The following is a 576,716-nucleotide window of genomic DNA, read 5'->3' as shown; positions in this document are numbered from 1 at the left end:
ATCAACAGCATGACCAGGCGCACGACCCCGCCGTAGGCTACAGCTGAAAATGCCGACAAGATGCATGTGGACAGGCAGAGGCAGACACTGCTGTGGCCGAGCCAGCGGAGAGGGTAAGGATGCCATGTGGATCTGAGTACCTGTCTTTCTCAATGCCTTGAGGTCACACATACCCCATCTAACAGTCACGTTAGGGAGAGAGGCAGAGGCAGGGAGGCATCTGAAAGTCAGAGCAATTTACTTGCAAATTATTGTATCAGACTAAGCTTTAAACTGGAATGAGCTGAAAAATATATTTTCCCCTGATACCCTGAGCTGGGGTTCATGGAGAAAAGAAGTGAGTTGTAGAGCCAAATTTTAAAAGTGCATTTTCTCTGGACATCTGAGTTGCAATGTGAGCAAGCTGTCATTCCCTACCTCATACCTGTCTGCAATGACTTTTCAACAAAAGGAGAGAGAGATTATCAGGAGAAACACTGTCTGTGCTCCTACCAATGGAGCTACACCCTCACTTCTCACTCCTCCCAACTCCTCAGGCCCTAGAGTTCCTTAGACCCAGAGCTCCACCCCACAGGAGAAACCCTGAGGATGCTGGGGGTTGCAGGTCTTCCCCACCCACCCCGATCTAAACCTCTGCAAATAGGTGTCATGTGGCTCAGAGCCTCCCGTTGCCAGGGCACCTACGTACAGACCAGAAGTGTCCCTCGCAGCCCCCCAGTCCTGTGGGCACTGGAGGAGCGCCCAGTGCTGCCTCCTGCCAGCGCACGGCCTGAGCGGCTTGCCACCCCCACCCCTTGGAGAGGGCCCAAGTCTCCTTTCCTTCCTCCCAAATCATGAAAACTTGATTAGCATAAGCTGGAACAGATTAACGTAGAGCCATGGAAAGGGCTAAATATACATTCTTTAGAAACAGTCACAGACACTTGGAATATTTTAAACTTCCCTGAAAGTTTTAAGTCCTCCTCCAGGTCCTAGAAGCTCAAGATTTGAAGGGCCTGGAGGCTTATGGGTCCAGCTTCTACCTAACACTCGAATCTCCGGCACAACTCCGGTCAGCAGGTCACCCAGGCTCTGTTTAATCCCTCCAGTAGTGGGGGTCTCCATACCCTCAAGGGGCGGTTGCCATTCCCATCCCTGTAATGGCCATAGGGAGGACAGGAAGCAGGAAATGAGTTCTGATAAGCTTAAGAAGCCCTGACTATTACAATTCCTACTTTCCCAGCATTCCATTTGACCCAATTTCTTTTTCAAGGCCCATGTGTTGATCTTCATAATCAAAGAAAACTTGTTGAAGACAAGATATATGAAAACCTACACAGAGAATCAACGGTCAGGAGAGATCAGTGACGGATGGACGCTGTTCGCTACAGAGTGTGGGGAACCCAGGCCTCTGCTGTGCTTACTCTTTATGTTAAAATGTAATTGAAGCTCTCTCTAGCTTTCTACCTGACATCCTGCGGAAGTTCCAGGTCCTTCCACGATTTCTGAAAATTCCGAGAGACTGATAGTCTCAGGACCACTTGTGGCTCCTCTTGGCTTTACTTGCTTCTTGCCTTTTGGGCTCTTCTTCTCTGCTTTTTCTCCTCTCCCCCCAGACCCAGGGGACTGTACCTCTTGCCTTTCTTTGGTATTTTGTTCCTCTCAGACAAGTAGCTTCTGAAACTCTGGGGAGATGAGGTGTGCAAAAAACTTAAAAGTGAATGTTAGATATTCTTAAAAATCCCCTGGCCACCCTTCCCTGGAAACTTCTCAGTGACGATCTGCTGAGCAGGCTCCACACTCCTCCATGGCCGTTCTCCCCCTTCCTCTCTCCTCTCCTCCTCACCCCTGTCCACCTCCGGATTCCATTTCCTTTCTGAATCATAGCCATCTAGCTGGCTATGTTTGCTGTCTTCTTCTAATCCCTGCCCTTAAACTTTATCAAGCTTGTTCCCTAAACAAAGAGTTTCTTCCTAAGAAGAACCCTCGTGCCGAGTGTAAATATATACAATATTTTTTTTTACTCACTATACCTCCAAGGAGAGTGCTGGGCCCAAACCCTAAGGGACTAATTTCCAATCTTGCATCTCTCACCAATGATATTGTGTACAGAGGACACAGGAACACTAACCTTGAATTATGGTCACAGAAAAATAGGGCCAAAGGCTTCCTGAATCAGGCTACGAGGAGCACTTCTTGGCTGACATCCCCAGGCTGCCCTTTTTGTGGGCGGACCCTGTGCCACTTCCACTGCAGCAGTTTCATCCTACTTCTGCACGTGCAGCAGGGACCTAGGCACGAGGAGGGTGCTGATCTCCACCACAGAGGCCCTTGCTGGCAGCAGAGGGGCCAGGAGGTTTGCAAGCATCTAATATTCAAATTCCAAAAGGTCACACACGTGCGCCCTGCACAGCAGATGAGTCAGCCCTAACCAGAGCACTTCCAAGTGGACAGGGGACCCTGATGGCCCTACTCAGGACTTGTTATAAACGTGTACCTGGCTACGCTGGCAAAGCAATGGGAAGGCAGAGAATTAAAATAAAAACTGCCTCTGGGTGAGGCCCGGCTGAGATGCGCACCCCTTTATTTGCGGCTCCTGTCTGTGCGTGTACTCAGGTGTTTGTGCTCTTCCAGGGAAACAATAGGCTCATTAGAGCACAAGTGAAGAAGTTACTTAATAGGTTCGTAAGTCACCCTGCTCGTACAAGACCACAGCCATGCAGGGCTGCAGATGAGCGCAAATCACTGATGAAGCTTTAAATTGATACACTCACTGAAGCGTGAGCTATCAATACTGACGTTGTTTGCTGTTTCCCAAGCAGGCAAGTGAGTTCTTTGGAACCTTTGAATAGCAAGCCATGCACTTAAGCTGATTTCAAAAAACTGCATTTAGCTTAACCAAATAGCTCCACTTAATTGTTTCTGGGTTTCCAAGGACTAAACTTTTATTAGAATAGTGGTATTAAGCTTTTTTTGTTGGTTTGGTGAGGAAGATTGTCACTGAACTAACTGCCGATCTTCCTCTGTTTTGTATGTGGGACACCGCCACAGCATGGCTTGATGAGCAGTGTGTAGGTCCACGTGGGATCTGGACCCATGAACTCCAGGTCACCGAAGCAAAACGTGTGAACGTAACCACTATGCCACCGAGCCGGCCCCTAAACTTTGATTTTAGTCATCTAGTTTTTTACAAGTCCAGTTCTGGCAGAAGAGTCCAAGCCTGAGTCTTCTAAATGTATCTTTCTAGAACAAAGACAGAGTTGAAGGCTTGACATTGCAGCAGGAGCAAACCCAAAGCCCTCCAGGAATAATAGCCTACAGCCATCTACCATTTGCTGGCTACTGAGCCTGGCGATATGCACTTTAACCTGTGTCATTTTGTTTAGTCCTCATCATGACCTTGAGAGGTAGAGCCAAGGAAATTCAGTCTTTAAGAAGTAAAAGGAATTACTCAAGATCTCAGAGCTAATTAAGAATTAACATTCAAACCCAGGGCCTAAGCTCTTTGCCACTACCCTGTACTGGCTCCATTCGATTCCACAAAAATATAAATCCATTACTTTTTCTTTTTTTAATTATAAATAAAGATCTGGTTTGTTTATTTTACTTGTTGTTGATTGTCTCCTGACTTTTTCTTATTCAAGAATATATTACAAGGAACAAAAATGGACCATAAGTGTATTTTCTCTTGTTGCCTATCACATAAATGATATTGCATTTGCCCAAGTGCTCAGCTTTATCTAAATTCCCAAATCCCAAATCCAACCTCTTAAATACCCTCTAGCCCGCATCTCTTCCAGCACTGTTGTACATCGGCTCTCCTGCTCCCTCCAATCCAGTTTCCACACTATGGCCAGAGTTCTTCTAAAACACAAAGTTGGTCACGTGCCTGCACTTCTCAAGGCCATCCATAGCTCCCTATCTACTCTCCATCAGTCCAGCCTCCTCAGCACAGCTCCCAAAGCCTGTCATGGTCCCGACTCGAACTTCTTTACAGATTCACTTTTTGCCTCTCATCCCCACATGTACACTTCAACGATCACATTATTCTTTATTTCCCAAACTCAGTTTCAGAAAACTTAAGCAGCTTGCCTTCCAGGCTTTTCTAAGAAGCCCTGCTCAAAGGTAAGCCAAATTTGGTAAGTTTTCTAGGAGAAGCAGAAATCATAGTTTGAGGCTTGGAAGAAGCCTGAGTGATTCTCTGTTGTGCCTTTTCTCTTGTTTTTCAATGAAATATGAAAGTCCAAAGTCAGCAAGTGCCCTGCCCAAGATCACGGAGCCACTTAGGGTATCACCCTGTTCGTACAAAGCTTCTGCCCAGACAAAGCATTTCTGTTCTATGATTTCTAAATTTAGTGAGTGAAAGTATCCATCTGCCCTTTAAGTCTCAAAATTCCCAATTTAATTGCATTGCAAGTTTGTCCTTTGAAGGGGTAAAGTAACTTCCACATTCAGAAGGTTTTCATACATTAAAAAAGAAAATCTTAGACACCTCTCAACCCCGCAGTTTCCTGGCCTATTGTTCCTTCTCTAATTCGCCAAATATCTACTGACACTACTAACCACCCTGTATGCCACATACCAGGCACTGTGGAGACAAAGATGAGAAAATCTTCTCCTTCCAGCAGCTCCCTATCTAATACAGGCAAAAATGTGTATATATATTTTTTAATTCACTATAGCAGCCATAAAGAAGCAATGTACAATGTTCTATGGAAGCACAGAGAAGTACACAACTCAAGGAAAGTTTGATAGGGAAGATGCAGACATCTGTGCCATCCTAAAGGCTAAGCGGGTGTTAGCCCAGAGAGACAGTGGGAAGAGTGGGCTTGAGCAGACACATCTCCCACTGCTCTGAGGAAGGCATCCTCCTCTTTTTCTCCAAAGGGTCATGAGATTTCAAAAATAAGAATGGCTAACGCTAGCATAGTGGTGGCAAGGTGCAAGGCACTCTTCAAAATGCCTTCGATGTAAAAACTCACGTAATCCTCAGAACAGTCCCATTGTGCAGATGAGGAAACAGTGACACAAGGAAAATTAAGTAACTTACCTAAGGTCACACAACTGGCAAGTCACAGAACTAGGATTGGATCCAGGTGCCTGGGTCCTGAGTCCTTGAGTTCAACCACTATCCTGCTCTGCCTCTAACGTATTCAGAACATTGCTCAGGTGGTGGGAGACAATTACGTTCTCATCTCTGCCCATCTGAGGCTCGGTGGATGCACCTTGAGTTCAATCCCTCATCCTCTTAACCCCCCTCAGCAACAGCCAGACAGAATCAATCTTCTTGGGTCTAGACCAGAGGTCAACAAACTTTCTGTCAAGGGCCAGAGAGTAATAATTTAGGCTTTGCAGCCCAGACAGGCTTTGTCACAACTGCTCAACTCTCCTGTTGTGGCACGAAAGAACCTATAGACAACATGTAAACAAGCGGGGCTGACTCTGTTCCAGTGAAACTTCATTTTCAGAGACTGACGTTTGAATTTTACATAATTTTCAGGTGTGGCAAAATATGATTTTTTTTTTAATTGTTTTCAATCCTTTAAAATTGCAAACCCGTTCTTAGCTCACAGGCCATGCAAAAACAGGCAGCAGTATGATTGGACCCACAGCCATAGTTGGCCAACTCTCGGTTCAGAGTCTAGAGCATAACTTCTCTTTTTTAAGGAAACTGCAGGAATCAGCCCAGGGCTGTATACCCACTGGGTACTCAATAAATGTTAACTAACATGCCAGGGGGCCTCATGGGTGTGTGGTAGAAGGAACACCTTGACCCCAGGAGAGCACAGGACTAGGGATTAGAAGACCAACCTGGAGTCCCAGATCGTTACTTACCAACAGTAACCTCAAGACAGTCATTGATCTCCAACCGGGTTGTGGTTTCCTGTTCATTTGTTGTTGCCAGTGACAGGCCATGGTATCCTATGATACCTACATTGACCTGTATTGTGCTTCCAAGCATGGCACTTTCCACGTGTTAACTTTCTCAATCCTTAGACAGCTACGTACTAGAAGCTACGTACTAATAATATCCCCATTTGGCCGATGAGGAATAGGGAGACTAATGTAACCAAGGCCACACAGTTGGTAAGTGGCAGGGGCAGAACTTGAACCCACTCTGGCTGTGGAATCTGGCTCTTAACCCCTAGGCTATAATGCCTTCTCTTAAACAAATGAGGAAAGTCCCTTCCTCCACAAAGAAATGCACACACACAAGCCTCTTCATAGCCCTGGAACAGCACGTGAGGGATGTTGGCAATGAATTTGAGAAACATGAGCTCGACAGGAAATCTGTAAATAATCCTATCATTCCCACCTGGCATGTAGTAAGCGCTTACTATGTATCAGTTCAAGTATTCTAGTCTATGTCCTATCTCATTTAATCCTTCTAACAATAATTTTATGAGGGAAGTACTATTATCAACCCCTTTCACGGATGAGAAAATTGAGGCTTAAAGAGATTAGATAGCTTGTGCAGGGTCCCAGAACGTGAAGTGGCAGAGCGGAGATTTCAACACAAGCCACCTGATTGCAGAGCCTGAACGTTGCCTTTACTGCGATGGCGCTCTTTCAGCCATCCTTGTCTGTGCACTATTAGTAGCATATTCAGCTACGTTATAGGTTAAGTACAGCTTTCACAGCTGGCCTGAGAACCTAAGCACCATTTAGAACTCAGCTTCCGTGGGAAAACTCGTTGTGAGTTTGAAACAGCTGATTTACAAGCAGATTTTGGAAAACAGCCAGTTGGTGAATTGGTACATATCTTGGCACAATGGAATGAGGTCCATGCTTTTTGGTTTGTCTGTTACATGATTCTCTGTCTTTCCTGTACGAGTGTTAGGCACTTTCACCTTGGGGCCTGCAGTGGGCAGTCAGTGATCTGAGAGTTAACTCCTCATTACTAGAGGACGGGGCTGTGCAATGACAGCTCTCGTCAGCCACCCCAAATTTTGCCTCCAAACACACTGGAGGAAGCAGAATAATCTACGATCATGTCTACAGGCACATGCTGCACCGTTATTGAGCTACCCTGAATTGAAAGGCTATGGATCAAGGTCAGTGTGTGCTGAAGAGAAGCATCAAGATATCGAGGAGTGGCTCTTGTAATCTCGGAAATACAGCTCCTTGACAAGGACCTCTGTGTGAACAGTGCAGACACAGGGTGGCCTGACCAGTAGTAACAACAGTCCTTATTAAGCTTGTCTTGTTCATTTGCTTTTAAGGCATGTGCTATATTTATTAGCAATGCTTATGAAGGAGTCTCCTTAATGTTGGATTAGCAGCAGTCTCCCTGGAGTATTTTCTGTGTCTGAAGCTGTAGAGAGGGGTGAGAATGAGTTCAAGGCGGAGATCTGGGACTGGCTTGCAGTGTGACCTTGTACCAGTCACTTGATCACCACGCTTCTATTTCCACCTCTGTAAAAATAACGGTGCTAATACCTGCCCTCTTTCTAACTCTCAAGGATAAATCGATGTCTGAAAAGCACTTTGAGCTTTTCAATATAAAGGCAAGCGTTCCTTACCATCATTAATTAACATGTGTTAATAGAAAGAGTAGTGGAGAAAACCCAAAGGTGATCCAAAACAGTGATGAACAAACCTGTCATATTATATTAGCAACTGTCACAGAGCAGGCAGTGGAACTGAACGGCTTCTCTCCTAATACTGCAGAGTTTGTTTTCTCCTACAAACTGATTCATGTGAAATTCAATTAAAAAAAAAAAAAAACTTGTGTGCCAAGTTTCATTCACTTGGAAATTTCTTAGCAAGTAATGTAGTTTTCTGAAAAGGGGTGTAAGAGGGAAATCTCACCTCTTTCTTCCTAATTTAATGACTGCCGAGTGTACACGATCCTACAATAAGGGAGGGACTATCCATTGACCACCATTACAACCAGGGTTTAAATATGAGGACACATTAATTTTTTTAAAAATGCATTTCCTCTTTTCCCCTTCATCGGGCCCTTTTGGCTGAAATAATTTGACAGCAAAGCAACCTTTGGTCTTGTCTGAGAGGTTTTGCGGGTTCTCCATGTACCTGTGTCTGTCCGTGCAGGAAACCTGACTGTAGGACTCTCGTCACAAATGAACTGTCAGATCATTACTACAGCTGATGCAGTATAATCTGTCTTGAAATTAGAATCAGTGTGGCCAGGCTAGGCGCTCACTTGCCACCGAGGCTAATTTACTCTTTGAATATGCATTCATGGAGATGCGCCTCGATTTGGAATCCAGGGGGAGTACACGTTAAGAGCAGATTTTCTGAATTAGCATGGCGAGAGGGAAGGGTCCTTCGTTTAGACGGCTGCAGATGCCGCTCCCTCTTGTTCATTACAATTGCATTTCATCAGTTTTATGATGTCCACATGTCAATTGAGTGTGAGGATTTTTCACACAAAAGAGCCTCAGGGAAAACGACTCCACTAGCTAATCAGCTGATTATCATACCTCAAATGGGCTGCAGCACTTGCTGCTCCCAACCTGCCTGGGCGAGAGCAGAATTGAAGATTAAGACTGCAAAGAGAGAGGGCTCTTCAGTCAGTTTAAGGAAATTAAAGAGGAATTTGTCAGCAGAAAGAAGAAAGAACTACAGGAGCTGAAGTAAAAGCCTTTGAAAGAGATGGGCGTTCGAAACAAAATGACTAATGTTTTTCTCTAAAAGGGTTTGGTGGGAGAGGGTGAAAGGTTAATTAACTATATTATCTGCCCGTTTATGCCCAGCTGTGTAAAGCTCTATCCGCCTCTGCCCTGGATTTTAAAACCTAGATTCGAGAAGCCAGGCCAGAGTCAGGAAGAGTGTCTTAGAGTAATTGAATTAGTTTCCGACAAGTCGACTATTCACAACTGCCCTGGGCGCCTTCTTACAGAGCTCCTTACATTGTTTGGGAATTAATTGATTAATAACAAGAAAATGATGATAAGAGAAGAAGCACGCGTCCACACAACTCTATAAAGAGTGCTAGCTTGGGGAACTATTATGAAAGTCGGTAATTGGGACTTTATCATCAGAGGTATGTTTTTATATTCTTTGAGGAAAAGAAATTAACAGGTAGTCTTTTTTTTGTTTTTGTCTGAAATTTACCAAAGTTTTCTCCCAGCTCCCTGGGGTCTTCCTCAAGTCTATCTAAAATGCAGTTAGAGCAGAGGCTGTCTTTTGCTTCACAGCGCGTCTGCCTTATGCTTTCATCAGAGGAGTCTAACTCACACAGATGCACTATTTAACAATGCCATCCCCTGCTTTCATCAGAAGGGGGAAGGTTGCAGAGCCGAGCCCTGCAGAATAAGGGGGGCAGGTCCCCTGTGATCGGCGAAAGCTGAACATCGGTGCCAGTTTCCATCTGTCATGATAGCCTATCTCCGAACCTTCAATCTGTCAAAAGCTCGCTGCCTGGCTGAAGGCTCCAGGAGATTTGGTGCGCTAAACACATTTGACAACAGCATTATCACTGCAAGGAGCCAGCAAAATGCCATCAATGTGTTAATTGTAACTGGCTATGTAAAGTGTCACTTCCCATATCATTTAACACCAGCTTCGCCTCTTTTGCAGTTCCTAATTTTCTACACTTTATAAACATATGGATTGCTCTTGTAACAACAATGTAATCTTCTTAGCAGAGGCTTAATTTTACTTGGATACACTGCACCCAAGCTTCTACCCAGGAACCAGTGACATGGAGGTGGCTTGGGAGGGGAAGCGAGGAAGGGAAAATAAAGGGGGCTTCGGGGAGCAGAGCTGTAGGGGAGACGGGAAAGGCCAGCGGGAATCAAAGCGCCTCTCACGCAGGCTGCTGTGATCGTTTCCTGGATTCGTGGAATGGTGGTGCTTTTTTCAGGGTGTGTTCTTGCTAACGGGTAAATAATTCTCCTTCTCTTGCAGAGGAGGAAAAATGTATATCCAGAATTTTTGCAGGCAGTGTTTTCTTCTGTCATAATATGAACAGTTTTATAATGACAAACATGAGAGCAGCACATAAATAAATGAAAACTCCCCCTTGAAGATCTGAATGGGTTTTTAGCACCCAAGTACCTAATATTCAATTTCTGGTACAACCAGGGCCAGGTGTTAAATTTCTCTAGTTACTGTCACTAATGCAAATTAGATTCTTTTTCTGCTCGTAAAAAATCAAATCCACATTAGAAATTAGCTATAAAATGTAATGACTTAAATGCTATAGTGTTTTACAAATCTCCCTGCATTTCTATGGTGGATAATGCAGTAAAACTGAAAGAAGATAATAAAATACGGTAGGAAGTTGAGTTCTTTAAAGGTCTTTTGTGACTGCTTACTTAGAAATGCGATGCGTTCTTCTCTGCTTCTCCTTCTCTGTCCCCCTTCATTGTGGGAAATGAGCACATTTATGATCCCATTTTTTTTACAAGCTTAGAAGTAATCAAAATTCATTTTTAAACGATGCTACAAGAGCTGGAGAGATCATTTGCATTATTGAAAAAAATACCACCCAGAGAAGTTTACAATACCTTTGCAACTTTTAATTGTTGGTATTGTAACCATCCTGAGGAAAGTTTGGAGTGGTTAAATAAAGAGCTTAATTAGCATTTTTAATCTTTTCATTAACAGTATCGCCAAATTTACCTAGGGGATTGTATCATAGTCTGCACCTACAGCCCTACCCCATTCCCCTGTACGAAAATATCCAAATGCAAAAGAGAAACTTTCCTTTAAAATGGAGCATTTTAAGAAATTTTCTACAATACGCAGCAGAGCAAAATTGGACTGGGAAAAACGTAAAACCTACGCATTTATCAAAATTTAAGTGCTAGCAGCATTCCATTCATTCAGCTGTAGGATGCATATTTCATTCCACCTCTGCCAAGTACCCAATTTAGGTCCTTAAATTAAAATCATAATGAAACTTTAGGCCCCAGATGGATTGGGAGTTCTTACAAAGCAAATGAAGTTATGATTAAGATTAACATTTCTGAACTCAGCTAAAGAAACTTAGATCACAGAACAGGTTTATCTGAAGAATAAACTCGATGATCGAGGCAAGTGGAAGAGAACCATAATTTTTGAGCACACACCATGTGCCCAGATGGTGGTGTTGCACGAATATTTTCATAAGTTTTTCAGTGGAAATTCTGACAGTGTAAGTAACCCACCCAAGGCCACACAGCTAGTCTAACTCCTCACCCGTGTGCCTTCGGCCACCCCCTGGAGAGACCAGCAGAGGCCACCAACCAAGAGAAAGTGCCCCTCCCAGCCTCTGCTCAGAGCCACACATATCCTCTTTCCTCTCCCATAATCTCAGGAGCCGTGGTACCTGCCCAAGGTCTGGTTACTCTGTGTGGATCCTTCACCCTGGCTAGGAGAGCTTCAGGACAGGCTCATTTCACATTCCTCTCTGACTTCCCAAGCACAGTACAGTGTCTGATCTGCTAGTAACGCAGACCCTCCAATGGGTACCTGGCGTTAGAGCCAAAAGAAATAGGAAAATACAGTCAGCCTTCCATATCTGCAGTTCTGAATCTGCAGATTCGACCAACCCTGGATCGGAAGACCCATGATGGTTGTGTCTGCACTGAACGTGTACAGACTTTTTTCCCTTGTCATTATTCCCTAAACAACACAGTATGACAACTATTTACATAGTATTTACATTGTATTAGGTACTATAAGGAAGCTGGAGATGATTTAAAGGATAGGGAGGATGTGTGTAGGTTATATGCAAATACTATGCCATTTTATATAAGAAACTTGAGCATTAGTGGATTTTGGTATGTGCGGGGGTCCTGGAAGCAACCCCCACAGATATGGAGGGACGGCTGTACCCAGCACCTTCCCTGGGGAACCCTATGCTTTTTTTAAAGACTCATATCATCCTGCCTTAGGTCCCCAACTCTACCGTACTCATTCCAAGTGGCTTTCTTGCTTTTTCTGGAACGTCTTCAGAGATCTTGCCTCTGTACCATCCCTTAGCAAGTGATCAGTCTTGGTGCCTATAATCAGATGCCTCTGCCAATGGCCAACAGAAAGCTCTCTTCTTCCAGCTGCCTTTGTTCTAATGTTATTGTCTCTTTGATCCTTGCGTGGATCCATCCAGACTTTCTCCATGTGGCAACTCTGCCCCCCTTTTCCTTGTGCAGTGGCATTTCCCTACAACTTTCTGTTTCCTTACTTAGCTCTTATGCTTTTTCCCACATCCCTCATCCAAAGTGGCTCTCAGAGAAATTTATTCACAATAGGATGTCACAGCTGATAGAGGCTACCATGTTTTGCCTTCACAGGTGTTTGAAATTAAAAGTCAAACCTATGCCAAGAGGAGTTTTCAGGCTGCTCTTTGCTTGGAGGTGGGTGAGACCCTTCCCAGCCTTGAGAAGATGCGCGTGGTCCTGCCCCCTTTTATGTTAAGCCCTGTAAGTAACAACATATGTTAAATTCTTAAAATATCCATACTGGATTGCATAGTTCCCCCACTCAAAATTCATGTCACGTGGAAGCTGTGAATGTGACCTTATTTGGAAATAGGGTCTTTGCAGATGTAAGTAAATTAAGATGAGGTCATAATGGATTTGAGTTTGGCTCTAAACCCAAAATGACTGATGTGCTTGTAAGAAGAGAGACATTTGGACAGAGACACACAGAGACACACATGAAGAGGGAGGCAGCGATTGGAGTTATGGGACCACAAGCCAAGGAATGCCAACAACCAGAAGCTACGAGGAGGCAAGGAAGGTTCCCTCCCTAAAGCTTTCAGAGAGAGCACGGTAGGCTGAAAACTTGCTATCAGGCTTCTAACCTCCAGAACCATGAGAGAGTTAATTTCCACTGTTTTAATCCCCCCAGTTTGTTGCACTTGGTTATGGAAGCCCCAGGAAACTAGTTCAGCGTGCTTCTACCCAAAGGCCCAGCAGCCTACACAGCATTCTGTCGTCCATCCTTAAACTTCTGCTTGTAGAGTAGAACTGAATTCACGTTCTAACTGAGCTTTGATAGATCTAAATTCAGGGTCTGATTCGGCCCTCATTTATCAGGCAACTTTGGGCAAATTACTTGATCTTTTTATGCCTCGGTTTCATTATCTCGAAAATGGAGACAATAAATATACCTACCTCATAAGGATTTTGTGAGGATTAAATTATTTATTTATTCATTTATTTTTAAGTGATTCACTTTTTTTTTTGGTGAGGAAGGTGGGCCCTGAGCTACCATCTGTTGCCAATTCTCTTTCTTTTTATTCCCCCGTCCCCAAAGCCCCAGTACATAGTTGTGTATCCTAGTTGTAAGTCATTCTAATTCTTCTACATGGGATGCCTTCTCAGCATGGCTCGATGAGCAATGCATAGGTCTGTGCCCAGGATCTGAACCAGTGAACCCCAGGCCCCCAAGGTGGAGCATGCAAACTTAACCACTGGGCCAAGGGGCTGGCCCCTAAATTATTTATGTGTAAAGTGCTTAGAACATTATTGGCATATATACTCTCAATAATTTTCAGCTATCATATTTTAAATAAAAAACATTACATAATAAGGGCTTGATAAAAATAATCGTTATTATTATTACTAATAATAAAAGTACTGTACCATTGCCAACGGGATGTGGCCAGTGGATTCAGGTTTGATGTCTACGTCTGTAACTTATAACCTTACTAGCTACTGTTTGCCCTTGGCCAAGTTACTTAGCCTCTTGGAACCACGGTCTCTTCCTCTGAAGATAAAATAGATACTTCATAGGGTGGCTGCAAAGATTAAATGAGATAAAGTCCCAGCAAATAGCAAGCACTCAGTAAACACTCATCCTGTTCTACCCCAACACTACAATGACATACTACATTTTGTGTAGTTCTTGCTTTTAAAATTTATGATAGCAAGATTCAACATACTAAACATTCCAGAGCAGCATTTTAGAAAGTAACAAATGTTTACCTTCAATGCATTTTCCTAAAGATGCTAAAAAAGGCTTAAGGGCCTTAAACAAAGGCAAACTTACACATCTAATGTGTGTGTTTTCTCTACGTTAAAATGATACACTGCATCGTCCCCATATTTGATTGGCCTCATTCTTTAGCCTTCAGAGGCTAGAAACTTTGGCTGGATTGTTTTTTAACATAATAAGGATGCTGTGATATCATGCAGGTGCAGGGGATTCTGCATTTTCTCTCCATAAGCTTTACCAGCAGCTTGGCTCTCACCACCACCTACTCTCTTCTCCCTCCTATTTCCTCCCTCTGGACCTGCTGCCCACACTCTGGTGTGAATTAGATCTGGAGAGGGGCTGTTGGGAGGATAGAGCGGAACTCTGGCCCTTCCAGTCACAGTCCTGGTCTCTGATAGGCTGCTGTCCTGTGGTGAATGGCTTCTGCTTTATTGAAGCTAATTATAATAGTGCCTTGCAGGGAGGGGGGTTGATATTCAGATTTTCCACTCTAGTCTTGTTGAAAAACACCACAACCTTGAAAAATAGTATATTGGGTAGTTGGGTTGGTTTGTTTTTTTGTAGTTAAAACTTTTCTGTAGGTATATATAAGTTTCAGGTGTACAACATTATAATTCAACATCTGTATAGACTACAAAGTGATCACCCCTAAAAGTCTAGCTACCATCCATCACTCTACAATTGACCCCCTTCACCCCTTTTGTCCACCTCTCAACCCCCTTCCCTTCCGGTAACCACTGATCTGTTCTCTGTATCTGTGAGTTTTTGTTTCGTTCTTTTTTTTTTTTTTTTAGATTCTATATGTGAGTGAAATCATAGAGTGTTTGTCTTCCTCCTTCTGATTTATCTCATCTAGCATAATGCCGTCAAGGTCCATCTGTGTTGTTACAAATGGCAAGATTTCATTTTTTTTTATGCCTGAGTAGTACTTCATTGTACCTGTATGCCACATCTTCTTTATCCATTCATCCACTGATGGATGCCTAGGTTGTTTCCATATCTTGGCTATTGTAAATAATGCTACAATGAACATAGGGGTGCGTACATCTTTTCAAATTAGTGTTTTTGTATTCTTTGGATAAATATCCATTAGTGGAATAGCTGGATCATATGGTAGTTCTATTCGTAATGTTTTGAGGAATCTCCATACTATTCTCCATAGTGGCTGCAACAATTTACAATCCCTCCAACAGTGTACAAGGTTTTCCTTTTCTCTGAATCGTAACATTTGTTATTTCTTGTCTTTTTGATAATAGATGTAATAGGTGTGAGGTGATATCTCATTGTAGTTTTGATTTGCATTTCCCCAATAATTAGTGATGTTGAACATCTTTTCATGTGCCCATTGGCCATCTATATGTCTTCTTCGGAAAAATGTCTATTGAGTTCTTCTGCCCATTTCTTAATTAGGTGATTTGTTTTTTGTTGTTGAGTTGTATGAGTTCTTTATATATTTTGGATATTAACCCCTCATTGGATATATGATTTGCAAATATCTTTTCCCATTCGGTAGGTTGCCTTTTCATTTTGATGATGGTTTCCTTCACAGTGCAGAAGCTTTTTAGTTTGATGTAGTCCCATTTGTTTAATTTTGCTTTTGTTTCCCTCGCCTTTGGAGTGAGATCCACAAAAACATAGCTAAGACCAACGTCAAGGGAATTACTGCCTATGTTTTCTCCTAGGAATTTTATGGTTTCAGGTCTTACATGCAAGTCTTTAATCCATTTTGAGTTAATTTTTGTGTATGATGTAAGATAGTGGTCTAGTTTCATTCTGTTGCATGTGGCTGACCTATTTTCTCACCACTATTTTTTGAAGAGACTGTCCGTTCTCTGTTGTATGTTCTTGGCTACTTTGTTGTAAATTAATTGTCCATGTATGTGTGGGTTTATTTCTGAGCTCTCCACTCTGTTCCACTGATCTCTGTGTCTGTTGGTATCAGTTAGTCTTCGCTGCATAACAAACCACCCCAAAACTTTGTAGCTTAAAATAACAATCATTTATTAACTCAGGATTCTATGGTCCAGCAATAGAGGCTGGGCTCAGCTGGGCAGATCTTCTGCTGGGCTCAGCTGGGCTTATTCATACAATAGCAGTCAGATGGAAGGTCACCTGGCGACTGGTTAGTGTAGGAGGACCTCATTCATGAGTTTGTCTATAGGCTGTTGGCTGGAGTAATGAAGGTAACTGGTCCACATGTCTTCATCACGCTAGTCCAGCCTTATTCACATGATGGTGGTCATAGGGGTTCCAAGAGCAGCAAGAGAGAATATGTCCTAATACCTAAATCTCTGCTTCCATCATATTTGAATTATCACATTGGCCAAAATAAGTCTCATAGCCAAGCCATGTGTGAGGAGACTATCCAAGGGCATGGATGAAAATAGCAAAGTAATTTGTGGCTATTTTTACAATCTACCACAATTAGTATTTCCCATTCTTTCTGTTGTCTGGATGAAGCAGAGCATTTGTTCTAAATGGGCATTTTAAGAAAACCTCCATTATTTATACATATCAGAAAAAGAGAAGCAAGAACCAGAGAAAAATTGAGTTCTTAACTCAGCAAAGGAACTTAAGAAGAAATTTCAGAAATGAGTAACGAGTCTTCTTGACAAGTAGGTAAAGAAATAGCTCTCATTTAGACTGTCCAGAGAAGATTTTCAATGACAAGAATAATCTCTGGACACATGTAAATTTTTATGTGACTCATTTAAATGTCTCTTTTACTGCAAACATTTATCAACAAATACACACCAGACATTGAAGTAGGTGCTGAGGGTACAGGTATAGTTTTCTGTCCTCATGAAGCTCAGAGTCAGGTTGGGAAGAGGGGCAATCAAAATTACATATTCAAAATTGTGACAGTGCTGCAAAAGAGAGGTCCAGGGGGTGTGGCACAAGGTCCATGACACAAACCCAGGAGTCTCCTCTGAGCCCTGAAGGATGAGTTGAGTTCTCCAGATGAAGAGGAAGGGGAAGGAAAGATTAGAGAGAGGTCAGTGTGAGAGAAGGAATCTATAAATGAGCTGTGTAGAGATGCCTTTGTTTCTCTAACGTGTGAATTAGATGAGATGAGATATGAGGAAGAGCTATTAACTGACCTAAACTATATACCTGTAAGCACAATGTCGTAATCAACCACGTATGACCCAATGTCAAACAGTATTCTACTTTTCATGGCTCTAACTATTTATTGAATTACCAGAATGCATTACGTCCCCTTCAACCCCGCTCTCTCCCCTGTGTTTGGCAAACCTATGCAGGCGAGGAGCTTGCGAGGCCAGAGGGACTCATAATCTCTAAACATTTGGATTTTCAGGGTTTTGTGAAAAGGTAAGAGATCTCGCAAAACTTGGCTTGCGTTCCCACATAGCCACAATTGGTACAAGTACTCATTTTAGTGTAGACACACTCCAGTTTGCCGCATCCCCATGAGCCCCTTACGTTCCTGCCTGGCTTCTCTCTAAGTATCTGGGTTTGTAGCTCCTAGATTTTTCTATGCCACAGGTTTTTGTTTTTAATGTAACCAATAATAATCACACCCAGGAAATGCTTCCAGATCTTGAGGAGCGAATTGTTAAGTCAGCATACAGAACAGCCTTTTTTCTTCCTTTTGTGATGTTTTTCCTGCCCTTTTAGAGTTTTGGTCCATCATTGTCACAGAGTTAGAGTTAGTGAATAAAACATGTGTGCCTATTACATCCAGAGCAATTAGTTCTAGGCAGGCCATTATAAATATGTATTTTTTACAATGTTATGCCTAAGACCACACTTTTATTTCATAACAATGTATCAATATATCTTCTCTACTTTTTTCCAGTTTCAGTATTGAAGTTTTCAATCTTTCAGGGCAATCATTATAATAACTGAAAGCATTTTAAAAGATTATTCTTTAAATTTTAAGTTATGCATCAGATTTGTAAGGAGAAACAGAAATGGAAACACTTGTATGGCTACATGACCTATTTGTAATACTCTTATTTAATTAATTAAAAACCCAACTTAACTGATAATGTCTATGGATGATAGGCTTATAATAGATATGCACCTCTTCAAGCTTTGGCCGCCGGCTTTATTTTGAGACCCTCCTTCATTTCTTATCTAAATCTTGTTCATGTTAGCAGAAATTTCAGGAGTCTGATATTATTATTACCTTCTGAGAAATAACTTTAAGACAAACTTCACATTATACCTAGAGTTAGCCATTCTAGTAACTGTTGCCTTTCTGTGTCTTAGGACAAATGACATCTCCATATCCAAGACAAACCAGGCATTATGTAGCTTTGAACTCTTCCCTTTCTTAGATTCTTTTAACAGCGGAAAGTAAGGGCAATTTACTTTTTTACTAAGCTTGATGTACTAATAATTAACAAAGAAGTTATTCTAATACTTTGTTTGAACAATACTTTTAGGTCAATGTCCACCTCCTCCAAATAAAATCCTAATTATTGTAGATTAAGTGTGACCAGGAAATTTTGTCTTTGTTTAATAATTTTAGTGATATGAATATAAAGGAAAAATAATTGCTATTCAGCTGGGGTGGACATGGAACTAAAGATTTATTTTCATTTTCTTTTTCTTTTGTGTCTTCTGCTTTCACATCATCACTCTATCCCACCCAAATCCTGGTGGAAAAGGAAACAGAAATGTGTCACCTGAATGTTGTAAAATGCAGCAAGCTTCTTTTCTTAATACGAAAACACTCCAAGTAACCAGAGACCACAAAGAACTAAACTGTTTTACTGTAAGCCATTTTCAAGGAGAAAGATGTGGTGGGTAAGATAGGGTACAGACTTCTTAGTCTGTATCTGAGCACTCACCCTCCAGGATGTTCTTCACACAGGGTTCAGGGTACATTTGGCTGAAACTCCTGCATCTTCCTCTCCTAAACCACCACTGTGGTCCTTGGTGAGGTTTACTGAGGTGTCTCCGACACTCTGAAGAACAGCCCAGGAAAGTCCCAGAGGAGTGGAATGACGCATTAGAAATGCTTTCAGCAATGGATCAGAATGGGAGGGCTTTCTTATTCATCTTCATTTAAAAAGACAATTTAAGGAGTCCGAATTTGAGTCACCAAGGTTTTGTGGTCAGATTGTCTATGTCATATGTTTTATGGGTTACTTGCCATGAGGCTGACACCCAGGTACAGAAGTAGGGAGATGGGACAATCGTCACTTCATCCCACCCAAAGGGCACGCGGAGCCCAAGCACTCTGGTCCCAGACCTCAGGACAAGCTGAAGCACTCCACTCGGCCCCGCTACACACTCCGAAACCCAAGAGCACTGAGGATGCAGGTCTCCATAAGGGCACATCCCGCCTGTCCCTACCCTCAGTGGCGCCACTGCTTCCACTCCTCTGGCGGCCACCTGCCTCACCTACTCGCTTAGTAATGATCCATAAGCAGTTCTTCCCGACTGCTCTCTTGCATTGCAGAAACTGTGGCAGAGATTCCAGAATAACAGAATAGCTTTGTTAGTCTGGTAATTAAGACAGGAGTGACATTCAAACGCAGCCTGGACAGGATGTGGCAAATTACTGTATTCTTTGTGTGAGAAGCTGTTCCCAGTCTGCTTTGTCTGCTCTCCTGGGATCTCATCATCTCCACTAAAAGTCAAAATGGGATTTTGTACCCTCTAGTCCCTTATCTTTTCTTCCCCTAATATATATCTGCTTTGTGGGAGCTATGTTTGTCAAAATGTGCTAATTTATGGCATTATGGGGAAAAATGAAACCCCAGCTTTCAATTCTTGTTCCTTCAGGCAGCTTCAGTAAGGATCTCCTCCTTTCCCCCTCCCTCCTCTCTATTTCTGGGGAGGTTATTTGCTAAACAGAACATGTTCTTTTTCCCTCTGCAATATATGAGGCAGGCAAATGGCCACTCGTCATCTCTTTTCCAAGAATGTTATACATACAATTCTCTCACAGCTAATAGCTCCTTCTATTGTCCATAATTTATCACTGTCAAGGTTCTTTATATTTTATTTCCTCCTTATGTGTTTCATGAGAAATCTACGCTTCTACTACTGTGGCCCTGGATTTCATTAGCATAAACTGCATGATATCATATAAATATATATTCTGGGTTCTTTGCAAAGAACAGGATGTTATTTTATTGGTATGTTTTTTCTCATTTCCTTACGGTCTTTTTCTTTTCCACTAAACCATTATGAAGTGAGTACCAAAGGTATCCTGGGTAATTAGCCATTACAGTACTGTCACAGAGGGTTCCTCAGTCAATACAAAGATAATTTGGGCAATGGTGAATGACAGTGCTGTCCAGACTTTTGGGATAATCAAGGACACATCCAGCTGTACCAGACATCTGTCAGACCCATGAATCATTTCAACTGGCTCGACAATAGCCAGGCAGCCCCAGCGAAAGTAAACACTATAGCAGGCAGCACACCATCACAGACAGCGCTACTTGCTCTTGCATAAAACCTGCTTCTGCTGCAAAAGCAGAGCCCTGTGCAGAATAGGAACATTTGTGATATTTTCATGTTGGTTAAAAAAAAGAAGAAAGAAAATGTAAATAAATGGTTAGGAGAAATAGTATGCATGTTATGAGAACACTTGTTTTTTTCCTAGGTCAAAATAAAATGTGTTCTCCAGAAATAGTTTGGGATATATTGGTCATGATTGGCTTTGTGTAATTAACTCTGGTTCCAGATCAGCCTAGACTTTCTTATGCATCCAGGTTCTACACTGTTAAGGGTTTTTATTTTATAAGTTAACGCTGCTTTTATGTCTTTCACATTCAAAGTTCATCAGGAGGGGTGGCTGGCTGCGGAGCACCATGAGATGGCCTTCTCTTAAGACTGACAGTCTTGGCTACAAGGTCTTGGAATGGTATTGAAAACTCTCTCAAATGAGAAGGACAGTGACACAACATTCCAAATTGAATTAGGTGCAGTGTAATTGCTTACAATTTATTTTTTTAAATGACTGCCTCTATGAGAATCTTTGGCCTTCACACATAACACACATGGCAGCTAGAACTCTGATTACAAACTACAATTGACCACCTGACCATGAATTTACTACAATGGAGTGTAAATATGACATAGTCTTGGTTAGGTTTGATGTGATATTTTCTAGCTTTCCTAAGCTACCCCCAAACTGCCAAGACCTTCCCAGCTGAAAGCAGAAGCAAGAAACTTGTCAACTTCCCTCCCCACCCCCTTGCCTCACAAGAAGCTATTCTTATACAAATCACTTTTATGAGTCACTTAACAGGCTATTCATTCACAGTTCCTTATAAATCCTTTAAAAGTCAGACAAGCGAGTGCAGAGTGAGCTGAAATGGAACAGAACATGTGGGACCTGCAGAAGCGCAGGGGGAACCAGGGTCCCATGTAATGCTGTGAAGTTGGGAGCCCAGGAAACCCAGGTGTCTGTCATCAAAATCGGGGTCAAAGGTGCATTTGTTTTCAATCTTTCATTAGTCTGCCAACTTCTCTATCACTTTTTAAAAACAGCTATGTTGAGGTATAACTGAGTTACAGAAAACTGCACTATTTAAAGCGTACAATTTGTGGCCAGCCCCGTGGCCCAGTGGTTAAGTTCTCGTACAATCCGCTTCGTGGTCAGTGGTTTTGCAGGTTCGGATCCTGAGCGTGGACATGGCACCACTCGTCAGGCCACCCTGAGGTGGTGTCCCACATAGCACAACTAAAGGGACCTAAAGCTAGAATATGCAACTATATACTGGGGGCTGTTGGGGAGAAGAAGAAGAAAATGACTGGCAACAGATGTTAGCTCAGGTGCCAATCTTTAAAAAAATAAAATAAAGTATACAGCTTGATAAATTTGACACGTGCATACAGCTGTGAAACCATCATAACAACAAGGTAATGAACACATCCATCACTCCCAAATTTCCTCATGCCCATTTGTAAGCCCTTCCTTCCATCCCTCCCTGTTCCACTTCCCCAGGCAACCACTGAAATGCTTTCTGTCACCATAGATTAGCTTACATTTTCTAGAAGTTCATATAAAGGGACTCAATACATACTTTTTGTGTGTGTGTCTGGCTGCTTTCACTCAGAATGATTTTGAGATTCTTCCATGTTTTTGCATGTATCCGTAGTTCATTCCTTTTTATTATCAAATAATGTTCCATTATATGTCAATACCTCAGTTCTTTTGTCCAATTCAGCTGTTCATGGACATTTGGCTTGTTTTCACTTTTTAGCTATTGCAAATAAGGCTGCTATGAACATTCATACATAAGTCTTGGTGTGGACATATGTTTTCTTTCTATTAGATAAATACCTAGAAATGCAATGTCTGGATTATGCTGTGAAATTGTTTTCCAAAGTGGTTGTACCTTTTTACTTTACCACCAGCAGTGCATGAGCGTTCCAGTTCCTCCACATCCTGACCAACGCTTGATATGGTCAGATGCTTTAATTTTAGTCATTTTAACAGCTGTATAGCAATATTTCACTGTGGTTTTAATTTTCACTTCTTTAGTGGCTATTGATATTGATCATCATTTTGTGTGCTTATTTGCCGTTTGTATATCTTTTTTGGTGGTCTGTTCAACTATTTTGTCCCTTTGTCAAAAATCAGTTTTTTTGTGTATTTGTAAGGTCTATTTCTGGACTTGCTATTCTGTTCCATTGATCTATTTGTCTATCTTTACACCATACCACACTGTTTTGATGACTACAGATTCTTAATAGATCTGGATAAGAGGTGGCACTAGTCCCCTAATTACATTTTTCTTTTTCAAACTTACTTTGGCTATTCTAGCTAGGTCCTTTACATTTCCATGCAGATGATAGACTCATCTTGTCACAAGCTACGAAAAACCAAGCTAGTATTTCCACTTGGATTTATTTGGATCTATAGATCTTTGCAAAGAAGTAACATTTTAACAGTTGAGTCTTCCAACCCATTAGCGAGATATTCTTCTCCGTTTATTTAGGTCTACTTTAATTTATCTCAGCAATATCTTATAGTTTTCAGTGTACAATCTTACATCTTTTGTTGTATTTATCCCAAAGTATATCAATTATAAGTTGTATCTATTATAAATGTTATTGATTTTTAATTTCAATGAATTGACTTATTTCTTTTTATTTTGATTTCTTAATCTTTGTTGTTAGTATGTAAAAACAGAATAGATTTTTTTATTGAGATCATAGCTTATAACATTGTGAAATTTCAGTTGTACATTATTGTTTGTCAGTCACCATATAGAAGTGCCCTTTTATCCATTATGCCCACCCCCTCCCTGCCCCCTTCCACTCTGGTAACTAGTAATCTGTTCTCTTTGTCCATGTATTTGTTTATCTCCCACATATGACTGAAATCATACAGTGTTTGTCTTTCTCTGTCTGGCTTATTTCGCTTGACATAATACCCTTAAGTTCCATCCATGTTGTTGCAAATGGGACAATTTTGTCTTTTTTTATGGTTGAGTAGTATTTCATTATACATATATGCCACATGTCTTTATCCTTTCCTCAATCAGTGGGCACTTGGGTTGCTTCCACACCTTGGCTATTGTGAGTAATTCTGCAATGAACATAGGGGTGCATAAGTCTCTTTGAATTGTTGATTTTAAGTCCTTTGGATAAATACCCAGTATTGAAATAGCTGGGTCATATGGTATTTTGATGTTCAATTTTTTGAGAAATCCCCATACTGTTTTCCATAGTGGCTCCACCAGTTTGCATTCCCACCAGCAGTGGATGAGGGTTCCCTTTTCTCCACATCCTCTCGAACATTTGTTGTTTTTTGTCTTGGTAATTATAGCCATTCTAACAGGTGTAAGGTAATATCTCATTGTAGTTTTGATTTGCATTTCCCTGATGATTAGTGATGTTGAACATCTTTTCATGTGCTTGTTGGCCATCTGCACATCTTCTTTGGAGAAATGTCCATTCATATCCTCTGCCCATTTTTTGATCAGGTTTTTTGTTTTTGTTGTTGTTGAGCTGTATGAGTTCTCTATATATTTTGGTGATTTTACCCCCATCAGATATATGATTTGCAAATATTTTCTCCCAATTGGTGGGTTGTCTTTTCATTTTGTTCTTTGTTTCCTTTACCTTGCAGAACTCTTTAGTCTGATGAAGTCCCATTAATTTATTTTTCTTTTGTTTCCATTGCCTGAATAGATATGGTATTTGAAAAGATCCTTCTAAGTCCAGTGTCAAAGAGCGTACTGCCTATATTTTCTTCTGGGAGTGTTATGGTCTTATCTTCAAGTCTTTAATCCATTTTGAGTTAATTTTTGTGTATGGCTAAAGACAATTGCCTACTTTCATTCTTTTGCATGTGCCTGCCCAGTTTTCCCAGCACAATTTATTGAAGAGACTTTCCTTTCTCCATTCTATGTTCTTAGCTCCTTTGTCGAAGATTAGCTGTCTGTATGTGTGGTTTTATTTCTGGGCTTCCAATTCTGTTCCATTGATCTGTGTGGCTGTTTTTGTACCAGTAGCACACTGTTTTGATCACTATAGCTTTGTACTATATTTTGAAGTCAGGTATTGTGAGGCATCCAGCTTTTGTTCTTTTTTCTCGGTATTGCTTTGGCTATTCAGGGTCTTTTGTTGTTCCACATAATTTTAAGATTCTTTGTTCTATTTCCATGAAGAATGCCTTTGGGATTCTGATGGGGATTGCATTGAATCTATGGATTGCTTTAGGTAGTATGGACACTTTAACCATGTTTATTCTTCCAATCCATGTGCATGTCCTATCTTTCCATTTCTCTGTTTCATTATTGATTTCTTTCAATACTGTCTTACAGTTTTCATTGTATAGGACTTTCACTTCCATGGTTAAATTTATTCCTAGATATTTTATTCTTTTTGTTGTGGTTGTAAATAGGATAGTATTCTCGAGTTCTCTTTCTGTTAGTTTGTTGTTAGAGTATAGAAAGGCAACTGATTTTTGTAAGTTGATTTTGTACCCTGCAATTTTGGCCTTGCTGCCCTTAATATTTTTTCTTTGTCCTTAACTTTTTCCAGTTTTACTAATATATGCATTGAAGAAGGTCTTTTTACATTGCTGTAATTAGGAGTTATATTGCTTCTTTTACTTGTATTTCCAGCTCCTTCCCCAGGTTTCGGAAGTTCCTAGCTATTATTTCTTTAAACAAGCTTTCTGCTCCTTTCTCCCTCTCTTCTTCCTCTGGAACGCCTATAATCCTTATGTTGCATTTCCTAATTGAATTAGACATTTCTCAGGGAACTTCTTCAATTCTTTTTAGTCTTAGTTCTCCTCTTCCACCTAAAGTATTTCTATATAACTATCTTCTAGATTGCTATTTCTATCCTCCATAATATCACCTCTGTTATTTAAGGATTCCAGACTTTTCTTTATCTTATTCATTGTGTTTGTCATCTCCAACATTTCTGATTGGTTTTTCTTTGTAGTTTCAATCTTTTTTGTGAAGAATTCCCTCTGTTCATTAATTTCATTCCTGATTTCATTGAACTATCTTCTGAGTTCTCTTGTAACTCATTGAGTTTTTTATGATAGCTATTTTGAATTCTCTGTCATTTAGCTTGAAGATGTCTGTGCCTTCAGGATTGATTTCTGGGTGTTTGCCTCTTTCCTTCTGGTCTGGAGTATTAATATATTTCTTCATACTATTTGATGGAGTGCATTTGTGCCATCACAGAGTGATAGTTTCTGGTGGCAGGTTCCATCTGCCACCCCTGGGCGGGTGGCAGGAGCTATGTATTCTGAACCCACCATGATCCCTCTCAGCTGTGCCTGCCCAAGCCTGGGCCACTCCTTGGGACTGCAGCAGCCTTGCAGGCTCTCCCACCAAATGGGAAAGCAATCACACGGGGGCTCGGGGCTGCTGCCACCTGCTCCCCCAATCCTGCCAAGACGCACTCCCCCCTCAGGACCACAGCGGTACTATGGGCTTTCACAGCAGCTGGGAATTTGTTCTCCCAGGTAGGCAGATCCGCTACCATCTCCTCCTAGGTTGCACCAGCTCTGGTGCTTGGTGAGCAGGGTCTCCTCACTGGATCCAAGCCTGGGCTGATCCCTGGGGACCACAGCAGCACTGTGGGCTCTCCCACCAGACAAGAAAGTGATCATGTGGGGGCTCAAGGCTGCCATCACCTGTTCCTGTAGTCGTGCCTAGGTGTGCTCCCTCCCTCAGAGCCACAGCAGTGCTATGGGCGCTCTAGCTGGGAGAGCAGTTGCATGCATGTACAGGGCTACTGGGGGGCTGGAGAGGGCTCACCTATCTCTACCACCTCCCCAGGATAGTCCATCCACCTTCAGATGGATAGCTGTGCAGGTCTCTCAGGCATCCTGATGTGCTGTATGAGTATCCTCTGCTAATCAATGAATGTCCATTTAGTTGTAGTTCAAAGGGGGAGAGACAAGGGGAACTGCTCACTGTGCCATGTTGCTGATGTCCTACAATTGATTTTTATGTGTTTATCTTGTATCTTGCAATATTGCTAAATTCATTTATTAGTTCTACTAGCTTTTTGGTAGATTCCATTGGATTTTCTACTTAGACAATAACATTGTGAATGAAGATAGTTTTATCCTTTTTTCAATTGGGATGCCATTTATTTCTTTTTCTTAACTGATTGCACTGGCTAAAACCTTCACTACCATATGGAAAAGTAGAGGCAAGAGCAGTCATCCTAGTCTTTTTCCTGATCTTAGGAGGAAAGGATTCAGTCTTTACTGTTAAGTATGAGTTTAGCTGTAGGTTTTTTGTAGATGCCTTTTATCAAGTTAAGAAAATTCCCTTCCCTTCCTAGTTTGCTTAGAGTTTTTATGAGAAATGTATGTTGGATTTGTCAAATAATTTTTCGTTTTTTAGGAAGATTAACCCTGAGCTAACATCTGCCACCAATCCTCCTCTTTTTGCTGAGGAAGACCGGCCCTGAGCTAACATCTGTGCCCATCTTCCTCTATTTTATATGTGAGACACCTACCACAGCATGGCTTGCCGAGCAGTGCCATGTCCACATGCAGGATCCAAACAGGTGAACCCTGGGCCACCGAAGTAGAATGTGCACACTTAACCTCTGCACCACTGGACCAGCTCCCTCAAATAATTTTTTTATGTCTATTAAGATGATCATGTGTTTTTTCTTTTTTAGTTAGTCAATGCAGTGATTGGTTTTCTAATGTTAAACAAACCCCGCATTCCTGGAATAAACCCCAATTGATTATGGTATATTATCCTTTTATGTATTATTGAATTTGATTTACTAACATTTTGTTCAGAATTTTTGCTTCTATATTCATGAAGGACAATGGTCTCATGGAGTTTTTATTTCTTATACAGAATTGGTACTATTTCTTCCTTAAATCTTTTTGTAAACAGTTTATTGAGATGTAATTCACATATCATACAATTCACTCATTTAAAGTGTACAACTCCACGGCTTCTGGTGTATCCAAAGAGTTGTGTACCTGTCACTACACTAAATTTACAACACTTTCATTACCTCCAAAAGAAACACTACACCCCTTAGCCATCATCCAATCTCCCCATCTCCTCCATCCCAAGACAACCACTAATCTACTTTCCAGCTCTATAAATTTGTCTATTCTGGACACCTCATATAAATGAAATCATACAGTATGGTCCTTTGTTACTGGCTTCTTTCACTCAGCATAGTGTTTTCAAAGTTCACTCATGTTATAGCACATTCCTTAAATTTTTGGTAGAATTCACCAGTGAAGCCATTTGGGCCTGGAGTTTTCTTCATAGAAAATTTTTAAACTACAAATTGAATTTTTTAGTAAATATAGGACTAGTCAAGTTATCTATTTCTTCTTGAGTAAGACTTAGTAATTTGCGTCTTTCAAGGAATTTGTCCTTTCAAATAAGTTGTCAAATTTTTAGGCATAAAGTTGTTCATTACACTCCCTTATTATCTTTTTAATATCTGAAAATTTGTGGTGATATCACCTTTCTCATTTCTGGTGGTAATTTGTGTCTTCTCTCTTTTTTTCCCTCATCAGTCTGTCTAGAGGTTTGGCAATAATGTTTATCTTCCCCAAAAGCCAGCTTTTGCTTTCATTGATATTTGTCTATTCTTTCTTGTTTTCTTTTTCAATAATTTTTGCTGTGTTTTTTTCTTTCCTGCTTACTTTCTATTTAATTTGCTCTTATTTTCTTGGTTTCTTAAAGTGGAAGTTGAAGTCATTAATTTGAAGCTTTTCTTCTTTCCTAATATAGATGCTATAAATTTTCCGCTAGGTACTACTCTAATGGTTTCCCATGAATAAATTGCATTTTTATTTTCATTTAGTTAAAAATACTTTTGAATTTCCTGTTTGATTTCCTCTTTGGTCTATGGATTATTTAGAAGTGAATTATTTAATTTACAAATATCTGGAGATTTTCTGCTTATCTTACTGTTATTGATCTCTAGTTTAACTCCATGTGGTCAGAGAAAATATTTTAGATGACTTGAATCCTTTTAAACATATTGAGACTTATTTTATGGCCTAGAATGTTGTCTGTCTTAGTAAACGTTCCATGTGTGCTTGAGAAGAATGGGCACTCTTCTGTTGTTGAGTGGGCTATTCTGTAAATGTCAACTTGAATGACAGTGTTTTTAAGTCTACCATATCCTTGCTGATTTCCTGTAGATGTTATTCCAATTATTGAGGGAGAGGTGTTGAAATCTCTGAGTATAATTGTGGATTTGTCTATTTCTTCTTGCAGTTCTCTCAGTTTTTGCTTTATGTATTTTGAAGCTCTTTTATCAGGAGCATAAATGTTTAAGAGCATAAATGTTATATCTTCTTAATTTACCCCTTTATGATTAAAAAATAATTTATTTATCCTTGTGGCGCTCTTTATTCTGAAATCTACTTTGTCTGATATTAACATGTGTGCTCCAGCTTTCTTTTGACTAAAGTTAGCATGGTATATCCTTTTCCATCATCTTACTTTTAAGTTATTTGTGTCTATATATTTAAAGTGAATTTCTTGTAGGCAGAATATACTAAGGTCTTGCATTTTTATCCAATCTGACAATCTCTGCTTTTCATTTAGGATGTTTAGACAAAGGGTTGGCAAATTACAGCCCATGGGTAAATGCAGCCTGCCACCTATTTTTATACAGCTTGGAAGCTAAGAATGGTATTTACATTTTAAAACATTGGTAAAGCAAAACAAAATAAAGAAAAATATGCAACAGGGACCGATGTAGCCACAAAATTTGGTTCTTTACCAAAAAACGGTTGCCAACCTATGGTTTGGATTATTTACATTTAATGTGATTATTGATATGGTTTGCTTTAAGGCTATCATCTTGCAATTTGCTTTTTATGTGTCTCATTTAATTCAGTTTCCTTTTTTTCTAGTTTCTTTGGATTACAAGAGTATGTTTTATGATTCCATTTAATCTCCTTCGTTGGCTTATTAGCATTAATTCTTTGTTTTGTTATTTTAGTGGGTACTTTAGGGCTTATAGTATACATCTTTAATTTATCACTGTCTACCTTCAAATGATGTTATACTTCTTCATGTATAAGAAACTTAAAAGAGTATCCTTCCATGTCTTCCCTCCCAGTCTTTGTGCTGTTGTTGCACAAATGTATCTATGCATATGTTATAAACTCCACGGCATATTGTATTATTTTTTATTTAAATGGTAAATTATGTTTTAAGAGATTTAAAATGTTAAGGAAAGCATCTTGTATACTTATCCATGTAGTTACCATTTTTGGCACTCTTCATTTCTTTGTTTATATCCTTATGGCCATTTAGTAGTTTTCTTTCTGCCTGAAGGAATTCCTTTAACATTGCTTAACGGGTCTGCTGGTGATTAACTATTTCGGCTTTTGTATGTCTGAAAGTTTCCTTATTTCACCTTCATTTTTGAAAGATTTTCACTGCCTATAGGTCTGCTGATAGTTTTTTCTTTCAGTACTTTAAAGGTGTTGCTCCACTGTCTTCTTGTTTGCATTATTTCTAGTGAGAAATCTACTGTAATTCTTATATTTGTTCCTCTGTCCATAAAGTGTATTTTTCCTCTGGCTGCTTTTAAGATGTTCTCTTTATCACTAGTTTTGAGTGATTTGATTATGGTATGTCTTAGTATAGTTTTCTTCAAGTTTCTTGTGCTTATTGTTCATTGAGCTTCATTCATTCATTGAAGTTTAAATACTTTTTAAGAGGAAACACCATTTGCTAGCAAGATTACAATCACTGGAGAAAAGCAAACCACAGAAAAGATGAAATTACAATATTAGAGAAGTAGAAAGAGCTAGAACCCCACAATGTGAGAGAATGGAAAGCTAATTGCCTGGGAAGCCAGAGAGTAGGCCAGGATTAGGAGAAGGCGAGTGAGGCCCCAAGGGAGCCAAATGTAAGGAGGCCCTCACTCTCAGGGTTCCAAAGTGCCCACTCTGCATTTGCACACCCATGAAAGTGAAGCTGCTTAAGTTTCATACCCAAGGCACCACGCTTGCCTCACTCTGGTCCGGGCCCTGACAGGAAGACTGCTCTTCTCCTGTAGACAATCAAACCAACCACAGATCAGTGGCTTGGAGGCCCAAACAGAGTGAGGATGAAGAGTGCAAATTAATAGACAACATACAAGCAGAAACAACACATAGAGAAAACACTTATTGGCACACGAAGAATTTCAGCCAAATCTCTGTCCACGATCCAGAGCTTTAACCCTCAGCAGAAGTCAGTCACATCCAAGGGTTCTCTACTGAGAAGATAGAAAACTTGAATTCAATCTCTTTGGAAGTAGAACTTCCACTCATGCTTCATGAACAGACAGCTGTGTTACCTGGGCCACTCAACACAAGGCCTTAGCAAGCTTGGAGGAAAGGTGGCCACGCTGGCTCCCAGGAGACAACCCTACGGTCAGGCGGGCCTTGTTCAGGAAAGGCTTCTGCTCTAAAGCCATGCCACTCAAAGCGTGTTTCACGGACCAGCAGCAGAGGCAGCACCTGGGAGTCTGTCAGAAGTGCAGAAGCTCAGGCCTCACAACAGACCTGCATTTTCCCAAGATCTTCAGGTACTGTACATGCACATCGAAGTTCGAGAAGCGCTGCTAGGGATGATTTCTCGGGGGTGGTTCCAAAGCACCTTGCTTCACAGAATATGTTAACAATGGCATTGGGAACCTATAGTGGGTTGAATGGTGGGCCCAAAAACGACATGTCCATGCCCTAATTCCCCAAACCTGTGAATGTGACCTTATGTAGAAAAAGGGTCTTGGCAGATGTAATTAGGTTAAGGATGTTGTGACGAGAGCATCCTGGATTATCCAGGTGGGCCCTAAATTCAGTAAGTCCGCTTAGAAGAGTAAGGCAGAGGGAGACATGACCCAGAGAAGAGGAAAAGGCAATGTGACACTGAGGCAGAGAAGCCCAGGGACACCCGGAGCCACCAGGAGCCACCAGAACCTGGAAGAGGCTAGACCAGAATCCTTCTAGCGCCCCTAGAGGGGATGAGGCTGGCCTAACACCTTGACTTCTGACTTCTCCAGATCCGTGAGAGAATAAATTTCTGTTGTTTTAAGCCATCAAGTTGGTGGCAATTTGTTGTGACAGCCCTGGGAAACTAATACAGAGCTACCTAAATTCATTTATTCATTTACTGAGTCAATCAGCCAATAGGTAAGCAACATTTATTAATAACCTTCTATGTACCATTCACAGATGTAGAAACTGAGACCTACAGAGCTGAGACTGGTCCACTGTCACATGCAGTGAGGAAATGGCAGGCCAGGGTTCAAGGCCAGATCATTTTCATGTCAAATCAAGTTTTTTGTCTTTCTACTACACAACCCTTTAGCCCCCGAAATTAGGGCCCAGGTTAGCCAATGAGACACAAACATAATTCCTGCAAAGTAGCACATACACAAAATGCCTCTGCCCACAATTCTTGTTTTTAGTACGTTAGTGAAAATGAACATAGTCAGCTTCTTGTTGTATGACTCCCTCTCATGTCTTCCCCAGTCCAGCATCTCAGTGCCTTCTGCTGTCTGATACTCCCTCCTGAATCAGAGCAGGAAGGAGCTGATGTTTCCACTTGCCTGAAACCAGTTCACGAGGCTGCTTTACCTCTACCAGAGTATTTGCCTTTTATACCATTCACAGCTAATTGTAGAATGAAAACTTTATCTCCTGCCATGGAACAGCAAGCCAGTTGGATGAATTAAGGGGGCCCTGGAAATGTGGCTGAAAGTAGTCATTTTAGGGGCCTGGGATAATGAAGTCAGGAGGAATTATGTCCTATCCTCCTCAGTCGTTCATCATTCCTTCACTCAACATGCCTGTATTGAGCACTTTCTACGTGTTAGGCACTGTCCTTGGCCTTGGGGGTTGAGTTCTCTACAAGAGAGCCCCAGGCACCATCTTGTGTGCTCAAGGAGCGGATGTCTAGTGGGGCAGGCCCCTGAGTGAAGCAGGCCAGGGTGAAGCAATCTCATGCACATGTGTTGCTTGAGGGGTAGCTGGGGCTCATCATTGGCATTAGGAGACAATAGGGCACAGTGGCGACTGTGACAAACTGTAGGAATCCCCTTCTTAGCTCCAAGTAATTCTCTTTCACCTAAAGCATCTGATTTAAACAGGTAGACTGGTAGTCTGCCATCCTGAATGCATGCTGTGGCAGGCTTAGGCCCAGGAAGCTGTGGGAGCTCTAAAGGGGGCATCTAAATAAGATACTGAAGAAGATGAGCCATGAGGCCATGCCAGCATGTTCATCCCCTGGCAGTCATTATTCCCTACTCCACCAGTTGTTTTGCAGCTAGGACCCAAAGTGAGACCGTAGTGTCAAGGACTAAGCTCACATGTCTCAGGACCTTTTAAGCACATCCTTTAGGTTCAGCCTCCACAGTTCACACAGCACAGCCCATTATTCACAGATTACAGGCTCCAGAGGAAGCATTCACCCCAGACAAGCCTCCCAGAGAGAACAAGGACGGAGCAGAGCTAGAGCTGGGCCTGGGCTGGAAGGAGCGAAGCTTCATTAGGATGGGAAGCGCAAGTATGAGGCCACCTGGCGAAGGCAGAGGGACTGGGTGGAGCAGAAGGTGGAACAACGAGCCACTCGTGTCCTTTTAAAGGGATGAACTTGGGTTGAACTCTCCACCATTGGCTTTATTTTGATATTCATGTGTCCTTGGGAACCTGGGGACAGAGTTGTACTTAGTTGTAGATAAGTTCCACATTTTTGCTTCACCTTTTTTTCAATGCCAGCAGTAACTTTTAAAACTAAAAGCAGCTCCATCTAGGCAGGGAATTGGGGTCATGTAGACAGTGCCACTTGTGAAAGCCAAGGTGGCAGCAGCTCGGAAGAAGGACTCTCTCTCTAACCTCGAGGATGGCGTCCCGAGAGCCAGCGTACGAGATGCCTTTTGAGCCTTCCTAGATCCACAGTAAACAGGTTATCCCGAGAGCTCCTTTGTGGGAAGACCATGAGTAGCCTCCAAAAGGACATCAAGTCTGAAGTAATTGGCTTGAAGCTTCTCAGTAATTATGAGGTCACAGCAGGTACTGCTGAGATAACTTACTCATTTTTTGCATTATCAGCTACAATCATTGAGGCTGGTATTAAATCACTTTAATCCACACCCAGAAGTACATTAAAGGGGTCTCTGGGAATCAGGCAACAAGTTGGGGCTAATCGAAAGAGGAAGACAGATCACCTGGAATGGAGGGGTCACGAGAGTGAAAATTAGAAGCCCCAAGTGGGTCAGACTGAGATGAGTTAACAGGGTAGTTAAGAAGACAGACTGCAAGAAAGGAGAAAACCTGAGTTCAACTCCCAGCTAAGCTTCTTGACCACTTTTTAACCTTGGGTCAATTATGTAACCACTCTAAGCCTCAGTTTCCTCATCTGATGAATGGGTATGATACTAGCCCTTCCCTGAAGGATTCCTGAGGAGATTGAGATAAGGTAGTGCTTTCACGGTGTCTTGTTCCAAGTAAGCACTCAGTAAGCAGTACCTAGAAACACAGCAGCAGATGAAGACAGTCACAAGTACTAGAAGAGCCTAGAGGACGCAGTTGACAGTCCTCAGCAGGAGCGGGGAGAGGGAGCCAGGCAGCTCGACCCAGGGTGAGGACTGGGGACTACCACATCCCCAGCACAGCACCTGAGTTCAGGATCCTCAACCCTGGCTGCACGTTGCCGTCAGTTGAAGTCCATTTTCAGGAGTTGTTGTTTGTTTTTAAATACTCATGCATGGGCCTCACCCCTGCCCCATATTTAATTGGTCTGGTATAGGGACAGAGCATCAGTATATTTTTTAATGTTTTTAAATTTCCCAAGTGTATCTAATGTGACGCCAGAGTGAGAACCACTGATTTAGATAACGCAGGTCTAAATCTTGAATTCTGTGCCAAAACCCGAAAGAGCTTGGAAAAGAGAGAAAGGAATCTAGAATGACTCCTGGGTTCTTGACCTGAATAACTAGAAGGATGGAGTGGCCATTTCCTGAAATGGGAGAGACTAGGGGAGGCTGGGGCAGCTACTTTGAACCAGCTGTGAGTGCATAAAGCCCTGGAGATATAAAGTTGTAGATGAGGCCACCCTTGCCTTTCTGGAACCTACTAGCAGGTGGGGACAGCAGGTGCGGCCATCAGGTGTGCACACACATAATGACCATGCAGTGTGATAAGGGCTCTAGGAGCAATCTGCACCGGGAACCACAGATACACAGAGACAGAAGAGACTAACTCTGCATGGGGAGACATTGCAGAAAGATCACGTGCTCAGCAGTGTGTGGGATAAAATGAGAAGGACATAAAACTGGAGGGACCGGGAGAGAGCGCGCTGGAGGCCATAGTCAGGCAAGCGATGGTGGAGAAGAGGAGCAGCAGAAGGCTTGGTGGGGCCACGAGAACAGCGCCTCGTGCATCCCTGTGTTAAGTAGTTGAGCCAATGCTGCCCCTCCTGAGAGTCTCCCCTCCAGCAGCTCTTATGGGCTCCCCGCCCCAGAGCTATCTGCAGACATGCGCCTCTCCCGGAAGCGCGCGTCCTTCGGCCCTGCACTTGGGTGGCCTTAGGAGTCCCTGTTTCTGACAGGGAGAATGACTAAATGGAATTTGATGGACCTTTCACCTTTTTAACTGCCTTAGTCTCCTCCCACCTCTTAGCTTCTCTCTGCAAGCAGTTTCTGCCACTTGACTTTCCAAACAACATCAGCCCAGGTACTGATTCACCAGGTCCTTTCGTTTTCTTCTGGCTTGACTGCCTTCGCTGAAAGATTGGTGTTCCCATGGAGGTGGAAGTTACATGCTATCAGGAAATTGGAATTTGCATGATCTTTGGGGAAAATTCCTTACATTGTGCAGGATATTGGGACAGTAGTGCATCTTTATTATGCTGCTCAAACCCTGTTGTAGGGCATCAGCCCAGATAAGTAATTCATTTGTTTAGTTTTGTTTTTGTAGGTTCCTTGAGACTTTCTGTGAGGTCGGCAATTTGCTTTGAGTTCTAGCTCCAGAGTTCTCCAAGGACCCAGTGATAACTATCACATTATGGGTGGGCAAGAAAGGGCATACCAGCACTTTGAAAACAAAACAAAGTTTATCATGTTATGCTGACTTCTGGCAGATATCTATATCTATATATCACAATGCTTATATGTCAGAAATATACACATACTTATATACACATATGTGTGTATATGTAATTTATGATTATGAGGAAGTATGAGCTATGCTTCCAAGCCTTACCCCAAACCACAGCCCTAAATTATCCTCTCTGGCAACCTCTCTATAGAGTAAATTTCCATGTGAAAGCGTTTATCCCAGTTTAAATCAAGTCCAAACATTTAACTATCCATTATTGCCTTTTCATAATCTGCTTTAATTGTTATTGATTTGTGTGTTTGGAGAGGGCCTGGAGATGATAAAGGCCTTCCGTCTGTCTCGCTGCTGACCATTTGCCGGTGGATCTCCAGCTCATCCTTGGCTCTTCAGCTGGTCTCTCTTGAGCACTTCTACAGATGGTCCCACCTCCTGCCCCGCAGAGGTCTCTACTCCTGGAGCAAATCAAATTATTGATTAAAAACAACCTGGTAAATAACAGACAATTAAATAAAATCAGTTGTTCAAAAGCAGATTTAATATGGGAAAGCAATTGGAGCTTTATGCAGCAATGAAGAGAAATAAAAATATATATACTAGTATATATAAATAAATACACATATAAATACATAACATACATATATAATAACATATATATAACATAACATATATGTAAAAATACATATGTAAGTCTACAAATAAATCTCTCTATATGTATATATTAGAATCAAAACAGGACAATCAAGGAGAAATTTCAGCCTAGGGCCTGACTAAGGTGCCATGTAACACCCCTTCTATTCTGATGTGTGACCAATCCTATCTCCGCCGTGTTGTCTGGGTTTAGGCTCTCAAATTTTCAGTAGGGATCTGAAAATTTGTAGTTATCTTTTGGTCTTTGAGTGACTGGCAATAGCAGAAAAAAAGCCAATTGTAGTCATGCTGTGTGGAGAAGACTGGTATTTTGGTGAAGGATGAAAGCTAAAACTTCACAGAACATTTAAAGTCTACTAACTAGTTTATAAGCATCATCAGTAACTTTCCTTGTAGAATCATCATTTGTATTTGTCTAGGCGGAGAAGATAAAGTGTAAAACTCATGTAAACCACTTCTTAGGGTTAAATGAAAAAAGACCTAAGGCAGGTCTTTCCCACTACAGTAGGAAAAGAATAACGCAGCTGCTATGTGAAATAGAGAAAAATCAGAACTTGAGCTTTGTAGATTGTTATGAAGCTGTAAAAATAAATAGTAGGATGTAAGAATATGTGACAATAAAATCTCCCTTATTCAGTAAATTGTATAGAAACCATTGCATATCTGTGTTCTAAAGCTGTTGCAGTTTGTTTAAATATAATTTAAAATATAGGTTCAAGTGGGAGGGGAAAGGGAGTAATTTCTCCTTTTAGAGATAAAGCAGCTGGGGATATGTTTGCATGGTAAAATGAAAATGCTAAGCAAATTAATGAAAATTAACTTTCTACAGCTTAAGATTTAAGGTCAGCAGGAGCTCAGTGTTAGAGTGAGTACACAGGGCTGGGTGCCAGGGAAACCGTCTGTTTTGAAAAGGGAAGTCTTGGAGCCAGTGGATGTGCAGACTTATTAGAAACATGAGATCGTCCAGATAAACGCAATTTGTCAAACTGCCTGGAGCAAAGAGCTTACTTCAGGGCAAAGATGATTCACTGGGGGAAGGAGCTGGGAGGTGAGAGGTTCAAGTGAGTCATTTAGGATTAAATTTGAATTGCCCCCAAATACAGCAAGCAAATAATAAAAAACAAACAAGTTAAACAAGTGCATGTCTTCTTTCTTCTAAGTGATAAGTGGAGGGTGAAACCCTCTTTCAGAGCTATTGGGGCAAGTCTGCTCTGAATGCCTGAAACACTGAAATCACCTCTGACTTTGCCCCAGAAATGCTTTGAGTCTAACAGAAGTTCCATTATGAATTCTCCATATAAGTGGGAGAGAAAACTTGTGGGGATTTTTTTGTTTTTCATTTTTTTGCTGAGGTAAATTAGCCCTGAGCTAACATCTGTGCCAATCTTCCACCACTTTGTATGTGGGTCACTGCCACAGCATGGCTGACAAGTGGTGTAGGTCTGCACCCAGGATCCAAACCCACAAACCCAGGCCACCAAAATGGAGCTTGCCAAACTTAACCACTAGGCCATGGGGCCAGCCCAAAACCTTGTGGTTTTTAACATTTTGTCTAAATCATAAGTTTATTTTAGGTTTTTATATGCAAGCTCCTTTTGAGTTTCTCAATACATATTCTTAAAAGGTGAATATTTGAATTTCTAATTTTTGTCTTGATATCAAATAGTCATTCCCTACATCGGGTTGTTTTTGCATTTATTTATGGAAGGCAAAGGTTTAAGATATGCAACTCGAAGTTATTAAAAATTGCTTCATTATGATGAGTCAGCTACATCTTGATGGCCTGGCAAAATAAAACTAATGGACAAAGAACAAACAAACAAAAAAGCAGCTTAAATAACTTTATGTACTATTTGTTGCTTTTTATGTCTAAGATTTGTCAGCTTTACCCTACTGGTTCCTAAAATTGGAAGGATAAACTTTAGACCCAATATAAGGACCCAAATTGACCTTTTCTTTTATTCTTTTTTCTTTTATCTCTAATCTATTTAATAAATGTGGATCTATGCTTGGAAAACATTTGACAAGAATGCCACTACTCTCTACTGCTATGCCTAGGCAGACATCACTAATTGATCATAGCACTCTTTCCCCAGTGAGTTTGGACAGAACCACACAATTCTAGGCAATGTTCCAAGAGCCACTATGACTGGTTGGAATTAGCATATGAAATCAATCCTCTCTGATGTCTTGGGGCCAGTATATCAGTTTTGAAATTTTTAAATGCGTGTGAGAATTGTGCCAAAGTGGTCTTTTCTTCAGAACTTATATATACCAGAAAAGAAAGAAACAACAAAGCATGTAGCGACATTCATAATCTATTATCTATTTTGTTGCTGTTCACTAAAAGAATTTGTTCTATGTCTGCTGCTATTTAAGTGCAACATAATTACATATTATGGAGTGTATATACGACTTTAATAGAGGTTATTATTTAGGTTTTGCTATAACTATTTTTATTTGTTTCATTAAAGTGCATAAATACTTTGGGGAGGGAGCTTTTTTAAGATGGAAAGATGGTTTTTAATTATTATGGCTTGCTTTGCTTGGAGCCGATTTTCATAATTAACACATATTAGAATCAAATGCAACCATGTATTTTATGCTCACTGGAGTATACAAAATTTAACTTCTCTCAATGGGCTGTTTGTGCAGCAGCATTTCACAATGGCCCCTGCACACTCTGGTAATGGTAATATTATGTTAGTGTGCCAATCTATACCATCTGTACCATCACAAGTATTAGATCAACTTTTTGCAGTTTACACAATGTCGTATTTGCTTGATGAAAATGTCCATAGTAAAATTTCATTTTAGCCATTCAAGAGTCAGATCAGGCTGAGTGATCAGCAGGTGCAAACTGAAGGGCTGGGACCAGAATGAAAGAGGCACGGAAAGAGGCTAAAACAACACAAATTGCAAGCCTGAAGGTCTGTTTTGCTTCTAAACTTCTCTTCTTAATTCTGCAACTGCTGTTCATCACAGAGACTGCTAACTCTTCACCAGACCCATGTTCTCATCTTCCTGGGCACACAGCTGGACTACATCTTCCACTCTTACTTGCGCTTAAGTATGGCCGTGTGGTTCAGATCCAGCCCGTGGAATGTGAGTAGAAGTGATGCAGGCCACTTCCAGGCCTGGCTCCTAAAAACTTCTCAGATGCATCCTCCATGTTCTTTCCCCTTCTGCGAGCTTGATGAAGACGAGCACAGTGACCTGGGAAGTCAAGACTGAATATGGTGAAGCTACAGGTTGGAAGCAGCCTGAGTCTCTGAATCACCACCAGTTAGGCTTTATAGGGACAAAAACCAAATGTGTATGATGTTTAAGCCACCATACATTATTGGATGTGTTGGTTATAGCAGTTAGCATTATAACTAATATACAATTTTTCCAAGGAATTCCTTAGATCAGCAGTTCTCCATCCAGGGAGGTGGTTGAGGGAAGAAAATGGATGGAGTTGGGAGTGTTATAAATTCCTAGATAACGTTTTCATCTGCATTCTCTGATCCTCCCTTACCGAGATTCTTATTCAAACCCCCAGCACGACAAACCAGGATGGCAGTGGGTGGCAGGGGGAGAGTGTTATGGGAAGAATAATATGTCAAGGAAACTGAGGCAAGCAAAGGTTAAGTAACTTGTTCAGAGTCACACAGCTTGGAGCTGACAAAGCCGGGATTCAGACATGCATGGTCTGACTCCAGAGCCCACATTCATAACCACCATGTTAACCTGTCTTCTGACTCCTGCTTTCCATGGTCAGAGGACTTGGTCTTTCCCGATTTCGTTAATGTGATGACCTCCGGATTGTCTCTAAGTATATTTTCCACTTGGCAATTTATCTACAATAACATCCTAAAACTAACTTGCTATCTCACATCCAACCAACAACTTTACAACTTATTTCCCCTCAATAAAAGTAAATGTTATTGTCAGGGAGAGATTGAAGAGGCAGTATCTACTGGGGAGAATATCATTGTACGCTCCAAAGCAGTATCCATGACTTGTGAGCTATCTTGCTTCATCTTCCTTAATTTACCTATACCTGAAGGGGAAATGGCTCATTCCAGCACTAGAAGTATATTGATACAGGTAATCCTAGGAATAGCCAGTTGGCACATTTTATGGAACAACTGGACCACTAGGAACACTCCTACATCCCTTAATGGGTTCTGGTAGAAAACAGTGGTTAAAAAACATAGAGCCACACTACCCAGGTTCAAATCTGAGTTCCTCCACTGACAAGCTTTTTCCATAGGCAAGTTATTTAACTTGCTCCAAGTTTTGGGTCCCTCATTTATACATGAGATGATGATGATGATAGTGATGATGATAGTCATTTCATAGAGTTGTTGGAGATTTAGTAAGATAATACATGTAAACACATAGAAAATTAGCTATTGTTATTATTTTAAAGGCTATAGAGCTAAACAGCTAAAAAATGAAGGCCCAAAGGACCAATTTCAATCTGGAGGGCCCATGAGAATGCATCTACAAAATAATAATAATTAAGTGTTGAAGACAATTGGGCAAGGCAGCATAATAAGAGAATTAAGAAATTGGCAAAACTAGGTGGAAATTCTGTTTCTGAGACTAGCTGTCTAGTCTTCAGCAAATTATCATCCCTATGACCCTCAGTTTCTTCACATGTAAAATGGATTAATGAATGCAGAGGTTTGCCTCACATGTCAACTCTTTATGAATATTTTCTTCTATACGTTGCTCATTTATATGGAACACATTTTTCTACGCCCTTGTTAACCTAAGTTTGGCTTTCTTTAAGTTCAGCAACTCCACTGGCTAAGAAAGAATAAAAGTGAGTTCATGTGGAAATTATTGAATTTTTTTTCTTTCTTGACATCTTCAAAGGATAAAGAGGCAACAAGTCATTCAGACTTTCAAGTTTTCACCCTCCATCCACATCTAGCCTCCTTAATATGGAGTTAACTGCCTAACTAACTCCATCTCAAAGGCATATTTATGGCTATTTCCATAATTCCCCATAATCTGCTGACAAGTACCATTTTTTAGGTAAGAAAAATTACATAGTTATATGCATTCTTTATTATTTATTTAATTTATTTAAAATATTATATATGCTCAGATTTTGCTTACTAAGTAACATTTCACACTAAAAGAAATTGGAGCTCCTTGGAGAGATGATTGGGGTGGACAAAATACAAGATAAGTCTAAAATCACTTTTGGGTCAGAAGGTAAAGAAGCGATTGATATATAATGCAGACATGTCACAAAAGATACAGGAGCCAGCTTGAAGTGGTTCCAAATGGCCAAATCTGGGACAATTTTAGCATCCAAATAAATAATGAATAATAAAAAATAGAATCTACGAGAGTCTAGAGTTCATAGTGATTTGAATAAATGAAGGAATGAAAAGTAAATGAGGGAGAAGGAAAAGCTCATCTTTACAGTAGAATGCAAATTTGTAAATGTAGAAAAACTGAATTAAAAATCACCATTTGCATCCTCATAGTGATAATAGCTTTGAGCATGAATTATCAATAAATGCTAAAAGTCATGAGTAAAATTATGATGAAGGGCAGGATATGTAAATAGTCTCAAAGTATCTCCCTACAAACTATGTAAAAATTACAAAGGGAAAAATAGTAATTTTACAAGGGGAAACCTGGCTGGCACCACTGTAACAAAATTATTGAAGTTTGCATCACTGATACTGTGAAAAGTTGGCATCTGTGATTCTTGAGATGATTCACTAAGAAGGACACAATATGACTTCTGTGGTAACCCTGCCCCAAATGCATAACCTAAATCCAATCATGAGGACGCATCAGAGACATCCAAATTTCAGGACATTCTACAAACTAGCTGGCCTGTACACTTCAAAATTTCAAGGCTGTAGAAGACAATTAAGGCTGATGCCCTGTTACAAATTAAAGAAACTAAGGCTAGAAGTGACAACTAAATGCAATTGGTGATCCTAGATTGGAACCTGGGGGAGAGGGGTTGCAATTGGCAATTTTCCGCATGGACTATAAATTAGATAATAATATTGTATTTGATGTTAAATTTCCTGATATTGATAACTGTGCTATGGTTATATAAAGAATGTCCTTGTTCTTAGGAAATACATACTGAAGTATTTAGGGGCAAAAAGGCATGATGTCTGTAACTTTATATCAGATGGTTCAGAAAACTACCTATCTATCATCTATCTATCTAGAGAGAAATGATAAAGCAAATGGATAGAAACACTAATAAAATGTTCACATCCGTGTACTTTTTGCTTGGATAAAGGATATGTGAATGTTCTTTGTACTATTCTTGCAACAATATCAAAATAAAAAGTTATTAATAAGTAAATAGATAAAACATGCTATCTACATTTTTTAATGCGTACTACAAAATCCATTTGGAAAAGTGTTGGATAATTGGTCTGGGAAATATCTAGACTTTTCATATTCAGCTAAAATAAAATTAATTCTTCTTTATAAGTGTTTCCATTACAATTTGCATTTTTCTGGACATAACCTCAATATATAATAGGAGCGCGTCTGTCATGATTAAGCCTATCTTTCCCTGGGTTTGGGTTCTAAAGTCAACTGGCACTTACAGTGCAACTCCACTCCGTCTATACAAAGTGCCTGCTAGGCAATAGAGACACAATACAATTATCTCATTTAACTTAATCCTCATAGCATTCCTATGAGCTAGTCATCAGGCCTTCATTTCACAGATGTGGAAACTAAGGTTCAATGACGTGAAAAATTTTGCCTCAATCTTGGCCCCAAAGCCACATCTCTAGTAAGTGGTAGGGCAGCTCTCCAGGCCTAGACTTCACTCTCTCCACATCACCTCTATTCAGTCAGGATATTCTGCCTGAAACTTGCCCCAAGGAGGGGAGAAGGGAGCTGCCATCTCAAAAGATAAGTGGTTTCTGTTTGGAAAGAGAAGGAACTTGAAAAAGACCCCTTTAGAATATATTGTTGTTCCTTTTTTTTTTTTTTAACCACCAGAATGAGTGTTATGCGTGGAAAAGAGATTTCATAATTGGAAGTGGAGCTCTTTGAGAAGCAGAGACAAGAGGAGCTTATAGTTTAAGTTTAATTTGATGGATTGGGGCAGTATGGCATGGTGGGGTAATCTGGGGATACTGTACACGTTCTTTATGATGTAGAGAGAGTTGCATCTCTGCAGACCATGTGCACTGGACTCAAAACAAAACATGTGCTTAATAAATATTTAGTGAGTGAATGAATATGGATGTAGGTTGCCCTGGGCCTTCAAATGGTGTGGGTTCTTGTGAGAACAGAATAATTCTTGTTGTTCAGTTGTTCATAAGACATCAAGAGCTAAGCTCAAGGAGATTTCAAGGATTTGCAGGCCTTATCTGCAACTCTTACTGGAGAAAAGACTGTAAGAACTGGATTGAATGGACTCAGAGGTTTAACCTAGCCTGGTTTAGACATAGTATTATTTTTAAATGAATAATCCCAATATTGAGAACAGTAAAAACGAAAGGAGTCATCTTTTCTCTCTGTAATTTGGAAGAGCGGGAGGAAAAGACAGCTATTGTTTATGTATCTTTTCTACTGATATAAGGGAATGAATACTCCCACTATCAATCATGCTGGGAAAAGAAAAATCCTTGGACAAAAAAAAAGGCGGGGAGGCCAGCCTAAACTAAAGTAAGAGAAGATGTTTCTTCCCTAAGCAGTGACAAAGTGGACAGACTAGGAGATTTAGCCCTTAATCCCAGGAGTCTAGACATGCTACTCTTAGGTGTTGAGAAGAGTGTACCTTCTCTTTCAGGAGGCATCCAGGAATGGGCTGGACTGGAAACTACGGTTGACCAAAAAAGTGTCTCTTTGAGAGGGGAGGGAAGAAACCCTACAGCAGGGCCCAGAGGCAGCTTTTACAGGAACTCCATGAGAATAAGCAAGGCTCTGTGAGCTTTGGAGCAGCCATATCTGGGAACAAGTAACAAGGGGTTGTAATTTCCTTCCATTTTTCCAGAGCCTTCACAAAAGTCTTGTTCCATGATTCAGCCCAAGTTCAACTGTGTGCGTCTGTGTGTGTGTTTAGGTGAAGAAGGTCAAGGCAAGGGCTTTTCTCACCCATGCTTAGGCCTGAGGGAAAGAGGAGAGGAGTGGTGCCTCACTGAGATCTCCTTGGTGGTAGGAACCCAGCCCAAGGACGGGCTAAGGCCTGGGAGCCCGGAAGGAGGCTCTCAACCTTAGGGGGAGCAATGGTTGGCAGGCAGTCCGGAGCCAGACTGTGTTCCTGAGGGCCAGTTGGGTGAGCACGCATGACAGGGTGAATTGGGAGAGTGTGAGAGATGCCATAACACCTGAAGACTCATGTGAAAAGCTAAGACTTGGAGGAGAGGGGCTGATGTTCAGAAAATTGGAATAAAAATACATAAAAAAATTAATTTCATTCTAGCTATAGTCCATTATGTAGTGGTTTGGAGCATCAAGATTTGAGAGAAGTTGTGTGAATTTGTCTACATTGATACTGCTTTATAAGGACACACTAGTTACTCTAATTTTGCACAATGGAGAGTAATTCTGACCTATTAAACTGTTTCAATTGTGCTGAAGTACAAATGCCTCGTTATTCGATAATGTTTATAAGAAAGTAGAGACATATTAATATTTACGTCTCTATTGAAGCCGGTCATTCAGATAGGTGCATGGTGCTCATTAGTAACAAACATAGTTATTATGCTTGAGACCCAGCTTGCTTTGGTTATCACTGGCTGGGTAGCTCTGTTGATAAGTACTATAGTTATCATTAGTGTAAAGCACGTGGCAGTGATCGATCTGGGTCTTGGATTTGGGACAATACCAGCTCTTTTGGAGCTGTGTAATGAGTAGAAAGACATGGCCAAAGGAGGAAAAGGAGACTGCTGACATCAAAATCGACCCTCAAATCTACTACTGTGCTCATTTATAATTTGTGTAAATAGATGAGTCTCCACTGATTCATCAGCAACACGGGTGGGACCGCCACCTGTCAATAATGTTTATCTTCCCACTTTTCTACCCACACCCTTCTCCCCCAACAATTTCCTGCTTTTGGGCCACTACCCTCAACTCCAGTTCTGCCCAGCGAATTCCCTAGAGTGTTCTCAAGCTTGAGTCTTCTCCCAGGACCTGGAACTCTGAGAAGGGGATTCTTGTCTTCTCACTCCTGGGAATAGCACCCTTCCATATGTTGTCATATCACAAACCCCACCACTGAGCACTGTCTTCCACAAATAACACCTAGAGACTGCGGTCAGCCATCTGAGTTTGACTGAATGCTGCTGATTTTCATATTCATTTCAGCCAGATTTCACCTCTGTTCAGGAGAATGCTGGGAGTTGAGAGAGAGGCTCACACAGTCGAGATCTCAAAGGATCCTGGCATGGAGAATGCCTCACAGCTCTGCATTAATGGAAGCTGATCCTTCAATGAGCTGTTAGCTCAGCTCTGTCCACTGGCTACCATGTGTATTACCAGTGGTTAATGAGAAGGGAAAGAGTGAGGATGGAGCCACCCCAGTCCTACAAAGTGGGCTGACGTTCTCTTGTCAAATGAGAGTCTGTGTCATTGTTGCCTGTGACTCTGGGAGCCCTCACACAGTAGAGTTCTGCTAGGGGGATCTGAGCTCTTGAACAAGCACACAAATTGCACCATGACTTCTTCTTAGTGAGCTGGTGATAGGGAGACGATGCCTCTAATTTTGAAATAGAATCTGTGTTAATGGATGAATTTATTTGTGTCATGTTGTTAGCTAGAGTCTCACATATTCGTTACACTCCTCTGAGGGAGTAACCTCTTCCTCTTATTTTGCTGGCAGGAAGATCTTGGTGACCCTACCCACCCACTTAACTCTCCCAGCTTTCCCCAGGAAAGCTAGCCTTGCTAAAAATTCCCATCACTGGTTTAGCAGGGAGTTGGGTACTGAGAGCATCTTTAATGGAGAAAGAAATGGAGAGAACGCCAGTGGACTAGCTGTAGACTGAAACCCAGGCTGGCCCAGGTTTTTGAGTCCCTTGAAGTGTTTTCTTATGGCTAAACATGTTACTGCTCCTGTCAAAGGGGGAGAGGGTATCATAAATCCACTCAAAGCTGACTTATATCTTTTTTTTCTTTCTGCTTTTTCTCCCCAAATCCCCCCAGTATATAGTTGTATATTTTAGTTGTGAGTCCTTCTAGTTGTAGTACATTGACTTGTATCTTTTATATACTCCCTTTCAACGCCATGTCAAGAACTTGCCTCAAGGTTGGATAGATTCCAGAAATACATTTTCCGGAAAAGAACACAAACACTTCTTTTAAATTTCCTTTTAATAAATGGAAACTTTAAAGGCATTAAATGGAAACATGGCTACTTTAATTTGTAATGTCTTTTGCTTCTGTCAGTTTAAATTAAGCCCATGATATCTGAGCACAATTTCCTATATTTAATAATACATAAAGCAAGATAATTAAAAGGTATGTACACATGCTGGGAGAGAAACACTGTTGAGTAAAACACTGACTTTCATCTCTGCCTGTGTTGATGAAATGTAGTGAAACCAGGCAACTAAGAGCAAATAAACATAAAGGGCATCGGCAAGGACTGTTCTTCCCACTGGCTCTTTCTTCTGAGCCCCAGACTTCCATATACAATCATCTACTGGACGTTTCCATTTGGAAGTCCTTAAAGTAGACTTCACAATCAACATTCAAAACCAAACTCACCACCAATGCCCCCCTCCCAACCTACTGTCTTCTTCATTTTAAGAATGAGAACACCATCAGCCCAGTAACCTGAGGGTCATCCTTGACTTCTTCCTCTCCCTCAGCATGGCCAACCTCCCCCGACCCCGACATATCTATCTAATCAAGCTCCACATCCACCGCCACCCCCTCACCCAAGCCACATAGACCACAGCAATAACATCCCAGCTGCTCTCTCTGTCTTCAGTTTTGCCCCTGTTCAATTCATTCTCCAGACAAAACCAGAGGGATCTTTTTAAAACACAAAGTTGATCATGCCATTCCCTGTTTTAAAACATCAGTAGCTTTCCTTAGAAAATACTTGGGATAAATCTTAAATTCTTTCCTGTTGTTTACAAGTCCTACTTCTCCGGTATCAGGCTTCATTGCTCCCATCTCCTTGCCTTCTATTAGCTAGTCATACCAGACTTTGCTGGGTTTCTCCAACACACCATACTAGAACACCACCCCCCATACACAAAACTCCCACTGTTCACTGCTAGTCTTCCCTCAAATCCCAGCTAACCTGTCCCTTTAAGCCTGTGAGTCCTTCTCACGTGCTTTCATTGCATGCTAAATGCACTTCTACCAGAGGACACACATATTAGAAGTGTCTTTTTATCTGTATTCCCCACTAGATTGCAAGTCCTATGCAGGAGCATATGTATTATGTTCATTTTCAGATCCCCAGAAGTTGTCCCATAGCAAACACTGAATAAATAGGAAGGAAGGAAGTGAGTGAGGGAGAGAGGGAGGAAAGAAGGAAGAAAGAGCTATGTAGCTGTGGATGTGTCTTAATTAGTCCTTAGGAGACAGTGTCCTACCTGTGAACTTAGGGACAGGGATTCCTTTGGCACTGATGTAACCACACTCAGAGGTGGTAGGGAAAATCCTGAGAGGTGGTCCACAGTTACAGGATCAGAGAGGGATTTACCCAGATCCATCCAAAATCTCTCACTCTGTCCCACTAGGACCCGAGGCTTACACTGATAAAATGATTGTCCCATACTAAGCTATAAGTTCTTCGAAGACAAGATCCATATCTACTTCATCTTTGCATTCCCATGGTACCTAGTACAATGTTTCCCACAAGGAAGGTATTTAATACATATTTGTTGAATGAATTAATGAAAGAACAAGAAGCCTAAATTAGGAAACCTACAAATGGATCTTCAAAGGCTTGTGGGTTGCGCTTCCCTCACATGGTTTTGCTAATGAATTGGGTTGCCCACAGAGCCAACACACCTGGTCACCAGAGTCCTCACCATGCTGTCACTGGGGTGATCCCAATTACTGGCAGCCACAGGGTGGGCAGCAAACTTTCTGGGCAGTAAAGAAAGTCAGGTCGATAGATACCAGAAGCCTTGACCTCTAAATTCTCAAATGATTCCTCCCTTATGCAGAACAAGCAAAATGCACACATACTCTTTCCCTGTTTAGCAGAGTTCCTGAGACAACTGAGACTATGGGGTGAAAAAAGATTTGGGGCACATGGTGGAAGGCAGCTAGAGTCTATATGTTTAACTTAGCATTGCAGAACGTTTTATTTTAAGCCAGTGTATAATTAGAGAGGCTGCCATGAAAATGAGCGGTTTTGTTTATTTATTATGTAAGTATGCCTTTTATTAAAACGACTTTGTGAAAATCTAATTGCCACTACAGTAATATAGCATAGCAGTCCCTTACATAAATACATGATTATTATGTACAGTCACTTATCTGTGAACGAGTTCTGCTACTACTTTTCCTTAATTAAGGATACAAAAGGGCTCCTTCATCTTTGCATATTCCCTTGCTAGGACATTGATACTCATTATTTCCTAAGTCCAAACACTGAAACTGTGTCAAGAAGGCATCCATCACTAGATGGGTGCTTAGAGTCAGCGGAATTTTCAACCCCGTCAGCAATTTCAGCAATTTGCAATTTCTGTGTGTCTGACATGTGTTTTTATTGGTGAAGATCACTTTCAAATACCAAGATCATGAGAATGATTCTTTGGGTAGTCTCTGCTGCAGCCTAATGTAATGACAGTAATTAACAGCCTGTGATTAGCAGCCACTCCAGAAAGTGTTTGAATGTTAATTTGCTTCAACTAATATGTAGCACTTCTGTGTAATGACATCTAAGCTATAGGTTCATAGGGAAAGCAAATTATTTTCCAGCATTTAATCATACAAATGATTCTTAGTTAATCACTTGAACAGTAAACCTCAATGTTCTAATAAGTGACATTTGTTTTTCTGTCATTTGGTTTATTATGGCATAGGCCAGGGCAAAGACACCATTTTTCTTACTGGTCAAATTCCCACTTGCCAGCAACATCACTCCAAAATAAGGGCTCACTCAGGACATAGAGGAATGGAGCCAGGTTTGTAGGTGAGTACAAAATTGAGAGAGAACCTATATCATTCCAAATTTTGCTTTTCTGATTTTAAAGACATCACCTGGTGCCATCTTTACCTCAGTTTACATATCTGTAGAATAGAATGAATGACCCTTTGCTCTTTAACATAAATATCCTAACGCCTAATGTCTACCCAGAAATTGAGAACAGGGTGTTGGTCATTAAGCAAGCATTAACTGCTTGAATACCTACAGTTACAAGATCGGGCAGGAGAGCAGAAGCCACCAGAACACAAACCTGTTCGCTAATGAACTGACTTCTTAAAAAATAAGTGCCCTCTCAATGTTAGCCTGGAACTGCTCAAAGCACGAGGCAAAGCTATTGAGATATGAGGATTTGGCCAAGTTAGACCAGCTAAGAATTGACAATACAATAGGTATTTCAAAATACAATGATTGAAGCATCTAAGAATAAAAAGAGGGCTTTGAGAAATTGGATGAAACCCTGGACTATTTTTTGCAAACTAACTGACTTCACATTTACACTGAAAAGGTCAAACATGCCATAAAGGACGCCGAGTCATATTGTCACAGAGTCATCAGAAAAATTTTACCAAAAAATAAACTCTTGATTGGTTCTTTGCTTTTAGAATTGGCACATAGCTGCAAGTATGATGTAAAGGTGGTCAAGCGTAACAGAAAACACATTTGTTTTTATAACTTTGGCTTTATTTTTAAGCTGGAGTTTCCCATGTTTGATACAATACTGTGAAATTCAATTGCTCATTTTGTATAAATTTATTTCAAGTGCCTTTTTTCCATTAAGAGTTATCCGTGGATACCAAGGGCTTCCAGTGTTGGTTTTAAAGCTCAATTTCAGAGGTAATCATTATTAACAAGAATATTTCTTTTCCAAGCTCCAACGAACCAGAATTAAATGAGATCTCTTCACTACATGAGTTGGGTGTAGGTCCTGTGACATCACATGGTGATAGTCATTGAAACAAACACTGAACAGATCCACAATGTCATGTAAGAGGGGTGGTCCCCTGACTGGGGGTGAATGTCTGCCTGTGGGGTACGATGTCAGAGCATTCAGAAGGCTTGTTTTGTTAACCTCTCCAGTGGATGTCCCAAACTCATACTTGGATGTCCATCTTTTGACTTACCAAAACAGAAGTTTATTCCTTAAGGTAATTATAAATAATGCCACATCAGTCATTTAGATCCTAACACACGTGGATGTATCAGATCCTTTCCTAGAATAAGTTTCATAAGTTTATAACTTAAAATACACTGAGTGCTTTGAGAAAGAAGGAGAAAGCAGGTTTACAAAGAGAGAAAAGAGAACAGAAAAAAGAGCTTGAAAGCAATGGGAGAAAAATCTTTACCTCTAACTTTACTATTTTTGCCTAGAATTATGCCTGAGCTAGATGGCATTTGTCAGGGAACACCAGTAAATCCCGATCATGTGCTTGAAGGTTGTCATTTAAGATCCATCCCACCATTTGACGCAGTAGTTCTACTTTTATGAAATTACTTAACAGAAATAATCATGGATGTGGCAAAGATTTATCTAAAAAGCTGTTCATGACAGCATAGTTTATAATAATAAAATGTTGAAAAAACTTGAATGCCCAACAACGAAAGTTTATCCATACAATGGAATACTCTACATAGCCACTAAAATATGATTGCAGAAAAACATTTAATATGTAAAATATGCCTCTGATATTTTGTTAATCAAAAAAAATCCAGTTATGTTACAGTAACTACCCATGATCACATTTAGTAGAGAAGTAGAAATAGAGGTACGTACCGTAAAAGAAGAAAAAGAAACGTCACTGAACGATTAACAAGATGAAAGTAACCCACAGCTCACAAAAGCCAAATGTGTGAGTGTGAAGAAGGAATGCCAGGTCCTCTTTTTAGAGCCACAGAGGTGGGCGAGGTGGCTCTCCTTCTGCTAGTTATCAATTCTGAGGCCAAATATTAACTTCACAAAACAATAGCACAACTGTTTCCCAAAAGGTGCGTGCCAAAGTGCATATTACCTCTGTGTAAGAGGGTTCTCTTGACAATGCTGAAACAGGGAACTAAGTGCTCAGAAACGACTCTTCTAGAGTCATCATCTTATTTATCCACTGATTAGCCCATTCAAGTTGTTATTAAGCGCTCGTACATGAGAAATGCTGGACCACGCCCTCCCATATTCACCCATCTCTTTCCACCTCCGTTGAGGCTACCCTAGATATATTTCCTTCTTTTCTTTTCTTTGTTCTTTTTTGGATCATTTACCCAGAAGAGCCCATGACAACAAGGTGGCAGTGTTTAAAGTGTTTCTGTGGCCACGGAAAATGAAACGGTAGGGATTCCAATGCAATTATCATTGTATTAGAATTTATCTTTTCACTTAATGTTGCCTGTCAGTAAACTAAAAAATATTCCCATCACTGTGTATAGAGAAGACGTTACAGTGACTTATGACATCAACAGAGTAAGGTTCCAAGATCTAGTGCTAGGAGTATCCTTACATATCCCAGAGCAGAGACAGAGAGAACTTAAATCAGTATAAAAAAACGAACCGGAGAAATGTGGAAAGATTTTTAAGCCAAGAGAGAAAAAATAGTCTCTCCCTTAAAGGCACTTTGTTACTAGTGTCTTGCTGCTGACCGTCCTGGTTTCTGCTTACTTGAAATTGGCCAGCATTCCTAGCCAAATGGGCAGCATTTCTTGTTAACAGTCCCTTTGGTCATTCTTTTCCATTACTCACTCTATGTTTTGATCTTGCTGCTTAACTTTATGTTCTAATCAAAGTTCAGCTCTCTCATCTGTTTTCTAAATTGTCCCTTACTTAAAAAAAGACATATACTTTTTCAAACACTGATAGACTACTAAATTATTCTCAAGTTAAATAGCAAAATAAGTTATCAGATATGTATTAGATCTAATTCTCCAGTTGAGCAAAACTATCATCTCCAAGCAAATCTTGCTAGAACCTTCTTAAAGAGTTGCTTTTTAACTTCCAGACTTCTATCTGGTTCCCTTGTCCTCCTTCTCACAACGTTTTACAGACCTGCAGTTCCCTCCACTTGTAGCAGCTCTGACACTATCATGAGAATCTCCAGCGAGATTCTGTAAATGCCAGCCAAAATCTATCTGCAAGAACATCTGCTCAACAGTGCAAAACTGATGTAATTACCAACCATCATCTTTTCTCCTCCTGCTGGGGTAACTGCTCCAAAGCATGACTTTTTGCCCTGAGCTAACAAGATCCAGAAACTCCCTGTTATGTACAAAACCTGCTGCTGAAAACCCGTGTAGCTTCAACACAAATTATAACCCAGTCTCTCAACTACAAGAGTCACTCACACCCCTGTGCCAGAGGGTCTTGGAGAATCTTGCTCAAAACCTTGTGAGTCCAAGACCTCCTCCTCTACCCCCTACCTGTTTTTGTCTGATATAAACGGTCTTCAAAAGAATACGCTAGACAAAGAGAGGGTACATCTACAGTTCCAATAACACTGTTTTCAACGCACAACTATAGAAAGAATAATTAAATGTCAAATGTCTGAACTGTAACTGAGGCAGAAAGAGGAATTTTAAAAATCTTTATTGAGCATCTACTATTTGCCGAGGGCTGTCCTGGATGCTTGGCGTGTGTTATCTCATGTAACTGAGGTTTTAAAAATTCTGATAATCAAGAAATTCTCAGCTTGAATCTGTTAAGTCTAGAAGAGACATATAGGCTTTAGCTCTGCCTCCTAAGAATGTGGAGAAGAACCAACAATGACGAAAACCAATAAATTCTAAGTAATTTTTTCCAACTAATGTCAAGGGAACGAGGGTGAAGAGACCAAGCAGCTCAGAGTACAACACCAACAAGCTGTGGAGCGTCCAACACGTTTCCTACTCTAAACTTCAGTTTCCACATTTACAAAATCAGGCAGCTGGATTAGATGACTTCTGAGGTCACTAGCAGTTCTAGAACATAATGATTCATTGATTTTACAAATCGAATTTCATTTTGAAAATTTTTTGAGCTGCGCACTCATTCCTCCCATTTTTGGTTCTTCTTAAACTCACGGTGAGACTGAGAACAAACTAGACCTGGTATCAGAAAGACTAGGAATTACTAATGAGATTCTAACAAATTATTTTGTTGGATTGTTTGATGTTTTTGATTTTTGAGAAACGATTTGCCATATGAACTTCCAAAACAAATGAATTCAATCAGGCCGAAGTGAGAGAAGAAAGAGTGCTTTTATTCCCAAGTGGAATTATGGCCATTGTGCACACAAAATATTTGCAGACGCAGAACAAAACTACCAAGAATACATTCTTTGATTTCTTTAGAGGAAATTTTACTTCTACTTTGGGAAATGGAAATCATGTTGGGGCAAATATGTGTGTTAGGTATGTAAAGGTATTTGATATCAATGGATGGAATGTTGCCTCTTCATCATGAGTCATCATGATGAAGAGTCATCTGTCACTCTGCCTTGGATATACGAGGCTACTTTCTAGCTCTCAACCCATGAAAGCCTCTAAAAATCAATGAAAAATTCGTGAAATATTTGCTAAGTTTTCCTTTTGTGTCCCAGCTCTGTGTCAGGCACTTGACTGACTAGCAAACCTCTCAGAGTAACACAAATAGCTGACCCATTAAGACACAGACACGGCAGACTGCGGAAATATGGAGTGAAACAATGCAAACGCAGACAGGGGACGGGGCACCTCAGCAGGAGAATCTTCTGAAGACGCTGATGAGAGAGCAAAGGTAACATTTACATGGTGTTCACAGTATTTCCACCACAGTGCGCATGCACCACAATTAATCAGAATCCCTAAAAACATACAGCAGGCATGATAGATCTTCTGGCACATTTGCAAATGTTGTCTGACATATGAATGTGGTGTATGGTTTGTTTAGCAAGTTCCGACTTCCTATTATATGAATACTTTTATTTCTCTGGCCTTCATGAAGTTGTACTTTTCTAAAATAACCATAAGCTTGTGACTTTATTTATTAAATTCTAACATTAACAATCACAGAAAGTCTCTATATTCAAAAATCAAAATCATCCTCTATGCTAACGGTTCTAAAGGATTATCAACAACAAAATGGAAACATATACCCACAAAGGAATTTTCCAGGGTTCAAAGCAAAAGATAGGTGAAAAATCTATAGCGCGGGACTATGGCGTTTTTTCAGAGTATTGTCTGTTAATTAAGTTCCAGTTCTGACATTAGCTGATATACCCGATTACAGGTTTAAAGCCTGAGGTGACCATGTCCCCAAGAACATAGGTACCCCTCTGGCCTGGAGATCATCCTCCCAAACAGAATGGCTGCTTGAAGGACCCTCTTCTCAGTCTTCCTGGGGATGACCAGAATCACACAGAGAGATGGCCACTAGAAGGACCTCACAGCATTTTAGTAAGATATTTATTCAGTTGCAGGCCAAGACTGAGAGATCTTGAAAGTGTTCCCTAATTCATGTGAAGACAAAGAGAAGAAATCCTGAATACCTATTCTGTGCCAGGCAATATGCCAGGCGCCTACTGTGCGCCCAGGGTAGAGCCTGAGGTTCTTTCTCACAGTAGCCAGGTTTGAGCAGCACTGATCTAGAACTAAGAAGGTGAATCGGGTCGACTCCTTGCCAAATCCTGTCAATTGGTCGCAGCTTCTGGGAATGGGTATTGAGAAGGATTCCGAGATCATACCACTACTCAGCAGGGAAAATGCTGGAATCAACTAAGGGTGTCTGCCACGGACCAGTCGGAGAGAGCTGCAGAATGCCTGCCTCACGTCTGCCATTCCTGAGCTGGAGTAAGTTCACATACAGCTGCATGCAAAGCAATGTCCTCAGAAACGAGTGATTTGCAGACAGAAAAATACCAAGCAATTGTAGCTAGATTTAAGGATTTATATCAAGCAGTGTTTCTCACAGTAAAGACAGTGGACCATCTGTCTTAGAATCCCTGGGGGTGCAGCCAAAAGTCTGCATTTTTAATAATCTCCCCAGGTGACTTTTGTGAACAAAAATGTTTAGAAATAGCATAAATGTCCTTCAGGATTTTGTACAGAAAGATTGCCTGCCCTAAAGGCATGTGGTCTTCTGGGCCAAGTGTTTATCTTGAGGTCAGCCTTTTCAATTTCTGTTTCATAAATGTAATTTTCTTATGTCATCTAAGGTTGATCAGTCTGTAAGTGTTCAGTTCATGCTAACCCTAACCCTAACCCTATCTCCAACCCTAACCTTTTGAGTGCATCTGCTCACTCAGAAGGAGTGGCCCATGCACAAAGCAGGTGTTTTTCTCCAGATTGCCTCCAACAGAAAATCGATAAATTGGTTCCTAGTTCATAATGAGGCTCTCATGATTTCGTTTAGTGTATAGTCACGTGGCGTACTCAGAATGAAAGCACAGGGAACTGAGTGTCTTTGATGGGTATTTCTACCCTGTGCCAAACCACATTCCCCTCTCCCAGACTCCAGATGAGATGTGTCAGACTAAGCACATATACCAGCCTTGTAGAATCAGAGCATTGGAGACAGAATTCGCCAATCATCTTTTCTACTTAATGCTTCTTTTCTAAGATACCAATCTGTCACTATGCTGTCTCATGTTGCACTCTAAGATTGCATCTTATTTTATCTTTATTCCATTTTAGATTGGAGTATTTGGGGGACATACTCCAATCTTATCAGTAAATATTTGCAATTCTCCTTATAGGGTGACTTGCTTCATAATGATTTCCAAAGACTGTTAAACACATTTTGTTATGTGACTTCTTCATTCTACTTACCATGATTCTTCATGATCTTATCTCCCAATTGTGGAAGTGCATCTTATTTGGGGCCCACAGAACATTTATGATGACTAGAAATAATACCTATTAATTAATTTTAGAAATGATGAACTACTTAAATACTTAATTTGCCAAAGGTGAAAAAAAAAAAAAGAGAGAGAGAGAGAGCTGGGGCTGGCCCTGTGGCATAGTCTGCACTCTGCTTCCGTGGTCTGGGGTTCACTGGTTTGGATCCTGGGCACAGACCTAGCACCACTCATCAAGCTGTGCTGAGGTGGCATCCCACACAGAAGAACCAGAAGGACCTACAACTAGGATGTACAACTATGTACTGGGGGCCTCTGGGGAGGAAAAAAGAGGAAGATTGGCAACATGTTAGCTCACAGCCAATCTTCCTCACCAAAAAAAATTTTAATGGTATAAAAAAATAAAAAGAACTATCTTAGAATGATGGTGTAATAAAAATGATGTTTGAGGTTGAGATTGGGGAAATATAGAGAGCCAGAGACGGGAAGCAGTTACCATTAACCAACTCAATTACCATTGTCGTAATTTCTAGACAGGATATTTGGGATGGGGAAACTGAACAAGAAGGGCCAAATTAAAGAAATAAAGTTTCAGTAGGAATTGGAGATGGGTTGATTGAAATTAGGAGCTAAAGAAAACAGAGTTGAAAATGACTCAAAGCTTGCGCTTAGAAAACAGCAGCTCTGTCGATGTCAGTAGAGACTTGGGGAAGCAAAGGCTCTCTATACACTTCAGAAGACACTTTTTCAATGTCTCCTATGAACTTTCTTTGAATTTTCCACATCTTGTTTCTACTAAGGAGTTAAAATTGTCTGGTATGAAAGAAAGGAAAAAAGAGAGAGAGAGAGAGAGAAAAAAAAAGAAAGAACAAAAGGAAGGAAAGACGGAAGAAAGAATGAATGAAAAAGAAAGAAAGGAAAAGAAAGAAAGGAAGGAAGGAAGAAAAACTGAAAAGAGGGAGGAAGGAAAGGTGGACAGCAGAGAAGGAGGGAGAGAGGTAGGAAGGAAGGAAGATTAATTAATTATAAATGCGTAAGACTATTCCCCCCCCACTTCCTATTATTATCAGATTATACACAACTAAATAGGAGCAAATCATTGCCTGACTACACATATTCACTCAGTGATTCATCCTGACCTCTAGCTTCGGTTCTGTCAACAATATTTGCCCTGCCGTCGATGCCATTCTATGGGGCCGCAGCCCTTTGGATTCGTGCTTTGGAAGAAAGGCTGTCCAAGAAAGAACAAAGATGAGTTCTGTTGGGGAGATAATGCAATAAAATATGCTTCTGGAAGGGAAATTTCAAACCCTAAAGCTTCGTAAACATACTAACAATAGGGCCTGCTTAGCATTTGGGCTAATTTAGCTGGCTCTCTGTTTCCTGGAGTTGACTCCCCCTATGCGGCTGTGCTGCGCCAGCATTCATTAGATGTAATATGCTGGCTAACGTCTTTGCGGTGCCTGAAAGACCTACTTAAGGGCTTCAGAGTGAACACACATGAAGGAAGGTTTTCCAAGAGGAAAACTTTCTTCCTGGAACTCTTAGTGGTTTGGCCTAAAAGCTTTTTGACAAGACAGCGTCTTTGCCTTACATTCTTCCACATTGTTCATTGTCCTAGTTTCAGAGAGCCATTTTTACAAATCAGATTCTCTCAGTTAGTACAGTGAGCTACATGGAGGCCAAATGTTTACCACCATGTTGAGGATTCTGAACTGCGGGGACAGAGGTGGAGCAGGGTAAGGAGAGAGCTCAAGGGATATTTGGCTAAAAACTAAAGAGCATCACTTTGGAAGATACTTTTTCCAGTGAGACTCTTGACCTTTCATTAATGGTTACAGATTCTCTTTATTCCATAATCTTTTCCCATCTCAGTGCCAGTTTGTGCTTTCCATTTATTTGCTAACTTAAGCGTAAGTGTCTTCCTGACTGAAGGCATGATTGCCTGGGGGACACAGTTCAGGGTTCTTCACTAACAGCAACAGAAGTGTTGATTCTGGATCACCATTGCCTAATCCACATACTAGTTGCCACATGACCTACATACACAGAGTGATTCAAGGAAATTCAGTAGAGCTAACAAACTCACTTCCAAATGACATAACAGTTCCTCATGTTCCCAGGGCATACTAAGTTTTTCCTCTGGGACACTGTATCTGATTCTCCTGCAATTCTCCACCCCCTGACTATAAATCAGAGAGGTTTGGTTAATAGGAGAAGCAAAGAAAATGAAATATCTCAGACAAAATATAAATGGCACTATCCGGGGCAGGAGAGCTTAGGTCAGGGACGTTGGATTTTCAACGTCCATTTCTGTTGTAAGCTTGTGCATCAAGTTACACTAATCTGACATAATTAAATATTTGGTTCTTTGAACTCCCTTTGTTTTGATTCAACACTCACCAAGTCACCTTCTGATTACAATTTGAGGGAAATTGTCAGCCTAGAGGGAAAAATTGAGTATACCTTCTAGACTTAGAATAGATTCATGCCAAGGACAGATGCATTTCCACTATCAATAAAACTGGCAAACTGGAAGTTATGGTTTTATACATCAGTCTCATAAGCTTGGTTACCATGAGTTCAGTCATGAGAAATGAATCCACTCTTGGTGTACCAATAAAAAACAAGCTCTTAAGCTTGTAAAACTGAGGTTCAGTCTCTGGGCCATGTAAATCCACCAAGGTAATGTAAGGCTTCTTGGAAGCCAACCAGCCAACCATTCCCCAGGTTGGCACATACTCCCTGTATCATTTCACTGAGCTGCTGGGCCCTTTACCCCTTATAAACTGCTTTTCTGAAACTCAGCTACCCAGGCAGCAACTTGGCAACATTTGGTTCTTCATATCTTTGCTGAATAAAATCGTCTTTCCTCCATTTATAGATCAATTGACACATAAGTGTTCCTCAGCCATTATCAATGCACCCTGGCTGCGTTAAGCATGTTTCACAACCCCAGACCAATGACAGCAGCTTTCCACTCCCCATTTGCTCTGTGGCTCTCATAAATGAATGACTTCTGTCATGTCTCCTCGTCCTACAGTAAGCCACTATTAAATTCCTGATGCTGCTCCTTCAGTTCATTGACTAGGATGGGATTGTCCATTTTTCAAAATAAATGATATTGTGTATTTCTCAAAACTGTGTATTTTTTGACATGATGGAGAAAAAATCCTATAAAATTACACCTAAGTACTGCTACTGACACATGATCAACCATTTGACCAGTGACCTAACATACCACAACTCATACAAGAACAGTACCTCCAGCTATCTCCAGGTCATGCACAAAGCTGAAAGAACCCTTTCTGTGAGAAAACACATTAGTCAAGATATTCTAAGCCAGTCACTGTCAATTTCGTCTGCTTCAGATAAGCATCATTTTCCTTCAAGGAACTCCAGACAACAATAAACATTTAATTTCCTTGTCTTTTCATTCTGGATTCCCAGAGCCTAGCAATGCCTGTCATTTAAATTATTTTTGAATTTTAGTTTTCTGTCCCCAATTTTGTTTTTCTCTCCTGTATTCCTACTTCTTTTTCCCTTTCCATCTTTAAAATGTTTCTCATGTCACCTTCATGTCAATTTTATGCCTTTCTTTCTGTTTCTCGGGAATATATGCTAAAAGTAGTAATAATTAGAAATGCATAAACCATCAAAACAATAGGAAGAATTAAAAGTTCCCTTAGGTCACTGGAAGATCATCTAAGCCAGATTCTAAACGATGTTTGAGTGGAACACACCTCAGACACAGTACGTTAGATGTGAAGTATGTTCTCTTTCTCATTCTAAAATATAACAGTAATGTAAGTAATCACGTATTTGTAGAGAGCTATATGGTTTATGAGCACTTCCATAAATATTCTCTAATCTGATGCTTTTAAGAACTGTAGGACTATATCTATACACACTGAACACGTTTTTTTGTAAAAATTCTGATGTTCTACAGCTTCTTGTTTTATTCTTTAGCCTATTTTGTTTGTCATCCCGTTGTCTCCACTTCAAACAGCAGATCACAATTTCGTCACTGCTTCTTCAGGCGTTACCACCTTTCATTTCTTGGCTTTGAGGTCTCCATCTCTATAAAGCCTTTCTTTATATTTACGATTGTGTCATTGCTTTATATTTCCAGAATAAAGAACAAGTGGCTTAGCAGAGGGTGAAAATAGAATTTATCATGGTTTCATGTTATAAATAAATTTCGGAAGATATGTATGTCAATGCTTCATTACACTATGTATTTGCTTAAATATTATGCATATGTTTCCCAACCCAACACTACACTAAGATAGAGCTCTGCTGTATCCAGAGGTTATAAAACTCAGGGAAAACCCCAGTATGCTTTGAATTTATTTATTCTTATGGCTACTCTGTGTAACCTTCTAAACTCACATGCACAAAAAGCATCTTAATTCCAAAGTCATTGTCTCTGGAGGGGAATAAAAACTTTCCTGACCTGGAATCCAGGGTTCCAGGATAAGTGATTAAACCCAGTGTCATCTTTGCAAACCAGTTGCATTAACATTCTTTTTTTTTCCCATCTTGGGTTTTAATCACTTGGTTGAATAAAACTTCATTCACTATTGAGATCTCCCCGGATTCTGTGGGTTGATTATTCCTTACATTCCACGTATCTTTACATATGAGGCAACAAATTTTCTTCTCTGACAAGAATTGGAATTGGAATGTTGGAATATTGGAAGGTGAAACATTTCTATCATTGAAATGGGATTGAGATTGCAAGGTAAGTCCAGTGAAGGCCTTTTCTGCCCACCAGCTTCTGTGGTTACATTCAGCACGCTGTCCTGGGTGGTTAGATGAGGGGAGCACAGGTGCCCCTCTTGTGCTTACAGCAGTGGTGCCTTCTTAAAGAGGGTACATCTATGCACCGTGGGATCCTCACCTGGATGTTTTTTACAGTGAAAGTTATTCATTTAAATAACTGTACTTATATTTCTTACTTTTGCTTCCTACCTGACAGTTAGAATAAGGGGTAAGAGAAAGTTTAACTCCTAAATGCTTTAACATTATCTTAAATGCTACAACTCCACATCTGTAAATATGTTTATTTATCCCTCACCTAAGGCCTACTTACTTACTTTTTGTTCTCTAATTCTGAGTTGCCTGTCTTACTTTCTAAAGCTTCCCCACCAAACTTAATAAGAGAGCAATGGAAGAAGACAGAGATTTGTCACAGTTGCTCTGGTGGCTCCTTGGCCATGTGGACAAGCTATTTGAGGCTCTCTGGCCCAGAGTGCCCATCTGTAACCATGATCTTGATAAGGATCATAAGTTAAGGATCATAACTTACTTACAAGGAATAATATGTAAAGATAAAACTCTATTCTCTATCCTTAGAAATGTGCACTCTAGAAAAAAGATATTAATTATCATTACAATTTTAAAAGATTTGGCCCAACACTCAAAAGCTAAAACATTTTGCTTTTAGGGATCCTACTAGATGACTCTGCCTAACTAATTAGTAGAACATCCCATCCCATCGGTCACCAAATCATCAACTCTCCGTCATAAATGTTTCTCACTTAATCAAAGCTTGCATTTGCTCTTACCTGGGCCTTTAATAAATCCACATAACTGCTATCCCTCACTCCAGTCTCCCACACAGATCACAAGTATGTCTTTTCTAAGCCCAGAGTGGGTCACTTTTTTGCTTGGAAACCTTTCATGGATTCTCAAACTATTAAGGCCCAAATTACTACCAGGAGCAAGCCAGTGTCTTAACAAATGTGTCCCAGTTCCGATCCCTTCTGATTTCCTGCCGACACCTCATGCTCCTCCTGCATTGAACTGTTCCAACATCCCCATCTCTATGCTGTTGTAGAAGCTGCCTCCTCTGCCTGGAAGGCCCTCTCTCTCGTTCTCTACCTGATCATTTCCTTTCTTTTAAGAAGCACATTTTAATGTTTCTGAGGACAAGGAGAATCTTACAGTTGATCTCAGAAGAAAACTGCTGGCTTCTAGGCAAGTAGTTTCACTGCATGAGTGTATGTGAAATCAGGCTTGCTTAGGAAGGCTCTCTTTATCTGATTATTATCTCAATTAATTTATTTGCATGAATAACACCACAAGTGGATGAACTTTATTTAAACGTGTATCCTTAATTGTCTTGAAAATATCTCCAAAAAGATTACATGATGATGTAACATTCAAAGAAAAAGTTATCAGGATCGTAGAATAATGCCTGTCTCTTACTTGGCAATGTGACTAAACACAATAGATCCCGCAAATCCAGCAGATTACGTTTTAGAATTACCAAAACTAAGAGAGGCTGGCGTGACTGATTCATGCATCATGATTGTGGCTCAAGCACCAAATATCTGTCAGGAGATTTCATTTGACTTTCAAGAAAAGCTACTTAACTTCCTTTAGCCAAGGACAGAATGCCACATGTTTAACCAAACAAGAAGTGCAAATGAAAACCTGTTCTCTTGCATAACCTTCAAAAGTTGTATTTTCAGTCTTTTTTTTTTTTTAAAGATTGGCACCTGGGCTAACAACTGTTGCCAATCTTCCTTGTTTTTTTTTCCCAAAGATTGGCACCTGGGCTAACAACTGTTGCCAATCTTTTTTTTTTTCTGCTTCATCTCCCCAAACCCCCCCTGTACACAGTTGTATATCATTAGTTGCACGTCCTTCTAGTTGTGGGACGTGGGACGCCACCTCAACGTGGCCTGACGAGTAGTGTCATGTCTGTGCCCAGGATCCAAACCCCTGGCCGCCGCAGTGGAGCGTGTGAACTTAACCACTCGGGCACAGAGCCAGCTCCTATTTTCAGTCTTAAAGATGCTAACGAGATCAAGATCACAAGTGTCAGCTGTTGAGAGCCACAAGTCACGTCTTGTTACATACACATAACTATGGATTACCAAAGTGATTCGGAAGACTCTTTACCTCAGTATGGAGAAAGCTAAGCTGCAAACATAGAGGGTGGTAAGAAGAAAGTACACAAATATATGCTACTAGTAGGTTTTATCTTAGTGTTTGTGTTTAATCTAATGTTTCTTCTTTTGTCTCCAAAGCTGTTATTTCACCAAGGGTACATTGTTCAAGTGATCACATCTTAGACTCAAGGAAATCTGATGTTTATATCCTAGGCATTCTTGTGCATTACCCCTTTAATCCCTACAGCAACGCTACGAGCTGGAATCCTCATTTTACAGATGGGAAAATTGTGGTTCAGGGTGTTTAAGTCACTTGTCCGAGGTATATGGCTAGGACAGTAGTGAAGCACTTGCACTTGGCTCTAGTCTGACTCCAGGGCCAAAGTTCTTGACCACTAGTCTATATGCCTCCCCACTCTTTCCTAGCACTAAGGTCACAGTGACTCTGTTGAGACGTGTTAGCTATGTCTTCTGGATGCCTAACTGTCTGATCTAGTTGGCTTAATGATCAATAGAATGGGTCCAGTGACCATAAGAACACATAGACATCATTAGTTGAGTGAGTTCCCATGGCAAGTCGGCTTCAGAAGAAGGCTGCCATCATTTGGTCTCATTTTTCCCTGTGCCTTAAGGTCCCCAAATAGATTAAGACTCTTTGTATTCAGGAAACCAGAGTCCATACCTCTTTGTCCCACTTGCACATAGGTGGGCACATAATAAGCAATCAGGAAATACCAATTAATAAATTAATCTTTGTCCTAAATAAACAGAAATATAATTTGTTTCTGGAAAAAAAAGACATCTGGGCTTATTTATCTACTCTACTATTGTTCAATTTATTTTGGGTTTGGATTCAACAGTTAAGAGTTCATCTTTGGATCTGCATAAAATTTGTTCTTCTCATTTCTTCCTCTCTCGCTCTCTTTCTCTCTCAACAATAAAAGTCATCATGATTTAAACTCAATAAATTACAATATCTCTATGTTACCCCTCGAACAGTCGTGACACCCCTTGATCTTCTAGGACCTAACAGCTGGGGGTAGGGGCTCCAAGAAGAATAATCATGCTTCCCTTCCCACTCACTGTCCATCTCCTAGCAGACGAGCACTATCCCCCAAGTTGTCCCCAAAAGAGGCCTGATGGGCAGCTGTCACTGATCTCTGGGGGTGCTCAGAACCCCTTTACGAAAGGCAGGAAGTGGCACAAACAGACCAAACTTTTTTTCTCTTTTTTGAGGAAGATTAGCCCTGAGCTAACATCTGCTGCCAATCCTCCTCTTTTTGCTGAGGAAGACTGGCCCTGAGCTAACATCCATTCCCATCTTCCTCTACATCATATGTGGGACACCTACAGCATGGCCTAACAAATGGTGCATAGGTCCGTGCCCAGGAACCAAACTGGCGAGCCCTGGGCCGTCCAAGAGGAACATGTGAAATTAACTGCTGCGCCACCGGGCTGGCCCCAAAACCTATTTTAATAGACTGAACTTTTAGAGCTGAGCTATTTGGAACTGAATTCAAAACTTCAACAAAATACCATTTAACTTTGGTTTGTTTTCACATTCTAAGGAGAAATTGTGATAGTTTGGGTCTTTATCTCTGTAAGATTCTCTCTTCTTGGATTGAGACTGGCACAAATGATCTGTGAAATTTCATATCACTTTGGGTGTTAAAAAGAATGAACACGGTAAACACAACTCATTTTTGTGGCCAGATTGCTCTGACCTTTATTAGCTTCTGAAATTAAGAACTATTTAATATCTCCAAGTCTTTTCTTTTCAGTGGGTAGTGTTTGTCCTTCAAGGTGGAATTTGGAATAAAGCATTCCTTTAGAAATCACTCATGAATTAGCCTACCATGAAAATCCTAAAGGACCTAGAACATGTTCTAAAATTATATTTCAAAATTTGATTTGTCTATATTTTAAGCACCTAAATTTAACCTTGTATCCCCTCATTTTGAGCTTTAACCACTATTTGGTATTTATGGAAAACAGCTCTAAGTTAATGAAACAGAATATATACCATTAAAAATCTATATGCCGATTAGATTTATAGAGCATAATTCAATAATATTTTATAAAGCAATAAAGACATTTGCCAACTCTCATGAAAAACAACCATATGTTTTGGTTTTAATAATGAAAATGTTTTATAAATAAACTCCAATTATGGTGCTTATTATTTAAAAAGCATTGAATCTTTTCCTCTTCCAAGTATATTTTTTTCTTTTTTGAGGCACCCTTAATAATTTATATGTAAATTTATAGCATTTCCAGATTTATTCATTTGGTTTTTCACCACCAAAAAAATTCAATTTTTTCTCTTTTAGTTTCCAGTGTGCATTAAAAGGACATTTATCAAGTTAGTTGACTAATGTATCAATTATGAAAACATTTTATCCTTATAACTACTTTTACCCACTGATTTCAAAGCAAATTAAATCATAAGCATAGATTCTTCTATCAAATTCAGAGACAGATTTATTCCATGCATTAATGTGCCCACTTATATTTTATGAAAATAAGACTTTTAATGCCCTTTATATATCACTTATATGTAGGTATAAAATACTGATATTTTCTGGAAGGTAATTTGGCAGTATGTGTTACGAGCCTGAAAAAGTTCTTATCCTTTGACCCAGAATCTATCATAAGGACATAATCACCAAGGTTACCACAACTTCTCTATAAGGGTGTTTATTACGGTGCTATTTATCATAGTGACAAGCTGGAAATATCATCAATGCCCAACAACACATTCCTGGTTAAATGACTTATGGTCATTTGATGGAAACTGTACAACCCTTAAAGTTTAAGTTTTTAAAGAATATTTAATGACGTGAATAAATACTTATGTTAAAATGTTGTTAAAAATGGCAAAACCGTATATGCTAGTTTTTAACAGTTTTTCTGAAATTAGAATTATAGTCTATATACTATAAATGTACAAACACACAAGAATGGAGAGATACACACATGAAAATATTAATCTTGATTTTCTTCGAGTGGTGGGATTATGTGTGATTTAAAATTTCCCCTTTGTATTTTTCAAATTTTCTTCAATGAATATCCATTATTTTAATAATCAGAAAGAAGTGTCATTATTTTAAATATTACAAGTCTAACAGAAAAGAGTAATAATAGTTAAATAAATTGTATTGAAGAAAATTTATTGATATGGAAAGTTGTTTACATGTAAGCAAAAAAGGTATCTCAAAAACATTTTGCATAAGATGATTGAACATGATTGCATAATATGATCGCACAAGTATTTTTAGTAATATTTGTGTTCTACTATATTAATAACCTATGTACATTGTAAATTACACGTAAAAATTGAAATATTAAGATGAGATTTAAAATACAAATAAAAATTCTTATAAAATTTATAAAACTACATAGATTTAACTACTTCCCCTGTTTGCTCTCTAGAGGAAACCACTATCTGGGAGGTGTAATATAGCCTTCATAACTTTATCATTATCCTTTTCAACATACATACATGAACCCGTAACAAAATAGAAGTATCTAGCTAATTTTAAAAATTGTTATTAATGGTTTCAAAGTGTATATATACTGTACATATCCTTTGCAAATTGCTTTTTTTAATCAACTATTTGTTTTTCAGATGCATCCATGGAAATGCATGCAGATGTAATTCATTCATTTTAACCGCTGCATAGTAGTATCCCATTTTGTGATTTTACAACAATTTGTTTTTCTGTTTTAAAATTGCCAGATATTTATATTGTTTCCAATTTTTTACTATTTCAATACTGCATTGAAAACTCTTACACATGGCCCTTATACACATGGACAAAATTTTCTTTGCTGTATACCCCTAGACGAGGAATTGCTGTGTTATGGGGTAGGCTCAGCTTTAACCATATTAGATATTGCCAGATTCCCTCCAAATGGGTTGTTGATTTACACTCCTAGCACTTATAAATAAATGTGTGTGTACACACACACACAGAGTTTATCTTTTACCAGTTATGTGTATTGTAAATATCTTCTCCTAGTCTGCAGCTTATTTTTTAGTTTGCATTTAATTTAGTCTAGTTCATCAATCTCTTCCATTATGGTTTGAGCTTTTTATTTAACAAATCCTTCTCTATCCCCTTTTATATAGATATTTTTCATATTTAATCATAAAAGTTTTTTGTCCTTTCTGAAATTATTTTTTATATGGTATATGATAAGAATTCTACATTTTTTCCTGCATACCCGCTTGTCCAAGTAACATTTTAGAAACTGTGATGCCGCTGAAGTTCATGCTGTCTTTGCCAACTGCTAAATGCCCATATGTATATTCCTGGCCTTTCGGTTCTCTGTCACTGGTCTATTTGTCTGTCTTTTAACCAATACCTCAACGTCTTAATTACTGTATTTTTATAAGAAGTTTGATATATTCTGGGATGAATTCTCCCTTCTAACCTGCCTCAAATGTCCCATGACTATTTTTGATTGTTTATCTTCTATGCAGACTTTAGGGTCAGCTGGAAAGTTCTACCCACCCTCTTTGTGAGTAAACTCTTTCTACATGCAGTTGACTCACTGAGAATGAGTCTGCTAGTATGTCGTTGCTCCGGTGCCTTTTCTGGAGTCTCAGCATATTGTGGCAATTTCAATCAGCTAAGTCCTAGAGAGCTGACTAATCTTGTACCATTCATTTTACTCAAGGTTTTCTTCATTGAAATATTTTTTCAATCAGGCAAATCCAGTTGCATAAATAATTTTGAAGGCTTACTTTGATCTTCTCTCCCTCTTTCCTCCACACTCACATTCCAACATCCCTACACCCTACTCGAGAGATGACCATTTACTTTTTGAACATCTTATTGGATTGTGGGCAGAGTGATCATGTGTTTTCCAAGCCCCAAAGAAATATCTGTGGTCTAACCCATGGTCTAACAGTTAGCAAAATATTTATAATCAAAATGGACCCGGAGAAATCCAAGATGAATGGTTTACCAAATCATATTCATAGAAATCTTAATAAGACTAACCATTGGGTCATACTAAAAGTAGCTGTCTCACAGAATAAGGAAGACAAAAAAGGAGAGAAAAAAGCCAAGTTCATTTTTTGCTGATCAAATTTAAGACTCTTCTCTGAAATATTTTCTCCCATAAAACATCCACTTTATGAATGTACATAAGTAGTACACAATTTATTTTTAGTCACGTATTTATAATTAATACATAATTTTTTTTGAAATCCTGTTGGAACCCATATTAGCTGAGGGTAAACACACTGACCACTTCACCATGCATGTCACCTAAACAAAAAGGAGAGAAAGAAAGTGCGTTTGCTATTGCTATCACTGTGATTTTAAGGAGATAACGCCTATCACAGATCTCTGCTGTCTTCTTATGTTATATGCCCTGAAAATCACTAAGTAGTAATTTCTGGACCAAAAATCCTGTGCTAAGTGATGGCAAGTTCCAGGAGAAAGGCAGTCGGGGTGGTACCGTTTCATGAAAATGTTCTCTAAGTTTTCAGTGAGACCAACCCTATGCCTGCAGAGCCTTCGGCCAAAAGGCACCAGGGCTGCAGTCCAGGGTGTCGCTTGTGAGAACTTCCAGTCTTTCTGACATTTTGCTCTCCTGGTCTTCTACTTTGCAGACATGCAGCTCCTGGACAACCACTGATAGCTGTAGGAGCCTTGATCAGCATGGGTCCCTAACCTCAGGAACACGGCAGAACACCTCAGCAAACTGAAACCCATGGTGGGGGGTTCCCAAGCAACCAAAAGATGAAGGCGAAATGAGAAGGAAATCAAGGTCACAGTGGAGGAAGGGGGCGGGCTATGTCCCAAACTGCGGGTCTGTCTAACATCAGCTCCCTTTTTAAGAGAATCTGATACTTGCATTTTTTTCTTAGGTAAGACCCCGAGGGGAGAGCCTGCTCAGCTTGAGTCCAGGCCAGGGCACCATTGCTGAAGGGTCTTCTGAGTGAGCTCAGCAGCTGCGAGAGAAACAGGTCCTCTCAGACCCGTCCCCAGCCAGTGTGAGCGCCTGCACTCTTCCCAAGTGAACAGAGGACCTGGACAAGGCAGGTACGGGTGGGACAAGGGGGAGGGCAGCCATCCCACAGGAAACCTGCGTGTGTGGAAGGCTCTGTGCGTCTTGCTGGTTACTCACGGCAGTGCCCTGGCAGGATGTTTCTCTGTCAACATTAGCACTTGAGCACAAATAAAAGTTGGTTTTATGAAAGGTGTTTAAACAAGTGCTAAAACAAATCTCTAAAAATCCAACTGTCCAGGCCCAGGCGGAGGCTCATTGTCTGCAAAGTGGGATATGCATGCCAACGACTCCCAGATCATGAAAAAATATCCAAACAGCCCTGCTTAACATTTAAACAAGTAAGAAGACCAATAAAGATTTCTCTTGCTTAAAAGTACCAGCATTTCACAACTGGAACAGGCTCCGCCACAGTCTATATGAAGCCCTGATTGCACGTGAAATGCCCAGTTAAGCTCGGGGTTTGGTCCACACTGTAATCTCGCTCCAGTACAGGCCACATATTATGGAATTCAGCTTTCAGGATTTCAGACTAATTAGAGAGGCACCCAGTAGCACTATGCGGGTTCTGTCAGCATTTCCACTATAAAACCCCCTTTTCTGGGGTTTATAACTTGGCCAATAAAAGATAGCCCCAGGCTGGAATGCGCCATGCAAAAAGGTTCAACACAGGAACAAGATTTTTTGTTTTAAACTAAATTTCATTAAAAATCAGTTCTTGTAAGAACAGAGCAATAAAAATATGCTGCTTTCATTATTTCTGATGCTTTCAGCTCCTTGCTTTGTTTAAAAATAAAAAGGAAAAAATAAACGCACTTGCCGGGCATCAAGTCAGTCTAGAGTAGCGTGTATTTTAATGAAAATATTTGAGTTATTGAGGCTTAGGAAAAACCATTGCTTGCCACACACTAGTTTTGTTTCACAGTGTGCGTCTAGGATTTAGCCTGGCCCAAATTGACTTGGAAATAAGAGTGTACAATGCCTTCAATCATAGGGGCATTCATGTATTTTCATGATTAGCACACGTTAACCATCATGTTGTGGAGTGAAATCCTAAACATTCTCAGGACGTACTGAGAACTTAGCAAGTGTTGTACATTACCCAGTCATGCTTACAAACGACAATTTCATTTTCTACATCTTGGCAAGAGGACATTGAGAATCTACAAACTCCATATACTTACTGTAGCACATCCCGTATACAAGTAAAACTAAACATTATCTCCTTAGCTTTAGTCTCGTTTATTGTACCCGCTAATTATAGTTTTGTCCTGTTTGTAGACATTTTACCTTAAAAGGTTAAAACAGCATAAGTATTTGAATTTAGCCAAAAACCAAAAAGAAAGTAGAAATATGGAGAAATCAGTATGCCTGAAGCAGCGACTCTCGTGCCTGCTACTGTTTTAGGAGCTTTATATATGCGTTTTCAATAAAATTTCACAGCAATCCCATGAAAATAGGCTCTAGGAGGTTAAATAAGTTTACCCAGAGTCACAAAGTTAAATGGCAAAGCAGATATCCAAACGCAGTGTCAGACCTCAAAAACTGTCCTCTGCTTGCTATAATTTACTGTACAGTCCACTTTCTTTCCCCTCCTTCATTCATTTTACTGTGGAACTATGGCTTGGTAATTTCTTCAGTTTCTACCCACAATAACTCTCAAATTAGCCTGGTTTTTTTCTTGGCAGAACTTTCTAATTTTAAAGAAAATGGTGGGAATGGAGCTTAATTTCCAAAGCATTCAATTCCCAGTATGCCCAACTCTCAGGGCAAGCCTAATGGGATGAAGAATCAGAAAGGCTCCACCAGAGAGATGCAAAGGGCCCTTTCTAAGGGGACCGTCAACACGGATGTACACAACTGAGAGTTAAATGCAAGTTTCTGAATCCTGTTCAGAAGAAATTCATCCAAAAAGCCATGTGAGCGCCTTACAGCACGCTGAAACTGGGCTCAGTGTCCCGAGGTGCACTGCGCCTGCACCGTCTGTGTAACTTCAGGGGTTCTGCCTTAAGAAAGATTAATTTTATGCTTCTTTGCAATCTACCATTAACAAGCTGTATTTGCTTCTTTGGAGACCAATGTCCCATGAGAACGCCTTCTGTCCATTCATATTATATGCACTGGGAAGAATGACTCCGAGAGAACTGGGGAGCCACTAACCTGACAGATGCCTGGCTCTTGGCCCCATCGAGTGCGCCGTGAGTGGGAAGAGGCCGTGGGTAAGGGCAGAGGGGCCAAGGAGGCTCCTCCCTTGCTACCAAATTTCTTTTCCATTTCAGCATACACCATTCTTCTCTCCAGCTATAGCTCTCACCACAGAGATATTTGTGCCATCCACACATCAATGAAAGAAGTAAGGGGCACCTCCATTAGGAATGTCCTTGCCTCTGACTATTTAAACTAGAGCCTTAAGGGAAAACCACATGCTTTTAATGGGCTTTAATTGGTTAAAGAGAACAGTAAGTTCCCTCCCAGAAGCTTGAGAACAGAGCTCCTTTCCTTCCGGATTTGTTTCTTGGTTAACCAGACTAGGGAACAAAAGAGTTGTAAAATATTTGTTAGGCTGCAAAGCTTAACAAAGAAACGTTAAACAACACTGATGATGATATTGATTTCTTTCTCTCCCTTCCTGCTCACTCCCTGCTGCGCTCTCAGAATGACTGTCCTTGGCTTGTGACTATTTGGTAGCATTGGGAATATGCGAGGTCTAGGAGAAAGTGGCCCTCCATTGACCACTGGCCTCAGAGTCAGCTCTGTCTAAAAATTCTTTGGCAGGGTCAACCCCATTTCCCACCCCTTCGGTGACTCAGACCCACTGAGAAACTATATGTGTGTGTGCGCACGCCTGTCCATCCAGCCCCGGTTAGGAAACCCAACTCACCAAATTCAGACTTAGAGGACAGAAAATTTATAGTAATTTATCCACATTAAAACGGTTCTCCTCTGCTTAGTAAAAGGAATCACAGCGGGATTCTTTTAAATCGTGCATTTCAAATGATCCCACTTACAACCAACAGTTCAGCAGGAACAATCTACACGGAATGTAAGACGAGGAAATGAGGCCTAAACATACATATTACAGGTCTTTAACTGATTACAATTTTCCTGACATATATATTTCATTTGACATTCTTGAGGGAGAAAAATAAGATTATAAAGTTTGAGAGCTGAATATCTTTAACGTTCTTGGCAACTACCCACAGTCTCTGATACAATGCTTCTTACAGAACGAGAACTCAGGAAGATGCTGTCCCTGAGTGACTGAAGGCTTGCAGCATGTGGCTCAGTGTCCGTTAGGGCCATAAATTACTTGAGTAATGCTAATTATTTTTTGCCTTCAGTGCTTATGATCAATATATTTGTGTTTGATTTCTTTTTAGTTTAAATGTATTTCCTTGCATATATTAGATTTCCCAACCATGAGCATAGGACCAAGGGCAGAGACCATGCTTGTTTTATTTTTCATTGTTTCTTCTGTACCTGGCTTGGTAAGGAATACATAGTAAATACTCAATAAATATTTGTTGACTGAGTAATTGAATAATTGAAAGGGTCTGCCTGGGGCTGGCCCCGTGGCTGAGTGGTTAAGTTCGTGCACTCCACTTGGGCGGCCCAGGGTTTTGCAGGTTCGGATCCTGCGTGCTGACAGGGAACCACTCATCAAGCCATGCTGAGGCGGCATCCCACATGCCACAACTAGAAGGATCCACAACTAAAAATATACAACTATGTACCGGGGGGCTTTGGGGAGAAAAAGGAAAAAATAAAATCTTAAAAAAAAAAAAGGGTCTGCCTTTACTAAGGCAGGGTTAATATATTTGTGTATATTCTACAGCATTGTTTTGAAATTCTTTTCTCTGAAAAACTAGAATCACAGAGAAGTTACTGGGGGTTCTTCAAAAATAAATAAGTTCATAGGGACATGATTAATTCCTGACTTTTCCATACTATCAGATCTTATCCAAGTGTTGGCATTCCAGGAGGAAGACCCACGAAAAAGAGCTCTCCAGCTTCAGAAAGTTTGAAAAGCATAATTAGGCTAAGTTAATACTCTGATGAGTACTAATTTACCTTATTTTAAATGATAAAATTTTATCGTAAATTAGTAGTATGCTAAATTAAGTGCCAACCAAACAACAGTTCTACAAAACCCAGGCTAAGGGCAAGTTCAATTCTAGACGTCCCTCTTTTGATTTGTTCGTTGCATCATTTTTCAACACAGCTCCCCATACCGGTGACTCCTAGAAAGCGACCTTTTAGTGCCCTCACCCCCTCACCCTCCTTTGCATCTCCTTCCCCCACAACTTTGAATCTTTCAATCAGGAACATAGGATAATTATATAAAGTAAAATGGACCCCATGCATGCCCAGTGAAATGCAAGCTTCTACTTAAAGAAATAAACAGTCCCTAGACTCCCAAAGTACGTGGTCCTGGATCCAACAGAAGACATGTACAGTTTCACACCACTCTCTTTCCTTCACCCACGAGTCTATGGGCCACAGTCTAGATTAGCTCCTTTCCTCTCTGGCTGTCAGTCTTTACTCCTCACTCTTATATGAAAGAGTAATAAAAAAAAAAAATGGGAAAATATCTGAAATTTTGCTTGAGAACACAGATAACATTGTGTGTATCAAATAGTTTTAAAAAGATTTTTTTTTTAATTTCCCAGTTTTTCTCTCCTTCCTTTTCTTTTCTTTCCCTCTCTCCCAACACCCTGGAAATTATTTTGAAGTTCCACCTCGCTGGCTGGCTTTGCCCTGAGCTCTTGCTTCCTACACTCATCAGGGACGATTACAACCCACATCCACTGCAATAAAAGCAAATGAGAAAAGGTTTTTCTACACCAGCCTGACCATACGTACATAGTGAAAGTGGGAGAGAGACCATAATCTATGTGCTAGCCACACAAAAGCACACCCTCCTTTTTGCATACATATTTACCCAATTTCTTCTGGAGGCCTCATGTGCTCCAATTGCTCATTTATTCTTCAACCTTGGATAAAGAGATGAGGAGATGAGGGAGGGGGAGGGACAGACAGACTTATAGATGACAGATCTGTAGACAATGTTGTTAGCACGCCAGATCTTATTACAGAACTGTGGGAGGTCATGTACGCCACATCCCGACTCCAGGGGGACCACCACATTTAAAACAAGATGAAAAAAATGTGATGTGGGAAGAAAAAAAAACCCTCATGGGCAGCCTTCAAAGACAGAGACAGGTTGTGACTGGATTAACGTTTATTGACTGTGTAAGCCTGCTTTTCTGATTCAGGACAGAGATACATGAGTTTAATTGCAGAGGCTGTTCTGCCAACTGATCACCAGAGTGGCAACCAAAGCTTAACTAATCGGTCCTTCATTAATGAAAAGTCTCTATTACAAAACAAATTAAGCATGCTCTGATCCTAACCTACAGGTCCAATGGCATGACGGCAAAGTTTAAGCTGTTAGAGCGCTGGAAAACTTATTAAGGGTTAGCGCTGAGGTAGCACTTTGCTATTGATTTTACAATACACAGGTATTATGATTTATGGAGTGCTGGTGTCACTCTAACAAGCTGAAGGACACACAATATCATCTCCAGCATCATTAAAATTCAGAAGCCTCTAGAACTAACTCATCAACCACTGTGCATTGTCACAGCCTATGGAGCTGGGCTCCATTTTCAAAATGTCCTAAGCTTCAGGACAGTTGTCTCTTCTTGTTTGGCAATCAGCCATGTAGAGCTGCCCTCAAAATGCACTCAGTGCCATCCACTAATTATCAGAACGTATTTTCACACTGAGTTGTCAAATGCATTTTCTTATGTAATTTTGCCTTTTAACATTCAGAAGTATTTTGTGCACATCTACTACGCGTCTGTTTAAGAAAGACTCTATATCAGGGCAGTATATAGCTCAAGCAAGGCTCTCACTGAATCACGCCAAAAAATGATTGCTTTTATTTTTTAAAATAGATGAGAATCTGGCAGTGCTCACTGTGGTAAGCAATCAATAGGTATTCAATGAGCACCAATTATGCTCAAGTAATAGTAATAAGAGCTAATCGTTATTGAGCATTACTATCTTCCAGAATTGTTCTAAGTCTTTTCGCTGTATTAATATGTTTAATCCTCACAAATCCTTTGAGACAGAAACAGTTTTTTATATCCCTCTTACTGATAAAAATGTGCAGGCCCGGAGAAGTTACGTACACAGCTGTCAAGTGGAAGAGCCAAAATTCAGCCAAGTGCTCTGACCTCAAGGCGTTATCCTGGGCTGACTCCTATGCCCAATAACCGTTTCTATTAGCAAAGCAGCATTCTTTCAATTAACTCCAATGTCTGTAATTCTGTAATCTGAGGATGTTTCAAGTTAAATCTAATCAAGTGAAGATCTAAAATTGATCACTAGTTTTATCAAAATCCTTCCTATAGAGTGTTATTGAAACCCCCTTCAGTTCCCTTTTCTCTGAGCTATATAACCACAATGAGTATAATATTCTTTCAGAGGACCTATTTTCTGTGCCTTTCATCATTTTTTATACTTCCATTTATTTATATCTGCCTACCTTGCATGAAATGATAGATAACCTAACGCGTAGTATCTTTTTCTTTCCTGTTTCACACCTTTCTGCCGCCTCCATCTCTCTGTTAGAAACACCGTGTTGAATTTTTTGAGAGCATCTGTGGTATTTACAATCAACATTGGCTTAGACAAATTGAATTACAAACTTACAACTTGGCTTTGTATCCATATTTCTCCATAACAGTGTTTACAAAAGAGTGTAAACTGGCAAGTTCTATGTCTATCTTGTACCTTAAACTAAAGAATTTGAGACTGCTGTAGCAGAAGAATCTTCTTTCGAAGCTCTCTCACCTTTTAGGAGGCCCCAAGCGTGGTCCTTGGAACAATGTTATAACTATAGTATTGATTTATGTTCAACTTTATAACCCAGATCATTTCCTGTCTAATATGCACAGTGAATTATTTTCTAAATTTCATTTGAGATTTATTTTCCCAGATACATTACATATATAATACTCCTATTAAGGGTTGTCCCAATTATTACTAGCCATTTTTAAAACTTGAAAGGTTATTAGATTTCAAATTCTGCTTGTCATTTTGTCTCACCGGCTTGGTGTCATGCCATCATGTAAGTCCCCGAGAATTTCAGAGATAGTACAGATCGATAGCTGGCACCTAAGGAAGACCCTCTGCCTGGCCAATACTGAGTTAGAAAAATCTTCTTTGTTATCCATATACCCAAGTAGGTTTCCTCTGCTTCTGAGTGTGACTTTTCAATTCCAAGCATAGTTCTGATTGTCTTCTGATTTAACTCAAAGTGCCCTTCTATGCGCTCTCCACCTATAAAGCCACGATTCGTTATTAGTGGTAGGGCCCCAGTGTCATCTCATCTAGGAAGACTTCTGTGATTCCTCAAGTCTGAATCAATCACTCCATCCCTACTTGTTTCCTGTGCTAGCAACTCAATTTTGACTGAATCAAAAGACTCACTGAAAGGAAGTAATACATGTCATCGGTTTTGCCCAAGTGCAATTTTGCTGCATTTATTCAGTTGACCGCAGGGAGGTTAGAATCTTCCATGATATTCATCTCTAACATCTTAGTCTCATTTTCACATCTTGCAGTATTGATTTTTGAACTTGGGGTCTTTGGTCGTTATTTAGTCAAGTTGTTCCTCCGTAGCTTTTCTCTTTTTCACATCAGCGATGAGAGAGAGTTTCTTGTGTCCTCAGTGGTATTTCGTCTAAAGTATGCAGCTCCTCCGAACTTCTTTGTCTCATGGGATATGCTGAACTGCGTCTTCAGTCTTACTTTGATCCACAAGATCCTTAAGAGCTGGTGGAGACCTCAGCTATAAGCTAATACAACCTCTCATTTTATAGACAAAATGTAGATCTGAGGAAGACTGAAGAGACTAACTCCTAAGTCATCCAGCTAGTTAGGATGACACAAACAGATTACAATGTTCTGTTTCCAAACCTGAAAGGAGAAAATTGGCCACACCTAAACGTGGAAAAATGAAACAGACCACAATGGTGCTGGTCACACGGGGTTTTATTGAATCAGCATTTATACAGCCTTGTGCATCACTCCAGTGGGGTCATTTTTGACAATCCCTCTAAGCTTCTAGACTCTGATTTCTGGACATTCATATGCTATATTTGCCTGGGTTTCTTTCCACCCATCACAGTCTTGAACTCTAAACTCAGTTCACCTTTACCCAGCTTGTCTTTATCCCTTATAACTTCACCTATCCTCCCTTCTCAGGAAGAACAAGCCAACACGTCTCATAAAGTTTACTCCATCTCTGTACATACTTTGTCATTCCATAGATAGCCTCCAAGTCTTTGCACATGGAATGTTCTTCTCCCTAACACTCCCCGTCACAATCCTAAACTTCATTCACAACTCATCTTAAAGGCAAATGTAGTTTTTTGAACACACTCAACCCCCCTCCCTCAGAATTAACTGTTTAATCCTCTTCGCTTTCACGTATCTGACTTTTGCCTCAGTGCCAGCTCCCCCCTAAGTCTGTTTTCTATTAGGATTTCTTTTTTATTTATCACTTATTAGACTGCTCTCCCTAAGAGAGATATTCTCCTTTAGGCACTGAATGACTTCACAAAGTATGACCTAAATAAATGTTTGTTGAATAAATAAATGAATGATGAGAAAGGATTTTGAATATCTGTTGTCCTCTACACAAATAGATCTAACTCAAAAACTCCAGAAATGTCTTACTGTATTAGTTCAGGGGTTTTAAAAACTAATGTTTTACAGAAGGGATGGCACAAAGGAATTTCATGATGCATAAAAAGATAGCATGTTATGACATACTTTAGATATCAAGAACCTGTTTCTAAACATGGCCTAAACTTTACATTCAATTATGACAAATTGTAATTACCCTTTCTAGATTTCCTTACTCTAATTATTTATAATAAAGGGGAGGAAAAACAAGTTTAAACACCTACAATCTCACTAAAACATAAATAACTTTATAAAGCATTATTATGAACCAGTTTTAGTGTTGATATTTAGACAGTGTCAACTCATTCCCAAAACATTCAAGCAAGAACAGAGAAGCTCCCTCACTCTTTTGGATGTTCCATCTAAACAAAGACACATATTTAAAAATTTGGAAACACCAATGTAGCTGCTTGGATATGCTTTCATCTATTTGAGGAACAGTCAGATTGCGTCCACACGGTTAGGTTAAAGGTGTTCTCACATCAAACCTAGACGTGTCTTTGCTTCTCTTCATCACTTATAACTTGTGACGTCACCCTTCCACTCCTTGAATAAATCCAGTATCAGTCCAGCCCATATAAATCTGTTCTGCCCCTTTGCCTCCGTCGGCATGTACAGCATACTGTAAATAATCATAATGGAGTGGTTGTAAATAGTTCTGTGGTACACTGGAGACCCCTATTGGTGAGACTGGGGCAGTGAATGCGTGGCCCGACGCCCCAACCAACAGAAACTGGGTCGGCTTCTGCTCAACTCCTTTGAGTTCCAGTAGAGCCAAAAGCCACAGCACTGACAATTTTTACATACCGATTAATCAGTTTGTGAAAGCAAACCTGTGTGTGTTTACCGTACTTTGTGTTTGTATAAAGACATCACTAAATAAAAAAGCAGTACAAATGACAAGAAAAACAATACGTGACCACCTGTAATTTGGGGGCAATTCATTTTCAGTAAATAGATGACAGGGATAAATGCAGCATTGCTGTTATATACATACATTTTGATCAAATATGGCAAAGCATCCACAAATTTCCAGTCTCTCTGAGAGCTGGGTAGCAAGTTATACGCTTTGTATGTCCAACTTTAAAAACAATATTATATTGCTTTTAAATATTTCAGTGATAGAGTTTAATAAATAATTAGCCTTTTGCAGGACCCTTAAAAGGTAACTTGCTTAATTTAAATGAAAAGGTGCTAGTTTAGAACCTCTGAATGCTTCAAGTAAAATTTTTATTTCAAATCATAAAGGACAAATTAATTTCTTCTGAAAAATAATGACCTCTCAAACATTTAGACGAATTCTTCAAGTGTATATTGAAATTAGTTCGACAGCTTAAAAGATGCAACAGCTAGGGTTTCTATTATAACTATAATGTGAAAGGTGTTGTATGATACCAAACGTACCATAAATCTTCATTCATTTGGGATGGAGGAATTGGATGAGAATGTCATTTCATAAATGGCGTTCCATGTTTTTCCTCTTTATTCTCCACCTACCCTTAAAATAAATTTTTAAAAGAAGAATAGCAACATGAATATGATAAGTATTTATTTTAAATACTTGCTCTAAAAATGTTAAAAAGTCTACTCTGACCACAGTGTTCTGCAAAAAGCAAAGCTCATCACTTACCAGATGAAAAATATCTTTGTGCTTCGACTTGAAATATCCATATCTTTCGACTGGCATCTTAACATAATACACCTTATCAAACAAAAATAATTCTAATGGAAAAAACATACTTCAAAAACCTTTACAGACACAGTAAGTTCTTGATTCACTTTTGTTATTGGTTTTAACATTTTCATACTTGCTTTCTTCTCCATGATTTTTCCTTGCAAACTGAACTGCTATTTCTCCCTCCTTCCTCCTCAAAACATGCACACACAGACTCCTCTTCCAAACAAGATCGTTCCCTTGCCTGGAGCTGCGGCTCCTTGTGGAGGAGAGAGCCTGGGTGTGGAGCACAGAATCTGGTCCCTGTGAGCTCCATAGAAAATACTAATTCCTGTTCACACCCTGTAATCATTGATGACCATTGATTTCTTTGCCACGTGTACCAACCTGTCCCACATGCACGTGTAATTTATTCGTGATGAGTTCCTAATCTTATTTGAAATAGAAGAAAATATTTTTACTATGCTACATCCAACTGCCGCTAAAGCACTGGGTATGGTTTATTTACAAGCTCAGACTTAGTCCCGAAGGCTGAAGCCGGAGAGGGGTATGTTTGAGAAAGGAGCGCTCCTTCAGGAAACGCACTCATCTCCCTCCCCGCAAAGTTCCCCAGTGAACTGGGCCTGACAGAACCAGTACGGAAGCGAGGCATTCCTGCCTTGGAGTTCGGAGTGTGTGAGTGGGGTGGGGTTGGGGATGTTGGAATTTTCAAAAGGTCGGAAAGCTCCAGGGCACAGTGACGTAGACACCAGAGAAGAGAAATCCCTGAGTTCTAATCTTAGCACTGTTTGCTCTGTCATTACCTTTCCTGAATGGGTTAAAAAGAAAAAAAAAAAAAGGTGATTTTCTTGAAATGTATGCACTATCTGAACTGCTGAAGTTAATAACTGATCGATGGTTTTTAAATACAGAGTCCATGCGGCTACACTCCGGCACCTTCATGGGCTATTAGACGATGCCTCACAAGGTACAATTCTAGAATGCGTACTTGGACCTAGATAATGACCCCGCAAGGAACAGACCTGTAGCAACGCATTTCTACCCCCTCTCTTGGCTGTTGACAACTGTTTTATCAAACTCTGAGAGATGTGGAAGGAATGCCCTGTACAGACAGTATTTCTGCAAACTTTAATGATAAAAAGAAATATTATTATAAAGTATAGGACTGCTTTATTGAGAGAAAAGAACAGAGAACAAAAAGCCAGAAATTTCAAAGAGCAAAATGTCACCAGCTCTGCCATGAGATAATTCTATAACCTCTTTCTTTGTTTCGTTTCTACTCATCTGGTAAATGGGCATTGTAACCCCTACCCTCCTGTGTCATACATGAATCAAGGGGGATGACGTGTAAAAGGGCTTTGAAAAGCTACACATCCTATTTCCAGGTGTGGGGTCATGATTTTCCCTAATACTGTCAAAAAATGCCAATGCTGCTCATTGCTATTAGCAAAATCCAATTCCTTTTGTTTGAATTTTGCCTATAGAAAGCAATAAAGTGGAATAAATATCCATTAGTCAGTAGTCAAGATATATTGGAACAGCTGAAACACCAAATCTTTTTCCTCTAAAAGCAGAATGCTAAATTAATGTTATTTCAGGAATAGTGGGAGGCAAAATGGGGAGGCATTGCTGAGTCGAGGTTGAGGCTAGGTTGGGGAGATCCAGCTAGGATGAGGCAAAAACCCTCTTCCTCGTCCCACTAAAATATCTCCCCTAAATTCCACTCGACTGAATCATGCCTAAGATAAAAGTCAGAAAAGAAGGGTCAGCTTGAACGGAGTCCTGTTATTGGTCAGCATTAAGACGATATTGATAGAAAATGTAATGCAATACATTTTCCTCTGCCACACATTTCTGAATAATAGCAATTTGCCAACTAGCTAACCACCTCAGCATAAACACTGGTACACTCCTGCTGAGCCTCGGAGAGACTGCTTGTCTGCAAGTGCACAATATACAAGGAAAACCACCAGAAAGCTCTGTGCCACCATTCACTGCAAACAGTCCTCAGGTCCTGCTGTGACTTGGCACACCCCGCTGGACAGCTGGAGACTGGAGAAGAGGGGCTGCTGCCAATAACATGTTACAAGGGATTTTCAGGCAATTTTCTGGAAACCAACAGTCCTGTGCTTTATTATTTCATGGGCAGATATTGCTATGAGCTACATACAGATATATTACGGTGTGGTGTCCTGTCTACTTATACCTGATATGATACACAATAAAACACTCCAACACTTTCCAATTCCATTTGTGAGCTCGAGCAAAGAAAAATAGGGACACAATTTGCCACAGCCTTATGTTATGCCTAATATAATTTCGGAAATCAGCTATTGCCCTAAACAACATTTTATTACATGCATCAAAAAGATTTAACTTGCTAAGGGTCACGTAAGTGTAGTCAGAATATGCTTTGAAGCCAAGAGGCACTACAGATAGATGGTTTATCGTACATCTCATTTCTTCCCCCACCCCCAAGATTGCTTGCAATGAAGTGCTACCAGAGATCATTAAAAAAAGATTGCTCATTTTATGTAGCTTGAATATATAAAATGGTAGCTATCTAAATTCTAGTGGCAAGAATGTTTGAAAGACAATGCCAAGAGATAAACGAAAGTGAGTTAAATCAGGAAGACAGGCGCTGGAGCAATTAGTCTAATGTAATATCATTTTTAATGTAAAGAAGCTACATTTTCTAATTTTCACTAAAAGCCCTAGGTGCTGAATGGGTTATAATAAATGCACGCAATAAAAAGCAGGTACACTCATCTTATAAAGCAGCCTATTAACCAGACTGCTAGTGCTGCAAAATCCAGCACACAGTAAACAATACTTTTTCTGTTAGAATAATGATGCATAGTTTACTCTTTTATACCATGCAGCACTTGGGGACCACATCCATTTACCAAAATAATACCAAATTAGTACTGTAAATATTGAAATCAGACCTTTCAGGCTAACCAGTGGCCTAATTTTCTCTTCAATCTGCTCTTAATCTCAATTCATCAATAACACTACCTTATTATCGGACTTTGACAGCAAGCTAAGGCTTTTGATAAATTATACATCTCAAGCCAGATTTAAAATTTGAAGCTCAAGTGCTAATTATCTGTACAGGCCTAGTTAATAACGAGATTTCTTGTTAAGTATCTGATCACAGCATGGGCATCATTTGTCAAGATCTTCAAGTCTACCTTAGAGACCGGCTCTTCGAATCCTCCCTAGCCTACCATATGTAAAATTGGGATCTTTGTTTCTATAATAACCTTTTATTAGGAAGCTGACATAATGATTAAGTTCGCTGTAGACACACACAATGAATTAGACAATTACCCTTGCTGCTTTAAACCACTCAGACTCCTAGCAAGACAAAATAATTAATATTGAATTTTAATTTGATACGTTCCACATTTAAACCCCAATTTGCAAAGTACACCTGGAAAGCTGCCGCTGTTTCCTCACAGTTTGTGCTGATGAAATAAAGGCCCCTGCAGTTTGAATGTGAAAGCACAGAAGGCACGATACACCACAATCACTTCTCAGTGGAGCACAGAATTTTCTAGCATTAATGGGAAAGGTAATTACCTAGGTCTAACTTTATAGCCTTTTCTCTAATGAAACTATAATCTCTCAGGCCTATACACTTTAAGCATTTGCATGATTTTAATGATTTCAGTGCCATAACTGTTGGTATACCCAGTCATTTTGAAAAGAAATGTCTTAAACACAAAGACGTTAATTATATTTCCAGGCTATTCTTATCGGCACAAAGTAAGGCTGAGTCAGAGAGAAGCACCATTATAAAAACAGCCAAGGGCAGCATTTCTCACATGGCCCCCAAATAAGATGAGCCCCAAGTGTACAAATCTATCTCTTCTTGTTCATCCTCCCCTCAAACTTCATCTACACTACACGGTAAGAGGGCATAAACATTCAAGTCTTTTGACTTTTACACCATACTGAAGATTTTCTAGAAAGGGTTTACAATGGGTATAACATGATAAGATCATGAAATATTTTTATTCTCTAATCAAAGTTCCTTTTAGAAAATGATTAACCTTCCTGGTTAGGGGCATTTCGTGCGAGGGGCTGGATATTCATGCAATTTTTCTCTTACAAGAAGTTGGAGTTTGGGAAAGGAAAGATGACTTTCTCCTCTACCGTGTCACATGGTGCCAAGATTGAGATGCCAGACTAAACTGAGTTATCTGTTTTAAGACCTCTTATGGCAACTCATGTTATTACAGGAAAGGAATAAAGATTCACAATCCATTTATTATGAACTCTAAAAGCCCTTATTCACCCAGATGGAGCAGCTTACCGTGCTCCTGAGTGGGGTGGCCAAGTCCAGAAACAATGGCTTCTCTTCTCTCCTTGTGTTTCCCTTGTACCTGCCTCCTTTTCCATGGACTCACTGCCTCCACAGTCCCTCCCCAAGCTGGGTGGCAGCCAGAGGAGGACCCACTACTGCTGTGTCTAGAGGGGTGCCAAGGAGAAGTTTTTAACACTACAGCAGTCGTTCGGTTTCCCAGGTCTACCAGGGGCAGGAAAAGGTTCCCGCAGTCTCTCAGCCAGGCAGTGGATCCAAAGATCCTCAGACTGTGTTCTGCCACCAGTGCCAAATATAGGCACTTTTTTCTGAGCACATCCCTCCTGCCAGTCCCCTGCAATAACCAGACGACTACAAACTCACAAGAAATGCTTCCTGAGCTCAAGTTTGACTCTTCGTTAAGTTAGACAGCTGTATTGATAGCTCACAATATAGACGAAACGGTCACTACACTCAAGTCTCCAAAACCCCGGAGCTATGGTCTCTGGAAGGAGAATGAAATGATAATCACTTTCTGAGCTAAATATCCCAGAAAAAGAGGCAAATGCCCAGGGCTCTCAAATCTGTCAATGAAATTAGCAGCATTCTGTGTCTTCTTAAACATTTCTTCTTTGGGTTATTCCCATTAAGCTATGAAGCCAAAGTATTGAGTACTACTTGCTCTCTAGATCACCTCTTATTTTGAAACTAGCTTTGAATCTAGGCTCTGTAAGTTACAAACTATGCAAACTTGAGCAAGTCAGGTGACCTCTCTGAGCCTCAATTTTGCCAGAAGAAAATTAGAATAAGAAGAGGCTATTTCCTAGAATTGTTACGGGGATTAAATAAAATAATATATATCATGCTCTCAGGACAGTTGTTGGAAGCAGTAAGGGTTTAATAAATATTAGCTGTCATTAATCATGCTGTCGGTTGTTACTGTTGTTATTTAGAAAGCTTCCAAGTCTCTATTTCTGCTAGTGGTGGCAGACTTAACCCTGCTAATTTCAGATACAGTTGGTGTAATAAAGTGATTTTTTAGCTAAAAATGATGTTGTCAGCCCAGTTTCAGCACAGTAGCTAACACCGTCTCCAGTCAGTCTCTGCTCCCCACCTCTCCTCTGAACACCAGGTGATCACAGCCAGGGGGGTGATGGTGTGGAGAGAGCTGGAAGACCTCTCACCTGAGACACCCTGGGCTGGGCCCTGGAGGATAATGCCTGATGCTTGCTCTTCTGATGGCAATTGGCTTGTCCACTGGAATCTTCTGGCATGCAGCCCAGCTTTCGTAGTGGATGATATTCCAGAGCTGTAGCCAATTTTCCTTCCTAACTCTAGTAAAAGGTGCATATGTATATTTTCAATGCCATCCTTTGGCTTTGCCAGGCAACCTCAGGGACAGTCACATCAACACAGTCTCCTAACTACCAGACTCCTCACACCCTGGGCTCACAAAACCAAACAAGGCAGGGTACTCTCCAGAAGCTGGGAGTGGGGAGGCCAACTTTGATGCCCTGCCGTCTCTCCACTACTCTCTTTCTGACCTAGGTGGCAACAGATACGTCTGCAAGGGCTGATACTCAAAAACAAATCGCTCTGAGGAAGAAAACACCGTACTTACCCCACTCCCACCACCGCTCCCTGCTGCCTGTTGCAGATATTCTCAGCTTCGAGAGGATTCTGATGGGTTGAGATGAGAGGCAGGTCAGTTGCAGGAAAGAAAAAAAAGACATAAAATTTAATATATCAAGTTATTACTAGACTACAAATTAAGAATTCATTTATCATCCTGATATAATTAAAGAAAAAAATAATTTTTAAGATTCTAGTGGACCTCGCTTCTGAGCAAAATCTGAGAGGAAGGTTAGTAGGATGAGCTTCAGCCCCACTCTTGCAGCTGGTCTTGGGGCCACAGCTTATCCTTGTCATTTCCCTCCTTCACTACCTAGTCGAGATTCACCTCACCCTCAGCTGCCACCTTTGCTAGTTTCAGTGGCTTACCTGGTGATGTGGCCTAGAACTTCATCCCTGAGGCATCTGAGCCGTGGTCACTAAGCCCTTCTCAGACCAAGGTTGCTGCACGTGTCCACTTACTATCAAAACTGATACAGTGAATACCAAGAGGCATGCAAATGGATCGCCTGAGGCCAACCTATTACTCCTGGCCCCCATTGTGTAACTGCAGCCTGCCACCACATGATGGTTAGGGTCAACGACTCCTACCAAAACGGTAACTCCTTTTCTTGCTTGTTTATTCCTGGACATCAGAAACCCAAAGGGCCCAGGTAGTAGCCGCAACTTATGGTTCTGTGAGACTCTTCCTAGGTTCCCCGGTGGAAGTGTTCCCCCTTTGAGGGCCAGAATCTCTAACCCTGAAGAGCCTAGATTTGTGGAGATGAGAAGTATAAATTCCCCAAGTTGGTCATTGAAAATGAAAGCGAGGGGGCTCTGCTGCCATCCTGTATTTCCCAGATCAATGTATTCTTCCTATTGAGGACACAGCAACATATAAAGGTCTCTGATTCCAGGTATACACTGTGTCTTGAAGGGTGGCACTTTGGCTGAGCCTTCAGCAGTCCATTCTAACACTGTCAGGCCACCAGCTTTGGGGTGGAGCAATGTGTATCATGTTCAGTGAATCCCATGGTCATGGATCCTCTCTCTCACACCTCATTTGCTACAAAGTGAGTCCCCTAATCTGATGTCATAGGATGTAGGATCCCATGCCAGTGGATCACATTCTTTACAATCCCTCAAATAGTCGTGCTAGAGAAGGTCCAGTAGGCGAGAAAAGCAAATTGATACCTAAAATATGTGTTTATTCCTGTCCGAATGAATCACTATCCCTTTCAATGTGGAAGGGATTTGATGTAATCAACTCCTCACCAAATGGCTTATTGGTCTCCAAATGGTGTTGTATTGGAGATTCAGTTAGCCAAGGATCCCAAACAGGGGTAGTACCAAGTATTTTTCCAATTATGTATTCAGGGACCAGGAAAAAGACCACCAGATGTGTCTGCAGACCCAATTTACCCACCGTGAACCAAACCTAAACTACTCACTGTGGCTGGGATTCCATTCATTTATCACCTGGCTCCAATGGGCCCACACTCTAACAGGAGGCCCACGGTGATGCTTAGGCTCTCCAGGCATTAATGTCAGCTAGGATCCTGTGTCCAATAATTCCTGAAATATTTGGATGCTCAGTGCTCAGTTATCCAGATAAAAGGCAGTAGAACCCTTTAAGGAAGCACTAAGAGGATCATTAAGTTGAGATCATACTGTACCAGGGAGGACCCTAATCCAGTCACTGGTGTCCTTATATGAGAAGGGTAATTTGGACTCAGACACATGGAGAGGAGAAGATGCCATGTGACAAGTGAAGATGCAGATATACAGGGAGAATGCCATATGACAACAGAGGTAGATATGAAGTGATGCAGTGACAATCCAAGGAATACCAAGGATCCTGGCAACCACCAGAAACTAGAAAAGAGGCATGAAACAGATCCTCCCTCAGAGCCTCAGAAAGAACCAATCCTGCTAGCACCTCAGTTTCGGACTTCTATCCTCCAGAACTGTGACAGAATAAATTTCTGTTGTTTTGAGCCACTAGTTTATGATATTTTGTTACAGCATCCCTAGGAAACTAATACGCCACCTATCCTTGATTACTTTTGATGGTACAGATTGAGTAGTACCCTCGTCACTGCCCATGTATTTTGTCCCTAGGACCACGGTGTTCTATTAACCATGCACAACTCTGAAGATTAGCAACCCCACTCCCCTCCACACTTGCTACTTGTTATGATAACTGCGTCCACCTGGCTGCTGAAGGTAATCACTGTCACCTGGCCTCTATTGTCTAGGACTTCGATACCCAGGTGCCTGTTTCTGTGGCAGCATCTCCTCCCAGCAGTCCTGGCCTACAGAGGAGAGCCATCACCAGACTTCTTGGTGACACTAATGCCCCTCCCACCAGTGAATCCTGTATATCCTCGGTAAATAGCGTATCCTTCGAGCCTTCCCATGGAACATAATCATAGGGTGAGTTTTCCAGCCTTTCACTCTAGCATGCTGACTTCTCTGAGCCTTTGAATCCCTCCTTCCACCCTCTCTCAAGGCAATTCTGACACTGCAGCCTCACTTAGTGTAGGCCATCGCTACTGTTATGCTTCTAGGAGCCATCCTAGAAGCAAATTTGCACCATCTCCTGGTGTCCTTGCCAGGGTGTTAAATCCTGTCTTCTTGGAGAGGACTCTAAAATCAGTAACTCTCCTCATCTGACCTTGTGTTCTTGGATCAAGCATTGGTGGTGAAACGGCATTGGTGGTGACAGCAGAACTCCCCAGCCTCTGGGTCACAAGCAGAGTGCTGGGTTCCGTCTCAGCTCCCTGAGTCCTCTCTCCAACACTTCCAAAAATTCCCTGTATTAGAATGTGCTCTCCCTGTATTAGAATGTGCTTTCCCTTACTAGAATGTGCTTTGTGCTTTCTCCTGAGTTAGCTAGAGTGCTTCCCATTGTCTTCTCTGACTGATGCATTGTTTTTAATTTTGCTTTTTCTTTGTTTTCATTTTTATTTTTTGACTGATACATTTTTGATGGAGTTATATAAAAAGGGAAGAAGAGAAAGGAGAGACAGTATGGGGAAGGGCAATGTCAAGGAAGGATAGGGAGTAGAGATGTATTCACAATACTTACCTAGTGTGGTAAAGGTCCCCCCAAGTCAGAGCAAGAGCAGTAAACCCTTTAGGTGCTGGACCACAGGGAGATCCATGATTCTCCAGAGAGGGAGCAGGGGCACTCAGGGAGGTTGGGAGTGGTGTTAACCAACTGGTACTAAAGTGTTTCATATTTTAACTGTGGGTGTTAGTGTACTAGAAAGTCCCAGAATGGAAAACACTTGAAGACAAATATAGAATGAGGAGGAAAAGTCACCTGGAGGGAGGACTTGTTGGAAATGAAAATTTCCAGACTCCTCCCCAAAGATTCTGATCCAACAAGTCTGGGGTGAGGCCCAGCAATCTTTCACAAGTGTTCCAGGAGATTCTGATAGGGAGGGTCCACAGAATGAGTTCTGAGACAGACTATCAGCCGACGGAGAGAAACAGAGGAAAAGAAAGATGATGGATGGAGCAGAAGCAGAGGTGCCAAGGCCAGGGAGTGGCATCAGCATGGCCTGTGACTCTCCAGTGACTTGGACTCAGTAGAACCAAGTGCAGAAGCCAAGAATGTCCACAGTCACGTGAGTCCAGGCTCGAGGGCTTTCTGGAATAGTGCCCTGGAAGGATGCAAATAATCCAAGGTTCTGGAGAGAGAAAAGTTCAAGGTATTCAATCAGCTGGAGTGTCTAGGCTGGGTAGGAAGGTAAAAAACCCAGAAGGGAGTTGAAAGACTGGGAGAAAATTAAGGACTCAAGCAACCGAAAGTCTCTACGAGGTCAAAGTGCAGAGGTGTGGGCAGTAGGGGTGACAGAGAAGTAAGGAGACTGTGGTCAGTCTTCAATGTAGGGCAGTTCTGGGTTATGACTGTCCTCAGAGTATGTTGTCCTGGAAGTGGATGGCTGAACTGGAACAAAGACAGAGGGACGCGGAGATAACAATATCCGGGAATTGCAATGCTAGTGTGGTAGGCTGACAAATGGTCTCCCCAGAGATAGCTACGTCTTAATCCCTGGAATCTGGAATCCCTGGAACGTCACCTTATATGGCAAAAAGTAGGGGGCGGGTAGTCTTTGAAGGTGTGATTAAGGTAAGGATCTCGAGATGAGGAGATTATCCTGCATTATAAATGCCCTCACGTTTATCTTTATAAGACGGAAGCAAAGGGAGATTTTACAGACCCAGAAAGAGAGAAGGCAATGTGACCACAAAGAAAGAAATTGGAGTGATGTGGCCACAAGCCAAGGAATGCTGACAGCCACTGGAAACTGGAAGTGGAAAGAACCAGATTCTCCCCTTAAAGCCTGGCCCTGTGACGCCTAGGTTTTAGCCCAATGCCGCTGATTTCAGACTCTGGCTTCCAGAACTGTGAAAGAAAAAAATTCTCTTATTTTAAGCCACCAAGTTTATGGTAATATATTATAGCAGCCACATTAACTAACATAGCTGGGTTACTGAGTGTGTTACATGGACATTGAAATATCCTGGGTTTACTGTGGGTTGGGCAAAGAGTCTTTGATGGTTAAGACGGTGTAAGTGGAGAGCTCAATAATTTCCACACATGGAGTGGAAATGCTAGGCAGTATGAACCCCCAAAGAGAAGGAGCTTTTACCATAAGGTGGGTGGGTAATTGTCTAGAAATGGCCAGGAGAGGGCAAGATGAATGCTACCCTCCTGGCTTCAGGGACATGAAGAAAGAGTACTCTCCCCTGAAGGCAGCTTTAGGGGAAGATGGATCTAGAAACATAAATGGACTGTGGAGTTGACCTTTTTGAAGGTGTTAGAGATGTGGAGGTGTGAGGATAACTTTTCTTCTGTTCTTCAATTCCAATTTTTTAGAATGTCAAATGCATTAAAAAAAAAATTTTCAACCTAAGATTTATGATATAGAATACTGTCAGCCACACATAACTGTGACCATTATACATCTTCCCACCTTGCAAACAGGGGCGAATCCTGGTTTTGTGATCCCTGAAGTTTATACAATTTGAGAAATTCTTTTTTTCTGTTTTTTTTCTTTTTTCTGTTTGTTTTTTTTAAGAAAGAAAAACAAAGTTACATACACAAAATTAAACATAGATATGGATTTTTATTTGGAGTGAAAAGATTAAGTCACAAAAAATAGAAATTTTTTAAAAGCTGGCTTATGCCACAAACATTGTAAAACTCCAGAAAAATATATAAATATTTATAATTAACTTCATGATACACCTGTATATTTTCTTATATTCCTGGCTGTGTATTCTGAAAAATTATACAATATTAACATAAGGCATACACAAGAACCATTAAAATGTATTTTTGAATTGACACTACATTGTATTGTGGTACAATAAACCAAATTACTCTTATACAACATACATTAAACTTGAATACGTGTAGTTTTGTTTCTTGATTTTTCTGACTGTTTGTTGAAACAGTGACAATTTTATACACCTTTTCGTCTGAAATCACCAGATTTTGTAGAGCAATTTACACCAGTGTTTTAAAGGTACAGTGCCATACAGTAGTCCCTCCTTATCCATAGTTTCACTTTCCAAGGTTTCAGTTACCCACTGTCAACTGCAGTCCAAAAATATTAAATCGAAAATTCCAGAAATAGACAACTTATAAGTTTTAAAGTGGGCATGATTCTGAGTATCGTGATAAAATCTCACACCATCCCGCCCAGGATGTGAATCATGCCTTTGTCTAGCGGATCCACACTGTGTGTGCTACCCGCCCATTAGTCACTTAGTAGTCGTCTCAGTTATCAGATCAATTGTCATGATATCACAGTGCTTGTGTTCAAGTAGCCCTTATTTTACTTAATAATGGTCCAGAGTGCAATTCGGATATGCCAAGAGAAGCCATAAAGTGCCTCCTTTAAGTGAAAAAGGTGAAAGTTCTCGACTTAATAAAAGAAAAAAGTCATATGCTGAGGTTGCTAAGATCTACTGTAAGAACAAAACTTCTATCCATGAAATTGTGAAGAAGGAAAAAAAAATTTGTGCTAGTTTTGCTGTCAGACCTCAAACTGCAAAAGTTAGAGCCACAGTGCATTCTAAGTGCTTAGTTGAGATGGAAAAGGCATTAAATTTGTACAATAAGATATTTTGAAAGAGAGAGACAGAGACCACATTCACATAACTTTTATTACACTATATTGTTATAATTGTCCTCTTTTATTATTGATTATTGTTGTTAATCTCTTGCTGTGCCTAATTTATAAACTAAACTTTATCATCTATATGTATATATGGGAAAATATATAATATATTAGGGTTTGGTCCCCTCCATGGTTTCAGGCATCCACTGGGGGTCTTGGAACGTATCCTCCACAGATAAGGGGGGACGGCTGTATTTTGGAATGTGTAAAACATGCAACTTCACCTACAACTGTATGCACTGGTGGTGGCGCTACTGCGGACTGTCCTGCCACATGGGAATTCTAATAAATTTCAAAATCTCATCAAAAAAGAAAATGAGTGGTGCATTTATAATTGCACACTGCATTATTGAAACTATTCTTGACAGGGAGAACTTCCATTTTGACTAGACTTTAATGAAAACGAATCCCTCCCTTCAAAAATTTTTACATCTGATTCTTTTGAAGACATTTCTATTTGTGTCGCTCCTCCACCATCCACCTACTATTTGTGTCAGGCACTATAAGGTGCATTCATATCCCAATGCTACTTCTGGTCCTGCACAGTCATTTCACAGAGTTGGGCTTGTCAGCCCAGCGGGCAGCAGAAGTATTCCTAGAAGTCATTCTTTCACCAGAATGGCTAAAAATAACTTAACTATACACAGAAGTGACTGCAAATCACATAAATATATCCCTCTAAATCCAAAATAAATGCATCCCCAATTCAACTTCCCCTTGCCAGAACCCAAAAATCCCTATAGCCATTTCAACACCGCCCAGTTCAAGGGGAGGTACAAAGGGAGGCAAGCCACGGTGGAAACAGACCATGTTATTTTATGTATTTATTTATTTATTTTTGTGAATTTTTCAAAACCACAACCATGTGCCCACACTGCTAAGTCTTAGTTGGCTTCGCACTAAGTTTGCGTCTGGTTGCAGGGCTCAAAACTTGCTCAAAGAAGCCAGCTTCTTGCCAGTAAAAGGTCATTTGCAGAAACGTAAAGTCATTCAGATCTGAGATCTAATTTAATACCAGCCCCTGAAGTATTCCTGGTTAGCCACATCCCATCACAACAGACTTTACAGGACATCCAGCTTCTTTTGCTGTCCTGAAATTCCACGGTGTAAGATATTACTGATGTAAATGGATCCTTAAATGGAGCCTAGAAATGTTTGTGATTGTCAAGGCCTTGTCATTGGTAGAGTAATCTGATGCGCATTGTCCTTCCAGGCTCATTTTGCATCTTTATTTGAAGTCAGTAAGCCATGAAAACAGAAAATGGATAGTGAGCAGCGTGAGCAACAGCTTTTTCTTTGCATAGGTTCTTAAAGTAGTCAGTGTTTGTCATTAGAAATAAAATTCATTGTACAAGAGTGCGGCATGCGTAGGCCAGATATAGCACAATTGGAAGGAACAGATAATTAAGACTTCAAAAATCACCCAACTTTCGTAAATTTTGTTTCATCATCTAGAAAATGAGAAAGTTGACATGTCCTCATGAAATGGCTCTCCACTGCTGGGAGAGCAGAAGAACCCAGAACTGCTGCTTCCTAAGCCCACAGAAGCATTTTGGAGCGAATTAAAATACTATCCACATGGTGTGAGATTAAAAGACATGTTTCCAGTTATTTATAAGTCCATGTCTTCTGCTTCAAAGTAAACTAAAATGCTCTGGGTTCTAAATGAGAAAAATGACAGGAAAGTTTGACATAGAAATACAACCCCTTCCTCACGGCAAGCTCACCAGCCTCAATGCTCACCACATTTTCCTGGAGGCTAGGAAGTGAAGGCAATCATCGTTGATCCCTTTCTGATTATAGTTTGTCCAGACCCACGGACCAAGCAGAGTCTGAGTGGGGAGACTGCCAAGCATGTGAACACCCCCTAAGTCCTCATGCCTGGTCAGAGTCTGCTCAGCTGCTTTCAGATAACCCTCATAAAATAGCAGACTCATACTCTCACGCCTCAGGTAAGAAACCCAGTCAGCCTGGTAGCATTTGGTGCAGTAATTAATCTCCCAGAGGCTAAAAGGCATGGCATTAAATCTGTGTTCAGGTTATAGAGCTACCAGCATCTGGAAAAGTTCAGTGTCCTTATCTTAACACTTACTCTAAGAGCTATCCTGATACATCAAAAGATTTAATTAATTTTGATCTTTTATTAGCTAAAGGGGGAAAATGAAGACAAAACAGAGATAAGATAAAAAAGAGAAAAAGTTCCAATTCAACTACATTATCCAATTACCCATATCCTACAAGAACATTGGAAGGATAACCTCTACCATTTAACCTCTATTTAAATGGTGAGAGCCATTTAAAGTGTTGTTATGGGCCCAGCCCTGTGGCCTAGTGGTTGAGTTGGGTGTGCTCCACTTTGGCAGCTGGGGTTCACAGGTTTTGTTCCCAGGCGTGGACCTACACCGCTGGTCAACCGTGCTGTGGCAGCAATCCACATACAAAACAGAGGAAGATTGGCACAGATGTTAGCTCAGGGTGAGTCTTCCTCAGCAAAAAAATAAATAAAGTGTTGTTATAAATTGTTCAAATCTAAGAAGGTAGATCTGTGTTGGCGCTTTCAGGAAAGATGTATTAATATTCTTGGTAATCAGAGATAGCCTTACATGTAGGAAGAATGGGGTCCACATTTGACATGTGGTTTCAGGAAAGGGAATCTGTGTTTATTGGGCGCTTTATATATGTTATCTCACTCCTCATAAAACTTCACAAGGAAGCTGATATTTTTAGCTCTTTACACAAGGAAACTGAGGCCCAGAGAATTTAAGCACCTTTCCCAAGTTCACAAAGCTAGTAAGTTACTAAGCCAGAATTCAAACCCAGGTCCAGCTGTCTATACCACCTTATTGTCCTGGAGCTCCCAGCAGCCCCCATCAGTCTAACTCAACCTAAAGTACCAGCCCGCATCTGCTGGGTCCAATCCTTCAACTTCCTCATCATAACTAGAGCCCTTTATCCCACAAGTAGAACTAAGATTTTAAGTTTAAACGTCCTGGGAGACTATCTCCATGCGTAACTTACATGAAGATACAAATGTCTAAGTTTACAAACTTGTCTGTGAGGGGACGCTTGGGTAGGAATAAGGCTCCTGTAGTAAGGATTGTTCCTGTCTACCCAGCACTCTCCAGAAGCCTTCCCCACCCCCAGTGATGGCATGGCCAGCACTGAGCTGATCAATATCCCATTACCCCGCCACAGCCATTGGTCTATGGGCTGGAACAAGGTCAAACAGACTTTGGAACCACACTGAACATGGTAGTCTGGGTCCCTCAGTAACCGCCTGGGGCAGAGCCACTCCCCTCCCTCCCCAACCCAAGCTACCCCAGCATCCTGGAATACCCACTCTAAACTGTTGTGTGAGCAAGAAAAAACTTTCATTTTGTTAGAGCCACTGCATCTTGGGGTCTATTTTTTGTAGAAGTTAAGCCTACGCTAAATAACAACAACTATCAATAAATGTTAGTTTCATTCCCACCCCCATTCCTGGAGTCTCCCATTTACATTAATAATGTATTAATTTTGCTTCATTAATTGTAACCAACGTATCATATGATTATAAAATGTTAATAATAATGGAAACGAAGTGTGGGATATACGGGAACTCTGTGTACTATCTTTACGATTTTCCTGTAAAACTGTTCTAAAAATAAAGTTTATTAAAAAAATTTTTAATAGATTACACAATCTTTGATGTTAGTGTTTGAGGATAGACATGTATCCCTTTAGGGAAAGAAATCAGAAAATAAATGAAGATACGTAATTATGAAACGATTTCCCTCCTAAAAACCCACAACTTCAATTATAGTGACTTAAAGCAAGAAAGACATTAATTTCTCATGTAACTTGCAACAGGTCAGGATGGGCTTTCCACCACGAGTACGGCATCTCCATGGTGGCAGCACCACAGGCTCCTTCTATATTGTTGCTCCACCTTCTCTAGGGTTGACCTCATCCACATGGTTCCAGACAGGTCATCACTACCATCATTGCATCCTAGGCAGCAGGAGGGGAAAAGGGGTCAGGGAGGGCCTGCCCCTCCCCTCTTACAGTGTAATCTCGAAGTCACACATGTCGCTTTTGACCCCCTCCATTTACCAGAATTTACTCATATGACCACAGCTAGCTGGAAAGCAGGCAAAGAAGTAGGGTCTTTATTCTGGGAAATCATGTAACCCAGCTCAAAATCAGGACTCCTATTGCTCTAGAAGAGGGACTAATAGTCATTGGGGGCCAATTATGAGTCTGCTACAAAGATTCCTCAATGCATTAAATTTTACCTCAACTCTTGTGACTCTCTAACATAAGACAAAAAAAGACCTAGCATGATTGGGTCATTTTTGGATAGGATCACAAAGACTCATTGTTTGCACCAATAAATTAAAACATTTTCTTAATTCTGATTTCAAAATTTTCCTCCCATTTTACCTTGGACGCTTCTTTCCTATAGTACTGTGGTCTTTCTGATACTTCTCTTACTCTCCTTTCTTTTGTTTTCATGGTTTCCGCATATCTTGTTATGGATCAGGCTAAGTGGATTGAGTTCTCATGCAGAGACTAAGGATCCGGGCTCAGAATGACCTCCCTGCTCACTGAGGCAGCCGAGACTCGTATTCTACGGCTGTGATTCCCCATCCAGAGCACCCTTTTCTGGACTAAAATCACTAAAATCTTCAGCACAAGAATGAGACTGGAGACAATATAGCCCTCCATCTGGCCAACTTTGATTTGAGCCCTATGATGGGGTTGTGAATGATTTTGACTCAAGTCCGGAGTCCAAATCTCCCATCCCCTCGGTTCCACTCCACTGGAATCCAGGGTGAGGTATGCGGAATGGAGACTAGGAAATTGCTGATCCCAAAGTAGGTGTCACTATAAATGCAGGAGAGGAGTTACCCTCACCTCCCATGTTCTAACCCTCCCAAAGGCCAAAAAGGAAGGGGACTGGGTGAGGACCACGGATCTGGAGGGAGCAGGGACCCCCCCATGGATAATCTGCCAGTCATCCCATCTGCTATTCCAACAGGTGACAGCCGCAAATGACCAGGAAGAAAGAAGAAGTCACAGAAACAAAATCAAAGAAGAGATGTATTTATTAGCTGAAGAGAATATTTACATATAAGGGGCCTGCAAAATAAAAACATTACACTCAAAAGATAAATTACAGTATTGATTAGTTGTGTAACAAAAATGACCAACCACTGAATTTCCTTAAATAGAAAAGTCACCCAGTGTATTTTTCAAATGTTTGGGTTTGCCAAAGGCTATTTGCACGCTGCTTTTCAGAAGCACATTACCTTCACAAGGCAAGGTCTCACCAACAGCCCTAGAGGATGCCGTGAATAGTGGAAGCGCAGGGCTGGCAACGCAGGGTCTGCAGAGGTAAGGACTGCTCAACATCAAGATATTACTATTGTTTTTCTTTCTGGGTCAAGAAAGGACATGCTTTTTGAAAACAACAAAAAAAAATGTCAGCTCATATATTTCATATCAGGTTGGGAGCAACTTTCAGATTCCAGTCTTTGCAAAGAGACTGCCATAGCTAAAAAATCAGCCTAAAAACTTTAAGTTTAATGAAAGATCCTTATTATTGGTCCCTGTTCCTTATGGGGATGACACTATGACTCCCTGCCTAGAATTAAGAACTTATTTGGTTCACCAGTTATTTTTGTTCATGCTGATCTCACTGTATCATCCTTTTTATCCTTCAAGCACTTCATTTTTCTTCAATCAAAATTTCAACAATAATTTTACTAAGTCACTTTTAACTTTCCTTAATGATCTTTGACACATGACGTATCTATCAAACATATTTATCAACATCAACAGGGTTCTCCTCTAACCGCAGGCTTTGGGGGGGCCCTCCTATGATGTGGCAGAGACTGGCTGTATGTAGTTGTCACGTTCCTCTTTGTTTCTAGGCACACAGATAAACGTTATTTCCTAGTTCCTGTTAGTTAGTGGTGGGCCTATAGTTGAGATCTCCTAGGCAATAGCGAGAAGGCTAAGGCTTTTAAGAAGTGAGTGTGTCTCCTCCATGCTCTTTATGTCCTTCCACTGGCTGGAGGCAGAAGACTGTGAGGTCCCAGGGGATAAGTGAGCCACAAGATGGAAGGGGGCTGGGTCCTTGAAGCACCTTGTGGAAGAGAGCAGCCTGAAGCATCTGCCCTGGTTTGCTGTCTGGGTAAGAAAGAAACTGCTGTTATATATGAACCATTATATGTTTTTGATTCTAATTGTTATAGCAGCTAGAGACATGCTAACTAATAAACCTGACTTTCTCACTATCTGTGTTTCTACCCGTAGGCTCAGTTTAAGCTAGTCTCTCTCTGTTTCGTATTTCCTTGGAGAAGCAGCCTCATTTATGGCCTGAGCCATAAATAAATTTTGGGTGACATGGTCAACACAGCCACCAGAACTCGGTCTGCACACCTTGCACAGGAACTTGTCCAGAGACAGTCCCCAGCTAGTCTGTCCTCTCCCTGTCCTGTATGGCAGAGCTGAACCGTGGAGCTCAGCCAGCATGCTTCCTGGGCCTGTCTCTTTTCATATGTGTGTTCTTTCTCAAAGGCAAATGAAGTTGCAGATGAGATGGTGCTAGAAAAATTAAAAGTACCAGAGTAGTGGTTTACAGATTTCAATTCACTGACCTTCACTGAGCTGTCCACAGCAGAATGGCCCAGGAGGAACTTTGTAAAATAGAGATGCATAGGTCTCACACTCAGAGATTTTGGTCTGATGTTTCTGAAGTGGGGGACTAGGAATCTGTACTTTTAAAGTATCTTTGAGACCCTGATGCATAACCATTGTGCTAGACAATGGCATGTCAGGGTCAGCAGCGATGCTGTCGAATATTAACAACAAAGGCTTCCATGATGGACAGCAGAGCATGGAGGAGAAGCGATTGGGATTTGAGTCAGATGTGAGTTTGAATCCAGGTTCTACCACTAACAAGCTGTACGACTTTGGTAAACTTACTTAACATCTCTGAACCTCAGTTTCCCCCAACTGTTAAATGGATTTAATAATGCCACAATAATAAAACTTAAATGAAATAATGACTGTAAAGTCCCCAGCATAGCGTTAACAGCAAAATAAATACTAGATATACAAGGGGGATGGATTGTGTGATACAAGTCCATCTATAGAGAGATGACAGATGTGACAACTTCCATACACGGGAAGAACGGTATCTGAGAGAACACTGCATGTTTAGGATCTTCTGCCTCTCCTGGATCTCATTATCATAAACCATAACTGGAGCTGGTTTTTGCGGCCTCTGCCACTACCAGAAACAGACACCAGAGGGAGCTATTTTGCCCCTGTGCAATACTTTGACCGCAATTCGGATTTTTCCCTCTTTCCTCCAAAGAAAAGTGGAGCCAGGCCCAGCGGCCTGGTCCACCTAAAGCTCCCTGGTACCCACTGGGCATAGAGCAGTCTCAACGTCCCCTGAGTACAAAGCAGGCCCCCTTAACGGCAGTTGGCCTCCTGCCCTCTTCTCGCCCCCGGCTAGGCCCCCTGGCTTTCCAGCTTCTTGAGAAAGTGCTCTTCACATGACCCAGGACCCCAGACACTTCTCCCTCTGGCCCAGCCACTCTGGCTCTTAGCCAACCCGACCCTGTTTAACTGTAGGTGCGAGAGACTGGCTTTGAGCCCTCTGCCCAAGGGACAATCCTGGGCTTGTCTCTTAACCTCTCGGACCCTCAGCCTCCTGATCTGCAGATCATAGTTTCCCAGGCTTATCATGAGGGCTAATGTGATAACGTATCACTTGCAAGTGCTCGTAACTGGAAAGCTCCCTGCAAGTGTACCCACTAATGCTAACATTTAGCAGGAGGCCTCTGCCCAACGGCCTCAGCATCACACCAAGTCCTCCTCTTTTCCCACGAACTATCACCCCCACTTCCTGTTCCCGCAAGGGACTAGGAAGTGAACTGAAGGGTTGTTCTGCCCAGTTTAATTCACTTACCCAAGTCTGAGCAAGGATTGTTTATAAACACGCCAAAGCCCCATTTTGTCACACCTTTCCCAACAGTCTGGTGATTCTTCACAAATCCATAGTGCATTAGGGGAGCTGGGTTTTACTACAAGAAGGTTCATACTTAGAGAAAAGGAATCCTTGGGTTAGGAAGGGGATCCCAGAAGACCCTGCTAGGAGTTGTTCCCAAAGGACGCTGAGATTAAAGGGAAAATAGTACTTTGGTTCTGGGCCAGTGAACAGAGAGCTGAAACACAAGTCGGGAGCTTTTACTGCTAAAGCTGCCACAAGCTTGGAGGGAAAAAGGAAAATCAGACTTCTCCATGCCTCAGTTTCCTTATCGGGAAAATAGAGGTAATGACAATCCTCCCTGACTACTGTTCCACAGGGTTTTTAAGGGAGGATGTAAAATAATTACAGTAACAAAAAATATGGTTAGCACTTACGATGTGTCACACACTGTTTTTGGTGTTTTACACTTAAATCCGCAGAACAACCCCATGTGAGAGGTACTATTATCCCCAATTTATAGATGAGGAAGCCAAGCATAAGGGAACAATAGATTTCAAAAGTGCTTAAAAGGAAACCCTTGTGCACTGTTGGTGAGAACGTAAATTGGTGCAGTCATTATGGAAAACAGTATGGAAGTTCCTCAAAAGATTAAAAATAGCACTACCATATGATCCAGCAATTCCACTTCTGGATATTTATCCAGAGGAAATGAAAACACTAACTCAAAAAGATATATGCACCCCCATGTTCATTGCAGCATTATTCACAATAGCCAAGACATGGAAACAACCTAAGTGTCCACTGATGGATGAATGGACAAAGAAAATGTGATACACACACACACACACACACACGCATGCACACTGGAATATTATTCGGCCGTAACAAAGAAGGAAATCTTGCCATTTGTGACATCATGGAAGGACCTTGAGGGCATTCTGCTCAGTGAAATAAGTCAGACAGAGAAAGATAAATCCTGTATGTTCTCACTTATATGTGGGATCTAAAAAAAAACGAGCTCATAAACCCAGAGAACAAATTGGTGGTTGCAGAGGCGGGAGGTGGAGAGCGGACAAAACAGGTGAAGGGATTCAAAAGGCAGAAACTTCCAGTTATAAAAAGAGTAAGTTCTGGGGATGTAATGTACAGGAGGGTGACTATAATTAATAATACTGTATTGTATATTTGGAATTTGCTAAGAGTAGATCTTAAAAGTTTTCATTAAATAAAGTGCTTATCGATGACTATCATGATTGAATATCGATGATCAAAGTATTTATACTTCTGTCCTATTGCTGCACCTTATGGAGATTTGGGCTTTTACTAATTAGATGACAGAGATTGTCAAGCGAGATGATGTTTTCTGGGCTCTCCTTAGAGTGGGACCCCTCACAACATCAACTTCTAAGTGACAAAGGGGACACACTATGTGGTTCAAATGAATTGGGTAATTGGAGAATTCTGCTACAAAAAGACATAATTTGTACATCAATAGCATCTTTCAGGGTACTGATTCCCTTCCTTTCCTTGATCATCCCAATCCTTTTCCTAAATTCTCTTCCAGTTCTTCTCCAACCCACTCCCAACTCTAGACCCCAAAGTTAGTGGCTCTATGATTCCGTGTCATCCTCCATTATACATGTCACAGCTGCATGCAGTCCTCATGCATCCATCGGACTGGGGGTGCTCTCCCTCTGGGATCAGGCAATAGAATCTAGAGGTCCAGTGAGTGCTGGCACCTCGGACGCTTCCCTTCACCCTCCCATTGTGTGGGCCAAGGGTACTACCCTTTGGATTTCTAGGCTTGAAGATGAGAAGCAAAGCACTTATCTGTGACATTGGGAATTCTCAGGGATATAATGAGGACAAACAGATTTTGATTTCTCATATGTCAGGCACTGTTCCAAGCACTGAACATGCATTGTTGATTTTTAACAATCCTTTGAGATTGCCATTTTACGTTTAAGGCTTAAGAAGCACAAGACTCTAGAGCAGTGGTCAGTAAGCCCAAGTGCCAGGCACCTGCTTTTGTAATTAAACTTTTACTGGAACACAGCCATGCCCATTCATTTTACTGTTGTTCACGGTTGCTTTGGGGCTACAATGGCTGAGTTGAGTAGTTGCGACTGAAACACCATAAGGTCTGCAAGCCTAAAATATTTATCACACGGCCTTTAAGAAAGTTTGCCAATCCTTGCTTTAGAATCAAACTTCCTGCATTTCTATTCGGGCTCGCCTCGTAGCGGCTACATGACCTTGAACAAGTTACTTCACGTCTCTGGATCCCGGCTTCCTCATCCATAAATTGTGGATAATGATAGAATCTACATCATAGGATTGCGGTGAGGAATGAGTTAACGCACTGGTTTGCAAAGTGCGGCCCCACACACAACAGCACATTACCTGGGAACTTGTTAGAAGTACAAATTCTGCCTCACCCAGACCTACTAAATCGGAAACCCTGGGGGCCAGGCCCAGCAATCTGTGCTTTAACAAGCTCCCAGGTGATTCTGATGCCCGCTGAAGTCTGAGAACCATGACACTGTATTGAAAGTGGTTGCCCATTGTAAGTCCTAGATAGAAATTCACTGTTATTATTACTTCAGATTGATACTTACTGAATCTTTACGTACTTTGTGGGTTTGTCTTGAAAATCAACCATAAACTCATAAGCTCTTAGGATGAAGAAGAACAGCTGACTTTTCTTTTGTGTTCACCTGGTACCAAACGCCCATTAGGTGCTTATTCAATGCTATTTGAGTGATTGAACAATTTCTAAAAACGGAGTTGTTTTCCTGGGATCTGTGAAGCAGCAGTGGCTTGGAGTACCTGGGTGGGTCTCGACGGATTCTGGAGTCCCCTAAAGATACACGCAAACGTTTGCACCTAGAGTTTCGTATTTTTCTCTGTAGGTGCCTCAATATTTTCATCACATTCTCAAAGATTCCCCAACATTTGAAACACCACTGCTCCAGAACACAGGCACCCACAGGTTAAGAGGAAGGACTCCGAACGCCATTGGATGGAATGGGTGCAATCGATGGATCCTCACCCATTCCATGGAGCAGAGTAGCAGCCGGAACACAAAGGTGGCCCCCTCTGTTCTTTCCTCTATTCCCCTTCTCTGCCTCTGCCGCAGCCATCTCTGCCTTCCTCCTCCCTAATCCTCTTTTTCCCAGGAATACTGCTTCTCCTTTTCCAGCTGCTAAAGAAAGTGGGGTAGACAACTCTGCATCCCATCATGGAGCTGGCTGTTTAATCTGAGATGAGTGTTACATTACTCATTGCTCGGGGCCCCTTTGATCCACCACCATTTGCTTCTTTTATCCCCACAGAGTGCGTACATTAGTGCCCCGAATGCTTCGTGCTCTTGTTGTCTTTTAGATGCTGTCAGAGATTATTTACTTGGGAAAGCAGATGGATATCTTGTTTAATGTCAAAATAATTACCATTTGGTTGGCCTGATAGTTATTTATGCTTTCAGTGTTTTTATGTTTACATCAAAAGGGCGTTGCTAAAATTATATTTTGTCTGTTTAAGTAAACAGAATACAACCACCTTTTTTTAAACCTAATTTTTCTGTTTGAGGAGTTGCTTTATTAAAATGGTCAGAAGATAACGGAACCAAGTGGGAATGGTCACTCGGGTTGAAATGCACAGCTGCGTGCTTTTTATTTGTATAAAAGCTGGAAGGAGGGAGTAAACAATGCTTTAAACCGGGGGCGGGATAGCGCAGTGGTTAAGAACAGACTGTAGCCCAGTGTCAAATCCCAGCCCTGCTGCTTGCTATTTGTATGAACCTTAGTCTAGTTTTTCAACCACTCTGTGCCTCACTTTCCCCATTAGCAAAATAGACATAGTGACTGTTCTGAGAGTTAAAGGAGTTCATATACATAAACATCCTGGCATATGCAAACCACTGTTTAAGTATGGGCTATTATTTAGATAAACATGTTTTAAAGTAATTCTATGAGTTTGAGATGGAGAGAGGAAGCAAGCTCTAGAAGTCTATGAGAGACTTAAAAACCTAGAATGAGTCTCCATGAACCACCATCTTCCTACTTCTCTGGCCCAGTGGTCACCTTGTCTCCAAGTTATGAAGCAAGACGGCTTCTCAATTCCAGAGCCTGTCCTGAAAGCAAGACGGCTTCTCAATTCCAGAGCCTGTCCTGACACTGAACAAACATTCCTGGTTCTCAGCTGAGCTTGTCTAGAAAGGTGTTAAAAGTGAGCCACTTGGAGACGATGTGCCCACTGTTTCTCCTTTCAGGGAATTACCATAAGAGTTCATCTACCTGGAAGGCTTTCTCCAGCCACACACCTTTATTCATTTTCATTTAGCAACTTTTATTTCCAGCTCTCTAGTTTGCCAAGGAAGTACAAGGAAGGAAAGCTCTCCTGGCAGGTTGCTCCCACTAAACCACGTGGAAAGAGCCACAGGCTTGGAGATTCCACAACTAACTTCTGGTTATTTTGACCTTACTCTGGGTGTTTTTATATAACTCTTTTATTTTTCATATGACTGCAGCTTTCTATTATAATAGACATACATTACTAGATGCTAATTCATTAATTTAGTCAAACCAGATTGTTTCTAGTTGCTTTTCAGCAATTTTGCCAGTTATTTGATAAAATAAAATAAATGTATTCATTTAACCTCACGTCTATTTTCTCAAGTTCAAGTTCTTTTCCTAAGTTTGTTATGGCTCATGGAGACTCACCTGTCTTCAAGATGTCATTTCTTAGACACTTCTTTCCATCCTGGGAGGAATGAATCCAGAAATGGTTGCATTTGTGTGCTGGGTGACGAGCTTTGGGGTTTGTTCCAAGTCTGTGGGGCATTTGAAGTTCCCTCTTTGCCAAGGAGAGATGAGTAAGATGACTAGAAGTAGGACTGGAAGAGAAGGCTGCAGGAGCCTGTTATACACCTAGAAAGTAAGACAGAGTGGGGCTGGCTCCTTAACTTCCCCAAAGTCCCCTAGCAGAAGTCAGCAGGCCCCACAAAAACATGTTGTCTTGACAAATTAGATGGCATATATTATTTCTTGGCCCACGTGGTGGAGGTTACACTTTGCTACTATGGTATAAATTCCTGTGTATATCTGGCTTTAAATATCTGGCAATAATAATTTCTTATTGCAACACCAAATATGTCGGGAATATCAACATTCAAAAGAATGAGATGGGCGCTCTACTGGGCCACACTTTAACTCAATCACTAATGAAAGAGCAGTTTCATTCAGAAGCGTCATAGCGGGATATAATTCTGTGTGTTGGGAATAAATAGATTCTTAGACCTAAAAATGACCTCAAGTGGCCATTCAGGCCTCTTCTTGTATTAAAAATCTTAGAGAGCTACATCAATTACAAAAATGTTTAAAGCGTAGTATGTGGCAGAATGAAAATACTCTGCTGGGAGGAGTATAAGGCAGCCCAAACATTTTAGAGAACAATTTGGCAATATCTAGAAAACTCAAATATGTGCACACCTGATGATCCACAGACTCCACTTCTAGCAGATATATCTCAGGAAAGAATCTCATATAAACGCCCATGGAGACATGCAGAAAGATGTTCTCTGCCGTTTGGTTTTAACAGGCAAATATTGGAAACAACCTAAATGTTCATCAATAGGGAGATAGGTGAGTTATAATATATCCATACAATATAATACTATACAATAGTTAAAATAAAGAACCTGGGCTGTATTATCAACAGGAATAAATGTTTGAAACAACGCTGAGTGAAAAAATCAAGTTGACAAAGGACGTGTGTACAGTGTGATGTCCTTTATGTGGAAGTTAAGACTCTATACAGATACACACCTACCCAGAGAAAGGATAACACACAAAAGGGAAGGACAGACACTAATTTCCCAAGAATGATGTCACCAGGGAGGAGAGTCAAATCAAGGAAGGACAAAAAGAGGCTTCAACTGCCTCTGTAAAAACTTACGACTTAAAAAAGAAATCTGAAGCAAATACAGCAAATATTACCATGATGGGCTCACGGATATGGTTTTTTTTTAATTACCCGAACTTTTTGTGTGGTTGAATTTTTTTTTAATTCTCTGAGCTTTTTGTACATATGTCCTCTTTTACGGCCCTCACAATGCAGCCGGCAGGTCAGCTGGCCTTTTCCTCCCATTATCTTGCCGTATAGACTCCTTATTGATGGTCAACATCTTTCATTCTCCAAACCTGGAGTAGATTGGATTTCAGGAAAGATATTTTTTTCTAAGTTCTTTCTGCCCTCGAATCCACTTGTTCAGAGAGCTGAAAGTTATTTCCAAGTTAAATTAAGTCATCAATGTCCAGACAGAATCGCTCCTCTGCCAATAGACCTCATTCCTCCCAGGTATTTCCTCTCTCCCCACGGATGTCCTGACACCTCTCCATCTAATTTCATTAGTGAGTTCACTAAGGTACTGTTCCTTCCTCCATCCAGATCGTTAATAACTTTGTTATGTGTTTCCATCTCTAGGTTCCTGCCTAAGCTTAAGGAAAGAGCTCTCTCTCGGTAGAGACACAAAGGTGCCAAAATAATTCTGTAGGATTGTCCACTGTCCCCCTCCCATGTGCTTCCTCAAGGTTAAAATGAAAACCTGAAGAATATATTGCATCATGAAAACCCAGTTTATTGCTCTGGCTTACCCCGACTACGCACTCACACCTTCTCTGTAGTCAGCGAACTCAGAAATTTACCTCTAACTCAAAACATCAAATCAAGGTTAGCTAGATAGAAAAACCAACATTCAAATTTGCTTTATAAAACCTCCAAGGACCCTAAATGGGAGAAAAAAGGAAATTGATACATTGCTGCAGGGCTGCTAAATAGACAGAAATGGGAAAATTTAGTGCTTGAGATGTTTACAAGTCTCTGTCTTCTATCTTCCAGCCCTTCCAAGAAGAATTAGTGAAAATATTGAAAAATGTAGGTGGAAGAAATCTGGGGTATAATGAATAACCTTAAAGATGAAAGAATAGGTCAGTTAAAAGGGGGTAGGCTCAAAATTTTGAATTAGGAAAAAGAACCTGACTTCTGTGATGTGCCTCCGTAATTTTATAAGATGCTCATTCATGATAAATTATTATTATTGTGGAGCAGACGGATGAATCTCAATCATTATACTATAATGGAAGATTAAACATTTTCTTAACTTCTATTCATCAAATTAAGTCTTTATGCTCACAACAAAGGACAAATGCATCAATGTTACCATTAGGGCTTTTTTTAATATAACTTTAGCGTGAAGCATAATAAGACATGATTAATGTACTGACAGAAATAAATACTGAACAACACACATTAGTCTAGATTAGAATCACTTTTTTAGTTCTCTTATTTTGTGGCTTCTCAGTCCTCCATGAATTTTGTCAAAGAGAAATGACCGTCAAAATCATTTGATCTTTTTTGCTAGGTGTTCCTTTTCAGCCACATCATTACTTGTAAAATGTTACTTACTCTCTAAAGCTGTGTGGTGTTTTTCTGGGAAGGGAAGGAGAGATGGTGTCTGCTCAGCTCCCAAAGAAGAGACAGTTTTCTCACCTGGTTTCGTTTGCGTCACGTTTAACAGATTGTAAGATTTGGAAGGGATGGACAGAGAGAAACCTCAAGATCCACACACAGCTCCCCTTGTTCACCGCACCCCAGCATGCCAGGCTATCCCGATACAAAAAGACTCCGGAGCCCAAAACCATATCCAGTCTTTACAACATCATGCAAGGCAGTTCCACAAAGTCCCTCAAGAATGTGTTTCAACACTTTTATCATTACCAAGCCCTCATTTGCAGAGACAGATTTAAAGAACTGACAGCAGCAAAACACTGCATAGTGGGGCAAAGAGCCCTGACCTTGGAGTCATAGGACCCAAGGTCAAGCCCCTGATCTTCCACCGTATGGATCAGAGGACCTCACACATGCTGTTTAGACTCTTTTTTCTTTTGCTTGTAACATTTATTGCCTTCTCTAACCAGATGCATGTTAAATATTTTGCATATAACGTCTCAGTTTATTCATTAGGAAACTCCCTACTACATAGGTCTTATTATCCCCTCTTATATCCATTGTTATTATCCTTGTTAATTTAGAAAGAATTGGAATGCAATAAAATAGGACAGCTTCAAGCAAAAACTGCAAAACTAGTTAACAGGTGTCATACTTAGTTCAATAAAATATCAATAGTTAAATATTTGAAACATAATAAAGAGCATCAACTATCAATTACTGTGCATCAGCACACTGTTTATTAAGCATGGTGATCCCCAGTTGGGATATGTGCTATGATTTTTAACATGAAAAGAAATTTCCACAGCACATTTTCCCATGGAGGTGACTTTTTCAATCAATAAAGCCTAACAAAGCAGGGTGCTAAGTTTGAGGAAGAAAAACAATGCTCCAAAGACACCGTATAAAGTAGAATACCAGCAAGACCTCGCAGTGACCCTGTGTTTACTTCACCTTCTGGAGAGAAGCTTGTCCCACACAACAAGAAACAGCTCAAGCTTTCAGGAGCTGATGTAAGAAAGCAGCGGGATGTTGTTGCTTTAATACCTGCGAGACTGGAATAATTACTCTGACCTCTAACACCCAGATAACCCTGATAGAATGATCCAGAAGTCATGTCAGCTCTTGGGGGACTTAAGTCATCGTTTCCCACATTAATTATCACTGAACAGAACTGTAACTTCAGAAACTACATAGAGAGGAGAATCCTAGGACCAGACCACCTATTTGTCACTTATCTCCATCTTGTTAACATACAGACACACACGTGTATATGTGCACACACACACAGTTTGGATTCCAGATAAAGAATTCATGTTATCTAATCTAAATCCTTATTTAAATCCCACTGGTTTTTATTTTTATACTTAGAAGAAAAGGTGAAAAGTTTTGTTCACACATAGGATGCTATTGTGAAAAGAACATAGCCAGATTCTAACATCACAAAGAAGATAGCAAACTTGAAGGCAGGGCCAAGCAGAGGTCATCATACACACAGAGTTTGGTGGGGGAGCCAGCAAGCATATTTATTGTCAAAGAAATATGGAAATTGTTAACTGAAAGAAGCCGGTTACAGAACAATATGTACAATAGGATCTCCTTCTGTAAAAATACATACATATATATGCATACACGTGTTGACCTGAAAATATATGAATTAAGGTGGAAATAGAGGTGCTCCCCGGGTAGTGAGAACATAATGTTTCCATTTTCTTATTTTTAACTGTATTTCCTAATTTTCTTCAATATACACACACTGATTTTTGTTATAATTGAAGGTTATGCTAAAGTGATTATTTACTTTAAATGGGTTACTTTCTCCATACATTTCTTAGCCTCATTTCACTGCTTCATCTTCTGTTTTTCGTCACAGTCTCGCCTACAGGGTAAGGCCAACATTTTCCCTTCCATTTCGTCTGTCGGAAAGGGATCATTATTGAAGACTGTTCGGGGGTCTGTGACTGCCCTGTCTCTTCCCTGCCCCCCAACACACACACATGCTTCTAACCAGACCTGAGACTGAGTGTAAGTTTCACTATTTATTAGCTCCGTGGCCCAGGCAAATTTATTACCTTCTCTCAGCCTCAGATTCTTCCACTGTTAAATGTGGCTCATAATACTTACCTCAAGGTGTGTTGAATGAATTAAGTGAGAAAATACATATAAAAACATGGCAGACACTTTCGAATGGTGAAGTCCCCAACACTCTATTGCTCATGTAATTCGATTTTTAGCAGACATTTTCCTGCTATATTATTTAAGCACTTACATGGCAATTATGTGGGGAAATTATTGCCCATGGTGCTGACAGGTTGAACCGTGAGGCACGGGGACTATTGGAGCTGAAGCCTAAATATGATTTCTTACCTACAAAACCACTGAAGCAGTTACAGAAAAGAAAACTGCAGTTATCCACTTTCTTATTATCAGGAAACGGGAAATTGTTTCCTGATAATCTGACAAGAATGGAGATAGGAAAGAAGATGAGAATAAAATGCTATTATCTTGGTTCACAGCTGGAGAGCAAAACACACAAAGGTCTTGGTATTACTCTGTAAACACTGCACCATAGTATATTAAAGACATTAGAGGAGATGATAGGAGGGCTCATCCTAACCTAATGCCAGGAAGCTGCTGGTGTCATAAGCTGCCCCAATCCTCCTCTGTCCACCTCCGAAAATGTCCGCCTCCAATATCACTGACAAACATGCCAAGAAATACGGTTTGCATAGAGTAAGTGAGAAAGAAGCCAATTTCATGGCTAGTGGCCAAATGAAAGACTTGAGAAAAAAAGGTAAATCTAAAGGGAATGTTTTTTGGTGAAATACTCTGGCATATGCAACATAATCACATCTTCAGTTTCTTCTATGAAATCTTCAACGTTCACAAATGCTTTAGCGCAAATGGATTCTTTATGGCGAATTTAAGGAACTGCTGGTTCCTGCTTCAAGTTGTCGTGGAGTAATTATGGAGACCGCCTTTGGGGCCAGCCAGTATATGGGTCACTTTACTCTGGGTGAGTGTAAGGTCCTGTTTAGTGTCTCAGTCAAACCAGCCTTGGCAAATTCACACTGTTAGCAATTCGATGCAAACATTTTCATCATATGGCTTTCATCGTTGATTTAGGCAGTCAAAGTAATATGTTCAGTGATGCTGCAGAGAAACTATCAAACTTACCAACTCTCACTACTGCCCATCGAGTCTGATGGGTCCCCAGACCACATTCCTTGAACCTGACACCTCCTGGGTTCCATTCTTGCCTTTCTGCATCTGATTCATCATTACCTCCAGAACACACCATATCTGAGGGGCCCCGTGAGCCTTTTATTAAACAACACTGCCTAATCATTTGGAAATTAATACTCCCATCACTGTTTTGGTTTTTTTTTTAATTTCCAAGACCAAATGTCACTTACTACTCCAAACAATGCTTCTTGGGTTTCAACAAACCTCCATCTCTCTTCACGTAAATTCTAAGAGTTCATGTCACCCTTCGGAACTGAATTAAGTAGTTAATATAGGGAATTAGGTTGTTTCAAGCAGTGGAAAGATTCAAGAGGTAAAAGTCAGGGGGCCTCCACTAGACTGGGTTACAAAATCCTGACACTGTCACCATGATGCAAAGATGTTTCAGCTACTGCTGCTGCCATTGCTACCAATGCCTCAGGCCCAGGAAGACAGCATCCCCACAGTGGAACATGGAGTCTAACAGCTGCCAGCGCTTGCGTCTGGCAGAGCTTGCTTCCAAACTCCATGTAAGTCTATTTTAAAGGCAGAACATAATTCACATGCAAAATCCTGGCTGCAATGCAACCTAAGAAATATAGCTTTTAGCTTTCCAAGTTCTTCAAATAGATGGATGATAACTAGTGTAGAACATGGCTTTCAATAAGATTCAGTGCACCAAACTGCTCTGTTTTTCAATTAGTAAGAGATTTAATATAGAGAATTTGATTCTCTCAAACAATGGAATATAAAGTATATTTCATTCCACCAAATACAAAATGCTAATAATTGTTAAAGCTGGGTTATGGGCAGATGAGGAGTTGTTATTCTAGTCTGTGCTTTCACATGTGTTTGGAGGTTGTTTTTCTCCCCTGAAAGTGTGTACTGGCTGTTCTCCACTTGCCCTCAAGTCAGATCCACTCTTCCCCTTCTCCACCCAGTTCCCTGCTTTGGGAAGCTGGCTTCTCTGGACTGCACCACGCGGTTTCCCTTGCTAGTTGTCTACCGCTTGAATTTGAGCAATTTGAGGTTCCTGCAGGAGGTCAGAAGGTGTAAGAAGGGGGAGGCTGGTTATTTCTTCTCCTCTCCCTCCATTCTCTGAGTCACTTTAGTTGACAGTGGCTGTGCCCTCTATTATTATAGCTCCTGCCCAGTGGTCCCTCTTGTGTGGCTCTTACTTTCAATGTAAACTTGAAACATTGTGTCCTCCCTGTGATAATGGGTAACGATGGCTTCCTGCTGTCGCTGGTGTCTGAGTACTTCAGCATCCTTTGTTGCTTCTCTTAATCCCCATGCCCACATCTGTAAGCAGTCCTTTCATTAAAAACCTTTCGAACCATCCAACTGGAGCTCTGTTTTCTGCTGGGCCCGTCCAGCTCCCCTTTAAGATCTTCCTCTCTTCTCACATGCAGCTCATCACGCCGCCCTCCTTGGCAGCCCACAGGGCCCTACATCCTCCTGCTCTTAACTTTTCCCTCCCCTGCCTGTACCCACACTACCAAGCATTTGTGCCTTCTCCTCAGGATCTTGCATTATGCAAAATAATTTATACATTAATTGGCAGCTTAACACATTTTTCCAAGATAAGCTTTCTCAATTTTAAGAGGAGGCACATGGTATAATAATGCAGAGATATCAATATTACGATAAACATTTCAGGCAGAAGTAGGGAGCATACTTGGAAGTGCTCGGCCTATAAAGCCTAGAATCTATAAAGAGGAATGTCTTTTTGTCTGGAGGCCTGGTCTTGAAAAAGTGAGCAAATTTGATTCAAGATTAGAAAGACAGAGAGCAAGTCCCTTGGGGACAGAGCTTTTGTCTTGTCCTCATTTCCTTCCCCAGCACCTGGCGCAGCATCTGACGCATAGTAAGAATTCCATACATCTTTAAGGGAAGGAAGGAATGAGTGAACATGGCAGGAGGCTGCTTGCTCCTTTGTCGCTCAGCCTTCTCATCACCTCTATCCTTGTGGTTTTGTGGGGCACAATGTTCTCATAGTCAGTCCACACAAAGCCCGCATTTGGCCCTGAGAGATCTCCCTGTGCTCTTGGATGAGTCTCTTCCCCTCTAGGTCTTAGCGCCCTCATTGGCAGGGAGGCCAAGGTCAGAGAGTGTCAACATTTGTGACTAAAACAATGTCAAAAATGTTTCCAGAGCATTTTTATTTGGTGGGAGTTCATGCTTTGTTTGATCGTATCTGGTTGATTTCTTCCGTGAACTGTGTGTTTGTTTTTGGCATGAATATGGCATTTTGAGATAGCATATGTTCCTAAGATTTTTCTCACTTGTGTTGACATTAACCACTTTATAGGAATTGTGTAAGGCACCCTGCCCGTGCACAAGTTTATCTTTCAGAAAAGTTTACAGAAAATGTGCATAAGAGCAAACAAGGGAAGGACAGCCTAAATTAAAAGCCATTTTTTAAAAAGTGAGGGAGAAAGTGCCTCATAAAATACCCTAACTAGCTTCATGGACCAGAAATAGCAATTATCAAAAAGTGAGAGGCAAAGTACAGTTCATAACCATAAACACACTGCTGATACAGAGCAAAAATCTAAAACCTGAGCTTTTCAGAGTAAATTGCAGTTTCTGAAAAGACAGACCAAATTTGGGAAACTATTAAAATCTAGATTAGAATATCTCTGTTCTACCATCAATTTTGTCAGAAGCAATAAAAATTCTCAAGCATTTTTAACTAGAAGTAAATAATCCATTCTCGAGTGGGGGAAATATTGACATGCAAACCAATGCTATTAAAGATTGGGCTAAGAAAGTTCTAGCTCAAAAGATACCAGCATAGTAAAACCAAAAGAATAAAGGCCATATCCCCATAGTTACTTTCTTTCTAAACTAGAAATAATTTGTGACTCCAAGCTAGTGTACTGTATTGAATTTGGATAGTTATAGCTTACACTAAACTTTTCAAATAGTGCCCGTTAAGTTGGGCAACAAACATAAATAGAACCTCAGCCAGGCAGAATTCATACCTTCCTAATTTAAGGATTTATCTCAGAAGTTATTGCTGAACTGTGGTAAAATTAAGTTGAGAATAGAAGTGTAAGTCAAAGGAGAAAATATCTTTTAGTGAGAGGTGTGAGAATTCCCTTTGAGGAGGGAGCCATCTTTGTTGGGAAAATTCCTACTTTGGGTAGGAGGTAGAAACAGCAATGCTCACCAGCTATTCTGTGGTTCCCTGTATTTCCTATCCCCTTAAAGTTAGTGGAGCCATGTGGGGCATGGTCTGGTCCATGGGCTATGACAAGTAACACCATGTGTTGCTTTGAGGTAGAACCATGCAGGAGTGCTTGCTGTTTTCAAACAGTGGAGCCCCTGTCAGCCTGGGTTGCTGAGTGGCTCTGTAGAGTAGAATTCCTTGATGACCCATATTAGACATCTAATAAGAGTGGGAAATAAACTTTTGTTGTGGCAGCCTCTAAGATTTTAGAGTTAATTTGTTATGGAAGCTTTATCTCGCCTATCCTCACTAATACAGACTAGAAGACCAGATCTCAAAAAGCCTAGATGTTCACAACACTGATCTTCATGAAGAATCTGTTCCTTGTTCCATGAGAAAGGAAAGAAAGAGCACAATATAGGCCGGAAATGAAGGGAGGCTGTGGGTTATACAAGGGAAGCCCCACCCCATAACTTCCAAATCTTAAGCGGATACTACAAAAACTCACAAAATACTTGCTGTGAGTGAATTATCAGTAAAACAACTAATTTTTGTATGAGGATGATGCAGAAATAGAACAGAGGTAACACACTTGCTCTCAGAAGCAGGATCACAAGAGCACTGGAAAGTAGCAGAAATGTTGGGCAGGCCTTTGAGACCTTCAACCCACGAATTAGGGGGCTGAGGCTCTATGTGAAATTCAAGAGTCAAGGAGCCTAAGCTTTCTTGTTTTGTTTGGGCTATTGGACCACTTCATTTTTTTTTACTTTAAAAAAAGGTTTTTTTACTTTTAAGAAAATTGCTTTCATTTATTCAATAGAATCCAAGAAGTACAGTTATATGATCATTGAATCTCGGGATCTCACAGTTAGAAAGGACATTAAAGGTCGTCTACTCTCACTCTCCCTATTTCCTGTTTCTGGGATAATCCCACCAGGTGGCTTCTGATCTCTGCTTGGGCATCTCCAGCAGCAGAGAATTCCCTCTCTCCCAAAGCGACCCATTCCACCTCTGCATGGATTTGACAGTCTCTAAGTTCTCCCTTACATTGAGCTGAAGTCTTTCTCCCTGTAACTTTTATTCAGGGGCCCAAGTTCTACCTCTTGAGGCATACAAAACGAGTCTAATTTCTCCTCTGTAAAATAGATCCTTAAATACTCGAAGGCAGCCACAATCATGTCCTCCTCCCTCTGGAAGTTATTTTTGGACAAGTATTACCCATATTCCCTTCACCAAGTCTCAGTGAGTTCTGTCCCTTTTCTTCTACTAATTACTCTGCCCTTCAGAAATGGGTTAGATGGCAGGAAGGGGGGAATAAAAGGGAATACAGATCATGTTAATATCATGTTAATATCAACCGAAGACCTAATTAAGCAAGATTTCTTGTCTGCTCATTACCTCCTCATGAATCTCATCTCTAGGGACCCATTAAATGGGTGAGAACCACAGTTGCCTTTTGAGTAGATCAAGTAAGGGCTGCCCTCATGGTATAATTTGAGACTATGCCAGAGCCCACTGCCTTAAAAATCCCAAGCCCAACACAAAACATTCAGCCATTATTTCTTCTTTGGATGACTGGGGTTTCTCTGATGCATCACCACAAAAACAATTATGAAACATTTCTCTGGCTGCAGCCCATTCACCAGGACCACCCATTCTCATTTGCTAACGATACTCCAAAGAGTCAAAGTCAAAATTTATGCAGCTGACACTGTACATTTGGATGAGGAAACATTTCTCCTCTGTACCTTTCTGACCTTGTTTATAACATGATCACCCAGCATATAATGCCCACCCTCCCACCATGTCTTACTAAGTTTTCAAACAACTCTTTCAGATTTTATTTTCAGTCCTTAATTTCTACCACTCACACTGGGCTGGAGGAAACTTAAGAAACAGACTTCTTGCTGACCCTTCCCCTCCAACCTCTAGGTTTGTCTTTGTCCAAATTTGGGCTCCTCCTCACCATGCAAATAAACCCTTAAAGATTAGCTCACTGGGGCCTCTAGAGATGTCCACTCAAGTTTGAATTCTAGCATAAATGTGGCTAAGGTTCAAGTTGAGAGTCAAGACTACAGATTTCTGGTTCTTAAAGGTTTTTAGCGTGAAGATGAAATGCTTGAATCATCAAGGCAAAGCGTTCACAATAGGTGTGTTTTGGTGACAAAGCACTTGTTCTAGATAGCTTAAAGGTAAATGCCAATACATATATAAAATGGGATTGGGGAATTAGAAGTAAATTTGAGCATCCCTAATGTAAAGCTTCTGTTTCATACCCTGGCTCTTACTAGCTGAGTGACCTTGGGCAAGTTATTTAATCTCTTTGAGCCTTTGTTTTCTCATCCCTACAATGGAGACAATATCAATCTGGTCCCCTTCGCCTCAAGCTCTTCCCTTTTTTCTAAGAATTACAGGAGGTAGTATATGCAACTAGTACAGTGCCTGGTATAAAATGAGGAGTCGATAAATGTCAGCTCTTCTCCTTCCCCTGCCTTCTCAGTTCCCTTCCTTTTCCTTACCCAGGAAATATAGACATGGATTAGCCCAACAGCTTGGACCTACAACTTCAGGTGCAGCAGATGGGGTAGCCTACCTTCACCCCGTAACAACGGGGGATGGAGCAGGTGTTCTCCTGCGGGTGGACAGGGTGTGAGCATCGGGATCAAATGTCAGCACCCCAGGCTCTGTGAGGAGTGGCTGCAGCCACAAACCATGGGGCAGCGGTACAGGTGCTTGGTAGGGAAGGAAGGGTGAGTCATGATTTTTTTCCCTGAGATGGAAAGAAACACTATTAAAACTTTTTTCCCCGTAAACCTTAGGAGTTTTTTGTGCATGTGACATATCTATCCGCCTTTTATCCAAAGAAAGCCGGGACCTTTTACCAAGTAAAAGCAAAATAATAAGAATATCCATCAGTGGAAGAAAGATGCAGCATCTGCTTAGCACCGTATCACAGGAAACAATACCACCTTAAATAAGGAGCACGTTATCTAAATGTACGGAGAAGCCAGCACGTAATTATCCAATATGAATAGGAAGGAAAAGAAGTTTTAACGCCATATCTCCCTTACTTGCCATTTTCCCCAGGGCACCTCAAACAACCTGGAATAATTTTTTTAATGAATAAATAAAGACAGAATCTCCCCCATCCCCTCAGCCCCCAAGCCTCTTGCAAGACACTAACTCAGAGGGGAGGCTGCCACCTACTGGGCCACCAATGACATCCCTCAACATTCTTTGTTGGCCTTTCAGGTCTTCTTAAAATCCCGATTTGGCCTGAAGCTGCTTTGTCAGTGACAGTGACAAAATCATAACGCAATGTACCACTGTACAGAAACTTTAAAGCTGCAGCATGAATTAATCAGATGACAACCTCTTGCAAATTTCACAGCAACCTTTTTGCTTTTGGCATCAGAGAGCCTGCATGTTGAAAGGGAAAAAGAAACCTTTCTTTCCAATTTTCTGTTGTTGTTTTCTAAGGACAAAGTGCTTTAATAGCTGGTAAGTGCTGCTAATTGTTCCCTGGACAGCCCTAATCTAGCCATTTCCTCCCCACCTTCTACTCCATAAATCCTTCAGAAGACTAATATATTGGTGTAGTATTCCGCAAAAGCGCCCCTCGGATTTGATTGGTTTACATGTTTACACATAGTTACTCTACACCCACCATTTCAAAGAGCCTATTTTGAGAAAATCTTCTATTATTGATGCTCTGAACAACTCCAGGCTTATCAAGGTATTGCCAAGATCAACTACCAAACCTTCTTTCTTTTCTTTGCGTTGCTTTTTTAGAATACACTACGTCATACTCAGTAAAGAAGCAGAAAATTTGAGTTCTCTGCCTGCAACCAGTTCTATGTCTTTAGACAAATCATTGTGCCACAGATTCTTCATTTACAAAGCAGGAAAAAGAAACCTGCTCCAGAGCAAACCTATATTAACAATATAGGCTATGCTTAACAGGCGCACAGCTCACAGCTCTGTCATGGTGAAGCACTTTCTCCCACTCTAAATCCTCCAGCAACCCCACCCAGGAGGGAAGAATTATCACCCTAAAGAAGAGAGTGAGCGATTACCAAGGTCAACCATAGAGCAAGTAGAGGAAGCAGAATTCACACTCAGACCCAGTCCTTGCCATGGACTGTTTCTGCTCTCTCCTTCTGCCTTTGAGCATGAGGTGGACCCGGATATGTGAACGCACTCCATAAAGATAAAGCTATATGCAAATTCATGTTCCATAAAGAACAAATACTATCCTTTGAACTAACAACTTGGAAAAACTGCTTCCCAAGAACTACTTCATTTGTAAGATATAGAAATATTTGCTTATGAGACCAGGCAGGCAGGATAGTTAGATAGATGGAGGGATGGATGGGTGGATGAATAGATAGAAAGATAGATGATATATAGATAGATACATACATACATACATACATACATAGTTGATAAATAGATAGATAGATAGATAGATAGATGATAGATGCATGATAGATAGATAAATAGATAGATAGACAAGAAAGAGTTCTTTTTATGACCCATCCTTAAGAAAGTTGCCAGTTATTCAAAGGAACATTATTTTGGTTCTTTTTCATTTCAGGCTTTTCCCCCTGCATGTTTGCAGACTGCTTAATTACTTCACTGGGCTTTGGAACTCATACATTACAGATACATGATCATCCAAGTCATTACCTGCATATTTTCCCATTAAGAACAATTATAGCTCTTACCACTCCTGCCCATGTACTTATGTCCTGCAGGCCTGGGCACACTGAAGTAATCATCTTTTGAAAATGATCTTGATGGGCAAGTGTTGTATGCACAATCAGCAACAAGCAAGATGAGGTAGGAAGATTTTCATCTCCTCCATTATTGAGCGGCTCAAAAATCACATTCCCATTATTTCATCATAGTGCCATGCAGGCCACTGAAGTGGTTTATGTTCTACTAAAAAGTTAAGTTAGCTCCAAATGCAGAGACAAGACCCAGGAGATGCTGAATTGAACTGGCCTCTCCATGGATTACCTTTCCAAGCATGTACACATCACCCATTTCCTGGCTCAATTTCATCATCTACAAAATGGGATTTATAAGATGCTTTAAAAATCTCCAATCATCAAATCTGAGATGGGACAGTCTTATAGATGGCAGCATAGCTTTTTATACTGATTAAGAGCCCAAGCTCTGGAATCCTGTCTCCTCCACTTTATCAACTCTGTAAACTTGGACATGTTACTTAACCTCTCAGAGCCTCAGTTTCCACATCTGTAAAGAGAAGACAGTAGTAGTCCGTGCCCCTTAGGGATTCACCAAAATCCCACTTGTAAAGCACTTCGCCCAGTGCCTAGTACGGATGAGAGTCCAACCAATGTTAGCTATTATTATTATTACCATTGAGTCAAAACTGAAAGAGTCTGGGGACTGTTCAACAGAGCTCAGGCAACACATCTAAATTAAAAACAAAAATTGCCTGCCAGATAATAATCCAAAGACATCGTGAAGGGTTCACATGCTATTTTAATCAGTGGATCTTGACAGGGCTCAATTTCAAAGGTAAGAGGGAGACAAGGTAGCAGATGTTGGAAAAAATATTAGATTGTACCCCAGAAAGGCTATTTAAATAAGAGGTTAATGAATAATCTACAACTGGTTGCTTCAAGAGTTAATCAATTATTCTTAAATTTTAAAAAATGTCTTTCTGTTTTATTTCCAATACAGATAAAAAGTGTTCAGTATTAAATTTTTTAGATTTTGAATAAGTAGTGAAAAGCCTCCATTAAAATTGCCTATTTCCCACCTAGGAAAGGTTAATATTTGTTGTAAATCATTCTGCTAGCTCTCACGCATGATCTTTCTTATTACACTCTCCATATACAATAAATATTTTTTCTGTACAAATTCTTCTCTATATATTGCTCTTTTCACTTAGCCGTGTATTGTAAACACTTTTCTATAGCATTTAGTATTCTTTGTCCTCTTCTTAATGGCTAGGTGATTTTCTATTCAATTAATGTCATTTATTTAACCAAGCCTCTATTGTTGGTTATTTAGGTTTATTCCCGAATGGTTGTCATGAACATCCAGGTAGCTAAATTTCTAGAAGTAGGCTTGCTAGATCACTGAGAATACACTTTTTTTCCAACAAACAGTTGATTTTTAAATTCCCATATTTTTAACTTGATTTGTACACATAGACACGTCCTCACCTTATCCAGAATCTGGAGTCCCCGCTGGAATAATGCGTGTGTTTCTTCTGGGACAGACTGTCTTTGAAACAGGTTCTGCTGGCACTACTTTGTGCTGCTGCAAGGAGCAAATGGCCAAGGGTTCTGAGCACAGTGTCTACCTGGGTCCCAGGGGACTAAACATGTCACATTTATAACCTTCTTAGCTGTGCTTCCCATGGGCTGGGGACAGCATAAGCTTGAGTGTCCTGGTCAATATGCCCAACTGTCTGGGTATCTTGGTTTTCCAGGACACATTTGGTGTCACTGATTTGAGTTGGCTGATGTTCAAAACTGTCTGTTCAGAAAGTTCAACCATTTTTTAAAAGTGATTTTAAATATCAGCTTGTATGTGCATGGAATATGTCTAGAAGCATACACAAGCAGTTGGGCACAAGGCTTGCCTCTGGGTAAGGAAAGCAAAACTAGCAGAGCGAGTGAGAGACTTACTTTTCTCTGTATTCTTTTGCAGTTTTAATTTCTTACCGTGTGTGTATTTAAAAGGGAAATTTTTAAGCAAGAAAGATTAAGCCCAAAAGAAACAGTGTATGGGGGTAGTTGTTTCCTCATTGTCAACTCCCGGATTACTAAAACATGAGCAAAGTAAAGCACTTGAATGATTCTACAAACAGAGTATAATTGAGTATTTAAGAATGCAAAGTCTGGAGCCAGTCAGCCTGGGTCCATAAATGCAGCTCTGTCACTTACTAGCTATGTGATCTTAGACAATTACTAAACCCCTCTGTACCTCAGTGTCCTCATCAATAAGATGGGGCTAATATAGTACCTACTTCACAATTAATTGTATTAAATGAATGAATACATAAAAGCCCTTAGAACAGTAACTAGCCCACAGAACATGATCATTGTATATTAGCTATCATTGTTGCCAGGGTCATTGCTATTATTCTTGATTCGATTTGTACAATGCTATAATTGTAATAGCAAAATACCCTCCCCAGGATCTACAGGTTTTGAAAATTAAAAGAACATTTTTACTGCAAGTGTCTAACTGATCTTATGATGTGGTTTACAACTATGCAAATAGTCAATGGGAGGGAGGGAGAGTTGCAAAACTTCCCTTTAGTTAGTAGTTGTTCCAAACTTGAGAATTGCCACCAGTCTTCGCACAAGTGGGTAACCCAAACTATTTGGGGAGTCTGGTTTTGTTTTCTTGTTTTGTGTGTCAATGTGGTTCCATTTCTTTCTTTTTTTGAGCACAGTGGAGGTGTGGAGGAGGGAGAGACAGTGGTTAAACCAATAGCAAAACTCTAGCTGTAGCTCCCATTTAGTTTGATGGCCCCTTAAACAGCTGTCTATTTAAGAAGCACATGTTCTGAAATCAGTATTTGCCTAAGGAAACCATCCGCAAGATAGGAGGGCATTAAAGATTCCTGCAAACATTCTAATCCCACCTACTGTGCATAATGTGCTCAGTCATTGGAAATGTATTGCTGGCAAAGCAGATGATACGGTGACAGGGACAAGTAGACTCTGCTGTCATACAAGCCTCAATACATTCTTTTGCCCAACATTTTACCGAACATAATAAGCAGAGTGCTGTTATGCCTGTTTTATGGGTGACCCCTGCTGCCTTGTTTCATCAAGCCTCTTCCCAAGTCGTCAGCATCATCAGAATAGGGTCTCCCTTCCAGGATTTTAGGTTCAGGCCATCCCAAACTTAGGTCAAAATACTTAGTGAGAGTACAGCAGACTCTATGTATAAGGACTCTCTTCTGAGATCTTAGCAGAGTCAGCACTGTGCCTCCCACACAATAAGCATTCAATTAGCATCTGTTGAATGAATCCCCAAATTCAGTGGGGGGTATCATACAGTATTTCCCCCTTAAACACAGGACCATCTCAAGTGCCCTGGATCTGCCACACCTTCAGGCAAAACAAGGCTGTGTTGTTTGATCCAGAATCCTTCCCTGGGCCGCTTCTTTGACTGCCAGACGTGATTTAGACAGTGCAAAGGGTAATGATTGCGTCCAAATGATAAAGTCTGGTTAGAAAACATTTTCATCGTATAAACACAGGTTGTGTTAAGCTTAGAATTCTGATTCCCAGCACTACCTATAATAACACCTTTAAAAACAAACTGAAAATTGGCTGGGCTCATTTTACTAAATTATTCAAAATCCAAGAAATTTGAAAAGTGGATCTCACAATGGATGAACAGATAGTGTAAAAACAGAGACAAGTGTTGATCCTGTTCTCCTTTGATGACGTGGGCAGCATCCAGCTTGCCTGGTCATTTACAGAAGGAAGCGACGAGCAATGACTGTACCATGTACCACAGTGCTCAGAGTTCCTCTGTGCATTAGACATCTTCCTCAGTGATACAAGCATACAACATAATTTTCGAGAAAGAGCATTTAAAATGCTTTATACTTTTTGAGCAAAAGTTCAGTGAACTATATTGAAACAGCCTAAATCAGAACTTATCAAGACACTCGATCCAGACATTTCAAGAGCAATGTGGTAAGAAAACACGAAGATATCAATGGGTACAGATTCCCTGATGGAATAATGTGCTTGTCTTGTCAGTGGCGGCAAACAATATGGCATTACCGTCGTTAAATCTCCCCCATAGTACAGGGAACAGCTAGGATCCTGGGATGCAATCCGTCTCGACAATATTAAGACTGAGTTGGCCCTTTGGGGTTTTTAGGCATTTTAATTATAGTACATTTGCTTTATCATTTTAACTGAGGTTATTGTAAAACATTTTTAAGGCATCATCATTAATAGGCTAGGGAAAGAAATCTATTTCTGCCAACAGTTAGGAAACAAATCTTCGCTATCTCTTTGGTCCACTAGTTTATGTTTAGAACATCACACCTCTGCTGAAAAGCTGTTGGAGACACCTACTGTCATTATCATCCTGCAGTGATTTATCACTCAACTCTGAAACATACGATATACCCAACTTCCCCACTAACGGGGGTCCTATTCCAATTACCATTAATTAACTCAAAATATGCTACTTTTACACAAAGCTTTATTTTGAAAATCTTATGCTTTAAACCTGCAACTAATATTTGTACATTTCTTTAGCTAATATTTATTGAAAAGCCATTATGTGCCAAACACTGTGCTACTCAATGGAATTTTTTACCTTCCCCAATATATCGGAAACTTCTGACAGGAAAATTTATTCTCAAAAAGGAGAATTTGTGAGAAGAGACTCAGAGTCAGAATGTAAAAATACAAGATTGTGAGTTTTCATACCAGCTACACCAATAATCTACGTGTGATCCAGAAGTCATGCATCTCTCTGTGCCTCTGTTTCTTCACCTGTAACAGAGTAGTAATTTTCCTTGACCTGATTCAGCTAAGAGAAACAGCTAACAAAAATTGTTGCAAAGTACCATGAATATTGAAAAGTGCATCATCATGATGATTAATAATAATGTATAAAGCTCAAATATTGAAATGACTCTCTGGCATCATTCCAAATCAGGAAATATAATCTCTGGCCTTACATAGTAATGAGGAGAAACAGTGTGGGATACTTTTATTGTGCGAATTCAAATGAACATAGTGATGAATATCTTTAATTACGCTGGATTCTGTAACAGTGTGTGTGTGCACGTGTGTGTTCCAAACTAAATGTATCGCAATTCTCTCAACAACATATCTAGGGATTGAATAGAGCCACTCCCAAACCAGGCAGACATTTATACACCTGTACTTAACCTTAGAATGAAAGCGCATTTTGATAAAGAAGGTAAGCAGCTGGCAGTCCTCTGTTAGAGAAAGCTAGCTCTGATTTCATAGATCTCAAAATCTGTCATCTTCATGTTAGCCGGCTGTCTGCCACCTAATGAGAAAAACAAATTGCTTTTACTTTCCACGTAAGACATTTGCATTTAGAACTTTTTATTTTGGGAGCTCATAAAAGGTTTATAAAGCATCCACTCAAACCATTCTACCTGCATTTTTCACCTAAAAGGGTCTTTATGAAATCTTACAGTAAATTTAATAACCCTCTTCAATAAACGTGAGCTTTTATGAGCATGACATATCTAAATAGACTCAATGGTCTGGGAATAAAATCTGCATCAGTAATATTTTCAGTGCTGTAATATCCCACATATTAAAAAAAAAAAAAAAGTCACACACAGAACAGACCACAGCATAAGAAAAAAATTATTCTCCAAGTTTAAAAAAGCAACTGGTCAATGAACACCTGGGTGACTCATTAAATTAAATAGGAAATGTCCTGATGTGTACAGCATCGAGCTTCATAATATTCGAACATTAGCATCTTTCATTTTCTTCCATTTTCAGCAAATGGACATTATAGAAATAACTTCAGAAATGGCCTTCAGTAATCGTTCACACTGGGTTTTTCAGGAAAGGGACCTTCACATGAAACATTTCCCCATTTCAATCACCTCCACGGGGGACTTCTGCTTGGGTGAACCTGCTGACATGAGCCCTATTGCTCCGGGTATCTCATAGCTCCTTTCACCAGTTAAGCTACCAAATTAGGCATGAGAGACGGGGACCCTCATTTCTCCTATTGCTGGTGTGTATCAGTAAGGAAGACAGGAAAATGCTAGTGACTTTTTTATAGCTGCTATATAACAAGAGAATGAAATGTCAAAGCCCTGGAAACTCCATCTTTCTCAGTCCCATCAAAGCTCATCTAGCTACTGCTGGTACTGGGACTTGCCCCTCGCCTTCAACTTTGCCTTCCTAGCAAGTAGCAATTTAAAATTCAGCAACGCAGAGCAGTCGAAAGAGTCAAAATAGCCTGATGATGGATTCAGTAGTTACAGAACACCTACATGGGTTAAGGGCTTGAGCAAACATTCAGAGCAGCCCACCCTTACTGTCTTGAGGTAGCTCACTTCTCACAATTAGAAACACTCTTGAGAAGTTGTATGTAAATTGTTTCCTGGATAATTAATTCACACCAAGGGATTGTATTCTAAAACATGATGAACATTTTTACACACTTTTTTTAATTCTTAAAATCATGTCTTTTTAAAATCAAGATTTGCATATTTCAATCAAAGTTCGATTAAAGTGGAATAGATAGGGAGACAGAGATCAATTAAAGCCAAATAAGACCACAGATTCTCATTTCAGGCTTTATTTCTATCTCCTCTTGCCTCTTTTTTAACCAGAATTTCTAGCCAGAACCAAATAGAGGAAAGATGCCCAACAGATCACAGAGCTCTGTTTCTTGTCTTTGAGTTCAAACTTCCTTTTTCAAATCATTAGAGGATAAAGGCGAAGAAGCAGAAAGATGGTGAGTAGAAGAGCTAGGGATGAACACAAGAACTCAGGAGGAAATGATTCCCCTGGGCTTTGGGCTTTCTCCCACCCTTCTCCTTGTCTTCTCACTGCCCTGACTCCCCACAGCGTGAGCCACAGGGCACATGGAAGCCCAAGAGGAGCCGCCTTCTTCCACACCCATTTCTTCCATCAACAAAGTCAGGCTTGGACCAGCAGAATTGCCTGGCCAGCCTGCCCCTCCTGCTCAAGCTCCCTGTCCTCACCCACACCTCCTCCTCTGCTTTTGTCTGCCATCCTGGTGACCTGAGGGGCTCTCAGGCAGGAGAGCCTTCAGCATCATTTTGTAGGATGCTCAGACAAAGCAGAGTTAGGCACTCCCAGAATGTCCAGCCCCTTTCACCCCTTCCCCCGGCCTGCCCTTGGACAGCAGTGCAGCCAAGCAACAATTGGTCCAAAGGCTGACAAAAAAATCCAGAAATAGATGAAAAGGGATTCTAGTTAATCAACAAAATAGATCACTGTCCCTAAACAGCCAAGAAATAGCAAGGCAGTATGTCAACTTGGCTTTAAAACTTGTTCGTAGGGACTTCAGACATGCCTTCTGCCCACATAGCAGTGGGAGAGTATCTGTTGGGATCCTTGCCAACCTGGACCAGGAGCCCAGTCCTAGTGCCAGAGAGTCCGCAATGATCATAAAGGGTTTTCCTAAGGCCTACATAGCTGTGCCTACTGAAAGTTCTATTCCCAGGAATCAATGAAGCCTACTGCTCCAAATTAGTGCATTTTAAAGCTACCAAATGAAATGAACGAGGTGATGATACAGAGAAAAGAAAATGCTTAAGGATAATGAGCACAGAGCACAGAGCTTCATTCTATACAGAGGGGGAAAAAGGGTCAGTAAATTTAGCACACACATAATAGTCCTCACAAATCATCTCTTAATTAATCCTCGTCCAGCCAAAACGTACTAGTTTAACCTTTTCATTCTGGGCTTCTCACAATATTTACAAAGCACTACCTCTCAACAGGAATGGAAAACACACCCATTCTGGAAGCTTCGGGCCTGAGTGTGCTGCTAGATGTGATCCTGCAGGACAGGATGGGAGGGCGCCTGGCACTGCCCCTCCTTGTGCTGGGAACAATGTGGAGTCTGATCCGACGATCAGAAATCGTAATCCAATCATTCAGGGATGCTGTCTGCATTTTCAGTGCCAGAGTTACATGCGCTTGGCAGGAAAGTGTTCTGGGGTTTGGTTTTGTTTTCAAATAACAGCAGTGTAATTGACCCTTCTAAAACAATGGAGCTGACCTCAATAAAAAAACAGGTCTCACTTGGATCCTCCCCAAGAGTATAATTGGTGATTTATTAGAAAACCTTGTCAAAAGGCAATTTAATCCATACGGTGAGTCATAGGATGCTGAGAATAAAGAACATTCCAGAGGTGCAAGGACAGAACCTCCAAAACAATATTTCGAAATGCATAGTTTCTCAGCATAGCTATATTGATAACCAACTTAAGGTTTTGAAAACCTGAATTTGGAAAGACCGCGGGCAAGCGCAATGTGTATCATCTCCCTAGTACTGTCGTTTGAACCCTGTGGTGCTGAACTAGCCCCGCTGTGAACAAAATACGCAGAAACTGAAGTAGGAGCCTGAGCTTCTGCATCACGCCCTCCATGACCCTGAGTCCACTCCAGCCAGCACACAACCCTCTACCCACAGGGTCCATCACTTTCATCACTGTCACACAAAAAGTCAGAGAACTGTGGAAAATCAGAGCTCAGTGGGGAGTGCAAACAAGGGGCTTAGATTACAGATACTATGGTGTTGGCGTGAGTAATATAATAAATAAGATTTATTAAATGCTTTCTGTGTGCCAGACACCCTTTCAAGTACGTTATACTTTTAATCCATCTAGTCTCCATAACTACCCCAGGAGGTAGCTGCTCTTGCCAAACCAGTATTATAGATAAGGACACTGAGGCACAGAGAGGTTAAATAATTTGCCTAAGGTCACACAGCCAGGAAGAGGGGGTGCTACTAGACTGTGAATTCCTCAAGGGCAGAGTTGATATTTTATTCAACTCTGTGTCCCATTAACACCTAATCCAGTAGTTCTCACCTGCATAGTTTGTAAGGAGTTTGTTGAAAAGAATTGGGCTGAGTTAAATAACTTGAAGAAGGTAGAGGAGGTTGCCTGAGGCTGCAAAGTGAAAAGGGGAGCCCTGCAAAGAACTCTATGAGCAGGAAGTGCGTTTTCCTAATCCTGGTCAGTATTCAGGCTTTGCATGCTCACCAGACAGCCTTCTTTCTAGATGTACAGCACATTGGGCACACATGTAAACCTCCATCCCCCCTTGACATTGTCCTTTCTTGAATGGTGGGTGATGATTACAAGTACTAAGCAGTGTGTCCTACTGTGGTGGATTTATTTACATTTAATTCAACAAATATTTATTGAGTATTTGGACAAGGTACTATACAGGAGGTCACAGGTGACAGACAGCTTGTTCCTCCCCAGCCACAGTCTAAAATAGAGAGGAGGAATAATGGGCAGCTCCCACATCCCCGATACTTGCTCAGGTGGGCCCCTGAACTTGGTCCCTGCACAGTAGACTGAATTCTAACAGCACTCCTCACACTCATTCCCCTAAAAAGAAGAAAAGGTTACATGTGGCCGACCCTGGCAGTGGAGAAGCCATGCAGATTACCAGAGAGCAAGCAAGAACCCTGGGGCAGGAATTAAAACTGGTCACACCCACCAAGGTGCCTATTGCTAGAGCTGAAGACTTGCCTGTGTGGACTCGACTTTCTGTAGTGAGAGAGGTGCTAGGGCTTGAATGTCAACTTTCTGATCACGCAACAATGGGAAAGAGAAAAACACCTCTAGACTGAAAGTCTTTTCCAGCAGCACAAGGCTGCAGTCATCGTTGGGAGAATTAGACCCTGTTAGAGCAGATTGCTGCGGGAGCGATACTGTGACCCGTTACCGTTACCGCAGCGGCTCAGACTGCTGAAGTCACCCCAGGGCACTGAGTTCTCACTTTTAGGGAAACTAATTTAGGAGGAGGAAGGGAGGCAAGGTTGTCAGCTGTCCGTGGGGAACAAATCAGATCATCAAAGCTGGAATTGGAGAACCAAGTTGTGATTTGCAGAGGTCTCTACTCCTGTGATCAGATTCTCAAAAAGCAGAGCCCCAGGAGAAAGAAATGAGTAGGTTACTCATCTCTGGACAAGACTACACCCTAGAACAAATCAGGGGCCAGATGGAGAGACAAAATTTGCCTTCTATTTAGGGTCAGGTAATGCACAGGACAGATGAGACTCTGTGGCACCTAGCAAGGTCCAGGCATACAATACAAAGCCAGAAGCACACAGGACATCCGAGGCCTGTGTGATACAAAAACCTTCATCTGTTTTGACGGCAAAGGATATATGGCAGAAATCCTGGTCCCTAACATCACTGTGTAGAAACCAACGCTACTGTCCCAGCCCTCTGTGAACCACTGAGGACTTCTGATGAAGGTAAACCTGTGCCTGTGTGTGGGGATGGAGGAGACCCAGTGTGTGGCACCAGGACACTGGAAGGAAAGTGACACTGTCTCCCAATATCTGAGGTAACAAGGTAGAGCCAGGAAGAAATACCTCAAAGAAGGTCTCGAATTTTTTTAAAAGTCCTGCACAGTTCCGTGGAATAAAGAAACATGAGGGAGCTATGGAGGCCACAGATAAATCTTGGGCTCTGTGGTACAATGGGAAATAGATATTTGGTCTTTGTCCCTGGTTCCTGGCATACAGCTCCTAAGACTTTGGAATCTCTGGAGTGAAAAGAGTGTCTTCTCGATGTTGATGAGTTGACTAGTGCCCCTAGACAGCTTCAGGCTGGTTGACAGAAAGACCAATGTGTGATTAGAGGGTTGGAACCTTCAGCCCCTCCCCCATGACCTCCAGAGAGGGGAGGGGGGCTGGAGGTTGAGTTAATCACCAACACCCCATGATTTAATCAATCATGCCTACCTAATGAAACCTCCATAAAAATCCCTAAACCACGGAGTTGGGAGGGCTCCTGGGTTGGTGAACACATGGAGTGCAGGGAGGGTGGCACACCCAGAGAGGGCATGGAAGCTCTGAGCCTCTTCCCACATACCTTGCCCTAGGCATCTCTTCCATTTGGCTGTTCCCAAGTTGTATCCTTTATAATAAACCAGTAATAGTCAGTAAAACACTTTCCTAGGTTCTGTGGGCTGTTCTGGCAAATTAGCAAACCTAAAGAGGGAGTCATGAGAACCACCTGATTTATAGCCAGTCAGTCAGAAGTACAGGTGGCAACCTGGGACCTGGGGCTGGCTGAAGTTGGGTGCAGTCGGTGGGGTCTGCACTGACTCCGGGAAGTTAGTGTCAGAATTGAATTGAATTGTATGACATTCAAGTGGTATCCACAGAGAATTGGAAAATGGCTTGGTGCAGAAAGCCCCTACACATTTGGTGTCAGAAGTTTTGTGAGTAAAAACAGCTCAGGATGTCTTCTCATATATGTCTCAGAAAATGTGCATAGTAAATTAGCAAGGACAGAAATCTTTTTCTCAGGGAGAATTAAAAAGATGGTGAAAGTGTTATCTTCTTACCAACTACCACAAGAATTCCTCTTCAGAGAGAGAGACACCTATGTTGCAAATTTTCTGAAAAGATTGCTTGGGACAGAAGCTACTGGGCTGCCCTTCCCCCAACCCTCATGTGTGTTCTGGAAACGGAGGAAGTGTGTGTTGCTAGAGAGAGGTGGAAGAAAGATGACAGAGAAGGAAGAGCAGAGGCAGTGGCATGGTGGACGGTAGGAGGTAAAGGCACCAAAGGCTTTGTGCACACTGATATGGAAAGGGAATAACTGTCAACAAACTGGGCTTCCTGTCTAGATTAACATGGAGTGGCACAGAAGCAGCAAACGCACTCATATGCAAGAGCCGGAGATAGAAAGATAGAGCTAGAAAACAATGTTCCTGGGGAAGGGCATTCTCTGAAACTCAGAAACCCAAGGAGGGGGGAAAGGGAAGGTGGCTGAACCAAGGATGTATGAAGCTCCCACAACCAGGGAGGCCTCAGGCTTTCCAGGTACCCATGGTCTGTGTGACCCACGCCTTTGTCCCCTTCTTGCCCACAGGGATGCCACATGCACCTCATCTTCCCTCTTCCCCTTGTCCTTGAACCTCGGCTTCTTCCTACTCTCTCCTCCCATTGCCTGTCTTTCTCCCTGCCCAATCAATGCTAGTTCACAGACCTCTCATCCCCAGACGTTCCCCCTTTTTATGTGAAGCTATTCATAGAGTCATCCGGATTTCTTGCTCTTGTCAGAGAATTTCGTTGTAGGCATTCAAACAGCACGTGAATAAAGTCACTTTTTTCTATTCCAGCCAACCGCCAAGATCATGCACTGCACAAGTAACATTGTCTGCAATTCAATCCACCCACACATGGGGATGTTTGGGTTTTATAGTTAGTATCCATACTGAGCAGAGTAATTTAAAATCAAGAATTGGATGACTATGTATTATAATTTGTCATTGTTAAAGAATGAAGGTAATTGGATAAGTAGACAGGACAAATGCATGCAAGATACTATCGACAGCATGTTGACTAATCAAACACCCAATCATCTTACCTGCCACAAGTGAGAATTTGGTTAAACATTTTGATGATGTACAGAATAGCTTGCGGAGGGATTTGTTTCCAGGTAATTGGCAGGAACTGCAGCTCATTAAATTAGCTCTCATCTGACATGCCAAATGTACAGTTGATCCGTTAGATCATCAGCAAGCAATTGTTTATCTCTTCCGTGAGCCAGGATGACAAATAAGCAATTTTAGCCAAAGGGGTTAAGGCCATTGCCCATCATTATTCACACCGCAATTTAACTGATTCTCTGGCAATCAATACCATGCGTTCAAAATGCAATACAGCAGTTTCTGCCACGTTGTGAGACCCTTTATGTGAATATTCTGCCAGAATATAAACAAACAAAATAGGAGGTAAAAATACTCAAATGTAGTATTTGTCATCTGATTTTAAGGGAGTGAGGAAATCACTCAATTTAGAGGCATTCACATTGGGTAGTCACATAACAGAGCATATATATTAAGAGAGCTCCTGCCCAGATTATTGGGCCAAACCAGTAAGAAATCATGAAAGCAGCAGGAGAGCAATGACAGGCTGGTTTAATGCCTACGCCAAGCTTATCAGCCTCATCAGGAAATCTGAGATAATGATGGATAAAACAGCTTTACACAGCTACATTTTGCTCTCCGTTTCCATGCACCTGAAATCAAGATCTTGACAAGAGATTAGCTAAGGGAGGGATTCGGCACCACCACCCTGTCTTATTCAATTTACCCATTGACATGGCTGGCCCTTGTCTAATAATAGATGCTATTTCCTTTTCTGCCCAACCGTTTCTCACCTTGCCTAAGGCTCCTGACATTATGGCAAGATTCTAAGCTGTTGGGACAGCATTTCCCCTCATTGTACAAATGACCAAAATACAAAGAGTAACAGGGAAAGCCACGACAAATGAGGAGTTTAAATCCTAGAACCACAGCCCAGAAACTCAGTCATCACCAGGCCGCTTAGCATGATAAGTACTCAGTGAGATCAAAGCACTGAGATTGCTCAGTCTCAAGTCTTGATTTCCCCTCCACTGGAACATGCAGATTCTTAACCAGACTGTGGATTATTTGAGTTTCTTGCTTCCTCTTCTTATCTTGACTGGGAATTGTGGTCACTTAGCTACTTCACCACTCATCTGGCATGGGCACTCAAGAGGCAGAAATTCAAGCCAACAACAGCCTCCTCACATGTTGTCTGTGCTGATAAAATATTCAGAGGAAAAGAAGATTGAAGCTGTTGCCTGAGATGAGGCTTTAGGGTCATTTCACTATTTCCATCCCTTGTGTTTTCCTTGGCCTCCCAACCAAGATAATCAAAATTTGGTCATAAATCTCCTTGGTTAAGAGCCTCCCTATGATACGTTCCAGTAATCATCGTGCTAATCAAAAGCCCTGTGGAAAAACTGCTACTTTAGGTCTTTAAAGCAATGTATGTAATTAATGTGGTCATAACATTTATAATCTGTATTCATAATTAAAATAATAAATACTGTGCACAAAGCTCTTTCTCTGGGATTTTGTCAGACACTCAACAACAAAGGCTTGAACTGAGTTGGTAGTAACAGTTGCTGTGATGCTGAAAGTTGTGCCAACGGTATGTCAAATACCACCAGGGTCACCCACAGTGGACGCGTTTCATTGGAGCTTCCAGACTAAGACAGACTAGGAAGGATCTGGCCACCCACTTCTGAAACTGTTGACCATGAAACCTCTATGAAAAGCAATGGATCATTGGCTGATATGGCTCTGGAAGGTGAGAGGATGGTGCAAAAAGACCGGGCAGGGTTCTGCTCTGCTGTCCACAGGGTCACTAGGAGTCAGAATCGACTCAGCGCCACTAACAACAACAAACAGAGCTATAGAAAAAAGTAAGTGGACTGCTTAGATTCTGACTGAGGGGGAAAGTTAGAGAGGGTGGGAGAGAGGGGAAGTCAAGAATCATTCCCAAGTTTCTGACCTAGATAACTGAGTAGATGCAGCCTCAAGATGGTTTGAGACAGGTGAGGGAGATAAGTTTAGAGCACATTGAGTTTAAGATGCCAGTGGGACTTTTAGGTGGAAAGATCTAGTAATCAATTAAATATTTGGGCCTAGAGTTCAGGAGAGAGAAGGGGGCTGAAGATGCAGACTCGGAAGCTGAGAGCACATAGTGAATGCTGGAACCGCTAGGAGTGAGTGAGACCTTTTGGAGCATGTGAGGAGAGAACAAGGCAAAAAGCAGAACTCCATGGGCGCCACATTTAAGGAGCCAGCCAGAGGAAAACAATCATCCAAGGAGGCTGAAACGGGACAAAAGAGAGTAGTACTGGGGAAAGCTCCAGGGTCATCCAGAGGGGGTTCACAACCTTCTGGAAAGAAATTTTCAATTCCCCTATTGTTAATAAATAAGTAATGATGCCAACATAATCAGGTCTCAGCTACCCCACTCCCACCAGCAGCCCCCTTTCCACTCCTCCCTCTGTAAAAAACAAAGAAAGAGTTTCAAAAGTGGATGATCATAGTTGTATACGTTTCCATAAGTCAAATAAGAAGAATGAAAGAAAAAAAATTCCACTAATTTCGGAAAAAAAGAAGTTATTGGAAACTTTGAAGAATTAATTTCCAGGAAGTAATGAAAGCAAAGGCCAATTGCAATGGGCTGGGAAGTTAGGAAGAGAAGAGGATTGTTATAGCTGCTCTTTCTAGAACTCAGTTGTGATAGAACTCAGAAGAAAGTTGGCAGAAGCAAGTGGGAGAAAGCAAGGTGGAGGGAGGTTTTTGCTGTTTGTTTGTTTTTCAGATTAAAGACTTAAGCATGTTTATGGTCTGTAGGGAAGATGCCAGGAGGGTTTCTTTAAAAAAAATAAATGACTAGACAGAAAGATAGATAGATAGATAGATAATAGACAGACAGATATATAGAGACAGACAGAAAGGTAGATGTGCCATAGATAATTTTAAGAGGAAACAAGGGAAGGAGACCAAAGCGCCTTGAAAAGGAAAGGGCTCCCTCCTCATGGGAGGCTCTAGGGAAGTAAATATGACTGATAGAAGCACAGAGCTGTAGAAGAAGGGTCAGCCAAGCTGTGGGGATGGAGAAAAAGAGAGTGGATCCAGGGGAAGAAAAATATTGCCCCATGTTTCAGAGGTGCCTATTCAAGCGGGAAATCATCAGTGACACCAATTCACGCAACTACGTGAGTGTCTCAGCAGCTTGGGATGCAGGAGCACAGATAACAGATGGTTGGGTTGATCCACGTTGGGGGTTCACAAAGCATATTTTGTGAAAGGACATGGGAGCATAAACATTGAGCATGTTAGCCAGAGAGAAGTGAGCTGTCAAATATGCAGCAGTGTTGCTGTTTCTGCCTTGTCCTGGACACACCTGCAAGCTGGGACTTCAGCAAGTTCCCTTTCTCTGTATGCTGCTGCCGAAGATGCCTGCTGCTCCTCAACCAAAAGTGGTTCCCTTCTCTCCCATTCCCCTTCTGCGCGCCATCAACTCTCCTCTGCGCTCCAGTGGTGAGGGAGATTATACAGACCTCCCTGGTTTTTTGACAGGCTACCAGGCTATGCACAACCAGAGGAAGTCTCCCCCGCTGGGCAGAAGTCATTGACTAGAACACTTCCTGCGCCACATCATCAAGCATCCTCCTGGCTCCAGCCACCTGGATTTTACCGTAGAACTGTTTCATGCCCACTCTGTGTAGGCTAGACTTACAAACAGGAGCAGGCCGTCTGCTGAGCCCTTAACAAATGTCTAATGGGCTCTCAGCCTTGTACTAACAGTAGGATTAGCAAGGGAGTCTCCAGGCACTGAATTTTTCCTCCTAGGCCTTCCCATAATCCAGCCTTTACCTGATTCTCTGCTCACCCAGAAACCTTTTGAATACAAATTCAGTTACTCAAGTATCTTAATGATAATGAGAGTATACTGGATAATGGACACAAAAATCAACCACTAGAAGGGAAGCCTCCACTGTAAAATAAAAAAAATTGGCACTCTGGTTTACACAGAACTTTTTTAAGAGCAGCAATCACAACCATTTATTAAAGCTATTACATGGAACTGGGTATTTGCTTTCTCCCCCTCATTTCTCCCACAGTTGAACACTTGGGGGCCCAGGGTCCTGGGCCTAGTTGGAGATGGATACTCCAGAGCCCTGGCACAGGAGTGAGGCATCCTTTGTCCAAGGATGTGTGCATGGAAATGGTTGGGGAGGTAACGAGGAGAGGGGGTGTATTCTGAAAGGATATCTTAGGAACACAGCCATATTCTCCAGGGAGAATATCCAGCAAATAGTCTATAGTTAGGCAGAGAGAGAGAATCAGCTATGAGGATCTAGACAGGGGAAGAGGATAAGAGAGAAAACCTAGAACATAGCCCTGAGCCAATGAGAAGACAGCTTCTGGACCTTTCCTTTTAGTAAGTTACCTGGAGTTTGGGTCACAGAACACAAGGGTCATGTAAAGCAAGTATGCAGCCTAAAGACCGGATGCTTTACCAGATGTATGTTATCTCTCACTTTTACAACAGCCTGAAAAGGGTCAAAACTCTTACCGTTCCCATTGCAGAAACGATCAAATTGAGGCTCAGAGGGCTGAATATTCAAGTAAGAGGCAGAGCCATGATTCGCATTCACATATTCTGTCTGCCTTCAGTGCTATGCTCTTACCACAGTGCCGAGCTGTTACAGTGCATCAGTCCCCCGCAGCCGGAAGAACTCTGTGTATACCATCAAAATCCGGTATATGAACCTGAGAAGTTTAGGACCACAGTGTGGACTGCCGTGACCCACCCAGACACTCTCTCCCTAGGAGGCACAGCCACATGGCTACTCAGGACATCTCTGCCATCAAGCAAACCCCAGAGGCTTTCCTACGTAAATCATCATGTTTTCACTGATAACCACAAAGTGCAGAAATCCTGGGCTAGGACAATGTATAAACTATGTCAAAGTCAGGAGTTCAGTCTCATTGAAACCACTACCTTTGATTTGCTCCATAATATAGACTGCATCCCTAATTCTTACCTCTTGTGTACGTGGCCAAGAAAGTATGAACCAGTCAATAGTAATCCATCCCCAAAACTAGAAAATAAATCAAAGGAAATGCCAAATTAGCAGTGGGGAAATATAATTATCTTTCTGTATAATTCTAATGCATCAGGGTGGAAAAAATAATCAGAGCTCATTGAAAAGTATACCAGCAAAAAACAAAAACAAAACTTTTGTTGGTATTACCTAACAACTATTTTTGGTGAAGATCTGGCCCTTAATCGGAAAAAAAATCAATCTGTGAAAAAAACTCTAATTTTTAAAAAAGTGCGAAGTTTAGAAATAATTCCGCAATCTTAAACCAACAGTTAATGTCATATGTAAGTGTGATACATTAGAGCATTTTTACTGATAGCCAGTGGGGAACCATTTAAGGTTTTTAAGAAGTATAACGTAGAGATAAAAATTGATGCCTTAAGAATTTGAATTTTGCAGTAACATAAAATATGAATAAAAGTAGAGAAAGGAATGGAGGCAAGAATACCAATTATGAATTTAAGTGTAGAGATTTCTGCTCAAGAGGACAGAGTAGTTCACACAAACAACCCTCGGCCCCACCTCACAATCTCTATCACTATGACCTTGAAACATAGAGCAACAACTAATAAAATAAGAAGAGAAAATATTTAAAAGACATTGTTACACCCAAAATCAAGATAAACGTCTCAGTGGATGTGAAACAAGAGGTAAATTAAACTCATGCAGGAGAATGAAGACTCAACATTTCCCATTCACGGAAGGGCACCAGAGCTTGGATGTGGCTGTCCATCCCAGGAATGGAGACTGAAGCTCTGGGACTGGACGTGCAATATCCTGAGTGCAAGAGCTGTAAGTTGCTCATATAGTATAAGACCTGGTCCTGGTCCAGGAGACAGTTACAAAATCACTAACCAAGGAAGGATGAGCTCAGGAAGAGAACAAGCACAAAAAAAACCCAGAAATTTCCACTCATAATGAGTTTGCAAATGAAAATTTCAAATCGCATAAGGGAAATTCACCCCATGAAAAACAGTCAACAAACTCAAAGCACAAAAGAATTCACGTTTATTTTGGAAAAGGAAATAATACAGTAATTTAAAAGAACGTTTATAAGATCTTCAGATATGTTTTATTATAGAAAAATAAGAGGTTATAAAATAAAAACAAGCAGCTATGACCCAGTACAGGGATACTAAAAAAAGATTTAGAAATCCTGGAAATGAATGTAATTGCTGCAATTTCACAAAAACCCTCAACCGATGGGTAAATTTTAACTAATCATAGTCAAAAGGAAAAGTCAAAAGATAAAATCATTGCAATAATTGAGGTTAGAGGTAACAACTGCCTGAAGTAAGGTGATGGTGACAGAAATGTAAAAATCAAAAAACAGTCTAAAAGCAGAAATAACTAGACTATGTTTCTGTTAGGCAGTACTCATTAAGCTTTAATTCTTTCTAACCACTGAAATAGCCAAACGTCAACTATGGTGATGGCCGTTGAAAAATTCTTCACTAGAAGCTCCACAATGCCATTGGAATGCAGAAGAGGGATGAAAAGATGAGAATTAGGTCCTCAGTTCTGTCCATCACCAGCCAACAAGAATAAAATGAGCTTACAGTGAGAATTCTTCATTATTCATGTCTGTAACAATAAAAAATCTTTCCTTAAGGATTGAGTAAGTTCATCAGAACTCTTCTGATTCTCTCATTGTATTCTGCTTAAGTATTTCAATAAACCTATAAATAAATAGCTTGTCATAAAATATTTATTATATACTTATACATTGATTATACATCATGTATATTATACATTTACATATTGCAATATTATTCTCTCTTATAAAATGTTTTTAATTATCCTCCACTGTGTCAATAAGGTGATTACACAATGACAAATGTTGAGACTGTAAGAATTTTTAGTTGAAAGGTGAAAATTTTAAGTAAGGATGTGATAGAGAAAACAAATTTAAAGTATTTATACTAAAACAAAATTTTAAAATAAGTTTGAGTTACTTTGGGAAAATAAGATAACTCACAATCTTAAAAAGAAGCGTTTTTCCAGCTCCACCAATAAAGGTGTCCAAGGGAAGCAGCAGCAATTTGCACACTACAAACTCTCAAGCTCAGGCACACCCAGGGTACTCAATATTGTTCTTTACCGCAAAGAACCAGAACTCCTTCCAGGGTAGGTGATCCTATGTTCTGAGGCAGGAAAAAATCGGGACAGGCTGAGAACATCCTGTTGTTGCCTGTCAGTACTTAGGGATGTTCTCAAGAACGTCAGACAGTGTGCTGAAAAGATAAAGGAGAGTCCAGCCCCTTGGCCTAGGGGTTAAGTTTGGCGCACTCCACCTCGGCAGCCCAGGTTCAGTTCCCAGGTGTGGACCTACACCATTCATTGGCGGCCATGCTGTGCCCAGGACTCACATACGAAATAGAGGAAGACTGGCATAGATGTTAGCTCAGGGCGAATCTTCTTCAGCAAAAAACAGATAAAGGAGCCAGCCTTGAAAGGCTCCCTGGCTGGTGCCACCCCTGAGGGCCATCCACTGGGTGGACAGTCTGAGGTGAGGGCTGAGGGAGAAAGCAAGAGGCCAAGGCTCAGAGGGGACTCTTACAGGAGACTTTTTGGGTGCAAGTGTCTGTCAGGCTCTTGGAAGAACTCTTCAGAGCACCCTATCGCACCTGCCCAAGGGAACCAGCATTTGGATGGCTGATCAATCACAGAAAAAGAGCAAAAACCACCGCAGAGGGGTCAGTCATGAGATGTGTATGATGAGAGCAGTGATTGCAACCAACGAAGACTCTTTGAGCCCTGGAGTTACAAGGAAATGATTTTGTTCTCTTGTTCCTCCTTGCCCCTACACCAGAGTAGTAAGAACAGGAAAGACGCAGAGGTGTATGACAGCAAATTGTGCAGCACACACACACACACTCCAACAGCTGGAGTCCCAAAGCTAGTCTGTACTGAGAGAAGATGAAGGCTTTAGATCAAATAGGAGATTAAAGTTTTTAAATAAAAGGGACTAAATTTTAATAACCAAAATGAGTCTTTTAATAATTAAAAATGACTGAGACGGTTGGGAATCAGAGGGAGCTATTATCAAGGCAGCTCGCTATGCAGGAAATGGAAAGATGCAGCCCCTGGTAGCAGAGACTGGAGCACAGGGCGCTGCGATGGCAGTTTCTGTCTCCATGAGTTGAAATTCTTCAACCAGGCTGCCTAATAAGATGTGTAATCTGAACACTAAGAAGGTATACATAGTAGAGATTCCCCGCTAGACACAAGAAGCCTTTGGGCAACGCATAAAATATAACCCTTTATTCAATAGTCCTTTATGTTTAATGGTGATTTTTAAGCAGGTTTTTTTTTTCAAGGAGGCTAATTGTGTCTACTTTCCTGTACTAGTTGAGATAGCCTGTTTATTGTGGAAACTGCAACTGCAACTTATTTTTGAAACATATACAGAGTATCTTCATCTCTATTTAATATAAGAGACAGAAATTAAAGTGTATACATACATAGTTAGCTCGTAGAATCTACCCCCTAATACAACCAGCCATTTTCCTATATACGTGCATCAATACAGTCCATCCTTCCAACCCCCTGCCTCAAAATTGTTAGGGCCAATAAATTATCTTAGGATATTTTCTTAGACATGTCCAATTTACCCAATGTTTTGCTGCTCCATTCTTCTTTTACAAAAAATGTGCTGAACAGTTTGATAACTTCCCTCCATACGTGCTCCTTCACAATAGAATATGAATAACAGCATCCTAGCTCTATTTAACATTATTTGTAATATTATATTTCATTTGTTGCTTCCTTCCAGGACATCTTGAGCTTTAATAAATCACAATTGATGAAAATTCACCTCCTATAATTAATGCAGATTTGCTGTTGAAATTAACTGCATAGTTAGAATTTCTTTACTAAAAGCAGATTCACTTTGTAAGCTCTTTTGAAATATATTTTGAAATGCATATTGGCAGCAAGGTAGACTGTTGAACTTTACAAAGATTAATGTGTCCTTTAATTGTGAGAAATTACTGTGGACTTTATATATTGAATATATAATTAAGAGATGCACCTAAAATACTCTATTTAGAAAAAGTTTAATGCCTTGAGGGAAAAAGAGATAAGTGATTGAGCTGTGAGTTGGTAGGAAAACTTGAAAAAGGCTGCAGCCTCCTGATTCACGTGCCTCTGTCTCCTTGAGTAAAATTGCTAGCCATAGAGTGCTGGGCTTGGTGACGTGACACTGGTTTGATTCTAAGTCCCTCATCTACAACATGTGAGCCTGAGCAAGACACACACCTAGCCCAAGCCTTGGTCTTGTCGTCAGTAAAGGAGCCTACTTCTTGGTGCTCCAGCAAGGGTCCGAGGAGGGACTGTATAGCCCAGAATTATAAGAAATTAGTATCATCCTAACCACTATAGGTAGCATATTGCCCCCTAATTTCCTAGCTACTGAGCAGTCTCTCAAGATCCAGAAACTTAAATCTGGATACTGATAGCTACCATTTATCAAACACTATGCATCAGGTATTGTGCTAAACGCTTCACAAATGCAATCTCATTTATTCCTTACAACCACACCAGTAATATCCCTATTTTACAGTAGAGGAAGACTAGCTTCAGAAAGGGAGTAATTTGTCTACAGTCACACAGCTGATCATCGATGGAGCTGGGATTGAACTGGTATCTATCCAGCTCCAGAGTTGATGCTCGCAACTGCCGGCGTAGACTCCCTCCCCGCTAACATTGGCAACGTTTTACCAGCCCCACTCATCACATGCAACTCCCTATACATTATTAAGAACAAAATACCCAGTGAATTCTAAACCCAGAAAGAACATAGTCTATTCAGGGCAGAGTCAGTCCCCTTGCTGTGCCACGACCCCCAGCAATGGAAGGTGGGCTGGAAGGAGTTACTATCCCACTAGCTGGACTCTAAGCTTAAGGAGGATGGTATCTCGCCCTCTTGTTCAACACAGAATCCCCTGGCAGATGGCAATGCTTATTTGGTAAATATTTCATGTTATTGCTGAATTCCTGAAAAACATGTACCATTGAAGAAAAATTCTTGTCTGGCTAGTCTTCACATCACTAATAGAAGTAAAATTTGGAAGACGAGACAGAACAGCATTTACTGGGCCTCCTGCTGGCCCAAGAGCCTTAGAATGGAGGCATTCCCGCAGCTCCTTAGTCCCAGCAGCCTGCATGTGACATGTGAAGACACTAGGGGTGAGAAATCAATGAAGGGCCTCTTCTCCTGGGAGGAAGGATATGAGCAAGAGAGGGAGAAATCAGAGGAACCATTTCTCTTCCTCATCCTAAGTGGCTGGTGCAGCCATAGACCCTGTGCCAGGGCCACACTAGGGGAAAATGTTCATTGCAGAACCCAGATGCCAAAGCGAGGAAGAAACAGAGCGCTTCCAGCAGCTGCACCTGGCTTTTTGGCAAGCTTTCCGCACTGTGCTGCTGATTCTCCGTGCATCTGCTCCTTAATCGTTTCACTAGTTACCTGTGAACTAAGTTTTACCCACTTTGACCATGCACCGCTTGGACTGTGGATAAATGTGCCACTGTTATGTCTATTTTCAAGGGGCTGCGAGTCTTTCCGGAGAAATCGATATCAAAAAACTTTCAGCTATAAGGGTGAAAAAAAAAAAGAAATTCTCTATTCTGAACCACCAGCAGCTAAATACCCTGATCACGCACACGTCTAATGATTTTGAAAATGGAGAGAAAACTCTGCCTTATCCTAAAGTTAGCACTGTCTTCCTGTAAATGAGTCCAAGGTTCAAAGGGTTAATCCAGTGGCCTACAGTAAGGTAGGCCCTTAGGAGATTTCATCTACAAGGGGCTTCGTTAAAACCCTCTCTGTTAGCAGAGCTTTTTGCACATCAGAAAAGTGAGATACATTTCATGGCTTTCCCTCTCCACATTTTTATGCTACACCTTTCAGCAAAAGCTTTTACAATGATATTAAACATTAACTCTGTATGGGTTAATCCCAAGACACCACAGCAGCCTTAAGGTTAATAGTCCTTTTAATTAAAGGATAAGTCAGTTATTGAACACAGAAGCTAATCACAAAAGGATTACCACTGAAAATGAACATAGTCTGTGCAATTAGTCTGATAATTAAGACTTAAGTACTGGACAGAGATCAAAGTGCTTGTAATATGCAATAAAGTTCCTAGAGTTGTAAGGATATTCAAATGTTAGCTTGTGCTTTATTGCACCTTCCATTTATTGTGTCCCCATGATAGCAGCAAACACATTTCCCCGATGGATGTCAGCATGGATAACTGCAACAGCTGTTACTACATAAGCCTGGTGTTTCTCACAATATGATTACTCTGTCAACGATGGCTGTAAAAGGTGGCATCTGCATTCATCAAACAGAGTTATCAATAAATGTAAAACCATACAACAATTAGAGATCTCAGAGGAAGAACAAATCCAACCAGGAAAAAAAATGTCGACCACACTCTTTAATTACTAAGATTGTTAATCAATAAAATGCCTTCATAACTTTTAATTAAAATTTTATTTGAACTGGATGTTTGGAGAATGTGATTCTTTGTTTTCATTACATTTAACAGTTGCACTACAAAAATCCTGGTGGCATCTGTGAGTGGCCATCCCTGGGGGACACTCTATATCTGTAATTGCATATTGTCACCTACAGAGGGTGTTAAGAATCCTTGTTAAAAATAAAGGAAATAGTTAGGAGACACCTCACAGTAGCCATTATTATGGAGCAAATTACTAGCTAGAGCAATCCAGAAGCTGTCAGGAAAGGTTAGCAAAAAGGAGCGTGAGGAAACCAACCATTCAGCAATTCATCATGGGCCAAAACTAGGTCTAAAATAAAACTGAAGCAAAAAAGGTATTCGTTTTATGAAGTCAAGACATTGCTTTTGTTTATTTATAGCAATGAATAAGGATTCTAAGAGGCTACCGATGAAGGATAAAACGATGAAATGATAAAAACAAAATCAATTGCTTTAATCACACTGTTGCTCAGGCAAGACAATGAGAACAAGTTAGAATTCCAGAGCTCCATGCTGTATACGTTATCTTTACTTTATCTTTAATTTGTGTTCATAAGGGTCTGTGTAATGTATGTATCACCATCCTCCAGAAGTTGACTCAATTCCCATACCTTCATCTCAGTCTCTTCAAGCTGAATACAGGCATCACTGTTACGTATTTAAATGGTCTCTTTTTGATTTACAGAAAAAGAAAATTGATCTTGATTTTTTTTCTCAACTTAGTTTCCACTAGGATTTCATTTGACTCTCAGTTCCCGCCTACATAAATAAATGAGATTGACTATTGCTGAAATAATTAGCAGTCTCTCACATTTTTGAGTGCTGATAAGGTATAGAATTCAGCGCTCACAGGTTCACTCCTGGGGCTTCTCTTTCCTTAAGCTTAGCTGGGTTTCCTGGATTCCCACATGAGTAAGAATGATTGTGAGCCATAGCCAACCAATCCAGCCAGCATCCTGGCAAGGGCTGCCATCTCTCTAATTCATGGCTCATAGCAGATAGAATGTACCCTCCACGTTTTCCTTCTTCAAGAAAAGACAAAGTGTTATCATCGGAGCAGCGCTTGGAAGATTGGCCAAAGAAGGCTGTTTTTGACCAGCCGGTCCCAGTCCAACTTTGGTTCCAGTGATTGGGAAACCATTACACTCATGAGATCAGGGTCATATCTTGGAGAAAGAAGAGGAAAATAATAATACTTAAATAATGCTTACCAGATGCCAGGCACTATTCTGAGCACTTTGCAGATATTGACTCATTTAATCCTCACAAAAACCCTAGGAAGTAAATTACTATTATCACACCAAGAAGTCAGGTAGCTTGCCCATGCTCTATTAACTGATAGAACTGGAACTATGAATCCTGGCTGTCTGGCTTCAGAGTCTACACTTTTAACCTCTATGCTATACTGCTTTTTAAAAAACAGCACTTACTGGGCATGTACTTTGTGTTAAGTTTGTGCTAAACGTTTTATTTCTGTTTGCATAACTCTGCAAGGTGGGTTTTACAGATGGGGAAATTGAGGCTCAAAGAGGAGAATTGAAACTGCCTAAAGTCATACAGTAAGTAGTAATGTCCAGAGTCAAATTTAGTTCTATCAGACTCTAAGAGCTCATATTACTTTATACATCATCAGAGTAAGAAATTATTACTGGATTTTAATTCTGTTAACATTCAACGATAAATGAGAAGAAAAAAAATGAAAAAGGCAAGAGAGAAAGAAACTACATGTATATGCTACATTCTTTCTCTCCCAGCAGGTTGAGGAGTCAATTGGCTGTAAGACAAACAGAAGATTAGGCAAAGTTTGGAAATTTTCCCAAAGGGTAAGAGCAGTTATTAAATTGCATTCACATATGATACGGTGTACTTTCTAACTGGAGGAGAGTACGTTCTAAGAATGAGAACGTTTGCTTCTAAAGAAATCTGAGATCTAGGAGGGCAGAGGGCAGGTAAATAGCATAAAAGTTTACGTCGAGATGTTCCCAAGACCATGAAAGATTGCCTTCAACCCCGGCGGAAGGTCGTGTTTTTACCATTCTCCTCAGGGATGAATATTAGGGTTGTGATGTTCGTGATGAAACATGCTCCTTTCTGCCATATTAGTAAAACAAGTTAAAATAAATGCCAAGGAAGAAAAAGGGAGTTTCAAACAAACATTTAAGCAGTCCAGGATGGGGGACTAGACAGTGAGGGTGGGTAGATAGGGGCCACTAAAGTGGGAAAAATCAGGGTCTGATTCACCTTTGTAAAAGTACAGTCTCTTGCATGGGAGTAGGTTCTAATAACCGGGTCTGCACCGAATGAGAGACCTCTTCCCTCTCTGCTCAGCTGCTATTAGGAGATGGTAACTCCAACCCTGCCTGAGACAACGGGCTCAGTAGTCCAGGATGGGCAACGACTCCATCCAGTTCATCCAAATGTAAATGTCCAATACACAGTAGAACCTTTGTTTGATTCCCCAAAGCTCAGTATGGCCTAGCATGTTGCAGATGACTGTCAAAAATGTCAATGGAAATGGAGTACATTCATGAAAAACACTTTTGGCATAGTTAGTATTTTGTTCACACCTGTAAACGAAGCAGGGAGATTTCTAGCACAAATAATTTTAACCACTTATTCTCATCCATTGCACATAAATAGTAGTCATATTGAATATCAAAGGGACGTTTCAAACCTTACATGACATGTAAGAAACATTGCAGACCCCCAAGTGTTATTTAATTTCTACATTTTGAGATGATTGGAAATAAACATGATTGAAATATGAAAGCCATATTTTTTAAAACTTTCATTTTGCAAAGATTAATTGACAAGTTGTTTGAGGAGAGGGAATGAGCTGCAAGTAAGCTTCCAATTACCAGAACTGGGACAGAGACTTGGGAAAATGTATGAAATATATAAATCTGGAAAGGCTAATAGAACTTCCATTTACTAGGTTGAAGAATGAGCAGCGTAGACTTGAAGACATTATGGCTCACTTTATAAAGCTATAACTATCTATATAAAGATAAAATAAAACAACTATCTTGATTTTAATTTTAGGAAAAAAATCTGTAAAAATTTTCCACAGGAACCATCAATGACTAATAAAATGAGACTTCTTTTTCTATTAATGAAAACACTCGGGTACAGTTGCATGACTGTGTGAATATCAGTATATTCATATATAGACACAGATATGCAAATTCACTTCCAAATAGATTAGCGAAATGCTAGTACTATGGCAATCTGGGGGAGAGTCTATCTTGTTGCAATTTTTAAATTTCTCAATCCATCAGTTAAATGTAGATTCAGGGCACAGACTCATATTTCCTTGTCAAATAAATTATGTGTTACATCAAAGACCACACAGATTCCTACTTAACAAAACAGCAGAATGTCTGAATAGACCATAAATGTGAAATATGAAAGAGAGCAAAATGAGACAGCCAATAAAATAAAAGATTTGTTAGTCAGCTAAAACCTATCTACAAAATGGTACTGCTGACAATCAGAACTGGTGATTAAAGAAATATTCTTTTAAACTGATGCTAATTTTTTTCCATGAGAAATGAGCTCGAGCGATAATGCAAAATGGGAAAATTGCTATGCATAAAAAGTTTTTAATTAGACAACAAAGATTGAGATGGTGTATGTATCTTTTCTGCTTGACTATCAAAATGTCCTGTACATGCAATATAATTGGAGAAAAGAAGGAGAAATGTACTCAGTCTTTAAGAAATAAACCAGGCACTAAATTATTATATAGTTGTAAATCCATGGGTCAATAATATTTGTTGTATCAACTTGACATTTTTCCCTTTCCAAGTAACCTATAGCAATTAATTCTTGTTTATAGATATGTTTTCTACTCTGTTTCTTCCCAAAGATGGCATTGAAAGAGCTCTCCCATTTAGAAGCCACGACTAAAGATGTTATTTGGTTTAATGATTTTGGTAAATTAAATTGTTAGCAGTCCTTAGATTGGGACTATCTTGAAATGTAATGGAATATTACAAATTATAAGATAAATTACTTTCAGCTTTTCTTTAAAACAGCTTTGCTACAATATTGAGTTTCTTGGATAAATCTGGCCTCAAGAGGTTGTCAAGAGGATTTGGCTTAACCATTAAATGAGATAATACAGGAAAGCATTTGGCACAGTATCGCACACGATAAACCCTCAGCAAGCAGGAGCTGTATATAATAGGATGGACTCAATAAATACTCCAGGGAAATGAGAGCATTTTGTTGTCCAGGACTCCATCATATATGTGTTAAGTTTGCTCGAGCTGCCATAACAAAATGCCACGGACTGGGGGGCTTAAACAACAGAAATTTATCTTCTCACAGTTCTGGAGCCTGGAAGTCCAAGATCAAGATGCCACCAGGGTTGATTTCTCCTGAGGCCTCTCTCCCTGCCTGGTAGATGGCCGCCTGCTCGCTGTGTCCTCACGTGGTCTTTGCTCTGTGCACGCACATCCCTGCTGTCTCTTTGCAAGTCCAAATTTTCTCCTCTACAGACCCCAGTCAGACTGGATTAGGACTCATCCTGAAGGTTCATTTTAACTTAATTACCACTTGAGAGGCCTATCTCCAAATACAGTCACATTCTGAGGCACTGGGGGTTAGAGGAATTTAGAGAGGACCAAATTCAGCTCATAACTATATAATTAGACCTTAATGTAGCCACCTCCCAACACTGGGGGAGGATGTTGGGATTCAAAGTGCACAGGAAGATGGGGTCATGGCAAGCAAGTGCAGAGGAGAAGGGCTGATGTGAATGGAGTTCCAGCAACCTCTCTTGTGCTTTTTTCTTGTCCTGGTCCTGCTCACCTTCTCTTCGCACCAGCATCAAAGCATCTTTGCCCTGTGTCACGTGTTGATTTGCTTAAATTCATACCATGTGAAAGTGAGTAAAAGTCTCAGCACGCTCAACAGGCGCTCTGCGTCCCCACGGAGGACCTAGTTGTACCTGAAGAAGCTCTGGTTGATTGAATGGGGGAAGGAGGGGTGGGGGGAGTAAGGAAGATTCCAGCCATAGCTTAAACCACCTGCTCAAGAGATTTTTATCCTCCCCACTGGCTTCCTTACTTTTTTTGCAAGTGGCTCTGTGCTCCTGTGAAGTCCTGGGGTGGGGAGGGAAGTGGTTATTCCAAATAAGAAGGGGGGCAGCGGGGTGGGCTGGGGAAGTGAAAGGCAGAAGAGGAAGGCAGGGAGTGCCCTATGTTTAAAGGGGCCTTAAGAAACCGGAAAAACAGATACACGTCTCAGCATAAACAAAGTGTTACTTTATCCTTATTGTTTCTTCTTGTGTGATAACTATAATTTATTAAACTGTACTAATGTGCTAATCAGGAAGGAGTCCTTTTTCCTTAACGGGCTGTTGGCGTTAGGAAAAACTATCATGGCGTGAAATCATTTCAGTAGCATATGTAATTAGTTACAGTAGGGACTTTAAGGAAAGGGAGGAAACACGCATCTCTTCCCTGTCTCCCTATTCTCCAAGTTACAGAAAGGAGGGGGTGTGAGTCTGAAAGTGCCCATAATTTAAGCCCTGGCATAACGCCTAGAACGGTGCTCTATGCTGTGTTCAATAAATAGATGTTGCCAACTGACAACCCCATTGTAACGTAACATTTGTTTCTTCAGCCAGATTCACCATATCTGCATAGTTCCATTGTTCTTTGGGGCTCCCTCCTCCTTAAAATGATGGATTGCCAAGTAATAAAAATGCTTTCACCTTTATCTCCACCTATCTCACCCCCTTTAGTTTTTCCTTTATTGCCAGGCTCCGTGTCAGGTGATCCATCCACCCATCTCTCACTGGCTTCCTGCTACCCAGCAGCTCAGAGCCATTCTGGTTTTAAAATATTGGCAAGTCTTTCATTATAATCATTGACATTTGTCGATTAGAGGAGATGTGGATTGCGTTTTAATTGTTCAGAAATAATAGCATTCTGAGTGGCATGAGCCAGGAAAGTCTCCCCTGGGCAAAGGTGATCCAGCTGGGAAAAATCAAGGGGAAACTCAGCAATAAAATCAGGAAGCTAAGAGCAGTGGGACACCCTAGCAAAGGGGCTATCATCTTCTTTGCCTAACCCTGAGATAAATCTCCAAAAACAGACACCTAAATGGAAAAGGGCTATTTATTCTTTAAAAATGCCTAGAAAAATAACAGGTTTTGCAAATAACATTTTTATCAGAAAAGGAGATGAGTGGTTTCTCTTATCTCTTTATGTACCATCCATTATTGGAGAGCCTTCGGTGACCCACATTCCCCTCCATCTGCAAATGGGAACCTGAAGTACATACAGCCCCCTGGGGGAAAGGCACTGGAAGAATAACAAGCTAATGTTTGTCTTCTCCGCATAATCACAGAGTAATGTGAATATTCTTCAAGATAGAACCGGAAAGATATTATGCATAAGTTCACTGAAGAACTTTGCAGCTCAGGATCAGATTTAACCGATGAGATGTGACCTGTGCAAATTCAGTTTTCAAAGGGTGCCCATGAAGTTTAGGACTTCTAAATTAGAATCTGAGTTCATGGTTTTGTAATTTTCCCCTGCATTTCATAACAGTTACAATTGATGTGTCAGTTACATTTACAGTTGGTTAACATTGACTGTGTTCTTTTGGCTTTCTGGCTAATATACCTGTTATTGAGTTATTAGTAGACATTTTGGGTAAGTAATAGCACAATTACATTCACGATCCTGTTTTTGAACCATAAAGATGTAAGTAAAGTCTACTTGGGCCTGCCAATAAATTATTTATTTATTTATTTATTTATTTATTTATTGGCAGGGTGGTATAGTAGAAAGAGCCCTAGAACAAGACCCCAGGAGACCAGGGTTCTCAAGCCTGGCTGCTCTTTGGGTGTCGTTACCACGTTAGTGTATGGGTGCAGGGACACCCTGCATTGGCTTAGCAGTGCCCTCACTGGGACTTTGGGTACCCTTCAACAAAATCGTTCCTAAGGAAGTGTGAATTAAGCCTATTCTTCCCCATTTCCCTCTCCTCCTCCTACAGATCTAGCTCTTTAAATTTCAGTTGAATATGAACATTGTCAATTCCTCAGTCCTTACAATTATCATACTATCCTTTTTACCTGAAATTCTACAATAAATAAATGAATGACAATTTGGTTACCCTATTTGTCAAAGTATTGAAGCCTATACTTAGAAAATCTTGGGATGTAAAATGTCCTAAAGTCAATAAATTACGAATATTTTGGAAGCAATATTTAGTAATACAACATGCAAATGTTTATTTGCTGCACCAATAAGAAGGATTTATAATTTTATTTAACTAAAAAGCAAGGTTATAGATGATCTCTTTGTAGAATGTGGCAGCATGTAAATAAAAAATAAATAGGTTACAGAAATTTCTTTAGAAATATGCCTTTTAATTTACTTTAACAAAATAAGATTTTAACTTCTTTCCTTTACAAATATTTTACTAAGAAATATGAGGTGTGAGGCTTTTATTTCCAACAATTTATCTAAAGACCTTCCCGCATTACTAATGAAGAAAAAACGCAAATGTCCATTTTTGCATGGGGTGAGTTCCATCTTTACATACCTTGCCTTTATTTTTCAATGGAATGAAAAGGAATGATGGAATTCTTAATTTTGCAAAGCCCAAATCATTTCTTAATTTATAATAAGCTAACTCAAAACTAAAAACATACTCAAAGCTTTTATCCTACCCCCAAAGAAGAAGCCAAATGGCTAACATTACATTGTCATTGCAATTTTCTCTGATTAAGTGTCTAAGTGAGCTAAGCCACTATTCATGTGACAGTACTTTTAAAGCTTCAGCAAACATATTTTTCACCTTAACATGAGTTACATCGAAAGGATATAGAAGAGATCCAACTGAGTAAAGGCCAGTCTTTCTAGAGTCGTTCAGAGCGGGAAGGGCTGGAGGAGGTATCGCTCCTTTTCCTGCCTCCATCAACACCACGCCCACACCTCTGTCAAAGCACACAGCTCACTGAAGCCCAGCGGTCTTTATTCTGCTAGAGGAGAAGGATATCTCATTTCTTTTGTTATCTTGGTGTCTAACTTGTCCTTTCAAACATGTTCAATAAATTGTAGGTGAATAAATAACTCATGGCCCAATTCCCTCTTGTTACAGACAATAAAAAAGAAACCAATAGGAGGACAATGACTTGTGTTGGGTCATACAGTTGATTAGAATCGGGATGGGATAAAAACCCAGATCTTTTGATTTTCATGCTGTGGAAATCTCAGCTGGAAAGTCGAACACAGGCACCAAAGGTAGAAAATGGGTTGAATAGAGTTTGTGGCTCCTGATGACTGATTTGTACAGCTCTTTATGAAGATACTGCCCTTGCTATGAAAAATAATGAGTTATTATCTTAGTCCATAGAGATACCTAGCCTGGAAGTCCAGTGCTTCAGGGCACAGTGGATTCCAATTCCAGGTCAGACACCAGCTCTGTGGTCTTGCTAAGTTCCTCAGTCTAATTCTCAGATCCTCATGTGTGATGTGGATGGAACAGCAGCTATCTCTGAGGAGTTATAAGGACCAAGTAAAACAATACACGTAGAGCACAGAGCTTCGGGCCTGCTACGCGGTCATCAACACGGCCGTAATTGAAACTGCTTTGTAGGGACTCACTGAGCCCTCAAATGAACGAGAAAAACAGATCCCGCTAAAAAATGTATTTAAAATATGTATGATATTAATGTATATCTTTAAACATATAATTTAATATGCATATACATTTATATTTTTAAATAAATAGTTATATATGTATAGCATATATACATAGAGGGAAAAAATTCTGGGAAAACGTGTAAAATGAGAAGATGATTGTCTCCGGGTAGTGGAATTTTTAAATCTATATTTACATATATTTTCTACAGTATGCATGAATAATAATTTGCGTAAAATAAATTTAATGTATTTTTGAACACAAATATTGACTTTTATCAATCTGGTTTAAAATCTCATTTATTTGGGATAAATCCTAAAATTATTTTCATACATCAGTTACTGATAATGCCAAAGTTATTGGAACTTTCCCCCAAAATGCTGCTGAGGTTTTTATTTTTAATTAATTTAATTAAGTTTTGCAGTTTTTTTCTTAAATCCTGATTAACACTACGTGCCAGGTACTCTTCCAAGTGCTTTATAAATATCAGCTCAATTAAGAAAGAATAATAATACCCTATTTGGGGAGAACAATAGCTAAGAGTGGGGGTAAGACAAAACATTTTTTGAAATATAGTCTAACTTCTGTTTTTTAAAACCAGACTACCAAAAAACTCAGGACAAATACAAAATTCCTACAACCTGCTTTATTCATTTATACATAATGGCCACCAAAATGATCTAGCTTAAGTATATTCTGCTAAGAAATTAGTAATTATTTTCTAAACAATTTGGACATGGTTTTATACGGCATGATTTTACAAGGAAAATGATTGTCAAAAACTTATGTAAACTACACAAGCACCTAACATACATTATTCTCTCTCTAACCAAAACTACCAATTGCTGTTCTCTAAGTGAAATTCGAGTACATAATTACAAACGTAATAATAAGATTCAGAACTATTTCTCATTATCTCCCCATAATACTCTTCTCTGCATGTACAAGGTCCCCATGAAGCCAGCAGGCAGGACTCAGGAGCTGTGGAGGTCACAGAGGGGGCACAGCAGTGGGTAAGTCACGAGCTGGTAGTCAATATGATATACCTCTAGAATCAGTATAATCACCATGAATAACACAGGAACATCATGGTAATATATGATAGGCTATCATTTTTCCTTGCTGTTCCTTATGTAGCTGTGATGACCATAACTCAACAACAAATTTGCCATAGAACCTTCAAAGAAGGGGGAAAATCAGCGAGCTTGCATACTTCTGTTCTGGGAACATATGATTTTTTTCCTAATATAAATCCAAATATATTCACAACCATATTTGCTTCACGTGTAGAAATGGCTACTCTTAAATATCGGTGCTCCAAAGGCCACTGCTGCTCCAAATTTGCCGCTGCTGTCACCTGAACGTTGAGCGATAGAAAGGAGGCCTCAGCATATCGAGGCTGAAACCTCTTAGAAACAGGAAAAATTAAATCATTATTGGTCTTCCTGAGCTGGGTGCTGCAGAAAAACCACTGTGAAAGTGAGTGGCCACAGCCCAACCTGGGAGAGAGTCATTATTTTCTAATCTGCACTAATGTTCATTTAGCACCAGAAGATGTGTTCGTGTTCACCGTTTTAAACCATAAGCATGTTGATTACTCAAACAACAGAGCCAGCCTTCGTTTTCCTAATTCTCCCTTTCTGACATGCCTGGGCTGACTCTGGGGAGAGCCACGTGTGTGCAATAGCTAAGGGCTGCGCTGGTAACTATTTTCACATTAAGAAACAAGAGAGCAGAGAATTATGAAACCATCTCTCGCTGGGGGTAAAAGAAAAAAACTCTTCCAACTCCATAGGAAAAAAAGCAGAAGTCCTTAGAAAACTTTTCTTAAATTTCTTTAGAAATCTCCTGTACACATGCTAGAAGATATGCCAAAGTTCAAAGAGCCCTGAGTCTGCAGAGGGGTAGGGCTCTGAAAATAGAGCAAAAATAACAAATAGAAAATAAGAGCTGAAAGGGTGTTTAGAATTCACCACACCCAACTCCCCACCCTCCATCCCGTTACTGATAAGGAAACAAAGATCCAGAAAAGGATCCCAAGCCAGACAGTGAGTTTCAGGCAGAGCCGGGATTAGAAACCTACTTGGTTTCCATTGCAGCCTGCTGCTCTTCCAGAACCCAGCCTACAGACTCCTGGCCCAGTGTTCCTTCTACTACAACAGGCTGCATTACAGTAGGGAATAGAAAGCCACTGACAGTTTTTGAGCAAAGGAATGAACTGATCATCTCTGTGTTTTAGGAAGATTGATCTGGCAGGCCCATATGTAAGCTGGATTAAAAGATCAGCATTAGCACTAAGTAGCTTTAGTCCAGGGCCTGTGGGAACAGGAACTAAGGGATCAGAATGGAAGGGGCAAGATGCAGGAGAGATTTCAAACCTGCTTGTCTGCAGGCTGCATGAAGGCAGAGCCAGTTGTAGCCACATTTCGTAATACAGTGCCAAGGGCACAAAGGGACATGGTAACTGCTGGTAAATGAACAGATGAATGAAAGAAGTAGAAAAGAGAGGAATCAGTGACTGACTGGGTAAAAGGAAGGGAAGGAGTCAAAAATTACCTCTAACTTTGTGGGTTATGTGGCTGAGAGAATGTTGGAGAAATTGGTGAGCTGAGCATCAGGGAGAAAATAGAGTGTCAGGGGTCATTCAGGGTGGACCTGGAGAGGGCTTTCTTGAATCAGTGACCTAGAAGTGACAGTGAAGCCCTAGAAGAGATGAGATTGCTACTGAATTACAGCAATGGAAAAAGGGCTGGGGACATCAGTAGGGTTAATCTGTGCACCTGGGTCTGGTTTTTAAGACTCAGTTCTCCACTTTCTGGTTGACTGATAGAACCATGGCATTGGCATTTGGCAACAACAAGGGGCAAAGCTTCAGACCCAAACTCAATGTCAGGGTGAGATTTTCAAACAGGAAGATCCAAATATATGCTTATAGTAGCAATGAGAAAATTTCAGCTTGAACTTTGAACCTGTCCCAAATTTTGCAATCAAGAAACCTTTTAAAAAATACACAAATACTTTTCATTTTAGTCTAAGTTTTGAGTCTCATGGTGAAGAAATATTTTAATTTTGAAATAGATACCAGGTTAGTGGGGAGGGACATCATAATCTTTTCAGTGATTGGGCGAGATGGCAAATAAGCCTGACATCCCCACCCCCACTCCACACCTACAGGAGTGGCAGCACGTGTATGCACCCTTTCTGCAGGAGCCTGGGGAGCAGTCCCCTACACATGGCTGCTGTTGGCCACAGCAACCTTCTCAAGTATATCCTACAGCTTTTCTGCTCCTTCCATCCACATGGCCAAACAGAGGCCAGACCTTTGAATGGGCCGTTTATATTCTATGGTTACTATTTCCTAAGGTAGTAAGTAGAATCCTAGAACCATCAAAATCAAAATTCATACTGTTCTATCTGAACATGACCTTAGAGATGAATTAGAGTTAAATTCCCTTGAGGGAACCGAGAACCAAGACTAACTTTCCCTCTAAGGACAGAAGGGCTAGGTTTTTGGCCAAGGCTGGCATTCTAGGATCTGAGGCTGAGTGTGGCTCTGGCCCTCCTACTGTAGAAAGTGCAGTCAAGAGGATAACATAGGTTAAGGGGGCTTGAGAACTACATTCTCGTAGTTGTCAGACACAAGGGCAAAATGTTCCAAACAGGAAGTGGGACCTGGAGAAGTGACAGAAGATGACAGGACAATCAATTCAGGTGTGAGGAGGTGAGGCTAGTGCTTACAGACTCTTGTGGGTGAGGACGTCTCCCCTCAGTAACCTGGTTCCGCCATGAGTTAAGGCTACCTCCTGACGAGAGATTTCTCCAACACTCTTATGGTACCAGAGTTAACGCCCATCACTGGTGAAAATAAGAGTCTTGGAATAAAGGGGGAAAACACAATAAGATCACAAGTCTTAGCTAAGCATGATGGAATTAGGTAATTATTATAAATAATAGAGATACTAATTTGCCAAAAAGAAAATTGAATCCATCAACTTGTATTGGGTATATATAAAGGTACCTACCTATCTTTTTTCTATTTGCTCACTGAACTCTATCCACCGACATTTTTAAAAAAATCATTCATACGGCTGACATTACTATTTAGTACTAGTGTTTCAGATTCAGGCTGGGGTTGGAGAGGGGCTGTTGTGGATGGCAGCGGGAGAAACTACTAGTTCTTCAACATCTTTCTACTATTCTAACATTGCATTAGAGCCCCTGATTTTTTCCCAGGCACAAAACCACTCCGAATATAGGTTACATTCCCCAGTAAAAAAAAAAATCATGCACATATTCATTTGCTCACTATTTACTCAGCAAATATGTATTATTTGCCTAATATATGTTGGACACTGTGTATACAATAGTTCACAAAACCACATGGAGCTTGCAAAGAATAATTTTAACCTACTACTCACATGAATTCAGCTCATTTCAGCATTTGTTCTTTCTTTTCCTAAAAACAATTCTACTTTTATGGGAAAAGAGTCATTTCCCTTGAGCTGAGAGTATCTCTTTTTGGGAAAACAAGAGAGAATAAAAAGCGTCTTCAATACTGTATCACTGGCATTTCATGTACACTCATCCTCAAAGTAAGTAAGAATTTCTAATCTGTCCCTTAGGAATATTCCAAAATCATTTGAAAATCATCCTAGCTTATCTCTGCTTCTGACAAGAGTTGTTTGTGATATCTTTATTTTCCCTGTTCAGGTTGCCTTGGATTTGGACATTAATCAGTGCTTACCCTCTTAAGAGTAGGTCTCCCCAGCCTCTATCCATACCAACTTCTTTCAACACTTAACTAACCTGTGGATCGTGATGTTAAACTAACTTATTCTCAATGTGATCTTCGATATGGTCAGCAGGCAATATTTTCTGCAAAAGGCATTTTCTCCTAACTGAAAGGAGAAGAAAGCTAACTCTAGCTTCCTGTGGACCGAGTCCCTTGTGAATTCCGAGAGGGAGAAAAAGGTTAATTGTTAACAGTTCCCTGCCTGTGTCACTTACAACTCACCACTGGATCCCGTCAGTCTCACACCCTTTCAGCAGTAGCATTTAACACACTGAGACCAGACGGAGGTTTTTATTGCTTTCTTCAATAAGATAGAGGGCGAGTTTAAAGAAGGCGATCTTTAAGATTTATCTCTGTGTTCTGGAATAAGAGTTCAATAATTCCTGTAATTCATGTTGTCATCTCCCTTGGCCTTTTGCTTTACTTTAGTCTTTTAACATCTCACCTTATTTTAACAGCAATTATCCGAATCCATATACTAATTCAACCTAACAAGAACTCTGGTAGTCTGAACCTAGTACGAGCAAGGCATTGGACCAGGCGCTCATATTATGCTTCATAATGATACCATATTTCACAGGCAAATGTACTGTTTTCAATAACTACAAGTTATCTACAATTTATCTTAAAGGATCTGACAATAAATCAAAGGAGTTAATTGGATAAATTTTCCTTAAGAGGGAATCAGAGTCTTATAACATCCTTTAACCTCTGGTGGAAGCAGTCGGCATAAACTTGCAAATATAACATAGAATCAATTTGAATTTAGTGAACGGGATCAGTAGAAGTAAAAGCTAGACTTTAAATATAATTCATGGATCCCAAATTTCTTCTAGAATCCTTAAAATTATATCTGTATCTACCTATCTATCTATCCCTCTATCTCTGTATTTGTGCCCATCTGTAGATACATTCTTAAATACACTTAATTCTTAGAATTCATTTTCTACTTCAAAAGGCACATCACGCAGGCTACATTTCTAGCATCTTTTGAATTAGAGTGACAGTATAACATTTCTTGAAATTTCACAAAATCTTCTATACGGATCATATTTCTAGATAAGCATCAAAAGAGGTCTGAACATTCCAATACTTGAAAACAAGATGAATCTTTACCATCCTGGAAGTAAGTCAACAGAATTATTTGTCCTTATTTCACAAGGTTATCCACAAACTCGGACCTCATGCAGCTCATCCTGAACCTGAAATTACAGCCATCTTTAGAATCATACTATAATTTTGTAATTCAAAGCGTTCTTAGAAATCTATTAGTCCATAATTTCTGAAACTTCCTTCCAAAGAATATTTATGTTCTTCACCATGTTAACAGGTGTTTGGGGGAACAGTTTCTGTGTTCAAATAAAGTTTGAAACATCCCTGCTGGAGGCTCACAGTGCACGTTAGCATAGAAAAGTCTCGGTAGATCTGCAGTAAAAAAAAAATCCCTACTGGTGGTGATAGGGGGCTTTCATATTTATTCTCTAAACATACTTATACTTTTTATTATTTTATACAAACTATGTGCTGTACTCCCTGAAAAAGAAATGAAGAAATAGATCTCAGAGAAAGTGGAGAAAGAGAAGAGAGATGGGAGAAGATTCGATAAGTCTCAGTGAAGAATGGAAGTTTAAGGATTAAAAGACATGTCTAAAGAGCATTTTTATAAAGTTTTGTAACGTGAGGTGATGTATATCTCTTCCTCGGTGTCCTTAAGAATTAGATTATTTGTCAGGGCAGAGAAGGAAGAAAGGAGGGAAAAGAGGAAAGACAGAGGGAGAAAGAGGAAGGGAGGGAGGGAGAGAAGAAAAAGGAGACATATGGAGAAAGAGAGAAAGGAACTGTTTAACTTTGTAAAACCTCGTGTTTCCAAAACCTGTTTGACAGTAGAACTCTAATGGAAGAGTACCTACGAACGCTAGTGGCATGCTGGTAAGTGTTTAACAATCCGCTCTTGGGGAAGGGACTTCGTTTGTAGCATTTACCTATTTCCATGGTGTAAATACTGCCCCCACGGCCAACTTCAAACTGCCAATGTGACATCCACTGGCTCCCAAGCTTCTGGTTGCAGCACACCGCTGCTACTATCTCTTTGGAAACGGAATTTGTTGACCTGGTGTATCTTTCCCTCCTTCCCAATCCTCTCTCCTGTACATACACATTTTAAAGATGAGCAAACTAAGGCCTGGAGAGGTTATGTGACGGTCAAAATATACCTAAACTCTAATTTTTAAATTCAATGATGATTCCATACTATCTAACACAGAATTTTCACTATGTGAAAAGGAAGGAGAGTACTATAGAGTCCAGTGATAAAGAAGACACTTACCTCAGAAATGTGAATTGAGGGGCTGGCCCCTTGGCCGAGTGGTTGAGTTCATGGGCTCCACTTCAGCGGCCCAGGGTTTTGCTGGTTTGGATCCTGGGTGCAGACATGGGACTGCTCATCAGGCCATGCTAAGGTGGCATCCCACATGCCACAGCTAACAGGACCCACAACTAAAATATGCAACTATGTACTGAGGGGATTTGGGGAGAAAAAAGCAATTAAAAATAAAGAAACGTGAATTGGTATCTTTTAGCTGCTCAGCTACTCTGCCTGTGGATGGCACAATTTGGGTAATTTATGTGTGTTACCAATATCTCCCAATAGTAACAAGATATGTGAGTTCATTTGTCCATATTTCGAAATCTTTAGTCAAAAGAGGCTGTACGACAATTCAAACTGTTGTCCTGAATTCATTCATATCTCATTCAAGTCTTGAAATCTCTCAGATCTTGGTCTCAAACCAGAGCTTGGTCTGGTTACTCTCTGAGGTCAGAGGAAATACTTTACTTAGAAACAAAGGAAAGTTAACTCTCATTTATTTTAATATTTTTGTGGTTCAAACTTTTCCTCTCAACCCATCATTCACCTTATATTTTTTACTTGCTTCTCGTATTTTCAAAAGACAAGGATTTGTTGAGATACATGTTTTTAAAACATAGAATTGTTTCCTGATATATATTTGCACATATGTATAAATAAATCTGATTCTGTTTGTGGAAGGTGATGCTACTTCCTTGGGTTCAAAGACGAGAATATAAATTTGCTTGTATTGAGAGTCATTATCTTCTGTGGCAGAGACGTCCCTGTGAGCCCTTCTATAAACGGATTTGTTACATAAATCCCAGGTTTTTCTCTGACTGGCTTCCACTCATCTTAGACAAGTCCCTTAATCTCTTAAAACCTTGATTTCCTTATTCATAAAAAGAATAGGATGATAGTAATCTATACCTTATGGGGTAGTTGGTCTCAACTACAGAGATTTTGAGAACTGATTAAGTTTGTGAATTTCACTCTAACTTTGGGCCATTTTACATTTTGACTCTTCCACCAAAAGCTTGGTGAGAAAAAGAACTAGAGTTAAGATTTGTTCTTTATGTTATCTGTAGATTGAAATCATTCAGATTCTCCTGGTATCTCATTAGGGATGGATGCCAAGAGTCGACAACCGTGGATAGTTGATATTTTGTAAATATAATAATAGATTTGTGTTGCCACTATATTTGCTTAATGAGCAGCATTGATAAAAGGACAATTTTAAAAACAAAGGCCTTACAAAATTCAATAAGCCACAGATACAAGAAAAAAGGAAAGAAGAAGCTTAATGAAAAATGTAAGGAATATGAGGGTAAATTTGAGGGTTGGGACACTTTCCTGGGTGCCTGTGGCTGAACCACTTTTTATACCTCAAGGAATGAAATAACATTCTTCCGTGTTCTCTTGTCTATAACGATGTATTTCTGATTTTTCAGAGATTCTAATGAAATTCTGCAGACTTTCAGAGTTTTTAAACTTGAAATTTTCCTCTATGTCCAAGATTCTCGGTGATTGCAAAGTGACTGGTTCCTTTGACAATTCATCAGCATCGTTCAGGAGGAAGAAAATTTGCTGATAGTTACCTAAGCTCTGCTGGAAAATTCTAAACATAACACGTGACTACAGGTGCAAATGAGTACTCCTAAGATTGGTATTTGTGATACATGTTCATTGCTCCCTGCAAGTATACTTAAGTAAGTTTGTCAAGCAGCTTGTGAGTACAACTATTTTATTAGAGAGATTTTGTTGAGAATTCTGAAAATGATGTTATATGAAGAAGAAAAGTTGTAATTAATATTTAAATAGGACTTTACTGTTTAACCCGTAGTTTTCTTCACATTGTCTCATTTAATCCTCACACTAACCCCCATAAAGTATATTATCCCCATCTTATGGATGAAGAAATTGAAGTTTCAAGAAGTTGCCTTATCCAGGTCAGTGGAAGCCTGTCAGGGAAGGCTAGGACTCAAATACCAAATTCTGCGCACTTTCCACTAGACCACATTAACCCTTAGAAATGAACTTGACTTTTGCTCCTATGATTCAACAAATTACTGATGTCGGCCAGTCCCTCAATCCTGGGGAACCAGCAAAGGTCAAGCAAATATGTCATCTCTGCATATTTGCAATAGGGCTTTGAACTACAAATCCAGTGGTAATGAGGCCATAAGTAGAGAGTGCTTCCTCTGTAATTGGACAGTACAAGATGCAAATCCTGGCTCCAAGGCTTACTTGGCCAAGTTACCTAACATCGTAGAATCTCAGTGTCCTCATCTGTACCATGGGGATGATAATAGCACTTACCTTATAGCATCGTTGTGAGGATTAAGTGGGGTTAAATACAAAATGCACTTAGCACATAGTAAGCACTCAATAAATGCTAGCTTTCAGAAAAATAGATTTGTGTGGCTATATGGTCTCCTTTGTTGACTAAAGGAACCGATCAGACTTAAAACTCTGCCCATCCAGCAGAGGTAACAGATTAAACACATACAAAAATTTCATAGTTACTGCCGTCTCTGACCAAAAACGCTATTGATAAATAGTATTAGAGTTTTGGAAAGTATAGAGTATAAATTATATGGAAATAAAAAATACATATAAAATCTAGTACATGAGATTTGAATTTAAACATATGGTCTGTAAGACTCCAGCCAAAAAATTCTATGACTTTATGATCATTTGATATAATGAGTTTACCAAAGGCCATTACTCAATTTAGTCATCTCTGTTTTTTTCCTTTTAATCGTTTACCACATACCTGGTCTAAAATTCTAATTTCTGTATCCAACTCAGGGCGCACACAGAATGTTCACACAAGGCCGATCACTTGGGGTTTAACTGTTCACTCCTGTCTGCAGAAATCTAAAGGCCACCCCAGGCCACCAACTTAATTATATCCAGGATGCGCACCAGAGGTGAAAAGCCTCCTAGAACTGTTTTTCAATCATCATCTCTCCAATTGAGCTGGACTAGTGACACTAAAACCAGCAATTAAAAGCCTCAAGTTTAGAAATACATTCAGTTTCCCAAGTCCCCAAATGGCAAAGGTTAAGTGAATTACGTGGAGATAATTCTCCAAGGTCCCAAGGGAGGGTCCTGCTAACTTCAAATTGCTGGCTGATTCAGCCTTGTTTTTCCCTTCCCAACTGACGTGCTTCTTGCAGTGGCGCTGCCAATGTAAATATGAGGAAAACAAGAAACGTAGCAGTTGGGGAAAATAAAAACCCTTCAATATGCTTTCTAGGGGAAAGCCATGTGATTAGCACATTTAGTGTTTCTGCAACACTGAAGGCTTTTTCCTCTAGCTATTTTCAAGAACAATCGTGAGTCAATTTACACTCACCTCGTATTAAAGAATATTTGAGATCTTTACGGTGTTGCTTTGCACCTTAAATTGGAGCGCGATGCCGGGCATCTTACTGTGTGAGACCGTAATGGGACCCGCAACTCTCCTCCAGGCTGAATTAGAACCACCCATTACACCTCGAGTTGTGTGGTAACACCTCCACAGTGTTTCCAATTAACTTTGTAAGTTTTTAATCAGTGACAAATGCATCTTTGTAAATTCAATTTACCTTTTATTGCAGCGCTATAAACCGTCTTGCAGCATTCCGGTACTTTGTGAACATTTTACTTGCTACTGACATAAGACAGCTGTTGGACCTACAACAAAGGCTAAGCTTTATGAGTTACCTGAATTAGGATGTAGGTGAAGTAATTAAACCCCAAAGAGAAAGAGCAGGGGAAGCAGATCGCCCTCCGCGATCCACACACACCAATCACTGGGCGGGAGCTCCCGAAGCCACTCTGAAGCTGAAACATCCGACATTAAAACCCCAGAAACGCCCCTTTTATCGTGAATTTAAACTCACAATATGTTGAAAGAGGTAGATAAGTGAAAAGGTCAGGCACATTTTATTAATAAATCCATACTGCTATTTGTTTCTCTTTTTAATCAGATTCAAATGCATCCTGTTAAAGAGCGACGGGTGATTAGATCGTAAATCTGAACGACCTTGAAGATGATGAAGGAAATGCTTCTCTGTAAAGCGATCATCATGCTGCCAGTTTCATCATTTGCACATTTTTACAGGTGCAAGGAAAATGTTTAATTTCAAATCCTCTACAAGAATCAGATAAAATAAAATATTACTTTATAAGATCTCCAGGTAAAAAAGTAAATGAGCTAATCGCAGTACCTGAAAATATTTTTGAGGGGGGTGGTGGGTTCTATCTCCGCTCCTAAAATAAGAAAATGACAAAAAAAAAACCAGGCGATAGATTAGTATAAGTGTTTGACTTCAACTATGCTTACTCTAGGAGTCTAGCTTAGGTTTCATTTTGTTTGAATATTACTAATGACACATTAACTCATTGCCCCTTGCTGCAAATTATTAACTAATCGTAAGTAATATGGTCATGAGACATATCTTTTGTTACATATTTAATCAAAAGTCTGCATTTTTATAAAGGCAGCAAATTTATGGATGACATTTACAGTTTTTTCCTTAAACACTGAAGAATTCTTTTGTCTTATTTTTAGATTTATCACTCAACCATGAGACATTTGACATTCAAGATGTATTTCTGTGTCTTACTATTATCACATTGAAAGTATGGTAAATGTAATTTGTCAGGAGTTTTTAGACCCTGACATTATTCTAATTCATTAATTAATTCGTTTATTCATAAATTAATTTATTCATCAAGTGCCCAATATCTGCCTAGGATAAATAGTGACTAAAGACATAACTTCTCTCCTGAGGATCAGGGATTATACATGCAAGAAAAATTTCAGACCTATTACGTATTAATTATTTCAGATGTTTATTTAGATTTTATTTGTTTTCCAGAAGTTTTTAAAAATCAGCTGTGATCTAAAACTTTTCATTGGATCTGTACATTGTTACCATTTCTAAACCATAGGCTTGGCTTTCTTTGACCTTTTCTGAAGGGCATACACTTTAATACTGTTTTCATTCTTCGTATGTATCATGGATGCTTTTGATAGCTTATGAATTTTTTATAATACGTATACAAACTAGTCAAAATACAGCTTTGATTTCATTACCTTATTTTTCCCCATTCTTTATTACATGCATAAAGAAATAAGAAAATGCTTGACAGGTTACTGTATAGCTACTTTAGAATGTAGGAATTAGACATGAAAAGCACCCTTTTAAATTGCTATAAACTGGTCATTAGTTTCTCACCATTTCTCTAGGTGCTCAGAAAAATATGGCCAGACGTAGGAGAGGAGTTTAGCAGACAGTACGGAGTTTATGTGCTTTATCCCACAATATGATCTTCACCCAATCGAAGTAACGCTCCAACGACAGTCTCATGACTTGGAGGACAAAAGAACTCAGGGCCCTGGTGCAGCACAGTCATTAGATAGGGAGGCCTTGAAGGGGATACTAAGCCTTCCCCACGCTCAGTTCTCGGCCTAACCCTAACAAACCCAACCCAGGGACGTTCCCAAAGGTGTGGAGAGAGAGGTGGCCTCCTAGAACCTCAGGCTTTCATGATCCTCTCCCAAGATGTCCTCTGACACCCCAATGTGACATGAGAACATGCCTTCAAGATGAGGCAAATCAGAGGTTAGAATCAAAAGCTTTAGAGAAGTGCCCTAGCTTAGTGACTAAGCTGTAAAAAGCTGCCCTTATTGAGAGCTTGAAATATGCAGGCATTGAATTTGTCACAACCACCCTACGATGTGGATGAGGGAGCAGAGGCTCAGAGATTTGCCTGGAGCCGACAACGCTTTGGAGCTGGAGTCCATACCTTTGTTGCTGTGAATTCCACGTGGGTGAGCCGTGCTCTTAACCACTACAACACCTGCCCATCAGATGCCGAAATGTCATACTCTCTGAAGCCTAAAGTCTTAGTCTTGAAAATAAAATTTTAAATCTATGATTTTTCTCTTGAGTAGCAAAGTTCACATCCCTGAAATGCATCCTCATGTGAAAACTGAATAGTTATTGCTGTATTTCAATGCTGTTCTTTTTACTTTATGTTGCTATGTTTGATAGAGACTATTCCCACTGTTGTAATTTCCACACTGGAATTAAAGATCCTCTCTAAAATAGTAAAGAGTTTGCCCTATTTTATGGCAAAACATGCCTCTGTTTTGTAAAAGTAGATTAAATTCCCTCCCACTGGATTGTTTCCATTTAAACCATCTTACAGCCAAAGCCACTTTACCATAATTTTTGCTTAGCTTTTTTAATAAAAGGCTTTTAATAACCTCTTGCATAAGAAGGGTCTTATAGAATTGTATGTGATATGCAAATTTATTTCCATTGAAATAAATCTAAAAGAAAGTTTGTATATATTCCGTATTATTTTGTGATGTAAAACTCTAGCTCTTGATGTAATTAATTAGGGATCATTGGGAATTATCATTTTGGATCCTGGTCAGAGAACATTTTAAAAATCAATGAACATTGGAGGCTTCACTTTCTCCACACCCAAAAGAAAGAAAAAAGATTAAAAACAAATTCCTCGGGTATTGTCAGGCAGTCTCAGCCCACTCACATCTGGTGTCGTCTGCAGCAGCTCAATCAATAGGGAAGAGTAATGTAATAATTGCTGCAACATTTTCTGTAATTCCTCATTGTGGTAGCAGCAGCATTTCAATAATATTCAGAGAGACTATTTATGGTGCATAAGGTAAGAGGTTTCTGCCATGTACAGAATAACAAAAAATTCAGCACTGATGTTTAACCCTTAATGTGAAAAACTCTTAGTGAAAGTAGAGATGCAGTCAAGCACTTAAACTTAAGTTATCAAACACTCTCTATGCCAGACAATAGTCGCAGGATGTTGAGCCACAGGGCATTTGAACAGGCAAAATAGTACTTAATGACCATTAATTGATAGAGGACCAGTTGAATAAAATATGGTTTATTCACACAATAGAAGATTATGCAATTGTTAAACGAAAAATGAGGAAGCTCACTATGTACTGATAGGAAAAATTTTCCAAAGTATTTTGTTCAGTGGACAAAGAAAAATACAGGATAGTGTATATAGTAGGCTATCTTTTACATGTAACAGGAGCAAAATTAAGAATATACATTTGTGTTTACTTCTGTATGCATGAGGAAACTCTGAAGTCTATATCTAAAACTAATAATGTAGTTTATCTGGGTGTATGTACGGTGAGGTGTGGATACTGGGGAGGGGGGAGGACACGAATGAGTGCAAAATGTTGATAAATGTACAGATATATGTAAATTTTGAGCCATGCGAATATATTACTTATTTAATAAGTTAAATTAAAAGTTGTTTAAGTGATGTACATACTATCAACAAGGAACTAATTAAATAAATATGGTATATTCATAGAGTGGAAAACTATGTCATCATAAAACAGAATATGAAGCTCTTCGCATACTGATCTAGAAAGATCTCTCAGATGTGTTGTGTTTAAAAGACGATCCATATGCAGAATAATGTCCTTAATATCCTGCCATTTTTGTGGAGGGAGGAGGAATATAAATTTGTATTCACTTGCGTATGATGAATGAGCTCTGCTAGGATACACAGGAAGTGAATAATATCAGTTGGTTGTGTTGAGGGGAAACACTGGGGCTGTAGCTTTCGGGTGAAAGGGAGACTTTTCATTGAATAGCCTTTTATGGTTTTTTCTTAACCACCAGAATATATTATCTTTTTATAAAAATAAAATTCAAACATTTAAATAGTTTTCAAAACAGTATCTAGGGGGCTGGCCCCATGGCCAAGTGGTTAAAGTTCCATGTGCTTTGCTTTGGCAGCCCAGGGTTTGTGGGTTTGGATCCCGGGTGCAGACCTACTCCACTCATCAGCCATGCTGTGGAGGCATCCCACATACAAAGTAGAGGAAGACGGCATGGATGTTAGCTCAGGGCAAATCTTCCTCAAGCGAAAAAAGAGGATGTTTGGCAATGGATGTTAGCTCAGGGCAAATCTTCCTCAAGCGAAAAAAGAGGAGGTTTGGCAATGGATGTTAGCTCAGGGCAAATCTTCCTCACAATAAAACAAAACAAAAAACAGTATCTAATCATAATTACTGCTTTTTCCCAAAGAAAGAAAAGAATAAATCAATCACAGAATTAGAGAAAGGGAGAAAATCAGGCTCTAATTTATCAAACTACTAATCCAACTACTGTCAAACTATTAATATTTCTCCTTAGTTTTTCTATACAAGTTTGACTGCAGTGTACTGTCTTTGATTCAAACTTCAGCTTAATAAAATTAACTTGATTCATTTCTTCCCAGACACATAAATAAATGTGATGTTTGTCTCTCATCCACCCCACCTCCCACTCCAGGAAGGGAAGAATAAATGGATTGAGACTGCATAATTTAAATTTTACCTGGTTCATTATCACTTTCAAATAATTTATGCATTTTAAGCAGCTACTTTTCTTCTCCTTACGTGTCAATCATGCAAATTAGTAAGATCGCAAAGAAACTGGCCTATAAACAATCAAATTTTAGACTAAGTATGTCACAGGGTTATCTTTCCCTGTGCAGATTTTAACAGCTGTAAAGCACCCACCCTTCCACATTGGAAAGTAGTGGAAAGATCACGAACTTACAATTAAACATATCTAGGCTTTAATCTTGGCTCTGCCATTTATAAGCTACATGTCCTTGGACAAATCGTTTAACCCCTTTGAACCTCAGTATTCCTTATCTGTAAAATGGCAATAAGCCTATTCACAGGGCTACCATTTAAATAAGGTATATATATTAAAGTGCTTAGTAGAATGCCCCATACTAAGGTGACCAATATTCCCAGTTTGCCCGGGACTCTCTCCTTTAGCACTGCAAGTCCTATGTCCTGGGAACCCCCTCAGTCCCGGGCAGATCAGGACAGCTAGTCACCCTCTTGAGTACAAAAGGAATATTCAATGTCAATGAAAATCTTGAGTGCACAGGCTAGGGAGGGCAGCGAAGTCCACAGGAGATTGTTTTTATGTTTCCTGAGGGGCCTCAGTGAGAAGGATACAAAACAGTCAGTTCTGAAACTTTCGGGCAATGGAAGCGCAAGATGGGCAGGGGAAGGTGAGTAGTGACTTGACTTGAGAGCCAGATGGCCCGAGTTTTAGTTGTGGTTCTGTTGAAGACCAACTGTGTGGCTGACCTCAGCGCCATTGGGCTTTGGGTTCATCATCTACAGATGAGAAGTTTAGACTAGTTCTTTCTTAGCTCTAAAGTTCTATTTTAGAAATAGTCAAATATCCTCAACAGATATGAAAAAAGTCTCTAAACACCACAAAGAAGGAGATAAAAAAAGCTCAACATCTTTTGTCTCGTCAGCCCCTCCAATGTTGTGATCACGTATTGAGCATTACCTACTGTGTGGAAAACTTTCTGCTGAGTAGGAACAAATTGAGTAAGACCCAGTCCATGCCCTCCACTCACACAGGACCAAGTGAGAACTATTTTGCCCACTAGAATGTGAGAAATCTCTGGCAAGAAGTGGGATACCAGCTGGACATGAAGGCTGGGTAAAACGTCGTTGCGTTTGAGCATCTCAATCAACAGAGTAAAATAACAGTCAACGCTGTCACGCCATTCTTTTTAGCTAATTTAACTACTACCTGGATTTGGTGAGTTATCTTCATGTTTGTATATCGAAGACAGTGGTGCTCAATTAATTGAATGTTTTTGTTAACTGAAGGTTTCTTGAAGGTTTCAAACAGAAATTTTGCCTTGTTCCAACTTCTGTTTCTGAATTTTATGAAAATCTATTATTAGTCTACTCACCTTTCTTGGCAATTAAAGTGTAAAAATTAACTTTTTTAAAAATAGCATTTATTGGATGTTTAATAAAATATTTTTGATTAAAAAGTTGATAATTACGGAAAATAAAGTATGAAGAGGTAAAATTCTCACATCCGCCACAATCCGAACACTACTAATATTTACTTCTAGTTTTTTTCTAGGCATTTTTTATTGTTATGATTCTATGCAAATTATGTATATCATAGGTTTTTTTTCACTCAACCATAGAAGACATGAATTTTCTCATATTATTGCAAACTCTTACAAGAGTTTGCTTATACTCATCATTTTAATATCTTCATTCCATGATGAGATAATGCCATGAATCATTTTAGCCACTCCTCTATTTGGACATTTGGGTTGTTTTTAATTTTTCACTATTATATATAATGCAATAATGTGAAACTTCATGCCTAAAAGTGGTTTTCTAATTTATTTAGAATAATTTTCTTAACTTTCATTTCCCAGGAATGAAATTATTTTTTAACAGCTTTTTATTGAGCATAATTCACATAGCATACAATTCACCATGTAAAGTATACCATTTTTTTGCTTTCTATGTATTCACAGATACGTGTAACCATCACTACAATTTTCATTACCCCAGAAAGAAATCCCGTACTCTTTTTTTTTTAAGCCTTTTTTTTTTAACTGGCCTTGAGCTGACATCTGTTGCCAATCTTCTTTTTTTTCCTTCTTTTTCCCAAGGCCCTCCCTCCCCCGACCCAGTACATAGTTGTATATTCTAGTTGTGGGTCCTTCTAGTTCTGCTAAGTGGGACACTGCTTCAGCATGGCTTGATAAGCGGTGCTATGTCCACGCCCAGGATCCAAACCGGCAAAACCCCGGGCCACTGAAGCAGAACGTACGTGGGAACTTAATCACTTGGCCACAGGGCCAGCCCCTAGCAACCCCATACTCTTAATTTAATTTTGTGTGTGTGTGTGTATGTGAGGAAGATTAGCCCTGAGCTAACATCTGCCACCAATCCTCCCCTTTTTGCTGAGAAAGACTGGGCCTGAGCTAACATCCGTGCCCATCTTCCTCCACCTTATATGTGGGATGCCCACCACAGTATGGCTTGCCAAGCAGTGCCATGTCCACACCCAGGAACCGAACTGGCAACCCGGGCCACCAAAGCAGAATGTGCGAACTTAACCGCTGCACCACCAGGCCGGCCCCCAAACCCCATACTCTTTAGCTAGCACCTTCCTACCCTTCACCCAACACCCACTTTCCACTAACCCTAGGCAACACTACTGTAATTTCTGACTCTATAGATTTCCCTGTTCTAGACATTTCATATGAATGGAGTCATGTAGTATGTGGTTTTTTGTAACTGGCTTCTTTCACTTAGCATAATGTTTTCAAGGTTTATCCATGTTGTAGCATGTATCCATACTTCATTCCTTTTTACAGATGAATAATATTCCATTGTATGGATATACCACATTTTGTTTATCCATTCTCCAGTTGATAAACAATTGGGTTGTTTCCATCATTTTGGCTAGTGTGAATAATGCTGCTATAAACATTCTTGTAGAAGTTTCTGTGTGGACATATGCTTTCATTTCACTTGGGAATATATGTAAGAATGAAATTGCTGGGTCATAGGGCTAGAAATGTAAATTCTTGCTTAAAAGAGATTGGAAACGTTTAAGTCTCTTAATATATATCTCTAAAATACTTTTCAGAAGGATTTTGAAATAAGTTTTAATTCCATAATTGAGGATCTTGCTATTATTCACAGTCAGTTGGTCCTCAGGGAGCAATGATGTCCCAAAGCCAATGACAGTGCTGTCCAATAGAAACATAATACAAGTCATATATGTAACTTTAAAACTTCTAGTAGCCACATTCTTAAAAAATAACAAAATAGGTGAGATTAATTTTAATTATATGTTTTATTGAACTCAACATTTCTAAAACATTATGTTTTCAACCTGTAATCAATATAAAAAATTGTTACTGAGTTATTTCATCTTCTTTGTAATCCACATTCAGTTTCCAACGTCTAGTATGTATTTTAGGCTTCAGCGTGTCTCAGTTTGAACTAGTCACACTGCAAGTGCTGCACCGCCACACGCGGCGAGCGTCTACGATATTGGATAGTCCAAGTCCAGGAGTTTGGCTGACTACATGTTCTTTGGAAGGTAACAGGAAGTTGCTTTTTACAAACATATCCTCAGATTTATTTCCCCTTGTTATCCTCTTCTTTTTAATAAAAATGAAGCAGGAACAAGATTTAGCTAATTGAAAATTCTTCCTAGGCAGAGCATGGTTAACAAAGTACTTACTGCTTCATGTACTACTTCCTATTTCTACCTGATGAGTAACAACACATAATGTGTGAAAAGAGACGACTTTAAAATATCCATTCCTTTATCCCAGTTAGCTTGGACAGACCCTGGAGCTGTTTTTGTTTCTGGGATCTACGTGATTATGCTGAATGCTCAATACCGATGCTAGCATTCTCGCAAATTGGTAAACAATTTCCTTTATTGGGTCTTTAATGATGAAATAAACAGGAAAGAAAAAAAGGCAAGAAGTAGATTTCCCTGTGTCAGGCTGGTGGAAACCATGTTTTCCAATTTATTCTTCTCACAATAAAAAGTATTTGATCTGAGATCCTATATAATCCCACAACACAATGATCCTTCTCTGTTGTATGGCAACTTCCTGCCATGCATAATTATTTTCCAAAAGCGTATCAGGTCAGAGATGAGGCAGAGAATGGGGGAAAGAGTCCATGGTGACCTCAGGCAGATTTTTTTACTAGTAGGAATCAGTTGGATAGTTATTACCACCTGGTGCTGCTAATGAGTCTGGTTGGGAGAACAAAGCTGCTAAGCATTCCACAGCATACTGCGCTGTGGTCCAGGTCTGGGGAGTCTTTTGGGGTCTGTTGAGCATCTGAAGATACATTTTAAGGTGTTTTGCCTATTATAGAAATTGAACCCTTAATTCTTCAGTTTTAAAAGAAACACGTTGCTTAGAAAGCATCATCAGTTGTTTATTCATTTGTACTCTACAACCTAAATATTGTACTGTGTTCATAAGATAATTTTAAAAGCTTAAATGTATTTTACGGCATTAAAAGCAATTTATTTATAATATTCTTGGAGGAAGTAGACCATCTCTTCCAAGAAAGTATTTGCACTACAAATTCAAATTGCCTCTAAGCAACCTATATAAAGAGACAATGTATTGTAGTCATTCAGAGCAGGAAGTCTGATGTCAGAGAGTCCTGAATTCAAATCTGAGCACCACCATTTATTTACCAGCCCTATGACCCGAAGCAAGTTATTTTCCTGTGCATAAGATTTCTCTCCTGAAAATAGAATAATGAGCGCTCTTTTAAGGATCAAGTGAGATAATGCATATATGGTGCTTAGCAGAATGCTCATCGCTGCTGCCTTTGTTGTGTTTTTTTGGTTATTATTATTACAGACATCTCATGTATTCCAAGCTATCACAGTATAGAGAATAGCAAATAAAAAGCCCAGGGACTAGCACATGACCAAGCATCAAATATTATGTGACCCAACTGCTAGGCTGTATGAGAGGAAAGCATGGCTATCCACAAGTTGTGAGAACTAGAGAAAAGAGGACCAGAGTGATGGGAATAAGTAGTAGGAAACATTAAAGTAACTTATTTATGAAGGAGATACTTGCTAATACACTCCACATATTGTTAATTAATTAATTCACTTATTGAGCACTAACTGTATGCAAAACACTGTGCTTACTATTGGGGGTTACAAAGATTAGATATGTTACCTGCCTTCAGTAACCTTAAAGCCCAGCAGAGTGTTGCCTTTATGACTGTGTGTACCACCTTGCCTTCTAGTCTTTGGTTTGCTTGTCAGCCTCAGCCTCTTGATTACAAGCAGGCACGCTGTCATATTCACATTTGTGCCTCCATACTGAGCACAGTGTCTGGCTTGTAATAGACACTCAATAAATGTTTGCTGAGGTGAATTCCTTAGCATGAAGAAGGGAATCAATCCCTATTGGATTCCCAACGGTAATAGATAAGCTCCTTGAAGACAAAGATTGTAAATTTCTTGGTTCCAAGGAAGGTGTATTTTTTATATCTCGTTAGCAGTTATTGCCAATATTAGAGTACTATTATTAAAATGAGATGCTATGGAATATCAAAATGCTGTTATTGCATTCTCAACTTTCAATAAGTGCCTTTAGTCACAAGTGCATAAAATATGCAATCACATTGCACTGTTACATCTAATTAAGGGAAATAAAGCAATGATAATGTGCTCTCTGATAAACAGGTTAATTTTCCTGAAATTTGGAAAACTTTTTTTTCCAATGGGATACTATAAATAAGATTTTTGCTGAATCGTACATGCTGGGACTTCATTATTTTCCATTCAGAACACTTCAATCTATTTTGCTTTAAAAGAAATGATAAAATTTAGATAATGAAATACGTTTAAATGAAGAAAAACTGATTACATAATATATGTGTGTGTTTTCCAGTTTTCATGTGGAGGCAGTACAGTCAATGAGAGCAATTCTTAATACTATTGCAGTGTATTTGACAAAATTATGTTTTGAGGGGTGCATCCTTTCTGATGTCCTGTGAAGTAAATTGTGAATTGTGATGTTAATACAGAACTTTGTTAGATGGTGGAAGTTTGCAGCTGATGGTTTGATAGGGTGAGTGGAGGCAGGCTATGGACATTCCCAGTCTACTGAAGCTCATTATAATTGGTAGTCTGGAATCAAATGCTAATCTATAGCCTAATGCTAGAATTATGACTTTCCATTAATCTGTGATGATTTTTATTTCTTTATTATGAGCTAAATGTGTACACACACAAGAGTTAACAAAGCTATCTTGGCACGATTTAATTCTCAGGGCTCCCTCTGCTGGTAGTGAGAGACAACAAATTCACAGAGAGCTTAAGAATGAGGCTAGTATCGTTATTACCACAATTTTGCCATTTATATTAAAGCTAAATTTACTGTTGGACACTCATGCAATAAAACCAAATGTTTTGGCTTACAGCTAGCCAGTTTTTCCACTAAAGATTAAGTGATATTTTTGTGGTTGAATTAATTAGTCTTTTCATCACAGAAAATTGAACTATTTCGTATTTAAAATAAATATTTGCCGGAGTTATACAGAGTAATTTACAACATCACTTATACAAATGATTACCAACAGCTTACATAAACAGAAACAGAACGCTTAATAGAGACATAGCAAAGATTTAGTAGCTACCCAGACTACTTCATCCTCCCCTATATAATTCCAATGCAACGTAAATACACACCCTTTATACCATCCGATAAAATAATTACTTTCTGGGCCATAATGTCTCAACATAATACATAAAAATACATGAAAAATTGGAAAAAATATATTCAACTTGTTGTCCTCTGAGACTGAGTACTCATGTATATAGTTTTAACTTTGAAAAGCACTTTCACCTTTATCATAACATTTTATCCTAACAACCCTCAAGATAGAGCAGATACTCTAATCCCCATTTAACAGGCTCTTCCAACGAGGCCTGAAGCCCTCTCTCTTGAGAACCAATTACTAGAAAGGCATCATGAAAATTATTTAAATTATCAACTTTTTTATTATTCATGTTATCCTGAATGGACTGTCCATATTTATGTTTCACAATATCTTATTCAAACGACCAACTAATGAACCCAAATTTTCTGAGAGCAGTAGACAATTTTTCAACTAAGTGTCCTGGAAATGAATTAGAAGAAAGAAAAGAAGAGAAGTGGTGAGGTGGGAACCATTTTAACATTATCCACTATGATGGTGCATAGAGGGTAGACTGTGTCCTCATAACTTGGAGCTCCAAGATCATTTGGGAAGTGGTAAGAGTTATGCCATTGTATGGAACTGCACTCTGGGTTCTAATTGAGTCAATCTCAAGATAAAAACAAACGAATGCTCCAGTTCCCGGGAGTCACCCAGCCCTATATGCAGAGAGTCTTTTGAAACCAAATCAGGAACTTTACTTTTTTTCCGTGCGTAAGTGAACAACCTTTTAGCAAAGTTTAATGACAGAGTTGAGACCAAAGATTCTGGTCTAACTAACAATCCTCAGTGAAATAGGTTTGATGGTTTCAGTTCAGTGCATATCATGAAAGCACTCTGGCACAATTGATAGGATGTTCATGAGGAGGTAATATACAGATCCACAGATTAAATTACTTTTCACCCCAAGAGATATTTATAGGGGTGATCTATCAAGGTTACAGGGAAGAGCAGTGACATGACAGTAAGAATGCTCAACCTAAGCTTATATGCTGGAACATAAAGACACCTGCAATTTTATCCTTGTTAACCGTTACAACTGACAACTTTTCATTAAAAAATGTTTTGGTACAGAAATCAGTTCTAAAGATTTAGACTTGTTTTTCAAGTTGAGTAAAAATGCAAAAACGTATCAGCCTATTTTATTATAGAAGAGATATTCATAGTGAACAAAAAGTCAAATTATTTTATTGTAGAATACATGCTACTTATATGTTAAAGTAAGGAATAAAGACCAGAAATATGAAATTATTATGTTCGAACAGCTATAAAATCCATTCAATTGCAAATAATATGTATTATTTTTCTGAATAGAAATATTAGCAAATGTTTTGCTTCTCAAAAGCCTACCATGAGATCAACTCAATTTCAATTACATTTCAGTGTTAGATAATACAGATGGATGAAATTGTCATCTTCTACCCCACAAACTCTACTCCAATAACTCTTAATTGGAATGAAAGCTGGTTCCTCCTGACCTTTAGACTTCACTCACACACGCACAAAATTGTATTATTTCCTTGATCGTGTCAACAATTGAGGAAATAGAACTATGCTTTCAAAATTATAGTAACGCTTTAACTGTATCTCATATATCTGATTGCTTCATTCCTCAGAATACAACAACCAAGGAACCAGAAGAAAACTGAAAAGACATCTAAGAAATAAAAATAAATCAGGCTAAAGTTTACCCATTTTATTCGTGAGAAAATTCCTTGGTCCCTCTTTTATAGTCTATTTACTCTTATTTTTATATACATTCCAACAAGCTTGGTTACCCTGGAAGAAAAGTATTGCCAGAGGTGGGCATACTGACATTAAGAACAGCACTTTAGGGGCAGGCCCGGTGGCGCACACAGTTGTTAAGTTCACAGGTTCCACGTCTTGGCGGCCCGGGGTTCGCAGGTTCAGATCCCAGATGCGGACATGGCACCACTTGGCAAGCCATGCTGTGGCAGGTGTTCCACATATAAAGTAGAGGAAGATGGGCATGGATGGTAGCTCAGGGCCAGTCTTCCTCAGGGAAAAGAGGAGGATTGGCAGTAGTTAGCTCAGGGCTAATCTTCCTGAAAAAAAAGAACTTTACATATACCAGATACAAATCAAATGACCACTGAGGTCCAGAGAAAGGGAGAATTGTAAATTGTGAAACAGAAAAATCCATATCTAGTCTAGTCATAATATCAGAGAGTGGGATTAAAATGTACGTTTTATAATCTCTAATGCATAATAAGCTGAAGAGCCTGTATTGCCTGCTAACTCGAATAAGGAGTGTTTACTCCACCACTCGGCTCAGACTGGGCTGTCACAAACCCGGAGAGATACCCCTGAGAAGAGTGACCCTCGGGAGGGGAGGACCAGTCTCTTTCTCCGTGCCTGAGTGCAAACCTAGATTCAGAGGCCCCGACGAGGGCCCAGCCAGGGAGGGGAGCTTCCAGAGTTGGCAGCCCGTGACACTGGTATCCACATGTCCACAGAGAGCCACTTCTACAGGGTCTCCACGGCAGGTTCATCTGCTCTACTTGTACCTTGGCACAGGAAAGCTATGTTCCTACCCGTCCTGGGCAGCATCCAGCAGGGGTGGGAGTGAAGGAAGATTTTCTCCTTTTGATGTTGAGGCAGTCTGACAAGAGCAAGAAATGGACACTCAGGGTTAAATACTTGGCGACCAGGTGTCCTCCCAAAGCCATAAATCATGATTAAAACCGAAAGCCGTATCAAATATCTTCTGCCAATCGACCTTTCAATACTGAATTGAAGTCCCATTTTTCTCTCCAAAAATATAACCTTGCTTTGATGAAGTCACAGTTCCTGTGTTTCTTTGGTTCTCACCCAAAATGTTGAGCCCGACAAAGATGGGAATATTCGACAAAGACAATGTCATGAGAGAAATGTTTAATTTTGAGTGCATATCTTTGAGAACTTCAAGTGAAGATTTGAATATCTCTAGTGATTATTTGGAGAATCCCGAAGTGATCATTTGAAACAGAGTTCTCAACCTTCTTAAGTATTAGGATCCCTTGCTGGAAGTCCTTGAACTTTTACTATCTGCTGATTAGGAAGCCACCTAGTGAGGACGAGCTACTGCCACGTTAGTGATTCATTTAACTTTAAATTAACTTGTATTTAATCAATCACAATACCTACATATATTTGGAAAGTAGCAGTACATAGATGTGGGAGACACAAACTCAGAATCCATTCACACAGCTTTTACAGTAACTCCAAGGGCTCCTAGGAACTAAGATCCATAGGTTGGAAACTATTTCTTTAGAATAACTAAACATATGAAAATAACAAGTAACTGAAAGGATGAATGAAGTCATTGTAGAGTGCTTGGTGCATGGTAAAAACTCAGAAAATGGCAGCCGCTATTCTTATAAGTGAATTTTGCACGTAAATGGATATTCTAGTGAGGTTTATCTTTAGAAAGGTAATGTTTTTCGGTAGACGTAGAGAGTAGACAAATTGCAGACAGACTGAAAAGCTAGATCTCCAAAATGCAAAGCGAGGGCAGATGGTAGCTATCCTCACTCTCCTTAAGTCAACTCCAAGAGCTGAGAGAAGGAATTTTTATCACTCTTTATTTTGTGCTTGGGCTCTTTGCCGAAGCCTCAAACATGAAATGATCTCTATACTTGGTATTAGGGGTACCACTTGCAAAAGAATGAAACCATTTACTATCCACTCCCCCCCCCCCCAAAAAAAAGCCTATAGACTTAGAATGTCTGAGACAAGTGTGGATTATAACAGAGACATAGCTTCCAGATCTTATTGTTTAAGTGAATCTTATAGGTTTTGTATTTGCTGGGGGTGGGGAGAGGAGTTTCAACTCAGAATTTCCTTTTTTCTTGAAACTTATTAAAATACTTAGGAGTCAAACATTTAGCTTCACTTGAAATAAGGACTGTAACACCAAGAAAGTGTCTTTGGCCCTTCAGGGATTTTCTTGAAGTCTGCAGAAAATCATCCTGATAGCACCTGAAGGATCAGGAGGGGACAGTTCAATTACAGTCGGGAAGTGCTGCAGAGAAGATCCACACATAATTCTCACAGTGCTCATTACCTCTGGCTTTCTGCCTTCGCAACTGCCATGTACTACATCAAGCGTGTAAATGTTCTATGCAGAACGCTTTTTTGTCACAGCTTTGGGCCCCTGGGGCACAGACAGGGCTAAGAGAAAGTTAGCATAAGACATTCGGCACCCAGTTCCCTAACTTTTTAAAATAGTGAGTTTTTAATCATGAAACATATAATGAGTAAAAACATCTAGATATACTACCCAGCAATTAGTTTGTTAAGTCATACAGCCATTCTGTGAAGTCCAGCTTCATCTGGGTCTGTTTTGTGGGTTGTTTTCCAGAATAAAGTTTAAGAATTCATTCAGTGTCCCCCATCAAGTTAGGCCACATGTTCTAATGTACTCTCTGCCCTTGTGTAGGTGACAATGTGCAAGAGACCAACTATAAGCAAATAAATATGCAACCACAAGTTATGATGCACACTGTGAAGTAAATGAGTAGGGGGCAGTGATAGCCAAACAGAGAGGGCCTCTCTGGGGTGATATTTAAGCCACAATCTGCAAAGTGAGAAGTGCCCAGAACTTTCCAGGAATGAGCAGTAAGAAAGTGCTCAAGGATTCCTGGCTGTTTTCAGGACCCACAGAAGGCCAGTGTGGCTAGGCAGAGCAGGACAGGGCAGTGGGGGTTAATCGTATTGGAGAGGGGCTGGGGTCAGATCATATAGGGCTCATTAATTTGGGTTTTCTGAAGTGCTATGAGAAGCTTTTGAAGGGTTTTAAGCAGGGGTGTAACACGTGTTTAAAAGATCTCTCTCCAACTACGGTGTGCTAAATGGACTGAAGGTTGCTAATATTGGAACCAGGAAGACAAGTAAGGAGGCATTTGCAATGGGCCGTGCTGCTGGACGCGTTCTCTTCATTTTGACTTCAAGAGAAGCTGCAAATGCAGATGGAAGGAAAATTCCAAGGCGAGTAAGCACTGTGCTGCTAATCAAACTTTGTGTAGCATTTATAAGCTATATCCAATTGTTTAATTTTCCTGAGCATCGGTTTTTCTGGAGAAATTTGCCAACCTTGAAGAGTTATATTGAGGATTAGATGATAAAATTAATGAATATAAAGCATCTGACACCATGCCTGGCAGAGAGTAGGAGCCCAATAAATTACATTGTTATTATCATTTTCCATAAAGTAGCACCTTCTTATGACTCATAAAATCTCTTTTTTTTAAATCGTTGATATCTCTGTTTATAAACTTGCTAAGACATAGAAATTATCTTGTTTAAATAAGTCCCAATCACTTTCTTGCTTTCTCTTTTACATCTTGGAGTAGAAGCTGGTTTTGCCAGAAAATGAATAGTCTACTAAATATATGAAAAATAAACCAAAGCCCTAACAATTCAAAGTATGTTCAATGCCATCCTGGTAGTAGTGTTTTTTATTTCTAGTAGGATGCATTTTACCTTACCATCTCGGTATACATATAAATGGAGAAAAAAATATTTCAAATATGAATTCCTATCTTATTTAAAAATCTGCTTCTAGTTTTGATGAATTGTTCTTTAGACCTGAATTATATTTTATGGGTCAATATTTGTCATTTAATAATAGTACATTTGAATTTTACATCATGAAATCATAAAATATGTCACGATCAACTAATATTTTCACTCACTAATATTTATAATTAAGATATTGGTGTGTCCTTGTCTGCAAATGATTATTCTTTACAATAGAGAAATATAAACACTATTCTGACTAACATTCTCCATGTTCTTTCTTAGTACTTTAATTCATGTTCAGTTTTTAGCTAAGTATACAGAAATAAATTTGGCCTGATTTCAGGGAGGAAAAAATGAAATTCTGGATTTGGGGATATTGGATTAGCAATAGCTTGAAGAGCATCTGGAAAGCTCTCCAAAAAGGATCTATGGCCTAATCATAAGAGAGAATCAGAGGAGCGTATAGTCGCACAGGACCCTAAACTCACAGTAGCCAATATTTAGATTTTTCTCTGCATCTGTTCCCCCTCAACTGACTCACATGCAAAGAGAACAGCTAATTCATGGTCTGGAGATGTTTGAATCTAGTGCTAATTATAGAACCCTCTATAAAAGCAATATGTTATTAGACTGATAAAATATAAGTCAGATCAAATGAAGATCCCACCAATATAGCTATATCCAGAAAAATCAGGATTAAAATACTGTTGGTGAATAGCCAATTAATCAGGTTCTAGTTCTATTCCCCAGCACTTGTATTCCTTTTTAATGAAGAGCCACATTTCTAATGTTGACTTGTGAATCAGTATGCCTCAGGTCAGCCACAGAATTTTCTTTAACATCAAATGCAGTTGGAAAATGGAATCAACAAATGCCGCAGAAAATAACCACCACTTGGCTTAATCTTTCTTGGAACACGAGTTCAGATAATAGAGCAGAGATAGGGATGCATTTTCTCTGGCTACAGCCCCAGAAGGGATCAGGGACTCTGTCTTTTCCCTTCTATTTCCCTGTCAGGGAGAAGGAGTTGGAGCTCCTAAGCTCTAAAATACAAGTGGTAGGCACCACCGAAGGGATTGGAGAGAAAGAACGGTGAGAAGTGATGGGACTCTGAACCACTAGAAGGAGCTGGAGGTACAAGAAGTAAGGATGGGAGAAGGGATGGGGAGGCAGGGGAGTGGTCTGGAAAGAGGGAAATGTAGAGAGGTTCCCACATTAACTCTTAAAAACTCTTAACTTCGCCCTGTGGACACTGGAAAATGATGGCAAGTGTCCCAGTTGTGCCCCAGGCAGAGGCAAGAGCAGGAAGAAGGCAAGAGTGGGATTGACCACAGTTAGACGAAGAGGAAAAGAGCACACGCTTAAGGCCAACCACCCGGTGAGGTACGTCCCCAGGGCCATATGACAGTAATCAATGCAACACAAGCTAAGGTAAGAAAAACTGGTGGCTTATCACATTTTTCATGTTGGTTTTAGGCAAGATGTTCACTACCCAGTTTCTATGCTTCTCAGAGGTTGGAAGCAGCGTGGATTGATTCTCATTGATATCTCACAGTTCCAACGGTGAAGGTTGGGAAGTACCCAATGCTCCTTTCCTGTCTTGACCTACCCCATGTGTCTCAGCCTCTGGTACAAATCTGGCATGTAGGAGGCTCTCAGTAAATAGCTGCTGAGAAGATGGTGACATGGTGACACTTCTTGAAATTAATACCTCTAGATTTCACAGGCATAATTATCTTCCTGTGCATTTAATTCGGAGAACCAGAAATTTTGAAAGATTAGACTGGCTATGTCCGTGATCATAGGACTACTAATCCAGATGGTGACAGAAGCCATTTTGTCAAGAGAAAGGCTTTTTCTTTTTTAAGTCTCTAATAGACTTTATTTTGTAGAGTAGTTTTAGGCTCACAGCAAAACCGAGCAGAACTCTCATTCATTGCTGTGGGAATGCAAAATGACACAGCCACTTTCGGAGACAGTTCGGCAGATTCGAACAAAACTAAACATTTATCCAGCAATCGTACACCTTGGTATTTACCCAAATGAATTGAAAACTTACGTCCACACAAATACCTGCACACGGATGTTTATAGCAGCTTTATTCATAATTGCTAGAACTTGAGAGCAACCAAGATGCCCTTTAGTAGGTGAATGCATCAATAAACTGTGGTACATCCAGACAATGGAATATTATTCAGCGCTAAAAAGAAATGGGGTATCAAGCCATAAAAACACATGGAGGAAACTTAAATGTATATTGCTAAGTGAAACAAACCAATCTCGAAAGGCTAAATACTGTTTAATTCCAACTATAGGAAGTTCTGAAAAAGGCAAAATTATGGAGGCAGTAAAAAGATCAGTGGTTGCCAGGGTTAGGGAGGAGTGAGAGATGATTAGGCAGAACATAGAGGATTTTTAGGGCAGTGAAACTACTCTATATGATACTATAGTGGTGGATACATGTCATTATGCATTTTGCCAAACCCATAGAATATACAACACCAAGAGTGAGCCCTAATGTAAACTATGGACTTTGGGTGATAATGCTGTGTCAGTGTAGGTTCATCAGCTGTAACAAATGTACCTCTCGGGTGAGGGATGTTGATAATGGGGGGGGGGGGGGCTGCACAACTATAGGAACAAGGTTTATATGGGAAATCTCTGTAATTTCCACTCAATTTTCCTGAGAAATCTTTTTATAAGTAGTTTGCTCACAGTGTCTATAAGTATTTGATAATTGCTAACTTTGCTGAGTTCTGACTAAGTGTCAGGTCCAGTCACATACCTGGTCACATTTAATTCTGAACACAGCTCTGTAAGTAGGGACTATTAGTATCACTGTCCCCATTTTACAGAGGAGGAAATGAGGGTTGGAGAGACTGAGCAACTCACCAAAGGTCACAGTGTCATAATGGACAGAGCCTGGGCTTGTCATCATCAGGCCACGCTGTCTCAGGCCCCCGACAGTAACTGAAGTCGGTGCTTTGTCACAGGGACATTCTAACATGTGGGCATGATTAATAACTGTGATGGGATAGGAAAGACTGTGGACTGAAACTTCGTATGAAGCTATTTATAAATGAGTTGTAAAGATCTCATAGACTGCCACAGGGAGAGATCCAGGGAACATGTTTGCGCGATCCACTTCACATCCACTGCCTGAGCAGCCAGAAACATTTTTTGTGTGTTAAGTTAATGTGTACAACGGTTTTTCTGTCAAAGAAAAAAAGCAGTTAAAAATCTTCGGGTGGCAAAAATTTAAATAGATTCTAATGATTTATGCTCTGACTGAAAAAAAAAGTGTTCTGCTTCTTCATTATGCCTAAAGGAAAATATGAATTTTTCATTTTTTAGTGATTTATAGACCGAACCCCTGACTGTGCCCTCACAGGGCATGTACAAAGGGAAGACTGAAATCATTAATTATATAAAGGACGCCCACATCTGGCTGCTCCTCCCAGGTGAATGAAGCCAAAGCCTGATTTAACAGATGGACACTGCACCGTTTCCTGATGGTAAAATCACCAGATGTTTAGAGATTCCAGAAGTACAAAGGCAGAAGGAAGTGTGTTAATGATGAGGTTTCTGGCACACCTTTGAATTTTCTTACTTTTAACACTGCATTTTCTTACACATTGGGTATCTGTGCATGAGTCATGCCATTATTTGAATTTTAATTAAAATAGAATTTCACTTTAAAATATTTCACTCTAAAAACAAGAAACAAGGAAAATGTGCTTATATACCTTCACCAGGCTATACCAAATATTGTTCAAAGCTTGAAAAAAATTCAGTTGCTTTATTTCGCATTGATTTTCTTTTCAAAATCCCTTGAAGGGGTCTGGCCCAAATATAGTAGCCCAGGTGCGTGGTGATGACTGGTCCAGAACCCCCAGGCTCTGTCTGCCTGGGTGCAGGGGATCCGAGCAGGCTTGCTCCGACACTTTACTAGGCTGTGTCCACTATTTTTAACCCTCTGACCCTAACAGGAAGTTGGGCCTGGCCTCAATCAAGAAGGGGAAAGTGTGGAGGTCATCATGCCGGGGAACTGGTGTGAGAACTTTGGCACCAGTAGAGTGGTAAGAGGGAGATTATTTCACGGTAGGTAAGAGCATAAGAGCAATAACGTGCAAAAAGTAAGACCTGGGTTCGAATCCTGACTCCAACACTGACTACCCATGTGGCCTTATCCTGGGACCAGTTATTTAACCTCTCTATGTCTTGGTTCTCAGTTTTCTCCTCTGTATGGTGGAGATCATGATTCATACCTCATAGGATTGCATTGACAATTAAATGAGATAAGGTGTGGAAATGCACTTTGCACGCTACCTGATATAAAGTCCTTAAATAAGGAGAAATCAGAGAGAGAGAAAAAAAATATGCATCATGAATTTTCATAAACACTGCCTCAGGTGACACATCCTTCCTTCCTTTTGCCTCAGGATATTTCCATTTTGACGCCGGGGACTGACTAGCTTCGGTGTGTTTGTTCCAAAACCGTCTTGATCACTCTAGTAATCAAAGTTCAAGGCCCTGGACCTTCCCCAGACGGAGCTTCTTATTTCAGAACTGAGAGCAGGCTAAGGGGCCCACCCAGCACAGCTATCGTGTGTGACATGGTTCCTCATTCAGATGTTTAAAGGTTGGCCTTCTAAGTCCATCTAAATACAGAAACAAGCTACAAAACAAAACAAGTAGCTTTCTCCAAGAATCTTTTATGCGTACTTTCAATGGGGAGAAGCTGCCCTAGGGTTAAGTACTGTGCCATCCACTGACGGAAGATAGAGACGCACCCTGAAAGAATAAGGCCCAACTTCCCTTTTTCTACTCTCTCTCAAACTACCTGCTGGGTGACTGTTCAATTAGTGGGCAAACAGTGATTCCCAGAAATTACGGAGGTTTTAGTGTTCACAAGGATGTAGTTCCTAATGTTTTTTCCCAGCAGTATATACAACCATTTCCTACTTTTAAATAGTAGGCCAATCTGAATATTAACTATCTGCCAATTTCAACACACCTCTCCTATAAACATTTCCTTCCTGGGTAGGGAGGAAGCCCAAATGATGTGGTCCTGTGTAGTTCTTTAACTTTCTTTTTTATGATTGGTGCAGAGCATCTGATTATTTCCAGGTGTTTCAGATTTTCTCATGGCCTCCTTGTTATTTCTCCCCTCTTTGAGCTCCTTTGGCAATGAATGTGACCATGAGGTCCAAAGCTATAAAGGATGTGTTCACCACTTCCCTCTTATGTCTGTCTCTTTATTTAACCACAAGTTCACTGTCTTTATCCACGTTAATTCCCTGAGGTATTCACACAGCATTTGTGTTGACTGCCTTAATTTTGATCTTCTCTAATCATTCCCTGCCAGATGGTAGTTAAAGTTTAATGGCCCCCGTAAAAATAGTTCCCTTTCTTCTTTCATCAGTCATGTGTGTTTACTTAGCTAACTGCTGGATGTTCAGAATGAACACAAAGTGACCACCAACAAAATGAATTCAACAAACGCACTGGCTTAATACTTTTCATGGTACCTAAAGATGTTGCCTGCCATTATCCACTCAGCCATTATCCTTATGTTTTATCGTCTTTCCTTTTCTGTTTTGTTGGTTTTCTTCCCTTTTTATCTCCCTTCTCAGGTTGTTTGATGGAAAGCCACAAGACTGTGAGGCCTGGCAGTCATCAGTATGCTACAATTAAAGTGTGTGGACATGTCCAGCTCCAATAGCAGTGAGTGCTAGATAGATGACATTTGGCATCCATAGTGCTTTCCTTGCCATATCCACAAGATGTGGGTAAGCATCATTCTTTATGATTCAGATAAAGAAGCTGAGATAACTCACAGAAGACCACACAAGAGGCTGGGATAGAAACTTGGCATTCTTAAGAAACAAAATAAAGAGGCAGACAGATATAACAAATTCATCTCTAAATAAATAATATGCCCTTTTTGTCTTCAGTGCGTCCTACTATCATTCCTGAGCTAGCTAGTTCAGAAATAGCAACTAAATAAGGATTATATTATATGCCATTTTATAGATGAGGTAACTGAGATGAGTCATATTACATGACTCTTGCCAGGCCATGCACACATCTCTGGAAGTATCCTGTCACTTAGATTTACATTCGATTTATTAAAATATGTAGGAGCTATTTAAAAAATAAATAAAACTAACCAAACAAAAGATTAGCAGCATTTTCAGAGCAAGCATTCTGGGTAACTTTATATACACACACCGTTTAAAGCCTATAAAACACAGGACTCTAGGGCAGGAGTCTGCAAACTGCAGCCTGAAGGCCAAATTCTGCACGCTGCCTGTTTTTGTAAATAATGTTTTATTGAAACATAGTCATGCTCATTCTTTTGCATATTTTTTATGGCTGCTTTCACACTACAATGGCATTGTTAAGTAGTTTTAACAGAGACTGTATGACCTGCAAAGCCTAAAATATTTACCATCTGGCCTTTTACAGAAAAAGTTTGCCAACCCCTGCTCTAGGCCTTTGAATTATGGCATTGCAGGTTATTTCTACTTAAATAATTAGTTTCTTCTTATGATTCAGGAATGCTGTTTGGTATTGTTGCTGAACATTGCTTAAAATGACGTTGATTTTAAATAGCATTTCAAATGCGAAAGGATTCTAAAATCATCTACCAAAATGTGTATCTCATTTGTACTTGAAGAGTTAAGAAAGTACGAATGTTCAACAACTTCTTGGCAATTTGGGAAGCAGCTGATGGCCACTATACATTCTATAGCTGGTAGTAATCTAGAACGTGGGCAAAAGATATCCCAACCAGCTATTAATCAAGGAGGAAAATGTGTTAATATTTGGTCAGATTTTTAATTTGGGGCAAGAACCATAATCTATCTGGGTTTTTGTTTATTTATCTAAGAATCGATGCTGTGTATGCATCCTTTTAGCACTAGTATTCTATTGTCCATATTCTACGCAAAGAGTAAGTGACCCCCCTGCTCTGCCACTCCCTCCAAAAAAAAGTCTCTAGGCTCTCATGGGAATACAGTTAGTCCCAGTTTTTAAACAGCCCCTGCAGGAAGATTTGAATTCTAGGCGACTTTGACCTGAACCTCAGGGGTGTGGAGGAGAGATGATACTCTGAAATGAAGAGCGTTAATTACTCTTGTGCCCAATATCTTAGCTATGACTATAAAATGGGAGACTTGTGACCTTGTGGACATGAGAAAGTCTATCTGTACACAGGATAAATAAGGCAGCAACTTCCCACAGAGATTTTGAAGAGGGAATTCAGAAATTTAACTGATGATTTGAAAAATTCTTTTTCTATTAAAACCAATAAAGCCATGTTGTGGAATAGCATGCAAAAATCAGCATGAATTTTAAATATAAAATACATTCCTTTGAAGAAATTTTGTTCTTGAGGAAGGAGCTTTAGATTTTATACCCAGAACCCTTCTCTCACCTGTCGCCTCACACAAAGAGCTGTTCACTGTTTTTGTCACTGAGGAACTTCAGGGGGAAAGTCAAAGACACGTTGCCTTATAGAAAGTGAATTCTCATCTCCCAATGTGAAGAATACCACTTGCACCTCGGAATCAGCACACCAGAATTCATATTCAGACTTATTACTGTGCCTCAAAACTAACTAGCTCTGAGAAGTTTACTCCAACACTTTGTGTGGAAGAGAACATTCAGAGTGGCCCAGATTTATAAATTCCCAGGAGTGTGTGTATCTTGTCCTGATGTTTCAATAAATTACTGTGGGTAGAATTCAAGCATCATACATCAACCATTTTCTCTCCAAGTTCCCTTCCAAGCTAGGGAGGCAATGGGAGGAGGTGAGGAATGGAGTGAGAATAAACCAGAAGGTTCTGCCACTAACTCATGGTGTGAATTTAGTCAAGTACAACAACTTTGGGCTGTGGTTTCTTTATCTGTGAATGAGAGGTCGAAACTAGAGGCAGGCTCACAGGTGCCAAATGTGAAATTCTTAGTAAATTATAACTGCTATGAAAATGTAATTTGTATTATCTTCTACTCACTATCCTATATCTAGCAGTTATAAAAACTTATCATACTTTCTATATGTATTTCCTAAATAGGAGAGAAAATTAATATTATTTTATGCTTACCCCTAATCCCTTATTTTAGTAAAGAGTAACTAATTAAGAGTAACTTACCCCTAATCCCTTATTTTAATAAACACCATGAACAATGCAGGTATCAGAAAAATAACTTGGGACAGAGTAAGTGAAAAAAATGAAAGCTGATTACATATCTGAAGGAGCTGCCATAATGAGACTCGACAAGAGTAAGACTCGAGAAACAAGGAAACTTATTTCTCTCTCAGGTAAATGTCATGGGTAGGTGGACAGCTCTGTTCCACACAGCCATTCAGAGACTGAGGCTGACAGCACTCCCTCTTCCACATGTGGCTTCCAAGGCCATCTTGGTTGTTGCTCTTCAAGCCATCTGGAGGGTGGAAGCCTGGAAGTTTGGGGCAAGAAATTTGTTAGAGGCAATTTGCTCACCTCACTTCCACCCACCTTCCATCGGCAAGAGTTGAGCCACACGTGCACACCTACCTGCAAGGGAGCCTGGGAAATGGGCATTCTCATCCTAGGCACATCTCCATTACTATGGAAGAAGAGGAGAATGGATTTGGGAGAACAGATAATCTTTATGATCACTGGAATAAAAGGAGACTGAAGAGGCAGGCTAGTCTGTTACTCAATGCATTAAAGGTATACATGTATATATAAATTTCTTAATATTTTAATATTTCATAGTTGATTAGAAACATTCAGATATTAATAAAAATTCTAATAATACAACTAATTAATGATGCTTGCCCAAGCTTTAACAAATCTTAGAATGTATACAGTTAAAGACCTCCAATTCTCTCTCTTCCCTTACCAGAGGGAACATGCTCCTGAATTTAGTGTGAAACCTTCCCTTTTGTGTTTTTTAAATTTTTCTCACATTTTTAAATCAATAAAAAATATAAAGAATAATTCTGTATTTCTTAAACTTTACATAAAGTGGTACTACATTGTGTCTATCATAATATAGCTTGCATTTTCCCTCCAAATTGAGGTTTATAGGTTTATCCATGTTGATAATAGAAACTCAATTTCCTAGTTTTGACTGCTTTATGGTATTTGTGTAACTATGGATTGTTTCCGATTTTTTATTGTTGCAAATATTGCTGCACTGAGTATCTTTGTGCACATGGGCAGCATTTTGCTAGAGTTGTGTTGTTCAATAAAGTAGCCAGTAGCCACATGTGGCAACTTAAATTTAAATTAATTTTAAAATCAATTAAATTAATTAAAAGTAATAAATCAAATAAAATTAAAATTTTAATTGCTCAGTCACACTAGCCATAACACATTTCAAGTGTTCAGTAGCCACATGTGACTAGTGGCTAGTATATTGGAGGACACAGTCCTCCTACTAGACAACGCAGTCGTGGCATTGCTGAGTTGTAGGGTATGCATAGCCTCAATTTCAATAGATATTGCCAAATTGCTCTCCATGTCAGTCAAGATTCTTAGTTATGAGCAGCAGAAAGCCATTATGGATCACTTAAACAAGAAAAATAATTTTTTAAAGGATGTTGGATAGCTTACAGAATCTCAGGAAGGGCTTGAGAACCAACCTGAAGATAAACTACTTAATATCATACCATGGAACTGATCTAACGAGGACAATGCTGCTCTGCTTAAAGGCACCTACTGCCCCTTTATTTACAAAATGATGCATGCTCAATATTCGTGCTCTTTCTAGGACTATAGTCGTTGCCTCAAGAAATTGTACGTAGGTGCCATCGCCACTATCACCTTTACTAAAAAAAAAGTAGGACTTTTTAATGCCATCTTCAGATTCAGATTCAAAATTTGGAGCCAATGTATCTGTTTGGCAGACTGGGTCTAACACCTGCATCTCATCTTTATGGAAGGCTAGGAAGACAAGTGTCTTATAACTTTTCATTTCTGGGAGATATGCAAATCTGCAGACTTACCAGCTCTGATCCAGTCTCCACAGTGGATATAAAAATTTTAACGGTTCCCATTTCTCCACATAGTTTCCAACATGTCGTGTCATCTAGCATCTTAATGTTTGCCAAACTAATGGTTGTGCAAAGATATCTCAATGTGGTTTTAATTTGCATTCTCTTGATTAACGGTAAAGCTGAGCATCCCTTAATATGTTTCATAGTCATTAGAGCTTGTTCTATAAACTGCCTATTCCTATCCTTTGCCCAATTTTTAAGTTGGATTTTTGGCCTTTTTCTTATTGATATTAAGGGCTTCTTTTTATATATTCCATTTTTTTAAAGTTCTAGGCATTAAATATATCTCTTCCCAGGTCGTGGATTATCTTTTCAATTTTAAAAAAGTATCTTATTAGGAAATCTTCAAGCATACACAAAATAGAATAATATAGTGAATCTCAGTGTAGCCATCACTCAGCTCGTTGATCTTGTTTCATCTACATAACCAACCTGCACTCCCCAACACTAGATTATTTAGAAGACAATTCCCAGATATTATATCACTTTCTGCACAGATATTTCAGTGTGAATCTCTGAGGAAAAGAACTCTTTGTAAAACCAGAACCATAATGCCATCATCAACCTAATAATATGTAAAAAACAATGCCTTAGTATTGTCAAATTATCCAGTCAGTGTTCAAATTTCCCCAAGTGCTTTACAAATGTTTTTAGTTTGTTTGTTTGAGTCAATATCCAAATAATCAATTACAATCAATATCTGATAATCAATATTCAATAAGCATTACAATTGGTTGATATATCTTTTAAGTAGATTTTAATCTGTAGGTTACCCCTCCATCTCTCTCTCTTTTTTATTTTTTGGAAATGTTTTTGTTATTGTTGAAGGAGTCAGGTTTTTATCTTGCAGAGTTCCTAAAACATGGGGACCAAGGGGAACCCCTATAGTGAAGGCAGCAGCAGCAACAGCACCTACGTACAATTTCTGGAGGCAGTAATGTCTATAGGCCTAGAAATAGCAGCAGCATCAAATTTTGGTAGTTATATTGAGACACTTGAATAGACTCAACTGCAATATTTTTGGCAAGATTACTTCACTGATGATGTAGTGTAATTCCATCCAGAGGTACATAATGTCTAGCTGTCTCTCCTTTTGCAATGATCATTGTCTAGTTTCATTAATTCAATAGGAGTTGCAAAATGGTGATATTCTAATGATACCAGTCCACCTTTATTTATTAGCTGGAATACTTCTATTAAAAAATAAGAAACAGAACAAACAAACACAAAAACTTCCCCTTATGAACTATGGATACCTTCAGGTACAGTTCATTTAGAAAAAGCAAGATAAATGCTAATTTCTCTTTAACAGTTTGCAATATCATAAATTAGTTCCCTAGACTCCTACAGAGGGGAACAGGTTGTGGACTCCAACTACTGTTTTCCACTAAATAAACTAAGGATCCGTGGAGAAATGGCTATCTCTTGATCTGGAACAGGAAATACATAGAATGAATCTATACATCATAACTGAAAGCGAGGAAGCTGCAAAGTCTGCTAGAGTCGCATCAGCAGTGCTCAGGAGCCAACTCAAAGAGCTTTCCACAGACCAAAATAGGGTTACTTGAGCATTCAGAAGAATAGCAATTAAAGGATTGAAACACAACTGATATGTTAAAAATCACAAGTTTCTAATGATGCCAAACAAAAAACTCTTTTTATATTTCTAATGGTGTTCATTTTTGACCAGATGTTTTTTAACCAAATGTAGCTGGATTCATTCATATTTTCCTTTAAGAGTGTGCTTTATTACATCTTGTTTCCGAAATCCTTCCTTACTCCAAAGTCATAAAGATATTTTCCTAAAATTTTTTTAAAATTTGGCTTTTACATTTAATTTTAATCCAAACTATTTTTGCGTATGGTGTGAGGTATGTCTGGGCGTTTAATTGGAGTCCCAGCAGAAAAGATTAAAGAGAAGCAGAGAAGAAATCTTTGGAGAAACAGTGGCTGCAATTTTTCTGGAATTGAAGCATAAATAAAAAATATTTATGCTTGGGCTTATGTAAAAACGCAAAACAGCAAAGACAAAGATCTTAAAATCAATCCAAGAGTAAAAAGAAATAATTTACAAAAGAATGACCATTAAACCATTGGTTGATTTCTCAATATCTGTAATGAAAGTCAGGAGCAGTATTTCTCTCAAATAAAGTGAGAGAAAACAAATCTCAATCTGGAATTGTGTATCCTACAAAATTATCTTTCAAGAATGAGACTGAAATAATGACAATTTTATTTAAGTACAAACTAGGAGAGTTTACTACCTTCAGACCTGCCCTAAAAGAACTTCCAAAAGAGATACTTCAGGAACAATGAAAATGACTCTAGAATTATGATCTGAGATATGAGAAGGAATAGTAAGGAAATAAAATGGTAATGATGTACACAATCACTATCTGTATGAATAATAACAAGAAGAATATCTAGTTTGTGAGGATGGAAAAAGAAAAAGACAAAACTAAGGCAGCCCTTTCCCCCCACTATCTGGAAGTAGAGTGTTCTTGTGAAATCCTCTGTAAGCCGAAATGGCATAAAGTAAAGAAGCAATTACCGTTAATTTATATGGAAAAAATTGTTGAGAGTTCTCAGGCCCAAAAAATAACCTACCAAATCATGTCAGATAACACATAAAACCTAAAATAAGGCTAACATATAGTAAAAGCAGGAATGATATGATAAATACTCAGCCTATATAAAGTAGAAATAATGTGTGCACAGTGTAGTTTCACTTACCAGAATCGAGAAGACAGCGAGCACACTGGAAGGCTGAGAGGTGGTGGTGGTGATGCTGTGTTAGACTGAGTCCCTGGTGGTGGTGGAAGGTACAGGAGACCGGAGTGGAGGAGAGGAAGAGAGTCATCTATTAATCATCTCTGAGTCCATCAGGGCAGGCAGGCCACTAACATCTACACCTTCTTCTGTGTCTGCCTGCCTCAGCATCGAAGGTCGGGGTTTGTTCTCTGATGTGGCTGATGTGGTTGGTGTGGCTGATGTGGAAGGTTTGAAATACAACAGTGTGCTCGCCTGCTTGGCCTCTATAATGGCTCACTGCAAAACAGGCACTGAACACTATTTTTGCTTTTCACCTTTTTCCATGAAAGCGAAATCCTCTTCTGATTTTTTTCGTTAGCAAAAACAGGTACTAATGTAGGGCTTTCTAAAAGCGACGTTGTGTAAAGCAAACTTTCAGATGGTGGGGGAAACCTGTGTTGGACAATTGTCCATAAGTCAGAAGGGGAAAGGGTGTGATCCAAATTAAATAGCTCTATGGACTTGTATTATTTCAAGGGGAATTAAGATATTGTGTAACTTTGGGCTTTATTCAGTTACATGGGTATAATAAAATTTCAAAGATAACCAATAGAAATAGATGGTGTAAATTCTGTATCAGTAAAACAGTGCAAAAGAGAAATACACATAAGGATAGACATATAAATCAAATAGAATAGAATTGAGAGTCCAGAGATAAAATCTTACATTAAAATTGACTGGTGATAGCTACACAACTCCGTGAATATACTAAAAACTATCAAATTGTACACTTTGAATGAGAGAATTGTATGGTATGTGAATTATATCCCAATAAAGCTGTTAAGAAATAAATAAAAGAAAACAGAGAATAAAGAATATAAAAAAAGGATGTTGCAGCCAATGCCACCAGAGCTCTTCCTCAGCCTCTTTCCTCTGTTTTTCTCACACATCTGCTGCAGACGTTTTTCGACATAGAGAGGATTCGTGATTAGTCATGGCTTCCAGACTCCTTTCTGCTTACCTCCACAACTAGAGAGGAATGATCCTTCTCTTTCTAGATTCAGTTTGAAATATCCCAGCAAAAGCCTCTCATTGGCCCTGCTGAAGTGTTGTTCCCACTCTTTGAGCCAATCATAGTGGCCAAAGAAATGAAGAATTATGATTGGCCAAGTTTTGGCAGGTGAGACAAGGTGGGCAAAGGCTGTTCCCAGAAGGGAATGTAGAGAACAAAAAAGAAGATGGAAGAGGAGGAGGAGGTCTACTCTGGGTACACATTTGCCTATAGCCTCATCCTTCAATAGTTTGTTTCTAAATCACAGCCAAGAATTTTATTCAAAGTTCCCAACCAAAAACACTTGAACCTGAGTGATGATAGACTGCAGTTCATAAGTCAACCTGTGGATGTCCAGCTTTAATGAGCCTGGCCAGCTCTCTCTTACACGAACCTCTTATAACCCTTGTGTTCAAATGGGAACTATTCCTGTTGGGTATTACAAGATACAAAAAGCTTACACAATTGCATGGTTTTGTCTAACTTTATGATGACATTTATGTGATTGCTTCTCGGTGATGACCAAGGCCAGCGTCCCTCTGATAAATTAATTTCTTTTTATACCATCCTTAATCATTCTCTTCAGAGGCTCATGTACTTCAGAATTTACTTGTATTAATTCACCTCAATAAAAATCTTTTTTTTCTTTAGCTTCACATTTATTGTGCTTCTTAAAGTCAATTTTATCACCAGAACTTCTGAAATTGCCAAAGTACAAGGATGAATGCCAGAATGTCAAGGGTTTTTAAATGAATTCTGACAAGACAGAAAAGGTCAAAGCAGATTTCTTCAACATGTTCAAATGTGGTCCTGATTATAAAGATTTTTACAAGGAGTATTTAGGTTATTCCTTAAAATGACGGCAGTGTTCTGCTATACTTGATGGATTAAATTTTGCCTGGAACGCTCTTCTCTCTAGGGCCCCCACCTTCTGCCTGGCTCACCTCCTCATCCTTCTGCTCTTGGTTTAGATATCATATCTTGCAAGAAGTCTTTCCAAGTCCCCCAAGATATAACTAGTTTTCCCTTCTAATATCTTCTCCATATTCAGTGTTTACCTCTGTTACAGCATTTATTGCACTGTATCGTAATTACCTGTTAATTTGTGCATCTCTGCTTCCCTTCACTAGAAAACCAGCTTCCTGGGGACAAAGACTGCATCTAGACTAAGGCATCCCAGAGACCAGCACAGTGCCTACAAAAAGTAAGTATCCACTATGCATTTGTTAAATTAAGGGACATTCTTCAAAACAATTGCCCTGTGCTCGGTCAAAGTGTCAAGGTCATGAAAAACTGAGAAATTGTCCCAGATTAGGGGAGATTAAGAAGGCATGAAACTAACCTGTATTGGATCCTGGACCAGAAAAGGAACATTAATGGGACAATTGGCAAAATCTGAATAAGGTCAGTACGTTAGTTAATAGTATTGCATAAAAAGTAATTTCCTGGTTTTGAGCATCATACTGTCGTTTTGTAAGATGTTAACATTTGGGAAACTGGGTGAAGGGCATATGAGAATTCTTTGAATGATTTTTGCAAGACTGAAATTATGTTAAAATGGAAAGTTAAAAAAAATTTAATAGGAGAAAACATGCATATGCTGACCCAGGAACGAAAAGGAAGGAGGGGAGGGAAGCAAGGAAAGAGAGTAGGAGAAAAGAAGGGATGAAAGCTAAAAAGCCAGCTGGCTTTTGGAAATATAGCCAGGGTAATAAAAGGATAAATTTGAGAGCTTTTATAACCATAGGTGCCTCAAATGCCATGTTATTACCACATTCTTCGCCGTCTAATTAGGAAATGCTGTTTATGACCACAACCTTATGTAATCCTTTCTTTGCTGTTCACTCCTGAGCTTTGTTCCATATGCTTTCAAATTATTCAGTTGGATTTAGCAAGCGCTTACTGATGGCCTGCTATGTGCCAGGCACAGAGATGAGCACTGAGGATAGACGCGGATGTGGTAAGATACATTCCTCATCCTCAGAGGAACACAACCTACAGGAGAAATCAAAGCAAAAAGAAAACGCAGAGTGGCAACACAGCGAGAAATGTACAACTGTCCCCACCAGTACCACATCAAGAGGCAACACCTTGAGGGCACTATGCTAAGTGAAATAAGTCAAATACCATATGATCTCACTTATATGTGGAATCTAAAAAAAAAAAGAAAAGAAAAGAAAACCAAACTCATAGATGCAGAGAACAGATCGGTAGTTGCCAGAGCTTGCTGGCGGGGGACGGGGGTGGGGAGGGGGGGCGGTGGAGCCTGAAACGAGTAAAGGGGGTCAAAAGGTATAAACTTCCAATTATAAAATAAATAAGTCATGAGGATTTAAGGTGCAATATGGCAAGTACAGTTAATAATACTGTATTGTATACTTGAAAGTTACTAAGAGTAGATCTTAAAAGTTCTTATCACAGGTAAAAAAAAAATGTGTGATTATGTATGGTGATGGATGTTAACTAGACTTATTGTGGTGATCATTTGCACAGAGACAAATATTGAATCAATATGTTGTACACCTGAAAGTAATATAATGTTATATGTCAATTATATCTCAATTTTTAAAAAAATAGAAACACAGAGAAGTGCTTACTTTCCTGTGAGGACAGAAGCTTCAGAGAAGAGGTGATGTGTAAGCTGAGTTTTGAAGAATAAATAGGGATTATCAGGAGACAAAATTGAGAAGAACATTCCAGGCACACCGTGTATAGGATTTCAGAGGTGGGAAACAGCAAAGTGAAGCACAGCTAAAATGAAAAGCACCCACAGAAGAATGGATTCTTTTTTAGTAGCTTTATTGGGATATAATTCACATATCATAAAATTGATCCATTTAAAGGGTACACTTCAGTAGTTTTTAGTATAGTCACAAAGTTGTGAAACCATCATCAGTATCTAATTTTAGAACATTTCATCAGCCTCAAATGAAATACACCACCATTAGCAGTCATTTCCCATCCCCTATCACCAGGCCTAAGCAATTCACTAACCTACTTTCTACCTCCACAAATTTGCCTATTCTAGACATTTAATATTAAAGGAATCATAGAGTATGCGGTCTTTTGTGGTTCTTTCATTTAGCATGTTTGTAAGGTTCATCCATTTTGTAGCATGGGTCAGTACTTCGTTCCTTTTCATTGCCAAGTGATATTCCATTGTATGGATACATCACCTTTTGTTGATCCAGTCATCAGTGCATGGACATTTGGGTTGTTCCCACTTTTTGGCTATTATTAAGAATGCTGCTATAAACATTCATGTACAAGTTTTTATGTGGATATGTTTTCATTTCTCTTGAATATATACTTAGAAGTGGAATTTCTGGGTTAGATGGTAACCTTATGTTTACTTTTTGAGGAACTGTCAAACTGTCTTCCAAAGTGGCTGCACCATTTTATGTTCCCACCAGCAATATTTGAGGGTTCAAATTACCACAAACTTGGTAACTTAAAACGACAGAAATTTATTCTTTCATAGTTTTGGGCTAGAAGTCTGAAATCAAAGTATCGGCAAGGTCATGCTCTCTCTAAAGGCTCTAAGAGAAAATCTGTTCCATACCTTTCCTGGTTTCTTGTGTTGCCAGCAATCTTTAACATTCCTTAGCTTGTAGATGCATCATTTCAACCTCTTATTCTGTTATCAGGTGGAATTCTCCCCTGTATCTCTTCTTCAACCATATTGGATTAGAAGCCACCCTAATCCTGTATGACCTCGTCTTGACTACATCTGCAAAGACACTATGTCCAAATACGACCATATTCACAGGTGTCAGAGTTAGGACTTCAACATATCTTTTTGGGTGACACAATTCAACCTACAACAAGTGGTATCCCACTGTGGTTTTGATTCTCATTTCCCTAACGGCTAATGATGCTTAGCATCGTTTCATGTGCTTATTGGCCATTTGTATATCTTCTTTGCAGCAATGTCTATTCCAAACCTTCGCCAATTTTTAATTGTGCTATTTGTCTTTTTGTTCTTGAGTTATGAGTTCTTGTTATATTCTCGACCCTTATCAGATCTATGATTTGCAAACGTTCTTCCATTCTGTGGGCTGTCTTTTCAGTTTTTGATAGTGCCCTTCAAAACAGAAAAGGTTTTAATTTTGATGAAGTCCAATTTACTTCTTTTTTTGTTTGTTTTTTTAAAGATTGGCGCCTGGGCTAACAACTGTTGCCAATCTTCCTTTTTTTTTTTTTCTTTTAAGGATTGGCACCTGGGCTAACAACTGTTGCCAATCTTTTTTTTTTTTTTCTGCTTTATCTCCCCAACCCTGCCCTGTACACAGTTGTATATCTTAGCTGCATGTCCTTCTAGTTGTGGGATGTGGGACGCCACCTCAACGTGGCCTGACGAGCAGTGCCATGTCCGCGCCCAGGATCCGAACCCTGGGCCACCGCAGAGGAGCCTGGGAACTTAACCACTCGGCCACGGAGCCAGCCCCTAATTTACTTCTTTTTTCTCTCGTTACTTGGGCTTTGGTGTAATATCTAAGAAACTCTTTACTAATTTAAAGTCACAAAGATATATGCCTATGTTTTTTTTCCTAAGAGTTTTATAGTTTTCTCTCTTCTATCTAGGTTTTTTATCTATTTTGAGTTAAATTTTGTGTATGGTGTGAGATATGGATCCAAATTTATTTTTTTGCATGTGAATACCCAGTTGTCCCAGCACCATTTGTCAACAATAATATTCTTTCCCCATTGAATTGTGTGGTCACCCTTGCCAAAACATGAACTGACCATAACTGACAAATTTCTTTCTGAATTCTCACTTCTATTCCACTGATCTATATGTCTATCATTATGTTGGCACTATAATGTCTTGATTACTGTAGATTTGAAACTGGGAAGTGTGAAACTTCCAACTTTATTCCTATTTTTTAAAATTGCTTTGGTTGTTCTGAATCTCTTGCATTTTCATATGAATTTTAGGATCAGATTGTCAATTACTGCAAAAAGTTCGCTGGAATTTTTACACGGATTGTGTTGAATCTGGACATCAATTTGGGGAGTATTGCCATCTTAACAATAGTAAGTCTTCCAATCCATGAGCGTGGATGTCTTTCTATTTATTTAAATAGGCTTTAATTTCTTTCAACAATGTTTTGTGGTTTTCATTGTGCAAATCTGACATTTCTTTTGTTAAATTTATTTTTACTATTCTATATTTGATGCCATTATAAATGAAATTGTTTTCTTAACTTCATTTTCAGAATGTTCATTGTTAGGGCATGAAATAAAACTGATTTTGTATATTGATCTTGTACCTTGTAACTTGTTGAATTCATTCATTAGTTCTAATAACTTTTTAGTGGATCCCATAGGATTTTTTATATACAAGATCACATCACGTACAAATTGAGATACTTTTACTTCTTCCTTTCCCGTCTGGATGGCTCTCATTTCCTTGTCTTGCCTAACTGCCTTAGCTAGAACCTCTAGTACAATGTTAAATAGAAGGGATGAGAGCAGACATCTTTGTCTTATTTCTGATCTTAGGAGGAAAACATTCAGTCTTTCATCACTAACTATGATGTAGTTGTGGGTTTTTCTTAGATCCCTTTTACCAGATTGAAGAAGTTTCCTTCTATTCCTAGTTTCTTGAGTGTTTTTGTCACGAAAAGTTGTTAGAATTTGTCAAATGCTTTTTCTATGACTATTGAGATAATCGTGTGGTTTTTGTCCTTTATTCTATTAATATTGTGTATTATATTTATTGATTTTTATATGTTAAACCAACCCTGCATTCCTGAGATGAATCCTATTTAATTCCTTTTATATGTTGTTGGATTGAGTTGGCTAGTTTTTTGTTGAGGAATTTTGCATCTATATCCGTAAGAGTTATTGGGCAATAGTTTTCTTGTGATGTCTTTGTCTGGTTTCGGCACGTGGGTAATACTGGCCTTATAGAATGAGTTAGGAAGTATCCTCTCCACTTCTGTTTTTTGGAAGAGTTGGTAAAGGATTGGTGCTAATTCTTCTTTAAATATTTGACAGAATTCATCAGTGAAACCATCCGGTCCTTGGCTTTTCTTTGTAGGAAGTTTTTTTTGATTACTGATTCAGTCTCTCTACTTGTTATAAGTCTATTCAGGTTTTCTATTTCTCCTTGAGTCTGTTTTAATAGTTTGTCTCTTTCTTGGAATTTGTGCATTTCACTTAGGTTATATATTTTGTTGGTATATGATTGTTCATGGTATTTCCTTACGATCCTTTTGATTTTTTAAGTCAGTAGTTACATTCCCTCTTTCATCCCTGATTTTAGTAAGCTGAGTCTTCTCCTTTTTCCTTTTCTTCATGATTAGTTTAGCTAAAAGATTATCAATTTTGTTGATCATTTCAAAGAACGAACTTTGCAATTCATTGCTTTCCTCTATTGTTTTTCCATTCTCTATTTCATTTATTTTTGCCCTAATCTTTATTGTTTCTTTCCTTCTCCTTGCTTTGAGTTTAGTTTCTTCTTTTCAGTGTCTTAAAGTGTGAATTTAGGTTATTTATTGAGATCTTTCTTCTTCTTTAATACAGGCATTTACAGCTATTAATTTCCCACTAAGCACCATATTAGCTGTATCCCATACATTTTGTATTTGTGCTTTCATTCTCATTCATCTCAACTATTTTTTAATTTTCTTTGTGATTTCTTCTTTGACCCTTTGGTTATTTAGGAGTGTATAATTTAATTTCCGTATATTTGTGAATTTCCTAAATTTCCTTCAATTGTTGATTTTTAATTTAATTCCATAGATATTTGAGAACCTATCTTATATGATTTCAATCCTCTTAAATTTATTAAGGCAGAAGAACGGACTACCAATCTCAAAGGTCATGAAGAATTTTTGAAGGGTTTTAATCAAGATTTAAGCATTTTAATGTAAGTTATGGAAGGATCACTCCAGAAGTACAGAGAGTGGATTAGAGAGGATGACATGGAGAAGGGAAGGCCAGTTAAGAGCCTACTGAAAATTATTTAGACAAGAGATGACAGGTTCCTGACTGGAGATTGTGATATGGAGAAGAATGAGGAAACCAAAAATATATTTAGGAAGGAATATCACCAAAGATGAGAATTAATTAGCTATAAGGAGGAAGTCTAGAATGACTCATGCTCTAGATTTGAGTGACTAAATACATGCTGGGACCATTGCTGAGACAAGGAAAAATGATAAGAAAAAAGTTTGTGTGGGGATGGGTGGGGACTATGGCTCAGTTTGCTCTTGAGTATATGGGTCACAAGCTCAGGAAAGAAGTTTGTGCTAAGTTGTCTTATTAGTTTATTGGCATATAATGGACCAAAAAAACTTGAGATATGAATGAGACTCTTCAGAGAGATGAGCTGAGTGAAAAGAGAACAGGGCCAAGGAGGGAAAGTAGGAGAACATGAGCATTTAAGGAGAGGGCAGAGGACAAGGGGCCAGGGTTGGGCACTGAGAAAAGGAGGTTAGAACAGAAAAACTCCCATAGGTCTGGGGAGCAGAAAGCCCATTTCAAGAAGGAAGTAGAGGTCGACATGTTAATTGCAAAAGGAAGTCAAATTCCGTGCTACTTGAGGATAATCCACACGTGATTTTCTTCAATTGTTTTCTCATGACCTCTGACCAAGTTTGATTTTTGATCCGTAAGTTGCATCCAAACACCTCTTTTATTTTTCTTTCCTGGAGTATAATTGACATCTGCCATTTCTATCTCTCAGGCATCTGTTTCACCTTCTTTTGAAAAAAGTATTTCTGGTGAAATTGTCAAACAAGGTGACCCCAACCTAATCTGCCAATGAGATCAAGACGGGTAGGGACTGTGACACAAACTGGGCCAATTAGGTTCTTGCCTCCTGGAATTTGAATCTCAAGCAGTGAAATTCAAAGCCGTGAGGGCTGACCTGCACTTCTGCCATACCCCAAAGAAACTGTCCTCCTACTTAGAAAATAAGTTGCCTTCCCAAGCTCTTTGTCCATTTCTAAGATTTGTGATCCACTCTTGCATCACATTTTCTTCTTTTTTTGAGGAAGATTAGCCCTGAGCTAACATCTGATACCAATCCTCCTCTTTTTACTAAGATTGGCCCTGAGCTAACATCTGTGCCCATCTTCCTCTACTTTATATGTGGGATGCCTGCCACAGCATGGCTTGATAAGCAGTGCATAGGTCTATGTCCGGGATCTGGGCCGGCGAACCCTGGGCCACCAAAACATAGTGTGCGAACTTAACCACTGCGCCACCAGGCCAGCCCCTTCGTCACATTTTCTAAGGAATGATGTATATGCTAGATGAGTCATAGCCTCATTCCCCAAATCCTATTTGAGTACAGCCACAAATCCAATCTTGAAAATAAAAAGGAATAAACACTTTTTCTTGAAAAATAATTATTACTAATAAAGAAAATTACATTTAATTATAAAACATTTTTTTCCTTAATCTAACTTCAAAACTTGCCTTCAAGAGAAAGTACTTGTATACAGAAGTTAGAGAGATGTTCAATACAGACTTCTGTGGAAATTCTGAAGGAGACTTCTAGACACTTTCAAGGGTTTTAGAGGCTAATAAGGAATGTTAGCTGATTCTCTATGTTTCTAAATCCACTTTTAACTATGACTTTCCTTATCCAACCAAGTGGGACAATTGATAAAAGTGATTTTCCATATCGCAATTCATTATTCGGTCCTGCTCTAGATCCTACAGCTAGAGGTTCCTTTCCCTGGAATTTGGGGTACATAATGCTTCAAACCTCTGACTCCTCTTTCAAGCCCATTTAGCACAATATAAAATCCAACCATAGTAGAGGAAGAAAGCTGTCTCTTTTCATTTTTCCTTGCCCATCCATTCTTCCATATACAAATTCCCTTGTATAACCCCAGCATAATCAGTATGCTTTCTTAAAAGAAAATAATATTTTACAGGTCTTGTAAATCAATGGGTTTGTTTCTTACAAATCAGTGGATTTCTTTCTTTATTATTTTACTTTTTACTTATGTGTTTGAAATAGCTCAAAGAATTTTTAATCTAAAAACTAATGTTTTAATCTAAAAATGTTTCAAGATCTCGTAACCCGGGTTTGATTGTGGAACAAATAAAATAATGTATATACTTTGATTCATAATCAATATAATTGATTTATAACATAATTGGAATTCTGTAGCAGAAACTCTCCCACTCCCAGTCTAACTTTATAATAGGACTCTCCATATTTTAAAAGTCAAATCAGAGACTTCAGAAAACTGGTTATAAAAAGGAAAAAAATACCTAGCTCAGAAACAAAGTGAAAGCCTAAACTAAAATAAAGCAACAACATACAGAGAAATGTTTTAAAATTTAAATAAAGAAAAACTTAAATAAATAAATATAAAGAAAGCAAAAAAAACCAGTAATGACATCTACAAGCGAGTAAGTGCAGAGAGTTTTAAAGCATTCCATAGGTAGAGTCCTTAGGAATGGTTCCAGCTCACTGAAGAGAGAGTGTTTCTCTACATGCCCAATTACAATGCTAGGGCAGATTGAGGGAGAAATGTAATCAACCATTTGTTGATTATTTATTTTTTAATCATGTCCTCAAGCATCTACAGATGTAAGAAAGCATGTGGCCTCAGACTGGAGCTGTTTGCAAACAGCAGGATTACCTGGCCTAAGAAATAGCGCTTGCTGCGTGATGAAAGCTGCCCCTCCACAACCGTGGTTGGTTCGCACCTATGCCCTGCTGAAATTGGCAGAGCACGTTCTCCGTGGGCATGCTGCCAGCCCAACAGATGGGCATGAATGTAACCCTGCCAAAGAACCAGTGTGTGCAGTAATCTCACAACTGTGGTTAGATTCCTTTCCAAGGATGTTGCATCTACTTAAGCTACCCAGCAAAAAATTTATGACTTACATGTCTTCAAATGGCATTAATGAATATGTAAATAATTCTCCAAACCACTAGTTCTCAGAGTGTGGTTTGGTGGACCAGCAGTGTTGGCGCTATTTGGGAGAATGCTAGAAATGAAAATTCTCAGGCCCCACCCCAGACCTATTGAATCAGAAACTCTGGGGGTGGGATGCAGCCATCTGTGCTTTAACAAGCCCTGCAGGTGATTCTAATACAGCTCAAGTTTGAGAAACACTACTCTAAGCCACATTCTCAAGTGTTTGAATTACGTAAGAAATTTTTTTTTCATACTGATGGCTATGTCTCAGGCCCAGAGATTCTGACTTAATTGGCATAGGGTGCAGCCTGGGCCACAAGAGTTTTAAAATCTCCCAGATGACTCTAATGTGCAGCAAAGTTGGAGAAACACTAACCACTCAGAATAGCTCCCCCAAGCTTTGAGAAGAAATACTTCAGACCTTCACAAATGCAGATGTCTTTACTGAAAGAACATTTGTATAGATCTTTGCTTCAATAATTCTTTGATTGGTCAATCACTTTTTTAAGCCCTTAGATAAGATAAAGTTTATGTAATCCGTGGCTTTTGGCAAAGCCCTGTGTGCTCTGAGTCACTTAGCTTCAAGATCACCCTCTCTCAGAGCGCCATGTTTATTTGCTCCTGATTTCAGGGTGTTCTGTTAATCTCAATGACATCTTGACATCTTCTAATGTAACATCCCGAAACTCTATCTAGTGGTATCTCACTCCTCTCTGTCTCTCAAATACTGAAACTTCACCTTCTTCCCAGCCAGGAAGAGATCTGATATCAGAAAATTTAACTTCAAACAGTCTAAATCGAGATCATAAAAAGCAAAAAAAAAAAAGCTTTCAGCCTCAAACTTACCCAGCATATTTAGTATTAATGTAAGTATTTGACTAAGAAGGCAAGAGCAAGAAAATTTGAAATATCTGTTCATTGCTGCTCTTTCACCACCATTTCATCAGGGCACATGTAAACATGATGATATTTGAACGTCCCAATCGAGTGAATGCGAGAGGTTGCTGACTCCCTGGCCACCCTGAGTGCAAGAGATCAGGATCTCACACACACCAAATTCACGTTGAGAAGCTCTGAATTGATGAAAACTCAGGCTCATGGATGAAATCTTAACATAATTCTATAGAAAATGAGATGACAAACAAATATTTGGTTTCCCTTCAATTTTTAGCAACTAACCTATTGTAAGATGAGGATGATGGCCCTTTGTACTTCTATCGACTCCACTGAGATTCAACTTAACACTGAGAAGAAACAATGTGAGGTGAGAAGTAACTGGACTTAGCTTCCTGTGCTGGAATCTCAGTTCTGTCACCTACCAGCTGTGTGACCTTGGGCAAGTAATTTAACAGTGTACCTCAATTTCCCAACCTATAAAATGGAGAAATAATAGTGCCTATCCCATAGAATTGTTACGAAAATTAAATGAACTAATGTATGGAAGCACATAGCAAGCCGTGATGAAGTGGTCTCTATTCTTATTAACAGAGGTTATATCTAATGATGACATTGTGTGGACCTGTTACACAATGGCAGGCCCTCAACCTCATTTCCCTTGTCTTAGTCTCCCCTGGTTCTGATAGACGGACCTACTGCAGGAATGGCCATTCACCCATTCTAATAGATGAACAGAACTGGGCACAGCAGAGTCCATGGAAACGGTAAGGCATGCTTTGCCCTCAGACAACGAGGTTCCAGGCTGAGCTCAGGACAAAGCTGCTGGGCCCTAGGAAGGCGTACTGACCTGCTTGTGGAGCAACAAGCAAGGGGGTGTTTGGCAACATTTCTGGCTGTACACGGCTAAGCAATGCTACTGGAGTTTAGCCACTGTTGCTAAATTTCCTCAAATCAATGGAAACCAAAATGGCAATAGCACCCACATTGAAAACAAGGTCAGAATAGGACCAGGCTTCAGTGTGATGACTGGGGCATGACAGGTCACCAGAACTGGGACTTGAGAGCAAGAACTAAGAATGAACACCAAAGTATAAACTGAGGCCCACGGCAAGGATATTTATAAAGGAATACCCTTGAGATGAACACCTGTGGAAGGAAGGGCAATAACAAACGCCATCAACTGGGTAGCTTATAAACAAAAGAAATTTACTTCTCACAGTTCCGGAGGTGGGAAGTCCAAGCTCAAGGCACCAGCAGGGTCACATTTTCTGGTGAGGACCTTCCTCCTGGTTCATAGCTGGCACCTTCCTGCTGTGTCATCACATGGCAGAAGGGGCTAGGGAGCTCTCTAGGGTCTCTCATAAAAGCATTAATCCTATTAATGAGGGCTCCACCCTCATGACCTAGTCACCTCCCAAAAGCCCCAACTACTAATACTATGACCTTTGGAGGTTAGGATTTCAACACATAAATTTTGGGGAGACACAAACATTGACCACAGCAGGGACAGAAACAAAATTGGGCAGAGGGAGAAATCAAGCTGCCTCAGCTGACTCTATGGGAAGTGGTGGAACTAGAATGACCCTTCAACGTTGTCTCAGGTCGGGCTGAGATGTCATTGTCTTTGTTTTCCTCATCGATCAATCATTGGATACAGGCTGTCCTGGAAAGGGTATGTCTTTGGGTAAGGCCATTCTGCTTGGTTAAGTAATTCCTGATGGGGCTGACAGCTGAAGGCTGTCTGCTGACAACACTCCTAACAGCTGGGTTAATAAGATCCATTAAAGGAGGATCTGAGTGGCACATAAAGGGATGGGCAAAGTATGTTGAATAACATGGAATTCCAGTGGTCAGTGCCACAACTTCACCTCCCAGGTCAGCTTTCAGCAAGAATGCCCGGATCAAACACAGTAGTTCCATGTCCAGAGTTTGTTGACGGTCTCTGAAGTAGGGAAGTTACATGTTTTCAAGACAGTGCCCTCTTAGCCTTACTTGGAATGGTCTGAAAGAGACGATTGGTCAATAAGGCCATGGAACTTCTCCAGACTCTACAGCAAGACACTGGTTGTCACACTGTCTGTTCTTGCATGTTCAAGACCGGAAGTAGGCAGCTAACATGTTCAACCTTCTGGCTCAGTCTCACCCCACTAACATGCTAAAGAGAACCAAAACCTGACTATGTTTAAGTGGTGCTTCTCTTTCTTTTCATCAGTCTTACCTGGAAGGGAGGAATAGTAGCCTTCTACATGAATCTCTATCACAGAAATTCAATTGGTAGGAGTGGGCTTTTGACACCAGTCCTGGTTTATTCAATGGTCTAGCCCTGCCTTGAATGTGTTTCTTGGCTGGGACTCTATTAATCCACTTAGTCCTGGTCAATCTATTTTTCCCAGGGTCTGGACCATGTCCCTGATCCCCATATGCTGTCTGGTATCCTGTTTTCATCTCAATCAAAATGATGTCACCCGCTGAGTAAGTATCACCAGCACAGCTACTGCTCAGAGAATCTTGCTGTAGGATCCCAGCTCACCTTATCTGATACTTTAATTTGGATTTTGTGTTTGGACTTCTGTTCCAACTTCCTTGGACACTGGTCAGGTCATTCCCCCAAACCCTTGCCCCATAAAGCTAAGTTTACTCTTATCTCCTCAGTGGTGAGGGTCCAGGATGACCACTGGCAAATTATATATTCTATGACACCTTGAAGCCTCTTAGAAAGATGTTTCCAAAGTACTGGCTTCAGGAGTCAAATTGCTATAATAATTCTATTCTAGTCATATAAAGATGGCAGACCTTAACCCACAATTTCCTTGGCTTCCTTTCTTCCCAGATCTTAGTCTTTCCTCCCCACAGATAGGGTCATATTACTTCACACATCAAGAAAGTGTTCCTCTGAACACAGCAACCCCTTTGCTAGAACATGGCAAAAGCCCATAGCTCAACATCTCAGACTCCCTTGGGGCCTCCCATTCAGGTTTGGTTTCCTGTCTGGTTTGTATTCCTTCTGCAGTTGATTGCACACAATAAATAGTCTACACTTTCCAGGCTATTTGGGATAACTCCAGCTCCCACAAAACTCTAGGCAGTGGCTTTGTCGCTCACAGGTTTGCTGTATAAATAATATCTTAACCACTTAATACCAATAGTATTCATTCAGAAAGGACTCTGCACAAATTCACAGAGACATAGTGGTTGCCAGGGACTGCAGAGAGGGGATGTGGGGAGTTATAGTTTAATGGGTACAGAGTTTGAGATGATGATAAAGTTCTAATGGTGATGATAAAATTGAGATGGATACTGGTGATAGTTGCACAAGAATGTGAATGACTTAATGTCCCCGAACTGTACACTTAAAAATGGTTAAAGTGGTAAATTTTATGTTAGCTATATTTTACCACAATTTTTTCAAAAAGACTCTGGAAAAAGTAAGCAGTAATATTATTCTCTCATATTACTCCAATTCTAATTAGTTACTTTGGTTGGAGGGGAACAGATATTCACTCAAGTTTCTACAAGTAATGGCTGTTTATTGTAAGACTCAGGATGGAGCCAGGAGCACATGGCAATCAATGAACAGGGACCAGACTGGAACAGAAGCTACAACTGTACACAAGGACCCTCAGGAGCAAGAGCTGTGACTCTTCTCTCAAGTGCTCCCTCACTAACACATCTCAGCCTCTCCCTGTCTCTGCTTCTTCTCACATGTCTTCTTGCTACTTCTCTGCTGAAGACTGGCACCCTCTTCTCTATCTTTTTTCCCTCTCATAGCTTCTGCTGAATTACTGCTCACCTTCTTCACAGTTTAGCTTCCTTGCAACCCAGCTTTCATCTTGGCCTGTAATATACATAATACCCCCTCTATGCATCCTTTCATATCAGTTCCTGCTGTCACCCACCTCATATTCTGTTTCCCAAATCAGGTTCCCATGAGTGTGCATATGATTGATCTGGTTGTCCCTCTTTTTTTTTTTTTTAAAGATTGGCACCTGAGCTAACTTCTGTTGCCAATTGTTTCTTCTTCTTCTTCTTCCTCTTCCTCTTCCTCTTCCCCTTCCCCTTCCCCTCCCCCTCCCCCTCCCCCCTCCCCTCCCCCTCCCCCCCTCCTCCTCCTCCTCCTCCTCCTTCTCCTTCTCCTTCTTCTTCTTCTTCTCCTCCCCAAAGCCCCCAGCACATAGTTGTACATTCTAGTTGTAGGTCATTCTGGTTGTGCTATGTGGGATGCCACCTCAGCATGGCTTGATGAGCGGTGCTGGGTCTGCACCCAGGATCCAAACCAGTGAAACCCTGGGCCACCAAAGTGGAGTGTGCAAACTTAACCACTCGACCATGGCGCCAGCCTCTGGTTGTCCTTCTTTAAGTAGAGCTTTTTAAGCCAGTCCACCCCATAAGCTGCTCTCCAGTCTATATTTTGGCTCCCTCTAGTGCAATCAGCCATATGAAAGGCGGATTTATGTGGTACAATACATGGCCACCTTCACCTGCCTCTTTAGCAGAGATGGTAGGTATAAAATACACTGTGATAGTTACGTCCAGTACAACCTCATTTTCCATATCTTCTTTCCTTATGCTCTAGAATAATAACCCCTTTCTAGACAGAGCCACAGCAACTACATCTGGGTCAATGACATCTTTGACATCAGTATATTTCAGGAGCCTCTCTACTATCTGATGTAGCTGAAAACCAAATGACTGACTTAGAGGTTACATCAGCAGCAGTACCTGGAGAAGACTTCCTTGCTCTAGGGACCACCAACATATATACACCCATAGCAGAGAGCTTGCCTCAGGTGACTGAGGCAATTCAAAACGCATAGCTTGATTTTATGGCACATTTTTACCCATGCTGGTTATGATGTTCCTAATTTAATCCAAAAACTCCTTTGGACAAATATATCACTTGTAATCAGCAAATTATTTTTAGTTCTTGGTCATTAAATCCTAATAATATAATTTGGCCTGTAGGAAATGCACTAATTATTAATGTTTTAAATAGCACAAATTGGTTTATTGTGTGAGCAACATACTAAGTAAGATATTTCCCAAACTTGGCGATACAGGAGGCTGTTCCTTGAGACATCAGATCTGGCTGGCTGAGTCCTGTAGAGCTGACTGAACTCAGCTGGCTCAACTCCAGCTCTGCCGGGCTTGAAGCTTCTGGGCAGAACAGGCAGAAAAGCTGCATTGTGGGTGCCCCCAAGTGGGTACATTTTGATGTGCATGCTGAGGATTTTCTGGCCAGCTCCTCCAGCATTAGGTCATGTCTGTGAAGTGTTTTTCAAAATGAAAAAGAGCTAAGAAAGAGTGTATTTTTTCAGCATACGTCTCTTATTCTATAATGTCAACTGAAACAATACTTAGTGTTTCAGGTTATCACAGATCATTTATTTTCTAGCAAATATCTTACAGGAAAGTTTTCAAGTTATGCTGCCATATAGAAGTGTGGACTAGAAAAAGGATAGACTTTAGTGTCAGACAAAACTTGACTTTGAACTCTCAGCCCCTTACTAGTTGTGTAACTTTGGGCAATTCACTTAACCTTCCTAATCCACAATTGTCTCATTTTTAAAACGGGATTTAGGAGAATTTGGAAGAGTATTTACCTCATAGGGCTATGTTTTGGATAAGACAATATATGTGATGTAATAGGGATAGTGCCCAGAATATAAATGCTTAATAAATATCATTTATCATTTTTGTTTGAAAACAATATTGTTTGATACATGCACAAAATAAAATGCATTTACTGAGATATATTGAAGTTCTAGGAGCTACTCAATACCTTTTCAATAAATTCTGTTTCTGCTTAACTCAGCCATAGGCAATTTCTGTTACTTACAACCGAGAACTGAGTAAGGTATATGATTCTAGCAGTGACAAAGAATGAGGTTGACTTGTTTGCCTCAAAAATGTCAATGTCATGAGAGACAAAGAAGAACCAAGGAAATGTTCTAGATTATAATAGACTAAGAGACACAACAACTAAATGCAATATGTGATTTTGGACTGGATCTTATATTAGAGTGAAAAAAATTTATAGAGGACCTTATTGGGACAACTGACGAAGTTGGAATGTAGACTGTAGTCTGAATAAAAATATTTTATCAATGTTAAATTTCCTGAATTTTACAACTGTACTGTGATTATGTAAGAGAATCCTTTTTACTGAAGTATAATTGACATATAACATTATATTAGTTTCAGGTGTACAACATAATGATTCAATATTTGTATAGAGAGAATTTTCTCGTTCTTAGGAAATACACATAGAAATATTGAGGTATGAATGCATGCAACCTATTCTCAAATGGTTTAGAAAAAAATAAACAAAAATATGTATAATATGTCTGTGTGCATATGTGTATAGATGCTATATAGATAGAAGACAGATGTTTATGTATCATACATACATACATATGTGTGTGTGTGTGTGTACAGAGAGAACGAGAGAGAGAGAATATGAAAAAAGTGTAGAAAATGGTAACAATTGGTGAATCAAGGTAAAAGATAAACAGTAGTTCTCTGAATTATTCTTGTGAGGTGTTTTGTTTAATATTTAAAGTCTAAAAATATAGGCTTAAAAATTTTTATACTTAAAAAATTTAAAAAGATAATGAAGCAGTCCCTGAAAAAAAGATTAGCTAACTATCCAGTACTTTGAGACAAATCCACAAAACTATTGAAAATTATTTGGCAAAGAAAGTATGCTATATGTTAAAGGAATGTCTACTCTAAAGAACATCAGAATTTATTAACTAATTCTTTTTGAAACTGAGAATTAAACGTAAATGTTTTTCATGAGCAAGAAAAATTATGAGCTATAAGAGCTCTAATGGGGGTTGGCCCAGTGGCATAATGGTTAGGTGCACATGCTCTGCTTTGGTGGCCCAGGGTTCATAGGTTCAGATGCTGGGCACAAACCTATACACTGCTCATCAAGCCATGCTGTGGCAGCGTCCCACATACAAACTGGAGGAAGACTGGCATGGATGTTAGCTCAGGGCTAATCTTTCTCACCAAAAAAAAAAAGAGCTCAAAGGGATCTTAGAGATTATCTAGTCCAGGCTTCTTTCAAAGACAGAAAATCATCCAAATTTACTTAAAGATATATCACCTACTTAAAGATAAATCATTCTGTACTCATTTCCTGATGGTTTGAAATTATATATGACTTATTATCCTGAAAACTGGTAAATAAATGGAAAGAATCAACAATTTATCTTGCCTTTTCTGTCCTAACTCTAATACAGGTTAACAAAAAAACAGTTGCCATGGGAAAGTTCTTCTTTGTAGAATAATTCTAGATAATAAATAAAGAAGAAATGACAGAAGAGGAATTTCACCATATTTCTATCCTAATGAAATAATAAATCTAAGAAATAATCATCAATGACCACTAAAATCATTAAGTAAAAAGCTGAGAGGGAACTTTATAATGGATGAATCAGGCTGACCTCATTGATCAACTTTAATATGAGAAAAAAGACAACCAGACATTATGTGCCTCCTAAATGGTACACACAGGAAATACACAACACCACCTGTACAGGAGATTTTAAGAAGAAGAAGAAAAAAAAAGCTGACCAACCCTCTAGATCTATCTACCAATTTATAGGAAATACAGAGTTCAGATGAACATGTTAAATGACATTATGAGGATAAAATTGGCAACATCCAGGATGCAGGAAAACTCTACATGACAAAACAATTGAGTTTCTTCAACTATTAAGTCTGAAAGAAGAGTGAGGGAGAATTTATAGGTTAAAAGATACTTAAAAGACATGCAACTAACAATGTGCAGAACTTGTACAGATTCTCAAGTTCAACAAGCCAACTGTTACAAAATATTATGAGACTATCAGGGATATTTGAACACTGGCTGCATATTTGATAATATTAAGGAATTGTTGTAAAGTATTTTAGGTGTGATAATGGTATTGTGGTTATGTTTCTCAGAAAACAGTCCTTATAGAGATTCATACGTAAACATTCATAATTTAAATATTATGACTTCTGGAATTTGTTTCAAAAAAACATGAGGCAGGGGGGAAAGAAGTGAATGAGAGAGAATAGAAGAAATAAGACTTACCATGTGTTGATAACTGTTGAAGCTGGGTGATGGGTGGGAATTTAATATACTATTCCCTTCACTTTTGAATGTATGAAATTTCCACTATAAAATTTTAAACATTATTTTTAAAGGATTGAAGTAGCTATCTGCTTACTGAAATTGAAATGTTACTAATACCTATTTGTTGAATTATCAAGGTGTATTTTTTTATTCTTTTATTACAGTAAAATATATACAATACAAAATTTCCATTTTAATCATTTTAAGTGTAAAGTTCAGTGACATTAAGTACATTCACATGTTGTGCAACAAGCATCAGTATCCATTTCCAGAACTTTTTCAGCATCTCATACAGAAACTCTATTAAATAAAGTCCCCCTTGTTCCTCCCCTCAGCCCCCGGTAGCCTCTATTCTGCCTTCTGTCTCTATGAATGTGCCTTTTCTAAGCACATCATATAAGTAGAATCACACAATATTTATCCTCTTGCATCTGGCTTATTTCACTTAGCATAATGTTTTTAAGGTTCATCCGTGTATTAGAACTTCATTCCCTGTTAAGGCTGAATAATATTCCATTGTATGTATATACCGCATTTTGCTTATCTGTTCATTTATTGATGGACATTTGTGTTGCTTCCACCTTGTGGCTGCTGTGAATAATGCTGCTGTGAACATTGGTGTTAAACTGTCTGTTTGAATCCCTGTTTTCAGTTCTTTTGTGTATGTTACCTAGAAGTGGAGCTGCTAGATCATATAGTAATTCTATATTTAACTTTTTGAAGAACCATCACAATGTTTTCAACAGCAGCTACACCATTGTACATTCCCATTAGCAAGCACAAGAATTCCACTTTCTCTACATCCTCACCAACAGTTGTTTTTTTTTTTTTATAATAGCCATTCTAATGGGTGTGAAGTGGCATCTTACTGTGGTTTTGATTTGCACTGCACTAATGACTAGTTGTGTTGTGCATCTTTTCACGTGCTTATTGGCCATTTGTGTATCTTTGGAGAAACATCTACTTGATTCCTTTGTCCGTTTTTGAATTGGGTTGTTTGGGGGTTTTGTTGTTTCATTTAGGAGTTCTTTATATATTCTGGATATTAATCCCTTATCAGATATATGATTTGTAATATTTCCTCCCATTCCACGGGGGTGTCTTTTCCTTCTCTTCATAGTGTCCTTTGATGCACGAGGTTTTTAATCTTGAAGAAGTTCAATTTATCTGTTTTTTCTTTTGTTGCCTGTGCTTTTGTTGTCATATCCAAAATATCATTGCAAAATCCAATGTCATGAAGATTTTCCCCTATGTTTTCTCCTAAGAGTTTTATAGATTTAAATCTTACATTTAGGTCTTTGATCGATTTGGGGTTAATTTTTGCATATGGTATAAGGAAAGGGTCCAACTATTTTGCATTATACATCCAGTTTTCCCAGCACTATTTGTTGAAAAAAGATATAAATTCTATTTAAGAAAACTAAACACTATATTCATACATTTTCACATAAAAACATAATGAAAAATCTAGAAAGATCACTTTCATAGTGAAAGTGTAGAAAGATACACACTACACTGTTCACAGTGATTACTCCTGGCAAGGAAAACAATATTGGGGAGGAGGATATGCAACAGCTATAGTTTTTGCTCTATATAATTTTATGTTGTTTAAATTATTTATAAGCCCATATTCATACATTACTTATATAATTTTTAAAAGATAATTTTGGTGGGGTTTTTTTTTCCCATTTGTTTTTAAGAGAAAGTTGGTTTGATGTCAAAGCATGCGACAAGTAAGCCAAGGGTCAATATTCTGGCAGGCTAGAATCCAAATTAAATAAAAACTCTAAGGCAGGAGAACTGTAGTGTGGGAAGGAATTAGCAGATCTCCAGGGTAATGCTGTTTGTCCAGATAATCAGGCAGCAGCAACAGCAAATAGAGACATTTAAGAAGACTCGGTCCTAATTCTTAACTTTCCACCCGCCCACCCCCTGATTTATTTCATTTTTAATCTTCAGCTGTATTTGGGTGGCATATGTTTTGCTTATATATGTAAGAGGTAACTGAAGACTCAGAGGCCCCTGTGAGCTTTGCCAGAGCAAAGCAGCCAGAATTACAAAGAGGCTCTCAGGCAATGATTGTTTGGAGGATGGAAAGTGGACCATTTTGGCCAGATCAGAAGATTTTAACAGCAAAGCAGCAGGGGGACAGAAAAAAAGAAAAGGGATTTTAATTTTATATCAATTAGTATACATTTTATTCTAAAGTTTTCACCAAGAAATATCTTTTGAAAGCAGTCTCACAATTGTATATAATAAATGAATAAAATGCTTGTTGAATGAATGAACAAATGATAAGTGAATCTGAAGGAGAAGAGAGAAGATAAGTAGACTAAATAAGAATAGACTAATACTAGAAGATATTGGCCTAAACAGAGTGGTTTCAGTGGGAGAAGAAAAGAAAGGAATGTGTCTAGATTTACACCCTAGATTGTACCACCTGGACAAGACCCCTGAATAGTCAAGAAGTGCAACTCCAGATGCCTATGACTCTTACCCTCCAATGAAACTGACTTATCATTGAACTGACCCTGCTTCACATTTCCTGGCCCTCACTCTATTCCCTCTCTGGCCAATGCCCTATTACTGATGACTCTCCTCTAGCTGCCCTCTTCCTACAGGGTTTTCTACCCTAAGAGCAACTTGGAGGCCATCTGGAAAGATATTTCTAGCTCTTCTTCTAGAAGTCAGTGAGGTTCAGAAAACATTCTATTACTTTATGCTCAAGAGCATTTTAGCAGCACTATTATATATCAGCTTCCTGTACCTGCATACCCAGAGATCTCAGTCTTCCCTTCTGATACACTTCTGTACGGTTTTGTGGGTACCTGGGCTGTTTTGTTTGTGTGTACATGTGTGTGAGAAAGATTCACCCTGAGCTAACATACGTTGCCAATCCTCCTCTTTTTTTTTGCTTGAGGAAGATTAGCCCTGAGCTAACATCTGTGCCAATCTTCCTCTACTTTATATATGGGATGCCTCCACAGCATGGCTGATGAGTGGCGTAGGTCCACACCCGGGATCCAAACCTGTGAACCCGGCCCACCAAAGTGAAGCACGGGGAACTCTAACCACTCGGCCATGTGGTCGGCCCTAGGTATCTGGGTTTTTTCCTGTTCTCCCAATTTTTCAGCGCCCAAGATGGGCCTGGTCCTATCACCTAGCCAGCTGGCTGGTATACTACCATGCTCTTGGAGATCATGCCATCATTTGTCAGAGCACACCCCTGCTGCTCATCTCCCTGGTCTTGTACTAAACTAAGATGCATAATGAACGACCCATCCCACACAACCCTGGGCACCTTAGCTGCCTGAATTCCAAAATCAAGTCCCCATGCCATCTCTGATTCATACTTCCAGACTAATTATCCATGCCTGGAATCAGACAAGAGTCTCACTACTTTGCTAGTTTCCTACTGCTGCTGTAACAAATTATCACAAACTGGGTGGCTTAAAACAACACAAATTTATTACGTTGCAGCTTTGGAGGACAGATGTCTGCAATGGGTCTCAGTGAACTAAAATCAAGGTGTTGACAGGGCTGCATTCCTTCTGGAAGCTCTAGGAGAGAATCCACTCCCTTGCCTTTCCAGATTCTGGAGTCCGCCTGCATTCTTTGGCTGGTGTCCTTCTTCCATATCTTAGAAATGGCCAGTAGAGTCTTTCTCGTGCTGCACCACTCTGACTCTGCTTTCATCATTACATCTCCTTCTCTGACTCTGACCCTCCAGCCTCCCTCTTTCACTTATAAGAACCCCGGTGATTACATCGTGTCCACCCAGATCATCCAGGATAATCTCCTCATCTCAAAATCCTTAACTTAATCACATCTACAAAGTCCCTTTTGCCGTGTAAGGTAGCATATTCACAAGATCTGGCGATTAGGACAAGGATATCTTTGAGTAAGGTTGTTATTCTGCCTAACAAAAGTACCTTCCAAAACTTATCTGAAGAAGCCACAGCCTTTCTATGGGGAAGAAGCTATCACTTCTGGCCCTGAGCTTACCTTGAACTCCTTGTACCTGGTCCCTCCCTTCCAGTTCATTCCCCAGAACTCTCAGCATGTTGTGTGATCTGAGGATGTTAACTGATGCTGATCAGATATAAGGATGTAATGTAAAAAACAGTAATGGAATGTTTTCAGCCAAGAGTTTAAAAGATAGTGAGGAAATGGGACGGCGGAAAGCATTTGATTAAAGTTAACTCTTGAGAGATTAAGGTTGTTAAGATCTTAAGAAAAGGATTTGTATACAATTTGCCATAGTCTAGTAAGTTTTCAGAAAGATGAACTATCTACCCGCTGTCCATATTGTTGTATATTAATGTACCCTCTATTAGCCAGAGGCTATGGGATGAGCAGACCAGAAACAGGAAGGTCTGACAAGAAGTCCTTCCCCCTAAAACTGAGGTCCCTGAACTCTTGAAGTAAGCAATGGTGGGGTAGGAAGTGAACAAAACTATAGAAATACATTACCTACCTCCTGGTACATCAGCTTTACTGAAGGAAAATAGGAAAATTAAGCAATTTAATTGGTAATTTAAAGCATTTTAAGTTATCTAAATCTCTACAAAGAATCTAATGTAAACACTGCATGTTTTTTTTAAAGATACAATAGAACAGGGGGCTTTTAAAAAGTTTCCCTGGTCCTTTAAGGCTATTCTCCTACAGGGGATCTGCTTGTGCTTCTGTGCTGGAAGGAGTTTTTTTGGTAGAACGAGCTGACAGGACTCCCTTAAATGGTCAAGAAAGGCAGATGGAATCTGACCAAAGAACAGCCTTGAACAACTGATAGAATCTGCAATTAAATAACATGTGCCTACCACGAACAAATGCCCAGCCTCCCGAAATCATTGACAGCCTTCTATGATTGCACAAGACCACGCAAAAATATCACCAGATGAAACAAGTGCTTTCCCACGTGTAGCTTTCCAAACTGGAATGTTCTCATCACAACGAGGGGACGGGGACCCTCTAAATTGAAGCATCTACTACGAACTGTGCTTTGCTTTCCTCTAGTTATTGATTGTGAGTGTTCGTCTGACCGTGTTTTCTACCTCAAGTTCAAATACAAAGTTTTTACATTTAAAACTTGCATATTTTGCTTGTGCTCTCCTTTAGTTCAAATCAAGAGAGGCAATTTCAGCAAGCACTCTAATCCTTCAGGCTTAAACGAACCTTAAGGCTTCCACTTACAGACCTAATTTTGTAGAATGTGTCTCCTTGATGTTTTGCCTTTGAAAACCATACTACCCTTAAAATTACTACATAGTTATCACTACTTTAAGACAGGTTCCCTGGCTTAGGGACATGACACAGGAAACTCAGTATCAAAGTCCATTGATCAGACATTCTTAGAAAGGTGAGACGGGTAAGCAAAAGTCTGGGACTATTCATCTGAACAAACTAATGCAATAATTGACTAAGATCAATGATGTAGGAGGTGGCTAAGGAAAGAGCAATTCATACTGTGTAACCATATTATTTCTCCATAGAGCCATGATGATCCAAATGCGGAAAGAAAATAAAGCTTTACTCAGCATGGTGCACTTGTACCATATGGAAACCCTATTATTCCTTAAATTGATGTAAGACCTTCGTATATCACAAGCTCTAGGCTTAGGAATTTGACCCTTAAAGCCCTCACTGGGGCTAAAGTAACAGAAAATTTGATAAGCAAGAATCCTTTCAAACATTTTGTTAGTGTTGTGAAATTCCTTATCTCTTAACCATGAGTTGAATATCTGGGTCCACTGAATAAGGATGGATATAATTTCTTGAAGCAGAATAAGGACTTACTTGCAACTGATTATCTTAAAAATAGCTGAAATCGACATACATCTTCCTATCACATACAAGAAACTCCACCAATATACAGACAAGAAGGTATACACACACACACACACAGACACACACACACACACACGATGCTTCAAAACAGGGATAGCCTTGCCACAGATACATTAGACTTTGCATATAATTTGAAAAGTATTGGGTAGGGCTACTGCTTAGAAGTACATCCAAGTCCATCACCAAGAACTGAAATTCAACATTTAATAATGCTTCCCTTTGGTTTAATTAATGCAAGTACCACAGAAGGGATAATCTGGTAAATTTTATAATTATTGTGAATTGTTAAAACTTTCCTAACATATTGGTTTTTTAAATTTTTAAGTTATTCATGCTTATGTTAACATATCAAATAATACAGAGGTGTGTGAAGAAAAAGTTAAGTTTCTCTCTTCCTTCTCCAACCTCATTGCTCAAAAATTTATCGAGGGCCTAGTAATGGGCCAAGTATGTTCTAGACTATATGGATACAGTAATGAATAAAACAAAGTCCCTGCCCTCATGGACTTATAGCCTAAAACAAGAGACAAACAAACAAGCAATAAATAATGCCAGGTAGCAATAAGTGCTATGAAGAAATGTAAAGATATGTAAGAGATCCAGGAAGGCCTCTCTTAAGAGGTGACATGAGCAAAGACTTGAATGAAGTGTAGGAATAACCAAGTGTATATCCATGGGAAAGGTATTCCAAGCTAAAGGAACAAAAAAGTGCAGCTCTATGAGGTGGAATATGGTTGGCATGTTGGAAGAATAGCAAAGAGGCCAATGCACATGAAGCAGAGCAATCAAGGAGTTGTCTTTTATCCACTGATAGAGACTATTTGTATTTACCCCATGAAATTATGCTACCAACTAGATACAGTTAAATTCATTTGTTCGTTTCCTTTCAATTTTTAGAGATTTAAAAAAATTTTACCCTTATAAATGGTTTGCATGGTTCCAAATTCAAATCTACAAAGCAAAATATATTCAAAGAAGTCTGGCTTCTATTTTCGTTCCCTCCAACCTATTCCTTCCCCCATAGGTAACCATCTATGAACCTTCTAGTTTTTAAATATAGGAAATACTTTTGTAATTCTCTCCACTTAGATACATTCATATCTCTCCCCCTACTTCTTAGATGAATGGTAGTATAATATAAAAATATGGAATACTTGATGAATTTGTGTATCATCCTCACATAGGTACCATACTAATCTTCTTTGCATCATTACAATTTTGACATGGGTGCTGCTGAAGTAAGCACTAAGAGATTAAGATTTTACATGGATAAGAGTTCAGAAGGTGGACACTGCCTGGAGCAAGACAGATTCGGTAGGTGCTACCATGGAGAGCCTTATGTAATCACCAGACACCAGGAAGATACCAGGTGGCTGCAGAGAGAGCAAGTTGCCTGAGGATGGACCAAAGGCATTGAAAAAAAAAGTGAAAGGGTAAATGCAGACGTATATTGCCTACTTCACAACTCAGCCTAGGGCCTACCTGCTTCAGTTTATCTTCCTAGCTTTGCCAATATTCTATTCCATCATAGAAGGAATCGATAAAAGGCCTTAATGTTTCAGGTTTTTAGTGAATTCTTTAGGCACATGAGGTATAAACACAGAACCCTTCAAAGGCACACAAAAATGTTTGTTTGAACAAACTCTTGCCACAAATCAAAAAATGTTCCTTGAGTTCTCTAAGTTTGAATTTTGCAATACTAGAAAGAAAAAGACATTCTAGAGGTCATTCTTATTTGTTCAGAGACTAAAATCTTAGTTAAGAGAGAAGAATAAAGCTATTGCAAATTACTTTGTACATACTAAGCCCCATATTTATTATTGAGCAAAAACTCATTGAGCAACTACTATGTTTAACACTTTATGTTAGGCACTATGGAAGACATAAATATGAATTAGACCTAATAACTGCCCTCGAGCATCTTACCATTGGTGCCAGTTATTGACTTAGGACTTCTCAGCTAGAAATCCATCCTTCTTTGCCTTGTATAACTATTCTAGAGCTGGACCCTGTAGGTATTTCTGCATGACAACTGGCAAAATGTTAGGCTTTGCCAATGGAGGGCAATGGAAAGACAGTGGGAGACCAGAGCAGGAGGAAACGATTTTCCCTTCTTCTGGTGTACTGTTTCCACACGGAGCTAGTGGATTGGTTCGCAGGAGAAGCCTGGTGGTGTTCACCTCAGCAGTCCTCATGGTTCACTTGCGGCCTGTGCCTCCAGCAAGTTTCTTCACCACAGGTGGACTGTAGGTTCCTGTGGCAGCCACGCCCTCTCCTCTAAATTTCTTAGTTCTTCCTTGCTGTTAATTCTTCCTCAGCCAAGGGGAGTAGCTATTCCTACAGTGGCTACTTCTGTATCCCTTAGTGTCCACTCCACTCTTCTTTTTGTTAGACACCTTTTACTGGTTAAAAATCTTTATATTAAATTTTCCCTGTTTAAATTACTGACACGATTTCTGCCTTCTGGTTAGTCCCTTAGCAGATATACCGCAGAATAAGAAAAAAAAGATAGATGTAAATTTATGTAAATTCTGTGAGAGAAAGGCCATTTCTGTTGCAATCACAGCCCAAAGACCAAAAAGCTTCAGAGGTGTAGATGTATAAAATTATGTATCAGTTTGTGTTGTGTCCAGATGCATATAACAGGAAACTGACCTCAGTGGCTTAACCAAATAGAAATTTATTTTCTTATATAATATGAAACCCATAAATAGGCAGTTAAGAGCTGCTGTAGCTACTCAAAAAAAAGTTAAGAACTCAGGCTCCTTTTAGATTCCAGCTTCTCCATCCTTAATGTGTGGCTTCTGTACCCATGGTGTAAGACTGCTTCTTTATCTCCAGACACTGGGTCCATATTCCAGGCAGGGAAAAGGAAAAAACTAATGGGTCAGTTGAATCTATCCCTTTTCATGAGGCTTTTTTCTGTCCACGTGGTTTCTTATCATTCAGTAGTCTAACTCTTCCTTGATATGGTGGCTGATTTCCAAAAAGTAGAGAATGAGAGCCATGAGACCTCTTAAGGTCTAGCCCAGAAGTCACACAGTGTCACTTCCAATGGATTCTCTTGGTTAAAGCAAGTCACAGGGTTGGCCCAGATTTAAGGGGAAGGGAAGCAGATGCTACTGCTTGATGAGATGAGTGGCTAAGTCACCTTGTAAAGGGGCATACAGGACAGCAGGGATTGTCACAGCTATACTTGAAAAGGATTTCTCACATTTCTCTTGACTGTCCCATTCCTTTCTTCCCCCTGCCATAATCATCCAGGCTTATCAGATACCTATGATGTCTCCTAACTTAACATGACTGTCTCCAGTCTGACATAAAACACAGACAGGAGTAAATACCTCACAAGAAGTCCCCTATTCATCTTTATGATCTCACATTACACCTCTCAGAAGGTGCCTTTTTTTCTTCAAACTTTCTCAGAATAAATATCCACCACCTATCAACATGAGTTGTTGTCACTCAAGACCCACTCCCCTCCGTCTATCAGTGTCTTTGGATGCAAAATCTGAGCAAATCTAACCAGAGACCACCTTGGAGACATGGCCATGGTCAAGCCCTCAACAGAACAGTCTAGGCTGTGCTTTAGAACCCTAAGTCCAGTTTCTAGCCTCCAGCCTGAATAAGGTGGATATGCTTTCTTGTTCTTTAGGCATTCTTCCTCCAGCAAATAATTATTGGATCCTTTCCCTCCCTCTCTCTCTCTCTCTCTCTATATATATATATACAGGTCTTTCTCTGTCTCTTTCTCTCTGTCTGCCGCTCTCTCTCTGTCTTTCTCTGTTTCTTTCTCTGTTACACACACACACACACACACCATTCTCAAAGACAGAACATCTGTTCTTTGAACATCTAATATTTTTCATAAATATGTAAACACTAACTGGTAGAACTCACAAAGAACCTAATCTCTCCTCTTCTAGGCCAGTTCACCTGCTTACTGACATGTTGACAGTGCAGGGCCTGAACTCAGACTGCTCCTCTCCCTGCCATAGGCAACTAGCCCCTGTGCACCATGGAAGTGACCTTGTTAGGGATCCTGGCTTGTCTCCTGCCTCCACCCCCTCCTCCTCAACAGTTACTGTTACTAATTTATGGCTGAAGAGATAGGAATTTCCCTTAAACCATCTCCATACACAAATCCATTTAGAACAATTTTTCACTTAAAAGGATCTATTATTAAAGTATAGGGCATGTGATGGTTAATTTTATGTGTCAACTTGACTGGCCATGGGGGTGCCTAGATTAAACATTATTTCTGGGTGTGTCTGTGAAGGTGTTTTTGGATGAGATTAGCATATGAATCAGTGGACTCAGTAAAATAGATTGCCCTTCCCAGTGTGGGTGGGCATCATGCAATCCATTGAGAGCCTGAATAGAACAAAAGGCAAAGGAAGAAAAAATTCATCCCTTTTTTCCGGTCTCACCAGAGAGCTAGGACATCTCATCTCACCTTCTCTGGCCCTCAGACTGGGAATTGCACCACTGGCCTCCCTGGTTCTCAGGCCTTTGAAATGCAACTGAAATACACCACCAGCTTTCCTGGGTCTCCAGCTTAGAGATGACAGATCATAAGACTGATCTAAACTATTGTTTACTCTACTTTTGACATCACAGGACACCACATACTTCAGGTAAGAACTGAGTACTTGAGAAAAATACACTAATAATCTCTCTTTGAACTATACATGTGAATTATATATTTTACAAGCTAAAGACTAAGCCTAAAATTATTAGCTTTCATGTGATTTTGAACCATTTGCATTCGAAGTTGGATCAGTGACAAATTCTTATTGATTCTTCAAGTTTTAGTTCTGAGGGCTTCTCCCCAGGGTGGCTGCTAGATGGTACTGTACCTTTGTGCTAACTAGAAAAAGGGTGATCCTCTGGGTCGATGTTGTCCCATGCCAGGTCTCTAGGCTGAGTGAGCTGGATTTCAGTCCCCAGCCATCCCTTCAGCTGGGCAGACTAGATGTTTAATCTTTTATGTTGACTTGTGTCAGTTCCAGTAGCCATTTGTTAGAACTAGTAAGTCAAATTTACAAGATTCAAGGATTTACCAGAAGATAACTAAGAGTCATCTTTCTGAGACATTTTTGTATTCATCTGGAGAAAATGATTTGTCCAAAGTTACCAAGAACAGGTGTTAAAATTGGATGGGTTTTAAAAATATTCAGACTTTCTTTAGTCCCAGGCCCTACATGAAATACTGTACGTTACAATCCCTTAATTCTTCCAGTCATAGAGCTAGAAGAAAAACTGACCTCCCTCACTTTACCAAGAGGCAACTTTGTGCCCAAAGTCACAAAACTCTTAGATCTATGCATTTGCTCATTCCTTTGTCCCAGTACTTCTAGGTCAGGCTCTCTTTCACACATAGGATTAGCCATACTTCTGGAATCCTTTTCCAGATTTCTTTAAATAAATGTATTCAGTTCGCTGGGAACCCTAATTTCTTCTGTCAAGTAGTCAATGAACACCACGCCCTCTGTTCCCTTCCTCGACTCCCCCCTCTCCCCCTCCACCCCACCCGAGTCCTATTTCACAGAAGAGAATGACTAGGAAGGGAGCTCCCCTACTAAAGAGAAGTAGCAACTGATAAAAGGGCCAGATCGCACAAGAAGGTGTCAACTGCAAGTCGCACTATCCTCCGGCCAGCTCACATCAAAGACGAAACAACCTGTTCAGTTCTCTTTGCCGGGGCTAGTCTTCAATTTCTTCGTTTTGTCCCTCCTTTACCAACCCCTGCCCGCCAGCCCATCACCGGGTGGGTGTTCTTGTCCTTCCCAACTGGTTACCAATAAAGTTGTTACAAAGTGACCTTGAGCGTCTTCCCTCCTGCACCCGTTTCCCCGCCTTCTCCATCCGGGCGCCGCGGCGCGGATAAGAGCCGACTGCGCCTGCGCGCCCAGCCCCACTCCTTCGACCTCTGCCGCCGCCGGTGCCGCCGCTGCCGCCTCGCGGGAAGGTAAGCGGAGGACGCGGGAGCGGGCCTGGCCCGGGCGGAGCAGCGTCCCGCGGGGACCCATTCATTCTACGGGCGCCTCACTGGGCGCGGGGCCCAAGCTGACGGCGTGCCTGGGAGCCGGCGGGACCTGGGTGGCAAGGGCAGGCCCTGGGAGGGCGCTTGACCTTAAGCCTCTTTGCCTCCGCAGAGAGGAAGCGGGAGAGGAGCCCACGTCGACTGTCACCTAGTCCTCTAGCCGCGCCGCCCCCCAGCGTGTAAGATGTTCGCCTGCGCCAAGCTCGCCTGCACCCCAGCTCTGGTGCGTAGCCCGGGCTGGGCCGGGGGACTGTGGGCCGTACCCTGGGGCCTGGAGCGTCCACGTTGTTGAATGGGGCGTCTCCGGGCGGGGCCCGCCGCCCTCTCGGACAGCTCTCCCCTCGCTCCTGAACCTGGATCCTTGTCTTCCTTTCCTCTTAATCCTGGGGCATCGCACTCCACTCCTCCCTCCATAAGGGCGGTGGAGAGTAGCCGAGGCCTAGCTGTCAGGCCCCACTGTCAGGCGTAGGTCAAACCTCCTTGCCTCTGGTCCCGGAGTGGCCCGCTCGCGCATGTCCGCGGTCCTGCTGTTGGGTTGGGATGCACGCGAAGGGTGGGGTGCTGTGAAGGATGTCGGGGGCCGCCGAGGCCTAGTTCACCGCAGCAGCGCTCTCCGCTGCCTATCTCTAGGTCAAACTTGCTGCTGCGGAGGGAGGGACTTTGCCTTACCCCGTGTGGGCGGAGGAAGGTGGTGGAGCAGCCGAAAGTCGTCTTCCTGCCTCTGGTCGTTTCCATAACCGTTTTGGAGGCTTTAGATCAAGTGAAGATCCGGGGGATTTGTCTTAGAGAATCAGGTCTTGGTTCTGAAGGGATTTTCTGTGACCTTAGTTCAGTGGACACTCAAGGGCAGAGAAGCTGGACTGGAATATGTCCTTATGGTCAGAGTATTTCACCGATTATTCTCGCACTGATGCAGGATTGCTTAAACTGCTTTTTAGTTTTATGATTAATGGATAAATAGCAATCTCTTGAAAATGTTGGCGGCTCATATTAACTGATGGACTATTTTAAATGACAGACATGTATAGTGACACTCCTGGTACTTACTTGTTGGTCCACTTAAACTTACCAAAGAATGTGGAGTCTTTATTTACCGTTTTTCTGATCTGAATTGTGGCACCATAATTGAAATTTTAAAAGCAGTATTTATTCTTTTAAACTAATTGTTCTTAGAACTTTTGTTCGGAGCACTACAAGTAGATTATGAGGCAAATTTTAAAATTTCATTAGCAATTTTAAACTATTAAAATTGCTTCATATATTGAAAATGTCGAAGTAGCCAAGATAAGAGTAAATGCAGAAAAGTCGTGAACTTTCAGATTCATTTTTGCTCTTTGCTTTTTTAGAATTCATGGTGCAAGAAGGGTCATTGAAGTCTTATCTGTATTCTTAATATATGAAATCTTTTTTTCATTGATAGATCCGAGCTGGATCCAGAGTTGCATACAGACCAATTTCTGCATCAGTATTATCTCGACCAGAGGCTAGGAGTGGAGAGGTAATAGTAGTAATAAAAAAAATTAAGTAATACTACCGAGTCTTATGTTTTGATTAAAGTGAAGGGGAAACAATTAATGAATGGTTTGAGGGCAATCCTTTCCACCCTTTAATCCAAAAAACATGAAGAGGATGAGCTAATGAAGGATACTTCTGTATCTAAAACTTATTTGCCTGAGTTGTCTAAGAAATATGGTCAGTGTGTATATAAAGTATATGGTTTGGGGTTGCCAATATTTAAGATTATAATAGCAACAGTTGTTGAAAGCTCTACTCTAATTAAAAAGCATATGCACATACACTGTTTCTTAATTTTCAACAACCTTATAGGGTGGAGATATTGTTATTCCTATTCTACAAGATTGGAATTATTCTTGATTTTTCTGTTGTGCCACACCACCTCCTATTCAAACTCAGCCACAAAGTAGAGAAGTAGGTATCATTTTGACAGCATGGTAATTAAAATAGCTAACTGTGACTACTGATTTGACCTTTGCCTTTATTTCCTCTTCTCTAGGGCTCTACGGTATTTAATGGCGCCCAGAATGGCATGTCTCAGCTAATCCAAAGGGAGTTTCAGACCAGTGCAATCAGCAGAGACATCGATACTGCTGCCAAATTTATTGGTGCAGGTGCTGCAACAGTAGGAGTGGCCGGTTCTGGTGCTGGTATTGGAACAGTCTTTGGCAGCCTTATCATTGGTTATGCCAGGTAATTTCTATTGCCCAATAAGCACGCTTGGAAGAGTTGGAAACTTAGAAAACTAGTGAAATAATAATAGCTACTTTGTATTAAGTACCTCCCGTGTGTCTTGCATTATATTTTGAGGGCTTTGCATGCATTATCTCACTTACTCCTCAGCACTCCTTGGAGATAACATCCAGTTTACCCATGAAAGACTCGAGACACAGAAGTCACACTGCTTGCCCAAGGTCATAGCTAGTAAGTGTAAGAAAACAAATTTTAACTCAGTTTGACTTCAGTCTGCACTCTTAACTATTAAACTATATTGGGAATATAATTAACAGAATACATTCTTCAAAAGTATCAATTTCCATTTATTATTCAAGACCTTATTTCTAAACTATCAGATCTTAGAAAGTACAGAACAGTCACAAGGATGAGGAGAATGTCAGAAGCCCTCAAAATGGATAAAGACTAACTGTTTATACTGATATGCAGAGACAGCTCCCTCCCTTTTCTCCATATGGTTAGGATTGAGGAGAAGAGAATGTCAAAGGCAAAACCAACAGAGATCTAGGCAAATACTCTTCCAGAACTTTCAGTTTACAAAGACCCTCACACTAGTAATCTGATTCTTTAACATTAACCAAACATGTTAAATTCAAATAATATTGCAAAGTAACGATTATATGTGTTGTATCTCTTTTAGAAACCCTTCACTGAAGCAGCAGCTGTTCTCCTATGCCATCCTGGGATTTGCCTTGTCTGAAGCTATGGGTCTCTTTTGTTTGATGGTTGCTTTCTTGATTTTGTTTGCCATGTAACAGAAATTACTGCAGAAATGTTGGCATTCATATTAATTACGGATGTAATTCTGTGTATCTTACTGTGACTCCGAAAACTGTAGTACTGGTGTCATGGAAATGTACGTTATTTCCAAAGTCATTTCATTAAAGATGAAAACTTTAATTTTTGCTGTGATTTGTACCTACCTAAATTTAGATCATCACAAAGAAGAACATGCATTCGGGCAGTTGCTGTACAAGTCAGAGGAAACTACAGCAGTTGCCTCACTGATGAAAAAGATTCTAATGTAATTTTTATGGACATTCTTTTATATAGTGTTCTGCACATTGTAAATTATAGGGCTTTTGTTTATTCATATAAAGGTGAAATATTTGAGTGTTTTTGAGTTCTATGAAATATGATTAATTAAACCAAGATAGTTAATTCCTCAAGATCGTTTTGTGTTTTTAAGGGATAACATGAATTACAATAGTAAGAAACAGAATCACCTTCCAAGACTAACTTGGCTGGTGTTCCACAGCTGGGTCTAAAAATAAATCACGTCATCTTTTTAGGAATTGAAGCTTGTTAAATGGGGGTCAGAGGTAGGGGAGGTGATTATTTTACTACAATTTAAAAAGAAGTACTATTAACCCAAAGTACATAGTATAAAATCATAGCAAATTTTTAAAATCCTAGGGAAATATTTAGATTATACCTCTGTTCCAAGTTCGTTTTAAATAAAATCAACTTAGGGTAAAAACGTCCTATTCTTAGTGCTGGTTTGGTTGTTGAAGGGGCATGAAACATTGACTCTGAAACAGGTTTCTTTCAAGACATGCCTGCAGCTGAACAAATCCGTGAGAATGAAAAGGAAATATCTGCACTGTGGCTGCCTGGCCTCCAAGTTCCCGAGCAAAAAAATTCTTTAGAAAATCAGTATAACTTCCGAGTATAATCACAGGCTGTTTTACTTGGAAGGGAGAAGGACATATTGCATCAAAGGATCAACATCCTGGAATATATCTCTACTTAACTATTTTATTTTTATTTCCAGTGACAAGTTTCTGACATTGAAAGTACATCACTGGAATAAATCTACTCTGACAGCAGAAATGTTTACTGTGCACCATTCTTACAGGAAGTACCACCAGCCTTACAAACAGATAGTGATGGTATATGCTTTTCACTAACTTCTTTGTTTCTGAACAGAGACCAATAGAAATATTATTTTCACATCAAACACCAAATGAATTCTCCATGTTGGTAAGAGTTTGGCCTGTTTAAAGACTCCAACAGGCAAGGGTATCTTGAGAGTGGTCGAGTGCCAATTCAACTATATTCAAAATGTGTTCCTAAAGGCATTTCAGATTTCAGGCATACTTTTTATTTGGTAATACGTTATTACCTTCTGTATTGCAGAAATGTGATGTCTTTAATGCCTTTGGGATTAACTCAAAATATCAATTTGAGTATGAAATGTATGTTTGAACCAAAGAGAAACTTGTCATCAAGCCACAAACACTAGACATATATGGAAATAACTAAAACTCAACATAGAATGGTGAGTTCCAGAAGAGTGGCAGTAAGTACTAAGATGTTCAAAGGGGGTAGAAAGAATTTTCCAGTGATGGAATCATGGAGAAGTGTTACCTGTCTACAAATTAAAATAAACCTTGAGGAACTGGTGGAAGGAAGACAGGCCAGAAGAAGAGGATATCTTGGTTAGTGAATTGCATGAGGAAAGATACTTGAGAAGCAAAGAACTGCCTGGGTATAGGAGGGAAGTAATGTGAGATAAGGCCGCAAGGTAACCTGGGGCAAAGTATGTATTCTAGCAAATGTAAGAGTGTGGGTTTTACTTGTGACCACAACCAGCCATCCAAGGTTTAGAGCTGTGTTTTAGAAAGGTTAATGTAAGTGCGTAGGATGGACCAGAGCTAGTAATGACCAGTGGTTGCTATAGTAGATTTGCTGAGAGGTAATGAGGACCCAGTCTAGGATGATGGCAATGAGTATTTTTAAAGAGTCTAGAAAAGTGGTATCAGTAGGATTTAATGTCTACATCTTGGGAATGAGGTGGGGGAGGAGAGGCTGTGTGCATTAAGTAAGTGCCATTCCCTGTCTTGGGGACATTATATATACTGTCGTTTAACCAGCATGACAACCCTGCAAAATTGGGATTAGTTTCCAAGATGCAGAGAAAAATAGACTCGAGGAGTTAAACCATTCCCCCAAATCACATAGTCGTTAAGTAGCAAAGTCAGGATCCAGATTCAGATCTTCCTCGATTCCAAAGCCCATGCTTTGATTTTTAGTATGATTATGTTAGGGATGACAAAGAAAAAGCTGATTTCAGGGAAATGATTATGTTGTTTTGTTACAGAATTTTAAATACAAGATTGAAGCATAATCTTACAGAGAGACTTATGGGCTTGAAATGAGATGAAAAGTATGGCGTATGGTATGGAGTAGATGTGAATAAAAGAAGTGCAGAGCAGCAGTAAGGACCCACCTCCAGGGAGATAACATGAATTTGTAGCCAGCCTCATTGACCTAGTTTTGTGACTCCAGCAGTGTTGGAAAGATTGTTAACATAAACTGATGTAAAGAGTAGTGAAGGTTATCAGGCAAGAGATGACAGAGGTCAAGGGGACTCTAATCAGACAGTGGGTAAGTACATTGTTCAACAGACTGACCTATGAGGGTCAAACTGGGTAAGGAACAAGTAAAGCCGCAATAGGGGTGACAAATTCTAATAAGGCTGGGGGTGAGGTCAAGAGGATTCTGGGAAGATGGCAGAGTAGGAAGCGCCAGGAATCCCTCTTCCCACCTAGACAACAATTGCACTGTCAGGATCTGTCTAATGTAACTATTTTGGAACTCTGGAATCTATTGAAGGCTAATTTCAGTCAATTTTAGCTCTTAGTAGAGTAGCAGCTACCATCCTGCAGCCCTAGTCCCGGGGCAGACAGCTGTGCAGGTGTTCCTGGAACAGCTTGCACACAGCTTGCAAGAGCCAGGGTGGGCAAAAAGAACAGTGTCCTCCAAATATTGGGGATCTGAGCTCTGATCGCTGATTGATGCTTCTGATTACAAAGGTGTAGATGAAGAGGAGGGCAGCCATTGTTGTTGCACCTCCCCTCATTGTTGCAAGCCCATCTCCAGCTGAAGTGACTTCCAGGGAATTTAAAGAGCTTGCACCCATTTTTCCCCCCTTCATTTTTCTGTTTTTCCTCTTTTGGGAGCCAGACATTACATACCAGCACATTCAAAAGCAACTGCATACACAGAGAAAATTAGACTCGGGCCACCCAGGCCCACGGAAAGGTGCAGGCTCAGAAAAGACCTGAGAAGACCTTAAGTTTACATGTCCCGCTGATCCTTGGCATAGAGATGGCCTACAACAATTAAAAAACAAACAAACAAACAAAAAACCCAGCAAACCTTGAGGAAGGAGGAGAATCTGATTTCCAGAGATACCACATTATTAGATCCAAATGTCCAGTTCTCAACAAAATATCACAAAGCATTCAAAGAAACGAGAGTATAGTTCATTCAAAGGAAAAAAAAATCTGTCCCTGAAAAAGAGCTGATGGCAGATCTACTAAATTAAAACTTTGAAACAACCATTTTAACGATGATCAAAGAACTAAAGGAAGCTGTGGAGAAAATAAAAAAAGAAATGCTGTATGAACTTCCTGATTTCAAAACTTACTACAAAGCTACAGTAATCAAAACAGTGTGGTACTGGCATAAAGATACACATAATAGACCAATGGAATAAACTAGAAAGCCCATAAATAAACCCTCACATATATGGTCAAGTAATTTTTGACAGTGCCAAGACCATTCAATGGGGAAGGACAATCTTTTCAGTAAATGGTGCTGGGGAAACTGGATATCCACATGCAAAAGAATGAAGTTAGACCCTTATCTGACACCATATGCAAAAATTAACTCAGAATGGATCAAAGACTTAAATGTAAGATCTAAAACTATAAAGCTCTTAGAAGAAAATGGGGCAAAAGCTGTAGGACATTGGATTTGGCAATGGTTTCTTGCATATGACACAAAAGGCACAAGCAACAAAAGAAAAAATAGACAAATTGGACATCATGAAAATTTAAAAATTTTGTGCCATAAAAGATGCTATCAACATAGTAAAAAGGCAACACACAGAATGGGAGAAAATATTTACAAATCATGTATCTGATAAGGGATTAATATCCAGAATATATAGAGAACTCCTAAAACTCAACAACAAAAAAACAACTCATTTTTAAAATGTTCAAAAGACCTAGACGTTTCTCCAAAGAAGATATTCAAATGGACAACAAGCACATGAAAAGATGCTCAACATCGCTAATCATTACGGAAATGCAAATTAAATCTACAAAGAGATACCACTTCACAAACACTAGGATGGCTACTATCAAAAAAATGAAAAACAGCAAATGTTGGCAAGGATATGGAGAAACTGGAACCCTTGTGCACTGTTGGTAGGAATATAAAATGGTACAGCTGCTGTGGAAAACATTATGGTGGTTCCTCAAAAAATTAAAAATAGAATTACCATATGATCCAGCAGTTCCACTTCTGGGTGTATATCCAAAAGAATTGAAAGCAAAATCTTGAAGAGACGTTTGTACGCTCATGTTCATAGCATCATTATTCATAGTAGCTAAAATATGGAAGTAACCCAAGTGTCCACTGATGGATGAACGGATAAGCAAAGTGTGGTATATACATACAATAGAATATTTTTCAGCCTTAGAAAGGAAAGAAATTCTGACACATGCTGCAACACGAATGAACCCTATGGACATTAGGCTAAGTGAAATAAGCCTGTCACAAAAGGACAAATGCCTATGATTCCACTTATATGAAGTACTTAGAGTAGTCAAAATCATAGAGACAAAAAGTTGAATCATGGTTTGCTAGGGGCTGAGGTGGGGGAATCGAGGAGGGTTATAGTTTAATGGGTATAGAGTTTCAGTTTTACAAGGTGAATTATGGGGATGGATGGTGGTGATGGTTGCAACATTATGAATGTATTTAATATCACTGAAATGTACACTTAAAATTGTTAAGATGGTAGATTTTATGTTATGTGTATCTTTTTGTTTTTGTTTTTTTTTTGAGGAAGATTAGCCCTGAGCTCACTGCTACCAATCCTCCTCTTTTTGCTGAGGAAGACTGGCCTGAGCTAACATCCGTGCCCATCTTCCTCTACTTTCTATGTGGGATGCCTGCCACAGCATGGCTTGCCAAGCCGTGCCATGCCAGCACCCGGGATCCGAACCGGCGAACCCCGGGCCGCCAAAGCAGAACATGCAAACTTAACCACTGCGCCACAGGGCTAGCCCATGTGTACGTATTTTATCAAATTTTTTTTTTTTTTAAAGTGAGAGGGATCAAGGTCCCAGAGGTTGCAATAAGGCCGAACGAAGATCCATTTCAGCAAGCGCTAGAAAATAGACAAGAAATTTAAAGAATTTCAGAGTTCAAGATTTTAGAGGTAAGGTAGGTCCAAAGAATGATGAAAATTTGTGGTCAAATTGCTAAACAGCTTAAGTTGAGTAGAAATGAATGTCATTGAAGTTAAGTTTAAGGAAGAATTGTAGGCAAGTGGGAAATAACATTTGAGAACCAAATAAACTATACTCATCCTTCTGCTGTAAGTTTTAAATTCTATTAGGTAATTTTAACCAATATGGATTGGTTTGGGTGTTTAGTGTTTAGGAGAGGAAAAGTTTGTATTGTTGCAGTACTATCCTCTGCAAAGCTTTTAAAAATATTATATGATTTCTACACATGAAATTATAAATGAGTTGTTGAATTCTCTACATGCTGAGCATATATTAATTTAGTAATTTCACAGTATTACTCTGCTGATATCACTTGGACTTAAGACTCAAATACATAGCCCATCAATTACTTGCCCAATTCTTTATATTATTAGGGGCAAAAATTACAATTTTTTCAGCTCTAGTACCATCTTCCTCTGCCTCAACAAACATGGCAGTTGGATTCTGTCTCTGCCAATAGCAACATTATGCCTCAGCTTGTTTTGATGTAGAGATAGTTAATAAGTAGTAGCCAAAACTTGTCATAGTGTAAGATTTATAAGACAACAATAGCATCATTTTTATAGATTTTTTAAAAAGTAGACAGCATGAGTTTATTTATACTTCTCTATTCCCTTCACCCATCCCTATCCTACTCTCCCTCCCTCTACCCCAGCTCACTTGTGTGTGCTCCTCCAGGCTTTCTGGTGTTGTGTATATCATAATGTACTAGAGCATTGCTACTGAAAGTGAGGTCTGTGGGTCTGTGGATCAGCAGCATTAGCATCACCTGGGCGTTTGTTAGAACTATAGATTCTGGAGCCTTGTACCACATCTTCTGAATCAGAATCTGAATTTTACAAGGATCCCAGGTGATTTGTATATACCTTAAACTGTGAGAAGTACTGTACTAGGATACCATAATTTCCAGTATGCCGTGACTCACACTCCTTATCTTTCAAGAAGCTGTCAACTCATTCATTGGGAGACATTTTTTCTCCTTCCTATTGGAATGTATTGCTAATTTGTTGATTCTCAAAGTGTGGTCTGAGACCTCTGAGGGCCCCAAGAGCCTTTCAGGGGGTTCATGAGGTTCTCCCTTTTCCATGTACATAGTTGTGTGAGGCTAGATTTTCACCATATACTTCAACCAAAACAACATATTGCAACAGATCAAATGCAGAAGCAGATACAAGAACGCAACTATATTCTGTTAAGCTTGACATTGTGATTTACCAAAATGAAAGCAATGCCATTCTTCTATTTTCGTTTTGGAAAATACAGTTATTTTTCAAAGAATGTTGTGCTAACATGTTGTTGTGGGGTATAGGGTCCCAAAAGTTTGAGAACCACTGGTATAATCTCTCAGTGAGAAAACGTGCTCAATGTGACATTTCACTTACTACATAGACATGTCAATTTTGTAAATTGAGGGTAACCATATCTCCCTAGGTCACATCCTTTCAGCTATCAATCTATTTATAATCTCTAAAAATTGGCCCAGGTTCCTGGTGAGACTCTGCACTTCTTTCTCCTGGATGATGCAAGTAATCTATCTCCTCTTAGATGTTTAGTAACTTAGAGCTTCTTTCTCAAGGGAGCTTAAATATTGAAGGGAGGAACTGACCTAAGATCAACAGGGACTCATAAATCTAAAGGCTTTTGATTGTTCCACCTATTAGCATGAGCCAGCATCTTACAAGTGATCTTGGCAGAGACTCCTAAGAGGACCCATGGTTGTTGGCAATGGCTACTTTTCTACAAAAAGCATTTAGTCAGCACTTCCCAGCCATGGAGATTCCAGGCTCTCTCCTCTTATGGGAGAGGCCCAGGGTTTGCTTCCTCAAATAGCTACATAGGTTGGCTTAGTCTCTCAGATGCAGGACAGTCCCGCATTATTGCTTCAAGACTTGTATGTAAAGGACAGCTCAAAGCATTTATCTGCCTCTTTAGAGACAGAGATAGGGATGCTCTGGAGTATACTGTTTTGTTTAGCTACAGACAAACAGAAGCTATGTCTGATATATTAAATCTTCCCGTTTCACTCCATTTTTATATATATACATTTGAGCAGGGTTTAAGTAGAATTTTTATGAGCAATAACAGATTGATGGATTAACAACCACATAATGCTTCTAAAAAAAGTGGAAATACCACATTCTGTGGCATTGGGAAGGTTTTGAGAGCACTTAGAGGCCATCATTGCTTCTTGTAGTATTTAGTAATGGACACTTATTCGATAGAAATGAGTTTTTTTCAAATAGCCTCATATCTAAGGAATATCAGTTTTATTCAGAAGTCATGCTGGGTTCTTAAAGGCAGTTCACCAGATCCTCACTAATTTTCTTATGAGTAAGTTGGGTAGCACCAGCCCTAATGGTCTAGTGGTCATGATTTGGCACTCTCATTGTCAAGACCTGGGTTTGTTTCCCAGTCAGGGAACCACACCACCTGTCTGTCACTGTGGCGGCTGCATGTTGCTGTGACGCTAAAAGCTACGCCACCAGTATTTCAAATACCTGGGGCAACCATGGTGGACAGGTTGCAGCAGAGCTTCCAGACTAAGACAGACTAGGACGAAGGCCTTGGCCACCCACTTCAAAAAAACTGTCCATGAAAACTATGAACAGCAGCAGAGCATTGTCTGATACAGTGCCAAAAGGTGAGAGGAGGGCGCAAAAAAACTGGACAGGGTTCCGCTCTGCTGTACACAGGGTCACTAGGAGTCAGAATCGACTCAATGGCACTAACAACAAATGTTGGGTAGATGCATGTTTGAAACAATAAGACAGGCAAAGAAGTGGTCCAGAAGAAGTTTCCTGCATTTCAAAAGAGGAGATTCTAGAGAACCTTAGGGCTCTTGGGGATATTGAGGAATTTGGAAGCCAGGGGAAAAAAATTGAAAAGCAAAGCATTTTATGAGGATATGGATAAATAGTGAGACAAGCTCACAGGATCAGAACTGAAATAGTAACGACATTCATTTGGTTACACTGAATGTTTTCTTCATTTGAGAAAAGTTACAGTAAAGGAACTATTGTGGAACCAGAAATATGTAGATAAAGTGAGACCCTTTGCTAACTGACAGGCTGCCAACATGCATATATAATAGATTTTCTTCCTCTCCACCTGTTTTTTCCCCTAATCCCCTTTATATTTTCTCATTTTAGGTATATCATCTTTTTAGAAAATTAGCTAAAATTGCATTCTCACAACAGATCAGAGTACTGTTCATATTACTAAATGATTCTTCTTTCATCTAAAAGGACTCCTGAAAGACTTTCTTTAAAATAATGTATTCCTCTAGTGCATTATGGAGATAATTACTACATACTTGACAACAGACTGGAGAAGTAGGGATGAGGAGGAGAAATTTAAAACCAAACCGACTGCCAGTTGAATCAAGATCGGAGAAAAGACTTTCAAATTTTTAACACAAGGGAATGGAAAATAATTATTTTAAAAAATCTACTCTAATTTTAAATGCCACAACATTTATAGTTCTGTTTCTCACAGTAGACCTGGTAGGGGATGGAGAGAAGCACCATTTTAGTGAATGTATTCTAGACCTAACAATTTGTGATCTGTCAGTCGCACATTTTGTCCATCATCATGCTCATCATCATTAGTCTGAGCTGCTGAGGTTTTAATAATTATTGCTAAATAATTAGTGCTACACTACACTAACACTACTGCACTGTTATTAATATTATATAGGGATAGTACTTTCATTTTAATTTGAGAAGTAAACTGTTAATATTTGGCTTCTTTCAGGTCTCTGGAGCAATGAAATTAGTTTTAAAGAGGAGTGAGTTGGCTCACATACATGTATACAGGCCAGAAGCCTGTTAAAAGGTCCAGTGCTATTACAATTTCATTTTTATGCCAGATACCATTATTGAACTGCAGGTTCATTAACTCTCAAATACTATCCCCGATAATCTTCCAACAATTTCAGTTTCACTGTGGTTTGGAGATAATGTTTGGGAGTGCATTTTATGTTAATACACAAACTTTATTCGTAATTTTGTTATAGACTAGAAATCAACACTTAGTAAATGGAAAAACAAGGCACTGAAAAAAACTTTTTTTTAATAGTTAATGCAAATTTTCAGAGGCCTCTGATCATGCTTTTCAACTTGTGCCGGTGTGTATTTATTGAACAATCAATATCCCTACACTTAACACTGAAATATTTAAGTTGTATAGAGAATTACAGAGCAACATTAAGAAGAAACATTTCCAGCAATGTACTTCTTTCTGTGTTTTTAGGCGTGTATCTGTGTCAATTGCAGAGTAGTAAATAAGGTCTTTTTTGTCCCTCATGTTAAATTAACCAAATGAACTCCCCCTCTCCTCCTTTTTTCAATGAACTACTTTCAAAGCTTGACAGACATTTCTTCGGCATTGCACCGACCTATTAAGCAGTAGGATAACATTGTGGAAAGACTGCCATTTCTACGTCATATTCTAATTTGGTGTCCTTTGTCCTCTCTAAAATGTTAATACGGAGTTGTTGATGTTTTAAAGGTTTGAAATTATTTCTACTAAAATTGATATTTTTTAAATCTATAACTACTAAGTAAAGGAAAATTGATAAAATAGGATTCACCATAATATGGAAGATTTTCTTATAAACAAGACTTGCACTATTTTAAATTACGGTGATACAGTGGAAGGCATTGTATTTCCTTTTGATAAGTTACTTAGAACATAATTATATGCCAATATCATATCCTGTTCTAGGCGTTTAGAAGCCAGAAGGATCAGTCCACTTACAGCCTAGGAAAATTAGAACAAATGTCATTCAGAGTAAGGCCTTTTTCTTTTCAGAACTGATTTATCTTGCTTTCCCGCTTTGGGCGTGTAAGGCGGTTGGCGGATTATTTCCGGCAAATTCGGCCTCTCCCAAACCTCATCTTAACAGAAGCTCCCCTTTTCAGGCTGCAGGTTAGCCAGAAGGTGGGTTTAGGCACGCGACTCTCTACGCTTTACCCTTCTTCCTACCCAGGGCCGGGAAGTGACAGCAATGGAAATACCGAGTTCCCAGGGCGGGGCTGGGAGGACCCTTCCCGCTTTCTCTCCCGCCACTCGCAGCCTTTCTAGAGTTGACTTTACCTCCCCGCACACCGTCAACCCCTTCCGGCGACCTCAACATCCACCTGCTCCAGCGCCGGGCATCCGCGCCCGCCTCCAGCCGCTGCCAATCACACGCTTCCGCAGGTCTTGAGTTACGGAGACACCTCTTATTTACTCTCTGTTCCCGCCCCCTCCAGAACTGCTTCCCGCCCTTCGGGACCTTGTCCAATCACCAACGCCGAGTGTCCTCTGGTTCCCGCCCCCTGTATCCCCGCCCTCCTGAAGTCCTGCCCCCTCCTTTAAGTCTGACGGAACAGCTTGACCCGGAGGCGCTCGGTCTGAAGGAAGGCAAGAAGGGGCGTGTGCGTGTAGGGAAGGGACGCGAGAAGAAAGGGGGGATGCCGGGAGTGGGGCGGGGAGAAGGGTTGTCAGTCTGATCTCGCGAGAGAGGACGGAAGCCTGTGGGAGCCCGTGGCCTTTAAAGTGCGGTTCAGCCCTTTCCTCCAGGGGTAGTTTGTAAACACGGCTGAGCTCTGGCCTCCTCGGAGACCGAAAGAAGCATGAACTAGTGACCTGGCGAGGTGAGTGGTCATGGGGAGAGGGCCGCAGGACTGGAGACCATAGGGATACAGAGAAAGAAGGCGCTAACATGGCGACGTCGCTCACCATAGTCCCCACCCCCCGCTTCCCATCACCTCGGGCGCGCCTGCCTCGGTGCCTAACCCTCGAGGCGACTGTGGTTGGGCTGCCACTTCACCGGCCCGCGCGGCGTTCGGCTTCGGGAGCCCGACCGGCCGCGCTGGACCGTTAGGTAACGCGCTCGTTGTTCCGGCCCCTCCCCGCTCGCGCGCTTTCCTAACGGAGAGGAAAAGGGAATAACGGCTCCTCTTAGACCCCTCCCCCCGATTTATCTTGCCCGCTCCGGTCAGTTCAGAGGTCCCTGGGGCACATGTCGATCCGCCGAGGGTACAGGGAGACCCTCTCAGTCCTTGGATTGAGCAGGAAGAGGGCCGGCTCTGAGCTCCCCACCCGGCACTCAGAGCTTGGGGACTGTGTGTGTGTGTGTGTGATGGTGGCGGGGAGGAGGATCCGGAGGCGCGGCTGGAAATAGGGTCAGGGTCTCTGGCTGCGGTGGAACGTGATGGAACAAATGGTGTGGAGAAGCTGGGAGCTGGAACTCTCGGTCTTTTCTCTCCTTTCTGCCCCCTCACACTCCTGCCACCCCCACTTTATCCCCGTGGGGCGGGGCTGAGGTGTGGGTGCAGATTGATTTCGGTTTTCCCCCCGTTTTTTACCTTCCTGGGTGGACTGCAGACCTACTGTAGGGAGATAATCTCTGCTTTTTATTAATGTCTTAGGGACTAGGGCCGAGGGTGTGTGTGTGTTTTCTCTGTTCGCTCGTTGAACCGACGCTGGGAATGAGAGGGCGGAGGAGCTGGGGACTATTTTTGTGCCGTTAGGTAGTAGGAAATTGTCTTTGCTTAATGAGGAGTCTGAAAACCTTTGAGGCCAAGAGCAAAACTACTGTGAATAAGATGGAGTAAAAGGGATTACTCCTGATGGACTTTAGACCTATTGACTAATCCCTAAATTGTAATGTGAAAGTTACGATTTCTTAGGAATTTCAAATTACGGAGACGGTAACAATGCATACATTTAATGTATAAATTTGAAGTCAGAACAAAATCTGTTCCTCTGAGCACACTTTTTTGTCCTATTTGAAGAAATTCATAACCGCCGGCATTGTCAGTATTAGCGTTTCTAGGCATAATCTTTAAATAGCTGTGTATCCTTGGTCTGTTGTACCAAAACTCTGAAGGTGAGAAACTTGTTAAAAAGTCAGCCCTACAAGGTTAAGTGCCCTGAAAGACTCAGAAAGTAGCAATTATATGTTGTAATTAAATTTGTTACACTGACTTGAGGAATCCACTCTAAACGCTTTTTTCAAAACTGCCGGAACATCGTTGTAAAGTATGCTCAAAAAATAGAGACGTCCTTCTGCAGATCAAGAAACAGAATTGAGCAAGTGCATGGATATTTAAGGCCATCGATAAATGAGTAACAATTAAGAATCTTAGTCTTTGTAATTTATAAGATTTTTCCAAATTTACGCTGGTGTGTATGCTGCATGCCTAAGACATGTTTCATCTTGCTTTAGAGGATGCTACTGCCATTCAGTTTTAATTAGTAAAGTATAATATGGTGGTAATTTAGAATGTAGGATTTGTATATTAATTATGAGTAAGGCAGGAGCTTTCAGGGGCTTTTGTATGTGTGTTTTTAAGGTACATAATTCCTTGTGTAGATCAGATTGCATTTCCTGGAACTTCTTTTTTAAATTCTTTATTAGAATGTTTGGAAATTTGGGGGCACTATATCATAATCTATATGTAATTCAGAAATTCCTGCATTTACTGTTTTACTTGGAGTATTTGTTTCATATTTTTAAACTAAGGTAACGGTAGAAATGAGTATGTTAGGTCTTTAACAAATAATTTGGAAGGATGCTTTTTATTGCTACTTAGTATTTGGAAGCTATATGAATATCACTTAAAAAAATAATATGCTGTACATCAAACATCTACTACCTATAATTAGCAGTAACTCAAGAAATCATCTAAATTTTTGTATTTTGGAAAAGTTAGGTTTTAATGATTTATGTGTTCTCTGCTGGTAAATTAAATTGTTAGGTAAACAATCCCACCATAAATGCTATTTCCAGTCATTTTGTCTTCAAGCTCTTCCTTCCAATATGAAATATGTCTCTAAGCTGGCACTTCTTTCTCTTTGGTATTCTTACTGTAATGTCCTTAGAGAAGAAAAAGTAGTTGAAATCTCCCTGTTTAAAACCAAATTTTCACAAGAACGTCTCTTGTTTAAAACCCGTTAAATAATAATAATTGGATATTCGGCTGATCCTTATAAAAATCAATACATACAGTACTTGTTATTCTATTCTATGTATGTAAAATGTACTGTAAAAAAACAAATGTGCGTTGTTATAGTCAGTAGTTTAACTTGGTATTTCTGTGTTTGTCTTATACTCACACCTGTTCCTTGAGGCTAAGAATGTTTCTAAATTGCTGTATATTCTCTTAATGTAATTTTTAATGAGGAGGTAGTAGTGATAATATTCACCTGTTTATATATAGGGGAAAACCCCACAAAACATTTTATTTCTTTTGTTCTATTTCTTAAGGTCAAGGTTAAAAAGTTAGAGTAAGGTATAGTTTCACAGAAATTTTGGAAAGTTTGTGGATCTTTAAGGCCAACAATAAGAATTAGTTTACATATATTATTATAAATATATATCATTATAATTGTACACTTTTAGATACAGATAGTTATTAAATCTGCTATTTTCATTTATTCTTTTTAACTGGTATATTCATTTATATTTTATGTGTTATGTTTAGTGAGGCTTTTTTTTTTCTTCTTGATATTTTGGCAGAGGTAGTAAAGTGATTAAAAACATTTTTTGCAACAAAAAGGGATATAAATAAACAATGCTTTTGAGGCTAGGCCTATTCACCCGTGTCTGCATTCTGTATCTTAACGAAGACAGTGGTTCTCAACCGTTTTTTCTGTCTTCATAGCCAAGGAATAGAAAACACTCCCAACAGTAGTAGTAGCTTATTACCACAGAGACTCTCAGCGAGATATAGTAGGGAAAGACAGGGTGGAATGATTGTAATTGGCAAGAGCCAAGTGGCAAAATACCAAGTGTATTTTCGTTATTTTGGTAGTATGTCGTTACCTTTGTCTATATTATAACCTTAAATTTATAAATATGTTCCTATGAGTTCCTTAGGTTGCCTAACTGAACCTAAACCTTTGTCATCCCAATTTTATAGCTTTGTTTTTTCTAATTCTACTGTTTGGGCTAGTGTGTTTCCTTTCACTTATGAACACATTAGAATAGTGTTACTAGAAATCAACTCCAAATTTCCCCTACTAACAAATAATTGTTTTTATTATTTTTGTTGTCTTCTAACTTGTGCATATATGTTATAGCTTTTACATAATTATATGGTAGATACAGTTTTATTTTACTTTTATGGCATTAGCAATTTCCTGTGTTATCCAACCTTTGTAATATTTAATGGGTACATACATGATAGTTTACAAAATGACTATAAAAATTTCCTCAATTTTAAATGCCCCAACAGGAAAATAATTGTTTTCAGTTTCTGCCTGTTTTAACATTGAATTGAGTATATCTGTGCGTGTATCTTTTTTCTTATTTTGATTTGTTTCCATAGGATACTAACATCAAATGAAATTACCAGGCCAAAGGATATAAATGTTTTCACAGTTGCAAAAATTTTTGCCTCCCCAAAGAGTTGAGCAAGTTTACACCATCATCAAAATACAAATGCACCAACTTTGTCGTAATTTTACCAACTTTGGAGTTGTGCTTATTAAAGTAGGATTATTTAATTAGGAATTGTTAATGGGAATAATTTGCATATTTAGCAGTTTTATTTAGTTGACTGTATCAGTCTGTAGTTATTTGTCTGCCAGTAATCTGTGTGCTGGGACAGATAACTATGTATTTTATACTTTGTGTCATTTCACTGACTGTTTCTCTTAAAGATTACTGGAACTTTTGACAATCTAATAACAATAATCCTTAAATTTTATGCAGATTTACATAGTTTACACATTGGATGTCTTTTGCTAGTTTGTTTTAGTATAAGAGCTACTTTCTGAACTGTAGATTTATGAGTTAATAAGATTCATACTGACGTTTATTTCCATATAGGTAACCTTTGAAATAAAGAATGTGTATGTGATAGCCAAATTGACTGAATTTTTGTTTCCTCTATATCGTCTTCTGGCACATAGTAAGTATATAATCAATGTTTTAGGGTAGTTCTTAGGAACTGGATTGTCATGGGTCTACCACTTGTTATCTGTGTCACCATGGGCAAATAATATAACTTCTCTGTGCCTCATTTCCTTATCTTTAAGGATAATAATACTTAACTCAGAGCCTTGTTGCGGATGTTCAAATAATTAATGTATGTACAATGCTTAAAACAGTCTCAGAAACTTAATGAGTACTCACTATATGGTGTGGTAATTATTATTGTGAAAGTTCATTCAGAAATAACAGTCATCTAGCACAGCACCTCCAGGCATGCATGTGATGTGGCTTGAAGGCAGTACATCAACCGTCTATTTGGTAGCTTTGACGATAAAGTTGAGTTTTCCCTGGAAACTTAAAATTTGAGCTGGAACTTAGTACCTTAGAATTTTCCCTGTGCGGCAATATCTCTTATTTTTTGTTCCATATATACACCCCTTCTCCCCAAGTCAGACTTTTTCTATATAAAACTCATGCAGTATAGCATATCTCTATTTTGAACTGATAAAATTGTGATACTTTGATTACCATAAAATCCAGTTGTCATTTTCTTGTATTCCACCAATACCACTATGAACATTTTGGTGAAACCTTTCATTACTTCCTCTCTATAGTGGATGAGATGATGTGTAAATCAAAAGACCACATTTCTAATGTTTATTCTTTTGAATTTTTTACTAACTATTCAACTAATATAACCCCATCATCAGTTCTCAACCACAGTGTTGAAATTCACTGGTGTCTTGTATCATTTGTAAGGAAAGTTGGTTTTTCTTTTTCTTAAAGGTATGCTTTTTTTGGTGAGAAAGATTGGCCCTGAGCTAGCATCTCTTGCCAATCTTCCTTTTTTTTTTTTTTTTTCTCCTCCCCAAAGTCCTGGTACATAGTTGTATATCCTGGTTCTAACTCATTCTAGTTCTTCTATGTGAGATGCCACCATAGCTTGGCTTGATGCATGGTGCATAGGTCCACGCCCAGAATCTGAACCGGCAAACCCTGAGTGTCAAAGTGGAGTGCATGAATTTAACCACTCGGCCACGGGCTGGCCCCAAGGAAGGTTTTAATGATTGTTGAAATATGGATGTTGGGTTGAGGGTTATTCCTGTCATAATATCTCTTTCACTTGCTTGAATTTTGACGTACTTTGAGAGAAAAAGAGAGAGGTGAGCTTATGAGTCTTGTAAATGGGAATTATACGTAATCTTTACCCTATCTTATTCGTGCCTTCTTTATAATGAGAAATTATTATTGATGTACTCTTAATAGCAGTAATGACTGAATTATTGTAATTCTTGGTGAGTTGTCAATTTCTATTTCTGTTTTCTTTTTACATTTGCAAAAGGTAAGTTTTTAGTAAAAAAAAAAAGAAAAACAATGATAAGTACATTTTATACGTCTACCTTGAGCAAAAATAATGCTATGGACGTTATTTCATATAACAGATACAATTACTGAATCTAAAATGATGTTATTAGTAAACTTGCATTAGCACTGTTCATATTCATAGCTATTAATCTGTAAGTTCTTTGTATTTATATATTTCTAATGTTATTCTTTTGTAATTTTAAACTATAAAACAAGAACTTGCTTATGTTACATCACCTAGAGATTAAAGGCCTGGGAATAATAAAGAATCACTTAAAAAGTGAAGTTTAACTTAAAAATTGGACTACTAGGGGGCTAGCCCTGTGGTCTAGTGGTTAAAGTTCTGTGCATTCCCCTTTGGTGGCCCGGGTTCATGGGTTTGGATCCTGGGCGTGGACCTACTGCACTCATCAGCCCTGCTGTGGGGGCATCCAACATACAAAGTAGAGGAAGACTAGCACAGATGTTAGCTCAGGGCTAATCTTCCTCAAGCCAAAAAAGAAGAACATTGGCAATGGATGTTTGCTCGGGTCAAATCTTCCTCACCAAAAAAGAAAAAAAGAAAAGAAAAAAGAACTACTGATATTTTTATTAAAGAATATTTTGAAATAATGGACCAATATCACTATGCATGTAGTCATAGTGTTCTTTCATGAATACAGTATTGAGAAAAGTCTGTGATGTTCTTTATGTGTCCCATCAGCTTTGAGTAGTTTCATTAAGACTTTAATATACTGAGGAGTTGAGATATGTGTGAAGGAAGGACATCTGTCATGTCTCCTGTGAGAGGTAAAAAATTAAAAACTGCTGCGTCCCTCGTTAAAGCTGGGTTTATATTTTTCTCGCTTCTGAGGAGTTTGATTTCTTTACATTGATGAACTAAACTTTATGTACCAAATAACCTTATGGGATAACATCAAATTCCTCAGTTAAAGATTAATGTAAAAATATTCAGTCTAAAAGTTAAACTAAATATGTAGTTCTCAGTTTCCAGCCTTAAAAATAAAGAAGGTAGTAAGATTAGGATTAGTTGAGGATTAGGAAAACATACATTTAAAGTCAAAGTAAAACTTCTAATAAACATAATGGATACTGTATGGGTGCCATGCACTGTTACGTATTTTACATGTATTATTCATTTTTTTTTGACAACACTGAAACTAGTATATTGTTTCTTACTGGAGAGGATAGTAGTGAAATCATACCATTTAAAAATTTTCTGATACAGAAACGTAAAGATACTTTAACTTTGAAAGGGGAATGAAGTCCTACTGGCTAAATGCTACAGATTTTCAAACTCTTAGGTTTAAGTTTGTTAACAGTGACCATATTGCTGTTCCCAAAGTGAGCTCTAGGATCATTGCTTGCATTTTGCGGTGCTTGACCAAGATCTAAGAAAGAAATTATGGCACAGAGAAAACTCTCTATCCATAAGGTACTGCTGCCCTGGAAACCTTGGGACACAAGCCTGTCCTCCTTGGTACCTTAACATTTTTGCTCACTCTAATTTTCTATTTCTGCATCACAAATTACCATATACATTGCATCTTAAAACAACACAGATTTATCTTGCAGTTTTTTGTAGGTCAGAAGTTGAGGTGGGCTCAGGTGGGTCCTCTGCTTAGGGTCTTACAAAGCCAAAAGCAATATGTTGGCAGAGCTGCATTCCTTTTTTGGAGTCTCTGGGGAGGAACCGCTTCCAAGTTCATTCAGATTGTTGGCTGAATGCTGTTGTAGGACGGAGGTCCCTCTTTCTTTGCTGACTATCAGGGCTGATATTTGCTCCTAAAAGCTGAAATGCTTTCACTGCTTCCCCCTCCAGTAATGGCAGTTCAGGTCTTTCTCATGTTTCTAATCTCTGTGACTTCTGCCTCTGCTGAATCTCTGAACTCCAGATGGAGAAAGTTCTCTGCTCTTAAACGCTTGTATAATTAGATTGGGCCACCTGGATAACGCAGGATAATCTTCCTATTTTGGGATCTGTAATCTTTTTATATCCACAGAGTCCATTTTGCCATGTAACGTAACTTATTCACAGGTTCCAGGGATTAGAGGATGGACATCTTTGGGGTCCATTCCGCCTACTACACACATATATACTACTGAAAAGAAATTTGATAAACTATGTACCCTTGCACCTTTCTAAGTTGATTCCTAAAATTTTTCATCACAAGTTTAAATACTTGAAAAAGGTATAATTTCTGGCTTTTCTAGATATTGACACCATTCTTTTATAAGTACCTAATTTCCACAGTGGTTTGATACCATCATCGGTTTTAAAAAACAAACTTTAAGGGGCGGGCCCCGTGGCCCAGTGGTTAAGTTCGCGCGCTCCGCTGCAGGCGGCCCAGTGTTTCGTTGGTTCGAATCCTGGGCATGGAGATGGCACTGCTCATCAAACCACACTGAGGCAGCGTCCCACATACCACAACTAGAAAGACCCACAACGAAGAATATGCAACTATGTACTGGAGAGCTTGGGGGAGAAAGAGCAAAAAAAATAAAAAATAAATTTAAAAAAAAACCCAAACTTTAAGGCCTGGCCCTGTGGCTGAGTGGTTAAAGTTCTGTACGCTCCACTTCAGCAGCCTGGGTTCGTGGGTCCAGATCCCGGGCATAGACCTACTCCACTGCTGTGGAGGTGTCCCACTTACAAAAAATAGAGGAAGATTGGCACAGATGTTAGCTCAAGGCTAATCTTCCTCAAGTAAAAAAGAGGAGGATTGGCAATGGATGTTAGCTCAGGGCACATCTTCCTAAGGAAAAAAAAAGGCAAACTTTAATTCATCTTTAACAGTTGGAAATTTTCATTGTTTCTTTTTCTTATTTATTTGTTATATTAATTTCCACTTCTCCAACATAATTTTATTTGAATCCAGTATATTTTAATGTTTTAAAGTATTTTATTGATCACCTTACCATACTTCCCTGCAACAAGTATAAATTGAACTTTTCAGTTTCTTTTTTTTTTTTTTTGAGGAAGGTTAGCCCTGAGCTAACATCTGTTGCTAATCCTCCTCTTTTTTTTTTTTTTTTTTTTGCTGAGGAAGACTGACCCTGAGCTAACATCCGTGCCCATCTTCCTCTGTTTTATGTGGACACCTGCCACAGCATAGCTTGCCAAGTGGTACGTAGGTCCACACCCAGGATCCAACCTGGCCAAACCCTGCCTGGGCCACCAAAGTGGAATGTGCAAACTTAACCGCTGAGCCACTGGGCCAGCCCCAAACTTTTCACTTTCTTAATGATTTCCTCTTTGCTTTGTTCTCATGGAGCTCCTTCTCAGGACAATGCATTTTTGGACAATATTTTGAGAATGGAAGAGGCAGTCATTAAATGAAAGTTTTTATTGCTCCTGTCATCACACTGCAATATATCTGAATTCAGAACATTCCTAAACACAGGGGAAAACACCCTTTTTTTTGTGGTTAGGAAGATTTGCCCTGACCTAGTAATATCTGTTGCCAATCTTCCTCTTTTTGCTTGAGAAAGATTGTTGCTGCACTAATGTGCCATTTTGTATGTGGGTCGCCACCACAGCATGGTTTAATGAGCAGCGTTTAGGTCCATGCCCAGGATCCGAACCTGTCAACCCTGGGCTCTGGAAGCGGAGCACGTGGACTTAACCATAACTATGCCACTGGGCCGACCACCAAAACACCATTCTTAAAGCCATGCTTTACTTAACAGAAATATTTATAAGACAGGGAAAGACACAAGCCTGAGGTTTAATGGTACCTTGATTAGTGGAGGCGTCAAGACACTGTGATTTTAAATTATCCCCTTGTTTTGTTCCATGGAGGTTTTTACAAACTGGGGCAATGCATTGTAATAAGATTTGGTATGGGTGAGAAGTATGGGTTTCTTTTGAAATGTGAAACAATGAGGGCCTAGGGAAAGTAGGCAGATCATTTTTAGGAAAGCAGACATAGAGAAGTTGAAGATTTGGAAATTGGTTTTCTGGAAATTTATCCCTAAGTTCAGATGTCCCTTGGAAAGTCTTAGTGTACCTTCAGTAATACATACACGTCTTTGAGCCCTGCTGCCTGGAAGGAGTGTCTGCCTCCTGCGTAGCTCCTGTCCCCCCACAAGGCCAGAAGCCAACTTCTCTCTACTATCTAGGATTGCCCTTGGGTATGTTAGACTCTTCTGAGTCCATGTCCAAAGGAGAATTAATTCCTTTCTCACACTAACGTCTACTTTTGGGGCTCTGTTTCCTGGCACATTATCTGCCCTTTTCCAGAATACTTGCCATTAGCAGTATTTGCTCTCTTCAGCAGAGGTCCTATCTCTCACCCACAGGTTAATTAAATCCAAATGTAAGAAATACATATGCAGTGGCTAAGGTAGGGTAGTAATGATAAAGGAGAGGTTCCTGACATCTGTGCCTTTCAAGTTACAAAAAAGGTAAACATTGTTTTTAATGTCTTTCAAACTCTGGATGATTATTTTAACATTACATGTGTAAAACATAAGTTGTATAGGCCAGGTGCAGCTGGCTAGCTTAATTTTGTTGTCTTTCACTTGAAGTAAAGACCAGAAGTCCATCTTGCTGTTTTCTAGGATGTTAGTTACTGGTCTTTTGTGAGCAACTGCTGAGATAAGACAAACACTCCATAAGAAAATCTAAAGTCATACTTAAACATTTTCTTGGAAGGAACAATTTGCAGAAATTTGTCTCTACCTAGAAGATGTGAACCTTTACATTATCACACAGAGCCCTTTGTCCTTTGAGTTGCTGCTCCATTTATAGTCCCCATTTTGCATTTGTATAGCTGTCCCTTTCCCTTTAAGGAACAGTCTGATTATAAAACAGAATTTTGTTGCCAGCATTGAAGCAAGTCTTTCTATCTTTTGGTGTTCACATAAAAGTTTTAAACATATTAAGGCTGTTTTAGCCAACCTCATTCAGCATAAAATACAACCCTTATTTCCAACAATCTGTGTAATAGGGAAATCCTCCAAGTTTTTACATGGTCTAATAATGGGAGCTCTGCCCTCAAATAATGGTAGAGCAAAGTCTGCTTTCCCTTTTAACATCTTGCTCCTGGGATCACTGCCTTTTCCTAATGTAGTTGGTAACTTGGCCCTGTGCGCAGGTCGCACCCAATCTCACCTTGGGCACTCTATTACATAGTGGTCTCCTGTAATCATTTCTAAGTTTTGTGGACTGCTTTGTGAGTTTATCCTCCCAAACTACAACTATTTAGGTTGTTTCTTTACTCTTGCATTGTTATTCTGGTCTTCAGAATTTTCCCCGCTTCTTCCGTCACCTACAGATTGGCCTTGCACATTTAGACAAGTTCTTATGAACGTTGGTTTTGCTCTTTGGCCACTGGTAGGACTTTCTGCTTTTGAAAGCTTATGTCTGAAGACTGTTAAGGCGTCTCTACAGAGTATCCAACCATCTTACATTTTAGAATGAAATGAGTGTGATGACAGAAACAACTAATTGTCCACCAATATTCATTCTCTTCTTTTTCCTTATTGTAGATGCTCCAATTTTTAGCTGAGCATGTGGTGAAATAAAGAATATATTTCCCAGCTTCCCTGCTAGCTATGGCCATGTAACTTAAGTTCTGGCCTGTGGAATGTAAATAGAAGTTTCCTCTGAGATTTCTTAAAAGTTTCTTTAATGGGAGGCTCTCGCTCATCTCCCCATTCTTTTCCTTCTGTCTGATTAGCAGATGTGATAACTAGACTTTATTTTAAACCACGAAGGGGATGCTGTGTATTGAAGATGGCAAAACGACACAACAGAATGAGCCTGGGTTCCTAATCATCATGGTTCTGCACTGTCTACCTTTACGTGAGAAATAAACCTCTGAATCATTTAAGCCTTTGTTATTTTGAGTTTTCTGTCATTTATGGCTAAACCTAATCCTAACTGATACAGATATAAAAAAGTCAAGCTGTTTCCAAATAAGAAGAAAAACTATTAATCTTCACTCTGAGAATTTTGATGCTCAGATTCAGCACTGCCTTTTCGTCTGTCATCTGTGACTACCTATCCCTTCTATTATGGTAAAAAGCTTTGTTTTTCTCTTTTCACCAAGACTGCATTGCTGAACTTCTGTCCTTGAGACTGTTATACCTCTCATAGGTGGCAGTGTGCCAGAAGTTATGGGAGGCCACAGGATAAACTTAATCCTGGAGCATTGAAGATTTTAGAGAGAACCTTAGTTTTTATATTAAAAAATTATGGAATGGAAGGCAAAATTCACATGCATTTTTAAATATAAAACATTTCAAAAATTTTATAATGGAGTTGAACTGCATGAGGCTGTTTCTTTAGATCTTGCACAGTAACGAGTTCACTCTTCTGCCTCTCCTTTGCCCTAGGGATACTTAGATGGGAACTTCAGCAACACTGCTTACTTGATTAGAGCTGAGGGATTCCTGGCAGCAGAGTGAATAAAGCTCATGGCCCACCAGCTAGAAAGGTAAGAGATTTTAAGCTTTTAATGGAAAAGTGGTCTTTTTATTTTGTGGTTGTCTCTCAAATATGACTGAATTCAATAGATGTTTCCAGACTGTAGTCCTCAGAATGCTACTGTCCTACGGTATTGATAGTGTTTAGGGGGAAAAAAGTTCTGAGGTTCAGCAAATATGGAAATGTCCTTCTGGAGCTACAGTGCATATCAGCATCTAAAAGCACACTGAAGACTTATGTGAAAGTATTAAATTTTGTTTAACCTGGAAGCTCCTAAATTTACCTGGTTAGGGAATCCTCTATAGCAAAGAGTCCCTATGTGAAAGTCCCAGTTCTCTAGGATTTTATAAGGATAGTAACAGAAGGTATCCTTGAGGTATTTTCTGTATTGCAAAAATATTTTGGACAGAAAGTATTCCTCCCTCTAAGGCTGTACAAGCTAACTGAAGTGTCAAATTTATTTGCTTTTGGATTGAATTGCATCAAGTAAGTATAGTACCATGATTATTTTGTGCTGATCAGAAACATTAATAGAAAGTTATATAGCGCCTCAAATGTACCTTTATTGAACATCTACTATGTGCTAGCCACATTGTACTGATGTTAAAGATAACGAAGTACAATGGTTTCTGGTCTCAGGCCATTTACAGTTTGGGGATACAGCTTCTAAAACTGGAAGGAAGATACTGATTTAGTAAATGTGGTGTGGCATATAAAATCTTTCAAAACATGGTGGTCTAGTGATAGACTTTGTCAGATATATCAAGATACACAGGCAAATTGGCCTATGCTGTTGTACCTGAATCTGGAGGTTTAGATCAAGAGAAACTATGTGTAAATGTACAGTTACTCAAATAATGACAAAGTTTTGGAAAATAATTTAAATGTACATATCTATTTGAAAAAGTAAGAATTTTTAAGCAGGTTTAATGAGGAAAGGGTGGCAGCACTTGTAATTTTTTCTTACACACTGATATATACATTAAATAACTTTGAGCTACTTGATGCTTAAATGTTCAAGTCCACTGATTTGGTTAGAAGTATTTTCCATAAAATGTAAATTCCAGAAGGACAGTATCATTGTACCTCGGATCTAGCACAATTCCTACCTTCTTGCACATACTCAATAAGTGTTTATTGACTGAATGACTAAGTAAATAAGAGATCTGAGTTTCAGGATAGGAGGATAGTGGACGGAGGGAGATCAGAGGTAAGTCTGATTAGTATTAACTAAGAGGTAGGCAAGTAGAAAGTGAGAGCGTTCTGCTGAGAGAGGGAGCTGACTAAAAGCTTGTATAAGTAGATCCAAGAGATCAAGGGGTAGCTTCTTAGCTTGGAGTACGAGACACGGGTCAGTCTCTCCAGGGGTCTGGAGACAGTGTTGCGGATTTGAGGCCTTATCCTAAGAACATTATTTTCATAACTGGTTCTTTCCTCTCTTTTTGACTGGCACTGAATGGTTTGAGTGCAAACCATCATTTTCTTTCCTGGACTTAGCAGTAGCTTGTACTGGTTTTCTTCTGCATAGCGTTGCCCTCTTTAATCCATCCTCCACGCTTCTGTTAGTGATCTTGCAAAAATGCTCCTTTGATTGTGCAATCCACCTAATTAAAATCTTGCCATTTTTTGTGGTAGCATTAGGCAAACTTTTTCTTTAAAGGGCTGGATAGTAAATATTTTAGGCTTTGTGTGGGCCACATATGGTCTCTGTTGCTGCTGCTGCTTCTTCTCCTCCCCTCCACAGCCATTTAAAAATGTGAAAAACTTTCTTAGCTCAACATTTTGGAGCAGCGCCACAGTTTGTAAACTCAGGGTGGGAGTGAGATGGGGGAGGGTGGAATCCAAACTCCTTGCCAGAGTTTTAAAGGCCTCTCCAGATTTGCTTCTCTCTCTGACCTCACCTCTCTTCCTTTCCAACTTTGTATCCCATGATTCATCCATCAGAAGTTCTTAGGGATCCCTCAGTGTACTTTGCTTTATTGTGCTTCTGGATGCTGTCTCCTCTGCCCAGAGCATCATCCTTAGCTGACTGATGCCTCTTCCTTTAAGAATACTAAGCTCAGGCATTATTCCTTCAGTAGCCTTCCTAGACCCTCTCTCCAGGGTTGCTAGGTACTTGTCTTAGTTAGGGGATAGAAACTTAATCAGATAAAGTTTAAAAAAAAAATCTCGTACTCAGCATACAGAAGACTCACGTGATGCAGCCACAGAAAGCTTAGTTAGGCACCACAGAAGCTACTTTCCTTCCTCTTGACTGTATGGTTTCTCATCTCTTGTTTTTTTGTACGTACTCAATTCTGGCTTTCATTAATTTATTATCAGTATAAACATGACAGAAAATATCCACCAGTCCTGAGTATGATTTTGAATCTCTAGTGCCCACCTCTATTTGGCTGATGATTTTTCATTTTACAGATTTCCTAAGGAAGTAATCTGGTTGGCTTAACTTGGTCAGGTGTCTCTCTCGATTCACCTGAGGCAGATATGTCAGGGTCATGGATATATAGGATTGCCCTTTCCTGGCAGTCAGGCTTTCTAAGAGGGGAGTATGGGTGCTGAGGAGAGATGACCGGCTCCAGTATACTCCTTATTCCTCTGTGTTCCCATTGTGCCTGTTATATCTTTATTATTTTATGTATATCACTGAATTAGTATTGTTATTTTCACTTACTTGTCTTTCTTGCTAATCTGATTTTGAGGGCAGGGACCACTATATCTTATTCTTAATATGATGTCAGGTACAAAATAGGCAATAAAATGTTTTCCAAATAATTTCCATGAAATAAATTATTTCTACTAGAAATGTTTGGGAATGCTGTAAATTGTATGTAACATTAACATTTAGTATTATCCGTATCTTAGAAATCTGCTTTGAAACTTGAGTACCTGCTTTAAAGGTAAGAGATTACAACATTTATAGTTCTATAACGAATTAATTAGAAGACAGCTTCACATCTTAGAATCTAGAGATATCCCTGACTTTTTTTTGATGAGGAAGATTGGCCCTGAGCTAACATTTGTTGCCAGTCTTCTTCTTTCTCCTTGAGGATGATTGTCACTGAGCTAACATCTGTCACTTTCTGGCCAAATCCTTAAGTAAGTATTTCTTTACTTTCTTACACAAGATCTTCAAGGCCCAGCTGTACTTTCCCCGCCCCAGCGGGGAATTGGAATCAGACAATTCTTGAAAGAACCCAGGTTTCTTTTGGTAGAGAACGGTATTTAGGCATCACCATCTGGGTGCTAAATGGGCTTATTGCTATTGGGGTATAAGTGTTCCCAGGCCCTCTCAGTGGACACACCTAGGGAAATATATGAACACATATGCGTATGTGTCTTTATATCTATATTGAAAGTCATGAGGGGCTGGCCCCGTGGCCGAGTGGTTAAGTTCGCGCCCTCTGCTGCAGGTGGCCCAGTGTTTCATTGGTTCGAATCCTGGGCGCGGACATGGCACTGCTCGTCAAGCACGCTGAGGCAGTGTCCCGCGTGCCACAACTGGAAGGACCTACAACGAAGAATATACAACTATGTACTGGGGGGCTTTGGGGAGAAAAAGGAAAAAAATAAAATCTTTAAAAAAAAAAAAAGAAAGTCATGAGTTCACACTAATAACTCCAAATCTTGTCTAATACCAGGGTTCATTCTCTATAATTACTTTCACCTATAGTGTAAATTTACCTTCACCCACCACATTCTTGAAATATTTACTTGTTCTGTCAATCCCTGTGTGTGTATCTAATGAATTGCTTGTGGCCACTAGGCCCTCTCCTCCTCCTCAAGTAGATGTCCTCCTGCTTAGGCTCTGATATCCTATGCTAGACTGGTACCATCTCTATCCCTTACCTCACGTGGATGCCTCCTCACCCTGCTTGGGCATTGACATTCCACATCAGGCCACCTCCCCCCTCCACACATAGACTTTCCTCACCCAACTCAGACTCACCTCCAGCCCAACCCCTCTCCTCACCATGGACACCTTTCTCACCTGCCCAGGCTCTGACACTCTCCACTGGTCTGCCCACTCCCCACTCCACCACCCCATAGCCTGTGTAAGCTGCCTCCCATGAAAACACCCTTATATATACATAAGGATGTCTTTTTTTTTCTGGAAGCTGGGCTTTTATATTAATTTTAAGTTATAAGAAATGATTTGCTAGTTAATTTCTCCCATTTTCTTCTATTCATCTTTTTTTAAGGGTTCTTCTTTATTATTTGCTTATTGGCATGTTGTATCATGTGTGATTTTATTTGATAATGGGTCTGTTGAATAACTTTAGAAGTCCCAAAAGAGTCTTTCTATACTATTTTTGGAAAAAGTGGGTTTACATAAAATTTCTCTATAATTGGTAGGCATAGAATGACAATGCATAATAGTTGATATGCATAATATAGCAAGGCATACCAGCTGGTAGGCACAATATAGCAGTAGGAATGTCCCATTTTTTTTCTTTTCTTTTTTTTTTTGGTGAGGAAGATTTGCCCTGAGCTAACATCTGTTGGCAATCTTCCTCTTTTTTTTTTCAGCTTGAGGAAGATTAGCCCTGAGCTAACGTCTGTGCCAATCTTCCTCTATTTTTTTGTATGTGGGATGCCTCCACAGCATGGCAGATGAGTGGAGTAGGTCTGCACCTGGGATCCGAACCTGCAAACCCGGGCCACTGAAGCAGAACGCATGGAACTTTAACTGCTTGGCCACGGGGCCAACCCCATGTTGTCCCATTTTTTAACTTGAGTAAGTCATTTCACCCTTTGGGACCTCATTTGTAGGTTGAGTAGTTAGCATTAGATCAGGCACACAATGAGGTACATGATCAGAAATTCGTGTCATAAGAAAGAGCTTGTGATGTATATTCAAGAGGAAGAATTTTGAACAAACATCTTATTTTTTTAAGAATGGGAAAAGGAAGCATTTTATAGTTAACTACGGATGACCATTATGTATATGAAAAAGTTTAGCCTCAAGAGTATGTCAAGATATGCAACTTTAAAATTAGTTTTTTTCATTAATCTGATAAAAATTTTAAGAAATAATTTTCACTGTTGGTGTGGATACTGAGAAATGAGTTCTTTCTGTACACTGCTGATAAAGTAGAAATCAATACTATGTATTGGAGGGCAGTTTAGCAATATAAATCAAAAGCCTTAAAAATATGGCTTCACTTTGACATAGCAATTTCACTTCTAGAAATTAATCCTGTGGAAATTATAACAGATATTGCACAAAGGTTTGTCATTAAGGATATTCATTGATGATAAAAATTCACTAATAGAGAGCCAGCCCTGATGGCATAGCAATTAAAGTTTGGGACGCTCCAGTTCGGCAGCCCAAGTTTGGTTCCCAGGGGTGGAACCATACCACTTGTCTATCAGTAGCCATGCTGTGGTGGCTTCTCCCATAGAAGAACTAGAAAGACTTGACAACTACAATATACAAGTATTACTGGGGCTTGGCAAGGGGAAAAAAAAAAGGAAAAACCAGAGGAAGATTGGCAACAGATGTTAGCTCAAGGCAAATCTTTCCCAGAAGAAAAATATGACATGTAATATTTAGTGATATTGCTATTTAATGATGTGGTAGAATTTAGATAATTGCATTTGAAAGGAAGTTGTTATACTGTTTTTATAGTTTTTAAAGTTATGTAGCTCTATACATTGATAAGACTGGAATATGTACTCTGGAATGTTAAATAGTTATCTCTGAATAGTGGCATTTTGGATGACTGCTATTTTGTTGTTTTGCTGTTCCATGTTTTTCTAGCAGCTAATTTAAAGTTCCTTACAATGTCTTAGTTCAGTAGGTGTAATTTAGTTCATATTATCAAGAAATAACAATGACCTCCTTCTGAACCCCAGTTAAAACTTCCGCTTTAACGATTTTTTAGAATTATGTAAGATTGATCATTTGTATGGGATACCTAACAGTAAAAATTGCTCTGGTAGTGTTCTAACAAACCAAATTCAAAGTATACCTTTAACCAAGATTGGGGTTCTAAAATAAAATGCCTTATAGCAATGAAATAGAAAATGTGAGCAGCATATACATGTTTATATGTGGAATTGTCTTAGAAAACTGGAAAGAGGGTCTCTGAGCTAGATGCTTGATTTGCTAGTGTAAGTTCCCTCACTCTCCTGGAAGCTTCTTGAGAGCGGGTATCTATCTTAATTCACCACTGCATCCCTAGCATCTGGCATAGTGCCAAGCACGAAGTAGACACTCAAATATCTGTTGCTTGAAAGAAGAAAAGGGGAGACTTTGATACTAGATCATGAGAGCAAGGAAGATAAAGAAGTGTTAGAAGAAGAGTTGAGAGAGAGTAGAGAAACCAAAGAAGCTGACTTCTTTTAAATTTTGTCTGGAACCCTCCTGTGTACTCTTTGTGAGAGTGATTTTCCAACCTATACTGGTAGGAAGATCTCTCCACCAGAGAGTGGTGTGGTATATTAACAGTTCTCTATCTGCAGTCATTGACTTCCCCAATTTATAGTTGAACAAAGCCTCCTTTCCCTGTGAGCGTAATTCCAACCTTGTTGTAAAAGGGAGATAACCCTGCGTTTAGAGGCTTGAGATTCCGTCAGATTCACAAAGAGTTAGTATTTAAGCCTCCCAGAGGAATTATCATCATTTATGTCTCAAGGTCCTTCAACTGTTATAATTACAGCTACCTCAGCTAAGGTATTAGAAAATAGTAATAAGGAATGGGAATTTCTATTGGTTGACTAGGAAACAGGCTTATGTGTAGGTAAGGAATGTCTTTTGTAGAGGAACGGGACAGTTGTAGGAGTGGGGGAGTGGGAAAAGTGAGAGAGAAGGGTACCAAGGGTTAACTCCCTCAGAAAGCATTTCTAGAACTATTGGATTGGTTTCTGCACTACCTCTATATTGTTGTAGTATTTTAACTCTTATTCTTACCAAAAGAATTGAAATTATATTTCTGTGTTCCTCTTTCTTCTGCTAGACTGAAAGTTTCTCCAGTACATGGACTGTTTGTTTTTTCATCTTTGTATCTTGGCATATATTTGGTGTTTAAATGTTTCTTGGACTTAACTGAGTTCAAATATTGCTTTGATTTTTCCAAGCAAAATGAAGTGCGTTTTCTTATTACTTTTAGAAGAGTTTTTTGAGTTAAAGTGAACCAAACTTTTTTGACTTGTTCATATCATGCATCTGTTTATTCATTCCTTAATATTTAATAAGTAAATTATACTATGAGCTAGGCACTGTTTTAGGTAGTTAACCCAAAGATAAGATCCTTGCCCTCATTGAGCTCACATTCTGCTGGTAATGACAGAAGCATAACTTTCATAGGTTTACTTTGGATTATTCTAGTGTTCTTTTCCCTCCTCTCACAGACAGCATGGTAAAGTTGGATGTCAATGGAAAAATGGAATCCTACCAGGTAACAAGTTTTGCCTGGGGCCAAGGAAAATACTTTGTTCTTCCTTTCTCCTATACCAGATCACCCTTGACTGCAGGACTCAGAACTGTGGTTATTTACACATTTCCCCACAGGAATTATCTGTTTTTTTCTGAGCAAGACATTCTTCACATATTTATCAGCAAAATTATGAAAAAGAAAATTTTTCCCTATGCACCATTGGCTTATTTGGATTAGTGTATAGTTACTTCATTCACCACTAGTGGGGGTTCAGTGAATGTAAGATGAAGTATTAGCAGAGTTTTAAAAATGGGCCACTGGCCTGGATAGTTTTGGAATGTTGTACTTGTCCTTAAGCTGATATTCAATAAGTTACAACGTTAGGGAAGAGGGAGTTGTTTATATAGATCAACTGCATTATGGGACAGATAGATTTTAATGAATTCGGCAGAGAATCGGACCACTAGTGACTACATTTAAAAAAATTAAAAGCTTTCTGAACAGATATTTTGAAATACTAATTATCATCTTTCTCATTAGGCTTAATAAGTTAGTCTTTTAATGGCTGCTCTTCAGCCACAGACTATGGGCTGAATTAAATGTTTCTTCTTTACCATTTTTGTGGTGGAGTTAGATATATTAATACCTATCTTTAAGGCATTTGTATGGGTATTTGTTTTCAGGAGCAGTACTCTATCTATTAGAAAGATTCTTAATAGTGACTGGGTTTTTGGATGACAGTAGTGTTACAGAAAGTGTAATTATTTGAGTGTTTTTATTTTCTACTGTTTCAAGAAATGTTTCAAAACTATTTTTAACAGCGTGAAACAACTTTGTTTTTCAGTATCCTTGCAATGAAAAAGAGGACGTGATAAGTTGTTCGACTTATGAAATTCAAGTTACGTGTGAATTCTGCCAGGTATGTATGCAATATTTGGTATTTCTAGCTATTTTTCATAGTTTAGATTATAAAAATTTTCCCAGGTTGTTTCCAGATAAATATTTCAGTGTTTTTTTTCCATAGATAAGAAGACACTTATCTAGTATGTGGTTTAGCTGATACTCCTATTGCATTTTTAAATTAACAAATAGAGCATCAAAATACACTTAACTGTGACAAACATAAACATATTTTAGGGTTTTGGTTTCCCCTAAAATGAGTTCCAAATAATTCTGACTAGTATTGATGTTGCTGTTCTGTGAGATCACATGTTGCATGAAAAAAAGGTTCAAATAAGAAATGGCTGAGGCAAAAAATGCCATGTTCTAGGTGCTCTGGTAATCATTTCACTTGAACATGTGAAAGGCTCTGAAAAGTCCTACAAAATAAAGTACTCCAGCATTTCCTAAATTTCTTTGGCCACATACCTTTTTTCTATAATAGCCATTGTCATCCCTGTTGAAAATGCTTTGGGAAACATTGCTCTGAAGGGTTAACAGGCTAATGTTGGGAAAGCAACAGTGTTACAGAATTTTTAGTCAAATCCAATATGCTTGTATATAATTTCTAGAAAGAAGGCCAAAATAAAGTTAAAATTTACAAGTTGATGGCAGGAATGATTGGGAACTTAAAGTCTAACTCAAAAAGTAGAAAAAATAGTTCTTGACTAAAAAATGTCTTTTTGTAGTTGTTCTGTTCAAATCAGGATCCAAAAAGGTCCGCATATTGCGTTTGGTTAGTAAAACCTCTTTTAATCTAAAATAATTCCCCTACCTCCTCTCTTTTATTCCCCATGATGTTTATTTGTTGAAGAGACCAGGTTTTTTGTCCTGTAAAATCTGGCTGATTGCGTTCTGGTAGTGTTGTTTGACGTATTTTTCTATCTCCTGTGTTTCCTGTAGTTGGATCTAAAGAGACTGGATTAGATTCAGGTTTTATTTTTTACTCCCCAAGAATACTTCATGTGCTGTCTGTTGCATCATATCAGGAGGAACAAAATGTCTATTTGTCCCTCTTTTAGTGATGTTAATTTAAGACTGACCTGGGAGTTCGGGGTGGTGTCAGCCTGATCCAACCATTATAAAGTTCCATCACCTTTTCTCCTGATGGTTTTATCAGACATTGATAGTTACCTAGATCCATTATTTCATTGGAGGTTAAAGTAGTGATTTTCTAATTATTTCATTCTTTCTGCACTTAGGCTGTTGAATAGGAAAGATTTAGCCTGATAGACCAGAGTTCTCAACCTTTTTTTCTGTAGTGTAAAATCTGCATGTTACATTTATTTGTCTGCTCATAATAAGAAGATGGCAGATAGGGTTAAAATGTCAGTAAAAGTATTTTATTTCACATTCAAATAGAAAAGGTAATAAGCTTAGTGAAAAATCAAATAATACTACATTTTTATTTATTCTTTATTTAAAAATCTGTACTGTAAAACATTTAGCCATCTTTTAATATTTTATTATAGGCAATACAAGGACCTGTGGAATATGAGTGATGACAAACCCTTTCTATGCACTGCCCCTGGATGTGGCCAGGTAATAGATAAATTACTTTAAATCATTTTGTATATTCACATTTATTAGAAACACTGACAATTTATGTTATCATTAAAAGGATTCTCTTACAATGTTCTGTACAGTTTTGGAGTTAGAATGAAAATAACCCAGAAAAATTTGGGGAAATAATTCTTTTTCCTCAATAGTGTATCTGAGTTTTGAAAAACACAATCTAATATGGAAAAAAAAAATGTCTTTTAATGGAAAGATGGAAAACCTGGACAAATTCAGGGTTTAAAAGCATTTTCATTTGACCTTTATTGGTTGAAAATCACTGTAAACTGCCTAATTGGAAATCAAATATACATTATCTTGTATGAAAATTATTTACTTGCTGAACTCTTATGAAATTTAACTAATATTTACCTCCGAGAATATTACTAATATATTAGTGTTCTTGAGTCTAACATGTTTAATACAGAGCATGTGTGGAAACATTTTCAGAAAATAATGTTTCAGTGTTATTTCAGAAAATAATATTTCAGCATTTTTTAATAGGCCATTAAATTATTAATCATTGCTATTATCATTAGTCTAGTCTTAAACTAACTATAGACATTAAGGAATGAAAGAATAAATTTAATGTGTAGTGAAATTACAGAGAATGTAAATATACAACTATAAATCATAAATAAGCATTAAAGTGTTTCTTTGGTTCTTGTTTGTTTCCTTTAGTTGATATTTTAAATTGAGGTATAATTGGTATACAATAAACTGCACATACTTATAGTGTATAGTTTGATGCATGTTAACATGTATATATCCAGAAAACCTCACCACAATTAAGATAGCGAATGTATTCATCACCCCAAAAGTTGCCTCATTCCCATTTGTTATCCCACCCTCTTACCTCTCCCGCCCCTGTTAACCATTGGTCTGCCTTCTATCCCTATAGATTATTTTGCATTTTCTAGAGTTTTATATAGATGGAATATACAGTGTATACTTTTGTCTGACTTCTTTCATTCCACATAATTAATGTATAATTTCTCCATGTTATATGATCAGTAGTTAATTCCTTTTCCTTGAGGGAGTAGTATTTCTTCATTCTACAATTATAAACATTTGGCTTATTTCCAGTTTTTAGTTATTACAAATAAAGCCGATGTGAATATTTGTGTATAAGTCTTTGTATGGATGCATGCTTTCTCCTCTCTTGGGTAAATACCTAGGAGTATGATAGTGGGAACATATAATATTTATATATTTACTTTTCAGGAAATTGCCAAACTGCTTTCCAAAACAGATGTACCACTTAACATTCACATGAACAGTGTATAAGAGGTCTTGTTGTGCCATGTCCTTGCTGACGTTTGGTGTTGTCAGTCCTTGACTTTTAGCCATGTTCATTGTGTGTATACTGATAGGTAATGTGGTTTGAATTTACATTTCTTTGAGTAATGAAAAAATGAGCACTTTCATTTGTATACCATATTTTTTGTGAAATATCTTTTCAAATCTTTTGCCTGTTTTAAAAATTGGGTTGTCTTTTAATTATTGAGTTGTATGAGTTCTTTATGTATCCTGGATACCACTCCATTGTCAAGTATTTTCTTCCAGTTTGTGGTTTGCATCTTAATTTTCATAATAATATCTTTTGATGAACAGGTGTTTCTAATTTTAACAAAGTCTAATGTGTTAATTTTTTTGTCTTCTATGGTTTTGCTTTCTGTGACTTATCTAAAAGCTTTGCCTACCCTTAAGTCACAAAGATATTCTCCTTTTTTCTCTGAAAGTTTGATTATACATTTAGGTCTCTGTGCATCTTGAAATAATTTTTGTATATGGTGTGAGGTAGGAGTTGAAGCTCACTTTTTTCCATATGGGTTTTCATATGTTCCAGCATCATTTGTTTAAAAGATTTTTTTTTCCTCCATTAAATTACTTTAGCTCCTTTATTGAAAATCAAATGACTGTATATGTCTAGGTCTGTTTCTGAGCTTTCTGTTCTGTTCCTTTCATCAGTCTTTGAATTTTTATGCCAGTACCACACTGTCTTGATTACTTTAACTTTACAGTAAGCCCTCCAGTCAGGTAGGGTAAGTTTTCTAATTTAGTTCTCCCTTTTCAAGATTGTTTTGGATAGCCTTTTAATTTTAGTCATTCTGGGGAGGGTGTAGTGGTATCTCATTATGATCTTGATTTACATGGTATCTAATGATGTTGATCAGGGTAAAGATAGGAGTTACTGGGGTTGGTGCTATTTTAGATAGGTTGGTCAGGGAATGCCTCTCTGATAAGGTGACATTTGAATAAAGACATGAAAATTTGGGAGCAAACCCTTGGGGGAAGTTTTCCAGACTGAAGGAACAGCAAATATAAAGGCTCTAGGGAGGGAATGGATTTGGTGTGTTTAAAAACAGAAAGACGGGGCCGGCCCTGTGGCCGAGTGGTTAAGTTCGCGCACTCTGCTTTGGCGGCTCAGGGTTTTGCCAGTTCAAATCCTGGGCGCAGACATGGCACCGCTCACCAGGCCATGTTGAGGCGGCATCCGACATGCCACAACTAGAAAGACTCACAACTAAAAAGATGCAACTATGTACTAGGGGGATTTGGGGAGAAAAAGCAATTAAATTTAAAAAAACAAAACAAAACAGGAAGACACCTATTGTGGCTGGATCATATAGTGATCAATGAGGATAAGGGTAAGATATGTGGTCAGAAAGGTAGAAGAAAAGAATCCATACCCTGTAGAGCTTTGTAGACTGATAAGGTGTTTGGGGTTTATTCACAGAGTGGTGAAAAGCGCTTGCTGAGCTAAGAGTGGAAGCAGGGAGAGTAGAAACTGACAGCAGTCCGGTGAGAGATAATGGTGGCTTTACTAGGTGGTAACAGTGGACATACAGAGAAATAGAGTGATTTGACATATATTTTGAAGATATATTTGATACACCTTTTTCTGTAAATTCAAGAAAGCTAAAAACTACAATTCTCAAAATCCTTTGCAACCAGAATTCTCGATATGATTTTAGGTTCCACCAACCAGATTTACTCATTCTGGTAAATCACATTTACTCCTTGGATTTGGTACAGAGTTCAGTGGAGAGAGAAGGGTATTTCTCAAGTCATCCATTTTGCCAGAGTGGACTGAACAGACACAACATGATTCTGTAATCCCTGCATTACAGCTAATATAAAATGTTTCTAGAGCCAGCCCTTGGACAATGACAAGTTTTGCCATGTTGTTCTAGGACTCATTCTTGGAAACTCAGTCTCAAACAGGCCCCTAATTGCTTGTCAACCTTCTTTTCTGCTTAAAAACTAGAATAGTTTCTGTTGTCTTATGGTTGACTCCTTACTAATACGCATGCCATTTTTAATAAAAAGCATTATATTTAAATTTACTTAAACGGGATAAAAAGAAACTTATTGCTGAGTGTCAGAGTATATGTGTGTATGTGTGTTATAAGAGAGATTGTTTTTTAAAAGACTTCTCTAGTATTAAAAACTTATGAAAAATATTAAAAAATTAGAATTGTTTTTTAGACTCCCTATTGTGAGAAGGATTAACATTCATACTTCCTCATACCTCTTCTTTCTCGTCTCTTGATATCTGATAATTATTCTGTTAACTTTGACACTGTCAAAGTTTGTTATCCATTTTGTTTAATAACCTGTAATTCCCATATTTGCTTAGTTTTACTTCTATATTTAAGTCGTATGGATAAAGTAGGGTGAGAACTAAGCTTTAAGGCACTCCAGTGTTTAAAAGTCAGAAGGAGGGGGAGGGTGTAGCATAGGAGGCTGAGACAATGAAGAAAATTGTGTCCTGAAGTCAAATAGCAAAAGCATTTCAAAGTAGAGGGAACAATGTAGTCTTGGAGATGATAGGATAAGGTGAGGATTCAGTATTTACTATTGGATTTAGAAATAATGGAGATTATTAGACACGTTGATAAGAGTAGCTTCAGTGAAGGAGCAGTGACAACCATGTTATTAGAGTAGTCTGAAGAGTAAGTGGGGAGAACCAGAAGCAGAGACATTATAAGATACCTCTTTCTCAGAGTATAGCTTAAAGGGAACAGTAAAATATTGCTGGCGGAAGATTGAAGATGGAGCTTTTTTATTTGTTTTGTGTTTTAAGGTGGGGACGTCACAGCATATTTCACATTTCAGAGAGGGGGACTGTTACAGGAATGGGGTTCTTACGTAGATAAGAGAGAATGGGATCCAGTGCTCAAGTGAAGGGACTGGCCTTAGATAGGACCATGGACAGTCCATCCATAATAGCTGAGACTGAAAAGTGGGGAAGAGATGTAGAACATTTGGATAGAGAAAAGAAAGCTTATCAAAGCTTGACATACAAACATATTTCCTTTGATATAGTCACCACTAAAAAACGACATTTCTGGGGCTGGCCCAGTGGCATAGTGGTTAAGTTCGCATACTCTGCTTTGGCTGCCCAGGGTTTGCAGGTTTGGATCCCGGGCACAGACCTGACACCGCTTGTCAAGCTACGCTGTGGCAGCATCTCACATAAAACAGAGCAAGATTGGCACAGATGTTAGCCCAGCAACAATCTTCCTCAAGCAGAAAGAGGAAGATTGGTAACAGATGTTAGCTCAGAGCCAGTATTCCTCACAAGAACAAAAAAACCCTACATTTCCGTTTATCCTGCTGTGCAGAAGAAATTAGCTTACATGTGGTGGCCCATTGTTTTAAATAGCCTTAGGGATGGCAAATTTTTAGCTTCTTGTATTACTTAGGATGCAGGTTAAGACAAAGATTCAACCTAACAATAGATTGAACACTTTGTTTTTATGTAACAGCCGGTAAGTAGGAGTTCCAGAGCTGGCTGGCTCTGCTGTCCTCAACATGCGACTTCCATTAGTCCAGGATGGGCTGTTCCAGCTCCTGCCATCAAATCCTCACTCCAGCAATAAAGGAGGGAGAAGGGCAAGCAAAGCAGAGTACACACACCCCTGACGTGTTAGGAGCATAAACTGGAAGTAATGCAAATAATTTTCTTTCATTCCTTTTGGCTAGAACTCGATCACATGGCCACCTAAACTGCAAAGGAGCTAGAAAATGTGGTCTTTGTTCTGGGCAGCCAAATGCTCACCTAAAGTTCATTTCTTTTATTGAAGGAGAAGGGTTATAGATATTGAGGGATAGCAAGCAGTCTTTACCATAGTTTTCAGAGTTGATTTTGAATTTGGGGACCTGGCAAAAAGTCTTTTGGAGGCTGAGTCTGGTTAAGCTAGGGTAATACTTTTAAAGTTTGGAACAAAGTTACTAAAATGTGGAATTTAGTTAATAGTAATGTATCAGTGTTGGTTTCTTAGTTTTGATAAATGTACCAAATGTAAGGTGAGAGTAATCTAAGATGAGAACATTAGGGGGGACTGAAACTGAGAAAGGAGTATGTAGGAACTCTCTGTACTATCTTTGCAACTTTTCTGTAAATGTAAGGGTATTCCAAACTAAAAGTTTATTCAAAACAATAACAACAAAAAACTCTACCCCAAAAATACACACAGAATTACCTATGAACCACCAAATAGAACTTTCAAATATTTATCAAGTGTATACCATGTCTATTATTTATCTGTACCCCAACTTGTTTCAAAAGGGATTTGAGGAATTAAAGGTTCATATAATATCTGTCATAGTAATAAAAACAATTATAATGATAATGTTTTTTAACTTAGCCAGTCACTGTGCTAAGGAAGCTTACGTGGATTATGTCATTTAATCCTCGCAACAACCCTATGAAATGTGTGCTACTGGCCTCATTTTACAGGTGAGCAGTTGAACTTAAACATATGACTGAATTTCCCTGAGTCACAGAACCAGCAGGTATTGGAGATAAATTTGAACCCAAGCCTACTCTTGTATTACATGTATAATGCAACAGCTCTAAATTGAATGTTCAGACTTCAAGATATATTTGAATACGGGTCTTTGTATTTGTATATAAAAGTTTTTATTTCCTCTTAATTAAAAAAGCATCAGAAAATCTTGACAACTTTAAAAGGACAAAATAAAATCCATAGAGGACTTCTGTTAACATTTGGTGCATTTCCTAAATCCTTCCCACCTTTTATTTATTTATTTATTTTTTAGGACGATTAACCCTGAGCTGACTACTGCCAATCCTCCTCTTTTTGCTGAGGAAAACTGGCCCTGAGCTAACATCTGTGCCCATCTTCCTCTACTTTATATGTGGGATGCCTACCACAGCATGGCTTTTTGCCAGGCGGTGCCATGTCCGCACCCGGGATCTGAACTGGGGAACCCAGGGCCTCCGAGAAGTGGAATGTGCTCACTTAACCGCTGCACCACCAGGCCGGCCCCCTCCCACCTTTTATTTTTAAAACAAAATTGGGACCATATGCACATATAGTTTTGTAGTCTCTTTGTATGCAGATGATATTATATGTATCGCGAGCATTTTGTGTGTTAATTGAACACATGGGTTTAAGCTGCTATGTAGTATAGTATTGCCAGAACATGTCCCATAATTTATTTGCCCATTCCTCTATTATGAGCTTTTAAATTAATTCCAGTATTATAAGCAACATTTGTGCTGAATATCCATCTACATAATCCTTTATATGCTCTCTAATTAATTCCTCAAACATATTTTTAGAAATAGAATTACCCAGTCAAAATGTATACATATTTTTAAGATTCTTTGTACATTTTGCCATATTATTTTTTAAAGGCTAAACCTATACTTTATTCTCACTAATAGTTTAAATACTATTTTCATCATGAACACTCTAATCCTGAGTATTATTACTATTTTTTGGCCTATATTTGTTCCCTAAGACACTTAAAATAATCTCTATATTATAATAATACCTTGTAACAGTTACTGACCAAAATAATAACCTGGCTAATATCAGCATTATCCATTTGTTAAATCTTACTAAGAACAGAAATGCTGTAGTCTCTTTGAAGTCAAATAGTATTGCTGAGGAATTCAAAAGATCTAATTAGAATTGATTTTAGGGGCCGGCCCGGTGGCGCAGCGGTTAAGTTCTCACATTCCGCTTCTTGGCTGCCCGGGGTTCGACAGTTCGGATCCCGGGTGCGGACATGGCACCGCTTGGCAAGCCATGCTGTGGTAGGTGTCCCATGTATAAAGTAGAAGAAGATGGGCATGGATGTTAGCTCAGGGCCAGTTTTCCTCAGCAAAAAGAGGAGGATTGGCAGTAGGTAGCTCAGGGCTAATCTTCCTAAAAAAAAAATTGATTTTAGAAGCACCAGTTCAGTGGTGGTAGTGCAAATTATTTTTTATCATAAGCAATTGATGACATTTTTCCAAATTTGAATTTTAGCTTCAACACACTTAATGGACTTAGTTAAATTTAAAATTTAAAATGAATTTTTAAAATCTAAAATATATTTTGTTTATGATGTCATTTCGGAGAGAAACCTATAAAAATCAATGCAAAGAATTTTAACTGTTGACTCTTGCTTATTAAATCTATTTTTTGTTTTTTTAAGATTTTATTTTTCCTTTTTCTCCCCAAAGTCCCCCGGTACATAGTTGTATATTTTTAGTTGTGGGTCCTTCGAGTCGTGTCATGTGGGATGCTGCCTCAACATGGCCTGATGAGCGGTGCCATGTCCTCGCCCGGGATCTGAACTGGCGAAACCCTGGGCTGCTGAAGCAGAGGTCGTGAACTTAACCACTCAGCCACGGGGCCGGCCCCCTTACATCTATTTTTAATATGCCTCTGTCACTATTAGGTATTTCACAGAAGAGTTCTGTGAATTTCATTTGTTTTAAAGTGATGTTTTGTTGAATTCAGTAAAAGACAAAATGAGATAATTAAGTGAAAGATTCATTTAACATTGGAATTCTTCTATTTCATTGATAACATCTTTGCTTTTGGTGATGCTTTCATTGAGAATTGTTTCTTTAGTAGAATGTTTGTACATTATAAGCTGTTTTATAAAGGAGATAAAGATTCGTTTTCTTTAGTATAGTTTCAGTGAAGGTGTGTGAGTGAAAGTGTATACATGTGTATTAATCAGTAACTTCCTGATGTCAAATAGTGTCCTTCAACTAGTGAAAGAAGTAGTAAAATGAGCTATTGGCCTGATGGCTTTATAACTTAGTTGTACCTATTTAATCTGTCAAATGGGCGTAATAGTCTAAGTCATGGATGTGAATGCATGCAAAATGACTTATGTCTTAGGAAGTTAATTCTGGTGAGTGTTCAGCCTTGGCAACACAGATTTTTCAGTTATCAGAGCTTAAATTAATTTATTACAGAAGCAACTGATTCACCTCTCTCCCATCTGTCAGGTAACCCTTCCTTTTTAACCATCTGAGGGAGATGGTTATCCTCGCCTACCTTTCTGTACTGCCTTTCCCATTGTTTATTCAGCTATATGCTCAATGTCTTGTTTAAAAAATAGTGGGCACAGGGCCAGCCCCACAGCCGAGTGGTTAAGTTCGCGCGCTCCGCTTCGGTGGCCCAGGGTTTCACTAGTTCGAATCCTGGGTGCGGACGTGGCACTGCTCATCAGGCCACGCTTAGGCGGCATCCCACATGCCACGACTAGAACAACCCACAACTAAAATATACAACTATGTACTGGGGGGATTTGGGGAGAAAAAGGTAAAATAAAATCTTTAAAAAAAAATACTGGGCACATCTACAACATTTTGCACTGGAGTTGGACTCTCAATTGCCTGGAAGAAAGAAATTATATGAATTCAATATATTTTTATTGCTAGCAGTAGCATAATTTTTCTACAAAGTTTGTTTTTAGAATAAACTTTTTAATTTGGCGAGGAAAGCAATTCAAATAGATTCTTCAAAAATTTTAACTTAGCACGTAGTAGCTATTTTAGAAGTATTTGTTGAAAAAAAGAATGCATTTCTTTTATTCATTCATATATATCTCTCTCTCTTCTCTTGGTGACTACCTTTTAACAGGATTGCGTTTTGTCACTGTCTTTTTAAGTTTCCAGTTAGAGGTAAATAAATTTTCTCAGATGATAGCCAAGGTTAAACTCACCTGTATCAAGTGCCAATTTGAGTGTATTTTATCCATGTATATAAATAGTATCATCACGTTATCAAGAATTCTTGTATAAATAACATTTACGTAAATTTGATGTCTAGATCCTACATGAAACTTCGTAAATTCATATTCCTTGCATTTCTCCTTTTAATATTCACATGATCCTAAATGTTTTTTAGAGTCCTTTTAGCTCTCCTTTTCCCTTAAAATCAATCTTGGTGCCATTTTCACATGTTTTGTACAAAACATAATGTTATTTATTCTATAGGTAGTTGCTCTTTGATTTGGATATTTGTGGTCAAACCAATCCAAACAGAGGATATGGGTAGATATGGGATATAACTTTCCAAGTTCTTACCTGTTAATTATGCTGACTTTGCAATTTTAAATCTAGGACCTCAACCAAAATGCGTTTATTCCCAAATGTTTAATGATTGTCTTCTATGGAGAAGCCACATTGTTAGGTTCTTTGGAACTTAGATACTTTTAGTCTGGAATGTAGGACATGTTCATTTAAAACTGTAATGCAAAGTAAAAAATAGTGAAATAATGCCAGTAGACTCTGCGGATATGTTCCTTCTCCAAGAGCTTTGTTATTCAGCAGTCTGTCAAAGGACAGCTACTTCTTATTCCTCCAAACTTGAGAGGGATTCTTATAATGATAAAGCAATAGGAAGATAGCACTTGAGTGAGGGGGATTATTCTATAATTAACTGCCTTGTGATTGGTGGTTGTTTCTTTGCTGGATTATAACAGAGGTATTCTTTCTTTATGTGGTAACATAAAGATCCTAATTTACTTCTTATTTTGTCCAGGAGTGATATTTCCACAAGAGAAGGAGTCCATTTTAATGGTTTAGGGGAACCAAGTTCAAATATATATAATTTTAACATCCCCATTTATAAGGTTATTGACTAGAGAGTGAGTTTAGATCTCTTAATTTGGCATTTTATAATTATTGCTCTGAAGTAACAAAAAGTAAATGCTCCCTATTTTCAGTGTAAATATTGCTTGATAAGGAGCACCTTCATAAAGGTTGATGTCCAGATACAGTCCAGAAATAGTTAAACAATGTGTTTATGATCTTGTAATCATAAATGTCACCTTTGCCGTGCAGGACCTGTCCAAATTATTTGTAGCTTTAAAAATAATTTTGCTTTATTTTTTTTATAAGAGCTATGATGAAACAAAGTGAAAAAAAATCACTGTAAGTTTAAAATTTTATTTTATTTTAAAATGAACTGCTTTGATATTGTATTGGTTGCTATTTCTTCACTGGATTATAACAGAGGCATTCTCTTTTTATGTGGTAACATAAAGACCCTGATTTACTTCTTAATTTGTCCAGGATTAATATTTTTATAAGAAAATTCTCATTTTAGATGTGGGTAAGTAATCTGAAGTCTGTATAAATACAGTACTTTCTTCAGAAGTCATTATACCATAGAGTATATATTTCTACTATGATATGACAAAAATTAATAGTGGTCTATTTTTAGTGTCCAAATGAAATTTATATGAAGTTTCTTTGCCTCAAATTTTGTTTTTAAATGCTCTCAAATGAGTTACGTGACATAGTAATATGTCAGTATTGCTTATTCTTGAGTAATTGGGTTTCTGTATGATTATTTGATATCTAGTATGTCAGTCTGTGCTAACAATAGATCTTTTATAGTTAACTAACTGCTATTTCATTGTTAATGGTGGTTTTACATGTTGTGGAAATGAATTTCCTTATCATTTTACTTACTTGATCAAATTGAAAATCTTAACTATATTTTAAAACTTTTTGCCACAGCGTTTTACCAACGAGGATCATTTGGCTGTCCATAAACATAAACATGAGATGACACTGAAATTTGGTCCAGCACGTAATGACAGTGTCATTGTGGCTGGTTAGTATATGCTTTTATTAATAGCTTATATACATATTTCACCTGGAATGTGCACAATTTTTGTGTATTCTCTGTAAATAATATAGTCTGGTGATATTCCAATTACTTCGTTTACAGTAAATGTTGGCAACATGTATTTTACCCATTACATTTTCATGTTTCCTTCTGACCATTCATTTCAGTTAAATATTTTGTGTAGCTTTCAAATATAGATTTCAATGTTAATTTTGTGTAAGTTAATTAGACTCCTGGGAGCATTCATACCATCTCCAAAGCTTTCATTTAACTGATAATTGAATTAATGTGATGTTTAGTCAGTGTTTCTTTTAGCTGTTTACACCTGGTTTACAATGCTGTGTGAGATAGAAAATGATCAAGCTCCTCCCGTTGGAGAAAGAGCAATTAGCAGACTTTTTCAGTAGGACTTTGTTTATATTTCTTTTTGGACTAAACATTTGTGGTCGTAAAATAATCTCAGTAAGGGGATGTTTTTGATCTTATGAACATACGGTATCACCTAAGCAGATAATTATCTTTTACAGTATATGAAAAGAGAAACTCAATTCATGCATTGGTTTTATTATCCTTTCATGCTGTATTAGCTGCCCCTTTTTTGCTTTGTAAATATATATACACACATCTGTGTATATGTATACATACATAATATATATAATTTCACTGCATGTGTATATTTTATAAGTATTGAGATAAGAAAACAAAGTTTAATATAAAATTTAATATATTATGTATAAATTTCAGACCTTTTTCTGTTGTAACCACAGATTTACATATCATAAATATTGAAATTACCCTTAAATTCTTCTTTTGTAAAGCTTAGGTTATACTATTTGTTAGTCTGGGATTATACCTGAATATTGAGTACTATTAATACTTTTAAATTATTGCCCAACATAGAGATCAAATTGTCATATGCAGTACTTTGGAGAGATAATGAAGCAGATATTAAATGATTCTTCCTGTATTTCAGTATCAAAATTTTTGTAATGAAAAAGTTGGAGGTAGCAAAAAGTTGGTAATTTATCAAAAACAATTTACTTAGGAGAAATTTAGGGGAGCATTCGATCTGTTTTCAGTTCCATAAGTATAAGGAGGCAGAGAAGAGTGAAGTATGCATTTCTTTAGAGTATTGTACATCTGCTATTAAGAGCTAGAACCAAAAAATAAAATACAAGCGAAATAACAACAGCCTGGAAGTTTCACTCTCTTGAGCGTGAAGGTCTTTGCTTTTCTGAAACTTACTGCCTTAGAGCAGTATCTCTCTCTGTAACTTTTTAACTCAAAATTGTTTTGAGATTGATTTCTAGAATTTATGTTACTATTTACATTTAATACAAAGAAAAATAGAACACATTTGAACACAACACTTGACCATCTTTTTACTAACATATGTTGAAATGAATAGTTTAGCATTACTGTATAAACATAATGCATGATATGTGTGGTATATATTTGATAATCAATGGCCATAAGCCATCTGCATGTTTAAACGATTGTGCTTGTGTTGACTTTTCTCTTCTGAAGCCCGATTATTCCAGTAGTCACTGATAAAAGTGATTTATGCATATGCATTTTATTTTTAAGACTATTCTCTCCTTTTAACACAAATTAGGAGCCTTCTGTTGAACTTAGATAGACAAACCCTTTGGGTGTGAACAGGAGAGTCATATTTATACTCAGTTTACTAATTCAGTCATGATGGACCTAAGCTAATATTTGTATGCTGGGCCCTTGCTATAGTATGATTTGGGAAATCTTTTTGAGGGTAGGGGTGTGTATGTTGCAGACTGCATAATAGGTAAAATGATGACACAATAGAGTCCCTTCAGTAATTCTGATAATACTAATAGTATCTGAGATAGGCCTATTGTCCTTTTAGTGTTAAATATATTTGTATGTAGTGAGCATAGGAGTACTCTGGGTATGGGGGAGCGGGGAGCAAAGATAAAACAGTAAGTAATGCCCATTCTGGGGACACAGTAGTTAATAAATATATTAATTTTAATTTCACAAAAGATTTTTTGGGGGCCAGCCCAGTGGTGCAGCAGTTAAGTTCACGTGTTCTGCTTCGGCGGCCTGGGGTTTGCCGGTTCAGATCCTGAGTGTGGACATGGCACCGCTTGGCAAGCCATCCTGTGCTAGGCATCCCACATATAAAGTAGAGGAAGATGGGCACGGATGTTCGCTCAGGGCCAGGCTTCCCCAGCAAAAAAAGAAGAGGATTGGCAGCAGATGTGAGCTCAGGGCTAATCTTCCTCAAAAAAAACAACAAAAAGGACTTTTTGAGTATTTTATCTTAAACTAGGAGTCATCCTTATACTTTCATTTAGCTTAGGCTGGATCCCTGATATAACCTATAAAATTGATGCCCTAAAATATATGAAATGTGAATAGAATTTGAATATCCTGCCAACTCTGTGATCAGTATGAATAAATAGCCTTGAAAATAGTAAGACTAAACAGGCAAAATTCATAAATTTGCTGTTTTTCATTCAACATGGACCTTAACTGCCATTTGTTCTGTAACCAATACATGTGTGCACATAGCATGAGTACATATTCAAGTATAGTTAAAATGTTTCAAGGTGTGAGAAAATAGCGTTGACTATTTCTCTGCTGCTTAGAAATTATTAGAACATTCCATAGATATGAACTCTTATATAGCCCCTCATACCAAGCTGGAAAAATGCATTAAAATAGAAAATTAGCTTCAATGGATAGTAATAAGGAGGGATTTGTTTTGGTTTGTTTTTGTCTTTAGGGCTCTTGTTTTAACCTTCTTTCTTTTCTTCATAGTTTTTTGATATACCTACTGAAGATTCTGTTTTATCTTAAGCTTGCTCTCATAATAGATTGTGAACACTAGCAGCAGGGCCAAGTTAGAGCAAATATACATGCTCTTGTCCTAGTTTTCCCCAAATTGCATGTATTTTAAATAGTTGTAATTTTTAATTATGTAAATTTTTAAAAATTTTTACTGTGTTATATAATGGTAATAGTTGATCCCTGAGTAGAGGATGCTTATGTCAGTCTACTGAGACAGAAGGTGTGGGCTAAGAACAAGAGAGACTTCTTTCATACTTTTATGATTCATAAATTTGGAGGAAATAATCTTGAACTGCAACAAAAACTTAACCAATTTTGTTTACTTTAAAGGAAGAGGTCTTTCCAAAGAGAGAATTAACAGCTGACTGAACCAGCCCTGTTAGTTTGTTAATTTACTAGCTATATTTTAGAGTTTTGTATATTTAAATCTATGTGATTACTTCTTGACATTTATTTCAGATCAGACCCCAACACCAACAAGATTCTTAAAAAACTGTGAAGAAGTGGGTTTGTTTAATGAGTTGGCAAGTCCATTTGAAAATGAATTCAAGAAAGCCTCAGAAGATGACATTAAAAAAGTAGGTTGTTAACCATAAAGTTAAAAAAGAGTACTTCAGACAGAACAATAATCATAGTTCACACTTCCTGCTTTCTTATTTTAGATATACTAATTGGCTATTTTTGAACTCCTAACACTTTCTTTAATGTTTGTGTTTTAGATGCCTCTAGATTTATCCCCTCTTGCAACACCCATCATAAGAAGCAAAATTGAGGAGCCCTCTGTTGTAGAAACAACTCACCAGGATAGTCCTTTACCTCACCCAGAGTCGACCACCAGTGATGAAAAGGTTCAAAATTTATATTTATGGTAGAAACACAAACTAAGTGGAAAAAATCAGCACCCCAAGTAAAGTTTAATATTTGATCTCCATAAAATGTTAATATAATAAATTGTACATAATTCAGTGTCAGATTGTAATAGTCTTATTTATGAAAGCTTGTGAAAACTCACAGAAATTTCAGGAAAAGAAGACTCCACCTTTATAGATAATTAGCTTTTTATTTCACACAGAAAAATGGTAGAGGAGAATAGCAGTCATTTTAGATAAAACTGTTACTTTAAAAGGCTATATAAGTTTAACTTAATTTTTCTGGGTTTGGTATTTTTAACTACTTTTATACAGTGTCGGCTTAATTAAGAATTTTTACAATTAAAAATTGTTTAAACAAAGATTATTTAGGCTTTTAAAAGGTTAAGGGAATAGTTACTCGTTCTCAGCAATTGATCTTCGGTAGCAGCAACTAAGATGATGATACTGTCTTAATACAGGCCTCTTGTAGGTGGTTTAGGGCCTTATTCCTGGATCTTGATTATCCTGGTAACCTGGTGCCACCTGGGCTATCATGTGTGTTGAATAACCATTATTATAGGTACTTCTTGATCACTTTTCATTCATAAGCACATATAATGAACACATTTATTTGGGGACACCATGTGGGGTATAATAAAGAGATAATGGATATAAAGAGGCAGTGACAGTGTTCTTTTGGAGAATATGTTATTCTAAAACCATAACCTAATTAATAGACTTGTGCCGTGGCAGAGGAGCTAGAAGTAAGGCAGCAAAGCAACTTTTTACCTAGGCATATATTTTGTGGGTTTTTTTTTTTCATTTTCTGATTACAAAAATGCATTCTCATTATAAAAACTTTAAGAATATAAAAATACAAGGAAGAAAACCAAAATCACCTGTTATCCCGTAATTGAGTGATAAGAATTACTAATATTTTGAAACATTTCTCCTAGGTATGTGCACACATTTATAATACAAGTAAATGTTTGTAAGTGAATAGTTACATAGAAAGATAGATGGATACACAGAAAAATACAAAGATCCTTTTATACTGTGCTTTAGACATTTGGCCTTAATGAACCTTTTTCTATGTCATTAGAAAGTTTCCAAAATCATAATTTTTAATGGTTGCACTTTATTTTACCATTATCTTAATGTATTTTATTATCCTAAAGGTTGTTTCCACATTAGCACAGTTTTTGTAAATGCTGTTAAATCTTTGATATGAGTATCGTTTTTCCTATGGAGCATTTCAGTCCCTTCACAGTCAAGTTTTTCCCTGTTCATTGCTGCATTAGCCTCTTTGAGAGGCATTCTTTCTTCCTGCATTTCTCAGTCATTAGCTCCCCCTGGGCAGGGCATAGTCTTGCCAAATTGTAAAAAGTCAGTTCTGGGCCCCCTTCTCTTCTTTTTCTCGATTTTCTTCTTAGGTGATCTCATCCAGGCCCATAACTTTAGAAACTGTCTGCATATGAATGATTCTTAAATTTATATCAACTTAGATATCTGCTGAATTTCCGTATTCATATCCAACTTCATCTTGACATTTCCTTTTCTATGTGTAATAGACATCTTAAACTTAATACGTCTAGATCAGAGCCCCTGATTCTTTCCACAGTTTTCCCTAGCTCAGTAAATTTTCTCTCCATCCATCTAGTTGCTCAAGCCAAGAAACCTTAATTCTTTCTTTTCCTTCATAGTGAAACCAATAGCAAATTTTATCAGACCTGCTTCCTGAATATATTCTCCTTTGTCTTCGGTGTCACCACTTTAGTCCAAGCCATCATCATCTTTTACTTGGATTATTAACAGTTTCTTTTTTTTATTTTTTAAATTTTTTTGAGGAAGATTAGCCCTGAGCTAACTACTGCCAATCCTCCCTTTTTTGCTGAGGAGGACTGGCCCTGAGCTAACGTCCATGCCCATCTTCTTCTACTTTATACGTGGGACGCTTACCACAGCATGGCTTTTGCCAAGCAGTGCCATGTCCGCACCCAGGATCCAAACCGGCGAACCCTGGGCCGCCAAGAAGCAGAACATGCGAACTTAACAGCTGCGCCCCCGGGCCGGCCCTAACAGTTACTTTCTAACTGGAGTTTCTACTTCCATCTCCAATCTATTTTTCATAGATGGTTTTATTTTTAATACGTTATATCACTTCTCTGCTTAAAATCCTTCAATGGTTTGCCATTGTATTTAAGATATCTCACACTCTTTCCATAAGCCCTCATTGATCTGAACTTACCTACCCATCCAGCCTCACCTCATGCCACTCTTGGTGTGTTCTTCAAATATTCCAAGCTTTTTCCTGCCTCAAAGACCATTACTCTGTGGATTGCTTCCTTGTCCCTGGAATGCTTTCCTCCTGATCCTTTCAGTATCAGTTCAAATGCCATTTTTGCAAAGAACCTCCCCTTACCTCACTGTGCTGTCTAAAGTAGCCAACTCCAACCTTCCCTCAGTGAATCTTTCAAGATTCATTATGTTGTTCTACTACTCTATAACATATTACAATCTGAAATGTTCTTGTTTGTTTTACTTGTTTATTGTCTCTCTCTTCCCATTAGTTCTTGAGAGCATGTTATAAATTCTCCAACTTGTTAAATAAATCAAGTTCTAATAATACTAGTTTATCTTTCTTCCTATGTTGCTTAATAAGATTTTGATAATAAGCAGCATCAGTAAGGCCAATTCAAGGAACATGGTAGACCCAGGTTTTATACTGACTAGTAAAGGAGTTCTGGGTAAGGCCCTTGACTCTTTGTTTACTATTCTGTAAAACTGGGGAAAAGACCATCTTTAAGGTCTTGGCTAATTCACAAATTCTCTGTTTTCTTTTAATTTGGAAAGATCTCACTCCAGTAATTATTTATTTTTCATTCAAGTTATCAGTATTACTTGGTCTTTTGGTACTGAGAAATTGTTGGTAATGGAGGGGTAGCTACCTGAGATTAGCGAACACTTCTATTGCTTTAAAAGTTTTTTAAACATTTGTATTACTGAATTTATATCAACCATAATACAGTCTCCCTGTACCTCTTTTCTCTTCTTAGAGAATAATGATGGAGTAAGACTGGGCAATCCACTTTGAATTTTAAGTGCTATGATTCCATGAAAATGGATTATATTTTTACTGAAATTCTCATGGAATCATAGCCAAGTTGCCAGTCTAACTTATTTCTGGATTGATAGGAAAACAAATTGTACTGAAAAAAATTACTCAGATGTTTTTAAATTAAAATATGAACATTGCATTTGAAATTTTACAGTTGCTTCAAAAATTTTCTTTTAAATAACTTTAGATATTAATTTACTTTGGGGGAAGTGTTAATATTATCCTACGGATGCTTTTAGAAGTGTATATGTTCACTAAGGTACTTGACTTGACTTGCATTTTAAAATTCCACCCTTTGTCTATCTCGTTATTAAACAGGAAGTACCATTGGTGCAAACCGCACAGCCCACATCAGCTATTGTTCGTCCCGCATCATTACAGGTTCCCAATGTGCTGCTTACAAGTTCTGACTCAAGCGTAATTATTCAGCAGGCAGTACCTTCACCAACCTCAAGTACTGTAATCACCCAAGCACCGTCCTCCAACAGGCCAATTGTGTAAGTGATTTGGGCCAATCATTGAACTGTTTATGAATTGTTAAGTTTTCCTGTCATGATTTTTCCTAAGACATTTCATTATTCAAATTGTGGCCTTGTGTGTGTGTATGTAAATCATATTCTACTTGCTTTGAATTTTGGAAAAAGTTCTTGGGTAGTCTTTTTTTTTAAATATAAGTATTATCTAATAGATTAGAAAGTAAATATCTAGAACTTAATTTTAAAAACAAATCAACTAATAGGATGTGAATTTAAGATGGTTTCTCATTTTCATGCTATTTCACACAAAACATAAAATTACTCCATCACCAGATGGCATTTCTTTCAGTTCTCATAGGTAGCTCTCAAGAGCTTTTTGGTAAGAATTTTTCTTATTTAACATATTGGAGATTGTCCTAAGTAAATCCATAACTTTTTCCATTTTTTCACTGTTTTTTTCACACCGCTCTGTACATTCTGCATTTAGAACACAATTAAAAATTATTAAATTTTGCAATTTGCTTTGCAGTGTTTAGAAAATTTATTTTTAAATGTTATGGTAATAGGAATAAAAGTACTCTTATATTTCTTAGAGATGATTGATATGGATTTTTAAAATTTCCCTTCTTTTGTTTTTCTTAGTCCTGTACCAGGCCCATTCCCTCTTCTATTACATCTGCCTAATGGACAAACTATGCCTGTTGCTATTCCTGCGTCAATTACAAGTTCTAATGTGCATGTTCCAGCTGCAGTCCCAGTAAGTTTGCAATTTAGGTTATTTAAATCTTTTCTTTATAGAAAAACTGATCTCTGTAGTCAGAAAATACACTCGTGGCTGCTTGATTGGTTTATGAAACTGAATTCAGCATAATGCTTATTAGTGGTGGGTAGTATTTACTCAGTGACGTTTAGTGATAGCATAGAGCGTTCAAGGCAAACATAACTGGATAGAAAACATTTTTCCATCCTCCAAAAATCTTAATTATTTTCCTTATATTTTTAGTATTAACTTTATTCCTTGTTCAATCCATTTCAATTTGGATTTGTAGAATTTGAATGTTAACACAGATTTCTATTCTTTATGAAGATATTTGTCCTAAAATACTTGTCAGGTTACTCCATGTTTCACTTATTGTAGAAGTTGTTCATAAACACTGTCTGTGAACTTTTATGATCAACTTGGGTTTACAGAATTCCTTGCTGGCGCAAACATGAAAATCTGAACAGTTTAAAACAGTAGATAGTTCTCCACTTTCCTAATACAAGTGTCTCAGCAAAATTGACAACTTTTGAAGGATAAATCAGGAAGGAAGATCCAAAAGAAAAGTTTATTGAGGGACTTGTTAAATATATACATTTTGAAAGACGTAGACGATAGTTAAATATCTATTTATAATATTTAATAATACATGGCTATTTAAAACCACATTCTTTTGAATAATGTAAGTTAGAAATAATGCTTTTTTCGTATTCTCACATTTTATAAAAGTTTTATTCTAACTCATCAACTGTGTCTTCAACATTCAAGATTTCATCATTAGAACCACTTTTTAAGACATCTAGCACGGTTTTCCAAAACACATTTTCGTTTTCGCCTAATTTGAATATAACACTTTTTGAATCTATTATTTTCTTCTTGGAAATCTTAACCCAAATGCTAATATTCATTCGTACAATAAAAAGATAATTTCTTCTTTTACCTTCTAGACAGATATTTCTGATCAATACAATATAATAATTTATTGTATAGCTTTTAAAAGTTATTTTTAAAAGCCTACTTAGAGTAACATCCAACTCTTTTGGTGTGAGATTATACCCCCAGGAATATTACTAAAATTGTTTGCTTTTTTTATTAACCAATTCTTCCAAATGACCTTTCTAAATATCCAAAATTAGCATTGATTAAATAATTTCAAAATAATGTATCTTCTTCAAACAGAGCTTTGCTGTTCAAAATGCATTATTTGAGAGACTCTATAAGGGCTCTTATATATAAGGTGATAAATATAAGGTGACTACTTCTTAGGATATTTTTGAAAGAGGAAACCTTCTTGCCCTATATTTGAGATTATACGGTTATCCTGTTACATGTAACTGTGATGAAAGAAACTGAAATGAAAGAAGAGATATACCTTAGTTATACAAAAATGAATCATTTAGTGTTGATATTAGTTTTAAAAAAAAGGCAAAAAACAAAATGGAAAAATGTGTTCTAGATTATTATTATTAGAGGTAATCAGGTTCTTTCTTTGTTATTATACAGTATACTAATATATCCGAGAACTTTTATTTATATAGTTTAGAAATTTTATATGTATATATATTTTAGGAAAGCAAAATTCATTGTTGAAATTATTTTTTATGCCTAGTTGTCACAAGTTTTGACGTTCTTTCCTTTCACATTCAAAATGGAAGGGTGACGGATCTGTGAGAAATTTTGCCTCAATCACTTTGAATATTATGGATTTCTATAAGAAGGAAGCATTAAAAAAAGAAATTGTGAAAATTGAAGATTAGGGAAGCCAGTGTCACGGAGAAATTGACAAGTTTTGAAGGATAAATCAGGGTGTAAGATCAATAAGGGTTCAGGGTAGAAATACAGTTTTTCTGATTCTGAAGTCTCAAATTATCATAGCAGCCATTGTGCAAATAAAGTGCAAATCTCATTTTGAATATATTCTCTAGCAATTGTTTTTCAATATATTTTGCAAAGCTTGTTCGACCAGTCACCATGGTGCCTAGTGTTCCAGGAATTCCAGGTCCTTCCTCCCCTCAACCAGTACAGTCAGAAGCAAAAATGGTAAGCAAGATTTTATTTATTCTGTACATTCCTTGAGCCTATTTTTAGTTTTTTCCATTAAAGCCTGCTTCAAATGCACAAAATTTAGATCACATTTTATAAAGTTATATACTGTTTTACACTATAGAAGAACCAGAAAATTTGAAAAAGAGAAGCTTCCATTAACACAGTGAATAGTAGTGTTACTTTAAAATAAATGGATGGATTGGGAGTAAAGTTCTAGTTCGTGTCGTTGGTTTGTCTGGTTTTTGGCTTTGCCTTTTTAAACAAACTCTCCTCCTGGTGGAGGCTGGGAATATTACAGCTGAAACTAGATGTAATCCACTAAAGGCAGTGCTGATATAATGAGTGGTTTAACAGTGATACAAATTAGAACAGTATTAACAAGAATTCTGATATAGTGTAAAAGTTAGTAAACATTGCATGGAGTATTTAAAGGAAAACCATATTTTTGAGTTGTGTTTCAGACACTAAGAAATTGGCATTATTTAAGGGATAAACTACAGATTAGGATTCAGGAGACATGTATTTTTAATTTTAAGCCTAACTCTGCTATTCACTACCCTTAATCAAGCCACTTTAACTTTTCTGAGTCTCAGTTTCCTCATCTGTAAAATAAAGGGATTAAACTTTGATTTCTGGGGTCTCTTTTAGTCCCAAATCCTGTAAACGAGAATTTTTTTGGTAGAAGACCTGAATCTGCTGCTGCCTTTTTTTTTTTTTTTTTGAGGAAGATTAGCTCTGAGCTAACATCTGCTGCCAATCCTCCTCTTTTTGCTGAGGAAGACTGGCCCTCAGCGAACATCCATGCCCATCTTCCTCTATTTTATATGTGGGACGCCTGCCACTGCATGGCTTGCCAAGCGGTGCCATGTCCATACCCAGGACCCAAACTGGCGAACCCTGGGCCAGCGAAGTGGAATGTGCGAACTCAACCTCTGCACCACTGGGCCAGTCCCCATTCTTTTTTTTAATCAGTGCAGTTCTCCCTTCTGCAGTCTAACACACTTCAGGGCTAATTCTTCTTAACTTCATTTAATGAATGTATCCTTAGGAAATCAATAGATAGTTATTAGACACCTATTATGTATTTTAGTTCTGTGCTAGGCAGTATACTAACAATATAAGTTTGTACACATAAAACCCATTATATATTACAAGGCTTTAAATTTTTTAATGCTATTCTACATTAGTGCAAATAGTCAATCTGTAATTGACATGTGGTAACTTTTTTTTTAACAGTAAAACTTACGCACCGTCTGAATGAACAGCACTTGGTTGAGGAGTATAAAACTTAGCTGGTTATTGATGGTGGTGAGACACCTTGAAAACCTGAGGGGAATGTTTCTCATAACAGCGTATTTAGGTCAAAGCTTTGGAAATATTAAGATGAATCTTTTTCACTTGATAGCAGAAGAGCTTCACTGGGAAGGGTTTTTATTCGTCTACTTTAAACATACTGTGTTAATGAAAAATTCAGTTAGAATTGAGTAGAATAGAAATAGGAATTAAAGAGATCCTCTTGTTGCACACTGCAACTAGAAATATTTTTACATATCCAGTGGACTTTTTTCCTACAAGAGAATTCAAAAGGAACAAATCAGATTTAAAGAAGTACTTTTGACTACAAGAGGTAGGCCGTATTTGTAGAAACTATTAAATTTAACACTTCTCTGAATAACTTTTTTTCTTTAAGCTCACCAGGAAATTAATAAGAATAAGTGTTTTGTATGCTTGTATCTTAAAAAATACCAAAGCTGTAACTTTCACAAATTTATTTATGAAAAACAGTCATTGTTGAAGGCCCAAAGCATAGTATGGGGAGTCACAGATTGCCCCGCTTAAATTTAACAATCCAGTGAAGTTTCTTATTAGAATTTTGCTTATGTAAAATAGCCATCTTTAGATGATTACCTATTTTAATTGGGTAGTAAATAAGATTGTCCTGTTTTTAATTAAATAAAGACTCGGAAATTAGTCTATTTCCTTTTTTCTTTTTTTTGACTTTTCATCATGGAAAATTTCACACATTTACAAAGTAAACAGGGTAGTGTAATGAACCCCCATGTACTCATCACTCATCTTAAATTATTAGCAATATAACTGCCATTCCTTAGTTTGTCTATACTTCAGACCACTCCCTACCCCCACTCAGTTATTTTTTAAGAGGCCTGTTTTGAAGTCTTTTTTTTTTTTTGCAGAGGAAGATTTGCCCTAAGCTAACATGTTTGCCAATCTTCTACCTCCCTCCCACTACAAAGCCCCAGTACGTAGTTGTGTATTGTTGTAAGTTATTCTAGTTCTTTGTGAACCACCACCATAGCATGGCTACTAACAGACAAGTGGTGTGGTTCCGTGTCCGGGAACTGAACCTGGGCTGCTGAAGCAGAGCATGCTGAACTTTAACTGTTAGGCCATCAGGGTGGCTCTAATAGGCCTTTCTTAATGTAAAATTTACATAGACTGCAAAGGACCAATTTTAACTGTATAGTTTTGATAAATAAGTGCATTCATGTAACTCACACCCCTGTTATGGTATAGAATATTACCATCTTTCCCGAGAGTTTATTTCCCTTCCCAATCAGTCCACCTCCCCCAAATGTTCTGATATTTGTTATCAGCAGTTAGTTCTAGAACTTTATATAAATGGAATCAGTATATACTCTTGTGTGCAGCTAAGCATATGTCTGTGAGATTTGTCCAGGTAGTTGAGTGTATTATAGTTTGCTTCTTTTTGTTGCTGAGTAGTATTCCATTGTGTGCATATACAATTTCTTTATCCATTCTCCTGTTGATGGACATTTGAATGGTTTTCAGTGTTTAGCTATTGTAAATAAAGCTACTATACACATTCTTGTATAACTCTTTTTGTAGACGTATATTTCCATTTGGTCTGTCTACCAAAGCATAGAATTGCTGAGTCAGAGGGTAGATATGCATTTAACTTATAAGAAACTTCCAGATCTTTTGCCAGAGGTTACTTTCCCACCAGCAGTGTATGAGAATTTCAGTTGTTCCCACATTTTTACCCGCATTTGGTTTTGTCTATCTTTTTCATTATGGACATTCTAGGAGTGCGTAGCAGTATCTTGTGGTTTTAATTTGCATTTCCAGTTTGGCCAGACATTTTCTGTGGTATCTTTTGCCCATTTTTTAAATTGGGTTACTAGTCTTTTATTATTATGTTGTAGGAATTCTTTTTTTTTTTTCGAGGAGGATTAGCCCTGAGCTAACTGCTGCCAATCCTCCTCTTTTTGCTGAGGAAGACTGGCCCTGAGCTAACATCCATGCCCATCTTCCTCTACTTTATATGTGGGACACCTGCCACAGCATGGCATGCCAAGAGGTGCCATGTCCGCACCCAGGATCCAAACCTGCGAACCCCAGGGCCACCAAAGTGGAACGTGCGCACTTAAGGACTGCGCCACTGGTCTGGCCCCAGGAATTCTTTATATATATGTTTGTGTGTGTGTGTATACACACACTAGCTACAAATTTTTTGTTATATATTTATATATCTTACAAATATTTTCTCAATCTGTAGCTTGCCTTTATTTTTCTTAATGGTGTATTTGTACTATCATTGATTGCTACTTTTATCTTTACTATTTCCTTTCTCCTACTTAATTGGGTTTAATTTGCTTATCTTTTTTAGTTTCTTAAGGTAGAAGCTTAATCATTGATTTAAATCTCTTTGCCTTCTAATATAAGCATTTAAAGCTATAAATTTCTATTTACAAATTTCTTTTTAATTTTTTTTTTTGAGGACGATTAGCCCTGAGCTAACATCTGCTGCCAATCCTCCTCTTTTTGCTGAGGAGGACTGGCCCTGAGCTAACATCCGTGCCTATCTTCCTCCTCTTTCTATGTGGGACACCTGCCACAGCATGGCTTGCCTTGTGGTGCCATGTCCACACCCGGGATCCAAACTGGTGAACCCCGGGCCGCCATGAAGCGGAACGTGCGAACTTAACCACTGAGCCACTGGGCCGGCCCCTGCAAGGATACTTTTGTAGTGGCCTGGTTTTCAGATGTCCAGTCCTTACAGGAAGATGCGCTGTATTTGCATCTACTATAAATATTGAAATAAGATCCTTCTTTTTGCTGAAGAAATTTCTTCAGAGCAAGGTTTTTTTTAAGAACTTTGTCTTTGGAAAAGTAAGAAGGTGGTTAAAAAAAGTGTAGGTGGGGGTACACAAATACAGTATTATCTAGTACTTTTTAATACTAATCACAAATTCCTAGCACTTACTATTTTCTACAACATTGCACTAGATCTCACCAAATATAGGTTTAGGGGTTCTGTTTGTCATTAAGAACATAAACCATAGATATTTGTTATCTGTGGTGCTCTTCTAATAATACAATTTTCTTATGTAATATTTGTCATTAAAAAATAACTCTTCTGAATAAGAAAATGTTAATCATCTAGGAGTTTTGTTTAAGAAGATTTAGTGAAGTATTTAAGTAGTATTCTCCAGAATCATTCCTTTAATACTTGTGTGACAAACTGAGAAATAGCTTTGTACACAGTGGGTAGCCAGTAGGTTTTCTGCAGGAGGTTTCAACTGAGAGCTGACAGAGGGCATCTTGGCAAATGTTCAGAAACCTACATTAACTTAGTTGAGCCCTGCATGGAACCTCATGTTCAGCAGAATTCTTCTGACCTGCCTCTGCATGCCAAGCTAATCAGCAAACACCTAATGAGCCCGCTCCAAAGAAACAGACTCTCTTCCAACCTACTTCATTTTCCTATGTTCTCTGGGGGTGGGGAGACAAGACTTCATGAGGACTGATGATGCTGCAAAGACCACAATAATGATAATTAACTTGCTGAATTTAGAAGATTATGCTGTTAATTAGTTGCAAAATAAAGATAAGTAATAGAGCAGCAGATGGTAAGATAACACCCAGGAGAAGGAGGGTTATTACTCTGATGAGCTTTTGTGGCACATATGAAATATGGATCTGACTTTTTCATAAATTGTTTCTGAAGAACATTATGTTTTTTCTTTGAACTATGATGGAGTAGTTTGTTCCTACTAAGTTCTGACAGATGTGATGAAATTTGTTTTCAAGGGTGCAACATACAACATAGAATTTGAATAGCAAATTATTTTTAGCAGATTACCTCTTAAAATGAGTATGTCAGATTGGTCAACACAACAAACTATTCACCCTTTAATTAATTGACACATTCTGTATCTCTAAGAAAAAAGGTTTTCAAGATGGTAGTTGAATTTTACATTGCTGAAAATTAACTCTAAACATTAGACTGCTTAGAAATATAGTAATAAAGATTTTATAGTAATAAAGAAAACAAAGGTTTCTTCTCTTTCAGATAATGTATACCTTTATTTTAAAATTACAATTATGTCTAGGTTTTATTGTACATGTTGGAGAATATAGACTTTTTTTTTTTTTTTGAGAAAGATTATCCCTGAGCTAACTACTGCCAGTCCTCCTCTTTTTGCTGGGAAGACTGCCTCTGAGCTAACATCCATGCCCATCTTCCTCTACTTTATACGTGGGACGCCTACCACAGCATGGCTCTTGCCAAGCAGTGCCATGTCTGCACCCGGGATCCGAACCGGCAAACCCCAGGCCGCCAAGAAGCAGAACGTGCGAACTTAACCTCTGCGCCACCGGGCCGGCCCCGAGACCTTTTAAATCTTATGTAATTTCTCTGCATACTCAATCTTTATTCACTTCCATTAAATTTCTCTCTTGATAGAAATTTTGATTTTAATAATGGGCTCACCAATGTCTGATACTCTTATTGATTACTAATATACTAGACAAAAACTCTAGCTTGATAAAACTCTTTATAATATGGTCAGTGAATTAGGCGTCAACAGAATTTCTCTTCCTAGCTCTGCCTCTAACTCACTCTATGATTTTGGGAAGAAACTTCACTCTTTGGGCCTTAGTTTCTTCATCTGTAAGATGGTGATTGGACTAGTAATTGATTTCCAGCATCTCTGCTAGCTTCCAAATTTTATTGTAAAGTAAATATTCGTTATATTTTTATGTTTTCGTTAATTTTTTGAATCAAACTATTTGTCCTTCTTTAAAATGTCTCTAACAATTATATACGGGTAGATTATAGATATCCTCATATTAATTGTAAAATTTATATGAATCATATTTAGTGACAACTTTTTTCACCTAACCCATTCTATTTTTTTAATATACATGTATTTTTATTGCTGTTTAAAAAGAAAAAGTCTGCAGTTCAGAGCAGTGTTAATTAACCCTTAAAAATCATTTTCTTACGTTTTGTACCCAGTGGCACACTTTCCAAGTCAGATCCATTGTAATCAATGTAACAGCATGGAGCACATTAGAGTTTCCTCACTGGATGAGTACTGTATACCCTAGGGCAGTCAAGAGAGGATAATGAATGAATACTGATGCTGCTTTTAAGTGCTCTATAAGGTAGTAACTTGCCCTACTAAAGATTATTCAAGAGAGTGATGTTTATGTACTTCAGACTCCCCTATGTGCAGTTACTGTATTTCATTAATTCTAAGAGTTAAGCTCTTCACTATAAAACTTTAAATGCTCTTCCATTCTATGATGTTTTTCACCTAAGGACTTAAAAATGGTTTACCAAAACATAATTTACCAAGCTTCACATCTCAACCGATACTTCTACTTATGCACATTTTATATCCAGAAGTGAAAGCCCTAACCTAACAGACTGGATACTGTTGGTTGTATTTTGATATCTCACATTCTGTCTTTAAAAGATAGAATTATGCAGACAGACCACCTCCCCAGAATCTCCTCTTTTGTTCTGTTTAAATGACCCACACTTTCAAATTCCGGTCTTTCTACTTTCAGTTCTTTGACCATTTAGCTTAAGTATTCCTCCCTGATTACAGCCAACTACTGCTTTGGTCACTTACCTGACTTTAGTTCTAATCCATCCTCTTCCACGTTATCCCGTCAGTTAGGAGTGTCTCAGTTTCTTGTGTCTTAGCTACTAATGTGGTTATTTCTGCTTGTTTAAAAAAGAAAGAAGAAAAAAAGGAAGGAACTAGGAATCTTATCTGGATTCTGAAAGATGCAGTGTATGACATAGTCTTGAGAACATATTTTACGTAATAAAATGTCTCAGGCTGAACCAGCACTTAGGATGACCCCTAAGTATATGTTTTTCCTAAGTACATTTTGAAAATACAAAAGTGTAGGAACTCTCCTGATTCTTTGACATCCCCACTTCCATACCTGTGCTAGGAAAATAGAGACCTCAATTGCTATTTTTGAAGAAATACGGAAGCTAACATTTGAAAAATGCTTTTCTGATTTAGGAAGTTCTGCATATTATATTTAATCTTTACCTCAACCCTACAAGGAAGTTATCATTATTCCCAGTTTTACAGATAAGGAAACTGAGATTCAGAGATTAAATGATTTGTTTAGAGTTACACACTTACTTTGAGGTAGAGTCTGAACATAAAGTGTCTTCTCAGCTGTATACATTCTGTATACTAATCTGTATACAGTATACATTCTGTATACTAATCAGTGATGATACTAGGACTTTACATACTATGGTGCTGTTTGCAATTCATAAAGAACTGTTCTGCCAAAAAAGAGGGGAAGAACGTACCTGATCCTGGGGTGACCTGGCCTTAGCAGATGCAGTATCAGACTTGGCATTCCTAATCTTTTATGATTGTCTTTTGAATCATTAAGCCATCCAGCCTCAGATTATCTTTCTTGACCTTTTCTTGTGTTTTTTGGTAGGATAATGTATGTAACGTGATGCCAGGGAAAAATCGTACAGTTCGAAATTAAAGAGATCCAGATTCACATCCAGGATTTGAACTAGCTTAATGGCTGTGTGACCTTGGGCAAATGAGCTCTGGTTTCCTAATCTGTAAAACAGAGATGCTGTCCTGTTAGAAACTCATTGATAAACTACTGATAATGACACAATGGATCGCAAGTGCCTTATGCTAAAGAAGCCAGATTCGAAAGGCTATATACACTGTATGATTCTATTTATATGATATTCTGGAGAAGGCACAACTTTTGGGATCAGGAAACAGATTAATGGTTTCCAGGGGTTGGGGGTGGGAGGAGAGTGTTATAGGAAAGGAGCATGAGGAAATTTGGGGGATAATAGAACCATTCTGGGGGCTGGCCCCGTGGCCGAGCAGTTAAGTTCGCGCGCTCCGCTGCAGGCGGCCCAGTGTTTCGTTGGTTCGAGTCCTGGGCGCGGACATGACACTGCTCGTCGAACCACGCTGAGGCAGCGTCCCACATGCCACAACTAGAAGAAGCCACAACAAAGAATATACAACTATGTACCGGGGGGCTTTGGGGAGAAAAAGGAAAAAATAAAATCTTTAAAAAAAAAAAAAAAAATAGAACCATTCTGTATCCTGGTAGTAGGGGGTGGTTGCATGACTGTATGTGCTTGTTAAAACTCATAGAACTGTACACTAAAAAGTCATTTTACTGTATATAACTTATACCTCAATAAAACCTTTTTTTAACTACTTACTTTGTTTTTAAAATCATACCCAGAATCTACAACGATTAGCGGTAGAGAGAGAATGTCCACTAACACTAGTCCAGGTATAATCATTGCCTTGGTGGAAATTTTGGTGACCTATTCATATATGCTTCAGTTTTCAAGGGATGTGGATCACTTACAGACTGTAAGAAGATATGCATAGATGAAAATAGGGAAATTACAAATTTTTGAATAGTTGTAAAATTTTCTAAATTGTTCTTAGATGGAGTGAATGAAAGCAATTGTACTAGAAACATTTGAGGACTTTTCTTAAAAGCTCTTCTCTCTTACCTACCCCTTTCTGTTATATCCAGGGAAGGAAGAGAGTAAAGGTTTCCAAGAATCTGTTTTTAACATGTAACAGCCAGGCAGTTATTTATTACTAGGAAGTTTGGGGAGGACTGAATAGACTGCAACACAGTCCTCATATCAATATTTTAGCCTCCTTCCCTCAAATATGCACCTGAATGTGGATCTGAGGAAAATGTAATAGACATATCTTTGCATCAAACTTTATGATAAAACTTTATTTGGTGGGCCAGCCTGGTGGTATGGTGGTTAAGTTCACGCACTCCACTTCAGCGGCCAGCGGTTCACAGGTTTGGATCCTGCATGTGGACCTACACACTGCTCATTAAGCCATGCTGTAACAGCATCCCACCTACAAAAAAATAGAGGAAGATTGGCACAGATGTTAGTTCAGGGACAATCTTGCTCAAGCAAAAAGAGGAAGATTGGTAGTAGATGTTAGCTCAGGGCCTATCTTCCTCACCAAAAAAAAAAAAAAAAAAACCCTTTATTTGGGGCTCAAGGACTACATCTCAGTTATTAAGAACAATAGCAACAATGATAGTCCCAGGTCTCTCAGAGTCCCTGAGGTCCTTTTCACCTGCAGTCAGAGATTGTATGGGCCCAAATCTGGAAAAGAAGAGATTTAGGTTTAAGGATCTAGGCAGAGCCTGAGAAGATTGGGATATGGGATATAGGGATGGGGTGGAAGAAAATAGATGAAAGTGTACGTAATTAACTTGTGTTACTTATTTTAGTTGAGCAAAGCTAGTTATTTTCAGTCAACAGTATTTTTATTTTTCACTCTTTTCTCAGAATTGATTAGATACAACAAAGTATAGAATCCTCTAGTAGTACTAGATAAAACGACAAAAGCGGGGAAGCTTTCCAAAGGTCCTATTGTCTGTCTTAATGGTATTTATAATGATCTTAGGAATGCAATGGAATATGATAAATGAAAACTAATTTTAAAACCAAATGTATTTATGCATTCCTTAACAAATATCTTTTTTGGTTAACCAAAGAGTATGTTGGGAGTTGGATTTGGGTGGAAATCAGGGAGCTTTTTTTCAATTCATGTTTGCATTTCAGAGATTAAAAGCTGCTTTGACTCAGCAACATCCTCCAGTTACCAATGGTGATGCTGTCAAAGGTCATAGTAGTGGATTGGTTAGGACTCAGTCAGAGGAATCTCGACCACAGTCATTACAACAGCCAGCCACATCCACTACAGAAACTCCGGTATGTGTGTTGCTTTTATCGTTCAACACTCTGTTATCATCCTTAAAAAAACAAATACAGTGTAACTTAAATGACTACTTCATATACTTTGAACAAAATTATTTCTGGTCATACTGTTATTTCAAAAGCCTTAGGAAAATGTAGTTCAGTGTAAAAGCATTGATATTTCTATTTTTTGATATAAATAAATTAATTAAAATAATTAAAAAATGAATAGTCGAGCAGTTGTTACTGCTCAGACACCATGTAAGTGTTTCTGTGGGTGTCTCCGTATGTTGGTCTGACATGGCACAGTATCCATCAATACTTTTTAAATAAAGCATTTTTGTTGTTTTTGTATTCAACAACTAATGTATATATGTATTACATTACTAACAGGAATCAAATGGTTCTTGGATTAAAATCTGTGAAACATCACAAAAGGAGTAGATATGCTTTATAGCAGCTGTTACACTAGAGCCCCTTTGCACTTGTCTCTAGTTTGTGACTGCCTGTTAGATGATTGACATTTCTGTGTCTACAGTATATTTCTGCAGTAAAGGATTACTATATTTCGGTTGAATGTTTCAGAACTCTATCTAGACCTTTTGTCTTCTCTACTTAAAAAATATTAGCATTGGCATTAAAAAGCAAAACTTTCCAATTAAATAAACACATGCAAACAGGAAATTTTAAATTGCCTCCTAAGCATAGGTATTTAGATAACTGTATTTTATCTTTACAAAACTTAAGATAAAGTGGAATGTAATTGTGGTTATCATCCACTAAACAGCCTTACTTTGGGACCAAGAGAGAAAAAGTGAGTGAGTGTGTTCTAATGTCATAACTCAGGGGTTAGCAAACTGGCTCACAGGCCAAATGCCATGGCTGTTTTTGTGTATGGTCTGTAGGCTAAGCATGCTTTTTACATCTTTAAAAGTTTATTTAAAAGAAATGAATATAATTTGTTTTCTCATACTAACTATAGTTTCCCTGGATCTAATTTTTTATCTTTATATTTTATTGTATTGGATGGAAGCTCCATGCGGCCAGGACTTTATCTGTTTGTTCACTGCTGTATCTCTAGTTTCCAGAATAGTTCTATATTTTTTTAATGAAGTGGAATGAGTGAATTAATGGAAGGAGGAATGTATGCTGCTAAATAGCCTCAAATCCTTATTAGGAGTTAAAATATACAAATAATAACTGTAATAGTTTTTGCTTCTAATACTTGTGCTTAGCATTTGCTATAATAACTGAGTTGTCAGTTTAAAAAAAATTATTCTCTGCTATTCAGCCAAATGAGTAAAAGAAAAAAACCTACTATTATCAATAAGTAAAGAGAATGAAGAAAAGAAAATATAATTTAATAATTGATCTTTATTACAATTAAAGTATAAATGAAATAACAATTTTTATTGCTAATTATTTGGAAAATATTAAACGATAACTGTATTTTTTAGAGTGAGAACTAGTTTGGTGATTTCCCTACAGAACTTATCTTGAGCTTATATATAAGACTTTTGCTTATTATATTAAGAAAAGATAGAAGTTTTCTTTGTTCACACCATTTAAAAATATAATTAATTATAGATAAAATATTGTTTTCAGGCTGCTTCTTTGGATCAAGTGCCTATGGCCATAAAGTACTGTTTCCTTTGCACTATTTCTGAGGGTTCATTTCCTGTCTCCCATATTCAGGTGTTCTGTGGCACAATTTTGGGATTTGTGAGAGGCTTGAAGAGACTTACTGTGCTTTAGTCCTAGGCGCTAGACAGTATCACTAGTGGCTGAAGGTTTTTGCCTCTGGCTGATCTGAGATAACCAGGCCATTCCATTGAGGGGTGGGGGGACCAATTAAAGTGAAGATCTGGAGTCCTGTGGGACCCATCAGAAAAATGAGCACTGATAATTACGTGAACCTGACCCTTAGAAAACGACTGACCCTAAATTTCAAAAACTGAAGAAAAGCTGAGTTTACCTAAGTATGTACATACTTTCCCTCCTTAATTTTAGAGAAACCAATTTTTAAAGAAAATTTACAGATTAATGCTATTTTTTATTTCAAAAATAGCATAGAAAACATGGTTTCCCATAGTGAATTTAAGTAAGTTATTAAATTTTTTACTTTAATACCTTATAATTAGTTTTCAAAGGATTGAATAATATGGTGTTTGTTGAAAAGTACACTTGAAAAATATGATATATACATGATCATTTGTATTGCATTTTCAATTTCTTATTTCTGTATAAAGGAAAATATTATATAAACTTTAAAAAAATATGTTCACTATGATAGTGAATTAGTGAGAATCTTGTTTTGGCAATGCTCATTTATTTCAAGGAATTTGTTAAACCACAGAGTGATTTTCACATTGCCCCAAAATATTGATATATACAGTGTTGACTTAGAAAATAGTAGTTCTCTCCTTCTGCCACCCTGTACTGCCTATGTGCCTTCACGAGATACAAATATAAGAAGCTCCCATTGTGTTTATTCTAGGCTTCTCCAGCTCACACAGCTCCACAGACCCAAAATACAAGTGGTCGTCGAAGAAGAGCAGCTAATGAAGATCCTGATGAAAAAAGGAGGAAGTTTCTGGAGCGAAATAGAGCAGCAGCTTCAAGATGCCGACAAAAAAGGAAAGTCTGGGTTCAGTCTTTAGAGAAGAAAGCAGAAGACTTGAGTTCATTAAATGGTCAACTGCAGGTATGGTACATATATGTAAATTTTGTTTTATTTATTTATTTTTAATAATTGTGAAATAGGCTCTTCCCTCTCTTTCTAGTTAGCTATCCAGATATTTTAGGACATAATATTGGGTGTGTATGGAATCTTTAGTGAAGCATAGTTTTATAAACCTATTTGAATATTGAGATGAAGTAATATAAAACTTTCAACACTCATAGAATGAAGAAATTTTAAATATGTGTTTACTTGTGTAGTACAAAAGTACCTAAACTACCTCGCTTAAACTTTATAAAATTGTGATATAAAGTTCAAAGAAAGAATCTTAAAATTAAAAATATCACTGGTATTTCACTTAGTTACTTTTTGTTTGTATCACAACTATAAAGTTGCTTCAGTAACAGTTTTTGTTTTTAAGTTCTTTTGTTTTTTGAATTACAAATTTTGTTTTGTTTTGTTTGTTTTATTTGAAGTGAATATAGTGCTCGTGAAAGATGCCACATTGACAGCTTTGGAAACTGAAGGACTCTAATTATCCAGAGAACAGGTACAATATGGCCAGTGGCAGTAGAAATCATTTCATACTGCCCTGCCAATGTGCCTTAGATACATTTCTTAGGAATCTCATGGGTATAAAGGTTTTAAATCTTCCCATTCAAGCTTTTGTGAGATTTCCAATGATGGTATCGGGCAGCACCAAGTCTGTTTCCTTCTTTCTGTTTTTTCTTCCTTCCTTTTGTTTTTGTTAGGTTTTTTTAATGTTGTGAATATTCTCCAGTAAAATCTTCTAAACTACCAATTGATGAGCGCCAACTAGTAAGATTGATGTTAATATCTTCAAGTTGTTATTGGTCAATTTTCTGAGTTATTCATTCCCAGTTAATAATCATAATTGATGATGAGACTTGCTGTCTTCCTAAATCCATCTTTAAAGATGTCACCTATATAAATGTCTGTAAATGCTTAGGAAACAGTTTTTGGCATCAGGCATAGCATTTAACTTAATGTAGATTTTTATAACTTAAATTTTTTCATATGTGAGACAGATATCTTATAAAACTCTATGTTGTGCTTTGAATATTGACAGGTTAGCTTTAGAACAAATAAATTGTCTGGCACAACTTATTTTTAATCATTAATTTAAATATGATTTACCATATCACAGAGACTTCAAATATACTTATATACTTAGGTATGTTAAGAAATATTATAATACAGTTATCAGCTGATAAATGAATTCTTATTCAAGAACTATTTTCATAATTTTTTAGGAAAAACTTCTGAATTTTTTCCACTTAAACAAAATGAAAAAGATTATATACTATAAAAATGGCTATTCTTTACCAGGTCTCTCTGTTAGAATATTAACTCTTACTGTTTAAATTTTCAAATATTCATATTACATTAACAAAGTGATTAGGTATCTATTTTTTTCTTTTCTGTTCCTAACAAAATCATTCTTCCAAAGGACTTGGCTCTTTTATAGTAGTATGACAGTAAACATATCATTCTTTGTTAGCCTTGATTGTTTCACCCACAGGATAGAGATAACACCTGCTGGTCCTACTTCTCTGGCTTATTGCATAACTCAGTTGAATTAGAATGAATGCAAGTATTTTTAAATACATAAATTTTTAATTTTAGTAGGATAAATTTATCAGTATTTTTCCTTTGTAATTTGGCTTATCATGACTTTTTTAAGAAGTAAAAATGTTTGAAAACTAAAAAGTGGTATGTAAATATATGGTATCATTTACAAGGTATTCTGAGACTTTAGGTTGGGCCAGTTTTCTGCTTTGACCCAAGTTATAACAATATTAACAGCTTTTAATGAGATATTGCTGTTGGCTTAATTATACTGAAGCCCTGGTCACCATTATTAATAGCAATAGTACTTTATTATTTCAGAAAACTTTGGAAAATTCAATATTCAAAATAAACATAATCTTTACTTCATTAGCCTTATGTTTTTTCCACCATACAAATTAAACTATGGTTAAAATGTCATTATTGTAAAATGTGTTACATTTTTCTATTTCCTAATTTGGGTAGGAATTTCTTTTTTTTTTTTTTCTTTTTTCGAGGAAGATTAGCCCTGAACTAACATCTGCCAATCCTCCTCTTTTTTCTGAGAAAGATTGGCCCTGAGCTAACATCCGTGCCCATCTTCCTCTACTTTATATGTGGGACTCCTACCACAGCATGGCTTGCCAAGTGGTGCCATGTCCGCACCTGGGATCCAAACCGGCGAACCCCAGGCTGCCGAAGCGGAACATGCATACCCAACCGCTGCGCCACTGGGCCCGCCCCTGGCTAGAAATTTCTTGATTGGAGGAATAAAGGCAAGATTTATCATCTAGGTAAAAGTCAGCTAACATCAATTTCAAAACATGAAACTTTTAAATAGAAGACAAATTCAAGAAATCACTAAATTAAGCTCTAAAGTTGAATATAATTTTAGTTAATACCTCAAATTACAAATAGAACAAGTAACATATGTATTTTTAATAAAAACTGAGTGATGATGGCATCATGGTTAGTTAAGAAAATATTCTTAGTTTTAGAGATGCATACCAAAATATGGAGATAGGTGAAATGATGTACCAGGGATTTTTAAAATATTTCTTCAAAAAGGAAAAAAAAAATGTCTATCTGTATGTATTAACCTGGGAAAATGTCTGTAATATATTGTTATGGGCAAAAAAAGTTGCTGGAAACAGGGAAAAGGTCCATCAATGGATGAACAGGTAAATTATGGTACATACATACTGTGGAATATTATTCAGTGATAAAAAGGCGTGAAAGTACATGCTACAGTGTGGATGAACCTCATAATGTTACGGTTAAGTGAGAGAAGCCAGACACAGAGTCACATATTATATGATTCCGTTTATATGAAATATCTAGAACAGATAAAACCACAGAGACAAAATGCAAATTGATGGTTGCTGGGACTGCAGGGAGGAAGAAATAAGGAGGAACTGGTTAATGAGTGAGGGGTTTTATTTGGAGTGACAGAAGTGTTTTATAACTAGATTGAGGAAGGTGATTTCACAACATTGTAAATGTACTAAACACCACTGAATTGTTCATATTAAAATGGTTAATTCTGTATTATGGGACTTTCACATCAATAAATTACTCAAAAGTTAGTTGCATACTTAAATGTACAGTATAATTCTTTTTCATTAATAAAAGGTTTATAGTTAAATGGATAAATGTGTAGCTGTGCAAATCGGCACAGAAATGAATCCCTAAATATAGGTAAAATCTTAGGAATTGATGTACCAGGATGTAACAGTGGTGAAGAGTGTTTTGGGAAGCATGGATGGTTTGGGAAGAAAGAGTACTTCACTCTGACTTTCTCTATTGTTTCAAGTGGATATATGATTTTTATTTTTTGTTTAGTTTGTCAAGTAAAATAAAAACAGTTTTTAAAAAGTAAGTGACAGGTTCTAGTTTTCAGAGTGTGAAGAGTTAACTTGCTTATAGTAGATTCAGGAAGAAAAAATTTCTTTCAGTCTGCCAACAGCAAAACCATTAACTGTGAAGAACAGGATGACTTGTAAAGAAAATTGAATGTCAAAGAAATAATTAAACTGTGCTTTATGTGAAAACATTCATCAGTTCTACATTTCCTTAATAATCCTTCACGTGACATACAGGCTTAGCTGATCAGTGTAGTGGGCAGTAATGACCCATGGTTACTTATATATTATATACAATAAAAGGTTTAACGAGCGTTGAGGTGTGACTGCTCATAGTTTTACCAAATGTATATTAGGCTTAAAGAAAATGTTAATTTTCAACCTTATTGCCCCACTCACTGAATTTAATTATATTTTAGCTTTCTAAAATCATTGCTAAAAGAGCAATTTCTTCAAATTGTGTTATAGACATTTATGGTAATCTAGAATTGGATACTGCTATATTTTTAAAGGCAATATATGACTTTGTTGTCTTTTACTTGAAATGGTTTTAACCTCTTTATGGCTTTGTCTTTCAGTTCCAGTCATTTTGGAGGTTAGTTTTCAGTTTACAATTTCAGCATGTTAACTTTATGAACAAAGGTAGACTCTTCTCTTTGCTAACAGTAGGGCCTTAATAATTACTCTGCGGATAAAATTTGGAGATTTTGTTGTGGATTTTGCTTTTAAAATTTAGATATTGCAAAATGTATGTAGAGTGGAAGCTCAATAAATTAATGGAAGCAATCTTGATAGCTGGATACATAAAGAGTTTTCACTCATAGGTTAATGATATGGAAAAGGTTTTATTTATTGGTCCATTAGGGAATAGGATTTAAAGGAATAGGATCAAATCTTTTATTCCTGGTACCTAAACAATATTTTATTTCACTATTTATCACTTGAAATAGAAAGGAATAGCAACAGTTGGAAGATGCTATATAATACCTGTTTGTTTTAATTTCTTAAAAAAATATTATTCTATGATATAACTGTCTTCCTTTTTTGCTCTGGAGTTTTTAAGTATGTTCTAGAGGAGAAAAAGGGAAATAATGATGCCACCTTTTACCTCTTTTTTTTTCCCCCTGAGGAAGATTCACCCTGAGCTAACATTGTGTCAGTCTTCCTCTATTTTGTAGGTGGGTTGCTGCCACAGCATGGCTGCCGACAAGTGGCATAGGTCCACACCTAGGAACTAAACCCAGGCCACCAGAGCAGAGCATGCTGAACTTAACCACTAGGCCTTGGGGCTGGCCTCCTTCATGCTTTTTATTATGAGTTTGAGACCTGGTGCTTCTTTTTACTAGCCTTTACTAAGAATCTTTCTGAGTCTTTACTTCCCCATCTGTCACACTCATAGAATAAGCACTCTTATGAAGATCAAATGAGAGAGGGTACAGAAAAGTGTGTTGTAACTACACTCTGCAAATGCTAGTTATTTATTATTCATTCTGTCACTAAGCATCTCTTGTGTGCAGGGCATGTTATTAGACACAGGGGTTATAACAGTGAAAAAGACATTGTCCTTGTACTTAGAGAATTTGAGGTCTAGCAGAGGAGACAGACATGAAACAAGTAATTAAATATGAGAATAGGAAAAGGGTCATTCCCATTCATTTTGCAAAGTATTTCCAAAATATTAAGAACTTTGTCCTCTTTTTTTCTATTGTTATAGACATAAATTAAAGAACTGTGTTGTTCTCAGATGTAAGGTTTGCATCCATGACAACCCTTGGAACTGTCTGGTGGGAATCTTGATACTTACTCATTGATTTTTGTGAAGACTAAACATGAAATATTAGCAATGAGAAATTCCCCAAAGAAGAAACTATCCAAAATTATTTCTTTAATTTTGGGGGTAGTGGCTGAACTAGAAATTTCGTCAAAAGATTATAAATTTATGTTATACTTGGTCATCAATCTATGGCCAAATATCAATGAAAAGTTTTGATTGATTGATCAATTGACTATTCTGTCATGATTTTATCAATATGATCTGCTTCAAATAAACTGTAAAAAAATATTATTGTTCATTAGTATGTAATTAACCTTTGAGTGGCAAACAAATAGAGTAGAGCAATGGCACAGACAATGCCAAAATAATTTACATTTTATTTTTTTTTTTATTTTATTTTTTTGCTGACGAAAATTTGCCCTGAGCTAGTATCTGTGCCAGCTTCCTCTATTTTGTATGTGGGTCACCACCACAACATGGCCACCGACAATTGGTGTAGGTCTGTGCCCAGGAACCAACCCCGGACTGCTGAAGCAGAGTGGGGCAAACTTAACCACTAGGCCACAGAACCAGCCCCAATTTACATTTTATTTGAAACCAGAATAATAATTTTTTTCTGAGTCTCCTTTATCTTACCAAATACACTTTACTTTGCAAAAAAAAAAAAATCAATAATTTCTTAGATATTCTAGACTGGAACTTCTACATTTTCAAAATGTTTTCGTGTCCCTTATTTCATTTCATCTTCAGAATGACTCAGGAAGATAATTAACTTATTCTACAAATATGCTAACAAATAGTAGATGGGCTTTGGAGGCTGAATCCAATTAATGTTCACTCTAAAATAATCCACAGAGTAGATGGTAGAGGTATAAATAATTCTTTTTTCATTTAGTATTAAATCCGTTTATGGCTTAACATTTATCCCCTTCAGATTCACTTTGGCTTAAGCAAACTGGTTTTATGTATTTAAATACAAATTACTTATATACAAATAAATACAAGTTATATATATATCTGTTAACTGCTTTTTTTTTTTCATTCTAAGGTCTCTGTATAGACTCTTCAGGCCTCTTATTATATGTATGTAGGCCTTTCTCTTTGATTCTACCTGTTTTCTGACCTTCCTAGAAAAATCTCAGAATTAAAGTCATGATTTATACAACCACTGGTTGTTAGTATAGTCATGCCTATCGTTTAAGTCCTTTCCTTTTTACATATGGGTATGTGACTGTAGTTCTTGAATGTTTGGATTAATTTGTCAAATTTTACTACATTTATCATAAATGTCTTAAAAAACGCTGGGCTTTAACCTCTTCTGCCTAATCCAGTTGTATATAATCTTTACCTCCATGAGCCTCCTGTTGTCAACCTCTACTGACCAGTTCTTTTTTTTTGAGGAAGATTAGCCCTGAGCCAACATCTGCTGCCAGTCCTTCTCTTTTTACTGAGGAAGACTGGCCCTAAACTAACATCTGTGCCCATCTTCCTCCACTTTCTATGTGGGACGCCTACCGCAGCATTGCTTGCCAAGCGGTGCCATGTCCACACCCGGGATCCGAACCGGCGAACCCTGGGCCACCAAAGCGGAACATGTGAACTTAATTGCTGCGCCACCAGGCCAGCCCCTACTCGACCTGTTCTTGACCAGTAGCATATACTTACACTTAGGGCTCTCTAGCTCCTCTAAATCCACTTCCTTCAAAGCTTGGCCCACTCTAATTCCCAGTCAGCACTCCAACTACATTTGCTTTGCATTATTTCTCTCAGTCCCAATTCCTTGCTAGTAATGACGTCCCATTTGCTGCTTCCAGTCTAATGCTGGTACCAGCTCTAAAGAAATTGAATGTTAGGATATAGTAACAATACAAACTATTAATTTAACTTTTCAATCAGAAATCATTTTTGAGCATCAAGATCATCATTAAGAAAATCTTTTATCGTTGTAAAACATTTTAGATCAGGATGATATAAAAGATTGGACTGAATTTGTATTGAGCATAGCTTGAATTTGTTAGGGGAAAATTTGATTATTTGAATTTTGGATAAAGAACAGCATACTTGTGTATTACATCTTTTAGGTAAATGTAAATTACATTAAAATGTTCAAAAGCTTTTATTTTTAATTTTCTTCTCTCTTCCTGGTCTTTTCAGTTGTTTGCTCTGTTGAATGTGATTCCGATTAAAATTCAGTTAACACAAATATAAGTTTTGTAACAGGAATCGAATGCCTTACCTCATCAGTCGTTAATGGTCATTACCCATTGTTAGCTAGTGGCTTCTTCACATTTGTTCATTTGTTAATGGACGGGGCATTCCAATTAGATGAACAGCCATAATACCACCAACTGTTAAGTTTGAAATACAGAAATTGATATTCCATTCATCAGTTGCAAATCTGCCTTAAACAGAGATTTTGAATATATATATATTTAATTTTGAGTGCATAAGAATATTGTTTTAATTGTTAATCCTCAGAATTATTTAAATCAACTGTTTTGTATCAATTAGATAATCAAGTCATAACTTCTTTCAGGAATATTATCCTATACATTTATTTCATAATATGGTTTATGGTGAATGTCTAGTGTATTTAGGAAAGAAGACAGTTTGAGTTTTTAAATTCTGTAATTGAGATGATGCTGTAAAATATGCCAGTTTTCATTTCATGACTCAGAAGATTAACAGTGTAGCTATGTTGGTGAGCTTTTGGGCATAAATAGTGAAATTAGGACCTGACCAGGTTTATATTATTTAAGCTATTTCATTTCACCTTCTTTGGTGTTTTTCACCCCCTGCACATAGAATTACCATGATCCTCTCTAAAATATTATCATGTACTCAGTCTACGCCAGGCTGTGTGCTATGCCTTGGGGATACAAAGAGCAAGATAATCCTTGCCCTCGAGAAATTCCCAATCTGGCAGAGGTGGCAAACAAGTAAACACAACACACATATACAGTCATGTGTGGCATAATGATGTTTCTGTCAGTGATGGACCGGATATAGGATGGTGGTCCCGTAAGACTAGTACCATGGAGCCTGGGTGTGTAGTATGCTGTACCATCTAGGTTTATGTAAGTACACTCTGATGTTCTTAAAACAACGAGATTGCCTGAGGATGCATCTCTCAGAAAGTATCCCCATCATTAAGCGACTCATGACTGTATTTATGGCTGTGAGACCACAGAAATGGACACCTAACTTGTCTTCCTATGCAGATTTGTACCGTACTAAGTTAACTCTTAAAGATGAGTAAAATAATTAGCAAGGCAAAAAGGAGGGGAAAACTTTTCTAGGTAGAAACATTATGTATTTAGCCATACAAAATTTCTATTCTTATATGTCAAAACGATTATATGTTATTTCATAGATTCAGACTAATGTGAAGGGTGGTCACAGGTAGCAGATTATAAGAGATTGTGTATTCTTGACTAAAAATACATATCTAGCCCTATTTCATATTACAGAAATTAATGAGAGAAACTTGTAGAAGTGAATCTCAAAATCAAGCTACTGAGGCAGAAAGAGGGAGAAACTTTTCTGGATAATGTATATTGGATTATTCATAATATGGTTTCTCTTTAGTGGTGTCATTAATAAACAGCTATAATTAGCAGTATTGAGACTAATGACAGCAGTATTCCATAGAAATGTATTTTCGAGATAAGACTTTATTTTTAAAGCAAAACTTTTATATTTTCTTTTTTGTATTTTGATCACTATACTCCCATTCTTGTCTCAAGTGCAACGTTTTAAACACAGTTTACCCTTTTCATTAACAGTTAAGAGTTACTGTGAGTGTCAGTTTCTGTGTGCTTTAATACAGCGTTGCCATTCGTTGGTGTCAGTGTGTGAGGAACTGTTTGCCCCAACACTTACCTTTAGATTGCTTAACTTTTATTCTTTTGATTTTTATGTTTCTGTCATTGGTCACTTAAGGGAGCCTGATGAGCCTATTCTGCTGAATTATTTTACATTCAGCTTTCTGGTTAAGAGACTGAGGGCTGGAAAATGAAGTGCCTGAGCTTTTATATACAGGTGTTTGCTGTATTTCTTCATTTAATTTTGAGTTCATGGATGAAGTCTGAGTAAAGGTTAAAGTAAGTCCAAATAAGTAGAGGTGTTTGTAAATTAAGATTTTTTTGTTAGCAATTTATTAAATTCATGTTATTTCGAACTCTTGAGTATTGGTAATAATCACTAATTTGTGTCTTTAATATTTGGGGATGACTCAAAGGAATTAGTTGGACTCTCTCAATTTGGACCTTTTACATAGAATCTACCAGATTAATGCATCCAAAACAAAGGCCGAAGTGCTCATTCTATAATAAAGGGTAGAACAAATCACCATTTATTTGTCAGATTTAAATTTAGATGTATACAGATTGCCTAGGTCAAAGGCAACAAAGCTATTTAGATATTACATCTCCTGTCATTGTTTCCATGTCCAACACAGTGTCTTGCAATGCATTTAGGTATCCATTATTCTTTGGTTATTGTGGTTTCCCTTATGGAGGTTTTCCTAGTTTCTAGAAACTTGCTTGAGTTTCCAGGATAAATTTTTCATTTTCAAGTAAATAGAGTCAGTGAAAATTTATCCTGACTGCCTTGATGTTTGTAATTTTTCAAATAATCAAAAGACCAGGTAACGTATGTAAAATGAAAAAACCTTTGGCAGGAAACCTGTAATATATAAGCAGTCCAAAGGCAAATGGTAATGGGAAAACTTTGAAATATGCTATCCAGTCATGGTGTTATCTCTTAAATTTTTATAAAAGTTGCAGTTTTTTAACAAATGCTAAAATATAAAAACTATTGTGTATGGCTTAAACATATTTAAGCAGCATATTTTGTTTATTCCCTCATATTCTGTTATAGATGTTTGATTTTCATATCTTAATCTTCGCTTGTTTTAAACAGTAAGAAACGTTTAGTGTGAAGCTGGTAAGGTACATAAGTTGTTTCTTCTCCAGAGTGAAGTCACCCTGCTGAGAAATGAAGTGGCACAGCTGAAACAGCTTCTTCTGGCTCATAAAGATTGCCCTGTAACCGCCATGCAGAAGAAATCTGGCTATCATAGTGAGTAATGTTCCATTACCTATAGCCTCAGGCTACAGCAGTGAAATACTGCCCGAATGATCCAAGCTACCATTAAAGAAACAGAGACTGCAGTTCTAATATTTAATATTAAATATCAGAACTTCTGCAAGGTTACTGTGGAATAGGGGGTATGCTTCTTAGAATCTAGAGAGTTTTTGAATTTTCCTATTTCTAGCTTTTTTCTAGGGATTACTATAAATCAAAAAAATGGGTTAGTTAATAATTTAAAATATACTGTAAGTACTGATGATATTTTGTTTATCTTCCCAGAATTACACTTTATCTTAAATTGACAGGTGACACACTGCTTCTTTTCTAGCCTCCAATCGGTAATGAGTTTTTTTAAATCAAGTGTCTTCACTTAATAATATATAGTGTCTGTTTAAGGATCAGATCCTATTATTTTTTCTTAGATATCAGCATTGTGCAATTTTTTTTATTGTTGTAAACCTTTATATTGAGTCTTCTAGTTAGTCATAAAAATGCTAAAATAGAAGAGTATTTAAATTATCTGCTTGTAAGTTTCCTTTAAATGGTTTCCCCCCAAAATGAGATTCTTCTCTTTTCAGCATTTTAGAGGTTAATTGTGCTTTTTCCTTCTTGTAATGTCCTTCTTTTTTGATAAGATGCACAATGTTGGAAGCAGCTGTTACTCTTGAATAAATGGCCAATTTTGTCCATCGTACACAAATTTGTAACAAATAACAGAGCTGGGAATGCATTAGGCAACATTCATAATATATAACCCACAGCTTTCATTTTTATGATTTAGTGATATTTCAGGATATTTGTAAATGTGAAGATTGTTTCAACCATATGTATCCACTTCATTTTAATTTGCCAGTGTCAGTAATTCAAAAGAAAGAAACGTTTTCTATTGGATGCAAACAGTTCCTCAGGTGCTCACAATAAAACTTAATGGCCACCATCTTTACTTGTAGCCATTGTAAGCAGTTTCATCAGAATGGGCAATATTTTTTAATTTAAAAGATTCAGTAGATTTAGCAACTCTCTATTGCCATATATATTTAGAACATTGATTTTTGTCAGTTTTGAGCAAATAAATCTCAGTCCTTTGATATCTAGTCATTTTGACAAGATGGTGAAACACATTGTGGAGTAAATTGGAACCGTATAGAAATATGTTTGGGGTTCGTATTAACAATGATTGCTGCAGGGATGAGGCCATTATGGCTCCCATCTGACTTAACAACGTAATTTCCTATAGAAGCTACTGAGTCTAGCATTATGCATACATGATTTTCTTAACAAGAGAGCTCTCTTGAATTTTGATAGCTTCAAAAGGAAACATACAGTTGAGTCTATAAAATTAGAAGGAATATTAACTCTTAAGTTGCATTTAATTAAAAATTATCTGCAATTTTTTAATCTTGTATAATCATTGGATAATTCCAACAATTTTATTTCTATTATCGAGGCAGTGTATGCTCAGCAAATGCAAGCCAATTTTTCATTTTAAGCAATAATGTATATTTTTTAAGTGCATAGATGTATGGGTTTAAATAAACTGAAAATCTAGGTTAATAAGTGTTTAGTGTATATATATATTATACTAGATTGTGAGACTGCAAGAAATGAATTAGACATTTTGGGGGTTTGGAACTATTCCTACCTTTTTTCCTGTCTAGTCATCTAGATAATCAAATTGACTGACTAGCATAAAATTAATTCTCTTTTGGGAATTAATTGGACTTTTGGGAGATAATTGGATTTTGTAGAAATTTTCAAGTAATTTCTATTTCCAAATTTGAAGTCTTTGGAAAAATACTGACTTCTTTGTTGTTTAACAGGAAAGATAAATATAGAGATTGACTAAGTGAATATTTAAACCTTGGAGAAAACATGGGGAAATTCACAGATACCTAACACTATTCATCATGTTACAGCACACAGCAATTGCTAATAGTAGTAAGCTATAATACTGGTTGACTCTTTCAAAACATTTGTGAAAGGAAACTAAGGTTTAGTAGAAATTAAAGGTTATTACAAAATCTTGCTGGTAAAGGTGACAGTATAAAGTCACACCATCTTAGGGTTTCACTGAAACCCTAATTTTAACACTGAAAGTCTTTCATCCTAGGAATCCCCTGAGTCATAGGAAAACCATGACAAATAGTCACCTTAACAGTCAAATCGTATAAAATATGAATGAAAATGCAAACACTTTTTTAATGTTTGGGCTCCATGAAGAATAAAGCACAAGAGTGATTTTGTTGCCATTAATTCATATTCTCTAGATTGCTGGGCGTAATTAAAACTATATTATTATAGTCATTTCTATAATCATAAGTGAGAATGAAAGCTTCTTGGGCTCTAAATGTAATTGAGAGCTTTATATTTTCATTAATGAAAATATGTATAAACATAGGTAGGGAACTTCAGAGAGAGGGAATTGTCAAACAGCTGGTTTCTTTCAGCTTAAGTAGGGCTGAAAAGGGCTCTTTGAGTGCCGTAAGATCTCTTCTTTCTTTCTAGTGCTTGTGATTATACTAGTAATTTTTCTCCCCTCACCTTCTAGAAGTGGACGTAGGTGTGGATATATCACATTATAAAAGTATTTTATATGTGAAATTTCTAGTTACATAATTTATGAGTACCTGATTCTTTGTACAGCCTAAAGATTTGTCCCCTACAAATTTAGTGTTTCATTGCCTCAACTATATATTTACATTTCCTTATACTACTCATCACAGATCAGCCTTTTTATTTTTGAAAGCTGGTGTAGCTATAGAACTTCACATTGAGAGAAAGGTCAGTTTGTTGTCCTCTTGAAGAACAGTGGTGAAATAAAGACTGCTTTTTAGTATTTTTTCCAGTTAATCTCTCATTGCCAGTGTTTTCTTTGAACATATAACTGTTGTATTGGATATTTAACTGAATTGTAAATATTTTATAACATTCAGTATTGCTTGATCAGAAAAGTATTCTTTTTGCTTTATATAATTTTAAAAGGATTACTGATTGAGGGGTTTTTTTTGTTATATCTTGAGGTCAAATTTTTATCCAGGGGTGTGGTTTTGCATTTGTAGCAGATTGATAGAGAAGATGGAATTCTATCTCATTAATATATTTTAAAACATGCATGCATTTGAGGCAAATGTGTCAAAATTCTGTAAGAACTACTATATTTCAGAAAACCCTCAAAATGAGGAATTTTATTTGAGCTAAAGTCGTGTTTGCCAGGGTCCTCCCCCTTCATCTTCTACAATTCAAATCATAGGATAAGTCCTGCTTCATGGAGTCCACAGTTTTAATAATTGACTCTCAGAGTGGGCACTTAGCCATCAGTAAGCAGGCCAGTATGCATTCTCAGATTTGATAGAAAGCCTGCTTATTGTCACTTCTAAACACTAAGTAAAAATTATTTTAATGCCAAGTGAAAAAAGGAAGGCGCAAAAGAATACATCCAGTATGGTACTGTTTTTAGAATGTTAAAAAATAAGCTAAATGATATTGTTTAGGGATACATATCTATTTGGTAAAACTTCAAAGAAAAAAACCAGAGAATGGTTAAAGAAATATCAGAATGGTGATTAGCTTTGGTGAGGAGAGGAGCTTCCAGGAGGCATCAGTGTCATTGGCAGTCTTCTCAAGTTGGGGGCTGGGTTCACAGGTGTTCATGCCATTGTGTCTCGTATCTTACGAACACTATAACTGTGTGTGTGTTGTGAATGTCAGATTGTTCACTAAATGAAATTACTGGATTCTATTCTGTTAAGATGCAGAAGATTCATTGTTCACGCCTAAAAATTGGTAGATTTATTTTCATAAATATTTAGAATGCCCTTTCCTGAATATCTTTTCAATTGCAGTGTGTACAGTTTTATATGGATTTTTATTTGAATCCCAATTAATTCATGCAACTATAACAGCTGGTGGCATTTAGAGTCTAAATATTGCTTACTCTCCTGTGTGTACATCATTAGAATCAGGTGTTGTAATCATCCATTGCTGCAGTGGAGGGAAAGTCAGCCAGAATATAGTTCTGGAAAATGCAGAGGGAATAATTTGAAGATATAATTTGTATGTAAGAATTCATTTTGTTTATGCATGTGCTTACACATTTTTTTATCTTTTAATAAGAATGGCATGTAGGCAAAGAGACTGGTTTTGTTAAATGGGTTGTTTGATAAGTGTTTTGTTGTATTTATAAGAAGCTATCTCCCAAATTCCTACCCATTTTCTTTCTTAACACTATTTAGCAAATATTTCTTCAGCCATATTTTGTGAGGCACTGAGCACGCTGATGTTTCCATGTGCATGGTTGTGCCTTCGTTGGAGCTGTTGAGGGTAAAATTGCCTACTTCAGGACTTAGAGCCACCTCTCAGTTCCTCAGTTCCAGTCATACTCATTTATCTAAATAACTGATTTTGTAAAATGCCCTCTTTTTACTCTCTATATTGACTTCAACCTACTGATACATTCTTACAGATATTTTAAGAAACTGAGTAATTTTTCTTTTTTCCGCTCAGCTGCTGATAAAGATGACAGTTCAGAAGACCTGTCAGTGCCGAGTAGTCCCCACGCTGAAGCGATACAGCATAGTTCTGTCAGCACATCCAATGGCGTCAGTTCAACCTCCAAGGCAGAAGCTGTGGCCACGTCAGTCCTCACCCAGATGGCGGACCAGAGTACAGAGCCGGCGCTCCCGCAGGTTGTTATGGCCCCTCCCTCCCAGTCGCAGCCCTCCGGAAGCTGATTAAAACCCTGCGGTGCAGCAGTCTTAGATACTCATTAGTGACTTCAAAGGGAAATCAAGGAAAGACCAGTTTCCATTTATGCGAAATCTGTGGTTGTAAATTTTTTTTTTTTACTTGAAATTAAATTTGGCTCTAAAGTTGGTGTAGCAGCAGTTGATGATCAGACTGAACAACAGTTTTTAGTCTCTGGAAAAAGACTGATTTTGCTTTTTTTTATAAATATTGTTAGATTGTTATAATTTTTCTGTGCTCAATGTGTAAATTGTATTATAATTCATTGTGGTTTATTTCACTTTTAATTTGGTGGTGTTTTAATAAATGGGGGTGTTACTGAATCTCTTTTCCCACTTCCATTTCTTTTGACCACCTCTTAACCCTCAACTGTGATGGTAGTATTGTTATATCGTTTAAACCAAAGTTTTGCGTAGTCCCTGTTGACTTTGTAATGTTAACAAGGTCATAAAGCACTAGCCAGAGAAAGATAGAAATTTGCTTTTAATCTTTTTGCGTTTTATTTTGCACATAATGCAAAAGGAAGAACATTAGAGAACACTTTTTATGTGAGTGAAACATGGTAAATGACATACAGTGCTTTTATGCACACTCTTAAACGAAATCAAGATCATTACTAGTGCATTTTCTCTTAAGATTTTAAGTAGACATGAATTTTGAAATCCTTTATCATTTCAAAAATGACTATTTTTCAAGTCTTAAATTCAGTATTTTAAATCCTATGTTTTGAGGCTAATACGAAATTATATAATGTATGATACAGGGTTATCAGATATCTAATAATTTTTTGAAATTAGGTTGTTTTTTGTTTTTTTGCAGATTTCAGGTTACAAACTGAGAAGTTTATGCATAATCAAGTATGGTATGGTTGCCAGAAAAGCCTAAAAATTACTACTTAGAAAATTTAAGACTGTTTACCCCCATTGTCTTGTACTTGCAAGCTAACTTGTACTTATTCTTGTGAAAGCACTGTCATCTTTTAGTAGCAAATTTTGATAACGTTTCTCGTGGGAAAAAAATCAGTATCTATCTTTAGAACAATGTAATTATAATGTGGGAAGCAAGAATGAATGAGAGAGAATGTATGTGTGTGTGTGTGTGTGTGTGTGTCTTTCAATAGTTTATGCCAGCAATCTTTGCTTGAATGTTTAAGATGCCTTCAGTGTGATGCTGGCCAATAGATGATTGCAATTTAAAATGTCATTACTGTGCAGGCTTGGAGAACTAACATTCCATGATGTAGTTTGTTTCTGATGAGATGATTGTAGGTACACTTTTCTCATTATCCAATCATCTGTGGGATACTGAGTTTTCTAATGTGCCATTATCTATTTTTATTCAGCAATTATGTTCAAAATACAGTACAATATTTTAAAATAGACTAAATTGTTAAAAATAAAGTAGTAGATGTGTGTAAGGAAACTTTGTAAAATAGTTATGAGTCCTACCCAGTAGCAACTTCTGGCATTCAAGCAGGATTCCATTATGTAAATATCTGTAACACATTTATAATAAGTTGTGTAGTTTGTTCTGCATCCATACTACACTATTTGCTAAAGTCTCAGTGCCATCTCCTAATGAGACTGACATTTAAAAACCTATATGGAATATCCTTGATAATTCAAGGATATATCCCACCTGCCTAAGTTCCAACCTGGGAAACATTCAAATTATACAAATGACATTTCAGGACTTTTAAGTATGAAAATAATAGGAATTTTATTGTTTGGCTTATTAAAAATGAAAGCATTTTTAGTTGATAATTCTATTCTAAAATTTTTTTAACTGATTTTATAATTTTAAAGTAATCAATTTCTAATCATGATTTTGCCATAGTTATGCTAAGGAGTTGATCTCAAAGGCACAAAATACGAATTCTGCAAGAAGACTATTTTTTATTGTAGTTTGGATGGGTTAGGAAAAGCCTCAATTTTTGACTCTGCTAAGTCCTTCAGTGCATTTTTCTTTCATTTTATTATTTATGCAAGTTAAAGTTCTTTGGTAACAGGAATTCTTGCAACTGTAAAATAAAACTACATAGATGTAAGAAGTCATGTAAACGGTTAATGAGCTTACCAAGGTTAGCAAAACTTTCATTGTAAATCAGTCTGTACTCAGCAAATAAAAATCATTATTAGTTGTATAAACACAAATTCCATTTTGACTTTCAGAATGTCACACTACTTCTGTACCTAGCATTTTGAGTCCTTATATTTGCAATGTTACACAAACTGTACTATTTTCTTTTATGTGCAGTTTGCATGAGTAAACCATCAGAGAATAAATTCTATCTTTAAATTATGTTCATAATTTGCTTGTTCTTACCTATCTTTCATTATGTAACATCACCTGATACGGTTTTTTCCGTCAGGGCATTTATCATCTGAGAAGAACCTGATATTCTCTTTCTCTAAAAATTTATTCCTTCTCAGAGACCTTTTAACCCCAGGGTGCTCGGGCCTTGTTCCTCTTCTCTGCATTCACCTTAAGCCCCACTCATATGCAATGAACCTTATGTCCCCAGCCCAGAATACTCCCTCAACTTCAGCCACACACAGATCCACCAGCATTTGGCATGGCTTGGTGACTGCCTAACAAAACCCCTGAAACATAACATACCCAACACTGAATTCTTAATCCCCCCCCGCCCTACCCTCAACCATACTCCTCCCACAGTCCTTCGTAAGTCAAGTGATGACAACTCCATTCTTCCAGTTGCTTAAGCCAGAACAACTTTGTTGTCATCCTTGAATCCTCTCTTTTCTCAGAGCCCACATCCGGCCCATCAGGAAATGCTGTTTGCTTTACCTTCACAATAATCCAGAATTCAACCACTTCTCACCGTTGACACTGCTATCACCCTGAACTATGCCCTCATCGTTCCTCACCCGCTTCCCTATGTTTGTCTCATAACTGCCTCCTTGCTTCTACCTTGCCCTCTACAGCCCATCTCTAACAGCAGCTAGAGTGATGCTTTTCAAACATAAATCAGGTTACAGCACCCTTCTACACCAAATCCTGGAGTGGCTCCTCACTGCACTCAGAGCCAGAGTCCTGACAGTGGCCTACAAGATGATCTGTTCCCCAGTCCCCATCCGCTAACATCTCTGACCTCATCTACCACACTGTTCTATTTGGTGAATGAGTGCTAGTGGTGTCAGTCACGGTTCTAGACACTTGGAATATACTAACAGCCAAAACACAAAAATCCTTGCCCTTGCGCAGCTTACACTCTAAAGAGAGTGGGGAGAAGGTGTTGGGGAACAATGAGTACAATAAATAAACACATGGTGTATTATTTTAGAAGTGGTGAATGCTAAGTAAAGAAACAGAGATACCAGTTTTGCTGGAGAGCATGTGGAGTGACATTCCAGTCTTCTCTCTCAGATTGAACCAATCTAAAGAGATGCAAAGAATCACATGGCTATTTTTATTTTAAGGTACACATTCTAGCAAATGTGCTTAATGTAGATTACATGATATTAGATTAAAGATTTCATGAAGACAAGCTGATGTATGTCTGTAACAAAATTCAATGAATGAATGATAGATTAAAAGATCAAACCCATGTTTGCTTTGACTTACTTGAGAAGAAAGATAATCACTTGTCTCTGGTGTGTACTTATTATTAAATGTGGTTTTGTTAATTCTACATCTCAGATTATAGAGTTTAATGCTTGACACGAAGAATTTATTTGTGAGAATATAATTACAGGAGAATCCTTTTCCTCCTGTGCCCTCATCTTATATAAATACGCACAGACACACACACACAAAATACCTAGAAAACACGGTTATCAAAGCCATTAGTTCCAAAATAAAGACATGTAGAAGAAAAATAATTTTAATCTGACTTTTCTAGATTATCTTGACCACAGGATAATAGTTACTTTTGAGGCAATTAAAGATATGCCATTTTATTTGTGTCTGATGTAGTTATGAAAAACCATTTCTTTAAATTTTTAACAAATACAAATAAGTTTTTCCTGTAATTCTCTCACATGGTTTAAAAAATAAAAGTGCAGGTCTTTCCAGACTCTCTGTAACTAGAGATTGAGACTCTGGCTTTCATTGAGGCACAGAGCCTAGAGATCCTAGAGAGCTGGCATCCTATGTGGGGAAAAACACCTCACAAAATGTAAAATGAAGACCTTTCTGGAGAAATAAATAGTCCTACCACTTAAGTAAGTGGTGAGTTGCCAATTACATATATTGCCATAGGTTTAAAAATGAGATCAGTGAAAATGTTTTCAAAATTAAGCGATTAGTTTTAAAGGCCGCGTGACATTGGAACCTATAATAAAAGAGAAAATACGTGTGTTATATTTCTATCATAACAGTCCAAAGCACCAAATCAAATGTTATTTGTCAAATTATCAAATATATCACAGCAGTCAAACTAGAAGTTTTCTGTTATTCAGTAATAGACCAATGAGTTGCATCTTTTTTCCTCGAATGTACATGCAAATTTTTCCAGTAGCCTTCTGAAAAGAGGATGTCATTAGTATATCTTTGTCACAGTCACAATGCTTTCCCTTGCTGCTTTATTTTCTTTAGATTTTGTATTTAAGACCTCATTCCTTGAGCTAGAATTTTTTCTTTCCTTTTCGTTTCTTTTTTTGGTGAGGGAGAGTGGCCCTGAGCGAGCATCTGTTGCCAATCTCCCTCTTTTAGCTTGAGGAAGATTGTCCCTGAGCTAACATGTGTGCCGATCTTCCTCTATTTTGTATGTGGGACCCTGCCACAGTGTGGCTTGATGAGTGGTGTGTAAGTCTGTGCCCGGGATCCCTACAACCCACAAACCCTAAGCTGCCGAAGCAGAGCATGCAAACTTAACCACTATGCCACCAGGGCAGCCCTGGAACTAGAATTATTTTAACAAAACAGTTGCCATAGTTTTGTCATGCATTGCCTCAATTAATTGGGCAAGTATTCCTGACTCTAAATCTTGTTTTTAACCATGTCAATTATGTCAAATAAAGGTTGATTTACTTTATTTACTTAATTTTACAGTAGGTTTTGCTTTCTGTGAAAGTAAACAAAAGAGAATGTTCTCCCAAAAGAGCACCTTTTAAAATTATTTTTGCTTTAATAATTTTTTTAAAGCATGTCAAATTGAGATGCTGTTTTCCATAGCCAGACACAAAATTAGGCTAAAATTATTTAATGGGGTTTACTTAGCAGGATTTAAGTTGATAAGAGTTGTCTATTATGAGATTCTCATAATTGGGAACACATGCATTTTGTGATGTTTCTGAGGAAATGAGAAAATTTGTCAATACTATTATCTTCAAAAGTAAACCCTTTCACATTATCCATTAATACTGTATTATCTATTTTGTTTTGATTTATTTTGTCTACCAATAATTTATCTCTGTGTAATTTACGTTCCTCTGTCCATTTTGGGGAGGTGTGCTTGTTAAACTTTATTGTCATAGGTTCTAATTAACCTCAATGAAAACATGAGTTAGGTAATAAAACTATCTTAGCATTGATTAACCTGGGTGTTTAATAAATTATTCAACAGAGTAATTGGCTTTCCCCAATTGCTAAATTTTTAGGAAAATGCTTCCATTACATCTTAATTTATTCAGCTCAGCTAATGGTTTCTGAGGTGACTTCCAGCACCAGGAGGCAACCTGCTGTATCCTAATCAGCCACATCAATAGCCTAAGTTAACATATTGCCAGCAAAGTTCTTCAGATCTTTTTCATGGTATTGAAGACCAAATAAAAGTGCCTGCAGCTCTTTTTTTATGGACTAGACTATATTTGTGACAAGGTAACATGAGATAACAATTTTGAAAATATCTAAGATATGCTTCCAGTGTCATTTTCATTAATGTGTCCTATTTATTGTAGAAGCTGTATAAGCACTTCAAAAGTAGTTAACTTTGGGGCCAGCCCTGGGGTCGAGTGGTGAAGTTCACACATTCCACTTTGGCAGCCCAGGGTTTCTCTGGTTCAGATCCTGGGCACAGACCTAGCACTGCTCATCAAGCCATGCTGAGACGGCCTCCCACATAGCAGAGCCAGAAGAACCTACAACTAGAATATACAACTATGTACCAGGGGGCTTTGGGGAGAAGAATCAAAAAAAAAGGTTGGTAACAGATGTTAGCTCAGGTGCCAAAAAAAAAAAAAAAAAGATAACGTTTTAGAAAATGTCCAACTTATCCAAAATTCACAAATATGTGGAGGTTAAACAACATGTTAGTGAACAATCAATAGATCAAAGAATAAAAAAATACCTTGAGACAAATGAAAACGGAAATACAACATATTAAAATTTAAGGGATGCAGCAAAAGCAGTTCTAAGAGGGAATTTCATAGCTATAAATGTCTACGTCAAGAAACAAGAAAAATCTCAAATAACCTAACTTCACACCTCAAGGAACTAAAATAAGAACAAAGCCCAAAGTTAGTAGAAGGAAGGAAATAACAAAGATCAGAATTGAAATAAGCAAAATAGAGACTAAAAAGACAATTAAAAAGACCAATGAAACTAAGAGCTGGTTCTTTGATTAAAAAAAAGATTAAAAAAAAATTGATAAACCTTTAGCTAGACTCAAGAAAAAAGAGACAGGACTCAAATAAAACAAAAATGAAAGAGGAGACACTACAACTGATACCACAGAAATACAAAGGATCATAAGAGACTACTATGAACAGTTATACACCAACAAATTTGACAACCTAGAATAAATGGATAAATTCCTAGAAACATACAACCTACCAAGACTGACTCATGAATAGAAAATCTGAAGAGTCCAATTACCAGTAAGGAGATTGAATCAGTAATCAAAAGCCTTCCGACAAACAAAAGTCCAGGACCAGACAGCTCCACTGGTGAATTCTACCAAACATTCAATGAGAATTAATACAATCTTTCTCAAACTCTTCAAAAAAACAGAAGAGGAGAGAACTCTTCCAAACTCATTTTATGAGGCCAGCATTACCCTGATATCAAAATCAGACAAAGTCACCACAAGAAAAGAAAATTACAGTCCATATCCCTGATGAACATAGATGCAAAAATCCTCAATGAAACATTAGCAAACCAAATTTAACAATACACTAAAAGGATCGTACATCCTGATCAAGAGGGATTTATTCCAGGATTCAAGGATGGTTCAACATCTGCAAATCAATGTGATACACCACATTAACAAAATGAAGAGTAAAATCATATGGTCATCTCAATAGATGCAGAAAAAGAATTTGGCAAAATTCAACATCCATTTATGATAAAAACTCTCAACGAAGCAGTATAGAGGGAACATACTTCAACCTAATAAAGGCGGTATATGGCCAGCCCACGGCTGGCATCCTACTCAGCAGTGAAAAGTTGAAGGCTGAACGTTTTTCCTCTAAGATCAGGAACAAAACAAGGATGCCCACTTTTGCCACTTGTATTCAACATAGTATTGGAAGTCCTAGTCAGAGCAATTAGGCAAGAAAAAGATAAAAGGCATCCAAATTGGAAAGGAAGAAGTGAAACTGCCGCTATTTGCAGATGACATGACATTAAACACAGAAAACCCTAAAGACTCGACCAAAAAACTGTTGGAACTAATTAGCACATTCAGGAAAGCTGCAGGATCTAAAATCAATATACAGAAATCTGTTGCATTTCTATATACTAATAACAAACTATCAGAAAGAGGAATTAAGAAAACAATCCTATTTACAGTTGCATCAAAAAGAATAAAATACCTAGGAATCAACTAAGGAGGCAAAAGACACACGCTGAAAACTACAAGACATTGGTGAAAGAAATTGAAGAAGATAAAAATAAATGGAAAGATATTCTGTGCTCATGGATTGAAAGAATTAATATTGTTAAAATGTCTATACTACCCAAAGCAATGTACAGATTTAATGCACAAAAACAAAAAATTTAAAAACTGAGCTCATAGATACAGAGAACAGATTGGTGGCTGCCAGAGGTGGGCAGGGGGGTGTTGTGTGAAATGAGCGAAAGGGGTCAAAAGGTACAAACTTCCAGCCCAGTTATGAAACAAATAAGTCACGCGGAAGTAATGTACAGCACAGAGACCATAGTTAATACTGTAGTGCATATTTGGAAGCTGCAGAGAGAATAAATCTTAAAAGTTCTCATCACCAAAATAATTTTTTAATAACTATATATAGTGACAGATGTTAACCACACTTATCGTGGGGATCATTTCACAATACATACAAACATCAAATCATTATGTTATACATCTGAAACTAGTATAACGTCATATGTCAATTATACCTCAATAAAAAAAATCACTGGGTAAAAGATGTGTGCATTAGTTTTCAATTTGTATAACAAGTTACCACAAACTTCTCGGCCTACAACACCACCTATTTATCATCTCACGGTTTCTGTCGGTCAGAAGTCTGGGCGTGGCATAGCTGGCTCCTCTGCCTGGAGTCTCACAGCTGAAATCAGGGTGTTGGCTGGGCCCGCAACCTCATTTGAGGCTCTGGATCCTCTTCCAGGCTCACTGGTTGTTGACAGCATTCAGTTTCTTACAGTCACAGGACTGAGGTCACTGCTTTCTTCCTGGCGATCAACTGGAGGCTGTTCTTACATCCCGGAGGCCACCCCCATTCCCTACCCGCGCTCCGCTCCACAATATGGCGACTTGCTCCCGTAAGGCCAGTGGGAGAATCTTACTTTGAATCTGTCTGACCTCATTAAAGGGCTCATCTGAGTAGGCCAGGCTTACTCGGAATCACCTCAGTTTTGAGAAATTCCACGTCGACCGATTGGAAACCATAAGTACATGTGCAAAATCCCTTCTCCCATATCAGTAACGGAACCACAGGAGTGACAACCCAGCGTATTCACAGGTCCCGCTCACACGCAAGGGGAGAGCATTGTACAAGGTGGGCACACAAAGTGAAAAATGGGTGAGAAAAAAAATAGAACCGAGCATCTAAGAGCTGTGGGACAATACCACATTGAGAACTTGACAGAAGCATTATTTGAAGAAATAACAACCAAGTATTTTCTAAAAATAGTGACCATCAAACCATAAACCAAAGAAGCTTAGAGAAACCCAAGCAGATAAACACACACAAAAAAAATCACACTCAGACACACATATGCAAATTATTGAAAATTAAATATAACTCTTGAAGACAATCAGCCAAAAGATTATGTGCAGGGGAAAATGATCAGAATTACAGCTGACTTCCTGGCCAAAACTGAGAAAGCTTCCTCAGTGAATCCTTTCAAGTCCTTGGGGGGGAAAGTGATGAACCCAGATTTCTATACCCAATGAAAATATCTTTCAAAGTTGAAGGAAAAAATAAAGACTTTTTTAGACAAGCAAATACTCAAAGAATTTAATACCAGCAGAGTTTCACCGCAGGGAATGTCAAAGGAAGTTCTTCAGGAAGAAGAAATATAGTAACAGACAGACACTTGGATTGACAAAAACAAAATTTTCCAGAAATGGTTAAAATGAACATAAATATAAAAGCTGTTTTTTCTTATGTCTAATTGCTCTAAAAGATCATTGACTGTCTAAAACAAAAATAATAGCAATGTAGGTTTATAGCATGTGCAAAAATAATGTATGTGATCACAATAGCACAACAGATAGAGGGAGAAATCGGGATAAAGCTGCTGTAAGGCTCTTAGACTGTATGTGAAGTAATGTGATATTTAAAGAGAGGCTGTGAATAGGCAAAGATGAATATTGTAAATCCTAGGGCAACCACTAAAAAGAAGAGGTATAAACAATATCCTTTTTAAAGAACTCCTATAAACTATAAATTAACATGAAAAGACAAATATTACAACCAAAAAAATAGACAAGGACAAGGAAAGACAAACAGAAAAGGAAACCCAAACAACCAACAAACACAGTATGTTTAAAAATATTCAACCCCAATATTATCCAGGGAAATGTAAATGAAAACAAAATGAGATAAAAATTTCTCATCAAATTGGAAAAATAAATCAGATGTGACCAAGTATTGGGGGAGGCTGTGGGAAATCGGAACTCCCATACACTGTTGGTGGACGCACAAATTGGTGCAATGACTTTGAAGAGCAGCTTTGCAAGACGTTATAAAGCTGAAGCCATACACATCCTCCCACTCAGCAATGTCACTTCGCATGTCTAATTATCTCTACATGCAAATGTTTCATAATTTAAAATAAAATTTAAAAGTGTAAATATTCAGCAATTCTAGATAAAAACCAAATAATTTGACTAAAATTACACTAAATTTTTTTTTTAGTAGCTCATTGCCAGTTTTTCTCATAACAACCTGCTTTTTAAAACATCATGACCAGATGCCAGTATGTTACTTTTTGAGGCTATTTGTAATCTTAAATATACACAAATCTTTACACGAAGATGAGATTCAGTAGACTGGTATTTGAAACAGGTGCCCAGTGATTTTATCCCCTAAAATGCTATTGCTGACCGGTTTTTCTTATATTCACTATGCTTCTGAGGTTCTATTTCTACGTTTGAGCGCAATATAAATACTCCTTTGGACAGAGAAGAGATATGGATTCAGTACTGCATCGTACTCCTTTAAGACAAAGCAAAATGAATCCAGTTGAAACAACTCATCTCAAAATAGAGCAGAACTTCTTTCTAAAATTTGGAAAAACAAATATTATATCTTCCTAAACAGAAAGTCTATTAGGAAAATTTTATTTAGAAGGAAAGCCATAGTTGGGAATCAAAAAAAAGTTTTAAGCTCTTAAATTCAGCTCTGACTGTAAATTAGTAGATTATAGTTATGTTCTACTTGATGAATAACAAGCAGAAGCCACTAAGAAATTCACTACAAAAACATTGCATGGGAACCCAATGAATATTACACAACATTAACATCATGATTTATGTTCTAATTACAATCACATAAAAAGACGCATAGGATAAGAGGAAATAAATATATTTTAAAAGAAAAAAAATAAAACTAATGCTTCTGCTTTCCCAATGATTTAATTCAACATTTAGTTTTTGCAATTGTGGAATTCTTTTTTTTGGAAGTTTGCTGTTGCTTGGAAAATTTCAAGATGGCAGGTAGAGCTAATGTGGACAGCAACCCTACCTCCTCCAGAGACATAAAAATGCTATATATTTGAAATATTTTAATACGTAGCTGAGCTATAAAGCAAGAAGAGTGACACAAAGATGACGCCCCACAGCAGAGAGTTGGATTTGAAGTCAAACGTCCTTTGGAGCTCACCTGACTTGTCTATCAGACTTACAGGCAGCCAGGAGAGCCGTCCAGGCTGCGAGGGAGAGGCTGCTCCTGGGCTCCCCTTGTGAGGCCAGGCCCAGGCCAGTGTGGTCCCAGTAAAACTCCACTCACCAGCGGGGGAACCGACTGTGCATCTTTCCAGCAATATCCCTACACTGAGGAGATGGAGCACAATTTTCGATGGAAGGTTGTCATCTCTGCAACAGTCCAGCTCTTTGGCTGCTAAATATTAAGCACACTCTTCTCCCCACACTGAACATGTCTCACCTCCCAAAGGAAGAAAACCCAAATTTCCAACAAGGTACTGCATCCAGTTCCAAGGCCAGTGCTGAGAGGGGAGACTGAAGCACAGACGTCTCTATCAGATCTGCGTGCGGCTCTGTGGCCCCTAGCAGCACGTGAACTGACAGACATGTTATCTTCCTCAGAACCCTAACGCTCCCCCTATACCATTGCAAATCAAGGACAGGATAACTACAATAGAAACTTCCCTCCTGGGGGGCTGGCTCCTTGGCCAAGTGGTTTAGTCCCCGTGCTCCACTGCGGCTGCCCAGGGTTTCGCTGGTTCGGCTCCTGGGCGCGGACATGGCACCGCTCGTCAGGCCACGTTGAGGCGGCATCCCACATCCCACAACTAGAAGGACCTGTAACTAAGATATACAACTATGTATGGCGGGTTTGGGAAGATAAAGCAGGAAAAAAAAAAGAAGAAGAAGATTGGCAACAGTTGTTAGCTCAGGTGCCAATCTTTAAAAAAAAAAAAAAGAAAAGAAACTTCCCTCCAAAAAAAACGGACTGATGGAGATACATAGCGATTATTGGTCTGTAGCAATGATGAAATCTGATATTTCAGGCATCATGAGGACCATCTTTTCTGGCATTTGGGGAATTTCCTCGGTTAGACCTGATTTTGCTTGTCGGTGGAATTCCTCTCCCCTTTGTGGCCCCTGGATCACCTTTCTGGAGGCTCTTCCATGTTCATTATCCTCCTTGGCCATACCTCTGGTGACTTGGAGATTATGCCCTCCTTGGGAGCCTCCAGATTTCACAGCCTACTTTCTGCCTTTGCAAGTTTGGGGGCCAGAGGTTGTTTCAACCTGTTCAAGGCTGTTAGTCTAGTCTCACAGATTCTTCTGTGAGGTAACTTTCTCAAAATCTCAACTGGCTTATGAACTATGTGCTTCAAGTGAGTTTCATGAGCCAGTAGGCCCACCCAACATTCATTCCTAGACATACCTTTCCAAACATCCCCAGCCTGGTTTACCACATTGCTGTCTCCTTCCCAGGCCTCTCTCGCTCTCTAATCCATGGCAGCTTGAAGTCATCAGACTGAGGTGAGGAGGCTCACTTCTTTGCTGCTGGGTTCAGTCTTGACTGGCCTTTGACATTCAAACCCTTTCTCAATGTCTCTTCTTCTTCAGAGTTAGGAGCAGGTGGCCTCTGCAGCTCTGCCACTCTAGTCCCCTCAGACCTGGACAAGACAGCTGCAGCCCAGAGCCCTGTATTCCAGCGCGTTCCTCTCTCACTTGAGAGCTGATGCTCCACCTGGCACAGTATAACCGGTAACCTTAAACAGCTGCTCCCATAACTGATGCCTCTCAGGCCCCAGAAAACACTTCTCTACATCTCTTTCATATGTCATCAAAACAAAAGTAAACACAGTGGAGTGTCATGAAGTTTTGTGGGCTGTGTCACTGCTGATGTCAGAGATGAACATTCGTTTGTAGCTCAGGGAAGAATTGAAGAGTGCAAGTGCTTCGTTAAGAAAACCTCAAATTAACTTGTCAAATCTCATCTCTCAACATGAATGCAATAGGTTCTTGTACAAAGTATCATTTTCACAGTAATGTCAAATGCCCATTTGCTTTTCTTGTTCCAATTTGTAGCATTGTCAAAAGATGCACAAGACATCTGAGAAACATTGTGCAATATTAATAATTCATATTCCTCAAATTTGTAAATATCAGGTGATACCAGTGCCTTTTATATTGGCAACTAGATGGACATTGAACACTAGAATTGCAATAAAAATTATAAAATATTGGGGCTGGCCCCGTGGCCGAGTGGTTAAGTTCGTGCACTCCGCTGCAGGTGGCCCAGTGTTTCATTGGTTCGAATCCTGGGCACGGACATGGCACTGCTCATCAAACCACGCTGAGGCAGCGTCCCACATACCACAACTAGAAGGACCCACAACAAAGAATATACAACTATGTACCAGGGGGCTTTGGGGAGAAAAAGGAAAAAATAAAATCTTTTAAAAAAAAATATCAATAAGATTTCATTAAAATTTAAATATATTAAAATTGTGCTTACTTAAATAATTGATAAGTTTGAAATTCATTACTTATAATTTTATTTTACCTTTTCAAAGATAATTTTACCTTTATGGGAGAACATAGTGGTTTTGTAAACAAAATTTTAGTTTTTTATTTTTGCATTTATATAATTTTCCATTTTGATGAAATTATATTTAAATTTTTTGTACTTTGAATAATGGCTTTTCCTTTAACCCTTTATATCACTACTATAAAGAGAACAGAAATTGTGTAAGATTCTTATTACAACAACCTAATTAGTGATTTTATTAAAATGAAGGCAAGAATAAATATATCAAATGTCATGAATTTTGTGTTTTAGTTTTCTTACTAATGTAAAGATTATTGGCCAATCAGAGAACACCCAAAATACATGCAACAATTAGTACATACAGCCGTCACTGACATTTTGCTGACTCTCAGTCATAAAAAAATAGCTTTACTTGATTTTTTTATTTTCTCATTATGGAACATATTTGTCAAGACAGGAGGATAGAATATTTTTTATTTAATTGTTATACTAGTTTCGAACCCTCAAATATCTAGACAACTGGCATATTTTTGTACTCGGGCTCCAGACCTCAGAAATGTTATGGGCAGGCCTACCTACAAGGCTTCCGGTTTCAGGATGCTCTTTATTCCTTTTCATTTCTGCATGCACATTGGCCCATTCTTATCATCTTAAATGTTGCTTGTCACAGCACCAAAGCGGGCCGGGGAGTCAGGGCAAGAACTCTTGAGGATCTCAAACCAGCAACTACAGAGATCACAAATATCATTTCTACTCACAACCCAGAACTAGTCACATAGCTTAACTCAGGCACGAGGGGACTGGAAGTGAAGAACTGGGGGATTTGGTCAGCCCAGTTGTGCATTATTTTCCTATTTCATGGATAAGGCAATGAAAGGTTAAGTAACCAAGGTTACATGGCTACACAGGCAACATAGTCAGAATTTGAACACAGGCAGTTGGGCTCTTGATCCTGCGTCCTTAACCACTACACTGCACAAATCCTCTGGGAATCTGACGAAATCTTGGGAAGTGCTCTGAACACGCGCAAGATGTAAAATCAGGGTTCTAGTTGATCTCATTAAGTTCTCAAGGACACAAGAAAAGCCAAATAATATCTAAGAGCAATTTTTTACAGTGTTCAGACCCTAGAACTCTACACCCAGCCAAATTACCTTTTATGTATTATTTCAAACATTACTGAGGTGGTGAACGTCCAAATGGCTCCAGAGGTCCAGTCTCTCACCTCTTTCAGCAGCTCAGCAAGAAGCCCGTTCAGCAGGTCTAAGCTAGCTCAGTAGAAGAACAGGTTAATGCCAGAGGCTGAGCTCTGGAGGCTCTTTATCAGCCACTTCAAGCAGGAAACCCCATTGTTATGTCCACCAAGTGTTCCTCACACCTTTCCATCTTCCTTATAAATGTATCAAGCGTTTCGGGGCCTCTTCTCCTGGAAACTGGTCCATGTGCATGCAGTGCAGCTGTGCCACCCCAAGACCACTCTTCGTGGAATAGTAAGAGCTCGGGGCACTGGTGCCCTGTGCTACTTCTCACTTTTGAACATGGAGAAACCCAGAATGTATCACACACAAACATTCTTTCTAAAAAAATTGCTCGAGGAAGAAAAAAGATCAGAATAAATAACTTATAAAATAAGGAAATCTGCTATACCAGAAAGAGTTGCAAAAAGTAAAACCAGTAAAATGTATCGTGTACAAATAATTATTCATAGTATATTTGCGAGTTTAAGTAGAAAAGTTTAAAGAAGGCTCAAAATGCTATGGGCATAAAGTACAAAAATTAATGATTTGGAGCAAAATCTCAAGATGGTTTTAAAAAATCTTGAAAGGTATGGTGGAGTACAGGGCAAGAATGAAACTGTTCTAAAATTCTTATTTTGTTCTGAGGCGTGATAGTTGTCCCCAACATTCTCCTCTTCTTAAATAGCAATAGAATTTTTAATGGCACTTGGCCACCCAGCTACATTCATGTATCCATCAGGCAGGGTCCATTCAGGAAAACTGAAACCATACTAGGTATTTAAACAGAGATAATTTAATAAAGGGAAGTAGTTTAACAGATGTTGGAAGAACGAAAATTCAAAAAATGAATGTTGAGGTAAAACAGAGGTAATAACTTCAGGAAGCAGCTACAACTCCTAGGGCAGGGAGGACAAAGAGAAGAGATGGAAGTTCTAGACCCTAAAGGCTCAGAGGAAGGGTCTCCCAGAGCAGTGACGCAGACCTCTGAGGAGAGAGTGATGAGGTTGGTTCTGGGAGTGCCAAAAGAAGGTGGAGACTGGAACCAATTGATGCTACTGTGGTGCAGGACCATTTCTGGGGCAACATTAAAGGTAAAGCCAGCAAATAAGGAGGAAGAAATTCCCTTCTCCCCTTCTCCTACCTTCCAGTTTCCCTCCATTCCCTCTTCTTCGTGAAACTCATCACAAAGTCAGCTGACAAAGGGGAAATACAGTTTGCAAAGTCCAAATCCCCAGATCAAAACCCAGAGTCTAGAAGGGTAGAAACGGATCCAAGAGACAGCAGCTCAAGAACCAGTACAACTGCTTCCCCAGCCTCCCTTTGCACTGATGCAAGCAGGTGATGAAGTTCTCGCTCATCGAATGAATGGAAATCTCATGTGCAGTTCCTGGGGCGTGCCTTCCTCCTTGCCCTCTCCTCCGGCTGCTGTCCGTGTGGAGGTGAGCCATGGCGACCACGCAGATGACGTTAACACCTTATAGATGGTGGAGCAATAAGATTAAAAGGGCCTGGATCCCTGAAGTCACGGAGTCACCGTACATTGATGAAGAAACATAGACTTCAATAGTTTCAATGTTGAAACTTTAAGGCAATTTAGAGGGAGGAAAAAGGAAATAAATTAATACAGGGGAAATCATGAAATTGAGTCAAAGGAGGAAACAACAATAGAATGTAATAAACACATAGTTGGGTGAAAAAGCAACCAACCTCCAACTGTCTTCCCTGTACAAGAGATGCACGTAAAACAAAAAGAAAAATAGTGTTTTATTTTAACAATGGAAAAAGATATGCTAGCGAGTGCACACTAATAAAGTTGGAGGTCAAACATTATTAATATCAGGAAAACTAGTATTTGAAGACTTAGGTATTAAATGAGACAAAAATATGTATTTAAAATGATAAAAAATCTATTAAAAATATAAATAAGCCTTCACATTCTGAACAAATCACCAAAGTATGTTGTCACAAAGTGAACCATGAATAAATTGATCACAAGAATTTTAAATTCTTGAAGAAAGACTGAAAAGAAATGAGAGTTAGCTTGTTACAAACCCGATTTTGATTCAATCTGATGTTCCAAACATACTCCTGTATTTGACAGACAAGCCCAGAATTCGAGAATGTATTCGTACTTGCTGGGTGGTTATCCGCTTGGGTCTATGAAGCCTTTGTGAGGAGAACAGGTTTTCCCGTGAAGGGAAAACCACTGTCAGTCCAGGGAACGGCTCAGCCCAGGCAGAGACACGGCTTTGGGCTGGAGGGAGAGATGTCCCAGGGATCAGAGGCTGGGTCCCAGCCATAGAGACGCCTGCGGTGAGCTACTCCTCGCTCAGGTGGTTGCGGGGCCCTGGGAAGGTCTGGGCTGTGTAGAAGTAAGGCTGTTTTTGTTGCTGCTGTCTTGTCACTTTGTGCTTTTTGTGGTTTTCTTCTGTGTGATATTTTTCCCGTGATCCCTGGACCTTCAGGAAAGTTTCATTCAGTTTTACATGTTCCCACCCAGTCTCAGCTTTTGCTGTGGGTGATCGGGGCAAAGCTGGGGCAGAGAGAGCATGGCAGCCTGGGCACAGCCCCACACCAGCAGGCTGAGGTGACCAGCGAGCATCAGAGAGCCCCTGCAGCCTCTTAAGTCGCACAAATCCTCAGGTCCTCCTCGGACTCTGTAACCAGATGTGGTTGCCATTGGCAGTTGGCTGGGCCTGGCGCTCAGGGTCTGCAGGCGCCTGTGGTCACCTTGGCCAAAGAGGCTCCAGGCCCAGATCCTCACCCCCAGTCCACCTCCAGGTCCGAGAGGAAGGGGGCCCAGGCAAAGCGCCCACAGCCCCCGGGCTGGGCTCCTTCCATAGCCAGATTTTCTTCCTTGCTCATTTTCTGGGTGTGGCAGGGAAGTGGCAGTATTTATTGATGTAGGGGAGCTCTTTAACCTGTGTAAAAGTGGCTGTGGGGACACAGGAGGGAAAGCTCCAAGTCCACCAGCTTGTGGGCTCATCGAATAGAGTCTTAGGGTAAACACTTGGTCCCCAAAGTCCTTTGGTTGATTTCTTGCCAACTGCTCCCAAACTGTGCATCTGCTGTGGGACCTTAGGGGCCTGCCTGTCGGTGGGGTTAGGTCAGGAGTTAGCACAAGTGTGGAGAGCACTGGGTGATTTCAGGACTTGGCTGAGCCTCTTTGTTTTCTCCAAAGGTCATGAGATGAGATGATTTTGTTTCATGGCATTCCAGAAGAAAGGACTAGAATTCCAGACTGGAAAGCAGACTGACTGGTTATGGGTGTTTCAATCAGAGAAACAGTGGGAGCAGGGGAGTTGGGTGACATGAGATGACAGATAACAGTGGCTCATTTGGGAGGGGAACAGGCTTTGGAGGCAGTAAAGATGGCTGAAGTCTGGGTAGGATGTTATGGGGTCCCTGCTGTGTCACCCCTACTCTTCAGCAGAGTCGCAGAGCATCACAAAATGTTGAATGTGTTCGGAGTTCTCAGGACAATGGAGAAGGGCTGGAGTTCACCTCTGGCTCTGGTCCACAGCTGAACCAAGAAGGGGATCCAGACTCAGGAGCACTGACCGCAGCCGCAGGAGAGCATGGTGGGTGGAAGTGGTGGGAGCCTTTTGAATTCACACAGATCCTTGAATTTGGTTCAGGCCAAGTTTCATCAAGATATCTGGAGACGGGGCCGGCCCATGGCCGAGTGGTTAAGTTCCTGTGCTCCGCTTCGGTGGCCCAGCGTTTCACCAGTTCGGATCCTGGGCACGGACATGGCACCGCTCATCAGGCCATGCTGAGGCGGCGTCCCACATAGCACAACTAGAAGGACTCACAACTGAAAATATACAACTATGTACCAGGGGGCTTTGGGGAGATGAAGAAGAAGAAGAAAAAAAGAAGATTGGCAATAGATGTCAGCTCAGGTGCCAATCTTAAAAAAAAAAAAAAAGAAAAGATATCTGGAGAAGTGCAGAGGTCCTAAGTAATGAATAGTCTAAGGACATTTCCTGTGGTGGCCCCCAAATTAGCTTAACTCCTGGATCACAGGTACCCAGCAGGAAAACGATGGCACACTTAAACGAAGTAATGCGAGGAGAATTAATAACGGGGCTATATACAAAGAGGTGAGCAGGGCGTAGGGATTCTGCAAGTTCAGTAATTGAGGATGGTTAGAGGAGGGCAAGGAGAGTGAGCAGTTACTGAAACCCGGAGGGAGAGAGAGCCGTGTGGAGAGGGCTGCATGACACACTCTGAAATTCAGTTGAGAGCTGCAGCCAGCCCACGACGGCCCCGCAGGAAGGGACCTGGACAAACAAACATCCCAACCTCTTTCTCCACCCTCCCTCCAATCTCCTGCCTACTGGCCAAACTCAGCCCGAAGCCAGAGGACAAAGGAAGCTGTTCGTGCAGTCTATATAAGTCAACCCCCTAGAGTGAAAGATAAGATGGAAATAGGTGGACATTGGGCCTGGGGAGGGGGAGAGAGAGCAAACAGAAGATAATCCTGCACAACCCCTATATGCTATGTAATTTTTCCAGCAGGAATACCAATGAATCTGAAGGAAAGAATGTGCTTGCACTGAATATCTGCTGTTTATCAAGTTTTCTGTACCAGAAATCTACAACATTAAAAAAAATTTTGTTGGGGCCAGCCCAGTGGCGTAGTGAAGTTCATACATGCCACTTTGGTGGCCCAGGGTTCACCAGTTTGGATCCTGGGCATGGACCTATGCACTTCTTATCAAACCATGCTGTAGCAGGCGTCCCACATATAAAGTAGAGGAAGATGGGCACAGATGTTAGCTCAGGGCCAATCTTCCTCAGCAAAAAGAGGAGGATTGGCGGTGGATGTTAGCTCAGAGCTAATCTTCCTCAGGAAAAAAAAAAATTCTGTTCACTGTAACAACCCTGGGAGGCAGATACTGGTATTACAGGTGAGAAAGCCAAGGTTCAGAGGTTCAGAGAGGTAAAGAGGCTTGCTTAAGGTCACAGAACTGGTAAATAGCAGAATTAGGGTTCCAGCCCAGGTTGGCCATAGAGGAAAAGGAAGGCTTTGGGTTGACACATGAAATCCTATTTAACCATTTCTAATGAGAGAACAATGTATTTACTTAATTTAAATAGTTGTTCTACTAGCGGGGTGTGCTTTCATTAGAGATCCATAATTCCAGTTTTAACAAAGCGTTTTTGTAATGAATTTGCAGAAGACTTGGTATGTCTAGCATAGCAGTGGTAGCTACTATTAACTGAGGAGACTAAAAAGGCTAGTATCTTTAGATTAAAAGGAAATTTGATTTTTTTAAATACGAAATTTTTATTTTAAAAGAAAGTACAAGAATTGGAAATACAAAGTGATTTGTATACAATCAGGCAAACATCCGCACTTCCCCTCAGATGAGGTTTGCCCCCTGCATTGTTCCATTCCCTGCGTACTTTGAAGGGGAGAAGAAGAAAGACACACTCATTTCCACTTCACTTAAAGACAAATAGAACAGAATAACACTTGAGACAAGCAAAGTTTTCCCGTATACCATAGCTGGTCTAGAAAATTGGAATTAGTTGGAAAGTAAACATTCAGCCTGAAATGCAGCTGGTAGTGTGCATACTTTCCAGTACGTTTTCTTCTGCATTAGGCGTTAAAAGGAAATTTCACTTTTGAATTAATTGAACAAAACACCACCTAGTGGTAGCTTAAAATATTTTAAAAGTGAAGAGAAAATAAGTTTCTCTTGGAAAATTTGAAATCAATTCACTATCAGTTTATTTTATTATTATTAAAATATTAAGGGCTTACATAGCTTAGGGTTTTTTTCTGGCTATAACTGTAAAAAGCTGGGCAGATAAAATCCTGTTGCACCAATTATCACTGAATATTCCTTTCGAAGGGGTACATACAGTCTCTACTGTGAAGCCCAGAAAAATATTCTTCCCACATTTCACATTTTTCATTTTCAAAACTAGCATGCGATGATCATTTGCTTTATTAGATGATTCCATGAGCCCTGCTGTGTTCCTTCTCTGCAGAGCCCCAGTAGTCACGTCCACTCTTCTCAAAACTCTATCCACGCGCCCATCTCTCTGAAGGAGGAGGCTCTGCCCGCCGCTTCAGAGAGAAAAGAGAAGCCATCAGATGGGAACGCACTTAACTCCCTGCCACTCAAGCCACGCCCTGTTCGGATAGAAGAGGTTTCCTCTCCCTGTCTGAGCTCCAGCCTAATGCTTCCATCTGAATCATGGTCTCTTTCCCCAGGCCTCCTCACACTGTCCCCCTCTCTGCCATCTCTCATTCCCTCCCACTGTCTTGTTCCCAGCCTTGTTAAAATGGAATGTCTCTCCTGTCCTAGAAGCAGATAAACCTCAAACTTACTCAATGACTGCCTCTATTTTCAGCTCTGTTTTCCCTCTCTCCAGGCTGTCTGTATTTGCTGTCCTCAATTCTTTATCTGCCATTCATTCCTTAACCAAACGGAATCTGGACTCGCAAGGCCTCTCGGGAGCATTTGCCTCAAGCGGTCATTCCTTCCTCGCTGAAGTGATTTTTGTCCCTTGACTTGTACAACACCACACTCTCCTGGTTTCCCCCACCCCTCTCAACTCCTGGAAATGTCCTCTTTGTCTGCTTGCTCTCTAAACACTGAGCCTCAGTGATGGCCTTCAACTCTTTCTTCCATTTCTCCTGGATGTTTAATGCACGGCTACAGTTTAATTTCCTGGCACCCTGAAGGAGTCTGCAACACACAGTGCTTACCACATATACAACCACCTCACTGTTCAAAGTCTTTAGTACATTCTTTTAATTGTTCAGTTATACTCTGCCTTGTTGCAAAATGAAATTGAGGTGTAACTGTATCTACAAAAGCAAGAACTGTGTGCTGTGCATTACACTGGATACTTTAAATGAATTATCTCATTTAATTCTTCCAACAAACTCATGAATCACATTCTAGTTGTTTCTTCTATTTTTCAAATTAAAGCACTGAGGCTCTGAGTGGATAAATAATTTCCCCAAGGCCACGCAGTCAGAGAGTAACATAGCTAGGATTCCGTAATGGGATAAAATGTTTTAATATTAAATTACACAATTTTCATCTCTTTATCCTCTTCCTCTTACCCTAACCACCAAGCAGTAATAGTTTTCTAGGTGCACAACCTACAGAGGAATGATGGAAACAGTCTAGAACAAAGAAGTTACAGCTCAGTTTTGACTTTCAAAACAGACATTTTAAAACCTGTGGTAGAACAAATAGTCATGAGAGGCCTGGCTTTCTACTGCAAGAACGAAGCACCTGAAGGAGACAAGGATTCTTGCTCTACCCCACACACTGAAAATTAAGCTTGGAGAATTAATCACAGAGCGTACGGAGAACCATCGAGGAGAGAAATTGCAGAATGTGACACAGAGGTCATGCTTCTCGGGTTGGCAGGAGCTTGAAGAGATTTAGGGGGATAAGGACTCAACACTCGTGAGGGCCTGTTCCTCGAGCCCCACTTTGGGGCCAGTGTTCTGATGTAAGGGAGTAGGGATGACCTGCGGACAGCCAGGAGAGACTCAGAGCAGATGGGCTTGTTTCCTGCTTTCCAGCACACGGCAAAGACTGCTGCAAGCCTCCCAGAGGTGCCCTGTGTGTGGAATGGTGCCAGGACCCCACGACCCCAGGAGGCGGGTCAGCAGTGGATAAGAGAGCTGTTTAGATTCATGCGCCCCAGGGTAGCTTCACAGAGGCTCAGAGCCTCCAGAACGGGACAAGGGATACAGGTAAGATGTCCTGGACTCCAAAGGAGGGGCACAGAAATACTGAGAGACATGGGGGCCTGGAAGAGTTGTAGGGTCAGGACAACGGGGTCTCAGAGCACCTGGAGGCAAGACTCATCAAAATCATCAGCTGAAGCCTGCATGCAGTGATCGAAGGCCACGTGGCTCTAGCCCCCAGGAGGGACAAGACCTCAGAGGATACCAGCAAAGACAGGATGACATCTTGGGGACTGGGCCATCCCTCCCCATTGCCATTATGTAATCTGAGGTTCCCTCTGAGCCAAAGTGTCACTTGGGAAGAATAGCACGGAGGTGGGCAAATCCTCTGAAAAATGGAATGCTCATGCCAAAGAAACCTTGGAAACTTAGCAGAGATGGGTGCTTCGGAGAGAGAAATTCAGGAGAGAGTGAGATAAGAGTCTAGGCATGGAACTGTCAGGTCATGGAAAATCCCCATGCATATCACATGTCCTCTGGAGCTGTCTTTGTTTGTCTGCTTTGCCCCTTGGCATGACCACTCACAATGAGCCTGGTGGCCAACTGTCCCAGACATACTGGAGTCAGACTCTCACCACTGCTGTTCATATTATTTTTGCTTTTTCCTGATTTTATTCTTTGGGAGATTGGGGGTCAAGAATATTTCTTGACTAATAAGAAATAAAATTTAAAAGCTAATTAATCTGAAACATTGGTTGTGAGAGTTTGTCTTCACTGAGTATTTCTGGACATAATCAAATGACTCAGGTTAAAGTAGAAGGCGCTGGCTCCACTGAGTTCTTCCCTAAAACGCTAACTTCCCCTTCTAGCTTATGTTCTGGGGTATCCTTACTAAATTTTCCATCAATGTAGGTAATCGGTGTGAGTATTCCCCAAGACCAAGGAACCTGAGGGATGAGAACAATTCAGAAACCAGCATACTGAGCAAGTCATAGGGAACAGACCCCTGACGGGGTGCCGCAGACTCGGCTGTTGTGTACCCATTGGCACTCCCGCCCGTCCTCTTCATCCATTCATTCCTGACTGTTCAGGAGTCAGGCATAGGTGTGCTTCAGGGAACTCTGGCCCTCACCAAAATCAATCATTATAATCCCAGGTCCTTTTCCAGCGATTGCTTTAGTGATGGGTGAAATTCTGTCCAATAATACATACAGCAATGGCTGGGGAGGTCCTGGGAGGGCTGGGGAATGGCATGTGTATTCATTTGCTAAGGCTGCTGTAACAAGTTACCACAAACTGGGTGGTTTAAACAACAAAATTTATCGTCTCACAGTTCTGGAGGCTGGAAGTCCAAATTCAAGATGTTGGCAGGGGTGCTTCCTTCTGAGGGCCATGAGGCAGAATCTGTTCCAGGCTTCTCTCCTTGGCTCGTAGATGGCCATCTTCATGTTCACATTCCTTTCTCCTTGTGTCTTTACACTGTCTTCCCTCTGTGTGTTTTTCCGTGTTCAAATTTCCCCTTTTTATAAGGACACTAGTCATCTTGAATTAGGTCCTACCCTAATGATCTTATAGTAATGTGATTACCTCTGTAATGACTGTGCCTCCAAATAAGGTCACATTCTGAGGAACTAGGAGTCAGAACTTCAACGTGTGAACTTTGGAGGGACACAATTCAACCCGTAACAGTATCTCTTCGAGCCTTTGGACATTATTGAGTCTGCATGCAGCTGGCGGTCCTGTAGTTCTGTTATGTCCCTTGGCAAGAGCTGAATGCTCTGTCTCTCTGACCTGAAAGTGTAGGCTGATAACTGGGGGACTCACCTTCATCCTAAGATCTCAGCTTACCCTTCCATGGCCACATTCTGGGCCATCCTCACCCAAAACTGCTCCACTTTGGAACTCATGCTCAAACATCCTTCTCTCTGGCCCTAAGCTCATATTTCTTTCATACTTCACTTCAATCACTCCAACCACACGTGGTCCCCTTACACATTTCCTAACAGCCCCCCCTCCTTCGCCTCCACTGGCTACTCTATCCAGCTAAGACACCATGTCTGTTACTTCAATCTCATTTTTTCTGAGATTCTAAACTTGTGTGCCTTAAATTCTACTGCCCTGCCTGGCAGAACCCCAACCCTGCATTCCGTTTGCCTGCCAACTCCCTGTGCTGGCATCCAGCTTGGGGAGCATGACCAGAAGCTCCAAACACAGAGGAGGCTGGAAGTCCTGTGACTTCATGAACACCAATGTTGGCTGACCACTCGATGTCATCCTCCATCCTTCTTCCCATAATTATTTAAATCATTCCTATTCTCTCTTTTCATGAACAAAAGCCTTCTACTGACCTCGTATCCCTGTCTACTGCCACCCTGTTACTTCTCTCCTTCTTAGTCAAACAGTTCCCAAGTGATCTGCTTTTACTATGTTTCATTCTCCTCCCATTATGTTCATGAGCCCACTCCTGTCTGGCCTTTACTGACACCCTTCTGCTGAGCCTACCATTACTTAGATTTCTAACTGCCTTCATGTTGCCAAATCTAATGAACATTTTCCTTTCTTTATTCCATTTGATATATCGGAAGCATTTCATACCACCGGCCTTCCCTTCTTCTTAAGACAATCTCTTCTTTTGACTTCTAATCACTATACTCTCCTTGTTTTTCTTCTCCCTCTCTCCATCTCCTTGATAGGCTTCTATTCTTATATTCCCAAAGTCTCTATTCTAAGACCCTTCTTTGTTTTCTGCTATAGACACTCTCCCTGGATCATCTTTTCCACTACCAATGGCTGCAATTACATCTATACACTGATGATTCCTGCATCTGTATCTCTATCTTGGATCTGTCTCCTGAGCTCCAAGCCCAGATGTGCAATGGCCTCATGCCCACGTCCACTCGGGCATTGCCCAGGCACCTTAGACTTATCATGCTCATCTACCGAACCCATCATCCTCCCTCATGAAATCTGCTCTTCCTCTTGTTTCTTCCATCTCAGTAGTTGGTACCCCCATGGGTAACGGCTCTGGAGGTAGACTACGTAGGTTTGTAGCCCAACTCCACTACCTTCTAGCTGGTAACTCTGGGCAAGTTACTTAACTTCTTTGTATCTTGGTTCCTGAATTCCTAAAACGTGAATAATAATACCTCCCACATCAGAGGATTGTGGTGAGTTTAAATGGAAGAATATACATAAAATGCTAAGAATCATTCCTGGCGTATATCCCATTCTCAGTAAGTTTGAACTACTAATATAATTGGCCAAGAAGAGTCCTGGGACTCAACCTTGATTTCCACATCTAATGAATCATAAAATTATTTTGATTTTATCTCCTTAATATTTCTCTTTTAAAGATTTTATTTTTCCTTCTTCTCCCCAAAGCTCCCCCAGTACATAGTTGTATATTCTAGTTTTAGGTCTCTCTCATTGTGGCGTGTGGGACGCCACCTCAGCATGGCCTGAGGAGCGGTGCCATGTCCGCCCCCAGGATCCGAACCGGAGAAACCCTGGACCGCCAAAGCAGAGCACGCGGACTTAACCACTGGGCCACGGGGCCGGCCCCTCCTTAATATTTCTTGCATCTGTTTATGAGAGTGAAAGGGAGGAAGTTGTCAACAGAAGTGAGAGTAAACATCTCTACTGCCACTACCTTCATTCGGGCCACAATTATCCCTCAACTGGCCCAGTGTGACCACTTCCTAAGGGGTCACTCGTCTCCAGCACTGCTCTCTACCTGCACTTTTCTACGCTGCAACCCAAGTGGTCTTCATAAAACACAAATATAATAATGCTTAAAGCCATTTAGTGTTATCCCGCTGCCTTCAAAACAAACCCACACTCCTTTGTAGGAGACACAAGGCCCTCATGAAGAGGCCTTTACCCACCTTTTCAGAATCATCTCTTGCTATTTTCAGCTTTGCATTCTAAGCGCCAGCTACAGTGAGCTGTTAGCAGGTTCATGAAAGTGACATATTCTTTGCGTACATTGTTACCCCTCATCTAAGCTCTCACTTTAGAGGTCACTTTCTCCAGAAAATCTTCCTTAACCAACGTCCATATATGGTCGTGCAGATTGTGCCCTGAACAACATCTCTAGGGGGACTACACACAAACACACACACACACACACACACACACACACACACACTCTCTCTCTCTCTCACAAACACACACACAGTCATGCACCACATAACGACATTTAGGTCAATGACAGACCACATTTATGATGGTGGTCCCGTAAGATTAGGACCATATGGCCTAGGTGTGTAGTAGGCTAGACCATCTAGGTGGTAGGCTGTACCTTCCAAGTTTGTGTAACTCTATAAGATGTTCCCACAATGATGAAATCACTTAACAATGCATTTCTCAGAACATATCCCTGTTATTAAGCAACATGTGACAGCATATATCTCACACCTTCTTTATCCATTCATCCATTGGTGGATACTGAGGTTGTTTCCATGTCTTGGCTATTTTGAATAATGCTGCAATGAACATGGGAGCACAGATATCTCTTTGATATCCTGTTTTCATTTCCTTTGGATATGTACCCAGAAGTTGGATTGCTGGATCATATGGTAGTTCTATTTTTAATTTTTGGAGGAACTTGCATACTGTTTTCCATAGTGACTGCACCAATTTACATTTCCACCAGAACATAATATATTTTAATCAGATGTCTGGTTAATAAGTCAATACCTGACTCGGATCAGTGATTAGAAGGGAAGAACATGACTGAATCAGTCAGGCACATTTAAGCAGGAGGAAGACACTTTATAAATTAAAACAAAAAATAGGAAAAGAAAGACAGAGAAACAGGAAGGGAGGGAGGGAAAGAAAAAAGGGATCTGACTGCCTAAGGAAAGAAGGGATATGGAAAAACAATAAAATGCAGACACAGGAATTTAAGCAGCATGAGAATCCAGGGCCACTGGCAAAGGATGACCCATTTGCCAGCTTCAGTGCACCAAGACGACGTTCACTGCGTTAGAGTGCCGTACAACTCTTGATGTTCCCACTGACGACTCTGGGCCATAAAGAAACAGTTCGATGATGCTCAGCCCATTTGGTTCATGATGTTAGAAAAGTATAAGACATCTGAGAAGAATATCCATGCAATATAGAAGCCCCAAGTCAACATGGCAACACACCAAAATGAAAAGCAAAATCCACAAAAGCATGACTTTACAATAAAATTGGATGGGTGTTATTGAAGAGATTGTCCCAGTATAGATACCTTCGCCTGCAACACTTAGATAATTGAGCCTAAAACCACGGTTCCCCACCAGGGGTGATTTTGCCCCCTGGGGGATATTCAGCTATGTCTGGAGACATTTTTGGTTGTCACAAATGGGAGGTTGCTACTGGTATCTAGTAGATAGAAGTCAGGGATGCCACTAATCATCCTACAATGCACAGGACAACCCCCACTCCCCACAAAGAATTATCTGGCTCAATAGTGCTGAGATTGAGAAACCCTGGCCTAAAGTATCCCTTGCTCCTTTTTTATATTTCTTCTTTCTTTCTTTCTTTTTTTTTTTTGACGAAGATTAGCACTGAGCTAACATTTGCTGCCAATCCTCCTCTTTTTTGCTGAGGAAGACTGACCCTAAGCTAACATCCGTGCCCATCTTCCTATACTTTATATGGGACACCTGCCATAGCATGGCTTGCCAAGCGGTGCCATGTCCGTACCGGTGAACCCCGGGCTGCGAAAGGAGAATGTGAGAACTTAACTGCTGCACCACCGGACCAGCCCCACCCTTACTCCTTTTCAAAAAAATTTAATTCAGCATGAATAGAGGTGGATAGAGATTTGGGTGTAGTGGTATGGAGTTGGGAAAAAGTCACAGGATCTAAGTGGAGAGTGTAAACTGTTAGACAGTCTATAAGCCCACAATGTAGAGTTATTAAAGGAACTTCTACTACCTTAGAATCATTTCAACTTGTATATGAAGTAGCTTAATGTGTTCTTTTCAGATTTTTTCCCTTAGTGTAAGAACTGTGAAATTTGTTAAGCAACCAAGAAAGGTGACATTTTGGTCAGAATAACCTCGTGTCCTTTCTGATAAAGCAGAAGACAGTGCTCTGAGCTCCCTCCATGAGTCATATCCTACTAATTAACCTGTTTCTCAGGACATCACTCCTCTGCTAGGGTAGTTGGGTTAAGTGGATTATGCTGCATGCATCTCTGTCAAGTGTTGACCAGGCCTTTGGCATTCTAAAGCTGGCAGAGTCTTGGTGGGGGGCGCAGGAGCTGAGAGTAGAAACTTTCCCTCTTGGGAGGGGGTGGTGAGGGGGGAGGGCCCACTCTGCAGAAAAGACTTTCCCCTCGAGGCGACTGACTCTCTACCCAATGGAGAAAGCACGAGGGGTAAAAGCATGGGGATGGGTTTACTTTGTAATTTTTGCTGTTATAACAGTATAATAGTATAGTTATAAAAGTACAACAGTATAACAGCATAAGTCACAAACCGCACCTCCACAGAGATGGGGGTCCCTCATGGGTCAGCATTCTATTATTTCTCTTTTGCAGAATAACCCTCAGAACTAGATTTAGAATGTCTACCTGTTCAGGGCCGGCCCGGTGGCACAGAGGTTAAGTTCGCACACTCCGCTTCGGGGGCCCGGGATTTGCAGGCTTGGATCCCGGGTGCAGATGTGGCACCGCTTGGCAAGCCATGCTGTGGTAGGTGTCCCACATATAAAGTAGAGGAAATGGGCATGGATGTTAGGTCAGGGCCAGTCTCCTTCAGCAAAAAGAGGAGGATTGGTGGCAGATGTTAGCTCAGTGCTAATATTCCTCAAAAAAAAAAAAAAAAAAAAGACTATCTACCTGTTCAATTTTAGATAGGTCAAAAAGGTAACTTCAGGCAGAATATAGCTAGACTATTATGCAGTAGGTTGTTGTAGAAAAATCATGATGAGCTCTGTTGCAAAAACACGATTTGACTCACTTATGAATTTCTCCAATTATAAAATGAGGAAAATAAGTGTCTATATTGGAGAATTGTTCTGAGGATTAATAAGTTATGGCAATTGCAGTCCTTAGCACACAGTAGGCAGTAACTGTCACATTAATTGAGCACCCACTATGTGTTAAGGATTTACCTAAACACCATTTGCCATAAAGAAACTAGACAAAGAATTAGCTGCTTTTACAAACTAACTCTGCTATGTTTTAAGATCCAGAAGTTGCAGTAGTTTCTATAATTTCAGAAACTTTATATATTCAATTTACAGAAGCCCTTTCTCTCTTTGTTTTCCACTCAGAGTGCTGAAAAAAGGAATCCTATTTTTTATGGGTCTTTTTTAAAGTCTTTCTTCTACTCTGAGTTAAATTTTAAAAGTGATCACATTTCATTATTTACATTAATGGCTGAAGACTAGAAGACTTAAGTATTGTAATGATTGACATTTGGAGCGCTGCTGACGAGAAAGGCAGAGATAACTGCGCTGATTGCCATTTGATATCCTTGCTTCTGAGATATCTGCCAGGCCTAGTCTGTGTGTCTCAGCCAGAGACTGAAGAAAGAGGCACACAGGGTTAGAAGCAGGTCTAGTCTGCAATGGAGAGGCAAAGCTGGAACTTGGAACAAAGAACTAAGGAACAACATTGTCAAGCAGGAACTTTCTAGCAAGTTCCAAAAGCTGTAACCCAAACATAAAACTGTGTTCTGGGCACCTGGCATGTCCTCAGCTCTCAGGATCCTGGGTTTGGTGAAGGAGCAATTTCATAAGTCACCTTCTTGCTGCTGTCAGGGAAGCCATTGCCCCAGGAGTCTTAAATGCATCCTCAACCTCTGATAACAACTTGCCCTCTTCTAACAATAGAGCTTTATAGACGTGGTCAAAGAAGACCTGCATCATGTCACATTTTAAAGTAGATTTCCCCCATCTATAATTAAAGAGGTACTTTGAAACGCCAGTAGTTTACATTATTAGATACAGTAGTGCCCCCTTATCCACAGCTTCACTTTCCAGGGTTTCAGCCACCCTGGGCCAACTGCAGTCCAAAAACATTAAATGAAAAATTCCAGAAATAAACAATTCATAAGCTTTAAATTAGGTGCTGTTATGTGCAGCCTGATAAAATCTTGCACCATCCTGCTCCCTCCCACCCAGCGAACCAGCCCTTTGTCTGGTGAATCCCACTGTATACACCGCCCACCCATTAGTCACTTAGTAGCCATCTCAGTTATCAGATCAACTGTTGTGGTATCGCAGTGCTTGTGTTCAAGTCACCCTTATTTTACTTACTAATGGCCCTAAAGTGCAAGAGGAGTGATGCTGGCAATTCGGATATGCCAAAGAGAAGCTGTAAAGGGCTTCCTTTAAGTGAAAAGGTGGTAGTTCCCGACGTAATAAAGAAAGAAAAAAAATCACATGCTCAGGTTGCTAAGATCTCCGGTAACTTTTATTACAGTATATTGCTATAATTATTCTGTTTTATTGTTACTGTTGTTAATCTCTTACTCTGCCTAGTTTATAAATTAAACTTTATCATAGGTATGTATGTATAGGAAAAAGCATAGTATGTATAGGGTTCAGTACTATCCACTGTGTCAGGCATCCACTGGGGGCCTTAGAACAATTCCCCCGGATAAGGGGAGGCTGCTTTTAAATGTAGTTTGTAACCAAGAAACCTGACAGCTATGGAAGGATTATTGTGTGATCTACTGCAAATTATCTAGGAATTCTGGGATGTCAAACACGGCCCAAAGAGAGCTTTGTTAGAGTGCCATAGGCCTATCAGGAGAAAGTGGGAACCCTGAACTGAGCATCAGTAGAGTTCAAAGCTCTCAGATGGAGAGGGGGATGGAGGGGGCGCAGGAGAGAGCGCATCACTTACCCTGAGATGGGAGAACTGAGGAAAGTGAGCTGCATTTGCAGACAGAGGCTCTGGATTGGTGTCCCACACACAGCCTGTTGGCCCAGCCCTGGGAGGAAGCTGTCATACGGAAAGACCCTGTGTGGTGGGTTGAATTGTGGCCCCCAAAAGATGTCCACCTGGAACCTCAAAGTGTGACCTTATGTGGAATAACGGTCTTTGCAGATGTAATTAAGGTAAGGATCTCAAGACGAGACAATCTCAGATTAGGGAACGCCTAAAGCCAATGACAAGTGTCATAGAAATGATAGAAAAGGGGAAGACTCAGAGACACAGATAAGGGGGCCATGTGAAGACAAGCCAGGTAGTGGAGTGAAGCAGCTGCAAGCCAGTGAATACGAAGACTGCCAGCAACCCCAGAAGCGAGGAGAGAGGCAAGGAACAGATTTTCCCCCAGAACCTCCAGAAGGAACCAAACCTGCCCACACCTTCATTTCAGACATCTGGCCTCCAGAACCGTGAGAGAATACATTTCTGTTGCTTTAAGCCACTCAGTTTGTGGTAATTTGTTATGGCAGCCCTACCGCATCTCCTGTGTGGCCAAAAGTACTGCATTCACACAGAGAGAAGCTCCTCTGAATTTGGCTGAAAACTGTCATCCCTGAAACAAAACCACTAAAAAAGGAGCTGAATGCTGGCTCTCAGCAGAAGGCATGCAGGAATCATCAGGAAAACCAGCTCCCGCACAGCCAGGATCAGCACCCCACAGCTCGGTCTGGATCACAGAGGCTGCTGTGGCCGCAATGATTGGGGTCCCCTGAGATCTGGTGAAAGGAGCCCAGGTCTCATAGACGGGGAGAGTGGACAGCGAGCACAAAGGTAGCTAGAGGAGAGCAAGAACGGAAACTAGCCCTGGCTAGTTAGGTGGCAAGGTCACACTTGAGGACAATGTGGCTAGGAAGCTGCCACTAGTCCTGCTACCCCTGAATACTTATTCAAACTGTACTGTTGTCCCAGTGAATAATTTCTCAGTGGTCCCTTCATCTTTGCATTATTGCTCAAGAGTTAAAGTCACAGGCGGCAGCATCCCATTGGTTGAACTCAGGACCCCAGGTGCCCACGCTAACTCCCCGGGGATGGAGAGAAGGATTGCCTCTCCCCTTCAGGTTCTGTGCTGGGAGGGACTTTACTCACCAAGACTTATGCAATGGAAGACTCGCCCAGCATAGAAATAAAGTTTGGATGCGGAGTAGCCAAAGGAACTAACAAGCATCCACCATAGCGAAACTAGTGCAACGGAAGCATCAGACACAGAACTGGGTAGGAGCGGGAACCCCACACGCCCGCAGCTGCTTCCCAGCATGAAAAGGTCTGGGAAATGAGGAAAAACTTCATAGATTTGGATAAGAATGATTTTAAATTTGTTTCCATTTCAACTGGGCAAAGGTGGACTGGAAAATACCTTGTAGGGTGTACTTGAATGAAACATGTCGCCTTTGACCTAACTCACGAGGCGAGGGACACCGAAGCCCCGCAGGGGACTCAGGCGGGCGGGCGGCTGTGCGCATGCGCGCCGCGGAGCGCGGCCTCTGGGTCCACCTGCTGGTGCAGCGTTTCTACAGCTTCTCTCTCGCTGAGCCTTCGCTCTGCGAGGCTGCGGCTCCCAGCAGCATGGGGATGAGCAACAGCGTGCCCAGGCGCAAAGTCTAGCATGGGTGCCCCGAGTAAGAGTGCGGGAGGGGCGGCTAATCCAGAAGGCGGTTCTTGGTGGGTCGGGATGGGAGAGCTAGGGGAGTGGGGTTTGTTTTTTTTTTTTTTTCCATTTCAGGAGATGCAGGGCACCGCAGGGCTGAGGCAGAGGATTTCTGTGGTTCGGAGACTGAATGCAGCGTTGACACCGTGGCTCTCAGGGGTCTGCACCTCACCCTTATGGCCGGGACAGAGGACAGACGCCTGCTGGAGGCCGTGATCCTGCAGGGGCCTTCTTGCCGGGCCTCCTTCCTCCCCCTTTCTCACACTCCTCCTCCCAGGACCGTGTCGGCAGAAGAAAGGTCGCCTCAGCAGGTCTGTTCTCCTTTGTACGGTTCGTAGCTTCTTGGCCATGGCTGCTCTCTGGCCCAAGACTTGTGTGTACAGCCCGCAGCAGCTGAGTGTTTATCGCGGCTTCCTGACCTCTGCTGCTGCGCTTCTCCAGCTTGAGGGCCCGGTGCTTCCTCCCACCTGCTGCCACGTGTCCCCTTAGGGCTTTCTGCGTCTGCCCCACATCTCGGAGACCTACCCGGGATGATATTGCACAAGTTGAGGTTGTTGCTTGGGGACTAACTCACTGCTAAACGACGTCCATAAATCCCTCGGGGTTGCTGCAGACAGGCCACCCTGGCTGGCAGTGGAACGGCCCATCGTGGCAGGGTATGGAACATGCCCAGGATCCAAACCAATGAAACCCTGGGCAGGGGAAGCAGAGCGCGTGAACTTAACCACTTGGCCACAGGGCCAGCCCTGAGCCTAGAAGGTTTTTATGGATTTAAGTACCTGAGTAACCGGCACCCAGATCTAGATAAACATAAGACTGGAGTTGAAGGGGGTAAGCCAATTAGAGCCAGTTCTCCAAGATGGGGGCGAGGGGTGGGGGGCGGGGGCGCTGCCTAAGGCAGTGATTCTCAAGCTTGAGCCTTCATCAGGATCACCTGGAGGGCTTGTTGAACCAGATCACTGGGCCCCACCCAAGTTTTCTGATTCAGTGGGTGTGAGGTGGGCCAAGAATGTGCGTTTCTAATGTTCCCAGGGCTGCTGACCCTGCTCCTCAGGGCCACACTCAGAACCCCAGTGCTCAGGGATTGCCAGAAATTGTGAGTTAGGTTGCCTGGCATTTATAACCATACAAAGAAGGAAAGCCCTTTAGCAGAACGATTTTAATTAAAATGAATCAGCCAGGTATTTGGCTGATGGTCTTTAAATTCTGCCCTTCTATTGGCTGACCCAGAACACTTTGATCCAGTCTCTGTTTCCAGCAAAGGAGTCAACAAAGTTACAAGCACAGATTGCATCAGTACATTGCCTCCTTGAGACTATTTACTAGTGAATTAATCAGTGCTGAGTACCCAAAGAGCTTGAAAGGATCAGTATGCTTTTAAAGACTAGAAGACTCATTCTACCCTTTTACAGTCAGAGAAGGGGTAGTGGTAAATTGCTCTGAGATCCTCAGAAGGAGACTAACCTATCAGCACCTATTGTTAGGGCATTTAAATTTTTTTTTCTTTGGTGAGGAAGATTCACCCTGAGCTAACATACATTGCCAATCTTTCTCTTTTTCTTTTGCTTGAGGAAGATTAGCCCTGAGCTAACATCTGTGCCAGACTCCTTCTGTTTTATGTGTGGGTCACTGCCACAACATGGATGACAATGGTGGACATGGTGTAGGTCCACGCCCAGGATCTGAACCCATGAACCCGGGCCACCGAAATGGAACATGCTGAACCTAACCACTAGGCCATGGGGCCAGCCTCCTTAAATATTTTTTAAAGGAGCACTGTGGCATAAGAAATATATATATTTGGTCTTTGTCCCAAGTTCCTGACAACACAGCACCTAAAACCCTTAGGATCTCTGGAGAGTGATAGATGTCTTTTGTGTGCTCATGAGATGACTGGCACCTGGGGGCCCCTAGACAGCTTCAGCGTGGGAGCTGCTTGACCAAGACCTGGTTTATGATTGGAACTTGCAGCTCCACCAACCCCTGACCCCTGGGAGGGAAGAGGGGCTGGAGCCTGAGTTCAGTCACCAATGGCCAATGATTTCATCACTCATGGCTACGTAATTAAGCCTCCACAAAACCCCCTAAACCACAGGGTTTGGAGAGCTTCCAGGTTGGTGGGCACAGGGAGGTGCTGGGAGGGTGGCACACCCAGAGGGCATGGAAGCTCTGTGCCCCTTCCCACATACCTTGCCCTATGCAGCTCTCCCATTTGGCTGCTCCTGAGTTGTATCCTTTATAATAAACCAGTAAGTATGGTGCTTTCCTGAGTTCTGTGAGCTGTTCTACCAAATTATCAAACCTGAGGAGGGGGTCATGAGATTTATAGCTGGTTGGTTGGTCAGAAGTACAGGTGACAACCTGGCCTTTTGACTGGGCTGTCTCATGGGGTCTGCACTGACTCTGGGGAGTCAGGGTCAGAATTGAACTGAATTGTAGGACACCCAGTTGGTGTCTGGAGAGTTGGAGAATTGATTGGCGTTGGGAAAAACCAATACATCTGATATCAGAAGTGTTGTGTGTAAAAACAGCTCAAGCACATTTAATACATGTATACCAACCACTTCAAATGTCCATTTTTTGTTTTTATATTCATTTCTGAACCTAAAAAGTTTTTCATAACTTTCCATATATTCTAGATTTTTTATAGTGATTATATACTGCTTTTATACTCAGAAAAAACAAACTCCGAACAAAAAAAAAAAAAAGAAAAATTCCAGGAAAAGCAACGGTAGAGGTCCAGGGAGTTTCAATGATTCGCTCACTGTCCCCTCTTGCTGCCACTATTTGGATAAACAGCTGTATTTAATTAAGAATTTCTGTATTACAAGATATTTACTTTACTTCCTACAAACACATATATATCAGTGTCCATAGGCCATTTCTCACTGCTGTTTGAATCTGCAATGTACAAGAAATAGATTTTTAAACAAGTCTTAATATACTATCTTCCGACATATAGATATCGTTTCTTTTTTAAAAAGCAGCATGGAGGTGGAGCAGTGTGTGGAAACGGAAGGAAGGTTCTTTAAAAGAAAAAGTAAACTACTTTCACTGTGTAGTCAATAGAGTAAGGCTGGTCCCCCAGTTCATTTTAATTCCTTTGTGTTCACTCAGTGTGGGCTCCACCAGCCGGTGGTTGTTCTGTGAGCATTCTGGTGACTCTTTCTTTAGAAAGAAATGCATTTGCAGACAGGATTTGTGCTATCAACTCTGTCTTCTATGCCTCCAGGGTGGAGAGGAAAGTGACGGAAAAGAAAAACCGCAACCAGATGGATTCGCAAGGCTTCATCTTAGCATTATACTGGGGCGGGACCAGTGCTGCTTCTGGGTCCTTCTGGGGCTGTGGCCATGAGTCTCAGCAGTAGTGAAAGTAGACTCGACCCTAGCTGCATGGGCACCATTCTGAAGACAGAACCAGTTGGGGTCAATCTGCCCTGGGAGGGAGCCATGGCCCTTTCCACTCCCATGGGGTCTTTCGGGCAAAAGGCAACCGACACAGGCAGCTGCTTCTACTTTTCAAAAGTTGCAATTCATTAGTCTAGTGTTAACCTCCTTTAAATCTAAAAACCAAAATCTTCAAAAAATAGAGTGTTGTATTTTAGAATGTGAAATGAAAGAGAGCAGTCACGTCTGACCCATCCCTCTCACGTTTAAGATTCTTTGCTAGTGTGTCCATCAACTCGCGTTCACCCTGCTCCTTTCGAGGTCAGAGGCTTGCAGCTTTGCGAGCAGCCCTCTCCATCACCGGACAGCTCTCGCAGGGAAAGCGCACGTCCTCACGCTGAGCCAGGGTCTGCCACCTGGGGCCTTCCTCCCAGGGCTTCTGGAGCATGTCACATGAAGTCCCACCCCTCCTCCACAGGAGAGCGCTTCAAGTGTCTGAAGACTATAATTTCATCTTCTCTGAGTGTCCTGTTATTCAGAACAAGCATTTCAAAGGCTCTCAACTATTCTTCAAATTACACGGTTGCTGCACCGTCACTTTTTTCTTGCTCTCTACCAGAGGCTCCCCAGCCTGTCCAAGTGCTGAGTGTGTACTCTTGACGAACGCTGAGCAGAGGACCTGAGGATTATAGTCTTCCTTAATTGACATTACCCCTAGCAACGCAGTCTGGTCTTTGAAAGTTTTATGAGAACCTTGCCATTTTACTAGCTCAAAATGGACTTGTGGTCAGCTAACCCCATGCCACTCCCCAAACTCAGGGTCTTATATTGTCAGCTTATTTGAGCCAGAGTATGGGACCTTCTATGAGCATGGTTAAGTAGGAAGAGACTGCTTCTCAGGGAAAGTAGGCATTTCCTCTAAGATCCCACAACTAGTAACTGAGGTTTTAGCATATCATGCCTTGACAGCACATCAAAGTCTTTTTCAATCTTGACTCTATCATCCAAGAAATTAGCAGAATCAAAACAAAACAAAACAAAAATAAAAAGAGCGCTTGAATGATTCAGGCATTGTATAAGTGCTTTTTGTAAATTAACAACTTTATGAGGTAGCACCTATGACCATGTCCATTTTAGGGTTGAAGGAGCTGAGACACAGAGAAATGAATAACTTGCCTAAGGTTACAGAGGTGATAATGGCAGAGCTGGATTCACACGCAGGCAGTCCGGCTTCAGAAGAGGTGGGCTTAACCACGATGCCTCTCAGACCAACCTTCCCAATTTTCTGTCTTCTGTAGATTTATAAAAATGTCTTTGATTTTAAGAATATGGTCGTTTATTTACTTTCTCAGCACTTGCTGACCCCAGCCCTTATGCTCGGCACTGAATACACACGTACAGGACAGACGAGGGGAACGTCAGGCACAGGATGATGTTAGTCGTAAGTGACAGAAACCTGGCTCAAACTAGACTAAGTTAAAAGGATTTATTGGCTGATATATCCAGAGTATCAGAGGAGTAGATCTTGGTTTAGAGACAACGGGATCTAGAGGCAAAGATGTGGTGGCTTGGCGATGGGTGGGTTTGTTACCAGGAGAAGATGAAGGAGAGCCTGCCAGGCAGAGGGAACCAAGAGCATTACTGCAGAGGGCCGTGTGTGGCTACGAGCAACAGGGGCCTGTCCTGGCTGCCTCGAAGATGCAGGAAATCTCTTAGAAGGTGTGGGCTGGCTTTCAAAGTCGTAAAATCAGCTCACCAGGAACAAGCACTAGGGCAGCTCGAGTGAGCCAAGGGGCGTGAGGTGCTCACACCAGCACCTTCCCTAGAATGGAGCAGTGCCGATTCTCTTTCCTCACGTCTCTCCGCTCAAGGTTAATGAGACACATTTGCAAACCAATTAGAAGGGGTACAATTTAAAAGACTGGCCATACCGAGTGCTGATGAGCATGTGGAGGAGTAGGAGCCCTCAGATACTGTTGGTGGGACTGTAAAACTGCACAGCCCCTTTGCAAAACAGTTCGGTTGTTTCTTAAAACATTAAATCTGCATTTGTCATCTGACCCAATGATTTTACCCCTAGATATTTACCCGAGAGAAATGGAAGCATGTGCATATACTAAGACTGGACATGAATGTTCATAGCACTTTGCTTATAATAGTCCCAAACTGGAAACAACCCAAATGCCCATCAAAAGGCAAATGGATAAACAAACTGGTGTATCCACACAATGGAATACTACTCAGCAGTAAAAAGGGATGAACTGTTGATGCACACAATGGCATTATATAAAATTCTAAAAAATGCAAACTAATCTGTAGTGACAGAAAGGAGATTAGTGGTTTTCCAGGGAGAGCAGCTAGAAGAAGAAATTACAAAGGAAAACAAGAAAACTTTTTGGGGTGATGGATATGTTTATTATCTTGATTGTGGTGATGGTTTCATGGGTATATACATATGTCTAAATGTATCAAAGTGTACGTTTTAAATATGTACAGTTTGTCATATGTCAATTATACCTCAAAAAAGCTGTTAAAAATGTTCTCTACAAAGTCTCAACTAAAGATTTGGAAAAGAGTGGCTGGCCCCGTGGCAGAGTGGTTAAGTTCGCACACTCCACTTCAGTGGCCCGGGGTTCACAGGTTTGGATCCTGAGTACAGACCTATACACAGCTCATCAAGCCATGCTGTGGCTGCATCCCACATAAAAGAACTAGAATGACTTGCAAGTAGGATTTGCAAATATGTACTGGGGCTTTGGGGAGAAAAAAAAGATTTGGAAAAGAGGTGATAATGCTACTCCTCTCCCAATCACTCCTGTCAGAGAAATTATTAAATGTGTGCTAATTTTTTAATGTGTGTTTTCTAAGTTCATCGTTGGAGGTGTTGGCTCTGGTGGAAGTGAAATTTCTTGGGGAATACAGCATTTACTTAATGATTTCATACAGCCCAGCACATTTCTACACGGGAAACTAGTGAATCAATAAATCAGATTTTTTATGTTTGTAGGAACATCAGAAATCATCTAGTTCAACTTGACATTTAGTAAGTGAAAAAATGAGAATCAGTGAAATAATTTGCCTGCAGTTATTTGGCTACTTGTAAAAAAAAATAATGATATAATTAATTTATTTAAAAGTTACCTGAGAAAATAATGAGCCCCCTCAAAATAAATACAACAATCTTGCCAGATTGTTAAATTTGTTTGGCTGGTCTCTGCTTCAATCATCTCTGTGATTTATCCAATCTAGAGATGCTCCTTTCCCACAGGAAGAAGGGACGGGGAAGACGTGGCAGTCTGTTGACCGACAGTGCCTTTCTAAATTTAGCTGTTTCTCCGCCAAGGTCTGGACAAGGATTCCTTGAATGTGGTGGCCTGCTGGTGGCTCCCACCCTCCTCATGTCAATGAACCATTAGGTAGAGTAATCACGTTTGTCTGATTCTATCCTTTGGCCTGTCCTTTAATTGATAAGGAACGACAAAACATATAACCCAGAGGAATTTCCAACAATCAGATAAATATTATTTAAATAGCAATAGTCATCAAAGCACTTTAAACAATCTCCGATATAAGACATCTGGTTTATCTCAGTAGCAATCTTGGCACAAGTTCGACTTTTTCCTATCAAATTTTGGGGACGAGTAGTTAACATTTTACCATAAAATATACAATAAAATAAAGTGATAGTTCTAAAGCACACCTTACACAAATATTGATTTCAGATGCCTGGAAAATTTAAAACCATAAAAGTACTAGAATAAAATGTAGATGAATGTGGATTATACTTCTTTTACAGCATATGCTCAATGCATGTCCCCTGTTCCCTTTGAGAACTGCCCTTTCTCCACATGCCCCCCTCATGATAAGCCCCTTAGAGCTGGGGACTCCAGCCCTCCCTGGACACAGCTTATGTGTCATGGAGGGGGAGGAACTGGCCCAGTCTACTGGATGGACTGTGTGAATTAGCTTCTCTTCCCCACAAATGGAAATTGGGGCACAGAGATGCTAGTCTACTTTTCAATGGTGCTGGAACTGGGGTGGCCACAGTACAGATAAACGATTTATCAGAGAACAGAGAAGTATGAAGCAGGTGCTTAGAGAGCAGCAGAGAGGAGAGAGCAGGTAAAGAAAGAAATGGGAAAGATGCTTTGGTTTCAGGTAAGGTTTTAGTTCCCAGTTCCAGAATCTCACGTGGCCTGGTTAGATCTCCTACCTCTAGCTTCCAGTTTAAATCTCAAGAATTAGAATGAATTTCTCTTTAATTAAGCCAGCTTCTGTTGCTTGTGAATAAAAAAGCCTAGACTGAAGAAATAATCTTGGCAAAATATTTCCTAAGTATGATATCACAAGCAGAACCCCTAAAGAAAAGCTTTTTTAAAAAAAAATATATATATATATCCTCATAAAAATTAAAAATTTATCAATCTAAAAAAAAAGTCATAAACAAGATTCAATTGAAAGAAAAATTGGGGACAGTGAACTACACATATATGACAAAGAGCTTCATGCTTTCATGGAAAATCCATAACAAAAGGTAAATACGCTAATAGAAACAACAGCAAAAATCTTAAAATAGGCTGTTTCCAATGGAAGAAGTACAAACAACCAATTTATATGTAAAATGCTCAAGTGCAAAATAAACAACAATGAAAGACTGTTTTTGGTCTGAGGCAAAGTCTCCGAGCTCGTCTCCGCTTCCAGTTTTGCCTTCACGGCAGTCTTTTCCCAACACGGCCGCCAGAGGGCGCCGTTTGAATCATGAGTCAGAACGGGTCACTCCTCTACCCCAGTCCCTCCAATGGCTCTCCATCTCGGCTAGGAAAAGCCACGATCCGCAGGACCACGTAGCAGCCCCCCGCTGCCTCACTAACCACATCTCTTCCACTCTCCCCCTTGCTCCCTCCGCTCCAGCCTCTGGCCTGGTTGCTGTTGTTTGAACATACCACGTGTGATCCAGCCTTGAGAATTTGCTGCCAAAAATCTTCTTCCCCCACATATTCTCGTGCCTTGTTCCTCTACCTCCATCAAATCTTTGCTGAAAAGTCACCAGCTCAGTGAGGGCTTCCTTGATCATTGTGCTTAAAATGGATACCCCTTATCCCCTGCACTGCATTCCCCCCTTCCTTGCTCTATATGTCTAGCACTTCCCACCTTCTGGTATACAATACAACTTACTCATTTTAGTTGCCTGTCTCTTCACATCTAGGACGCAAGCTCCAGGAAGGCAGAGATTTCTCCCCAGCCCTTAGTACATAGCCAGGCACTTAGCAGGTACTAAATAAACATTTGTTGAATGAATGAATAAAAAAAGGATAATATCCTTTTTGTGTGTGTGCAGAGTCTGGGAAATGGTTACTTTCACACACTATTGACGAGAATGTAAATTGGTGCGATGTTTCTGAAGGATGATGTGGCAATTGGGATCAAAAGTCCTAAAAATATGTATCTCTTGTGTAAGATTAATTTGACTTCTAGAAATTTATCATAAGGAAATGATATATGAGAACCTTTTCGGTTGCAAAAAACAAGAGGCCACTTGTGCTAGCTTAAATAATAATGGTGGAGTGATTTATTGCAAGGCTACGTTATGAGCCACATTACAAAGGAAGAAAGGGAGAGTGCATTGTATGGCATCTCTGCCACACCCACTGTCTTAACTCAGGCTCCTCAGGAAACAGATGGAGATTTGCATGCAGAAAGTTTAGCAGGCAGGACTCTGAATCAACACTTGTAAGGGAGCGAGGAAAGGAGGATTGGGCAGAGGGCACAGTTGAACTGTGATGCAGTTGTAATCAACGCCACGGTCAACGCCACGGAGAGCTCTGGAGTCGTCCCATATTGATGCAAGGAGCCCAGGGCTTTATACCCACATATCAACCAATCATTGGATGTAGGCTGCCCCTGGAGAGGGTGTGTGACCTTGGTCTAAGCATTTCCTTTAGTCCAAGGGCAAGTTCTGGGAAGTGACTCAGCTAAGAGCCATCAGCAACAGACATTCCCGGCATCTGGGGGAATGGGTACGTCAACCCTGATGGGGCGGATGTGGGCAGCACACCACAGCATCGACTTTACCGACACAACTTAAAGATCATTTATATTCTGCTAAGACTTAGAATAATTGGAAGCAGACACTTGGATGCTGTCAGGGCTCTCTCGCTCATCTTTTTTTTTCTTTCTGTGCATCTCTTTCATTCAGATCTATGTTCCGTTTCTTAGTCCACACGGTCAAAGATGATTTCTAGCAGCCCCTTACTTAAAACTTAGAGCTCCATTCTCAGAGAGAGGGTAACTCTGAATGGCCCAGCTTGGGTCAGTGTCCATCCATGGACCCACCAAGTGACTGCGGTAGAGGGTAAAGTCACATGGTGCTAACATTGCAACCATTTGAATTCAAGGAGGCAGAAAGGGCAAATCCATGCTCGCATAGGCCACATCCTTAGAGTCAAAGAAAAAAAACTCAAATAATATAAAGTACTTACTATAAAGTAACATTTCCTGGGAACTGGTGTGAAAAAAAAACCTGAGGACTTTGCAAAGCTTATTCTGCCAAACTGCAAACAAACTAAACACGGAAAAGCCAAATACTCAGCAGTTATAATTAACCTTTTTACCTCCTAGTGCTCCTTAATCCTCTATCATGCAATCGTGCTGTAAGTACAAACTTTAGCAAAACCTTTCATTTGCTTTTGCCAAAATATAGGCTGGAGCAGGGCAATGGAAACCATTGGCCAGAATGTTATCAATATCCTAGCCTGCTGCCCTCTAGGAGGTCCAGCCCAGGGGCAGCCTATGTGAAATCCCTGTATTAGCTTTTATCTTTACAGTATATTCAACTGACATTTGCTGAGTGCCTCTGTGCTGGGAAATACAAAGAAAAACACAACAAAACTCTATTCTTAATGAGCTAAGGATCCAGTAGGCAGAAAGGTAGAACGTGTGTGTGTATATGTGTATATTATTCACAAACATATATTTTATATATTTGCATATATATACTCAAATAATTATAACAAAATGTAAAATGTATTTAGAGTCATACTTGAACTTGAAGCACAGAATTCTCTGGGAGTTAAAAAAAGGATTTGTTACTTCTGGATGGGGTGGGTTCATGGAAAGTTTCATTTTAAATGATTGCTTTGAGACCTCAGCTGAACAATATTGTTATATATATATATATATACACATTTATATTTAAATACACATTTTATATGTCATTATATATACTATTTTGTTTTAACCAAGCATCTATATTAGCATATCCCTATCCTGCCACAGGCTGCACAGGCTGACGACTAAAAGAAGGCCCTAAAGAACTGGCATTAAATATTTTCAACTAAATGCAACTGTAATTCTCAACCTTGGGGGAGGGAAAAGAAAGTGAAGTTTTAAGGAAGGCCCTGAAGGTCTGGCAGAGTGGGAAAAACTGTCGCGTGTGGATGCTGCCAGGCCTGACTTCCTGACTCTGAGGGATGTCTGCGTCTGACCCTGATTTCAGTAAGACAAGCAAACACCACTTCTTCCCTGAAGGAGATTGTATGTAAAAAGAAAAGCTGGAGAAATGAATTAGCTGTTTTGTTCCATTAAGGGATAAAAATGTTTGTTGAATGGTAGAAAGCCTAATATTTCCCATCATGGGGTGGGGGTGTTTTCTTTTCTGACTAAAAGGAGACTTAGCTCATTTTGGAGGGACAGTCTTAACCTAACGCCCTGAGGACGGAACGGGCTGGAGAACAGAGGCTCGGCCACACTGAGTGAAGACCGGATATGAGAGCTTTTTCTCCTTCTGGATGTTTTCTTGCTTTTGTTAGCACTAGCACTTGATTTCACCCTGTCTCTGGAGGTTATCTTTCTCCAATTTGCATTGTTCCTCAGAAGAAACACAGGAAACACAGGAAGACATACCCTAAGACAGCTGGTTTCCCCTCATAGCTCAAGAGGTACCAGGCCCTGACAACATTTTTTTTTTTTTCAGTTTTTTTTCCCCTGCTTTTTCTCCCCAAATCCTCCCAGCACATAGTTGCTTATTTTAGTTGTGGGTCCCTCCGGCCGCAGCATGTGGGACACTGCCCCGGCATAGTCCGACGAGCGGTGCCATGTCTGCGTCCAGGATCCGAACCAGCGAAACCCTGGGCTGCTGAAGCAGAGCGCGAGAACTTAACCACTCGGCCACGGGGTCGGCCCCCTGACAACATTTTTAAAGCCTGGGAATCAGGCTAACCCAAGCTCAGAAAATAAGGAGTATTAATGAAGTCACTCATGGACACAATAAATGCTCAACAGGAGGTTGTTTCTTCTACCTCAGACAGGAATGTTAAAATCTTACTTGTCAGTAAAATAAATTCCTTCTGGCACTCATCTGCTGAGGAGCCTATTATCTTTTTATCCCTTGTAATTCCTGGGAAAGCCATGTCTGGGCATTCTGGTGGCACTGATGGTCCAATGATGGGCAGGTTCTAAGGACCCCTTTCCCTTCTTCTTCCTCCTCTCTCCACTGCTTAGCCTGCTGTCTCCCATCAGGACCATTATTCAGAGAGATCTAAGGAAAAGAGCTGAAGGTTAACCCTCCTCCAGCATTTGAAAAATTTAACCCCACTCCAATTATATAATGTTTCTTTCATTTGGTCTGCCCAAAACATATAAAAAAAAATTCTCTCAAAGCACTTGACAAAGCACTGAGTTCATAATAGATGTTTTGGGTCTACGTGTTGTTTGCTTTATTAATTGGTTTTCATCTCTTTGTATATCTGAGCTCCTGGTACATTAACATCATCAATAAATGTTTTGTCAAATGAATAAATGTTTAAGTCCTAAACTGGATTCAAATTGGAGCATCAACTATAAACTCAATTTTTTCAATAGCAAAATATTTGCTTACAGTATTAGATTAATTTTTGCAATAAAGGGACCTCAATGAGCAAACTATACCAATGTATGTCAATATGCCAGTGATAAAAATTTGTCTGTGGCTAGATTTTTTATAGAGAAAGGTGGCATGTTCTAGTTAACCAAGTATTGCAGTTCTGAGTCAAAAGTTCTGGAGTCCAAGATCTCCCACACAAGGTAGCTGTGAGGTTCAAACAAGAAAATGGAGGGGGGCCAGGGGCTGGCACCATGGTGTAGTGGTTAAGTTCAGCACACTCTGCTTTGGTGGCCTGGGTTCATGGGTTCAGATCCCAGGCATGGACCTATACCACTTGTCAGCAGCCAAGCTTTGGCAGTGACCCACATATAAAGTGGAGGAAGATTGGCACAGCTGTTAGCTCAGGGCTAATCTTCTTCAGCAAAATAAATAAATAAATAAAAACGTATGCAAAGCACTTCACACAGTTCCTGGCACTCATTTTAAGCTGGGGACAAAATTTATTAGCAGAATTTTGTTTTAGCCATCTTTCTTACCATCTCACCTTCTAAGGAAAAGCCCAGATTCCTCAGCTTTTTTTGTGGTGGAAAATCGAGATAATGGGCAGAGAAAGACTAAAACTGAGAGGCAGGAGGACAGGGAGGAAGAGTCTTGCTTGCTGGGCCAGTTCCTGGATCCCCCGTATAGTGAAGAATTTAGGTTCTAATTGAAGGTTAAGGAAAGAAAACAGAAACTAGAGAGACCAATCTGTAGAGTAGGAATTCGGGGTGAGGGGGGGTGCAGGAAGGCCACATAGGCTGAGGAGTGTGAGAGAATTTGCGAGGTTTGAGAGTGCTCTGCTCCAGAGCAGCTGTGGGGTATGATAGAAAAAGAGGAAAAGGGGTTTTAAGAAGAGTTTCTGTGTGGCACAATGTGGACACTCTATAATATTCTTTGTGAAATGAAAGTAAAGACTACAATTCCTTTTTTTTGGTGAGGAAGATTGTTGCTGAGCTAACATCTGTGCCAATCTTCCTCTATTTTGTATGTGGGATGCTGCCACAGCATGGCTTGACAAGCAGTGTGTGGGTCTATACCTTGGATCTGAACCCACCAACCCCAGGCCACCGAAGGGGAGCACATAAACTTAAGTACTACGCCACCAGGCTGGCTCCTACCATTCCTTTTTAATTACTTTTGCCAGATGGACTTTTTATCAGAATGCAACTCAGTGCAGAGACTAAGCCATTTAAGGTCCTGGAATGTATTCAGCTGATGACAAGCTCCATTGCTAACATCAATTATTAACATAATTAACACTTACCCACCCCTGGATAGTGTTTATGTAAGTATGCTCCTGCAAAGCCTACTGGTTCATCACACACAACCAGACTGGGGATCCCAGTTGAGGCTTAACTGGAAATCCTAAAACATATAGAAAATAATTTTCCCAATACTGAATCAATTATATATTTTGAACGATATTTAAATTATTGAAACAAAAACATGATGCCCAAACAAATGGCCTATTTAATGGAAAAAATCCACCTGTTTAGTGGGCATTGCATAGCAGGCAGACACACTTTACATAACAATTGATTGCAATTATTTTTCCTACAGGTTGTGTTGGTGACGCCACCATGTCTGTAGATAGTCTGGGAGGCAGGTATCTGTGAGGTTAAGAGTCAGACAGTGCTCTTATGTTTGTGAAGACATTGTTTAGTAAGGAGAGGACTTGTTGGAAGAGGACTTGGGTCCCTACCTTCAGAGAAAATTTGGCTTTCATTGAATACTGAGGAGGATAATCCTCATGGAGAGAGGAAGAAAAACGTACTTGTTGAATGCCCACTCTGTGCTTTATTTAATCCTCAGAATCACCCTAAAAGGCAGACACGTGTGAGTTGCCTGCCCAACTCCTTCTCTCTCTTCCAACTGGTATTTCTGAAGAATTTTCTGTGGGGAATTCACCTCCACCATGAGGCTTGGGAGGATTAATCCACTCAGGTTCAGGATAGCCTATGGCTGGCCTGTGCCCACCCCCTCTCCCTGGCCACAGCAATGATTAAGGGATAGGCACACAGCCCCATTCAGGCCACTGAGAGCAAGATATTTCAGGACTTGTGCAAGACTCTCTCTGCCCTTGGATGGAGAGGTAGGACTATGTGATGTCTAGAACCTCTGACGCCATTTTGCAACCACAAGGGGAGAGTCTGTGTTATATGAAGATAGTGACTGGAGAAACGGAAACCCTAGGTCCTTGGGGACATTTTTTGCACTGCTGGATCAGCCTTCTCTGAAACTTAGCCTGACCCTGGCTTTTTCCATTAACAGAGCCAGCAATTCCCTTCTTTGCTTAAGCCAAGTTGAGTTGTTTTCTGTCAATTGCAACCAAAATGCTACAAATGAAGTGATACAGAGAGTACCTCTGTTTTACGGAGGAGGAAACTGAAGTCCAAGAAGATTTAAACCTGCCCCCAATCACATAGGTAAGTGAGAGGTGAAGCCAAGATTTGAAGCCAGACCTTTCTGACCAGTGTTTTTGTTTTTGTTTTTGTTTGAGAAAGATTAGCCCTGAGCTAACATCTGCTGCCAATCCTCCTCTTTTTGCTGAGGAAGACTGGCCCTGAGCTAACATCTGTGCCCATCTTCCTCTACTTTATACGTGGAACGCCTACTACAGCATGGCTTGCCAAGCTGTGCGCAGGTCCGCACCCCGGAGCTGAACCGGCGAACCCTGGGCCAACAAAGTGGAACGTGTGAACTTAACCGCTGTGCCGCCAGGCTGGCCCCAAATGACCAGTGTTTTTCAGGACGTACTTTGGTATTCGAGAAGTTCTAGGGAGGCAGCAGGTGACAATTCCCCACCCTCAACCCTGCTTTCAGGTAAATCCAGTGTTTTATATGCTATGTGTTTTATAGGCTACACTTCTGCTCAATATTAAGAAGAAACAAACATTCAAAAACTCTTTCTTCCACCATGCTTGGTTTCTAAGTCATGGAAGATCCATTCTGGTGCTAGCCCTTTCTTCTCTTTATGTCTGGTATTCTTTCTCTAATTCTAACTCTCTAAAGGTTAGTCTCATTTTCCCAGGATATCAGAGGTTTTAAGTAACATGTCCTGGAACCCCTTGAAATCTAGGCTCACTCAAAATTCAGACCAGAATTCTTAGAACTTGGTGACAATTGCAGTAGCTGGGTAGACCACGAACTAAGAGCCACTGTAATTCACTTTCTCTCCCTTGAACCTATTAGCCACGTAGATATCAGATTCATCCTTCTGAAGTCAGCCCTGACCATACCACTACACAAATATTTGCCAATGTCTACACCAGCAATCTCCAGAGTAGAGTGCGCATACCCCGAGGGGTATGCAAGACTTCCCTTGTCTTGTGGAAAGAAAAAGTAGGACTTCTATATATAGTTACTAGTTATTTTTCTAAACGAGGAGAAGATTAAGCTTTATTAGTATTTTATATACAGATTGACAGGTTCCCTTACTTAGTTTGTATGTTGGAAAATCCCACATCACATGCATCATGCACAAGTTCTCCTGGGGGAAAAATCCGAGTTCCACTATGGGGTGGGGTTGACAATGCAGTTGACTCATCTTTGCTCATTTGGCTTATTGCAACTTACTGCTATTTTACATGGCCAAGTTAATTGGATTTATGGTTATATTATATGCTTTTTAACTAAACTAATCCTTACCAAATGGACAGCTGTCTTAAAAAGATCCTTTCAAAGACACCATGCATTGAAAATCATACTAGTAATACAAGCACAAGGCAATGTAAAAGAAATGGCAGAACTGACATGACTCCTACACTTGGTGCAAGCTCTTTGTCAGCCACATTATGAAGCAAAATAATGATCATATAATAAGATCTGCCTAGAAGTTGACCAAAAAGTGGAAATTATCAAGAAGACTTTAAAATATGGATTTTTATCATTAATGATAAACTTCACCTTAAGGGTATATTATGCCTTAAGTTATTAGTTTACAACCATAGCACATATGTGTATGAATATATACACATACACATATATTGGTGGGTACTCAAAATGCATTACTGGAAAATAGGGCCATAAAAAAAATTTGAGGGGCTGGCCCAGTGGTGCAGCAGTCAAGTTCGAATGTTCTGCTTCGGCAGCCGGGGGTTCACCAGTTCGGATCCCGGGTGCAGACATGGCACCACGTGGCAAGCCATGCTGTGGCAGGCATCCCACATACAAAGTAAAGGAAGACAGGCACGGATGTTAGCTCAGGGCCAGTCTTCCTCAGCAAAAAGAGGACGATTGGCAGCAGATGTCAGCTCAGGGCTAATCTTCCTCAAAAAAAAAAAAAAAAAATTGAGACCAGAGTTTTACATAATGAATTCAAATTCCTAGTTGCCTTGAGTACTTGTAGAAAGCTGGCAGGGTTCAGATAACATCATAAGCATCAATGCAACAACTTGGCCTTCTACATATGTCTCCAACCTACGCGTCTAGCCTCTCCTCCCACGAGTCCTTGCTACAGCCAAATTGTCCTGCCTGCAATTCTTCTCTCATGATTTTCGACCTCTTTCCTCAAGACTTTCACCATGCTCTTCTCTCTCACCTAACCCCACCCCTTGCTCTTTTCTGTTTGCCTAATTCCTGTCCATACCTCAAAGCACAGCTTCATCCTCCATGAAGCCTTCATACATTTCATCAGCTTGAAATAATCTTTCTCTCCTCTGAACTCCCACAGTGTTTAATCTGTACCCCTTTTTGGACCTTGTCATTGTCCCATTTATAAGTCTTATCCCCAGGGACTATACACATGTTCGATTCGTCTTGGACTCCTTTGCCGAAATCTAGCCCAATGCCTGGTATATCATAGGTACTCAGTAAATATTTGTTGATTGGATGAAGGATGGATGGACGAATTCCAACTGGCACATTGTCCTAAATGTCTGATACAAGTCCTATTTTACAACAGTATACAATAGAGCTTTATGAAAAATCCATCACAGGAGTAGACAAGGTTTGAGCCCAGACTGTGATTTTAATCATGGAAATACACTTCTCTATTTTTCACTTCTGTTATTTAATTAGAGATTGTGTAATTCCCACACAGAGTTCATAGCTATTTTGCTGATTTATAACTCACAATGTAATCAACTTGAATAAGTCATCTTATTGTGGACACCCACACTAACCAGAAAAACCATGGCCATGTTAGGGGGATTTGATTTGTAGCCAAACCTCCTTATACTCTCTTGAAAACAAAACTGGCAGAAATCCAACTGCTCAAGTCAAATAGGCATTCAGCTACAGTGTGCATTAGATATGCCTGGTGACCTCAGAAAATACACACAAATGGAAATGCTGGCTTAAAGTACTATAATACTATTGTAGTTCAGAACAAAAACTGTTACTTGAAAGCAGCCGTAATCGCTGTACTTTTATCTAATGTGTATTTGAAAATGTATTTGATTTTAAGCCTATAAAAAAATTCCAAAAGATCTGCTATCCTATTTACCAGGAAATACGTATTCTTTTAAATATGTATTCAAACAAATTAAAAACAGACCTTTTTTTACCCTTTCTTTTTTTCTTGGCCACTTTAAACCAGTGGTCATTTTGACATGCCAAAATAAATTCTATACAAAATTCAAAAAATAGGACTTGTGGCTTTTAGAAAATTCTGACCTAGGGTTCAGAGCAATACCTGTGGTCTCTTCACCGACTGAACTAAAATTTCCTCTTTAAGCTGAGCGATTAACAAGAAATCCATTATCCTGGGTCAGAGATGGAATTTTCCCTCCCTTCACACCTACACACACACACCCCTTCTACAAATAGCTTCTTTTCACCTTGGCAGTGATATAATAATGACTGAGCAACGCTGCTCAGTACTATGCAATTCCTCAGTGATACGCAATTCCAAATCTGTGCTTAACCAGCCAGCAGCTGCCTCCCCTTTTAGCTTAATTTTGGTGGGATTATCTTCTGCTATTATTAGAGGCACTGTGTAGGGGAATGGAGAAGGTTTTCAATTCTTATGTATTTTTCAAATTTTACTTCATTTCTAAGATCCAAGATTACTCCTATGGACATAATTTAGGTACCCTCTGGTGGTCAATAGAACACAATTAACTCTCCTAAACATTAAGTTGAATTATTTAACCTTAAAGACCAATTTTACAGCTTATGACATAAATATTCTTTTTTTCCCCCCTAAACAGTTAATGGTCTAAATCCTTATATTCAAGGCAAATGTCCCCTCTGTACTTGTATATACATGACTTTGCCCTGTGAAAGTTCTACCTATAAACCATGAAGTGCCATGCAAATATCAGGTAAAGAATTAATTCAGAAAGTCTCAGATGAAAGAGACGAAGGGCAGGAGAACTCATCCAGATTAAGTGTTTAAGGAAAATGTCATTAAAAACAGACCAAATCCATTCTAAACAAATTTACGCTATGGAAATAAATACTTCAACTGGTAGCATAAACATACGATAAGAGAGAATGTCACATAGTGTAAATATTTTAAATAAATAACTTAAACCTTAATCAGTGTAACTGATGAATAGAAAATGTTTCTATCACATTTGTAGAAATACTCTCTGTAATTTTTTCTTCAACAGCAAACTTCTGCACTATTTTGGGAACTGTGCTAATAGCACTGGTATTCCTAGTGTTTAAAGCTGTGTTGACATGATAAAGTGCTATAATTTTAACTTGTTATTGTGAGGCAGAAACCTCCTCATTAATTTCTGCTTCATTCAAAACTGAGGAACAAATCAATGTTTACCAATGGGAACAAAGCTAAATGAGTAACAAAAAGAAAACCCCAAACACTTGTGATAAGTCATTACTTTAAAACGTAGAAAAAAATTTTAAAGGGTTGTCTAAGCTCTGTTTAGTCAACAGAACTTGAACAAAAATGAGAAACCATTTTAGTAAATTTGAAATGGATTGTTCAGTGCATGCTTTTAATTTTAATCCTGTTAAACCAGAAAAAAGGCTGCTCTCTATAAAATAAATACAATGTTAGTATAACATATTGCAGATGAAATCGCAGTATCAATGTTTTTATAAAATGACTTCTTTATCACTCTAGGTATTTATGAAACTATAACATATGACTCTTAGACTTACGAGATATATGAGCACTTTAAATACATTGAATATTCAAATAAAAATGTCTTCTCTGTTTTATCCATAATCCAGTTAATTTAAATACTTTTAAATATCACAGAATTACAGCAAAACCTAAAAGAGACGTTAGAGATAACTTAGTCCCATCCCTTCATTTTACAAATGAGGATAACACCAGAAAGAGGAAGACATTTGTCTAAAAATCTAACTAGTGACAGAGCAAAAAAAATCTGGCCCTTCTAGGTGCTTGCGTGTTAAGCACAAAATTAAATCTTTGAATGAAAACATAAATGTTTTGAAAAGTCAATTCATTCTTTGCTCTTTTTAATAAACAGTCTAAGGCACCACCCATAATAATCACCCCCAAGTGGTAAACGCCCTTCCTTCCATTGAATCTGTAGCTGACAGGCTATTGCTTTATTTCCAGCTAAGTGTGAAAAGAAAAATTCCTCACTGGATAATACAATATTATAAAAAGGAATAGTATTTTCAAGACATTGATCTCAAATATAGAAAGCATTTTGATCAAGTATAGAAAGCATTCTGTTAGAGCATCAAACCATTAGGAAGTCAAGTGGAAGGCATTGCTTGTGGAAAGCTACATGCTTAAAAAGAGAAACATGGCAACATTCAGCTGTCTTGTTTCAAATAGTATCCTAAAAACCTCTCTCTCGTGGCATGTGTGTCTCTGTGTTTTGGGTGTGAGAGTGCCGAGAGTAAAAAAAAGGGGACGGTGAGGGGAAGAAGATGCCGGCCTGAGCCTAAGCTGGGTCTATCACCAGGAGTGCAACGCTGGTCCAGTAACTACAGCTTGTCTCTACGACAGGAGGGTGAGTCTGGGCAAAGGGCTGTTCATTTCCCTCTGACTCACCCCCAGGATAACCTCCCAAGGGACAGGGAAATTAGCAGCTAGCTGAGCTGTAGCACCAAAACCTTGATGCACTGGTACTCTCTAGGAGAGCCTGACAAAGAGGAGAGAAAAGCTCTTCTCTCTTAGCCTGATTGGACACACAGTTCTGAGTAGCACAGCATGTGAATAAAGTCTCTTTGGGACAAAATTCAACTTCCCAAACTATAAGAAGACCCAAACATGCAAAATGGCTGAGGACAAAATACCCCCTTGTTACTCTGCTTCTAATACTAGACAGATTTTTCTTTGTAAATTCAAACCATGTACCCTCTAAATTCGTGGGGGATGGAGAGTGGGGGAGGTGGTCAGGGGGAACTCCAGACGCCTAAGATTTTCCTCTTAGTTCTGTCACTAAATAGGTGTACACATTTGGGGAGTTCTTTTGACCACTGGGCCCTCAGTTACCTTATCTGTAAATCGGGGGAGTTTGGTCCCTTCCTGTGCACAATTCCATGCTTTTATGTGAAAGGGGAAAATTTTTTCTACTTTAATTTTAAAGGCAAAAACTTTCTAAGATTACAAAGGATATCTGGGAGCTGACCTAGAGTCCTGGAATAGTCCAACTGTGTGAAAAATTTGGGGTGAGTGTATGTATGTACATAAGCATCTTTCCAGGAAGAGGGACAGTATTTTCATCAGAGCCTCAAAGGGAAATTAGGTCCCCAAAAAGGTTGAAGACCACTGGTTGAGACAGCAAATGGTGTTTAATTTCGATTTATCTGGTTGCAGAGCGGATCAGCGGCAATTTTACACGGTTCTAAAGTCTGTCCCATAAAGCCCTCCTGAGTTCTCATCTATCTTCATGAGCTGTGTGTTTGTAATTTTTCATGAGCAGAAAGTCTGTTCAAAATCGAGCCCTTTTCATTAAAGATTTTAAATTCTGGGGATTTCAAGATTTATTTGGATGTTAGTGGCTAAAGGAGAGCCATTTTACTACATCAGAAAATTTCAAGCCTATAGCATCTTAAACATTTGCCCATTCACGCTGAATTATTTTACTATTTCTTTTCTCTTGACTTAACTGACGTCAAACAAAAGGCTTGGCTCCTCCTTCTGACTGGCTTTCCTTTTCTTCCAATGTTTGAATCTGCTGTGAAATGATGATGAATTAACCGGGGTCCTAGTGCAGCAGTAATTTTCATTTTTATAATGATTTTGATCCTCAAGATAAATTAAATAGAAGATATTAATATAATATTCTTAAAAGAATTAGTTGAAAATTGGAGAGAAGAGGAAAATGACATTAGGGAATCTCAAGAACTGAAAGAGAACCAGAGAAAATCTATTTGATTAGATACTGAAGTAGTCTAAAATCCCTAAGGAGAGAAACAAGAAAAAGCGAGGAATTTTTTAAACAGGTAACAAATATAGCAACTAGAGAATACTGATTTTTTGAATACATTAAATGATAACGACAAAAAACACTGTAACTGAGCTTTTCACGAACATCTTTTGGCTGATAATCTCAGGGCGTTATATGGCTTCTCGTTAATTAAGGCAAAGACAGAAGGAGCAGAGAACATCACAGAAAGAAAGATGTTGCCAGTGATTATCGATAAATGCAAAAAAAGCTCAGGGGAACAACCTTTTGTGGTAAAGGAGAAGTGCCAATCAGTGAGAAACGTTGATTTTTCCTGACACAATATCAGATGTGTAAAGTAAAAGGGAGAAAATGAGGTTTAAGCGTTGGCCTTGTAGCAAATTATTTTAGGTAATCCCAGATGCTTTTTAACCGACTCCTGTCTCCTCACATATGACAATCTGATCAGAACTACTCCTAGTGGCTCTTAAGTCCAAATGGAAAGACAAGCAACATTCAGTGCCTCTGCTCGACTCCTGGCCCCCTTCCCGAGTCCTGTAGCTCCAGGTCTCAGGCTCCAGACTCTCCGTTAACCCCGAGGGCGCCAGAGAAGAGACATATCCTTAAACGAACCCGATCCCCACATGACCCTGGCTGGGTCCTTATATTTATGGAGCATCCTCCTGTGACTTCGTCTTTCGAGTAACAGCTCAGTTTTTCTCCCTCTGTGCCTCCTCAAATCCCATTCAAAAAAATCCCTGGGATTTCAGCTAAAACGCACCCCGCCCCCGGCCCTGCCGCGCTGCTGGAGGCCCCCTCGCGGGCGGCCGGGGCAGCTCCTCCCGACCCGGGGCAGGAGGGGCGCGCGCCCCCGGCCCCCGCGCGCGCCCGTTGCCATGGGAACGCACTCGGCCCGGGCGCCCGGGGTGGAGGCGGGCGGAGGCGCAGCGGCCGATCCAGGGGGAGACGCTATCGCAAGATGGCGTCTGCGAGACCGCGGGATGCGGAGTGAGCGCGCCCCGCCGGGGGCTCGAGGCTGCTCCTCTCCCCGCCGCCGCCGCCGCCACTGCGGCGCCGCCTCCCCGCCTGCCATTGCGCCGCGGCCAAGCCTCCCCGCCCCGCAGGTACCGCCGCCCGCGCGCGCGCTCCGCGCAGTGCACAGATGGCAGCGACAAGTGCCGGCTCTCCTAGGGCTAGCGGGGCTCCAGTTGTCCGGGTGCGCCTGACAATAACGCATAAATAACTTTTTCTTGCAGCGGCCCCCTGCGTCCCGGCCTGCAGCCTCCCCGCGCGCCCGCGCCCCCGCCACGCCCCTCCGGCTCCCCGCGCCCTCCGAGGTGTGAGCGCGTCGGGCCGATGCGGTGATCTCCGGCCCACCTGGGAGGAGCGCGTGGACCGGCGGGCGGCGGCGAGCAGTTGGCGAGCGCCTTTACGATGGCCCTGACCCTGTTCGGTAAGTGCCACCCTCGGCCCGCGCCGCCGCAGGTGGGCCGCGCCCCGGGGCTCGGGGGCGGGGGCCGGGGCGCCCGGGGAGGGGACGCCGCGCGCGGTGTCGGGCGCGGGCCGGGGCCGCGGAGTTGGGGCGCCCGGGGCGCCGGGCTGGCTCCCTCGCGCCTCTCCCATTGTTCCCTCTCCAGGCAGGGCCGATGGGCGTGTGCTCCCCTGGCCAATTCGGAGTGGGGAGGCTGTGAGGTGCTGGGTGTTTTGTAAACGGAGGATTCTCTAAGATGCCAACTTGGGAGCGAAGTTAGCTGGTTGTTTCCACACCTACGTTTCTCAAGTCAGTAAATAAAGATCCTGGAAAGTTTATTTATTTTGAACAAGATGTCTGTGCATCCCAACCTCCCTGGAATTGCCAAACGCGTGTGTTGATTCCTGTTGGATTTGGGTGTTTTTTTTTTTTTTTCGGTCTCGGTGTATTCCGTTGGAAACAAGAATACGTGATGAACTTATTTAATATTGGTTAAAATTGAAAATGTTTGCGCTACGAATATGAGAGCAGACAAGAAGAAAGTTGGTTACTGGAAGATAAGTAACCTCTGGAGAATATCTTTGAGTATTGTAGGAAAGAAATGCTATTTCTGTGATGTATTACTGCAACACTATTGTTCAGTGGTTAAGACTTCAAGGTGTTTTTTTTTTCCTAGAGCCTGCAATGACAATGGGTTGGGAAGAAGGACTGAAAAAATACACTGTTTCCTTTTACAGAAATTGAGTGTGTTATATATGTACCTCGCTTTAAGAAAACTCAATATGTGAAAATTTAGATGTTCAGTGTATTCACTTTTTCAAAGAAGTGAAGTACAGTGATGTGTAACTGATAGCCACAAGGACAGTCTGAGTAAGTTACTCACACTATCAAGTCTCCAGTTACATTTTAATGTGCCAATTGATTAAGTTATAGGCATCAGATACCACAAATGTTTTTTGATGTAATACTTGAGTGAATTAATCTGTTGGAATCAGAGTTACTTTTATTTAACCATCTTATTTTATAAGTTAAATTCAGACCCAGAGAGGTTATTTCCCAAGGTCACATGGCCCATCTGTGGCAAAACTGAGCCTGGAACACAGTCTGCCCGTCTTCAGTCTGCGGCTGTGTTTACTCTGCCCAAATACCCACAGTATTAGAAATTACGTGTATCTGGTGTTGGTTCTCATAGGTGCTTTTAAAGAAAATGTTTCTTTCTCTGAAAGAAATAATGAAAATCTGTTGTTTTGTAATACCTTGTATCTAATTTGTATTACTTAGTAGAAGCATTTTCCTTAAGCGTGGACTTTTTTTTGTACAAAAGTTAAAAGTGACTGAAGGCTTACTCATAGTTGATAGTCTCTTTTGAAGAAGCATTTATCTTACACTGTTGTAGCTAATACATAGCAATAAGATTTCCGGAAGTAAATTTCTCTTTAAAACTATTTCTGACAAAATTCATTTTCCTTCCTCAAGAGAGAGTCTGCATTTTCAAGGTTTGTTTTCAAGGGTAAGGGTTACAAATCAACCACTTTTAGAATGCTGACGTTCTCGATGAATAAAACAAGCGAGTGTGTGATAAGGCTCTTTTAGAAGGATTCCTGAATTAAGTCTTTAACTGCTGAGGTGGAGATGGAGAGGAGGATGTGGAATTTGACTTCTAGAAGAAGGTATGAAACCACTCCCACCCCCCAGAATGAATAAAGTGTCTTTAAAATTGTAAAGTCAATTTGCGGGAAAATAGGATTTAGCTTAGAAAATCCAATTTGGTTACAATTTTTAAGAACGTTTCTCTGTTATATAAAGCAACGTACACCTGTGTGTGCTGTTTCTTCAGTAGTGACAGAGAGGCAGCGGTTCTCAAGAGTGTGGTTGCATACCACTTCTCGGTCATCTGAGAGAGCTGTTCACCATGTAGGTTCCTTTGCCAGAGACCTGCAGACTCGGCCTTTCCAAGGGAAGGGGATTTTCAAGGGGCTCTGCTGTGGTTCTTAGGTGTGGTCAAGTTTGAGAACCTTTGTGTTTAAGATAAATACTAGAGTTGCTCAAACTTGTCCAATTCAAAATAGCTTCCTGTGTATGTTAAGAACAGTCCCCGAGGGGTAGAAGAAATGGATTTTATTTTAGATATTACTGTTATTTGACAGGTTGGTCTTGGAAGTACCTCATATCTTTTTATATTTACTCTTAATAACCCACTTAGACCAGAGGCTCAATGAGGTAATAGAGTTCTGTGAGATGGTGGTGAAGAGAAAGGAGACGAAGAAACTAGACGCTGTGGCTCCTGAGTCATCGCAGTCAGAGCTCGGTAGAGTTTCTGCCCAAGCCTCCCTAGACGGACGGCCACCAGGACCGGATCGTGTGTGTCTTAGGTGTGATCCTTGGTCAGGCCAGTGTCTTAAGTCTGCTTGGGCTGCTAGAGTAAAATGTTCTCAACTGGGGGGCTTACACAACATTTATTTCTCAGTGTTGGAGGCTGGGAGGTCCAAGAGCAAGGTGCTGGCAGGTTGCTTCCTGGTGGAGCCTTCTTCCTGGCGTGCGGACATCTGTCCTGCCATGTCCTCGCTTGTTGGAGAGAGAAGGAGAGCCAGTTCTCTGGTCTCTCCTTCTGCTGGTACTAATCCCATTGTAAGGGCCCCCACATACCATCGGGGTTGGGGCTTCCACAGCTGGATGGGTGGGGAGGCGCAGTTCAGTGCCTAGCAGCCAGCAGGGGAGTCTAGTTGCTTTGCTTTCTGTTTCACATTTCTATCCAGGTTTTTCACAATTGTAAAGAATGTTCTTTTTATGGAAAGTTAGTGGAAGTTGGTTTCATTTTAAAAAAATGTAATTTTACATTTTAAAAAATGTAAAATACAATTACATTTGTATATGTTTAATTTTTTTTCTTAAGTCTGTTGTAGGAACTCAATAAAATACTTGTCAATTTAAGAGTGAAGACCTTCTTATCTCATTTTCACTATTAATCACTTTTGCTACTTAAAGGATATTTTTAATACAAATTTCTGTTTTATTCTGTGATAGAAGAACCAGAATCCAATCCTTCCTGATTTTACAGTCTCCTTTGGGAGTTGAAAATGTGCACTTTTTAAGATTCAGGAATTTGCCAGCAATTTTTCTTCACGAACCCACCCCTCAAACATCAGCATCGATACGAACAATTTTTAAATCCTCAAATCTTAAAAATTATCCAAATGTAGTTTATATCTCACTCACCTTGCTCATTCATTCAGCAAACATCTGGAGCCGTGTGCAAGAGGCATGGTCTCTCTTTCTTCCTAGAGCTCACGTTCCAGAACTGTAGTGTTTGCACCTGACTACCTATTTGCAACTTGACTTTGTTAGAACTTCCTCAGCAGAGAAGCACATGTCCTCTACTAATTGCTGGCCTACAAGGAAAATCTCAGATCGTCTAATTTAGGACGTTTCTAATTTAGGCTGTTTTAGCAGGAGTACTTGACAGAGAGTCCTGATTGGCTATACCAACAGAGCCCTGGTTTCCGGAGCTGGGTGAAAATTACCCTGGCAGGTCACCCCTTGGCAGGAATTTCTGTCGCTTCTGGCTGCTGGGGCCGTGGCTTACAGCCCCGATGAACCGATGAGACTGGGAACTCAGTAACCGTCCAGCTGGGCTGGCTGGACCCTGAGTAACTCTTCTCTGTCGGGGTTGAATTATCTCTGGCATCGCCCCCTCCTCTTTTTTCTTTTTCCTCTTGTTGCCATTTAGGCGCTTTTATCACTGCTGTAGATCACTCCTGGTCCTTAGGGTTCACTGTAATTTCTTACCTTCTTTCCTCAGACTCTTCTGCTGCCACGGAAATCTCATTATGCTCCTGTATCCGGCATCTCTGTCTGCCCTGACACACCTGCCTGTGGGCATCTCTGTAGTGATCCTTTGGAGCAGTTAAATGGCAATGGCGTGTTCTTTGTGATGCGGTTAGGAAATTCTCTGATTTCCCATGACCGTCCTGACATTAACATTTATTTTTAAAAAGACTAGTCAGCTACACATTTTCGGTATGATTTATTTGACCAAAAGCTAATTTTATAGGAAACTCCCACTTGAATACAACCTGCTGACATTTTTGTTTTTCAGACATTGCTCATCATAGGCTATGAGAGGGAATTACCTAAGCGTCAGGGTGGTCCAGTGGTGAGAGCCCAGCTGCTTTTCTTAGAATGTTTCATCTTTTCACCTGTGGTTAAAATCACCATCCTTATTGAAATACTTGTCCATATTCCTTTTCTTACTGCTGTCAAAAACTTAATATTTCAACTTTAAAATTTTTCTTTGAATGTGTGGAGATGTGATACTGTGTAAGAGAGAGAAAAGAATTATAGTTGCTGTAACTCTAATAGTCACCATCTGCATACAGTGTAAAAGGAATATTGGTGATGCAGTCTTTTTTTTTTTTTAAAGATTTTATTTTTTTCCTTTTTCTCCCCAAAGACCCCCGGTACATAGTTGTATATTCTTCATTGTGGGTCCTTCTAGTTGTGGCATGTGGGACCCCGCCTCAGCATGGTTTGATGAGCAGTGCCATGTCCGCGCCCAGAATTCGAACCAACGAAACACTGGGCCGCCTGCAGCAGATGGCGCAAATTTAACCACTCGGCCACGGGGCCAGCCCTATTGGTGATGCAGTCTTTTGAACTGCATCTGTCCCTGCAAATAACCATCCAGTCTTTGAGGATAGAAGATAGTAATGGTGTCATTATAAAAATTTGACAAATTTGTCAAGAAGCTTTTCAACTTTTTTTTTTCCCCTCTGAGGAAGATTCGCCCTGAGCTAGCATCCGTTGCCAGTCTTCTTTTTGTATGTGAACCACTGCCACAGCATGGCCGCTGACAGACGAGTGGTGTAGGTCCACTCGCAGGGACTGAACCCAGGCTGCCGAAGTGGAGGGCACTGAACTTCACCACTAGGCCGCTGGGGCTGGCCCATCAGCTTCTTTAGATCAGTATTTCTCAACCCTTTTTTTCTTATCATCCTCTGTAAGAAGCTTTTTTGACATTTTTTCTTAATTGTTCTCTCCATGAAACTTTAATACCAGAGGTTTATGGACTGTATGTATATCTGCTTGTATGTGCACAAAAGAGTAACGTTTTTGTGACCCCTAAAAGCCAATTTTTGCCCCCTTGAGGGCAGTATTACCCCCACTGAAGATACATGTTTTAGACTAATCCAGAGCAATCATGAGAATTAGGCAGAAAAATACTGTTTGGTCCTGCTTTGTATGTCATATAATAATAGTTCTGAAGGAATGACATTGGTATAATGTGTTATATGTATTTGATCAGATTGGTTTAACCTAAGGATTAACAGGTAGCTACCATCTTGACAGCAGTCATAACAAAGAGTTCCTTGCTGGGTGTGTGGAGCTTTTCTCAAAGTCCCTCTAGTAAGGATAGTATCCTTTGATATGGGTAATTGATGTTTCTTCAGTCTTATATAAAGTATCAGTAACAGCACCTTTAAAAACTTTATCTGCAATATATAAACTAAATGAAGCCAGTGAACTTTCTGTGCCAACCCAGTGCCAGACAAGTCCTCGAGCCTGGCCTTACAACCAAATTATCAGTTATAAGTCATTCTTACATAGAAAACGATTCCCGTAAAGGTTGGTTTTTACTTATTAATATAATCCTACTATCCTTTAAAAAGTAGAATGGGAAGAAACTAAGAAAACAGGGTGGTGTGATTATTTTTACGTTGAAATCATATTGAAAAAAAAATCGTGTTTGACAAAACAAAGTTACAAATATACATTCCTTATTTGGCTCCTTATTTTTAAAAAACAGAATGAGTACTTTGTGAATATACTAAAAACCACTGCATTGTGTACTTTAAAAGGGTGAATTTTATGGTATGTAAATATCTCATTAAAGCTGTTATTAACATAAGAAATCACCAGAGGCAGGTGGGAAATCAGATTGAAGAAGGAAAATTTACTTCACTTAAACCGTAAAAAACAGAAAATGCTATTTTTAAAAGAGTGGTTTTATATTCAGGAACTTTTAGAACTTTTCATGTTTTTAGAATATTTTTCCTTTTAGTCCCCAAGGAACAAAAACCAGAATTAAAAATTGATAGATTAGTAATGTCCCTGCCTGTTTTGAATGGTTGTTTTAAATTTAGAAAAGTAAGCACTTCTTGGAAAGAGTTAATGCCGACAATTGAGTAATTTGTGAGAGAAGGGAAGATGAGTCAGGCCAGGCCTGCCGCCAGCTGCTGAGTGGCATGGCATGGAGCCACCCCATTGTGCTGTATGCAGCTGCCCTGGAAGTTGTTCCTTTCCCTTTCCACTCTGACTCTTTACCTTTGGATTTTATTGGACTGCATGTATTTCACAGTGTAAAGCAAGTAGAAAAACAGTGTAGTCCAAGAGATGTCTCTCTGCTTGAATAGACTTTTTGTAATTTTTATTTTTAATTAATTAATTTTTTTGGTATGGAAGATTGGCCCTGAGCTAACATCTGTGTCAGTCTTTCTCTATTTTGTACCTGAGACACCACCACAGCATGGCTTGATGAACAGTGTGTAGGTCTGTGCCTGGGATCTGAACTGCGAACCCCTGGTTACCCAAGTGGAGCACACAAATTTAACCACTATGCCACCACGCCAACCCCTTGAATAGATTTTTTTTTTTTTCAAATAGTAAATCATTTATTTATTTATTTATTTAAAGATTGGCACCTGAGCCAACATCTGTTGCCAATCTTTGTTTTTTTCTTTTTCTTCTTCTCCCCAAAGCCTCCCAGCACATAGTTGTATATTCTAGTTGTGAGTGCCTCTGGTTGTGCTATGTGGGACGCCACCTCAGCATGGCCTGACGAGCGGTGCCATGTCCGTGCCTAGGATTCGAACCGGCAAAACCCTGGGCTTCCGAAGCGGAGCATGGGAACTTAACCACTTGGCCACAGGGCCGGCCCCTAGAATAGGTTTTCATCACCACAAACTTGACACTTCAAAAACTGAATGAATCCTCTTCTTTAAACTGCTGATCTTTCCTGGTTTTCCCATTTCAGCCATTAGCACATATCTTCAACCCTTACAGTATATTCTTTCCATTTTGTACCTTTTATATAGAACTTTGTCACTGTTTTTGAGCTCCTTAATGGCTGTGAAATTGCTTGGTCAGAGATGATTTTGGGATTTGAAGTGGCTTGTGCTAAGTAGGTCAGACGACAGGTAAGAGGCGTGGATGTAGACATCCGGCCTGAGTGAAATGCTTCCCCTGCAGGCCTTCATGTGAATGAAATGTACACCCTTATATTAAAGCATGATTTTTAGTATGTTATCTACGAGGAGTAACATGCTAAATATAGATACTTATCTTCATTCATGAAAGAATGATTTTAATGTATGGACTGAAGATCTTCAAGTGGTGAGACAGGGCAAGCGTTTTGACTGAGGGAGCCACACTGTAAGAGAAGAGAGAGTGGCAGGACGTTACTAAGAGGGCCCTGTAGGGGGTGGTGTCATAAGCAGAACGATATTAAAGCACAGGACATTAGGATTAGTGGGAAGGAATGGATGGTACCACAGAGTGAGAGAAGGAAGCAAAAACAAGAAGTGTATTATTTCCTAGTTTTTCTGAGGAGTGGCTCTGAGACTTGGGATGTGTTTTCCTATTTTGTGTTTTATTTACTCCTCTGATGAATTGAGGGCCTAGTGTGTGCCAGATATATATTAGTTCCCGTCCTCAAGGAACTTATATTTGCAGTGGAGGGAGACAGACAATAAAGAATGGATAACGTGCCAGGTGGCGAGTGCTCTGAGGAAAAATAACGCAGAGTGAGGGGGATGGACCAGCTCTGTGGCCAGGTGGCCCAGGAAGGCCTCACCACTAAGGTGGGTTTTGAGCAGAGGCTTGAAGGAAGTGAGGGAATGAGTCACGTGAAGTGGAGGAAGTGCCTCATGCCTCAGACTTTGAGGCAGGGATGTGCTGGGCAATTCTGAGGAACAGAAAGAAGGGCAGTGTGGCTGGGGCTGAGTAAGCTGGGGGAAAGTGGTAGGAGATGAGGGCATGGGAGATGCCTAGGGATGGAGGCGTGTTGGGGTCCCAGATTATGGAGGGCCCTGCTACATGGCGAGGTCTTCAGATTTTACTCTGAGTGAGATGGGAAGTCCGTGGAGGGTGCTTCCATAGCAGGCAGGGAGAGGAAAGAGCTTGGATTCCGGAGTAGGAGAGCTGCACTTCAGCCTTTCTCTGCCAAGGGTCGGCTATATGTTCCAGTCTCATTTTCCTTAAATGTAAATAGAGGCTATTAATTCCCTTCTCTGATTCATGCAGAAATAAATGAGATCATGTGCCTAAGATTCTTAACACAGTGGTTGAAGATACGTAGTAGCTAGTATTATCACTAATAGTATTGTTGTTAGAAATATTAGCAAAGATCCAGTTTGTTTATTTAGCAAGTCTGCTGACTGACTTGAAGTGGCTCTGCAGTGTGTGTTTATGTGTGGAGCTAAATAACGCCACGTGCCATTGTCACTTTGAGAATGCTCTGGGGGGACCTGGGTCAGGGATATACATGGTTCAGGAAGACCAGACAGACTTCTGATCGTTTCTACTGCACTCGGAAAATATGAAAAGTACACTGGCCAGCAGGCAACGCTGGCTGCTGCTTTGGGAGGTGATCCAGAACATCCTCAGATCTAGCCCCTGCTGTCGTGGCACTTAAAATAGATCGAGGGCTGTCAGCTCAGTGTCTAGCACGTAGAGGGTGCTCAACCCAAATTTATTGAGTGAATAAATGAGTGAAGAATAAATATGTAAAGGATTATCACTCTACATACTTATCCTGGGAACAACCTTGAATCAGTTTAAACATTTGCTTTCATTTATCTATTTTTAATCTTTTATTATTTGGGGTTATTCTTGCTTATTATATTAGAGTCAGTAATTGGAAACTCAAACCTGCCTCTTGGAGTTGATTAGTCTAACAATTCACTTGCTTGTTAAAATCCTGCCATGAGCCCCCATCACCGTTAAGATTAAGTCTAAATTCCCTAGCTTGCATGTAGGGCTGTCAGGATAGGACCCATGCTTACCTGGCCTCATCTCTTTCTCTTCCTCCGAGGCTGTGCTTCAGCAGTACTGAACTACTTGAAGTTTCCAGAAGGAATTATACTCAGTGTACCTTCGGCGCCATCATTTCCCAAGCCCTTCTTGGTCCTCACGCACCTCTACCATCTTGCAAAATTCATCTCGAATAGTCATCTCTTCCAAGTAGTCTTTGTGAATTAGTTACACCTTTTCTGCATCCGCAGTGCCCTGCATACATCTCTGCCCTACCACTTAGCGCATGGTGGTGTAATAGTTTATATTCTCCTGTCTTCCCCACCAGGTGAAGTTCCCTAATGGCAATGCTGTGGATTTCTTTGTTTCCTTAACAACTGCCATGTGTCTGATAGATACCGGCTACTCAATGTCTGTTTGAATGAAGCTTCGATATTACAGTAATCTCTTGTATTCCTTAAATTTGGGAGTTAATTTTAAGCCCCAGATTCATGTGATGCATACCCTCTATTTCTCATTATTTTTTGTTTATTCATTTTTTTAAAATTCGGCAAATGTGCCGTTAAGTCGTCCCTTTGTACTGTAATGCGGAGTCCCCAACTGGAAGCTCACGGAGGCTTGAATAAAAGCAAAGTCTCTCTGGGAGCAGATTCTTTGAGGTTTAACTATAACATTACCAACCACCAACAGATGTTTCTAAATTATTTGGCATAATTAGATAACAAATTCCACTTCATTAAACTATTGTTCCTTTTCATTTCAGTAGTACAAAGGAATTGCACATAAATTAGCTTGGTTTGTCTCTGTTTTGCCCTCACAGTAGTGAACATAATCAAGTTGAATAGGAATTCAGTGTGAAAATGGCTAACTTAACGTTTTAGAGGTCTGAAAATAAAAACAATATAATCTTCCTCTCATAATAGTAAATTTGTGTGCTACATAAACATTCCTATTAGTTTTCATATGTATATTAGAAGAGCAGATATAAACAACAGTTTAAACATTCTTTTTTTTTTTTTTGAGGAAGGTTAGCTCTGAACTAACATCCGCTGCCAATCTTCTTCTTCTTCTTCTTTTTTTTTTTGCTGAGGAAGATTGGCCCTGAACTAACATCCATGCCCATCTTCCTCTCTTTTATATGTGGGATGCCTGCCACAGCATGGGTTGGTAAGCAGTACGTAGGTTCATGACCTGGATCCGAACCGGCGAACCCTGGGCTGCCGAAGCGGAGCACACGAACTTAACCACTGTGCCACTGGGCCAGCCCCTAAACATTCATGTTTTTAAACGGATAAAAGTAAAATTTTGTTACTTAGGAATACCTCTCATTGTTCTATAAAGAACAGAGACAATGCAAGAAAGAGACAATGCAAGAGGATTGAAAACAAGAGCACAGGAATTCGTTTTTCTCTGTCTTGTATCATTAGTTTCTTCCTCTCCCCTGGATTGGTTCCCTCTGATTACAGCCATGCTGTCCTCACCCTTGGAGCCCTCTCAGCGCCATCATGAGTTATTAGTGGCCCTCTCTTACCAGAGGTTTATTGAAAGAGCGTTCAGTGTGCCCCACCTCCTCTTCCTGCATGCCTGCCCGTTAACCCTCCTCTGCGCCATCTCTTCCCAGCCACGGTGTTTCATCATAATTGGTTATGAGGCGTTTATGAATGTCCTTCATCTCCAGTGAAAAGAAATGTTGACATTTGTTGAATGGAAGAATTTTTCTGACACTTGTTAAAAGAACAAGGAAGACTTGGCTCAAGATGATTGCCATAGGTGTCAAGACTATGATAGGAGAGAGAGATGGGGCTTAACTCCGAATACAAGAACAAGTGGGGATTTATAAGCAAGGTGCAGGTTTGGGGGGAAGGTGGGTGAGTGGATGGAAAATCACTAAGAGGAGACAAGGGAAGGGGGAATTCTTGCTAAACTGACCTAACAAGATTCTTGTCGAGGGCAGGCCAGAGTGATCAGGCATCAGGGTAGGAGATGGGGAATTAGATTAGACATCAAGAGGGATCAGGTACGAAGGGTGGGGGCATCCTCTCTAAACTGACCTAGCAGAATTCTTCTAAAACTCGGCTTTGCAGACCTGTCAAGGTGGGGGGCCAAGGCTGAGCCCTCGAGAAGAAGAGGGCTGAGGAGGATGACCAAAGTTTGGTCAAGGAGAGCCTCGCGTCGCAACTGCCACCTTCCATTCTGCTTCTGTTCGACTGGAAGTGCTTTATCAGTTAACACCAGTCAGCGGTGTCTGCTCCTCTGTCCTCATATCCAATCTTTCTGCACTATTTGATCTTTTTGATTGCCTCTGTCTTCTGGAAACTTTTTTCTCTTGTCTTTCCAGACATTGCGTTCTCCTGCTACTCCCTTTCTTCCCTTTCACTGTTCCTCACTGTCCTCTGTTTGCTCCCTAAGACGTCAGTGCTTTTCGAGATCTGACTTCCCTTCTCTCTGGGAAGTGTACAGGCTCCAGCAGAGTGTGCTGTGGAGGATTCCCGTGTCGCCATCTCCAGCCCTGCCCCGCGTACCCTCCACATCTCTAGCAGGATTCCTGCAGACCCTTCAGGCTCCGCCTGTCCCAGCCCCAATCTTTAGCTTTCCTTCTTCCATCCTCTCTTCCCTTGCCCCTGGTACCCAGTTAGCTGCTGACTCTTGCAGCTTGGTCTTTGCAATGGCTTCCATATCTGTCCTTTCTCTGTATTCCATGTCTTGCTCTGCCCTTCCTTTCAGTACTGCAGTCCATATCCTCCGCCCCCTGCCACCCATTCAGAAGGAATCCCATCATCTTGAGAATTCTTCATCATTTTGTCTGTGACTTGCCTGTGATATTTGTCAATGTGTTCCTTTCACAGTCGTTCCGTATCTCATCTTTATCGTATCCTGTCTAGGTTGGTGGTTTCTGTAAGGTCCAAGAGTCATTCTTTCTCATTTCTGTACTCACGGTGCTTAGCACAGTGCTTCACACGTTGTCGGTGCCCCAAAAATATTTGTTAAATGAACAAAACAGTTCATAAACCACACTACTTCTGTAGTTTAACAGTTTCCAGGGTAGAAATGTAGAGCATTCTTTAATTTTTTCTATAATTTTATAATGCTGTGACCAAGTTAACAATGGTAAACATATCTCAAAATCTCTCATATATTGTTTTTGTTGCCTAACTATCTTGTTTTCAGTCTTTAAAGGAAGAAATATATATATTCCTACAGTGTTGGTGTATATCAACATTATTTACTTTGGAACTGGTTGCTTTTGTCAGCTTTTTTCAAAGGTTTCTGGTGAAATTCTGCTAGGTTTATACTGCTTTATCTCTGTAGAAACCGTCTTCGTCTTCCTTTTAACTTTCAAAGCAGAGGAGAAGGGGCACTAAACAGTATCTGCAGACACAGGGCTGTGAGCCCAGGTTGGTTTGCTCCCTGCTTTAATATTGCCGTGTGTCCAGTGTTCAGTGCGGAACAGAACCCTCCTGGAGAGACCGTGCTGATGGTCAGGGAAGAGATGGGTCCTTCTGGTTTTGTTTTGTTTTGTTTTTTAAAGATTGGCCCCGAGCTAACGTCTGCTGCCAATCTTCTTTTTTCTTTTCCTTCTTCTCCTCAAAGTCCCCCAGCACATAGTTGTATATTCTAGTTGGGAGTGCCACTGGCTGTGCTATGTGGGACGCCGCCTCAGCATGGCCTGATGAGTGGTGCCATGTGTGCACCCAGGATCCGAACTGGCGAAACCCTGGGCCACCGAAGCAGAGGGCACGAACTAACTCACTTGGCCATGGAGCTGGCCACGGTCCTTCTGCCTTGATAGCTCTTCTTTGCTCTTGTGGACTTTTTCAGGCCATGAACAAAGAGATAGTGAAGGGAAGCCCTTCCTTGTTCAAGCTCCCTTTCAGACCTTGGTGGGTTAGCCAAGTTCATAGCATCTTTGGAGATTAGTTTTCCATTTAAAAAATGGCTCTTTAAGTGTTTCTAAAGTTGCCGAACAGAAAGCAGTGGACCAGAAAGCTCACGCTAATGATTGTTTTTCAGAGTGTGCTGGAACCCAGAAAGAAAGATGAAGGCAGTGGTTTATAGGACATTTCATGTATTGCTAATAATATTTCATTTAATTGTGAAAAAAAATTGTGACGAAATTGACTTTGCCACTTCTCTATTTTGGGTATATTGCCTTTTAAAGTCTTTGGATGGCATTTGTTAATCTCAGATTTGGATGTCATAAAGATGCTCATTTTATATGTGTGCAAAATATGTAAAGATGAGAGCTGGAGAAACACAATTCATGTTTTTTTGTTCATCATAATGTTTAAAAGTTAACCAGAGACCTCTTTTAAGTTACATTCTTTGAATGAGAAATGATTCTCAACTTGTCAGTTCACTCTTTTAGTTGAAGTTAAAAGGATAAATTATTTCAAAAGAACAAGGAAAGGGAACAAGATGGATTAATAATACAGTAATAAAAAGAAAGAAGGAAACAGACATCACCAGACAGTAGGGAGACTTACGGAATACTTAGAGGCCTGTCATCCTGAATTTTCCAGACAGATGGCTCTGCAGTTCTCTGGAGAGACGTCAGCGAGCCTCTTTCTTGTGCCACGCACCCTCTGCCCCCATCTGCTGTTCTTAGGTCTCTCCAGACAGAGGAGCTCTTGCTCTCTTTTAGTGTTTCTCTCTCTTTCACATGCACGCACACACACACGCGCACACACACGCCACACACACTGAAGTGTGCCCCTCCCAGGGGATGGGAGGGAAGGAGAGTGACTCCACACAGCTCCCAGGACTTGATCCTTTGAGGTGAGACCTCATTCAGCTCAAGGTGCCTTTTTTTTTTAAAAAATATTTTATTTTTCCTTTTCCTCCCCAAAGCCCCCCAGTACATAGTTGTGTATTTTTAGTTGTGGGTCCTTCTAGTTGTGGCATGTGGGATGCTGCCTCAGCATAGCTTGATGAGCCGTGCTATGTCCGTGCCCAGGATCCAAACTGGCGAAACCCTGGGCCGCCGAAACAGCCCGCGAACTTAACCACTCGGCCCCGGGGCTGGCCCTTCAAGGTGCCTTTTGACTTCACTCCTCTCATCAAAGCTTTTCTCCTTTCATCTTGTTTTTCAAGTATAGTAATTGACCTTAGGAAGAACAGAGGCATTTGAAAATTGAAAAATGATTTTTTGAAATTTTCACTTAATCAAAAGTTGATAAAAGGCCCAAGAGAAAATATCCAACATTTTTAGGTCTTATAATCTATTTTCTGTTACCACGGGAAGAAGAAAAATTAAGTATGTTAAAAGTATTACTATTGGATAATTTCAAAAGATCTGTCCCAAGGTGGTATTTTTCATTAGTAAGGTTACATTTAAAATAAATTTTCAGTTTTCCTATGTTGCCTACTATGTACTTTCAGCTGCTGTTGCTAGCTGGCAAGGTACAGTTTTTAAAAGTTGATTTATTTATTTATCTTTTATTTAAAAATTAAACAGGAGGCTTATGGAAATAGAATTAAACTGCATTTAACTAATAATCCCTAGATTGAGAGACCAAGAATTTATAGTAGGTGAATTTCTTCTAAATTTTTTTATTGAGAAAATGCAGCAGCTTTTAATAATAAATACCATCAAGCAGCACTTTTTTAAACTTAGGATTTTCAGGCGGACTTACAAATGGTAATATAAACAAATGAATGAAGTCTGCCTCTTTAAATCTCATGTTTTATATTTCAAATCTATTTTCTTAAATTACATCCCTCTGAAACGTTTTCCTAATTACAAAAATATATTGTTAATGCTGAAAACTTGAATGAACTGATATATTTAATGCTGTATTTAGTATCTCTTTACATGTTGTTTCTTTTCTAGAGAACTCAAACCAAAAATGAAGTTTAATAGGCTTCCTATTTTATTTTCCAGTGCCTTATTATAAAAACATTCACTGAGAAAGCTGCTATAGAAATATTAACTCTCCTATTGTCACAAGGCAACTAAATATATTACAGTAGTTGTGAATTATCACTTATAAAACCCTAATACCAAAAAATCATTGGTGACACTGGCAAAGTGGTATACTTTGGGCTAATTTTATTAAAACAGTTGTGGGGAGTTCTAGAAACTCAAAATGCTTTCAAATCTTAAACCAACTTAGACTTGGCCAGAGCAATGTTCTCTCTGTCTCCCCCTAAGTATTTAGGCTGTTCTTCCTGCCATCTAGAAAATGTCAAACCGGGGCCGGCCCCGTTGCTAAGTGGTTAAGTCCGCGCGCTCCACTGCGGCAGCCCAGGGTTTCGCCGGTTCGGATCCTGGGCGCAACATGGCACTGCTCGTCAGGCCACGTTGAGGTAGAATCCCACATGCCACAACCAGAAGGACCTGCATCTAAGATATACAACTGTGTACCGGGGAGATTTGGGGAGAGAAAGCAGGAAAAAAAAAAAAAGATTGGCAACAGTTGTTAGCTCAGGTGCCAATCTTAAAAAAAAACCAAAGAAAATGTCAAACTGTAACAAATCTCCCCAGTACTTCCAACCAGTGGTGTGCTTGGGGTTCCCTTTGCAAAGCAGAAAGCTCTCTCAAAGTTTTGCATCTCAGAACATAGGTAAAAAAAGTGAATATTCTATAAACCTCCAGGCATTGTTGCATCATCAACCAATAGCGAAATTGGGATTAAGCACCTTTTAAGTAGAAAATTGGGGAAGAATCCTCAAGCAGTTAGCATTGCTGCATAACATGGCAAGACATGAACTTGGATGCCGTGTGCACTTCCCTTTGCCCCCCAAAAGACCACCAGGAAAAAGAACCCTGGAGAAAAAATTAGGGAAGTTAGAAAAAACGTAAACCAAGGGCCACCACTCGGATGCCTACAGTGGGCAGATAGTAACATAGACAATAGGGAATGTTGAGGAATTTCCTGATTTTAGATGTTGGCAGTTAATTTGGGCCTTTAAAAAAGCACTGTGTGGGCCAAAGAAAACATATCTTTGGACTGGCGGTGAGGCAACTCCAGGCCAGTAGGTGAGTTTAGAATATTAATATTTCCTTTTTAGTATTATATGAAATAATAAAACTGTACTATTCCTGAAGCCTAAAGAGAATCATATGAAGATGACTCTGGGGCATTTTCTTTTCTAATAGTCTTTCAGCTTTTCTCTTTGTGTATTTTTTCATCTTTATATGTAAACTTACACTTATAAGATACTTTTATAAACTTTACAAGATACACACACACACACACACAAACACAATGGATCTATGTATGTATCTATTAGTTCCACTGAATTTTAGAATTTTTGATAACTTTTTCGGTTTAGTGTTTATAAACAACAAAAGGCCTCTGTTTTTTTTCTTTTGAGGAAGATTAGCTCTGAGCTAGCATCTGCCGCCAATCCTCCTCTTTTTGCTGAGGAAGATTGGCCCTGAGCTAACATCTGTGCCCATCTTCCTCTACTGTATATATGTGGGACACCTGCCACAGCATGGCTTGATAAGTGGTGTGTAGGTCTGAACCTGGGATCTGAACCTGCAAACCCCAGGCCACCAAAGTGGAGCACGTGAACTTAACTGCTGTGCTACCAGACTGGCCCCATAAAAAACCTCTGTTTGGCAAGAGACTCTTCTATGACTCTGCTCCACTGCAGAATTAGGAGAATCATTCTGACTTCTCCACTGACTAGATGCTTTTTAAATTTCTTTGGTATATGGGGCCGGCCTGTTGGTGCAGCGGTTAAGTTCACGTTCCGCCTCAGACGCTCGGGGTTCACCGGTTCAGATCCCTGGTGCGGACCTATGCACTGCTTGTCAAGCCATGCTGTGGTAGGCGTCCCACATATAAAGTAGGGGAAGATGGGCACGGGTGTTAGCTCAGGGCCAGTCTTCCTCAGCAAAAGAGGAGGATTGACAGCAGATGTTAGCTCAGGGCTAGTCGTCCTTGAAAAAAAAATTTCTTTGGTATATAAGATTCTCAGTCTTCATTATTGCATGATGTATTTCTCCAGCCTAACTCCTGAGGATGTTGTAAAGATCAAATGTGATGGTTTGGCTATAAATGTTTTAAGTGCTTTAGAAGAAGGATCTTACCTCCAATCCACAAATGCACTTCATTACAGTTATTGGTATTTGGACTCTGGGAAATTAACCTTTAGTGAATACTTGATTTAAATTAAGGTAACATTTTGACTATCAAGCATATTATATTGAATATTTATAATCATTTGCTTCTGGACTGTTCTGATGGATAGAGTGAAAACATTTTCTAGGGAGTCCACAAGATGGCGCTTGCCAACCTGTTTCCTCTGTTTTTCCTTAGCTTAAGGCAATTCGGCAACAATTTAAGAAGATCTAAATATCTGTGTATTTTGAGTGTTAAAATTCGGATTTCCAGAAAGCTTGACTCCTTAAAATTGATAGGCTTCAATTTAACATTTTGAAAAGTGCTCATTTCTAGTATGGGAGCTAAGTGTCTTTGTTGAAGATTTTAAGGTCATTTTGAAAACACACTGGGATCTCTAGGATACAAAGGGCTGCCTTCATTCACTTCATTCGCCTTTTAAGCAGTTATTTTTAAAGAATTTATGGGATTTGTGAGACACGTAGTCTCTATGCATAGTTCCTAGACATTTTAAAATATTGCCATTTATAAGGACTTGGCCACTAGTAATTGTTCTAAAATAATTGTTCTGTATTCTATTTAAAAACAGGAAGATGTAGTTGGAATATAGTTTGGAATTTCTAATTATGAACGAGATTTAATAAATGGAACAATATTGAAGGGCACCAGGAATCCAGCCAATTATGATATGGATTATATTAGGCTTTCTTTTTACCCTTGTATATTTAGCATTTAATTAATACTGTTTTACATATTTACTGTTTACATTAACATTGTTCTTATGGAAGGGAATTATATTGAAATTATGTTGAGATTGGTAAGGGAGGTTTTATATTTGTTTATTGTTTTGTGAAATCCTGCCCATAATTTCAATGAAAAGAGCTATATTCAAAAAAAGACTAAGACAGGAAAGTGTATCCAGTAAAATTGAGAGCAAATTAGGTTTAGGTCTGTAGTATTCCATAGGCTCTTCATAAAAGTGGTCAAGCATTAGAACCGAAGGCATGTCATGGAATAAGAGCAGTAAAAGGAACTTTCTGTTGAAAACTAAGTCAGACTTGAAAAATTTAAATTGAAGCTTGTAACCAGATATTTTAGATGGTTGTGAAAGTAGTCATTTTTTTCACCATTTGTATGAAGGTTTATAAAGAAAGAATCTATTATATAAGAAGAAAGAATCACTGGAAGTTTTTTTTTAAAACAATTATTGTATGTACTGGCCACTAAGCTTGCATAATAAATGTGTTCTGTGGGTAGGCTGCACGCTGAAACCATTCCTTTGTTAGCTTGCCCTTTGCTATGTCAAGGATTTAGTGTTCTGTTTCAGGTTGCCACCATTTACATCATACTATTTTGCACAGCATCTCCTTTTAAAAGGCTTATAAAACACAGTCTATTTAAAGTTCAATAATTTTCCTTGAATTTCCATAAACGTTGAATTTAAGCTAAATTAATTTCTAAGCTAAGGAACTTGAGAAACATCGGTCAGAGAAATGTAATACGGGAGCAGATGGACGGGATGTACGCACAGCACACAGGGCTGATTCATCCACTGGCATCTTTGAATGCTGAGATCTTAAGATTTTATTTTTAAAGCGCTTTGATTGCTTTTCAATTGATAAAATGAAGATTGTGCTTTCAAATGTACCCATTTCCAGTTATTTTTTTCTAGAATTAAATTCTAAAAAGCTTCTGAAAATGAAAAAATAATCAAGCAATAATATTCGTTTCTTTTTCTTTGTCTTTAGATTCATAGTCCACGTTTGAGACCAAGTGAAAATTAAACGGCTCCAACTGAAATGTGTTCTTTGTGCGTCTTTGCTAGCACATCTTTAGAAAATCTAGACGTGTAATTGTCAAGGCAAGGATTTGTCTTTTCGTTTGGTCACCTGGTTGACTGACTTGTTTTCTCTGAATGTATGAGTTCTAAAGCTTGATTCTAGACTTAGATACGTTTTACTCATTTCTTCTTCTAATCTATGTTAAATTTGTGTGTGGGACCTCCAGGAGATTTTTTTGGCCCATGACAGGCACCATTTGAGATAATTATTGCATGCTCCTCACGCTTGATCAGTAAAACTACTGACATTATATTAAGAACAATGGAACTGTAAGGAGCCATATTTATTTATTCCTCAAGGATTTTCTTTTAAGTGTAACATACGTATGGAAAAATACGTGGTACATAAGTGTTTTTAAGTAAAATACACAAATAAGTACAAAAAATTAGTAAAATACAGAAGTTATAAACTTGATAAATTATTTCAAAATGAACACACCTGTCTAACTACCGCTCAGGTCAAGAAATAGAACATTACCAGCGTCCTAGACTCCCTTGGAACCCCTCCCATCTCTATCCCCTCTTTCCTCCCCAAAGTTTATCACTATCCTGACATCTAACACTATAGGGTAATTTTGCCTGCGAGATTTTTTTAACAGCTTTTTTTTGGTAGTGGTGATAAAATACCTTTTTATGCTAGTCTTTAGTAGAATCCAGTTCAACCAAGTAAAATGCTTCTGAATCTCAGGGAGAGAAGGGACTGTGTATGTAAGGACACACTATTTTAAAAATATTTTTTAATTATAAATTTAAAAACTGAACACAGTATTTCCTGTTATAGAACTGTCTACTTTAAACTGCTGAAAGATATCAATAACAGGTGAAGGTATGTACTGTTGTCTCAGGAAAAGTGACCTACAGCAACATAATCTTACATTGTTTTTGCACTTGCCACCAAAGGCAGAGGAGAAGAAATGCGTGGGGTTAGGGACTGCGTCATAAACTGAGAGAACCAAAAGCATGACATTTGTTTGAACTAAATGTTGTATGTTAAAAATTAATATGAATTTTGATATTCTATTCCATAATTTGTCTATTTTTAATGTTATTCCATACCATTAGATTGTATTGCTTTCCTTAATTAAGGGACAAAATGCTGATGAATTGAGCTGTCGCTTTTGGAAAACTGCATTGAATTAGTGTTCAGACTCATAAAAATCTGAGCACAAATGGGAAGAATTGTTTTTTTTTAATTTCTTTGTGAGATCTGTGCAGGTAATCATCAGGAGGGATGCTGGATAGCTTGGGCAATGATTTCACGCTTCACTTGGTGAGGTTTCAGGTTTCAGTAGATGCCTTATCTGCTGAGAAGTTAAATTGCTTTGTCACGTGAAAACTGAAAATCACATATTCACAAGTTAACATCTTTTATTGTCTCAAAAAATATTAAAGGATGTTTTCAGTGACAAAAGATAATGGTTCTGTGAATGATACAGTGGCTTCCGGGTTGCTTAATGGCCTTGATGCTGAGAACCTCCACAAATTTCTTCCTGTTTTGTTTTTAGCCCAATCTATGGATATATGCCCATGAATTTGTTAGTTGATCTCAAAACTCTTGCTTTATCATCAAACACTTTGCAAAATGACATGTCTACATAGATGTTGTTATAATAAATATATGAATAAAGACCAGATGATTAGAATTCTTATCCAACTTGAAGTTGAGCTAGGTTAGCTCCCCCCATCAGTTGCTTAAATAGATCTTTGAGCTCATTAAAGGGTATCGTTTGATGATGGCACCTTTCTCTAATTGGGTTTCCTCCTTTGGCCAGATGTAGATTAGACTATATCCAAAGCACAAAATTTGGCCAAATTTTACATTCCAAGGTGATTCTCAAACTGACCTGTGTGAAGCTTTAAGCAGTTTTTAAATTTTCAAATTAGCTTCACGTTGAGCTTCTTAAACTTTATTTTTCCTCGCTAGGACGTATGTATTTTCTTGCGTATTTAGTTGCAGAATATCTTTGGGGTTTTTCCTTCAAAATTTACATGATTACAAATCACTGGAAAAGTGATAGTTTAATTGTGGGTATTTCTTATATAAGAAATATAAAGGGTTAGGTTCATTTGCTAGCTCATAACAGTTTACTCATTTTAAAAATCAATATTTTAGTATCATCTTATGCTTTTTAGATGACGGCTGCTTATTATTCCTGATTCATTAGCTGTAGTTGAGGAAGAACATAGCATCCTAATCACTATTAGGAAACCAGGTATACCTCATCTGAATTTCTTTTTTTCCATCATTCGTACTTCCAGATGTACTTTAAGCTTAATTCAACTTTTTTCTTTTTATGATGCGTGCTCCCACTTGAAAACAGTTTTAAAATCATAATGAATAAAGGCTGTAAAACTTCACATGAAGTAACAGGACTGCAGATATTTTTCTGTTATGGGAACTCATGATATCAGAGAAGTGGAACTAAATGGAGTGTTTATAAACCTGATCAAATGCAGTTGCAGCGGGAAATTGAACTGATATGTGGGAATATGTGTGGGTTTTTTTTTTTTTTGACTTTCAAGTAAATAAGCAAGCCAAACATTGGTTCCTGGGGTGAAAACTTTTTTTTCTTCTAAATCTTGCTATGGGTCCATCTCCATTCTTGGTGAACTGAAGATAGCAGGGTTGTGTTGGTCACTGTGACTAGCCTGGTTTCTCAGAACATTAGTTTTTATTGTTCACTTACACTTGACAACAAGAATAATACTCTAATAACATAAACATGCCAACAGTTCCAGTTATTTTTTGGTACAGAAGCGTTTCTACACTTGACGCTTTCATAACCTCTCCTCTCCCAGAGAGAAGCAAGAGTGAGCCACATTAATCCTGTAATATTGCTTCGTACCCCTTGGTTACAGGTGACCAGAGCCTTCCAATAGACAGGTTTCCTGGGTTGATTGTAGGAAAAAAAAAAAGAGTAGAGGACTGAGATTCTGGCTTGAGATATTGTTAAGTCGATTTTGCCTTCTTTTAAAATACTTAGCGTATAATCCAGAAACCTCCCATTGCTCCTGAGTATTTTATCAAATGAAATAATTGCTCTATATATCAAGAACAAATCGTTATGATTAGTAATGATAATACCTCTCATTTTTCTATATCCCTTAATAATTTTGTTTCCAAAGCCCTTTCTCTTTCATTGTAACCCCACTGAATCCTGTGTAAAATGTGCTGGGTGTTCATAAAATTCAGTAAATGGCGAAGTCTGGGCTTGAAATAAGCTCTCCTGGTATCCATAGCGGTTCCAAACTAGCATATCTCACGCTGCATTGTGATCATTTAATGTCTTTCTTCAACCTTAAACTATGAAATTCTCAAGTACAGGGACTGTGTCTTACTCATGTTTGTTTCTGTGTAGTTTAGCTGTAGGTCCCATCCATAGTTGGTACTTAATACATGTTTGATGGGTGGATGAATAGATGAATGGGATTTTGTCTGATTGATAGTGATCTAGATTTTCTTCTCTTGAGTCACTAAAAGTTTGGCTATCATTTGGATTTCTAGGGTATTTTGAAAACATTTTATTATGGTAGTCAGTCTGAAAGGATAAGGAAGTATGCCGAGAACAGTTTAAACTTATGTATCGTTAACTACTTTTCACAGTAGGCAGAATTTATTCAAGATGTATTTGAAATCTGGAATCTTTATTGTGTTTTGACAAATGCAAGTGCAAGAAGAAGAATTGGAAGTAATGATAAACTAGAACTGATTAGAGATGTATTTGAAGCCTGGAATTAGTATTTAGAAAATGGATGTCTCCTAATGTGATGGAGTGGAAGGTGTGAATCATCATCTGTGTAGTAGGCTTGCCGAAATCTTTAATCTGAATCGAGGCTGGCTCCATGGGTGTGTGACTGTCCAGTCGCGCAGGACTCTACACTCAGAAGAACCTGCTTTTGGTGTAAATTTCTGCTGTTGCCATCTTGAAAGTCTTCATAAAATTTTTGAATAAGGGACTCAAAAGTTATGTAGCAAGTCCTCATTTGAGTCATGGGGAAATAGTCACGGAACTACAGAATGTGGTCATTCTAGTACAAGACAAGTGGTCCAGATTTTTAAAAAATGTCATTGTCATGAAATATTTTTTAAGAAGGTAGAGGAATGTGAAATGTTCTTGGTTAAAGAATACAGTAGAGACATGGCAACCAAATATAATCTCTGAACCTGCGTTGGATCCTGGATCAAAAAGCCAAAAAAGCCCAAAAGGATACTTTTCACATAATTGGGGATATTTGATGATATGTTTAAACTTTGATATACCATGTATACCATCAGGGTCCTTTTTACAAAATACTGATTTTTAAGTTTCTTTTTTGAGCAGTTCTAACCGTCTGTAAGGGGTCTTCTAAAGAACAAAAGATAAGTGTTATTACTTGTTTTTTAAATAGAACAATGTCTTGCAAATACCACATGAGTTTCTGTATAAATCTAAGATACACTAAGGGGTTTTATGATCTTTTTCCTGTAACTCGAAACATTTTGCCAGTTCATCGTAGGAATTATATTATCATTACTTATCAGTTATTCCTAATTATGCTAAAAGAAAAAAGATTAAAATAATAAGAAAGCAGAAAAATGCTGCAGTTGTGAAATACAGGATCATTGTTTTGTCATCCTTCAATTTTCTTATTGCATTGCCCAAAGTATTACATCATCCTTCAAGAACGTATAAAAGCAAGTTGAAGTTACTGTCTTTGTAGTTGTGTTTTGTTAAAATTTCACTGAACACAATTGGAAATTTAGAATTTTTTTATTTTCAGCCCATAATGAGAAAGAAAAATATTTTGGCAGAGGAAGACATTTCACAATTATTCGATAAATCAGAAGATGAACAGATGACAGCACTCTAGATTCTAATGATGGTTAAATTTATCCTACAGAAGAAATCTCAGACTATAGATCATTAGATGATGATATCCAAGGTCCAGGGCCATCAAGCTGGTTAATGCTGTTTTCACAAGTAGAGTTTCACTGAGAAGAGCCACGTCCGCCCACTTACATATTGTCTGTGGCTACTTTCCTACTATAAAGTGAGTTAAGTAGTTGAGACATAGGTTGTTTGGCTTGCAAAGCCTAGCATACTTACGATCTGGCCTCTTACAGGAAAAATTTGCCACCTAATGTCTTAGGTGAATTTTCTCAAACTCAGGAATTGACAATGAACAATATATGTTTAAGGAAAAAAGGAAATAAGGTATTCAAATCCAGTCATTTGTTCAACAGGAAGCATTTCATTGCATCATATTTTGCAGAAAGAATCTAACCATTCTGTTTTGCTAATAGGACAGTTGACTCTTTTTTCGTCTTTTGTGATGTTTGTGCACCAAAATATACCTGATACAGTTCTTAAGTGGATAAATACCTAAGACAGGTGTCTGTACAAAAGTGATGGGAAGGAAATAGATGTAGAAATGAACAAATTTATTGGTGGTCATTTTAGTTTTTATAAATCTAAAAATGAAAATGTTTTGCAATTATGAGCAAAGAATATGACTCTCCTCTCTTCAACAAAATTATGAGCCATCTGAGTTTTCAAAAGTGCTGTTTTGAAGATGCAAGTGCAAGAGGAAAAACCAGAAATAACAATAAGCTAGAACATTAAGATGTTTTTGAAATATGAAATCTTCATTGTATTTTGACAGTGCAAATACAAGAAGAAGAGCCAGAGTAATGATAAGCTAGAATCTGTTAGAGATGTATCTGAAACCTAGAATCAGTATTTACAAAATAGATATGTCACAGGCTCATGCACGACAATTGGTGAGCAGTTAGTTGCATTCAAAGAATGCTGCCTATTTGGGGCATATGATCTTCAAAATAGGAAAATATGAAATAAAATTTGGGCTTGCATGTTTAAATTTTTATTACATTTCTAATATGTTTTTTACTGTCCTTTTATTCTTATATCTGTAAATTATTCATAAAATGACTTAAATGTACAAAAATAGAGACGTTTCATGGACCTAGATAGTGAGTGGTGATGACTGGTTTTCCTGGCTCACAGAGGGTTGATTTCTTGGATGTGAGAATGGTTTTGTGGTTGTGTAGGGGGATGTTTTTAGAGGAGTGAAGTTTTGTGATGCCTGCAACTTACTCTGAAATTGTTTGGGGTGGTAGATGGAGAGAAGAGGGAGGAGAACGTAACAAATGGGGTGGGATGTTAACAGTTAGTGAATTTAGATGAAAGATATGCTGGTGTTCTTATACTATTCTTTCAATTTTTGTGGGTTTGGATATTTGCAAAATAAAAAAATTGAGAAAAAAAAATCGCAGAAATGGAAATTTGGCTCTCAGAAAGATGAAAAAGAACCAGTCTCCACCCTTCCCCCCCCCCCACATGCTTTCCTTTTAAAGGGAACACTTGCATTTAGACTATAAATATATATATTTTTAATAATTAGTTTAGCTTGCTTCTAATTGTATCGGCATTTAACTGCTGAGCAGTAGAGGCATAAAATGGTGAAGTTAATATGCATTTGTTTGCCACCATGAATTTTCTAAAACTTCTTGTGCTTTTGGAAGATATTACATTTATTAATAAAATACAGAGATTATTTTCTTTGTCTATTAGGCAAGTTTGTTAGAATAATTAACTCCAGTGGGCGATCCAGCTTGTGTCAATATGTTCCGTGTCATTTTTATCATTTCTTATGGCCTATTCACATACAAAATCAAGAGAATTTTCTTTAAAATTACAAGCACATGTTTTGTACTGAGAACTCATTTTTTGAAATTGTTTATTTCATATATATATTTATGCATGAAAGAAACCAGTTTCATCTTTTATGTGTATTCTTAATAATAAGAATTAAATTATATTACTTTACCTTTGTTTTTGAGCATTTCATTGTTGCTGGGAAAACATTTATGACTACCATATTTACAGTGGCTTTCAAGGGTATACCAAATATTTACAAATTCATGAGAAAACAGAATTTGATCTAATTGTCACTTGTGAACTGTAAAAACTCATTTATTTTTGTTATGATATATTACAAGAATTTGAAAAGCCTTATCAGAGATAAATAATTCTCTCTTACACACTGATAAAGGCACATGAAAATGTTTTTCGTTACTGTCACTTCTCTGTGCTTGATGTTGGTTTGAATCAGATAAGTCTTTTTTCCTTTTCCAGTGACAATGACCTTTTGTTTCCCAATCTGTAGTATTCAGCATCCTTGAGGGCATTCTAACAATGTTAGTGCAGTAAAGCGTGCAGACAGTATTTTAAACAAAATGCTTGTTCACAGCTGCGTGACATAAATCACTCAGTCTGCTTTTCCAGTAACAAATAAAATTGCCTATTAGAAAGCTGCATCAAGTCTGGAGTGAAACAAAGGAAGACTCTAGGTTTTTAAAAAGAAACTTCATTTTGGTAAACCTGTTGGCTATGACATTTCATGGGTGAAGTGTGTTGGGCATTGGCGCAGTTTTCTTTCTAAGTACTGAAGTAGAAAATTGGGGAGAAAAAAGAAGTTTTGTCTTTCAAATAAGGACATTTTGGAAAATTCTTTAAAGTATGGTATCTTGAGAAGCTTGCAGGTATTCAGTCTGCATGGTAGTCCTCAGTTCCCATTAGAGCTAGTGGGAATTCACTGAGTTCTGTCTATGATGGTAGAAAATGTCCATTGACTGCTGTAACTCATTTATTTCTTCATATGGCTTTAACCAGCAGCTGTTTTTCCACTGTGCTCCATGCTTCATTTTATATATATAAAATTGTCAATTTTTGTATACACACGCACGCACACATACATATATATTGTCATTTATCTGTTGTATCTTATCATATATATAAAATTGTCATGTGCGTGGGGCTTGAAATCTTATCAGATAAATGTTGGCTGGAGTCAGATTGGACAGCTTTGGCTCCACGTCACATAACACTTTCTGTTAAACTGTTTGCCATTCATCCTACAGAAAACGTTCAGTACCTTAGGAAATGCTCATTGCGGAATGACAAAAAGCAGTGTTACTCTGTAATGGCTTAGGTTATGGCATCTTACATGTTCTGAAAACTGTCTATGAAAATCTTACTGGTGGCATCTACATTTCTGTTCCTAGAAATTTCCTTAATATGAGGTACCTCAAGAATCAAGTTAAAATTTTTTTTTTTGCGCTAACAATAGTAACAGCTGATGTTAGTTTGTCCAATTGACTTGCCCAAGGTGAGACTCACAATTAGTAAGTGCTAGTAGAAGCAGGTGTCCAAACCCCCACAGCCCGCACTCGTAACCATTGCTCTGCACTGCCAAAGCTCGTAGCACCAAGTGGGGCAGGTCCTCATCGTCAGTCCTGAAACTAACACCAGCCTCCTCTTTCTCCTAAGTGCCCAGAGGTGAAGCGCCTAGACATCCCTGTTCTTTTGCTCGTTTGCTATGTTCATAGAGAAATATCCCAGAACATTGTTTCAGTCATTGATTTTCCTGACCCTGATGGATGTATTCTCAGCTTCTGCTCCAGGCTTCTGACCTTCCTCGGAAAACTGTGTTTTGTGACTGGGGTTCAGGCAGCCTAAGTTGGTCCATTGCTGTCATGCGAGAAGACCACGGTGCTCTGTGGAATTTAAAATACTAATAGCTGTGTTTCATAGGCATGTTTTCTGTTTTATGATCTAGCAAAATGTTGAGTCACTGTAGTTCTGCACACTATATGTTGAAGCATGGGCTGTGATAGAAAGCAGCCACGATTGGACAGCAGCCCACTCGACTCTGGAAAATACCATTTTCCATTGCTGCAGATATTATGCATACTAAGAGGTTATGTTTTTCTATTTCTGGTTTTCCATATGCATAACTGAGTCAGAATTTTTCAAACCTTCTCTCTCATAGGATTATATAGCTGAATTCCATAGTCTCAGCACTGAACACGTTACACAGACGAGCACTAACGTAACTTTATGGCCTCTCTCCCTGCCTCCCAGTAAAATAAGGAGAACAGCTCCGAGATTTCACCTTACTTTCTCTGCCTTAACTTCCATTGTTTGTCTGAATGCTATCTTGTTAAAACTATGACCACTGCTCTGCCACCCACTTCACCTTCATTTTTCCTTCCCAGTCGTAGATCACTCATTTTTTAAATCATCCCTAACAAGAGTGATTCATGGTTTAAGTATTATAGGAAGTGCAAGTGTCAAGATCGTAGAAAGCATATCTACATATTCCTACAGGAATTTTTAGCTTAGGAAAATTAGAAGTTGGGAAGGGATTAGTGTTCCTGACCTTACAGGACTCTTTCAAAAAATGCAGCCAATAAGTGCCTTTCTTGTTACTAAACCAATCAAGATAATGAAGCTTCAAGCTATCACCCTACTGTGGGCCTGAGCGGAGGCACTGCTTGGAGCTGATAGATTTAATGAGGTGGAAACTCTCTTTGGACATGGGGACCAGAGAATATCCTAAACATTTCATTGAAGGTTATACTCAGGCTTGAGCTACAGGGAAACCAACAGCAGCAAGAAGACTTGAATAGCATCATGAATGAACCTGACCATAAGGGATACAGCTTGTCTCTATTGTCCTTGGAAGCTGGTCTTGAAGCTAAATAAACATCTCAGGGTTTTATTATCCATTCTTCAGCCTAGTGATAGTTGTTGTACCCTTGTGGACTACACTTGAAATATTTCCTCAAACATCTGCGTTCTGCCTTTGAGAAGTTGTCCTGGCCTTTCTTCTGCTCACACGAACCTGCTTAGGTTGTCTCCCTTCAGTCCCCAACCCATAGGGCTTTGTAATTTGGCTCTTTCTTATGGCCTTGATATTTTTCAATGTAGTCACCTGGCTTGGCATGTTTGCCTTGTTTCTAAATTAGTGTCCTTTTATGATATCGTCAGTAGTAGTTAGGAGCTTGCGATCTAGAGTCATGTGATCTCCGCTCACGTACTGGCTCTGCTCCTTGTGACTTTAAACAAATGCCTTGATCTCTCCCCCGTGCTGGTTTTCCTATCTATAAAATCGTGATTGTAATAATACCTGCTTTATAAGGGTGTTGTGAAGCATAAATGAAATAAGTGTAAAAGCATTTAGCAAGAGCCCAGCACATTGTAAGTGTTCACTGCCTCAAAATGTACTGCTATCTCCTAGTTATTATCTTAGGCCGGTGGTTCTCCACCTTTAATCTCAGGACCCATTTACACTCTTAAACGTTGTTGAGGGACCTAAGGAGCATTTGTTTATGTGGGTTGTATGTATTGCTGTTTACTGTATTTGAAAGTCAAATTGAGAAATTGAAAAAAAGATCAATTGAACTAAGAATAATGATAATAAACCTATTACGTGTTAGCAAAAATAACATTTTATGAAAAATATATTTTTAAAAAGAGTGGCATTCTTTCTATTTTTTACAAGCTCTTTAATGTCTAGCTTAAAAGAAAGCTAATATCTAATCATCTGTGGCAGTATGTTTTGATTGTAGCAAGTGAAGAAAATCTGATCTCGTAAAGATATGTCGGAAAAGAGGGAAGTATTTTAATAATATTTTCAAATAGTTGTGTATATTCTTTGATACTCCACTAAAGCTTGACAAGTGGTAGTTTCTTAAAGGTCAGTTACAGCGTAGACTCTGAAACCATGTCATTAAACATTTTGTGCTCTGTTACGTTAAAATCCATTGGTCTAACTTGTACTTTGACTGGATCTTTTACCCACGCATTTGTCATTTTGAAAATATTAGTGCCCTAAGTTAGGCGAATCTTCCAAATGTTAACATGTTTTATTATACAATATATTAACAAATCGCTTTCTTTAATATCACCATCGATTTCGTCGGAAAAGTCTTTAAATATTAACAAACTGTCAAGTTCATGGTCATGGATACAAGTTTCCCTGAATTATAATTTTCACTTGAAAGCTTGAATTTTATGTCTGGCAGTAAATACTGTCGGTTGTTTTCCTTGAAGTGACAAGCTCACTCTGTTCATTTTCAAGAAAATATCTGCCAAATATCTAAATCTGAAGAGTTGTAGTTTGTCAGTCATTCTTTCCAGTGAACTGGTGTTTATGAAAATTGCAGCTAGTTCCGCTCCCAACGTGCATGATCTTATGTGTGCTTTTTCTCAAGACACCATGATACATCATGATGCAGCAGATGCGTCTTATGCACACGGCCCAGTTTGTCATACGGAATATTAAAAAGAAATGTGCTGAAGGGCCAAGATTTAATAAAATTAGTACTTTTTAAACTGCTTCATCAAGGACATTCTTAAGTGAAACTGAATTTTTTTTAAGTGATGGCTTTATGGTGGTGAAGAATACAGTGACAATTAATACAGTTGTTGCCACTGCATTGTTTTGTGCTGAGATGCCAGCAGTTTCACCACCTCAGCTTTTGCACTGCCAGTACAAATGTCAGTCCGGTGAAAAAGGCAAATAGCTTCTTAGTATAATTATGAAAATAGTTTTGACCCACACACCCCCCTGAAAGAGTCTCAGTGATCCACAAGGGTCCACAGACCACACTGAGAATTGCTGTTCTAGGTATTAAGGATAGAGCAGTGTGAAAAACACTAAAGAATCCCTTCCCTCATGAAGCTTACATTCTAGTGGAAAGAGATAAACAAAAAGCAACACAATTTGGTAAAATGTTAGCGTTTTAGATAGGGATAAGTACTAAAGAGGGAAAAAAATAGGTGATTATGAATTGTCGGGAATTTGAACTTTTTTGATAGGGTGACAGGGAAGGCCTCACTGAGAAGGTGACTTGAGTACAGAAGTGAAGCAGGTGAGGGAGCAAGTCATAGAGTTACCTGCGAGGGGGGAACATTCCAGTCTGAGGGAACAGCCAGGGGGAACTGTGTCTCGTATGTTTGAGGAATGGCAAGAAAACCAAAGAGACTGGGGAAGAGTGGGTGAGGGGAAGAGAAGTAGGAGCTGAACTCAGCAAGGCAAGAAGGACGCATCGTCTAGGTCTCGGAGCTCAGTGCTTCTGAACAATCAGGCGCATGCATGTCACCTGGGGATCTCGTGAAAATGCAGATCCTGCTTCATAGTTGGGTCCTGCGGTTCTGCATTTCCAACAGATGACGAGATAATGCCAAGGTTGTGGTCCTCTTTGGACAGCAATCTCGTAGGCAGTTGTAAAGAGTTTGGCTGTTATTCTGAGTGACGCAGGAAGCCATTGGAGAGAATTTAGTGGAAGAGTGTCATGTTCTGATTTATGTTTTAACATGATCAGCCATAAATATTAATAACAGTAGTGGGTCTGTAATCCCTTTTCCAAAACCCTTAGTAACAGATATGTGTTAGAATTCAGAATTTTTCAGATTTTAGAAAAGATAATACATTTCATATGTATACTCTATATCTTATAACACCCAGCAGTGTCTCGGACATCACTCTGTAATCGTACATTAATATTTCTGCGATGAAACGAATGAGCACTCACACCCAGTGGAATAAGTAAAGACTGAAAATATTCTCAAATCCATTCTGGTGAAGTTTTTGCTATCAAATGAGTTATAAAGAATTTAAAAAATACTTTTAGGTTCAGGTTAGACCAGGATTTGCTGCCAAATGAGTTATAAAAATGCTTTCGCTTTTCAAAGCATTTGGATTTAGAATTGAGGAAAGGTGGGCCTTTGTTGCTGCTACACTTTCAGTTAGTCACTCCTTGTGTCCCCACACTGCAAGAGCTTCTTTTAGACAAAGAGGTCCATGACATGTTGATTTTAGGCCTTGTTGGGTGCAACTGTTGGCAAGAGAGACCAGAGCCCCAGCCCTTTCATGCCCTGGTTCTGCTCTCAAAGGAAGCAGAAGAGGTACCTATCAATTTGGAATACGAGTTCTCATTTCTAAAGAGTTTATCCATCTTGGCAGCCTATACTGTCATGTGTGCAGTCAAAACACGGTTAATTAAAACATGCTGAGCATTTCATTATACCTTGGGATAGTTAGCCTGTGCTTAGAATTACCCAACTCTGCTCATTTGTGGTTGACACAATATTACTTCCATATCTGACTTTGCTTTCTTTCCTACAGCTGTGAGCTGCCTGGTTCCGCATTTGGTTCTGCATCTTGTAATCTAAAGCATACTTCTCTGTGTTCTTCAGAATCCACTTTTTTCTTTTTTTAAGTGATTGATTGGTTTTCCCAGAGAAGTCCTACTTAAAAGAAGTGCATTAGGAAATTATCATAAAACGAGGGGTGCAATCTTTTCCTATCTCAGTTATCTGTGATGGCAAAGTATTGGTAATAGGAGTGTTATTTCTCTTTTCCCCATAGAATTTCACTTAAGGGTTAGTATGCTCTGTTTTCTGAGTACCTGTCCTCTTGGTAAAGTTGGAAAACACTGATGTAAGGCAAGACTTTGAAACGTTGCTGTTTTAATACTTGCTGGCAAATTGACACATTGACTCCCATCACTGGGGAATCCTAACTATTCTATGAGTTTGTGTCAAACAGCAATGCACGTTCTAATAAACATATTCCGTTGTATACTCTAAGCCTGAGAATATGGTGATGGATTCCTTTTCCAAGGGCAAGGGTCCAAGTGAGTCATTGCTACAAAACTATGTTGGTGTATGGGAAATGAATGGGTTAGGAATAATTTGTCTCAAAGGATGAATAACAACAAGGAGAAAAACACTGTTTTCAATTTTTCCTTTAAGAACAGAACAAGGAGGATATATACTGTGTTGGCTGAAGGAGGTGCAGGCATTTGAGACAATTGAGTTCTAGTTCTTAGGTAAATGACTAGGAAGATCCCTGCTGAAAGTTTAGTTTTATATGGTTATTTTCCAGAAGTTATATTTATAAAAAGTAAAAATTCTGTGAAGAGTTTTCATGTGGTTTACATTTTTAATATCTGTAACTTCAATTGCTCTGGATGGTTAAAAGTCTAAGTTGTTGGATATGAGAAAAGTATTCATCAGGTATATATCCTTTTTGTGTGTATAGTGAAATGTATATACCATATAGTATATTCTTTTATTTTTTCCTTTTTCTCCCCAAAGCCCCCCGGTACATAGTTGTATATTTTAGTTGTGGGTCCTTCTAGTTGTGGCATGTGGGATGCCGCCTCAGCGTGGCTCCATGAGTGGCCCCATGTCCGTACCCAGGATTCGGAGCGAGGGAACTTAACCACTCGGCCATGGGGCTGGCCCCCATATGGTATATTCTTTTAAGGATGAATTACAGGACTTCATAAAAAATGAATTTATTACAATTTAATTTTAAACAGGTGAGATACAGAGAGGTCAAGGAGAAGGATATGCTTTACGGCCATTGCTGAATTTTGTGTATTCTGTTTTTCATGGCAGAGGGTTTTAGGAAATGTATCGTGTCATCAAAGGTGAATTTTTTTACTTACCTAACAAAATCCATTGGGGAGCCAGTGGGGAATGTTGAGTAGTTACTGAGAGTCTTGGCAGGAACTAAACCTCTTTTCCACGTTCTCTGTGAGAAACCTTGTGATTAAGTGGGCATATCTGAGAACTTTGTGTTAATGTGCCAACATGCTAGGATAAACATTGTTGGAAATTATCAAATCCTTTAAAGAGAAAACCTCAGAGAGATATGACTTGTTGTCTGGAAGAAGAAATAGTAGGTTGGAAAATGACAACCTTTACTTTGAATTGAGTCAAATGACCCAGTTCCTGTGTATAGCTTTTTGTTTCCAAGAGTTTAGTGAAAAGATCTGAGTAAGCAGAAGGACCTAGTTTGTGTAGTCTGCTTGCGAGGTCTGCCAAGTTGGTTAGAGGAAACATTGCTTAGGTCTTTAATAAAAGGCCAAGCTCGAGTCTGAAAAAGGAGAGGTTTCCAAGTTTGGTTCACATTTCATTTAGGAGGCTTTCTTGACCCAAGCGATGGGTCCATGGTGGAGAGTTGAGCACCACATTTGTGAAATATTTGTTTTTGGAGATCTTTGATGAAGTTACATGTGAGCACTGTAGTTGCACTGTCTCAGGAGTTTTTTTTCCATATATTAACAGTTCTGGGTCATTATTCTCTGAAGAATTAAAAACAATTATCTTCGGTTTTAAAAATGGTTTATTTTTGTCAGAATTGTATCGTGACACATCAGTTTTCAACTTGAAGCAGTTTTAAATGACTTTGTTTCTTCCGAGGGTGAATTTAACTGACCTCATTTGGCCATAACTTTGCACAGGGAATTTTAATTGTCTTAGTTGAAAAGCTTACTTTGCATGTTTTGAAGCATTTTCCAGGAAAAAAGTTTAGTCAGGCTCTGAGGTATCTAGAAACCTAGCAAAGCTCTTTTTTATTTGTTTCTTCATTAGTTTAGAATTGTGTGTGTTATTATAAGCCTTTTAATTTTTACTGAGTTTTTGTATTCCAAGAAATGTATTTCTTTTGGAGTAAGAAGTTTGGTTTTCTTTCAAGTATCAACAGGAGTAATTGTTTGATATTCATTGTGAACTTTATGCCCTTGTTCTGTGAAAAGATCACTTTATAGGACAGTAGAGTTGGGGGCCCCAAGCATCTCACTCTTGGTATGCCAGAATTTGGTACAGAAATAGGACAGCAGCAGGTAGGCATGAGTGAGGATGCCTTGCATTTTCTGATGAAAGCAGGACAGGAAATCTTTTGCCAGTTGGTTGAAGGTGAGCCTTCATTTGAAGGGAAGAAATGCTCTTTTTGTTATCAATAAATGTCATTCTTTTTACAGAAATCAAAATTGTTAATTTTCAAACCAAAGGCAATCTGAAACAAACGTGCTTTAAGACATTAATCATACAGTTTTTGCGTGTTCGTGCATCATTAGTCTAAACCTCATTTAAAATGCACCATGGTCCTCTTTGAGAAAGTCCATTATATTGTTAAAAAGTTATAAAAGCCTTTTTGGTTTGAGCCTAAAACATTAAACAGGTTAAATTTAACTTTCTGATCTGTTCTAGACTGGACTATTTATTTTTTGAAGTAAAAAGTTAAGCAGGTTTATACTTCATCAGAGGAATATTGTTCTAAACCAAAGAATTCATAAGACATAACTGTATGGTGCTACACAAAACTGTGTAATAAAAAGAATGAAATATTTTTTTTTCAGAGGTCAGTCATTTTCAACAACATTCGTAGATATATTGGATGTAAATAGGATCTAATTGGAGAGAACATAAAGATTTACTCAATCATACAAAGTTTTAAATTAATCTAAACATTAAGAACATTAGGGTATTTATAAGTAGATTTAATCTTGCCAATCAATAAATGAACCACTTTAAGTACCCCCCATAGCCCTAATATTGTAAATTATAATATCATATCAAAGATAATGTCCTAGATATATTTTACTAAGATTTTTTTAATCCTTGCCTAAAGGTACAGATAAGTATCTTAAAATTTTTAATATTTAAAGGAAAAATAAATGTCCTGAAAATATTTAGAGAAAAAAACATAAAAGACAATTATAGGCAAAAACAAATTTAACACGAAATCTTGCTTAAAATCTATATCTTTGAGTTTGAAAAAGCAAGAAAAAATTGGAATCATTTTTCATAAACATGGTAAAGTTTGCAAAAGTAAGATTTCCTTGACTTGCAATTCTAGCAATTAACCAAAAGTGAAAGAGAATTTAATTAAGAAACTGTTCTCTTTTCCATAATGAATGCTTGCTATTCAGCAGATTGTTCGAACAGGGAGAAGAGGTAAATGAAGACCTACCTCCACAGAGACTCTGGGGGGGAATTCAAAGACTGTAGAAGAAGATTGTGCATTTATTTATTAGATGTAAATTCCCTAGGAAGGTCATAGTTGATTTCTCAGCCTCTCAGGCTGGGAATATGATTTCGTGGATAGTGTCTTCAACACATCTTTTATTTCAGCCACTCTGCATTATTTGCAGTTCCTCAAACACTTGCTGAACGTTTTTGTTCCTGTGCCCTTATTCTCTGTGTTCCTTCATTTAGAAGGTTGTTCTTCCTCTTACTTCCAGTCTCCTTCCCTTAGCCCCTTGACTACAAGTCATCTGTCTTTCAGAGCCCTTGTCGGATGATACCACCTCTGGTTTGTTTTTCTTGGCACTCTGGCCAAAAGTGATTCCTCTTTCCTTCTATTCTTTCATCAGTTCAGCAAATTCTTACTGGGGACCTATTCTTGTCGGGCATCTTGACAAGATGAAGGTTATTGTACTCTTATGTATTACTCTTATTATATCACCTTGTTTGTAAATAATAACATCCATCTAATTTTCCTTACTGCCCTTGAAGGCATGAACTATATCTGGACTCACCTTGTTACTGACATGCTTGTTCATAGAAGGTGTTTAATACATATTTGTTGAAGAATGAAACTTTCTGATGCTTTCAACATTTCTGTATGCCGGCATAACTTTGAAATTTGTGTAAAATTATCTTTTGTGTAGATATGAAAAGTATTACTGACAGTTAAAGGCAATGGAGAAAATCTTTCTTTTTATCTTCTGAGATTCACCCTGAGCTTACATCTGTTGACAGTCTTCCTCTCTTTTTTCTTTTCCTCCCCAAAGCCCCAGTACATAGTTGTATATTCTAGTTGTAGGTCCTTCTAGTTCTTCTCTGTGAGCCGCCACCACAGCATGGCTGTTGACAGATGAGTGGTGTGGTTCCATGTCTGGAAACTGAACCCGGGCCGCCCAAGTGGAGCGTGCCAAACTTTAACTGCTATGCCAGCAGGGCTGGCTCTGGAGAAAATCTTGTAATGGATTTTGTGGATATGTTCTTAATTTAAACACTCATCCATGCCATGCTAAGATTATTTTAAGTGTCTGTCCCTGAGTTTTTTAAGACGGGCTGTCATTCTCAATCATGCTCTAGTGATGGAAGTCTGTCATATTTATGCGCCTGGTCTGGGTGGATTTTCTGACAGAATCAAAAAGAGGTGATGGGAGGAGCCCTTGAGACCTCCAGCTGAAGGCAGAGCACAGACTTTTGGCGTTATTGGGCCTTGATAACTTCCTTTGAATAAGCTCAAGGACTTTGAACTGCTAAAAGAACTCATGATTTCCTCTCTGTTCTCTTCTTAGTTAACTTTTGTATTTCTTCTGTTAGATGAAATGTTTCTTACCCCACCTTACCCCATATCCTAGATATGCCAAGGAAATCATGATTTGAAACAGCTGTTCTCAAAGTAAGTGCTGGGGACCCCTGGGGGCCCCCGACATTTTTCAGAGTTTCCATGAAGTCAAAACTCTTTTAATAATAATAAGACATTATTGGCCGTTTTCACTCTCATCCTTCACAGTATCTAGTTGAATCTTCCAGAATGTACATGGCACGTGATATCACAACAGATTGAATATGGAAGCAAATATAAGAATCCAGCTGTGTTCAATTAGACATTAAAGAGATTTACAAAATGTAAAACAAATTTTTTGTTTGGAAAAATAGTTATTTTTCATAAAATGTTATAAGATATGGGTTTATTTTTTAATAAATTAACAAATACTATTAAAATTTCTCAGTTTTAATTTCTAATATGGTTAATATCAGTAGATGTTAAAAGTTCCTTAGAATCCAAGTTTTTAAAACCAAAATGTTTGAAACCTACTGGTTTAAAAGATTTAAAATATTTAGGGGGCTGGCCTCATGGACGAGTGGTTAAGTTCGCGCTCTCCACTGCAGGCAGCCCAGTGTTACGTCGGTTGTTGCATCGGTTCGAATCCTGGGCAGGGACATGGCACTGCTCGTCGAACCACGCTGAGGCGACATCCCACATGCCACAACTAGAAGGATGCACAGCTAAGAATATACAACTATGTACCGGGGGGCTTTGGGGAGAAAAAGGAAAAAAATAAACTCTTTAAAAGATTTAAAATATTTAAAGAGAATGGACTTTCTAACAGATTAAAAGGTGAACTCCTTTTGATGTAGTCAAGGTGTCTTCAAACTGGAATATATCAGTTCTGCCGGTTTCCAATTGTTGGGCATTTAAGTTGAATCCAGTTATTTAGTCTTAAAAGTAATAGTGCAGTAGTAGTATTCTGTATGAATGTTTTCCTAACATCCTTATTTACTTTACAATAAATTTGTAGAAATAAAACTGCTGGGTCAAAAGGTATGCAGAGGAACTGACATGACCTGTTATGTAAATTCAGGGGCCAATATTTTTTCTATTAATCAGTGCCCCAATTAGCAGGAAATTTGGTATCTTCCTCTTTAGGCAGTCTCCTCTCCTCCAAGTTTGAATGCCAGGAAGCTGGCTCAGTCCCAAAGTGGTCCATCCTCTTCCAGATGCCCAAGAGAGAACTACAGTTTAATGGTACACTGGTTATCTTCCTTCTCTTTATCACTTTCTCTCAGTGTTTAAGACCAGCCCTGTACTGTTTGTTGATAGTTGCTTGTCTAACGCTGCTAGGATGCCCTGTTTGGGCAGACCTGGCTCAGGTCAAAGTAGTGACCCAATTGGAGGTCAGGATTGAGGTTTGTTAGTTTACATGCTTATATTCAACAATTCAGTGTGCCGGGAGGCTGAGGTCAGAGACACTTTTGGCATCATGCTGGGCCAGAATCTGTCCTCCATAATAAACCTATAAGCCTTTGTGTGACCCTGGACCACCAGTTTCAATCAACCCATCTTCAAAGTCATTTTATTTCAGGAGTGTCTCTGCCTTTTCTTGCCAGTGGAACTTGGTTTGGGTTATGAGTTTCTGCTATGACAATGCTCCTTAACTGTGAATCTGAGGAATCAAAGATTGGGTAATGTTTCTTCCCTTCCAGAAGGATTTAGGGTACTGGAGAATTGGTCTCCCCAGCTCTGGCAACTAATTCTACATATCAAGAGGTTGAGGCATGTTTTTCTAAGCCGTCAACTTCCCCTCCCAGTGGGCCCCTTTCCCTTGAGTCCTGAGGACAGTGGTGCCCACCCTTTGCCTAACATGGTCAACAAAAAGATCCATGCCAAGGTGACCTGAGGTCTCCACCTCTAAACATAAGAAAGAGGGTCGTAATTTTTAAATGTTCCCCTTCAAAGAGCATCTCCTTTAAGCTCTGCCTTAACAGATGTCTGTGATGTACTTTTAAGGGCTTGTGATAGGTAGTGCCAGTTGCTCTCCAGAGAGGTTGTGCCAGTTTATACTCCCATCAGCAAAAACTGGATTGCTGGGAAGAGACTTTTAAAACCCAAACTGTACTCTTAAATGTCACTAATAATTAGAACTGTTATAGTGTTAAAGGAATCTCAAACTTTTCTCCCAGCATGTCTTGGTTATTTGGCCACCCAATTGTGATCTGTAGCGTCTTGAATAAACTCTTCTGTAATAGAGGAGATGTACAGGGAAGAACAAAATAAGAAGAAAATGCATGGCTGAAGTCGTTAACAGTGGCCTGAGGCCAATAGGGTAATATCATTGTGTTTTTAAACTCACTTCTGGTGAAGGCAGGAGAGGGTACTCATTTACTAAAGGTCTCCTAAGTGTAAGGTGCCTTATGTATAATACCTAATTTAATCCTCACAGCACACCTGTGTTGTTACTATTCCCATTTTAGATGAGATTGTTACTCTATTGTATAGATAAAGAAATTAAGATTCAGAGAAGTAGTAAATTTCCTAAAGTCACACAGAGGTGAAGGTTGATGTTCACCTGAGAAAGCTCTGTCTAGGACTAGACAGACAATTCCCCAGAGACAGGACTTGAAGTATTAGCCTCTTTGTCTCTCACCTTCTCCAAAGTCAAAGTCCAGGAGGCCCCCACTGCTCAGCTGCAGGCTTTGCACAGGGTTTCCAAGGAGTTAGGGCTGCTACAAAGTCAGAGGGCACAGTCCTGGAGACTTTCCTCGCTTCTGACACCAACTGCAAGCTGGAGGGGTTCCCCCAAATCGCCCTCAGGTTCAATAATCCGCTAGAAGGACTCACAGAACTTGTTAAACGCTGTTATACTCAGGGTCGTGGTTTATTACAGGGAAAGGATACAGATTAAAGCCAGCCAAGGGAAGAAGCACATAGAAGGTAGAGTCCAGGAGAGAAGTGGAGCTTCCCTCGTCCTCTCTGTATCGAGTCAGGATGCATGCTCTTCCCACATGGATGTGTGACAGTACCCATGGAGTATTTCCAACCAAGGAATCTCTCCCAAGCCTTGAGTTCACAGTTTTTGTGGGGGCTTTGTTACGCACACATGGCTGACTGACTGCCCATGTGGTTGATTTCAGTCTCCAGGTTGACTGACACTGTGTGACCCAAAGCCCCGCCCTACGTCACGTTGTTACTCTGGCTAGCCCAAGGCTCCCAGGCAAGGACAAGTGTCTCTTAGGAGCGGGGGGCAGAAACTAGACCTCTTTTGGAATGAGGTTAAATTCTTTACTACACTGGGTTCCAGCCTGGTTGAGTGCCCTCCCGCTTCTTGACCACCCATGGTGTCTTCCACACAGTGGGTCAGGAGGTGCCTGGTCACTGCAGCTTATGCTGTTCACACCCTGGCAAGGAGGCCGAGACACATGTGGAATATGGGCTAGTACCGAGACAGTGAGTGCACGCTCTCCTCTTAAACCCTGAACCAGTTTAGGATTAAAGACAATGTCACAGCGTTCATGTGTCCTCAAAGAAATCATAAAATGGCTTGAATGCTTGCAGGCAAAATTTTCCTAGTATTAAAAACATATAATTGAATTAATTATAATTTACTTAAGACGAATCTCAATATAATTAACCCCCTAAATACACTCAAACACCCCCCCCCAGCAAAGAAAATATGTATATATCTATGTATCTCTGTGTGAAGGTCATATTTCATCCTAACTTTATGTCATTACTACGCAAGTTCACCTGAGTTGGCAGTTTTCCTTAATAATTGCTCATTCATGTACACAGTCAGTCCTCATTGTTCATGATTCTGCTTTTGCAAATTTACTTACTTGCTAGCATTTATTTGTAACCCTAAAATAAATACCTGTGACACTTTCGTGGTCATTTGCCAACATTCGCACAGTGGCAAAATATTTGAGTTGCATGACCCACAGATTCCCAGCTGAAGTCGGACCAGGTGACTCTCTGCCTTCTTTGTTTCCGCTCTCATACTCTAAAGTGTTTTTTCTGTAGCCTATTTAGTGCCACATTTTTTGCATTTTTGTGTTTTTTTTTTTTATTGGTGATTTTGTTGTTTAAAATGGCCCTCAAGCATAGTGCTGAAGTGTTCTCTGGTGTTCTAAGAGCCAGAAGGCTGTGATATATGTTATGGAGAAAACACGTGTTAGGTAAGCTTCATTGAGGCATGAGTTACAGTGCTGTTGGCTGTGAGTTCTATGTTAATGAATCAACAATATATACTAAATAAGGTGTCTTTTAAACAGAAACACACATGAAACAAGGCTATGTATTGGTTGGATGATGAAAATGTCCAGAGGCTCACGGGAACCTAACTTGGTTTCCCTTAGGAGCAGTGGTTCAGTGTTTGTTAATTCAGTGTTTGTGATGACTTTATAGAATATAGCTACCTCAAATAATGAGGGTCAACTGTATTTGCTGCATTACTTCATTATTCATTTATTCATATAATCTTTTATTCGTTTTTTGAGAAAACATATTTGAACACTTCTATTGGGTGTCAAGCATTTTGTACATGACTTAGAATTTCCCTTTTATGTCCTTACACTTATCGTTAGTAGTCTTGGTGTAGCCCTACTGACTCAAAATGTTTGTGTGGTTTATGATAACACATCATAAAGGAAGTGTGGGATTGCATCTTAAAGTTTGGGAGTTGGAGGCTGAACGTTTCGAGTCTATGACCATTTTTACTTGAACTACATATGCTAGATTGCACCTTCTCAATAAACGTTCCAGGAATTTTCCTGCCTCCTTGGAGACCAAATTTTAAGGATCAGATTCCTAATGGGTTCATGTTGGATGCCAGCAGAGCCAGGTAATGTGGCTGGGCCACACCTTCCCACAGCAAAATGCTCTGTCTGGTGGTTTGGATACCTGGCCTTGCAGGCAGAGCTTGTGGCTGGCAAAATTATTCCTCACCTGTGCTTTACTGATGAGAAGCCAGACCACACTGGCCCCTCTCCTCTCTCTGATCCCTCCATCTCCCTCATGTGTTTGTATTTCCATCTCTTTCCACTGCCTCTTCACACCATCTCCTACATCCGCACTCCAGCAGAGTGAGGGGAAATGTGCTTCAAGAGCAGATGTCCGCCGCGTGTTCTTTGTGGCTCCCCGGGTACTCTCCCTTCTATTGGAGCGTTTCTCATTTCCTGGCTTTGATTGTCCAGGATGTGTGAGGACTAAGACCTGCACCTTGCTGCTCTGTTCTCCTGATGTTAGTGAAATCAGTTACAGTGGAATCCCCCCAATATGATGGGGGGAAATACAGAAATACTTCTCTGAGGATTAAAATTACCTGGTCAATTTGACTAAAAAGGAAAGATTCCAAGGACTTCATGGGTCTTTCAATGAAATGATCATGGAATCAAGCCCAAAGAAACAAAGACTTTATTGACTTTTACCTCAGTGACTGTAAGAAATGAGTGCCAGCAGTAAAAATTAACCTTGATGTTTTTATGTGATAAGCAGTTGAATAAATACAATAGCTTTCTTTGGACATCTTTGTAAACTGCTCTCCAAGAAAGTAAGGACCAAGACTGAAAAACCTTGGAATGCCCTTTAGTGCCTAGCACAATGCCTAGGACAAATAGACCTCAACAAATATATTAAATGAATTAATGATTAAAATATCTCATTTAAAATATAAATATTCAGTCATGTTAATTTGTTGTTTATTCTTTCAGATACAGATGAATATAGACCTCCTGTTTGGAAATCTTACTGTAAGTATACAAGTAATTTTAAATTGAGTGGGTTATAGTGCTTCATAAGTAATATAAACGTATTAGGATCATTAGATAGGAAGATTCATTGCATTTTGTACCCATTATTGAAAAATTAATTCACAGCAGGATTTGGGAATAGCACAGAAGTAATTGTGAAGAAACAGGAGTGTTTCCACGAAGTCTGTGTGTGGTTTGCATGTCTGGCTGCGTCTCCTCCCTGTGACCTTGCACGGAATTCCATATGGAGCTTGAGCCCTCTTATCGACAGTGGCCGAGGAAAATAACGCAAGGAGAAGCTAAGAATTCAAGCAATCTATTTATTCTCAGATCCTGATTATTTATATGAAAAAAGGAATGTAGATGATGATAAGTCAGGGGGCTATCTCTATAGTTTGAATGGCTAAAAAGAGGCAAAAAAAAGGTGTTCTTTTTTTTTGGAAATTGATTTCCCAAATATAAATGAGAGACATATGAATTCTGTATTGCTCTTTAAATTTTGCATTAGAATAAAAATCTCTTCAAAGAGTCTAGGTTCTTAGTCATTTATTTTCCCTTCCTTGTTTCCTAGAGAATATTATTTCATCAAGTAAAAGATAGTTCAGATTTTTTAAAAGAGGAAATAGGGTTAATGTAAGCAAAATAGTTTTAAAAAGAAACCCATGCATGTACTGTTGCAGAAACCAGGACTGTAAGTTTTGTTTGTTGTGTATAGAGTTGGATAAGCAACCTAAGAAACCGGTACTTTAAATGTACATTGTTAACATCTTTGTAAATGTTGAATTATTCTAAATGTTGATATTTGTAAGTTGCTGAAATTTGCTGACCGAAGGAGCAGCAATTGGGATTCTCATTGATTTCGTGCTCCCAGAACAATAGATGGTTTTATTTTAATAGGTTGCTACTTTGGGCTAATTATAGTAAGCAAAATGTGAACAGTGTCTAAAAATATTGCCGTGGATGCTTTCTCTCCCATCCCTGCTGCTGTTTCTGGGGAGTGTATTTCAAAGAATGTATAAAAATGGCTAATGTTCTCTACCTCCAAAAGATTTTGTCTCATAATCTCATTGGCTGGAAGTCTCTTTAAAAGTCTTCTCTGCGTTTTCTGGTTTCACTTTATCTTTGTTCTCTCTGCTCTAACTTGTGCTTTGCACATTTTTTATGTAAGAGCTTTTATGAAGCCTCAGACTGTTATTGAATCATGGTGGTGATTTTTACCCCTGAAGAATATTGATTACTAAATGTAGTATATGTAGTTTATATTTTCTTTATCTTCAAATATCTTACAGTAGCTGCTATTTGTCTTAAAAAATGGCATATTTCTAGAGGAAGATGGGCACAGATGTTAGCTCAGGGCCAAGCTTCCTCACACACAAAAAAAGAAAAAATGGCATATTTATTTTTTTGGTGACAATTCTGCCACTGAGGTTTATAGTTTCTTTTAGTAACTTCAGTGCCTGAGTACACCATGTACCCCCATCATTTTATTTTATTTATTTTTAATTTTTTTTTGGTGAGGAAGATTGGCCCTGAGCTAACATCTGTTGCCAATCTTCCTCTTTTTTTTTCTCCTCAAAGGCCCAGTACATAGTTATGTATCCTAGTTGTAGGTCATTCTATTCTTCTATGTGGGTTGCTGCACAGCATGGCTTGATGAGTGGTATGTAGGTCTGTGCTCAGGATCTGAACAAGCGAACCCCTGGCCACCAAAGCAGAGCGTGTGAACTTAACTACTCTGCCATGGGGCTGGCCTCCCCATCAGCCATCATTTTAATAGTAGAAACAGGGAGCAAATTGTTAGAATAGACTTTTAATCTTCTGAACATCAAATGAAAAAACTTCAAATTCAAGGAAATTTTATGATTAAACTGTGTTAAAGTCAAGTGGAAAGGTTCATTTTTAAAACCGATCTTGTTTAATTTTTCTTATAAAATCATGATGTTGATGTTGTCTTCCAATAATTTGAACACGCTCAGATTTTTAACTGATAAGAAAACATGCAAAAATTGCATTCTAACATGGAAGTAATTGTCATGATGATCATATAGATTATTAAATGTTTGTCCAAATTCTGATCCCAGAAAAAATTGTGATTCAGGTTGAGTTTTTTAATTTGCTTTTTTGTTTGTATTCTCTTTGCCATTATCAGTTTTATGGTTTTATCTTCAGCCAGCTGTAAATAATCTCCAGTAGGGTGTTTATTGATAGTACCTTTAAAAGTTCATCTGTCCAGGAGTCTGTGCATTTTAATATGAAAAGTTTTAAAGACCGACAAGCCTGTGATGCCCTTATTTCATCGACAGAGACTGGAATTTTGAGTAACTGGGGCAGCAAGCCCTGCCCAGGACCCTTAATAGTCGAGCTGCTTTGTTTAATTCTGAGGCCAGACCTAGATAGATCTTGTTTAGAATTGATCACTGACAGTCAATTTTATGAACAGTCTTAGGGACTGACAAACCATAATGCAGTCATCATCTTCTCTGTGAAGTGACTTTAATTTTTGTAATTGAAAAAAATTTCTCAATAGTAAAATCTAAATGGATTGAGATTTTTAAAAAAATCAAGGGGCCGGCCTGGTGGCACAGTGGTTAAGTGCACACGTTCCGCTTCAGTGGCCCGGGGTTCGCCGGTTCGGATCCTGGGTTCGGACATGGCACCACTTGGCAAGCCATGCTGTGGTAGGCGTCCCACGTAGAAAGTAGAGGAAGATGGGCATGGATGTTAGCTCAGGGCCAGTCTTCCTCCGTGAAAAGAGGAGGATTGGCAGCAGTTAGCTCAGGGCTAATCTTCCTCAAAAAAAAAAAAAATCAAGTATGTCAGTCCACATAAGGACATATAAGCAGAACAAAAACTATTCAAACTGTTCTGGTTGTTCCCTTATTATGTGTTACATCTATAAAACTGAGGGGACAGTTAAATTTTAGTGTCAAGATTTGCAGCATGTTAGGTTTTTTTTTCCCCTGTCTTTAGCATGGTGGGATCTGAATAGCTTTTCACAGTGAGATCTATAAGAAACTTATTTTCACTGTGATTCTGTAAGAAGTTTATTTTACCCATGCCTCTGTTCTGCTTTCCGATTTTGGTTCAACTGAGCTTGTGAAAACTTAATTCTAAATCCTTACAAGTACAAACCGATAGGAAAATAGAATTAACAAGAAGTCTAAGTTGAGGTCACTCTTTTTAAATAAATATAGTTTTATTGCTTTTTGATATATATTGCTTGAATTAAACCAGGGACCTAACATGTAATAAATGAGGCAAGCGAGCCAGGTGGGCAACTGCGAGAAAGTAGAGCGTCGATTCCCTGTCTGTAGCAGGTAGCTCATAATTAGCTCCATTTTGTTATGTTCATCTAAGACTCTGGGTCCGATGTTTCACATGTGCTGATTTTTCAAGAGAAGCTGGAATTCTTTTCTGCTTTGTTGTTGTTAAATCTCTTAAATTTATTTTTATTTTTTAATATTTTTTTTGCTGAGGAAGATTTGCCCTGAGCTGAGATCTGTTGCCAGTCGTCTTCTATTTTGTATGTGGGTTGCTGCCAGTGAGTGATGTAGGTCTGTGCCCAGGAACTGACCCCAGTCTGCTTCCACAGTGGAGTGTGCCAAACTTAACGACTAGGCCACAGGGCCAGCCCCAGGTTTCTTAATTTTTAAATGTTAAAAACGAATTTAAATTTAGAAAACAGCAAGCCAAATATAAGTGAGCCAGTTTTGACCTCAAGATACCAACTTGTGAACTCTGAACTTAACAATGTTTCTGTCTCTAAGTACTGAGAAATTCATTAAGAAGTTTACAAGCAGTGACACTTTTAAGGTGATTGGAAAATGTTAAGTACTTTAATCATATATCTTCTCATCTTGAATTTAGTTATTAATTTTTGGTGAATCACTTAATGATTGTGCAATTAAAATTTCAGCTGAATTCCAATTTAAATTACCAAAAATTCTAATCTGGAAAGGGCCTGAATTAGCTAGTCCTTATTACTTTGTATAGTTTTTTAATGATCTTTTTGATAGGTGTTCCCTGAATTCATATGTTATGTTCAGTTATACAATATCCAAAGGCCTCCCTTTATATATTATTTATTAAAAAATAAGTCTTAAAAATAGACTAACCATTGGTAGCCAAAAAGGAGGCATTTATCTAAAAATTACTCCTCCTCATGAAAGAGAACTATACCCTTTGAAACTCTGATTAAAACAAAGGGTGAGATTCTCATGTGACAATATTGTTCCTCCTTTTTTCATACTGGCTTAGCTTGATGTTTGCTTACTGAATAGGTGGCTGCATTTCTGATGATAACCAGGTTCTACAGTGTTTGTACTTTGAATCAAAATCAACATTTTACTTTCTCTAGTAACTTTTAAACTGTCCTTGTTGACTGCCATTCAATTTTCATAGTTGAGTTTCCGTAAATGACAGTACCTTCCAAAGAATTTTCTTGATGAAGGGAAACAGCTGATCTTTTGAGAATTACTGATCAAAGCAGAAATGTGAACTGAATTCTCACATCTTACACGGTTAGTAATGTGGAGGAATGGACCTGAAGAAGCCTCCCTTTTTGCAAGTCATCTTTGGGCTTCTGTAGGGAGGATGGGGGTTTACACACATCTCTGTGAGAGACGCATGCTCTCACTGTCAGGACCAGACAAAGCTGGTTTCAGTGCTCTCTTCCTTCCCTTCCCCATCTCACAGTTACTCCCTTCATATCATCTCTTTAATCTATACACATATATTCACAGGAATATTTTTGAAAAACTAACTCTCACAATAATATGTAGGTATCTAAAACTATTTTAATGTATTACCTCTCTTAGAGATTTTTGCACCCGGGAGGAAAAGGCAAAGGAATAGATTTCTATCAGTAAAATTTCAAACATTATTAACTGAGAGATTGCTTTGTTTTTGATTTTTTAAACGATAAATCTGAATCTTCTCAGTGCCTTTTAAATTATAGCATTACTGTGGTGTTATGTTTTGGTGATGAACTCAAGATGCATCCTGGTAACCAAATATTATCGTAAAGGATTTTATGTATTAATATCAGTCACCTACTTGTAGTAATAGCTAATCTTTATTGAGTGTGTCCTATGTGCTGGGGACTATTTTAAGTCTTTTACATATAGTAAGTTATTTAATCCTTTCAGTAATCTATGAAGTGGAAACTACTGTTATCCCCACTTTACATATGAGGAACACTGAGGCACATTATGCGGTGTTAGTGGCAAAGCCCCAGTGTTCAAACCCCAGGTGGTCTGATTCAAGAGTTCAAATTCTTAGCCACAATGCTGTATCACCTTTAGATAGCAATACATAACAGTGATGGGTGTTTGTGTATATTCTCGGTATATACATTGTGTATATGCATATATGTGGTCTAGTTATATATATAGTCTAATTGTGTGTATTTATATATGTTCCTATGATATGTATGAATGAATATGGTCAGAGGTGGAGTCTGTATAACGATATCCAGTTGAAATCTGAGTCATTCTTTATCTGACAATCCCAGATGTCTGGATAGTTTTATGTTATGTTGACGGAATGTCTAAGTACTTAAATACGGTGCTAAATTTAATTATATGTGATTATATATGTAGAAATAGAAAAAAAAATCTCTCCCAAAGATAAACTTAGACATATATAAACATACTTTCTCTGATAACCACACATTCTATTCGCTTCTTCTTCATTTCAAATCAAAAAGGCTGAAATCCAAAAAGGCTGGAATGTCATAGTATCGGTGTAATTTTCACTAATCCATTTCAGATACCCTAAAAATTATCCCCTCCTTGGTAAGTTATTTCAGTACCAGAATTCTTTCTTTTGCTGCATTTGCCCTAGTTGAAAGAGTGTGGTAACTTTGACTCAGAAATTTTGTTTTTAGGGGAGATTATCTTTGAAGATAGATGTTTGTAATATAAACAAGGGGGAAAAACAGAAAATCTGTTACTTCTAGCCTATAAATCCTAATTTTGGTTTCAAGTTTGACACTTAATAATGTACTTTAAAAACACATAACCATTATTTGCTTGTATCGGAGACATGCTTTATGTAATACATCCACAAAAATTGGGGACAGTAAATGACCAGATTATGGAAGACAGAGCCAGATATCCAGTAGTGCTTTGTTATAAGGTAAAAAGACACTTGTGTGGATTATGACTTTTCTCTTTGTGCTTCCTCCTGCGCTTTCACTAAATTTAGTTTGGTTTACTTTCTTTGCTTTGTTTATAACAAATTTTAACTTAATAACAAGTAGGACTGTACCACAGTTTTATGGTAAACATACAATAGCAACCAGTTTGTGATTCCTTATATAGTCAGATGTTTTGCATAAAGGAAACTGACGTCTTTACCTTCTCCCTTCGCAGTGTATCAGCTGCAACAGGAAGCCCCTCACCCTCGAAGAATGACCTGCACTAATGAGGTGGGTGTAATGAAACCATGACAGCAAAATGTCTCAGTCAGCTCTTCCCCAAGCTTTGGCCTTCCTCAGTGGCTTGGTTATTTGTGGGATTAACTATTTATTGCTAGTTAGCAAACTTGAGTGCACTTTTCTTAACCTTCTTCTCACTTGCAATAACTGCCACTTTTTAATGGACTGTCTGAATACGACAGTATAGTTTTAAGTGATGTTAGTATTCTTTTCAGTTAATTCATACATTTTTCTTCCATTTTTTGTGTTTTATTCTTTCCTTTTTAAAACAAAGTTTAGAGGGATCATTGTAGCTTTATCAAAGTAATTTTTCCATTGAAAAATGATTTAAAAAATGAACAAAAGACAGGGACAGTTCACCAAAAAAGATATGTCACATGGCAATATATGAAAAGATGTTCAACTTCGTTAATAATAAGGGTAATGTAAACTAAAATACATGGAGAGCCAATTCACCTTTCAGGTGGACAAAGGTTCAAAGAATTAGGATGTCCTTAGTTGATAAGCCTGTGAGGAAACAGACGCTCTCATATATTGCTGATGGGAATGTGAAATGCTACAACTTTATGAGGATTTTGTAATATCTAGCAAAACTATGCCTGTATTTACGTTTTGCCCTGCTGGTCCAAGTTCCAGGGATTTACCCTGAGGAATTGCCTGTACAGATATGGAATAACATATGCTCTAAGTTTGTCATTGTAGGATTATTTGTAATAGCAGAATATTGGGAAAAACCTAAATGTCTGTCCATAGGAGACTGAATAAACTATAATAGTAAAAAGAATAAGGAAGATTTCTCTGAGCTGACGTGGATTGATTTCCAGCTACAAAATGTGTGTATAGTAATTATGGTCTGTTTTTAGTAATAAGGAAGGGAAAATAAGAAAAAAAATAAAGCTTATTTTTGCAAAGGAGAAACACAGGAAGGATTGACCCAGAGACCGGTGGAACAGTTATCCATAAGGAGCGGGTGAGGAGAGATGCGGAGAGGTTAAGGAGGGAAGTGAGAGTTCTCTGAGGACGTGTTTTGACATAGTTGTGACTTGTGAACTATGCAAATGTTTCGCATATTCAGACATCAGAATTAAATAAAAATGATAAAGCAAACCTCCAAATTGAATATAAATAGAGACAAATGAATTTAACGAATTTATAACATAATCACCAAAAAATTAATTTAAGTAGCTTCTAAACATATTATTCTGACTGCACAAACTTAAAGGGAAATATTCTAAGAACCATAACCTACAAAAAGACCTTTAACCATACTTAGTAGATTTGTTGTTGTTAGTGGTATTTATGTAGTAATTCTAAAATAATTTTGTGTATTATATAAGATAGAGCAAATGAGTAATTATGTTGGGTTTGGAGGAGCCAGCATTCTTAGGAGACATAAATATGGAATGAGGGAAATGGAGGAGTACACTGTGGTATTGAGCCGGAATTGGAGTTATCAATATGAACTCATAGATTTTTAAAAGTGTGTTTTCTATCTCAGTGCGTGGAAAGGGCTTAGAAGCACTGATGCCTCAGTAAGAATGAACATACCCATACCCAGCGCCCGAATTTTGGTTTCCAAATACTGTTTCCTACTCAAAGGAGCCAGTGCTCCTTAGAGAAATTCCTCATCCCAGAACATGAGACAGAGACACCCTGGAACATTTTGTTATGTCAGAAAGCAAGAAAGGCTCAAAAATGGATGGGAACATGTCAAAAAGATATAAGAGCCCACTTGAAGGGTTCCACAGGCAAAATTTGGAACAATTTGATATCAAAAAGAGTAATGATAGTAATGAATCATAATGCATTGAATGAAAAGAGAATCTTTAAATCCATAATCATACTTAAAAAAAAAAAAAGAAAAACCTACCCCAGTACAAAGAGAAAAAAAAAAGAGGGGGAAAATGTGAAGTTGTTCTTTACAGCAGAATGGTGGCTAAAAATATAGAAGGAATGGTAATGATTTGCATTAATAATAATTGAGTGAGGCAAAGATCATCATTGGATATTAAAACCATTGAGTGAAAGATTTCAGGTAAACAGGATATTCACATAGTCTCACCAATTATTTATGAATTGCAAAGAGAAAAGTGCATCTTTATAGTGGAGAGATCTGGCAGTCACATTCTTAGCCAGGTGATCAAATTTAGCATTACCTGTAATGGGACAAACTGACATTTGTCTCCTGAAGTGATGCAATGAGTCACACACGATGTCACCTATATAGTATTTCTGCTAAAAATGTTGAACTTAAATCTGTTTATGAAGTATGAATCAGACAAATCCAGAACACATTCTGTAAGACAGCTGTCGTGGGCTTGTGAATAATGTCATTTTCATAAAAGAAATAACGGTGGTGAGACTGTTCTAAAATTAAGGAGACAAGGAGACATGCCACCAAATGCAGTGCACGCACCTTGGTAGGGTCCTGGAGATAGAGATCTCTCTCTCTCTTTCTCTCTTTAAAACTACATATTTTGGAAGCAACTGGAGAAATTTGAATATGGACTATATATGAGGTAATATAAAATTATAACTTTCTTAGATGATACACTATGAGAAAGAATTGCTTCTCTATTTAAAAAAATGTTGAAATAGATTTTGTTATTGTGACATCTGGTTTAAAAAAACATTGAATAGCTCTGAAATTATATAGTTAGTCACAAAGAGAACCCATAAACTTAGGCAGGAATTTCATGAAATTATCTTTTAAATGTGCTATTGCAGTTTAAATACATGTAGAGCCAGCCTGGATGGCCTAGTGGTCAAAGTTTGGCACGCTGTGCTTCAGCAGCTCAGGTTCAGTTCCCAGCACAGAAGCGCACCACTGTTTCTGTCAGTAGCCATGCTGTGGCAGTGGCTCACATAGAAGAACTAGAAGGACTTACAACTAGAATATACAACTGTGTACTGGGGTTATGAGGAGGAAAAGAGAGACAGAGACAGAGACAGAGACAGGAAGATTGGCAACAGATGTTAGCTCAGGGTGAATCTCTCCCAGCAAAAAAAAAAAGAAAGAAAGAAAATAAATACATGTAGATGTCCAGTCTGCATATATGTATGTATGGAATGAGTGTGTGCTTGGTGATTGCATTTCATTGCTACTGTGCTGTGATCAAGGATGATGAAGTCATTTTACATGTAGTGAGAATTTTTTCTAACTGCTATTTAATAAATGTAATGTTCCATTTTGCTTCATACTCCAGACACAATTTTTTAAACTTTTAACTGAAAGTGAAACATTGGCAGTAGTTCTTTGAAAAGTCCAGAAGTATTAGTAACGTAATATCTGTACTTTGCCTTTCTCAAAAGAATTTGAGACCACACAAATGAAGACAAAAGTAATAAAAGGATTAAGAAAAGAAAAGTTGGGGAAAATAAAAGAAGCAACAAGTATGCCAATTGATTGCAGTGCTGGTTGAGGATCAATATAATTGTGTGAAAAAGGATCACAGTCATAAGTGCTTAAACCTTAAGGATCAGAAAGGCAAATAGGATCCAGTTTTTACCTGAATTAAATTCTTTAAAAAAATCGGGTAGGTTAGTATGTGAAGTACATTTATGGATGTTACATACAGTGACCAACTGTAGTTTCACAGCCCATGCAAAAGTGGATTGACAGTTGTTTCTTACAGCAGTTGGCACAACATTAAGGAGCAAGAAATCAGTGAAGCTTCTTTTTAAAGGGCTAAGCTGATGTGGTCCAAGTGTATAGACTTCTGGTGATCCGCCTCGTGCAAAGATACGACACAGACTGCTAGGGAAGTGGATGGCTCTTAGAGTTTCTGCAGATAATTTCTCTTGATTTAGTTTTGTGATGTGGTTGACTGAGTACGCCATCCCTTGAAAAACTAGACTGTCATATTCCATGCTGTTGCTTAAAGGAAGGCATATAAGTACTGGGAACCCAGAAGAGCAATTGAGATTTTCTTACTTAAGCTGAGGAATCTATTCATCATTTTCACTGTGCTTAGTTTTCTTTCACAAGAAATTATCGATCATGTTCTAGTGGCACATTGATGGGCAAGGAATGCTGCTCCACGTGCAAAAGGATTTACTGTGGACTGGCTCCCCTTGTGCAGTGTAAACATCCTCACACAGTATTCAAAACTGAGGATCTGTTAGTTGCTTAAGTTTGGCTGCTTAATAAAGATTAAATATGCATGCATAAGATGCATATATTTATTTTAGAAATTAGTAGTGATAACCACTTGTTTCTATTTTTGACCAATCTCTATAGTGCTCAGTGTCTTCCTGTTTTCACCAGGCGATAACTAAACGGCAGTTACTAAATAGGGGGAAGTGGTTTCCCTTTTAAAGAAATGACATTCACACTCAGTATGGTTCTAATGATTAGATTTATAAATATAGAAACTGAAAGTATTTATAATCCACTAATGCTGCAAGACTACTTATTTTGAGCAATAACGACTCCCATTAAATTCTTGTAATACAGTCAAATAACTTAGATATCCATTTGAGGTGAAAGTAAAGGATTAATCAGTGAGATGGAGCTAACCTAAAAATACTTCTTGGAGAAAGAAAAGTTCCAATCTTAGTTTTGATTAAATGATAAATGTTTAGTTTGGAAGAACTAAAGCTTCTTGGGAGTGGCGGACAATAAGGATAAAAACATCCTGAGGAACCAGTTGAAGTTCAGCCTCAAATATTTAACTAAGGAATTGGTTTGGGGGCATTAAGCACTAAGTGGCCACTATATTTTAAGGGAGAAAAGGCAATAGGGTTTAATTAGCTCTGAAATGTAGAGAGAAAAAGAGAAAAGTTAATACAATAGATAAGTTGATGGTGCTTTTAAATAAAAATTATTATCTATGGATGCTAATTATAATTATAAAAATGGATCCAGTGACTTTGTCTTTAAGGATATTACTACAGTCGTGAGAAAGGGGGAACTGACGCTGCTCATTTGTATGTGCACATGTCCATTCCCTATTCTTCTAACTATAACATTGTATCACAGAATGTAAATTGAGAGGCTGGGAAATTATGCTCACCCAAAGGGAATGGGTATTTAGTGACTAGCTGTGTCTATGACCTTCTGTCTCTCTCTCTTTTTTTTTTTTTTTTTTTGGTGAGCATGATTGGCCCTGAGCTAACGTCTGTTGCCAGTCTTCCTCTTTTTACTTGAGGAAGATTGTCCCTGAACTAATATCCATGCCAGTCTTCCTGTATTTTGTATGTAGGACGCTGCCACAGCATGGCTTGATGAGTGGTGTGTAGGTCTGCACCTGGGATCCGAACCTACGAACCCTGGGCCACTGAAGGAGAGCATGCAAACTTAACCACTATGCAACCTGGCCAGCCCCTATGACCTTCTTTTGTGGTCCAAGCCCTTAGTTCTTCGTGTTCTGCTTTTTCTCAGCTAAATTTCTCTTAGCATTCTTGAGAACAAGATCTGTAGCACCTTATTTTAAAACCTGAATTAGTCAACAGTTAAAACAAATCATAAATTATTGGAGGCAGAATGCTAAAACACAATATATATAATAGTAAGAAGTAACATAATGTGACAGAAAATAAAATTGTAACTAATGCGTTTTTTTTAACTTCAGAAATTCTTGCCAATTGTCATTGTGAATGCTAAAACATAGAAAGTTTTTTATTAAAGGCTATTGTTTAGAGAAAAATTTGAAATTTAGATATTAAGTAATTCTTTTTAAAGGGGAAAGATGCCCAGGTCCACAACTAAGTATTTTAGGCATGCTTTAGAAACCAAGCAAATAGTTTAAAGCTTGAAAATGATTCTTAATGATGCTGTTCTGATGCACTTGTATCTTATGGTGGGGTTAATTCTGAAGTTAGCACATAAAATATATAAGGTCATATAATCAGATTTCCCCTTGGAAATCCCTTATCACTCATAAAGTAATGGTATATATTTTTGTGTATCTATATAAATTGATGTAAATATATAATTTATTCAGTGAAATATAGTTCATAGTAAATATAAGTATAAAATATACACTTGTGTGATTTTTAATTATGTAAAAAGTTATTTTCTTATTTTATATCAAGTACCTGGTTGAATTCAAGTAAATGTATATATGTGTGTATGTGTATAGAGAGACAGACACAGGTGTAAATTATATAGGCATACAATATATATATTTAGATAGAGACACCAAAGAAGTTCCATGTCTTTAATTGATTCATACTAAAACTATGTAAATCAAACCAGTATGGTATTTGACCATTCTTAATGGTCAAAGTCTTAAACATGGTCAAATTCTTCATTCTTAAACATGAGGCCTTAGAACGGACGCCCTTTTTTTTCCCCTGGCACCCAAACAGTGGGAATGTAGTTAGGACTTTTAAACACATAAAACTAAATCTACTCTGTGTGACCCATTTTTGGAGTTGGCATCACAGGGAGCTGGAGCACATTTTTGAACACAGCTCCTCATTATTATGACGACTGTAGTTGTGTTTTTCAAGGCTGGTCAGTTAAAGCTGACTGAGGCTGGATGGAATGCACCAAACTCAAATCAAGGCTGTGAGCGTAATGAGAAATGTGGAGAAAGTTACGTAGTTTACATTATACTCTAATTCTAGTCACAATACCACTTAGATGTATATTCGATATACATTTTGCTAGCATGTATTTTTTAGAAGTTTCTCTTCAGATCTGGTTATAAAAGTAGGAAGTCGACAGTAATCATTACTTACTTACCTGTCTGACCCCAGTGGATTATATCCAGCACCTGGCCGTGGTGACCGGTGTGCAGTAAAGACCATTAAAAGTTTGTTGGATGAATGAATGAGTTGTGTAATTTATTTTGCAACACAATGCTCTTATTATACCATTTATAGAAATGTGTGTGTTAATGTCTGTATCTCTTAGAGAGGCTTCAGTTCTTTCTGTGACATGTATGTATTTATTCATTCAATCAGTATTCTCTGAGGGGATGCTATTTGCTAAGTCTTCAGGATTCAAGTCAAGTAAAGCAAGACCCCTCTCCTTAAGGAGCTTACTGTGTTGGTGGGGAATGAGCAGTGAATCAACCATTACAGCAGAGTTGGTGGCAATTATCTCCTTCCATGTGCGTGCAGTTCCTGTGGCCGAGTGCACAGTGCTTGTGGGAGAGTGGCAGATGAGAGCAGAGTGCTGAGCGGGCAGCACTATTACACACTTCTGTGTTCTAAGCTTACAAGTTTGGATTTCATCCTCATAGCTATGGGAAGTGAAAGTGTTTTAAGCAGGAGAAAAACATCATCAGATTTAGGCTTAGAAAGCACATTCTGGCTGCAATGTGGAAGATGGGCCAAGGAGAAGGATGGACCTTTTAGAGGAAAAAAAGGCTGGTTTAGGAGGGATTACAGTAACCCTAGTGAAAAGTGATAAAGGCATACAGTAAGACACTGGTTCTAGGAATAGCCGAGAGAGACAGGAAACAGGACTGTGTAAAGCAGTAGAATTCACAGGACTTGGTGACAAGAGTCATGGGGTTGAATGAGAGGGGCAAATCTAGTAGATGTTGGGGAACCAGTCAACTCCCTCTCATGATGCTCTCTCATGTCCTACTTGCTTGGCAAAACCACAACCTTGTGGAAATCTACCTCTGCCTGCTCTGCACATACTCCCAAGAAACTGAATATGGCTGGAGAGAAACAAAGTGCTCACCAGGCTTCACATTCAATTTGTGAACCTCAAGTTGGTGCTTAATGGTCCCTGGGAGTCCTGCTGTGCTTTGCTAATCCATTCCACCCTTTTCCTTTCCCCTCGGATCTCCAGTACCTTGCTCCCTGTCCTCTCAGGTCATGGTCTTGTCTCCTACTTTACTCCTGATCAAAGCAATCGAAAGAGAACTTCCACCACCACATCTACTCACCCATCAGCATTTGGGTCCACATAGTCTGCTTTCTTGCCCATTATCCTAGATGGTAGCCAGCTCTCCACTATACTAGATCCCATTTCCTCTCATCTACTCAAAGACATAATCCTAGCAATTCCTACCCCCGTCCATACTCCTCCATCATCAACAGTTTTTCCTTTTTCTATAAGATCATTTTCATCAGCCTAAAAACATCCTATTATTTTTTCCGTCTTAAAAAATTCTCTTAACCCTACTTTTTCCATCTGCCCTGCCCAATTTCTTTGTTCTCCTTTGTAGAAAACACTTGAAAGTGTTGTCTGTACTAGCTGTTTCTGATCCTGCTCCTCTCATTTTCTCTTAGACCCTCTCTAGTCAGGCTTTGACCCACTATCACCCGACCAGAACCACTTCTCAAGGTCGCTGGTGACTCCCACCCTGCTACATCTAGTGGTCGGTTCTTCTCTTGCTTATCCTGTCAGCAGCTCTTGACATAGTCAGTGACACTTTCCTCCTTGATTTTTCGTTTTCTCACTTCATTTCCAGGGCATTACAGTCTTTTGGTTTTTCTCCTGTCTCCACAGTTTCCTTTGCTGGTTCTTCTCTCTGACTTCTTGATGTTCGAGTGCTCCAGGACTCAGTCTTTGATCCTTATTTCTTCTCGACCTCTGTTTACTCCCTGATGATCTTACTGGTTTTAGGTTTTAATACAACTTATATTTCCAGTCCAGTATATGCACACGATATACTCAATTGCCTATTCTCCATCCTCCCTCAGGTGTCTAAGAGACGTCTCAAATATAACACACTGGAAATAGAACTGACCTTTACCCTCCTTCCCAAACCTGCTTTTGCCACAGCCTTCCACAGCTTGGTTAATAGCAGGTCCTTACTTCCAGTCGCCCAGATCAAAAACCATGCATCATCCTTGACTTTTTTTTTCTTTCTTACTACCTCAGAATTAATCCATCAGGAAACCATATTGGGTTTATTTGCAAAATATGTCCAGAATCCTACCATTTCTTATTATCTCTGTAGGTACCATTCAGGTATGAACTGTGGAAACTGCTGGATACCCACCAAACTCCATTCTTCCTTGGAAATCCAGCTAGACTAAAGTTCCCCAGCTTCTTTTAGATAGTTATGTCTGTAAGTCAAGTTTCTCTTGTGGAATAGACGTGAGCTTTGATGCCAGACCCATTCAAACTTTCTACCTATTATTTTCCCGTCTGCTTGGGTCCAGATAAAAACCAGGAGATGGTGGAGCTCCAAGATGGAAGATGCCTGTATATAGGACAGTGTCTTTCTGACCCAAATACTTATCCAGGAATGTTATATAAGCAAGAAATAAGCTTCTGTTGTGTCTAGTTATTATATACATAAGTTGACTTGTCATAGTAAATTAGTCTACCCCAACATACAGTAGTCTCTCAGTTGTGTAACTGAAGTAGTTCTTAACTGATCTTTCCCCTCATAGTCTATTCTCATCACAGAATGTTCTGTTTAAAACTTTAGTCAGATCGTGTCACTCTTCTACTCAAAACTGTGCCTTGGCTTCCCATTTCATTCAGAGTAAAAGCCAGGTCCTTACGATGGCCTCTAAGGCCCCGTATGATCTTGCATCCACTTTGTTTTGCTGTGCTCATCCCCTACTATTTCCCCATCCCTCCTTCTGTCCTCCACTTCTGCTTCAACCACACCAGCCTTGTTCCTCACATACTCCAGCGGTGCTCCTCTGAGCTCTTGCACTGACTCCTTCTCCTGGGATGTTCTTGTCTCTAACATCCACGAGGCTGATTCTTCCATATCTTTCAAGTCTTCCCTTCTCAATGGGACCTATCCTGATTACCATATTTAAAATTATACTTGAACACGCTCCAACATCTCCAGTTCTTACCTATGCTACTTTGCTTTCGTAACACTTTTCATTTTGTAATATACTATGTAGTTTATTTATTTATTTTGTTTATTGTTTGTTGCTATCTTCCCTTCCTTGAATACAAGCTCCACGAGGGTAGGGATCCTGGTCTGTTTTGTTGATCAGTATTTCCCAGGTGCCTTGAATGTGCTTGAAACATAAATAGATGTTTAATAAAGACTTAAGGGAATGCATGGGAGGTACAAAAGCACTTGTCTTATGCTTGCTCTGTTTTAGAGGACGTATTCTACTAGGTGGGAGCATGAGAGTTTGGGACAGGAGTGGAGTAAAGCACTTTAATAGAAACTGTAGCTTCACCACTAATTGCCACTATGTGCTGACACAGCCTATAGCTCAACTTTTGATTCCACAAAAATAAAGATTATCATGCTCAGATATCTCTTGGGTGTTATAATGATCCTTTATTTAACACTTACAATATGCTTTGCATCTGGAAAGCATTTTTTATGAATGCTGAGTAGTAGTACTGAATTATTAAAACCAACTATTTATTTTAAAATCAGCCGATCACTCAAAAGCCTGTTTTCACCTTATTTTACTTTCAAAATAGTCTTTTAAAAAGTATCTTTTGCTCTTGTTTAAAATTCTGTGTTCGTAGGCAATTGGGTAGTAAGATATGCTTTGGTGTCAAAATCTGTAATACCTTGATGTAGAAGTACATTTATAAAGTTGGAGATCACAACTACAGTTGCAAAAAGAACCTCTTTACCAGTTAGCTGGTACATAAGCAGGTTGGTAGTTTCTACCTCTTTATCCCTCCTACCTAGAAGGTACTTGAATCTAAGGTGGGAAAATAGTGAATAGAAGGAAGTTTGTTTTTTAAAAATTTACCTATTATCCTTTTCTAATGCAGTCTACTAATTAAAAAAATAATCTCAAGAAACTGAATAACTAGTTTTCAGCGAGTCCCCAAGTAGTAATTACAGAGCTTTAAAAAACTCTGTAAATATTCCGTATTGAATTTGTAAAATCTGACAGTAGAGAGAGAGCTAACCTAGTTGGCATGCTAAGGTTAATGGTTTTCTTGGATGAAGTCTAAAATAGAATGGAAAGTAAGCTGCGTTCTTAGTACTTCTAACTTTGGTCTAAATACCATCAGGAATGCTACAGAATTGAGGAGGAAGGCAAGCACCTAGAAGTTTATCTTACTATTAGTGGAGAATAAAGAGTTATACAGTCTTTGTAAGTTCCATGACCTTTCTGACCTCATTTTCTCACCTTTTCCCTACAACTCATTTCCAGCTTTGTAGTTCTTTGATAAGTTCTTATTCCTCGCTATGCAGCCACTGCATTTTCTTTAAATTTTTGTAAATTAATTTTTTTGGCTATTGAAACTTAACTATTATCCACGTTGATATTTTCTATGGTGTAAAATGCAATGAGAAAAAACAATGTAATGAAGAATTTATGCTTCAGTGGAAAACTGCATTGTCTGTGTGCATGATGTCCTTCCAGGTTTTCTGATTCCAGCCTTTCATTGTCTTTGAGCTGTTTTAAAACTCCCCTCCGTCCTCTTCCTCCCCCTCTTCCTCCCCCGTGTAGTCCTCCTCTCCTTCTTCTTCCTCCTCCTCTTTCTCTCCCTTCTCCTCCTCCCCTCCCTCTCCACTCCTCTCCCCTCCCTCTCTACTTCTCTCTCCTCCTGCTCCATTCTTCTCTGTTCCCCCACACTCTTCTCTTCCCCTCCACTCCTCTCCCCCTGCACTCTACTCTCCCTCCCTCTCTTCCCCCCCCCCCGACTTTAACTTAGGAAATTAAAATAGATCCAAAGCTGGGTTTGAATATTGACTGACTTACTCACCTTTAATTCAGAGTCAGCCACTGTAGGAGGCAAATACCAAATGTGTATTTTTCTCCCTTTTCCTCCTTCTGTGCCTCCAAACAACTGAGCCTTTTTAAAAAAACAATGCAAAACAAAATCTTGACACTTGAAAGTATTTTTTTGTGCATAGCTTTTATATACATATTTCTAGGGTGCTGCCTGAAAAAATAGTAATATTTGGCCAAGGTCATATTATTTTTTACAACTTCATGTATGTATACCCTAACTTTTTTTTTTTTTTTTTAAAGATTTTATTTTTTCCTTTTCCTCCCCAAAGCCCCCCAGTACATAGTTGTGTATTCTTCGTTGTGGGTTCTTCTAGTTGTGGCATGTGGGACGCTGCCTCAGCGTGGTCTGATGAGCAGTGCCGTGTCCGCGCCCAGGATTCGAACTAACGAAACACTGGGCCGCCTGCAGCGGAGCGCGCGAACTTAACCACTCGGCCACGGGGCCAGCCCCTGTATACCCTAACTTTTAAGAAGCATCACATAGACTTCCAGACTAGGTTTAAAGTGCCTACCTACGTGTACCATTTTTCACAATGTGAACAAGAGGTAAGGAGATAATGATTTCCTGTGACTTCTGGCCAAGTCAGCACCACTATTATGAAAGAGCAGCATTAAACGTTTTGGAAATTTTCTAAACGTTCTACTTCATTGTTCTAGTGGCATTGCCTCCAGAAGTACATATTCTTTAAATGAGAATACATTTTTTGGAACAACTCTGGCTTTTTTTTGTTCTGTTTTTTGAAAATCTGTTGCTGATCATCTTCGTTCCTTTTTTTTTTTTTCCTCCCCAATGCCCCAGTACATTGTTGTTTATTCTACTTGTAAGTCATTCTAGTTCTTTGTCAGCCACCGCCACAACATGGCAACTGACAGACGAATGATGTGGTTCTGCGCCTAGAAACCAAACCCGGGCTGCTGAAGCAGTGAGAATGCTGACCTTTAACCCTAACCTATCAGGTCTGGCTCAGGAACAACTGTGTTGAACTATAGCCATGGAACAGGGTTTCCTTAGTAAAAGAAATAATCCGAAAGCTGAACCTATAGCGTTGTAGGGAAGGAGGGAGGGGCATTAACATTTAGAATACTTTTATTGTTTGTTTCTACTGTTTTCAAATTTCTTTTGGAGAGCAAAACATTTCTTTATTAAACAAGTTCTTCTTATTTTTCTGGGAAATAAGATACAAGAGTGAGTTTGATTAAAATGCCTTATGTATGATGAAAATAGGTCATTACATACAAAACTCTGCAGTAAATGTTAATTTAAGGAATTCCACTGATATTTAAAATATTGTAAAATGACATCTACTGTTTAGTTATTTGTTGAATTCTTATATTATACTATGCACTTTATGTCGTATTCAATAATAGTAGATTAACTTAAAGTTTCCTTTTCTGGTGGCATGACATACAACATTTATGCCAACCAAGCTGAAAAACATTTTATGAGCACCTTTTATTTTCAGTTGGAAATCTTTTCTGTTCTCTTCATTCCTCATTTTTCCTAACCTTGATATGGTATCATGAAAAAATGTTAACTACTCAATATAAAAAACTGGAGAAAGCAAAGCATGTAATTCAACACAAGTACTAATTTAAAATAATATCTTACTTAGTCACGTTGACTTCAACCAGTTTTAATCTGTAAAAAGTCCCTTGACTATTATTATGAATTTTAAAAACTTAGAAACAAGCATTTAAATGTTTGTATAAGCTTAAATACATTTTTATTATTGCATGTAGCATTTAAATTCCCAGTTTGATGTATTTGCAAGTAAACTAACTTGGGATACTTAATAATCATTTTTATATTACAGACTAACTCTTTAATTGATTATCTCTCAGAGTAATGCTATACTATTTGTGAGTTTGAAAAGACTGTTCCAAATCACTGCTTAAGTAATGATATCTTAGATGTCAGCAAAACATCCCCTCTACCCTGTTAGGTTCTGTGTCTGGGGCTTGCCAATTAAACTGACAAAAGAGATGTTAACAGGAGGGAAGGTTTATTTCATATGCACATGGGGAAGAAGGGGCTTATAGCAGGTAAGTGAAAACCCCACAGAGGCATTTAGACCCAGGAACCTTATATACCATCTTAACAAAGGGTGATAAAGTGTGGAAAAGAGACCAGACAAAGGAGAAGGGGATTTGGGCTTCTGAGGGTAGTGGTAAGTTGTGAGAAGGTGATTAAGAAATGTATAGTAAATATGGGTTGTTTAGTGAGGTTTATTCTGCAGACTCAAGTCATCTTAGGTGGTAAGAGTTGTCTCTGGAGTCATTCTTGTCTCCTCTTCCTGTTACAGGAGAGGAGGGCACCTTTACATATGGAACTTTCCTTTATAAATATAAATTTACTTCACGAATGGGGAATTTATTTATGCCCTGACAGAAAGACAAGGGGCAAATTGTTCTTCTTGTATCTGCTCGCTCTTAATTGCCTTCAGCTCAAAATAATCCTTATGCGAATGTGGCATATTTTGAGGTGGCATATTCTGATCCCCTTCACTATCTACAGGAGAGAAAAAAAATTAGTTTAAGTTTTATTTGACATTTCCATTATAGAAATGTAGAAAAGATGCAGTTGGTGTGTGAATTTTATTTTGGGCTTATTGCTTATTATAAAAGTACTGTATTATTCATCAGCGTTTACCTAATTTCTTTTAATTCAAAATTCTTTCGGGTAAAGCAAAATAATTATTCAGTGATATCACGCCAAAATCAGTTGTGTTGTGAAGATGATCACTTAGGCAATCAATGGAATCATACTGATTTACAGGACTTAATACAGGGTTATCAAATAAATAATCAGTATTTGTCTTGGATTACCACACCATTTGTGGGTATCAGTCTCTCAGCCACCACCATTTCTTTGCATTCGTCCAGGATTTTCATCAATAAGTAGAGCATATTCAAGAACTTTCCTTTCTTTTTACCTCAGTCCCATAGGCCTGATAAAGTATGTCACCCTCAACCACCTGCAAAGATCCCATGGTTCAGGGGAAAGGCCATGATCTTCTCTTCTCAAAATGTTGGGGGACCCCATTGAGGGACCCCGTTCTAATGTGTCTGAGACTCCAATATTAGATTGCACAAAAGTTAATCTTGGTTTCTATTTTTTAAGGTGGTATCAGTGTTGTAAGTAATGCATGCATCCATTCTTTATTAAAAAATTGTATTACAGATAATAGTAAAGTCTCTTTTTTGCCTTTCCCATGGGCCCCTTGCTTCACTTCTCCCCTACCTTCCTAGAGGTAACCATTTGAATTTGGTATATATTTTTCCAGATCTCTCTCTCTACTATAAATATTTATTGTAGTATTTTGTGTGTGTGTGTGTGTGCTTTTCCTAAATGGTGTTACACTGTGTTATTATTCCATAACTTATGTTTGTATTGAGTAGTTTGTCTCAGTGACTTCTTCATGTTAGTCCCTATAGGTCTACATAATCCATTCAAACTGTGTCTATTATTTATACTGTAACACAGTTCAGTTATTCCCCTATTGGTGTATATTTGTTATTTCCATTTTAAAAATGACTACAATGTTTCAGTGAGCATTCTTATACATATCTTTGTGTGTACATGTGTAAGTGTTGCTCAAGAGTAAATATTGAGAGTTTGCACATTTTTAGTTTGAATGGACACTGCAAAATTGTTCTTCTTGATAACATTTTATCATATAATGCTGTAGAACCTTAAATTAATTCTTTAAGTTAAGACTTAAGCATTGGATTTTCACCTCAAAAGCAAAGGTTTTCTCTCAAGCAGCTGCCTCACCCTGCTCTAATAAGCTCTGGACCTAAAAATAGAAGAGCCATCATCTGTAGCCCTAGGGACCAGCTGGCATATTTTTAGGACACTGTGTATTATGAGCAGAGAAATTATGCAACAAGACCAAATGAGGTAGAGTTTACCTTCAGAAGATAAATAACCTGACTACAGACTCACCAGACAACAGAAGATTCCTGAAGGATAATTATTATTTCAATATAGTTTTCAGAAAAAGGTAAAATCATGTCTCTCCTTCAGATATGAAGATGCACACATATTAAAACATTTATTTACTCATATGATGTGAGGAAACCCGGCAGATGTTAAAATCAATTCAAAGGAAAAGTTAAAAAGCACAAATTTATATGGAGTCAAGGAATGTTGAAATGACTTGCAAATAGAGACAAAAATCTTTTTTCTGCTGGGTGGGGGCATAGAAAAGCAGTCAGTTAAACCACTATCACACAGGAAAAAGTCTATGTATCCGTTACCTACCACTTAGAGAGTTCCAAAATAGCTCAAAGACGGTGGACTGAGCTAGATAAGCCAGTAGTGTATGCTATAGATAATGCATAATTTTTCATTGAAACACAATTTTTTTTCTATGCTATGAACAAATGTATCAGGTTTGCTGAAAATGGTACTATACCTTGATGACCAGTGGGTAGGTAACCTAGACTTGGCAGTCAGGCTCTGGAGAGGGGCCAAGGGAGGGGATCACTGAAAGGGTGGACTTGGAGTTGCTTTGGGAACTGCCGTATTTAAGTAATTCAGATGAGTCAGTGTCAAATAGACAAAGGGTCTGGGCCCTTTTTGCTATTCCTGAGTAAGAATCCCAGTTTTAGCTTGGGCTCCACCACTTTGTAACCTTGAACAAGTTGTCTAACCTTGCGGATACTCAGTTTCTTCATCAGTAAAATGAGAATGATAATACTATCTTACGAGGATGGAGTAGAGTAACTCATATCTCATTGTGAGGATTCAGTGATCTTCCAATGTAATTAAAATACACAACACAAACTCAATAAATGTAGTCCGTAGTGTCACCCAGGTACCTCCTAGGGAAAGCTTATTCCATTTCTGATATTTTGCAGCTAGGCCTGGCTTCTTGTCATTTAGGACTCAGTTTAAATGTCTTCTCAGAGATGCCTTTCCTGACCGCCCAACTTCAGTACCTCGTTAGCCCTCTCTTTTACCTTATCCATTCTTATTTTCATTATAGCACTTATCAGCACTTCCTGTTTTCTTGTTTATTTCTTTAAACTTCTTTATTCGTTGTCTCTCATCATTAGAATGTAAGTTTCAAAGAAAAAAAAAAAAGTAGAATTTTTGTCTTATTACCATGATGCGTCCTCTTCCAGGTAGGACAATGCCTATCCCCTATTTGCCATCCAGTAAATGTTTCTTGAATGAATAGGGCAATACTCTCTCTCTGTCTACTCCAGTAGGAATCCCCTAGCACCTTTTCTGCTGGGCCTTTCTTTATCTCCAGCCAGCACACCCGACGTAGGGAGAAGACCTGTGGTGAGAGAAGAGCTGATGGAAGAGCAAAAGGGCAAGATTATACTGAGATGTTAGCAGAAGGGAATATGGAGTAACAGGAAGGAGAGGATGGGAGAGAAAACCACAATCTGTTCTGACACAATTGTGGCATTAAGTTTTTGGATGTTTTATTTTACTTTTTTGATAAAGTGATGTAGATATTTTTTCAGATTCATAAAATCCTAGAAATGAAAGCTAATTTAGTCCCACTCTTTTTTTTTTTTCCTCCTCGCCAAAGCCCCCTGGAACATAGTTGTAGATTCTAGTTGTGAGTGCCTCTGCTTGTGCTATGTGGGACGCCGCCTCAGCGTGGCCTGATGAGCAGCACCATGTCCACACCTAGGATCCGAACCAGTGAAACCCCAGGCCGCTGAAGCCACTCAGCCACGGTGGGGGCCCTAGTCCAACTCCTTTTACATACACAGCATTTTATAGATAAGAAACTGGTCTGAGGGACGAAGTGACCAGTCCAAAGGGCACAGTTAATCTGCTGATAGAACTGGGACTCCAGATTGATTTTTCTAATCTTATTCTAATTCTTTTTCTTAATATATGCTTTGGTTTGTCACATATACGAGATGTTGAGTAATGTTCTGAACATTTGCATTTTCATAAATATCCTTTTTTTTCCTTTTCCCAATAGGTAGAAAACAGACCAAAGTATTATGGAAGAGAGTAAGTATGGATTATCAGAAGACATTTTATAGATTGAAATATGTAAGAGACACAGGTTAATGGATGCTTTTAGTAAAAATAAAAGCAAGACGAAGGAGGTATTTAAGTTTGGATAAGTTGAATTATTTTTCTGATTATAAATGTAATTATTCTAATTAGCGAAAATAAAGACAAATATAGAGAAGAAAATAGCATGGGAAAATGTATATGCAATAATGTTAAAATAGAGATGCAAGCCATGTAAGTAAATAAATAATCCTAGCTGTATGTGACAAAAATATATATATTTGTATGTATGTCTGTATTAAGCATATAGACATATGTATGCAAATATATACATACAGCAGGGTATGGGTGGTTTATTCTATGTTTATATTTTATTTTCCAAAGTTTTTCTATAAATAAATTCATGTTACCTAGAAATAACTAAATTTAGCAATTTGAAGTATTACCTTCTGAAGATCTGTTATCCTAATGGTTTTTACAAAATTGAGATACATAAAATTTTTATAGCCTGATTTTTCCATTTAATGTTAATAATGAGCATTTTTCTATTTTATGAAAAATGTAATAATTTTTAAAGTCCTTAGTTTTTCTGATTATTAAAAAACCAGAAATATATTTTATTCTTTGGGGAAAAGAATAAAAATCACCTATAATCATATCATTCCCTGAATAAAGTCGTTTGTTTTTCATGACTTAAGATCATATCAGAGAAACAATAATGTTTATAGCAAATATTTTAGAATTATTATTAAATTATTAAATTATTTATTCTGTTTAACTTTCAAAACTCTTGTGAATGTTGGGGGGAGCCACTGGTGTTCTTTATGGTTGGGCCATCATGTAGTCATTTCTCTGTTCTTGGCATTTAGGTTGCTTTTAAACTACATTATTGAAAGTAACACCATAAGAAACATGGTAAAGCATAAAGCTTTTTTTCTGGGGTGGAAATTTTGGATCAACTGGTATGAATAGTTTTAAGGTTCTTTAAATATCATTGTCAAGTTTTGTTCTCAAATGTGTTTCCTTGAGTGAGATTTTCTTTTAAATTAATTGTTTTTTTAAAATGGATAGATAATAAATTTTACTTACTTCATTAATTAGTATCATATAAACTTAATATACCAATATGCTAATCTAATGGTATGTGTTACTACTAGAGATAGTTTACCATCTTTCTGCTTCGAGCAGGGTCAGAGTGGGCCTGGTTCTGAAATACTGAGGAATTTCTGGAGATAAGAAATTCCAGGGGCCAGCCTGATGGCGCAGTGGTTCAGTTCACACGTTCCGCTTCAGCGGCCCGGGGTTCGCAGGTTCGGATCCTGGGTGCAGACATGGCACCACTTGGCAAGCCATGCTGTGGTAGGCGTCCCACATATAAAGTAGAGGAAGAAGGGCATGGATGTTAGCTCAGGACCAGCCTTCCTCAGCAAAAAGAGGAGGATTGGCAGCAGTTAGCTCAGGGCTAATCTTCCTCAACAAAGAAAGAAAGAAAGAAATTCCAGGAGCCCATTGTTAAACCTAGCTGTTCTAATTGTCATGATTTGAACATACCTTCCATGAACTGTTTTAAGACTTCAGTTGAGAAAGACTGAATCGTTTCCATGAGAAAAACTCCCAGAAGTTGTCACTTGCTCCCTAGTAAAGTTCCTAAATTATTAAGGTGCCATTTCAGCACCTTTTAAATTTGTCATTCCAAATTCAAGTGACTTGTTTTTTTTCATACCGGTAAAAGCTGCAATCAGTTTCATTTGAGCAATCGCTCAATTCACTTATCTTTGAGTCACTAGAAGGACATCATATATGTGTATGTTCTTTGTAAATTGTAAATCACCATACGAATATGAGGTGGTTTTATATTTTTAACATTAATCGACAATCACCACTGACGATTTTCTTTTTCAGCATTTCGTGTCAGAATGTTTTAGATAAATCTACTGTGTTTGTGTAACGAGTGTGTTATTTATGTTTATTCTTCTTCCTTCTTTTTTCTCTGTTAATCAAAAATAGGGTTTTAGCAGGGAGTGAAAGCAAGTATTACAGTTGTTTGCTTTTGGCTTGAGTATCCAGCGATGCAGATTATGCACATTATTGGGCAATCATGCCAATTAAGGGCAACCCAGGGTCCTGGAAAATTGCCAACATAGACTCTCAGCCAGAACTTTGGAGCAGTGCCACTAGTGTGAAGAAAGGAAATGGGACACATTTTTGTATATTTTTTAGCATGTCCATATGGTCAGATGGCTGCATAAGAAGGTAGTTGTCCTCTTGAGAGAGGTGGTTGATCCCATAGACGGATGTGAATTTTGATTTCATGATTGTTAAGTGGATTGGAGCGCTACTTTGGTGCTGTTCTTGTCACCACTGAGAAGCTGGCCATAGGCCAAGCCCTGAGAAACACACGCATAGTTAAACCCAACTGCTCCCCTTCAATTATATGGCAGGACTTTGTCTAGAAAACAACAGGAGAAGGTGGAGGGTTTGTTTTATGGAAAAAGGTGACAAGCATGCTGTTTCTGAATTGACTTTGTTTCTTAGATTTCACGGCATGATCTCCCGAGAAGCAGCAGACCAGCTCCTGAGTGTGGCTGAGGGGAGCTACCTCATTCGGGAGAGCCAGCGCCAGCCCGGAACCTACACTTTGGCTTTAAGGTTGGTCATGGACCTGTAATTATAACTGTGCTTCATTTAAAACCCTCTTAATAGAAGGCTTTAAATTTTAAAAGCATCCAGCATGTAATTGAATTGGTTCTTGTTTTCTTGGGACCTAATTACCATTTTAATAGCTTTGAGACCCTTAAAAAATTCCTCATGAATGGTAGCACACAGTAATTAAGAATTGAAAAACTTTTAAAGCATTTTTATTGTAGCTTCTTTCTTCTATTTCATCTTACCGTTCTCTCCCTTCTGTCCTGCTGTGTCAGCTCCCATCTATTTCTTGAATAAGGAAAGGAACAAAGAGAAAAGATCTTTGTAACTCATAAAATGAAAGCCAGTGCAGTTTCTCTTAGGTTGGCTTTTGGTTGAAGCAGCTTTTCTTGGGAGCTCTTGGCTCTTTCCTATCAACTGAACTTTGCCTGGCGTTTTGGCTGTTCCTAGCCTACAGCACAGGGCCCAGAAACCCTGCAGTAACATCGGGACAATTATACAATAGCGTGCTTATCCTTTGGGCTTACCTCCTGCCAGCCCTCTAACCTCATTTAATCTTCACAACAGCTCTAGGATGTATGTACTGTTGCCATCTCCACTTTACAGGTAAGGAAACAGAGGACCTAGAGGTTGAGTAACTTGGCCAACGTCATGCATTTAATAATTCGTGTAGCTAATATTCGAACCCAGACAATCTGGCTTCAGAATTTGCCCTTAATCACTCTCCGTTGCTGCCTCTAAAAGCTTGGAATAGTTATCAGTTGTCTTTCTTTGTTCATGCCCTCCTTTGTTCCTTTGTGTTTCCATTCATCCATTTAGAAAAGCCTTAAAGGTAGAGCGTGAAAGAGGTCAAAGAAATGGCGTTTCTTTTCACAGCGAAGCCACAGAGGGAGAATAGAAAGATGATGCTATTACTTAGGTCTCTAATATGACCATGTCTAACTTCTTCTCCAATCGCTTCTGCCTGTTTGGGTGAGCAGGGACTGCTCTTATTTCCAGATTTAATGTTAATCTGTCTGACAGAAAGAATGATGTAATTCAGTATTCTTTCATACTGAATTCTGGATCAATTGCATACTTGGAGAAGGAACTTGTTATAGGAGTTCACGGAAATTTGCTTTTTATGGCAAATTATAAAGTGTAAATCTGCCTCCAATTAAATAATTATATTGTTTTTGAGGTTTAAATTGTGGTTATAGGGAAAAAAGTCTGGGCTGGGAATTTAAATACCTATTCATTTTACCACTAAATGAACTAGAAGACTGATTTGGGGCAAATCACAGGATTTCTTGAAGTTAGTTTCTTCATCTTTCTGCTCCTAACATTTTATAATTCTGGGATTCTACAACACCACATTTCCAGATAGTCTGGTCATCTGAGTGTCTGGAGTAAACAAGCCTTGACGTCAAGGCCGGTGGACCAGAATAAGGGCAAAGGAGGTGGAGTGAGGGGAGAGACAGAAATCTGCCCGCACGCTCTTCCTTTCCCCTTTGTTGCTGGCACCCCTGCCTCCTCTGAGATCACGTAGTAAGTTACAAAACTGGGATTTGAACTCAGTTTTGCCTCAGTGCAAAATCCAGGTATTTTCCATTATATCATATTGCCTCTCCTAATGTGGCTGTCATGCAGTTTTCACTGAGTGACACCAGCAGACACCCTAGGGCCAAGGCTTTAGTTTGGAGAAAAGTAGCTCCCAAACCTCCCAAGCTCCTCCTCATTCCCACCCTCTCAGCCTCTTTTGTGCTACTCACGACTTTAAGTTTATGAGGACTTCCCATCCACTTTGGCCCAGGAAGTCCTAGAATAGAAATTGGAGAATAGGTGAACAGGAATGATGAGAGTGCTTTTAATTCATAGGTTTAGGGTAGCATGCAGCCTTCCTTTTCTTATTGAAAAATCATGATAAAATTGTTACGTGGAAAAGGAATGGTAGTGAGCAAAAGGGGTTGTAGTAGGGATAGGGAATTTGGGAACATGCATTGTGAGTAATTTTTATGCTGAAATATGATTTTCCTTGTTCTGAACTAGAGGTATGGCGGGAAAGTGTTAAGCAGAATATGAAATAGAAGTTATATTGACGCATCTGTGATTCTTGTTTGATACTCCCCATTTCAACTAAAGATCCTCCCAATTCATGTTAATTTTGTTATTTTTAACATAATGCATGATCCGTTGGGGGAAGCCGGTTTGATACCTTAAAGCCATCAATGTTCATTATGTGTTTACTGTGTTATCCAAGGAATAATTCCTAAAATTAGGAATAAGGTGCCTTGAACTCAAGTTTCTCCTTGGGTCCCTCAACCTCAGTATGTCCAAAACTGAACTCATCAGTTTCCCTCCCAAGTAGAGCATCTGTATTCCCTTTATGAGCTGGTGGCACTATTTTTTAGTCAGTCCACAGGACTGAAACCAAGACCTCATTTTTCTTTTTGCTCTCAGTTCTATTTTAAGATGTTTTATTTGTTTAGAGCCCCCATCTACATCATATCAAACACTATATCCCATATTAAATATGTATTTTTTGCTGTTAAGATTATGTTTTTTAAAAAATATAAATTGCTTTTGAAATTAACTTTAACTTTGTAGTTTTTCTTTTGTGTTTTGGAGCTGTGCTTTTGTTTTTTCATATCATACCTTTTCATAGCCTCTGGAAAGCCCAGGGTACTGACCTACGTTGTCTGATGGTCAGAGGACTTTTTCTTCTTGCTCATCTCACACAGCCAAACTCAACAATCTTTTATTTCTTAAGTATGTCTCAAGTTTTCCCGTTCTTTTCAACTTCAAGCTGCTTCCTGGACTAGTTCAGTAACTGTCTAAGAATCTCCCTGTATCCAACCTTCCCCTCTAATGGATCTTCCTCAGTGTCAGAAATGATCAATCTCAAAATCTGATACAGTGAGCAGCAGAAGTGTAATGTTGATGTTGAGTAGGGCACAAGGTTGAAAGAACACAGCCCCCTCCAGCACTGGCATGTCCCCTGAACTTGTGGGGGCCTACTCCTTCACTGAGGATCTTTGTGTATAATGTGAGGTGTTATTTAGGGGACCGTGTATTGTGTGTGTCCTGTAAAAGTACTAATTTTATGCCATCAGAAAAGAGATTCTCATTGTATGACATGGAAGGTCATCTGTGGGTGATATCTTTCTTTCCTCCTCAGCATCATCTTCTCCAGCACTGTATCTCAGCCTGAATTTCAGGCCAGGCCTTGTCTGGCTTTTCTGCCTTTGCTCATGTTGACCCCTTGGTTCAGGAAAAATGATTGTTAGTCAATGAAAGTTTTTTATACAATGGAGGCATACAGACAGGCATCCACGTGGTTGGAGTGTGTAGTTAAAGATAAGATGCTACCCCAGGCACTAGATTATGCCTCATGAAGCATGAAGTGTTTCATAGTGACTTGGGGATCTTCTGTATGTTGATTCTGACAACATTTGCCTTCGTTTAATGAGATAGTATGGCATGTATCAGTTATCAGTAACCAAAAATAAGAAGTTTGGTTGAAAGCATTTTTCTTTATGATTTTCATAGTTTTAGAACTAATTCTTTAAAAAAAGTTTGTAACTCATTCTATAATTTTTCTCACTAAAAGAAAAAATTATTAGGTTCAGTGTTGTACGTGTTAAGTGAGAAATGAGAAGGAATAGCACCAGTGCATGTTTGGTGGTATCCTTTTTATTAAATGTTAAGTATATCCAAAAGAATACTCATAAGAGATATAAAAATTATTAAATATCATGATAAATATCATGATAACTGTTAAGTGCCCTGCATGTATTTTAAGCAACAGCCATTGCCTTGGGCGTCTCCTGTGTCCTATAGATCCCTCCCCTATTCTGTCCTGCTTCCTTCTGGCCCTCACAATGGCAAGCCTATCCTGATGATCATCTCCTTACTTTTCTCTATAGGTTTATAACATATGTTTTTATCACGACATACTATGCTGTTTTGATTTCATCATTTTTGAACTTTAAATAAATAGAACATATAGAATATACTCTTCAGGGTTTTTTTTGACTCAACGTTTTGTTCTTGAGATTTATCTTTGCTGTACAGCAAGGCTATAATTCATTCTTTTTCACTGCTATATAATAACCTAATAAGTATACTATAATTTGTTTATTCATCCTACTATTGATGGACATGTGGGTAGTCTCTAGTTTGGGGCTATTGAAAACAGTCCTGCTGTGTATAATAATCTTGGATGTGTCTCCTGGTGCATGTTAAGATTTTCTCTAGGATATTTACTTATATGTGAAATTGCTGCTTTTGCTTCATTAGATCTTTTGCTTTATTAACAATGACAGTTTTTTCCAAAGTAGTTGTGCCAATGTCTACTCCAGAACTGTGTATAAGAATTCCTGTTGTTTCTTTTTCGCTTTCACTTAATGCTGTCAGACTTTATGCCCTTCGATGGTGTCTGGTGATTAATTTGTGTATCTCTGATCCCTAATGAGATTGAGCATCTTTTCATGTTTATTGACTACTTTTATTTTCTCTTCTGTGAAGTGCCTATTCAGACCCTTTACCCTTTCTTCTGTTGGGTTCCATGGCTTTTTCTTGTGGATTCATAAAAGTCATTTGTTCTGGAGACTAGTCATTTGGTATATATGAATTGAAATATCTCCTCCAAGTTTGTGACTTGTACTTTATTTCCACTTATAGTGTTCTTAAGTTTTTAATTTTAGCTGAATATGTACTCCACTTTCATTTAATGTAATTACTAATATTTTTTGGTTTAAAATACTACCTTATTATTTATTTTCTATTTGATCCTCCTGTTTCATGTTTCTTTTTCTTTGTTGACTTCTTTTGGACAAATCAATTTTATTTCATTTTTTCTCTTTATTAAGTCGAGTTATATGTTCTTTTACTGTTCTTTTAATGATTAAACTTGAGATTATAACACTTGTCCTTGGCTGATTTATATTTAATATAAATGGTTACTTTTAGCACTTTCCCAATAATACTAGAATCTTAGAAAACGTTCAACTCCATTTACCTCTTTCCTACCTTCTATGTTATAATTTTCAGATATTTTATTTCTACATGTCTTTAAAACCCCACATGACCTTATTGTCAGTATTTGTCTATATTTACTCATGTATTTGTCCCCTCCATGGTTCTTCATTCTTTCTTTTGATTTTGTGTTTCTCTTGGGATTGTGTTCCTTCTGCCTGAGAAACTCCTTTAGTATTTCTCTTACTGTAGGTTTATTCATGATAAATTATTTTCTGACTTTTCTAAAGTTTTTCCCTCTGAAATTCTAACTTCTTGCCTTTTATATCTCTGAACTTCAGTTTGGACAGTTTCTATTGACCTGTCGTCCAATCCGCTAGTCTGTATTCTGCTATTCTTGATATGCTGTAAATCCATTCATTGAGTTCCTAATTTCATATACTGTGTTATTTAGTTCCAGAAGTTTTGTTTCCTGTATTTTTAGATTCTAATTTTCTGATGAAATTTTCCATGTTTTCCTGCATTTCCTCTACCTTTCCCTATATATTCTTGAGCTATTCCCTATATATTCTTGAGCACATCTTATTTTCCCATTTCCACCACTGCACCTAGTAAGAATCTAATGATGTCTGTCTATAAGTCTAATCACAACCCATTCAAAACCACTTTTTCACTATTTTTATATGAAAATTTTTAAGTTTTTTAATGGAATTGCTGTGAATGCAGAAAAGTTTTTACTGACTCAACAAATTTGTGAATAAAATTTTGTTGCTAATAGCTGATTCCTCTTTCTGCCTTAACTAAAACGTGCAAATAGGTGGATCATAGCTGAACATTAGGATCTCACTATTATTCCTCCTTAGCATCCGTTTAACGTGGGGCACACTTGCTTGCACTTTATCCGAGAATTTTCTTGGAAATATTAAAAACACCTCTTTATATCAATGTTGCACATTTAAGGTGGCATCAGGACTCAAGTTATGCATTACTTTGAGTAATTTTTGTGCTGTCAACATTGTTTGCCTTTGATATAAAATATCCTTTTTTCTTTTTCTCTTGTTCATTTTTACTGAGAAGAAAAATATAACCTTACATGTGTATTTTACTAAAACTAGAAAAGAAAGCTGAAATAAGAAACATTTAAAACACTGATGACTTAAACAGGAAAGCTTCCAGTGTAAAGTATAGGTTGAAAGAGAAGAGAAAGGTCAGAGAGAATAGGGAATTGAGATTTTAAAAATCTATCACAAAATATTTGCAATTTCTTACTCTCAGTGTTAGAACTTTGGAAATGAAGCTGTGGTATAAATTTTAGAGTCTGACAAACATGAGTTCTAGTTGCCTGACCTTATTATATATGTATTTAACCTCTCCAAGCTTTAGTTTCCTATTTGTGAAATGGAGATTGTAATTCCATTATTTCTCAGAAGAGACCTTTTAGAAGTCTGTAATTAGCAGCATCCCACTTTCAAGAATCAAATTCTCTATCAATTGAGATGTCTGCAGCTGCAAGTATTATCTAATATTAAAAATAAGAAAACTCTACTGACTTAAACTGTAAATTATGTATGGAAATATTTCACATAATGAGAAATTCAGAAATGCAATAGCATGGATGATCAGTGTCCCAGTGATGTTATTGAGGATTTGTGATCTTTCTGTTTCTGTTCATGCCCACTCATAGCGTCAGCTTCAGTCTGGGGCTGGTTTTCCTTGTGGTCAAAAGGTGGCTGCCGGGGGCTATCAGAGTTGTGTGCTTCCTTGTTTATGCCCAGCAAGAGAGTCTATGGGGACCTCTCCTCTCATGCAGTATACATCCTTCCCTCAGGTTGATCGGGCCAGTGCAGGTCTCCCTTTCCCACTCGTGGCCAATAACAGTCTGCAGGGTAATGCATGTACTGATTGCTTGTCTAACCAGCACCTGCTCCTAGAGCTGTGTGATGGGATCAGCTTCTTCCAGAAGATAAGGCTTTGGCAGGAAGTCTGGATGACCAAACAAAATCTGGTTTTCTTTTCTTGTTTTAAAAGAAAGAAGTTTTGAGTGAAGAGGAAAAATGGATTCCAGTTACATAGTACAGCATAGTAGGTATTCGTTAAAGTCATTTCCTTATTAGTGAACATCAGTCCATGATGCAATTCTTCAAATCTTTCATGCCTGATCAACCTATTATTAAAGTGGTATATCCAGTTTTAGCTTTGGTAAATAGTAAGAAAATCAGATATGAGTTCCGAAGAAAGATGTAGGTGAGGCCAGGCACCAAGTTTTGTAAATTCTATTTTGATGATGTTCTTTTGTCCATAATATTCTTAAAATTTGATTTAAAATATTTTCCAAACTGACTTGAAAATAATTTAATATTTTAAAGGTGATATGGAAAACCTAATTATGTTAATAATTTTAGTACAGTAAAATCCGTAGTACTTTTAACTAATATATACCTTAAACTATCCCTGGTGTATCACTAATATGTGTCAAGGCCTTTCATGGAAATCAGGGGCTTGGTGTTCATTGTTAAATTAGGTAATTAACATAATCTTCCAGATAACTGCATCATCAAAAATAGCGCCATTTATTGGGCTTTTGTATTCTGCCAAGTAGTATCCAAATGGGTCAAGAAAGAAGACATTTTAGCTGCCTCTTAAATGTAGACTAGAAGTTTGCTGGGTGGAGGGATAGGATGTGATGAGAAACGAGCATTTTGGTAAGAAGACATAGCCAAGGAAGGAATATATAGAACAGCATGGAACATTTGGTCTATGGCGAGCTTCTGAGGCTTGGGGGTGCAGGAAGTTTTAGCTATAAGTGTGCCAGGAAAGCCTGGTATTTTATGCTTAAGAATTTGGACTTCATCTCTAGGAAATGGGAGTCACTGAATACTTTTAATAGAAGAGAGTTATGGTTACATTTGTAATTTAGAAAGATCATTATGGGAGCAATAAGAATAATGAGTGGAAAGGGTTGTGGGAACTAAGTTTTATCAGAATTATTTAGATAATTAATTTAGTAAGCAGTTTTCCTTTGGCTAGGGAGAACTTATCTTTAAACGGATTTCTAGATATCTTATTGATTTAAAGGGCTCCCTTTGAGGAGAAATGTTAACTCCAAATTTGGCAACTCAAGAGACATTTCTGTTGAGTCTGACTCATTTTAGCTTCTCTAAATTGAGAGAGCGCAAGATGACATATGTGCAAGAGTCTTGATAATCCCCAAATTCTGTATCTGGATATTCCGGGACAGATTTCGACATATTCCAGGGAATGCTTTTTACCCACAGTGTGTGGCACTTCCTGTTGATTTTATGCTGACCATCAAGATAAGAATTATTTGGAAGAATTTTAGATAATGGAAAACAAATGAGAATTTAAAAACTAAGAAAGCATAATGTTTAGACATATTTATTGAATTTTCTTTAAAAAATATATCATATTTCTTACTTTATAAATTCCAAAATAGCGCCTGTGTTAATCTGAAAATAAAGTTGACTATACAGGACAGTATGTATAGTATCATACTACTCAAGTATATATCTGTTGGGCATGTATTTAAGTAGAGAGAGGTCTGAAAGAATGATCACTGCATGTTCATAGTCTTCATCTCTGAGTGATGAACTTGATGATTTTTACTTCTCTGTACCTTTCTGAGTTGCCTGGTTATTATTATTATTATTATTAATTTTTTTTACAATGCATGTATATCTTTTTAACAATCAGACCAAAAAAATTCAGTAGGGCTGTTTTCATTTTGAGAAGAATCAAAGACCGTAGCTGCAACCTTGGGTCAAAGTGGAAGATAATACCTCCTAAATCTCTGAAGATTTGACTCTAAATGGAATGTGTCATCTTATTTAAATAATTGGTGAGAAGAAAAATTGGTCAGCCCGGGGGGCAACAGAAAGGGAAGTCACCTCAGAGGCCAATGTTCTAGAGTCCAGGGTCTGTGGAAGGAGGAGTCTTGGCCAGCATGGGCAGTGTCATCTCTAGTATGGCGATGAATACCAGGAATCATGTGTCTCCCTGCCATTAAACGTCATCACTTGGATTTCTTTCCTGCCGTACTTCTCAGAGCCTGTGAGTATTGTTCATAGAACTATACTGCATTTCCTAAACTCATTTGATCATGAGACCCTCTTTTCATGGAATCTCTCAGTGGAGCACATTTTGAGAACTATTCCCGTAAATGTTTGATTTACTCAGTTCTTCTTGCTCTGGAACTCAAGCTCACCAAGCAACCTTCTGATTAATGGCTTCCCGTGTGGTCTGTCTACAGGGAGAGGAAACTGAAAATATATAGGCTGAGTGTTAAGAGCCTTTGAGTTATTTCTCATTTTCAGTTAACAAATTAGAATTAAATGCTAGGAGTAGAGGAGGGTAAAGAAGGAAGAAAATCTACCAGGTTTCTTCTCTTTGGTAAGTTCAGAAAGACACCTTCCCCATTTTTTTTTTCACTTCCCTTTTTGATAAATGAACCTAAAGGACTTCTTGCTAAAGTATTAAATTGATAGGCAAAAAAATTTAAGGGCTAATTGCTTCACCAATTTATCTGTTTTCTGATATTTTTCCTGGACCAAAAAGGATTTATCTCCTATACAAAGAGTGTTCTGAAACATTTACCTGTGGCAACCAAGCACTGTTTCTATGTTTTTAAAAATGGCAGCCTTTTTTCTAACTTCATTTGCAAGGTTAGCTTTTGCATGTTATTGTATCTTACTTTTTTTTTTGAAACCTTTTTCCTTTTTGTAGTTATAAATAACACACCAAGTCACCCATTTAAAGTGTACAATTCAATGGTTTTTAGTGCATTCACAAAGTTATGCAACATAATCAATTTTAGAATGTTGTGTCACCCTAAAAAGAAACTCCATACCCATTTGCAGTCGCTTCTCATTTCTCCCTAACCCTCCCAGCCCCAGGGTACCATTAACCTACTTTTGTCTCTGTAGATTTATACATCCTGGATATTTGATATTAATGGAATCATAGATAATAGGTGTTCTTTTGTGATTGGCTTCTTTCCCTTGGTATATTTTCAAGGTTTGTCTATATTGTTGCATGTATCACTACTTTATTCTTTTTATTAATGAATAATATTTGAATAATGTTCCAGTGTTTGGATATATACCACATTTTGCTTATCCATGCATCAGTTGATGGACATTTGAGTTGTTTCCACTTTTTGGGTATGATAAATAATGCTGCTATAAATAATGCTATTATAAATAATTCTGTGTACAAGTTTTTCTGTGGACATGTTTTTATTTCTCTTGGGTATATATCTAGGAGTGAAGTATGCTGGATCATATTGTAACTCTATGTTTAACATTTTGAGGAACTGCCAATTTTTTTTCCGAAGTGCTTTTACCATTTTACAATCCCACCAGCAATGTACAAGGGTTCCAAGTTCTCATCTCCTCACCAACACGTGTTATTGTGTCTTTGATTTAAACAGTGGGTGTGGCATCCTAGTGGGATGTGGCACCTATTGAAAATTACGATGTTATATGGTACACTGAGCTAAATGCACAAGGCTGATCATGGCCAGATGTGACCGGCCCAAGGGCTTCAGCAGCATCAGACCTTGGAGGCCTCGGAAGGGCTGGATGGGTTTGATGTCTTGTAACCTCTCTTCCTGGCATACAGGCTGGAAAACTCAGTTTCATCAAAATAAGCCCATGTGGTAGATACTATATTTTCTGCATTTTAGACATAAGAAAACTGAGGATAAAAGCAAAGAAACAGAGAATATAACTTTTTAAAAATAACATTAAAAAATAATAACAAACCGTGCAGCACTTTATATAAGTTGGCATGGGATGTGGCACAAGAGTGAACTCTTGGCTTTTAAATCAATGAGTTTTTAATAATTAAGATTTTTAAGTTACCAACACATGACTATTTTTATAAAGTGGGATAAACTTTTGTCTAAAGCCTTTAAGGATGAGATTTGCTCCAACTAATTCTCAAAGGTCAACTTTTCACCCCCCACCAGAAAGAGAAGCCAAAATAAATCTATTTAAAGTTTAAAAATTTAAACTACAATTCCATTGTAAAATCATTTGATGACCATTCGTACTTATAAAAATAATTTTATAGTAGGTTTGGATAACTTATCAAAGAAAAACAGCAATAATCATCTATAAAAATAATAGCATATTTGCATCCATATAATTTATTATATCTCTATTATGATTATGGAAACAACACGTGGATGTGGTAAAAAAAAAACTTTTCGAATAAGAGGAGTGTATATAATGATAAATTACATTACTTTCCCACCACATACTTCTAGTTCCACTTCCTAGAGATAATACCCTTCATAATTATTTGTCTATCCCCTCAGAAATTCGTCATGCATAAAATATACATATATTTTTATGGCGTATATGTATATTATATTCTAAGTGACAATTGTTAGGGGTTGGCTAACCGTAACAGCAAAGGTGATCTCTTGTCTTTGCAGAGATTTGCCCTATTATCTCCCTGGTTATGTAGTTCTGTGATAAACAGCTAGTGTGACAAAAGCCATCAATACCTTGTTTAATTTTAGCTGATGGTTGGTAGTTTGAGAACACGTTGAGCCAGATTCTGTGAGCTTAGCTTCAGTGCCGGTGAGGGGGTTGATGATTGGTGACAGAATGGACAACAAGATAATGAAATGGGGCTCCTCTGTATTATGTAAATGCAACTGTGATTTAATTTATTGTGGCTTTGAGTTTAGAATGGTAATAAGATTCTATTAAGCAAGGAATTCCTGTGAGAATCTTATTTAATATTTACAGCTCTGAAGACTTAATGTGAAGAAACTATTGCCACTGTATTAGAAAATGATAAAATGCATTGAAGTAAGAAAATGCAATTTTGCTAATGATTGAAAAGAACCAACAATTTTTAATTGAATCTCAGGACATTGAGAAGGTTGACTTACAAAGTGAAGTCAGCCAAAGAATTCCTGGATAAAATCAGAGAATTATAGTGAATGTTGGTAAAGGGGCTTTCACATTTTTAAAATACAAAAATTGGTTGGAAGCTTTTTTCACATTTAGGAGGAAGGATCAAAAGGAACTGGGAAAGGATTATGCTGCTGGTAGGCGTTGACTGCAGTGTACTGTGTGTTCCTTTGATCTCATAGCTCATGATAGGTTTAGTTAGTTACCATGGTTTCATTTCATTTCCTGCAAACCTTCTTGTTGTGCTATTTGGAAAAAGTGGAAAATAACGTTCTGCAGAATAATTTTTCAAAACTGTTTTTCTGCTTTTCTTAGTTAAGATTATGAATCACTTTTGGGGAAAAGTTATATATATCTTGGATATAGGAGTAGGTGATAACACACATGACCACAATAGAATTTAGCAGTCCTGCAACATCAGAAAATTTATAATAACATAATTTACTTAAAAATGTAGTAAGATGTTATCAATGCCATAAGCTTTTTAAAATATATTGGTATAATAATTCCAGTTTACATGAAGGACGCTCGGGTCAAGAATGCTTTAATAAAACAAACTATAGAAAGTAATTGATAAGGCACGATAGGATGTGGGTAGTTTCATAGGACAACCCTTACTTGAAAAAAATAGATATATTCCTGAAAATGGGTTGCAAATTGCACCACATTGTATATGCACGAGAGTATATAGCTGTTTAAAGAGATTATTTAGTTTTTTTCTAACACATGTACAATACAGAAAACATTAAAAAGGTAGAAGAGCAGAAAGGAAAGCAAAAACTCACCTCCAATCCTACTGTGCAGAGATCATCTCTGTGAAAATTGTAGTGTGTGAAATTCTAGTGCTTTCCTGGATTAAACAAAAATGGTTTCATACCAAGTACACTATTCTATGGTATACTTTTTCAATTAACTGTACATCCTGAACGTTTTCTATATCAGGAAATATGTGAGAGTATGCTATTTGAATTAATTCTTCATAAGGTCAAGTTTCACCTCCCAATCTTTTTAAACTCTGATTTTCACTTATTATATTTCCTTATTTAAATTTAGATCCATCGTAAACTTTTGTTTCTTTTTGACACGTGCACTAGAAACTATGTAAAATGCAGATAAGCAGGAAAAGAAAAATATTGCCTGTAGTCTCGCTGCCCCCAAAATAAATAGTTTTGGCATTTTTCAAAGGCATTTTTTGTTATTATTGCTTTGTTTTTAAAAACTTGTAATGATACTCTTCTGGGTGGAAGAGTGAACGAGATGGTCAAGATGCCTGGCCTTATGGAGTTTATCAGGTAGTGAGAGGGTTAGACTTGAATGAAATTATCCCGCAAATACCAAGTTAAAAACTGAGGCAAGTGCCATGGAGGGAAAGCGCAGGGTGCTATGACTGTAAAAGGAGACTCTGATCGAAATCCAAGGAATTGCAGTCAGGGAAGGCCATTCTGAGAAAGTCAAGTCTGATTTGAGAACTGAAGGATGTGTGAGATGAACTAAGGGAAGAGAGTGAGAAGGCGGGGGAGAGAGCCACCCAAGCAGAAGGACCAGCCAGCAGGTGCCATGGCTCTATGCCGAAGCGAGCCAGGTGCCAGGTGCATTTCTACACTGAAGGCAGGATGTGGCTGGGGGCAAAGAGTAAGCTGGAGAGTGAGGCATCGGATGGGGCTGCACGACCTGCTTCCTGAAGGCCATGTTAAGGACTTTGCTCTTTATCCTAAGAGCCATGGGGGAGCCATGGCCAAGTTTTAAGCTGGGTTGTGATATGACCCAAGTTTGAATTTCTTTTTGGTTTCAGTAGGAAAAACAGCCAAAGGGGAGCAATGATGAATGCACACAAGAAAGTTACTTGTTACATTTTCTCTTAGTGTCCTGTTCATGTCCTTGCCCACTAAATTATTTATGTATTATGTATACAGCCATTTATTATATTTACTTGGCATGCTTTCTCTATTTTTGTTGGTTTTGATGTACAAATATTTTAATTTTACATGGTTACACTTTCGTTGAATCTTTTTCTTAACGATTTAGTCCATTCTTCTTTAGGCTGGAAAGCACCACCTCCACAAGAGATTTGATAGTTATGTTGGCTCTTTTCTAGATTTTATGATGTATTTTTCACAGTTAACCTTTTAATCCCCCACTAATGTATTTTGATATCATATGAGGTAAGTATTTCACAAACTGTATTCTATGGAATACTTTTTTCAAGATATTAATGGGCATCACAGAAGTAAGGTAAAATAAATGTAGGAATTGTTGCACACTGTATCCCCGTCCTAGAGGCTTTTTTAAAAGATTCTGAGAAATCTTACAGTGAAACAAAACAAACACACATGTACACACAGAAACCAGCAGTTTGTTCAACTTGCTATAAGTGTTTCCCTAACTGTTTGTCCGCAGATAGGACTTACTGACATCTCCTAGAAAACCACAGGACATAATTCTAAGTCAGTGTTTGCTAATTGCTAACCAGTGATTCACATTCAGGCTAAGTAGTCTCTCCGTTCCCAGTTGTTGGGGGTTATTCTTAACATCATACTGCTATTGACTGTATGGTGGAATCTGACAAGCTTCTCAAAATTGAAGTTACTTTCTTTTCCTATCCCTAAGCCTTAATCAGAAAGACGTGGTTGGCCATGTAGATCAGGCATTGGCAAACTTTTCCTGGAAAGGATACAATAGCAAATACTAAAAGCTTTGCAAACCAATTGAGAGTATTATGTTATGTAGGCACTTATGTAGCCATTTAACTATTTAAATATATAAAATCCATTTTTAGCTCATTGACCGTACAAAAACAGGCAGTGGCCTGGATTTGGCTCACGAGCTATAGCTTGCTGACCCCTGACATAGACCACTGTCTGTGTTACTCCTAGTACCTTTGGAAATCTTTGACCTCCTTGTGCGTTCTAGAGTTGACACACATATATATATACTGGGTCATGGCCACAGGGACAAGATGTTTACAGGATGTAATGTTTTTGCTTTCATTTTGCTTTTGTTGTTCAAATATAATTCTGTTATTTTTATCAGTGATTTTTTAAACTTACCTATACTATGATTCTTTCTAATTTGTATATGCCGTGTCTGTCCTCTTCTGAGGGCCCCAGCTTTTCAGTTACCAAAGTTTTTCTGCTGCTAGGCCTCCTACAGCACTTTTTCATTCAAGAAGATCCTACTGGCTTAAATGCACATTTAAAAGGCAATGGGGAAGGTGGCAATGCATTGTGGGAGCCTAGGAGGCAAAAGAGTGTGTCCCACTGGCAGACCAGGAAGTTTAAAGCTCTGTAATTCCCAGGAGATTTTTCTGGGAATTTTCCAAGCAAGTCCAATCCACAGCAAAATAAATTATGCTTTTGAGTTTTACTATATCATTATAACAGACAAACAAAAGTATATTTTGGAGTGGTAATACCCAGGTAATGGGAAATATTTTAGGGACTTCCTGTTTGCACATTTTTTTTCTTCTTTGCCCTTATTTATTTATTGTCGTAGAATTCTTAAGACAAGACTAGCTGATGGCAGCTGTTGGGAGAAAGTTATTTATAGTATCACTTTTTAAAAATTTTATATTATCCTCAGAAAGACATGACCTCATACAAGAAAATCTCCAAATAACATAAGCAAAAGTAGGCTATCTTTGCATGAGGAATGAGAATTGGGATTAGGTTTGACTACAAGTAACTAAATAAGAAATGACAATTCTTAATAGAAAATAGGTCTTTATTCTTCTCCCACATTCAAGAAATCTGGAGGTATTTCAAGGCTGGGTGGCCCTCCACAAGGTGAGAGATCCAGATTGCCCTTATGTTGTTGCTTTCCTGTAAGTGACTTGCAGGTTTATCTCATGGTGGCTGCTGGAACGCCAGACTTTCTATCCACATTCCAGCTAAGAAGAAGACCGAAGGGGTGAAGATCTGAACTGCTTTCATTTAATTCTCTTTGACTGCTCCTGCTCCTACCAGCAAAGCAAGGGAAGCTGAGAAGCGTAGTCTCCAGTTAGGGACCCGTGCTCACACCTGAAAATCAGGGTCTGTTATGGAGGAAGCACAGAGGGGTGGATGTTGGGAGACTCCCAGCAATCTCTGATGCAGAAGCAAAAGACGGCTTTGTCACGTTTTGCCTTATTTAGATGCAGGTTATTCATTTTGGGAAATACTAAAAGCTGATTCTTCTTTCATTTTTTTCCCTTTTTCCCACATACCTCTTTTTATTGATAGTCCCAGAAGAAAACAGATGTGGTCACTCAGAGGAGTCTGTTCTGGCTTGGTTGTCAGAGCTATTCTGTTTAGCAAGCTTTCGGTTCCATTGTAGTTACTTTTGTGTTTTTATCAAGTTGTGCATTTCTTTGTTTGCAAAATAAAAGTATGTACATATATGTGTAGCTCAACTAGCCTCTAGATAGGTCGATGAAACTTTTCATTGCTTTTGTGGACTAGTGTGGCAGAGGAGGAATACATTTATTCCATGAAGCTGAACTTTGGGATTGTTTTCATCTTTTTTTTATTATCCTGCCAGTAAACTAACATGTCTTAGAAATGTCTGAAAAAATGTGTATTTATGTATATGTATATCTCTTTCATACACACACAGATTTCTCTCTCTGAATATAATTTTGTCATGATCCTTAGGCAAATATCAATCTTTTGTCATTTATACTGCCAGCTGTTCAAGGATAGGCTTCTGCTGTCTCAAAATTCAAAAGAATGAATGCATTTTCTCTCAGATTATAATGTATAAAATAATAAAAATGCAGTAAGTATACGAGTGTTTAAGATATTGATTATTTCAGGAAAAATCACCTTTCCATTCTCTAAATTTCGGTGGATTTCAGAAACTTGGACATCCATTTTGAATAAGAAACAGCATGAGGTTCCAAATAATTATCCAGCTTTTTCTAGTCAGATTTTGCCAGAACACACAGATTTCAGAATTTTGGAACACACCAATTTTAGAATTTGCCAGAATATATCAATAGAAAAATGGGAAAAGAAATTCTCTTTTTTTGCTTCCCTCCTCCCTCCCCTACTTTTCATATTTATTTATAAGCCATTTCACTAAAGTATATATATGATTTGAATATTGATATGGCATTTATAATGTAGATAAAAGTATAATTTATGTCATTATATGATAGGTGTATATTATATGTATGGTTGATGACATACATTAAAATTTAACTAGTTGAGTCTGACATTTGACCAACAAATACGAATTTTGAAGATTTATTGATAAGCAGAATTAAGTACAGTGATGTTGGAAACATAGATATTAAATTCATTCACCCACCTAATTAAATTGCCCTTGCTGCCTCAGCCAAATGCTACCATATGGTTTTTCAGAAAACTGTGACTTAGTTGTATTTGATTTTAGAAAGAAAACTAACAAAGGTTAGGAAGAAGTAACAGGTGGGTGACATTATGTCTTGAAAACAGAAGGAAATCAAGTCTGTATTTATGATTGGGAAGAGGGAGGGGAACAAACGAAGATGTGAAGAAAAGAGGTTTGCGGTTTTCTCTTTTACAGACTTAATCTTTCTCACATCCAATGCTAGAGAAGTTAGTGCGTTCTGTAGCGGTGTTCAATTCCATCTCAGGGGTATAAACCAATCTCTGTATACTCTGTGGGGCTGTGATGAATATATAGAGATCTCATATATAAAGGAGCATGTGTTTTTTTTTTTAATTTTAGATTTGTCCTCTGCGACCTTTCATTTTCCAACTAATATGAGTAAAAAATATTGAAGCCAAAAATAGTTAAGGAATTTATAACTGACATAAAAGCATCTGTAGATGTGGCTTTAGAGTCCAGTGTAGATGCTGTTTTTAATTAATTGGTGAAGCCTCTGTTTCCCCTCACACCAGAAATGTTTCAGTGTCTAGATTTTCATCACGTTCATGTCTATTTTCTACTAACTGAAAATGTTAATAAACCTGCTCTCCTCTGTCAATAAAAATAAATAATTCCTGTGAGTTGAGCTGAGGGGAGAATGGAAACTTTGCATATATATAATGAATAATTATAGCACTATGACTCTTTCAGATTTCAGAAACCTCCTCTGCTATGGATAGGGGTAATGTTTCAAATAGCCACATGTACAGTATATGGATCAAGAACAGTAACTTCTGTTTTCTTGTATGAAGAGCTGTATTTGGATTTGTTGAGGAAAGAGCAGTTAGTAATTTATCTCAATGAATTTTCCTTTTGGTATGTCCAATCTGCACTCTCATTTTTCTGAACTAAATATATATATATATTTTTTTACCCTCTTGATAATTTTTAAGTGTAGATTACGGTATTGCTTACTTTATGCATGTTGTTGAACAACACATCTCTAGAACTTTTTTGTCTTGCATGATTAAGACTCTGTACCCACTGAACAACAATTCTCCCTTTCTCCCTTCCCCCACCCCTGGCAACCACCATTCTCCTTTTTTGTTTCTCTGAGTTCGATTACTTTAGATACCCCATGTGGGTAGAATTATGTGATATTTATCTTTTTGTAATTGGCTTATGCTTTATCCATTCATCGTTTGATGGACATTTAGGTTGCTTTCACATCTTGCCTATTGTGAATAATGCTGCAATGTACATGGATGTGCAAATATCTCTTCGAGATCTGTTTTCAGTTCTTTTAGATACGTACCCTAAAGTAGACTTGCTGGGTCATGTCGTAGTTCTAGTTTTAATCTTTTGAGGAACCTCCATATTGTTTTCCATACTGACTGCACCATTTACAATTCTATCAATAGTGCGCAAGGGTTCTAATTTCTCCACATCCTTGGCAACTCTTATTTTGATTTTTTAATAGTGGCCATCCTAATGAATGTGAGGTGGTACCTCATTGTGGTTTTGATTTGCTTTTCCCTGATGATTAATGCTGTTGACCATCTTTTTGCATGCTTGCTGGCCATTTGTATATCTTCTTTGGAGAACTGTGTATTCAAGTCCTTTGCTCATTTTTTAACTGGGCTATTCTTTTTATTGAGTTGTATGAGTTCTTTTTGTAGTCTGGATATTTAACCCCTTATCTGATACATGGTTTGCAAATATTTTCTCCCGTTCTGTAGGTTACCTTTTCACTCTGTTGATTGTTTCCTTTACTTTGCAGAGGTTTTTAAGTTTAATGTAGTCCCATTTGTCTACTTTTGTTTTTATTACTTGTGCTTTTGGTATCATAGTCAAGAAATCATTGCCCATTCCACTGTCATGAACCTTTTCCCCTATGTTTTCTTCTAGGAGTTTTATAGGTTCAGGTCTTACATTTAGGTCTTTAATCCATTTTGAGTTAACTATTGTATGTGGTGTAAGATAAAGGTCCATCTTCATTCTTTTGCATGTGCGTATCCAGTTTTCCCAGCACTGTTTGTTGAAGAGACTGTCCTTTCCCCATTGTGTAGCCTTGGCACCCTTGTCAAAGATCATATGACCCTATACAGGAGAGTTTATTTCTGGACTCTCCATTCTGTTCCATTTGTCTATACATCTGTCTTTAATCTGGCTAAGTGCTTTCAATTTTGTTGATATTTTCAAAAAACCAACTCTTAGTTTCAGTAATGTTTTTTCTATTGTTTTCTATTCTGTTTCATTTATTTCTGCTCTAATCTTTCTTTCCTTCCTTCTGTTAACTTTGGTTTAGTTTGTTCTTTTTCTAGTTCCTTGAGGTGTAAAGTTAGGTTGTTGATTTGAGATCTTTTTTAATGTAGGTGTTTATCAGTGTAAACGTCCCTCTTAGTACTTTGTTTTTGTTTTCATTTGTCTCAAGATATTTTCTGATTTCTCTTATGTTTTTTTATTTGACCCGTTAGTTATTCAAGAGTGTGTTAATTGCCACATATTTGTGAGTTTTCCAGTGTTCCTACTACTGTTGATTTCTAGTTTCATTCCATTGTAATTGGAAAAGATACTTGGTATGATTCAGTCTTCTTGAATTTGTCAAGACTTGTTAAATTTGTCAAGATGTGATATATCCTGGAGAATGTTCTCTCTGCACTTGAGAAGAATGTGTATTCTGCTGCCATTGGCTGAGTGTTCTGTATGTGTCTGTTAGGTCCAGTTGGTCTGTAGTGTAGTTCAAGTCCTTCTTTTCTTTGTTGATCTTTCTAGTTGTTATATCCGTTATTGAAAGGGGGTACTGAAATCTCCTACCATTATTTTGTTACCGTCTATTTCTCCCTTTAATTTTCTGAATGTTTGCTTCGTATATTTGGCTGCTCTGATGTTAGGTACGTATATATTTATAATTTGTATAGCTTCCTTGTAAATTGACCCTTTTATCATCATATAATGTCCTTCTTTGTCTCTTGTGACAGTTTTTGAGTTAAAGTCTATTTTGTATGAGATAACTATGACCACCTCTGCTCTCTTATGGTTATCATTTGCATAGAGTATCTTTTTCTATCCATTAGCTTTCAGCCTGTTTGGACCTTTACATCTAAGGTGAATCTCTTGTAGACAGCATATAGTTGAATCTTTTTTTGTGCATTCAGCCATTCATTGTCTTTTGATTGGGGGTCTAATTCTTTTACATTTCAGGTAATTACTGATAGAGAAGGACTTACTATTGCCATGTTGTTTCTTGCGTGTCTTATAGTTATTTTGTCCATGTTTTTCTCTCTTGCTGTCTTCTCTTGTGTTTCATTGATTTTTTTGTATAGACCTGCTTTGATTTCTTTCTAATTTTCTTTTGTGTATCTTCTATTCATATTTTCTTTGTGGTTTACCATGAAGCTTACATGAAACATCTTATAGTTATAACAATGTGTTTTAAGCTGATAAAACTTAAAAGTTGTATACAAAAACTCTTTTATATCTCACTACCTCCATTTATGTTATTGATTTCACAAATTATGTTTTTATATATTATGTATCCATTAACACAGTGTTATAATTATTTTTACGCTTTTGTCTTTTAAATTCTATACCAGAATTAAAAATTCTTTATGCACCACTATTACAGAATTACAGTATTCTGTATTGGTCAATATAGTTACATTTACCAGCAAGCTTTATATTTTTGTGTGCTTTTAATGTGCTCTCTAGTGTCCTTTTGTTTTACCTTGCAGGTCTTCATTCAGTGTTTCTTTTTTCTTTTTTCCTTTTTTTTGAGGAAGATTAGCCCTGAGCTAACATCTGCCGCTAATCTTCCTCTTTTTTCTGAGGAAGATTGGCCCTGAGCTAACATCTGTGCCCACCTTCATCTACTTTATATGTGGGACACCTGCCACAGTACGGCTTGATAAGTGGTGCCTAGGTCCGTGCCTGGGATCCAAACCAGCAAACCCCAGGCTGCCGAAGCAGAGCACATGAACTTAACCACTTCACCACCAGGCTGGTCCCCCGTCACCATTTCTTGTAAAGCAGGTCTAAAGATGATAAACTCCCTTAGCTTTTGTTTATCTAGGAAAGCCTTTATTTCCCCCTGGGTTTTTTTTTCTTTCTTTTTCTCCTGAAAGCCCCAGTACATAGTTGTATTTCCTAGTTGTAAGTCCTTCTAGTTCTTCTATGTGGGATGCCACTGCAGCATGGCTCAATGAGCGGTGCCGAGTCCACACCCAGGATCTGAACCAGCAAACCCTGGGCTGCCGAAGCAGAGTGCACAGACTCGACCACTACACCACCAGGCTGGCCCCTCTCCTTCATTTTTGAAGGTCCTTTTTGCCAGATGTAATATTCTTTTTTTTTTTTTTTTAAGGATTTTTATTTTTTTCCTTTTTCTCCCCAAAGCCCCCCAGTACATAGTTGTATATTCTTCGTTGTGGGTCCTTCTAGCTGTGGCATGTGGGACGCTGCCTCAGCATGGTTTGATGAGCAGTGCCATGTCCACGCCCAGGATTTGAGCCAACGAAACACTGGGCCTCCTGCAGCGGAGTGCGCGAACTTAACCACTCGGCCACGGGGCCAGCCCCCAGATGTAATATTCTTGGTGGCAGTATTTTTCCTTGCAGCAATTTGAGTATATCATCTCACTCCCTTCTCACCTGTAAGATTTCTGCTGAGAAAGCAACTAATAAATAGGAGCTCCCTTTTACATGGTGAGTCACTTTTCTTGTGCTGCTTTCGAGATTCTCTCTTTGTCTTTGACTTTTGACATTTTGATTATAATATGTCTCAGTAGGGACCTCTTTGAGTTCATCCTGATTGGAGTTCTGTGAGATTCCCGAATTTGGATTTCCGTTTCTTCCCTCTGCTTCATTATTTCTTCAAATAAACCCTCTGTCCCTTCCTCTCTTTCTTCTCCTTCTGAAACTCCCTAATGCATGTATTGGTCTGCTTGAAGATGTACCATAAGCCCCTTAGGAGCTTCACTTTTCTTCCTTCTTTTTTCTTTTTTGCTCCGCTGTCTCAATAATTTCAAATGATGTATCTTCAGGTTTGCTGATTCTTTCTTCTGCCTGATCAAGTCTGATGTTGAACCTTTCTAATTATTGTATTCTTTAGCTCCAAAATTTCTGTATTTTGTTCTTTTAGGAAGGTTAGCCCTGCGCTAACATCCACCACCAATCCTCCTCTTTTTGCTGAGGAAGATTGACACTGAGCTAACATCCGTGCCCATCTTCCTCTATTTTATATGTGGGATGCGTGTGACAACATGGCTTGATAAGCAGTGCATAGTCCGCGCCCTGGATCTCAACCAGAGAACCCGGGCTGCTGAAGCGGAGTGCGCAAACTTAACTGCTGCGCCACTGGGCCAGCCCCTGTATGGTTCTTTTTCATAGTTTCCATCTGTTTGTGGATATTCTCATTTCATTCATTCATTATTTTCCTGATTTCATTTCATTTATTTGTCTGTCTGTGCTGTTTTAGATCATTGAACTTCTTTAAGAAAATTATTTTGAATACTTTGTCAAGTAATTAATAGAATTCTATTTCTTTGGGGTTGGTTTCTGGAGATTTATTTTTGTTCCATTGATTGGGGCATGGTTCCCTGGTTCTTCATGTGACTTGTGATTTTTGTTTTCTGAGTTTTCCGCATTCATAAAAATAGCCATTTCTCCCAGTCTTTACAAACTGGCTTCATACAGAGGAAGAGCTTCACCAGTCAGCCCTGACAGAGATTCTAGGAGCCTCTGACACCTTTTGGGAGGGATGTAACTTCTCTGGGCCCGTGAGTGTGATTTCCCGATTAGAGAGGTTCATCACTTTCTTTTTCAGAACCTCATAATCTCTTGGACCGTCTGGTGTCTCTCTGTGGTACTGCAGGTTCTCTGGTGCTACAGGAGCAAGCTGCCCTGCTCTCCTTGTTCTCAGTAGCCCCTGGGTATCCAAAGTATGCCAGCTCCCTGGAAGCTCCCTGAATCAGGTGAGACAAATACCAGTCCCCTTGGAAGTTCTCTGAAAAGCCAGAACCCTGGACACAGGCCTCATTCTTCTTCCTCTTCCCTGAGGGAGAACCAAGAAGTTGGGCATCTTCTCCTGACTGTGCCAAACCATGCCAGTCTCTGTTTGGGGCACTGCAGGCCCTCTGATGCCTGCAGGAAGCTGTCCCCAGTCTTCCGTGCTTTCAGCACCTCCCAGGCATCCAAACTATGCTCGTGCCACTAGCACTTTGAATCAGGCGAGGCAATGAACCAGTCCCTCGGGCAGCCCTCTGAAAAGCCAGAATATTAGACACATGTTCCACTCTTCTCCCTGCCACCCCTCTCAACACCCAGAGAACCACATAATGATCTTTTGGTCGATGATTGACTACATATATGATGGTGGTCTCATAAGATTAGTACCAGATAGCCTAGGTGCGTAGTAGGTTATACCATCTAGGTTTGTGTAAATATACTCTATCGTGGTCACACAACGATGAAATCACCTAACAACATGTTTCTCAGAACATGTCCCCATTGTTAAATGATGCATGAGCATGACTGTGCTGCAATTTCTTTCTTTCTTTTTTTCTTTAAAGTTTGGCCCTGAGCTAACATCTCGCCAATCTTCCTCTTTGTTTTTTCTTATCCCCAAAGCCCCCCCAGTACATAGTTGTATATTCTAGTTGCAGGTTCTTCTAGTTGAGCTACACGGGACACCACGTCAACATGGCTTGGTGAGCGGTGCTAGGTCCGTGCCCAGGATCCGAACCGGTGAAACCCTTGGCTGCCGAAGCTGAGCACATGGACTTAACCACTCGACCATGGGGTCAGCCCCTGCAATTTCTTAAATGAGTTCTCATAAAAGAATTTTCATCCATATATTGTTGTTAATTTGGTGTCTCTGTGGGGGAACAAGAACTGGGACTTCCTATTCTTCGATCTTGCTCTTATATATCTTTTATACACACGATCCTTACCTTATTAAATATAGTGAATGTTTCTTCTGGTTTGTCCTTCCATTTGCCTAACCCCCCTTAAATTGTCCTGTCTTCCCCGAGTCTAGTAAAATAGCTCTCCTATGAATATCTCCTGTTATCCCCAGGCTAAAATAGCTGCCCTATGGCTCTTGTCATCATTCTGAGTGGGTGTTCCTCCCTCCTGCTGCTCCCCATCTGCTCATTTCAGACAATTGTGTTAGCTTCTGGCTCTGCTTCTGCTCTCAGTTGTGATTATTCTCCAAGCTACAGGTTGACTCCTTCTGCTAGATCTTTCAGAATTTTTCCTAAGGGTTCCAATAGATGTTTGCTGCCAGGTTTTTAGGCTCACTTAGAAATCTATTCATGACTCAGGTGTTTTTATTCTTAGAGATGGTACCTGATGTGCAAGATTATCTTTCAGTCTCTACTGAATACATTTATGCCTGATACTGTTGATAACCTGGTTATTAATCTGTTTTCTGAAAAGATCTTCAATGTTCCCTGAGAATACCGAGGAACAAGGTACCGTCTACAGTAATAATCTATCTACAGGTCTGCCTGTCTTTACAAGTGAACTGAGGTCCTCCAGGGCAGGACCTACGTCTTACTCATCTTGGTTTCCTTGAACCTCATGCAGTGCTTGGTGTACACTGGACTTATGTAATAAAGTTGCATGGATAATTGTCAGACTTAGAATACGTCCCTGTGATACAGTTCTTTGCATAAATAAGGAACCAAAGAAAGCTGTTTTTTATTCCATTTATTGCTCTTATTTAAGGATCTCTTAAGTAGACAGATATTCATGATTCCTTTGCTTTGTTTTTCTAAAAAATACATAACCCAGTTACTGGGCTTCTGATGACCTTTTTGGCCTTGTGGTTTTAAATCAGTGTATGTGGTCAGGGGTTCAGGACATGGCTTTGCAGTCAGACAGTCCCAGATTCAAACTCTGATTCTAGAATTTTCTGCATGACTTTGGGCAAATTACTTATCTCCCTAGATCTCAGTTTGCTTATCTATGAAATGAGGATGTAATACTAATACCTCATTGTATTAGAAGGATTCTTTGGAATAATGCATAGTGCCTAGCACATGACACTCAAAAATATTAAATAGTGTTATTAAAATGAACACACACAGATACATTGTGTATTACATTTTCAGCCTTTTACTTATTAGCCACTAAAAGTCAGCAAGTGGCAACCATGACCATGTTGATCATTCACTTTTCCAGCAAACATTTTGATTACATCTGATGCCTAACATCTTCATTAGAGACAAGAGGCTATTTAAGAACAGCTCCATAAATAGTAGCAATTACAAATTGGTTTATTGCTTTTCCATAGCCTGAAATCCTCGTCGAGCTGTCCTTAAAATCTGATGAGAACAGTGTCCATCAGTTTAAAGTAAATCTTTGTATTAGAAACTGAGACATCCAAACACAAGAGAATATATGCTGTATGTTTCCATTTACATAAGTAGTAGAAAATTATAGTGACAGAAAGCCGTTAAGTGGCTGCACAGGACAAGGGATGGAGGGCTCAGCTTGCAGAGGAACCTGAGGATCCTTTGGGGAAGGGGTGACAGTAGTATCTGTCAGAACTCGTTGACTTGTGTACTTTAAATGGATGCAGTTTATTGTATGTGAATTATACATTAATAAATTGATTTTTTTAATGAGGCATTTTTATGATATATTTTATGTAGTAATTTGCTGATAGTTAACGACCACTAAGTAATAAGCTTAAAGATATGTGCTTAACCAAATTCAGGCCTGCCTCTGCTCATCTCCAGTAACATCCTGCTTGTCTGGAGGTCAGGCTGTTGGCAGCCTCACGTCTCCAAAATCTGGCTGAGAGGCTGGAAATAAGAAGGAAATGCCTTTGAGTGGCTGGGTAGCCACCCAGAGCCCATGTGTTTATTGCACAGGAGTGCTCGGTAATCCCCATTAGAGTCTATTTAATACAGCTTTATGTAAAATATCAATAAATCCTCCTTTTTCCAAGCTTACAGCAGATTTAAAGTAGCAAATTAGTAGGTGAACACAGGTGGTAACCTGCAAAGAGGATTTTAAAAACAAAACTAGAATCAGGAACCAGTAGCTCAGTGATGGGAGGCAGTGTGGACCAGGGAGAGGCAGCCCAGGGCACCACAGTAGCCTCTGGGCTGTGTCTGTATTCAGACACTCACGTTTTAGTATTACATTCATGATAATAAACCTGAGTCTTCAAGAACAATGTTAAATTACAGTCTGTATATGATGCTTAGAATTACGTCGTTTATACAGAAATGATTAAATAAAAGCATTTTGTTGTTTAAAGGAATTACATAGTAGGAATCTGGAAAACATGTCTCTGAACATGTAGGTTTGTGTTTGTAAACAAACACACACGTGCGCACGTATAGAACTCTACAAACACTTGCACACATACAGAACTCATGCTTTTTTAAACTTCTATTGTAGTGTGACTTTTTATCCTGAGCTAGTAGACTCATGAAAACAAGATTTTTAATAAAGTGAGACTGATCACCAACTCTTGAATAAGCCAAATCTATTGCTTATTGTACAAATATATTGACCGTTTCTGGACCTACCCTGGTTTTTAAAAGATTATAATGGGTGTAAAATACTTTTCTGTAAGTAAACATATGCATTTACTTGTTGGCTGGACATAACACTTAATATTGTTTCTCTGATTTAATAGTAAAATGAAAACAGGGTAGCACAAGTTATTATAATTGGCTCACTATGTTAGAAAAATTGTTTTTCATTTACTTACTCAATATGGAAAGCAGTTTCATGTAATAAAGATCGTCACACCAAAGCATTATAGCTCTGTAAATGACAAACACTATATCATGAGAATTATCACTGTTTTGAGAATTACGCCCAACAAAACTCTAGTAATCTGCTTATATTTTGGAAATTCTATGTTACATGTATTTTTTTAGAATACTTTTTGTCATCACATTTAGCTGGCCAACTAGAGGAAAGTGGTAAAGAAGCCCCTCCTAATTCTATTCAGCCACCACTTACTTAGGGCCTAATATGTGCAAAGCACCACGCCAGCCTCTGGTGCTTTAAAAGTAAAACTGATAACTGATTCTTAAGGGCTTGGGGCTTACTAAAGTGTTTGGACTTTTTCTTTTTTGAGGAACATTAGCCCTGAGCTAACATCTGCTGCCAATCTTCCTCTTTTTTTTTTTTTTTTTTCTGCTGAGGAAGACTGGCCCTGAGCTAACATCCATCCCCATCTTCCTCTACTTTATATGTGGGACGCCTACCACAGCATGGCTTGCCAAGCAGTGCCATGTCCACACCTGGCATCCAAACCGGCGAACCCTGGGCCGCCGAAGCGGAGCGCACACACTGAACTGCTGTGCCACCAGCCGGCCCCAATGGACTTTTTCTTATAGGCAATAATGAACTGTTAACAATGTTCAAGAGGGAAAATGATGTCGTAGGATTTCTCTTGGAATAAACTGGTGGCTGTAGGCAGATTGGGTAAAGTCTGTGTAGATTCAGAAAGCTCAATCAGTGAATAAAAGTTTAAATGTAGAGGGAGATTGAAGAATCTCAGATAATTATGAAATTTGGGGCAAGGTTGAGTGTGGGGGTGGTGGTCGTGTCAGGGGATGTTGGAGGAGGAGTGGTTTCTGAGGGGGAGAAGGGGTGAGAGGACTGCTAAGTTTGCTTGGGGACCTGTTGGTTTGGCAGTGCTTCGAGAGGCCTGTGAGAAGCGGATCCGTGAACTGCTGTTGAAGTAAGAGGCTCCTAGAGAGAGGTTAGAAAGCAGTCCTTACTAATGGAGAAAGAGAACCATTTTACTTTAAGCAATGGATGGAGTTTGTGAAATCTTATTTTGTTTGGGGTTGGGGTTTATTTTTATTAGCCTGTCTATTTTACCGTTAGGAGCTTGATCCTCTTAGTTGCTGCATCCATAACCTGAGGCCGTTGGGTGAGACTGGTGTTTCTCAAACTTTAAGCCACGTGGGAATCACCTTGGGATCTTGTGAACAATGCAGATTCTGAATCGGAAGGTCTAGGGTGCGACCTGGGGGCCTGGATTTCCAACACGCATTAACATTACAATCACAAAGCTCTCTTCTGTCTTCAGAGTCTCATCTTTCCGATTTAAGATTTTTGTAGAGTAAGAGAAGCCAGAATTCTTACACTTTACTCATTCAACATACATTTTTATTTCATGATTGGCAGATGAACCAGTAGCTATAGGTAAGGTTCAACAAAGCACATTTTTAATTAATAGCTCTGCCAGGCATTACAGTGCCAGAAAATTGTCATTTTCTCTTCTTTCATATATGTTTGGTTGGGTCATGTGCATTTAATTATGTTAACATGTACTCATTTTTTGAATCTTTCATTTTAATTTAGTTAGCTATCAAGTTGAACAGTTGACTGAAATAGGAGGTGTGCTTTTGCGATGCTGCAAATTTGTATGGTACATATACTTTCTTTCTTGGAATGACATTGACATATGCTTGCTTAAATAAATTATCCTTGCCAACCTGACTGAATCACTAGTCAGTATAAAACACAATATCACTGACTGTGTTAAAAGTACAAGAAAGCAGTGTGCATTTATTTGTTCATATTTTTGGCCATGACATCCATTGACGTACCCCTGACATTCTGTGTAATGATCATTGGCTAAGAGATTATGAGAGAAGTGAGGAAGGCTGGAGTTAGGGGTTGGGAAGAATGAGTAGGTACAGGAAGAGGGGATGAGTAGGAGAGAGATTTTACAAATTTAAAAATGTAAGAAACTATCGCTAAAAGTAAATACAAAAGAGATTTTTACCAGTGAATAAGCTTTCCCCTGAATTTAAGGGACTTTGGGGTTTGGTTCTGTGGGGCCTCTTGAAGACCGTTTAGTGTGGTGCAACAGGTCCAAGACTGGCCCCACTTATCAAGCCTTTGCTTGGATTTGGTTTCGTTACAACGGTTCTGTTAACTAAAGACATAAAGGAACTCATCCACCAGTTCATGATGAAGAAAGATTCAGTGCATTTCGTGGAAGTAAAATTCTAATAAATATGGTTCTGTTGTGAAAGATGGTCATTTATTAACTTAAGTAAAATTCCAGGCATTTTTTAAAGGTATTGATATTTTAAAATGTTAAATTGCTACTACTAAATGCAGTATTTGTAAAAAAACAAAAAATTAACATTATCATTCATTGGCTCCTAAAGACTGTTTTTGAAAAGAAGCTATAACTTTATATTAGGAATGTCTCTCTGTTGTCTTTAATTTAGACAACAGCTTGTCTGGATAGGGTACCCTCACTGTATTTTTTCTTACCACTTTATGGTTATCACACCATTGTTTTTGACATTTATTGTGACTGTAGAGAAGTCTGAGAACAATCTTGCTTTTCCCCCATATGAAGGTGACACTGTTTCCTGCCTGGTTATCTGAAAACTTCTTTGTTTATTCTTCAAGTTTAGTAACTTAAATCAGGATATATTTAATGTTGATAGTTCTTTAATAAACTTATCCATTAAACAGTGTGCTCTTTCAGTCTTGAGATTTCTTTCTTTCTTCCCTTCCTGGAATGTTTCCAAAAGGACATTTCTGAGTAATTTTTCTGTTACATTTGTTGGCATCTGAACTTCAGGGACAATTTTTTATGTTGGATTTTCTTGCTCTTCTGTGTTTATTATCTACTCTGTAATTGATTTACTCTTTTGTTTGTCCTCTGCATCCAGTGGCATTATTCAAGGCTTACTCCATGCCATCAATTTGCTTTTCAGTCTTATTGGTCCTATACCCTACCATTTCTAGTTATTTATTAGATTTTCTAGTTAATATATTAATATTATTTTATAACTATATTAATAATTAATATTAATGTAAATATTACTAGTGATATCATTTTGGTACTCAATTTGTTTTTATTAGCCTCATAATCTCCCTTTTCATCTCATTTTAGAAAACTCATCATTGAATTCTATAATTAAATTTATATTCTTAAGTTCCATAATGTGAAACACTTATAAGGTGTCTGTTTCTAATTGGTTTTTCTTCCAGACTAAGATCCTCGACTGCCATTTGGATGCTATATTCTTTAAACACATTTATTATAAAATAAAACATACAGAAAAGTATATAAAACTTATATGTACAGTTTTAAAAATGGATTACATTTAAATATGTGTAAACCTATATAATCCCTACCACATAAGATATATTAATGGTAGTCCAGAAATTCCCAGTGTTGTCCTCTCTGTCATTGTTTCAACCTTCCACACTGTAGTTTACCATTGTGCTCACTTTATTGTTCTTTTTCGTACTTTTCTTCATAGTCTTCCCAGCCATATGTAGATTTCTGTATACTGCAGTTGGATTTTGCCTGCCTTTGGACTTTATTTAATTGAACCACACTGTATGTATTCTTTTGCGACTTGTTCTTTTTTCCCAACATTATATTTTAAAAATTCATCCATGCTGTTGCATGTATCTGTTTTCCTTATTGTATAGTATTTCACTATATTAGTCAGGATTCTCTGAGAAACATAACCAGTAGGATACGTGTGTGGATGTCTATATAGAATAGGATTTATTGGAAGCAGTTGGCTCACGTGACTGTGGAGACTGGCAAGCGTAGATCTGCAGTGAGGGCCGGCAGGCTCGAGACTCAGGAGAGCCCTTGGTGCAGACGATGTCCAAAAGCCGTCTCCTGGAGAATTCCTCTTGCTCAGTGAGCCACTCTTTGTGTTCTATTCAGGCCTTCAGCTGGTTGGATTAAGCCCGCCGAGTTATGGAGAACAGCCTGCTTTACCCAAAATTCACTGATTTAAATGTTAATCTCATCTGAAAACACCCTCCAAGTTGGCATATAAAATTAACCACTGTAGTATGTATACTACAATTTTTCTATTTTCCTGGGAATTTATATGATTTCTAGGTTTAGATATTTTGGACATTGCTGCTGCCATGTGTGTGTATATATATGTATGTATTTATGTGTGTGTGTGTGTGTGTGTGTCCTAGTGCCTGTAATTACTCATATTGTTTGGGATATTACCTAGGAATAGGATTGTATGTTGTAGGGTATGCATATATTCAACTTTACTAAATACTATAAAACCCTTTTGTTAAACAATATGTTGGTTATATTAACTGCTCTGTATCCTTGCTGATGCTTGGTATTGTCAGACTTGTTAAATTTTGCCATTCTGAGGATTTAATTTGCATTTAATGGACTACTCTTTGAGCATCTTTTCATGTTTACCCTCTTGATGTATTGCTATTTTTGTCCATTTCTTTGATTTCTTCCTTTTCTGTCTTCTCTGTTCTCTCTTTCCAGAACTCCTTTTATTTAGATGTCAGACTTCCTGGATTGAGTCTCTATCTTATTTCTCATCTTTCTGTCTTTTTGCTCTTCTTGAATATTTTCTTAACTTTGTCTTTCATTTCTTCTTTTAAGAGTTTCATTTATGCTATATTCACTTTTTCTACTTATTTTTGCATGTATTCTGTATTTATTCCTTGTTTTTTTTTTACAGCATCCTAATTTTTCTTGCTAAATCCTGTTCAGGAACAGAAATAGGAGGCATCCTACTTCTGTTCCTTTGAGCATGTTGACAATTAAAAAATTTTTTTTTCATCTCCTTGCATGGCTTATTTCCTCCAACTTGCTTTGATTCTGTTTGTTGATCCATCTTTGTCCTTCATGAGGGAGATTTTCCTCAGATGTAAGTGGTCCTTGGCTGACTGCTCTTATTTAAGTTTATTTGGCACTAAAAAGCTGACCAGTAGTTCTGAGAGCTTGAGAGAAACCTGCCAGTTAGAGAATGATGCCTCTATTCTTAAGTCTTTTCAGTTGGGCTGATCAGATTTCCCAGGTAAGAAGCTTCCACTCTCCTGTGAGGAAAGGTACAAGCCTTCTGAGAACGTGGGGCCACAGAGAGATGGAGGTCTCAATCTTCAGTATTTAAAACTTACACTTAGGGGACCAGCCCAGTGGCGTAGTAGTTGAGTTCACGCACTCCGCTTCGGCAGCCTGGGGTTCACAGGTTTGGATCATGGGCACAGACTTAGCACCACTCATCAAGCCACGCTGTGGCAGCATACCACATAAAAGAGAGGAAGATGGGCACACATATTAACTCAGCGACAGTCTTCCTCAAGCAGAAAGAGGAAGAATGGCAATGCATGTTAGCTCAGGGTCAATCCCCTTCACCAAAAAAACCCCAACTTAGTTTTCAGCATGGTACGTGTGCCTTCAATTTTGTCTGGTGTTCCTCAGTTCAGAGTTTCCTCGTTTTACCCTATCCAGAGAACAAAACTTGTCTTCCACCAGAGTGGGGAAAGGGTGGCGTTGGGGACAGGATTGGAAAGGGTGGGGGACATCTAACTGCTTCTTAAACAGACCTTCAACTAACCTTTCTTTATCAGCTCCAACTTCCAGAACTGCCTGGTGCCGCCTTTGGAGGTTTAGTGAGGCACATTGGTTTACTCCTTTCCTGTAGATGATTTATTCTGCCAAAGGAATGCCATCATTAGTTCACATATTTTAATACTTTTGCCTCATTTTACCATCCAAAATTATATAAGATAGACAAAAGTAGTATCCTAACAAAGTTTCAGATGGAGAAATTATTTTAAAGTATTATATAGCTGTGTTCTGTCTTCCTTAGTCTTTCTTAGTTAATCCATCTAAACTCATTTTTTAGTATTTAGATGAAGACCTCTTCATATTCTTGTCTCTGTTTAAACTTCTCTTCCAAGAGTATGTTTCTGATTAGATGAATTTATGAGATATTTGTATTTTGTCATTAGATTAGCTTCTTTGATTCTGGTGAACAATACACAAATATACGGTTATGACAAATAAAGTTTTTCTTGCATGTTGGTTTCTGGAAATAGTTCTAACATTTTATTGTTAACTTAGACTAGTCTGTTTGTATATGTTTTGTTTTCTGTTTGTTAACAGAAAACATCTGTTAGCTTGGAGCTTTCCTTTGAAGAGATGCTTCCAAATACTTTGACTTCAAATCAGAACTAATTCTTGGTTTTAAGGAAAGTAAAGTAAAATCCCACAGGCTATTCTTTATACTTATTTTCATCACTTTGTACCTCCAGACTGAATTTTTTATGCATATGATTTACTTGCTAAAAAATAGAAAGGATGATATTAAGGGTTTTGTTCACTTTTAAAAGCTAGATGTTAGAATTACATATTTTGAAATTCATCTGAACGCAACTGGGCACAGCATTAAACAGCTTTTTAAAACATGAAAACCAAAACCTGGAATCACTGGGGAAAAAGATGTTTCTAGAAAGTGGTAATTATGTACAACAGTAGCAGTTTAAAACAGATTATCCCAGTCTTTCTTTTCTATTTGTTAACTACAGTACCACTTTGGAGAAAACGCATTTTTATTTTGTTGAACTCTATCTAGGTGAGAGTAGGGTCTATACAGTTTCAGACGTGTTCACCAAAGAATGAACAGCTATTAAAAAGCAAGGGCAGAGGCAGATAATAAATATAAGAAAAGATAAAAAGAAAATTTTCCTATAAAAATGGAGGGAAAATGGTTTAGCTTTAACAGTTTGTACAGATCAGTACTCCGCAGTCTAGAATTCAGCCATTGTCACTAGATCCAGTTAGCGTGTCCTGCTGTCAATCTGGCTATAATTACTCACCTTTCTCCTTTGAAGTCAGAGACCTAACTCCTGAGGCGCAGTGGAAAGACTCCTTGCTTCTCTCCTTCTCCACTCTTTGCCTTCTGTTGTAGTCTCACTCTGTTTAACCAAGGAGTGTAAACTTAGCCAAGGACATCCAGAAGAAAAATTCACAAAGACCTCCTCCTGGCCTTTCGTTGACTATAAAATCAACCTTTGCAGAGATATTCCTGTACAACCAGTGGTACCCATTATTTATTCAACCCCCTTCAGTGCATATTTATTGAACATCTTTTCTGTTTTACTTTATTGTTTGATAACTCCTTCTGTTATTCTCTGCAGAGGCCTAAGCGAGCAGAGTAGGAGAAAGGGAACTACCGTTCATTGAACTTGCTGTGTACTTAGCTTTGACTTGAATACTCTTATGTAATCCTCATAACCACGTAGGGTAGGGTAATGTTATTCCTGTTTTCTAGATGCAAAATCTGAAAAACGATTTTCCCCAAATCACCCAGCTAACGAGCAGCAAATCCAGAATTTAAACTTACTCTGTCTGCGGCCAGAGCCAGAGGTTTTCTGTTAACACGTAGGACCCACACTTGCCTGCCCCTGTCCTAACCCTATTTCAGGATGGCAGGGGTGCTTTTGTACTTGCACATGGGAAGATGCTCTGACATCTTATGTCAGCTCAAGTGTTTATGCTCTGAGATCTTATTAAACAGTGAGTTTCTTGGTTTCATAATGTGAGGAAGATATTGAAGTCACTTGATTTCAAGAATCACTGTACAGAAATGTAATTTTTCTATATAAGAACAAGGTTTTTATACATTTTTATAATGGTTTTTTAGAAATCAATCTAAAGATGGACTTTTTAAAATTCAGCTCATCTTGTCTTTGTATTGACTTGTTTTTATGTTTGTCTATTTCCCATTGAGGCTACTGAGGGAACAGGAACGTTATTATGAACCGCCTAATATTTAACAAGGCTCCTGGGGATCTTGTTAAATGTTTGTTGCATAAATGACAATCTGTGAGTGGTGAACTTTTGTAAGGAAGGACTCTTTTTTTGTCCTTAGATTTGGCATCTTCCTTTTTATGGCTCTTTTTCCTAGAACAGATATATCCGTCCCCCACCTTGCTCAAAGATTTTCTGTCCTGTCTTTCAGATCAAGGAAGGGAACATGTCTCTGTCTGTGCTGTGATGCTATTCTCTATGTAACTTCCAAAGTAAAAGAGAGGGCAATTCAGAGTAGGCAAAGAAAGCCTACAGTTCCTTTAGTAAAAATAATGCAATTTTTAAAGAAAAATCAATCATAATTCCAAAGTAGAAATTCATATTCTTGTCCTTTGAGCTTAAGTTTTAATTAACTCGTTATGAGTTATTTTAGTTGTCTGATCAGCTCCCTTAAGACTGGAAATTCGATTGGACTGGATGTCTAGAGCAGAAGCGCCGGCTGGGGAGGAACTGGGAACCATGCAGTGGCTCTTGAAGTCACTGAGTTGAGAAAGAGAAAAGGACAAACTTACTTAGACTTTTTCACCCAATAACTTAGAGGTAGCCAGGAAATCCTCCCCTTGGATGGATTAGAAATAGCCACATTGTAAAGTGTCAGAAAGTCTAACCCTAGAGTCCGCTCTTTCAGGCTGACCATCCCAACCCAGGTGAGGCTGGTTCAGCCATCTTCCCTTCTGCCCTGTCCTCTCATACTTCTCGGATTTCAGAAGACAATCGAGTGTCAAATGCCTGGCGCCATTGCTTGGATAGTCTTTACTAAGTGCCATGCTCATTGTGGAAATGGCCACCGTAAAATCAGAAGCCCCTGCAGGAGTAAAATGGTCTCATCTCTCATTGAAATGCCTCTGAATACAACTGAAATATAAAGGGACTTAGTGTTAAACAATGCTATGAGTGTTTATTGTTGTAAGAACATTATAAAACTTATAAAGTGGCTTTTCATGTTTACTTCTCAATGACGGATAATGTATATTAACAAAGAGGAAATAATAAAAGCAGTATATTAAACTGAAAAAAAACTTTTATATTTAACTTTGGCGTAGAAATTTTACCTTCCAATTTTTTACGCTTACATTATAATGAAAATTTACTTGAAAGAAATATGTCTTTAACATTGGAGGAAAATGGAGAATGGGAAAGTGGAATTATGTAGATCATTCACTTGAGCGTAAATCAAAATTTAATTGCTTTTAAAGAACCAAAAAGTGGATAAATTTTATTTTAGAAGAAGGACCAGCATGAATAGAATGTTGGGTTCTAGATTAAATAATTATTAAAGTCTAATTTGAACTACAGAAACAGGGTTACCTCAGACAATTATTTAAAAAATATTTTGTTTTCTTTTTTAAGGACATTAAAAGTGAAATCTGAAGTTGTTTCTAACTCCTGTCCTTCTGGAATATAACCTATACCAGAATAATATTATTGCATAAATTTGTAGTCCTGTTTAAACGCTTTACTTAAGCAGCTATTATTTTAGCGTTTTTGTTCATCTCTAGTCTGTGTATTTTTAACAAGGAAATTAAATATATCCTTTCTGATTTATTTAGATTTTTGGGGTTTTTTTTGAGGAAGATTAGCCCTGGGCTACCATCTGCTGCCAATCCTCCTCTTTTTGCTGAGGAAGGCTGGCCCTGAGCTAACATCCACGCCCGTCTTCCTCTACTTTATACGTGGAAGTCCTACCACACACAGCATGGCTTGCCACCTGGTGCCATGTCTGCACCCAGGATCTGAACCGGTGAACCCCAGGCTGCCAAAGTGGAATGTGTGAACTTAACTACTGTGCCACCGGGCCGGCCCCTGATATATTTAGTTTTTAATGAGGTTCACTTGGGGCTACCTTCGGGAGACCATGTCACTGGCCCTTGGTGCCTTTTGGCATCAGCTTCCATTAAAATCAGTGCACGTTCTTGCCTTGTCTTTGTGCCAGGACACTGATGCTAGTCATGCCAGCTTGGATTTATTTCTGAACTTTGCTACAGCAAGCAAAATAGCTGAAGTTATCGTAAAAATAAACCATTCTCCAGTTTTTAAAGTATGTCACCAAACATGACTCAAAAGTGAAAGCAGAATTTCTGGAGTCCAGTAGTTTATGACTTATGTGCCGTATGTATCGCGAACATTTCTTGCCCAGACTCAACAAGCAGAAGAATGACTGTGTGAAAGGGAAGAACAAGTCCTTGGCTCAAGGCTAGAAATAGCAAAAGTGTGTTTCTGTGCCGTCCTGCCCTACCGTATGACTCAGGTTCTGGAATCGGCTCGACTTCAGATAATTGCTAACATCACACTCAGAGGAGCCTTAAATGGGGTTTCCCGTTAAAGGACATGAATTCTGGGCTGTAAAGTACGTTGAATATTTTTATTGATCAACCTGAAGAGAACATGTTCATATAGAAATTTCATGTATTATGGAGTTGACCAGTTGAATATAGAATGTGTTCTAATAGGATGTGAGGTTTATTTTCCCCTGTTTTTCCTACAGGCATAATGAGGCAGCTTAAAAAGATAAATAAGAATACAGTTTTCCTTCTAGAGCAGACATCCTTTGGGCGAGTTATTCTTAGTTGTTGCAGGTTTATTCTTTGTGTTCAAAAGTTTAATTTTCTGTATTCCAGACAATTCATGGAAATTAACCACAGTTTATTGAGCAAACAAAGAAGACACACACAAAAAAAAAGCGATAGTTTTTTTTTTTTTCTTTTCAGAAAGAATTCACTTGCTTACTTTTCTTAAAAACATCTTTCCCATTTCATTGAGGCAGATTTGGAAGTCAAACCAGAAACTTCAGGCTCTACTACGATGGAAAACACTTTGTTGGGGAGAAGCGCTTTGAGTCCATCCACGACCTGGTGACTGATGGATTGATTACTCTCTATATTGAAACCAAGGCAGCAGAATACATTGCCAAGATGACGATAAACCCCATTTATGAGCACATAGGATACACAACCTTAAACAGAGAGCCAGCATACCAAAAACATATGCCAGTCCTGAAAGAGACACATGATGAGAAAGATTCGACAGGCCAGGATGGGGTATCAGAGAAAAGGGTAAGCTACCATGAAACCACACTTTATCTTCTTCTGTTTGGGGGCCTTGTAAGAAAGCCATTGTTGCCCGAAGAGATTGACTTCTCCACGGTCAGCTGAGATTGACTTCTCACAGCTTCAAAAGGATATGCGTTTTCCTTAATGTGTAGTTTCTGTGCTGCTGAGCTTTGCAAATTTCTAATTCTTGTTCAGTTAAAATATGTCAGGTATATTTTTGTACTCCTGATTATTTCCTGTTTGATCAGTTTCAAAGTTTTAAAAATATGTTGGAAAATGGCCCCTTGTAAAAAAGTTCAGGGGTTTTGGTCAGAAGCATAACTTATGATCAAGAAAAGATAGTTATATTACATAAGAAATTGAGGAGTTGCATTATCTATCAAAATTACTTTTTTGTTTCCCTTAAAGGTAATTCAGTTTATAAATAGCTCTGTTCTTTGGCAGAATGATATATATCCATATTTTTAAAATGTGCATGATTAAATTCACTCCATCAATAACTTATACTATGTTGAGAATCAGTCAGTCTTGAGTAAGAGGAGGATTTCTCTCTTTGTGGCCTCTTAAGACGTAATTGAATGAGGAAGGTTTACTTTCTTTAACTATAAAAGACAATTTAAGTTTTTCATTTGTTATTTTTAATTATAATATTTGTAAGGTTAACATCAGAAGTTTTAATTGCTTGGCATTAAGGTGATAATTGTCCCTCCCTCCCCCTCACCTCCAAGAAAAATAATTTCCTGATGCTTTATATTGTGTGGGATTTAATTGGGGCAACTTTATGTATTCTAATTAGAATTGTGTTAATTCATTCTTAGATTTTCAAGACTCTTCAGTTGCCGTATTAAAGCAATACAGTATTGTATAGTGGTTTGAGCTTGGATTCTGTCACCAAATAGATGTATGTGCAGATTCTACCATTTTACCAGTTGAATGAACTTCAGCCAGTTACTTAATTTCTCTGTGCTTTGATGCTCTTATCTGTGAAACTGTAATGATAATGAAGTTGTTGTGAGGATTGATGGAATGAGAGAGCACATGTAAAATAGACAGTGCTTGGCACCTGGGCAGCGCTCAATCTGAGTTTGGTGGTAATGTTATTGTAGCAGCCCTGGTACCTCAAGGCCCTATCCTAAAATACTTCCAGTTATCTTGGAGTAGTTAGGTACAGAATGGAAATTTTAAATTTTCATTGTCCAGCCCAAATTTCAGTTTCTGGCAGATCTTACTTAGAGTGGTATTTTGTGGCTACAGACAAACCAACATTTTAAATTACAGAGTGTAGAAAATTTGTAGAAAATGGTTTTTTATAAACTCTTGTTTGTTAGGAACCACAAATTTTTTTTGGAATAACCAGAATCTAGAATCCTAAATGGCATGCTGTATTTAATATGGTTCTTTTCAACTCTCTAACTCCCATTTTCTCACTTTTGGTTATTTTCCATTCTTGGCATTTTTCAGTAATGTTTGTATTTAAATATCTAATACTGATATTATGTTTTATACAGATATGCTAGAATATTCTAAGTTAACGTTTGTGGAATATTTTTTAAAATGTGTACCTATGAGTCTTTTGAATTTGATCAGCCTAATGGTAGAGTAGCCTTTGCTAATGTGTTCTGTATGTACTTTTCAATATCAAGGGATTTGAGCTAAAGACACTTAGCTATTTAACATTGGGCTACTCATTTAACTTCACAGGACCTTAGTTGTCCCTCCTACAAAGTGAAAATAATATTCACAGATGCAAGAGACTGAGGTAGATAATACCCAGAGGACCACTTTTAGCTCTAGGATCCATGATTTCTTATGAATTCTGGCAACATTACATGTTACATTACCTGGATTCTCTTGTGCTGATGGCCAGTGATAGCTACATAGTGAAATAACTGGTTCTGGAAAAAATCTCTCTCCAACAGTACATTATTAAGAATCATTTTTAGAACCAGCCCTGATGGCCTAGTGGTTAAAGTTCGATGCCCTCACTGCTTCAGCGGCCTGGGTTTGATTCCCAGGCACAGACCCAAACTACCCTGTCAATAGCTATGCTGTGGCGGCAGCTCACATAGAAGAACTAGAAGGACTTACAACTAGAATATACAACTATGCACTGGGGCTTTGAAGTGGGGGAAAAAAGAGGAAGATCGGCAACAGATGTTAGCTCAGGGCGAATGTTTCCTGGCAAAGAAAAAAGAATCATTTATTCTTTGCTTCAAACTGCATGCATCTTAAATCTAGTTGGCTTAAAATCTACTCACTCAAAAATAGATTTATTTTATTTACAGGTGTCATCCAACAGGACAGGGATGATGACCTGTTCAACAGCTTGAAACATTGATTCCCTGTCACAGTGGATGACATTTGTAAGTAAAGACAATCATGTTTAATTGATTTAAAATACCTATTGACACAAGTGTGGTTTAGTAAATATTTTACGGGGTCCTGAATAGCGAAAGCCCTTCTGGTCTGGGATTCCTTTTCCGCAGAGGCAAAAAGTGTTGGTTTTGCAGGAGTTAGTATGCTATCCTAAAGAGGATACTAGTGTTGGAATTAAGAGCTGGGTTCTAGTTCGACTGTAGGAGTTGATTTTGTGTGCCCCTTTGGGGAAATTGCTTCACTTCCCTGAGACTGCATTTCCCTACTTTGAACAGTTGGGTTTTGGACTAGATGATCTCCAAGGATCTTACAATCTGTGATCCTTCAAGGAGGGGAGGTGTTTTAGGAAATAATATAGGACTAGAAAGAGCCCCGAAGTGGGATTTGAAAAGTGAGGTCTGGTTTTAGCTTATGGAGACAATCCCCTAGCCTGTCTGAACTTGAGTTTCTTCATGTATGACAAGAGATTTTCTACAAAACACTGATTTTACAGGATTATAATAAATACTTACTGCTGAAAGAGTTCTGTGCTGAAATAGATTTGATAAAAATTGTTTTTTTTAAAAAAAAAACACTTAGCTGTTGCTTTTCTTTAGGCTTCCCAGCTTTGTTAATGGCCTAGTGTGCATTGTGAGTCTCCAAGAGTGCTCTCAAACTTATCTGAGTCACCCTGCCACTATTCAAAACATTTCAGGAAAATAATGTTTCACGAAACCCACTCTGGCAAATTTTGAACCAGATAATCTCTTAAGGTCTTTGCTTGTTGTAATATTGAAGGAGGAAAATTCCATGTGCATTTTTTTTCAGTCCTTAAGGAGTAAGTTGAGCATCTGAGCTTTTGTGGAAGGTTGGAAGGATGGTTTTATGGCCATAATGTTTTTTTGGCCACAGGAAGTAAATCCTAAAGATTCTTGGTTGTCCCTAGGAAATATGGTGGCCTATTGTGATGGGAAAACTTTTTTTCCAAGCAATATCTATGTCATTTTTCTCATTAACTCTTTAAGTTGCTTCTTCAGTGTGAAATATCGATGAGAGACTTTAAAATTTTTTTTTTTAAATGTTGAGAGACATTTAGTCATGAAATTGCAGTATATTGAAAAGCCAGACTTCCTTCTCTTTAAAGATGGCTTAACTTGGGGCCTGCTCAGTGGCGTAGTGGTTAAGTTCATGTACTCTGCTTTGCTGGCCCAGGGTTGGCAGGTTCAGGTCCCAGGCACGACCTAGCACTACTTGTCAAGCCATGCTGTGGTGGCATCCCACATAAAACAAAGGAAGATGGGCACAGATGTCAGCTCAGTGACAATCTTCCTCAAGCAAAAAGAGGAAGACTGGCAACAGATTTTAGCTCAGGGCCAATTTTCCTCACCAAAAAAGGTGGGGGGCAGGCGCCTTAACTTTAGCAGCCCAGACTGGCCAAGAACCCAGCTTTTAGTTACTTTTTTTTTTTTAGTTACTTTTAAAAAATTTATCTTGGAACTGTATTTGAATAGTTCCTTCTTCCAAGTAGTGATTTTAATATATTTACTTCAACAGATACTGGACCAATGGCTGAATGCAATAGTTTTTATGATAATTTTACTTGTTAATAATGTGATTTTAAATCCCCAAAAACCATGCTTTAGAAAATGTCTCATATAGCTGTTAATAATATAAAATGTCAAATAAAACATAGAATTTACATTTCAGAAACTGTACTGTCAGTCAGTCAGAACTCTGAATCTAGCCAGAACCTCTTTACTTCTGGATTGAGTCATCTCAGCTCCAAACCTGCCTCACGTGTGAGGATGAGCTGTGATGGCAGGGGTGTGCAAATGTGCAGAATCACTCTGTTGGTTTTATGAAACTTCGCCCAACCAGATAGGCTCTGTGTGTGTGTGTGTGTGTGTGTTCTTCCTCTGGAATTTGGGGATGAATGCAGTACTTGGCCTACTGTTGGATTAATTGGTTCTTAAGGAATTTCTTTTACATTTAAATTCCATTACTTAAAGACTTCTTTGGGGATCATCAGACTGCATACGTATTGAAAAGCCTTGCGAAATTTCAAGTGGAAATGTAATTGGGGCCCTGCCCAAAACTGCCATAACTGCTGGCCTTCTTTGGAAACCTGCATAAAATGACAGGAGTCTTTGTCCCTGGAGTAGCAAAAGGAGCACAGGCAGTCTGGTCTGCTAATTGTCTTAGTCTCCCACAAAGCAGATCTTCTGAATTTGCTTTCAAAAATATATAGCACATTATCTGCATCCATATAATCTCAATGTAGAAATCAGCAGGAAGGCCAACGCTTAAACTTAATCATTATAAAAGTAAAAGTATGAGAGGAGTGGGTGGCATGAGGCAAGCTGCGGAAACTGTGTTTGATTTCTCGACCTCGTGCTTTCCCAGGCTTTGGGGTCTTTGCTTCTGCTTCCCGGCTCCTCCCCACGCTCTGCTCCTCTTCTCCTCCTTCTTAGCCCGGCCTTAACCGCGTCCATCCCTCTCTCCCCCAGTCACATTTACACATTCAAGTCTCCACTCTGGCTTGTTCAAGGTTAGGATCAGCTGTTCCAGGGGTGAACAGGCTATTAGAGAACTGCCAGATGGGCCAGAGTCACTTATTTGCATTAAAAGTCCAATTTGTTATTTAAGAGGAAGACTACAATTCCACACAGAATTTCTAATGTGGGTTTATCCTCCTCTGTAAACATCTTAAGAAATCAAGTAGAGGGCCAGCCCAGTGGCACAGCGATTAAGTTCGCACATTCTGCTTTGGTGACCTGGGGTTCACTGGTTTGGCTCCCGGGTGTGGACCTACACACTGCTTATCAAGCCATGCTGTGGCAGGCGTCCTACATATAAAGTAGAGGAAGAAGGGCACGAATGTTAGCTCAGGGCCGATATTCCTCAGCAAAAAGAAGGATTGGTGGCAGATGTTAGTTCAGGGCTAATCTTCCTCAAAAAAGAGAAAGAAAGAAATCAATAGAGTTTAAGGGGAAAAAGCCTGCACGGTCACTATATAACTATATAAGTATGTATTAATCTGTGTGGTCTTGAGCAAGCCTTAACCTCCTTGGGGCTCAATTTGCCCTAGTCTCTAGATGAAGACTGTGGATGCCATCGCACTGGTGGTTATAGATGTTAATGAGATTTCACGAAGTGGCCTTACTTGGAAAGCTAGAGGGCAGTGTGATACATTATTGCACTCTGGGGTCAGAGCAATCATCAACCAGATGCCCATTCATGGGTCTGAGTACTATTCCCCCAGCCTTTGCTAGAAACAACATGTTCAGCTTTCTCTTCAAGATCCATCTTTTCAGTACTCCAACTGCCCTCTGGTACGCTAGATGACATCAAAAGGCTCCTAATTGATTCATCAAGAAGGTGGAGTTTCTCTTTTAATTATGCTGTGATACCTCTAATTGTGTTCAATTAGTAAGCATGTGTCTTTGCTCAATAATGCGCTAATGACTTTTATGGCTAAAATATGTTATTTTCCTGTGGTATTTGCATTTTAGTATTGACCAATATTTTAACTCTGCTTCCCTGAGTGTAAGACAAGTGAAGCCTTCTTTCTGCTTCTCCGCCTGTCAGTGAACTTTTATTGAACCTGCACTCCATGTTGAGCCCATTAGGATTTCTCAAATTTCCCCAACTTCTAAGTCTGCCTATTCTCTTAACTCCAGCTGGGCAAATTCTCTCCTTCCTTTGCCTTAATATCTTCACACTTCATATTCTAAATAGCCTTTCATGAGCGTTCTTTATAAACAAATTCTTGTTACTCAAAAGGTACCTTGGAATTTAGACAAGTTAAGGGCATGGCAGAAATATTGTCCCCATTTCTTCTTAGGTCTCCATGAACTAACTCATCTCTATCAAAATTACTTGCATTTAATTCAGCACTTATTGCATGCCTCCTGTTTGTAAGGAATCAGAGCCTAGCCTGATGAAAGATATACAAGAAATAAGCCCCACCTGAAAGAACTTACATTTAAATGTTTTCATTGTTTCTACCCTATTTAATTAACACTTAGATGTCTTGATAGCAGGAGGCAGGCTGCCTGTATCATCTGTCTAGTATTACAGGAGTTCAATAAATATTAAGTTGTACTTCTCTGATCTGAGTTTGCTACTGTGATAGCCCAGTAAATCATAGAAAACACTCTTGTAGACAAGAACACTAATTTTTCAGAATCATGGATTAGAAATTAATATGACATTCTGACATTCCCTCCCAGGTTTAAGGCTTTAATGCCTCAATATTATTTCACTTTTGATTTGGCCCCTTAAGTTTTATATAAACAGTTGTTGACTGACTAAATGAACAAATAAATAAATGAGTATATTTTATGAATTCAGCCAGATCCAAGGCCTTAATATAAATTAGTCCTGAGCCTGAGAAAGAAAAGTGTAGTAATTCAACTTGATTTGGTACTCTATGTTTTTCTCTTTAAGAACTCAATCTTTAGATTGTCTCTATGAGGTAGGGAGGGCCGTTCCTCATTCCACAGATAAACCATCTGAGGTAGAGAAAAATTGTCTTTGTGACATGACATAGTTTGTGAGGGTGGTGACTAGGTGTACCTCTTTAGGGATATATTCAAACAAGCCAAGATGGCAGAGTGGCATCTCCCCAAATTCGTGGTGGTCAGTCGTGTGTGGGGACAATCTGGACCCCATAGAGAATCTCATGCTTGTAATGATTAAAGAAAACTCAGCTGGGCCCAGGAAATGATCTGTGTGAATCTCATCTGTCCTTCCATCTTATCACCCACAGAAAGGATTAGTAATTGAAAGCCGTTGGGGAAAACCAGATGGAAAGAGGAAGATGGAAGATAAATATTAGTTCCTCAGCTCGAAAGAACCAGGCCAACGGAAGACCAAATTGTAATTTTCCAAGCCAGCTGCAGTTTTGGAAGATTTCTGTATATGGGCTAATTAAACAAATAAAATAACTCTTAAATTACTGGGTTGAGGGTTGGAAACGGAAGCTATTAGAAATTCTTTCACAATTGCTATTTCAGAGGCTTTAGCGTTTTGGTGGGGAAATAATCATTGGTGGCAAGATCCCCATTCATTTAATTTTGTGGAACAAAAATCAGCTCGGGTGGCTTTAGAAGGGCAATAGCATTTTGGGGTCCAAAGCAAGTGGAGACTATCAAGCAACAAACTGGCCTTCCCCTGATGCTCACACACTAACTTTGTGGGCATTTATAAAAGAATCAGCTCTCCACTTTCAGTAAATCCTCACCTTAGATCTCATGCTGAATGATTTGGATTGGTAATTTTCATCTTATGCTTTTTGCTCCATCACATTCCCCTTAATATTTGGAGTCATTTCTTTTTCTCCCTAATATTTAGACCTCTCAGAGACTGCTAAGTCATAGCCATCTCCTGAGCCTTTCCTCACTCAAGTTATGAGAACTTAACAGTTTTTCTATGGCCTCCTGAGTTAATTCTTAACTCTTGTTGGATCTCCTTCAAGTTACTACAACCAGTCAAAAATGCTCAAAGTTGAGTGTTATATTATAATAATTAGATTCTTTCAATGAGAAATTATAAACATCTAGGGGCCAGCCTGGTGGCGTAGTGGCTAAGTTTGCGTGCTCTGCTTCAGCAGCCCGGGGTTCACAGGTTCACATCCCAGGACCTAGCACCCAGTGGACCTAGCACCGCTCATCAAGCTGTGCTGTGGTGGCATCCCACATAAAATGGAGGAATATTGGCACAGATGTTAGCTCAGTGACAATCTTCCTCAAGCAAAAAGGGGAAGATTGGCAACAGATGTTAGCTCAGGCCCAATCTTCCTCACACACACAAAAAAGAAATTATAAACATCTCTAACAGATACTCATCTTGCCCGTGTTTGTTACCTCTTTTTAAGTGTGCTGCTGCGTTCGTTTCACTGGTTTGTTCAGTAACTTGAATGAATCAGCCCTGTTATCCTCTATTTCCTTAGCTTCTAAAACCATTCAGTGAAAACTCACTAAGTGCTATAGATTTCCTGATGACCTAATTTACATGATTAAATTTTACATCTCATACAACTTAAACATTTTCCTGGATAATTTCTAAGTTAGTGCAGCTTGTACTTATTTACCAGAACTGTTTGATAAAAGGTCACCTTTACTGTAAAATTTCCCTCCAAAAGCAGAAGCTTTTATATACAAGCTGTGGGTTGTTTAGCACATTCTTAAGAGATTTACACCTGCCATCTTTCCACCCACTCAACAGGAAGGGGTCCCTGTTGTGGGTAGTTTGCTTAGTAACTTTAGAATGACTTTGGGCTGCTGCCCAAGTTCATAGGAAAAAACTATAGTCCTCTGCCCCTTGAGAAAGTCCTGGTTTTCCTTGTAATGCAGAAACTCTACACATGAGCCTATATCTCTTTTATAGGCTCATTTTCCAAGAATATTTGTAAGTCAACTTTAATGAGGTATAATTTACATACAGTAAAATGCACACCATTACATGTATGGTTTGATGAGCTTTGACAAGTGTATACACCTGTGAACCACCACTACAATCAAATATACCATATTTCATTACTCCAGAAAGTTCCCTAGTGCCCCTCCGTAGAAAATCCACCCCCACCCCCTGCCCCAGGGAAACCACTGATTAGATTTCTATCAGGACAAGAAATTTTTTTAAAGTTTTGATATGACAGGTGACATCCTATTTTATGTTTTAGTTTTCCACACTTACAGCACTCCTTACTGTCATCTTTTCTCTTTTTATTTATTATAAACACATCATCTTATTATCTTTAAGTACATTTTAGATGTAAAAATTTCTCAGGTCATTTTTTTTAGGGAAATGTGAGCAGCTAAGGAATTATTGGTGTGTAGTAGCGATTGCAAGGCACTGTAAGTTGTTGAAGGTTTCAATCCTATCATTATGGACTCTTCACTTTTTATCCTGTAATAAGGACTTCAATCAATTTGGGTACACAATGAGAGAGGATTCTTAGGTACAGGGAGGAAGGTCTCTGCTCTGCTGGGATCTTGGACCTGAGCCAGAAGCAATCGGCCAGCTAGAAGGTGGCCAGCTCTCCCTTAATCACTGGCTGTCCCCTTGCCATTCCTCTCTGGCTCGGAATAGGTCCCACAGGAGTAGGGAAAGAAGCTGATGGGAAAGAAGAGTGTCCCCTACTCTCTGTGAGCTCTACCAGGTGTCACAATGAGAAAAACTGTTCTGCTTCCCTGTCCTAGTCTACTCAAAGGGGAAAAGGTATTCTTTGTGGCAGTGATATGATTTTAGAATTCTCTATGGACCACCACTAAAGCTTTTGTTTTTCCAGCATTATTAAGGCCACTAGAGCACTTAGATTTCTTTTCCTAGAATCTTTGAAAACTTGCAGGTGCAACCCACTCAAGAGTCTTGTAGACTAGAGAGTTCTCTGCCTGGTCCCAGGTGAAGGACAGTGTTCCCTTGTGTAAGAAGCCCCCGTAGGTGGACTATGGGTTGTATAAAATTTCTGGAGACATGGTTGTAACTTTTCTCCTGCCTCCCTCAGAAAAACCTATTGGAATGTGAATGAATGAGGGGAATGTTAATATAAACAGAACCTTGACTTCACTCTGATTTCTTAAAAATAGGCTAAATGATTTGCATGTTAATTTTAGTAATGGTTTCAATGCACTTTGACTAGAGCAGGCCTTCCAGTGATCTGGAATTGCTTGCTAAGCAAGTGGGCCTCAGGCGCTCTAAACCCCTTGTGACCCTCTTTTGGCACTCTGCCTCGTTTATTGGCCACCTTGTGGAGGTCTCGTGTTTCTTAAGGCTGGGAGGACTGGGAATAGTGGTGGAGAGAGGGGAGTACCAGAGTGTGAAAGTAGTAGAGAATCATAAGAATGTTTTATCTGCACTGACTAGCTCATCGTGTCCTGCTAATATATATAGGTCATATTTGTGAACAAGTCCAATCGTGTTACCTAAGACTATTCTTAAATTTTAAAAAAATGAATCATGTGTTGATAAATGTAATTAATGAATTTAAGAGATTTTATCTTAGTCTTAAAGAAATACATGTTCTTTATTAAAAAATCTTAAAAATAAGATTTTGTAAAATCTTATTTTGTAAAATCAAAAAAAGAGAAGAGAGGGGATTGCTCATAGCTCCACCATCCAAAGATGACTGTATGTTAATGTTTTGGTGGGTTTCCTTCTAGTCTTCCTATGCAAAGATTATTTTAAACTTTAATATTTTTATTATACAAGTAATTCATGTTCATTGCTTACAAAAATAATGAAGCAATGAAAAACAGTAAGAATATAAAAATCACACCAAATCCCACTATTGACAGATAACATAACCAATAATATTCTCCTGTTTATCCTTCCAGAGTTTGTGTATGTGTGTATGAGAGAGAGAGAGGGAGAGAAGAAAGAGAGAAAACATGTAAACATGTTTCTTCTATATGAACTACTTTGTAATTTGCTTTACTGACAATTAGGTTGTGAAAAATCTTTCCATGTGAATAAGTGTATTTCTGCTCTATTATTTTAAATGTCTATATAATATTCTATTGTGTTAGTATATAGTAATTACTTAAGCAATCTCTTAATATATTTTTTATTCATTTATTCTATAAATAGTAATTGAGTACCTTATTTGGGCTACTGTGCCCAGTACTGAACAAGACAACCATGGATCTTCTCATGAAGCAAATTTTCCATCTTGTACACCTAGAATATTAAAAATGAAGAAACAGGGATATATAGAGAGAAAGTGTTTTTCCAAGAAATCTCATTCTTAAGTGACCAGTGCTCTTTTTCCTGCATGCTATGTTTTTATAATAAATCTTCCTTAAGTAATCGGTCTTTAAATCATTAAGTGAAAATGTTTTTGCTTAGTTCAGATTAGGATTACACTAGAGTCTTTTTAATAGACTTTCTAAATTTAGAATTTTGTTTATTTTTGCAAAATGAATTTTTCCCTTCAAGTAAAAGATTTCTTTCCAGAATATTTAATACTTTAAAAATAAATATTTCTTTAGGAATAAGGATAACTAACCAAAAATTTAGATTTATAAGTTAATTAACTTTCAGGATAACTTAAAAGCGTGTACAATTGTTTTTCTTGGAATACTCTATATCTTTAAACTGTGTAAAACTTTATATGAGAGAAGCATATTTCTGCATTTGTGGAATGTAGAAAATTGTACATTAGCTTCATATGTAATCATAGCCAAGCTTGTCTGCTCTTCAGAGTTACCCAGTTCTAAATTAATGAAGCATTTGGAGGAGAATGGATTTTCATAGTTTCCATCTGCAGCGTGCACAAGAGGGGCTTAGCTGAAACTGCTATATAAACTAGGACTATTTTGCTATCTTGCAGACGTAACATTCTAATTACCACTTATTTCAGTGTGAATAGTGAATTCCCTTTGTTCCCTTATAGACAAAACCCCCCAAAATCCTTGCCTAAATAGTGAATAGGACAGATGCCTTTATTTGGAAGCGGTGTTCATAGTTATTACAAAGGGGGTTTTTTTTTCATATATATGTGTTTTGTAAATCATAGTGATGTTAGATTGTAAAACAAGTATTTTTAATATTTCACTTCGGGGTTTTGGGGTTTTTTTCCTTTTTGAGGAAGACTGGCCCTGAACTAACATCCATGCCCATCTTCCTCTACTCTGTATGTGGGACGCCTACCACAGCATGGCTTGACAAGCAGTGCATAGGTCCACACCTGGCATCTGAACCAGCGAACCCCAGGCCACCAAAGCGGAATGTGCAAACTTAACTGCTGCGCCACTGGGTCGGCCTCACTTGTGGTTTTATACAAAAATATTCTAAACATTTAAGCTAAATTTATTTATTTTTCTCTCTAGGACAGAATACTTACATAGTAGTAGATCTTTAGCATTTGATGTGGTGTTAAGACTCGTAAGACTTTCTGTAGCCGTAGATGCTAGCGTTTGGTCGTAGCTTTGGAGCAGTCCAAGCATCTAGTTCAAATGCTGTCCTTATGCTATTCCTGTCAGTTCTTTTTTTTTTTTTCTTTAAAGATTGGGACCTGAGCTAACAACTGTTGCCAATCTTTTGTTTTTTTCTTCCTGTTTTTTCTCCCCAAAGCCCTCCAGTACATAGTTGTATATTTTAGTTGTGGGTCCTTCTAGTTGTGGCATGTGGGATGCCGCCTCACCATGGCCTGATGAGCAGTGCTGTGTCCGTGCCCAGGATCCAAACTGGTGAAACCCTGGGCCACTGAAGCGGAGCGCGAACTTAACCACTTGGCCACGGGGCCAGCCTCCCGTCCTCTCTTAATTCCTTATTTTTTAAGACTTGTTTTCTACAGAGATTCACCTTTACCTCACATAGAAGCTCTTCAAAAGGAGCTTTGATTATGGCATGTTATCTCCTATTTATCCAGCCATTCCCCCCTACACACACCCAAAACAACCGTTTTTTTATTGTGCATCTCCTTGGACAGGAGATCTGGATCCTCGTCTTAGGACTTTAATGATGTCACTTTAAGCATGTCATCAGCCTCCCTGGGCCTCAGTTGTAAACTGAAGGACTCAGCTTTGTAGATGTCATTCAGGTCCCTTCTAACTGTCATGATTCACAACCCATAAGTTCTCTTTGTTAACCCTCAAGACGTTTTTCAGACTTAAGATTCTGTACTTCTGAGAACTTTTTATGATTCTAAGAGGTAGAACAGGCAGATTTAAGTACAGGCTTGGCTCTGCTACTGACTGGGATTGTAAATCTTTGAGCCAGTGACGTAATTACCTTTGGCCTCAGGACATTGAAAGTATCTTCTAGCTCCCCAAAATACATTTCTAAGGGTTATAAAACTAAGAATAACAGAAATAACTAGTGCTTAATTGAGCCTCTGTATGTCAGAAAGTGTGCAAAGTCCTTTACCAGATTATCTCCTTTAATCTTTATAGGAATCCTTTTGAGGGTGGGTATTATAATAACATGGGTATCTTTGGGGGTGATAGGTTTATGGTGAGTTATCACAGGATCCTACAGGTGTGTCGTAATCGTGCATCCTTTATTTTTAAGAATGAAATCACAGAGGACAACCAGACCTTTCCGCCAAATGCCGCTTGGTGTCATTGTAGAGACTGCACCTTGGCCTGTGTTAGTATGTAGACTAAGTGGGTCACCATATTTTGAGTAACTGGATTACTCAAAAGGGAGAGGCTAAAACACCTGGGAACCGTCCCCAGGAAGTTGAAGCGTGGTTCACGTGGGCCCTTCATCCATTGAGACGTGGCACTCTAGATCTGCAACCCTTATGTTCAGTTTTTAAAATAATCTCTTATCAAATGTTAAAAGAATAAAAGGATTCAAATTTACCGAATAAGTAAACCTATGACTACTGAATTTTTTAATATAAAAAAATGAAACAAAACATCCTTCCTTATATTGTAGCTCAGTTCTCTGATGGTTGCTTGTGTCAAATACTCCCCTCCCTTCTTTAAGTACCACAGAAATGTGTAAATCCGGATAGTCTTGTTCCTTTCATAGGAACAACAAAAATAAATAAGAAAGGATTTTATACTTATGTGATAGTGTAAATTGTACATAAATGTGCAAAGCTGTCAATAATTCAACATGTTTCAAATCACAGTAACTTAGTAGAATGAGATCTGGATAAGTTTCTCTAAAGTTTTTATAACTAAACCAGATTAAATGGTTAACATAATTTGTGTATTAATGAAATATATTGGTAACTAAGATTTAGAATAAAGCGTGTCATATTTATTTAAGATGTCAGCGCACTTTTGCATTTTCAACAGTTGACTTAAATTCAGGTTGACATCTTAAGGTTTTCATCGTTTCAGTCTTCAAAGTACTTATTAGCATTTCATTATCAAAGTTGAAGCTTACTTAGCTCTTTGACAAAAGACCTCTGAGTTGACAGTCTCCTCCTAAATAAACAAGATTTTGAAGGTAGGTGAAGTATTTTTCAAATCAATACTCTAGAGACTATATGTAAAGCTTACTATAGAGAGTTTACTATAATTTAGAAGCAGAAAAGAAAAATGAAGCAAACGAAGCCTCTCAGCTTTTCAACAGAATTTGACAGGTTATTGTTTTCCACGGTATCTCTCAGAAACAGAGAAACCAATAACAATGAATAAAGATTAGCATTCCTAACTATAAAAGAAAAAAATTAAAGATATTATTATGATAATAGTTTTGAGAAATAAAATAATGAAGAAAATGAAAAAAACTAATGTAAAGTAAACTTTTGGAGAAGTTCTAAAATATGCAGTCATAAATAGTTTTTGATTAAGGAGCCAAATCAGATCAGTGTTCTCACCAATGAAGCTTTATATATAATAGAGAAGCTTGCAGAAATTTTGATTCAGTAGAATCAACATGGGGTCCAGATATCGATTAATATGTTTGTCTTTCTATATGCGTGTGTGTGTGAGATCCTATTGCACAGTAAAGGTTACAACTAATGGGTTAGATCAGCGGTTCTCAAATTTTGGGGGTTCAGGGCCCCTTTACACTTTAAAAATAGTTGAGGACCTCAAAAAGCTTTTATTTATGTGGATTATATCTATTGATATTTACCATATTGGAAATTAAAACAGATTTTTAAAAAATATCTATTAATTCACTTTAAAAATAAACCCACTATATGTTAACATAATAGTGTTATTATTATTATTAAGATAACCATATTTTATGAAACAAATTTAATTAGAAGAGTGGCATTTTTTGTATTTCTGTAAATCTCTTTAATGTATGTCTTAATATTAGGAAACAACTGGATTCTCATAAATGCTTCTGCATTCAGTCTGTGGTGATATGTTATTTTTGTTGAAGTACGTGAAGAAAATCTGACCTCATAAAAATATGCATTTGGAGAAGAGAGGAGTATTTTAACAGCCTTTTCAGATAATTGTGGATATTTCTCTCTGATATCACACCCAAACTGGATAAGTGATAGTTTCTTAAAGGTTACTTGCAATGTGGAATCTGAAACCTTATCAATAAGCATTTCTTATTCTATTACACTAAAATCCATTGGTCTGTCTTGAACTCTGAATGGATCTTTCAGCTATTCATGATTCTGTAACATGTGCATTGGTCATTTAGAAAATATTGGTTCACTGAGTTATGTAGCTCTTCTAAACTTGACATGTTTCTTTATGCAATATCGTTAAAAAATCACATTTGTTAATAATATTATTGGTCTCAACAGAAAAGTCATTTAAGTAGTGGGAAGCTGTCAAGTTCAGGGTGGCAGGTACAGAATTTCCAAAATTCTTATTTTCACTCGAAAGCTTGAATTTTATCATTGACTGTCAGTTGTTTTCTTTGAGGCGGCAGGCTCACTTTGTTCAGTTTTGAGAAAATGCCAAGTCTGAGTAACCAAAATTTATGTTAGTTGTTCTTCCAAGTAAAAAATGGTATTCTGTGGAAAAAGCAGCTAACTCAGCTTGCAACTCAAACAATACTTTCCCTCAAGAAAACCATCCCTAGACAGACCCAGCTATCTTTTACATCATTTGGTATGAGGCTAACTCTTTCTCTTTTGGAGAGTTTTTCAAATGTGGAGGTGTAGAACTCTAAACTTAATGTAATCCACAGCAGAAACAACAGAGATAGAGATAGAAAAGAAAACTATCCAAATTGTCACCCACAATAACTAATTTAATATGCTGTCGTTCATTAAAAGCAGTACCATTGGTATAAAAGAGTACTTTAAATTCTATACTTAGTATCTCAAAGACTGGGTTCTTTTAAAATTGGAAACAACAAAGAAACATTATTCAACTGATGACATGGTTTGAGATTTCTAACAGTGAAAAATGTAACAAAAGCATCCACTTAAAAAAAATCTACAGCTGATCCGCAGGAGGAGATATTTTGGGCAAGCTATTTTTTTAGCATCATACTTTTTATTTTAATGTCTTCCTTATTGAGACGTGCATTTGAAAATAGTTTCATCTTGCAATTTTCTAACAAGTTTTGTGCTTGAATTTGTAGGAAGAAAAATAAACTTTAAGCTTACCAATAGTAGATATCACCCAAATTCCCTTTTCCTTCTATCATTTTTTTGGAACTCATCATTACAGAGGGTTTTTATTTTTCCATAAATTTTCATGCACTTTGCACTGTTCCTTCACAATAATAGTTGTTTTGATCCTACGTATTAAGCCACAATGATTCAACAATCTTTAGAACTGAAAACTGCAGTTTTTGAATCCCAAGCATCCTTTGTACTTCAGGTGGCACCTGTTCTCTTAACACAACAAATGTTTTCAATTCAGTCTCATCCTTTAGTCAGCTATGTTGCTAAGATACCTATGTTGTCACAGATTTTCTCTCTAACATGTTTTCAGTTCATATTTGCATACATTTCAGCTATCAAATGAGGAAACAGTATTTAAAATGCCTTTCTTCTTTGCACCTCTGGGCAGCCATTACTTTTTTAAAAACTTAGCTGTAAGACATTTAAGAAGTGCCCATTGTAAGAAAATGGCCATATTTTTTTGTATTAAATCTATTCTGGCAGTATTGTAAGGGCAGGAAGCTGGACTCATTCAGACAAGCACTCATCTGTGAGTCTGGAGAATTCACTGAGAGTTACAAATGTGCCATGAACTTTGTGCCCTCATTCTTTCCACATTTAGCGCCTTCTTTGTTCTGAGTATGATGATGGCAGTTTCGACATCACCACCACCACCTGGGCTTTGACAGCATTGAGAGCTCTCTGCTTGCTGGGTACTGAGAATGCGTACTTTACATCCATTCCATACATTCTACATACATTAGCTCATCTCATCCTCCCAACAGTCCTATGAGGTAGGACCACCATCATTCCAGTTTTACAGATGAAGAAACAGAGACTTCCCCTACAATCCCATAACTAGTAAATAGGGCTGAATGTCTTTTACAGATAGTCTTTACTCAAGAGCCAAGCTTTTAACCTCTTAACTATAGATAACACTGAACTTCAATTAAAAACTTTTTTTTAATTGTTTTAACTCTATGGAAAGGGTGGGGGGGTGGTTAGGCAGATTAAGGAGGAGGGTTTATAAATGACACCTCCCTGTCTGCATGATTTCTGATAAGAGGACTGTATGAGGCAGTCAGCAGGCTACCCTGTGGCTTGGGCATTAGAAGCCATTTGAAGGCACGTCCATATTCTAAGGAGAGAGATCTGGGATGGAGAGACGGGTAGAAGTCACCTGTTAGAATCTCAGAAGGACCAGGAGAGGAGGAAGCAGCTTGGGAAGAGGGCATTGACATAGATTTCACAAATAAATTCAACCTTTATTAGAAAATGTGATTATTAGGATTAAAAAAGGATGAAAAAATCCATTACCCACCCAGTATTTATCCCAATTGTTATTAACTCATGAAATATGTACTTATTGGCTTAATATCTAGTCCTTATGTAAATAGCCTAGAGCCTTATTTTCTGATATTTGCCACAGTTTCACTGATGCCCAGAACATAGTAAATACTGAATAAAATATTTGTTGAATGAAAACTATTTGAGAACCTTGTATTGTACATGTATACTTTGACCATTTCTGTATTTTCTTTAAATGAATTTGTGGGCTATGTAAAGTATTTACACCTTCTCAGGCCACATGTCTAGAACCCCAAACCCCTATTTTTTAAATACTATATTCTTTTAAAGATAAAATGCATCCTAATTACTCACTGCATTGGCCACTCTGGAATCTCTGTTCTAAGACTTCCTTACTTGTTTACCCATGAGATTGGGATGGCTTTCCACCTTGTAAATTGTGTGTGGCTGTTTGGTGAATTTTAATGGAAAGCTTCATTACCTATTTCTAAAGACAGCTTAATTAGTTGCTCACAAGACTGCTCTCTCAGTTCATTGGTTTAGAGGGTAGTTTTGTTGATTGGTTTTTATTTAAGGAACCGGAAAAGCCAACGCAAAAACAAAAACAGGCGTGCTGCTCCGTAACTCTCCTTGAAGCCCTAATAGACATTTGACAAAGGATCTGCATGTATCTAAGTAAGAGCAACATATCACTTTACCCACCACCATCAAAATAATGAAAGAGGCTTTTAAAAATGCCAGAATGAATCACCAAGGCTGACCTTACTTCTCTGTTTGTTGTAAACCATTTGTCAGGCTTAGAAGTGAATTGGGGGCGGTCCTTTTCATCTGTGAATATTTCTGCTTGCTGATGGTTCTGGGTCTTTGTCACCCTGGGCCTTACTCAAGGCAAGTCAGTCTTATCACAGGTTGAGTAATCACGTCCCCAAGTCCCAGGGATGCACCACAGAGTGGAGAGAGGGCAGGGCGTGAAGTCAGGAGCACTGGGCTTCCATCATGGCTCCTTTGCTTACTGATTATCTGCCCCTGAGCAAATGCCTTAACATCGCTGAAATTTCTTTGTGTAAAAACAGGAATGTGAGGAGGCAATGAAATAGTGTGTGTGGCGAAGTACTTTGTAAAATCTAAACCTCTGTGTAAGGGATACTGATTTGGGGGCAGCGTAAGAGCTAGGCCTGGATTTTTTTTTTAACCAAATAGATAGAAGAATACAGTAATTAAAGTTATTGTAAAGTAGGACTAGAACAGGATTATTAAGGCATTTACCTTCCAGATTCCTCTTGCTATGCACCATGGCCATGTAGTCAGGCCTGCTGCCAGAAGCGGTCCTCTGAGGCCTCCGTCAGTCACCCAGGCCTGCTCTCCTGAAACTAGATTATGAATTTCCTGCCACTTGACAGGGATATATGCTAAACCTAAGATGCATATGACACATCTTCCTAGAAATATCAATTTTACCCAGTAGTAATTGATGGAAAACATTTTTGTATGAACATTTTCATATGGGTACATTATAGGGGAGCTTAGAGAGCCACCCCAGGGTCCCTGCATGTCCCCGTTCACTGTGGCTGGCTCTTGTGGACATTTTGCTGGAAAAGGTAGTAAAGCATAAGCCTCAGCTGGCCAGACAGCCTTAAATAAGATGTGACCTTATCAACCTAAGATCTTCAATTGCTCCTTAAATTATCTCCCATTAACGTATCCTTTGTGGAGGAGGAAAACGGCAAGGTGAAAATCCCTCTCGAGACATTAAAATGTCACTAGAAGATAGATGTTTAAATCATCCTTTAATCCTTTCTTCTTCCTCCTCACAGAAAGTTGATTGCAGTCTGACGTTCTGTGTCTTATTCTCTAATGCACTGATCATTTATGGGCCTGGTCCAGGTGCCTCACATCACTCTTAAGATGTCGAGTTCCATTTGAGACACAGTACATAGATAGATAGATAGATAGATAATTAGATTCTTTTATATATAAACATATATATATATAAATTATCTCATATAAAGGAGAGCATTCAAGTTAAGGGTTGTTAAAGTTCTCAATCTCATTAGGATCCTTTGAACTAAAAGGACTTTTGTCAATGAAATACTGTGGATGTGATATGAAAAGTTTATTTTAGCAAATACCCAGATGCACGCTATTTTTACTTTTTAACATCATTACCTTGATGTAGAGCATGCCATATAGCATGTCATTACAAAGAAAAGACAAGTTAATGTCTGGCAGTGAGGGGAACAGTGAACACGTCTATGAATTATGCCCATGCTTACACGTCTTCTCAGAGTAATTGTTTATGAAAGTTAAATCTTTTACCTTCAGGCCACTACTGCCATTTTCAAATAATAGAAATGGGTTTTCAAAAGTATGTTTGAACTTCACAAATATACTTCATACCATGAGTCAACATTTATCTTTATTGAGGCTTAAAATGAATATTAAAATAAATTACAATTGGAATATTCTAATCAAACTACACATGAAGGAAATAAACTTTTATAACTTAAGTTTAAGAAAGTTGGTGACAGTCCTTTTTAAAATAACCAAATCACATAGCCATCACCCTAGCCTAATCAATGAAGGCACTAGAGGAATGGGGAAACTGAAAATACAGTACCTACCTTTTATTCTGATACACTGGCTTTCTTCTGTTACATTGATGATTGCACAGGACTGAAATAAGCTCATGTGGCAGCTTAAAATGTGAAAATACTCCTGATGTCAATCTGAATCTGCTTTTTAGTTGTATTTACCATCTGTATATTTCAACTAAAAGCTTTTTGAGAAAGTGCAAAAGTCCATCATTCAAGAGTTTTGCACTGGATTTAAAGTCCCAATTAATTATTGATAAAGTGTTAGAGCTTCCCTAATTTTATCTCCTCTGTTTTTACAGAACAACCATAGTGTTTCTTTAAGTCTTGCAGGTAATAGGTATCAAAATTTGAGTAAAACAAAAAACAAAAATGTTAATGATACATTTCCCTAAGTAGCCCCTCAGGTTTATTTTAGGGGGAAAAAATTGAGAAAAAGTTTCCATTGAGGCTGATTTCAGCTTTTCACTGGGAAGAACCAAGAAAGAATGTTGTTATGATCATCATTGTACAACCATCACTGCCAGTGGCCAAATAGTGGAGGGTGTTAGATTAGAATATTTCACTCTTATTATGTAATTTTAAGCCAGCCCTGGTAGTCTAGTGGTTAAGCTTCAGCACTCTCACCGCCACAGCCCGGGTTCGTTTCCCGGTCAGGGAACCACACTACCCGTCTGTCGTCATACTGTGGTGGCTGCATGATGAATAGCAGCAGAGCATTGTCTGACGCGGCACCGGAAGGTGAGAGGATGGCGCAAACAGACTGGACAGGGTTCCGCTCTGCTGTACACAGGGTCACGAGGAGTCAGAATCAACTCCAGGGCACTAACAACAAGTGTGATTTTATATATATTATGTGTATATATTAACTTGTGGTTATGTAATTCCAGACTGGAAAACATCTTCCATTTATTTTATTTTATCTGCCCAAAGTACCTATTATATAAATTGTTATCAGTACATCAGAGCTACAATCTAGTATCCATTAAGAACTTGTACATGAAAAAATAAGACTGTGTCTTATGAATTGACTTTAGGATCACCACCAAAGATATTTGAGCAGAGATAATGCAAAATAATTGTAAAGAGATGCCTAGGAAGAGGAGACTCGGAGAAGTAGAAGTTGCTTATGTTCATCTAAACTCTGACAAAATGAGGGAGCCCCACTAAGTGGACATTGAGTGTTCTAGTCCATTGGCATGACTGTCCTAATTAAAGAGCGTTCAACAAATCTCTTAACTCTATGCATTACATATTCAGTTCATCTAACCCATGCCACTTGTTCTGATTCCATTCTAATCAACTTCCTAATAATTTTTTGTTTCCAGTGTAGGTGTGCTTCCAGAAAAGAGCCTGTTGGTCAACCACTTTGTGATAATTATATCTCTTATCTTAGTATAAAGTAGACAACTGTCATTCTGCTTTTACCTCTAAATTTCATGAGCTTGGTATTATAATATAGCCTCCCCTTGACAAATAGATATGATCTCCTTGTGCTGACAAATTAAGTTTCTGAGCCTACAAGACTGGGTGCCAGACAAAAGCCCATAGTAAATTAGCCAGAGCCGCCTGTATGGACTCACTGGAGATAGCCAGGCTAGGCTTTCCCGCATAGACACACCCAGATCTTTACATCCCTGTGTGCTGAATGAGTTACGAACCTTCCTTCTTCCTTTTCAATTTTTGTTAAAAATATAGAGAGGACCATGGAGTTCATTTAATCCAGCTGGGACTTAGAAAAATTCAGTGACTTGGCTGCTATCAGTCAGAACCAGGCTATATGCCACTCCAGCCCCTTCTCTTGGGGCCTGGTTTTCTTCATGCAGAGTGCAAAATCTCCCTCAAAACTGGCACTTGGAGAGTTTGATCATTTCTGTTGTTTCTTGTAAGAATAAAGAATGCAGGACTGAACTTTTTTGTTTGCGTTGTCTGTTCAAATGTCTTATGTTTATAGTTTTTGCATATGAGTCTGTCAGGGAACATGTGAGCATGTACAGAGTTTGATAGTGTCAATGTTAGTAGTGTAATTTAAATTTATTGTATGCTGAAATGAATGCATTGATGTACCTTATTGTTATCTGTTTAGATGGATATTATGTTAATGCTAGAGGAGCTATGTAATGAAGAGGGATTAGGAATTATGACATGACTGATGCCAGTAGCATAAAAATTAGAGTCCTGGCAGGAGGTAAGAGTTTCCTATGCAACATAAAAAGTTGTTTATCCTAACATAATTTAAGGAATGTGTAGAGTTCTGTAAAGAAGGCTCTAATGTTTGACTTAAAATACATTTGAAAATTTTGGTTAAGGAGATGAATCTGGTAGATACTATGAATTCAAATATAAGCAGTACTGAAATGGCTAGTGATTCAAGGAGTACTAGAATATAAATGATCCAGAAATTTATTCAAATGATAGCCTTTCAAAATTGCATGTTGACAACAGATAATATGAGAGGCAGGATGGCCTAGAGGAAAGACACAGAATTGGAAGTCACATAGACCTGAATTCAAATCCTATTCTCATCATGTGCTAATTAGGTGACCTTGGGAAAGGCACTTACTCTCTCTGAGCTTCTGTTTCTTCATCTGTAAAATGATACCTACCTTATTGATTGTTTTAACAGCTAAACTGCACACATGTAAAGCATTTACTAGTACAATGCCATGTAGTTGTCAGTTAATAAATGTACACTGACATATTGTTGTTAAGTACCTTGAAGTATATTCCAGTCTTGGCTCTAAAGGAGAGAAATTTGGTTACAAATTATGGTTGGGGGGACCAAGCTATGAATAAATCTGTGTATCTAGAGTGCGCTGAATTTGCTTGATCTACAGATCTTGATAGTGGAAAAGCTGTATTGTTTATATCTCAGTTTTAATGTTTTATAGAAATTGCAAGATTTTGCTAAGTGTAAGCCAGTGACTTATATCACCCAGTAGTTAATCCAGCTACTCTTCATCTCCCTGAGCCTCAGGGACATGCCAGTTAGAATATTCCCTTCTTGTGCTTTTTGGATGGAATGTTGACTTAGTTTAGTTAATGGGAGCATTGTGCTCATGAGTCTGTGGCATCATCATGATGTTATAAAGGAGGTGGCTATTTGTGTGAGGTCCTTCCAGTTTCCTAGAGAATATTCTTACTATTAGCGAGTCCTAATATTCAGTAATGGGAGATTTATTCTTTTGGCTTAAGTCTTGGTCCCACATTAAAAACCAGATATTTGTGAGAAAAGAAGTGTACTACAAAGAAAGGAGGGGAAACTCCTATTTATTGATTACTGTCTGTGCCAGGAATAGTGCAAAATGTGTCCCACATATTAGCTCATTTAATTCTTAATAATTCCATAATGTAAGTACTTTTCATCCATTTTACACATGAAGAAACGACTGAAATAAATTAGTAACTTGACCAAGGACATCCCACAGCCAATAGATGACAGGGTTAAAGTCAGCACCTTTGTCTGGCTCCGTTGCCCATGATCCTGTTGTTCTATGCCTAGTGAAGATGAGAGGCTAGCTCAGCACAAATCCAGTATTATTACTAGACAAACAACAAGGTAGTGGGGTCAGCGGCAGAAATTTCTTTATTTGACAAACAGCAAATGTCTACCTTTCCAAGGTCACCTATGGCCGCCTTCCATTCTTTATTCCTCACATGACTCCCCACCTCCACACACACCATATTTGTAGTCCACTTCTCTACATTACAGATGGTCTGGACAAAGGTAGAAGCAAAGAGGGTTGTGGAATCTGCCCATTCTCCATCTCTTTTTCCAGGCCAGTCCCTTTCTTTCAGGTGAGCATACGAAAGTGATATCAGTATCACTGATGGCCAGAGTCAGGTCTAAGACAGGCTGAAGATTCCCAGTCACAATAAAGAGCTAACTACTGCTGGTGTTTCCAGCAAGAATGACCTTGTGGGATACGTGCCCTGCTGGTTTAGACCCACCACCTAGTTAGACTGTTTTCTTCTATTCTATAGAACCAGAATATGAGAGGCTCTATCCCTAAACTTCGGGTCTGTCTCCTGCTCTCATTATAAGGTAGCAGAATATAAGGTAGCACAAAGAAGTGTTGGGCTTTGGGGACAAAGACAGGGATTCAGATCACAGACTTTCCACTTCCTGTCTGTGACCTTGAGCAAGTCACTCTGTGAGCATCTATAAAATGTCCATTATACAACATACTCCCAGGATGATTGTGACCAATAAATGGGACAACAATATGAATGAAGCCTCAAACATTGTTCCTGGCTTCTTCACAAATGCTGGCAATCTCCTTTCCTTTCCAGTTTCCATCCCCCGGCCCCAACCCCACTCCTTCAACTAACATACTTGTCGTTATATGCCTTTTAAAAGATAGAACTAGAATTTGGGGACTTTGGGGGAGACCATAATATGTAGGGAAGGGCAGGAACTTCCAGGCATGTTTCTATGTTATAAATAAAAGCAGATTAATCTACTAACTTCTTGAGGTCAGAAACCCATGTTTTATCCTACCCAGCATACCCTGCAGCTAATATTTGGCACAGCACCCCTGTCAATACTCTCATTTATTGAGTGCTTACTGTCTACAGACAGTCTTTTCCTCTTTTGCCTTTCATCCCCTTTAAACTGCCCAGTAACCTATATAAAGTAGGTATTCGTATTCATAGTATGTAGTGAGGTAACCAAGGCACCAAGCCAGTCTCTCAAGGTCAGGATTCAAACTTCATTGTCACTGATTTCAAATCCCTTCTTTTTTATTACAACACTCTGCCTCCCCGATAAAAATAGTTGTCCTCATTTCATTTGATTTTTTTTTTAAAGATTTTATTTTCCCTTTTTCTCCCAAAGCCCCCCGGTACATACTTGTATATCTTTAGTTGTGGGTCCTTCTAGTTGTGGCATGTGGGATGCTGCCTCAGCATGGCTTGATGAGCGGTGCCATGTCTGCACCCAGGATCCGAACCAGCAAAACCCTGGGCCGCTGCAGCGGAACGCACAGACTTAACCACTGTGCCACGGGGCCGGCCCCAGATTTTATTTTTTTAACCAGATATTTATTGAACCTTTATTTGTGCAAGCTATTTACTAGATTTAGGATTTATTCTAAGATGTATAAGACCCAATTCTATGTAAGCAACTACACAGTTAACTGTGATTGAGGTAGAAGATGATAATCTCATAATTAATGAACAAGTGAAGGGCCCTGAGGTTCACAGGTGGGTGAGATCGCATCTGATTGGGACAAATCATCAGAGGCTTCATGAAGGAGGGGGTGTTTGAATGGAGCCTTGAAGGCCGCATTGCCTCCTACATGTACTGCACTTCTGTATGAGAAGTGCTTAGCTGGGTTCCTAAAACATAAGTAATTGACAATCAATAAATGATAGCCATAATTAATAGATGCTGTAACTATCCAGGTCGATATAGCCAGATAAATATAAGGATGAGTGGTATACATTTGTCTGGAACGTCAGAACGTTGGTATTGGTTCTGAACTTTAGAGTTAGCAGCTCTCATAACTTGAGCTCTTCAGCAAAGTTAATCAGAAGTGCATTTGCAGCTATTAAGGGCATCTTAGTGACCAAACCCCCAGCGCTTTGAGGGTAGCTAAGAACTTTTTCATCCTGAGCTGCTATTTTCTATCTCTTTACTGCACTAGGTAGCTGTCCAAGTCGCAATTAACCCAGTATTTCTTGATTAGGTAGAAAAATTAGGAAGGACATTATGACTCTGCATTGTCTATAGTAGACTTTGCTTCTCAATGACAAAATAGTCACTTTTACCCAGGCATGAATTTTCTGGATAACTCTACCATGGATATTCTTAGGCTTTGGTCGAATTTTAGTTACTACAGCTGAAGGACTAGGGATGATCTGTAATAAAGGACCTTGATCAGAAATAGGAAAAAAAAGCTATTTTGGTGACATGGGTGATTGTTTTCTTTAACTTAGTAAGTTAAACATTAAGTGTTAAACATTGTGGAGAAAAAAAAATTACTGTTAAATTTGCCTTTGGAGTCTCTGTTTTTTTCCTGATGCCTACTGAGAATCAGATAAGCCTCACTTTAGGTTGTACATGACTGGAGAGTTGGTTGGCCTTTTTATTTTTAGTCATCACATGACAAACTAGGTCTAAGCTGAAGAGTAATTTAGGTTAGGCAAGGAAAGTTCTTTCCGTTGTATTTCCTCTTGGAATGAGAACATTTTTTATCTCATATTAATCACATGAAGATATAAATTGTGGAAATGAACTTCTGTAGATGCAAATATTTTCTGCCTTTTATTTACTTAAAAATGTTTTTAAAAGAATAAACCATGTTAAAAGAAGGAACTACAGACTCAAGTGAGTAAAAAACTATTTGGGGATGTTTAGAAAATCAGTCATTCAATATTTCCAATATCTAGCATGGTTTAAGGACCACTTCATACCCTAATTAAATTAGAATCTGCATTGGCCACATGCTCCCTCTAGCTTATGAAATCTGAGATAAGTTGTTTGCACCATCAAAGGGACTGAATTCATTTAAATATAGAGTTGTAGATTCTGTAAATACAGTGTAACATTAGAATCATAATGAGTTAAACTTAATTACTGTAGCACGAGGAAACAGATGTTTAGGGAACCAATATGGGAAAACTTAAGCTTCTTATAGCACCTTAGTAAGGAGTATAGGACTTGCTGTCAAATGGAGCTGGGTTTGAGTCTCTTACCCAGCACCCCTCTTTCTACACCAGCAAACAACCACCCAAGGGTCCTGTCAGCACTTACCCTATACCTGGGACCTGTGTACAGGAGCAGTTATTCCCAAGGAGCCTCCACTATGACCTGGTCTCAAGCTCTTGAATAAAGAATGTTGAGACTAAGAATTAAAATAATGGTTGGCTCTATTTAAGTATAGATCCACAGCAGAACTACTCATGGTAGGGAGACAAAGCTGACCGCTCCAGGGTGGTAGCAGTGTTATATGCATGTTCCCTGTTCTGCATGAAAATAGTACAATACCTAATTAAACTCCTTTTCTTTTTCATCAAAATACTTATCAGCTTTTGCTCATCTTTAATAATAGTGGGTTTTAGTTAACTCACCTCAGTCTGTATGCACAAAGGATGGTATAGATCGAGCCTTCCATAATTTGCCTGGGAGTGGTGCATTCTTTTTGAAACCAAGTGCTGTGTGTTCATTTTCCTTTGCTTTTAATAGGTGAAAAAAAAATTCCATTTTGTAATGATGCATGACTCATTCATTGCTCATTGTCTTCCCACTGATTTTTTTTTTTTTTTTTGCCTTGAGCCAGCAAGAAAATGTTACATGAGAGGAGGGAGAAACAGACAGAATGAGTTGAGGAATACAGTACTTAAATACTGTTGCTTGATTTTCATTGGTTATCTCCTTTCTTACGGTGACCAGTCTAATCCAGCCTTCCTTGTCAGATCCCTCCCTTCACCCACCCTCAGCTAGGGGCTTCACAGGGTGTCTGTTGCTAGAAACTGATTGCAGGCAGTATGTAGGCATCTTTCATTCAGAATGGACATTAATATATTGAATAGAGAAGAAAGCTTTTAGAAATGTATCATTTGTCAGAATTGCAGGGCTTTTAGAAAGGAATAGTGAGATGCTGAATGTTTTGCATGTTAGCGTCGACTCTTTATTTCTGTTCAGACTCTTAAGTTTTCAGATGCTTAAATATAGAGCCCTTTAAAAAAAAAAGGAAGAAAGAAGAATTTTTCTGGTTAGTCGACCTCTTTTTAAGAAGTGCTTCATCATCCTCCTCCACCTCTCCGTGATGTTTCTCTGCAGCTCTCTGTAGGTTAGAGTTCTGTGCTGCCTGGTAGAATGCTCATTTGTTAGCTGAATAGAGTTCATCGACAAGACATAGATCAATATAGGTTTTATTTCTTTCCTGTGAATTCCAAAATGCCATCCAAAGAGTCTTGGTCGGGTAGGAAAACTAATAGAGCTGCAGTCCACAAATCAAAACAAGAGGGCCGTCAGCAAGATTTATTGATAGCAGCCTTGGGAATGAAACTGGGTTCTCAAAAGTCGTCTGTGACAATCTGGCAACCTCTGAAACTCTTTGCTTATTCGCAGTTGACATCACTTGTTAGAAGAGCAACTCTGAAAGAAAATGAGCAAATTCCAAAATATGAAAAGGTTCACAATTTCAAGGTAAGAATATTTGTTTTTAACCTTTTCTTATAAGAATGGAAATGCACATTACTTGAAGTATACAATATTAAAGGAATATCTTCTGATGTCTTTTTAAAACTAGAATGACTGGACTGAAATGTTCTTGCTATTTAGGGAATGAAGATGTTTTAAGCATGATTTTATTTAAGGAATAGCTGAATAAAGCTAATAGAAGCCAACCCCATTTTCTCTTAATGCTGATTTAGTGTTCTGTTTAATCAGTGTATACTTGGTGGTAAAAGTCTTGACTCATGTTAAAGAGGTCTCATTTAAAGATATTGGCGTTATTATTTGTGATGCAAATGTGTCTAACTACCTTTGTCGGTTATTTCGTGAGAGGATTAGATCATCTCTGTTCATTTCTGGTAAAAAGCTTTGGATAGAAGAGGCATGTGCTGTTGCATCTGGATGGAGCAGATGGTCTGCATTTCCCCTAGTTTCTGCCTTTTCTCTTCTGTGAATGAACTGACCATGATGAAAGGAGGATTGCTACCATGGGACTGGTGATGCTGCCGGCACTGGCAGCTTCTCTTCACTTTTTGAATAGCTTTATGCTTTCACCTTGTATGTGTGTGTGTGTAGTTTTTAATTACTGTGTTAATGTGGTTTACCAACTATACTTTAATCATCTTTCATCAAGGTGATATGGTGTTGATTCAAGCTGTGCGTAGATCTTGCCTGTATTTATGGCATGCTATAAGGCCTCGAAGTTCAGTCCTTTGCAACCTAATTCAGAGAACATACAGTGTGGGGCCATGCCTAAGGAGATCCAGTTACACTTAGTGAGTGGATGCACTGGCATTTCTGTAGGAACTTCCCAATAGTTATACAACTTTATGGTGAAGTTCTTGAGACATGAATATTTTTAGTTTAGACAAAATTGTCATTAGTTTTGATGTTGAGGGTATCTGGTTTCAAAAGTTGATAAAGCTGGAAACCCTGATCTTCAGATTATTTATTAATTTATTCAACACTTATTCAGCAGATAGAAGTTACCAGGCTCTGTAGCAGGAAATTTCATTCCAAATTTGTAATTCATCCTGATTTTTAACACTACCATTTACTCAAATGCTAAATACCAAGCCCCCAATATGCTCTGCTTTTTCCATAGTGAGATTTTTATGATCTTCAGATCATTTTGGGATAAAGGATAAATTCCAAAATGTATGGACTGTGTAAAGATTGCTAATATTTCAAGGTAAAACAAGTAGCATTTTCTTATCCCTCTTTACACATATTAAGGACCTTACCTTTCAACCAGTATCTTCGATTTAAAATGAAATTGAGACCATTCAGTATGTGCATACAGTCGCCACCACATCTTGCATTTATGACCCCACAATACATGTAGGTCACTAGGCCTCAGTTTTTCCTTGCATGATATACAAGCTGGTATTACAGGATCTCTATCAGGAAAATGACCCCAAATAAATCCTTTTGGAAATATAAAGTTATATGCATGTTAGATCACAAAAATAGCCCTTTAGGTTCCTAAGCAAGAAACTAATCATACTGTTTAGAAATGGCTGAGATTTTAAAGTCTATCTCCAAAGATGGACCCTCTGGTGTGTTCAGCAGGAACAGATTGACCTATTAAGGATGCCATTTTAGTGCTAAGTCAAGTTCATTGTACATACTTTCTCTCCATATTGGTTAAAAGCAAATAATAGGGCTATTTAAGGATTTGCATAAATAGGCACATTCTCCCTGTTTTTTGGTTGTATCTTCCAGTAATTTCTCAATTTTAATTTAACAAATTTTGTACAGCCAGAAAGTGCTGACTATGAGCAAACATGACTCTTAGCTTGGTACCCAAACTATTTTAAAGATACTTTTCTTTAAAAAAAAAAGCACATTAAAAAGTAAAAGTCTGCTTTCTTCTCTGGAGCTAAAAAATTAAAACCAGCTTGGGCTTCCTGTTTAAAAAAAAAGTATGCTTAGGAACAAGCTTATGGTAGACAGTGAGTTGCATTACATATTTTTAGAGTTGCTAATAAGGTCAGAAGTCTCAGTATTTCTCTCTTTCCATTGAAATTACTCTTTGTTATTCAAAAAATGTTTCTGTGGGGTGTCAGTATAAAAATGAGACGGGGGGGTGGTTATCATACTTGACTTCCGAGAACATCCCCAGAAGAATTTAGACTCTGTGGCAGGAGCCGTTCTCTCCCACACAAATGTTCACTCCGAAGGTCACTGCTTGTGATCTGTGAGTGTGTGCAGTTCAGAAGTGGACTGTGGGGGGAAAAACCCTGAGCATTTACGTAATGGTCATTGTTCACATGGCCTTGCCGCTGCCTATTTTCTATCTTGGTAAAAGTGTGTTCTGCCCAGCCACCAGCCCACTCACCAAAGCCTCATTTCAATGTAGTTTTCTTTTTGCTTCTTGCACTGCCTTGTTATGTAATGTTGCTCTGTGGTGTTGGACAGCTGCCAAATCTCATTTCAGAGGCTGAAGCCAAGAGCGTCTTCTGCCTTTGGTGGGAGCATTCACCAAGGTGAAATCCAAAAAACTCAGCTGGGCCTAATTCCAGACAGGTATTTGTTTTTTGAGAGTTTTTGTTTTTTTTTTTAATAGAAGAGGCAAAAAAGGAAACAGGGAAGGCTTCCCATTTTGCTGTGTTATATAACACTCTTTTTTCTGTGGTTACTTGTAAGGATTTGATAAAGAATCTACCACAAGAAGGATAGTTGTCTCTCTTAGGGAGATCATTTTAAAAATAAATGTCCCATATCCTTTAAACACCATTACTCTGTAACTTGTCAGCTTAACTTAGAGTGAAAATAATTTTAACTGTCTCCTGGATTGACCTCTCATTTTAAGAACCGCTCTTATGCTAACACAACAGAGAGAGAAAGTGAGCAAGCAAGTGCTAATTTCTTGAACAGACTTAAAAAGTAAACTAAACAGAGAACCTCTGACATTAAAAGTAAGACACAGGCACCCCATCAGCGGTGACCACGGCCTCCCTCTGAGGCTCTGGATAGAAGGATAACTGAGACCCAGCCCGTGCCCTAGGAGCTCGCTTATTATTTGGATGACCTTGGGCAGATTGCTTCATCTCTCTAAACCTCTGGTTCTACATCAGAAAAATTGAGTGCCTGGTATGTGTAGGTACGTGGTAGCCACTATTTTTGTTATTACAAATTATCCCTAAGTCGATAGTTTTCTGAATCCTTACTAACACGTTTTGCTTGCCCAGTTGAGAGGTCCTGATGCAATTGAGAACCCTGGCCTGATTGTGGGGGCTAAAGAAAGCTCTTGCTCTTTCTTAGCTCCCAGGCAGGGTTAGATGTTACATAAGAGCAGTTGCATTTTCATGCACCACAGAATACAGTGAAATCTTCTGTGATTTTTTTTTTACTCCCTCCAAATTAAACTACTCAGTGTTTCATTTGGTATGTTTAATTCAGATAGCTCTATAGAATAAAGTCAAGATGACATATAATAATAATAACAGAAACCTGGCTACTTAGGCATATAAATAATTAAAAGAAAACAACGTTAAGAAATATAGTGAATAGACACTTTAAAATATGTGTAGTTCTTTTTTAAGGTAGTCTTGAAGTGGTGACTGGTTGATTTTAGAGTTTCAGATACTTGCATTCTGCATACAAATGAAAGATGTGATGTATTATGTAAATAGATTTAATGTTGCCAAGATAATATGCAAGCAATGAATCCTGAAATGTGAATTGATACTGTAATTAAAATAACACTATAACATAAACATCAGACTATTTAATAAAATTACTGATCCAAGACCTACTGGGATAAAGTGATAATAGTGAAGCTGTCCATCCTGGCCAACAGACCAGACATTCTGCTGTTTGATAAACTGAAGGGTTGAAGCAGCCAGCACTCCTGCTGAAAGTGGTCTTTCCTTTTAGGATGGACTCAGATAAATCCAAGCCCTGTGCTCTTCATTTGATTTACATTTGAAAATAAATACAAAATGAACCAACAAGTAAAAACTGATTTAGTATGAAATGTGGAGTTAAACTACATGATCTATGAGTTTTCTTACAGCTCTAAAATTCTCTGATTATATTAAGAAGCATTACATTTGTTAGTATAATTATTCTGCTTTCCATCGTTAAAATTTTATTAAAGCCCACATAGGGACAAATTTTTAATATGTTGATTTTTGAAAAGAATTAAAATTATATGAAAGCATATTTTTTAAAAACTAGTTATATCATCAGTGAAATGACATATTCAAGGACTCTTCCTACCACCGCCTTTGCATTATCCCCACCAAGGATCACACCACCACCTCTGCCTTCTTTGCTCCCTCCATTCTTCCTTCCTCCGTCTCCATTTCTAGTAAAATGCTCCAGAAGCATCTGTTGGATGACTAAGTAAACGAGCACACAGTATGACATGGTGGACCTTTGCTGTGACGGTGGTGGTGGTTCTTGTTATTTTGAAACCACTTCTCATGGCAGCAGGAAATTTCAACACAAAAATAGATCCTTCTAATGCTCTTAAGACTTGTATTGTTACAAATGGTTTTTTAAAAAATCAAATTCATGGGAGTTTTTAAAATGAAACAAACCCTAAAATGTCATCATGTTACCTTATCTACTGGAGAACCTGTGTTCACATTTTAAATGCTCAGAAATTTGAATATTGTTTTGAATTAATAGTAAGATAAAAAAAGTTAAATGCAATATGACAAAATGGAAAAGGCAGCCTGGCATGTCTCATTATTAAGCTTCAGCAGTAATGTCACTCATCATTGCTTCTCCTGTGGATCTGAACGTGGAGTGTCCAAAATAAACATTTTAAAGGGATAAGTAATGTTTTTCTCCAAGTAGGAGATTAAATTGAATTATATATTTCAATATTATGCATATATATGTATATATGTGTGTATGCACACACACACAATTCCTGATTCTTAATGTAGGCCACTTGCAAGAAAAAATAAAATAAAGATCAGTGCATAGCAGGGATTTTTCTCTGCTTGGGGCAGTCAGACTTGCAGAGGGCTGATAGAGAGGAAGTAGGAGATTGGACAAGATCATCTGTAAGGTCCCTGTAGGCGTTGTGTTTCTGCTGCTATCTGGTAAGTACGTATCAGATGCTGTGGAAGCCAAAAATAGTGAACATACTCTACTCTGCTTTTTACTTTTGCCCCCGCTGGTGGGGAGGAGGACCACAAAGACTCATCATGTACTTCATCCAGGCCTCTGCTCTGCCCCTCAGCTTTGTGGCCCTCTTGACCTCAGCCCTACTGCATCCTTCTTATGGTTTGTAACACTGGCTGGGGAGCTGGTTATGACACCTCAAGTGCAAATTTAGATCATTAAGGTCATTGGAAAGGTTACCGCCTGCTGTTAATAATCCAAAAAGAAATGTTTCACAAAGGTCTTGTTGGTTTGCACATAGTTGCTTATACTACTTCATCGCCGTTTTGTGGGGCTAGAGAATTTAAAATGCTATACTTAATTCAAGAGAAACCCTGATTTCGTGAATTGCAGGAATTAATATTGCTAAAATGTCCATACTACCTAAAAAGATCTACAGATTCAATGCAATTGCTATCAAAATCCCAAGGACATTCTTTACAGAAATATAAAGAACAATTCTAAAATTCATATGGAACTACAAAAGACCCCTAAATAGCCAAAGAAATCTTGAGCAAGAAGAACAAAACTGGAGACATCATATTTCCTGATTTCAAAATACATTACAAAGCTACAATAATTAAAACAGTGCGATACTGGCATTAAAAACAGAGATATAGACCAATGGAACAGAATAGAAAGCCCAGAAATAAACCCGCACTTCTACAGCCAAAAGATCTTCAATAAGGGTACCAAGAACACTAAGGAGAGAGAGAATAGTTTCTTCGGTAAATAATATTGGAAAAACTGGATAGCCACATGCAAAAGAATGAAATCGATCCCTTATCTCACAACATATATAAAAATAAACTCAGAACAGATTAAAGACTTAACTATAAGCCCTGAAACTAAAAAAACTACTAGAGGAAAACATAGGGAAAAAGCTTTTAGATGTTAGTCTGGGCAATGATTTTTTGGATATGACACCAAAAGCACAGGCAACAAAAGCAAAAGTAGACAAGTGGGTCTACATCAAACTAAAAAGCTTCTGCACAGCAAAAGAAACTATCAACAGAATGAAAAGGCAGCCTATGGAATGGGAGAAAATATTTGGAAAGCATGTATCTAATAAGGGGTTAATATCCAAAATATATAAGGAACTCATACAACTTAATAGCAAAAAAAACCCCAATTTAAAAATGGGCGAAGGACCTAAGTAGACATTTCTCAAAAGAAGACATCCAGGGGCCGGCCCCGTGGCCAAGTAGTTCATGTGCTCCACTTCAGCAGCCCGGGATTTGTTTGGATCTTGGGCGTGAACCTACACACCACTCATCAAGCCGTGCTGTGGTGGCATCCCACATAAAGGAACTAGAAGGACTTACAACTAGGATAGACAACTATGTACTGGGGCTTTAGGGAGAGAAAAAATAAAAGCTGGGAACATACAACCTCTCAGAGCCTTTAAAAAAAAAAAAAGACAACATCCACATGGCCAACAGGTATATGAAAAGATGCTGAACATCACTAATCATTAGGGAAATGCAAATCAAAACCACAATGAAATATCGCTTCACACCTATTAGAATAGCTATTATCAAAAAGACAAAAGATAACCAGTGTTGGTGAAGATGTGGAGAAAAGAGAACCCTTATGCACTGTTGGTAGGGAGGTAAATTGCCACAGCCACTATGGAAAACAGTATGGCTATTTCTCAAAAAATTAAAAATAAAACTACCTTATGATCCAGCAGCAGGTTGTCTTTTCACTCTGTTAATTGTTCACTTTGCTGTGCAGATTTATCATTAGATGTAGTCCCACTTGTTTATTTTTGCTTTTGCTGCTTTAAAATTTGGAGAGAGATTTGGAAGTTTGTCTTTTCTACTTGGAGACTGTTAGCGGAACTTATATTAAGTGTACTATTTCTTTTATGTAACGCAAAACCAAACAATTAAAAACAAAACCTCAGGCCAGCCTATGAAATTAAGATGTAGGATTGCCACTTTTAAACAGCTTCCAAAGGAACCTGGCTCTCTCTCAGCAGAACCTGTCCTGATTCTTATTCCCAACCATTATCCTAAGATGAGACTCTCTGGCAGACAACTACACCTAATGTGGCATTGGTTATTTCCAGCATATATGTCCATCCTAGTGACTTAATGTTTTAGAAAATTTGGTATCTCCAAAATCTATCCTAAAGTAGAGAACCAGCTTGGCTTGTGACTCCCGGCACAATAACGAGTTTAGGATCCTAGTAAACCCATAGGAAGAACACAATTTTAAAAAGTCACCTCTTCCAAATTCTGTTCTCTTAATACTTTAGTTTATGAGTCCACACAATAATCTAACCTTCAAGGATTGGTTTTTCCCACATTTGGAACATGTTGGTATTTTAAAGGCAGCTTTTTGTGGTCACTTGTATCATCTCCATTCTCCCCTTCCAGATTTAACTGAGGATTAAATCTTAATTATATTCTGCTCATTTTCTAAGTTAATAGGAGAGATATATATGTAGTATTTCATATCTCTTTTTCAAAACCTTAATTGACAAATTATACCGTCATACTTCATCTTCTTTGTGACCCGCTATGTCAGCATTCCTCAGAGAACAAAGAGTCTTACTTAGGAGTGAAGTCTACTGTGGCTTTAATAAGAGTCAAAGCATGGAGAATATGTACATGTCGCAACATCTTACCCCAGCTGTTGTCAAGTTTCCTATATCTCAGTATACTTCTATCATCATTAGTCGGCATTCATTATTTGTATGTAATAGTACATGACACAAAAATATCATTGCCTTCATCAAAGAGCCCAAAGGGCACAGAGAAAAAAGACATGCATATGTACCTAAGGAAGTGGAAATATGTCTAGGAAAGATTGTTTTTTTAAGTGGAGAGAATACATGCAAATAGTGATTTTTCTTCTTTCTTGAATATTTTACCACAGTACCACTGGCATCTGAGAAAACTCTACAAATTATTTTCCTGATAAACACGATATCAATAGTTTTTTTTTAGGTTTACTAATGCCTCTTCTTAAATTATCTTAAGATTCTTCTGGTTTCACAGTACAAAAGCTAGGAAGGAAAGGAGAAATAGCCCAGCGATGTTTCACTTCTAGAGAACATCATCAAGTGCTTATTTTCTTTATTTTTATATTCTTTGGGGAGCAAAGATAGAACTAGGTGTATTTTTTAAAGTATTAACTAGACATAAAAATTAAAAAGAAGAGAATATATCAATTTTTAGGTCATGAGAGCCAGAGGATTCTTGTGATAGTAGATGATGTCCTCCAGTCTGTTATATGAGAGATGATGTTTTGGCTCTGTGAATGCATTTGCCCAGATCAGGCCTACAGTGTCAGGCTGACTCTTTCTCTGTTGTAGAACTCCTTTTGTGTGGGGTCCCAGCCCTTACATGTGCCACACCCTGATCGCTGCTTGTGACCCTGCCTCACAAGTTTGCACAGTGCCCTCAGCTGTAAAGAGAAGGTCCATCTCTAGGAAGCATGCGGTTTTTGCTTTGATGGTTCCTGTTACAGCCCATTACTCCACAGTTATGTGACATTGCTTCAGTGTATCTATTTAAAAATCTACTTGGAACCCATGGCAGATATTTACCATTTGATGGAACAGTTGGGAGACTTTCCATTGCAATGGTCAGAGAGTCCAACCCATGGTCACCAAGGCAAAAAGGGAAATTATTGGCTCACATAGTAGGAAAGTCCAGTGTTAGTTGAAGGTATCCTTTGACCCAGGGCTTAAAATGCCACCAGAACCCTATCTCCCAGCTCTGTCTTCATTTTTAGGCTCCCTCTAGTGACAAGATGGCTGACAGAGGCTCCAGCTCTGTATAGTTCCAGATTCTAATCAGCTATAAAGAGAGGCTTTTTGAACAAAGGGTCTAGGCCTGGCAGGCATTTGCCCAGTTATCTTAGATGCCCATCTCTGAACCAGTAGCTCTGGTTCAGGAGGATGGGATGCGCTCATTGGCTTAGATCTAGGTCACATACTCTCCCCTGGAGCTGGGGATAGGGTTAGCTCCATACAGTTCACAGGGATTGAGGACTGTTATCCAAACATAAGACATTTATTCTGTGTGGCTTAAAAATAAGAAATGCCCACTACCACATTAAATGACAAATGAAATCACCAATTACAAGATCCTAGTGTACACCCTACTGAATACAACACTGTTACCGTAACATGTTGGTGGGAGAGACGTGCTTGTAGAGTTTGATAACAAAGGAATCCTGAAGCATTTCAGCGTATATAAGGGACATTGAGAATTACTGATTAAGTTAATGTCGTTTACACGTGTAGCAACTGAAGCCCAGAGAAGTCACAGGTTCAAGCTCATCACGTGAAAGATCAGTTTTAGAAACAAGAATATAATCTGAACTTCCATTTTCAGCCGTGATGGAGAAAATAGATATACCTTCTCATCTTAAACAACTAGCAAACTAGAAGAAGCATATAAAACAACAGTCAGAGATTGAGTAACAGGTAGTATAGCACTGTGGTACCTGAAAGAAGGAACACAAACAAAATGAGTCTCAAGATTGTTCTCGCCTAGTACCTGGAGGCAGTTTCCAGTCCACGGCACATTGGGGATGGGGGGATCCAAAGAGAGCCCAGTGGTCTAGCCAAGTTGAGGACACAGAGATTGGAGTTTGGTGAAGCACAGCCGCTAAAATTTGTGGGGCAGAGTACCTGAGGAGACAGAGCTGTGCACAGGAAGAGCTCTGGAGGTCCACACAGCAGTCTTCGTGAGTTTTTGACTTAGCGCTTATCTACACATGCATGAGAGGAAACTGTTTGGAAACCACCAGAAAGCAATAGGCTGAACAATTACTGAAATTCACCCAGAGCTGAGAATAGTTTTATCCACCAGTAGGAGTGGAAAGACATCATAATACATGAGGCATTGTTTAAACGTCTTCACAAGGGTATCATCTTAGTAGCATGACTAAATTAGCAGTAGACTAAAGGCTACAGTGAGGAAAGAAAAGGAAGCTGTTTAAAACAACCTAAATGGACTCCCTCGAGATGAAAAATATGTCTGAAATGAAAAATACACTGGTTGTAATAGTATTAAAAGCATATTAGTCACCACAGAAGAAAAGACTAGAAAACCAGAACATAGCAATAGAAAATATCCAAAATGAAGGACAGAAAGAATTTTAAAAAAGAATGAGCGCAGCATCAGCAACAGGTGGGACAATATCAAGCAATCTAAAGTGTAATTGGAGTCAGAAGGAGCAGTGGTGGGAGGCTAGGGAACAGAATGATTATTTGAAGATATAATGACCAAAAATGTAAATTTGATGAAAACCCACAGACCAAGAAGTGCAGTGAACTCCACATAGAAAAAAAAATATGAGGAAAACACCACCACAGCACATCATCATCAAATTGCTAAAAACTAGTGCTAAAGAGAAAATTGTGAGAGCTGCCAGAGAGAGACAGAAAGAAAACCAGGTTATGGGAAAGAACAATCTTCTTCCTAAAGTGGTCCTTTGCCTCAGCCTGAGAGGTGAAGTTGTTCACCCCTCACGTGTGACAACAAAATGTATAGAGGATGCCTCTAGGATCTAGAAGTTAAACATGTTCGATTTCTCTTGAATTTTATTTTTACAGTCCAGCTTCATAATGTGTTCATAGTTTTATGGTTTTATAGGACCTAAAATTTGCACATACACAGTAATACAATGTAAAATTATTTTTACAGAAGATAAATTTTACACTACTGTTTTCTTTATTAACATCTTTAATTAAAAATTTGAAATAATCCTTTACATATCTTACAAAGGTTTTTGAAAAGCAGCAGGGGAGGGGGAGGAGAATACATATTATATACAGATGAATAAGAATGACAGCAAAATTCTGTCAGAAACTGTGCAAGACAATGGAGCGGCATCTTCAAAGTACTCAGCAACAACAACAACAAACTATTGACCTAGAATTCTATATCCAGCAAAAATCTCTTTCAAAAATGAAGACAAAATAAAAATATTTGTTTTTCAAACAAAGAAAAACTGAGTAAATTCATCACCAGGACATCTATACTATAAGAATATTAAAGGAAGTTCTTCAGACAGATGGAAAATAATACCAGGTGGGAAATTTAGATCTCTACAAAAGAATAGAGAATGCTAGAAATGGTAAACGTGGGTAAGTGTAAAAGATGTTTTTTCTTCATTTTAGTATCTTTAAAAGATAATTGTTTAAAGCAAAAATAGTAATATATTATGAGTTTATACCAGTAAAATATATGACAACAATAGCATAAAGAACAGAGTAGGGAAGTGGAAGTATACTGTTGTAAGATTCTTACACTATACATGAAGTGCTATAATATCGTTTGAAGGTAGACTGATAAGTTAAAGATGTGTATTGTAGACCTTAGAGAAAACTGTAAAAAATAAAATAGCTATAAACTAATAGTGGAGACAAAATGGATTCATAAAAAATAAGTAGTTTATCCAAAAGTATGCAAGAAAAGAGAGAAATAGGAACAAAGAACAAATGAAATATATGGAAAACAGAAACAAGATGGCAGATTTAAACCCAATCATATTGATAGGTACATTAAATGGAGTTGGCCCAAAGACTCCAGTAAAAAGCAGAGGTTGTCAAATTGGATAAAAAAGAAAGATCTGACTATATGCTATCCACGAGAAACCCACTTTAAAAAAAAGACAGAAGTAAAAAGAAAAAGGTAAATCATGCAGACAGTAATTCAAAGAAAAATGGAGCAGCTGTATTTATATTAAACGTAGTTTTCAAAACAGGGAATATTATTGAGAGTGAAAAGGATAAAACTCATCAAGAGGACATAGCAATTTAAAATTTATATGCTCCTAATAACAGTTCAGAATACATAAAGCAAGAACTGAACTGAAAAGTGAATTAGACAAATCTATAACTATAGATGGATATTTCCACACTTCTTTCTCAATGATAAAACAAATAGACAAATAATAAATTTTGGTAAGGCTATAGAAGACTTGGACAACAGTATCACTTTGACCTAATTGATATTTATAGAGTATTCTACTCAGCAACAGCAAAATACACATACTATTCAAGTGAACATGGAAGATTCACCAAGATAGATGATTCTGAGCAATAAAACAAGTGTCAATAAATGTGAAAGGATGAAAATTGTACAAAGCATACCTGCTTACCACAAGAGAATTAAATTCAAAATCAATAACATATCTGAAAAAATTTCTCACATATTTAGAAATTAAACAACTTACTGCTAAGTAACTCACGAATTAAAGAAGAAATCTGGGGCCGGCCCAGTGGCGCAGCGGTTAAGTGCATACATTCTGCTTCCGCAGCCCGGGGTTCACCGGTTTGGATCCCAGGCATGGACATGGCACTGCTTGGCAAGCCATGCTGTGGTAAGTGTCCCACATATAAAAAAAGTGGAGGAAGATGGGTACAAATGTTAGCTCAGGGCCAGTCGACCTCAGCAAAAAGAGGAGGATTGGCAGCAGATGTTAGCTCAGGGCTAATCTTCCTCAAAAAAAAAAAGAAAGAAATCACAGGGGATGTTAGAAAATATTTTGCACTGAATAAAAAGAAAAATACAGAATATCAAAATTTGTGGAATGCAGCTAAAGTAGTGCTGATAGTGAAATCCATACCATTAAATGCTTATTTTAGGAAAGGAAAAAGATTTTAAATCAATGAGCTAAGCTTCCACCTTAAGAAACTAGGAAAAGAAGACCCATTCAAACTAAGTAACAGAAGGAAAGAAATATTAAAGATAAGAGCAGCAATCAATAAAGTAGAAGAAAAACTATAGAGAAAATCTGGATCTCTTTTACTAGAGCTTTAAAAGGTTTACATGGTTTTATAATTTCTTGTGCATTTTAGTCAAACCGTTTTCCTAGTATATCATAGGAATACTTCCATTCATAACATAGTATGTATTAACAGTAAACTTCTTTGAATGACATTTTTACAACCTAGCCAAAGAGAAATTAAAATCTGGTTGTGTGGAAATGTTAATATTAGCACAGACTTGGCTTCGAGGAATTGTGGATGTTAAGATAATGTAGATCAGTCTGAGGCTTTTTTGTCTCTCAGGGTTCAGTTTACCTATGTGTAATGTGGGGAAAGAGATTATCTGTCAGCCAGCTGTGGATTGTACAGAGGTTTTTATTGCACAACCAAGTTGATTCATTTATTTTCCTGTTAGACCTTCAAGATAGAACTTTAAGAGATTGGCATTTTGAAGTATTGATTCAGTGTGTTGATTTTTTACTACTGATATTTGAATGCAAACTTATTCATCCACGTAATGAAACTAAACTTTCAAAGGAGAAATGTTTTTAGGTTATGGCGTTTGACATTTTTCAACTTTAGCCATGATTCAATGTAGTAGTTAAGTTCTCATTTGAGCTCCTATGCAAAGAAAGGAAATTTGCTTCTGAAACTTAGATGTCTACACGTTAATATTAAAGGTTGTCTAGGAGTTTAAACACCCATGTTTTGAAATGGAAAGTGTTTTTTAATTACTAGCTATAATTATTGTTATATTATCTATTATACAATCTGTACCTTGTAACATGATTAAATTAAAAAATAAGTAAGTAAAAGGAATGTCTTGAGAACTTTGCTGTGTCCACTGCCTGATTCCTGGGTTTTGGATTGATGGCTCTGCGTAAGGGGCCCCTCTGCAGCTTAGACCAGAACATTGACCTCAGAAACGGCTCGTGGTCTAGCATTAATCTGGCTGTGTGTGATTCTAAGCAAGTTCGCTTGTCTGTGCCGCATTAACTCAGCTGTTGTTTCAGAGCTGTTTCTCCCTCACTGGGAAAAGGTTGATTTGGGGTTGGTGGGTGGGGTGGGAATAGGCAGATCATAAAGGAAGCCGTAAAGAAAGTTAAACTGGTAATAAGGCCTTATATAGAATCTGCTGAATGAATTAAATGAGTGGAATTGATAATTCATTACTTTTTCTGTACGTTTACTTAAAGTATTTTACACATCAATCAACAAAAACCATTTTTATAATGTTTTTCATGTGGGAGCAGGACTAAATTATTATATTGCCCTAGTACTTGCCCTGCTAGTAAGACTAGTATTTTTTATAGTCTGACCACGTTAAGTCAGCTTTTTCCTAGAGTGATTTCTCATATTTAAGAGGATGGCATTTATTTGTGGTATGACCAGTGTATGTCTAGCAGGCTTTTATGGTGTCTCCTTCAATTTTGAACAATTTTCTCACTCTTGAAATATTAGGTCACTGATTTTCTGCCATTTGTCTTCCTGAAATGATGCTTCTGTCTTTACTTGTCTGTTTCACATGGGCCTCACAGGGCCCGGCAGCAGCTAGTCATAGAAGCTGTTTGCACCCAGGCGCCTTCACCGGCTGTCCAGCGCCTCCGTGCGCCCAGGACCTGCCCCGTCCTGTCTGCTGTTGGCCGTGGGTGCGCCCCTTCTCTGTTCCAGGCACTCACGGCTCCAAGTGTTGCTGAAAGACGTGTTTCAGCAAGAGCTTGCTGCATTCCTTCTGGCTTTCCTGCCATGGGCACCACATTACACATCCATCGATGTCAGTGCTGGCGGTTTAAGCGTTCCCAAACCTCACGGTCTGTTAGAGATTTTTCCTCTAAGAATTGGAAGGCCCCTAGTTTTGACTAAATTTAATTAAATAAGACAAGGTGGTGTTGCTTTGAGACTAAAGATACTCCTATTTTGAGTACCCCTTCCCCTCCTTTTTTGGCAGGGAACTCCTACACAATTTTATGTGTTTGTTGCTAATGATCATAACCAATGTTATGCAACCTCTTCTCACGACTTAATGGTATAAACCACAGTACTTTAACTGAAGTGGCAAAATTAGGACCAAAATTCTAAATTTCAAATCTTTTGGATGAAAATTAAGCCATCTTGATGAGACTAAAATTGATTACTTAAAAAGAGTACACTCTAATTGCCCTAAAGATAAAAATTTTTTTTAAAAGAGAGAAAAAGGCTTTCCTGCCCAGCTGCCTGCCTACCTACCTTCCCTTCCTTTTGATTGTGATCATCTGTTCTCTCACTTCATCACCCAGTACCATGCTGGAGAACTGACTCATCAGAGCCTCCAGATGAAGAGCGGCAGCTGAAATGTCATTCCCACCTTCCCAAGCCCCATCTCATTTCCCCCAATGTTCTTATTGCCTCCACCGTAGTTTCCATTTGCGGCGGGCTGTGCAGTCATGCTCCTTGGCTTTTGCTCTCAGGCTTATTTCTAGAGGTGGTATTATGGCTTGGAAGGGTTAAGAAATATATGCTGAATTTTTCTTTCTCTTCCCATAGCGTGGATTTCTTTTCCACTGTTTCTATTACCGACATTCAATCTGGAGAGGTGAATGTCAGAAATATGATGGGAAGCAGACATGGTGGTTTTCTTATAGAAGCCAGGATTTGGTCAGTATAACAGGAGGCCCATTTGAGACTGGGTTCGGTTTTTACCTAGGTCAGTGCCCGGGAGACACACGACCCTTGGCCTGTGCTGTGTGGGCCCCTGAGTAGCCCACCCATCTCCCTGTCTGTCCGTCCTTTTCAGCCTCGTTCTGACCAGTGCCTTCTCTGTGACAGACTCTATTGGGGTCTATTAATTAATCCAGCCTTTCATCTCTGTTTTTAAGGAGAATAACATGAAACGAGTTGTTCACAGGTGAAAAGCAATCTCAAATGCCATGGTAATAAAGTTGTCTTTTTTCCAGTTGCAAAAGAAAAGAGGGCTTTCAAACTACTTGCCATGCCCTTTGTTCATGAAGGTATAATTCCTGCCATGTACTTTGTCACTTTCATTTGTCAAGATGTACCAAAAGCTTTGGAGGTGGCCTAGAAAAAATATCTGTGGCCAGCTTACAAGATTGCTTTTCTCAGGCTCATCCCTGACCTCACTAATACTTTATTCTGAAACTAATTGCTCTTGTAGATTATCTTACCAAAACACCCTTCTCAAAGGAATTATTTTCTTATAAATTGATCGAGCAATTTGTTTAAATAACTCTAAGGAAGAAATAGTTCTGTTTATAAAGGAATTAGTCAGCTTCCCACCTTGTAAAGCTGGTCTGTGTCATTAAGGTCATACAGTAAACAGCAGAAACAGAGGCAGCTTCTGCTTGTAAGAAATAGTTAAGTAAGGACTAGTGCATGTCATAGAATGAAGTAAGATACTACTAACACTTCATTCATCACAAGACCACTGTCCATCAGCCTTAACTATGAGAAACACAGACCAGAAGATAGAAGTTGGGTTTAAAAAAAAAAAAAAAAGGCTTTCAAGAGGAAGATAGATGATACATTTTGTTGATTGATGTCCAGTGCTAGCAAAGCTCCCTTATCCGATTTCCTCATCCACAACTAAGAATCTTTGAATGGAAAGGGGAGAAGCGGGTGAGGAAGGAGGAGAAAAAGCTGACAGCCTTGCAGAATAAGAAGAGACAGGAAAACAAAACACAAACTTACGAAAACATAAAAATCTGGGGCCATTTAGAATAAAATCCTATAAAAAAGCCGACACAAAGAGAATGACACTTAATGAGTGTCTGTTAGTTGTGTCCGTTGTAAAGACAGCGATAACTGATTCCCTGGGTGCTCACCAGCTGCAGATCTCTGAGGGGTATCCACTACACCATCGGGCATTCCAGGCAAGGTCCTTCTCGGTTATAATCTAGGGCTTCCGGCCCAAGCCCCTGGTCCCCTTGAGAACCACTCCAGGCCTCCTTTCTCCAAGATCCCACCCTAGTTCTTTCTTAGCATCGTCCTAAGCAGAAAGAATCCCCAAAGTGCAACTTTTGGCCCTTCAATTATTATACTTTCAATGCCCATTACGTTCTGATTTAATCATTTTAAGACAGGTAATCAAAATACAACCAAATCTAGTAAACAAAATCGTCTGCAGGGACAGCACCCTGTTTCCATTGTGCTGGATGGAGCAGTGAACTGGAGAGCTATTCTAAGTTGTGTCATCTGTGCAATTGATTTTTTAAAGATATGTTTTTCTGACTTAGTAAAATACATGATATAAATATCACTGATTATGTAAAACTGCTTAGAAAATAAAACTTTTAGATAAAGCTCAAATATAGCACAATCACCATTTTAAAAAGAATGTATCACTTTTTCTTTCATGCATTTGACACTGTTCTAGTATGACTTCATTGCTATCCAGGTGAGAAACTTGCCTTCAAGTCCAACAGCGTTTCTCTGAATTTCTGGCCAGTTCCAGTTCCTATCCCCCACTTTCCCCAAACTCCTCATTTGCTTAGTAGCTGAGCTTCCATCCTAAGGCACAGAGACTACAGACTATGAACTCCTTTAGCTTTCTGGCCTCCAGCCCCTGCCCTCTACTCCTGCACAGCCATTCTCTCCCGCTAAGCCTTTTTCCAGCTCAGGAAAGGGGAAAAGTAATTATCCTCTTATTCAAAGCTAATCTCTCTGCCCTGGCTCCCATCTCCATCTGACGCCTTCAGGAGCCTTAGAACATGAGTTACTTCTCTTCCCCAGGAATCTTCAAGCAGCCTTTCTCTTCCCCTCTTCCCTCCCACCTCACTTCCAGACCTGGTCCTCTGCTTTTGTTCCCTCAGTTAATCCTCTCCTCTCCAAGTCACCAGGCCCAAAACTCTTAACAGTAACCCAGGTTCTTCCCCTCTCCTCTGTATCTGATTCAATTAGTTACCCAGCCCTGTTGATTCTGCCTCCTAAATGTATCCCTTTCTCTCGATCACCACTGCCTGAGTTCAGATCCACATCTCTATTACCTGGACCACAGCCATAGCATCCTACCTAGTCGGTCTTCCTCCAGCCTTGCTCCCTTGACTGTGTTGCTCTCCTTAAAAATCTTCAGTGGCCCTGCATTGCTCACTGGGCAAAGTATAAATTTGTAGGCGTGGAAAAGGCCCTGTCTGCCTCCTTTGTCTCCTGCCGTGCCAGTCATTCCTGCCCCCACCCGTTCTGAACTTTCTTGCAATGCTCTAAACATCCCATTGTTTCACTCTTGCTGTGTTTCTTTGATTTCCCTGGAACAGCCTTTCCTAATGTACCCCACTCCCCTATGCACACCCCCATTTGGCCCTGGCTGTGCCTGAGCAATGGCCCTCCCCCAGCTGTCCTCACACTGCAGACACTTTCAGCAGAGCATTATCACACCGCATTTAACGGGAGAAACCTATAGTGAATTCCTTGAGCTAATATCCTTTTTATCTTTGAATATATCATCACTTAATAAATGTTTATGAATGAATAAAAGTGATTAATGAGGTCTGTGGAGTCTTACAGGTCACAAGACAAACAAAATTTTAAAAATATGTATTTTAGGTATAAAAATTCAAAAGGAAATCCACTTAAACCCTTTTATACCAGTAGAAATTTAGTAAGCTTTTGGTGCTTCAAGGCCTATCTCTAGAATAATTTCCTGGAGAGCTATATAAGCTACCTTTACAAATGGTTTAAAAAAAAAACAAAATTAAAAACAACAACAATAAAACTAGTTGCAAATGGCTCAGGATGCCTTTATAAAAAGCTATCCAAGAAGAGAATGTATAAATAACAATATCCTAAAGATTGCTTTCTGAGATACACGTGTGATCCTTTAATTGGCGAACATTGGGCCTGCTCAGACCGTTAAACCCTTTCTTCAGCACATGTAATGTGAAGAGACGTCCCAAGATTTTCAAAATAACCACGTTCACTACTGCTTCTGTGAAGGAGACGAGGGGAATTGGTCTATCATAACATCTCAGTGCTCAGTGCTGTTGGCCAAGAGCCCTCGTTTGTTTATTTCACACCATCTATTCTGTTTTTGCTCCTCCAATGTAATTTTAAGACCCTTTATCATGAGATAACTGCAGGTACAAAACTGGGACTTCCTCCACACTTGTAGTCCATTTTTGTTAACCTTACCAAGTTAAGTAATCCTGGACTATCCTGAGATCTGGCAACTGTAAGCCAGTTTGTATCGCAAAAACTTTCCCAAAGAATACCTTCACAATTCTGTAGCTATTTCGTGGTTATACAACTTTTTAAATATGAGTCAATGCTATCCGTTTCACTCATTCCTCTCAGAGTAAAGCAAGGGTGCATACTTCATCCATTTTATTCACTCAGGAACTCAGGTAAACGCAAAGACATCACAGACTATCTGGATGTTGATCTTGGGCTCTGCTTCAGGAACTCCAGGAAACGCTTTCAATTTACAGGCCCTGATCATCATTAACAATCCAGAGGCAACTGTCTCTGCATAGTTTTTTCCATGAAAGATGCTTTTCCATAAAAGACAGAGAAGGGATTATGCCCTTCTTTTCAAAATCAACAGTGTTTTGTACCCAAGCTCATTTGGCAATGGCCAGAGTTACAAGCGCATACCTAGTTGGAATGAAGCCCAGGTTATCCATTGCAGCCTTATATGGAAAGTTTGGCCAGGAGTAATATTTTGAATTCTGATATATCGTATTTCATTGATTCTGATATGTACTTTTTTTTCATTTTAACATCTCTGAAATTGGGATTTATCTTATCGATGGCTTCTCACAGTTTAATTGGCATAATTTTTCTAAATGGAATATATGTGTCTTACATTCAATGTAAATCTTACATTCAGTAGCATCTTAAGTTTGAAATAATAAGTTATATGTATATATATCTTAAAAATCATTTACTCGATTTTGAAGATCTATTCAATACATAAATGGAAGAGTAGTAAAAATGGCAGTCTTAGCTATGAATTTCACTATTTGCAGTAGCTGCTTTGGCAGATATTTATGTTGGAAACAAATCATCACATTTTGTGATTTCCACTCTCTTGTATTACTGTTTTCTGCAGGAGGAAATCATATATATAAGAAATTATCTCACGTAAATGTAATTTGATACAAATCAGTGGGTTCTTTGTTCCATCTCCCTTTTCTTTTAACTTATTTCTTGAATGCATTTTCAGCCAATATTTGCTCAGAAATCTTAAAGTGTTACTGATAATACTCATGATTTTTTTCTTTTATTCTTTAATGTTTGGGGTTTAGATTCATTGCTTCTCTAGTCTACCAATATTTTTTCATCTGAGTTAAGCTAGAATGTCTTTGCTTTCCTATACATAACAGTCTAGAGGTATCTTAGCGTGTAAATCCTCGCTTCTTTGGAGATTCCTTTCTTAGGGATAAAGGAATCAAATGCACTAAGACCTTTATGAGCTGGAATGATTGGTGAATAATTACTATTAACTATAGTTTTTTAAGTGTATTCATTCTCTTTGCTAACACTGTAAGTATCAAATGGTTTTGAACAGAAGTTGGCCCTTTTTGATGATTCAGTTGTAAGCAGTCACTAAGTATCACCTTTAACATCTGTGGCCCTAACTGAGGTCACAGAGGGCAGAAGGTGGATCATCTGACAAAACCCTCACTAGATGCAGACATGCTCTACACTGCTCCTTGTCCCTCCTCAGGCCGTGGCACTCAGAAAATGCCAGTGGATTTGTACAGCACATAGCTGAGGCTGCTTACAGCTGGAGGGGACTGGGTGGAAAATTCCACTGGAGACATTGTTTTCAAAAGTAAATCACAGAATATTGTTTGATTTATCACCATTTCTAAAACAAAGAGGAAATCAAGCCCTGAAAGAAATTTCAACTGCTTGTCAGTTCCACTCAGCCAAGGTTTTTTTTAATGTAACCATACCATGCCTCCTCAGTCCTAACTATGGCTTATACGTTGGTGCCTTCACAGGAAGCAATTTCCTCATCTGTGTGTTTTCCTTCTGGCCACTTTGTCGCTCCTCTCTTTCAGGTCCATACATTCAGAGGGCCACACTGGTGTGAATACTGTGCCAATTTCATGTGGGGTCTCATTGCTCAGGGAGTGAAATGTGCAGGTAAGAGCTCTCCCCTCTTTGCTTTATTGGGTAAGTTATGCAGTTATAAGGAGTAAGTTATAAGGAGATTTGCTGTGAAACACATACAACGGGCTGGGTCACAGTTTGCCCTTAACACACATGCGTAGGCTAGATTCTCACGCAGCCACTTTGGAAATCGATATTTTTCTGCCCTCAACCTTCGTGTACATAATGGGCAGTAGACTCAGGCTCTGGTACTATTCCATTAAAAAGAGAGAAGTTGCTTCTTTAAAAAGTCTGATAAAGGAGATAAAAGGAAAAGCAGTTATATTTAACTCTTGCCTTTGATGTTACAGGAACTAAATTTATAAAAAATGTTTTTTTAAACAGCAGTGTACAAGGACCTATGATTGTTGCCTTGGAAACTGAATTTTAAGGATAACTTGTTAAGCTAGATTGTCCTTACTAAATTTTTGTGAAATCAAATTGAAGCTTTAAAGATCTGTGAATTTATCTTCAAAGATGGTTACCAAATTCTGAAAAACCATTTAGTCACTAATATTTTGTTTGTGACATTTTGAAATCTTGAATATCCAAATCCTTCTTATAAAATATGACCACAGAATTTTTAGATTTAAATTTAGAAACTTTTCAGATTTACACATAGAGAAATATCAACTCAGGGATTTATTGAAATGCTTTATGAAATAAGTAGTCATTCACGTCACGTGAAATTCATTTGTATAGAACAGCTATACTGAGTACTGGCCATTTATTCACACAACTCTAAAATTCTGGCATAGGCTTAAAAATAATCATTTAAATTTTAAATGTATAGTGTTTGGTCATAGAAATTTCTTTCTGCTATTTAAATTGTAAAATTAAAAAATACCCTCTTACATGTTTAAGAGTAAAGTATTTCAAAATGGTAACTGTAATTACCATTCTGTCAAATTTATCACTGTAGAGATCCACATTTCTTTTGTGGCATGATTTTTAATGGCATATTTTTGTTGTCCATTATGTGTAGAAACTTCTAGGGTCTGAATTTTCTTGTTTCTAAATTGCCTCCTCTTTGAATAGCAAGGTGCAGTATGCACTGCCTGTGAACGCTCCAAGTCACCCTTCTTTCAGTTATCATTCCCTTAGCATCACTGCAGCATGTTAAGTTCCAGGCGTACGTCACCAGCCAAATCCATTCAAAGACCTCTCTGCCACAGGGAGGGATAAGAAGTCCCCCAAGTGTCCACTTTGAAGCATACAGAGGTTCAAGGAGAGCCTCAGCTCAGATCCAGTCTGACTCCTCCATCGTCCTATAGGGATGACAGCCCCATTTGCAAGTCTCTGCCCAAAGAGTAAATGTGGACCATGTGATTGTTCTGGCTGGTGGCTACCCAGAGTCAGGATGAGGAACTGTCATTAGGAAGGCTGTGGTCCAGCCTCTGAACTGGAGGGGAACACAGAGGAACATAAAGTGGTGTTGTTAAGACCATCTATGTTGTTGTGGTTTTTCAAAGGCAAATGGAGTTCTCCTTCCAAACACAGATCTCCTGCTCAAGGCCTGGTGGTCTCAGTAAGCCTGGTTTGCCCTTATGACACAGCCTTGACCAGCTGAGACTCTGCAACAGTTTCTTAAACACTTTATGACTGTCACTAACTTAAAAGCTTTTCTATTATTCTTGTTTTGAAAGAGTGAAGGCCATCTACATAAGAATTCTGAGTCAGCTGTTAGCAGAGAACTGGTACAATATGTATGAATAATCTTTGGCGATATGCTACAATCCCAAATCATGTTGGAAAGAAATGTGTTGGAATATTTATGATAATAATATGAAGGAAAAGGAGAAAGAAAATGATTCACCCCATCCCACAGCCACCCGCATTAATAGCCTCCACCTCTTGCTGTGAGTAAAGGACAGGAATTGAAAGAAAAGCCTTGAGGAGATTTTTCGTTTTATATCTTGTCCTTAAAAGCATTATATTCTATGTGATTTGAACTATATTGATGTGTAATATAAGAATAAGTCAGCCCACTTTTTAAAATGTGGAAGGTTGGGATTTGCATTAGTTCTGTTTTCTATGATAATTAATTATATTTGGATGGACAGTGGGATTCTTAGATCTGAAGTGGCACATCCTGACCACTGAGCCACCCCCTTTGTCTAAAACAGAATGCAAATAATTAGGAATTTAAAGAGAGAGAGAGAACTAACTGTGGTAGACTGAACATTGGCTCCCCAAAGATGTCCACTTTTTAATCCCTGGAAACTTGTGAATCTGTTACCTTTCATGGCAAAAGGGACTCTGTGATTAAATCAAGGATTTTGAGGGGCCAGCCTGGTGGCCAAGTGGTTAAGTTCACACGTTCCGCTTCAGCGGCCCAGGGTTTCGCTGGTACGAATCCTGGGCGCGGACATGGCACTGCTCATCAAGCCATACTGAGGTGGCATCCCACATGCCACAACTAGAAGGACCCACAACTAAAAGTGCACAACTATGTACCAGGGGGCTTTGGGGAGAAAAAGGAAAAATAAAATCTTAAAAAAAGAAAAAGATCAAGGATTTTGAGATGGGGAGATTACTCCTGATTGTCAGAGTGAGCCCAGCGAAATCACAGTCTCAAGGGTCCTTATAAGAGGGAGGCAGGAGAGGCAATCAGAGAAGAGATGTAAGGACAGAAGCAGAGGTCAGGGAAGAGAAAAGATACTGTGCTGCTGGCTTTGAAAATGGAGGAAGCAGGGCATGGGCCAAGGAGTGCGGACAGCCTCTAGAAGCTAGAAAAGGCAAGGAAGGGAACAGATTCTCTCCTGGAACCTCCAGAAGGAACACAGGCCTGCGTACACCTTGGTTTCAGCCCAGTGAAACTGATTTTCCTCAAGAGCTGTAAGATGATAAACTCTTACTGGGTTTTTTTACGGTTCTTTTTGCTGGGGCAGATTCGCCCTGAGCTAACATCTGTTGCAATCTTCTCTTTTTGTATGTGAGCTGCCACCACAGCATGGCCACTGACAAGTGACATAGGTCCATGACCGGGACCCGAACCTGGGCCACTGCAGTGGGGTGCACCAAACTTAACCACTAGACCACCAAGGCTGGCCCAAACTCTTGTTTTAAGCCAGTAAGTTTGTGGCAATTTGTTACAGCAGCAATAGAAAACTAATGCACTAGCCACTAAACATTAAACAAAAATGGCAGGCTTACTGCCTGTCAGAAAAGAGATGTGTTTATCTGCTTTTGATTGCGAAGACAGCTTGCTTTGTTCTGGTTTCTTTTTTCAAAATCCTCCAAAACAGAAGAAAGCTTGTCAAGAATTTTTAAAGGAGTGTTTGCCGAAAGCGGCAATTTTGTATCCCACCGCCCCCCCCCATCTTTTTTTTTTTTTCCCCACATTATGTAAAGTGTTGGGTGGTGTTCCAATTGCCAGGCTGGCACAGTTGCTATAGGAATCAGACTGAATCCAGCTAATAACAGGCAAGCTGTCCCTTCAGGACCGAAAGCTCTAGGCTTGCTTCTGAGCACTCCACAGCCAGCGAGGACAACGGAGGGAGCCCCAGGGGCCGTCAGGAGAACACCAGTCGTTACAGGCGTGATCTTCCCAGAACCCACAACACAAGGGTCCATGGTCGGCTCATCTGCCGACGTCTCCCTTACTCTAGCCGTCCTTAAAGTGGGTAGAAGATGTTGCAAGGGAGCATCTAACTGCAGCCTGGGACTGGTGCTCCTCTGACTAAAATATTTATGAGCCAAGTGGGTAGCCTTTAAAACGGAAGTTCAAAGGATCATCGTTGTTCAGATAAAATAGTTCTCCAAACCATTTTTCCTTTCTTTGTGAAATGTCAGCTTATAGGTTAAAGTAATCTTACTATATAATCATTGAGATTACCAAACATTCTTCCCATCAAAAAGACCGTTATTCCACCAGCATTCCTGAATTGTTTTCATTTTAGCCTTACTAGAATATTCTAGGAAATTACGCCAGATAATAATTGTTGTCAATCAGACATATCAACTTAGTATTGCTTGTTTATTCAAATGACTTCATTTTTCCAGTGTATCATTATCATTGCTGCCGGCCGCCAAAAGGAAATGGCAGCAGTCTTTTCCTGATAATAAAATGTATTTATTGCTTCAAGTATATGCATACTTAACACTTTGGATTGAAGAAAAGAAGGAGAAATAATGTCTTTTATTTTAATTACTGCTTTGATTGTACCTAGAAAGTTACGTTTGTCATCGTGAGCCAGTAAGAAGTTGGTTAGACTCGCTTAACACTCTCATGTAGCGTCTTTTAATCAAAAGCAGAATTTTCATAAATATCCCAAAGAAAAGGTATTGTTCTTAATTTAGTTTATGAAAGTAATGACTTCTGACGCATGTTAGAAATGGGCTATTCTCACTTTTCCTGGGCGGGGGTTAGGAGGGGGGACCACTAAGAGATATGTTTAAAAATAAAACTTTTATTTGCTATTATTTAAAATATGAACCCTCATAGAAAAGAATAATAATGATCTTTCCTTTCCAAATACACGTGAACATTATCCCTTAATCCTGTCACTAGAATATAAATATCAGCTATTTATTTCAAAAAATACGTTTCTGTGCTTTCTAGATATAAAGCATATATGTTTTTTAGAGAAATGAAGCTGCAGAAAATCTGAGCCTAGCCTAAAGTTAGTAGTCTAAGCAATAGAAATATTTTATTAATAAAAGACAAAGTAAAATGTGATTTGAATTTTTCATTCCTTCTTTCATATATTTATTCCATGCTTATTAACTTGAGGAATTGGGAGGGGGAAATGTGGTTTAATAGTAACATAAAAATAACCTACCAAACCAAGAGACACAACAAATGAAATGATCTTTTATGGCCTTTTTTTTTTTTTCTTCATTTATAGTGTAGAGCTTCTCTGGGAGAAATGGAACTATATAGGAGTTATATGACTTTAATAAATAAGTATGAAAACCAAATAAAGTCTTAATGGCAAACTGAAATATTGATATACTGCTAGTCCCTGAAGCAGCAATTTTGAGAGCAAGCTCAGGGCTGGTATATTGCACTGTGAACTTAAGGGTATAAAGATGCTTTATTTTAATGACTTTGCCCTATCCTCTGGTCTTCTGAAGGACATTATATCCCATCCTGCCAAAAATTTGGCCTTTGAAATTTATTCCTAAAATTGAGGATATTATCCCATAGTTTCATCTTATTCAAATGGAAGAAAGAATATTAGTTTAGAAAACGTTTCCCTCTTCCTTAAATACCTAAATCTGAGCTCAGCCATTACTTTATCCAGTTTTCACTGAGTCACAAATAAACTTAGGAGCTTGCTGATGTTAACAGTGGAAGTTGAGGGCCAGCCCCGGGACCCAGTGGTTAAGTTCAGTGCACTCCGCTTCAGCAGCCCGGGTTCAGTTCCCGGGCGCAGACTACACTACTTGGTGGTGGCCATTGCTGTGCCAGAGACCCACATACAAAATAGAGGAAGATTGGTAACAGGTGTTAGCTCAGGGCAAATCTTCCTCAGCAAAAAAAAAAAGAAAAAAGAAAAAAGAGGGGAGAGATGACTCCAGACATTCAAAGGAAAAATGTTAATGTTAATATCAGACATTAGTGCCATTCAGATGTTTTGATATTATGTGGATGCATCAAAATTTTACTATTTTGCTTTCTACTGGATTTCTGTTTAGAGTTTATACGTAAGGAAAGAATACAACAGAACAAAAATATAATGGGTAGGTTTTATCACTGCTAGTCGAAAGTTCTGCCAGATCATTTATATATAGCTATCTATAGCACACTCATTTGGGTAAAATATAGCAAGGTCTTTTAAACTCAAGTATATGCAAGTAATAGTAGAATACACATTATTGAATAGGATGTTGAAAACAGCAAATTCATCTTCACCAGTGAAAACAGTAACTCAGAGTACATGGTGTACTCAATGGGGAGAGCGCAGGCTGGAAATCAGGAAGCTCAGGTTTAAATCTCAGTTCTGCTGCTTTCTGGCTGAGTAACTCCAACAAGTCGTTAGGCTGTCTGAGCCTCCTTGTCTTCGCCTGTGAAATGAAGACATCGGGATGGGTCATTACCAACATCCCTTCCCCCTGGACCTGTGACCTCTGTGTACACAAAGTATGAGGCACATTAACATTATTGTTATATAATGAAGCTTTGCTGACTTTTATACTTTTAAAATACAGTTTAAGAGTTCTTCCAGTTCTAGATGAATAAATATGTTTTGTTTTATTCTCTCCAATAATTGTAACAAAAAATCCTGGACAAAATATATACGTCAACTATCAGAAGATTCTGAAAGTTGGAGAAAAGAAGGAAGGCTTGACTCGGGACCTCAGGACTCAAGGAACATCAGCGAGTTACCTGATGGTGTTTTGGTTTTTGTGGGTTTTTTTAACCTACTATGTGTTCAGCTGAGGCGCTAGAGAAGCCCATAAACTAAAAATGCCAATAGGCACAGACAAAAAATAGTCCCAAGAAAAGCCTGCTCTTCCTAGCCAAAGCACCGGGCAAACGGCAGCCTGGCCAGACAGAAATCTTTTAGCCATAGCTACCATTCTCCAGTGAACACCATGAAAAGACCAGGTTACTACCCTCCCCAGTGGACGCTGCAGCAGCAGTGTGTGGGTAAAGCCCTGTTTTCCACCCACCCTGCGTTAACCAGGGTGCGCTTCTCTCCTGTGAGTCTGAGTAGAGCCCTCTCCTCCATCAACATCTTGCAATAAGAAAGTGACACCCCTCCTTGGCTCTGCCTGTGCGCGGGGCCCTGACTCTCATCCCCAAGCTATCGTAGAAGCAGCCCCACTCTGCCCAATTGCCGTCTTCATCCCTGACCAGCAGGAATGACGCAGCTGAGACTGGTCAGGACTCTCTCTTCTGTACCCCCACTGTGGTTCCATGCAGCACAGCACTCCTCCTCAGCCAGGTTTGTGGGCAAACCCTGCCTTCCATCCCCACCCTGCAGTAACTAAGAGGCGGCCTCTCCCTCCCCAGACTGTAGAGGAGAGTCCTGCCTTCGTGTAACACGCAAGTAGGGTAGGCAAAATAGCACTACAATGGCACCACAAAGGCTTTGTAAACTAGACTGACATTTGAACCACAGCCTACAAAAGTGAGCCAGGATGTGCATGCTAAATCTAAACAGGTCAACTGCCTGCTGAAATTGAAGATTTCATGGAACTGGACCCACTGCCTTATACCAAGTACAAAATATAAATTCAAAATAGATTAAAGACTTGAACATAAGACCTGAAACTGTAAAACTCCTAGAATAAAAACATAGGCAGTCAGCTCTTTGACATGGGTCTTAGCAATAATTTTTTGGGCCAGTCACCTCAGGCAAGGGCAACAAAAGCGAAAATAAACAAATGAGACTACATCAAACTAAAAAGCAAAGGAAACCATCCACAAAACAAAAAGGCAACCTACTGAATGGGAGAAGATATTTGCAAATCATACACTCAATAAGGGGTTAATATCAGAAAAACAACCCAATTTAAAAAAATGGTCAGAGGACTTGAATAGACATTTTTCCAAGGACTTAGACATGGCAAGCAGGCTCGTGAAAAGATGCTCAACATCACTAATCATCAGGGAAATACAAATCAAAACACAGTGAGATACCACATCACACCTGTCAGAATGGCTGTCATCAAAAAGACAAAAAATAACAAGCGTTGACAAGGATGTGGAGAAAAAGGAACCCTTGCACACTGTTGGTGGAAATGTAAATTGGTGCAGCCACTATGGAAAACAATATGGAGGTTCCTCAAAAAATTTAAAATAGAACTCCCATACAATCCAGCAGTTCCACTTCTGGGTATTTATGCAAAGAAAATGAAAATACTAATTTGAAGAGATATATGCACCCCTATGTTCATTGCAGCATTATTTACAGTAGCCAAGATATGGAAGCAGCCGACGTGTCCATCAATAGATGAATGGATAAAGAAGATAATGGTGTGTGTATATACAATGGAATATTATTAAGCCATAAAAAAGAATGAAAGCTTGCCATTTGTGACAACATGGAGGGACCTAGAGAGTATTATGCTAATCAAGGGAAATAAGTCAAAGAAGGACAAATACTATATGATATCACTTATGTGTGGAATCTACAAAACAAAACAAAACAGAAACAGACTCATAGATACGGGAAACAAACTGATGGTTACCAGAGTGGGGACAGGTTGGGGAGGCGGGTGAAATAAGGGAATTAAGAGAAACAAACTTCCAGTTATAAAATTCGTAAATCATGGGGATATAATATACTGCAGAGGGAATATAGTCAATAATATTGTAGTAACTTTGTATAATGACGTGATAACTAGACTTACCATGATGATCATTTCATGATGTATATAAATATGGAATCACTGTGATGTACACCTGAAACTAATAGGATATTGTATGTTGTTTATACTTCAGTTTTTATAACGAAACTATAAATAATAAAATTGAAGATTTTAATAGGAACCAGAGTCTTATAACATTCAAAATATCCAAGATACAGTTCACAATTACACTTCATACCATTGAACCAGGAAAATCTCAACTCAAATGAAAAAAGACCATCAGCAGACATCAATATTGAGATGACACAGATGTTGGAATTTTCAGACAAGGAAAGCAGCTATCATAAAAATACTCCAGCATGCGATTATAAACACTCTTGAAACAAATGAAAGAAAGATAATAAAAGAAAACTAAATAGAAATTTTTATAACTGGAAAATTTATTAAGAAATAAACTCACTGGATGGGTTCAGTAATAGACTAGAGATGATAGAGGAAGGAATCAGTGAACCTGAAGATCAATCCGAAATTTTCTAATTCAAATCAGAGAGAGAAAATAGATTTTAAAAAGTGAGCTGAGCCTCAGAGACCTGGGGGACAATAACAAAAGATACAACATTTGTGTTGTTGGAATCTCATAAGAGGATAAAGAGGCTGAAAAAGATGTTTGAAAAATTAGTGACTAAAAACTCCCCAGATTTGGCGAAAGCAGTCAGAGAAAAATGATGCATTACTTACTTGCTGATACTTTTATGTACATGAGATGTGTTAAGAACACTGTAGATGCAGAAGCTCTATAACCCCAGTCATGCAAGTCCTTTTCAGCATGTAGCATTCACACCTGACAAACAGGGACTGGCCTGGAGTTCACCTTAGCTTCTGACTGTAAGCTGATTATGACAACGCCGTATAACGAACCCTGGGGCACTCCATCGGAAAGGCCTCTCCAAATGTTATTTCATTCTTCTACATAATAAACAGAGTCATGGTAAACACTTATAGTTTACTACATGTAAGCATTTTATATATATTAACATTAACGCTTTGCACGAACCTAATAATAGAACCTAACAGTAAATCTAATAATAATAGATAAATACTATTGTTATTCCCACTTTACATAACTGAGGCACAGAAAGTTTTAAGTCACTCACTCAAAATCACACAGCTAGTGTAACCCTAAATTATAGAAGGTAAGCAACACGTTAAAATGCTCAGAGGAAATAAGGTCTTTAAAGTGGACGTTTTGCCATTGATTTACCTTATGATTGAATCAGAAATCTTATGTAGGGGCGGGCCCCCTGGCCAAGTGGTTAAGTTCGCACACTTTGCTTCGGCGGCGCAGGGTTTCGCCGGTTCGGATCCTGGGTGCGACATGGCACAGCTCTTCAAGCCACACTGAGGCTGCGTCCCACATGCCACAGCTAGAAGGACCTGCAACTAAAAATACACAACTATGTACCGGGGGCTTTGGGGAGAAAAAGGAAAAATAAAATCTTAAAAAAAAGAAATCTTATGTATTATCTAATATAGATATAAAGAGGAATTTGGAGTTTGGGTTATATCGTCATTTGGACGTTTTTTAACTATACAGAATGGTGTTGGGTCTTTTTTTCAGATAATATAGATTGAGCTCTTTGTTCTGCAAGCTTCTAATGTATTCAAAGAAGAAGCTGTTATTCTTTAGTGATAGTGGTGTTTAGGCACTGTTAGCACTGGCCATGCCATCTCTAGTGCTGTTCACTTACACACACGCATGCAAAGACTCAGCATCCCTCTACACCTAGCCTGTCTTTGCACATGGGAGGTGCTCCGCACGCATGAATTCCTCCCTTCGAGTCACCACAGGCCTTAAGTTCCTATTTCAAGTTGGCAGTGTCTACATGTTTAATGAAAGAATGATTCCATTTACAGGTTTTGGCTAATTGTCCTTGTCTCTGTTCATTGTTACTACCATATATATAGCTAGATGCAGCTTTACCAAAAGTCATAATAATGATGTTGATCACCAGTATTTGTCTAACCTTTTGTAATATGCAAAGCACCTTGAATGCATTGGCTCATTAATTCTCATAACAATTCTGTGAGGTAAACGCTGTGCTCCTCTTTCTGCCAAAACAGCAAGCAAAACTGAAGCTTGCCCAAGGACCACAGACAGTGGTCATGTTTTTATATGATTTTCAAATTGATTTCATTAAGACCTGGCTATAAACTGCGTATAACCCACTGGGGTCAGATTTATAAGAAGTCAGCATCAAGTTTCCATGAACTTAAAGACAAATGGGTTATGTCTTAAAAAACCTAAAGGTGACATTTATTTTACTTAAATTATTCAGCTATGGCTTATCACTCTTCAGTCTAATTTAGCAAAATATTTGTATTCCTCTCTATCCCTTCTAAAATTGCATCGTGTTCTTGTTGAAAATAAGATGTCTCAAAATATTAACTAGAAAGTGTTTGGGTTCTGGCATCTTAGAAGTTATAACCCAGTAAAATTACAAAGCAAAGGAATAACTTCAGTAGTGGAATATGGTATAAGAGTTAAAATCGTGGCCTCCAAAATCCTCTGTAGGCTTGAATCCCACCTCCGCTACATACTAAGCACACGGCCTTGGGTAAATTACTCACACTTTACGTGCTTGTCTTCAGATTTATAAAGTGAGAAGGTAATGGTACCTGTTTCATAGAGTTTTGTGAGCTTAAATGAAATAATAAATGTAATGCACTTGGAATAGTGCTTGGCATTAGTAAGCTCGTAATAATAGCAGTAGCAAATAATAACTGTGGCTGTTTTTAGCTCCTAGATGACTTATATATTCATTCTTTCATATATATGCAGAAAGGATTATGAATAGATATAAATATGAGCAGCAGCATCTTAAGTGGGCCTGGGGTATTCTCTTTCGGAAGTCCAATTTCACCTCATATCAAATGTTATTAAAACGCAATTATATCCCACATTAAGTGTAATTTTTATGTAACTTTCAAGAAACAGATAAATTTTTAATTGGCTACTGGTATAATACTACGTTTTGTAGTCATTTAATTAAACACTTATTAATTTGGGTTGGGTTGGTATTCTCCTGAGACCACAGAGCAAGTAAATGATGAAGCATGAGCTGGACTTCTGGTCTTCTGACTTATAACCAAAATTTTCCAAGAGAAAAGATGGGAAGAATGTTTCCTGACTCTGCAGGAACTGCTGGAAGCTAGTCTTTTAAACCTAATTCAGGCTGGAGTGTCTTGCCAAAATAAACACTTCAGAATGCTCAAAACTGAAAATAATAATGAGTTTTCCCTGTCTTTATCTTTTTAGATTGTGGTTTGAATGTTCATAAGCAGTGTTCCAAGATGGTCCCAAATGACTGTAAGCCAGACTTGAAACACGTCAAGAAGGTGTACAGTTGTGACCTCACAACGCTCGTGAAAGCCCACATCACGAAGCGGCCGATGGTGGTGGACATGTGCATCAGGGAGATTGAGTCTAGAGGTGAGCGTCTCCAGGGTGGTGCAGAGCGTCGTAATTCACCGTGAATGCGGGTCCTAATGCCTCTGGGTGTCTTGTTGCGCAACCTGGTTATCTTCTTCTGGAAGTTTAGGGGGAGTGATTTCAGATGGCACATGATCTGGAAGTCTGAAATGAATTAATTCAACACATAATTAAACAGCTTGATTTCAGGTACATTTAACAAGTGAGAGGAAATATGCTTAAAAATATATTTATGGTGATGCTTCCAGTCTATAAAAGTTGACATGTAGGTACCAATTCATTTTTCAGTTTTTATATTTTTCTTGGGTCCGAGAAGCAAAGATGTAAATGCTTTATTAAAACTATCCTAGGCCAAAAACCAGAGCTGCACCCTAATTATTCTTACCCACTTGGGAAAAACTGCTACAGGCCTATGGATGTAGTTTATCTTAGTCTTCTGTTATGTAAAAGAATTTATGGTGTAATTGGGGTGATGAATTATTTCCCTTAAGACTTAACATATTTGATCTAATTAGACATAATGATGAGCCAGATAATAAATATTCAGGTGACAGTAGGTCGGAGTTAAAGAACTGTGAGTGAAATGGTTTTGTTTTAGAAAAGTGTGAAGAGGTTTCTAAACATATATATTTCATCATTCTTTCTGACACATTACTTCCGCAGCCTGAAGCATAGGAAGAAGTTAAAATGTGAAGAAAAGGCGTAATTCCAAAGAAACTAACTAGCACCCTTGCTTTATTTTACAGGTCTTAATTCTGAAGGACTGTACCGAGTGTCAGGATTTAGTGACCTAATTGAAGACGTCAAGATGGCTTTCGACAGAGGTATGTTCTTCAGCGTGTTCGTTAACTTAGGACAATAATACTCTTTGGCGAAAAGGCACAATTTATTATGTTAGTCTGTGCATTATTTTTCTAAATCATTGATAATTATTATACCAAATAAAAAGACTCAGCTTATAATTTACTATTTATTTATTTTTTTTTAGTTGTAAATATTAAACTATTAAATTTCAGGGTGAGAAAGAAGCCTAAAATTTAACTATATTACCAATATTTAAGCATCCAAGGCTGGTCCGTGTTCACCAAAATATATACAGAGCAATTAAATTTACCAAAAACTATAGAGCAAAGGGGGAGTGGGATCTAAGTCATTACAGATCTCAGATTTCCCAGGTTTGAGTTAGCCCACCTAACTCTGCCTGTCCTCCAGGCTTCCTGGACATCCTGGTCACCATCTTTGACTGAGCTGAGACCTAAGTCCTGGCTCATGTGTCACAGACACGAAGCTGAGGGCTTTCTGGGATAGGACCTGCCACACTGTGGGAGGAGGGGCTCAACCAAAGAAGAGCTCAGTGGGGATAATTTTGTCTTAACTAGCATTTAAATTAAGATTTGGTCTTGTGGTTCTCTCATTTGTCTTTGCTTTAAGTACTGGAGTAAGGTGGTACCAAAGAAGAGTTGTAAGCCTGGATACAGAAAGTGAAACAGAATAAGAGTTGTGATGTTTTAAAGAACCTCTTTCCTTTGCAAATATATATGTCTAGTTCCATTACACTCCTCTCCATCACAAGCCTCTTACAGCCAAGAGAGGCAGAAGACAAAAATAAATTAAATATTATTACCAACCTGATATGAGGAACTCTGGGCCAGCCCAAGTATTGATAAGCTCAAAGAAGATGAGGTGAAGTAATGGCGTGTTAAGCCCAGGTGAGCATCCAGAACAGTCCTGAATCAAGGCCAGATTGAATGTTAAGAGGCATCTCTTTTTCTCTGGAAGGGAGCAACTGAGCATGTCCATACCCAGCCACCGGTCATGATGCTCAAAAATAACTCAGGGCTGACAGAGAAACTGAATGTTTCCGTGTGCCCAGAAAGCAAACAAATGACAGTTTCCTCTCTTTAAAAATATGAAACAACCTTTTTGTGCCCTGAAAACACCAATAACAGGTTTGAAAATTCATGAAGAACTCACCTTGGCTCCATAAAGCCACACCCTTGAGGCCAGTCTTTGACACCACCCACCCACCCCATCCCCCAGAGATGTGCCCCAGCCATCATCTGCGGGATCTGTAGGAATGATGTGGAGAATTTTAACAAGGGTGTGAAAGAAAACAGTGGCTCAGATCATTTAAGTCAATTCTGTGCATAAGTGCTGCCCCAAATCCATGAGTGTTCAGAGGAATAGGGTATCAAATAAATGGAGCACAGTAAATTTGAAGCTATCAAAGATGATCACTTCTGGGAGTCTCAACCCTCAAATAACGAGATCTAAGGAAAAAGAAGGTAGGCTCTATAGAACGCCAGAAAGATCTCATTCAAGTGTCAGAGTAAAAAAGCAGGATTTGGAAAATCTTCCCCAGCTTAGGAAATCGTCACCGAATGGAGCACCAGCTACTCCCAGGTCAGCGCATGCCGTTACAACTTTGCCACGTTTTGTCTCTGGTGGAACAGCAAATATTTACGTGACCAGTACAGTGAGAGGTCCAATAGGAAGGTCAAAGAAAATAAAAACCTTTGAGTCTTGGCCCAGCACAGCCCCAGTCTGATTGAAGAGTCACAAGCTGAAAGTCATGAAACAGTCTGGGAACAAAAGATGTTACAGACTGTGCTGCTGTGTTACAGCCCTACTGAGAATGTAGTCTCTGCGTATCAAAGTCCAGAATGTGTTTATATTATTTTAAAACAGGTGGAAGAGAATACACAGATTCTTATTAAAAGCTTATTAAACTTACTTAAAAGTTTAATAATAATATACATACTAAGTCCCAGAGTGTTAATCTTTTAGGCTCCTAGCTTTTTAAAATCTATTCTCCATTGATTCATTAACTCAAAAATATTTATTAAATGGCCACTGTGTACCTGGTACCATGTTCTTTACTTTAGATACAGCAGTATCATGTACTGTGTACACTTGGTCATTGCACTCACGGAGGGTTTGCATTAAAAAATAATCACACAATGGTTATTGATTTTATTTTAATAAGTGCCATAAAGGAAAACATTAATAACTGGGGAAGTTAACCTAGTCATTAGGGTTGGGGGTGGGTGCTGGAGATCAGAAGAGACTTTCTCAGAGATGAAATATTTATGCATTTTTGCTAAAGCTTAAAGGGTGTGTTTTTGGTTGAGTAGCAAAGAAACAGGATATGTAAGGCCCTGGCAACAGAAGAGTATGTGCAAAGGCCCTGAGGCTGACCTTGTCAAGGCACTGAAAGGTGCTGTGACTTAGAGAGTAATAAGTGAAAGGAGAGTAGACTGAGATATAATGAACACAGTATTTTACCATAGAAAGAATTATCTGAGTGGTAGAAGATTCACAAACCAACCTCCGTATTCTGTTTAACCCATCACATAGCTGATAGAAGAATTGTGACTTTATTTTCCAAACCAAAAATTGTGCTGTAGCCTATAATGAGACAGGCTATTTGAAATCTGGATTCTTATAGAAAAATAACTAATAGATCCTGGAAACAGAAGCCATGTGGCAGAATAGAAAGAAATTTCTTCTTTTTTCCTCAGTAAACACTTTGATAGAGGTGATATTTGCCTTTGTCACTTTTCTACCTACCTTCCTGATCTCTCATCCCATTCTCCAGGTCTGTAGGCCCCCAGCACCTACATGCTTCCCTAAGCTCCCCCAATGAAGCAATCTACATTGCCTTTTCCTTCCAGAAAATGCTGTATCCCAATTTGCACTGCCACTGCATGTGATTTCAACCCAAGTGTGAAAGGTGGACACTGATGACCTAATTCACACTTGAATGTGAGTGTCTGATAGGCCAAGGTATTTGCATTTTTAAAAGAGGTTGCTTTAAAAAAAAATAGTCTTTTGGGGCTGGCCCCGTGGCCGAGTGGTTAAGTTCGCGCGCTCCGCTGCAGGCGGCCCAGTGTTTCGTTAGTTCGAATCCTGGGCGCGGACATGGCACTGCTCATCAGACCACGCTGAGGCAGCGTCCCACATGCCACAACTAGAAGAACCCACAACGAAGAATATACAACTGTGTACTGGGGGGCTTTGGGGAGAAAAAGGAAAAAAATAAAATCTTTTAAAAAAAAAATAGTCTTTATTTAGAGTAGTTTTAGGTTTAGCAGAAAATAGAGAGATTCCTCATATAAGCCCTCCCCACAGCTCCCCCATTAACATCTTGCATTAGTACAGTACATTTATTACAATTTATGAACCAATATTGATACATTACTATTAACCAAAGTCAATAGTTTACATTAAGGTTCATTTTTTATGTTGTACAGTTTTGTGGATTTTGGCAAATGCTTAATGTCATATATCCATTACGGTACCATACAGAACTTTCACTACCATAAAAATCCCCTGTGCGCCACCAATTCGTCCTTCCCTTCCTCCCCTGAACCTCTGGCAACCACTGATCTTTTTACTGACTATAGTTTTGTCTTTCCCAGAATGTCATATAGTTGGAATCATAGAGTAAATAGCCTTTTCAGACTGGCTTTTTTTACTTAGCAATATGTATTTAAAATTCCTCCATGTCTTTTCATGACTTGATAGCTCATTTCTTGTTCTTTTTCCTTTTTTTTTTTCATGAGGAAGATGATCAGCCTGAGCTAACATCTTTTGCCAATCTTTCTCTTTTTGCTTGAGCAAAATTGTCGCTGGGCTAACATCTTTGCTCATCTTCCTCTGTTTTGTATGTGGGATGCCACCACAGCATGGCTTGATGAGCGGTGCACGGGTCCATGCCTGGGATCCAAACCTGTGAACCCTGAGCTACCACAGCAGAGTGCACAAACTTAAACACTACGCCACCAGGCCAGCCCTGCTTATTTCTTTTTATAGCTGGATAATATTCCATTGTATGGATGTACCTCAGTTTATCTGTTCACTGTTTGGAGGACATGTTGGTTGGTTCCAGTTTTTTGGCAATTATGAATAAAGCTGCTACAAACATTCATGTGCAGGTTTTTGTGTGGACATAAGTTTTCAACTCCTTTGAGTAAACACCTAGGAGCATGGTTGCTAGATTGTATGGTAAGAGTAGTTTAGCTTAGGAAGAAACCACCTGTCTTCCAAAGTGGCTTTCCATTTGCATTCCCGCAGCAACGAATGGAAGTTCCTGTTGCTGCACAGCCTCACTAGCCTTTGGTGTTGCTGGTCTTCTAGATTTTAGCTATTCTAATAGCCGGGTAGGGAAGAGGCTGCTTTTTAATCCATAGCAATCTCTCATAAACCAAATGGAATAAAAGAAATGCAGCATAAGACCTAGCTGGGAGTAGATGCTATTTAAATCTTTAGTAGATGAAAATTCAGGTATTTTAATGAAGTAAAATACTTAATGCAGGGGAGTGTGGAAGGGGCCACTGGAAGGAAGGCCAGCTTTGCTAGAGAGTCTTAGGGCCCAGCACCCCTAAACTATTCCTCTCTCTTATAATTGCTTCTTGCTATTTCAACGCTCAAAAGTTTTGTTTTGCTTTTTTTTACTTGCCGCTACCTCCCCTGCCCCAAGAACTCAGGCAAGATCCAAATGTTCGCGTAGGAGCCTGAGGGGGTCCAAAAGCACAAAAGCCCAGGCCTGGGTGCCTTCTGTGAGCTGGGAGGGCCTCTGTCGTCATTTTTCACATTCTGTTTATTTTAAAAAGGAAAAAAGCAATCCCACAGTATTCCCCTAGGAATTCTCAAGTAGCCATGAAATTTAAACATATTTCTGTTGACTTCAGTCCTCTCCTGCTTTCCCCTCCATAATTAAACATGGAAAATTGAGGAACTTCAGAACAGAAAATTCAAAGAAATAGATTTTGGTTTTCACAGGAAATTGATCATTTTTATATATATCATTTATCTCACTGAATTTGATGTTGAAAACTGAAGCATCGCTCATCTTTAAAAACCATGTACAAAAATATGTCATTCATTAAAACAGTGCCGTGAATCCAGATATTTACTTTTTTTTCTTCTAACCTCTTTCAAAGATGGTGAGAAGGCAGATATTTCTGTGAACATGTATGAAGATATCAACATTATCACCGGTGCGCTGAAACTGTACTTCAGGGATTTACCAATTCCGCTCATCACCTACGACGCCTACCCCAAGTTTATCGAGTCCGCCAGTAAGTGGGAGGCGGGCTTGCCGACCTCTTCGTGGTGACCAACTTCTCCTCTTTCTCCTGCTGAGCATCTTGAATGCATTTTATGAAATATTTCCCCGTCGCCTCTCTCCATGCTTAATATACTCACAAGAATTTTGAACTCTTCTCTAGCATAGTTTATGACCATCAGAAGCTTCTTTGGAATGTGCTAGACCTCATTTTCCAAAGGAAGGCTCCTTAGATATGGGCCAATACTGTGGTAAAATAAAGTAAAAATGAATGACTTGAAAAATAAAATTGGAAAAACCAGACCAACTATTTTATTAGATTTTCAGCAAGCACAAAAATTTGTCAGACTGCTATGAAAGTTTCTAAATTCTTACTCTTAATGTCTGTCCTTATCCTGTGACAGACCATGAACAAATACTTTGCAAACTGGCACTGGTCTGCAGATCATACTTTAAGGAGCAAGAAGTTATTTTTTAAGTTCTAGTTAAGATGAAAATGAGAAAAAGCAGAGGCTCATTTGCCAAATTTTATTTATAGTGTAAAAATCTTACCTGTAATTCACACTTCCTTTTTTTAAAGAAGGGAATTCTTAACAGATTTTTAAGTGCTGGCATTACCATTTTTTAGAAAAGATAAGCTATTTCTGTCATTTGCTGTTCTCTCTTAAAAGCCGTATGTTGTCTTGATCTTTAAATAATAACATCACTTCCTTAGTAACATTGATTTGCTTTTCGACTTTGAAATTTCATGAAGTACAAACTTCCTTTGTTCTGAGTTTTGGTTTCCTCTTCAGAACTTTTGTTGAGAATGTTTGTGGTTGAGTTTGTGGAGCGCTGATTTCTTATGGGTCAGCCCAAGGTCCCATGTAGAGAACACTCGTGAGAATTACACTGCTTTCTACTAAGTTTCATGTTAGAAGCCTAAAAGACTCTAGATCTCTTCCTTAGGAATTTAACTCTTCTCATTTGGGGATGGATTCAGTGCCGATCATGAAGATTGTCTGAGGGAGCTTACAGGGTCTTGTTTCTGGGGCAGACATTTCCTCCTCAGAGAGAGAAGTCTGATTGCCACGAGACTGGAAAGCGCTTGACACACACTGACATCGTGAAGGGCTGCTCAGTCCCTGGTTTGCTCTGCTCCCAGGACAGCACTGGGGGCTCGACCACACAGTGTTCCTGTCCCTGCATTGCGTGGGAGTAAAGCCGAAGCTTGGCTCCTAAGCCTAACCCAAGGGCAGGCCCACGGCGGAGGACAGAGCCGTGGTTCAAACCCCAGTCTTGACCTCTGCACAACGCCTTCTCTGCTTGGAGGAAAATCCAGGCCCACCATATGAGATTTCAAGGCCTTTTACCCCACACTCCCAGACAACCTCACCCTCCTCCCCACACCCACCCTGTTAGTGAGGAGGACCTCCCCTCTTTAGTGTTCTTCCAAGCCATTTGTCATCGTTCTGGGGTTTGTGTCTGAAACAGCCCTCCTGTCTGAAATCAGCACACCCCTTAGCTCACCCTCCAAGAGCTCTGGAAAGCACATCGAAAGAAAGAAACTTTCCTAAATCAAGGTAGACATTCCCTCTCCTTATAATTTCAGCTCTTTGATATGTGATACCGAACTGGCATAATACTTATACACAATATAACCTTTATTGTACATGTTTGATAGTGATGTAATTGCAGGACGTTGTGTCCTTGTACATGTCTTTTCTAGCAGTAGAGTCTGTTTCCTTTTTTAGACGCGTAGATAAAGCCAGTCTCTGCATAAGCCATCCTCTCATCTGTGTAGGTAGATGAGGAAGAAGAGGGAGGCTAAGATTTATAGAGCGTGTGCGTGGTGCCGGGAATCATGTTGGGTACTTTACATCCATGATGTTGCTTTAGAAAAAATGAGATATTATAGGGTGTAAGGAAATTGTCCAAGGTGCCATCACTAGAGGAAGTGGCACTGGCATTCAGACCCACATCTGTCTAACGTCAAAGCCTTTGCTGTCTCTACTCTGCACACTGCCTGGCTCCCGTGATGGAACAGGGAACAAAAGACGTACACAGAGGAGGAAGACGGGAGGGCAGGAACACCTTCCAAATGGAAGACAGGGCTCGCTGGCCCTTCCTGAGGCAGGTGCTCTTGAACTTCTTCATCTCTCAGCCCCTGAAAAAATGTGGGTCATGTTCTTGGATCTCAGGTGTCTCTGGCATTTATTAGCATCCCTGGCAACAGATTTCTCCTGCAAAAGATGTTTGAGCTCTGCTGTTGCAGCCTCCCTTGGAGACCCTGCAAGTTGAAAGCTGGAAGGGAGTGGCTACAGGAAATGAAAAGGGGCTGCAAGGGCGGAGGAGACCAGGGCATTCCATCTACAGGCTTGAAGATCTACATAATCCCCTGGAAACTCCTTTATGAACCATCTGGAAGTCTTTGTCTACGGGGCCGTTCTTCCTCGCTTCCTCTCCCCACCAGTTAAGAAACTGGTGCCCTACAATAGAAAGGCCTAGAATTCCGACAGGTGCTTCTCACAGGGCCTGTTCAGTAACCCAACAGTCATGGGTTACTGAGGTTCCTGACCACCTTGCGAACAGCACTGCCAAAGCTGAACTCCTGGTAGGACCGAATGTGGCAATCTTCCTCTGGCCAGGGAGTCTCAGAACTCTGTTCCCAGAAGACCTTAGAAAAGCTACATGACTCAGTATGTAACCTTGAGTGAGTCAGATAAACTCAGAAATAAAACCCCCGGCTTCTTTGTCCCCAATCACTTCAAATTTCCTGAAGAGAAGCCTGGGAATGAGAACTTGCTGAGTTTTTCCCTCAACTCTGCCACTGATTCACCCTTTTGTTTGACTAAGTTTTATTCTTCTCGTATTTGAGTTTCTCTTTTACAAAGAATTAACAGTGTGTAGTTTAAAAAGCTTTTAACTAGATGTTGGTACAAGTTTAGGGTGCTTATTTCCTGCCCCCACACTGTCCACATTTCCATATCCTTCCAGACCCTCCTCAAGTGCCATCTCTTCTTCTTTCCTCTTCCTCCCATCCACGAGCCATCTTTTTCCTCTATTCCCATTGTGCTTGGCCGGGACCTCTTTTCCAGCCTCCTTCCTTCATGCCTGGAGGTTGTACTCCTGTCTTGTCTTCCCTACTAGACTTAGGCCCCAGTTCTCTTGCTCATGTTTATTTTCCCACAGCACCTATGATAGTCCCTCGCTTACATAATAGGTGCTCAATAAATATTTGTTGAATGAGTAAACATAATTTTATATTGAGAACCTTAGAATCTTAGAGTTTTTGGGTACTCTAAGGAGTCATGTAATTAGACTTCCTTCTACAATGTATTCTTTTTTAAATACCCAGTAACTGCACCATCACTGCTTCTCTAGGCAGCCAGTCCTCTGGCGCACAGGTGTAACAATGGTAAAGCCCACTCCTGCACAACAGAAATCTACCTGCTTATAACTCCTCCCATTGGCAGTGGTCCTAGTATCACTCTCTTCCACAGGCAAGCTTTTCATATATTTGAAACAACTAATGATGGCCATTCGTCTCTGAATACGTTCCATTTCGTCTATCTCCCATTTAAATTATGCTGTGGTCTTCTTGGGGCTAGAGATTTGTGTTCTCTGAAAAATTGATCATGGTTAATACTCTAAGTGGGAAAAAAAAGAGGAATTAATCCCAGAGAATAATCTCTGTCAATTTAATATCAGTTTATTCAAATGCATTTTGTCATATGTTCCCAAATTTATATCTCCAGTCTGGACGTCTCCCTGGACACCAGATGTTTGTTTGGCTGTCTGAAAGACATCTCGAACAGACTCTGCATCCTCCCCACCAAGCCTCCTCCACCTGTGATCTTCCCCAGCTCAGTTCATGGAGGCTCCGTCCTCCCAGCTGCCTCAGGAAATCCTGTGGCCTCCACCTTCAAAACGTACCCAGAATCCAGCAACTTCTTAGCACCTTCATGCCCCACCCGGTCTAAGCTAGTGTTGTTCCTTGTCTGGAGTTTTGTAATAATTGCTGGGATGGCCTTTCTGCTTTACTCTTGCCCTTCCGTAGTCTGTTCCCATGTGGCATCCAGAGGAGAGAGACTGTGAAAAGTGTATGTCAGCTCATGCCCCTCCCTTGTTCAGAACCTTTCCATTGCTCTCAGTAAGTGCCAAGTCCTTAGAGCCGCCTACAGCGCCTGACATGAAGGGGTGCCCCGTTGGCCTTCTGACGCCACCCCTTACTTTCCTCTTTGCTTGCACTACTGCAGCCACATTTGGCTTCTTTTCCTCAGACATTACAGGCATACCATCCCACAGGATCTTTGCACGGCTGTCCCTCTGCCTGGAGCCATCTTCCCCCAGATTTCCACATGGTTCATTCCCCCACCTCCCTCAGAGTTTGTACTCAAAACCTTCTTTCCCACTGAGGTCTATCCTGACCACCCTAGTTAAAATTTATCCTGCTGTTTTTTCCCCCGGCACTTGCCTCCTTCTAATGTAGTGTAAACTGTAAGATGCCATATTCATTGTTTATGGTGAGTCCCCTGCCAATACAAAGTACCCTCTCTGTGAGCAGGGAATTCTGTTTACTTGCTCGCCCACCAACACTGTCCTTAATTTCACACCATCTCAGGGTTCTCCCTACAAAGACTAATTGTGGAAGTCAAAAGGAAACCATTAGTCTTTTTTCAATTTCCAGAGTAGTATGGTTTCAAATTAATTAGTCTTGTGGTAAAAAGTCTGCATTGCATTCTTCTGAATATCCTAAGTAGTAGAATATTTTTGTGCTTTGAGAGTAGATTTGACTTTTTTATATAACACAAAGTAATTTAAAACTCAGTCTAAGGAATAAAGGCAGTAAATATTGGATGATATATGTCTGGGTTTAAAACGCATGAATATCAATTAATAAGAGTTTGGCAGGTGTTACAGAGGGCAATGGGGTGGCATAGCTTGTAGGCCATCACTGAAAGGGGATTTTCAAAATATTTTGAACAGTGTAACATCCCTTAAGTATGTCTGTAATGTTCTAAGAAGACCTCATTTGAGTTTTTATCTATGTCTACTTGTGTCTGAATTTTTTATAGTTACGTCCTATATATCCAATTTCCATATTTACCAGACTCCAAGACAGTCTAGGCAAACTGTGGGCTCCCCGCAAAAGTCCAGTAAATGGTATTGCCACCCTGAAACTAAGCCTTTGGAAATCTGAGACTTGAACCTTAAAAACATTTTCCAAAGCTGTGTGGCAAGGATCTATGAAAAAACATTTCTTAGCAGTTTGGAAGATCACCACAAGAATAGAATTAAATGAACCATTTCTACCAGTTGTCTGTTAACGTTTTTCTCCTTATTATTCAACTTGCTGCTTTAGAAATTATGGATCCCGATGAGCAGCTAGAAACCCTTCACGAAGCACTGAAACTCCTGCCGCCCGCTCACTGCGAAACCCTCCGGTACCTCATGGCGCATCTGAAGAGGCAAGTTACAGCCTGGGAGGCTTGTGCTTGTACTGCACCCAAATTATAAGAATCAAAGGAGACGAAAGGTGAAAGAAAGGACAGATGATCTATTGAGTGAATAAATAAATGCATAGCTAGGTTGTCTTGTGTGAAGTTGCACAAGTTGAGGAGGAATGCGAAGTATTCACACTGCAATCTGGAATGCAGACTTGACTGTGACAGCAGTGTATTTGCAGTTCCAGGCTATGTGTGCAAATAGGCCAGAAATACCCACATTCTGCCAAGCCCATGCATTAATTTGGGGGGAAAGGGCAAAGGTCGGAGCTGTGAAAACACCAGCATTAGCATAATAAAGCAAGGGCAAAGCAAGCTAGAGAGGAGGGCTCACTCTTCTCACTTCCTGCTCCAGAATGGGCGCCTCAGAGTGGTGCTGGGATTGCAGATCTTTGAATGAGTGTTGCCCACACTGAAAAGTCTGTAAGAAGTGATGGAGTACAGCGGGAGGTAAAGCGAGGAATGGAAAAATCAAATATTTCAGTTAGTTCTGGTTTAATGTTTTAAAGTGATAGTTGGGGACATAGCTTGTTTCCCTGCTCGGTAACCCTCCATCTCTGCCAGTTAAGGCAAAGTTTTTAAAATTTTATGACCAAGTTTTAGTGGTTTTAGGATTTCAAAATATAAGACCAATCAGATACAAAAAAGACAGCAGAACTTAACATCTACTTTGTCTGCCTTTAGGCATGAGTTACCCAAAATGAATATTTAACTCATGGTGCTTTTAACAAGCACGCATTTTCCCTCTTCAAGAGCACTGAGTTAAAACTTTTGTTTAATTTGCTTACAACTTCACTTGTAAATTAAAGTTTCTCCATATTTGGATGCAGTTAAGTGCTCCACACTCTCAAGCGATAGTCTGTGTACCTTTGCTGAGGCAGGAAGAAGAATGTAAACACGCTCCCTGACGAGGTTGCTGCCCCCGAGCCATTTCCTATTAATATCGCTACCACTCTCCCTAGACACTCAATCAGCCATTCGACTGGCAGAAATACTCTACAGGAAACAAGGTAGCCAAAGTGGAAGGAGAACTGATGAAATAATTGAGACAGCCAGTCCCATCTCTATTTGCACACGTACCCCTGCAGCCACAGGGTGTGGCAAGAGAAGCCACAAATAGAACTTGAACCACACAGTCCAGCACATTAACTCTGGCTTGAGCTTCAGGGATCACCAGAAGTTTAAAGCATGTGTTAACATAATTTACTTTAAGGAAAGTCAGTGCTTTGACATTAAGGAGAAGTACAGAGAAAGCGCCTACTGTAAGAGTTAAGTGGGCACAAGCCTTTGTTGTGAATGTTCTTGTTTTAGCGCCAAAGCAAGGTGAAGAACCCCATGGCTTACACGAAGTCATGCTCCTTTCCGTGTGTTTTCCAGAGTGACCCTCCATGAAAAGGAGAATCTTATGAATGCCGAGAACCTGGGGATTGTTTTTGGCCCGACCCTGATGAGATCTCCCGAACTTGATGCAATGGCCGCACTGAACGATATACGATACCAGAGACTGGTGGTAGAGCTGCTTATCAAAAATGAAGACATTTTATTTTAAAGTTTTAGTTTGAGGGAAAAAAAAGAGATGTTTTACAGATGAAGGAATGTTTTATAGTAATTTAATTGGTTCTTATAGCTGAATTATTTCTCGGTTAGAGATTTGGGCATATAACCAGATTAAAATGAAGGAACTTCCCCTTGTTTTTGTAGCACCGCTCAGCTGTCCTTGTAAAACACTGCACACACGCTTTCCAGTTCTAGTAATCCTGGGTGTTCATTATGTTAAGAGAAACTCAAGCTATTGCATGCCCAGCCCCCTGCTTGGCAAGAGAATCCCGTGCAAAGGGGACAACAAGCCTGCGCCGCCTCTTCGTCCTGGGTAGTCTGTGGTTGTAACTCAGCATGTTTCGCAGAGTAAATCTGTCGTGGCTTCACTTTTGGGTCCTATGTCTTGGTTTCTGATGCTTATGTAAACATGCACACGAGTGGATAAACCAGCCCCGCTGGCTGCTGCATTGCCATAGACTAGAACATATGCCGACTTTTCTCGAAGGCTTGATCTCTGGTTTCTCTTAGTTCCTCTCTAACATAGTGCTTTCTTTCCAGCAGAAGCAAAATGCGTTTTCAGATTTGTTACTTGAGTAAATTATCCATACCAATAAAAAAGTACAACGCAGATCCTTTTCTGTTAAATTATTATTGGTTTTCCGTTGTAATTTTGTGTTTTTATCCGGCATGCATTTATTAATTAATTAAATTTGCCTTTTAGAAATCAAAAAAATTGAGAGCTTACTTTTTTCCCATGATTGGGAGTATTCGGAAAAATGTGTTTGGCCAGTTTTTTAATGCTGAGTATTCCCTCTCACCTCTTGTTTACTGTTGAAAGTTTTGTCTTGAGCACCTAAACAAATAATTTAAAACTGCTTGGAAATAGAGCACTCATTCATTGGATTTCTTTTTCTTCTTGCATATTCTGGCTGAAATCTAGAATATTCCTCGATTTGGGGTGGTTGGGGCAGACAGGAGTTCCTTCTACAGCCATCGGAAAAAGAAACAAGGCTAAGTAAAAAGAATGATTTTCTAAGCATTTGGTTTGTCAGAAATGCGTGATGTTGACATTCCATTGAGCTGACGATGCTGCCTGAGCTGGGTCCCAGATAGCAACCTGACAACGGAGGAAGGGGGGTTTGCATGCAGGGAGATGCCAGGAAACCCAGAGAATGGGGCTGGTACTGTCACTAGCCACCCATGTGGCTTTGAGCAAATGACACTCCAGAGTTTGCTTGCTTGTGTGTCAGATGAGCATCCCGCCAGAACTGAAGTTCTCTCCTGCTTTAAGAAGTTTAAAAAAAAAAAAACGGACTGGACACATTTCCATTTTTGCCATTTCAATCCTTAATACTTTTAAGACTATCTCAAAGATAATGGAAACTGACAGAAATATGGAGTTTTTCTGTATTTTTGCTCCTGGGTTATAACCGGAAGTTGGTAGTATGTTTTTATTAATGTTTATATTCAGAAAAGTATGGGTATTCAGGAGATGGTCCACCACAGCCATCCTCTCAACCACCGTCTCCTGTGAAGAATGTCATTGCACTGAGCAGCATTGGATATTGGATACATATATGAATAAAGTACAGGAAATGTTTTATATAACAGAAGATTTCTTTAAGAGGGAGGCCACTAAAAGGCACTATCCACCGAAGGAATGCTTTTGACTCACGAAATACGTTTGTCAGAGAAATCGGATCAGCTGACGCCGTCCGTGGGTTAGGCAGACCTCCTGAACCGTGGGGTGCTCATGGCTGCACTTCATTCTGTGCAGTCCTCTTAGAGGACAAAATCCGTGTAAAGAGATATGCTTTATTAGAACGTAATCACCCTATTTTTTTCCTAAAAGGAATAGATATGATTGACTTTAGAGTAAACATTTAGTATAATTAGACATCAATCTGGAGCAAAAGCAATGCCTAATATTAAATATTAAGCAGATGTTAAAGTTCCGAGGATGTCTCCAGACAAGGTTACTGTTGACCAGGTCTGTGAACTAGTGCACTTGCTGTGGTTTTAAACAGATGGACATGAGGTTCATCCCTCCAGGATGTGCAGATCCAAGTAACAGCTACGTCATCTGTGAGCGCTCTTGGACTGCTGGGTGACGCTCCTTGAAATGAACATACAATTGCCAGTCCCTTAGGGAGGTCCTTACGCAATAATTAACCAGAGTCTTTTATATACATCTTTCTGCGGCCACTGGGAGATTTCTTAACTCATGACCTTTCAGGATGAGGCAGTGGTTTCTGTTTATTCCCACTACAGTGTGGAGTGGGAGGAGGGACCCACCGACCTCTCCATGATCACCCACGGATTTGGCAGCACTACAGATCCTCTGCCCTGGATGTAAAGTCCATTTCTTCTCAATTTTCTATATATAGTTTTAAAGAGATTATTGAGAAATTAAAGATTTTCCCATCACTCTCTCTTCGTTAGTTTTTAATGCCAGTTAGTTATTCCAGCTGACCAGAGGAAGTAGTTCTTTGCTGAATTGAGTAAAAAATGTGCCTCCAAGTGGAAGAATGGCTATTTATCAAAATGTTTCCAGTTACTTAATGAACTCAAATGGAAGGCCTCTGAATAAATTAGGTTCAGAGTTCCACACTGTTCATTTTTAGCAAAATATTTTAGAGTTTATAGCCCCAAGGCTGATTAGGTATTATTGGTAAGCCCACTTAAAAGAGCAAAAAGTTTCATTTGGGTTTTTTTCTAATGCGCTTTGGAAAAGCAGGATACCCAAAACTCTTCTCCCAACTGTGTATTTTAGTCATTGGGAGGACAACCTCTTATGGAACTCTGTAAGCGTCCCTATGGTGATTTGCCTGGAACAGCTGTATGGCATTCACATTTGTCTATTTCTGTTAAGTAAAAGGCATTTCTTTTTCTGAGCTGAAGTAATAGTGATGTTTACATCCCATTGTCACACATCACACTTCCACTGAACATCTGGGCGGTTCTGACCCTCGATTGGCATGCATTGTGATGGAGTGCCGGAGAAGGCTAAGGAGAGTAGAGCATTGTCAGGGATCTGTCAGCTCCTCTAATGTTTAGAGATCTAGTTCTCGCTTGCATTCTCTCTCCAAGGGAAGCCCAGACCTGCATCCCCTGGTATATCTGCACTCTCATTCCACACCCATTTCCTGCCTGCTCCCCCTGGGCCAGGCACTATGCTAGGCCTGGGAACAAGATCAGTTCCAGTTCTCAAGGAACTGACTGGGTCAGTGTGGCCTAGTCAAACTTGGATTTTATTCTTTCTCATTGAGCATCTTATTTCCTATGTGCCTCAGCACTAGACATCAACAGAAGGCTACAACAAGACAGTGGTGGGTGTATTTGCCTATCTTTGGGGAAATGTGAGCTCACAAGCCACACTCTTACAGTCCCACTGGATACTTCTAAGTTGACCTTAAACATTCATTTGACCAATAAGAAAAGAAAATATGGAATGAAAATGCCTTCACACAGACCCAGTGTGAGCTTATTTGGAAGCATCAAAAGCATCACTACTTAGCTGCCTGTCCCTGTGGGTGAGTGTGTTTCTGGAATGAGACAACAGAGCATGAAAGAGCGCCGTCATGTCATCGTCTGCCGTGGATTCTCCAGCCCCAGTCTCCCTGCATCACATGAGGCTAGGGGATGGTGCTGTGGGTCCGCTGCAGCCGGGTGCACTTAGCTCATTCTGGCCAATTCTGTGCACAGCTAATAGTCATCCTGGAACGAGAGATGATCTTAACCAGCCAGCTCAGAGTCTCACCATGTATCTAAAACAGACTGTGACAATCTTCACATTTCCCAAAGAGTAATGAAAGAAAAAAACTGAAGTTCTTTTCCCTTGGTTTTGTATAGTCAAGGAATTAGGTCATAACTAGTATTATCAATTAGCAATTTTATTAATAAAGTCTGTATTAATACTTTTGTTAGAGATCCACACATTTGTTGGTTTCAACACATTCTGCTACCCCATTAAAGTCATTAGGGCCTCTCAGCAAATATTTAAATAATTTTTAAAGTAAAATTATTTCATTAGTCATGCATGTCACACAGGGATCTCACATCAATTGATATTTCACATATTGAGATCAAAAATCAAGAGAGAGCTAAGCTAAAAATTATGATTCATTTGTCACCATGTAGTGTAAGGAAAACCCTGATTTGTGAGTTTTATTGTTCTCTACTGAAGAGATTATATGTTTTTTCTTTTCCCCAAAGTCCCCCAGTACTTAGTTGTATATTCTAGTTGTGAGTCCTTCTAGTTCTGCTATGTGGGATGCCGCCTCAGCATGGCTGGATGAGCAGTGCTAGGTCCACGCCCGGTATCCCAACCAGTGAAACCCTGGGCCGCCGAAGCAGAGCACATGAACTTAACCACTCAGCCACAGGGCTGGCCCGAGATTATATTTTAATACACTCTTTCAGTCATAACATATTTCACAATGTAAATGTTTTCTTTATTGCTTATTCCACTGAATAAAAACAACACAAGAAGTATAAGTGCCATGTTGCTGACCTAGAAGTTGGAGCTCTGGTGAACACTTGGAAGCGTGTTGTTCAGATACAGTCAGAATTATATTGTAGCAGACAACAGCATGTGAAGCTAGAAATCTCAGGGTTGTTTTTTCTAGTTCTGAAACATTACTGAACTTCCCATGTCACTGTGATAACACAAAAACAGAGAAGGTAACGTGTAGAGGCTAAAATGACTCACTGAAATAAACTAGCAAAAAAGGCCTTCTAGAGGTAAAGTGTATACTTGGAATGTTCTGAAAATGTAAAAATGTTTTGGTTTTCATTGTCTTGATCTTAGACCCTTGAGTTTCTTCTACTGTGTCTGCTGGGACAACCTGGGCACAAGCCAGGGCTTGTCCATGCAAAAAATCAAGGCCTGGCCTGATGTTTGGATGCCTCTCTAGGAGGGGACATTTTCCTAAGAGAGTTTTTCTTCTTACCAAAGAAAATTTGTAAGAGAGAAATAATTCATTTTTTAAAACTGTATCCAAACTATGTGAGAAAGGAGATGATATGGGCATGCAAAGGTTAATTTCAACTACATGAGTGCCAGCACTCTGTCCCAAGAACCTAGGAACATTGTGACATCAAAAACATAAAACATAGGGGCTGGCCCTGTGGCCAAGCAGTTAAGTTTGTGTGCTCCGCTGCAGGCAACGAATCATGGGCACAGACATGGCACTGCTCATCAAACCACGCTGAGGCAGCGTCCCACATGCCACAACCAGAAGGACCCACAACGAAGAATATACAACTATGTACCGGGGGGCTTTGGGGAGAAAAAGGATAAAAGTAAAATCTTTAAAAAAACATAAAACATAGAGTGGAGGAGGAGTAAAAATGTAGAGCTTTAGAATGCATTCACACTTGAGTTATCATCTTAGACTATTAAATACATTGTTAGAAGATGTTTTATGTAAGCCTCATGGCAACAACAAAGCAAAAACCTATAGTAGATAGACAGAAGATAAAGAGAAAGGAATATAAGCATACCACTTCAGAAAATCATCAAACCGCAAAAGAAGAGAGCAAGAGAAGAAGAAAGGAACAGAGGAACTACAAAACAGCCAGAAAAAAATTAACAAAATGTTAATAAGCACACACCTATCAATAATTACTTTAAATGTAAGTGGACTAAACTCTCCAATAAAAACGTATAGAGTGACTGAATAGATGAAAAAGCAAGACCCGTCTATAATCTGCCTACAAGAGACTCACCTCAGACATAAGGATATACACAGACTGAAAGTGAAGGAACAGAAAAAGTTCCATGCAAATGAAAACCAAGAGAAAGCCAGGGGAGCTATACTTTATTAAACAAAATAGACTTTAAGACAAAGACTGTAATAAGAGACAAAGAAAGGCATTACACAATGATAAGGGGGTCAATTCAACAAGAAGATGTAACATTTGTAAATATTTATGCACCCAGCATAGGAGCACCTAAATATACAAAGCAAATATTAAGAGACGTAAAGGGAGAAATAGACAGCAATACAATAATAGTAAGGGCCTTTAATACCCAACTTTCGCCAATAGATATATCATCCAGACAGAAAATCAATAAGGAAACATTGGATCTAAACAACACATTAGACCAGAAGGACTTAACAGACATATATAGAACATTCCACTCAAAAGCAACAGAATACACATTCTTCTCAAGTGCACACCCAATGCTCTCCACGATGGAGCATATGTGAGGCCACAAAACAAATCTTAATAAATTTAAGCAGATTGAAATCGTATCAAGTATCTTTTCTGACCACAATCATATCAAGCATCTTTTCTGACCTCCTTTCTTATAAGAAGAAAACTGAAGAATTCACAATATGTGGAGATCGAAACAACATGTTACTGAACAACCAACGGGTCAAAGGAGAAATCAAAAAATACCTTGAGACAAATGAAAATGGAAATACAACATACCAAAATTTATGGGTTGCACCAATATTCTAGGAACATAAGAAGCTGTTGTTCAGCACCAGGAGATGGCATTAAATGTAGCCATATGTGTAAGGGCTCCAGGCCCTCAGCCCATCTGTGGCCTGGTTCTCTGACTCTCCCCTGCTTTAGCCCAGTGCAATGGTTTTCAAACTTTAGCATCTTTCAGAATCACCTGGAGAACTTGATAAAGGCACAACCTCCAATTTCTGAATTAGGAGGTCTGGGTTGGGGCCCCAAAATTTGCATTTCTAACAAACTCTCAGGTGATGCTGATGCTGCTGGTCCCAGGCTCACACTTTGGGAACCACTGGCTCAGTGTTTCTCAGCCCTGGCTGTACGTTAGAATTACCCGAGGGCCTACTGCAGGCCAATCAAACACTGTGGGCAAGGCCTGGGCAGACAGCTCTCTAGGCAATTCAAATGTGTCCCTGGTGTGCAGGCTGAATTCAGCTTCATTTCTTGTTGGTGTGTTAAAATATACCCTGGATTTGGTTTATTCAGGTATGGTAAAACACACAGACATGGGAAAGTTTGTCATGAAGGAAGAAGGTTATACTCGCAGATCCCTAGAAACAGGAGGCACAACATCAATGCAGGGCCACATAGGGACAGACCACAGGGGAGAAGGCAAAGCAGGGCCCAGAGCCTTTATTGGAGTTCTCTGAGGAGGGAATAGGAAAGGCCAGGTGGGTTCCTTGAGTCGGTTAGGATTGGATAGTTTGAGTAATTTCAGCGGACTCTGGCCTATAGATGCGGTCTGTAGTTGCCTGGTACCTGGCCCTGCGGTGACTTTGAGCAGGGGGACTATTGGCTTGGTGTGTCAGAGTTTGATAAAGGAGAGAGTGGGGGTGTAGGCTATGGATGGGTCGGTTATATCACAGGTGCACTTGTCCGGGAGTCCTTTACTATCTATAGGAATTAGCTAGCCCTGGGAGAGACTGTTTCTCCAGAATCAAGGCCTCAAATGGCAAAGCATCAAGAATATAGAAAATAAGAAAATACAGTGAATACAGTTGGCTACCTCTGTTTCCCTTCAGTCTCACCTCCTAGTTTCTGACTTAAGTCTGACTCTGTCCTTAATACTTTCTTTTCTTACCAAATTTTATTCTAAATTGCATAGCTTAAACTAAATCAGATGTTAAGTCAGAAAAAGGTGAGTTCTAACATGAACTACGTTAAAGCACTTCAAGAAGGATCCTGTATTTGATGAGACTAGCATTCCACAAAATGTAGGAAATATGAACTGTGCTGAGAACTAGGACAACCTTCATCAACCTGACACAGCCAGAGGCCCAAGAGCTCAGACCACTTGTGTCAGCGTGTCTGAGCTGTTTGTTCCAAGAAACCTTTGTTTAAGGAAGGTAAGGCTGTTTGCTTCAGGAAAGTCCTACAGATCAATTTACCTTAGACAACAGACTGCTCACCTGGGCAAACAGCTTGCTTGCCAAACAATAACTTAGCTATCAAGACTCCCTACAAGACCCTTGCTATCTTCACCAGTCTTAAACGGCTATATTCCACTGCCTCGAAAGACACATCCTAACTACTTGACCCCAGACCCTAAAAACCCTACAAAATCCTCTCCAGAAGATCCTATTCGGAGACACCGCTTAGCTGCGGTGGCGCTCTGCCTTACTGCCGCGAGTTCTAATCAACTTAGTCTTGCTTTATTAGGAGGTGGTCTGATAACACATTGGGGAGCTCAGTGTATTGTTATGGAGTTATTTCAAGAACAAAGGGCTCTCTAGTCAAATAAACTTGGGAAATACCATAGACCAATTCCACCTTTACGGAGATTGCAACCATGTTAGCATAATAAAGCTTCTGAAAAGTTCTGCATTTAAAAAAAACTTTAGAAGATTAAGCAAAGTGCACGGGGAAACCTTGTTTTTCTGCAAACTGACTGACTTCTCTAAGAACATTTTCACCCTTACTACTAGTTTTTAAAACACTGATTTAGGTAAAGTCATGAATGACTCATGAGAAATTAAGCACTGTGGGCATATAAAGTATAATGCTGACATCCTGAAGCTAGTGGTGAGTGAGAAGGTATTACTACACAAAGGGCACCATCTGCTCACCATGAGACAAAAGCCAGTTGTCAACAGGCAAGATGGTGGCAGAGAAAGGGCATTTTATTACATCTTGCTAGCAAGAGGGAAGATGGCCAACTAATGTCCAAAAGAACCATCTTAAGGGGGCACAGAATCTTGAAGCAGTTATATAGGCCAGTGGGTTACAAGGGAGGGGTTAGGAATGGTGAACCTCCTGGTGTTACAGACTGGGAGTTGCCACCCAGATCTTTCAGTTGTCATTGATGATGGCTCTCAACACAGACTCTCTGTTTGGAGGTTATCACATTCCTAAGGAACTCAAAAGAACGAAGTTATCGTCTTATCGCAGCTGGGAGGTATATGCACTAGCAGGGGTCATAAAATCTACAGAACAGGTGGATCTCCTGGAGGGTGAATTCCAGCTGGGTTAGTTAGTCAGAGGTCATTCAAACTTACAACACGGTCTCTTTTCTACAATATGGCTTCCCTTATATCAACCTTGTGTTGAGCCAGTTTCAAAGGCACCCAGACTTCCCATGCTGGCAGTGTCCTCACCCCACCATCAGAGCCCCTGTGCTGGGCTGGCTGCCCTGTGGAAGGGAGTTTCCATATTATTAATGGTTTCTACATGATGAATGAAGGAGGGTTTATTGGAAACCACCAGTCTGTCTACAGAGGGTTGTTCACTGAGGCACCCCAAACAAGGCATCAATCCACTTTGTCAGAGCAGGAGGAGCCAGGACGCCTTCTGGCCCTGGACTCTCAAAGCCGCTTGACCAGGTGCACACTGCCCAGCACTGTGCTTTGCCCAGAATGAGCCTCAGTGAATTCTCACCAAATAACAATTCCTATTTCTGGTGGTGCTGCTGAAAGATGAGAGGAAATCCCCAACTAGTGCCTTCCCCGCTTCTCAGAGGTGGGAGGAGACATGGGTCACGGCAACTAACTTCCCTGTAGTTTCCACTCTGGAAACACCCTGGTTTTGACTCAGATCTGAGAGAAGAAATTAGCAAATTCTCAGAGAATTCCAGGATCCAATGCATTGTCTGTGAAACAGGTGGCCAAGCAAAGAGGACGATTGGCCTCACAAAATCAAGGTCATTCACATTACCAGTGAGCATTTTGCCAGTGTGTTCCTTGATGTCCTCATTAAAAATTAATCACCATTAATATTAATTACAGTGATTAAGAGGAAACATCTGTGAAGACAGGCCTGAATCCTTATAGCTCTGGCAGGGTGTAGTAAGATAAAACAGAGCTGCCAAAGAGAAGAAGCTTCATCATCTCACTTAAAAAAGAAAGAAAGGAAAAGAAAAAAATAGGCTAAAATCTGAAAATGCTTGAGCTAGGCCCTCAGGTCTGGGTTCCTGGGGACACTGCCTCTCTCCCTCTCTCCCTCCTCCTCCCCGCTCCCCTCACCTCTTCTCCCTCCTTCTCCCCGTCCTCCTCTCCCTCCTGCCTCCCCCCTCCCCCCTCCACCCCCCTCCCCCCTCCACCCCCCTCCTCCTCTCTCCCCGCCATGCTGTCTTCTCTGGCTTGCTGCTGGCTTCTCAGAGTGTAGAGCAGACAGTCTGCAGAAGGAAGTCAAAGGTTTGCATCCTGCAAAAATCCATACAGCTCCAGGTCTACTGAGCTGAATTTGGGTCCTGCGAAAGATTTTTTTTCTTGCCTACACCCCCATGAACCACTGTTCTTTCTTCTTTTTCCGACTTTATAATGAGAGGAAGCAAAGAATTGGGGGGAAGGTCGTTCTGAGGGGGAACTGTGGATTTCTCTGAGGAATGAATGCCAAGGGCCCTGCATTGCTCTGCAGTGGGGAGATGAGAAGCCCCCGGGGGTGGCCCAGCAAAGGACTGGCCCTTAGCCTAAGATGCAGAGAAATTCAGCCTGTTAGGAAGCACTCCCTGCTCCCCACCACCCCTGCCCCTTTGTGCCTGCATAAAGGCAAGGAAGAGTGGTAAAGGAAAAAGATCCCTGTGCTCCGCCAACAACATGGGTAGGTGCTGTCTTTTGTGCATGTTTCTCTTGTACCGAAAGCCTGGCCCAATCAAATATAATCCAGAGGGCGAACATCCCAAGTCAGTTCTCCGAGTGCCCTCGGCTTTCCACAGTGTTGTGGGAAAAAAGACTTCAGGCCTGGAATTTAAGAACAAAACTTGCTGATTATAAAAACTGCATTGCAGGAGAGATGAAGAGAATGCTGGCCAGCCAGGGGCTGGAGGCCCTGGAACATGGAAATCGTAGGCTTTCTTTTCTGCCCGTGGCCTCCTCAAAGCTTTCCCTGTGTCATCAGGGAAAGTGACTGCAGGGGAAGATAGGCCTCTGGCCGGCCACTCCCATAAGGAGGGAAAGGTGGCCTCATCATAGATCAGCCATTCCAAAATGCTACATGAAAGAGGCACTGAGAACATTCATTTGAAAGAAGTACTTGTTCTGAAAGTTCAAAGGGAAGATGACATGCAGTCAAGATGTCTTTTCAAGGGAATAAGCATTAAGGATCTAACTATTGTCTGCATTTTTACTGAATGCAGGACTCCACAGTTCGTGTGATGACCAAGGGGCTGGTTTTCTGGTCAGCAGCCTATAGCTGTTCTGAATCCCATCCACTTGGCCCAGCACTCTGAACCCCTGAGTAGGCTGCAGAGGTCTTGCATTTCCACTTTCCCCAGAGTCCCCTGCCTCTCAGTGACTTCCAGGAAGAGCTGATCCCCTGCCACAGATCTAGATGGGTCTCCAAGAATGTCCCTTACAGACTCGGACAGAGCCCTCAGCCAGCAATCCCAGAGCCATGGAACTACCGTGGTGGGTGGTATCATCAGGGCCCCATGTGTTTGCCAGGAGGGGCTGAAGAGCTAAGGCTTACAAATGGGTGGGTGACCTCATGGAGATGCGTGGTCACAGTGGAATCTGGTTGCCATGGTGATGTGAGGTTTTCTGCTCAAGCTGTTTGAGAAGCAAATTTTCCATAACATATATGTAAACATATTGCAGCATCTTTAGTTTTTAAATTCATTTTCATTTTCATATAGCATCCAAGGTAATCTCATACATAAAAGAAGAAGAATAAAGGGTGATTTCCCAGGGGACAGCTCCTTGGAGGGTATGTGGGTCTCCACCTTCATTTAGGCATGAGTGTAGGAAGGAGAGAGCTGGGCTACTTTTCAAGAAGGAGCAAAGTGTACCCAGGTCATCGGGGGCATCTGCAGTGTTGCCCAAGAGTAGCAGGAGCTCCAGAGATGGGCAAAGGGCAGCATTTTCTTCTCCTTCAACCTCCAACGAGGAAATTTTACCTTGTTTTCTATCTTTCCTGCTATTTAGTAAACGACTCCACAGCCCTGTCTCTCTCCTCCAGCTTTACGTGCAGGAACCATTTTTTGAGCCTGTCTTAGTCAGTTTGGACTTCTGAAACAAATTGCCATACACTGGGGGGCTTAAACAACAAACATTCCTTTCTCACAGTTCTGGAGGCTGGAAGTCGAAGATCGAGGTGCCAGCAGCAGATCTGGTGTCTGGTGAGCGCCTGCTCCCTGGCTTCCAGATGGCCACCTTCTTGTATCCTCACATGGCAGAGAGGGGAGCAAGTTCTTCTGTCTCCTTTTGTAAGAGCACTAATTCCATTCAGGAAGGCTCCATCCTCATGACCTACTCACCTTCCACAGGCCCCACCTCCTAATACCATTACATTGGGGGTTAGGATTTCAACATATGAATTTTAGGGGGATACATTCCATCCCTAATAGCCCCTGTGGACTTTTTTTCTAGTGTGTGGTATCATATATGTAAAATTTATCATTTTAACCATTTTTAAGTATACAATTCAGTAGCTTTAAGTACATTCACAAGGTTGTACACCATCACCACTCTCTATTTCCAGAACTTTTTTATCACACCAAACAGAAGCTCTGTACCCATTAAACAATGACTCCCCATTCCCTCCTCCTCTCCATCCCTGGTAACCACTATTCTACTTTCTGTCTCTATGAATTTGCCTATGCTACCTCATTTAAGTGGGATCATGCAATATTTGTCTGTGTCTGCCTTGTTTCACTTAACATAAGGTGACCCAGGTTCATGCATGTTGCAGCATATATCAATACTTCACTCCTGTTTAAGGCTGAGTCATAGCCCATTGTGTAGACCACATTTTGCTTATCCGTCCATCTGCTGACAGACACTTGGGTTGTTTCCACCTTTTGGCTATAAACATGGTATACAAATATCTGTTTGAGTCCCTGTTTTCAATTCTTTTAGGTATATACCCAGGAGTGGAATTGCTGGGCCATATGGTAATTCTGTGTTTAACATTTTGAGGAACCATCATGCTGTCTTGAGTGAGCCTCTGTGGACTCTGGATCAACACGCTACATTTAGGGTTTTCTTCTTTTTAATATTTTTGTTGTGAAATATAACATATATTCAAAGCAGCACATGAAATGTAATTGAATGGTTTAATGAGTAACTATTAGGCAAACATCCTTGTTACCGCCACCTAAACTAAGAAGGAGAACACTGCCAGACACCCCAGGAGCCCCATCTGTTCTAGGAAACCCTGGCTGATTCTGACTTCTTCCCTTCCCCCTGGGGTAACCCTATTCCAAATTTTATCATCATTTTTTCTTGATTTTTTTCATATTTTTACCCCTTCTGTATGCATCCCTAAAAACTATGGTTTAGTTTTGCTTGTTCTTGAACTTTGCATGAATGAACTGGTGCTGTACATATTCTTTTTGGATTTGCTTCATTCATTCAACTCTATGTTTGTGAGTTACAGCCATGTCATTGCACCTAGCTATGGTTAGTTCATCTTTACAGACATATATAACATTCCATTGTACAAGCTTAGCTCCACAGATTTAGGGCATATATGCTATAAATGTTTATGGTCAGTGGATTGTTTCCAGTTTGGAGCTATTAGGCAAAACACTACTGTGATCATTCTCATCCATCTCCAGAAGCAGAGCATTTGCCCAGGAGCGGGATTGCTAGGTCACAGTGTCTGCATATCTTCACCTCTGCCAGATGATGAATATCAACCTGTTTTTCTAAGCGGTTATGTCATTCTCACTCTCTCCCCAAGTGAGAAAGTGCCTGCTGCTTCCCAGCTCTCCAACACTGGGAAAATGCTCTGCAAATCCATTTACAAGGAGGGCTCCCCTGTCTATTCTACTGGAGCTAAAAATGTTCAAGACACATCCTTGACCTTTTAGGAATCTGCAAACCCAGGAACCCTTGGAGATCCTTCCGTGGGAGCCCCATCGCAGTTTCGGGGTGGCAGAGGTGGGAGAAACATGGTGTAAGACTACTAGGGGCAGGGGAGACCCGGGGGGCTTGTCACTGTCACCCTGGGGCTGTGAATCACAGAGCCCCAGCCAGCTACAGACCTGGCCAGCTGGTCATAAAACATACGTCAAAGGCTCAGAATGCCGCTGGCTGTGGTTTAAACAGAGCCCAGGTGTCACCTGCAAACTCCCTGTCTGCTCCCTGCTGAACTGCACACCTGCCCTGACCAGGGCTTCAACAGGCAGCCTCAGCGTGTCCAGGGAAGCAGGGATGTGAGGTCAGAGTCTTGCTTGGCCTTGCCAGCCAGGAGCGCTCACTTGGGCTCTGTGACTGGGGCTCACCCTGGGAATAGAGTAGAGATGCTGTGCTGCTCTTAAAAAAAATGCATCTCATTATTACGGATTTCAAGCAATAGAGGTAAGTTCAAAGAAGAACATGAACAAAGGCATTTGAAATCTCACCACCCAGAAATAACCATCACAACCATTTGGCCAACATCATTCCATATATCTTCTTGTGCAAGTATACAGATGAAAGGATGGATGGAGGGATGGATGAAGGAGTGGATGAATGGGTAGATGGGTAGATGGACACACATATTATACATATAATTCTAGAAAAAATCCTACTCTATATGTTACTTGAAAATAAAATTTGTTCCTTCTCTTTATAAATTAATATTTGTTGCTTTCTTCCTGTAATTACAAGAGTAAGATACTCCCAGTGTAAAACCCTGGAAATAAGCAAACATAAAGAAAAAAAAACCATCCTTAGCCCACCAACAGATTACTGTTAATCTACCTGCATACAAGTGTATATACATACAACGTAATATTCATTTATTTGCAATGTCTTTATCAAAGTAGCATAGCATTGCACCACTCTAACCCTACTCCCATGGCTCCCTTTTAGGATTCCCTACTGCCCAGTGGCCAAGGACTCCCTGGCAGTCCTAGCCCCTGGGTCCTCGGCTGGGCTGAGTCAAAGGACCCTCTCACATCATCAATAATAACCGAATCTCACTCATGCCAACCAGGAGCCAAAAGGACCAATGGGCCAGCCCTCATTTTTCACAGCTGAGTTTTGATTCTCAGCTTGACCACAAACAGAAGTGTGCACCGGAAACAAAGCCAAACCTGACCTTTATTTGTGGTGAGAAGCAGTATATAGATCTGCATAGCTCAATCCACAGGAAAGATTGATGGCAACAACTTTTTAATGGTAACTAACACTGCAACTAGAATTTATCATCAGGGAAACAAATGACATTAATGTCCCCCGAGTAGACACTGCAGCTCAGAGTGACAGTCTTAGAAGCAATGCTGGGTGACTTTCCACCCAGACCAGATGTGGTAGCTCCTTGAATGGTTCCTAAAAAGCATATGAGCCAAATGCTGAAACCAAGTATCTCATCTCCATAGCTACAAAGTCTTGAACCAAATTTTAAGACAGACCATTTAGGAAATAGAAACAACAAGTAAAATTCTGCTTCAGTCTGTCCCTAGAGTCAGCTGGGGGAGTTACTTGTCCCTACAGAGTGAGCCGGCCTCTGTGCTCCCACCACCACCTCCATGGCCAACACACAGCCCAGGGAGCATCTGGGCCTGTTGTCTGGACCTGGGCTCTTGCGAGAGGCTTTAGCAGGGCTTTGGAAAGCTGGATGCAAAGAGAGGCTTTAGCAGGGCTTTGGAAAGCTGGATGCAAAGCTTTCTAGCTTCTTTCCCATGCCACAGAGAGGCAGGGCTGCCTCTAAGGGGTCACGAGACCGTGTGTTGATTACCCCAGCCCCCAACCCCTCACGCCTCACTCATTCCAATCTTCCTGGTACCTCCTTGCTATCCAAAAGCCTCATGTGACCCGTGAACACAGAGAACCCATCAGCACATGCCCTCCCAACTCCTCTTCACTAGCATCAAAATCTCTCCTTAGAACTGCCCCATAACTCATCCCTCAGTAACCTAATGGCCAGCTCTGTGGTGTTCATGCATTACTATTCCCAGGCAATAGAGTGCATTTCAAGATAGTCTTTCTGAAAGAAATGATGTACTCCAAAAATGTGGTCCCCACCAGAAGTTAAGTGCCCGAGCCTGGTTGATGCGGCTCTGCTTGGGGCATGCTGGCTGTGGAGACCCTTGGATCACACTGTGGAGGGGCTACCTGCTCCTCTATGCCTGAGACCAACCTGATTTCCAAGAAGTTGGGGGAAGGGAGAAAGGAGAGAGGGCACCTTTCCATTCCTCTCTCGGCCCCTCTCTGTGGGGGCGCAGAGCAAGCTCGCTCTGTTCAGCCCAGCCTCAGCACCAGCTGGTGAGCCTGCCAGATCTTTCTCTATCCCCCATGCCACCTCCTCCTCTCACCTAAAAAGGGAGGAGAGAGGGGGAGGAAATGCTGCCTTTTCCTCCTGTGCTGAATTTATCCCAAGTGCTCACTGGCTGCAGAAGTCTTGTTATAATCTCTCAAAATTTTCCAGTGTTCTCTAGCCCACTCCGTTTTCTTCCTACCTGGTTGGGGGAGGCACTCTGTCTGGCTTCTGCCGCTCTATCCTGCACCATCCTGCATCCTGCTCCCTCGGGGGGCTGCAGATCCCAGCTCAAGCTTTGTTTCACATGTTGGGGCTGAGAATTTTGACAAGCGTTTAGCATTTTCTAACCAGTTCTCACCTTTGCCTTGACCCCTGGTTCCACCCTGCCCTTTCTAAACTTTCTCCAGAGCAATGGCACATTTCATTTTGCCTTATATCCCCCTCTTTCCTGCTGGAGGTTCTAAGGAGAAATATAGAAATGGCAACAGTCTGAGAGAGAAATAGAAGGGAAGGGCCAGGATATCCACCAAGTAGGATATCAGGCTTGGACCTAAGGTGGTTGGGTGTAGGGACAGGAGAAGAAAACCTCCAGGAGCAGGACATCGTCTCCTTTCAGCTTCAGTAAACCCCATGGACAATACAAGAGCAATCAGTAGTTTCCCTTCTGGAAAGTGGCAGAACTGGCATCAGCACGGAGGCTTATGGATGTTTGTCATGTTGCAGTGGGACACTGGCCAGTGAGGGGCACCCCTGGACTTGAGTGAGGAGCCAGAGCTGAGACGAGGCAGGAACCACAAAGGAGCACTGTGGCCACAGGGTGGGGTCCTGTGTCTGCAGGGCCCAAAGTCAGCTGTTCCAGCCACAGTGGCCAGGTCCAGCCCCAATGGTACCCACACGGGGTGCGATGTCCAGCGGTCCCCAGCAAGGGTTGCCGAGGCCCCAAAGGGCTGTGTTCTGGTGTGATCTTACGGTGGCCCTGGCTGAGGCAGAAACCTCATGCCTCTATTTCCCCAAGTCCGCTCTCCAGCCCTCGCTGTAACTCTGAGCCATCCCATCACCATTCAACTCCCTCCTTTTCTGCTTAAATCAGCCAGAGCTGGTTTCTGTTGCTTACAGGTGAGAGCTCCAGCTGATTCCCCAGGCCTCTGGGCTCTGATTCCAGAGACTTCCACTCTGCTTCTGTCTAATTGCTTTCTGCCTGCCTGAGGCCAGAGTAGACCGACTCCACTAGACACCCGAGCATGCCATATGTTAAATGAAAAGGACAGAAGCCTCCAAGTCTGGCACCAGCCCTGCCCTTCGGCCGTGAGAGCCAGGCTTGCTTGCCCCGTGGGGCTTTTCCCATCAGTCAGTGACTAGATGGAGGAATAACCTGTCACATGTGCTGTTGAGGACACCTGAAACAACAAGGCCACCAATCAGAACCACCAATCCGTGACCTCCGAGAAGCCCCCAGACCAGCCTCAGGTTACAAAGTTATTTCTAACCTTGTAACTTGTGTTACTAAAAGCAAGGTGCACAGAGCCTTGCATGCCTCTTCCAGCACAAGAAGACACATTGCAGTGATTAATAATCACCATAATCTGGGCCTTCCCCGTGGCCGGGTGGTTAGGTTCGCACCCTCCGCTTCTGCAGCCCAGGGTTACCAGTTCGGATCCTGGGTGCGGACATGGCACCACTGATTAGGCCACGTTGAGGTGGCGTCCCACATGCCACAACTAGAAGGACCCACAACTAAAATATACAACTGTGTACTGGGGGGGATTTGGGGAGTAAAAGCAGGGAAAAAAAAGAAGAGTGGCAACAGTGGTTAGCTCAGGTGCCAATCTAGAAAAAAATAATCACCATAATCCAATTATAATAACAATTCAAAACCAGGCAAGTATTTCCTTTTGTGCTTGCCGTTTGTGCTGGTATTTTGCTCTCTGCACAAGCTTTTCGCACCTGCCTGGCAACGTTAATTATTTAAACTGAGGTAGGGTGGGCCAGCGCATCCCTCTGTGCCTTGAAATTATTTGTTTGCTTCTGCTCACAGGAGAGTCAGAATATGTGATTCCTTAGTCCTTGCAAGAAGGGTCAGATAAGAAACAAGGGGTTTCTTTTTTTTTTTTTTTTTTAAAGGTTTTATTTTTTCCTTTTTCTCCCTAAAGCCCCCCGGTACATAGTTGTATATACTTCGTTGTGGGTCCTTCTAGTTGTGGCATGTGGGACGCTGCCTCAGCGTGGTTTGATGAGCAGTGCCATGTCCGCGCCCAGGATTCGAACCAACGAAACACTGGGCCGCCTGCTGCGGAGCCCGCGAACTTCACCGCTCGGCCACGGGGCCAGCCCCAAGAAACAAGGGGTTTCTTAAATCCATCCAGATTTGTCGGGAGGGAGTGGTGGAGGGGACCAAGGGGCTGTACTTGAATTAAGACATGGATGACTCCTTTCGACTATCTCTGGCCTCAGAGTAAAACTGTGATGCTCCCAGACCCAGAGGGCTTGAGCAGACAGAAGCTGGTCTCTGTTAATCCTCGAAAGCCGTGTAATTCGCAAACAAAGGGGGCTCTGAAATCGGTGGAACATGCGGGCTCTGTGAGGGTCCAACCCCTGAGGTCCCCAGAATGCCACCTTCCTGACGACATCCAAATGTGTCATCATTCCCTGGGTCTGATTAGCTGTACAACCTGCTATTTCCATGTTCCCAGGATTCATCTGAGTTAACTCTGTTACTAATTGGGTTTGTATCTGGCAATGGTGACATCGAAAAAAGGTTTTGTCGTCAATTATGTTCTCCTGGAACACACAGGAAGGGGTTGTCCTGTCAATGCTGAGGCGGTCTCTGCCTTAATGAGCTGCCCCAGACAAAGGCACAAAAGGACATTATTGTCCCTGAGTACCTGTCTTTAGTGGCTTCTGTTGAACAAGAAGTTCAGCTCTATCTGGGCACCGTGTGAGCTGGCTTTACTGCGCTTTCAAATCGCCTGCTTCCCATGGAACGCATCTGAATGTGATCAGGTGCAATAGAGCCACTTAAAAAAAAACCATCCCCAAGGAAATGAAATGGGCGAATGCTCTTCCTGCGGCCTAATGACCGAGGGCTGGGTTTAACTGCACCAAAGCCAGGAAACGGACACTTAGGGTCCCCACTGCCCCCATAACCCGACCACATGGCACACACCTGGAGGAAGAGAAATGGAATTCTTCCTGCAAGGTTTTTTTCTGGTCCAGAACAAGTCATTCTTCAAATATTTTAACATCCTGAGCGTGGGTGGAAGTGATGCTTACTTATGTCTTATGGAGAAGATGGTGTTTTTATAGAAGAATCATCTAGCTGACTGGGGTGGTTGCAGGAAAGGCTGGCGGTCACTTGGGGAAAACAGAAAAGCCTTGGCTTTTTTTTGCTTTGGGTCTTGATGGGTCAATATCTGTCACTTTTTTAGAATACTGGGGGTTTCCAAACCTCTGCCCCAAGGACCCGGCGGCACTTCCTGTTCACAGGAAAATAGAAAGGGAAGGAAAGCTCCATATTAATTGCTCAGAAACAGCCAGGCCCCCAGGGCCTGGGTGTGGCTGGGGAGGAAGCCGGCTCTCTCTGGGGCAGGATTCTGTGTGTGGTGGGGAGCCCCAGTGGCAGCGACCTTCTGAGGAGGTGACTTCAGTCACAGGAGGTGGCAGGAGTGAGCAAGGCTGCAGTCAGTCCGTGGGGAGGAGGGGTTCCATGCAGGGCAGGCAGCACCCAGCCTGTGGCGTGCCAGACCAGCCTGGGCCTGAGGTCGGCCTGCACTGTGTTTGCCTCCAGGATCCCATGACCAGCCTGTAAATGTGATACGCTTTGGTCCAACCACTCCTGCTATGGGAACTGGAACTGCATATTTCCTGCCTTTCATCTTGACATGTTGGGGATGAATATGTCAAAATAGGCAAACCGCAGCACCGTCACTGGGGCAAGGGGCAGGTCTGTGGCTCTGGGGGTACAGGGAGGGCTCGGAGTGAGCTGTGCTGAGCAGCCTGCAGGCAACAATAGAGAAGAGCCTGGGGGCATGTTGTACCAGGCGCCATCTGCCCATGCCAGGCCAAGCGAGTCCTTCTGCTGGCCGGGGACCGGGAAGTTGCTCAGACAAGGTGCACAGCCTGTGTGGGGACATATGCTGCGGTTGTCAGAGCCAGATTGCTAATTCTGGGTTCTTTCTGGGTGATTCTGGGAAAAATCCATTGCAGGAGTTTATCATTAACTGGAGAGCATTGGGTCCTCCCTTGATCTCCTGCCAGAGTGGATTTTTGGAGAGGAGCCTAGCTTTGAAAAGGCAAATTCAGAGACCATAAAGGCAGACTGTGAGCACACCATGCATGACTTTGGGGTGATAAAACTGATTTTTTTTAAAAATCAAACATATCAGAATTTATTCCCCAAAACAAGTGTCCTGTATCATCTCCTTGGGAGAGGCAGAGTCAGAGGGAAGTGTATGCGTGTATCCCATTCTAATCCAGGTGGAAGAGCTACTTTATTGAAGTGTGAGAAAATTCAGAACACAGTAAACATGGGATGGTCCCGGGGCCTTGTACAGCCCAGAGCTGCCTGCCTTGTCTCGATTTTCTTCTTAATTCCAGTTTGCTCTGTCTCTTCAGCTCCCCATGCCCATCCTGCATCTTCACCCTATCCCCCTTCACAGACAGCCAGGCTTGTCCTTCAGCCTCTCATCCTTGAAGGCATGGATCTTTCTCCCTGATATGAGGTCCCAGGTAATGATTCAGGCCACATTCCCAGGAAGATCCCTGGTGTGTCCCCCTTGGGTCTCTGACAACAACCTCTCTTTCCCAAAACCTACTTCCCAGTTCTTCCTTAAATTAACCCAATCCCATCTCCTTGTTCTCACTTTCTTAGCTTAGTTCCTCTGACTCTCTTCTTGCCCTTCCTAAGCCATCTGGGAGGAGGCAGATGCTCTGTCTGCATCTCAGGGATGAATTTCCATCTGCAAGGTATCAGTCTTCATGCTTATGGTACAAGAGAGAGCTCTGTCTAGGGCAAAAAGGGATACACAAACCCTGTGCAACGGGGAGGTGGGGATGTTTGTCACAGCCCTGGAAACATGTTCTGAAGGTGACAGTTCTAATAAATGCACAAGATTCTCCTTAACCAACATGCTAATTAGCCTTCAGAACAGAAAAGAACAAAGAATATAATCCTCCAAATTTACGAATTATTCTTCTCTAGGAAACATGAGCCGAAATTCAGTCTCTGAAACTTTTAAGAGGCCAAGCTTGAGGGGCTCTCTGAGAAGCGTCAGACCCTTCAACCTCTTTCAGAATTAATGGATTCAGGCCCAGAACTGACCTGGCTGGAACCAAAGACTATCACAATCAGATCTCAAATTAATGACTCTGGTGTGTTTCTTCCCATCAAAAATGTATCCTGAGAGTCCTCAGGGCAGGAGACCAGAGGTGAGGGGTTTTCCAGGACAAAGATGCCCCAGGTCATCCTCAGACCCCACCATCCAGTGACAGTCTCACACTCAGGAAGGCTTCTCAGGCCTGCCTGGGCTCCCGTGTCTCTAAGGGGCAATGACGGAGAATGGAGCCAAGCCTGCGTGTGCAAATCATCACAATGAAGCCGAAAAGGGCCAGGATCCTACCTCACGCTCTCTGAGCTCAGGCTTCCCGACACCGACCAAAGCTGCCTTTGTCTTTCTTGAAATGGAAAACAAGCCACAGAAAGCTGAATTTCACCAACACAACTTCAAATCCTTCTGAAAACAACTTTACAGAAAAATAGAGAAAAGGACCAGTCTGCACAAAATTGGCACAACCATTTTGTGAGCCCATTAAGAAAGAAAACTGGTTTTGTTCCTTTGACATTTTGCACGAATTGGGAGGAAGGGATAGAGGCAGTGCGTCGCATTCAGTTAGGAGGCTGGCTATCTGGAACTGTACGGAATTTCCCCTCATTCCAGTGGGACACATGCCTGCCAAAGACCATTGTCTCCAGTTTTGGGGGAGGACTTCACATGTGGGCTGTATCCTTTACCCTGCAGTGATGTCCCCCAGAGTTGTGTTTCTCAAACATGTCTGCAGGGGGCGCTCTAACAGCAGAGGGAGATGAATGCATCCACAGGGACCCAAGGACTGCTCAAAGGGGCCACAAACAGCACCTATCTTCTTTGAGGTCTTGTATCTTAGGCATTCATGTGAATTTTGCATTTGTATTTATTTTCACAGAAAAATCAGCCTTTAAATTCTTCATTGGTTGAATCTAGTCTACAGTTTTGGGAGCAGACCACATAAAGACAGGAACTGAAAGCCTAGACCAGGGTCAAGGGCAGGCCCTCTTTCAGGGCTAGGACAGGACCTGAGCAAGGTTGTGTTGCCCACAGTGGACAGACTGGTGAGGAGAAGGGGGCACCCTGGGGAGGTACTATAGGGTGGTCTCCATCAAAGATGGAAACTCAGGCACCAAGAGTTGGGAAGCACCATGGCCAGGTCTGGGAGAGTAATGGGGAAGTTCTTGGAGTATGTCCTTGTGCTACTCCTGCCCGGTGCAGGCTTAACTGAAGTAGGAGGGAACTTCCGTGAGGGCTCTGCCCACACTCAGCCTGTCCAGGTTTTTGAGGATCTCACCTAATAGGATGGGTCCCATTCCCTTGGGCTGGAGGTTTCCTTTTCTCCCAATAGTCTTTAGAGGTCATGTCTGATGGCAGAGGACTTTGACAGGATGGGAGAAGGCTTTGGGCTGCCTCACCTGGAGGCCAGGTGGGCCTATGTCCCATCACTCTTCCAGGATGAATGTCATCATATTTTTTTCTCAGCGTCACCAGTAGGTTTTGGGCTGGAACTCTGACAGCTACACAGAGACGCTTCTTGGTTTACAAGTTGTTATTTTATCACTGTAAGTATCAGTCAACATTTGGTTTTTAGTCATAACATAGCTAATGCATAATTTTATATGCTTCACAGCAAATTAAATAAAGAATTGGCAGCACATTAAATAAATGGTTAAATTGATTACTTTTTGGTCTCCAAGTCTTCGAGTAAAATGGAAGCTCCAGGCAGATGCACCATGTCTATCTAGCACTCCAGACACCCCTGGGGACTGCCAGTGTGTCCAGAGTTGTGACAAAACTAAGCTAGTGCGACTGATGCATTGAGTCATAGCACACAGAAGGGATGCATAGACATTGGCAATTTAAATAGTGCTGATCATGTTCATATAATAGGCTAATGTAGTTAAAATTAGTATGACAGATGAAATAGTACTTGAAGAAAAGTCAGGCTTGGCTAGTCAATCTTTAAAAGTCTAGCTAGATGATTATGGAGTTGACACACATGTTCTAATTTGTTGTAAGCCCTCTATAACAAAAAGAAAAGGTAAAACTCTATATATATTCAAGCACATCTATACTCTTTTCCACTGCACTGCAGAATACTAAATACTTCTGTCAGGCGTGCAGTAACATACAAGGCCCATCCTCCTAAGCTGTAATTAGCTAAGTGGTCCCAAGACCAAATTACATAGTACTTAAGAAAATGATGAAAATGAGACTGTAGACAAGGTCACAGTTGATTGGTGCACTTGGCAGGTTTACCCTGTGTGTCACAGCCTTTCACTAAAGAAACCGGCTCGTGCATTTATGACTTTCTAGGTTTGGGGATTAAACTAGAGCGTGCCTTTTGACAAGATCCAACAGCCATTTATGATAAAAACTCTGAACAAAATGGGGATAGAAGGAAATTATCTCATCATAATAAAGGCCATATACAACAAACCCACAGCCAACATCATACTCAATGGGCAAAAACTGAGCGCCATCCCCCTGAAAACAGAAACGAGACAAGGATGCCCTCTATCACCTCTCTTATTCAACATAGTACTGGAGGTTTTGGCCAGAACAGTTAGACAAGAGAAAGGACTAAAAGGAATCCAAATAGGGAGGGAAGCAGTGAAACTCTCGCTGTTTGCAGACGACATGATCTTATATATAGAAAACCCCAAAGAATCCATTGGAAAACTTTTAGAAATAATCAACAACTACAGCAAAGTTGCAGGATATAAAATCAACTTACATAAATCAGTAGCATTTCTATACTCTAATAATGAACTAACAGAAAAAGAACTCAAGAACACAATACCATTCACAATTGCAACAAAAAGAATAAAATACCTCAGATTGAATTTAACTAAGGAAGTGAAGGACCTATACAATGAAAACTAAAAGGCTTTCCTGAAAGAATGGATGAGGACATAAAGAGATGGAAAGACATTCCATGTACATGGATTGGAAGAATAAACATAGTTAAAATGTCCATACTACCTAAAGCAATCTACAGATTCAACGCTATCCCAATGACATTCTTTACAGAAGTAGAACAAAGAATCCTAAAATTCACATGGGGCAACAAAAGACCCTGAATTGCTGAAGCAATCCTGAGAAAAAAGAACAAAGCTGGAAGCATCACAATCCCTGACTTCAGAACATACTACAAAGCTACAGTAATCAAAACAGCATGGTACTGGTACAAAAACAGGTGCACAGATCAATGGAACAGAATTGAAAGCCCAGAAATAAAACCACACATCTATGGACAGCTAATCTTCGACAAAGGAGCTGAGGGCATACAATGGAGAAAAGAAAGTCTTTTCAACAAATGGTGCTGGGAAAACTGGAAAGCCACATGCAAAAGAATGAAAATTGACCACTATTTTTCACCATTCACAAAAATAAACTCTAAATGGATCAAAGACCTAAAGGTAAGACTTGAAACCATAAGGCTTCTAGAGGAAAATGTAGGCAATACACTCTTTGACATCAGTATTAAAAGGATCTTTTCAGACACCATGTCTTCTCAGACAAGGGAAATAATAGAAAGAATAAACAAATGGGACCTCATCAAACTAAAGAGCTTCTTCAAGGCATGGGAAAACAGGATTGAAACAAAAAAACAACCCACTAATTGGGAAAAAGTATTTGCAAGTAATATATGTGACAAAGGGTTAATCTCCATAATATATAAAGAACTCACACAACTCAACAACAAAAAATCAAACAACCTGATTGAAAAATGGACAAGAGACATGAACAGACATTTCTCCAAAGAAGATATACGGATGGCCAATAGACACATGAAAAGATGTTCATCAACACTGATCATAGGGAAATGCAAATCAAAACTACACTAAGATATCACCTTACACCCATTAGAATGGCAAAAATAACCAAAACAAAAAGTAACAAGTGTTGGAGAGGTTGTGGAGAAAAAGGATCCCTCATACACTGCTGGTGGGAGTGCAAACTGGTGCAGCCACTATAGAAAACAGTTTGGAGATTTCTCAAAAAATTAAAAATAGAAATACCATATGACCCAGCCATCCCACTACTGAATATCTATCCAAAGAACTTGAAGTCAGCGATTCCAAAAGTCCTATGCACCCCTATGTTCATTGCAGCATTATTTACAATAGCTAAGATGTGGAAGCAACCTAAGTGCCCATCAACTGATGATTGGATAAAGAAGATATGGTATATAATACAATGGGATACTACTCAGCCATAAAAACGATAAAATCGTCCCATTCACAACAACATGGATGGACCTTGAGGGAATTATGTTAAGTGAAATAAGCCAGATAGAGAAGGACAATCTCTGTATGACTCCACTCATATGAGAAATTTAAACATGTGGACAAAGAGAACAGATTAGTGGCTACCAGGGGAAAAGGGGGTGGGGCTGGGCACAAAGGGTGAAGTGGTGCACCTACAACACGACTGACAAACAATAATGTACAACTGAAATTTCACGAGATTGTAAACTATCATAAACTTAAGAATAAATAAAAACCCCAAAACTAGAGCATGCTTGGTCTCCTCTCACGTGCAGAACCCTCACAGGATGTTTTACTGATGTATCAGAAACTCTTACTGAATTCTCTTTGATCTTTGCCATATTTTTACCCAAAAGGATTCAGAAGGCTTTACTCACTTTGGAAAAGACTAAGAGCTGACCTCAATATTACTGGCTCTTTGATATTTGGCCACTTTTTAGCCAAAGGGATGTGTGAGTCTTTGTTAGAATCATGCGCTAATAATTGGGGGCAACTAACACCATTGTCTTAAAGGACGGGGGAAGGGAGAGGGGAGATTCCATTGAAAAACTCCAACAATATTTTAAAATTTCGTCTTGTCTGCTTTATGATATTCTGAGAGCCCTGACAAACTTTTATCTTTGGCAGTTTTTAAGGTGAAAGAATTACGGCTTGTCATTTTTCACTGTGTACTAAATGTACTAACTATCCAGCTAGACACGAGTGTTCAAAGGCTACATACAGTTGCGGATTTGATTGCATTTCTTGCACCAATGCAGTTAATTCCACTGAAAGATAATAGAAAAATTCCATTGTGGAAAAATGCATGAGACAGATATTATAAAATATTGTAATATTAGTGCAATTTTTTTCTGAAGTGAGTTCTTTATTAATTTCATTTTTGATATTTCCTGTCACTGTGTCAACAGCAGAACATTCTTGGTCCAAATGAAAACTAATTAAAAGTTATTTAGGGAACACAAGTGAATAACAATGTTCAACAGTTAGCACCTCTCAGAATAGAAACTCAAACAGCTGACAAAATGGAAGGTGAAAAACATTCATGGTTTCTACTATTCCAGATCACAGCAAAGTCTGAAGTTTGCTTATGTAACTGACATAAACCCAGGATCCTACATGGTCCAGTCTTGGCACTGGGCCAGTCCTGCAGAAAAATATAATTGAAAACAGTTCAAATCTTTTCTGTCTTTTGGGAAAATGTCAAAGGCAGGAGCCTGCTTAAAATATCCAACAAAGCTCCTTAAAAATACTGTTTGGGCTTCTGTCTCGGTCTCTAATTCTCTGACCAGTTCTCTCTCCTCCTATTTCCCCTTACCCCTCCAGAGACCCAGCTTGAGGCTCTTCTCTCTCCACTCCCTCTTTTCTCTGCCTCAGTTCTTCGTTTGTCATTCCACTTGGGCTCTCAGGCTTCTTTAGCTTTCCTTCAGATTGCTATTACCCAGACTCTGCGTGACAAAGAAAAGTTCCAGATACACTCCTTGTTACAGACAGGTGGTAGAAGTAGGACACATTTGATTTTGCATCAAATTCATTTTTCTGAATTTGTGTCTGTCCCAGAGAATATGAGAAGCCAATTGCAGAAGAGTTTTGCCATCAAAGCATTTCCTGAATTAATCAAGTGGTTAGACCCTGGGGATGCAGGGCCAAGGCCTCGCTTCGGTTCCTGCAAACTTTGCTTTGTCTTGTTGTCACAGTTCACACTTCTACTGAGTCAGCTGTGTCACAATGTACCCCAGAAACAATATATCCTGTGAGAGAATTCTGACTTTTTTCCTCCTTGTACTTTATGTATATATATAAAATCTTTCACTTAAGCTTTCCTTTTAGAAGGAGGAGATATATATATATACACATATATATTCTAGTTGTTCTAGATGAAGCAAGAGTGGGAGGCCAGAGCACCCCCCTTTAGGCCACATCTCCCCCTTCTGCCTTCTCTCCTCCTTCCCTTCCCTTGGGGCCACCTCTGAGGCGCCCCTTGGAGCATAGTTTGGACCACCACAAGTGTAGTGACGGAGCACCACGTTTGGAATCAGAAATATCTGATTACTGTCCTGTCCTGTTAGCTCTGCTATTTAGGACCTAGGTGGGCTTGGACACATTAACAGAACACCCACCCACCGGGTCCCTGTGAGAGTGAGAGGATGGACAGCAGAATCTCGGCCAACGGTGATTTCCTCCCTACCATCAGTCTCAAGGGAACATGGAGAGAGGAAAGCTGGATGGGGGCAAAGCCTCCCTGCCCCAGGAAAAAAACAGCACCAAGATGGGGTGGAGCCGTGCTGAGTGGGCAGCAACCTGTTTTGTGCGCCATAAGAAGCATTTATGTAATCCAGTGATCACAGATCCAATGATTCCTACAAAACCGTCAGCCTCGACTGCATGGCACTGAGCTTGGCTGAAAACAAAGAGAATCAAAAGAAAATGATCATTTCAGACAGACCGACACGACAACAGAGGCAAGTCAGTTGGTGTGAACTGGACAAAAATCTCAGAGCCTGAGGAAGTCCGGATTCTCAAATGAGTTTCGGTTGGATGTTGAGCTGTCCGGTACAGAGTTCCTCCGAACTGTAAACCATGTAAATTGGAAAAGCAGAGTTGGGCTGTCTCAGGGCCTGACAGCTGACCCTCTTTCTTGTCTCTTCTGAGGGGAGACACAGCTCCAGGGGTCCCTGAGAACGCACCTGAGCCGCCTGCCTCCCAGGAAGGAGCCCGCCACGCTGGCCTACAGGGCGTTTTGGGGTGGACACTGCCCCTGTGGGTCCTAGGGACATCAGGCTATGCTCAGCCCGGAGAGCCGTCCCATCCGGAGAGGGCCTCAGCGCTCCGCTGTCACTTTAGTAACCGACTGTTGCCACCTGCTGGCCACTGGACTGAGGCGCTCAGCGCTGGAAATGGGAGGGTTTGGCTAAAGGGAACCAGGCTCCTGCAAACCCCACCAAAATATAGACCCGGACTGAGTGTTCTCCAAAGAAGTGACCTTGGGAGAATTCGCAACGATTCCATTCCTTAAGCCATACAAGAAGGGGCACTTTTATAGAGGCGAGACCCTTCATTCATGCATTATTTAATTAGTCAATTACAAACTCATTAGTAGCTGTATACCGGTACCCTGCAAGGCGCTGGGTGATGACAGTCACACGTCATTCTACCCTCAATGACATTATCCAGTGTGATCTTCTACCCTCTCCACTGAAGCAGGCTTTACATTCATCGTTCACTCATGAACAGCTGCTGACTGAATGCCCACTATGCGACAGGCTCTGGGACAAAAGCTGCGGCCACAGCAGTGAGCAAATACAGGCGCCGTCTCTGCACTCACTGGTCTGCAGTCCAGTGGGAGAGACAGACGTTAATCAGATAATCACACAAATAAATAAACGTGCAACTGTGATAGGTATAGTAGAAAAACGAAACGGTGATAAGGGCAGGACTAAGTGACTTTGATGGATTCTAAAATGGAGATTTGGGCTATTTCATATGCATTAAAATGTTTTTATATGCACTATTTAAAATGTTTTCATTCTTTGACCCAGTACTTCCACTTTTATCCTAAGGGAACAATCAGAAAATTGGGCTGGTTTATATGTATAAGGACATCCACCGCATGATTGCTTATAAAAGCAAAAGAATAACAATAAAAAAGGAAACCATCCAAATGTCCAATGATAAGGGGTTGGTTAAACGAATTATGGTACATTAAAAAGATAGAATATTCCGCAGCCATTAAAAACAAAAATGGAAAGCCACATTATTTTTCTCAGTTATTTTATTGAGATCATAACAGTTTATAACGTTGTGTAGTTTCAGGTGAATATTATTATTTATCAATTTCTATATAGGCTACATCGTGCTTACTACCAGTAGCCTAATTTTTATCCATCATCATATATATGTGCCCCTTTATCCCTTTTGCCCACCCCTCAACCCCGTTCCCTCTGGTAACCACTAATCTGTTCTCTCTGTCCATGTGTGTGTTTATCTTTCACATATGAGTGAAATCACGTGGTGTTTGTCTTTCTCTGCCTGGTTTATTTCACTTAACATCATACCCTCAAGGTCCATCCATGTTGTTGCAAATGGGACGATTTTGTCTTTTTTATGGCTGAGTAGTATTCCATTGTGGTATGTATATATATATATATACCACATCTTCTGTATCCAATCATCAATCAAAGGGCACTTGGGTTGATTCCATGTGTTGGCTATTGTGAATAATGCTGCAATAAACCTATCGGTGCATAAACCTCTTTAGATTGTTGATTTCAAGTTTTTTGGATAAATAAATACCCAGTAGAGGGATAGCTGGATTATATGGTATTTCTATTTTTAATTTTTTGAGAAATCTCCACACTGTTTTCTGTAGTGGCTGCAGCAGTTTGCATTCCCACTAGGAGTGTGTGAGGGTTCCCTTTTCTCCACATCCTCTCCAACATTTGTTCTTTTTTGTCTTGGTGATTATAGCCATTCTAACAGGTGTAAGATGATATCTCATGGTAGTTTTGTTTGCATTTCCCTGATGATTAGTAATGTTGAACATCTTTTCATGTGTCTGTTGGCTATCTGTATATCTTCTTTGGAAAAATGTCTGTTCGTATCCTTTGCCCACTTTTTGATTGGGTTGTTTGTTTTTTTGTTGTGGAGTTGTATGAGTTCTTTATATATTTTGGAGAGTAACCCCTTTTTGAATATGATTTGCAAATATTTTCTCCCAGTTGGTGGGTTATCTTTTTGTTTTGTTCATGATTTCCTTTGCCTTGCAGAAGCTTTTTGGTCTGATGTAATCCCATTTGTTAACTTTTTCTTTTGTTTCCCTTGCCTGAGTAGACATGGTATTTGAAAAGATGCTGCTAAGACCGATGTTGAAGAAGAGTGTACTACCTGTATTTTCTTATAAGAGTTTTATGGTTTCAGGTCTTATATTCAAGTCTTTATTCTATTTTGAGTTCATTTTTGTGTATGGTGAGGATAATGGTCTATTTTCATTCTTTTGCAAGTGGCTGTCCTGTTTTCCCAACACCATTTATTGAAGAGACTTTCCTTTCTCCGCTGTATGTTCTTGGCTCCTTTGTTGAAGATTAGCTTTCCATGGATATATGGTTTTATTTCTGGGCTTTTGATTCTGTTCCATTGGGCTGTGTGTCTTTTTTTGTGCCAGTACCATTCTGTTTTGATTACTATAGCTTTGTAGCATATTTTAAAGTCAGGGATTGTGATGCCTGCAGCTTTGTTCTTTTTTCTCAGGATTGCTTTGGCTATTCAGGGTCTTTTGTTGTTCCATATAAATTTTATGATTCTTTGTTCTATTTCCATGAAGAATGTCATTGGGATTCTGATTGGGATTGCATTGAATCTGTAGGTTGCTTTAGGTAATATGGACATTTTAACTATATTTATTCTTTCAATCCAAGAGCATAGAATATCTTTCCATTTCTTTATATCTTCTTCAACTTTTTTCAATAATGTTTTAT

The 576,716-nt window shown here is 39.3% G+C and overlaps 3 protein-coding genes, 4 long non-coding RNA genes and 1 other non-coding gene across 34 annotated transcripts; 3 read left to right on the top strand and 5 right to left on the bottom strand.

Annotated features, from left to right (window-relative positions):
• Positions 1-172,445: 172,445 nt before the first annotated feature.
• Positions 172,446-175,904, bottom strand: LOC138918669 (uncharacterized). The gene is made up of 2 exons (XR_011428278.1): positions 175,506-175,904; positions 172,446-175,016 (listed from the first exon to the last, which is right to left on the bottom strand). It is a non-coding gene; the product is annotated as an uncharacterized lncRNA (long non-coding RNA).
• A 10,866-nt stretch (positions 175,905-186,770) lies between these two features.
• LOC102149263 (uncharacterized) lies at positions 186,771-191,437 on the bottom strand. The gene is made up of 3 exons (XR_288726.4): positions 191,261-191,437; positions 187,038-187,089; positions 186,771-186,939 (listed from the first exon to the last, which is right to left on the bottom strand). It is a non-coding gene; the product is annotated as an uncharacterized lncRNA (long non-coding RNA).
• Positions 191,438-218,236: 26,799 nt separating this feature from the next.
• LOC111768944 (U6 spliceosomal RNA) lies at positions 218,237-218,343 on the bottom strand. The gene has a single exon (XR_002801627.1). It is a non-coding gene; the product is annotated as a U6 spliceosomal RNA (small nuclear RNA).
• A 4,676-nt stretch (positions 218,344-223,019) lies between these two features.
• Positions 223,020-226,293, top strand: ATP5MC3 (ATP synthase membrane subunit c locus 3). Its single transcript, NM_001309187.1, has 5 exons — positions 223,020-223,068; positions 223,256-223,366; positions 224,564-224,641; positions 225,158-225,351; positions 226,034-226,293. Exons 2-5 carry the CDS (start codon positions 223,328-223,330, stop codon positions 226,146-226,148), a joined length of 426 nt encoding a protein of 141 aa, NP_001296116.1. The 5' UTR covers positions 223,020-223,068; positions 223,256-223,327; the 3' UTR covers positions 226,149-226,293.
• Positions 226,294-237,084: 10,791 nt separating this feature from the next.
• Positions 237,085-310,348, top strand: ATF2 (activating transcription factor 2). 22 transcript variants are annotated; one of them, XM_070241250.1, is made up of 18 exons: positions 237,085-237,340; positions 241,525-241,606; positions 249,337-249,437; positions 252,290-252,324; positions 256,781-256,827; positions 257,651-257,725; positions 259,218-259,287; positions 270,095-270,191; positions 273,495-273,613; positions 273,755-273,883; positions 277,323-277,501; positions 278,123-278,237; positions 280,194-280,280; positions 290,191-290,340; positions 292,823-293,029; positions 303,187-303,292; positions 307,808-307,989; positions 308,867-310,348. In XM_070241250.1, the coding sequence occupies exons 6-18, from the start codon at positions 257,694-257,696 to the stop codon at positions 308,930-308,932; spliced, it is 1,539 nt and encodes a 512-aa protein (XP_070097351.1). In that variant the 5' UTR covers positions 237,085-237,340; positions 241,525-241,606; positions 249,337-249,437; positions 252,290-252,324; positions 256,781-256,827; positions 257,651-257,693; the 3' UTR covers positions 308,933-310,348. The 22 variants fall into 22 exon arrangements, with proteins under 22 accessions (XP_070097351.1, XP_070097350.1, XP_070097355.1 ...); XM_070241249.1 differs by lacking the exon at positions 256,781-256,827; XM_070241254.1 differs by lacking the exon at positions 308,867-310,348 and having other exon boundaries at positions 307,808-308,370.
• A 13,285-nt stretch (positions 310,349-323,633) lies between these two features.
• LOC138918667 (uncharacterized) lies at positions 323,634-367,569 on the bottom strand. Its single transcript, XR_011428275.1, has 2 exons — positions 367,372-367,569; positions 323,634-324,443 (listed from the first exon to the last, which is right to left on the bottom strand). It is a non-coding gene; the product is annotated as an uncharacterized lncRNA (long non-coding RNA).
• On the top strand, positions 363,567-548,467 carry CHN1 (chimerin 1). 6 transcript variants are annotated; one of them, XM_070241265.1, is made up of 14 exons: positions 363,567-363,808; positions 363,941-364,137; positions 406,743-406,781; positions 413,156-413,211; positions 430,773-430,804; positions 433,346-433,459; positions 471,062-471,350; positions 499,669-499,746; positions 520,633-520,717; positions 532,305-532,478; positions 533,225-533,302; positions 538,424-538,561; positions 543,893-543,998; positions 545,412-548,467. In XM_070241265.1, the coding sequence occupies exons 2-14, from the start codon at positions 364,119-364,121 to the stop codon at positions 545,581-545,583; spliced, it is 1,380 nt and encodes a 459-aa protein (XP_070097366.1). In that variant the 5' UTR covers positions 363,567-363,808; positions 363,941-364,118; the 3' UTR covers positions 545,584-548,467. The 6 variants fall into 6 exon arrangements, with proteins under 6 accessions (XP_070097366.1, XP_023477796.1, XP_070097367.1 ...); XM_023622028.2 differs by lacking the exon at positions 363,567-363,808 and having other exon boundaries at positions 363,814-364,137; XM_070241266.1 differs by lacking the exons at positions 363,567-363,808; positions 363,941-364,137 and adding an exon at positions 365,656-365,825.
• On the bottom strand, positions 490,779-498,783 carry LOC138918668 (uncharacterized). Its single transcript, XR_011428276.1, has 3 exons — positions 498,666-498,783; positions 496,444-496,561; positions 490,779-490,899 (listed from the first exon to the last, which is right to left on the bottom strand). It is a non-coding gene; the product is annotated as an uncharacterized lncRNA (long non-coding RNA).
• Positions 548,468-576,716: the final 28,249 nt, after the last annotated feature.

Source organism: Equus caballus, chromosome 18 (assembly GCF_041296265.1).
Source record: "Equus caballus isolate H_3958 breed thoroughbred chromosome 18, TB-T2T, whole genome shotgun sequence".
NCBI classification, from domain to species: Eukaryota; Metazoa; Chordata; class Mammalia; order Perissodactyla; family Equidae; genus Equus; species Equus caballus.
The sequence above is the reverse complement of the archived record's forward strand: the minus strand, read 5'-3'. Positions and strand labels throughout refer to the sequence as shown.

Coding starts and splice junctions, on each gene's coding strand:
- ATP5MC3 (NM_001309187.1), top strand. CDS start 223,328: ATGTTCGCCTGCGCCAAGCTCGCCTGCACCCCAGCTCTG. Junction 223,367..224,563: donor TCGCCTGCACCCCAGCTCTG/GTGCGTAGCCCG, acceptor TTTCATTGATAG/ATCCGAGCTGGATCCAGAGT. Junction 224,642..225,157: donor CAGAGGCTAGGAGTGGAGAG/GTAATAGTAGTA, acceptor CCTCTTCTCTAG/GGCTCTACGGTATTTAATGG.
- ATF2 (XM_070241244.1), top strand. CDS start 257,694: ATGAAATTCAAGTTACGTGTGAATTCTGCCAG. Junction 257,726..259,217: donor TTACGTGTGAATTCTGCCAG/GTATGTATGCAA, acceptor ATTTTATTATAG/GCAATACAAGGACCTGTGGA. Junction 273,614..273,754: donor CAGAAGATGACATTAAAAAA/GTAGGTTGTTAA, acceptor TTTGTGTTTTAG/ATGCCTCTAGATTTATCCCC.
- CHN1 (XM_070241265.1), top strand. Junction 499,747..520,632: donor AAAAGGTTCACAATTTCAAG/GTAAGAATATTT, acceptor CCTCTCTTTCAG/GTCCATACATTCAGAGGGCC. Junction 538,562..543,892: donor CAAGTTTATCGAGTCCGCCA/GTAAGTGGGAGG, acceptor TTGCTGCTTTAG/AAATTATGGATCCCGATGAG.